This window comes from Talpa europaea (assembly GCF_964194135.1).
Source record: "Talpa europaea genome assembly, chromosome: 2".
In the NCBI taxonomy this organism is placed as follows: Eukaryota; Metazoa; Chordata; class Mammalia; order Eulipotyphla; family Talpidae; genus Talpa; species Talpa europaea.
Window position 1 is genome coordinate 12,433,455 of NC_140068.1, and position 576,716 is coordinate 13,010,170.

Sequence of the window (576,716 nt, forward strand, 5' to 3'; positions counted from 1 at the left end):
GCACCCACTCCAGGTGCCCGCCATGAGGCATGCATTCAGGACCACAGGGTTCCCTCATCTATCCTAATGGCGGGAGGGCAGAAAAGCCTGATACTTTTACCTTACCCTACAACATGGCACTGTTTTCACTGACTGAAATCAGTGATGGCGCCACGGGCAAATGCTGGCTTCTGCCCTTCCTCGTCTCCAATCTCCCCAACACCTCAGCCCAACCCTCAGGCACATGTAGGGAGATGAGCAGTGTTGCCTTGCATTTCTTCACCCATTGTATAATCAGAGGTGAAATTCCATTCACCTGCTCCTCACCACTCATTGCCAAACTGAGAGCAGCAGGCAGGGAGGCCAGATGACGCAGCTCCCAGATCAGCATCTCAGGAATCAGAGCTTGTGAAAAAGGATCTAAAGGAAAGGGGAAAGCAAGGGGAGAGCTGTCAGCTCATTTGCTAATTAATTTAGAAAAAGAAAAATGATAGCTTGATGTAACTTCCCTCTTCTGTATTGTTCAAGGGCTCCTCAGTGCCCTTAGCATAAAAGAAAAATGTCTTCCAAAATCCTTGGCCATCAAGCTCTGTCTTATCTTGCCTTTTCCAGGCAATGAAAAGAGCAGGGGCTTTAGATTTGGATGTGCATCCTGGACCTGCCACTTCCTGTGCTACCACAGGCTCATTATTTAATTCAGGGGAATTTTATTTTCTGTTATATAGACAAGGGTACAAAACCTTTTTTTTGCATACCTGCTAAAAGGGCAGAGTGATCTTTATGTTCTAAATAGATCCACCCTGCTATTTTCTGCAAATTCCATTGTGCTTGGAGGTGTGGCTCAAATCCCGCATGAAACATTCTTATTCAAGTCTTCACCAATCACTCATCTTCTCCATATTTAGCCCCTACATGTGCCAATAAATTTTTGTGTGTTAAAAAGATTTGACTTGAGAGTGAGCTGAATCTTTTTCTAGTTTGGACTGACAGCCTTGATGATGGGAAGTTTGACATTCTTGACTTCTTCCTAGTTTGTCTCCTTCACGTTGTACTGATCTTTATAGCTGCATTGGTGGTATCGCGCTACCACCAGGGGTTATTGTGCGAGTCACCTCTTGATTCTCGATTCAGAATTTCAATCATCTTGTAATTACATAACAAACCTATCAGGAGAGGTGATCTGATAGACTCATTTTTAAAATACAAAGAAACTTAAAAATAGTAGCAACTCAATGAAACCAGGTCATCTAGCCTGGGAAAGAAAACAACCTATGGATCAATTCACAGTGTGTACATTGTATGTTAACTATATTAACTATGACTTCCTTCTGGGTCATACTAATCTAAAGCATTGAAGGAAAATAAGCAGGTATGAGAAACTAGGTTTGGAAAGATCTTGGGATTTCTTGAGTAAATAATTATGGATACGGCTCCCCCTAGTGTACCGAACAACACAGGTAGCCCAGTGTGCAAAAACTGAGCTCCAGCTGGCGCTGGGAATTCTTCTCTAGTCACCAGCCTTTCCTGAACAGCTTGAGAGCTGTCTTGCCACCACTTTCCACCTACTGCATTGCCAACTCCAGGCTGAGGGAGAGATGCGGGCAGATGTCTTTCATCCCATTTGATTTGAGCACTGTTCCTCATGCAAGTAGTGAATTGACTTGAGATACTCATTAAGAAGCACCAAAAAGTTTACATTTAAAATGTTTCTTTCTACTTTCTCAAGAGGGAGGGGGATGTAATTAGGAATAAGCAAAACTGAAAGGATTTTTGTTAATTTTGTTAATGATTCTTTGTTAATTTTTTCACTATTTTTTAGTGAAATTGTTTGCCTTCTTTTTCCATGTTTCAAATATAAGAACATGCAAATATATTTTGCTTAAGCAGGATATATATTTGGAAGACCAAAGAAATGAGCCACAGCAGAAGGAATGCAACTCTTCCAAGATGGGGGGGGGGTGTCTTATATGAAAAGAATGTTTCCAAAGCATCATCTCCAGATCACTGGTAGGTCACTAGTGACATAGACCACTAGTAGGTCTTAGTAAGGGTTTCATGGCAAATAGTTTCGGGAAATGTGATTATTGTAATTGAGTACACTTATGAGCCCTCAGCATTTTCTTAAAATACCACTGTACTGTGGACACCAGACTTTGAACTACATTGTTTCCCAGATCGTTTAACCCAATGAATTTTTCATGCCCATCACAGCTGGCTTGTGAATTTTCTTTGGGATATCCATAGGATTAGAATGTCATCCATTGTCAATCGAAGGGGACAACAACAGGAAAATGTGCCCAAAGGAGGAAAGAAGATAGTATGTTTGATGCAAGCAGCAAGCTATAAGGAAGTTTGCTGTCAGTATCCTTTCTTTTGCATGCCCAAAATGAGCGAAAAAATATATTAAAATCTGAACCCAGACAGCCCTAGAGTGGAGTCAGGACAGAGCATGCTGGAAACATCACTAACCCACAAAATCATTACCAGGTCTCTTTCGCCATATCATAGCAGGGATTCCACCTCTGAGAATGAGAAACAAGACCCTAAATGTGCACCCCATCCTATCAGGGTTTCAACTTGGAGGGAAAAGTTGTACGCAGGCGTGTTCATTCACATGGCTGTTGTAGGCCCCGTGTTATCAGCAGGATCATGGACACACAGGGGGCTTTAAAGGAGTTAGAGGAAGCCTGTTTTTAGTATAAGTGGTGAGTGAGAGGTGAATCCTGCCCCCTTAGGCAGGGCTAGAGGAGAATGGAAATCCAGAATGGTTGTCTTGGATAACAGCAGTGGGTGAGAATGCTGACTCATGTCCTCCCTGCTGACTCCACATTTTAGAAGTGCTGCTTTCTGTGGACTCACTAGCACACTTGCAGACATGAGGCCGGAGCATCAATGGAGCAGGAATCATGGGCAATTCTCTGCTCTTTCTTGCTGAGGGCACAGCATGTTCTTGGGAAAACCAGTGGTCACCAGCCTCACAGGGTGTTTGGCTCTTCGTCTCTTAGCATGGGCAGCTGGAAAATGGGACAAGGTTCATGCCAGAAAGAAGCAGCTTTTGGTTTCCACTGGATATCCTATTTTCTTCCTCATGCTTTCCAGCTGGGTTGACTTCAGGCCTGGGGAGGGCAAGTGGTTTTCTCAAGTGCCCTATGAAATAGACGAGCAGGGACTTGAACTCAGGGACTCAGCTGGGGCATAGTTCTTCGCCTCATCAATCAACTGCTCTGCTCCCTGGACTGAGCCTCCGCTCTGGCTGCACCATGCGGTCAGCCCACTGTGTCTGCCGCAGCCTGTCCTGGCTGTCTCAGCTCATGCCTGGAATAAAGGGGGTGTTACAGGTCAAGTCTGAATGTTCTGGCAATGCGCTGAAGGCAGATTGCTCCATGCCTGCTCAAAGTATATAGTGTCTGGTGAAAGCCAGATTGAAGATAGCTGAACTCACACGCCAAGATTCCAAAAGGAAAAACTTAGCTCACATTTTTCCTCTGCATGGTGATTTTTCTCCCCCTCCACCCTCCCCTGCCAGCCTTTCTTCTTCCTCTTTTTTTTTTTTTTTTAAGGGAATTCCCATGTTTACAAGTTGAAATCCAAAATGCATAAGTGGTCAGTTCACAAATCTGTGACCCATGAACATCTGTGGGTCTGGGTGTTCCTTGGGGATCAACAGTGCCGGGAGCTGGGAGCCAAGCCTTCCCCGGGCGGAAAGGAATTCTCAAGTGAGTGAAACAGTCTCGAGCGAGGCGGTCTGCACAAGCTTGGGCCTGGTTATCCTCTATTCTGGTTTTCCAGGGCATGTCTCTACTCGACTCCAACTAGTTTTATGAGCTGCATTTGACTTGATTTTGTGAGGTGGGTCCATCTGAAACTCCTCACAGGAAGGGCAGGCATCTTCATTTGCCCTGGAGAAAAATAAAACTATAATCTGAGATGGGGAGAGGGGCCACATCTCTTTCCCCTGAAATAAGAACCTCTCTGTGTCCTTTGAGTAGGGAGAAAAGTCTAGAATTAGACACATTTATTTTGATGACTGTCTCTGAAGACCTCAGTGGTTGAAAACTAATAGGGCATCCTATGGGAGAGGCCTCGTTACCCCCCTCCCAGGCCTCCATGGGACACTCCTTAGCTCAGGGAGGTGGACTCTGAGGGACTGGGCATACCTCAGCACTTCTGCCCTGGATTCTAGGTGAGTGGCTGGGCTTTGGCTAGATTATCATTGTAAAGTCTTAATTTGGATGATACTCAAAAGTAAATTAACCCTCAATGGAAAAAGCTAGCCTTGAGGGATTTCCGTCTCCTCTGGATGTGGGTTTCCTCGTCTGTAAACGGAGGGACTGAACCAGGTAACCCCAGAGGTCACTCTGGGGCCCCAGGGTCTGCGATTTTCAGCTGGCCGCTTCATGGGTTGGAGTTGAAAGTCTCTGCTCTAACTTTTCTGCTACAATGTGGGTGTGTGGGCAGAACTGTGCCCCCACAAAATTCACAGGTTTGAGGTCCTAATCCTCAGCATCTCAGAATGTGACTGTATTGGGAGACAGGACCTTTGCAGAGGCCTTTAAGGTAAAATGAGGCTCCAGGGTGGTCTCCATCCCGGAGGCCTGTGCCCTTAAGAAGAGATTAGGGCGCAGGCATGAGCAAGCCCTGAGGGGAGACTGGGAGGCAGGGGGAAGCGGCCATCTGCGAGCCAAGGAGCGAGGCCTGAAACCAGCTCTGCCCACACCTCGGTCTGTCGTCCAGTCTCCAAAACTGAGAAATGTTTCTGCTGGTTAAGCCTCCCTGGCTGAGGAACCCGGCCGTGGCTGCCCCAGCCCATCGCCCACTGGGCTCCTCCAGGATGGCTGCTGAGCTGTGAGAGAGTTCCCTGTGCTTTTAACAGACTCTTTACATTGGTTTTAGTTTAAAATAGGCTTTTCTTTTGTGGCATATTCAAAATACTTTAAAAAAATCAGTTTCTCTGTCATCAGATGTGAAGTAAGTCATTTTAGTAACATAAACCCTTTATTTAGTAAAATAGCTCCCCCTGCCTTATATTTTTATTTTATTTTATTTTTTTTGCTTTTTTTGCTTGAAGGGAATTTCACAACATTGGCCCAGAGAATTGCTTTCCTGTACAGTTCATTTAAAGTGAAAGAGCTCATTGGAGCAACTCCCAGGTAACAACACCTTTATAAAGAAGCTCAGACCAAACCCGCAACTTCAGATGGAGCAGAGTCCAGGCTTTGTTTAGTCCTTTGGGCTTTAAAGTTCATGCAGAGCCTGATACCATGTTACAGCCTGATACTGTGTTACAGAAGAACAAATGAAAAGCTAGAGACGGGTACGTGCTTATCACTTTGCAGTTTCAGATGCTGTGATTTTTACTTGAAGGAAAGCAAGTGGTTACCGCACCCGATCATTCTTTCATTTAGTAGCACGATTCAAATTCTTTTACTAAACAGTCACATGTTAGAATGTAGTGGCCAATAGAAGATTGGGGATTCCCTCATTTTCTGCAAGTTTCATTTAATTCAGGAGTAAAATTTCTCATGGGGGGGTTGTCTTTCTGGATCAAAACCGCACACTTGGGAGGTTGGAATCATGCGGTTCTGGAGACCGCACATCTGAGAGTGGGGCCAGAGAGCACTGTCAGAGGCGTGGGGAGCACAGCCTGCCCTTCCTCATGAGCATGGAGAGGTGCTGTTGGGGCTCTGACTCTGCTGAAGCTCTTGGGACCACGCCAGTCAGTGGAAATAGCTGCAGTCAGCTTTTTCAAGTTCATTACACAACAAGATAAATGCAAGACTAGCTTGTGTTTCCAGCCAGCCTTTCTGGTTTTATCTCATCACAAAAGGAGAGTTTATAGATTTTTAAAAATACATCTTTTCCCAAATCACATCTCAGTGGAAAAAAACTTGGTCCATCAAGAGCCCTGGGGGTGCTGTGAAGAACTGCAGGCATTTTTCCTTCCAGTTATCGACAGAATGGAAAAAATTCAACTTATTTATATTCATTTATTTATACGGGTAAGGAATAAATTAAGGAACACTTCATTTCGAACACAGATTGCTTTTATTTTAGCTAAGCTAATGTTTCAGTTCCATATATATTTTTGAATTCCCATCAATGTCAAACACCATTTTTTCTTTCTTCTTAAAAAAAAAAAAGGATTTACAAGGAAACTCAAGGAAAGTAGGCTGCAGGTTCATAATAACAATTTTCCTTTTAAAAAACATCCATCAGACCAAAATAAAATCATTTTAATTAACTCCTTCCTGAGTAACTAAAACCTTGGAATGTGCTGAAAGTTTATAATAAATAAGGCAGTCAAAGATCTATCAGCTTAAAATGTATTTTTTAAATTAAACTATGTAAAATGTACAATATATTTCATGAAGTACAAACTACGCTGGGCTCAGGGCCAAAGAAATATTGTCACATGGGCCAAATGAACAAATGAAGCCCCCTGACCTTGGGGCCCACAGGCTGTAGTTGGGACAAAGTGACAGTAAGGCCTGCAAGTAAACTGCATCTTTCGTCGTGATGTCACCTTGAGCACAGCTGAAAAGAAATGCCTTTGAACACACAGGTGGAAGTGCTCTCCTGAACTTGCCCAAGGGGATGCATTTTTTAAAATGACCGATGCTTGGACAACAGCACAGAACGACATTCAGCCAGCTCAGCCTTATTTTCAGATAGTGAGATTGCACCGTGTGTGAACTAATTCCCATTCCTTATATGCAATTTCATAGAAATGACTCACAAGGTCCTAGGCTTCTTGTTCTGGTTTGGAACAGGATCGATGTTCTCGGGGAGGGGCACTTTTGAACGTATGCCTAGGAGAGGGTCTGGTCTCTTCAAACAGGACAAGGCGAACGTCCCCTTCTAAGAATATCTCCGGTAGTCATTTCCCTGCTCCAGTTCTCCGAGGCAGCAAGGAGCCCCACAGCGGCCACACGCCGGACGCACTGGACGTTGTACCTGGTGCTCCCAGCCTTCCTTGAACTCCCGTGGGGCGGGGCCTTCTGACACACGTCACTTTAAAGCAGCTCTAGTGCCCACTTGACAGGTTCCAAAGGACTTGCTTTAGATCTTGGCTAGGGTCCAATTTTAGGGAACGAAGAAAAAATCCTAGAGAGACTTGTTGGTTTCTGAAAAGTAGAAAATGTGTTGCTCGTGTAAAGTCAGCATCTAAGGGACTGGTAAGTATTCCCAACTCACACTTTGCTAGTTCTCTTGAAGGGCTGGCTCTAGGGGAAAACTTGAAGGAGAGAAAATTTGTTGCCAGTATCCTGCCTGCCATTGCCATCTGCCCCATGCTTTTCAGCCGGCTGTCTGCGCTCTACCTAGGAATATGTGTGTTTTTACAGGTAGGTGGCTAAAGATCTCAGAATCTGAAGCAAGAGGCTTCTCATGATGGAATCAAGGCATCACAGGTTGTTGGCAGGTGAAGGGAGTGTGTGTGGGGGGAAGAGAGATCCAGAGTGACAGGACTGCACAACCTCTGCACAGATCACTTGGGGGACAGTGGCCTGCTGATAGATCTGGGCAAACAGTCTCTTACCCAGAAGCTCCTGCTTCTTCTCTTCTTGATGTCACAGTAAGTGTTTTCAGGAGTGAGCAGCTTTGGTAAGAAATGGGACTGTATGTGCTTCTACTGCCTCCTGCATGGAATTCAGTTACCCTTCCCCCCATTTCTTTCTTCCTTTTTTTTTATTACCAAGAATGCTACCTCGTAAGGGACTAGAAGGTTTGATACCAAGCACCATGGGATCCAGTTTGCCAATGGGTATGCCTGCTGGACTTGTGCATCAACCGTGGTCAGGCTTAGAGCTTCTGCCACAGGAGTCAAGCACTAGATCTAAATAGATGCTTGGGTGTCTAGTGACACAAGCGAAAAAACTGGGTGCAAAGGGCAGGACCACACTAGTGTCCTGATAACACCTGACCTCCTGAGTGGATCTGTCTTGTCTACACTCTTCCTCACACAACAGAGTCTTTTTCCTGGCAGGTCACTTTGATCTCTGTTGCAATGGTGCTTGGAAATGGAATGTCTCAATGGAGTTTGTCATGCACTTTGACCTTGAAAGGTACTCAAAGCTCTGGACTGGTGGGGCTGTCTCTCTCAGAGATAATAAGTACATTGCCCAAGGTGAAAATGTCCCCTGAGATGGAGCAGAGCAGAGTGTACCCCTTTTGATGTCCTGATCTGGCTTACCTTCTCTTAGATCCTTCGAGAGTAGATGCCCTGGTTTCTGAAGTGGTTTTGTATTTCTTCTACTGAAATATACAAGTCTGGGTGTCTCCTACCACTGAGGTAATACTTCTATAAGTCATTTTACAACCGATAAATTATTGGGCTGCATTCTTTCCCCTTCTCTCATCACATGGGGGTGGGGTGGGGGGAGCTATTTTATTAGCAGAGGCCTTGTGATGGAACCATCTAATATATCTGGGAAGGACCAAGGAGCCAGGAAAAACAAATAAACCCGCAAAACCGGGCATCTCCCATCCAATGACCCCAACCTGTGGGCATGTTTTGTTCTTTTTTAACGCAATGGAGCATTCATGTAGTCCCTTTGGGAATTTTCTTCCCCAAACAAAAGACTTTCTGGAAAAGGGAGATAAAGCCAATGGAGGCAGCACAGTGCCGGCATCACCTCTTATAAATATCTTCCAGCCACTTCTCGTCATCTTGTTCCTCGTCATCAATTGGCTCCTCGGTTTCCAGTGGAGTGGGAATAAAAAACTGGGGTCTCAGAGGGGGCTTGCTGGAGTGTGACTTCAGTCCGAATTTGCGCTTGAGCAGGTGGAACTGCTCTTTGACGTAGTGGTAGAACTCATACTCATATCTCATCCGCTGGTAGAGAATCTGCACGGCCTCAGGAGACGGGACAGTCTTCTTCACGGTCACAGTCATATTTCCAAGTTTCCTATGCTCTGGAAAAGAACCAGGTTGCATGTGAGCCATCGTGTGTACTGCTTCAGCTTAAAAGGGGATTACACTGAAGCCTGTATCACCTGCTTCAGTGGTAGTTCTATTTTGTTAAGAACTGGTAGTTCTTAAAGAAACTCAGCTTCCAAGCAATGGAAGGGAAAAGTGTGTCTCAACAGTATTTGGAGAGATTTCACCATGTTCTAGGTGTTAATATCAATGTTAGTTGATTAAACACAAATTCTCTAAGTTCCTTTCATGGGATGTGAACTATGCAGTCAGACCACAATCCAATTGTTAATCTAAATTATACGTCCTATTGAACAATAAAACTTACCTGCTTTTCAGCTGTTCCTTGTTATCATACATGTAAAGGACTTTACTTTTAGAAGGAAAAACAGGAAACAGCTGTTTCACCACAATCTATGAATAATCATCTTGGTCTCATTTTAATAATTGATATGTTTTATTGATAGTTTAATTTGATATTGGATCATTTGCATTTCACTGTTTCAAGAGACATTTGTCAAGAAAAGTAAGAGAAAGACTGTTAGATTCCTTACATAGATTTAAAATGTGTAAATTGGTGCATATTTTGAATGATTTTTAAAAGTCTGGTAAAATACATAGCTAAAATCTGCTTAATTTTGTATTTATATTAATGCTTAGTAAGAACATCTTCTATATCATACATAATGGTTATAGAAAAATATATGTGACATAAAATATTAACCATTTTAAAGTGTACATTATGGTGAAATTAGTTACATTCATTATATTGTGCAGCCATCACCACTACGTCTAAAACTCTTTCATCACTCCAAGTAGAAACTCTAGACTCGCTAAACAACAGCTCTTCACACCCCGCCTCTCCTCACCCCTCCCCAGATAATCTCTAATCTACCTTTTCTCTGTGAATTTGCCTGTTTTAGGTATTTTATGTAAGTGGAATCAGACAGTATTTGTTCTTTTGTTTCTGACTTTTTAAACTTAGCATAATGTTTTTAGGTTCACACATGTTGTAACATAATCGGTACTTCAATTCATTTTTATGGCTGCATAGTATTTCATTATATGACTAAGTCACAACTTGTCTATTCATTTATTCATTGATGGATACTTGGGTTGTTTCCACCTCTTGGATACTGTGAAGACTGCTGTTATGAATATTTGTGTTCAGGTATTTATTTGAGTCTCTATCTCCTTTAATTCCTCTGGGGAGATACCTAGGTATGAATTCTATATTTAACTTTTTGAAAAACCACTTTGAAAAAAATCTCAGTGTCTGAAACATTTTCCATTCCTATCAAATCTATGAAGTTTCTGATTTCTATTGCTATTTTCCTTATTATCTGTAGGGGCAGGATGGACACGGTGCAGGTTTTCTGATCCAGCAGACCGGGTGGAGGAGTCAGATTCCTCAGTGGCTTTTGCAGGCTTTTATTTAGATTTACCAGGCATATGGCAGGCAGGGGTACTGGGGGGCCGGGAGGCTGGCAGTCCTCCCAGCCTCCAGCAAATCCTCACTCTATCTGGGCTCTCTCTGGCGCTCTCTCTGCGTCTCTTCTTCTCTCGGCTTCTGCTGGTGTCCCCATGGTGCCGCCCTTTTAAACTCAGTCTCTCAGCCCGGGTGTGCCCACTCCAGGTGCCCGCCATCAGGCATGCATTCAGGACCACAGGGTTCCCTCATCTATCCTAATGGCGGGAGGGCAGAAAAGCCTGATACTTTTACCTTACCCTACATTATCTTATCATTATTAATTATTATAGCCATCCTAGTAAGTATAAAGTGGTATCTTATTATAGTTTTGATTTCCATTTCACTAATGACTAATGATGCAAAGCTTCCTTCATTTGCTTGTTAGTCACTTGCAAATGTTCCCTGGAGAAACATCTATTAAAATCCTTTGCTTATTATGTACTAGGTAGTTTAACTTTTTGTTGTTGAATTGTAGGAGAGCATTGTATGTTCCGGATTTTTTTTTCCCCCATGGTCTAACATTTTATTTTATATTTTTAATTAAAATTTTTTTTTTATTATTCTGGATATTTTTGAAATAAAGGTATTGCTCATTATTTCAAATTGAGTCTCTTGAAAGGTAATGAGTTCGAGAATCCTTGTTAAAGAATTTGGCATCATGTCTTTGAAAATGGGCTCTTGACAGAACATTTTTATATCCATCTTCCCTGCTGATAACAACTATAGCTAATCTAAGATGAGAGACGTTAATAGGCTTTAAGGGTAAATATCCCTTTGGGTTTTTAAAACACAGTTTAAAAATGGTGTTAAGGACAGACAAGTCACAAGGAATTTTAAGTCAAACATTATAAGGCATGAGAAAAAGAATTCATTTATTTCCAGATTCCTACAATCTCTTCCTCTTGGCGAACTCTAAACTGTGTAGGGTTTTGTTATCTCATACCAAGAAATGTATTTTAAAGTGCATTCTTTAGTAAAATTATTTAGCCCAACTCATTCCAAAAAGAATGTAAAGAACTTTATCAAAACACATATGCTGCAATTAGTTGAAGAGTTAAGGAAACTGAACAAAAGGTGAAAGAAGGCAGGTAAGAGCAAAGGAGAAAGGTCAGTATTGGGGGCAATGGTTTCTCCTACCACATATGGAAGTAGCTCCCTAGACCTGGCCTCTTACCCCAGGCCCTCTATCAAGGAAGTAGACCAAAGGCAGGGTCAGAGGGTTTCTGCAATTGTGCATTTTCAAGAAGGGGTTGATAAACTCTCCCCACTGGGGAGTGTGTCTGTCTGCAGATGTCACTTCCTCTTGCAGAAGAGATAAGGACTTCCAGCCATGCCTTGGACTCTGTGGGCAAGCTTGTCTAACTCAGAGTATTACTAATCCACTTCTGGACACAATACAAGCCACATTTTCCCACCTATCTGTAAATGGCAATGGGCTGACATTTAGATCTCTGTCTATCTTTGGTATCTATTTCTCGATTAGTTGAGAACCCAGAAGGGAAAAGCATGGTATTTATTAGTTCCTCAAAACCCGATGATGAGTAACACAAAACACATGTTATCAGAGACTTAACTGTTGATACTTATACAGGAGACAGGTGGAGCGATTGACTCTAAACTTTCTAGCAGCCAACAAAAATGTTAGATTAATTGTATATTGCTTTTCACTTAAAAACAATCTATTCACAATTATTCTTCTTACTTATTATAAAACTATAGAGAAATACCTTCTATGAAGTTTTTCAAGAAAAATCTGCAATGGAATTAGCAACATTGTAAAAACATCCTTAGCATAAATTCAGCTGTGAGCTGAAAAAAGTGTGTTCCAGGAACTCAATTCTCAACCAGTCTGACTTGGTCAAGACTACACTACAATCTAGGGTAGAGGTCTCAAGCCTTTTGAAGATTTGAGCTCATGCTCAGGAGGATAGAGAGAAGCACATCGACTTCTAGAAGCCTATATATGAGCGTCTTAAGCATTTATAGATCTGTTAAGAACCCTGATGTTGAGAAACCAATAAACAGCATTTCCTTCAATAATCTTCCATATAACTTGTTTATCTAGTAAGTATTAGTCCCAGATGTAATTGATAAATATAAAACTTGACTATTTTATGTGTGGTAGAAGTATAGTCATAAGCATTGAGACAGTGAAGAGGGGAGGACTTGGATTTGCATGTTATGAAAAGGGAGGGCCTTATGCAGTACCTGAACTTTAGAAGAGGGTCATCCTACCTCATTCTGGAGGAAGATCAAAAGCAGTAAATCTAGCTATTTATTTGTAAAAAAATTGAGATTTACTCTATTGCAGGGTCTTAAAGATCTTTATCTTAAGATTGAAACACTACTTTCCTAAACACTATTTTCCTTTAAGGATAATTGTTGACAAAACCATTCAAGCAAAGTCTCCACTGAATTTTACTTCCATGACTAGTTCTCAAGACAAATTGGTTGCAAAATGTTGGTCTATATTATGGATTGAGTTGACTTGTTCTAAAAGATTATTAATGTCAAGACAGTCGTAGTTCTTGAAGATTTTAAAACATGATTGTATGGTGGATTTATGTTTTCATAACTGGGTGAATTGTTTTAAAGCAACTTCTCATTCATGGTGATAAAACTCTCTTCCTGGCATCTGGGGATAGGAGTTGGTGGGAGGGTAGAGCAGGTCACACAGGCTTTGCCAAAAGTGAGTGTATATTAGTAAAGTACAAGTGAAAAGAACATTGTTTTATCATAGTTTTATCATTTGTTAACTGCTTTTATCATTTGTTAACAGGCTCCTGTTGAACCTGATGCTTTGTGGTGTACCTTTATAGTAACAAATACATTTAGTGAGGACTATGGTGTAACGATGCACTAACCTAGTACTTATACACAAAATTGTATTTAATCCTCACAATAACTCTTCAGTGAAAGAGTCACATTAAAGATGAAGACACTGAGGTTGAACAAGACTCTGACTTGTTCAAGGTCATACAGCTGTAAAGTGGTAGAAGCAAGAGGGCCCATAAAAATAATCCACTGCTGTGCTTTTGTTGTGTTATTTTAGCTGCAGAAAGGTGAGCAAACTAATCACTGCTCCTCACATATTTCTGAACAAGATGACAGTGCATAATAGTGATCAATATCTGGGCTGGAAACTCACTACTCCTCATGTCAACTGGGAAGCCCAGACTTATAGCAGGTCTTACAGGAAATAAGCAGACATTTTAGAGGAGATGGCTAGTGAGTAGATAATTTAGAGGACTAAAAGAGTTCATTTAAAGAAGAAAACTGGACTATGCTATCTCTTGGTCCAAATGGAAAAGTCAGTTAAATACCCACAGTGTTGATGTTGAAACTAACAAAATCATCATTAACAAGTTTATTCATTCCAGGAAATCTTCCTGGGTGTTTTGTTTAGCTTGAAGTTGTGATTATGTGTTTCTACTATTTAATAAGGGCCTCCTCGGTGGTGCAGGTGGTTGAGCGCAGCACTGTGAAGCTGCCCATGGCCTCTGCAGTGCGTGTTCGATCCTGGCCAGCTGGGGAGATACCCACATGGTGCGGCAGACCTCTCGTCTCGCCCACTGCTCCCCTCAGCAGTGTTTTCGGTTCTTCTGCCTGTTCTGCTCCCCACTCTGTCTCTGGTGAATCCTCTCACCCGCCTGCACATCTGGCCTGTAGCCCCCAGTTCTTGTATAAATAAATAAATCTTTAAAAAAAAGTGCCAAGATTATATTGAGGTTAATAGGGAGCCTGCTGAACTGGGTCAGCTTTCTGAATGACTAAAGATTTACAAGTGGTAGGGCTTCCCTGGTGGCGTAGAGGGTTGAGCACCGTGCTGTGAGGCCATCCGCAGCCTCTGCAGTGCAGGTTCGATTCCTGGCCAGCCAGGGAGATACCCACATGGCGTGGTGGACCTCTCCTGTCTCGCCCGCTGCTCTCCTCAGCAGTGTTTCTGGTTCGTCTGCCTATTCTGCTCCCTATTCTGTCTCTGGTGAATTCTCTCACCCTCCCACGCCTCTGGCCCGTACCCCAGTTCTTGTATAAATAAAATAAATCTAAAAAAGAAAGATTTAAGGTAGTAGAATAAACAGCTCAACCACCTCTCCCCTCCTCCCTAGTCCATCAGAAGAGCATCCCTTTTATTTGCACCATCACCTTCGTTTGCACAGAGCTCTGAGGATTAACTTTTACATAGTCCTCACAGCATTCCATGAAACCTCCTGACACTAAGAGCTGAGAGATCGCCAAACTTATTCAAGGCTGTCTGACCAGTAAGTGATGGTTCTGAGACTAGAAAGTGGGTTTTCTAATTTCCAATCTAATACCTTTTTGCTATATCACTGGCTGTTAGTTTCCAAATTGTGTGGCAACCTCTAACCATCAGCTTCTCCTTTCCCTGTGTGTATTCTGGCATTAAGGAGATGGCTTGAAAAGAAGGAGTTGAGTGTTCGAAGTCAAGGGGAATGCTTTGGTAAGTCTGGAAGGATCTGGTGAAAACTTGCAAGCCAGCAAAAATGTTTTCAGACTGAAAAGGACAGTGTCATTTTCCATTTTCAGCTCTCCAGCACCCAGCTCCATGCCTGGTATAAAAAGACCCTCAATAAACATTTGTCGGGCCTCCCCGGTGGCACAGCAGTTGTGCGCTGGGCTGCGAAGCTGCCCGCAGCCTCTGCAGCACCAGTTTGATCCCTGGCTGCCAGCGAGGGTCCCACATGGCGTGCAGACCTCTCCTGCTGCACCCACTGCTCCCCTCAGCAGTGTCCTCTGTCCGTCTGTCTGGCTGTTCTCCTCCCTGCTCTGGCTTCTGGCTCTGGTGAATTCTCTCACCCTCCGGCACTTCTGCCTGTACCCAGTGCTTGTATAAATAAATAAATAAATAAATCTTAAAAAAAAAAAAAAGACCCTCAATAAACATTCGTTGATATGAAACCTATATGTTAAATCATCTGGGGGACTGGATTAATCCAAAGGGCAACTTTTGATGTTGACTATACGTCTATTGTTTTTGTTCAATTCTTGAAGGTCCTTTCTGAACACACTTTCCATTTCCAGAAATCAAATTCCTTTATGCAGTAGTGTAGGATTACGAGGCAGTCCAGAGAGGTAACTATATTTGCTTTTCTTAATCTTAGCCATTTCATTGAAGAACACTAGGCTATGGTGACAGATAGCTTACATGTACTTAGCAAAGCTTAAGAAATACCATGATAAGGGGCATTTGCCACCAACATAAATCCCTATGTGGAAAGACACAACACACATTGCATCCTTCTAGTGAATTTATATCACATATATTATTTGCAATAACCATTAGCTAAAGAAATCCAAACATCGTTGGCACAAAAAGATACCTATGTGACCTACATTTGCTGTATTAATATGGTTTGATGACTTAATCTGCCATCCTTTGGGTATATTTTAATGCTATGTCCCCATTAGCCAAAGAAAATGTTTCATTTAGAAGAAAATCATTCATATCATATGCACTGGACCCCAGCACGAAAGGCTCTGCCATGTATATAATTTAACTGCGACTCTGCCAGTCTCAAACTCTTGGCAGAAGTTAAGCCAGGCCATTGGTTTGTATCCTCAGAAAACTGGCTTCTCAGGGAAAGGACTGAAAGAAAAAAATCCTACTTTACTCTTGGAAACACACCTCCACTCAGTGCCCAGTGTGCCCATCTGCATGGAGATCACGTGCTGGTGGAAGGTTCTGGGTTCCCAGCTCATTGCTCCTTCTAAGTCACTCCCAAGCAAATGCTGGGAGTTTAACCTTTGAATGTGGATACATGTCACTTACCAGTAACCTGTTCGTATGTGAAACTGAGCAGTGATAAACACAAGGCTTCCAACCTGGCATCCAGCTGAGGTCATGAACTAATTTTGCTTTATTACCCACGATATGAATGTTTTTTGCAAAAGCAGTGGCTCTCTCTACCTCTGTGCACTGACATGTTTGGACTGCTTCATAATCCTGAGAACTCTTAAAAGTCCCTTTAATGTAAATAAAAAGCAAATGATAGACCTGCCCCATTGAGTCCCCTTCTCCCCTCTCTTCATCTCTCAAACATGCATAATGGAAAAACGATGTGGCCCTGGCTTTGGGCCAGAATAAACATTCTGGAAATACTGTGTAAACCCAGCTGCTGCACCGGAGGACAGAGGCCTCGCTTTATGACCTCCGACATGGTTAACCATATGCAAAAGCGCAAAACCTCTCCGCTGGCTTCAGTCTGTTCTAATGCACTTTGGCATTAGCTCTCCGGATCTCAGTGAACGCCCAGTCCACCCTGACCCCAGTCCTGCTGTCCCAATAATCTGGGCTTGTTTGAACCTGGTCCAACAGAGATTATGCACCAGAAATGAATAAAGTTTAACAACAACCAGAAGTAGGGTCAAATTTTACCACTGAAAAAAATAAGCATCGTTAAAAGATAATTCTTCAGCTTCAGAGAAGCTGTTGGGTGACCAGGAGGCCTGGCCATTTCCAGAAACCCTCTGTCTAAAACCCTGTGGCTTCCTCATCTCAGGCTAGATGATATCCAGAAATTTCCAGCACAAATGATGAGGTGCCTTTTCCTAGAAGACAGATGTGGTGGAAGTCAAGGTTAGGGGTGTGAGGTTGGGGTGTTCCCGACAGCAAGGAAAGCCGGAGAGGACGTGTCCTCCTCAGACCCCCCACCGCACAGCCTGCACCCAAAGCCACGTGAACACCATGCTTGTCACAGGGAGAGAAAACTCACTTCCTGAATTATACAGGAATCCACACAGATCAAACACCCTCCGCTCCCCAGTGGCGGCTCTCCTGGACACGAATGTGTGTCCCGGGGCTCACAGCGCGGCGCGGGGCTGGGAAAGCCAGCACCAGATTTGCCACTGGGGTGATCGATGGCATGTTAAGACCAGCTTCTAGGAGGTATGGCAATTAGGAGAGAAAAGAACAAAAAGTACTTCATGGCTGGCTCCCTGCGCGGGGTTGGTAAAGTCAACAGGGAGATTTTTTTTTTCCCCTTTTTTTCTTTCAATCTTTTTTTCAGATCTGGAAATACAAATAATTTAAAACTAAATCGAGCTCACTTTGAATTTTGAGACAAACTTCTCTAACCAAGTGAAAGTTACATGATTTCCTTTTTTTTTTTTTTTTAAATGTCTCAAAATGCTAGGCTCCTTTGATGAAAAAGAATGAAGTCTTTATTAGGTTCTTGATTTACTGTGACGTTTGGAAGCAGGAGCACAGTGAAAGGAGCCCAGAAGAAAAGCCACTGGTCCATGTGGGGTGGGTCACCAGGACCCACAGAGACCCGGCACTTGGTACCCGTGGGAAGAAAGCCAGCGACCAGCCCATTAGGGAATTAGGCGCTTCCAGAACCCACACTCGGTGGGTGCCACCCGAGGTCCCACCCTGTCAAATCTGAAGGCACAGGTGGTCCACCTGAGGGGCTCCCATGTATCTCTTGGGGGATCCATTTTCACGCTACTTATTCTCAGAATCTGAGAGGCACAGGTGGTCAAATCTGAAGGCACAGGTGGTCCACCTGAGGGGCTCCCATGTATCTCTTGGGAGATCCATTTTCACGCTACTTATTCTCAGAATCTGCCCAAATCCCCGGAGAGGGGGGAGGTGGTGGTGATTCATGATTTTCTTGCCAGGCCTTCATCCACTCATTCATCAGCTCTGCATTGAACACCTACTAAGCACAAAACATGATTCCAAGGAATAAGAAAACTGCTGAAAGCTAAAAACACAGGCTCCCTTCTTAAGGAGGAAGAGCAAATAATAAAGAGGGAAACAAGTCAGTATCCTTCCAGGAACTTCCCAGGCAATCTGAAAAATCCCTGCTTCATTGCAGCATTGAATATGCACAGAGGGACGAGAAGGAGGGGTGGATCACCAAGGGGTGGGTGAGTGCTGAGGGTCACCTTCATGTCCCTCTGTAAGGTCAGGTGAACAGCTAGCCCAATAAGCTTAATATCACTGAATCACAGGGGAGCCTGCCCCCCATAGACTGCCACAGAGGTTCTGAGGCAGGGCTCTGAACCTGTGGTTTCCATGAACAAGTCAGAGGATTTGGATACAGGAGTGTCAATCACACTCAGGTCTGAAAGCTTAGACTTAAACATGCCAGGCCTGGAAGAAGCACCAGTGTTCATCTCTTCCTCCTCAGACACTGCTGGGCTGTGAGTAACCACCGGCGGGCTTAGAAACTCCATCCTGTTTGGCTGGTCCCAACTGCCCCACTTACTCGGCTGCTCTGGTCAATGGGTTGGGGGAAACTTGCTCCTTTTCTCCTCAGTGTTGGCATCATGAACCACTTCCTCAAAAAGCTGCTCTATTTCTTTGAAAGTATATACGACCCTAATTTCACAAGCATGCTGTCCTCTGCATAGCTTTTTGCGATTGAAACACTGGCTCTGGCATGAGAATGGTACTAAAAGAAGGATTTGTTTTCACAGCAACAACTGAATCAAACATTTCTGGTTGAAAAGATCTACTTCTGAATAAAAATGTACTGGAAGACTTGCTGTGGCATTATTAAAACGATTCTTTTATTGGAAATACATTTTTTAAATTCTAAGTCATTATTGAGAAATGTGTTTGTTACTTTCTGTACTTTCGTTATTTTATTTGGAATCATATCACGGAGGCCCTCATCAATGGCTGGTGAAGACATCTTGACCAAATGCATTTTTTTTTAAAGGTCAAGAGAAACACTAACCCAATAGTTCTGTGCAAATTCCTTGGGCATCTGACAGTCTCACAAGCTCAGCTTTTACTTTATATGCAAGATTCTTCTTTCTATTCCTCACATCTAGCCCTGATGATGCCGAAGCCAACTGTTGACACCCCAGCAATCTGGTGCCCTGTAGATGATGGCATGTCCACAGGATGATCTCTGTCTCATTTTTCACATAACCTCTCTCATTATTCCGCTACATGGAACATTAAAAATAAACTTAACTCCTCACTTTCAACTCTTCTCCAAAGTAGATATAGAACACTTCTACTTCTTACTTCCACATGCAGAATTTTAATAGAATAGCTACATTATTTGTCAGCTTTTTCTCATCATTCTATTATTTAGAATTCTGATTTTAATCTTAGTCTCATCTTTTAAATGTTGCTCTATTATTTTTTTTTCTCCAGGGTCTTGTGTAGATCACGCTATTTATCTAGTTTAAGTATTTTAAGGTCAAAATAAAGTTCTTAAGCAGTTTACAAGCTTTTATTTCAAATCTTAATTCTTAGAAAAATAATTCACTACTTAAAATAATGTTTTTCTAATTATAATGCACATCAGTTTAGACATACCATAGTGACACAATACTTACATATATGTATATGTTCATATGCAAATATATATGATAAAGTTTTAGAAAAAGACTAAAATGGCTTTAAATCAAGTTTGTTTCTGTAGTAATATATTTGTTTCTGTAGTAATATATTTCCTTCTAGTCTTTTTCTTATTTTTGTACATGAACTGTAAAATAGATGTCTGTTACACTGGTTATTGAGTCTTATATTCTTTTAAAACTTAACTAATCTCAGCATTTGCCTATAGTATTAACTATTCAGAGTAACAGATATTTTTCAATGTGTTTTTTACGCACTTCAGCTTATGGATGTTTCATAGGCTGCATAACCAGCCTGCTACTATTAGATACTTGAGCTGTTTTTCAGTTTCTATGTCTCTAAATGATACAAGATAAACATCCTTGTTCATAAGTGATTGTGTGTCTTTTTGATGGGCTCCCTAAGATAAATGATAACTTTATATGTTGAGTCATGAATTTCTTCTTAAACTACTAAGGTCTTTAATTCTGCCTGCTTTAAGTATTAACTTTCTTTTGTCAGAGATCCTCAAATTTATGTAATATAATTTTCCTAAACTTGAACACAATTTTTTAATGTTATATAATATCATGCTAAATAAATCTTTAAAATGCAAAGAACTTTTTAAAAGTCATACATCTACTACAGCATCACAAGAAGAGAACAGGGCTGCTTATAAAACATTGACCAAACAAGAACGTCTTAGTCAATTATACAATATGAAGGCTATAAAGATAGTGATTAAACACCTTCTTATGCTTGGATTTTATAAACTGGATACTCACACAGGGCCACCACATACACTCCCAGTTTTTTCTTTTTCATCATTCATGCTGAATGCATGAACAGGATATAGTCTATTTTGTTGTTGTTGCTCTAACATTCTATTTATCACAGTGATCAGCCTCGATGAACCAGTGCTGGGACCCAAGAACCAACAACTTGAATGTTCTCACTGGAATGTTAAACATGGTGAGATTTTGATTAAACCCTTGAAGGGCTTTGAATGAAGTAGCTGTTCATGGAGGCCAAACATGTAGATAAGTGAGATATTTAACCTCTTGCCCAGGCATTAAGGAGTTCAGTTAATAAGAGGTGCTACTCAAAATAACCATTCCCAAGTCAGGAAAGTGTGAGATGAAGGTCTAAGGATGCTGTCAATTCTAGCATGAGAGTTTGTAATGTTACTTTAAAATTAAATTTACATTATAATGCCAGGTCTTAAGAGGATGTAAATTAACAGTTCTATCTCCTCCTTCTTCTCTTGTAGTTAGATACCAGATTTTCAACTGCATTCTGTATAAGACAGCATGTCTATCTAAAAGCTTCAAATTGCCTTAGATTTAAGCAAAATCCTAAGAAAGAACAATGAGAGGAAATTGAAACATCCATTTGTACAGGATGGTGGTCCATTTTTTAACTTTAGAAGCTCAAGTCAGTAGCTCCAAGACTGTATGAAGGGGAAATGCTTGGGCACCATCAGAACCATGCTAAATGGTAAATGTTTGATACAAATGTACAAGTTTGTTAAGATATTACAGATACATGTTACAATTCACAAATACAATCTGGGAAGAAAAGAACATTATTTTTCACACTATGCTTTTGAAAGGTTTGACTGTATAAACTTATGTTTGTAACTGAAACTTGTCTATAAAAAGATTTTAGGCAACAGAAGGGACAGGTTTCTAAGAGAGGATATTGAAATGATTAATTGCTAGTGGGCAAAAGTGCTATAAGAAAGAGGTTGTGGGGGAGGGGTGATATTAGTATTATAGAAAAGAAATTTAAGCTCCTTCTGATAAGAAAAATTAAGTTCTCCATTCTTCCATCATGTAAAAGAAAAAAGGAGAGAGCTCTGACTCATGTTAGGGGTTAGATGGACAGCTGGCTGTAAGTCACAGCAGTCAGGGGTGGTACTTTTTTTTTAATTAGATTTATTTCTTTATTTATACAAGCAATGGGTACAGTCAGAAGCATGGGAGGGTGAGAGAATTCACCAGAGCCAGAGCAGGGAACAGAACAGGCAGACTGACGAAGTATACTGCTAAGGGGAGCAGCGGGCACGGCAGGAGAGGTCTGTGCGCCATGTGGGACCCTCGCCTGCGGCTGGGGATCGCTGGGGATTGAACCAGCGCTGCAGAGGCTGGGGGCAGCTTTGCAGCCCAGCGCTCAACTGCTGCGCCGCCAGGGGAGGCCCAGGGATAGTACTTTTAGCTGAACTTTCATGGCCAGTGACTGAGCGGCTGCAGAAAACTGAGACTTTAGATGGAAGGGTGAGGACAGATTGCCAGGAAACGTTCAATGGACACAGCCTGAAAGCACCGAGTTGTGCTCCATGCTCCATCTTTCATCTTAGATAAGGTGGGGAGCAGGGGGGAACAAAAAGAAACAACGTGGTGGTGTTGGAAGAGCCAACCTGTAACAAGCAGCAGCCAAGAAGAGATGCTGAAGGGGCTGGGTGGTGACCCCATGCTCTGTGTCCAGACATCTGAATCATGCCCACCTAACACTTTCCAACGTTATGAACCAATATTACCTCCATTAAAATAAAAAGAGGTGCTAATGCTTAGAAAAAGGTGCTCTTAGGAATCCTCAGGTTCTATCTGATTAATTCACCTGGGAAACTGCTTTAAAGACAGGTCGGGGAGAGGGCGTAAAAGAGGATAATCTGAATGACATTCAAGACATCTCCAAAACTCTGTTCAAGGATTCAAATCTGTTCCAAAGCAAAGGCATTTGAAGGAGAAAAACCCACAAATGAGAAAGCTGTGACCCATTCATTACATTTTAATTTCATTGGGGCATGAAATGAAATGCTCTAAAAACAACTGCATACAGTCAAATAAGCAAACTGACTTTAAATCCATACCATATTTTTATCTCATTTTGATATGAGATAGAAACCAGTTAGTTACGTCACAGTCTTCTTCAAATTATGTACAGTTAAGGAAACATTAAAAAAATCTGAATGACTCTTACAATCTAGCAAGATCATACATAAACTGGCTCATTGATTGACAGCTTTCCAGTAACCTTTCCTCTCCAATGGCTTTTACTAAATGATTTATTTACTTGGTCTATGCTGTGGCTGCCTCCTGGCCGCGCTGCCTTTAGCCCTATGGCTCTGAGTCTCAGCGTTCCTTGTGAACCCATCTCCGAATTTCTGCAGAGGTTGTGGGTTCTCATACAGAGACATTTGGAGTCCTGTGTTCAGTTCTAAAATGTTCCTCCTTCTCATTTCTTTTTGAAGAAAAGAGAAAATCATGGACAGTTTCTGACCCGCTGAGTCATGTCAAATGGCAGAGTTCTCTACATCTGCAAAAGGAAGGTCAATTCCAGTTTCCAGTCTCTGCCAGCTTGGCTCTGTGCCACCTTTTTCTCTTAGATTACAAAACGAATCTTAGCCACTATGGAAAGCAGTGTGGAGGTTCCTCAAAACACTGAAAATGGATCTACCAGGGCCTCCCTGGTGGTGCAAGAGATTAAGACACAACCTATGAGGCTATCCGCAACCACTGAGGCACGAGTTCGATTCCTGGCCAGGGAGCAACCCACATGGTGCAGCAGACCTCTCCTGACTCGCCCACTGTGCCCCTCAGCAGTATATTTCAGTCAATCTGCCTGTTCTGTTCCCCACTCTGTCTCTGGTGAATCCTTTCACCCCCTCCCCCCCACACCTCTGGGCCTCTACCCCAGTTCTTGTATGCATAAATGAATAAATCTTAAAAAAAATAAAAATGTATCTACCTTAAGATTTCACTCCTAGGAATCTACCCAAAGGACACAAAAACATTAATCCAAAAGGAAACCTGCATTCCTATGTTTATTGCAGCACTATTTATAATAGCCAAGATATAAACAACCCAAATGCCCCCAAACAGATGAATGGATGAAGAAGATGTCATATATACACAACAGAATACTACTCAGTGATGAAAAGAAGATAAACTCATGCCATTTGTTACAACATGTAATGAAGGGATGATGTTGAGCAAAATAAATCAGAGGGAAAAAGATAAATATTGGATGGTCTCACTTATAGATGGAATATAAAGAACCCAAACAAAGGGTTGGGAAAAAGACAACACTTGCAAGCTGACCCATAGATCTGAAGCACACAGCAGGGAGAGCAAAAGAGGTCAAAGTCGGGGAAGGAAGAATACAAGGCACTGTGGTGATGGTCATGGGTGCTATGGTGGTGGGAGAGCTTCGGGGACTATATCTGAGGGGGGAAACCAAATATTGTACAAAAATAAATGCTGTAAGAAAATAAACAAAAAATGTAATTAAAAAATAAATTAAAAAAACCCAATGAATTTGTTAAATGGCCCTTAAAATAGCAGAGTTTTTAAATCAGATGTGCACAAAGAGTTGGTGTCCCCCCAGCTCCAGTAAGAAAGATGTAGAGAGTATCTCGAAGAAAACCATGGTTCTGTCTCAAGTCCAGGACTGTGTTCATGGCAGGGCTCAGCCCACCAGTGCCCATGCATGTGTTTCTGATTCCATGTCCTACTGTCCAAAATTGACACTTATACATGAGCTCCAATTCTTGCATTGAGTATTCCTAAAGACTTTCAGACCATCATGCCCTTTGTATACTTCCTGAAATATTTACATGTGATTCTTTGATAAGTTAATGGTGCCAACTGGGCACAGAGGGAACTTGTTTCTGTTCTACCAGACACCACTAGTTCATTACTTGAACTTCAGCAGTAGTAAATAAGTCATTTCGATCATTGTCAAGGAAAAACCACATGAGTGGGGGTCTGTAGACACAAAAGTGAACACAGCAGATAGTAAGAATGCTGCAATTGTAAGAAAGAAAAAAAAATAGGACCCTGAATATTAACATCAGAAGTTTTGAGCTTATTGAAGTTTTTGAGCTTGTCACAAACATTAATGGCATCACCTCAGTGATATAGTTAACAAAGCGCTTTATAAAAACATATGGAAGTCAATAATTATTTTAACAGAATAACAAGATTGATTTCATTACTTGAAACTGTATTTATTTCTGGTAGATTGTATGTTTCAATAGATAATTTTAAAAAGTAAATGTCATGGAATGTTGACTTACTATAATTTTAACAGTGAATGTATCATAGAAGATTTTTCATCTGAACAACTGTTATGATGGTGATAGGGCTCTGAAAAAGTCTTTTAAGAGAAGTGCTCATTACTCACTTCTTTGTTCTATATGATAAATTATGTACTCTCAGAATTTTTAAGACTCCAACAAAACATTTGCAGCAACTAGACTGGAAAGGATTCCCATTTTTGCTTTGCTATTTTAGAAAAATAAGCATTTTCCCTGGATTGTTTGCTTTCTTAAATTCCATTCCCTGATTCATAAAATCCTTATGGAAGCTGAAGTTGTTGACATGACTGAAACAAATGACTTTACTGTTAACCAGACTGAGTCATTGCAAGTGCTTTGTGAAAACAGTCGATTTTCATAGTCTTAACAAAGTCTTTCTCCCAGAAAAAATACAGTAAAGAAAAACAGAATATCAATGAATATCATCAACAAAATGTCTAAGCTTTCCAGAAACATAGGGTTCTTAAAAATTTAGCAGAAGGAAAGTTCCTACAACCCTAATTACTATTAACTACACCATCTCCCTCAGCTTTTCATGTTTCAAGCTTGCTCTTTACATAAGAGGCAAAAGAATGACTCAGTGCCAGGAGCATCCAACATCCTGACTCTTCCATGGGTCAGTTCAGCTGCCCAGGAAGTCATGAATCCTTTCTAAGTTGGCAGTTTCCTTATCTGTAAAATGGGCAAGGTGATAGAATCTACCTTGTAGGGATGTTAATAGGATTAAATAGAATAATAAAGGGTTTACAAAGTCCCCACAACACAGTAAATTCCCAGGAAGTGTTAACTAGAAGAACAAGGATGATGATGATGATGATGATATTTCTGAAAATACGTTTCTCAGACCATCAATATTCCACCACTAAGATAGGAAAGTGCTCACTTTTCCAGCTGCAACAGAAGAGTTTGAATTCTTCTGAATGATAGCATCCTAAAAAAGCTTTTAAAGGAGTGCTCATTAATCATCTTTTTGTTCTATATGATAAGTCATGTACTCAAAATTTAAGACTCCAAACATTTGTGGCAACCAGACTGGGAAGGATTCCAATCTGAGAGCACATAAATTATATGTGCTGCAATTGCAGACATCAAGACTTCAGATGATCTGCTCTTTCAAAAATGTGAAGAACCGGTGGTTCAATGAAAGTAAACATTCATATCCTATACAGTACTTGTGTGCATTTATAGATAAACTTTCCCTACCTACATATTCACCAACAATACAATTTTCAAAGCGCTTCTTGCTTATATCCAATCTCGAATTGATTATATAATGCTTTAAATGTCAAAATGATATTTTCATGCTCCATGTATTTCTTTCTCCCCAAAGTTTCAATTGGGTAGGGTTATCACTTTCCTATGCATATTATCTTTCATTGCATTTTGCCTGGGTTGGGAAAATAATCCTTCTTTTCAAAATAATTCATGAATTTAGCATCTAAAATATTTTTAAAAAGAATAAATATTTTTTAGCCTCCCCGACCAATGCTATAATAACTGGATATTATAGGGCCAGAATTTTCTCTATTATTACACATTACTTAACTACATAATGAAATACAAACAAGACTGATTTGAAAATAAGTGTGGATCAAAAGACTCAACAGTGCCCATGAATTGGTACTGGGAAGATCCAGTGCCCTCCCAGGTCCTTTCCTTGTCTGCATTGACATTCCCTTTTTTTTTTCTGGAATACTCGCCAGAGGCTTTGTGGAGACTCCCAAAGGGTGTACAGGGACTGTCTGCCCTTCTAGGTTCATTCTGGTCAGGTGAAACCCTCCACAGGGCTGATCCCAGGGGGCTGAAAGGGTTCTGGAGTTCTCTCTTCATGAAGGCAGGTGTTTCTCCATGAATATGGAGTGTAAGGTCTGCAGCTCAATGTGAGGCTGAGATTTCATGGATGTTTAAGCAAGAAGTTTCCTGGCTGCTGAGTGGAACTCATAATGTAGCATGGAGACTGCTGGTACCTATTGGGTTATGTCCCTCACTCTTGCTATCACCCCAAAGCTGTCACCTTTCTGTGGCATCTTCCTGACGTGTATCCAGGCTGTAGCCACCAGGTATGCCCAGAGCGCGGGTTCTTGCCTTCTGTCCCAGCTGCCTGCCCAGCCCAGCAAAACACCTGCCCAGCTGGCACCCTGGCTCTGGTTTCTTGACTAGTCTTGGCAGATGGATATTTACAAACACTCTAAATTAAGGGGGAACACATTTAGAAGAAAGAGTCCAACAATCAGTTCTATAAAAAGTCCAGATCATATGGGAGAAAAAGCATACCATCTTATCTTTGCATTCTATTCCCTCAATCTCCTCTCAATATTTAATATAATTAATCATTATTTTTACAAAAAACCCCTAAGAATCAATTGACATGCACCAGGGTGTGATGGTTATGGCCAACACATATCCAAAAAAAAGTCCATGGCTTTTATTTTTGCCCACTTAATTTGGAAGGGATTCAGAAAATACATTTTTTTGAAATATATCAAAGAAGTCTGAACTTCACTCCTGAATCATGCTGTATTTACCTCTCAGAAAGGATCTTCATCAGTCAAGAGGAAAAGCAAACAGGCAAATGTCATCTGCACATTCCTTTAGAATTGGGCGATGGAATATGAGGGAGGTTGAACTGAATTTGAGTGTCCACACCTACCAAACCCAATAAATCAATGACCTCAAGATATCATAGCATAAAGACTTTATTAGGTGCCATCTGTAATCACTCAATTAAAAACAAATAAAGGACACATACTTAAACCTCAGTCCCTGACATGAAAACAGCTGTACAGTCCACATCTGGTTTGACTAAACTGTGATACTGACATTTAATCTTAATACTATGATGACTTGCGGGGAGGAAGGCGTGTCAGCTACTGCAAAGTCAATTTGTTTTCAGATTAAGGCCAGTCATGTTGCAATAGAAAAGATCTACGAGCTGCCCTAATGTAATTACACCTCCTGAAATAACTGCCTGGTTGGACCAACTAGTCAAGGATTCAAGCCTAGGAAGCCAGTTCCTGCCTTCATAGTGCTCACACCATGGTTCATTCAGCAAGACAAAAATTTTAAGACTATTGGAGAGATTAGGAGAGAGTCATGGAATTTTAGTGTTTCAGGGTTAAAAATCAATTTCATAGCTCCTACAAATACCCAGAAAGGGTTGCGTGGGTATATCTAAAGGTGGACCTTTGAAGGACCACTGGATAAAATATGGCAGGCAGTTTGATGAAATCCAAAGAATTGCAGATAAGAGACTGGAAGAATAGAGAGAAGCTGGCATAGGTGCCTTCATTTAGGCCTGGGTTGCATCTGCATGAGTCCACGTGGGCCCCTGGAGAATGATGTTCTTATTTGCCCCTTTTTAGTCCATGTTACTGAGTGTGCAGAGAAGTACACGTGTCAGAGCCAGGGAATAACAGTGCTCTGTGACCCTAGCAATGCCACAGCAACCTAGTGGATATGGCTTCTGCTTCCCTCTTCCACATGGAAGTTTTATCTGATCAGACATTTCCCTAAAGTCAATGACCTTTTTCCAAAATGTATAACTTGATATGCTTATTGTATAATAGCTGGGAAATGGAAAAAAATCACTAGTAATCCCACCACCCAGGGAGATGATGACTCAGCTTGAACACTTTGAGACAGTTCAACTTAATTGCATCCTGTGTCTATATAGTTTCTCTAATACAGTTGTTATCATATTGTAAATGCTATTTGCGATCCTTTTCTGCTCCACTTCCCTCAATTGCCAATGTCATAAATATTCTTGAAAGCACAATTGTAATAGCATGTGTGTGAAAGTCTTCAAATGGATGCACCAAAATTTATTTAACTGTTCTCCTCATTTTAGATACATGAGTCCATTTTGGTCTTATGCTTGTAAACTACACTGTAAAGAACATTCTTATAATAGTTTTTATGCATTTGTCTGATTTTATTTCCTAGAGTGGGAATGACTGCATCAAAGACTAGACATTTTTTCTGTATCAGCAATTAAGGGGTTACTGGCCTCCCCGGTGGAGCAGCGGTTGAGCGCTGGGTTGCAGCGGTTGAGCGCTGGGTTGCGAAGCTGCCCACAGCCTCTGCAGCGCCTGTTCGATCCCCGGCCACCGGGTGAGGGTCCCACATTATGCGCAGGCCTCTCCTGCTGCCCGCTGCTCCCCTCAGCAGTGTATTTCGTCAGTCTGTCAGTTCTGCTCCCTGCTCTGGCTCTGGTGAATTCTCTCACCCTCCCGTGCTTCTGACTGTACCCAGTGCTTGTATAAATAAATAAATAAATCTTAAAGAAAAAAAATTTCCTGCTTAAAAAAAAAATTAACTTAGATTTAACAAACTTATCCATTTAGAGTACACCACTCAAGGAGTTTGGACAATATACTTGTGAAGACATGACCACAATCAAGACACAAGGGGTTTCTTCCTATCAGTTTTATAGCTATGGACAGTTTGAAAGCTCTTAATGTTAAATGGCTCTTAATATTTGTTATTAAGCTACTTTTCACCTCAGATTGTACCAAGGAGCCCTCCCTCTTGCATTGTCTAAATAGCCATATCTTCTCATTCTCCCCCTCAATGGAAACTCTATGATATATGGCTATTTGCAGACAATAATAATTGACCAGGGAATATGGTAAAATAATTTACCTGGTAATGTGCATTTCCTAGATTTTTAGTGAGCAGAATCATTTTTAAATACTATTTATTGGTCACCTCATTTTCTTTTTCTTCATTTTTTCCAATTGGTGTTTTCCTTATAGATTTTCCAAACCTTGATATTTCAATAAAGTACTTACCATAGGCAATCTTGTTATTATTGAAAATATTTTTCCAATTTAAGTGTGTCTTCAATATGGTAGTTTTAGTTAGGTATATATATATATTCCTTATTCTCTTTCTGTGTATATGAGATTAATTGCTTTATGTTTATTAAATCCTTAGCAAAACATCATCACCACAAAATCAGTCACTTGTGTTCACTCATTTCTTTTGTTTTCATTTAAAAAAAAAAAAAGAACTCTAGGCCATCTGGAATTGATCAAGGTCCTTAATATAACATGAGAGTGTATTTTTTCTCTAAACATTTAGCCAACTATTTCACACCTTTCCTGACTCTTTCTTCACGGTGCCCTCCACCACACCGCACATCACTTTTTAGACTGGCATCTGTTTGTGTCCCATTGACTAATCTTCCGAGTTTGTGCCTTTACATCAAGATATTTATTTATTTATTTTTAACAAATTATTAAAATTTTTTTATAACATCATTATTTAAAATTCAGAAGCTTTTGGGCCTCCCCGGTGGCTCGAGGGATTAAGACGCAACCTTTGAAGCTATCCGCAGCCACTGCAGCATGAGTTCGACCCCCGTCCAGGGAACTACCCACATGGCACAGCAGACCTCTCCTGACTCACCCGCTCCTCTCCTCAGCAGTGTATTTCAGTTCTTGTATGCATAAATAAATAAATCTTCAAAAAATAAATTTAGGAGCTTTTTAATATTTTATAATCTTGTAGGACAAATCTTTCTTTTCTTTTCTCTTTTTTTAATCCCTTATCATCTCACATGTTTATTATTCTGCATGAGCTGGAGAATAATTTTAATTTAAAAATTAACCCTTTTAGTGTTATGCCAATTCGAGAAAAATGGCATTTTTACAATAATCCAAATTCTCATGCTTGAACATTAATTGGCCTCTTGATTTGCATATCTGTGGTGCCTGTTTTTCCTTAAGTCAAACTTGGTACCCACATTTCATGTAGAAATTCTGGGGTCTCTTAAGGGCTAGAAGGATTGGTGAAAACTTCTGAGCTTATTTAAAGCAAATGACAGAGAGGTGGAAGAGCATAAAACATTAGACTTCAGAAAGCCACGAGGACTTTCACATTTTGAAATGCTTGGTAAATAGTGATGAGAATGTGGTTCCCTGATTCTACTAGTGAGCTTTGGTATTAAAAATCCCAGCTCCAGAGCATTAAAGAAATAAATGCTATCTCTGATCACCACACCATTCAGACCAAATTCTTTAACTTTTCTGGAAAACTCAACTGTTCATTAGGCATCAGCCACAACTAGTGGAAGAGGCTTCAGTATCAGCCCTATTTCCATCCCCATTAGCTTGCTGACTCCATTTTGCAGATATGTGGACACAAAGTCTGGCTTCAATTTGCATCTCGGATGGGGTGTGTGTGCATTTTTACTTTTAGTTTATAGTAAAAATAAACGAGAAGAGTAAGTGGGAGTGTACCACAGGATGTGGTCAGCCAACTTCATGTGACCCCCACATTTGCATTAGAAAACAACTCCAATGCTTGACTTCAAAGGTGATTTTCAAAATAATGCAGAAAAAAAAATAATTTCTTCCAAGAAGTCAAGCTGCCCAGATCAGTAGGCACTAAACAGGCAGTTCCACAACCACAAAAAAGGCCGAAGCCAGCAGAGGCCTCATGCCACACACAAGTATGCCAGGAACACTGCAACTGACAGACTTTGGAACAACCACGTGGGTTTCTCCTTTGAAACCCAAAGACTGGACTTGCTTGAACACTTGTTGAAAACCTGCCCTGTTAGAAAATGAGGAATCACAAGAGATGATCAGGAAAGTGCCTTGGAGCCTGTACATGTGCAATTGGGTACATTATTACCATTAATCCTCAGTAGAGCTCTGTGAGTTACCATCCTCTTCTGAACTGAAGTTCAGAGAGGTTAAGGAATTTGCCCAGGGTTAAACAGCTACTATGAGTAAGAGCAGATTTCGAACCCAAGTCTCTTGGCTCCAAAGTCCATCACTGTGACCTGTGCATGCCTGTCACATCTCAGGAGAGGAAGATCTGTGAATAGAGGAAGCATTTTGTGAAAGAGCAGCTGTGAGCTTGCTAGCTGACTGTCAAAGACGAGGTCAAGTGAACCAGGCTTCCAGAGGCTCAGCTCACATGGGGTCTGCTTGATTAAGGGCAGTGGGCGACGGGAGGCCAGGTCAGTGGACCTGCCTTAGGATGGACCTGTAACACTAACTGTGCATGGCCCGCACCAGGCCATCCAAAAGATGCCTCCGGACCTACTTTTATTACACTTCTAGCATAGGGCTGAAACCACTGGTGTTTACCAGTAGATTCCATTCTCCAAAGAAGGCTGTGGTGATGCACTCCAGGCACATACACTGTCAAAGCACATTAAAGCTTGGTATAGCTTTAAGAGGAAAATCCCTTTCCAGTTCTCTACTATAAGTCTTGACTGTGGCCTGCAGGAAACGATAGTTTTTGAGAGACACATGTCTGGCACCCAGAAATCTGGCATCTGTGTTCTCCGTGGTGAGTTGGGAAAATTGCCATCACACTCCCAAACAGATTTTCTGGGGGAGAGTTCTTTTTAGTTATACTTGGAAGGACTTCAAGCTTCCAAGCTGGGGTGACTGGCAAAATGGTGGAGCTGTAGTATAATCTCTTTCTCTTTAAATGAATCAAACATGTAATTCCCCAAAGGAGATGAAAGCAAGCTGAGCACTAGAAGGGGTTGCCAGGCTCCTAGATCCCACTGCTTTCTTTGGGAGATTTTTGTTGATGTTAAGCTGAGTCTTTCAACCCTAGGAGAGATTTGCTCCAGATGGGAGAAGGTGACACAGGAACAGAGTCATTTGGGCTTTTCAGGCTGGTACCCCGACACCTTCTTGGTGGGTGAGAGTCAGCACATCCATTCATACTGCTGGAGACCCTCACGTACATCCAGACACACCTTCTGGTGAGTTCTTGCTGCACCTGGCCCACTGGGCACACAGTAGGGACTCAAAATCACGCTCATTGTGCTAGAACTGAGTGTATGAACCAAAGAGATCCCCATATTTCTCTGTAGCACTCCGTCTTCAGTAAAAATGAAACTTGCTAAAAAAAAAATCAAGGGAGACTGAAAAATAAGGAACACAGGATCACCCCTCCAAAGAGACTAGTTTCATTAAAAAAAAAAAAGAAAAAAAAAGACCTTCAAATACACAGGCTTCTTGGATCCAAGATAACTAATGATATCCTCTCATAGCCAGTCTCTCCACACATCCACGCTTAAAGACTTTGCCCTGACACTCAACCACAGAATCCCCAAATTCCTCTAAATCAGAAAACAGTACCCAGAGGGTCACACATCTAGTAAAGAATACTACTTAGCAATCTACAGAATTCGGCACAAGGTTGAAGAGAGACTGACTAGTTCAGCAACGTGCAATTACCGAGAGGGAAGAAGATTCGTTTCCATTTTGTAAAACACAACAAACCACCAAATCTTTGAAGCTGGCATTTGGCCTTTTTCTTTTGGGTGGATTCTTTTATGCAAGTGTTTCCTGCCCCCAATTAATCTGATATTCAAGGCACGTGTTTTGGCTAATTGTGCCCAAAATATTAGACCACTGGGCACATCATTAAGCAAACTTGAAAATGATTTGGGTCTTTGGAAGGAGATCACCAGATGTGTTACCGCCTTCCAGCAGGGCCTAGCATTCTTGTCTCTGGCGGTACTAAGCTGGAGCCACAGGCACGCAGCAGACGCCATCTCACCAATAAATCCCATGGTGCAGCGAGACATCAAGGGCACCAATCATGTAATATTCAGTTCGACCTGTAGATGCCAATGTCTGAAAAACACTCCCTCCCTTCTTTATCACCTTTGAAAAGCAAAGTGTAGAGGTGTAGAACTCCAGATGGAGATGATTATTGTTTCCTCACTGATACACTTAGGAAAAAGGGAGTGAGAAAAGGGGGAACTGTAACCACAAGACCATAATTGAGGCCACAAATAAGCTACCGCATGTCAACAGGAGTCAGATACTGACAACAGAATTTCTTTCAAATGGAAAAGCATTGCTATTTTAAAAGACTATGCTAATATTTCTTAAGGATTAGGAACTAGTTGAAATTTTAGGTTGAACAGAGGGAACTGTTTAGCAGAACCCTCATGAAATTGATTTAAGTTTTACGAGGAATTAAGTTACAGTTTTTGACTCTGGACCATTAAAACCAACTATTCAGCCAAAAATGTATTTGGGATTTAACATTTTCTTTTGGAAAAACATCTTAAAAGTGACGTACCCTAGTCACTTAAAGGCTGTGAAACTATTTTAACAATATGATGGGGCCCACTTTCAACCAAAGCAAAGTTAATAATAATATGGTCTAAGATCAAGACTAATAACACATGTGGTTTGGTATCTACTTATAGACACTCGGGGAGTTGTGTGGTCTTTCTTGATAGCCATGGGGGCTGATTTGGGGTTGGTGAAAGTAAGCTAATCTTCCATGGCCGACGCCAGGAACCAACTCACATGCCCTATTATACTTAGGCAAACAATATCCTATGCTATAATGTGGAAACCTAGAAGCATGGCGGTGCCAAAAAATCACCCTGAACAAACACAAGACTTCATTACTATTTGGAGCATGGGCTCTGCATTCTGGCTGTAAAGAAGATGGCCGACCTCGGAGTGTCAGCCTAGTTCTTCCAACTGAGCGCCAGCTCCATAGTCCTTCTGGTCATTCTCCATCAGACGAGGCCTATCTGTGTCAAGGTTCACAGCCAGGAGGCTCACTCTCCTGTGGTAGGGCTCCCAGTCCAGGTTGCTGTCAACAGGCAGCCTCTCCCAGAGACAAGCCAGGGCCAGGGAGAGTGGAGCAGCCGGGCTGGGAGGCCCGCAGAGCTGGCCTTACATAGAGACAGATTCTTGCTGTGCAGATCTGAAAATTCAGGCTCACACAATGTTTTGCATGTAAAGTCTACAGGGATGGGCAGTTTAAGGACTGCCTAAACACCACCTGGTATCCTTTAGATGAAGAACTTTTGCTGCAGGCAAAACAGATAGTTTTACAAATGGTATGGCTTTCTGGCAGGAGGAAGGAGGCTACTGAAAATTCACCCTTCTACAAAAAGCTCTTATCCTTAGTAGCATGGTCCATGATTTCCACTGTTAGTAATTTCTTTCCTTACAGTGGAGTAGCAGACTTCAAGAAGATCCTGTTAAACAAGCAGCAGGTTAGCGTGGTGGCTACACTTGGATCAATCCTAGTGCTACGTGACCCAGGGCAGGCCAGCAGGGTGAGGCCTATACGGCCGTACCCAAGGCAACCAAAACTTAACCCCTGTCTTTCTACTAATGCGCTGAATGGAAGGAAGGGTCAAAGCTGTAACCTAAAGGAAGGCTGAATGGCCAATGGAAGTCACATCACCTTCCTAGATTTCTAGTGCACTACATTAAATGAATAAAGCAACCCATTTTATCCTAAAAATCTCAATAAAATCATTTTTAGTATACATAGAATAAAATATAGCTAAAATAATTCTTTTTATAAGGAATCTTCTGTTAAAACAGTGATGCCAATCTCAATTGAGTCATCAGTAAAATGGCAATAATAAAAGTACCCATGTTATCAAGTTGTCCCGAGGGTTAAGACAGGAAGTTCACGTAGAATGCTTACGAGAGTACATCCCTTTAACATTGACTTGACACATTTTTATTAAATCCCTGCAATGTGCAAAGCTATGTTTCAGGTGTCATTATTATTATTATAAATTCCCCCGGGCAGGACAAATGTGTTGTCACTTGTTAATACTTGATATTTCTAGAATTATCTATTAGGTTCCCAAGAGAGTAAGTCACAGGACAGCTCAATTGTGAGAGAGGAGTTTCTGGAGCCAAGGGCTGTGAAGCTGAAGAAGGCCAAAGAGGGTGTGGGAATGGGCAGGGCGGTGCCAGGATCTATAGGCAGGCTCGAAGCGGGGCCTCTAGCTGGATGGAAAGACAGAGGGGGAGGGTGCAGAGTGGCCACTTAATAGCTGACAATGAGGACGGCCATTCTGGCCATGGGTGCAGCATGACCTAGAGAGGGACACGGGTATCCAGCTCCGGGAACATACAAGCATAGAGACCTCACTGGGAAAACCTCATGGTGCACTTTGTGACTAACCAGAAGGCCCAGTGCCAAGGGCTGTGAGGCTGGAGAAGGCAAATGAGGGTGTGGGAATGTGCAGGGTGGTGCTGGAAGTGGGGCTCCCTGGAGAGACAGGAATACCTTCCAGAAGGGCAAGATGCATGGAGCAGAGGCATTAGGCAGGAACCCCCGCCACCCCAGCTCTAGGTTTTTTCCTTGGCTCTGAACCTCCATATGCCAAATGGCCCAGATTCCTGCACGTGTCTCTGTGCCTATCCCCTCTGCTCTCCTGCAGGACCTTCCAAACCTACCTCACTGGGCTGGATGTCTGAGAGGAAACTTTCTTTGTGCATGTGGACCTAGCACCTCCTAGAGGGGAGCAGAGGGTTAGCAAGGAGCCTGAAGGAAGGAAGAACTTGGCCTGAGAGACAGGCTCACCCAAGGCAATGGGTTACTATCTATAAAGTGCCCGCATGCGGGCCAGCCCGCATGTCAAGTCATCTTAACATGATCGCATATGCAGAGACCCTATTGCTTAATAAGGTCACATTTACCAATACAGAAGGTGAGAGCTTCAATATATCTTTTTGGGGACACAAGCAAACCTACCTCACTCCCTAAATAAATGACTTGGTTGTTTCTCCTGATCAGAAAATTTCCCTTTAAGTGTTAACCTGGGAAGAAGTGGCTTCACTTATGTTTTACTAAAGAAGGTGGCATTTCTGCACAACAGATGAACAGGTTTCTAGAGGAAAGCCACTAGACTGCAGGTGTATCTCAGAGATGTTGCAGGTGGAGATCCAGACCCCTGCAATAAAACAAGTCACACAGTGTTTCTGGTTTCCCAGTGCGTATAAGAGCAATGTTTCTACTATCATCTATGAAGTGTGCAACAGCTTCATGTTCCAGAAAAAGTTGGTTTGGAAAGCACAGTATCTGAGAAGCACCATAAAATGAAGCGCAATACAGTCAGGTATGCCTGGGTTTCTCAGAGCAAGGGGAAGCACCAACCATTCACAGGGCAGGGTTTGCCTCTTCTATAGTGTATTTGGAAGGCGGCTGAGAAAGCACACTTGGATCATAAAAACAGAATGTGCTAAGAGGCCTTGGGGGTCTTTACCAGGAGCTCTGAGAGCGCTGGCCCATGGAGCTTGTTTCTGCTAAGAAATGGCGCGTCTGCACATGGGGGGCCGTGCCGGAGGACAGGCTGAATCAAAGGCCTTTTACAACTACATTATGTAAAAATAAGGTTCTATTATGACATTGTTTCTCTGTTAGTATCCGGAGGTTTTTTTTTTTTTTTTTTTTTTTAAGGAAAAAATATAAATAGTACAATGAAAATGAGATAAAAATAATAGAAATGAAGAATCGGATGAAGGGGAATTAAAATTCTATGATGAAGCTATATAATATACAAATGGAATGAAACTAGTTCAGAGCTCTATTTATAAGCTACTTAAGTTTCTTGTAGCTAAGGTCTGAATTACTCGGGTTGGAAGGGGTCAGGGCCACATGAAAAAGAAAAGAGTGACTAAATGTGGTCATCCTCTAACTAGCCTGGAAATGTGGCAACAGAAGATTAGGGCACTGGTCATGCAGGTAAACACTTCCACATTGGTTCCAGAAACACTCAGTGAAGATGCTTTACATGCTGTCCCCAGAGCCCTGCCAGGAGGCGACTTGCAAAAGAAGAGAAGAACAGGAGAAGGAGAGCCAGACCCGACATCTGAGAGTTGCTTTCTATAAAGGTGTGGCATCAGAGAGTGGTGGTCATCGTCCTGTCCTCAAGAATCCTCAGCAGAGTTAACTGCCAACAAGAGGACGCTTCTATTTCACACACATGAGGACAAGCGAGCCATGGTGACAGGTTCTTTTTCTCCACTGATCAACTGTCACTGTCCTCTTTTTTTCTGATCATGAAGAGACCAGAAAGCATGCTGGAAAGCACACAGGGTGGGGGCCACACGGGGTCCGCCTTCAGCAGCTGTGAGACCTTGCATACAGTCTGGGACCAGTTTTCTCCTCTGCAGACAGTGTCCTCTGGACACTATCTAGTTCATGACAATCAGGAACATGGTGGGGAACACAGAGAGAGCATGTGCTTGGACATGGTTGAGACATAGTACACTGTAGCTACCTGCAACACTTGCTTACTAAACTAAAGACAGACAGTACAGAACAATTTGAAAGAGAAAATAAACTACCCACAATCCACAAGTCCAATTGAAATTGCTGTTCTTTTCGTGCTTTTTTGGGTTCCAATTTCTAAGCAAATTGTGTGTATGTACTAGAAACATGTACTGATATAGTATCATATAAAAGTAAATATAATAGAGTGTCTGACTTTTCATTAATTGTTTGCCTGAGCATTTTCCAGTATCATTAAAAATTCTTCAAAGTAAAATTGCAAAGGCTTTATATGATTTCATCGTATCATTCACTATAAAGTCACTCATTCCACTTTCTCCAAATGTTAGAGATTTTCTTTTCCCCAATTCCTTTGTCCAACAAAGATAGGCAATCTGGTATAGAGGACAACTCTCATCTATGTTCAAACCCTGGCTCTGGCTAGCTGATTCAACATGGGCAGATTGGGGTAAGGAGAATTTCTACCTGTCTTAGGTTCCTGCCATAAAATCAGCATAAGTTCAGTGACTTAACAAAAATTTATTCTTTCACTGTTCAAGAGGCTAGAAATCCAAAATCAAGTCATGAGCAGGGCCGTGCTCCTTTTGAAAGCCTCCAGGAGGACTTCCTCCTACCTCTTTCTAGCTCCCAGGGATTGCCAGCAATCCCTGGCTTGTGGTTACATAACTCAGTCATATGGTCCATGTCTCCAAATCTCTCTGTCCTTATAAGGAGACCAGTCATGGGATTTAGGCCCACCCTATTTCAGTATGACCTCATCTTCACATGATTACATCTGCAAAGACCCTATTTCTAAATAAGGTCTCATTCACAAATACAGTAGTTAGGATTTCAACATCCTTTTTTTGGGACACAATTTCAACCTGCCTTACTCCCAAGCAGAGTTGTGAAGAATGACAGAGTTGACATAACTCTAAGGTACTTTGTTAACTGTAAAAGTGCTATCTTGAAGTGAATCACCACTTTTAAAGTTTTTAGGAAAAAAAAAAAAAGGTACCAGTTTTAGAAAAGCAGAATTTCTAATGATCACTTCTCTTTGAGTTTAGGTGTTTGGCCATTGTGGCCAAATAGCAGTTTAAGCCTTGAAACCAAGAAGACAACACCCTATGGAAGATCGATGGCACCTCTGAAGTCCCTCATGCCTGAGGAGTGACCCTGTTGATTGGATGGACTTCTGGGTCACTGAGCAGGCAGCCCAGGCCGGGAGCACCTAGAGCAGGGCTTCTCAGATGAGCTCGAACATTTCCCTCTGACAATCCATCTCATGGATATGTGGATAAAGTTTAATAAAAATATGTTCCTAGGGAACTGATTACAGTCATGCCAAATAGCCATCAAGGTTCCTTCAGGCTCACTCTCAATTCTGCCCTTATCAGAACATGGGCTGAGAACCAGCCAATGGTAGCTACCAGCCCACGGACAGAACTGGTCCCTAGACCACACTTTGAGAAGTGCAGTTCGGCCATCGTCAGGCCCACTGCAGGCCCAGAGCCGCTCTCCTCAAGGTCACTCCCACTACCAGGCCCAGAACAGGGGGGTTAAATAATTCCCAGCCCCCAGCCCCCCTCAGGGTGGCCTGGCTGGGGAAAACCAATACACCACCCACACCTGAGTCTCAGTGTTTTCTTTGAGTTTGTTTTCCCACTGACTTAGTTTCCTTTCAGTCTGGGTTTTAAAAACTGCTTTCTGAGCGAATGCAGGAGATCCCAGCAGCCCCAACACCAGAGCTCATATGGAATACATTTAGAGAGGGGAAAAAACTCGAAGGCAGTGGTTATACGATTTTGAACTGGCTTGGACATGGCGTGGTTGGAATTTCAGAGCTGGCTTTTGTTTGCATTCGTCATGAAACATTTGTTATATGAGCTGCTGCTACTGCTACTAAAGCAGCTGCTGCCGAGAGAGCCTCTCCGGGGCTGCCTTTTCTCCTGGACATTAACTGACTGACAGTGCTGGCCCCCAGCAACTGGGCTCTCCTGGCTTAGGGGCCTTGGCAACTATCCTCAAGTAAGAAAGCAAAGTGACACACGACAGCATGAGAGCTGGAGATGTGTGCTTCCACCAGGGTGCAACCTCCGCCGTGCCCTCTGCCTCTGAGCACAACAGTGTCTTGAGCAATACTATCATTCACATTCTCTCCCACCAAAGAGAACGCTAATAGGGCTCAAGATTATTTTAAAAACATCATAATTTGCAGCCTTATCCTAGCAACATCATTCTGTAAAAACCCAACAGGGTGAAAACCCATCTTGGGGTCTTGTTTTGGTTGGGTTGTTTTGCCTTTGAAATGTCACCAGTGCTAACATCAGAAGATACGATGCTGAAGGCAGAGCTAGGGGTGTCCGACTCACATCACACCAGGCAGACATCACATGAAAGGAACACGTAGAGCAGAGCTTGTTAAGAGTCATAAACACAGAATGGGATGAGAGTATCTCAAAGTTTGGGTAGTTAGCACATTCCCAGCTAAATGTAGTAGGTTGATTGCATGTCCTCTATTCCCCTCCTCTGGAATTTTAACACAACAGTAAAGGATGAAAACTTTGTAAAAGATTGGAAGGCCTCGGGCCTCCTTGGTGGAGCAAGTGGTTGAGACACAACCTATGCAGCTATCTGTAGCCACTGCAGCACGATTTCGATCCCAGGCTGGGGAGATATCCACATGGCGCAGCAGACCTCTCCTGACTTGCCCGCTGCTCCCCTCAGCAGTGTATTTCAGTTAACCTACCTGTTCTGTTCCCCACCCTGCTTCTGGTGAATCCTCTCAACCCCCCCCACACCTCTTGCCTGTACCCCAGTTCTTGTGTGCATAAATAAATAAATCTCAAAAAAAAAAAAAAAAGATTGAAGACCACAGAACTGGAGATGGTCAGTGGAAGACAGTCCTCATCAGTTTCTGGAAGATGAAGGCAGGAGGAGGGCACTTGATATGGCTGAGCACAGGCCATGCTGGCAGAAGAGGTACACACACCAAGAGAGCCAGCTCTCTCTGTCTGACCCCTGTGAGACAAGAGTGGTAACACCAGGCACCCGGGGGTGGGAGGGAAGCTGGACATGAGGCTGGAAGCCTAGGTATGAAACAGGGGCACCCCAAATTCCTTCCATAGCTGCATGCAGCCAGTATTTTGCAGCACTTCTCCCCCATTCTCCAGGAGCATTCTCCCCTTGCCTGGAATAGACAGCTGAGGCTTTCTCGAAGTTCTGAAGTAGGAAGGATCCAGACCGATGAGCTAACCCTAAGGACAGAAAGGAGAGGCCTTGGCTAAAATAAGAGTAACTATTTGAAAGGTACAGTGGATGTGAACCTGCAGTTCTTATTCTCTCACCAGGACCCTGAGGTACGCCCCACTGTTCTATCCCACTTCACCTCCCACCCCCAAGCAGATGTTGGGAGTACGGACTGCAGGCTGTTCAAAAAATATACAGGCTATCTTTTTCCAGTAAAGCTCTATTGGTTGGTCATCCTAAGTGGTGTCTCTTGGCTAGGAAGCCTCCTCCATGCACAGCATCCCCAATGAGTTTTTAGTGCCTCACTCTTAAATGTAGGTTCTGACAAAGAACACCAGAGAAGTCTTCAGGCTGAACAAGAGAGACCCCATCCAACCAAAGCAGCCAGAAGGACCTGGATCCAATAGAGATATGCAGAAAACAAATAAAAACATTCAAACATTTTTATGATTTTTCAGAGATGAAGATAATATTGCATACAAAAAACAAGAACAAGATAAACGAAGGGCCTCCCTGGTGGCGTAGTGGGTTGAGTGCAGTGCTGTGAAGCTGTCCACAGACTCTGCAGTGCGGGTTCGATTCCCAGCCAGCCAGGGAGATTCCCACATGGTGCAGCAGACCTCTCCTGTCTCGCCCACTGCCCCCTCAGCAGTGTATTTCGCCAGTCTGCCTGTTCTGTTCCCCACTCTGTCTCTGGTGAATCCTCTCACCCTCCCGCACCTCTGGCCTGTACCCCAGCTCTTGTACAAAATTAAATAAATCTTTTTAAAAAAAAGAATATTTGAAAAGAAAAAAAGAGAATTAAGGGCTTCCCTGGTGGTGTTAGGGGTTAAGTCTCAGCACTATCAAGCTATCGGCAGCCACTGCAGCATGAGCTCGATCCCCAGCCATGTAGCTGACCCACATGGCACAGCAGACCTTTCCTGTCTAGCCTGATGCTCTCCTCAGCAGTGTATTTTAGTAGATTTACCTGTTCTGCTCCCTACTCTCTTTGGTAAATCCTCTCACCCCCCCTGCACCTCTGGCCTGCACCCCAGTTCTTGTATGCATAAATAAATAAAAAATAAATCTTTAAAAAAAAAGACATTTAAAAAGGAGTTCTTAGAAAAGAGAAAATTCAATAGAATGATTGGAATAAACTGGGGGACTCTTCCAGAGGAAAAAAGTTGAAGAGATGGAAATTGAGAGGAAATAGCAATAAAATATCTATAAATGATCAATCTAAGGGCTCAAATACGTGAACAACAGCATTCCAGAAAAGAAATAGAGAAAGTGATGGTGTTAAAATTAAATTCATGAAAGAAATAAAACAAGAAAAAGATCTCAGAGATGAAAGATATGAGTTTTAAACTTAAAACAAAACTGAATGCTTGGCACACTAAGGTACATTGCTGTTGAATTTTAGAAGAGTAATTAACGGAAGACTCCAGAAGAGAGAGAGAGGAAGAGTGAAGAAAGGAGAGAGTAGAGAGAAAGAAAGAGGGAATGAGAATGAATGAAAAAACTCAGAGAAAAATAAATGAGAAATGGCAAGTACGTCTATAGACGTCCATAACCAGCCAAAGTGACCATCAAGTGAGAGAGGATACAGACACTCAGTGACTCAAAGAATTTACCACCTCCCATGCACGTGTCATCAGGAAACAACCTGGGAATATCTTGAAGTAAAATGAATTACTCAATCAAGAAATAGGATTCATAGGATTTAGGACACCAAGGACCCAACTCAGAAAGATAATATAGAGGAAGTCACAGAATAGGCATGCAGGGAGCTTCTGAGTGATCAGTCCAGACTGAAGCAGGTTAGAGTTCTGGGTACAAGGAGGGAAGGGATCTTGTATGTGGGGGATGGGGGCATGGGGGAAGTGTAGGGGGGAAGAAATAGAACAGATATGTTTATCCAAAAATAATACTGAAAAAAATCAAAAGTAATATTGATACAAATACCTAATGGCACATAGGAAAATTTTCATAGGTCTTAAAAATTAAAAAAAAAAAAAAACCCGAGCAATAACTAATTCCAAGAAAAACAATAAGCTATTCAAGAAATGAAACGAAATAACAATATACTACTAGGGTCCTCAGTGAACAAACATACATAGTCATGGCAATATAAACAGGAAGTATGTATCTAAAATGTGGATCTAGGGCCTCCCCAGTGGTGCAGGCAGTTGAGCACAGCACTGTGAAGCTGTCCGCAGCCTCTGCAGTGCAGGTTCGATCCCAGTTGCCGGGGGGACCTCTGCCCAGGTGTGGCAGACCTTTCTTGTCTCCCCTGCTGCTCCCCTCAGCAGTGTATTTCATCAGTCTGCCTGTTCTGCTTCCCGCTCTGTCACTGGTGAATCCTCTCACCCTCCCGCACATCTGGCCTGTACCCCGGTTCTTGTATGCATAAATAAATAAATCTTTATAAGAAAATGCTGTTAAAAAAATAAAATGTGGCTCTAACCATAGTAGGATGAGGGAGGTAGAAAGGAGGCGAAAGAGGTAAGGGAGAGGGAATAAGAGAATGAATGTTTCAAATAAAAAAACCAAGAAGAAGCAACTTGTGCATGTTGGTTACAAAATTATAAATAGTGTGATGATTATCAGAAGCAGCAGTCAACTGTGCAGGAAGTGTTCGCCTCTGTCAAATCAGACTTCATGGTAAGGGAGGGCTGGAATAGAATACCAATACTTTTCATTACGTGTTTTTGATACAGATTGATTTTTAATTATATACACACATTACTTAAATCAATTATATTTAAAAATCAGGGGAGGTACAACTCTGGGAACACACTCTGAAAAGCAGCTCCAGAAAAATCTGGCTAGGACAAGGCAGAAGAAGTACCTAGAAGAACACAGTGAAGACACAAAGGTGAGGGTTTCCAGTCAGAGTATCTGAAACTCCCACTCAACCAGCAAGACTTTCTCTGCTCACCAGTGGGAAGATGTGCTGGATTCCTCTATGGGTTTGGGGACCATGAAATGGGTGTCTTTAATTAGCCCACGAGGAACCACATGGAACAGTCATGTGCTATGTACAGGTATGTGGGTAGTTTTTTACTATTTTCTTTCCCAGTCAATACATTTGTAAGATGTGAAAAGCTGGGACATTATATGTTGTAAAAAGGTCTGAATTATTTAAAAAACAAATACAAGCTACAAGCCAGGAAATGATATTTTGATTTGAAAAAGATCTAGCTGGACAAAAATAAACGCTTTCATTGTAAAATGCTGAGTCACGTGGAATGGGTAAAGACTGTCCTTCAGCCCAGCTGGGGGCATTTTATAAGCAAAGAATGTCAGAGAGTGAGGCCCTGAGCCAGGGCACAGAGCCAGCTCTGAAATTCTCTGTGATGCTCTTTATTCCACCTCACTTAACACTGAATCTCTGAGGCTCACAGGGACACCGGCAGTTCGGCCATGAAAGAACAAGATCACGGGATCTTTTATAAAGAGTCCCTGTTCTCCTGCTTTGGATTGCTCTTTAATCTGCTTTGCCCAAGCTTTGGATGCGTTTCAGCTTTATGGAGGTATCAGGAAAGTCCGAAAACTGCAATGAGTGGTGACTCACCCCATCCCTTAGTAATACTCTCACCCAATGCAAAGCACATTACTGACAAGCTCCACTAAAAAGTTTTCAAAGTGGAAGTGACTGAGTTCTAATGTAGGAGAAATTCACCTCTAAGCACAGCAGAACGCTGGTGCCCCCACTGCCCACCTAGACAGCAGCCAGCTCTGCCTTTGGGGAAATGAGTCATAACAGAGAAAACTTGGCCCCCCATGCTGAAGGGGCAGCCAGAGCATGAGGACCCTCTGGGCTCCTAGGAGGGAGGCAGTGTCAGGGGCACAGCTGACCCACACCGGGGCAGGGGGGCATTGCATCAGGAGGGCAGTGCTGGTGTCTGGAGATGTGAGCTATGTCCACCATGGGGCGGTGAGAGGCATAAGGGGCAGACTGGAACACTGGATGCCCTGGGCTGAGAAGGTGACTGGGTCTTAGGTGGGGTGACTGGGGAGAAAGCAGGCAGCTGGGGAGCTGACAGTATTCCTGATGCACTGTTAGGCAGTGGGGGGCCCTTAGTGGTGGTCAAGGCTGGCAAGGGCAGAGAAACTGGGGAGGTGACTGTGGCTTACCCACTGGGTCTGGGATGGTTATGAGTGACTCAGTTCCAGGTTGTCCCACATGAGAGCTGAGACTGCTGATGCGGGGACTGAGCTAGGAAGAACTGGGGCGCATAGCTCCAAGGGCGGGCTCAGCTGGCAAAGACTATTTGTGCTTTTGGGCACATGTGTGCTCTCACACCGTGATACCTATACTCACCCTCCTGCCATGCCCACCTGGAGAACACCCATGCACCTTTCAGAGCCCGTCCTGGCAGCTCTGCTGGGACATGCCCTTCCACCCCAGGCCAGACACACTTCCCTTTACCTTTATGCCCTTCCCCAGAAATGGCAGACTGCACACTCTCAATCATTTGCTGAATGCGTTTCTTGAATTTTGCTGGTATTTTCATAACATACCTGCTAGTTTAGATATTAGTTTCCATCAAAGAGAAATATTTTTGGAAAGTTATTACTAGAACATCCATGTCTGTAAATCAAGTCTATTTTCCTATTAATCTCAAATGACAAAATTAGAGCTGGAACAGGGATGATCCCATGATAAGAGCAAACTAATAAGTGAAAATACAGCACAAAATAATAGAATTCAAGTTAATTATTAATTCTAAAAAATGAAAAATAATAGCTGAAATGGATACAGTAGATATATGTAAATATTACATGTTACATATAATTCATATATTAAATGTTATGATTTAAGCTTCCATAAAATCAGTTGAACACATTTAGAGGCTGAATAGAGCTACCAGTCAGTGGTTTCCCTTCAGGAAAATGTTCATTCAAATCCATAAGGGTTTAGGAGTTGTTAGAAAGGTGTTCACGTTATATGTGCATTTTTAATGACTTACTCAACAGCTACAGTTCAAACAGCCATATGATTTCAGTTTTAATTTTCAGACACTATTTTAAAGGCACCGGCATTGCTTGTTCCCTACCACCAGAAAGGCATTAGGTTTAAGGAATCCATTTCAAACTTATTTTCTACCCTGCGGGCTAAAAACCCACCAACTTAGTGATCTATGACAATTTCTGAACTCACAGTCCTTAGTGAAAAGACCATATACAGATCATCTATAGATCTTTTTTTAAAAGATTTATTTATTTATTTATTTAGTAGAAGAACTGGGGTATAGGCCAGAGGTGCGGGGGTGGGGGTAGGGGTGGGGTGACGTGAGAGGATTCACCAGAGATAGAATGGGAAGCAGAACAGGCAATCTACTGAAATACACAGCTGAAGAGAGCAGCGGGCAAGACAGGAGAGGTCTACTGAGCCCAGTATAGTTTTATTTTTAAGTTCTTACCTTCAATTGTAATATATGCCTTGGCTACCTACCACCCACTAGCCTCTGAGTTAGCAACTGAACATGAAGGTTTAGAAGATCACAGGTTTATGGCGGTTCTGAGGACAGAAGTTTAAATGTTGGCTGTTTTTAGGACAAGGTCATGGTGTTCGGCCTCATTGTATCTCTGCTTCCTTGTTTAAAACGTGAGACAAAGGTTATTTGTCCTCTTTCACTCAGAATTCATGTAAGAATTAAATGAGACCAACTATATAAAAGTGCTTCATAGACTGCAAATTGCTATGCCAATTATTACATTGAGATATTACTGGCTTTCTGATCCTGATAAGTCACTCTTAAGGTTGCTGCAAGCACAGGTTAGTTGTTTGAATTTGAATGGATATGCATATATGTCAACACTGCTGGAATCTGAGCTTCAGCCCTGACTGGTGCTATGTCCTGGCAAATGTTTGTGGCAAACAACTGATAATAGATGAACCAATAGAAAGTGGATTCTATTTTTATGAATAACTAGTTATTTCAGCAACTTCACTGATTTCTGTGGATGGATAGTTTGAGTTCTTCCTGATCATCAGTTATATCTTTGTGAAGTTCCAAAACTGGTTTTATTACAACAAATGACTCTTGTTGCAGCACAAAAGCATTAGAAGGGGGACATAAAAATGTAAATGAAAGATAGTATCTGTTTAATGCAGACATTATGGAATGATGGATTATTTTTATAAAACCAGACTGGAGGGTGTGTGTGTGTGTGTATACACACATACACATACATATATGTGTGCTTTTTTTTTTTTTAATTCACATAAACTTTTGGATTGCAAAACTTGGTCTATACCTCCCTCCTGTTCCCATGGACTCTCCTATAATGCAGTTTGCACTACTGTAATTAACTTTATTTGGAATTTTTTTGATAATCAGGATCACATTTTTTAGGTCCCCAAATGGGGTACATCTGTGTTCAAGCGTTATGTAAACTCCTGTGTCAGAGGCAAACTCTGGGTAAGGAAACCACACGCCCTTCCTGGAGAAAATGGAGAGACACCGCCACCTGCTGGAAAACATTTAATTTAGCAACTTGCTTTCTGAAATAGCGTGCAAGCTGCATTTGGAAAACTAGAAAGTTATTCCTGAGATCTGAATCTCAGAGTCTTACCTAAAACTCCTTTAGACCTCTGGACACCCATTCTATGACTACTAAATAAATTATGCATAGTAGTCTGTAAAACTCAACATTCAGCATGAGTTAATGGTAACAGGCACCAGCTACATTTGAAGTTCAAATCTCAACTCCCTGATACTTCTGCTAAGAATTCAGGCATAAAAACAGATAAAAATCTCAGTGACTTGATGATGTGTGGTTTTCAGTTCCTGACTGTGCCATTGTAATAATAGTTCCAGTAAACTTATCCCCTACGATCCTTCAGGAAGAGGGTCTTGGCCAGAATATCTTTGTTCTCTTTCCCCTAAAGGCACATGATTTCACAGTCACAGGTCAGGTGGACTAAATCAAGGTTCATCACACTCTTCTTTCCTTCGCTTTCTCTTTGCCCTAGAAATGACTAACAGAGCCTGAAGTCCTACTTTCTTATAGAAACAAGCCCTGTCTCTCTCCTGTGATGCAGCTGGCAAGCAAATAGTTAATTATTGAACACATCATATATTAAAGTGTGGGCTAAGGGCTTCAATAAGGTATATCTCACAGCAAACCCATGAAGTAGACAGAATTGTTCATGTCCTGCGTCTCCACAAGAATGCGTGTGGCTTAGAGAAGGATGGACATCATGGCCAGAGAGTTTGAGTTAGGATCTCCATCCTGATCACAGCAATCTAGTCAGTGAGAGGGAAGAATGGTTTCTGAACCAACCACCCTCCAGCGAGGAATTTGTCCTGTCCTATGTGTAGCAGGGGCTGCCATAACTGAAGGTGGAAATTATTACAGCACTGGGAACTGCTTAACAGCTTTTATTTTGAGGAAGATAAAACACCCAATAATTGTGCTAACCAATCAACGGTAGAATCAGGAGCCCTCAAACTTCTACTTGACACTTTAGTATCATCATAATAAAGACCTTAGAGATCAGTCTCCTCAAGACCCATTGGTCCTGGGTCCTCTGAGCAGAAAGATGACTAGAAATCGCCTGTAACTCCCAATTCAATTTAAGAATAATTGTTCTTTGTAATAAGCAGGCCACACTTTAATCATTTAGTATTTGTTTTAAATCATTCTGACATTAAAACTTAATTTTTTCTTGTAGCACAAACTAAACTTTCTGCTCAACATATTTGCTATTATTTTTAATGTAAATGTTTTTATATTTGAAAATTGCAATGCAAGTAAATACAGAGTACACTAATATATTCCCAATGAAAGGTCTAATTATCATTTGTGCCTAGTAAATAAATATTTCAATTTGTACTCAATCCTCATTGCTTAGAAAAATATTTAAGTAAAAATAGTTCTTTTTCAAAACAAGACAGCCAATTTATGAATGAACTTAAATCCTCACAGTTGGTATGTGAGTCATTTGTTTGGAATTATACTTGTCCTCTGTAATAGTTGGTGGCTCAAGGCAGGCCAAAAAAGTCTAGTAAATTCTCTACTGTGGCCCCGATGTTTACATTTGTTATGGAAACAAGTTGAAAATGAATACTAATGTAATGCTAGTAATGGGAAGTATTCAAACTACAGAGGAAAAGGATTGGACAAGAGCTTACAAGCGCCCAGGAAGGAGAGAAGACCCTGGGTTAATATTAGGTCACCTAGTTCCACGTACTCGGATGCTAGGTGGCGCTAGTCAACTGGAACTGCTCAGTTTTTTTGCCGAGCGTTTTTGAGGGATTTTCATTTAAGAACTGTTCCTATCCCAGATATTCTCTGTAGTTAATCAATTTCTTTATTTATTTTGGCTTTCAATGCCACAGTGATTTTAGCTCATAAAGAAATTCTGACTGTAAAATTTCTTGATAGCTAAGGAGGAAAGGTATTACTGACACATTAACTCTCAGGGCATAGAAAAGTGCTCTCAACCCCTTCCACAGTTCACTGGGTGACTATGGAACAGTCTCACAACTTCTCCATGCTGGCTTCATTTTATCATTAAAAAAAAAAAAAAGAATGAGCAACCTTTGCTTAAAGGCTCTAGAGATTAATCAGTACTTACTATCCTGCTGGCCTCTCATCTGTCTCTTCATTTACAGGTAGAAAGATTGTGAGTGAAGGCAAAAGGGCTAATAGTAACTCAATTTTCAAAAATATGTTCTACTTTAATAATGTGCTTACAGATCATGGCACACAGGCTTCTGTTACTGAGAAGCCATGTATGAAATGGGAAAAAACAGTTGGAAAGTCAAATGATTTACCCTGACCACAGCGATGTGGGTTAAATTTTTTGCTTGTGGTTTATTTGTATTTAAGAAGAACAAAGAAAAAAAATGTCATCAGGCCCCTGCCCTGATGGTGACCTTCGGTGTGTCAGGCTGTGGCATCCTGAGTGGTGTCGGTTCCTGACCCCAGATGGATGTGTGTGGCATGGCCTCACCACAATGCCTCCCAAATGCTGGACCAGAGCACGTTCATCGTATTTGACAACTATGTGTCTCCAGGACTCAGTTATCCTTATCTTGTGTGTCAAGTACGCACATGCGCACACAAGTACGTACGCACAAATGCACACACACATACATACACACAATACAACAAGATAAAGCCAAAGGGAGCAATAACAATGAATAATATAAACTTTCCTCAATGGAATCTAATAGGGGGTAAAATCCCTCTTGCACAAAGACCCAAGTTAATTTTGTTTCAGAGAGTTAAAATCTGGTCACAGTAGGGCTCCTTAAATTCTTTCACTCCATTTCTGAATCAGAAAGCGCTGCAAACTAATGTTACCTTAATAAAAAAAATTCTTTAAATTACCTATTGCTGGAAGGACAAAGGAAAGCTTAGTCTCAAAACCCAAGTATTTAGTGTGTATTGTGCTTCTAGCTATTCAAACCACACTTCCTCTTGAAGAGTCAGATCTGCATGACCTTGAGGTTCTCGATCACGTTCCTGCATGTGGAAATGTTGGAAATTATCTCTGAGTGAGCCAACTGGGAGACTAAGGTCTCCTCCACCAGCCACCTTGTTACAGCAATTTACTGGATGGGGGGCGGGGAGCAGGGAGGGTCGCCTGATAGAACAGGATGAGTTTACCTGGGCACTGGTACCTGCTCATGACGCAGGTGTGGTTCGAGGTCTCTGCTGGTTGTGGAATGTGAGATAGCAGACTGCATTTGGGGGGGGGGGTACTTTCAGCTGTTCCTATTCCTACAAGGCAGAATATCTCTCTTCTCAGGACAACAAAGCCTGACAATAAACAGATTAGTGAATAAGTATGCAAGGCTTGTGGTGGCAGGAGATTAGGGAGAACAGGGGGAAAACAAACAGTGTTGTTTGTCTTTCAGGATAAAATAATAATGAGAAAAGTAAATGATGGGTTTCTGAAAGTAATTATATTTACAGTGATACTATGGGCAAGCCCGGTAATTGCTTTGCAGCATTCTATTTCTTGCTTCTATTTGGAAACCACTCCATTTGCTAGAAGAAAATCATAATTGTATCTTCAATTGGCTTCTCTCCCTAGTCTATTGTCAGGATTTTGTATGCCAGAGTGCTTTTGTTCAATGGAAGTAGGGCCAGAGACGCATCCTCAATGACAGATCTCCTTCAAAGGTTCTGACATGCACATACCAAGCACTGGGTCACCCTAGCTACCTGCTCAGGACAAGGCCCATGGAAATGTGGCCATTTTTGCTTTCCAAAGGGAGAAAAGGAACCACCAAGCTGTAAAACATGGCGAGTCCACGGTTAGACCTGAAACTCAAGGTCTGGCTTCTGCATCTCATGGCTCTACCCTTCCTTTGCTAGCCAGGAATGCCCCATGATTAAGAGAGGAAGTGATTCCACACCTTTATTTCCAGATCCCTTTTTAAGGTAAGTCACCCACAAAAGAGACCTCTAGAGGGGAGGAGTTGCTTACAAAGTTACCTGGGTCTTTGTATATGCTGAGCACACCCTTGAAGTAATGAGGTAAAAATCTTTCCAGTAAAAGCAGCACATCTTCCAGCTCTTCAAGAATCCCCACAAGCAGGAAGTTTTCATTCACGTTCAGTTTTGCCCTCTCAAGCGCCCATTCAGCAGGCTCCCTTTATGGATAGAAAAATGATTTTTAAGTCAAAGACTCATTTTGAAATGCAGCATGACATGCTGAAAGTCTCTTCTATCCCCCTCCCTTACCCCCTTATTTGCATAAATCTAAATCCTCCTTCCCTCGAGGGGCAGCCCTAAGGTCCCTGGTCCAGCAGGCTGGCCCCTGACAGAGCACCCCCTGACCTAACCTCTCTCCTCCTCATCTGTGTGTGGTGCTAGCCTTTGTGACCTTCGTGAGCCCTGCCTGAGCATTTGTTGAGAGAATAATACAGGTACAGATAGCAAGGGCCTCATAAACACGGTTCAAGGAGATTTGATGGCTTTTGAATAGGAGGAACCAATAAAGTTAGACATTTTGAGATGTGAACACTTCCTGACATAGCATTTCTGTAGAAATAGGTATCATGTCTGCTCATCACTGCACACTTTGGCAGAGTACAAAGACAATTTTTTTTTTTTAAATTACAGAAGGAAAACAGCCTAATCTCATTGACGGTGGATCTTTGAGTCAATAACATCTGTATTAGTGGGAAAAGCCCCAAATGGGAAAAGCCTTCAATAGGAGCTGGGCTCTGGGCTGGGGGTGGCATTTAGCATTTGGGGGAGTTAGGAAAGTTAGGATTCTCTTTTGAGAATAAATAATAAACCTTCTACATCTCAAATACTTGTTGTCAAAGTGAGGTACAATCTCATTTCTTGCAATAAATATCTTTAATGAGAGAGATAGTGAGTCATCTGGGGCCCAATATTTTCAGTATGTGAAGCACTGACCTTGAATCAGGAGGCATTTATTATGGGGGTGACAGTGGACAGTGGACAGGGTAGGGGTGGGGTACTGAACTCTGGATAGTTTATGATGAAGCCAAAAACAGAAAATTTTAGTCCCAGAGTTCTGAACGTAAGCAAACTAGCATGATGGTAAAGTCCACAAAACAGCAGTGACAATGCCCACAATCACTAAGTAACAATCCCAGTGTAGTCAAAAAGTACAATGAATGAGCTGCATTTAGAAACAGCTGTCTCTGCTTGTTTCTGACCCAGTCTGTTTCCTTTGAAGAAAACTGTCACTTTTGGTAGGAGGGTTTATTTCCCACCAAGCAAAGACAATATTCATTGTTGCTGCCATTCCTTCTTGAGACTCTTTATTTGTCCAGTACAGTTAATTTAATGGTAGCTAGACCAGAGTCAGCTGAGTGGTGGGTACACATGCCAGAATGCTATGTATGACATAGAAAAAAAGGCTGGTGGGCATTGAAATTACACAGATTTAGGGGGGTGGTCCCAAGAGCTCTGCCAGACTTTGATTTGTTAATTATATTATTTATAGGCCATGTGCAATCTTTAAAGAGTATCAGTAAGTAATAGCTAAATTCCAGAAGGGTGACAGACTTGTGAACCAGAAGACTCCCAAGCCATGCCAGTTGTGTTTTCTGCCATTGTTCTACTCCCATATAAAATGCCATGAACATTTAGTTTTTACCTGCATCTGGGATGCTGTCCACAAAAATATGGAATGATGTAAAATAATCTGGGGTTGGAGCACTCGGGATAGTTTTCAAGAATACACTCATTGATATCCTAGGAGAAAAAACACAGGAGTAAAATGTTTTGTAGTCTCTGCAGTGGTTTCTCAAATGATATACAGTATAACTAAAATTGATCCTTAATTATGTGGCTAGGCCTTGAAGAGATGTAGAGAATTCATAGATGTCATGAGAAAACTTTCTTTTGACCTCACACCATTTTTCTCAATCACCAGGGGTACACATGGTCTTAACAGCAGTTCTGCTCACTGTGATTTACTGTTACTGCAGCAATTACCAGTCAAATGAGAGGTATATCAGTTGGCACTTAACAAATATTTTAAAAATAAATTTAGTATGAATTAATTCTTAATTCAGTCCAATTGAAGCAGAGATTCCTGTATGGTCAACCTTACAGAAATGTGTTTCTGACTCTGTTCAAAAGTCATTATTAGGTACCCACAATAGTTACAGAGAGGGTCTACAGATTTTGGAAGGACTGTAAAATCCCTTTTATGATATTAATGTAGACAGTGACAGGATGTTTGTATATAGACTATTGTCTCATTTTCAAAGGCAACAGATATTTGTATATAGACTATTGTCTCACTTTCAAAGGCAACAGAGTTTCTCTCTCTCTTTTTAAAATTTTTGTTGTAGAAGTAACATTGCATTAATACACTATGTAAGTGTCAGGGTGCATCATAACAAACCAGTATCACTATATACATCATTAATTTCTCCATCAAGATCGATTCTCTTCTGTGAGGTTGGCTATGATCTCTCTGTTAGCATTACAGAGACTTACAGTGGTTTCATGAACATGAACAGAGGGCAAAATATCAACTCAAATCAAGGAAAATTATCTTGTATACCCAGAAAAGATGTCCCGGTTTGTAGGTATTTTTCTAAAGAGAAAATAATCCAACTCAAAAACAAAGTAAGTAGCTATGAGATGTTTTTTTCAGAGATAATAGAGGACAGGTAGGTTAAAAGTGACTATAACTTAATGAGTAGACCAAGAAGATGTGGTACATATACACTGTGGATTACTACTCAGCAATCAAAAATGATGAACTCTTGCCATTGGCAGCAACATATATGGAGTTGGAAGGAACAATGTTAAGCAAAGTAAGTCAGAAGGAGAAAGACAAATACTAGATCGTGTCACTTATATGTGAGATATAGAGAAACCCAAAAAAGGGTCAGACAAAGCCAAACTCAAAAACTATCCCTTAAAATCTTGACTATAGACTGAGACATTCAAAAGGGGAGGGTAAGGGAAGGGGCCAGCACACAGTGGAGAGGCAGCACAATGGACTACAGTAGCGGACCATGGGCGCTTTGACAGTTGGATTGCTACGGTAACATCACCAGAAAGGGGGGGGCATCCTATATTTTTAAATTACAAACAACAATGTAAACCAACGTTATCTCAATAAAAACAAAGTGACTATAACTTGTAACATGGCCATGTGGTTGCTGGAATTTATAAATCAGTTGATGCCCCTGTATCTGATGTGATTGGTTAAGCGGTTAATTACTTACAAAAATTTTTAGTTCAAACTAGAAATGATAAATACACAAACTTTTAAAAAATAATCCTTTATTTTCCTCCTCATACTTCTTTGGTTTATATACCGATTAGATTAAATCACAGAATTACAATAACAAAGTCAACTAGAATAAACAGATCACAGCAACAAACACACTCTAGCTAAGCCCTTGCGTATACTGTGGGAAGCAGAGTCACACAGTTCCCGAGGGGAACATACCAGAAGTGAATGGAGTGGAGTACATCAGTCCCTCTAAACATGCATCAAGGGCAGGGTAGTTAAGAGCACTTCATGGAACAGAAAGCCCTTTAAAATGCATGATGTTAGCCCCAAAATATTGTTCTAAGATGAACTGGACACAGAGAGGCGTATGTATAAAGATGCCATCGCTACAAGATTGATTGTAACATAATATAACAAACTTAAATGTTAAGGATGGTGGACTAATTCACATAAATTGGGGTACGTTCCTGCCTGGGAAGCTTTACAGGTACTGTCCTGAAAAGTGTCTGAGAAATTTTCAAATGAATAAAGTCTAGGATAATATGATGAATAGGACAATATATAGTCATATGTTTACATAAACAAATATATCTGCAATGTAAACACCAAACTGTTAAAAGCACTTACTTATGATGGCAGAAGGGAATGCACTGAACTGCCATTACATTCATTTTTGAAGTGTGACATTTGTTATAATATATATAGCTTACTCTCATCATCAGAAAACTGTAAGGAGATTTACAGGTTATAAAACAGAACAGAGCTTTTGTGGGGGGGGCTGGTGGGTCCCTTTCTCTCTCACACTGGGCTGTCTTCTGGGGGAGGGGGCCAGGAGCTGGGGGAACAGCAGAGCACAGGGAGCCCGGCCTGGGCAGCTGAGGTCAGGAGCAGAGTGTACTGAAGTTGAAGTTTCACTCCAAAAGACAGAGCCAACTAAAGAGAGTTCAGGGAGTATCCAGAGATCTGTCCCTTCCACTCAGTCCTCCAGAGATTGTACTAACAGGAGGGGCAACAGAGCCCACTTATGCCTCCCCCCAGAGACTCTATGGCAACTGAGTTGCCTTTTATTAAGAACATGGATAATTACTTGTTAAGGTTTTAAGTCCATTAGAGCAAATACTGTTTACTGTGTCGCCAGTGGCTAGCACCCTGCCTGGAAAAAGCAGGGAGCATACATATTTAATGCAAGAATGAAAACATGGCAGAAGGAAAAGGTCAAGATACACTGCATGATTCTATGCCCAGAATCCTGATCTGGAACTCAGAGAACATCAGCAGGTACAGTGGGGACTGGGGAGGAAGGAGGAGGTACAGACACCTGCCAAGGTCATTTTCTTATTGGAGCCCAGAAATCACCTCACAAGTTCAATTTACGGGAAGATATAAATCCCTAGTTTGAGAAGTGTCGTGAACAATTCTTTTCTTAGACATCCCCAAGGGAGTTTAAAGAGGTCCGTTTGAGCCCGTTAGGTTAATGAATGGTACTGGTTACAACGTGTCCCAAGGAGATGATGCCGGAGGATTTTAAAAAAAGCTGACTCAGGGTAAGATCAAGGAGAAGCAAAGAAGGAGCTGTGAAGACCCACACATCCCGCTGCATCAGCTTTGCCACAGTGGACAGTGCTAGTGTTCCCAGCAGCTCAAGGTCAAGGACCCTCAGAAACTGCTCTGGCCACTGATGCAGTCTGTTCTTACTGGACACAAGACCTTCAGCCAGTGACCTTGAAGCATCCTGGCAAACTGAACTGGACAGACAGACACCACTGCTCTTAGTGTCCATGCTGATGGGTGTCCAGAAACCCCTTTAGAAACCCCCAGGGACCATTCAGTTCCCCTTGTGTTCATGATTTTAATCTTTGTGCTGTTTTATAGTTACCTTTTATGCTAAAGATCTGTTAGTAGACTTGTATTTTTCAATGACTATGTATTTTATTTCCCATTTAGTACTTCCAAGATGAGATTGCTTTAAATCAAATCTTTACTACTTTAAGCTTTTCTCTAAAGTTGTCATCATGTGATGACTTAGCCAAATCCACTTACTTGATAGCCCTCAATCTAGAATTTGTTCCTTTGATTCCTGGATCTTGGCAGATACCACAGGACCCAACAACCCTCTCTCCTGCCCAAATCCAGTCCTCTTTTGAGGTTGGGTCTAAACAGAAGACCCCACTCTGCTGCTATTGTCACATCTCTAGGGAAACAAGACCTTCTCCAGAAGCAAGCATTCCAAATAAGTATGGAATTCCCTTTCATTGCAAAACTACCAAACAATTAGACCACTTGTAGAAATTTACTCCAAAATTCATAGCTTTATTATAATATAAAATATATAATTGCAAAAGTATTATAGTATATGTAAAATAATATGTAACCTAAGTAAAATTATATTTAATACTCTATTAAATAAAATTCTTTTTTTAACAGTCTTTGCTTATATCCTCTAGGTTTTCTTTGTGGGACCATTCTTCCAATTTGATCTTATTGCTGAATCATCTTTTATTGATTTGCTCCTGTAACATTTTCCAAGAATAAGTGGTGAGAAATAATACCTTCTAAGCGTTGAGGGGCCCACTGGCCTTAAGGGAGCCATTCCTGCCTGATACCTCTCTCACCATCACTCTCCACCTTTACCCAATTGTCTGGCCCTGCAACTTGACCCCCAAATCACTTGCTAATCCAAATTCTCCTACCCATTCCACACCACAATCCCTTTTCTGACCCTCACCATCTAGTGCTTCTTCCTTCTATCTCTTCTCCCTAAAAACCTTCCCTTATAGTTCCCTTTACCCCCCCCCCCCACCAAATTGGCTGAAATACAAACCCATGCATCTCACCCACCCTGTCTAAAATTTTTGAAGGGTTGTTACCGACAACATGGTAGAAATAACAAGATATTTAAAAGTGCTAATTCCTTGGACCTACTCCTAGAGGTTTGTCTGGGCTGAGGCTAGGAATCTGCATTTTATGGTAAACTGGAGATTTTGAGATGGCCATTTTCAGGAGTGGGTTATTGGGAAATGCCATACCTCTGCTCACCTGTCTTCCTTCCCTGAATTTCCATTATAACTACAACTCCATTTTTTAAAAAAGTTATAGTTAAATAATAAACTATATGGGGCCTCCCCGATGGCGCAGCAGTTGAGCGCTGGGTTGCGAAGCTGCCCTCAGCCTTTGCAGCGCCGGTTCGATCCCCGGCTGCTCTCCGGCCACCGGAGGAGGGTCCCACATGGCCCACGCCCGCTGCTCCCCTCAGCAGTGTACTTCGGTCCTTCTGCCTGCTCTGCTCCCCGCTCTGGCTCTGGTCAATTCTCTCACCCTCCCGTGCTTCTGACTGTACCCAGTGCTTGTATAAATAAATAAATAAATCTTTTAAAAAAATAATAATAATCTATATGAATATAAAACAAAAATTCTAACAATGGCTGGGTTTGAGATAGAGCTATGGATTTCCCCCCCCCTTTTCCTTTTCTAGTGTCAAACTAATTTAATGTATATGTGCCACTTGAAAAAAAAATTTTTAAGTTTTTGTCAAAGTAATACATGCACATGGAAAAAATAAGTGTTATAAAAGCAATTACAACAAAGAGCAACTATCTCTTATTCTACCTCATCTATCTCTTAGTTGTGTTCCCCAGAGATAACAATACCATATAACTGGATTTCATGTCTAACTACAGCTTGGTTAATTTCCTTGTTTTGCTGGAGTACCTCCTCAAGTAACTTTTTACTCTGCTGTTCTCTAGCTTACAATGTTACTGATAAAGGAGGAATTTGTTGCCAATAACATTATCGATAGTTGTAGATGCTAGTATGTGTGTGTGTATTAACATGAGTGCAGATAGTGTGTGTACTTTAACATTTTTCTTGTTATCCTACTTATTCTGAAATTTCACCACGAACCTAGCATTGAGCTGAACACTTAGTAGGTGCTTTTATCTGGAGTTCCATGTCTTTCAGGCTTGAGATATTTTGTACTATATGTGTGTTTATCCTCTGTTTTCTTTGTTCCTCAATTCTAAATTTCTTTGTAGTTGGATTTTGGATATTGATTGACCTTTTGCATTTCCCTTAATCTTTTCTGACTCCTTGCCTTTTTGCTCTTTTTAAAGGAAATTTCCTTTACTTTCTCTTCCATGTCCTTCTACTGAATTTTTTATTATAACAATCACATTTTAGTGTCTAAGAATTCTTTTCTGATACACACAGATATCTTTCCTATAGCATCCTTTTCTTTTTATGGATGTAATATTTCCTCAAATCTCTCCAAGGAAACAAACAGTGTTTTCTTAAATCTTTCTTCTTTTTCTGAAATGTGTTTCCCTTAGGATTCTCATTTCTGCTTGCTTATCATAGTCTCTCTATTTCAAGGCTCCTCACCTCCCCAATACCTTTAAGTCTTTGCCTGTCATTTAATATTTAACACGCCAATAAAACTGATGGAGATCAAGGTTGATGATGGTAGATTTATCAACAAATAAACGGTTTCATGATTTTGCTGGGAATTACATAATTGTCAGATTGGGAGATATCTTCTCTGGGGTCATTCACATATTTTTGTAAATAACCAGTTTTTTCCCTTGAACAGAGCCACTGGGCTTTCCCAGGTGGGGATGGGTACAGAGCTAGTCTGAAATCCTAGTCACTTTTCTTTTTGTCAGCCTCTTGCCTTATACTTGTGCTCTATTGTGTCTGGCTTTTCTGCACAAGCCAATTAGTGCTCTGGCAGATTGGATTCTTATTCAGCTGTGTTTTCTCCTCCAATGGCAGCCACCAGGCTGTGGCTTCCTTTGGCTCCACATTATCAGTCACCAACATTCTTTTTCACCCAGGTACTTTTTCAAATGTTTCGTCCATTGATTTTCCTCATTGCAGTATGACAGACCTTTTAAAATTCCCTTATCATCTTAATGGGATCCTGGGAGAGAATTAAATGTTGTGGTCCACTTGCTTCTTGGACTGAAAACCACGAGCAAGGTCTAATTTTCCCAATCCCCCCAAGTACACACATCACCACTACTGTATAGATGAAGAAACTAAAATAAAATTGAAGCAAGAGGAAACTCACTAGCAAATATCTAAGAACTCAGAAATATGATTTTAAATCCCTATTACTTTAAGATATTATGTTTTGATTCAAATGTTAATACAACATTTTTATATGTTAAAACATCTATAAATATTAAACATGCTTTACTTTTGCTACATAAATTCTGCCTTTATGGGAGATTTCTCTTTTTTCCCCTCAAGCCTATGGCAAATTGACAGAAAAATCTCACTAAGTAAGTCAACTCATCAACTGCACAGCAAGGCACCTTAACCAGCAGGAACTTTATCACAGCAATAGCTTGTTATCTCTTAGAGAATTCACAAAACGAATTTAAACAGAAGTTTGCAAGTAAAGGCAACATGGGAAGACACAGGCTCAAAAAATGACTCTTAGCTCTCACTGCACCTTTAAAAAGAAAAGTACATGTAAGAATATAACAGAGCATGAGAGAATGCCTGGCCTTCTGGCCGCCTCTGCTCTTCAGGGCTGGGGTCAGATTGGCATCTCTTTCTGACAGCCAAGAGAAACCTTCCATTTGAAATATGGATCACTCTTTGCAATGTTTAAGAAAACACCAGTTGAATGCATGATGTTAACCATCACTCTATGGTAGAACTCCAGGAAGAAGAAATTACTTATTCATTCTCTTCGCAGGAACTTGAAGCGCCTACCAATCATTCAGAGAACTCTGCAGGATAATATTCAAAGGGGCTACTTCAGATAAGCCATGTCCAGACAGACGATGTGGACTCTAGTTATGGAATGTGGGAAAGGTGCAGGGTCAGGGCGTTATTTATGATAGAGGATCAGTGCCAGAGAGGCTCCTTGTGAATCCATAGCCCGTGGGGCCCTCATCAATTGTTTTAGCTGTTCAGGTGGATCTCACAGATCACAGAGGGAATCCTAGAGGAGGTCCCTATAGGTCCGTGGCAATGGTGGTTTCAGCCAGGGAGTTGAGCCGGGTACACGTGACAAGACTGTAGCCATCCTCAGGTGTGCCCTCTTCCCTCTTCCACTATGCACCTTCCTTGGTGTGCCTGTGTCCCTGGAAAGTGCACTGCTGTTTTCCCCTGTCCCCTGGAGGGCCTTTAACCTCCCCACAGGCACCCAGAGTTCTCTACCACTGGAGCCCTCACCTGCCTCCATCCCATCAAAAATGGCTCTCGTGTTGGTGTATGGTGGGGATGATCTCAGGAGTGAATGCACACAGAGGTTCAAATAGGTCATCAAGCTTAATGTGCTTCCCTGAAATATTTTCATTTTAGTGGGGGACAATTGTTTAGCCCAAAGATATAAGATTTTAATGGTGAAGGAAAGAAGAGAGCAGAGGAAAGAAGAGCAGATAGAGAGGAGAGGTGGGAACTAACATTTCTTGACCATTTATCGCTTCACTTAACTAAAGGTTTGGGAATGAATGAGAGATAGACTGGAGAATTTCTTTATTAAATGAACAAATTTAAGGGACCACTGTCAATATGGTGAGAGGTGAGAGAGTTGGTGAAAGCATCTAGGGCCTGTGAATGCTGAGGATGTACACACCACATTATGTAGGTTGCATGTACTTTGGTAAGTAGGAGCACCGGAAGCCACCTTTACCTTTCTATCAGATCTGTCACCTGATGTGTTAGGTTATGAACTTGATGTGAATGATATGTCTTGTCACAAGAGTGAGCTGTGAATATTGTCTTCTCTTGGATTCTGGGCCATTTATTGGGGTCCCACTGGCACTTCATCTTCTCACTTTTTCAACTCACCCACTTTATGTTCTGTCTGTTGGACTGATCGTGTTTCAGTGTGGATATTGGGGTCCTGCATCCCATCCCCTCACACTGCTGCTCCCCTTGGCCTGTATCAGCAGATATTCTGACTGTGATATCTAGAAGTCTGAGCTCACTACCGGGTCATGATGACCTATGACATATGATTAAAGAGCATCTTGCAGAAAAAACAAAATACAAGAAAATATTTCTCCTTGAGTTCAGTCTTTGAGAGTTCTATACTTCCTGCTCCCCCCTTTACTTTTAAGGAAAGAGGTGACTACCAAATCCATGCTACCAGGGGAAGGATAGGTTTGTAATGTGTACAATGCTAGAGAGCATTTATGTTCTAAATGTCAAAAAAAAAACCTTTTAAAACACATGCCACTTTTATTAAAAAGAAATTTGATTTATTGCAATTATGGTCTACAGTGTCTCTGTCAAGCATTTCCAGCAAAGCATATCAATTCCTCGGTTATTTTAGTTTTCATTATCCATTGCGAATGAATAGAGGCCCTTTGAGCCTATAAAAAGCTGGGGCATCAACGTGGCCTTCAGGAAGGCACATTGCACACAGGTGGTAGGCTGGGCAGGCTTCCCGAATTCAGCTCTCCCAACCTTCTCAAAGCCACACCTGCTAGTGCAGTGCTGTTCCAAGGCTTCAGGGTAGGAAGGGCTGCCAAGTATGCAGAATTTTGCCAGATTGTGTGGTTATTTTATTAGGTGGATAAATGTCTACAGATTCTAGTGTAAAAACACTGAGCCCAACCCAGTTTTGCACAAACATTTTCTAAAGTAAAAGTGGAATACATTATCAGTTACAAGTTTTCGTAATTATAGTTTTTTTGGCTAACAATCATTTTCCTTCCGTATGCATATAACGTCTGGAACATTTGTACAAAGAATTTCTTTAAGCAGAGGTTAGCACCAGTGGGTGTGACTTAAGAAACCACTTGGTATCCTAATGTGATATTTTAAGAGAGTTCACCTTGACATAAGTTTTATAGAGTCATAAATTATGAGGAGTAACTTTGTGACCAGTGGAAGGAATACTAAGGCAAAAGAAGCAGAGGAAGAAGGCCGTCACTTAATGCTATTGATTAGAATGGAAACACAGGAAAAACTTCAGCCAGGATTGTAATACTAAATTTTCAACTAGAATTTTATCATAGAGTTCACATCTGCAATATTGCAATATGGTTTAACGCACTTTTGTTTTAGAGACTGTTAATTTGGGATAGCTCAAAACCAGCTGCTCATTGTGTTTACACAGTTCAAGGTAAAATCTTCAACAAACCAATGCCAAGCTTCTTTAAGGCATCTACTGTACATAAGTTCTCATGTAAGCACTGTGGCCCCAAGTAATTGACAAAGAATTTCGTGTGTTGGGCCTCCCTGGTGGCGCAAGTGGTTAAGACACAAACATCAAATTAAAGAGCTTCTGCACAGCAAAAGAGACAATAACAAAAACAAAGAGAAACCCCACCAACTGGGAGAACATTTTTGCACCCAACACTAATGATAAAGGACTGATCACAAAAATCTGCAAAGAGCTGATGAGACTCAGCAACAACAAAGAAAATAATCCAGTCAAAAAATGGGCAGAAGAGCTAAAAAGAAACTTCTCTGAAGAGGAAATGCAAATGGCCAACAGACATATGAAAAAATGTTCAACATCACTTGTCATCAGGGAAATGCAAATCAAAACTACCATGAGATACCATCTCACACCAGTGAGAATGGCACATATTAAAAAAAACTAGCAACAACAAATGTTGGCGAGGGTGCGGAGAAAAAGGAACTCTTCTGCACTGTTGGTGGGAGTGCAAACTGGTCCAACCACTATAGAGAGCTGTGTGGAGATTTCTGGACCTACTAAACATAGAGCTTCCATATGATCCAGCAATTCCACTCCTAGGTATTTACCCAAAGGACACAGAAACATCAATTCCAAAGAGCACCTGCACCCCTATGTTTATAGCAGCACTGTTTACAATAGCTAAGCTTTGGAAACAACCCAAATGCCCAAAAATAGATGACTGGATCAAGAAGATGTGGTACATATATACCATGGAATATTACTCAGCATTCAAAAAAGATAAACACATGCAATTTGCAGCAACATGGATGGCGCTGGAAGGGATCATGCTCAGCGAAATAAGCCAAAAAGAAAAAGAAAAATACCGGATGGTCTCACTCATAGCAGGAATCTAGAAAACTTAAATAAGGGACCAGGAAAATGAATATAAAAAAAAAAAACAAAAAAACCACAAACTATGAAGCTGTCTGCAGCCTCTGCAGCATGAGTTTGATCCCCCAGCAGGCCAGGGAGCAACACACATGGCGCAGCAGACCTCTCCTGATTCGCCCGCTGCTCCCCTCAGCAGTGTACTTTGGTCAATCTGCCTGTTCTGTTCCCCACTCTGTCTCTGGTGAATCCTCTCACCCCCCCCATACCTCTGGCCTATACCCCAACTCTTGTATGCATAAATAAATAAATCTTAAAAAAATAGAATTGTGTGTGTCTTCCTTTTCTTATAGTTTGTAATATGCAGTCTTACTAACATTGACATTGAAGATTTTCTTGGCAGTTGGTTCATTTGTATGTTGTGTTCCTTTCTACTAAAGCTTTTGCCATATACTAAAATTTGTCTCTAAATTTTTAGAATTTAAATGGCAGAGTTTCCCCCATCCTATTATTTTCAGTAGATGCACCTCTCTGCTTTTAATTGGTGAATTTAATTATTTGTCTCTCCTGTAATTCTTGATATATTTGGACTTATTTCTGTATTTTACTTTGTGTTTTCTATTTGCTATTCTCATTTTTTTTTTAAAAAACATTTATTTATTTATACAAGCACTGGGTACAGTCAGAAGTGCGGGAGGGTGAGAGAATTCACCAGAGCCAGAGGGGAGAGCAGAGCAGGCAGACTGATGAAGTACACTGCTGAGGGGAGCAGCGGGCGGCGGGAGAGGTCTGCGCACCATGTGGGATCCTCACTCGGTGGCCGGGGATCGAACTGGCATTGCAGAGGCTGCGGGCAGCTTTGCAACCCAGTCCTCAACCACTGTGCCACTGGGGAGGCCCTATTTGCTATTCTCTTTCCTTGCTTCTTTTTTCTCTTTTCTTGGGTCTTCTGTTGGTTTAACAAAGTTTATAATAATAACCCCTCTCTCTCTTTTGCTTTAGAATCTAAAGATTTGATTTCTATTTTTTCATGATTATCCTTACATTTTTCAGCATTCTAATTTTTTTCCCATATATGGTTCTTACAGTTTAAACAAAATAAATAACAATGCAGTATAAAAGATTGCAATTACCTGGGAGGCTTTGAGAAGGGGTTGAAGAATTTTAAAAATTCACTCAAAAATGGTCAGAAAGATTAGATGGAAAAGTCACTTTAAAATTTTTACATTTAAATTTGACTAATTTTTTTTCTAATAACTTTGGAAGTTATTGATTTTTCTGTATTCCTCCCATATCTGGAAGCATTTTAGCATTTTTAATTCTCCAGTAAATCCTGTTCACCCTGTCTTATCAATGTTGTCCAATTTTTAATTTTTTAACACACAAGATTTTTTTGCTCTCATCTTTAACTCATTTTAGCAACATATTTCAATTGACAGTTATGTTCACTGTAGCTTCTTGTGTTCTCTACCCTCTCTGCTCTTCCTCATAATTCATCTCTTAATAGTGCTCTCAGTGAGGTCAGTAAATGGGAAACTCTTATTCCTCTGTCTAAAGAAGTCTATAGAGTGATTGCTTAGCTGGATTTAAAGTTCTAGGTTGACAGTTATTTTCCTTCAACACTTGGGGGATATTATTCTATGTCATCTGGTATCCATGACTGTTGAGGAGAAATCTGCTATCAGCCTAATTAAGGTAATAAATTGAAAACAGAAATTAATTAATCAGTCATCAGCTTTTCTTCCGTTTCCTTAATATCCTGCAGTTTCATGCTAAAGTATTTTGTGCTGAAGTATTCACACTAAAGTAAAAAAAAACTGTTTTTAAATAACAAAAAATATAACTGTTTTGTTCAGTATTCAAGGTATACATTCGGTCTGAAGATCACATCTCTATTTTTAGAATATTCTATTCTCTAATTGCTTTGAAATATTGTTTTACTACCATTTCACTACTCTTGCTGCCCCTCCTCTCAATTCCTACAGGATATCTATCTAAACTGTGCAGTTTCTGTTTCATATCTCTTACTTGCTATCTATCTATCTATCTATCTATCTATCTATCTATCTATCTATCTATCTATCTATCTGTCTAGCTAGCTATCATCTATCTATCTGTCATCTGTCTGTCTGCCTGAATTGCATTTTGTCAATACCTCATAAGTACTTTCAATTTCACAAATCTTTTTAACTCCAGTTGATAGCTTACTCCATTCTTAAATTTTATTTCAATGACTATATTTTCCATTTTAAAATTTATGAAATATTCTTTGTGAACATCTTCATGTCAATTTTTTTTTTTGGTAATTTTCTATTCCTTTAATTGAGGGCATTTGTGCTTTCCTGTTTTCAAACATCCTAGGTATAATTATTTTAATGTCTTTCTCAGATTGTTTCTTAAAGTCATGTTCCAAGAGTAGATTTTTCTGCCTTCCCTTCTTGGTATTAGCGTCTCCCTCCTCTGATTAGAATGTTCGGTCTGTACACTCAAGATAAGTTGGAGATTCATTTTCATTCTCTCTCTTTCTTTACCTTCCTTCCTTTTCTCCTTATTTCTCTCCTTCTTCTTGCCTTTGCTTCCTCCCTTCTTCCTCCTGAAGTGCCTTTGTCTTTCTCTGGTGGTTTTGTGTTTACTGCTGCCTGGACTCCTGGGTACTCTATTCAGAACCAGGTCTTATTTTTAGTTCCCATTCTATAGGAGCAATGAGAACATTACAGAGTTGGTGACCAAACAGAAAGCATTTTGTTCACTTTCTACTTTTGATTCTGTGATTTTGTTTTCCCACCTGTCTAGGTCTACGCTCCTATAAGCCAGACTTCCAGCAACAGGTTGGCAGTTGTTTTTGTTCAACTTCCTTTCTTGGAGCAAGCACAGTTTAGCTCCCCATTCCAAACCCAAATTAAAGCGTTGAGCCCAATTCTGGCTCCCACCTTTACTGGAAGCACTTTTGTGTCCTTTACCGTGCAGCAGTCTCTACCATCACTCTGGTTTTGTTACAGGCACAGGGATACTTTTCTAGTTTTTTAACCTGTCATTCCTGTGGATTTCCTTTTTTTTTTTCTTTTTTAATTTTATCTATCATTCCTATGTGTCTGAGGCCAAGGAAATCACAATACCACCTTGACTGGAGACCCTATGTGGGCTACTCATGAATTTTTGCTCAAGGAAAGTTTATCTGAAGGAATTCTGAGTTCAGAATTGTGGATGACTGCAATATGGGGGTGCAACTTGCTATGGCAAAGAAACTTGTTAAAATACCAAGTCTGAGCCAAAGTAAAATCATGTTGATTGAAATGTGGTGATTTCTGCTTCATGAATATGTCAGAGAGCAAAGAACCAAGGTAGAGCTTAAGCCAGACATTAGATATGTAATTCCTGAGACCAAGAAGATGCTTACAGATCTGGGAAGATATCACTATACTGTAGTAGTGACTTTACTATGACGGTGTTGCTCTGAATCTTTTAATTGCTTCAGGTGTACTGCCAAAAGTTCCAATATGTGAAGTATGGCTTGGATACAAACATGGCATAATCTTTGCTCTACACAGTTCTTGTTAGTAGTGTATACACATTAGAAGAAAAGTTTCATGTCTTTGCTTTGTAGTATAGTACCCACCCAGGGCCAGGAAGATAATCTCTTATAGCTCATAAAAGTATCCTTTGAAGATGATGAAATATTAATTTAAACTGTGCTATACCTAGCAAGTCACCATGGGAATCTGATAAAAGTTTTCAGAAGATAATCCTGTTATTCAATAAACAACATGATAAAAAATTTACCAACAGAATGAAATCTAGACCACTAGTACTAAAACATTTTAAACAAAAAGTACTTAAATAATATTGTAGATGAAGGTATGTCATTATGGACCCTTTACCTTCTTGGTAGACATGTGCATGATTGAAATGCCATTAAATAACTTATGAGCCACAACCTACTAGAAAAGGTACATTTCAGATTGTGTACTCCACTTAGAGGAATCACGACTTCAGAATTTTGTGAGTCTAGTCTCCCCTGGAAAGAAACATGTGGCTGGACTTCCGCCACTAGCAAATTTGCTGTGAGCTCTGATAGTGCTGTGTTGGTGAACCAGCCTCTGAGCTCCCAGCTCTCTGCCCAATACATTCAGCCAGGCACAATGATGGAGGCAGCCTTTACAGAAGGAGGCTATACTATTATATGTGGAAGCATACCACCAATCCTTCTAATATGACTAATAATAAGATGTTGATCAAACCCTTAAAATAAACAGGTCAGGTTAATGGAGAAGTCTACCTTCCTCCCGCCTACCTAATCATATCAAAAAATGGACAGGACCTCATTCTATGAATTTTCTGTGTGAGTGGCAGTGTGATCTCATCTGAGCAGACTGCCAGTGCATCCAAGGGGGACTATGATAATATCATACTAGATCTTAATAAAACCAAGGCAATGCACTTTTAACTTCTAACTCTTCTCTATTGTAACACCAGAAGAAAAAAACTGCTGATAAAATATACATCAGAGATCAGCAGAATAATTTAAAAGTTAAATTAAGAAATGCCAAGTTCCAAAACAGGTAATTCCTAGAGGCAATAATAAGCAGAACATTCAGGCTCAAACTGATCTTCTCAACCAACATGAAGCTTTGTGAGTGTAAGAATGGCAGGAATTCCTGGGAAACCAAGTTTGCTCTTCGAGAGTTTTAGACCATAAAAATTACTTATGACCCACTGGGCCACACAAGTTTCCTCTAACGGGCACAGAAACTGTCCTAGCCTTACAAAATTTAGCTGATCTTTTGCCTTCCCAGCTGAAGAGGTTTAGAATCCCTTTTCTTTCTTTCACATCCAATAGTCTAATAGTCTTGGCTTAAGAGGTCAAAACAAACCACAAAAGTCACATTTTCAACTTTTGGTTATCCATGGTATAAACAACATGTTGGTGGATTTTTTTAGGCTCACAGCCTCTTTTTTCTGTGGTCCCAAGTCCCAACTCAGAAGATCACAAAGGATCCACAATAGGTTTAATAAAGACAGGAGATGTTGAAACTAAATAGTCAGAATTATTGTTTTAGACTAACTGGGAACTTCAGTTTCTCAAGATGCTGCTGTCTTGGGGAATGAGAATGGTCTATGTGATGGAGATTCACCGGGTTATTCTCTCCTTTATGAATTTTTGTAATCTTCTACAAAGTATAGTAAAAAAAAAAATTCTGGAAAAATATTGTAAGTATAGTTGTGTCCATAGCATCAGCTTTCTGCTTTCTTTTACCCTAAGCCTCTTTTTTTTTTTTTTTTTTTTTGTATATTTTCCTCCCTTCTTTCCTTTCTCACTTTCCTCACACCACTAGAAAGCACTCAGGTCTGTTTTCCAGAAGGTAGGCGGCCTCCACAAATCCTCAGACTTTGATAATTTTCCATCTTAAGTTCATCTACAAACCTCATTTCTTTTTTTTTTTAAGATTTATTTATTTTTATACAAGAACTGGGGTACAAGTCAGAGGCATAGGAGGGTGAGAGGATTCACCAGAGACAGAGCAGGGAGCAGAACAGGCAGACGGATTGAAAGCACTGCTAAGGGGAGCAGCGGGCAAGACAGTAGAGGTCTGCTGCGCCATGTGGGAGTCTCCCTGGCTGGCCAGGAATCGAACCTGCGCTGCAGAGGCTGCGGACAGCTTCACAGCGTTGCGCTCAACCTGCTGTGCCACTGGGGAGGCCCCTAAAAACCTCATTTCTGACTCTGTTATTGGCCTTGGTCCTTGGGCTCTTCCTGCTCCAAAATGAAATACAACTACATAGAATTCTGGGGGAAAAAAGCTACAAAACCAAACCCCTTTATGACGCTGGTAATTGGGGTTTCCCTCACAGATTTATGTAGATGTGTTTAAGATACAACTTTTGCAAAGCAATGCAAATCCAAGTTCTTATACTTTAAGGGTTGTGGTATAATAGTTTTTTTTTTATCTTTTCTTTATCTTATTGATGTGTTCACCTTATTTAAAATTTATTATCTGCCCATGGACAGACTAAGACTCTATAAATAATAAAAAATGCAATCACAGCAATAATGTCTAGAGCTATACATATATATGTGTGTATGTACATGTGTGTATTATAAATATATAGTATTTATTGAAATGAAAAACCATTAAATCTGTTCAAGATAGTCTTTCCTCTACTCTAGCAAATTTAAGAATGAAAGACAAAGAAAAGCAAATATTTTATGAACTCAATTTAAAATATATGAGATTTGTACCAATAATGAAGAGGTCAATTCAACAGGCTAACAGTACAAATATAATTGTCAGACACACAAGAGAAAGAATCTGTAGGAGAAAAAAGCATAGTCTTCCTTTGAAAGATTGATAAAACTTACCTCTCTCTCTGTCTCTGTCTCTGTCTCTGTCTCTCTCTCCTCCTATGAAAATCGACTATGCCATAATCAGTGACTGTAATTATCATAACATAGAAGGGAAGAACCAGTTCTTTGTAATGACTGAGATAAAGACTTTCTCCAGTCAGGTGTAAGGCTTAATAAACGTTAAGAAGATCCACAGAAGTCATTCAGTTCTTCCCTAACTGGCCTCCTAATATATGCTGGTCACTGTGTTACATGCTTCATTCCCTACTCCTTCCCCAGGAATTCATGTTCTAGAGTAGGGGCAGCAAATACCAATGCCCACAAGTGCCATCAGTTAACATGAATGGAGGTGGGAGAACCTGTGCTTGGATCCACTCTGAGCGGAGAAGCCTGGAGCAAACTGGGAAACCACACTCCCTGCCCCCAGGGGCCGGCAGTACTCACCTCAAGCCTATCCATGTCATCTGGAAATTTGTACCAGGGCTACCCAATCTCCTGATTATTCAAGAGATGCCAGCCATTTTGATTTTTGTTTGAAACCCCCTAATTTTTAAATGGCAGTGCCAAAAGAGTGAAACAAAACATATCAACATATCCCCAGGTCACATATGCCCCACATGTGACCAGCTTCTGTCTTTAGCCATAGCCATTTCACCACAAGGTCCTATTATACATAAAAGGTTCTCTATTATGCACAAAAAGTTTCTCTGTTATGCACAAAAATAATGTTGGGAGAGAAATAAGTGAGATGTCATGAAATTAGACCAGATAACCGCTTGCTCTTGGTTTGGGGAGAAAATGCTGTGCTTGTCATCAAATGACAAAATGTGGTCAGGGAAACACAAGAGCTTGATGATTAGTCTTACCCCTGGAAGGAAAAATATGCAATAAGAAGTACAAAGAAAGCAGAGCATGCCTGCTGGCATGGAGAGGAAGGCGCGTTGTAGGGAGAATGGCGCCCTTCACAAGAAAACTTACTAGGATGACAGAGGCCATGAGGAACTCTTGAGGAACGAAAGGATGAATGCCCACCTGGTGTATTATTTGTGGCAAATTCAAAATTACAGGTTGGTTTTCTACTCTTGGGATGTTTTCAAACTGCCAACTTAGCTCTCCAGCCTTAACAAAGAGTAAGAACTAATTTTAAGGTGTGCCTAAGAAAAACACAATCAGAGATCACAAAGCTGACATAGGTTTATAATTCCAAGACTCAGTATAGGTGCTTTGGGGATTATCAGCTGTTTCCAATTATCAGCACCAACATTCTTGTCTATGAAAGTGGAGAAGTAACTTGTTTTTCAATTATTCACAAGGAGAGTGGAACATTTCATTTTGGGATAATTATTGCTTTCACCAGTTAGGTAACCGCATGACTGTAAATTCTTTGCGTCTCAAGTTTTCACACTAAGGGCCAGACAGTTTCTTAAAGTATAATAAAGATGCTGGCTTGAGCAAAGAAATAGAAAAAGAAGGAAGTTTTGCTGCAAAACAATTTTTTTCCAAAAAGATTTACTAAAATTTTAGAAAGTCGCAGTGGAGAATTCTCAATAGTCTTAGACCATGAGGCAGACAGTGCCCAGCACCTTCCTACCAGCCCAGAGCCATTCTCCTTCAGAAAGTCTATATTTAGCAGGTGACATGTGATACAAAGTCTTAAGAGAAGGCAGAGGAGAAACTCCCTCTTTTTATTCTACTTCTTGCCCTGGACTTGTTAAGTCTAGAAATTTATCTTATTGACCGACAGAATTTAGGGACTTAAGGTTCTAACTTAACAAGTGTTACCTCTAGGTGTTTCTCCTTGCCAGTGGTTTTTGGAGGATTTAGGTGGTTATTAACTTGAGGTACAAAAAAAGTCTGTATTTGAATATAATGTGTTTTCTTGTAATCCTAAGTATTTTGCTTTATGCATTTAAAAACATTCAGAGAAGAAACCACCTCAGAGGCTTCACTAGCCTGCTAGAGGGGTTTCAGGAATGAAAGCAGTGAAGACCCCCTCTGCATTGGCTACTGTTTTCCAGGTTTCTCCATTAGAAGATGCATTTCCTGACCTGTAATACTGTGTTGGGTCTCTTTCTGACAAAAAAAATGTCAACAGGTTATTTTTGACTGAGGCCTAAAAAATTCTCCCTAAAAAGCTTGAATAAAGCTTCTGTTTCAAAGAATTGGACAGCAAACTATAACAACCACTAACAAAATTTTTATGCAAATAGAGTCCCCTGATTGGCTCAAGTGCCTTAAAGAATTTCTAGGCTGCTACTTAATCTAGCACAATGGTTCTCAGTGTGCGGTCCGTAGATGCTCCTCAAAACTCTGAGATCCTCTCTGGGGACCAAAAGATCAAAACTGTTTTCATAACGATACTAATGTGACATTTGTTCTTTTGAATGTGTCAGCATTTGTGTTGATGGCATAAAACTGGGGGTAAAAGGGCTGACTTGTTAATGTGAATGAAGACAGTGGACCAAGCTAGACACTCTGGTCCTCTTTGCCTCCAAACACACTTGCAATAAAAGACATTTCTCATGAAAATGTCCTTGATGGAGCAGGAAAATTTACCTACTTTTACTACATTCAGCCCTTGAATGTACATCTCTTTAATGTCTGTGAAAAGATGAGGGAAGTTTGCATAGAACAATTCTACTACTGACCTCTTGAGTGTCTGGTTTGTCTAAGGACCCATTATTAAATGAATGTATGAAATATAATAAAATAATATATAGGATTCGAAAGGAAACTAAATATATTGATTACGTATCAAAACACTGAAAGTTTATGACAAGTACAGGGTGTCTTGGTGTTGGGAATTTTACATCTGAGAGGGGAAAGCAAATATACAAAAATGAACAATGATATAAAATATATATAAATAGGGGCCTCCCCGGTGGCGCAGCGGTTGAGCACTGGGTTGCGAAGCTGCCCGCGATCTCTGTGGTGCCGGTTCGATCCCCGGCTGCTCCCCAGCCACCGGAGGAGGGTCCCACATGGCGCGCAGACCTCTCCTGCCGCCTGCTGCTCCCCTCAGCAGTGTACTTCGGTCCTTCTGCCTGCTCTGCACCCCGCTCTGGCTCTGGTGAATTCTCTCACCCTCCCGCGCTTCTGACTATACCCAGTGCATGTATAAACAAACAAACAAACAAACAAATAAATAACATGCCTCTATAAAAAAAAAATTAAAAAAAAAATAAAAAAAAAATAAAAAATATATATATAAATAAATAAATTGTATAAAAAAAAAAGTTTATGGCCAGAATTTAGGTAGATGTTTAACATAGTAAATAACAAGATCTCTCAGTGAGTTGGATATTAGATAATATCAATTTAGATATGATGGAAATACAAATTATTATTTTGAAATATCTCCAATATTAATAGTTGGTATAAAACATCTATGAATTCTGCTGGTGACATTATAGGTACTGTTAATTCTGCTCTACTTTTTGTTGCCAGCCGACATTCAAAAATCAAGGAATACTAAGCTGGTGAAAATAATGATACATTTTCTTCCACTATTGGAGTCACAGACTCTCTGGAATTTACTGACTGACATTTGGGGTAATTTGTGTTCCCATCTTAAGATCCCTTGCCTCAGAAATACTGTTGATCCTTCACAGACAGCATCCACAGATACTCACTATTCTTGTTTTATTTTTCTTCTTAGCTTTAAAAAAAAAAGATTTATTTTTGCAAACAAGAACTGGGGTACAGGCCAGAGGTGCAGGGGCTGAGAGGATTCACAAGAGACAAAGTGGGGAACAGAACAGGCAGATGTACTGAAATACACTGCTGAGGGGAGCAGCGGGTGAGGCAGGAGAGGTCTGCTGTGCCATGTGGGTAGCTCCCTGGCTGGGGATTGAACTCATGCTGCTTCATAGGTTGTGTCTTAAGCCCTTGCGCCACCAGGGAGGCCCTTTCTTCTTACTTTTATTAGCCCCTGGCCTATTATATGTTATTTGTGTACTGGTTCACCTTGCTAGGATATCAGTTCTGAGAAATGGGCTTTGTCTTGTCTGCTGCTGCCAGGGCTCAGAAGATTGAGAAGCCCAGAGCAGAAGCTCAGCTGGTACTTCTTGAGTGAATGAGAAGTAAATTCAGTTTCTGGGTCCCACTGAGTCTACTTGGCTCCTTCCCCCTCTTTCCACATCTATCTCATATTCCTAAGAGACTATTACTGGATTTCAGTATGTATGTCTCTTATAAATAGTGTGGTTTGCAGTTTGTCTCATTATTTAATTTGAGTTGTTTTAGAAAGAAATCAATGCTTTAAAAGAACTTCTCAATCAATTAATAAGTACCTCTTACCCCTATTCCTTGAGAAGGGACGGTCAATGTCTACTACTGTTTTCCCTTGGCTTCCACAGAGAAAAGGCAAATGATTGAAACACAAGGCAGAGTTTTCTGCAAAATCCCTAAAGGAAAGCTTCTGTGGGCTAAAATGGAAACTATGAATCTTAAAAGTTGAAATTTCTGGGATTGTGATTTTATCCATGAAAACACCCTGGTGTCATGTGAAGGAGGTTGACCAGCGAGATGGAAACCTACCATCCAGTTAGCTTATCACTGGATGTTTTCTTTGGCTTCTGAATCTTCATACATTGATTTGCTTAACTATTTGAATTTAAAAGCAAAAAGACTTCACTGGTGTCAAACCTTAGTCTTTTCCTCAAATATTTTTATTACAAAATCAACCCATGTTTATGATAGACTATATAGTTAAGCAAAAAGAGAAGACTAAAACCCTGATACCCCAATACAAATATTTTAAATAAAAGATATAAGGAATATAAAAATATGACAGATAAAAAGAAGTATTTCAGCATGCAGCCCTTTTCAGTATTTTTTATAGGAAGGCCCCCAAATGAAATATTAAAGAGAACAAAGGAAGCAGCAGTCTTTGAACTTTCTTACCCTACACACTAATTTTAAAAGATACTTAGGTGTGAGATTTCTTTATGTTTCATTACTTGGCTTGTCATTGACTTAGGTGTTCTTCCATCTAAATTACCAGAGAAAAGGAGCGGAATTAATAAAGTTAAATGAGTTTGATTACCAAAAAGCTTAGAAAAGTTTGCTTTTTGCCACATGAACTGCCAACTTCCTACCAACTCTTCTGTTTGAGGAAGAGACATGAAGAGTAGACAGGGCCTTCCCCTCTGCAATCAGAGTGGACAGCGGCCCAGGTTGGGCTTTGGGAAATGAGAGAGTGGCTGCCTTCATCTATCAAGTTATCTGTTTACTGGACAGACATGTGACTGAGATGGGCAGCCACGCTGTCGCTTTCTGTCAGCGCAAACCCAGCTGAAACTTCGGTCCGAATAAGGATAAAGGCCTTATTTTTGCTAACTGTCTCTGTTACTTTTCCCCCTTCAATAAGGAGGGCCCTCATGGGTTACCTGTTTTCTTTAATATCCTACCCTCCTGTCAAGTCAGCCAGTAAGGGTTAAGATGCTGAGGCGGTTTGGAAAAAGCAACAAGAGGAAGGTGGATTTCTGGCATGGTTTATCTATCTCCTTCAAAGAAGAAAGCCTGTATTTTTAATATTTTGCTCAGTTCTTCCCTCCCTTCACTGTCCTAAGGCCTTTGGAACTCTTTAAACTTTTAAATGAAGGATTTATGTAGAGGGCATGAAGTGCTCACAAAGCTAGAAATAGCTTCATCAGCTGTCAAGGGGCCTCAAGTGACAGCATCTAGAATGCTATGAATTGCACATTGCTTTTTTTTTTTTTAAAAGATTTATTTATTTATGCATACAAGAACTGGGGTACAGGCCAGAGGTGAGGGGGTGTAAGGGTTCACCAGAGACAGAGTGGGGAGCAGAACAGGCAGAATGACTGAAATACACACCTGAGGGGACCAGTGGGTGAGACAGGAGAGGTCTGCTGCACCATGTGTGTTAGCTCCCTGGTCAGGGATCGAACTCATGATAGCTTGACAGCACTATGTCTTTTAACCCCTGAGCCACCAGGGAGGCCCAGAATTGCACATTTCTTCTCTCCTTCATGCCTTTGAACATCTACCACCCCACCTTTACTGGCTGGTGGAGGACTGATGAGCTTCCCACACTTCTGGGAAGGGCCATTCCAGAAGGAAGAGAGGGGGCAGTAAAGCCCATGCTTGGCTCACTCACAGTTGGGTGAGGGGGTTGGAACGAGAGTGTAGTTGTCTGAGCTGCTGGCTGAACTGTGAGAAACAGGCTGAGGAGGAAGAATGAAGGAATTGCAAGCTCGGGAGCAGGCAAAGTCTCCTTGGAAGGTGGACCGATGATGCAGAGTGGACAGGATGTGTGAGGAGGAGGCAGGGGGCGTGGACAGGGAGGTTTCCTTGTAGGTCCACACCTTCAGGTTAGATTTCTGTCTATCCTTCAACATGAACACCAGCAGAAAGATGGACATAAGGGAGTGGTGGGTGTTACTGGTTTTTAAATAGATGGAATACACGAGGACATTGACACTTGATGTAGACTTGGCCCACATGTCTAGCCCTGGGTTTCAGTTCTTGCTTCTTCCTGACTCACTCTTTATAGCTGAGCCTTTAGTTCCCCCTGGCACCAAGCTGTTTCAAGTTACGTCCTCTCTGCCTGGCTATGTTCTACTTATCCCATGAGACTCAACTTAGGTGTCACCTTCTCCAGGAAGCCTCAGGGACACGACCTCCTCACCTGCCTACAAATGCTTGCAGGTAGTACCTGTATATAGCAGGAATATATAGCATAGGCTTGTCTTTCCCGATAGGCCGAATTCCTGGAGAACAGGCTCTAATTGTTTCTGTAGCTCCAGCTCCCACCATTGCCTGTGGCACAGAGTAGGTGCCCAATGCCTGTTTGGCTGAAGGAATTCGTGTTTGATGAATAAGCAGTTACACATACCAGAATGATCAAGAGGGTTGGAGCTAGGGATGAAACTTGAAGGTGAACTCCACAGAGTTGTAATTTTTGTTCTATTTCTTGATGTTTCCCAGAGTGAGAAAGGGCCTATCACATAGTAAGCACTGATAACAGTTTTTAAAAAAAATTAAGGAAGATCATTCTTTGAAATGGAGCAGAATTGATGATTTACATCTCCTTTTGCAATGTCAGAAGATTCTAGAGCTTTGCTTGAGAGCCAGTGTGCTTTAACGAGAGAATCTTCTGGAAGCAGTGGCATAACAAGTTTCTTCCACAGCTTGCTCATGTACTCTAGAAATATTTTTAGTAGGTCACATAGTATGCAGTTGGAAGTGACCCCAAGACCTGAGTCTTTTGACATCTCAGAGCCAATTAGGGTACTTCACTTTCAACCATGTCTGCAGTCTGTGGGCAGCTTCTTTTCATCCTAAACTTTCTTGGGTTGTTCTCTACAGATGCCGAACACTGAGACATTGGAGCTCATGAGGCCATGGGAGAAGTGTCCAGGACTCTGAAAGCCCTTGCATACCTTCCTGCTTCCAGGAAGCCTGTGTATTTTTTTTCCTGGACTAGCGAGGACAGAGCTGGAAGGACAAACAATTTCACAATAAACTGCCAGTAGTCAGTGAGGCGAGTAATTAACGTGTTCCCTGGTTTGTGAGTGGGTGTAGGCAGGAAGCATATTAACCACATCACCAGGATTTAATGGATGTCACAGTGTTCCTAAAAGTTCATTTTAAGGTTGAAACATGGTAACCAGTAATGCCTGCCTTTTAAATGTAAGAATTGGTGGCTTATAAGGAGTTTTTTTTTTTTTGCATCAGAAATGCAGAATAAAGAAGATGTGGTATAATATACACAGTGGAATACTACTCGGCTATGAAAAAGATGGAATCTTGTGATTTGCAACAACATGGATGGAACTACAGGGTGTTCTTCCTAGTGAAATAGGTCAGAAAGAGAAAAACAAATTCAGTATGTTTCAGTCATGTGACAGAGAAAACAAACAAAAGGATGAACCAAAAAAATTGAAATTTTAGATTTATCATCTTAAGACAGACCAACTAGGAGTTACAAGAAGAGAAAAGGGGAAGAAGGTAGGTAAATCAGGAAAAAAGGGGACACATGAATGGTGAAAAATAGAATTGAACTTTTAGGTGGTGAGCATAAATCAATATATACATGTTGATTTTTAATGATGCACACCCAAAACATGTATTTTATGACACAATGTAACTTCATTAACAAAAAAGGAAATGTAACAGGGAATCAGGTAGCAGAGAGATTGGAGGGGCAGCTCTGGAGTTAGATGACCTGGATTCAAGTTGATTATGCTGATAAATGTATAACAGCCACTTTTGCAGAAATAAAGAAAGTCCTGATTTTTAACATTTGCAGATTCTCAAATTCTCTGAATTTCTGAAAATTTAAAAATCACTCAGAGCCAGTCCAAACCAGCTCGAGCACACCACTGGTTGAAATCTTATTAGTTGAATGAACATTGACAAATTACTAACTTTTGCAATGCTTGGTTCTCATGCAATGGGCATAATAATACCAGAAAATTCCCATAATGATGAACACTCCCTCCTTCTCAGAACCTCATCTCTATACTGTCCTCTTGGGACACTTGCTCAATTTCCTTTGCTTCCAACTCCTTGGTGAGTGTTACAGAATGGGTGGCCCACAGTCGTTTTTTATTCTCATTCTTGATTTCACCCCATACCTTCAATTCAACAGCTTTCAGCAAATAATTACTGAGTACCAACTCTATCCCTGACATAAACTCACACCTCATGGAATATCTATTTTAGTAAATTAATTACCCTCTTTCTGGGTACTTCTAAGTTCCAATTCCATATACCCAGCCCTCTCTCCTGCCTGCTGGAAGGCCCCATTAACAGGCACTTCAGGCATCTGAAACTGCATATCCAAAGAAGAACTTATTTTCTTGCCCCTCTGCTCCTTCATTCCCCATCCTTAGCAGTACCACCCACTGCCAACAAGATACTTGGTATTTCTGTAACAATAACAATTCCTCCTTCTTCAGCTTCATGTCCAACCATTCCTGAAGCCACTGTTGATTCTATCTCATAAATGTGTTTCAATCTACCCAGACCTCTCAGCCTCCTCCACCATGATGACCCAATTCTACATCAAAACAACCACCTTGCTCTATTTCAACCCTCTCCCCACCCACAATATTTTAAATGCAACCCTCCTACCCCTACAAACTATGATCAGTCTATGACTTTTCATTGCACAAAACCCCACGTACATAGGATATCTTTTAGGTCTCCCATGACCTAGGCCCTGACCACCTTTCCATCTTCACAGAACACCCCGATTCTCTGCTTTCTAAACTCTGTTCATATGAGATTCTTATAGAACCTGATACTCTTGCCCTATGTACAAACTATTCCCACTTCACCTCTCCCCTTTATTTGTCTAATGCCTGTTTTCCCTGATAGAATACATACTTCACATCTGTGTTTTTCATTAGTGCTTTCTCAGTATCTGCCAAAGTGCTGACTACAGACTAGGTGCTGAGCATTTGTTGAAAGAAAAAATGAATGAATCAACCATATGGGAATATGAATAGTCCAAACATTTATGCACATGATGTACATAACCTATTGCAGATGTGTCTTTTCACTAAAACAGGTTGGTAACAAAGTGCCAAATATCCCAGGTTTATTTATAATTAAAGAAAAGAACACAGAAAGAAGGGCTGAAAAAAATCCATTTTCTGAAAAAATACTTAAAAATAAAAGACCTTTACATGTCAGTCACTGTGAGTGTGTGAGGGGGGAGGGGGCTGACAAGAGTCCACCCATGGAGGTTTGGTCACTTTGAGGTGACTGTCCTCCTTTTCTGGGCAGGTGTAACACTGAATGAGGCTTTTATAATACGCAGATCGGTGAGCAATTGATTAGAAAAGTTCAGGAGAGACACATCACTTCCAGTCTTTATAATTTTGTTTCAGAACTTAATGTACACCTTTTGCTGACCTTCCTGTACTTCATAAATTTGCTCTTGACATTCTATTTCCTCAATTCACTTTCTCTGATGAACACTGGGTTTGACTTAGACTTGCAGTCAACACTTCTGGCTCTAAAGGTTGACTCCACATGGAGTTTCTAACCTTCATGCCCCAGTCCTGGCCACTAAGTGAGTGGTTGAGATGAGATAACGTTTATGTTTCTTTTCTTCCCTGAACTGAAATGACTAATTGAGGCCTGTTTTTTTTTCTTCCTTTCTCAACTCCCTGGGACCCTGTGCTCAAAAGTCCCTGATGACAAGACCTGCTCTTACATCTGGCTTCCTACCTGCTGATCATTTTCCTTCCTGCTTTGTATACTTGTATCCTTCTCATCCACCAGTGATGGCTGGATCATGAGTCAAGGGCCTACCCAGTATGACTCCATTCCAATCAACCCTGGTAAAGAGATTTAATTGTTTTTGGCCACAACTTAGTCATTTGTAAAACAGGACTAATAAGGCTATCTTGGGGAACAGCACATTTTGGAAGGCCATTGACCTAATGAGGTGCTTTGAATTTCTGAAAAGAAAAGCCCTTTGAAAAGTTGGTGTTAATTCAGCCCTTGATGTAGAATCATTTATTTTGACTGAATTTTTAAAATTCTCAATGCTAAATGTGGCTTTGCAAATAAATTAAATACAGATTGTGCACTGCAAAACCTGACTTCCACTAATAATATTTGGAGAGAATCAGATCAGGTATCTTTTATGGAAAACATTAAAATCAACACTGGGTGAGAAGGGAAGAACAAAGCAGTTTTCAGGCATAGGCACTGAAACAAATAAAGCCTTCCTGGACTTCAGAGAAGCTTCCTCATGAAGATGAAACATGTCTGAAATTAAATTTTGAAGATTTATTGGACTAATGATAACATTTTATTTTCTTACAATATAAATAAGAAAGTGCAATAGACCTCAAGTTTAAAAGAAATATTTGTTATGTGGCTAAACCTAACAGAAATGTCTCTTTTTGCTTTTGATAATAAAATATTGGTTTAATTCAATTGGTGTAATTTAGTTTTGTTAATTTTATAGAAAGATGAACTCCAAAAGCCCCTGTGCCCAGGGTAGTGACCATATATCCGTGGGGGCAACAACTAACCTAGTTGAGGACACCTCAGCATCCATTTTACAATCAAGGAAAAAAAAATTCTGCTAATCATCAGTAGTGGCCCGGAGGCAACTGAGAAACTTGCACAAAAAATACAGATATGCAAAGTTATATGAATGGTGGATACAATGACATGATTGTATATTTGTCTGTGAATCAATCAAATGTTCATTTATTTATTCAACAAACACTCTTTAGTACTACTGTGTCAGACCCTGCTTTTTTTTTTTTTTTTTTTTTTTTTTAGTGTTGAAGAAATGCTGGTAAATAAGACAGATAAGTTCTTCGCCCATTTGCAGTGAATTTTATTAAGATCTTGCTATGTGATGGGCTTCAGGGAAGCAATAAATGGGATGTATTTAGAGCAGGGAAGATGATACCAGTGAGAAGCTGATGGTCAGGCTGGGGAAGGACAAAGAAGACAATTAGTGAATCTCACAGGACAAAAAAGAGGCAGTTCTGCACAGTGGTGAGAACATGACCTATGAAGCCAGAGTGTCTGTGTTTGAATTATTGTTCCATCACTTCATGGAAGTAACTTAACTCTAGGCAAGTTACTTAATCTCGATGTGCACTAAGTTTCTCATTGCTAAAATGAGATCATCATAATATAATAATAATCTCATAAGATTGTTCTGTGAGGACCAAATTAAACATTCTAGTGCTAAACCGTACCTGGAACATACTGTAAACTCAAGAGTGAGAGGGAGCAACTGAGACTATAGAATAGGGACCACACCCCAAAGTTGAGATCAAGAGAGACTGGAGATGAAAATTTGAAGGTTGGTCAGGATATGGAGGGAGAGTGAAGATGAAGCTTCCAGCTTTGGGTAACATCAGAGAAAGAATGGAAATAGGAATGAGCTTCCTCTGGAAAGAGGATGCTAAATGCACGGTTTGGTTAGCATTTCCTGGGAAAGTAATAATGCTGAGAGGAGAAGACCAGATTATTGAGAGTTTTGAAAGTCAGAGAAAAGACTCCAGAATTCATCAGAGAAGGCAGAAGTCACTAAGCTTCTTAAGGAAAGAATTAAATGACATGATGTGAAGTGCTGCTTTGGAAAACTAATCTTGGCAGTGCTGTGCAAGGTGAAAGAGAGGGAGAGTGACTGGAATCAGAGGAGATTACTTAAGAGTCTGCTGCAAAGTTGAAAGACATTAAAGACCATGGTACTGGCAGCAGCAGTAGAGAGAAGGAAATCTGAGACATTCTCAAGGAAAAATAAAATGAGTTTCAGTACAGATTAGACAGAATGGAGTCCAGCATAATGCTATATGGGCGATGTTTCTATATTTTTCAAATGTTTTAACTAACAAATGTATAGATTGGGTAGAAAGCAGATAGGGAAGATGTTTGAAATTGACTCTCATAGATTACTAAGGGAAATTGAACATGTAGTACCCGATGAAGAGGTAGAGCCTTAGTGTTTATGGAAAAAGTAAAACCCTTTGCGATAGGAGAACCTATGTGTGAAGGGCCAGAAACAAATCAATCTTGAACTGGCAACACTTTAGTTTTACACTTGCTCATGATTGAAAGCACAGCAAAATGTATACATAATTTTATCATTGGCTGCCAGTTGTTTTTCTTCTTTCCTTTGTATTGCCAAAGTGATGAATCTGTTCTGCATTTGTCACAATTTATTAGACAAGATCACCAAGAAACTGACCACCAGGAAAAACACCCAAGGAGAAATAAACAATGTAACATCCAGCCCGGAGATCTCCAGAAAGGACACCAGCATTAAATGTGTCTCTGGCATAATGCTCTTGCTTCACAGTATGGGTAAAGCAGACTATTGAGAATGCAGCCACTCTGGGATTGGTTAGTGACCAACAATGACATGTAAGTTAGAAGCAGGTGGTGTTGGTGGTGGGGTTAATGAATTTTATGTCTTTTCCTTAAGATTTTCTGTCGCTAGACATTGAAATTTATATTACTTATATTAATTTTTACTTTAATTATCTGACTTCTATAAGAAGCCAATTCATTTTATGTAACATTTTTCTAGTGATATTAATAAAACAATGAGATAAGATTTATAAAAATTGGAAAAAAGAAAGAAAAAATTTATCATTAGTAACTGGGGACATAATTTCATCTGGCAAACTGAAAAGCATCTCCTGAAGATTTATCAGCAAACAGAATTTAGTAAGTTGGTTGAGTTTAAAAAATTCAGAAATTCATAACTGTAATAATAAATGCAATAATAGCAATTACTGCAACATCAAGAAAGATAAAATACCTAGAAATCAGCATTATAAGAACTGTGCAAGATCTAAGTGAAGAAAACTTTAAAATGCTCTTGAGGGACATAACAGAAGTTCTGAACAAATAAAAAGGGCCAAATACATTTTAAAATAATAAGACAATGAAGATATTGATTCTTCCTGTCTTAACCTTTAACTGGATGTAAGCCCAGTAATAACGATAGAGTTTTCTGGATATGTTTATTAGAAATGGGGGAGCTGAACAAGCTGATTTTAAACTTCCCATGGAAAAACTGACAAAGACAAAGAGCTATGGCAGTTGAGAAAGAATATGAATGAGAGATTGGACTCTACCAGATAATAAAATATATATTGTATAATAATTATATTACATAATTTTATTAATTATATTATTGTATATAAAAATGTATATTATTGTTGCCTTGTGGGGCAGCAACCTTGGGAGCAGCACAGGACAGAGGAAACAAAGTCCAAGTAGAGAGAGAGAGAGAGAAAAAGAGAGAGAGAGACATAGGGGGGCTCCCATCTCTGGAGATGTAGCACCTTCCCCCATGGCAAGTCTCACATTTATTTGGGGGTCAGATTCAGGGAACGTGGGCAAGTCGGTGGAGGAATGTGTAGAGGAATGTGTGTGGTGGGGATGTGGACTGGGGATGCGTAATTGTGTGGCACAAGCTGGGGGGGGTGAATAGGGGCTGCTGCTTGGGGGGCTCCATTGTTGCTGCTGTTCAAAACATTCTACCTCTAGTTCCTGTTTACACTTAACTTCCTGTCAAGGTGGTCTAGCTCACCTGGCCATAATGTCCGCCTGCTGTTTTCAACAGATGTCCTCATACCAAGACTTCAGTGCTGGTGAGAGGCTCCCTGCCTGACTACATTTTAGCTTCACCAGCAGAAACTTTGGGCACCAAGGCAACATCCCAAGAATAAGGCGGGCTGGGGAATCCACATATTATGAATATCTAATTAGTTCATACACGCATACATGAATATTATATATTAAGTATATATAAATAGTATAAAAGTGCAGATCAATCGAACAAAAAATTCAAAAGATAGATCCTTCCAAAACCAAGAATTTTATTATATTATAAATGTGTTACTTCAGATTAGTATGAAAGAGATGAATTAGTCTATAAATGCTGGGATAATTTGTTAGCCATCTGGGGAAAAGACACTGGGCTGAGTATTACCTGACAGCGGGATAAATGGCAGAAGGAGCAAAGATTTTAATTTAAACAATATGGAATAAAACCAAAGCCCTGGAAGACACACCATGCGGAATATTTTTTTTAATAATTTCAGAAGGTCTTTCTATGTAAAACCTATAACTTAGAAGTAGTACTTCAACCATGATATTTAATTCTTTGTCCAAGAAGCCTAGTGACTCCTGATTTCAGTGGTGAGTTCTAAATTCCTTCTTGTTTTCAAGACTCAAAAATCTGGACATCTCCTGCCAGCCTTGACTTCTTGCTTCCAAATAAATCCTACCCAACCACACATCTCACCTCCTCTTTCAGAAAGATGCCTTCTCATTTCCATATCCCCTACATTATTAACTTACCCCTTCTCTATTGCTTAGCTATGCTTTTATATTGAAGCTTTTATTGAGATGACTAGATTCACATGTAGTTGTGATGCTTTTTGATCAAATTATAATGAAATAATAATAATGATAATGCTGTTGATGATGATGGTAACAGTAGTAGTAGTGGTAGTAGTAGTAGTGGTGGTGGTGGTAGTAGTAGTAGTAGTAGTAGTAGTAGTAGTATAAAAAGGAGGAGGAGGAGAAACAAGTTGAAATCCAGGAAGCAGAAAGAATAGCTTGAACGGAGGAAGACAATGACAGATTTGCATCCTGGACACTTATTACAGTTTGAAGACAGTAAATGGAGACAGAATGATTAACTACAAGGCTTTTGCTGAATCAGGTGAAATAAGGAAGAAGAACCAACAAACTTGGCAGCTGGACTAGACAATCTTTCGCCCTGCCTAATGTCCTCTTGGTCAATTTTTGCTCTGGCCTATGCCTTAGCCACAAGATTCATGCGGAAGCAACCTGACAGCAACCTTGCCTTGGTGGCCATACCCCTTGCCTTCTGTTCTCAATGTGAGGCCTATAGGATACAGCCCAGATATGGGGGAATCTAAGGCTTCATGGGGCAAACTTGACAATGGAAGGTGAAGCAGTGGGAAAATGGTCCCCTGTTTTTTTCCTCAGTGAATTCTATACGGTCTCAAAGAGTCTGGCAGGTTAATTGTTGATTTCCAAGGAATGTCCACCATGAGGGCAGTGTCCTGTGTGGGCCTTCTCTCTTTCCCTGTCTCTCAGGTCCCCTGTTGCCTGGGCTCACTTCCAAATTCTAACGCCCTACACCCAAGCCCTTGCCTCAGGCTCAACTTTCAGGAGGTTTCCAGGCTAAATTGCTGGCTGACTGCCTGTGGGTTGGAGAGTTGTTAAGGGAAAGCAACAGGGCTGACTCTAGTTTATTGTTTGGAGGACAGAGCAGATGGGGTCCCTCTCACTGATAATGGAGTAGTGGAAGAGATGGACTTCTTTGTGTATGGCCGAGGCAGGAAGAACGAACAAATGCCCAACCTGGCACAGCTCCTCCCATCACAGTGCCCGGCACATGGCAGGGGGTCAGAACCCAGTAAGCTTCACATGCAGAGAAGACACCACAGGTGCTGTGTACATGTGTGTAGCTGTGGCCCCGGCTGGGTGTTGCCCAGAGAGCAGTGATAGGGGCTAAGATTTAAAGAGGAGATCACATCTATCCCCTGAGAAAATTATATTTTGGTTAAAAGCTAAAGGCATATACAGACATGAAATTATTTGAAGATTTAAGAAGCAACATATTGGTAAGTTAAAAAAAATAATCCACACTGAGTAATCATTATCTGGAGAGATAAACATCAGCTGTAATCTAAGTTGATTGAGGCTCATCTTATAGCCTTTTCTTCACCTCACAGAATTGTAGGAACAGTGATCTGAGACGGAATGCTGTAATTATATTAATTATATCTGAGATACACTGTCATCAAAGTTTCCTCTGTCTTTTCTTGAACTTGCTTTCTTGTAGAATCATCCGGTATATGCTTAGCCTCTCATCTAAGATGCTATTTCAAAATAATTTATTTTAAAAACCAGAAGCGAGCATTTAAAACCCTACAGGGTGACACCGGGGCAGCCTTCTTACTATGAAAGTTACACCAATGTTCCTTCCTCTTTAATGCAGAAAGAAATGAATAGAGAAACACTTCGCTGAAGGTCAGTATGATTCTGTTGTTCTTACTTCGTAATGTGAAAGGCAGAACAGGTATTAAAAAGCTATATTTGTCATGCAGTTGAGTAGCTCTGGTTAGAATTCTTTCATCCAGTCATGAATATCTGCATGGGTTTCTGGCCAGAGGAAATGCAGCCTGTGCTTGGAGGCGGCATGGCTTTTCCAGCCAGTGTATCCCCCACCTGTTCCACTCACTCCTGCTGCCTTCCTGAGGGATCCGTGAAAATGTCATGAGGGATGATATCAAACTTCCTATTCAGATCACCCGCAGCCACATTCATGGTATCTTTTCTATCCTGTGACTCTCATTAGTTAATCACAAAAGGAAATAAAGAGTTTCTTCAATGGGTCCTGCAAAACTAGTTGATAACGAGCCAGCAACATCACGATTTCCGGGCTTGATTATTTATAATTTTTCCAGGCATTTGGTATTGTTTAATAGTACGATGGGAGTTGGACCTTTCTGTTGCATTTCAGGAGATCAGGCACCTATATGGCCGTTTCTATCGAAGGGGCCCCTGAAGTGCCAAGGCACCTGCACACTCAGGCTGTCGCCCCCCATTGGATGCCTCCTCCACAGAAGAGGCTTAACGCCTGCCACGGGGTGAGAGGCAGGATGTGGTGCCCAATGGTCAGCTTTCTACTTCCTATCCCCCTGTGGTCAAAAGTATCTAGTCTTGTCCTTGGAACTCCCAGTTACGAGCGGGCCAGCTGCTGCAGCTCACGGATTCTGAGACTTGTTTTGAAAGAGCCTGAGCAAAGCAAGCATTTTTCCAATTACACACTATCTAATTCAATTTACATTTATTAGAATAACTGCCAGCTATTTCATGTTAATATTGACATTTTCATAAGTACTTGCAATTAGAATTCAAGCTCAGATTCCAATAAATCTCTTAGATGTTTTACACTTACTTTTCCTGACTGTCTTCAGATTCTGCAAAATATTTTTTAAGAACACGTTTGGAGGTCATTCTGCCTTTGGGGAATTTAAGCTGTGTATGTAAAAGAGTTGGACAGAGAAAAAATATTACAATTTGGCAAAGTAAATTGAGGACAACTACAGGGATGTGCCAAGTTCTGAAAAACCAATGTAGGATCTGAAATAGAAAATTTTAACACAGATGATGAATTAAACCATTAATTTTTTCATCTTATATAAAATTTCATCCCTAAGTTCTTTGAATAACCAGCTCACTGACAGCATTTAAAGAGCATTATTTTAAAGACTATTTCCTGGCTGCATTTAAAATGTAGTTTGATTCACCCATGTCCTTTTATTTAGCATTTATGTGCATTTAAATATATTTACACTTGCCTTTAAAAGATGGCAACGGGTTCAAATTCTTCCAATAAAAAGATGTCCTCGTGTTAAAATATTTTACTCATCAAAGTACTCACTGTTTTACTGCCTAAAGCAGTTTCCTAAAGTGAGATCTGAAACTGTACAGTTTAACATTCACTTTCGTTTCTGTATAATAAATATCCATGTCAGTTTAGAAGAAAGTCTGACAAGACACACACAGAGTATTCTTAAATACAACAAATCTTGTAGTGCACCATCAGACAAACTTAAATGACATAGATTTGCACATGCCACGAAAAGCTTAATAGAGACACTTCTGAGGGGAAGGCAAATACAGCTTTTTCCAAATGGACAGAGGATACAGAATGCAAGCTTAAAGGAAATATTCAGGAGGTGGTCTCTCTGGGAAAAAATAAGGCCAAGAATGGACGTGCTGTTATTCTATGGTAGTTCTCATCCTTGGCATCACTTCGGAAGCTTTTTGAAAAAAAATCCCAAAGCTCTGCTGCATTTCTGGCCAGTTAATCCAGAATCTCTGGGTGTGGAACACAGGTGGCAATAGTGTCTAACACCCCAACCCCAGGCGATTCCAAGGAGCAGCCAGGCTGGGAACCCTGCTTTAGGAAACAGGCACCACCTGCTACGCAGGCGCACAGCGCTGAGCCCCACGGAGACAGCTGCAGTCTCGAGCAGAGTTGCTCAGCTGACAGGTGGCCAGCGAGATGCTCTGGCATGTGCAGCGCTGGGGTTTGATGCTCCTGAGGGGACCCTCCATAGACAGCAAGTAGGGCAAACCTGACAGCTGCAGAGCAGCGCTGCTTCCCCTCTGGGTGCCACCTGAGCAACTACTTCACCCTCCCAAAGCTCCCTGCCTTCCTGAGCCTTCCCCTCCAGTCCAAAGGGGCAGTTCACTCTGATGTAAAACCCTGGGGTTCTCAGGCTTTTGCACAAACGCTCTCCTATGGTTCTCTTGACATTTACCCGTCTTAATCTGTATCAGTCCCCAAAGACTCAGCTCTCACTTCTCCCACCTCGTCTAGAAAGCCCTCCCCGCAGGCCCCTACTCTCACTGATCTTTTCTCTCCTGAATTCTCAGGTTGTAAGTGTCTATTCTTTGACTAATGTCCCAGCTATGGCAATCCCTGTGCTGCTATGAGAGCAGGCCAGTGATGTGTCTTCACTATAAATGCTCCCTCACTGCCACCCTGCCCCACCTGGAGCTATTCCTGGCACCCTGTGGGTGTCCCATAAATCCTTGCTCTTGGATTTATCTCATACGTAATTTATCACACACCACAGCAGACATGGATTAAGTAATCTACACCCACAGACTTGGAGCTCTTCTCTATCGCTATGCTGCAGCCGATGTAATTTTTATTTTCAAAATAAGTAAGTTTCAGGATTTCAGGTAAATATGTTCCCTTAGTTTCATCCTTTCGTATCTGACCAAGGCTCTTTTGTAGGGCCTGGGAAGCTCTGTTGGGCCTAATCTCTGCTCACCCACATAACTGGACTCAGCTCGTTCTTCCTCCCTTGGCTCACCCTGCTCCAGCCTCCCTGGCTCTTCCTACAAGCTCTCTGTGCAAGGGATTTGGCCACAGGACCTTTGCATGTGCTATTTCCCATGTCTGGGTATTTTTCCTTCTTTTCTTTGCCTTCAGATCTTAGTTCAATCATCACTTCTCTGACCTCCAGATTTGCCAGCTACCCATTCCCTGCCTGGACAGTGTCACATCTCTCTGCATTGTAGGATGCATTTGTGTGGTGTGGTGTGGGTCCCTGCAGGGCTTTGAGCTCTTGGAGGATAGGCACAGGTTCTATTTTTGCTCTACATTTTATCTCCACTTCCTATTATTGTGCCTGCTATACAGAAAGTGCTAAATCATTAGTTATCAAACGCATGAATGATGAATGAATGGGTGGAATGATGTGACCAGCAGGAAGAAAAACAACAGAATGTATGGTTGGCCAGTTGGTTTTGCAGACCAGGAACAGGAAAGCTGTAGCATGGCATGGCAATGCACAGCATGGAGGAAAGAGGATATGGGCTCTACCTGTGAATTGGACAGGTCATCCTCACATCCCCTCCACACACACCCCCTCCCACCCCTGCTAAGAAAGCAGTCCTGGGTGACACTGTGGTGGGTAGAATAATGACCCTCAAAGATTCCACACCCCAGTCTTGGGGTCTGTGAATATGGTTCCCTTTCAGGAAAGGGGATTTTACACATGTGATGGGGAGGTTATTCTGGATTACCTGAGTGGACCCAATTGAATCACATACGTTCTCAAAAGTGGAGAGCCCTTCTCAGCGGGGTTGGTTAGAGAATGAGATGGAAGAAGATGGAAAAGGGATTTGAAGCACAAGAGGGAATCAATCCACTGCTGGCCGCTGTGAAGATAGAGGAAGGGGTGATGTAGATGTCTCTAGAAAATGGGAATGGCATTCAGCTGATGTCCAGCAAGAAATGTGGGATCCCAGTCCTGCCACAGGACGTGGATTCTGTAAACCACCTGCAAGAACGAGAAGCGGATCTTCCCTGTACCTCCAAGAATGAACTGAATTAGCTCATCCTCCTCCCTTGGCTCACTGCTCCAGCCTCCCACAGGACCTTTGCATGTGCTATTCTGACCATATCTGGGTATTTCCCCTTCTTTTCTTTCCCCTAAGATCTTAGTTCAATCATCACTTCTCTGACCTTCAGATTTGCCAGCTACCCCATTCTGCTCATTGAGACCCACAGAACCATCAGATCCTACATTTCTGCAGTGTGAGCCATTATGTGTGTGGTTAACTGCCCCAGAAGCAATGGTAAATGGACACAGACACCACCCATACAGGTGGCCTGTGCCATTCATCCATCTGAATGCCCCCTGACCACACGGGGAAATACCTGTCTCAGGGGCACCCCACATGACCAGGGGGCTGAGCAGGGTGAGCACCTGGATGAATCAGAGTCCCTCTGAAGAGGTGGGATAAGAGCCACAGAGAAACACCAGGCCACGCCTGCGGCAGGGCAGGAGAAGAGAGGGAGTGGACAGAGTGTCAAGGGTAGGAGCTCAGAACTAGGAGCTGGTAACCGCTGGGCAGCCAGGGCCCGGCTTACCTGCTCACAGACCTGGCTCCAGTTTTGTGCCCTGCGAGTTTCCCCACGAAGAGACCGGCTGGCCTGCTGCCGGTCCTCACACGCCTGCTCTGCACCACGCAGCCTGGCCTTTGTCGGGACTTGTGGTCCCTTTGTCCCCATCGCCAGACACCTCCCCTCATTATGCCCACACTTCTTCCTCCGGCCCCTCACCTGGGCAACCTGTGTGGATCTGAGCTCTTAATCACAATCGTGGCCAACGCAACTTCCGCACATTTGAGGTTTCATCGTGCCTACAGCACCTCTGAGCTAACCTTCTTCCTCTATTGAAGGGTGGGTGCTGCTCCTATGCCAGGGGATACAGGGAGGATAAATGAGCTCACACAAGGAGATGCTGGGGCCCAAGAATGCCACACACAGGGCTGTGGTGATTTGGTGTCACCTCAGGTGGCGGATGGAAGCTCCCTGTTCTTCCCTCACAAGGCTCCAAGCTCACCGCCTTCTCGCTGCCTCTTTCTTTCCAGAATCCCTTTCTTGTTCCTGCTCATCTCCTGCCTCTCCTCCTTCAATGCCCACCTTCTTCTCTGTTTGTCCAAAGCTCCCAGAGAAACAGGCAGTATTGCTACACCTCAGGTGATCCTTGGTTCTGAAAACACCTGTTCTAAAACTACCTGCTCTTGACACACCTCAAAACAGATGCATCTCTAAGACATTTCTCTTAAGGGGTGCTCCCTTGTCCTCAGTGCCTCTGCAAGGCCATGTAAGCAGGTCAGAACATTGCAGTCCCATACTCTCCCCCCTATCCCCTGGGGGGGGGGAACAACAGTGTGCTGTTTCTGTGACTTACACCCACGTGCCTACACAAGCTTAGGTTTCCAAGTAAATAAACAGGGGACAAATGTGTGCCAACAGGCTGGGCTCAAAACATATCTCCAGCTGTTGGGAACACAAAGAGAAGCTGTTTCCTTAGAGACAAGTTCCCAGGGGAAGGGGTTATTACAGCCATTTGGGATCTCAGCACTGCTGGACTTGAGGGTTCAGGGCACTGACCTGGCTCAGCCTGAGCCACAAGGGAACAGCAGCCCCCACTGGGTCCCCAGAGCAGAGAAATCCAATGTCTGTAGGGAAAACAGTCTCTTTCAATCACTTTGAGCCACTGACAGGGCTGGAGGATGAAAGTGTCAATGCCAAGATATGTTTTGGAGAAGTTTAGTTTTTAAAGCCCTTCTGTTCAGCATGTTTTATTTATTCTCCAGACAACCCTGTGATAACGGCGTGGGAGGTAAGATGTCCCTATTACACAGATGAGAATAGTGAGGTCGGCAGAGGCTAAACCACTGGCCAAGAATGGAACACACCATGCCATGATCATGATCCCAGACTGCAATCAAAGGCTGAATTTGAAGAAGCTGGAACATTACTGTCTGACCTTCAAAGAGTTGGAAAAGATAGAGATATAAGGAAACCCTTGAAGAACAGACCATCTAAATCTCTCATTTGGTTCTTTCTTCAAGAAACATGATGCTTTGGAGACAGGGGCAAAGCCTGAGAGGTTCCCTTCACAGGACAGAGTGGAAATTTCCAGAAACAAGTCTTTCATATACACACTTCCAAAACTTTCAAGCAGATTAAAATGCATAGCTTTTGGAAAAACCTTTGCCAACACTGGCCAGTGTTTGGGTTTCTCCAGAATTCAACTGGTCCAGCATGATTCACCGAATTCTTTATGAATTAATAAGCTGTAAATCACGCATTTTTTTCTTCCAGCCATGCATTAGTTTCCATACTCTATAGCCAAGCAGAATAAACAGTGTCCCTGAGGGAGTTTCTTCCCTGAGAAAATTTCCTCCTCTCTCCCTGGTTTCAAATGGAAGAACATCCAGTGAAGGCCCGTTTAGTGATCTGACTGAATTAGTTTGGGTAAGGAACCCAACTTGACATTTTTTGGAGTTTGAAAGTGCCAATGGGCATCTATGCAGAATAATTCACCATGAAATTGTCTAGGTCCAGGTTACAGGCAACCAGCAAGCACAGATCACCTGTGTGTAACTGATGGGCTGGAAATGACACAAGAAATCCATGTATCAGGGAGATGGAGCTACTGAAAAGGGAGCATCTTCTCAGAAAAGAACGGCTTTCTGGCACTTGCAGCCGCTTCTCCTTAACAGTCATTTGTTCTTCATGGACTGCGTTCTGAGTGCCAGGTATTATTTCCCTGCCCTGGAATTAAAGGCACCTGCACTCACACCAGAGCTGTGTCAAGAGCTGGGAGACATCAAGAGCTGGGTCCCTGGGCTTTGGGGTGCCCACCAAAGGATTCAAAACCCAAGTAGGGGGCCGTCACCTGTGCACTGGGCAGTCGAGTTCTAGCTCTGGACAAAGAGGAAAGAGCTAAGAGAATGGCCTTTTCACAGTCTGGCTGCTATAAGTTGAATTTTATACCCATTCTAGCAATCATTTGTTTTAAAATTATTTTTCTGAAAATGCAAATGAAGAATCATTTGGAATATAAAGAAACGAAGGTAACAAATGAACAGATCACAACAAAAATTCTTAGATTCTAAAAACAAAATGGTGGTGATCAGAGGGGGAGGAGAAGGGGTGTGGGAGGAACAGGTGAAGGGGGTCAATTTGCTAGTGATAGATGGTACAGGAACTTCGCTGGGTGGGTGTGGTGTGGTATGTACATTTGTGGAGGTGTGAAGCTGCACCCCTGCAACTTACATAGTATTTGCATAGTATTGTAAACCAATTTAAAAAAAAAAACAACTGTATCCCCAGTATAAATTAAAAAAAAAATAGAAACTTTCAGAAAACCTAATTGTTTCCAGAAAATATGGGGGCTAGCTATAAGATTCTTGAATATTTAGAAAAATTATTATAAAAACCATGTCTTTGTACAACTGTGTAAATGTCAGACAAAATGATTTTGCTCAAAAAGCATAGAATGTGGTCCAGTCCTATTCTCCCTTTATCAGGCAGGAAATAAAACGTAAGGCCCAAGTGATGAAACAATACAGTCGTCCACTCCTGCCTGGGCCCCAAACCTACTCTCAGGCCCAAGCCTGGGTCCTGCACCTGTGAAATGAATTTCCTCATGTCCACCAGGGACCCCGAACATCTTAATATCCCTTGACTGTTTTCCATCATCTTCTAAACCATCCAGCACCCCCAGATAATATTATTTCACCCCAGAGCAGACTCTGAGGCCCTCTCTCAGCTGTATGCTAAGCAGCTCTGAGAGGCTCCAAGCCAGAAGCAGAACTGCATGATTTTTGGCACTGGATAAAGCAAGAGGCTTTGGAGCACCGAGATCTGGAATAATGTGGGTGAATCAGTAGATCTGTTTGGGCCAGAACCCAAGACTGTGTGCATGCCCTGTGTAGGGAGAGGCCTTGGTGCCTGGTGTCCGGTGTGGGGGGTAGCCTGCTATGCTCAGCTCCTCTTAGACCCTCACCCCCGACAAGACATTGATGAGGGGCCAGTATGCTCCTCACAGCTGCCCTACACCCCACCAAGACACAAACAACCCCCTCTTTTCAGTCTAACAACTGACCACCCAGGCTTGCCAAAATGAGGACAGGCTCTGAAAGAGGGCAGTTTTATTTTAAGGGCCTAATGGGACCAAAGAGATGGAAGAAAAATGTTCAGCTATTTTAAAAAAGGCAATAGACAATCTTCTTCCAAATAAACAAACTATCCTTTGAACAAGAAAACAGCCCTCTCCCGGGTCAGGCTGGGGCCAGATCATGAAGGAGTCACATGTCCCTCATCCCTCTCTCCACTCCCTGCTCCCCTGATTTTTCCCTCTGCTGCTTTGGGGAGCCCTGTGCTCTCCTGCTGAGGCTTCATCAAGGGGCGATCTGAGGAGCTTATTTGACACAAGCTGCTCCCTGAATACAACGCTGACCTTTGAGGAGGGTACCCCTACAAATCTCTAAGCGCAGACTTCCAGGGAAATCTACCCAGAATCTCTCACATCTGTACCATAAATGCAGCTACCAGCTTTTCCAGAATATAAGACTTGACTTCATAACCAATCTTCAAGATCTTAAGGGCTTTTAAAATTTTTCAGTTGTTTAAATCATCATGCTTTCTCTCATGGTTACAACTTCTCTCACTAATAATAATGTGTGACAGTGTGGAGACAATATTATGTGGAGTGATTTACAGGGTGCTAAAAACTTGACAGGGCAGAAAAGTCTAGAGTATTCCCCTCAAGTCCTACATGAATATTTTCCTGTTGTTGTTGATTCCATTTATTAAGTAGAGGGCTAATGAGGCTTGTAGTATTTTATCCCTCTTCTGGATATCAGGGACAAATGGAACTCTGATCCTATCTTGTCCTCAAAAAACATATACAGGCTGTTGGAAGGAGATGAGAGAAGTTAAGCTACTCTAACATCCAGAGGAACGACACAGCTAGCACAGAATGTGGAAGGAACAAAGGAAAAATATCAGGATCTCCATGTACGGTTACATAGGTTGTGCGCTACACAATACTGGGGTCACCATCCCACAAACTCCATTTTCAAGAGATGCCTCTGGAAACCCAAAGTGTTAGGAATCTTGTGAGACTTCCAGGACAAGCATCCAGGAGTCAACCAGATACAGGTATAGAACAGGAGGGATAAGTTCTGACTTCTGGGGGCAGAGGGTAGGGAGAGGGAGTTGCTAAAGATGTTTGAAGGCTAATGGGATGATACATCCATCCCTTACTTTGAAAAGGGCTCAGCTTTTTAGTGGAGAATCAGAAGGAATCACTGATTAAAGTGTTCGATTTGGGGTCATTCAAGTCACTTCCTAATTCACAGTAATTACAGTGACACCCGGGGTCTTATATGACCTGTTACTGCCAGCCCTTACCTCTCTAAATTCACCTTTTATCATTTCCTTCTCTCACCCATCACTCCACACCACCACACTGATCCCCCTGCTCATCTTGCAGTGAGTCACACATTCACCCAGTGCAGGTCTTTGCTCTAGCTGCCCCCCCACTTGGAGCTGTGTTCCCCCTGCTTGGCCAACTTCATCTCTCCTAAATGTTGTTCAAATGCCACATCCCCGGTGTCTTCCCTGACCTCCTTATTAACATTGCAGCCTGTCCCCACCGCCTGGGGCATTCTGATTCCTGGGAGGACCCCTCCACTTTCTCCTTTTTCCAAATCACTTTCACCTTCGGGCAGACTATGAATTTACACATTACCTACAGGAATATTTGAAGGGCAGGAGTGATAAGACCTGTTTTTGCTTCCATCACTCTCTCTTTCTCCCTCTCTCTCTCTCTCTCTCTCTCTGGTTGCAATTTTAAGTCAGGATTTAGTACAAATAAATAAAAACTTACAAAGGAAATAAATTATGAGAATCAAAACTGTGGATCTTGCATTAATAACATTTAGCTTAGAAGTTAGCTGTATTGGATGGATTTGAGACATGAAGGTAACATCAGAAAATACTTCAATCCATCAAACACATACTGTCATTTACATTTAAAAATTACTTTCATTATATTAAAAAAAAAAAAGACAGGGCTTGCCTGGTGGCCTAGGGTTTAAGTCTCAGGCTATAATTTCTACGGCCTAAGGCCTGAGTTTGATCCCCAGCCAGGGAGCTGACACGCATGGCGCAGCAGACCTCTCCTGTCTCGTCCTCTGCTTCCCTCAGCAGTGTATTTCAATATATCTGTCTGTTCTGCTTCCTGTTCTGCCTCTGGCGAATCCTCTCTCACACATACACCCACCTACACACCAGTTCTATGCATAATTAAAAAAAAATTAAATATGAATGACAAAATAGAAGTTCTGGCATTGTGCTGAAACTGATTAGCGACACTTTTCTCTAGCTACAAGGAAGCTGCTATGGACCCACCAAGAGAGGACAAAGACTGGATTTTCCAGTGGTGGGAATAGATTGGCACCAGCCCCTGAATACTTCCTTCTCTTTCTGCTGGTGCCTGACAGCCTGCGATGGATCTGGGTGAATCCATTGGGCTCTTGCAGACACAGCAACCTGGATTTCAACCTCCTTAACACCAGGCTCTGAGCTACTCAGCAAGCTTTTGTCAATCCAGGTCACAAACAGATGCGAGATGTGGCTGAAAGATGCATATCTCTGTCCTCCTCTGTTGTTATCTACTCTGCTGTGGAAACAATGACCGGGATGGACACTAAAGACCCATGGTCCTGAGGGTCCCGAAACAGGGTCCAGAAAAAGCAATCAAATTTTGCTTGAGATGACCTGGTAAATGTTATATAGATAGAACCCCAAAACAGCTAAATTCAGAAAGAGTATGCCACAGAGGACCCAAAAATACTTTGTCAGAGGACAGGAAAGTCAGCTGTGGTTGGGCCACATCCGTTTGGAACCTCAGGGTCCCCCTCTGCAAACTCCCTCCAGGGCAGGGTTGACAAGAAGCTTGACTAGGATGAGGCCTGAGAGGGCAGTGTGACCCTCTGGGACACACCCAAACACATCTAAGTACAGTAGGGCCAATCAGAATTATTTCTCCCCTGGGGCCTGAACTCTAGCGCCCAGAGCAAGAGAGGGCCCACCCTGTCAATGCACCAGCACTTACCAGGTAGCGCTCCTCCTGCCTCATGCTGGGGGTGCGGATCATGTGATTCTGTTCCCCTCTCCAGTCTCCAAATCGTCGGAAAAAATAGTTGGATAAAAACCGACTGACGGGGTCTCTGATGATGTTGATGTAGACGGGCTGGTCTCCTCCAAACCTAACATATGCAGATACAGAGCTCATTACAAGCCATTACTTTGGGAGGAAAACAAAGCCCACTTAGACACTGGCGCCCCCAGGGGTTAAGATGGTCCAGCCACTATGGAAAGCTGTGTGGAGATTCCTCAACCTGCTAAAGATGGAGCTTCCATATGATCCAGCAATTCCACTCCTAGGTATTTATCCAAAGGACTGAGATACATTAATTCAAAAGGGCACCTGCACCCCTATGTTTATAGCAGCACTATTTACAATAGCTAAGCTATTGAAACAACCCAAATGCCCCAAAATAGATGACTGGATCAAGAAGATGTGGTACATATACAACATGGGATATTACTCAGCAATCAAAAAAGATAAACTCATGCAATTTGCAGCAACATGGATGGCACTGGAAGGGATCATGCTCAGAGAAATAAGCCAGAAAGAAAAAGAAAAATACCGGATGGTCTCACTCATAGCAGGAATTTAGAAAACCTAAATAAGAGACCAGGAAAAAGACTAATTATATTAAAGAAAAAATCAAAATCAACAAGCAACTATAAACCAGAGATACACTATGGGAGGCGGGGGGAGGAGAGGAGGGAATAGGGTCAAAAAAAGGGAGGTGGGAATTGTATGGGGAATATAACCAAATGAAAATGCATACATTGTGCAAAAATGAAAAATGATGTAAGAATTATATAAAATAAAATATATTAAACATTAAAAAAAAAAAGGATTCTCATCAGACAACCCCATTTGCCAAGGTTCCAGCATTTTATTAGGAGGCAGGAAGTGGAGATGGTGGCACCTGCCCAGGCCCCAGCTGAGAGGCCCTGGGGACTGTTTCCATAGTAGTTCTAGACCACTACACTGTTTGGCAAATGTGAAGGGACAGCTGGTCTTGTTTTCTCAGTAGGCTACAGGTTTGAGGGCCGGTTGCTGTGTTCCAGACCTGCTGGCACACATTGGCCCTCAGGGAACGCTTCAATTGACTGGCAGGTTCTGACAGCCTCACTGGGGAAGTGGCACTTATTCCACATTTTAATTCAAGCAGTCTCAGGGAGGTTCTCTGCAGTAAATGGATAATAATAGACAACAGTCACCAGGGGCTCAGTGTTCACCTCGTTCTAAATACTTTATGTGTCAGAATCGACTCACTGAAACATCATACCCCTTCAATGGCTTTGAACCCATAATTATCCCTATAGACACCTGGAGACAGGGCAGGGGAAACTGAGGCAGGGAGAGAGTAACTTGTGGTTGAGTCAGGATATGGACCCAAGTGGTCTGACTTCAGAATCTGTGCTTTGAACCATGGAAAGAAGATTCCAGAGTTGAGAAAAGTAATAAATGTGAAGGTTATCATGAACACAATAAAACCAAGGTAATTATCTTTGAGAAACAGCAGGTGGTTTGACATAAAAATCAAATATCTTGGTGTCCCCTTTCATTCCTCCACAGAGGGATTAAGGATTGTGTTGAATGCTGGTCCAAGGATATGACCTTCCCGAGGAAGGATGATGAGGATGCTTGGATTTTTCTTAAGGATTCCTCCACTTTCTCTTTCAACTGTTCAGAAGTAATGACTGTGGGGGGCCTGGTGAAACACTCTCGACTCTGGGCAGGGATCTTACTCATCTTCTCATAAAGATGCCCAGACTTTCTTCCAGAAAGAGCCCAAAGAAAGCAAACTGACACCCCCACCTCCCTCCAGTTGGCGGACTCCTTCGCCTGGTCCATAATCCAGAATCATTGTTACACGCTTCAGTGATGGACCCTCACCCTGATGCTAGCCCCTGCCCCCTCTTGCCCCACACTCTCTCTCTAGTAGTGTGTGCATATCTGCCTCTCCTACCAGACTGTAAGCCTTCTGAAGCCAGGAACAGAGCTGTTAAGCCCAGTGCATGGCACACAGTAGGTGCTCAATCTATGAAGATTTGAGGGCCTGTGTGTATGCTTCAGTGGCCAGAGGAAATAGACATAACCAGCCACCAATACTTCCTCGTATGTTAATTTTATAATGTTGTCCCCAGCCTATTTGCATTTTAAAAGGGAGTCTTTGGAAAGAAGAATCCAAAGGAATGAACAGGAATTTCAGGCACTTAGACATGTGAATGATATTCTGGATTCCTCAGCTCTACTTCGTAGGAACCATACTGCTCAGGAGCAAGATTAGCCTTATCAATAGGAATTCTTCTAGTTCCCAGATCCAGCTGACATTCATGCAACTAGATGAAGAGTTAAATAGTCCCAGAAGTCAACTGATCATCATCCTAGATGTAGTCTTTTTTCTTTTTATTTAAATTGGGTTTCAGAGCTCTGATAAACAGCAACTAAATAATGCTAGGGATTAGGAGGACAACACATGCACAGCAGCTGTGAATGCAATTAAACCCTCAGAAATTGCATCATGCTTTTGAAGACCTCAACTTTATTTCAATCATCATATGAGTCAATACACAAGCTTCCCACTTGGAAGTGGACCCAGCTTGACCACAGTCATCTTCCACTGAAGGACACAGGCATGAGCACTGACAAGACTCAGTAAACATGGATGACTTATTCCATTATGCATATTTTGTCCCAATACAAGAGGACCAGGATAATTTCCCAAAGCAGAAGTTTTAGAAGGCTTAAGAATTGATTGCCAAGTATCAAATGCCATAAAAGCCTCTCTCTAGAAATTTGTAACTATGAAAATGAACAGTAATAATGATGTCAGGCTGCCAAGCTTCATCCTTTTTCTAGGACGTGCAGCTCTGTCCCAAACTGGCAAAATCTAGGGGGACATGCGAGTTATACAAAAGAAGTCTGAATATAGCCCGGTGTCCCCATGCCTGAGAAAGAAAACAAATTTCACATCCTTATTCCATCCTCGATCAGGATTGGTTTCTCCTCTTACAGTAACTTCTAAGTCCTAGTCAGAATTTTTGGTGAACTTTAGGTCTCTTGGTCATCGAACCTAAAGCCTATTGCTGATTCTATTCTAGAACAAGAAGGCTTTGGAATCCACCTTCCACCCACAATCCCCTGCAGGACAACACTGTCCTACTCTTAAAACCTGTGAGAAAAGATTCTACAGGTGAAGTTCATCCTATTGTCAACCTGAGGAGACTTTGGTGTATCCCAAAATTCTTTTTATACACATTTTCTATAGTTTGAGCCACTCAGGAAAAGGATTAGTTTTTCTTCATATGCTTTTACAACTCTTAGTTTTTTTCAGCTACAATTTTAATTTCTTTAACTTTTTTTCATTTTTCTTTTTGAAATTCCTTTAGCATTTGTTCTGAGACATGTTTCCCATCTTTCCATACTCTCAATCTCTAATTTGGTCATTTTTAGGCTCTAAACCTTGTGGCAACCACAGGTGACTCTAGGTTCTGTGTTGTGCACATGAAGGAGTCACTTCACTTTCTGTCATTCACTTAACAACACACCCTTCTGTCCTTTGGGCACCAGCATCTTTGCATATGTGAAGATCTATTTTAAGTCAGCTTAAAATAGCTGTTATTTCCAATTTCACTGATTTGTTCAAAGGCCACATATACCAATTCTTGAATCACTACTGTGGGTCTCCTTCCAACTCTGCAAATTTATCATGTTCTTTTTATTTTTGCTTTTTTGATGAGAAGATGAGGATCCAAAGCAGCGTATACTTCGCTAGAGATAATAACTACCTGATTCTCATGTTTTTCATGAATTACTAATTATCTCCTTCTGCTCATTTTCTTCCCTGTCTCTCCCACATTGCTACCTCAATCTATCAAACCAGCAACATTAGTTACCTCTCGAGCAGCTACACAAATCACTGTGGTAGGGATTTTAGGGATACTTTGATCATAATGCTGAGGCTCTCCACCTGGAATATTAATGCATGTATTAAAAAATAAGATTTTTAGTTCTGAGACCAGAACCATTCTGGAGAAAATAAGACTGTTTGATCTTCCTTCTATAGGAGAGTTTTCTATGACTGGAGACAGTTCTTCAAAGTATATCTTTTTAAAAATTATGGTGAAATCTTCATAACATAAAATTTACCCTTCTCACCATTTTTAAGTGTACAAATCAGGTGCATTCAGTATACTCACAGGGCTGTGCAGCCATCACTGCCATCAAACTTCAGAACTTTCTCATCTTTCCTAAACTGAAACTTTGTTTGGTAAACGATTAAATCCCTTCCCCACTCTCCCCTCCTACGCCCCTCCCCACCCTGGTCCTGGCAACCTACTCTCTATTTTCTTTTTAATATTCTGGCCTAAAATTAGAAGCTATCGGGGTGTTGTTACCCATGTTAAAAGATGAGAAGTGCCATGAGCCTAGATGCTCACAGTTTTGAGCCCTATTTAGTGAGAAAGAGAAACTTTGAAGTAAGAGAAAGGCCCTCATGGAAAAGGATGTAATTGGTTGGGGTGGGGGGCAGAGGGAGGAGCTGCCTGCAGAAGGGAAGGGCAGAGATGGTTACCTAGAGGTTCTCTGCCGGAAGCTAACCCCAGTAACCGGCCAGGCTACGGTGGGAGGTCATCTCCATCCTCACAACCTTCTCTAGTGTGCACTGGGGCCCTGCAGCTGCCTGGGCCACTGCCTCCTATCTCTGTAGACTGTGAGAAAGAGTGTGCCATTTTAGAAAGATAAGTCCAGCAGTGTCCCACTCTCATTTGCTAACCCAGCTTCTGGGCAGTGTTTAAGTAGGTAAAGAAAGTGTTCAGTGACCAATAAAAACCACTTTTTTCAGATTTATTATTTTTTATTATGCATACAAGAACTGGGGTGCAGCCAGAGGTTGGGGGGGTGAGAGGATTCATCAAAGACAGAGTGGGGAGCAAAACAGGTGGAAATACACTGCTGAGGGGAGCAGTGGATGAGACAGGAGAGGTCTGCTGTGCCATGTGGGTCAGCTCCCCGCCTGGGGATTGAACTCATGCTACAGTAGCTGGCGATAGCATGGTAGTACTGAGACTCTAACCCCTGTGCCACCAGGGAGGCCCCTAAAAAAAAATTTTTATTCTGTGTTCTCTTTAAAGTTTAAGGCTTCTGTCACCATTATGAAAGATTTGCAGAGCATGGTATTAAAACGGATGACTTTGCTAAGGAGAATAAAAACGAAGTCAATATTTGAATGATGAGATTAGCAAGATCTGATTTGTTAAATCATGCCATCAGAGGGTGGACTTGACATAAATAATTAAGCTTTTGATTTTATTAAATTAAATTCTTAAGAATTTACTAAGAATTCTTAAGCATTAATTTTTTAAGAGCAAATCCCTATTAAAAATAAGGAAAGAACAGGACCAATGTGTCCAAAAGGCTTCCCTCTGGGCATCCCATCCTGTCTGCTTCTCCAGTGAGTGTTCCATGTTTAGATGTTTTGTTTCTGCAAGTGAGTGCTGGCATCAGGGACCCCATTTGAGATAAAATGAGGAAACAGACATGGAAGGGAAAGAGGGTGAGAAGGACCAGGCTGAACAAGAAAAATGAAATCAAGAAAGATGAAGAGGGCCTCCCCTGGTGGCGCAGCGGTTGAGCGCTGGCTTGTGAAGCTGTCCTCAGCCTCTGCAGTGCCGGTTCGATCCCCGGCTGCTGGGCGAGGGTCCCACATGGCGCACAGACCTCTCCTGCTGCCCGCTGCTCCCCTCAGCAGTGTACTTCATCATTCTGCCTGCTCTGCTCTCCGCTCTGACTCTGGTGAATTCTCTCACCCTCCCACGCTTCTGACTCTGCCCAGTGCTTGTATAAATAAATAAATAAATCTTTAAAAAAAAAAAAAAAAGACGAAGAGAAGTGGACATTCAGGACATTGATCTCTCCTATAATTCACTTGGACCATTTGCACAGCATTGAGCTCTGATACAAAACTTCATGCCTTCCTAGCAAACCCACATTGGGATTTTGAGGTGAATTACTGAGCAAAGAAAGTGAAAGTGAGGGTAAGAGGAAGAGAAATTGCATTGTCCGTAACAGTCTCTACAGTGAATCTAAGACACACTGTTGATGCTGGGAAGTTGACGTTTTCAAAAACAGTAACTCTTCTGGTTAATAGGAGTCAACATGTGAAACCACAGCATGCAAATATTAAAAATCTTACTTAAAGATCAGTGGAGAGTAGCATTCTTTAGCTAATTTTGACTCCATTTGCCAGGTAGCCCAGGTGAAACATCTGTCTGGACTGAATTTTCAGGTAAGCAAACACTGTAGAAAACCTCAGGAATCCAAACTGAAGTCTGAGACTTGTATTGAGCTGGGAGTGTTGATCTCCTCTGGCAGGAAACCATCTCCAAGGCAGCTACAAATGCACCAGGTTGGTCTGATACTATCACTTTCCATGGCTGAATTAATAAAACTGGCAATAGTGAAATGATTCCTAGCTCTAAAAATAAAAAGGAAAAAGAAGGAACAGCACAAGATACCTAGGTGATGAATAAATGAAATAAATCAGTTACTGAGTCACCAAAAGTTCACAGGCTATACATAGCACTGATGTGAATTTCCAGGTAAGAACATCATATTTAGTGGGGGGTGGGGGCAGGGAACACAGAGAAATAAAGGACAACAACTAAACTTTGTTTTGGTGTCATGTCACACATTTCAAAGATTCAGAGCATATATAAAAACAGGTGTAGGGGGAGACTAGACTTTCATTCTTATATTCTGAATTATTGTATTCTGTTCACCACCAAGGACCCTGCTGCATGTTAAGGATGAAGGATTAGAAATATCAACAAATTAGGTGGCAGTATTAATTGTTTGCTTAATAACCTCATTATCCTGAGACAAGCAAACCAGATGCCCGTTAGCAGTGATCAGGCAGTTTTCTTAGAGCACTTCAATTATCTCTGTTGAAAAAGTGAAAAAGAAATACCAGCCTAGAATGGATGATGTCTGGCCTCATCAAGACTCAGTACCCGCTGGAACTGCAGTTTCAGCCTCTCCCAAAACTAACCAGACTGGAGTTTCCTGGTCAGCATCAGTGAAGTCTTTTCTGCAGAAAAAGACCCCTTAGCCACCCCCCGACCCCGCAAATGGAAAGTGGTTTGGCCTAAATAATCTTTCTCATCTTTTGCTAATAACCGTGTCCCATCCTATTTCTGACTACAAAAACCTTTCATTTTGCATAATTTTTACAGAATCATTTCCTAAAGGCAAATAGATCTTTAAAATTAACTCAGTTGAACTTTTGCTATTTAACATTTCTGTGCTATTTAACATTTCTTACAATTCAAAATACATTTTAAAAAGGTGACAGCCCTCTTGACAAGTTCCAACTAAGTGTTTTTCTCTGTTATTTGTGTATTTAAGGGCTTTCCTTATATGCTCACAGTTTGCCTTTCTAGCTACGAAATTTTACTCAGATAAAGTGATTCCCTTCAAAAGAAAAGCTGGTTATTTTAACTCCCCATGTTGAATAAGTGTAACAATAATTGTGTAATATACTAAGGCTCAACTTGTGACTCTATGCCCACACTCAGGTGCCCCTTTAACTGGACTCCTTTAGGTGACTCTCTTGGCCGGGTTTGTGTTCACACTGGTGCCTTCCTCTTAGTTTTGAGGTAAAAGAAATAGTGAACCAACAGGATGAGTTGCCCCAAGTCCTGCGTGAACAGGTGGACTAAATCATGGACTTGAGAGCACTTCCAATTTGGCCCCAACACTGACCGTAAGATGCCATGCCAGACAAAAAGCACTATAGATTCTGACTGATGATTATCTCAAAATTTCCTGGAGAGAGAATGCCAAGAGCTGACACGCGTAGTTGGAGTGTAACCCATCTGTGCAAGCCCGGTGTAGCCCAATCCAGACCACGCTATGGTGCTAGCCTCTGCCCCACTGTGAATACCTCCACCTACCTCCCTTCAGGGAGACCGGCCATATTCTCCTGCCCAAAACTGGCTCCCTCAGGCATGAGTCTCTAATAAAGCCTTGTCTGGTTCAAGTACTCTCTGGTGAGTTCTCTCCCTAGAGCACAAAAGACCCACTCTTTTGGGTCACAGCTGAGCTTCTTCCCACCTAGCTGCCTTGTTTCCTCTCTCAATGCCTCCCAGGACTTCCTCTTCTCCTCTCACTTCTTCCTCCTCTTCTCAGGAAAATCTGGTGACTTTCTATTAAAGTTCACCACATTTTATTGCTGCTTCACCTTTCATATAGTTTATATAGTTCATATAGTTGTGTAGTTTATATAGTTCCCTGAAGGGCAGGAAAACAAGAATTGTTCACTACAGAAGCACCAGTCTCAAGGAAGCAAACAGAAGATGGAGGGTGCTTTAGATCTGCATTAATCCAATAAAGTAGGGTGGAGGAAGGGATGGAATGGAATGGAATGGAATGGAAAGGAATGGAATGGAATGGAATGGAATGGAATGGAATGGAATGGAATGGAAAGGAGTAGAATGGAGAGGGGTACAGTGCAGTGCACTGGAGCAAAAGCAGGGCCCTGCCCGTAGGTGTGTCACAACAGAGACGCAGTAAGGATACACACAGGATAGGTACAGACAGTGAGGGTCAACTGTGGACTCAGAGCCTTCTACAGAAATGTCCCTTTGAAGGCCACTTGAGTCTATGTAATATCCTTCTTGTAAAGAACTTGAAGTGCTTTCCTTTATGTGTCCAGAGCACCCCTACAAGGTAGACGTAGGAACAATTGTCCCTATTTTATAGCTGGAAAAACAGAGTCTACCCCTACCCCAAAGGGTGAATTGGTCAAGGGGAAGGGCTCTACTCAGAGGTCCTGACAGCTAAACTAACGCTGTTTTCTGAAGAGATGGTACCTTCTGAAAGATGCTCATCAATCTTTTCTTTCAAGATAAACTCAATCAAGATTAAACTCTTGGAAACCTGTTTGATGCATCATGATAAATATGGTGATGACAGATTAAACAGGCCATGATAAAACAGTTACCACGCTCTGCCCAGCTCTGCACACCCAAGGAGGGCACTGGATTTGGCTTGATCAGAGCTTTACACTGGCCTGAGTTAACAATTAAATCTGTTGCCTGGCCATTTGTTTCAATTTTAAAGATTTGACCTATGAGACAGGAAGAGTTAAATGAATGAGGTTTGAGGACATCAGGGGCGATGCAGAAGGAATCTCACGAGTTAAGCAAGGGTCACAGGGGAAGTCTGTTCTCTACAAGTCATAAAACGTAGTGCCTGAAATAGCTAACAAGTCCTCATTATCTAATTATGTCTAATTATATGTTCTTGGCCTACTGGAAGTGAGAGGCTGGGTGTAAACTCCAGACATTCCAGTAACAAGCCACTTTATAAATGTGGTTAGAAACACACTCCAGCTATCAATTCTGTGGCCTTGGGCCACTGAGGATAATTTGCAGGTGTGCTTCCCACTGTCCAAGAACTCTGGTTGTCAGGCTTGCTGGGGAAATTCAGGGGAAGCTCGCTTGCAGAGATAAGGTAGCAACTACTCTCTCTTAATAACTGGCTGTGCAGAATCTCAATCTCTTCACTCTTCATGTGCACAGGGCCTGCTGCACAGCAGGATGTCCTTTGGAGGCAGAAAACCTTCCACCCCTTTATGTTAGTAATGTGCCTGCCCAGTGAACTCTGCAGCAGTTCATGCTCAAGGCATGCCTAGGCCAGGCTTTGGGGGGCCATGAAGTTAGTACCAGCTAGCAGGCGCTCTCCTGTTATTCCTCTGGGGAATAACAGGAAGGTGTCAGCCAGAAGACTGATAAGGGGGCCCAGGGTCTGGAGCTGGGCAGCAGTTTTGCCCCTGGACCCTGACATCTGTCGGTTGTCGCCAACTGTGGGCATTGGCCAGCTCTGCCCTTATTGAACTACTCCCTGAGGGGAAGTTAGAGCCAGGCCTTCCTTCCTGGAAGGAAGGCCAGCTCGAGAAGATGAATCTGAGAACCAGCTGACAGTAAAGCACAGGGGGGCCTATGCTAGTGGCCACTGAGACGTGAACGCCCAGAACTTGAAATTAACAACGAACAGATCCAGGGGTTAAAAATCTACATTTGAAGATTTGCATTATTATCAGAAGGTTCCTGCAGCTGAAGAAGGAACAGGTTTCTAAACTACCCCCAACAACATCAAACATACCAGGCTGAGAATAATTACATGGAAAATTATATTTAAAAAGTGGGCAGAGAGGCTCATACTAACATTTTGAATCCTATAAAATCCACATCTCCCCATCACTAAGTTATTCCCAGGGTCATGTGCAGGTTCGAATTGCATAAAATTGGGCAGTAAAATATTCCTGTTAAAAATACCCAGCTGTGGTTGCCTAATTTATTTGCTTCAATACAAAACCTGATTTTTTTTTTCTTTCTAGAGAACTGTCAGGTCAAGTGGCTTCTCATTAAAAAACAATTTCACATTTTTATAAGATTTAAGATTAGCATTCTAGGAAGAAATGAAGCTTCTGTCGAAATATTTCAAATTTTGATCTCTCTCTGGCAAAAATAAATGGATTAAAAATGTCTTTTCAGGAGCAATTAGCTTGCCTTGGAAATGAAGGTAGATTTGAAAGTAATCGTTCATTAGACAGAATCTAAGTACTAAAAAGAAACGAAAGAACCGTTAAGTGGGAAAATTTCTTACCTTGAGAAGTTGAGGAAATGAACATGTCGAGTGAATAAATAGGGCTGTTCGGCAGTACTTATATTTTTAATCAGTTCCATCTATTAAAAAAAAGCACAAAATTAGCATCGCTAGGGTTTAATGTACCAAGTCACATTTAGCTAAAGGTTATCTCCCCAGCTCCTTTATTCCCCATTATAGCCTCCTGGACCAGGGTCAGATTGCTGTGTTCTCTGCAACAGGCTTCCTCCTGAAGAAGACAGCGCGTCCCCGATGTGCAGTCCTGTATTTAATTTAGTTGACGTGACCATGAACACAGGGGGCAGATGAAGTCATGGTCCCTGGAGAAGGGAGAGCCTACTATACTGAAAGGCAGGTAAGAAAATGCCTTTAGTTCCTCCATTAAAGTCCAAGCCAGGTAGAGGCTAGTCATCATTTTCTATTTCTATAATGGCATTACTGGGATACACAGACATGTTTGAAACTAGTTCTATAGAATTTCAAAGTGGAAATTAAACATCATGCCTTATGATTTTTCTCTTTCTTATAAAAATGGACGAAGCAACTATTTCTCAGCAAATATGACCCTCCCACCTCCAAAAAACTGCTTGGCTTTTTGGTGGGTGGCCATGTGAATGATTTATTTGCAGTTATCAGCGAGGCAAAAAATCATCTCTATTTGTATAAATGAACATTTATGGCTCTTCTGGAACATGTCATGATACAGAAACTGTTTAGTAAAATCTGTTAGAAATTCCAAACATTCTTATGACTCCCTGACTTCCTGAATTCCACATCCTTAGATTTTCTAATTGGCCCCTCAAAACAGACACACTGTGGAATCTTTCAGAAGCATGCTGAAAACTGCCACTTGATTGGGCATCAGAAGCACAGCTTCTCCTATTTTCAGAAACAGTTCAAGTTGAAAACTGCCAGCAGAAATGGTCACGGCCCTGATCACCCGGGTCAGAACAATGACAATAAAATCAGAGTCAAGTTTGCCTTGAACCCACAGAAAACCTGTTCGGCTTTGCTCCTGCGTGTCCAGCACAGGCTGAACACACAGAAATGCTCAATAAGTACTGATGGGAGGCATTAACTCCAACTACCATATGCTCTCTAGATTGGTACCCTGGGATCTAGCATTTAATCTCTTTAATCAGATATTTGTGCCCACAGTGATGTCTGAAGGAATGAAACTGAACTTAAAAAGGAAATGACTCGCAGTCACAACCCTATGCTTCTGTTGGTTGTGGTGAGCTTGGGAGATAATGTTCAGCTTGTCTGCAGGCTTGAGCATAAAAAAAAACAATCCAGCCTCTTCATCGACCGCTTATCCTCTATCTTCCCTGCCCCCCCCCACTTTTTTTTTTCCATAATACAACTTATTGCTAGGTCACATTGTACATTTTTATTTTTGGTGGATCTACTAACAGAATTGCAATTTTGAAGCACAGAGTTCTCCTGCTCTCCAAGGATGACTGCTTAGAAAATAAACCCACTGTGTTTATGATTAATAAAAAGATCATTCAGTGCTTTAATCTCTCTGACTTTTATTCCACTATCTCTGCACACATGAGAGTAATATGAGAAAGCCCCCTAGTACAAGTAGATTGGAAAAGCAGGTCAGAAGGAAAGCATTTCTTTCATATATTCAACATTATAGCACATTCGCTAAACACATGTCAGCGTGTTAAATTTAATGGAAAAACAGTAGTGGTTAGATTTTGAGAAAGTGTCATAATAATCATAAAGCTGTCTATTTCACAAGGAAAAATGGATTAGAAGTGACAAGGCCTAACTCTTTCTAGACGGATCTTTAAACATAGTATAAAGGTACTAAGGCTCATGTTTATTGCATTACTGCAGTGAAGTCAGATAGCACAGTTCAGCTCTCCTACATTTTGTCACTGCACTCCACATAGCACAGCCACTTTAGAAGTGCCACAAACACAGGTTTAAGAAATTATGTTCATGGTGTCACTGGACCATCTTCACAAATGCTAGGTGTCCCTCCACTTCCAGGGACAAGCAGTGGTCTGCTGAACCTCTGTGGTCTGTCACCTGCTTTCTCTCTCCTGGTCCTCTTGCTGTCACCAGCAGCCTGTATTTTATCATCGTGGGTGACAATGACATAACCTAAAATAATCAAAGACACTACCTCTCCTTTTCCTGGCCCATGCAGGGCCATGGCTAGCTTTTATTCTGATTCGCTGCATACATTCACTCTTCATTCATGCACGCAGCATTTACTAAGCACTTACTAGGCCCTGGAAACCAACCAAACATGAATAAACTCAGTGGAAAAATGTGTCTTACTGGTGTTTCCAAGTCCACCATGGCCAAACCTACTTTTGATCATCTTTACTCCTTATCCAGCTTCCTTCTCTTTTAATAGAAAAAGAGTTCTGGTGCTGGTTAAAGGTAATTTCTATGCTCTCATATTTGATCTGGGTCTTCCCTGGACTCCCCCAATCCCTTCCCAGGTCACATTAAGTCCACCTTCACTCTCTTCCTCAATTGGCTCTCAAAACCACATGTCCTATGACCAGCCAAACTAGACACCCCCTGTTTCTTCCTCACACCGTGTCCAAGTCTGACCATATCTATGCTCAGGTTCAAGCTCCTTGTGGAAAGTTCTTCTCTTGGCATGGTCAAACCCTAACCCCGCTTTACATCTAACTTAAGTGCCTAACACTGACTAAAGTTCCAAATAGCCTTCCTGGATCTCTCCTTTCACTCAATATGCATTGACTCTGCCTCGCTACTGGGCAATGAACTGCCTGGGACTGTGGCTATGAGAGAAAGGTCTGATTTGTGCTCTCAAGAAGATCAGTTTTATGGGCATGGTGGAACAGCAAGCAGGTACAAGCATGTGAAAACCACCTGGGGCAGAAAGCACAGAGGTGAGGCCCATCTCCCTGCCTGCAGATGGAGTGGTGAACTTTCCAGAAAGGAGAGATCCCGAGAGTTTCAAGGACATGTAGGAGTCAGCCAGCGAGAAAGTGACCTATGGCCTTGCAGACAGTATGGACAGCAGATGCAAAGGTTGAAACAAAACAGTGTGGATATTAAAACTGCCAGGAACTCCAAGTGTAGAGGTGGAACATGGGACCAGCAAGGCAGCAGGTGAGGCTAGAGAGGGAGGCAGGAGTAGGTAATTGAGGCATTCTGACAAGATCCTATGGGCAATCCACAGCCAGAAAGGATTTTTTTTTTTTTTTTGCCAGATCTGAGAGCAGGGTGGAGAATGAAAAAAAAGGGTCAAGATCAGAGATGCCAAGTTTAGCTAAGATGACCCGAATCTCAGCAGGAAATAATGAGGGCATGAAGTTAGTGTTCTGGGAGCACAGACAGCAACTAGAAACTTGTTAGAAGTGTACATTCTCAGCACCCCCCTCTCTAGACCTGGTGCTGGTTAATGGTAACTTCTATGTTCTGCTGAAGTGGAAGAAACTCTGGGGGGGGGGTCCATCAATCAGTCTGTGGTGTTGTTTTTTCTTCAAAACATCTAGCAAGCTTATCTACTTGTGGGATCATGAATGTTCATACGTTTCTTCCTTATATGGGTTTTTGTTGAAAGTGCTATGGTTCTATGCGTATACACATGTATTATGCCTGCATACATTTGTGCATACATAGACACATATAGATGCACACACATCTATTCATTAATTCTGTGTTTTAACAAACCCTCCAGGAGATTCTAAGGCTAGGGAATGACTGAACACAGCCAACGGCAGTAGGGCCAAGGAGAGTCCGGGTATGGTAAGGGAAGAGTCTGTGACCCTGGCAGCAGAAGGGAAGGAGAGGGAGTGGCCAAGGCAGCTCCCTAGTTTGCATCTCAGCCACAATGGTGCCCTTTCACAGAGGTTGGGGAGGGGCTGCAGGAGGAGCACATCTGGCTACAGAAGTGGGGGGCACGGGTATGTATTTGCACATCTTTGGTAAGAGATAATGTTGCTTCTTTCACCTCCTATACACTCTGAGACTTTTCCAGGATGCCCACTTATAAAATCATGTTGTAAATGCAAATCAAAACTACCATGAGATACCATCTTACACCAGTGAGAATGGCACATATTAAAAAAACTAGCAACAACAAATGTTGGCGAGGGTGTGGAGAAAAAGGAACTCTTCTGCACTGTTGGTGGGAGTGCAAACTGGTCCAACCACTATGGAGAGCTGTGTGGAGATTTCTGGACCTACTAAACATAGAGCTTCCATAGGATCCAGCAATTCCACTCCTAGATATCTACCCAAAGGACACAGAAACATCAATTCCAAAGAGCACCTGCACCCCTATGTTTATAGCAGCACTGTTTACAATAGCTAAACTTTGGAAACAACCCAAATGCCCAAAAACAGATGACTGGATCAAGAAGATGTGGTACATATACCCCATGGAATATTACTCAGCAATCAAAAAAGATAAACACGTGCAATTTGCAGCAACATGGATGGCGCTGGAAGGGATCATGCTCAGCGAAATAAGCCAGAAAGAAAAAGAAAAATACTGGATGGTCTCACTCATAGCAGGAATCTAGAAAACTTAAATAAGGGACCAGGAAAATGAATAACTATAAGAAAGTGAAAATCAGAATCAACAAAAAACTATGAAACAGAGACACTTTTGGGGGGGTGGGGGGCGGGAGGGGAGGGAGTGGGATCAGAAAGGGGGGTTGCAATTGTATGGGGAATATAAAAATAAAATTTATTATTTAAAAAATAAAATTAAATTTAAAAAATTTAAAAAAAAATAAAATCATGTTGTAGTTGAGTTTGTGTGTTAGTTTTGAGCCAGACTGTAAACTCCTTGAGGGCAGGAGCCAGACTTTATTTATTTAAGTACAGAAGATCAAGCCCAAGCACCTGTGTTGAACAGACAACCCCTTTAGAAAACTTTTTGGAGCCAAGTGATAACTAAGTCAGAGTTATCACTCAGCAATGACTTTGCCTCTCTGGGACAGACAAATACATCCACTATCCTGGTGTCCTGGGAACTGACAGTCTCTCCATTACAACATCTAGGACCCAATGACACCAAGCAAACTCCCATTTCCAGTGTGTCCCGGGCTCCACGCTGCATCTAGAGCTTTTTATGTACATGCTGTCATTTCAGCTCAGACGACTCGGTGAGTAGTTTCCTTGACAGGAGAGAAATGGGGGCTTTGCAGCTTGCTTATAGTCTCACCATGAGGAGGAGGAGGAGGAAGAGCCAGGATCGAACTCCAATCTGTCTGACACCAAGAATCCTGTTCTTAGTCACTTAGTTGTCATCTCACACCATCCCATGCCCTATAATGGCATCTGCCACCACCCTATGCCCCACCACCCCGTTCCCCACCACCCCATCCCCCACCATCCCACCCCCACCATCTCACCCCCTACCATTCCATCCCCTACCATACCATGCCCCAACACTCCACCCCCTACCACCCACCCTCACCATCCCAGCCCCACCACCCCACCCCTCACCATCCCAGCCCCCGCCATGCCGTCCCCCACCATGTCACCCCCACCACACCACTGCCACTGGATCTGTATATTACCTCTTCCGTGGGAGGAAGGGGCTACAAAATCATTCTGGAGAATAAAGAAGGTTTATAGGGATATGCCTTTTCTACTTTTCATGTGATGTGCCTAAGAATTGACTGAAAGTTGTAACAGTTGGGAAAGCATTAAAATAATGAAAAATGAAAGCATTAAAGCATCAGAGAGAATACTGTTTGAATTCTAGGTGAAAACACAGTATATTATAATAAGAATGGGAATGAATATACTGTGTTAAAAGAAGATAACTGTGTAATAGATGATATCTAAAGGAAGAGGTTAAGTCATGGTGCATCTGAGAATGAGATAGAAGTGAAGTTTCTTTTTTTTAAAAGAAGAATCAAACAGAATTTATAAAGGAAATGCCAGGAGGTCTTTTTTTATCTTTTGCTTGCAATCTGTCTGAGCTGACAGAGCAGAAAACACAGCTAGTTAGCAGGAGACTTTGTTACTGACTTCTTCCTGTCAGCAGCCACGGCACTGACCCCGCTCTGCTCTCAATTCCTGTGTTACAAACAAGAAGATGCCCTATAATTTTTCAAAACATCTTAAATAAAAGAAAAGACATGTTTTTAACATATCAAAGTCAATCAGAATAGCTCAGAGGAGAACTCTGGGGCCCTTTAACCTCAGAGGCTGGGAGGTGGCTGTAGAATCAGGTAACCTGTCCCGCTTTCCCCAGCTTGGCCAAGTTCTAGAAGGAAGAAGGCTGACCCTCCTCCCATCAGCTGATGGCTGTGCAGTCTGTGCAGCACAGTCCTGCAATGAAGAAGAAACCCACCAGGGGGAGCAAAGACCTGCACATAGCAAAGAGTGGGCCTCAAGGGTAGAGAAAATCAATTTCAGGGCTACACCTGGAAGAATTAATTTTCCAGGCTTTGTTGCATCTTCCTCTTTTCTTTGTCTTCTTTCTACCAAGTTTCTATTAGTGGACTCAGCTTGTGTCTATAGGATTCCAAGGCAAGATCTATTTGTAGAGGTGGATGAACTCATCCCTGTGGCCTGGAATTGGACCCGGCTACTCTTTTGTAGTTTGATTGCAGGGTCCAGCGGGAGCAGTCCTGGTGCCTTCCTCCTAATATAAAGCCAGGCAGCCCTCAGGGCCACTGTAAGGGAGACTTCTCCACAATGTCTTAAGCAAAGAGATGGTTCCTGGGATAAATGAGCCAGCTTCCAGGAGATGCCACTTGTAAGACGTATGGGAAAACATGATGTCTTTGGAGGTTTGAGGGATTCTGAGGTGAGAGAGGAATTTTTCTTGCTTAGTAGTGGATCCACTTTAATAAAAAGAAAAATGTCTAAAAATGTCTAATAACATGTGATGGTGGGGCATGGTAAGGTAGAAAAGGCATATTCCTATAAGCCCTCCTTATTCTCCAGAATGATTTTATATCCCCTTCTTCAAATGGCAGTGGTGCAGAGGGGGTGGCATGGAGAGGGATGGCATGGCATTTCACATAATGATTCTTCTTTAGAACTGTGCTCGAGGATCCCCTGAGAGGATTTTGTTTTCACCCAAACATACAAACACCTGTAATCATTGCCTTGTAGTCCCAGACTTGGGACTTCTAGGGGAGAGAACAGAGACAGGGAAGTTTAAAACATTGTACAGGAATATTTATTTTGAGCAAAAGACTAGAGCTATCTAGCATGCACGGGCATAGGACTTGTCTCCTCCAACCTCTGAGTAGATTTCAAGGTACTGACAGCTTGGATAGATGCAGTCAGAGTAGAGGTGAACTTGACAGTGAATAGCAGCCCTCACTGATATGACTGAAAGAGGAGTATAGGCTGGTATGGCATCTCCCAAAGTGGAATCAGATGCAGGTGAGACCACACACATAGAGTTACCAAGTTAAGGTAGAAGCCAGTTTAAATGGAATTTTTTGTTTTTAATAGAAAGAATTCTGAGTCTCTAACATGTGCATAATCATTGTGAATCTCTTAGAAAAGGAATAATCAGGCAGTACTCCCCAAACTTACGGAACTCTGAGTATTTGCTTCAGTGTTTTAGGGGACTAGGAGTTGCAGGAATGCACTGAGGGAAATGCTGGTATGAAAATGGTTCTAACAGAGATTTTGAACTCTCTGTCTTATGGGATCACCTATGGCTTCATTAAAAAAAGAATGGACAGGAATCTACCCCAGACTCTCCAGAAGGGCCAATGCAACTCTGTGTCTCTCAAGGCTCAGCTAGAGACACTGCTGTGCAGTCTGAGGGCTGGGTTCAAGTCTAGAAGCCACAGATAGTCATTCTAGTCCAGCCCATTTGGAAAGCTTTTTGCTTTCCAAATGGGCTGGTTGTCTTAGTTTTCTCATCCATTAGTAGGGAATCAGAACCACTCAACAGTATAGTTTTAGGTCTAAAAGAGTTAAATGAAATAATGAAGTAAAAAATAAGCAAGCAGTAGGTGCTGTTTCAATTGTTAACCCTCTGTAGCTTCAATATAAATAAAAATAGTAAAAGTATTTGCCTTCTCTTTTTAGTTCACCTGCCAACAATTTCCTCTAACAACTTGGAATTCTTGTGTCTGTGACCTTTGCTGTGCTTGGAGTGAAGTTCTGAAAGGCAGCATCAGAACATTAACATAACAAAGAGCGTTAGCAGAGGCACCCACACCAGGTCATATGGAAAAAGAGTTTTCTATGTTTCAAATGGTGTACACACTCCATTTTCCAAGTGATTATCTAAGCTGCCCAATGAGCTGAAATCTGGCATTAGAGCATATAACAGAAGTGATGTCATCACGGGTTCGCACTAATGCACACCAAAGCTGCAACATTTGGCCAGCAGCAGTTGTCTGTGCTCTTCTGTTGAGGCAGAGTTTTTAAAATATAAACTTCAAAGGTATTTCTATTTCTATCAGGGCAGATGTAATGGGATTTTTATAGGCATTGTAACATTTGGTGTCTTCATACTCCCTTTCCTTTTTAATAATCCTTCAGTCTTATTCCATTAAAAAGGTTTATAAAGTTAGTATTGTGAGACAGTGTGTGTCTGTGTGTGTACCTCTATCTGTGTGTCTCTGTGTGTGTCTGAGTGTGTCTGTGTGTGTATCTCTGTGTGTATCCGTGTGTGTATCTCTGTGTGGGTGTGACCAGCAGCTCTGGGAGGGGGAATGTATGAGTGAATATGACTCTGTCCCAGAGAGGTGCCTTTGTATTTGTGTATGAATGAAATAGTATAGATAATTCCAGTCTTGCAAGTGGATACTATTGCAAAGTTCATTTGTAAGTCAGTAGTTGGGAACTTGGAGCACATTTTCTCATAAAGGAATGGTTCTGCCCGGTGGCCAGAGTTCTGGCCAGCCCACAGAGCCTGCTGAACTCATCCTGCACCTGAAGCAGGATTGCTGTTCACTCCAAAGAACAATGTTTCCATGGAAACACATTTTCAGAGTTCTACTGTTTAAGGTTGAGAATCCATGGATATAACTTTTAACTCATTTCCTAAGTTGCTTTTTCCCTTCAATAAATTACCAAGAAGAGGAGCTATTCATACCATGAATTATTTCTGGAATGTATTAGGTTAAAATAATATTTTTTTCTCCACTTGTTTTATGCACATGGAGAATTTAGTAAAAGGGATACACATGACAAGGAAAAGAGTTCCTTTAAACATTCTTGAACTCTTCAAGCCTGCTTTCTTGTCTGTTTCCTGGCTCTTTGCAAGCCACAGCTGGTCAGCTAACTGCAGAGGCAACTGTCACTGGCATTATGTTTGTTTTACATCAAAATGTATATTTGGGTTTTTTTTTTATTTTATCTTTACTTTTCCCTTAAGTTTTAAAAACTTGCCCTATAATTTAAAAGGAATCTGAAAGAACTAAGTAGTGAAATAGATTCTCGATCACCCTGACCACAGGAATCAGAAATGTCTCAAGTATACTATACACAGATTATGCTAGAAGTTGTACAAATATATCGTAGAATCACAGGGCTGGAAAGAACCTTAGCAGATTGTCTCGTCTATTCCCTGGCTTCCAGACAAGCCAATCATTCCAAACAGATGAGCACTAACCCCTACTTGAGAGGAAAAAGATGACTTGGTCTTTAACCCTTTCTAGATGAAACACTTTCTTCGAAGGCATTCCTGAACACCTCGGTGTCTAACACTTTAGCTGCCTTGCTCTGTCTGGGTTATTTGTACTCTCTTCAGCAGTGGGAACTAAACTTGAGCTATTATATTTAATGAGGCAGCTGAGATCTGAGCAAAGTTTATATACATAGGAAAGCAAACCCAGAGACAGGCTCAAAGGAAAATCAAATTCAATATTTATAATAAAATTATAATAGCATATTTATTTATAGTTACTCTAGCTAGCAAAAAAGGCAGAGCCAGCTTTATCATATTAGTTCTTTAATCAGATAAGGAAATGACAGAGAATCTACCCCTATTAAAGTTATTTATAACAGGTGATATTCTGAAATGTCACCAAATATAATTATTCTCTTGAGAGCCTTCTACAGAACCTACAAGAGATAATCTCAAAATATTTTTTACTGATTGGTAATTGATATTAAAACTTGGTCATCAGAGACTTTTAATGGAAGCTTTAAAGGAGTAGGTATTTTGATCTCCATATTGGCGAAGACACTAAATATAGTATCTTTAAAGCAAGTACTCTTGGCAACATCACTGTCTTAAAAAAAAAACAGCGCATTTGCTCCCAGGGAAAAAGAGAGACAGGCTGTTGAAAATTCCCTTTGTTTTTGAGGTTTTTCAATGCCTCAGAGATGAGGTCTATGTTAGAAGTGGACAGGGATGGAAATTTCCATAATTATTGTCTCAATCTTATAGTAAACCATGTGTGGTTTTTTTATTCCCCAAACTTAGGTACTGATTGGGTGGCCTGATGATGGTTCATTTTATGTGTCAACTCGGTGGCCCCTGGGTGCCCAGATGAAACATTTTTTCTGGGTGTGTCTGGGAGGGTGTTTCAGGATGAGATCAGCATTTGAATCAGTGGATGCAGTCAAGCAGATTCCCTCCCCATGGAGGGTGGACATCACCCAACCCATCGATCACCTCAAGGCCTGAAAATGAAGAGGAAGGAGGAATTTCCCCTTTTTTTTCTGTTTCATTGATTGTGTTGGGACACCTCATCTCATTTCCCTGCTCTCAGAGTAGGGTTTGCATCATCCATTGGTCCATCTAGTTCTCATGGCTTAGACTAAGTCACACCACTAGCTTTCCTGAATCACCAGCATGCAGAAGCAGATCATGGGTCTTCATGACTTCCATTATCATGTGGGCAGTTCTTTCTATATCAACCTTCCTTGATCTGTCTGTCTGTCTATCATCTATGATCCAGTCATCCATCCATTTCTCTCTCTCTCCACACACACACACACACATATGTATATACATGTATATATTTGCACACATACATACAATATATATGCACATTATACATACTTACATCTTCACTTACTGGTTCTGTTCTCTGGAGAAAACTTATACACATGTGTAGGGTAAGAGAAAAAGTATCAGGTTTTTCTGCCCTCCTGCCATTAGAATTGATGATGGATCCCTGCGGTCCTGAATGCATGCCTGATGGCGGACAGCTGGAGTGTGGGGGGGGGGGCATGCATAAGTGGGCACACCTGGGCTGAGAGACTGGTCTTATAAGGGTGTTATCCTGGGGACACCAACAGACCCACGAGAGGAGCAGAGAACAAGTCCACGAAAGAAAGCCGGAGAGCCCAGAGTGAAGATTTGCTGGGGGCTGGGAGGACTGCCAGCCTCCCGGCTCCCCAGCACCCCTACCTGCTGTGTATCTTGTAGATCCCAATAAAAGCTTGTAAAAGCCACCGAGGGCTCCAAGACTTCTCCCTTACCCCGCCTGCTTGGGTTATAGAGACTGTGCTCCGTCCCTGTCCTGCTGCTACAACATGACTATTCATCCCTCCTCAGTAGCTAATGAAACAAGCAATTTTTTGAGACCAGGTTAACAATTGTGTCTCTGTAAAATAACTATGAGAGAAGTAGATCTAAATTTTCTACATTAGCAAGGCAGCTAAATGGAGACTGTCGACCCCATTCTGTGAAGCAGAATCTACTTTTGTAGTTTCCTGGCAAGCGACATCCCTACTCTGCTGTAGCTTGTCTACTCCTGTCGGTCAGTTATATTAGGGCAGAATTGTTCCTGCGAAATGGAATCTGTTGCTACCACTGAATATGCCAAATATGCTTGCTTTGGACGCACAGGAGGCCCTGAGCTGACCACAGCAGGAAATTGGTACCCCCGTCAACCAATCAGATTCCCGTCCCAAAGAGGTCTTTCTCTTTATTCTACCCATAAAAATTTAGGAAACTTGCTTGAAAATGCAGAGGAAGAGTATTAAAATTAAGTTTTCTCACTTGTACTGCCAGGATATCAGCATTATTCATAGCTCAGTGGTGTAACTATTTGAGATCTATGATTGCTAATTTTAGATAGACAGTGATGAGTGTACACTGTCCTTCATCAGTCTTAATAAAAATATCCCTGTGGGAAACTTTCCTCCAGAAACCTTAAGTTTCCTTCCATTCTGGCCAAAATACAGTATGAAATTGCAGCTCTGGTATTTATTCATGAGGAGTTTGAAGGATGTCCCATAAGGCATCCATTAATTACACAATTGAGTTGAAACAATTCATGGACAAAGACAACTTACTTGTTCATTTTTAGTAAGCCTGGTTTTGTTGTGAATGTCTGATGTGACTAAGTTGAATCCATGCTTCTCCGACAAGATTCTCAGAAGCAAGACCACAGTGCGGCTCCCACACTTGCCTACTCTGTTGTACACCACCTGGCTCGGAAAGGGCAGCACCTGGGAAAGAGCGAAAAGGCAAAAATGAGGCCTTGGTTCAGATACTTCCATTGCATCCCTTGATTTCAGAACAAAAAATGTTTGATTAACCTAAATGAGAAAGGTCTATCTCAAGTTAGTGAGAGAACTTAACTGATGAACTCGGATTTATCTTCAGAATAACTTTAGAGAAAAACATCACTATCTATGCTGAGATTTAAAACTGGTAACATTTCATACCATCTAGTAAGATCAGTCATAATACTTCTTCTGTTTCTTCTTGGGACAAAATTTATAAATTTGTGCCTTGATGATAATACTCTTTCACAAGATATATTATGCTTTATTAGGACAACTTAATTTGTAGCATTATCAAGGGAACATATAGTAATTTTAAAATTGAGACATAATATACACACACGATAAAATTCACTCTTGTGAAAGTGTACAATTCAATGGTTTTAGTACATTCACAAAGTGGTGCAACCATTACCACTATCTAATTCCACAATATTCTCATCACTCGCCAAAGAAACTCCATATCCATTAGCAGTCCTTAGAGCTCACATTCTATTTCTCTCTATCTCTGCACCTTGATATCATTTTCATCTACTTTCTGTCTCTAGGTTTCTCCTACAGCATTCAGGATATCTTATATAAATGGAATAAAATATGTATCTTCTTGTGTGTGGTTTCTTTCACTTAGCATAATGGCTTCAAAATTAACCACGTTGTAGTATGAGACAATACTTTGTCCATTTATGTCTGAATAATATATTGTACAGATATAGAAAATTTTGTTTACATACTCACCAGCTAAAGGACATTAGAATTATTTCTATTTTTTGGACTTTTTGGCTATGTAGCTTTCTATAGGCCAGTAAGTTATCGTAAGAAACAGTTGATGAAATATTTATATCCCCAACAAAGATTTTATTTTTATTTCAAATGCTTAGCAGTGAGCAACAATCGACAAATGATAATTGATTAATTCATTTGGTATATACTCATAACAGAAGGCCATACAAAGGCCCAAAGCTAAAGAATATCATGCTGTATGAACAGAAATATGTACCAACTTGCCTGAGGTATGTCATTTGAATTTTTTTCACAGGTTTAGTTATTTTCCTAAAGTAGTTTACATGCAGAGAAGCATTTCACAAATTTGGAGCATAAGGGTAGTTGTTATTGGAATAAAGTATTATATTTATATCACTCACTGAACAACCAGTCATGTGCCATGTTGATGTAATTCTTCCAGTGTGTGTGTTTTGTTACCGAGTACCACCTCACTTCTTCAGGGTCAGCCAGTATCTTCCAGTGTGTCTCCTCTCAGGGTCTAGAACATGCCTTGTGCACACAGGGCCTCAGTACACAGCGATGGGTTTCTTGGAAGCTCTCAGGGACTTAATATGTTGTTTAACACTTATAAGGTCAGGAACAGGACACAGGGCAGGTTTTCTGATCCCATGCAGACCGGGTAAAGGAGGAGTCAGAATCCTCAGTGGTTTTTCAGGTTTTTATTAGGGTTCAGCGGGTACGTGGCAGGCAGGGGTGCTGGCAGTCCTCCCAGCCCCCAGCAAATCTTCACTCTGTCTGGGCTCTCTGGTGTTCTCTGCTTCTGCTTTGGGCTTCTTCTCTTTCGGCTTCTTCTTCTCTTTTCGGCTTCTACTGCTCCTGGCGTCCCCGTGACACCGCCCTTAAAAAGCCCAGTCTTAGCCCAGGTGAATCCCATCTACCTATGCCCACACCCTATTCCAGGTGCCCGCCATCAGGCATGCATTCAGGACTGCAAGGATCCATCATCTTTCCTGATGGCGGGAGGGCAGAAAAGCCTGACATTTTTCCTTACCCTACAACACTCCTTAACACAATGATTCAGCTAAAATGTGAGACCAGGAGAATCTTCAAATCCAACTGAGTTTTCAGGCCAAATGGTAATAAAAAATATCTGGGTAAGAAGATAGTTATTGAAATAGGTCAACTTATTTATAGCTCAATTGGTGAGTACCCCCAAAAAGTTGGTTCTCTGGCAATGATTCAGGTTCTTAGTTACCAGATCATGACTCAGAAAGGTGGAACGAGGCTTCATATTTAATGTAATGATAGTAGTGGCTTTTGGAAATTTCCATAATAACCAGCCTGTGGTAGGGATGATGGCTGTGACAGAGAAGCCAACCGAAACACAAAGTTTAATTTCTTTGGAGAAATAAACTGCACAGGAATTGGGGTGAATGCATTTTCCCTCGTCTTCTAGCTTAGCACAGAACAGCAAGGGAGAATTGACGACCCAGAAGATGTGAGTTGTCACATATGTAAGTACTTTACAAGAAGAGTGCAGATTTAAATGAAGCACTGAGGCACTTATAAAGAAACATTAGGTGAAAACACTTAATTTTCCTGAATTTATTGGATAATTAACGCAGTAGCAGGCCTAGTACCTCTCTACTTCCTTTTGCTAATACCTAAAGATGCTGATACTTTTAGGTTATTGGTTAGTTATTTTTAAAAATGTGTTCCTTACAATTCCTTTCAATCTTATGGGAAGCTCCAAAATAATGGTTTTAAATATTTGTTATTTTAAAGAATGCACATAAAAACAAAATCCCTGCGTCATTCCTGCAGCTGATCTACAATCATATTTGAAAAGAAAGGCGAGATGAACATCCCACTGTGATTCATTTTTACCATTTCTTTAAAGATCATTCTACAACCACATCCACATTATTCCACATCTCAACAATGTGTTTTCCGAGCTTTTTAAAATCAGTCTTGTAACATTTAAAGACACAGCATACACCATCACAAACATAAACCTGTCTCAAATTTGAGTAGAGCTTTCAAATCATTTTCTAAAAGAGCCTATATAATGCAATGGACATTGACTAAACTAATGGGTTGATTTGAATAAGATGATAAAATGAACAACAGCAGCAAGTTGATTAGTTCCTGATCTGACAGAAAGATCCATTCTAAAAGGTCTGCTTTTAGACTCACTGTCATCTTTAACTTGAAGTGTAATTTCCGGAAAGATGGTGAAAAGGAGAAGTGATTTTTATGGAGGGTTAATCCTGACCCTGTGCTAAGCTCTGTGCATAAAGCTTTCAATCCTTGTTAATAATACTGAGTCAAAGAGCATAACTGTCTTCATTCTAGCTGTGCATTTTCCTAGGAGTTTAAATTATCAAGCAATTAAACATCATTAACAGCATCTAAGTGACTCCCCTGGGTGCCCCCACATGCCCACAGATCATAGATATAGCGAAAGTCAAGGTCCAGATGCAGTTTAGAAAGATCCACCCATCTCACCCCTTCACTGTTGCCCTCCGTCAGCAGCTCCCAATCAACTGCATTTTACTTGCTAGAGCTTCCCTTTGTGGTCTTCTCATCCTCCTAAGGACCCAGTGAGGTCGAGATCATGACTATTTTTAGATGGAAAAAACCGAGACCCAGAAAGAACATCTGGTGACTCTAAGGCCACAAAGCTAAAAAGCCTAGTTTCATACAATGCCAGACTAGTTCTCCGCGCCCCTGGCCCCTAACATGAAGCACCACCTAGTATGCTGTGGCATCAGAGTGAAAAAGATTTTTAGTTTGACTTCTATGACAGAGACACTGTTTCCTTTTTTAAAGTTGCAAAGGCTTCCGACCTCATTAATTTTTTTTTTTTTTTTTTTTTTGGAACTATCAGCTCTCACGCCCAGTCCCACCAGCTCTTACTCATCCACAAGTCTCCAAAATGCTCAGGTGGAGCTGACAGGAATCCATTAGTCCTTCTTTCTTCCTAAGGACACATTCTAGAAGCTAATGGAAGCCTACAGTAGCACAACAACTAATGGGGAAAGATGAGGAGAAGGATGTAGTTTCCCGTTCATTCCCTCCCCTCCCTTCCCAGCTGCCTGGGTCCTGTGGACCCCCTTCCACTAGCAAAGGGGGAAAACAGGATGTAGTAAGTCAGAGTAAAATGTATATGAAATCCTAAATTCACTTGAAATGTCCATCACGTCAGGTGAATGCCCTCAAATGATCAACTTAATGATTATGAAAGGGACTGGTATTTTCCATTGCCAGGCAGAAAGCCATCCCCAACTTTATCTCCTATTATTATGCATGCAAGAATTTTGAATAGTCACTCTTTCTCTGGGTCTCCTATAAAGAAGTACACACCAACACCCCTCATCCAAAGAAAGCTCCTTCTGCCCCCATGACTCTTTGTTCTTGGCAACCATGGTTATATGAATGTTATGTCTATGGTTTCTATTTTATGGCCAATTTGTAAAAGTGAAGGGAGCTCCAAAATAAGTCACTGCATAAATTACATATTTATGTACGTTGCCTGCCTTGTCAGTTCTGCAAATGCCACAAATCCTCAGGGGCTGACAGGCTTGAACGGAGCATGCCAAATAAACAGAAGTCTCCAAAATCCGAGCACAACAGTAACTACCACCAGATGATGTCCACGCTGTCCATAGCTTAGCCATGGCTTGAACTAGGGAGGGGAGAATAAGACTTTCTAGGTAAAAAGCAAACTTGGTCTGGACCAAGACTTTCATAGTCTATGATTATAAGTCACTCTGGAGACAGTTCTTGTTGCAAGAATTAACTTTAATGCTGCTTTTAAGTCTTTACAGGACTTAAAATGGTATTTAGTAAAGCAGGTAGTAAGAAGTGGCTCCCAAATGGCTGTATATTTGAATTACCTTCAGATCTTTAAAAACTGCAGATTGCAGGGCCTTACTCTAAGATCAGCTGATCAACAGGAAGATCTAAGATCAATAGGAAGTGTAGGGTGAGGGTAGGGTCCAGCTCTAAGAACTCCTTTGGTTGCTTCTGTAGGGGATACCTGGCCTCCAGGGTTAAGGGTTGAAGAGCTCCATGCAGTCTCCTGTGGGTTGAAGGTAGGAGAGAAGGTCACCTGCCAACTGCTGGAGGGATATGGGTCAAAGCAACTGCTCTGTCTTCCTTGGTCTTCCTGAACTGCCGATGGTCCCCATGGTTAAAGGTTACAATGAGCCTGACAAACATGCTCCCACTACAGAGAATGCCTACTTCGCCATCAGATGGGCTGGGTAACTGAGTGGGTAGGCTAACTGCAATTACAGAAAACACTGTCAAAGCATTAGGCTCAGTGCTAATATCACGCTGAAGACGAGTTGATTTTCTTTGATGAATAAAAGTACCCATTGTGATTTCACAGCACCTCCTTTCACGGTGATTCACATCAACGGGGCAGGCAGAAGGATAGTCCTGGCCAGGGTTTGGGAGGCCTGCCCTCAGGCCCACTTCCTGTAGGCACGGGCCCTGTGACTTCACGCAGCTCAAATCCATTCAGTGAATCCACATTTTGAAGTTTCCCAGGACACCTTGGAGCTAGGAGCCAGTCACGTCACCCCGTTGAGCCTCGATTCCTCATCAGTAAAAGGGGAAGAATGGATTATAACCCAGTAAGTGATGGTTTCTTCTGGAGCTACTCAATGACTCACTTTAGTCTATTATTGTTAACAAACTAAAACCTGGAGATGCCTTAAAAATTAAGACTAAATATTTACATATTTCCCAGTCAAATACATACATACAAAAAACAGAAAAAATAAAAGTGTGGTGATTTGTGCTGATAACATGGATTCTAGCTCCATGGGAGCTCAAGATTCTTGGGATCTTAGGCATTTCTATACGTACCCCTTCCCTGTAGGCTTGTCACGAAATAAATCTTCCTTTCCATAGTTGCAGTTACTTTATGCTCTCTATTCCTTTTTTAAAAAAGATTTTTTTTTTAAATTTATTTATGCAGACAAGTACTGGGGTGTTAGCCTAGAGGTGTGGGAGGTTGAGAGGCTTTATCAGAGACAAAGTGGGTAACAAAAGAGGTGGATCTACTGAAATATACTGCTGAGAGGAGCAACAGGCAAAACAAGAGAGGTCTGCTGTGCCATGTGGGTTAGTTCCCTGGCTAGGGATCGAACTCATGCTGGTGACAGCTTGATAGCACTAAAACTTTAACCCCTTCGCTACCAGGGAGGTTCTCTGTTCCCTTTTTTAACATCCTCACCAAGCACCAAGCCTGTACGGACTTCCGCCTCCCAGCAGTGCTTTTTAGAACTCGGTGGGAATTTACATCGGTTCCTGCCCATCAAGCTATTGCAGGTTTTCTGATGTATCTCTGCTTTCTAATCACAGGCAGCTCTCCAGAGGGGGGAACCTCCAGGCCCCGTGTAGGGGCTGTCTTCTCCATCAATGCCACAGTTCCTGAATAGAAAGCTGTTCTAGCCACCACGCTCAGATGGCACCCCTGCATCTTCATTATTCATAGCCATTTTCTCCCAGAAGTCTGCTCAAATATGAACCTTAAGCTTTCCTCATTTCCCCTGCCCCTACCTGAAACAGTGCCATGCCTAATGTTACCTGCAGAAAGACTAATAGCTATACCTCCATTACAAGCCCATCTGTTTTATTCTGTCCCAGAGATTGGCACTGTTATATGCATAGCAGATGATTAATAAATATCTATTAAAAAGATAGACTATTGGGATAAAAATACTATTAAATGTTACTTTAGAACCAATACTGTCATATTTGTCATTTTAAAGGATGCTCTTTTGGTTGTCTTCTAAATTTCGAAGGGAAGTCTATCACTTTTTCCTCAGCACTCGGATTTTTAAAACACTCTTATTTGCTATATTATGTAAGAAATATGGAATAAAACTGTGGTGAAGTGGAGAAAGTTCCCTGGACTGAAAGTCATGAAACAGTTTTCCCCTTCGCCAAACTAGGTCAACAGGTGACCTTCAACGACTTCTCTGGGCCAAAGTTTCCGCAAGTGTAAAATGGGGTTGCTAACCCTCTGATTTCAAGGCTCCTTCTTGTTCACATTCCACGATGCTAAGGCAGGGTTGCATAACACTTACAAATGTTCATGGAGTTATATGAATGCACTTGAAATATTTATTCCATTCTGGTCTATCTAATGCCCTTATCTCCATAATGTACAACATCATTATGCTATTCCTAGAAATGTAATACCCTGCATACTATAACGAAATCCTCACACAAAGAAGCAATTTTCACAAGGAGCCAAAAGTAATTTTTGGATGTGATGATTAAACTATCATATCTGGAACTTTGAAGTATTCTTCAGCAAAAAAAATGACTTGCAGTTTGATTAAAAACTCAAATTTCAGGTGACCTTGGGTGAATGCTATCAGTGCCAAACACAAGAAGATGACTACTTTCAAACTTCAAATTGGCAACTTCAAAGAAAACACACATATGAAGAAAAGGCAGGCTGACTTTTAATTCTGCAACATTTTTTATGCTTCTTTTTCCTAGCAAGTATACAAATCACGGACAAGAAGAAGTTCATAAACTGGGTATCTCAGTCCTACAGTATGTTAGCTTCTAAAACCCAAACCTCAGTTTAGTGGATAGAGAAGTGAGCCCATGAAATCCTCATTTGTTTATTTGCTTTTTTGTTTAAAGATTTTTTTTTATTTATTTATACAATAGCTGGGGTACAGGTCAGAGGCACGGGACAGTGAGAGGAGTCACCAGAGACAGAGCAGGGAGCAGAACAGGCAGATGGACCAAAATACACTGCTGAGGGGAGCAGCAAGTGCGACAGGAGAGGTCTGCCACGTCATGTGGGAATCTCCCTGGCCGGCTGGGAATCGAACCTGCGCTGCAGAGGCTGCACACAGCTTCACCGTGCTGTGCTCAACCCGCTGCGCCACCAAGGAGGCCCAAATCCTCATTTGTTTAACAGCAAAGAGAAATGAAGTCCACATACCTGAAGGCGACATATGTGAAACACGAGCAGGGGGGAAGGAGGCAAACATTTGAGAGGCTAAACCTTCTTGCTGGAATATTTCAGCATTTGTATGGGACTTGGTCTTGCTTCAACAAATAGGGTAGTCCACTGTACTGACGCTTGGGACTCCTGTCCATTCTTCTACAAGCCCTTTAAACATCTAAAGTTTTTATAAGCAAAATGGAGAAACCCAATGTGAATTTGGGACTCCTGTTTTTATACCTCATCCTCCTGGGTATGTGTGTATACACACATGTGTCTGTGCCTTATATCTTTTGTTGACTTAAAAAAAATGCTAAAAGTCGGGCCTCTCTGGTGGCAGTTGAGAGCCGCACTGTGAAGCTGTCCGCAGCCTCTGCAGTGCAGGTTTGATCCCGGCTGGCCGGCAAGAATCCCACATGGCATGGCAGACCTCTCCTGTCTCGCCCATTGCTCCCCTCAGCAGTGTATTTCAGTCAGTCTACCTGTTCTGTTCCCCGCTCTGTCTCTGGTGAATCCTTTCACCCTCCAGCGCATCTGGCCTATACCCCGGTTCTTGTATAAATAAATAAAAAAAAAGCTAAAAGTCCTGTTGATGTAGTAAATTTGAACCAATTCTACGACTTCTGGCACTGTTTTACATGCTATGTATGCAGTGATCCAAAAGTCCTCACTAAACAAACCTCTGGGAATGAGAGTTGCAGATTTCCCAGTAAGAACAGAGGAGGACTTATGTTCCTCAAATCAGTTCTAGGTCTAGAGTTGTTCCATTTCTATTATTAATCAATTTTGTTGACTTTTTACATTAATTTTTGGACCAGAATATGGAATTATACAGATGTCTTTAGGTAGATAATCTTTCTACCAGATCCATGTACTTAGTTTAACTCTCCATGTAGTTCTGTAACACATTCTTCTTAATCACACACATCTCCAAATAAAACATGCGTAGACACTTCAGTCTATACGGACTTTGAAGATTTACAAGTCTGCTCTGAAGTTAAGCTTTATTTCTTTTTATTTCTCCTTTTTTAAAGTTAATGTATACTCTGAGTCCAATCTAAAAACTCATTTGTTATAATGCAATGGGGGAGAACTGTTGATTATTGATTGTTAGTTTCATAATTTATAGCAGGTGTTGTTGGCATTGGCCAATCATTCAATTTAGAATGGTCTCCTCTGAATGTTGGTGGGGTGAGTCAATTACCCTTATTATGAATGCCACAAGAGAAGACTACCTTCATTGTAAATAGCACAAAGGCCAGGGGAATAGCTGTGCTGCTTGCCAAATCTCCTATATTTCATCGAAGTACTGAGTAAAGATTTTTAAGACCAAAGACTTAGATTCACTGTCATTTACGAACCACGTTATTATGGTCCATTTAAAACATCTAAATCAAATTTTATTTTCTTGAGTGTGACTGTATAGCAAGAAACTTATTCTTGGATCCAAATGATCATTGTTTAAAATTCTTGGTTAAATTTAAGGTTTATATAATGTAACCCACCATTTGGAACAGTGTGGCAGGCTGGCACATAAAATGACCCCTACAATCCTACCCCCTAAATCCATGCAGAATGTAACCTTGGGCTGATAACACAACTTACTTTGGCCAGGGAGTCACTGGCGAGCACACTGCAAGCAGAGGCTTGGAAAGAGTTTGCACATTGGCTCTTGCCTCTGACACTTCCATCTACAACATGAAATCAGGCTGGTCTCCAGGAGGATGAGACCCTATGGGATGTTGAAGATTCTGTAACTGAATTCCACAGACCATTACTGAGCCTTTACTGAGGGCCAGTCAATAAATTAGCAGCAAGAAATTAGTTGATTACTGTGATGATCACCCTGTCAATTATTAGACTTTAAATTCCATGACCGTAGGGCACATCCTTTCTCTAGTATCTTCAGTTCCTTGCTCAGTGCCTGGCACATAGTATGTATTCTATAAAGAGTTGCTAAATGAGTGACTATGGCAAAGGTTATAACTAGTTTCTTACCATGTATGAACTCATAATCTATCAAATAGGAATCAAACACAGGCACTGTTTGCTCTGATACCATGTGTCATGTGTCCCATTAAAGACATGAATACCAGGGTACAAGTTCAGAGAGAAGGGATGATAAAGTCGGCTGGGGAATTCAGGAATGGTTTCACAGAGAACTTGACATTTGAGCTTGGTCTTGGTACCTCCAGTAATAGTACAGTCCCAATTCAGTCATTCACCCTTTGCCAGAGTTCATCTACCCAATTCTTGCTGGTTTGAATTAAAAAGGAACATTCTAGTCCTCCATGCTTGAAATGGCTATGTAAAAATTGGTATTTTTCACACTCATGAGTATTATGTTTCGTGTAATATGCAAGGAAAATATGTCATGTGAAATTCATCAGCTCTTTAGGCTAGTGTTGGCTCCAATGCCCAGTGGGTTAAAGAAGGGGTAAAAAAAAAAATTGAGGAGCTGCAGCATCTAAGAACAGCTGACTTAAACATGGCTAAAGAATGTCCACAATTGCTTCATGTCATACCTCCATATATAGCAATAAGGCTGCTTTTGTGTTTAGGCAACAGAAAACAAAAGGAAAATAGATTCATTTACAAATAAGTAAGTAAATGGAAAAATATATTCTCTTTTAAAACACAAGTCTTAGATATGGAGATTTTAAGATTCATTCCATATTTTCCTTCCATCTTGTTCTGTCATCCTAAGAATGTCAGCATTGTCCTCAGACCAGCTCTCCTCATGCTGCACAGTGACTGCTGCAACTTCAGTCATCACATGCAGGATGACCAAGTCTAGGGGAAGAAGATACCATCTTTCTGAGTATGTCCTTTAAGATAGGAAAATCTTATCTTGAAGGTCCTAAGAAAATGTTCCCTCATGTTTCCCAGGCTAGGTCAAAGCTACCAGTCCACATCTCAAGGAACCATTAGCAAAGAAAATTGACAACTATGACAAGCATAAGTTAATCAGGATTCACCCTTGAGCTGGAGATAGGATTACCCTACCTAAAGTCAGATTCTGCTAAAGAGGAGACTATGGGGAAAAGGGTATGTGGGAGCAACCAGGAGGGTCTGCTAGACTAGTATTCAGAAACCCTATTCCTGATTTTTCAAACATCCATTGATGAAAACCCCATCCTTCTACTGCAGAAAAGAGAATAAGTAACAGACAGAGAACATTTTCAATGACAAGGGTCTACTCACTTGTTACATCCCATCCATAGACCACAGCCTCCCCCACTAGGCATGGATTTGCTGATAACTGGAGGAGACAGAGGAAATGTATTTTCTTTCTACATTAAATAACACTGCTCCCCCACCATGCACTGAAATGAGATGGAGAATTAGCAACAAGGTGAACTTGAGCTGGAAGATTAACTCCAAATAAGAAACTAGAATTCATAAGCTATTTTTAGCTTCAGATGGTAATAAGATATTTAAATTTCTCTCAGATAAGAAATGTCATACTGCCTACGTGTTGGAGGCTTTTTACAACTTTTTCATAAGCAAATTAATTTTAAATAAGTATGACATGTAATAGAGACCCAATCCTCTGGCACAGAGCTGATCCTTTTCCACAGTATCTGCAGGCTGGATCCTATTTGTTTTCATTCATTACATGGTGCTGGGTAAACAACTTTTTCAGAAATTTCCGCTAACATACATGAAGGATTCCATTTCCAATGGAATTATTATCACACACAGGCTATCCAAAAACTGCTAAAGAAAGGAAATCATTATCTCCCAAAATATTTTCTAAATTGACATAAAATTTGCCCTCAGTATCTCACTCTCTAGTAGGAAAAGGAAAAGAGGAAGAAGGATTGTAGAAGAACAGCGATCTTAATAACTAATCATTTTCCCAAGTTGAGCTTGAATAAGTGAGAGAAAAAAAGTTAGGAGAATTTATGTTAAGATAGATAAATGTAGTAAATTTAAAGAAATGAAAAGTCTGGAGTGAGAGGATAAGTCACAGGTAAATTTTAAGGCCCACTGCTGACTCTTGAACCGGATGGGGCAAAATCCAGTCCTTGCCGAAGGATGACCATGGCCCTGAGTCATGTGGTCCAGCCTGCATCATGAAGTACAGGGACTCATCACCCACCAGTGACACAAATACCTCCAGGCCCCGATCATGGACTATATCCTTAAACAGAGAACCACTCAATTCTATCAAAAGGTTGGCTGAAGGATGTAATGTGGAAGGAAAATTGTTTGAAGGACATAGAATCCCTCCATTTTCCTGTACAGTCCAGATCTTTGGTGTTGGACCAAGCTGGGCCATCAGAGAGCTGTCTACTGAGACATAATTTCTTGACCCAATCTAAAGTGGCTTTGACTAAGTGCCACTTTGACAAGTCATGGGGATCATCAAGGGATACTTTTTCATACACCACACAACTCTGTGTTTGTAACGGGGATACATTAACTGCACTTTTTTTTTTCTCATTTATTTCTCAGAGCTCTTATTTATTGGCAACTTACATGCAGTTAATCTCCCTTAGTTTGTAAAACAACCCAACACCATACAAAATCAGCAAATACCTCTATATCATAGAGAAAAAATCTGACAATTAGGGGGAAAAATAATTTGTTCAAGGTTAACTGAAAGTAGTGATGAGGACCATTATCAAGCCAAAGCTCATGCTCTAACCCACTATTCTATATGAAACGCTAATATATTTCTGCTCCCTGGAAATGAGAAATACATAGTCAGGTATGGTTCCATTTTCCCATTGGCTACCAGGAAATTAGAAACAGGCTTTTTAACTACTGCAAATTTGGGGAACTTACGTCTTTCTATTACAGTTTTATTTCAATTTGCACTTTCCGTGCCTCTAATCTGCCTTCATTTATGTTTTATCATTTTTATATTTTCTACAAATGGCCTCAAATTGTTTAAAGAATGAGCAAAGTATGAAATAAATCCACCCCAAAAACCCCAGAGAAAATGCATTCCCATCATCTTATTGCCTCTTAAAACATCAGCTTGTGAGTTATTTTCTTTGCCTATGGTCATATCCACAAACTTACGGTAGACTAACTGCAAGACTGACTCAGTTTATAGCAGTTTATTATGATTAGCAATTGTACTCATTCTTCCTTCTTCTAGTGCCAGCATCTTCATTTTCTTCCAGGGCATCGCCCCCTTCCCTGCTCTGTCCATGGTGTGTGTGTGTGTGTGTGTGTGCATGGTTTGCTGCAGTAACATTGATTTAAAATACTGCTTCAGGATGGATGTTTGAACTGGGCATGGTCAGTTAGCCAGTGTCATCCATCCACAGAACATAAGTGAATAGTTTAATACCTGAGCACCTTTATATGTGTAAGTATGCCCAATGAGTATGCCCAAGTGTGTCCAGGCAACTCCTTCTCAGGATTCTGTAAGCCTATTGAAAGTCAAACTCTTTTTTTTCTACTATAATTTCTGAGTGGGGAGGTTCAGACTTGGGGCCTCTGAGAAGCCATTTAATCACCAAAGTAGGAACTACCTAGAAATTAGGCTGCACAAGTCCTGGGAGAGAAAACAGATCAGTTGATGATATGGTTGGATTCCTGCACCTCATCATACCGATCAAAACATGTCAGTTCTGTGGGTAAATATATCATCCTGCCCCAAAAGACAGCCCCACATGTGTGCAGGTAGGTGTACTCACATGCATGCACATGTGCATGCACACACACGCGCGCACACACACGTTTGTTTAAACAGTCTCAGTTGGGCTTTTATCACTTACAACCTGAAGACCTGGTTAATATTTCGAGAAACTAGTAAAGAAGCCTGTGGTTAAATCAACTCTTCCTCTAACTCTTCTGCACCACACTGGGCTCCTGCTTCTCATCTTTAAACTAATATTCATAGAGGCTACAACTGGTAACATACTAAAGTAAGCACAAGAAAATTGCTATAATTCTATAGCTGGTCTTGTGACCGATTATGCCAGCCTAATACACACACTAGCCTGCAAGGCTTTGGGAAGGCTAAGACCTCAACATATTACTATGATTTTTCTTCCCTTCCAACTCTCTCTCTCTTTTTCCCCACAGAACCTATCCCAGTACATAATAGGGATGTAATAACTATTGATTGATCAATTATTGTTGTGTTCCAGCATTAATGTTGTAAGCACATATTCAAAGCTAAATCTACACTATTTTTGTATTGTTAGTCTCCTTTCTTTTAACATACAAAACTAGTTTGTTTTTTCAAACCTAGCTATTACGAGCTACAAAAAAGTATATTGAAATGACCATCTCTGTGGTCGATTCTGCTTGTTGCCTGCTTACTATGTATTCTTCCTATCATCCCAATAGAATCAGGATTTCATTCCAGGTAACCACAAGCCCAGCTAAAAATATTTCCCTTTTTAGATTAATCTGAATCTAAATTGGAGGTGACCAAGTCATCAATATCTGATCATTCACTCATTGAATAAATGAGATATAAATGGATATTGTTGACTTGGCACTTGAGAAATCTCTTAACAATGGAAAGACTGTCTGGCATCCTTTTTTAATCCTTTGCCTTGATAGTCAATTCCTTCCTCCTTCCTGTAACACAGACACAATGCCTAGAGAGGCAGCAGCCCTCTTGTGACCATGAGGAAATAAGCATGAGGATAAACTTGCAAGCTCAGGTATACAAGCTAATGATGACAGGAAAGAAGAAAAGAGATAGACCCCAATGTTCTCACTGTGCTGCTATAGTAGACCTGGATGCTTACTGAGTGAAACAAGCCTCTTTACCCACTGAAGCCACTCTAGTTAGGCTTCTGTGTTAATTTCTATCAAAAGCATTTCTAATATACACCTTTCCCATTTTGATGATTTTATTGACCACCACTATTCTTAACCTCAATCAAAAGCAGTTGAGGTGAAAAAGAATTCCAGGTCTAAGGCCATTCCCTCCGGTCCCGAGGGTACATTGACACTGAGGTAGCAGCGCCATTCACTGAAAAATTCTCTACCCATGATCAAAATATGTCACCAGAAAGTTCTCTGCTTTCTTTCTTCAGGCACTTTAACTTTATAAGTCCCTCACTCAACATGGTGCTCTCTTTTCCTTGGCAGTTTATAAAATATTTATGGTTGGAAGTCAAAGGAAGCTGGATAAACATCATCTGTACTAGCAGCCTGTCAAATGTAACGTACCGCGGTGTTTTTAATCTGCTTTTTTATGGTAAAGACTTTCTCCTGAAGATGTATAAGGCTTACTTTAAAAACACACTAATTTGCTCAGAAACACAAGTAACAAGTCCAGCCTGCAGGCCTCTTTCTCCCCAGTTTCAGTGTGGGCGCATTTGGTTATGTATTCTACATACCTCACACCTGGGAAATTATGTGGTCAGTAAACAACTTTTGACCTAGTTTTGTGAGTTGTTCTCAAGGCCAAACTATATTCCCAATCTGTCATGGGGAGTGATCTCATTCAGAGACTCACTTGCATCCAAGATGGAAATGCAATTTTATTTTTCAGCAATTTATAAACATTTTCTTTGATGTCTCAGACAAGTAATACTTGGTCAGCTTAGGCATAAATGGTTTGGAATGGTAACTTGGAAAAATCTTTATCTCCTACACTAGTCAAGATGTTGGCAAGCGACCTGCACATTGAAAACCTTAAAAAAAAAAAACCTATGAAATATATTTTTTTCTTTCTTTCAGTAAAAAGTTAGCAAATCATGGCGAATTGCAAATTCTTCATTTGCAGTTGTCACTTTCTTTGAAAAATTTTTTTTCCTTATCTATTAAAAATGTCTGTATCCAAGTTTGCCCAGGAATTGTGAACTGCCAATCCAGGCTCCTGAAAACACCTGTACATCTGTTCCTTGGACATGTGCCTTCCTGCTTGTGTCTCACATCTTTCCATCAGAGGGTTTTCCTTTAGGGGACAAGCGATCAGGCTACAAATCAATCTCTCTCTCTTTCTGTCTTATAAACACAAAGCTCAAGTGCATAGAAATAAATCTTAAAATCAAGTTTAGTAGATAGAAACCAAAATATGGAGGCCAATGATGTCAACATAGCTTGTCTGGCTAATTCCACAAGGCTTCAGCGAAAGCTGGAGGGCAAATGCAAAGCATCTGTGTTGATGCAGAATCACACCTGCTCCTTTTATTTAGACTCACAGAAACACTATTACACTTTCTCTCTGTCCTGTCCCCTCCCTGTGCAAGTCTGGAGTCACTCCTTCTGGCTGGCAGATGCATGTCACTTCTTGCTGGGCGGGGCAGAAGGGCTAATTGGATGTGGGCTTGTTGTCCCCAGACCAGGCTTCCTTTCAGAAGGGGAGTTGTAAATTTCTGAGAAATGAGTTCCTGGGAAATCCACCCCTGTATGTTGGCCAAGGGGAAATTCAAAATGACTCTGCACACTTACTCACTAGATATCATCCTTCACGTCTGGGGTAAAATTGGGGCTAAAGGTGTTGGTCAGTTAAAAGGTAGTACCAAGGAAGAAGGCCAAATTGAAGGGCAGTCTCTTCACATGAGGACTTTGGCAAAATTGTGAAGTTGGCAAAAGTGATCTTCATACTCGCCCTCTTCTTCGCCCTCCACCCCCATTTTTTTCTTGAATATTTATTAGCTTCCCATTATGCACCAAGGGATTGAACAGTGAAGAACTGGTCTTGCAGGGGATTCTGTGTGGAACGGCACAGGTTGAGGGGACATGAGTAGGACCATCTAGCCCTGGAGAAGGCATAAGGAAGAGGGATGGACTGCAGAGAAGGGTTACAGCAGGGGGAAGTTAACTTTCACTGTAAAGGGCCAGAGAGGAAATATTTTTGGAGTTATTTAAGGCCATATTTTCTATGTTGCACATTCCTCTTTATTTCACAACCCTTTAAAAATGTAGACCTGGGCCTCCCTGGTGATGGAAGGGGTTAAGTCTCAGCACTACGAAGCTATCACCAGCCACTGCAGCACAAGTTCGATCCCCAGTCAGGGAGCTACCCACAAGGCGCAGCAGACTTCTGTCTCAGCTGCTGCTCCCCTCAGCAGTGTACTTCAGTAGATCTGCCTGTTCTGCTCCCCACTCTGTCTCTGGTGACTCCTTTCAACCCCTTCCCCCGTGCCCCCACCGCATCTCTGGCCTGCACCCCAGCTCTTCTATGCATAAATAAATCGTTAAAAACAAAACAACACAAAACAAACACATCTTCCCCAGCTCTCATTCACCATTGTACTCAGTGGTTCCAATATAGAGCTGGTGTAGTGGCAGGAACAGGACACGGTGCAGGTTTTCTATGATCCAGCAGACTGGGTAAAGGAGCAGTCAGAGTCCTTAGTGGTTTTTTGCAGGTTTTTATTGGGATTTACCCGGTACACAGCAGGCAAAGGTACTGGGGGGCCGGGAGGCTGGCAGGCCTCCCAGCCCCCAGCAAGTCTTCACTCTATCTGGCTCTCTGGCCTTCTCAGCTTCTCTCTCGGCTTCTGCTGCTGCTTTCTCAGCTTCTCTTTCAGCTTCTCCTGGCGTCCCCGTGACGCCGCCCTTAAAAGCCCAGTCTCAGCTCAGGTGAATCCCATCTACCTCGGCCCACACCCTCCTCCAGGTGTCCGCCATCAGGCATGCATTCAGGACCGCAAGGATCCATCATCTATCCTGATGGCGGGAGGGCAGAAAAGCCTGACATTTTTCCTTACCCTACAGTTGGTCACCAAGTTATTTCAGCTCCTTAATCTACAAGCATTTACTCTCCTCCAGTAGACAGCAGGATCCCAGAGGCAGTAGCTCTATCTTCATGGACCTGTTTCCCTCAGGAAAGCGGAAGATGCTCAGTGCAGAGGCTCTCGTTCCACCTCGTGGCCGCCAGCAACTGGCCATTAACCGCTACTATTTCAACCATCCGTGTTTGAAATAACTAATAGACTTGTGTTATGTATGATCAAGAAAACACCTCTGAGACTTCTGCAAGTAACTCCACCTAATTAACTCTCGAGCCATCTATTTTCGGTGTCGGCAATGCCTAAGGAGGAGAACTTGCAAAGCAGGATGCAACACCCGCCTGGGGTGGGGTCACGAGGCTGCTGATTGTCCATTGCACACACCTGATATGAGTACAGTCAAAGCAGGGATGGGGTTTGATAAAAATAACCCAGAAAAGCTGGCAGTCATCACCTCCGAAAGATTCTTAATCTTGCCTTTTTAAAACAGCAGGCAAGAAATCACTGTGCTATTAAAAAAAAAAAAGAAAAAAAGAAAACAGACAGACTCTGCTCTCCAGATGGGGAGCAGAGAGGAGGGTTGGGGGAGGCCCAGGTCCTTTGGGCTCCTTGGCCTTGATGCTGAGGGGAGTGAGAATTTGCTGGAGCAGAGCATGCCTGGAGTACACTAAGTCTGGAGAGACCACCTTGGCAGGAGTGTGGGGAATGGACTGGAAAGGAGAAAGTTGGAGTCAAGAAGATCTGTACAAACTCCCTCAAAATGTAACAGTAATTGGGGATGAGAGACTCCTATGCTAATGTGTCCTCTAAAGATCAATATAGAAATACCCTGAAAATGAAATCAAGTCTTCCATCTAGTTAAGCATGTGGTGTTCCTCTCTGCAGTGCGAGACAGAGCTTCAAGATGATGTGTGAGGAGGTTAGGGTGTGTGAGGAAGCCTCCCAGGGTCTTCTCAGAGTGGACAGGAGGCTTCTCTGGTTGTTAATTGGGCCGTAGCAAAGGCACATGGCAGGATGCTTCTACTACCCTGAGCTCACTTACTCCTCACACTGGACCTACCTGGTGGGGCTACTATACACTCAATTTATGAGGAGACTTTGGAGAGGCCTATAACTCATCAAACTCACTTTGCTTGTAAATCCAAAGCTAGTCTTCAATCACAGACATTTCCAGTGATAACTGAATCATCACATGAAAGCAATTCAAAATAATAAAAAAGAGTATTTTGTTTGACAAAGAAAATTTTGAAGAAGATGGCTCCGAAAATTTTTTATCACAAGCACTGCAGAGGCCAATGTTTAAAAAGCACTGGACTGTAGACAAATTCATGTGCCAGTGGATAAATGTATACCTGCCTATTTCTCAGCCTCAAATTCAATCTATGCCAATTTAGTAGATAACCATGGTCAAAAACCGCCCAGGATCATTCTAGAAACTCTAGAAGGTTTAACTGATAACGAAGGTCACAAAAACTAAAATACATTTAAAAATAATCTTAGATTACTTGCTTCATCAATGATGATACAATGTTTAGAGAAACACGCCAAGAAAAATTGGCACAGAGTAAATGTCTTTAGAAGAAACATTATTTTGAAGACTTACAGATTCTGCATTTTTCCAGGAGCAATATAATACTCATGGGACAATATTATTAGCCAGATTCTCTCATTGTGTAGAATCTTATGTAAAGCTTCTTCCCTCCTAGAATTTCCCTCCTGTGAATTCACCATAGAAACAAAAGCCGGTATTCATTGTCATCTATTTGTAGCTGGTCAGAATCATATACACACACACACCCCAACACCACTACCCCTCCTCCACAAACACATACTCCTACATAGAAAACACCACGGAGAAGGAGGGGGCCTCTCCCAGCCCCAAGGTGAAGCAGATGTGGGGCAACAGGACCTATTTCTGAGGTGAGCTGCTGAGACCTTTGGCAAAGCAGCCATGTTAGAAGATGTCCAGCTGCTGTGAGGAGGCAGTGGGGATCTCCACAGCACTGCTGAAGAGGAGTCAGGGGTATCCCCTGCTGGCAAGGATGTTGGGAGGAAAAAGACACATCCTGATTGAGTTGGGGAAGGCATCTGTGTTGAGGGTAATTTTGATTTGGAGATTAGATATTAAGGGGGTTTAATTTTTCTGGGGAAGATTATAATGCATTCCAGGAATCACAAGATTATAACAAGGTCCATGCAAAAATAATGTTGTGAATGAAAATGAACCCAAAGTTGGAATGACTACAGATGCATATTTTAGTTTCCTCTATCCATGCTTATTAAGGATATTTATTTTTACATCTCCTAGTTTATACCAGAAAGGATACAAGGGAGCTCTTAAAGATATCTCCCATATAGCAAGGAAGTACGAATTAAAAACAGAATTACATAGTTTTCAATTAATAAGAAAAGGAAAAGGAAAAAGCATGAGACATGGGCCCTAATATGATGCTAGAAGTTACAGCTCAATGTACCATAAAGAGGTTATTGGTATATTTTGGGCAGTCTGTGAGATATGGCAGGCATCATCTGAAATTAGGAACTATGAACTCAATCACAGACATTTCCTGTGATACTTGAATCATCACATGAAAACAATTCAAAATAATAAAAAAAAAAGAGTATTTTTTTTTGACAAAGGAAATTCTGAAGAATATGGCTCTGCAAATTTTTATCGCAAGCACTGCAGAGGTCAATGTTTAAAAAGTACAGGACTGTAGACAAATTCATGTGCCCGTGGATAAAGAACCACTGAAGAAGGAGGCAGCTACTAGGTGCTATATTAAGTCAAATGGTTATCTACCAGCTGAACATAGCAGAGAAAGGCTGGCAATAAAACTTAGTTTTGATTACATATATAGGATTGGCTAAAAATGTTTCTTTTCTAAGCATACTCTCAGAGAAAATAAGTCTTTCTAAGATTTTCACATGGAAATGGCAACTTAAAACTCACTGGGCATTCAATGAAGATTCTGAATGGGAAACCAAAGTTTAATTGATTTGGGATTAGTTTCAGGTTAGCATTCAATTCCTAAAGCAATATTTTTGTCTTCCCTACAGATTATTTTTTAGCAAATACTAAAGCCCTTCTGCAATTTTAACAGTGTGAGGACTAGGTCGAGCCTCACTCATTAAGAGTCCCCTTCTGCTGTGTGCCATTGGGTTTGTGGCCACCAGGAAGTCAGTTATTCAAGAACAGACTGGGCACCAGTTAGCAGAAACATCAAGATATGCTGCTTCGGTCATTTCTCAAATGAGTTCCATGAGTTTTACCTGTTTTAAAGTCAGGGGTGTTAAAAATTTAGATTCCCCCACTCCACCCTGCCATCCCCTGAGTCAGTTGAAGCCTGAGAATCTATTTTTTTAAAGCCATGTCCACAAATGTCTGCCCATCCCTGGGGTACCACGGGCACTGACTGGACATTCATAGCAGTCAGTGGGTTCACCCAGTCAGGATGTGACTTCAGCTGTGCTGAGCTTAGGGACTATGACAAGGTGAGTTTTATTCATTAAATGTTCATCTGGGGTCTCCTGTGTGGAAAATCCTGTATACTAGGCATGGGGGTAAAAGCAGACATCAGGGTGAACAAGACAATCAAAGCTCTCCTTTAGTGTACACGTTAGCTAAGACAGCAATAGAGATTTTCCAGAAAACTGTGCAAAGAACTGGGGCAGAGAGCGAGTGGGGGTCACTGCCCTAGAGCTATGAGCAGACTTCTCCCCAAGCCACAGCTTCAATGTGGAGCTCAGAGCCTGCCAGGCCCCCTCTCCTCCTCCAACCTCTCTCTGCCCCCTGCACTCTTGGCACACTGCACCTGGTGGCACCAGGCCAGAGGAGCACAGGGAACTTCAGGGGACTGGGAAGGGAAGAGAGGCAGCAGGGAGCAAGGGCTGAGAGGATGACCCTGACTGTGTGAGCAATTTATAGGAAATACAAAGCTCAGAGTAGCAAGTTCTACAACAACACAGATGCGATCACCAGAGTCCAGAATGCAGGAAACTCTAGTAGAACAAATGGTTTGGTGTCTTCAAAAATAAATTTCAAGGAGGGGAGCAAGAGAAGGAAGAATTTAAAGATTAAAAGAAATATGAAACAGGGCCTCCCCTGGTGGCACAGCGGTTGAGCGCTGGGCTGCAAAGCTGCCCGCAGCCTCTGTAGCGCCAGTTCGATTCCCAGCCACCGGAGAGGGTCCCACATGGCGCGCAGACCTCTCCTGCCATCCACTGCTCCCCTCAGCAGTTTATTTTGTCACTCTGCCTGTTCTGTTCCCCGCTCTGGCTCTGTTGAATTCTCTCACCCTCCCATGCTTCTGACTGTACCCAGTGCTTGTATATATAAATAAATAAATGAATAAATGAATAAATAAATCTTTTTTTTTTAAGAAAAGAAATATGAAACATATCAACAAATGAAATGTATAGACATTTCTTGGGATACTGTGTTGACTAAACCAACCAAAAAACATGTTGAGTAAACAGGGAAACACAACTACGGCATGGATTTCTGATGACAGGGAGGTTAATTTTTGAAGTTACAGAAATGTTATAGCAGCTGTATTTTAAAAGTTGTACATAAATGTCTGTGGAAGAACATTGTGATACATTTATATATAAAAGGACATGAATTTTGGAATTTGAAACAAAATAATCCGTAAATGAGGTGGGAGGGGGCTTTAGATCATTGATGAAATAAAATAGATCATGTGTCTTAATCAGTTTGGACTGCTCTAATAAAAATACTACAGGCTGGGTGGCTGATAAGGGACCAGGAAAAGACTAATTGCAATAAAGTAAAAATCAAAATCAACAAGCAACTATAGACCAGAGACATACTACGGGTGGGGGGCACGGGGGGAGGGAGAAGAGAGATTAGGGTCAGAATAAGGGGGTGGGAATTGGATGGGGAATATAACCAAAGTGAAAATGCACACATTGTGCAAAAATGAAAAATGATCTAAGCATTACATAAAATAAAATAATTTATATTAAAAAACAACAGACATTTTCCCCCATAGTTCTACAGGCTGGGTTTCTGGTGAAAGGTGCCTTCCCAGTTGGCAGTGATTGCGTTCTTGCTGCAGCCCCACATAGCAGAGAAAGACATCATTTCTCTCATGTCTCTTCTTAATAAGGACACGAATCTGCCACCTCCTAAAGGCCTCATGTCCATCACACTGGGGATTAGGGCTTCAACGTATGGATTTTTGAGAGGATACGAACATTCAGTCCATGGTTCCAGCTGTTGGTAACTGGCACAGGGGGAAGATGGTTTGACCAAACCTGTCTTTCTAATTTGTGTGTATGATTGAAATTTACTATAATTCAAAAGAAATATTTAAAGACAAAATTCAACAAAACTCCTTTATTCTTTAGTAGATCCTTAATGATTTTTTCTTTGATAAATCAATGTTTTTCTCACATGACAGATTCTTCCCTATAGAAATAATAATGAATAGAATCAGAAGCCTATTTGAACATGCACAGGAAAGTCAATGCGTTGGAGTCAGGATTTCATGTCAAAGAATGAAAATCCTGGGAGATACACAAACTACTCACAGTTAGGTTTTCTTCTGAAATCCCTGTTATTGTATGTCCTAACTTTCAGGGACTTTTCCACTGACAATGAAATTATCTTTTGATATATCAACATTATTACACCCAATCCATTCCAGTTGGTTTCTCGGGTCAACCCAATCTTCACAGGTTTTTGATCCAGATAGGTTTGTACAATCACAGAAACTGTTTACCTAGGTAGATACAACTTTTTATTTTTGTCTGTTTAATTATTATACAGAAATTAGATTCCATGAGAACATTATATTAGCTTCAAGTGTTCATCACTGAGAATCAACATGTATATATGATATTAAGTTCAGCTCTGAAAGTTCAAATCTATCCTTCACCACATCATTGTCCTCTGTCTGGTTTTACTCATCCCCTATCCCGCTCCTTCTGGTAGCCACTAATTGATCTTGTAGTTCAGAAGTTTATTGTTGTTTTATTTTGTCCATATGTCTGTTTTCTCTATATACCACATCTCAGTGAAATCATATGCTATTTGTCTTTCTCTGTCTGACTTATTTTACTTAGGATAATTCCTTCTAAGTCCATCTATGTTGTTGCAAATGGCACGATTTCATCTTTTTTTGTAGCTGAATAGTATTCCATTGTGTATCTAGACCACATCTTCTCTATCCAGTCATCAATCCATGGGCACTCAGGTTGTGTCTTGATTATTATAAATAGTGCTGCAAATAAACACAGTGGTGCATTTATCTCTTCAAATTAGTTGGGTTTTTTTTTTTCTTTTTGTATTTTGCAGGCAAATATCCACAAGCGGGATTACTGGATCATCTGGAATTTCTATTTTTATTTTTTTCAGGACTCTCCACACTGTTTTTCATGATGATTGCACCAATTTATATTCCCACTGACAGTAACTTTTAGAACAGCCCTGGAAAGGAATCTTGTAGACTAAAGGCATTCTTCCAGTAATCCTTCCAGTGGGTGGGACAGAACATTCAGGGTGGACATTGGCAGATGTGCTGCTTTGGCCAAAGCACAGTATGTACAGATTATCCTCACTTAAGTTATTGGTTTTCAGTTGAGCCATTTCTTTCATAATTGGCAAGCTGGGGTGTCTATAAAAGCCAATGGCACCAAGTCTCCACTGGTTCCATTAATTCAGTAAAAAATTTCTACACAAAATGACTTGAGACTTCCAACATTCTCAAAAATTGGTAAAGTAAGAACCAGACATAATAGCAATAATGCAAACAGGGAACATTCAGAAAATGTAGAAATCTCCAGCCATACCCCAGACCTACAGCATGTTAACAAGATTCCCACTGATTCATATCCATATTACCATTGGCTAATGAATCCTTTAAATAACAATTAGAAGCAACTACCTGTTTTATAATAATGAGCAGTGAATAGTCCACTGTGAAATGAATGCTCATCAAGTAGGCATTTTGTAGCAGAATTAAATACTTATTCTATATCAATGTATATCAATCAGTTTTATTTTTCTTTGAAGTGCTATCCTTTGTGCTTATCAGAGGATGAGTCATCCCAGATAAAAATAAAACTCAAACCCTCAGGTATAATCTACCACACCTGATAACTCTATCTTCATTTCTTGCCAAACAATCTATGGACAGGCTCTGGCCTGCTAGAGAGGAATTTTTCTGATTGCCTGTTTCTCTCTGTGGATAAATTATGGAAGCCATTACAGGGAAAGGCAATGTAGTCCTTGTATTTTCTTACACTACAGGGTTGGAACTATTGACTAACAACAGCAAGACCTGAAATTCCCCACAGTATGAATTTAATAAAGTCCAGCTCAGGACGGATGAGAGGTACCAGCTTGCTCTCGCTCTTTTCTTGTCTTTTATCTGGTTACATGTTGTTATACGGCCTCTGATAAGCAGCCTTGAGATGAAAAGAAACCATGATTTGGGAATTGAAACACTCACTGAGATATTTTCCAGTGAATTATATGAACTCAGGAAATACAAGGTGTGTCCCTCATCCCCCAAAGACCCATAGATGGGGCATTTGAATCTATTTTTGAATTATAATCTTTTTGCTGCCGAAATAATTTGAGATTTACTACTGTCTGTCCCACCTCAACTCTCCCCCTCTGAAAGAAAGCACAGAATCAATAAAAATAACTAAAACGAGAACAAAAGACAAGTTGAGTAAAAAGAAAAGGGAGACAAAATAGAAAAAAAGGTGATTTCAGTTTCAGACCTGATTATTTTGTCTGGTAATTTTTTCATTTTATGTCTCTCTTTTAAGCTTCTAAGTTTTCAGCTGTGATATTCTTAGAAAAGCTATTTGTTTTGAAAGTCCTATTTTTCCAAAGCCAAGTGATTGAAAGGAGAGTGATTCAGAATTCTAAAAAGCAAAATCTGAAGTCATCAAGTTTATCAACAAAATCAAAGATTGGTCAAAGAATAAAGGAAGAGCGAGTTGCTTCCCAAAAGGCGATAAGCAGTGAGCAGGTGGGAGGGGATGCAGTGGGGCGAATCTAGATCTCAGAAGCTGTGTGATCCCCTGACAAAGGTCTGGCTCTCCATGCTGCTGGCCAAGGGGTGTGGGGAGGGGCGGCAGATAGAGCTCAGAAGACAGGGACTACCTCCCAGGTCTGTCCTCCAAGGCTCCAGGCCACCCTTCTGACCTCAGGGAGTGGTGGCAGAGGAGCTACTCAGACACCCTCCTGGGGTGTTCAAGGTGAGACAGTCCCAGGGCCCTGAGGGAAGGACAAGCTGGATGCGATGCCTTTGGGCTTGTTGAGCAGAGGGCCTGGTGGGGCTGACATCAGCCTACTCTGAATGAAAGCAACAGGCTGAAACTCTGACCAGGCCTGGGGACCTAGTGTCTGCAGAAGACAGTATCTGCACAAGGCGTCACTCTTCTGAGACCACATAAACCCCAGGGAACATGATCAGCCACAAGGAGAAGAAATGGAAGGAAAAGGAAGGGGAAATTCCTGAGAATGTGAGTTGAAACTGGGAGAAACCGAGATGATTTTCTATTATGAGTAGAAATAGGCACTACTGAGGTAGGTTTATTTATATAGAGGGAAATCTAGAAATGTTCCATTTTGCACACCCAATCTCATACTTGCGCAAGTGTACATATAAGTACTTAAGTTTACCAAAAAGTTGAACTAACGATAATGAATGGAGAGAGTGGGAGGGAGGCGCCTGTCTATGGGTTGTGAGTTTATTTCATTAACTTTCTTTAAGGTGGGAGCCTGTGGGTGTGGTTATAGAAGAAGGAGAGGGCATCTATTGTCCTTCACCCTGGGATAAGAGCCTAGAGGAAGGGAGGGGGGCAAGCTAAGCAGAGTGTTAAACAAAAACAAAAACAAAAACTTTCCAATCAAAATGACAATGAGCTATCTCACCTCATGTGAGAGGATCACAAAAAATAAAAGAAACAAGAGTTGGAGAGGATGAGGAGAGAAGGGAGCCCCCATACACTGCTGGCTGGAATATAAACTAGTGCAACCGTATGGGTAGCAGCATGGGGAGCCCTTAAAAAATTACAAATAGAAATTCTATATGTAGCTATCCCAATTTTGGGAATTTAGCTGATAAATATAAAAACATTAATTGGAAGAGATATTTGCATGGAGATGTTCATCACAGCATTATTTATAATGGCCAGGAGTTGGAAACAACCTAAGTGCCCAGGTGAGTGGATAAAGAAGCTGTGGTATAAGTACAACAGCGGGATACTACTCAGCTATGAAAAAGGAGATGAAATCCTTGCATTTGCAACAACCCTCAAGAGGTTTTGCTTAGTGAAATAAGTCAGATGAAGAAAGACAAATACGGTATGATTTCACTCATGTGGTACCAAAACAAATGAATTGAATAAAATAAAAATCAATTTTTAGATTAAAAGATGAAAAAAAGCATTCAAGGTTACCTTATGAGACTTAAAGAACCTATTTTGACTGTTAAATTTATCTGTTTTCCCAACACAATAAAATTAATTCTAGGCTGCATTAACAGAAAACAAAGTTCTAAATCATTCAATATGGCCGACGGCATCCCTCCGCTCCCAAGTAAAGCAGAGAAGAGGCTTATTGCTTTTTCCCTTATGTAAGCCTTGCTAGTTCTTCCTCCAATTGCAGAATTAAAACAATAGTTCTTAAAATAAATATACACTTTTATCCTGTGAAAATGAAACTTGCTTATTTAGTCATTTGAACACATTCCATCTGCCTTCCTTTCTATTGGGGGAAAAGCACTTGAGGAATTTCTATGTAGCAAAAGATTTATCTTTTTACCAGGTACTTGGACCATAGAAAAATAATCACTTAGAAGGCTGGAGCTAAGTGAAAATGGAGGTGGTCTGCCAGTGCACGTCCCCCCCGTCCACCCTGCTAACTCGCAGTCCCAAGGACTGGCACCTCTGAGTAACATTGCATGAATAATGCAGATCCTGAGAGCTTCTGGTCCCTGGGGGCCTACTGGCTCCACTGCAAATATAAAAGCAAAACAACAAAACTGTCAGCCCAGCGAGCCTTTGGGCACCTGAAATTGGAATATCAGTAGTGGCTTTTTGAGAGAAATTGAAAATTTCAACCTTTAAATATACATACACATATATGGAAGCACATTAAATCATACATTTAAAAAATCAATTATCTATTTTTAGTGCCATTAGCACAATGGTTGGGGAAGCTTTCATTTTCTATGCCTTAGCAGGTGATGCTGAGAGGTAGGAGCTACACTTCTCTCTCTGCTGATGTAGAACTAGCTGGAACAATGCTGCTGAGACAATTTGAGGTCATAAGTGGTTGGCACAAACATTTATATACTTTAACATCCATTATAACCAAAGTTTTTTAAATACACAAAAGATAAATTACTTTCCATTAAATTTGAGTTTCTGGAAATAGAGAAATTTCATGAAAATATATTCTCAAAGAGAACATAAAATAAATATAATTTACAATAAAATATTGGCAAGAATACACTTATTCAACATTTAAAGTCTTATAAAAAGATAGTTTTAAACTATCAAAATTGTACAATACAGAAATTTTCATATAAAAGAATGTATGAGGACATACTTAAAATCCTTCTAAATGAATTACAGCTTTGAGCAATAGCTCAAGTATTCAATGATCATACAACCACAACTTCAAATGTAAATAATAAGAAAATTAAGAGTAAACTACTGAGAATATGTTTGATAAGGTTAAAGAATGAGATCCATGTAGATTGATGGAATAATTTAAGTTCTTAGATACCCCCCAAAAAGATAATGCAGTATTTGCATCAACAGTTATTTTGTGGTATGAAAAGCTTTTCTTCCTTTTATACATAGCATTACATTACAAAACACTTGATAATTAAAATGAGGAAAAATTCATCTTCCATTTGCACTTTTTGAATTTTATATATATATATATATATATGGTTGAAATTATGTAATCTGTATAACTCAATAATTCAAGCTACGTATGTTCACAAAGCTAAAAGAAAGTTGATATTTATAATTGAAATATGAAATTAAAATTCTGTGAATTTGTTTTACACACATTCAAAATACAAAAGGCCCCGGGCCTCCCCGGTGGCACAGCGGTTGAGCGCTGGGTTGCGAAGCTGCCCACAGCCTCTACAGCGCTGGTTTGATCCCCGGCTGCTCCCCGGCCACTGGAGGAGGGTCCCAATGGCGCGCAGACCTCTCCTGCCGCCCGCTGCTCCCCTCAGCAGTGTACTTCAGTCTGCCTGCTCTGCTCCCCGTTCTGGCTCTGGTGAATTCTCTCACCCTCCCGCGCTTCTGACTGTACCCAGTGCTTGTATAAATAAATAGAAATAAATCTTAAATATATATATAAAAAAAATACAAAATACAAAAGGCCCAAGCCTTTGGACATAAGTAAAATAAACACAATGAGTAAAATAATAACTTTTGTGTTTTGATTAACTTTCTCATACACCAATATTAGAAAAAAAAAACACTCAAAAGTATAAGATGTTGAAATGAAACAGTTCTTTTTCTAAATTACTCTTTGGCTTTGATTTCATAAGAGCAACCAAGCTGTCCTTTACATTTCTGATTGGATGAAACCATAACCCATAAAGATATTTTAAAATATCACCAATTAAATATATGTCTAGCTATTAAAAATGTTTAATAACAAAAACAATTTTGTAGGAGCAAAACCTGACTAAAAGAAATGGATCTGGCTGGAACCAAATGCTATAAAACAGATACAATAAAATTTACTTAGAACACTTACCCTGAAAAGGCTTTGCCAGGTATTAAAAATCAACAGTTTTTAAGATAATATTTATAAACATCTGCAATTCAGACCAGGCCCCAGTAAACACGACTCATCAGTGAGTGGCATTAGAAGGTATAACTTAGGGCCTCCCTGGTGTCGCAAGGGGTTAAGCACTGTACTATGAAGCAATCCGCAGCCTCTGCAGCATGAGTTTCATCCCTGGCCGGCCAGGGAGCAACACACATGGTGCAGCAGACCTCTCCTGTCTTGCCCGCTGCTCCCCTCAGCAGTGTCTTTGGTCTGTCTGTCTGTCCTGCTCCCCACTCTGTCTCTAGTGAATCCTCTCATCCCCCTGCACCTCTGGCCTGCACCCCAGCTGCTCTTGTATGCATAAATAAATAAATCTTAAAAAAAAAAGAAGGTAATAAGTTAGGTAATGAGTTTGTATTAGACCTGTGCTAAGCATCTTACGAGGTTGCTTGCAGTCATTCCGCTCAACAGTCCTACTATGGAAGAACCTCTGTCTATTATACAGATGACGAAACTGAGGATGACGGGCATTCAGAAATCTGTCAGAATCACACAGAGTAGATCCTTGATCAGATGCAGGCTCACTATGTTCTAGAAACTGAGCTCCCATCTACCATCCTACAATGGCAACCATGCCAATGCTGTCTGTCCTCAGCCACCACCTTGAATCTGGGAGAAGGGACATCTGGTTTTGAAGAGGAAGAAAATGGAGAGGCATAAGAATCAAAGTTAGGGAAGAAGAGAGTTCACATAAGAATCACCCCCTTCCAGACCACCTCTGATGATCACTGTTTGCTAGCCCCATCCCCAGCATTGAAGAACCTTGCTGGGGAAAGCTGATAAAAATGACCAGCTCATTTGCCACAAGAAAGGATTATATAATTAGTACATAGTCATTAAGCCAAAAATGATATATAAAATATGTTCCAAATATATATAGGTAATAGGATAGTATATAACACTGTGTACCAACTGCTGTTTGGGGAGAATTTATAAGATCCTAATAACTTTTTAAGGGCTTTATCGTTTTACAAACTATGATCTCCAGTAGAAGCTCAAGGCTACCTTCTCTTCCCTGGAGGAAGAGAAGACCCTTATGTCATGTATTCCTCAAGTACAGACTTAGACCATGGTGGTAAGGAATTATCTCCCAAGGGAAAAGCTGTTGTCTATTTGGGTGTCTCACTTGGTCACTGCTCATCTTATGTCCTCTATAGCTAGTGCAGTAAGTATCTGGTTCCCATCTCTTATGTCCTCTATAGCTAGTGCAATAAGTATCTGATACCCTATGCCCCCTTATTGGGGAGGGAAAAAAGACCAAGAGAGATTTGGGTGTGGCCATAGGGAGATGCTAGGGGTAAAGTCTAGATGGTTCTACTCTGCTCTGGGTCTCAGGAGGTAGAGACCACCCTTTCCTACGTCTTTTTACCGCTAGGGGTGATAAAGGCTCAAGGTCAGGATAAAGAGTATATGTGGGCCAAGAACTATCACTCAATATCCCTTTCACTGAGCTTCAGGGAAAGAGGACCCTTGTATCTCCATAGCCAAGCCAGTTTACCAGAGCAGCAGGTCACACTAGGTTTTCATTTGTGGGGTTTCCTCAGGCCTCTGGGAAGAGACAGTTTCCTCTGAACCCAGAGGTTTGGGAAACAGCTCATCCCCACCTTCACCCATCAGTGACACAGCCAGTACCTTACAGCTCCCAAAGCACTTTACGAACATCATTTAATTTCCTTTTTACAAAGTTGAAAATGTGAAGAATCCAGGAAACCATTATTACTTTCCATTTTATAAATGTAAAAAACAAAACTCAGAAAGAGTAGTTGGCTTTTGCCAGATCTCAGAACTAGTAAAAGTTAACGCCAGGGCTTATACTAGCACCTTCAAACTCCTGGCACTGAAATCTTCACACAATGGGACTTCCAGCGAAGGCAACCACACAAGATGCAGAATCTCAACAGAGACCCCATGAGATGGGTGATCTCAACTGTGATAGTCCAGTGAATAAGTATCAATCATTACTACATCGTAAAGAAGTCAATCACTACTAAATAATATTCTTACTGGAAAAAGAGAATGATTGTTTTCTATTATAAACAAGAATGGTCTTACTGAATTCAAGATTAGATCATCAGGTCTGAAACAGACTCCAACAACCCTGTTTTCATCCTAATCTGCTGTGGATCTGTCATCCATGAACATCTACAAACTTTTGTGTGGGCTGATTTACAGTCTTAGCCTGCACTGTCACTTGGGCAAATGAAGTCCAGTTGTTTACTGTCCACCATAAGAAGCAGAATATCCTTCCATTTGTATTTGATAGGCCTTATTTAAGATTTGGGCGTCACTGCATCTATTTATTTCAGATCAGAGATGTGTTCAAGGCCCCAGAGAACAGTTTTGTGTTCACCACAAACACATTCCTTCTGGTTTTAATAGACTTCGATCATTTTCCTGAGCCAATGCCTTCTTGACAAGAATCATAATCAATTTAGTCTTTTCTCCCACCTTCTAAGATCATTTTAGTGGCTACTTTCTGGATGTTCTCCAATTCAATTATGCCTCTTTTGATCTTTGTTGACTAAAATTGCAAATAACTTTCAGGTATAGATAAATCATAGCTAGTACAGGGCACAGTTATGTTCTCTGCTGAAGATTTCCAGAGCTTCAGTAGCCTCCTTGGGCTGCAGTATCCCAATGCAGGTAACACCTGAGGTGATGGCTGGCAAAACCACTGAGCTTCCTACCTAGTTCTATAGTTTGGTCCTATCCTTCCTGCCCCCTTCCCCAAAACAAAACAGGATTAGAGCCACCTGCAAACTCCAAGCTTTTCCTGACCATTTTCTCTCCCTGGTTACCAGTAAAGAGGTTAAGGTGAATTAAACATCGGTAAAGTTTATACTCCTCAACCAGTCTGTCCCTCATTAATTTCAAAAGCAAAAGTGAACAAAGTCAATTTAATACATTTCTAAGTGCAAGCTCACAATGCACAAAGGAAATGTGATTCTCTCAAGTAATTGCATGTTTTCAGAAAATTAAGACTATTTTGTGAACATGATAAAGAATATCTCTCTTATAATAAACACCAAAATTACATTTCATGGAAAAATACTTGAGGCATTTTCATTAAAACATGGAGCCAAACAAGGGTGCCATCTGTAGTCTTTTATTCATTTGATAAGTATTTGTTGAGTGCAATATATGTCAGGGACATGGGTGACAATTATTTACGAACTCTTCCATCATGGAATGGGACAGGATGAAGCACACTTATATTACTTAATATTATTCTGGAGAATGCTGTAAAACTTGTAGAATCAGAGAGATTAAATGAATGTTTGTTGATTATGTGATCCCCTATTAAGGAAAAGTAAAATGAGAGGAACAAAAATAAGACATACAGACTACAGACAACTATATTTGCTGGTTCAATATCCAAATAAAAGGAGATCCAGAAAACCAGAAAGAGAAATTGTACAGGAAGAAACTGTCAGTGAAAAAAGTCAAGTAAACATTTCAAAAGAGAATGTCAATTTCTAGGTTGAAAGGTCCATCAAGTGTTCAGGATAGTTTCTGAAAAATTATAACATTTTAAAACTCTGCGAATAAGAAAGTTCTAGAGACAGATTCGATTTTCATATCAAGGATAAAGAATTAGTCTTCTCAACACAAATACTGGGAGCTGGAATAAAACAGAAATTCTAGTATTCTAAAGGAAAAGTAGTGGTGGAGCCATTGAATGCTGAATCTCCTGTGCTCCAATGGCAGGTGAGTAGGCCTTGTGACCAGTTCTGGCCAACAGGCTACTCACAGAAGTGATGTGTCATTTCTAGCATACAGAAATGAAAAGTCTCTGTACACTCTCCAACTCCTCTCTACCCTCTCTGCCACAGTGACGTGGAAGTTTGTATTGAGATGGAGAAGCCACAAGATGGAAATAGCATGGACCCCGAAGAGCCACTGGACCCACAGAATGTCTTTCATAAGCAAGACATAAACTCGAATATTTGAAAATAGGGAGTGTTTGCATCATCCTACTCTACCCTGATTAGTACAGATTTCCAGTCTGGAATTTTATATCCTATCAAACTATCAAGGATAGCATAAAGTCATTTTTAGAAAAGCATTAGTACAGAAAAATTCATTCTAGGCCCTTTTTCTCAAGAAGCTTCTAGAGGCTCAGGAAAGAGAAAAATCTGCATGGAAGGCAACATAATGGCCACCCAAAGATGCCCAAGACCTTATCTCTAGAATCTGTGAATGTCACCTTACATGGCAAAAGGATCTTGAGTTGTGACAATTATCCTGGGTTACCAGGTGTGCCAATATAATCACGAAGGTCCTTATGACCAAAGAAACCAACTATCCTCTAGGTCTTCCAGAAGAAGCATAGCCCCGCTGACTCCCTGAGACACAACTCAGATGCCTGCCCTCCAGAATTATAAGATAATAAACATGTGATATTTCAAGCAACTAGGTGTGTGGCATCTGTTACAAGAGTGGTAGGAAAGGAACATGGGGTGGGAAGCAGGAGATAGGAGCAAACGTGCAAGGGGGTGACATGGGAGCAAGGAGGGGGGCCTGGGAGAGACTTCATCAACCTAATAGTGAAAAGCAGACCCAGTGAGTTTGGAAGCTTTCACAGATTTACAAAAGTGGAGAAGATTTTGAGAATAAGCTGGAGAGCTTAGAAAAGTGCGAAAATAAATTAACAAAACAAGATAATGGCTTGTTACAAAGAAAACAAAAAGTTGAACAGGAGGGAAAACATTATAACACTGTTGCTGTTATTACTGACCTCATGCCAACAATAAATAACACTGAGTACTGATTTAGAACAAATTACATGCACCCCATTCATGCAGCTGTGGGGTGAGGAGGGGGCTCGTGTGGGGGCAGCAGGTGGGCCACAGTGAAGGAGCTACATCTTTGTACCCCACAGAAGGACGTTGGCGACTGACATGCCTGAAGCTGAGCAAAATCAAGAAGCAGCATGGCAGATAATTCAGAGACATGAAAGTTAATAATAAAGACTCCGTTGAGAGAGTTTAAAGTAACTGTCTGTGAAGAGTAGGATGTTATGGAGAAGGGTGGAATCAGGGACCACCTTCTCATAACAAATGTAAGCACCCCTGGGTGCTGCAAACTGTACATTTTGTATATCACCACTTTGATTAAACAAAAAAAAAAAACACAAAAAGACTGGCATAAGATTTGCAACAAATGACACATAGACTTTAATATTATTAATAATACACTCTAAAGGCTGGACAGAACTGTGGAAACTTTCTCGATCTCTTCCAAGCGGTGGCATTATTGGTGATTAGTTTTTTCCTTGCTACTCTATAATTTTCTGTATTTTCCAAATCAGAACAAAAAAGGACCACATATAACTTTTCAAGCAAAGCAAAAATGGACCATAGAGTCAAGGAAGAAATCAAACAAACAAATAAAAAGAATTAGGCAACTCCATTGGGACTTGCTAAGATGATTAAGTTATTACAACACTGAACACCCTGAGGTACTATGACTCTGCCAGAGAAAGGTGGCATGGGCTTTCTTAATTAACTAAAGCTATTTCTTTATTAAATACTGCTGTCCAGCAACCATGCGCAATTAAAAAATTTCATGCTTCAGTCATTGAGAGTCCTTCCTTTCTGTTCAAGGCAGTCCAAACTGACAACCTGTTAAGTCCATGACCGTGACTGGTGCTAGTTTGGGTAAGGTTTTCGGGTCATCTTATCAATAGTAAGGAGCCTTGGGGAGGGGTGTGGGGAAGGTGCTGACGGGGCAGTTACATAAGCCACATATTTTTTAATCTGCAGCTTCACAGAATTTTTTTAATTAAAAATTACAGAAGTCAAAGATATGCTTAAGAACACTAAATATTTGCTGAGGAAGAAATGAATTCATTATGTTACCGGGAAGGAGTGGACAGATTAGAAACTCATAAAGCTGGTAAATTCAGAAGCACTGTTTCTGAGCATGGACACGGATCTCCCTGAAAGTCAGAATCTCAGGAGGCGGCTAGATGAGCAAAGGCTTTCATGTTCACAGTTTAGAGCAGTGATGAGTGTGATAGAAGAATGAAGCAAGGATTCAGGAGACTTCAGGAAAGGAAACAATAACTCTATTATGTAAGGTTGATTTGGTCCCCCTTTTACCTTATTAGCTATTAATTACTCATCTCACACAGAATCCCAAAGCATAAACATTCTTCATTGCATACACTGAGCTCAGAAGCTCCTCAAATTATGTAAAAGTGAAATACTCAAGTCATTAATTTTCCTATCAATTGGCATAACCAAAAAAATGAGAGGGCAGGAAGGACACCTCCAAGGCCATGCTCATCAGAGTGAAACTGATTCCTCTCTCCCAGCCTCATTCTGTCCTGCTAGTTCTCTCTTCCTCCAAACCTAATACACTTATCATGAATCATTAAACACAGATCTATTATCCAGTGCAATTGATTCTTCTATAAGATAAAAGGAAGCTTCACTTTTGTATTTTTTAAAAAGGACTTTGGGTAAAATCAGGCGTGGTCACAGAAAACAAAATATGCTAAATGGCAGGAGGTCATAGAAGACCTCCCTGGGTGTGCTGGACGAGCTGGGGAATCAAGGGAGGGATAAGATACAGGATCTGAAAGTTCTTATAAATCAGGACGTTGGTACCTGGTTTGCCAGCTGACATGTAATTGCTTTTAAAAATCTAAGGGAAATAAGGCGGAGAGGAAAGGGTCGGGAGCTAAGCTTCTTTTAAGTTGCAGCAAATCGAGTTACCAGAATTTGTTAAAGGCTGTATAAAGGAAATGATCTATGGTACTAAGGACCCGCTGCTGGGTCCTGGCATGTGCCCACTATCATGCTAATGAAGTGCTTTCCATTTTGTGGCACAGAAGCCTCACAATCCTCAGAGGTGACATTACTACCCTTTTTCTGAAATAGAAAATTAAACTCAAAGATGAGAAGTGGTTAGTCAGAAGAAGACAATGCATTTAAATTATCCTAATGCTAAACGTCTAAAGATGGTCTCGCAGTTTATGAAATCAAATCGATAATGTCTAACAGGGTATAACACTCAAGGCCACCCTGCTCATTGCAAACATTAAACTCAACCCATCTGAATTATTTGCTAGGGCTGGTGTAACAAAGTATCAGAAATTGGGGATCTTAAAACATCAGAAACTTATCCTCTCACAGTTCATGGGCTGAGAGACACCGGAAACCAAGGTTTCGTGTTGGCAGTGCTTTCCTTGTTGGGGGCTCAGAAGCAGAAGCTACTCCACCCTCCATCCTAGAAACTGGTGGTTGCCATCAAGCCTTGGGGTTCCTTGGTTGGTGGCAGCATCACCCTGATCTCTGCCTCTGTCCTCACATGGCATTATCCCTGTCTCTTCAATGCCCAAGCTTCCCTCTTCTCATAAAGCATTGGTCATAATGGAATTAGGGCCCAGCCTACTCCTGTGGGACCTCTTCTTTCATCTTCGCATCTTCAAAGAGCCTATTTCCAAATAAAATGGCACAGATTTCTGGTAGTTAAAACATCAACATATCTTTTCTACTCGGGGGAGAGGTCAGTTAAATCCATAATGCAATTGAGAACTGAACTGGTGACCTGTCGCTCCTTTCCTAGTTCTATTTTTTTCTACTACACAATTATGTCGCTATAGTCCCCATCTCCTAGGTTATCATCCTTTCTCTATTTCCTATTAAAGCCATGTTCTTCAAAGCAGCTCATGCTTCCATTTTCCAACCACTAGTCTTGCCACCCCAGTATGAGGCCCATCCCTCCTCACCCACTGCAACCCAATCTACTGGAATAGCTCCTCCCACTGAAGCTCCAGGACATTGACCTGAAGAGGTCAGGTGGGTCCTTTTGTGTTGAGTCTGATGCTAGGATGTAGCAACCAGCTTAATGTGTTAAGATGCAGCCCGGTTGTTAGGTTGTGCTATCCCCTAGACTTTTAACTCCTTGAGGGACTGTGCCTTGTGCAGCACCCAGCATTGTGCCCAGAACAAATGTGGTGCATAGAAAGTAAATGCTATCTGCACAGGGTCGTTTAGACTAAAGACTATTAGCAGCTACAGAACCATGCGCTCTCCCAGTCTCTGAGTCTACCAGACCTGAAGTTGCAACTGGACTGTAAAGTATTGGATGGCAGGGATTCTCTTCAAGGTTATCTGTGTTTCCCTGATCCCTTGTACAAAGTAGGCATGCAATAATTAATTGATGATGAAGGGAAATTAGTTTCTGGAGGGTGGCCTGACACTAGGAGGTGCTATACAATGTTATCACAGCTAATACAACTTCTCATGCATTTGGGGGTGCTTACTCAGCATAATAAAATATAAACTTTCTTCTAATGAACCTGTTCTAGAAGACCTTTGAATACTAATACTAGTTGTGACAAAATAAAATAGAAGTATTATCTTATACATCAAAATACTTTTGTATACAAATGTTGACACCGGTAATGTATCCTAAGCCTTGATATATTGTCAGGATCTATTGGAACCAATTTTGGGGTTTTTAAGGTTTTGGTATTCTTGAAACAGTTCTTAATGTTTGTATGGGTTTAATATTTCATGACTTTATTCTTGCTTTGAGACATTGCAAGAAAAATACACTTTCTTTATAAAGAGAATAAAAAACCACTCTACCGTGCAATTACCATATGGGTCCATTAGTCCCTTTAAAAAATCTAAGATCTATTATGGGATATTAGTGATTTTACTTTCCCTATATCTTGAAACACTTTGCAATTTCATCATCCTAGAATAATTACCAAGCAATTATGCATCAATTATTACCAAATATGCTTTAAAAAGATGAAAGTAATAGAAAAAGGAAGAATGATAGAGCAGCTTAGCACTACACTGGTGTTCAGAGATGATTAAAATGTTCTATTCTGTGTTGTCCAAGACAGTAGCCACATCTGCATATGGCTACAGGGAATTTGATACAGCTACTGCAACTCAAACATGGAATTTGTTTGGAATTTGAATTAATTTAAATTTAAATAGCTACCCAAGTTTAATGGTTCATTGAGAAAAATCAATGGTCACCAAAGCATCACCCTTCATAGTTCTTATTCCCGTGACCAAAGAAAGCATTGCCTCATCTTTCTGAGAGATATGAAAGAGCACTGGAGTCACCGTCTCTCTAGTTTGTTTTGAACTTTCTTTGAATAGAATGGAGAATTAAGGTATTTTCACCCTGCCGGTGAAGAAAAGGACAAGAAAATTGACAGAGGGAGGGCTGCACAGCGTCAGAAGAATCAGAAATGAAAGCAAGAGTTAGACAACGCATTCAAGACCCAATGGTGAGATGATGAAACTGAACCTGAAACTTCAGCCTCCACCGAGGTGACCAGATGACAACATCCTAGATTCGCTCTCTCGAATTCAAGAGTTGGTGAGTGACCATAAATTTCGAAGGGCAAAAAGAAAATATGGGACCTCCCCTGTGGCACAGCAGTTGAGCGCTGTGTTGTGAAGCTATCCGCAGCTTCTGCAGCACCGGTTTGATCCCCGACCACCGGGTGAGGGTCCCACAGGGTGCACAGACCTCTCCTGTCACCCGCTACTCCCCTCAGCAGTGTATTTCGTCAGTCTGCCTGCTCTGCTCTCCCCTCTGGCTCCGGTGAATTCTCTCACCCTCCCGTGCTTCTGACTGTACCCAATGCTTGTATAAATAAATAAATAAATTATAAAAGAAAAAAAAAAGAAAATATGGTGTTCTCATGGAGTTAGTCATTAAGAGGAAGGACTTCAAATGATGTTTTGTGACCACCAATACCTGCCCTTTTAAAGGGGAGCCTTCTGAGCATCTGACAAAACTCAGATCTCGTGGTGTGGATCTAAACCCATTTTGCTAAATGAGTAGTATTCTTACTTTTTGTATGACACTTGTACCCCAAAATTTACCTCATCTACAGTTTATAAATGGACACATCTGGAGGTAGGCATGAATAAAGGTGATTGAAATGAAAAAGATGAGGGAGAAATAAAAAAGTTCACTGGGTTGGGATTAAAAAAAGGATCCTTTGAACCCAGATGACAAATGGTGAGGAGTATGTTTTTCTGGCATGCTGTGGGTTAAACTGATGTTTATCAGACTAATAAAGGTACCATGTAACATACATAGAAAAAGGTAAAATTCTGGAAGGTAAAAAAAAAAAATGACTGTGGGGCCACCCCTGGTGGCGCAGGCCGTTGAGCACTGCACTGTGAACCTGTCTACAGCTTCTGCAGCACTGGTTCAATCCCGGCCAGCTGGCGAGGGTCCCACATGGCGCGGCAGACCTCTCCTTTCATGCCCGCTGCTCCCCCCAGCAGTGTATTTCTTCAGTCTGCCTGTTCTGCTCCCCACTCTGTCTCTAGTGAATCCTCTCACCCTCCCACGCATCTGGCCTGTACCCCGGTTCTTGTATAAAAATAAATAAATCTTTTAAAAAAATGACTGTGTTTCGACTTAAATGAGTGATCTTGAAATGCTTAAAAGCACGAACTCGCACTACACAAGCTTGGTCTGGAATCCTAAGTTCAATGCTTAGTGCATGACCTTCGACAGGTGATGCAGCCTTTCTAACATCTTGTTCCCTCATCTTGCATGAAAAATGATTAGCAGAGTGCTTGGCACAGGGGGAATGACAGACATCAGCGATGAATATGATTTTATCTTTCTTGAGCTGCTTAGATCAACTCTCCTTATCTATCTGATTAGAGAACCCAGCATATGTGAAATGACAATTTTACTACTTGTTGCCACCAGAATTTATCATGACGAGTGCCTGCTACTCATGTCAGGATTCACACCCCAGGTCAAGTACAGCAGGAAGTGGGAAGGTTGACCTTCCCAGGCCAGAGCCTCTGGGGTGGGCAGAGCCACTGACGCCGCAGAGGCCAGAGCATGGCAGACTTTCATCTGTGATCTTCTCTGACATCAGGACAACGTTTTTTCTTTGCTTTTTAGATAGTACAGGCCTTACTATAATTGCTTAGTTATACAGAAAAAAATATATATACCAGAATAGGGTGAAAGTCTCCTGAGATCTCACCGTCTGGAGAAAACATCATTTGTCTTTGCAGGCTCTTCTCTGTACACACAGATGTACATGCACAATTTTGTAAGAAGCTGGATCGCACATTACTTGCTTCCTGCCTGCTACTTCCTGTGCGTCTACTTCACCCACTAGAGAGACACAGGCTCACCCTTGGCAGGGCTGTAATCTTAAACCACTGCTTTCTGCACACACACACAAAGCAGTGGTAAAAAATGATGGTGGAAAGAAAATATTCACAACGGCCTTAAAATAATAGCTTAGCTCAAAAACTGAGGACAGCTACAAGGTTAAAGTGGATTTTACAAATACAAATTGGGGGTGTAGGGCTCTTTCTTCTGAAATCCTCAGGGAAGGCAGACCTGGGCTCTGTGTGCTGTGTGGCCCACACCCCATTCCCTAAATGGCTATTACTTGTGGAATGTGAAACTTGTGGGGCTGAACTTTTAATAAAATGAGAATCCGCCTGTCAACTTCAGTACATTTTCAGGCTTAAAAACCCTTCTTCAGTCTTGGCATCAAGAAGTTATTTTTGGGGCTAAACGAATGAGAAAGATATGGGTTTGGACTCATTCTTGCTTTCCCCCGCCAGGCTAGGGGTTCACTCCAGAGGCCACACATGTGAGTCCTTATCCTCTGGATGCCACCGTGTCCCTGGATACACCAGTGATTGGAGGGCGAAATCACTGAGGCCCCACCTCAGGGGACAGAGAAGGGATCTTTATCTGGAAATCTGACTCATCTCTTCTGGGATTCATTCCCACCCTGCCAGAAGTCATAAGCACACATTAAAAGATGTTAGCATACCAATATTATTCTTACCCACTTTTATATTCTTCTGAGTATGGCTACTGCTTAGAAAGTTTGAGTGTTTTGCTACACTACTCCCAGATAATGGAAACACATTTTGAAAGAATCTGTATTATATAAACGTCTGCTGGTTTAAAGAAATGACATTCACTACTGGAAACCTAGAACTAAAGTTCAGAAACTGGATTTACTCTGCATGTGGTTTAATATGAACTCTGCACCCAATCATTTTTGTATATATCAGGGAGCAATTATTAGGGATAGAAGAAAAGGGAGGGTAGAAGGCTGAAGTGTGGGTTGGGGGAGGGGAATTCACAGTCAGGGAAAGCCCTGGAGGGTATCAGAGGGGATAGGGGGAGAGAGCTCAGCAAACTCAGAATCCAAGCACCAAAGGTACAAGCAAAGAGGCAGGCAGGATGGCCACTTGGCCAGAGCAAGGCCCCCAGAGCAGACTAGAGGCGGGTTTATCAAGGATTGAGCTCGAGGCAAGTTTACATAAAGTGGGCCCACACCTTTTGTCAGGTAAAATCCCATTTATCACACCCAGAACTAAAGTTCTGTCCTAACACGCCATCAGGGAAGCAGATAATGATTTGCAGAGAAAGCCACCAACTTCCTCTTTCTTGCAGAGCAGAGGGGTGGGGACGCGCTCACTTGGCTCCCACTGGGGAGAGAAGCTAGTTAGTGGGGAAGAAACCCACAGCCCATCTGCACCTTCCTTCCCCACCCCACTCACTTTCCCTCCTGGAAGCTTATTAAGCAAAGAAAATATGTTTCGCTGCAAGAAAAGTGAGCAACCATCAATACACTGAAAAACAGCCTTTACATAACAAGCCACACAAATTTCTCGAGTCTATGAGCACTGGAAAGAACACAGAGAAATGGTTTTTCTGTTCATGACCTTTAGAGCAGTGGTTCTCAACTGTGATCCCCAGATCTGCAGCTTTACATCACTAGGGATCCCTAAAGAAATTCAGATTCTGAGGTCCCATGCAGGCCACAGAATCAGACTTCCAGGGGTCTGAGACAGCAATCTTTGTTTAAACAAGTCTCTTGGAATAACCAAGCTATAGTTTGAGAGACAAGCTAAAGTTGAAGGAGACTGGCCTAGCGGAATGAACTTTGGATGGGAGCCAGAGACTTAATTTAGAATCTAACTCAGGATACCAAGGTGCAATTCAGAGAAATTTAATGACTACTTGTGACATGCCTCTCCCCGTGCATCGAGGATAAGGAGATGATGTCAGGATATCAAGACGAGTGAGATATTGTTCATATTCTCAGAAATGTCTAATTCTGGGCCTCCCCTGGTGGCGCAGCAGTTGAGCACTGGCTGTGAAGCTGCCCACAGCCTCTGCAGCGCCGGTTCGATCCCCGGCCGCTGGCGAGGGTCCCACATGGCGCGCAGACCTCTCCTGCCGCCCACTGCTCCCCTCAGCAGTGTACTTCGGTCCTTCTGCCTGTTCTGCTCCCTGGTCTGGCTCTGGTGAATTCTCTCACTCTCCTGCACTTCTGACTGTACTCAGTGCTTGTATAAATAAATAAATAAATCTTAAAAAAAAAAAAAGAAATGTCTAATTCTCTATATTCTTCTGGGGCTATTTGTTGTTTTTGCTTTGATTCACATTTGTATTCTCACTGCCTGTAATACTGCAACACAAATATATGCAGTGGACCAGGCAGGACAGTCATTCATGACTGTCATAAATACTACTGTGCCATTCATCAATAATCTTAATGTTACTCCAGTCTAGTTACTATTATCCACCGTTTATTTAATGCTGATTGCATGCCAGGTGCTGAGTGTTGCCATATATCAGCTTACTCAATCCTTTTCGACATCCTGTATTGTGGGTAGTATTTTTAATCCCAATTTGCATATCAAAAAACTGAGACTTGAAACATTAATTAATTTATCTGGTAAAACAGTGGCAGAACCAGAGGTGAACCCAGAAACACCTTTCTTCAAAGCTCATGCTCTTAAATCTGGTAAGAGTTTTCAAAATCCAGAAACTCAAAAGCTGACTTTGCAGTAAATTTCCAGCCTGTAAGGTTAGCAGTTGGTTATCTTTTCAAGATGTACTTACATCTGCACTTTGCAGGCATCACCTTAAAAGTCAAAGACTACCTTTGAGAAGGTAGAGAGTGGTGGGGAACTACACTAATAGTTTCGCTGGGCTGTTGTGACCCTTAAAATTTAGGCCAAAACTGCTCACAGGAAGCACACAAGTAGGCAAGTAGGCCAGGGCGGAGAGGGTTGGTTCCAGAGGGTTGAGTCTTAGCTGGAGCGTCTTAAGTGAGGCAGGCCTGGGAGAAAGGGCAGAGGTGACTATAGCCCCAGAGCTCTAAGGCACAGGGAGGTCACATCACAGGTGAGTGCACATGCCAAGGCACGTGATGCAGCTACTAGAAGAAACTACCAAATATCTGATGCCAACCTAAGACTCCAAGGCCTGGGACAGCTAACACTACTGACAGTATAGCTGCTTCTCCCCTCAAAATTTTTCTCCCTCCACATGCTCTCTCTTTCTCCCCACTGTCAGTCCAGAATTACCTTGACAACTGCTAGCTGCTCTTTTCTTGTGACCAAATCAAGGTCAGGAAGGAATGTTTGGGTGGTTAAAGGCTGTAGGTACCAAGAAAAAGAAATTTCTATGACAAGCAAAGATCTTACCTTACTGGGAGGTGGCCCATGGTCATCCAAGTAAGTGGAATTTCCTAGGGTAAAAAAGAAAAAAAAAGTAAATGAATCAATCATTTTAAACCCTAAGTGGACTTAATACAAAGTCATTACAAATAAGCATCTGGACATACTTCTATTCAGATGACAGTGCCAAAGGGAAATCAGTATCAATCACCAATGTATGCGATTTTGTTGATACCACCACTCTTGGGTAATAATTTCAGCAGTTACAGACCTTTTAAAATATATTTTATGCAAATGCACACAGTTAGAAGCACACATATTCCTCACTCTGTATATGTTGAGTTAATTTAGACTAGAATTACCTGTAGGACTCACTTAAAACACAGATTCCCTGGCCCCCTGCTAGAGTATCTGATTCAGTAGCTCTGAGAATTTGCATTTCTACCAAGCTCCCAGGTAACGAGGCAGGTTCTGGAACTAAGCTTTGAGAGTTGCTGTTCTTTTTCTCCACTTTGCTTTGATTGTCAACTCCCCTTCATCTTTTCAGTCTAGCTTGCTTCCAAAGATTGCTTTGTCTTCCCTAATAACTATTTACCAGCAAGTGCATTTTCAGTGTGCATGGCTATTATTTCCTGATGAATAAGGACTCAGACAGGTTAGGAAGAGAACTAAAGACCATTGAGTTCTTAAAGTAGCAGGTAATCTGCTAAGTGTTTTACAGGTATTCATTTCATTCAGTCAAATATCAGAGGACTGTTACAATTACTCCCAATTCTAGAGAGAACAAAGGCTGGAAAATCCAGTCCTTTGCTCATGGTCACAGAGCTGGGAAACTGCAGACAAGCCAGGGGGGCTGGGGCGCCTGCTCCCCTGAAAGCCTGCCGAGAGGGTTGCTATCTCCAACTCTTGTGCCACCTGGGCTGCACCATCTCCCAACGTGATCATCCGCCAACAGGCTGACCACGCGAGGGAGCCAATGATGCAGTCAGCCTACCTGAAGGCTTCCTCAAAGGGTGATGTTTGCCAGTCTAGGGTACATCATCTTTGGCATAAGTGAAGACGACCAGACTTCCTAACAGAACAAAATCTAGAAAACACTGGAAACACAATGATACTCAGAGAGAACAGCAGCTGAGGTAAGCAGATCAAGGGCCTGGACGGAGTAGGTGAAAGGTGCTTTTTTAAGAAAGAGCAAAAGTGACATAAGAAATTGGAGAAAAAAAGGGGAAGCAGATCTTAAGCCAGGGACAATTTGAATAGGGACTTACCCAAACATAACAAGTAAGTGGTTTAGTGTATAGATTTTTCCACCCTGAGTCATAAGCTGCCGTTTTCCTGTTGTCTTCAGATTTATCACCCACTTGCTATCTACAACAATGGTGCCCTAACTGGCCACTTGTGTGGGGTGAAGGACTACAGGGTCCAAGGGATAACAGGGTCCAATTTTCTTGTGCAAGACCCTCAAGCACAAACATCTGGAGTGCTCATGATTGGGTTATTTCCAGGAACCTTTTCAATGTGAACATGACTGACAACTTGTTACATCTTAATTACTGTGCTGCACGCCCTTGGGAATGTGCATAATTATGTAGTGAGATCCATATCTCTCTCAAGGAAGAGGATATACACAAAAGAATTTAGAAAACAGCTGTCCAAGTTGAAAAAAATGCCTGGAACGATTCAACCATTACACAGCCAGTATAGCTGCAGAGGGCTCCCATCTGCCCATCCCCGGAAGGGTGTCACTCAGGAGGGATGCGAGAATCCCATACACTCCAAGGTTCTTCAGGAGTTGAAGAGCACTCACACAACCAAATGTGTCTAAAGTACTAAAAGTTTCCACAAGAACACCAGAGTTCTCAGAAGCTCCATAAAGGCATGATTTAAATAACTGACTGCTCCCTCAAACTCCAGACTTGATTACCACTGGCTCCCCCTCACCCCTATCTGGATATCTACAGGGCACTTCTCCAATCCAAACAGAACTCTTATTTGGTCCATGTCCACCCCAAAATTGTGGTCTTCCTGGTCTTTTTTACTCATCCCTTTCCCAGTGGGATCCAAAGTCCAAGAATCATCCTCGATCCATTTTGTTTTCCTTATCCTTTCTGTACCAGCCAGTCCCGAGTTCACCCTTCAAAATATTACTCAAGTATGATCATGTCTCATCAGCCTCTCTGAGCCATCCAGGAGAGAGCCTAAGGTGTCCTTCCATACTGATGGTTAATTTTCTCCCCTGACCAGACAAACACCACAGGTATCAGGGAGCCATATCAATCCACCTCCACAGCCCTTTGCTTAAAATGGTCAACTCCCTACATGGTCTAACACCTAAGTGGCCCAGGCTGCCTATCACCCACTCACCCCCATCCCCAGACACAGCCACAGCAGCCTCCTCTCTGTGGAACACACCACTTGCTGTCAGCTAGGGACCTTTTGAACTGGCTCTTCCCTCTGTTCAAAAAATTTTTCCTCATCCCTTTCATTCAGGCTTAGCTCAAATGTCCTTTTCTCCCTTTTTCCCTCTCTCCCCCCTTCTCTCCCTTACTGAAGATTTTACTCTTATCTGCAGAAAGAAAGGGCCATTTGTTTGGCCATTGATCCCACTGTCACCTTCACTGGCAGATCCCTGATCACCCATCCACGGACACGTCACTTGGTTCCTGGGAAGCAAGGCTATAAGTGCCTGGCACAGAGGGAACAGAGGTACAAAGGGAAAAGATGAGCCACTGGAATAAAATGCATTTCTTTAACTGGAGACAGCAATTTATTCTCCTAGGGTATAGCAGCATTATTATTTGGTCTCCAGATAGAGCTTTTTATTCTAGAATCTTACGCTTTCATAGAGCCAAGTAAACAAAACTGTCATAATTTTCAAAACAGAAGTTGGTAACTTGTTAGCTGAGATCAAAGAATGAACACTGCTATCAAATGAGCTTCCCTGAACAGGCCCACAGGCATCAAAGATGTCTCTTGCTGCTCTGTCTTGTCAAGGACTCAAGTCTCTTGGGCTGCTGGGCTTGGCACTAAAGGTGTGTGTTCAGTTAGAAAAGGCAGAAGTTGGCTGATGAAGGTTCTGGAGTCAGGACAGAGAACGAGAGCTGCCCTGCCACCTACCTCCATCACCCTGGGAACATCCACTTTCCACAATCCCATTTCTCATCCCAGGTCACAGCACCCTATGAGGCGGTGCCTCTTGTTTTTGGAGACTTAGCATTTCATTTCTTTCCAGTAAGTAACCCACATCTTTAGAGCTCTGATTTCAGCTTCCTTTTCATGACTCAAGACTTTCCTTGAGGAATCTAGTATCTTGGGAAGCTGGAAAAAGGAAAGCCATACATCCTGCATATTTTCACTCCTACCATTAGTCAAACTTTCAGAAAGGTCTGTCTCCACTCTGCCAAGAAATCACTAGCTCGAATGGCATGGAGCTAACCCCACACCAGAAAGTCAAGCTCAGGAGGAGGAGCAGTTAATGACCTGAAGCAACACTCTTGCCCTTGGGCCTCTATGCCTCTGGTCCGCATGGCGGTGGCAATGCTGGCTACATGGCTCTGCATGTGAGTCAAAATTTACAGAACTCTACACAAAAAGCAATAATAACAAAACACGGAGGTTTACTGGTTTAAAATATCCCCTTACTGAAGGCAAGTGGTCTCAGACTTTGCAACCAGCTAAATTACAATGCATTCTAAATCTCATCCTACCCATATTGCTCTTTATAATGGAGGCTCCCCAGGTCACTTGCAAATATAACATGAGAGATTACGTGTGAATGTGCACAGGTGTTAACTGCAAGTACCTGGGAGTTACAGCTTGTGTACTACTAAAGTATATTTGTACTGCCAGAGTCTTGGTAGGGCTGTATGCTCTCAGTGTCTGCCTATTTTACTTATCTTACAGACTGACTGCAGGAAAAATACCTTTCAGGAATTTAGAGGTCAGGATCTTCGACCTGGAATCTGAGGATTCCTGACTGATCATCACACCTGGGAGTCACCTGGCAGAAGTAGCATGCTGATCACACAGGAGCCATGTCTATGTCTTCTGTGCACAGAGCTGTGGGAGAGGAAACCGGATGTAACACAGGCTACCTCTCCTTTCATAACAGAGAATCCTCTAAGAAGTGTCTTCCACTCTGAAAAGTTGTTTCAACGCCTCAAAATTTTCCAGACACCTATTTGCAAAAATGAATTGACTTCATCGGTTTATTGTAAGGAGTACAGTGGAAAAATTTTGGTCTATGAAAAATGCTTAGAACAATGCCTGTTCATAGACACACCTGGCACGTTCACTAGCAGGCACAGACCCTCCCTCACTGCCTCTCCATCTTCCCTCTCAGCAGCTTTCAACCCCCACTGCACATTCCGCTCGCCTGCCATGATTTTAAGAAATGTTGACACTGAGCCTCAGCCTTAGTTGTTCTCATTTAATTATTCTAGAACAAGTCATTTGGCATTTTTATTTCCTAAAGTTCTTCAGGTAATTCGAATGCCTAGCTTTGGTTGGGAACCACTGGGCTACAAAATACAAATCAATACACTTCATAATATTGGCTAAGTCTCTTTTTCCAGAAGGAAAAAACATATGTTGTTCATGCTGATCTTAATCACAGGCTACCTCCATCATTTCTGGTGAGAGTTTGTGTGAACAAGTGTTTCATGCTGATAGGGTGCTGGTGGTCATAGAATTCCCCCTGGGAGGAGGCCAGGCAGGTGGTTCTGGCCCTGGCACCTGCTGAGGGGGCCAGGCTGGCTTACAGGGTGCCTTCTAGGGCTGGCACAGGGCACCTCCAAGCACAGAGCTTACCCTTTAAACCACAAGGCTTACTCAAACCTTTGTTGGGACTCCACAAATCTTTTTAAGAATAATTTTCAGAGTTTATGGTTTCAGAATTTATTTGCTCCTGCAGATGAGGCTTGGTGTGTACTTCTGTTGAACTTCTTGCTTCATGGTAAAAAAGAGCAATTAAAGCATAATTCTCCATTTGCTAAGTCTTCTTGGGCCCCACTCAGCCTAAAGAAGCAGGGGTAATCCACCTGTCTGGAGATACTCACATGTGATCCATACGCACACACTGTTAAGGGTCCACAAAGACCTGGCAGGAAGAAGCCTGTAGGAAATCTGAAGCAATGACACTGTCTGGTCCTTAGTCCAGTGAATCACCCTGTCTTCTGAGACTGGGGTCCAGGAATGGAGCAGAGTGGGGGAAGCTGGTCAACACAGAGGAGCCTACTGGCCTGCCCATGTGAATCCAACAGAGACCAACACAACCAGATAAAGAAGAAAGTACTAGAGACACTGACATGAAGAAGGATTCCTGAATAGAACCATCAGGGTACCTCATATTTTCAATAGCAACCGTAGTTCTTCTGTGAGGAGAGTGGAAGGAGCCCCAGGGGAGTCGAGTAATGGAGTCAGGAAGATAGTGCTAATACAAGTGGCTGTCACAGGCAGCCCAGGGGTCAAGAGGGAACACTGTGGGCTCCAGGACAAAAAGACCTGGGTTCAAATGTCGGTGCTACCCCTTACTAGTCGAGCAAGCTTGGAAGTATTATTTAATTTCCCTGAGGCTTAATGCTCCCATTTGCAAATTGACATTAATACTAAATAGCAGCTAAGCAATGGAGTTGTCATGAAAATGAAACAAAAGACAAGTAAAGGGCTTAGCACCCTGCCTGCCTGGCTCCTAGTAAGAACTGGGGAAAGGGCAGTGACCTCCTATTACCTGACATTGTATTTACATACACTTTTATTATTTTATTTATTACTGAAGAAATCAAAGATGATCCTAAGGCCAGGGGAATAGCGTACAATATTAAGGATGAATATTAATATAAAATAATTAATGTATAATAATTAGCATAATATAAAATAATTAATATAAAATAATTCTACATTTCCTATTACCTTCTAAGACTGTCTCTGATATGTCTTGAAAAATACACACTTCCCCCCACCAATGGTTTGAAATACCTTCAGCGTCGTGCAAATGAACTTACAGAACCTTCAGGGGATGTGATTTATTCTTGACTTTTAAGTTTTGCATTAGCAGACCTATTTTTGTCTAAATTGGTCCCTGAAGAGTAAAAATGTTTTAATTCTAATTCCTCTTATAGAAATCATAATCTGCATTAGTGTCAATGTCAGAAAAGCCGCCTCTACACTGTCAGCTTCGATCAAACACCAACAATTCTCTCCAGCCTCTTTTCTATGGACCCTTTTAAATTCATAACCAGGGCCTCCCCGGTGGCGCAGCGGTTGAGCGCTGGGTTGGGAAGCTGCCCGCAGCCTCTGCAGCGCTGGTTTGATCCCCGGCTGCTCCCCGGCCACCGGAGGAGGGTCCCGCATGGCGCGCAGACCTCTCCTGCCGCCCGCTGCTCCCCTCAGCAGTGTACTTCGGTCCTTCTGCCTGCTCTGCTCCCTGCTCTGGCTCTGGTGAATTCTCTCACCCTCCTGCACTTCTGACTGTACCCAGTGCTTGTATAAATAAAATAAATAAATCTTAAAAAAAAGTATTATTATTTAAATGCTTAAAAAAATAAAATCATAACCATAAGCAACTGAAATCCTTTCTCTTTTTTTTTTTAATTCAGCAGCAGCCATTTGACACAGGCTTCTGGTTACCTACACCCTCCAAGGGCTGCCTCTCCCCAGGAGCTCCAGCCTCCGATAAGACCCTGCTAATCAAGGAGACACTGTTGAAGGCACCGCTGCAGCCCCAGTTTTGTCCTTGCCAAAAAATTATGCTAATGCCACACTTTCTACCCTTAACCATGGGCTCCATTTCTCTAAGAGGCAGCTGTCAGCACACACCAGCCGTGCTTAACAATGAGGAGTTTGTGTGCTGAGTAAACGTCTCCAGGAGCTCCATTTCTTATAATTAACACAACCCTAAAGACACCGTCAGGGAGAAAAATTGCTTGCACAGCCTTATTTAAAACTTTAATAAAATTATTTTCCACCAAATTAAAACTAATGGCTTTATGGACTATCAATACTTAAATATTTTTACAAAAATAGCTTTAAAAAAATCTTGACTGTTCACCCAACCAGTGTGAACACAGCCTTTCGACCCCAAATGATAAAAATGAACATTCCAGATACTGAAAATAAAATCCAAATGAAACTATTATCCATTAAGATTTAGAAAGTGGTTCCCATTTCTAAAAATGTTTAAAGCAAATTAAAATTGGTTTCTTTGTATTTCAAGCTCAAAAACACTGCCTTGTTTCATAATACAGATTTTTTCCATTAAATCTAGATAGACATTTTAAGATGTCAACAGTGCAGTTGTAGAAGGAAATGACTTTGAAGTGAAATGATTGGTGTACTACAGTTATAATAACAACCTAAATATAAATATGAATTATGGTCAAATTAGCTTAGAATTCCTCATAATCATATTACATGATCTGATGCAGGTAGGCATGAAATAGCAAAGAGAGATGGAATCACCTGGGTGTCTGTTTCATAACATTAGGTTCCTCCTGAAGTAATCACCACAGTCATCTAACCCTGACAGTGTAACTCTAATAGCTATGACAGAGCAGCCCCAGCCCTCCAAACCCCGTGATGCCAGCCAGCAGCCAGGAAAGTTCTCTTCTATCGGGACCAAGCCAGGGGGCCACCAGGAAGACTGACTCTTCCCAGCATATTCATGCATGCAACACAACAAGTACAGAGGAAGACAGATGGGCTGGATGGAGACCATAAAGAATCTGCTCTGCCTTTTGGCTTTGGCTCAGAGGCCAAGATTCAACTTTCTTCAGTCGACACGAATCTGGATTCATCCGACACCAGCTGGCTAAGTTCAATCCCAATGAAGTCAAAATCGTGTAACTGAGGTGCCATGTCTTCCCACAAAGTCTGGTGAGAAAGGCAAGACACAGCAGTGTTCTGCCTTGACAGGCAAGGAAACTGAGGTTGAGGCCCCACGGCTGACAGGGGGAAGAGCTGCACGTGGACTTGGGGTTCACACTACCTGAGAATTCTTTGATGGCAGAACAGTGGGCAAGTGGGAAAGGTTCTTGAATACCCCAAACCCCTATGAATACTCCCATGAGCCTGGAGGAAGCTGAATCTAGAATTCGATGGAAGAAAGCTGAAGACCAAGCAGGAAAGCACCACGGGCAAGTCATCACAGGCACTGGACGTGTTCTATGAATGAAACAACTCTTGAAGGGTTAGGAATCACTACTAGCTTGAAAGTTTTTGTGGGCCATGCATACTTTTAAATGGACAAAAAAGATTTTGTGTTTCTGCCTCCTGCTTGATGAGTGTCTGGGCTGTGGCCTGAGGCCACTGGTAAATAAGCGGCTGTGTCATCTATATTCTAAGTGGAACTGCTGCATGTTTGACAGAGAAATTACTTGTCACTTGCCAATTCCTTTCATGCTTTAGGAAAATGAGTTTGAAGGCACAGTCTATGGGGTGTTTCAAATAAACTGCACTAAGACGATATGCATGCGAACAAGATTTGCAGAGTTGTTCATAAATGCTGATGTTGATTTAGAAAGTGTGGGGATGAAATGGGTTTGATGGCAAAGCCGGTCTTACACAGATGATGTGGTGCAGGAGAACTAGCCCATCTGGGATCATACTTTCATATAGACTTTCAGGTAACACGAGGAAGAATTCATAGTTTCTTTTTATTATATCTTCCCATGGAAAAGAGGATTTTTAATAGAGCAGCAGAAATTATTGAAGTCATTCAGAACAGTAATCTCTCAAGATGAACTAGCAATCTAACATACAAGACTGGTGGTATCTGTTAAAAAGAGTGAGTTTCAATAAATTCATCATCTCTCTTTTCTGTTATTTTTCTAGTTCTATTTTGCATCCGATTTAATAGGATGAAGATGAGATTCTATTTTTGAGGTTCATAGAACTATAATATTGGAAAATAAGAGGATTCTTATACCTCCATGGGTTACTCTGTAAACAAAGATAAACACTCCTCCAAAAGTTCAAAAAGGCCAATCAAATAGGTGCCCCCAAATCAGAAATTCTTTGCCAAAGATGAACAAAGATGTATGGAGAAAAGCACACATATGATGAGGGGGTTAGGGAGGGGGCTTTGCAGTGCATCAGCCCAAGGTGGTACCCTCTTACCGGATGCAACCTTGGGCAAGTTTGCAAGTCTCTGGGTATAGTTCCCCATAGGTGAAGCAAGAAGAAGACAACTTATCTCTAGGGCTGGGGTATTGGAATTACCATTTATAAACTGCCTGGCATGCAGATAATAAAGTATAAGCTCTTATGATTACATTTATAATGGAGTCAATGTAAGGATGTGGTGTGTTAAATAAAAATTCTTCCAAGGATGCATACATAAACATCAGTCCCAGCCCTGAACTCTGCCTCCCTCATTATGCACTAGAATGGCCTGTCACTGACTTCCTCCACATTTTTTTTCCGGATTTATAAGGGGAGGTCATACCTGAGCATGAGTGAAATGTAATTTTCAAAACCCTGGCAGGATTTGGGTCTCTTATTCTTGTATTGTTATTCTGAAAGATAAAGTGTATTGTGGGTCATAAATCCTCTTTAGTATTTTGGTTTCTTTTCTAGCAAAGTCTTCATCCTACCTTTCAACAAAATAGTTAAGGAAGTATGCTTTCTTACATCCAGCACAGGTGCCCTTCCTAAAAGCTTGGCTGCCTTGCGCTCATGGTAGGGCTAGAAAGAGTAATGGTGCCTTAGGGTCCCCGAGACTCACTCACTTTTCTCAACCACTGAAAGACTGACTTTGAGGGTGGAGGCAGATGCAGGACTTGGGACCAAAAGTCTGCAGGGGACATGGATGAAACCTGGATGAAAATTAGCTTTTTTTTTTTTTTGCATAGAAGAACTGGGGTGTAGGCCAGAGGTACAGGGGGTGAGAGGATTCACCAGAGACTGAGTGGGGAACAGAACAGGCGGACTGACTGCAATACACTGCTGAGGGGAGCAGCGGGCAAGACAGGAGAGGTCTGCTGCACCATGTGGATAGCTCCCTGGCTGGGGATAGAACTCAGGCTACAGCGGTGATGGCACTGAGACTTAACCCTTAGGCCACTGGTATTAAAACAATGGGTTTCCTGTTTTTCACACCATAAATTCCAATATATTCATGTCTACTCAATATCAACTTACTTGTTGGAAAACACTGCTAAATAAAAAAGTTTTCTCCAACACCAGAAAATATCAACCCAGAATTTGACAAATGAAATATAGCTATATATAACTGTAAATATATATATATATATTATATAGAACATATTTTGCATTAATCAATTTTCCCCTTCCTATTCCTACCTTCCTTTAAGGTAGTATTGAAGTTTTATGTGTGTGGGTGAGTGTGTATACATATATGTATGCATATATATCACATACCCTCCTATGATTTATCTTTTTATGGCCCTGGTTGAGCATGAGTTTGTTTTTAAGTTTGTAATTTAGGCTTTGCTGGACTCTGAAGTGTTCATGGTTTCTGCACCAAGCATTTAACATATATGATATATAAGATATATGTGTGTCATATATCTTGATATATGATATGTGATGTATAAGATATATTTGATATATAAGATATATGTGTATCATATAAGATATATGATATACATTACAGCTATATGTATTCTGTAAGCACAGAATTTTGTATTAACCAGCTTTGCCCTCCCCATACCTACCTTTCTTTAAGGCAGTACTGAAGTTATATATATCATATATATATATATATATAATAAGTATACTATATACATGTACACTATATACATATATATATGTGACAGCTTACATATATGTGTAATATATATAATTTCAACACTGCCTGAAAGAAAGGTAGGGATGGGAAGGCAAAGCTGGTTAATGCAAAATGTGTTACTCTTTTTGGATTGAGTTCATGCCAGGCAAATGAGAGATGAATCCTAGATTTTCCCCTTGTGAATGCCTGGCAAAAATGTTCTGATTTATGGCTGCTGAAGAGGAAGACACTGGGGCTGCATGAAGATGAGAGAGTCTAGCTTCAGGACACAGGATGGGAGTTAGAGTTGAGTATAGGAAAAGTGATAGATGCTTCTTCAGGGCTTGTTAACTGAGGTCTTACAAGAGAAGCCACAGACCACGCAACAAGAACAAAGACTCTGCTTGGTGCAGAGGCCATGAACACTTCAGAGTCTAGCAAAGCCTAAATTACAAACTTTAAAAAAAAAAACACTCATGCTCAACCAGGGCCATAAAAAGATAAATCATACGCGGCTATGTGAATGCATTTATATGTAACTGAGAATAATTGAAGAAACCACTCAGCAATGGAGAAAATGTATTTCATGACAGTGCAAAGAGGCACTGGAGCAAAAATAACTTGTATGGATTATAAAAATAATAATGTAGGGTTATAAATAATATGAGAAATTGAATATGCTAATGAAATTGTGATGATGGAAGCTGGAAATAGAGAATTAGGTTTTACTCGCTAATAGAAATATGAAGCAGTACAAAATGACTTTGTAGGTAGGGAGCCTCTATCCCTTCTGGGGTATCAGGAAAAATAGGGAGGGGAAAATGAATATTTATTATGTGCTGATTATTAATCAAACAGTATTAGGCAAATCATTGCAGTCCTCTCTCTCATTCATTCTTCAGGTAGATATTGTCTTCTCATCTTGTAGACAAGGAAACAAACCCTCAGAGAAGTCAAAAACTTTCCCAACACACCAGCCAACAGCAAGGCCTGTCATGTTCCAGAGTCCACTGCCAAGTTTCCCTCCACTCAGGCCACTCACACACCACTGGTTCTTCTGCTCACAGCCAGTAATTTAATAAAACCAGGGATCTTGAAAGGTTTTTTTAAATCAGTGAAAGAAGGTAGCTCTGGGGGCAATCACAGGTTTTTAAAATAAGTCCTTTTATTTTTTTAGTTGACACACAAAACAACTAATGTTGTCATAGGGCAAAGGGAGGAATTTTAAAACTCTTTTTAAAAATACCACACATAGAGTCTTAAGTTCTAAAGTTAAAGACAAAATGTCACATAAACCTGCACATATATGCAAGAGATTTTTGTTTAGGGAAGATATTTGTTTCAGTTGAAAAAAAGACTCTATTCCTAGGTAGGTTCCATACATATTTCCAAAAACATTTCAGTCAAGTTTATAAAACTTTTAAATCAAGTTTACAAAGGGTAGTTTCTATCGTTTCCTCACCGAGGTATTTTATCATTGCTTTTTCAATCATCAAATTTTAACCAATCAACCCCATCTTAGTTCTTCCATTAAAGTCTATTTTTTAAACTCTAAGACACACTCATTTGTCTCTTCTCTGAATTTACACTAACAGAGAGAAATATACAGGTATATAATATTTATCTAAGACACACACACACACACACCTGGCGACGAGGGTCCTGGATAGTAATTCCTGGTAGTAATCAGATTTGATTGCTGCATGTTCCATTTCATTTTGGCATGGACCCAGCTGGTCTAAAAACCAGAGTGTTCTCTATCTTCATATTCTCTATGCTAAAAACGCCAAGTAAATGACTTATTCCAAGAAACCAAGGAATTCAAGAAAATAGCCACCTTTCCCTAGTGTACCTCTAATCACAGAATTAGACACCACACCAAAAATTCAGAGCTTGATGCATTTTTCTGGGGAGTCATTCCAAAGCTTTAAATACCATGACCCCATGCTCCAACGGGCTCTTGACAAACAATTTCAAAAGCAAGTCCTGTTATTTCTCCACTCCAGGGATCATCCTGTGCATCCATTCCAACCACAAATGTTACAAAATGCCCTAAATGCCAGCAGAGAGAGCTGTACCCAGGCCAGATTCCTCTGACAGCAAGCATCCTTGAATGGATCACACCAAACACGGAGTCTCCGAAGCTCCGTATGCACCACCTGTGTTAGCAAGACATCCAAGTGCCATTTACAGATAGGGCCAAATTCATTTCTAAATGCTTGAAGCCAACACAGCGTTCACGGCCATGGAGCCTTCTAGACTGAGATATTACAGAGAACAAAACAGTGTTTTAAATTTAGTTCGATTTTAAATCATTTATGAATAAAGCAACAATATATGTGATGCAGACCAAATCTATAAATATTTTTTATCAGCACTAAGAGAGAAAATATACAGCCTGTTGGAGCACTTTTGGTTCTGCAGGGACAAGTGCCGTGTGCCGAGAGGAAAGAAGAGAAATCAGACAAAAGACGCCTGACCCATTTCACTGGCCCTATAAACCTGACTCCAGAGCATCCTATTTATTCAAGTTACAATCCTTTCTTTTGCTATAAGGACGGATTATAACATTTCTGAAACAGGCGCGAATACTAATGATCACGTCACTGTATAACCCTCCATAAGTGTGGAGAGCTTTCACAGCTCAGAAGTCAGTTGTGAGTTGACAGTGTCATTGTACAATGTTGTCGCAGAAAATACTACCCTTTGCAATTAACATGCACTTGGATTTTTCCATTTTTACCCAGGTTCTGGTTTTTCATCTGGTGAATGTCCTTGTCCATGGACAGAAGAAACCACCACCATCTTGGAGTTTCTCAACCACTAGCTGCCAGGCCTGGATCAGACAGAAAAAGTAAACAAAGGTGGAGAAGACTCACTAGGCTTCTTCCTCTTAAAACATCTGGGAAATTTCCTAAGGGGTAAGAGTTCTGCAAAGACACCTGGAATCTGGGACGTGACTTAACTGTGAACAAGCTGTTTTGCACCGGTCATATCACACTTAGTGTCACCACGTCTCACTTTACTGCAAAATGGGGCTTAAAGGAGTTTAATGGGGCAAATGAAGTCCTGCTGTCAACTCTGCTGTGAGCCTGCATTGCTGTACCTGCCCTTAGCCCTTTAATCATGCTTATTAAGTGGCATTAATTGACTAATTATAGATTCCCAGGAAGGAGTAGAGCTCAATGTTGGCAGAGCTTAGAGTGGAAGTAATACTGGAGATGTGCCTTCAAGGATGGGTGACTCAACTTCCAGGAGAAAACCGTGCAAAGGACATTACACAGGGAAAAGCACCAACCGTCAGCATGGCAGGCAGCATCGCCTCGGCTGGCCGTGTGCTGGGGCAGCAGTGAGCATTCGGCAGGAGATGCACGTGTAAAGGAACGGGGAACGTAGTAGTATCTACGGCTCCTCTGAGCATTTTTACAATCGGCATGGACTGCGTGGGTGAACATTTACTGTTGAAGCCAACTGTTCACTGAATGTGTTTGCCAGTTTCAAGATGTTCTTAATTGAGCTCTTCGTAAAAATGATCAAAAAAAAATCCCAAACCTAACATGATGTACACCTACATTCCCTTCTTCAACTATATATAAAAGACATACATAGAGATACATAACACAAAGTTCTCACTGTCAGTGTTTCTCTAATAATCCAATGGTAAGAAATTTTATCTTATAAAACATGCTCGCTGGGTGTCAATGAATACAACTTGCATTGCCCATCAAAGCAAGATGAAAGGGGGAAGTAGGGGATCTGGCCCAGTGAAGCAGCTTAATCCCATCTCAATCAGCTCTGGTATGAAGACCAACCTGAAAAGTGACTTAGAACAAGTTCATACTCATCATCTTCTACTTGAATTGGTTCAAAGGAATCCTTCTGATCAAGTCAATAGCTCATGTTTAAACTCTTGATTATCTACATGATCCCTAATACACACAAGGGACTGGATGGGGGATTCCCTCTCCTGTAACATTAGTCAGATCTCTTAAGGGGATAGCTGCTACCATTGTAGTCACTGGCGCTTATGACTAAAGGAAAAGCTACAGCTAAGGACATTTACATAAACAGCTCCCTGCATGTATAGCTCAGCAGTCTCTGCTTCTCCGGAACAGAGCTTAGCCTAAACCTACCTTGAATGCCCAAAGACATCCTATTGTCTTTGTTTATGGTTTTGTTCATCTGTTTAGCATGAGTCATTCCAAGGAAGGTTTGCCATATTTACCTGATACAGCATGCATCCAAAGTATTTTTTCAACGTTGTAATTGGCCTAGATTACAGAAAGTTGGAATTCTCTCCTAAAAATGCAGGAAGAAATGTTTCCCTGTCACATAATTCGCTGCCAGTGCAAGTGTGCCCCTTCACAAGACAGCCTGCACTGTCCCGCATCTGCGGTGGCACCTGTGGGGTCACACAGTGCTCAGCTTCCCAGCTAATCTCACGGCTGCTAAGTCACCTTTTCTCCCTAAGTAAGATGATCTTTAGGAAACAAAACTCAGGTGAAAAAAAATGCACAGATTTCCACCTGTGTGCGCGCATACTAAGAGATGGTATTGTCAACTGCTTCCAGGTACAAGCTGCCACCTGCCTGGAATCTCTCTTCACTCTGAACGGAAACCACCATTTAATTTCTGGCACTACCTCGCTCTCAAGTGTCAAAGAGAGCCTCTCCATGCGAGACCCTTCCAGGAGGTGACAAGTTCTTTCTCTCCCACCTGTCTCCAGTGGCCTCCATCTGGTCTTCACAAAAGGTGGGACCTCTTTGAGTAGGGTGGTCTTTTGCTGATTTCTGGGCATGAATTCCTCACCTGTGAAAAGCTATACTCTGGAACTCAAAGTAAATTATTGGAGCACAGCAACAGGCATAAGAACAAGTCTGTGGCAAGATGGGTGGGCTAGAAGAGAGCGCTACCTCCAGCACAGTGTGCAAAAACTGGAAAGGCCACTAGTGAAGAATTAACATTGGATAATTGATATCATCCATGATTCCAATAGAGTTCAACAATCGAAGCTTCTAAGAAGTTTATCTACCTTTCATTTCTACCTGTTCCACCCAAGGGTTCCCATTCCACTCTGGTCTCCACTAACCCCATATTCACTTCATACGATCAGGAGGCAGGAAATTTTACCCCTGCTCCACTCCCTCTCTTCTGTAATATTTCTATTCCAGTGCAGCATCTACCTAAAAATTTCTTCTACTGCCTTCTCCCAAATCATGGTGATGTAAAAATGAAGATTAGGTCCTACCTGAATGACCTTTTCCTGAAATGAAACAATAGGTCAAAGCCAGTGTTGTAACTAACATGTAAACCACATCCCACAGGAGTATAAGTACCTAGGAAGAAAAGCACATTTAAACAAAGCTTAATTCTCAGTTATGCCAAGAGGGAGAGAATGAGTAGTTACGATCTTTTGGAGGAAATAAAATAGTCTTTCTAGAAGTATGTAGTTTGTCATCTTGAAATAGATGAGGCATGTTTCTCCCCACTCACACATTCACAATCACATACATCTTCCAAGGTTTTCAATGTTCATGTTCATTCCCCAACTCCAAGATCCTATAGGATCTTAGCAGTCCTTAGTGGCACAGAAGTGGGGGCCAGGCTCCAGGCTAGAGTGGCAAAGGGGCTCAACTTGCAGTGTTCACTGTAATCCTTCCAAGTCATATTTATATCATTTAGTTGAAGTGAGCTTGTTCCAAAGACCACAGGCTTGCTTTTTTCTTAAATTTTTGTTTTCTTTTATGATCAATTACCTGTCATGAGCTACCAGACTTAATCATGTTTGATATCTGTTAAGGAATAAAGAAAGAAACTTGCTACACATTTTCCTTGTGCATCTAGTAGAGTGGACATCTCAAATATATCCAAGGTTTTGGGTATGCACAGAGTGCGGAGGTGGCTAGGGCAGCGGGAAGTGTTATTGGGGCACAGCAGTTCCCTGCACAAGGACACACGCTGTTGAGAAGATAGATGTCCTTGTTCTTTCAACAGATGTGCAGTAAAATCATGTGGCAGGTCTTGTCCTGGGTGATGTGCTTCTGATCCCCACAGACCATCTGCCTGGTGAGGACTGGAGACAGGTTACAGGCAATTGTGATCAGGTATGGGAAGGATAGGAAGAGGGAGAATGGTAATGTACAGGGGAAGAAAAACCAATTGAAACATTGAGGGATCAACCCAGCCTTCTGGGGAAAAGTGCCATAATGAGAAAGAGAAATAGGAATTGAGAGATAAACAGGGGGTTGAGAAAGAAGCTGGTTCTCCGTGAAGAGAGCAGAGTTCACTAGGCAGTTCCTACTTAACATGCCCTGGAAGCAACTTCTTATGCTTCAAATTCTCTGAAGATTATGATATTTCCCTATACAAATGGATAAAGAAAAAAGTTGTCTTGGTTTATATACTAATACAGGGCAATCACTACTTCGATAGTTGAAAATCAGTAAGTCTGAGAATGGGGACCTCAGTAAGACATACACAAGATGAGGCTCTGCTTCATAATAGTTTAAACATGCATTCAGATCCAGGACACGCACCACGGGCCTTGGCAGCAAGAGGGTAAATAAGAGATTAGCATTTAACCAAACACAACATATGTTTTTATTAGATTCAGTATAATTTATCTATTCACGAGGACTGTCACTTTTTCCCAAAGGAAAAAATTCAGTGATCTTTGTCCATATTTGTTTCAAAAGATTTTGAACATAATGGTTCTGACTCTGCTTCACTTTAGGTCCTTTCTTAATTACAACACTGGCATTTATCACAGCTTCATAACATGAGTACAGTTCAAAATGTCCTTTCTGGAAAGAGATAAAAGAATCTAGTTGCTGGTTTGCTTGATTCTTCTTGGTGCTAATTAAATCAGTATCAAGACCCAGGATACCTTGCCAGGTGAATGAACAAGAGTGAAAAGTCATCAATCAAAACCTCCCCCAGTTCCATGCAAGACATGGCTGATGACCAAGTCTTCTTAGGGCCAGCTCCAGGGCCAAAGGCATAGGGATAGCTCTGTGACATCAGGCTCTCTTGTCTCTTCATTTGCTGCCAGGAAGCCTTAAGCAACAGCCAGGAAGCCAGGGGGACCCTCCTGGCTTTGCCCACACTCCACACATATTTTTTCATCTCCATGTATGAAGATTTCAAAGACTCAGGAAAGTCTGCACAAACCCAGATGTTCAGATAATTCTATTCCTGGCTCTCCACTAGCCCTAAGAAAGCCTACCCATAGCTCAATCTTCTTATTTCCACTGACTAAAACGATGATGTAGGTCAGCATTGATGTACCCAGAAAGAGCACATTACCTTGCTGAGTGGAAAAATTGACCAATGGCCGGTTTAGTGTGGTCAGATTCTCAGACAATTACAAGGGCATCCTGTAGTCATACGTGCATAGAGATTTGGATGAAAGGATATTTAAAGTGCTGATGTTCAATTTTTAGTAGATAAAACATTTTAAGTAACTAGATTTTAGGGCTTTATTTCCCATTTTTCCTTAATTTCCTCTGATAAATTGCAGTGATATCTAAACGGTTTATATAATGAGAACATTATATTTTACTGTTAGTAAAAACTATAATTATTCACATAGGCACATATATATATATATATATACACACACACACAAAGTGTAAATATAAAGTTGTATGTAGAAATGTATTAAAAATTATAAATATGTATATATTCACATATTTATTTGAATGGTAATTATTTGTTTATAGGTTTTTTAAGTAAACAAGTGTGATTTGCATGGCTAGACTGACCCTAGGCTATATTTCTTTTTTATTTTTTATTCTAAAGATTTTTTAAAAATGTTTAATTTTTTTTTTAAAGATTTATTTATTTAAGAATACAAGAACTGGGGTACAGGCCAGAGGTGAGGGGGGTGAGAGGATTCACCAGAGACAGAGTGGGGAACAGAACAGGCAGATTGAAACACACTGCTGAGGGGAGCAGCACGTGAGACAGGAGAGGTCTGCTGCGCTATGTGGGTTGCTCCCTGGCTGGCTGGGGGATCGAACTCATGCTGCAGCGGCTGCAGATTGCTTCATAAGTTGTCTCTTAACCCCTTGTGCCACCAGGGAGGCCATCTTCCCAAGGCTACATTTTAGAGACAAGTGTCACTAACTATCATGACAACCCTGATGCTTAGAATATCCCAGAGGACTGACCCCTGTGTCACAAGGCTAAGTTCTGCAAGGTCATCTTGAAATACTTTAGGCTTCTACACTGAGCGCCCTGAGGCACTGCTGTCCCTCCAGCCCAGGAATGCTCAATGCCATGGCAGTCACCACTGACGGGTTCACAGGACTCCTTGCTGCTCCTGAGTGCGGCTCTGTGGTCTTTTTGGAGCAGACAAGAGGTACCATGCTGGGCCAGTGCCGAGTCCCTGTGCCTGCAAGTCCAGGTACCCTTCATCTCTTCTCCAGGCCTTGCCTCTGGCCCTGTCCGCATCCCGAATGTCAACCTGGAGGCTACATTTCAAGGTGCATTCAAGCATTCTTCAGAGAGCTGCAACCATTCCAGCCTCTTGGAGGGGTGGTTTTTAATCCATTTGGGAAGCATTTCATGTTGCCTTTCAGAGTCATAATTAGGTCATTATTGTCAGCTGTTTATTTTCTTTAAAATACTGAAGTGTGGGCTTAGAACAGTGCTCTAACCCAGAAGCTTGGGCCAGAGTGGTTTATTTATTTACTTTCCTTACCCTGGAATGCATGGGTTTGTCTTGGACTCCTGTTGACTCTGCTTCTTTGGTGTCAGTAGGCTGGCGATGGTCTACGTGTGCAGAGCAAACAAATCCCCTCGAGACTGGGGGTGGCATGGCAGCTGGCAGTGGTCACTTGGCCCGGCTGTAGGCATTCAAGTGCTGGCCCCCCTATGGACTCTGTGCAGCCCTGGGCAAGCTACCCCTCTCTTGCCTAAACCATACAATGAGAATAATTTTAGTACCTAGCAGGATTTATCAAAGCATAATTTTCAAAAAGTTAAAGCACTATCTTCCTATAAATACAAAGTGAGCATGAATCCATGTTTATTTAACTCATTAACAAAGGAAACTGCAGGTGAAGACCTGGCTCAAAGGTAAATATGTAGAGCTGACATGTATGTATTTTCATTTGGGAATGTTATTTCTTAACAAATGGTTATGAGGATTAATTAATATTATGTATGTGTGTGAGTGTGTATACATATATTCTTGGATTTAACAGCAACTGACACTTATAAGCACGATATGTCATCATTATTATTTTGTAACTAAAATAAAATTGCTTTTTCACTCTGCATCCATTAAGAGACTTTTTTTCTTGACTCTTGATGTAAATTTCCTAGAATAAATCTGAAACATGGCAAAAGAAATTTCCCAGTGTTCATTAATGTTGTCTCTCTTTTTTAACTAGAAGAGGTAAATATACCATTTTCCATTTCTTTGAAATGATTCATTTCTATACTCAAAGAAGGGGATTTATGAGGCTTATAAAGGATATGAATTCTGAAACAAACATTTTTAAAGTTCAGGTATTTAGCCTTTAGTTTTGCAAAACTTCCTTAACTATTACAAGATTATAATGTTTCCCAAAGTGTGGAAATAAACCTTTGTGTGTGGTTTAGATTTGGGAAAATATTTACAGCACTACAAATCCTTAGTTACCAAGGTCAGGCAGGATAAATACCCCACAGTTAGGGTGTCTTGTTGACTCTTCAAACTTAACAAAGCTGAAGGTTAAAATGTGAACATCTTCCAGGTATCTGCTAACAGGTAAAACATTTTGTCTGTACCTTTTATACATGTGACTGACTTTTTCAATTAAAAATATTCTCCCTCCAAGTGTGGACAATTTAGTTTCACGTGACCCTTAGGGTTTGTTTTTTTTTCTTCCTGTGTTTGGTCTGGGTCAATCATTCTATTCCAGATAAGCAAACTCATTGCCAAAAAATTTGACTTCCCACACTTGGGCTAAAGGGGTCACTCTGTCAGTCTTTCTACTTCTTTCATCCATGGCAAATTTCAGAACAGAAGCTCTGTCCAGTAGCAGATCACAGAAAAGACTCAATTCATCTACACTGAATGAACCCACTGAGAAGTATTTATCCAGAAATCAGTTCATGCTTTCCTATCAATCTTCTGTACCAGTGGACATTAACTGTAGATAATTTACCCAGAACAGTGTCTCTCTGTTGGGGTAAAGTTGGAGCCTCTGAAACTATTCATTAGAACAGTAAAATTGCAATACCCCCTTTGGGACAAAACAACTACTTTCCTCATAATATCTGTATTTTCCACTTTTTAAAAAGAATTTTAATTGACCATCTGTGGAGAGAGATACTAAGTTGGCCTACCAATTATCCCCACCTCTTGGTATTCATGTCCATGTGTATTTCTCTCTTCTTGAATGTGGGCAGGATCTACAACCTCCTCCTATTTCATAGAATTTTCAAAGGTGAGAGGCTGTCACTTCCATGATTATGTCATATGAAATTCTACCACCTATCATACTGGGAGAGGCTCCCTCCCCAGTTTTGATGATCAGGGAACCCACAGAGTTAGGAATGATGGGTGGCCTAGGGCCAACAATTAGCTAGAATTTGAGGCCCTCAGTGTCCAGTCCACATGGACCTGAATCCTTCCAACAGCCATGTGAGCTTGAAAGTGAACCCCACCCTAGACAGGATTTGAGATGAGACCATAGCCTCAGTCGACACCTCAAATGCAGTCTAGTAAAGCAGAAGACCCAGTTAAGCCTCCTGATCCACAGGAGTAGATCTAATAATAAATGTGTTCTTTCAGCTGCTAAGTGTGTTGTCATGTCATTATACAGCAATCAATAACTAAAACATCAACTGGAAAGACAAGCTCAGAGAGGGACACTTGCACTTTTAGTGAGGTTCAAGTGGACTTTCCACATCAAATGGACTTATTGATAATGAACAGTGGCCCAGCAAACAATGGGACTCACCAACCTACCCATAGAGTCTACACTTAGGTATTTAACCAGCAGAAATGATAACAGGTGTCCTATAAAAGATTTGTGTAAAAAATGTTCTTTATAGGACATGAATGCCCAGCAACAGGAGGCTGGATAAGCTGGTGCATTTATAAAATGGAATACTACTCAGCAAGAGAAATGGATGAACCATGGATATGATAGACATCAATACATATGAAAATACAGATTAATCTCAAAAACATTATATTGACTGAAAGAAGCAGTTGCAGATAATAATAATACATACGTGTTCTATAGTTCAATTTCTTTGAAGTTCATGAACCAGTAGCTCTAATCCTGAATGGCTGGCAGTAATAGGAGAGGAACTCTTCAGGCAAAAGGAACTTTTGACCCATCTTGATTGGGTCTACAGCTACACAGATGTATGCATTATCAAAACTCATCAAACTCTAACTCTAAGTTCATTTGTACTGTATATCAATTTTGCCTCAATTTGAAAAAAGAATTAAATGAAAGCACAGACTTTATGAATCCATTAGATCTAGGAATCCACAGTATCACTGAAATTCACTAACTGTGAAAGGGGTAAATTACTTAATCCCTCTGAAATTCACTGTCCCCACCTTTAATACAGGGTAATGCTTCCTAATATTTGCTGTTTCCCTGTGTTTTTTAAGGATTAAAAAGAGATAAAATTTGCAGAGTATTTAGTTTAATACCTAGCACAAAGCATAACAAATAAAAGCATCATTATCATTCTTACCTGAAAAAAAAAAACAACATATATACAAAGTGCTAAGTCATAAAAGAAAGAAGCATTTCTGCTTCAATGACAAAGTGGTCAGAGAAAGCTTCCAAAAAGAGATGGATACTATGAACTAGTCCTGCAAATAGTGTTGTACTAGGTTGAAGGAAAGATAGGAATGATCCATCTTTGCACCTTTTCTAACCAAAATTACTCTGACCCCCAATAAGTTATGCAACTTTTGTGGGTCTCAAGATATATGAAAATGTATTAAGTCAGCAAGTATTCACTGATGATACACTATATATATATATATATATATAATACATCATATTACTTACTGTAAAGGGAAGGAATAATGGAACACAAAAATTAGTCCTTAATGCCTGCATCCTCCTGTCAGTGTAGTTAGTTGCAGGTAAAATGCAAAACCCAGTCAAATTACAAATATATTGAACGTGGTAGGCCCTCATGACATTGCATCCTACTCTTTAGGTATTTCAGGGAGATTGTAGGGTTTTAGGCAGACAAAGCTGGGTCAGAATGGTGGAACTGCCACCAATTTGCCATGTGGTCTTTTGCAAATGGTCTCACTTTTTTTTTTAAGATTTATTTATTATTTATACAAGCACTGGGGACAGTCAGAAGCGTGGGAGGGTGAGAGAATTCACCAGAGCCAGAGTGGGGAACAGAACAGGCAGACTGACGAAATACACTGCTGAGGGGAGTAGCGGGTGGCAGGAGAGGTCTGTGCACCATGTGGGACGCTCGCCAGCGGCCAGGGATGAACCTGCGCTGCAGAGGCTGTGGGCAGCTTCGCAGCCCAGCACTCAACCACTGCGCCACCAGAGGAGCCCTGGTCTCACTTCTTAAAGCCTCTGTTTTCTTACATGCAAAATGCCTACTAAAACTATCTTGGAGGTCAAATGAGATGATCCAAGTAAGAGCATCTAGTATAATAGATCTAGTACAAGAGAGTGTTTAGGAGAGAAGAGGCTTGAAAGTCATTAGCTTACTTTTATGGAAGTAGCTATAGAAAAATCCACACTTGAGTTCGAGGATACGTGGGAGAAGGGTGTGTCTCTTAACCACAATTGCAGTAGAGTTGTCTGGATCACTGTCATTAAAAAATAAGTCCCTCTAAAAGAAAAAGTTATTTTTAGAGCTGAAAAAGATGCTATTTTAACTCACAAAACAATTCACAGTGATGGTGAGTATCTTCTGATTTGGCCAAGTATCCCAGTAGAAGCACTTTAGGTTGCTCTGCAGTCTCATATCAGGGTATGGGGCCACTCAGAGGGGGATGTTTCCTTTGCAAGCACCTGTTTTACTCAGCATCTTCTCCCTGTTTCTCCGACGATCAGTCAAAATGTTTTCAAAATATTTTATTTAAATAGGACACTTGATATTGATGTTGCCTGCCTGAAATTTTAATCTGGGAAGTGATGTTTGTTTATCTACAGGAAACTTCAGGTGCCTAGACCACATTCAAATGTAGGGTTTCAAATTTTCATTTCTGGCAATAATTACATAGGTGTGTTCTTCATTTTATTTAATATCTCTTTCCTGTGTTTTATTTAGCTTTCAGAACCACACTGAGTATGTCATCACCGAGACAGAGTGGTTTGTAAACCCTCTAAGTGCTACTCCAGGACTGCCACAGACCAGCCCTGTTATAAGAAACCTCTTAAAATACACAGAATAGGGCCATGTTGTATTTGGTGTCTCCAAGGGTATAAATTAAGGCTAAGTGCAAGCATATGCCTACCGAGGAAATGGTCTTACACTTTTTAAACATATCGAATACTCAGCAAAATAAAGTACATGGTTGAAATAATATTCTCACTTTGTCAGGATAAGCACAGATGAAGGGATGTGCAGATGGGAAAAAATTCTCCACAACCTCCCTCAGGCTACTCACACCTTTGGAGGAAAGATACCTGTAGCTCCTTAAAAGACTGCACTCCTTTCTGAAAACACACCCACAATCTCTGCAACTCTCAGGGATCAGGACCTCTTTTCACTTCTCATTTTTACAAAAGAAACTAAAACCACAGTTTTTGTTTAGTTTTCATTTTATTTTTAAAGAAGTACCATTATTTTACACTGGGTTTAAATCTTTTACATTCTAGGATTTCTCCCCTCAGGTGTGGTCACCAGAATTCTCCTGTCACCAAAGCACCCATGGCCCTCTACCACAGTCCTCCTGCCCCCTCTCCTGTATTCTTTCCCTCCCTGGATGCTTCAAATCTATGTCAGCTTTCAAGGGTTGGTTTTAAAGTTGTCTTCATTTGACCCTTGTTTGTAAAACCAGTTTTTGATGCTCTGCCTCTTAAATGACTACATATTAGAAATAAAACCATGGTGGATATACGACAATTACACGCAAGAGGAACCAGCCAGTGAATGGCTTTTCCTTAACCATTGCTGGGAAAGGATCGGTGGGAAGCCCTTCTCGCCTACACAAGAAGGTAACTGAGGCTGATCTTGATTTTTCTGGAAAGCAATTAAAACAAATCTTCACTATTTTACTGATTTTTCTATACCCTAATGACAGATTTTGAACATCCGAAGGATGACTGTGAAGGCACCAAGGAATGATCTACAGATGCTGATGCTGTTTAGCGTTTACATCGACTTGTGATGAACTTAATGCTATGACAAAGGTAATTTGAATTGTTATATTCTAATTCTTTATAGACTGTTATTTGTCTAGGTGGACCAAATAAATTAATCTAGAAAAACTGCTCAGATGCACAGAGAAATATGGCAAAGCTCTCCCACCTCCTCACAGGGAAAGCTAGCAACCATTAGTTCTCTATTCAGATATATGAGAAAAAAACCAGGTATCCTCCTGAAAGTTATAAAGCACAGGTAGGGAGAAGAAGGGAAGTCTGTTAAAATGTTTAAACAGCAACTCAATAAAAACAGAACATAAAATAATACCCCCCCAAATCTATCAATTTATTGGGGTTTTCTCTCTCCCTGATTTGAAAGAACAAAACTTACTCTCACAGATGGAAACTAATGGGAAGAAATTCTGGCAGAAAATAAAATATTACAATAATTTATCTCCTTACATGTTAAATTAATCATAAAAGAAGGAAATTATGTAAATAGATGCAGGCCTGGGAATTTGCTTAATGGATATGAATTAATTACTGATGCTACAAGAAATTTTCTAGCATCATTTTTAATGTATCATTTAATAAGCAGTGATTTTTTCTGCTTCTCAAAAACATTTTCCTCACAAGTTATGAGAACATTTTGTTCTCCATTAAACCTTAATAGTCTTTATTTTTAAACATTAAAATATCTAGAAGTCATTATAATTGTAAAGTTGTTTTTAATTCCTTTCCAAATTTTCATGGTTGTGGAAGAAAGTCTGTCAATTTTCAGAAGACAGGCATGGTCAAGGACAAAGGCACGTCTCACCAGCACATACCTGCATGGACAGCGTGGTAGGGGCACACACTGCCACAGAGACAGGACAGGAGAAGCGGGGAGCTGAGTGTCCCTTCCCAGGACTCAGCAGGGGAAGTGCTTTGCAGGCAGATGGCCCAGAGCAGAAGGAGGTCAGGTGCAAAATGCTGGAAACCACTAGGACCCAAGAATAGCTGAAGTTTCAGTGTTGAGAGTAATGGCTCATGTTCCTTCATGCACAGAAGAGCTTTCAAGCAAATATGGCCTTCAAACGCCCCATTCTCCCAGTGACAATCCTTTTCTTTTTTTTTTTTTTTTTTTTAAGATTTATTTATTTATTTATACAAGCTCTGGGTACAGTCAGAAGCGCGGGAGGGTGAGAGAATTCACCAGAGCCAGAGAAGGGAGCAGAGCAGGCAGAAGGACCAAGGTACACTGCTGAGGGGAGCAGTGGGTGGCAGGAGAGGTCTGCGCACCTTGTGGTACCCTCTACCGGTGGCCGGGGAGCAGCCGGGGATCGAACTGGCACTGCAGAGGCTGCGGGCAGCTTCGCAACCCAGCGCTCAACCGCTGAGCCACAGGGGAGGCCCTCAGTGACAATCCTTTTCAAACAACTGTTCCTTTCTGTTCCTTCTGCCCCCTCTTTCTGTTCCTCTAGGTCTCCCCATACCATTGTAAACGCCTGTTTTAGTTGCCCTTTGTTTAATATGGTTTCTGGTTTCCAGGCGCAACGTTCCCCTATCCATCTCTGGGCAGGGAGTTCTATCAAAGACAGGGAAGGAAAGCAGCAATTTAGGGTCAGAAAAACTAAGTTGAAATCTCCATTGTAGCATGTTGGCCCCTCCTCGTGCAGTTGGGGACAGAGTCCCAGCTACCTCCCAGGGAAACCGGGGGAAAGCAGTTAGCTCTGAGGGGCTTGGTCTTAACTACACATTAGCATCACCTGGTGAGCCTACTTTAAAAGTCTACATTTGGGCTCCTCCTCCCAGAGAGTCTGGTAATTCATCTCACTCTTACTTGAGACTCAAGTCGGTAGTTATACAATCTTCCCAGGTAAATTTATCTGAGTAAATTCTGCTAACTACCTAGTGAAGTAGAATATTGGGTTATTTCATAGTGGGGCAGGCATGGTGTGGTGCTGTATCCCTGAATGGAACCTTCTGGAACTTATATTCTGGTCCAGCGGGCCTCAGTTCCATGATCCTCCATGTCCATGCCATCACATACATTTGGATGACTTCCAGCTGGTCTCCCTGTTGCTGCCCACTCTACAGGGAAGTCACAGTAAATGAAACCATAAATGAAAACCTTGACATTCAAAGGTGGGTCTGTGGCCTCCTGGACCAGCGCTTGCACTTTAGCAAGTTCCCTGGGTGATCTGAGTGCACCTCGCTTCCCATGACCTCAGAAGAAGCCTCAAACTCCTGGATGATGGGACACCCCACCTTCCTCTCTGACCTGGCATCCTAGTCCTTCAGCCACACTCACTGGGTTCCATGTACACTGGCTGCTTTCAACACCTTGAGCCACCAGCACACAGGGGCTCAGGGGCTCAGAACCAGCTGCCTGTAACCCTGGCCCCCATGCTTCCGAATGGCTGGGTCCTCAGTTCATCACCTTCTAGAGTGGCCCTGCCTGTCCACAGGCCTTCTTTCTTCACTCTCTCCCTAAGTGTTCTCCATCCAAAAAGCCTATTTGAATCTCTCCAGTGCACTTATGAAGATTTAAAACGATCTTATTCATGTTTACTTATTTATTACTGTCCTCTCCCCTCCAAGAATTAAACTCCATAAGAAGAGGGACTTTGTGTTCTCTCCTATGTCAAAGAATCTAGAAAAGGGTTTGGTCCTTGGTAGGCATTTAATAAATTCCTATTGAATATACACTCCATTCTTATTTTTCTGCCAGTTCCCAACACAACAATGAGCTTAATGTTAATTGTTAGGAGGAGTCTACTTTTCCTTGCCTTGGGATTCCAAAGGATGGAACTTCAGCCAGAGAACACTCCTGCTCTGATATTTCTCCCACCTCCTTTTAGTGACTTGTTTGATGGATGAGTTTTGGAGAGAGGAACTGAACATTTCTGGCTTTTGGAACCAACCTAGCTCCTGGATTCCAACACCCTCTGCCTCCAGGTTCTCTCTGTGGGATGGGTTTTATTGCAATAGGGTGGGAGGTAGAAGGGGTGTCCATGAGTTTAGGAGGGTAAATTCAATTTAGAGAGAGATAGCAAGCCCACTGGGATGCGAATTTAAAGCCACTTTGATCTTAATTGCATGTGACCAATAGCTCAGAATTGGCTAAAAATTCAGGAGAGGATTAAAAAGTACTATTTATTAAGCTACCTAAAATCCTAACTCATAATGGTATGCATATCAGTATAACTGGGTATCCCTGGAGAGTTAAATATTTTACTCAAATATTCATGGAACTATCGAGAAATTTTTCTCCTGCAATCTATGCCTCTGTAAATTATCAGCTGAGGAAATGACTGATTCAAATGATCTATTACTTCTGAAGACAGCTGCTAACCACTTCTTCCCAGCACAGAAATCCAGTCTCCCAAGGGCCTTCAGAAAGCTGCTGAAGGCTTGGTACTTGGTAGACATTTAATAAATTCCTATTGAATATACACTCCATTCTTACTTTTTTTTGCCAGTTCCCAACACAACAATGAGATTGATGTTAATTGTTAGGAGTCTACTATTCTATGATATAGGAGAAGACAAAGTCCCTCTTCTTATGGAGTTTAATTCTTGGAGAGGAGAGGGCAGTAATAAATAAGTAAACATGAATAAGATCATTTTAAATCTTCGTGTGTTGGAAAGATTCAAATAGGCTTATGGGATGGAGAACACTTGGGAAGAAAGTGGAGAAAGAAGGCCTGTGAAATGGAGTGGACAGGCAGGGCCACTCTAGAAGGTGATGAACTGAGGACCCTGCCATAGAGGTGCTGCTGAGCATCCATTTCTCCTGATAAGTGTCCTGCTTTCTTGCCCGCAGTTGGGGCAATGTCTTGCCTCCCTCAGACTGCCCACCCTCCTGTCTTGGGTACTGGGCAGAGGCAATGTCCATCTTTTCACAGGATCTTTCAGTGTTTCCAATGCCACCCCCAAATGGGAACAAGTCTCAGGGAGTCCCAGATTCATCCAAAAAAACATTTAAAATGGGGTCTCCCTGGTGGCGCAGAGATTAAGAATCAGAGCTATGACGCTATTACCAGCCACTGTGGCCTGAGCTCGATCCCTGGCCAGGGAGCTGACATATATGGTGCAGCAGACCTCTCCTGTCTCGCCCGCTGCTCCCCTCAGCAGTGTATTTGAGTAGATCTGCCTGTTCTGCTCCCCACTCTGTCTCTGGTAAACACTCTCACTCCCTCCCCAAACCTCTGGCCTACACCCCAATTTTTGCATGCACAACTAAATCTTCTTTTTTTAAAAAAAAGAACATTTAGAATGTACTCATCAAGTCCAAAATCCCTAAATTCCACTGATGGAGTTTGGAGATTTTCTAATGCAATCCTTCATCCAGAGCTAGAGAGTGAAGTGATTTCCCCTAAGGTGACTCAGCTGGAGCACAGCAGGACCTGAACATCATGTCAACGCAAGTCAGACCCACCTGATTGTGGGCCTCAACAGAGAAATCAGAGAGTTGGGTTAAAACACTGCCAGGTGCCAAGTAGGTCCTACGAAATTTAAGTTTGTTTAGGTTTTTGTGAGATGAAGTTAACACACACTAACATGAGCCAGACATAAGAAAAAATGATGAAAAGCTGCCAAGTCATTACAGTACCAATAACAACTACAGCTAAGAAAAGTAACTCATGACTCAGAATAAATAATTTCCATACACATCGAATTAGCATTGGATTTTGGCAAGAATGCATTTGAGCACATGGGGCTGCAGGGATTAATTGAGAACGCTGCAAGCAGACACTTCCCCTGTGTGTGCTTCTTCTCTTCCACAAAACATCCTGAACTCTGATAGTTCACATGAAAGAAGAAACGAAATTCCCCAAAGTCCTGCTTTGTGTCATTGCAACCCAGACCTGCTCTGCTCATTTTAGTAACTTATTGGCTAGACAACAAAAAGGGTGGTTTCTTCTAGTCTTCACTGAAAATAATTGTGTGCCGCCATGAAAGGAAAGCACATTCATCTTTAAACAAACTAAAATTTTTAACATCCTTTTCAAAAATAGCCATGAAATTGAAAAGGAAAAAAATTTTCCATGGAAAGCTGATTGCTCTGAACTCCCTGCCCTATGCTCACATATTTTTACACAAATGTCAACACGAGGGTTCAGAAATGAATCAGTCAGGCATCATCTTGAAAAATCCTAAAGCTGCGCACCCCCCTCCCTCCCAAAAAATCCATGCAGGTCACCGATACCCTTGGGTGCTAGTGAGTCGCCTTTCTCAGTTGCACACGGGTGCCCATTTTCAACTTGGCAAGTCAAAAGGAGATGCAGAAAATGATGGGACTCGACCCCTTCCTAAGACCACTTCACCAATAAGCCAAAAAAGTCTTAATAAGCCGCGGCACCAGAGACGTGCTACATGAAGACACAGCTTCTCTGAGAAGGTCACCTTCCTCCCAACAGACCATCGATCAGCTTCTGTAACTTGCACACGCATCATAAAACATTCTGCATTTCTCTTTGATTTCATAAAAAGTCTTTGAGTTTCCTGGCATGGAATTTAGAATTGGTAGCAACATACTGTATTAAAGATGTGACTTTATATACTTTGGGGATTGCATTTTGGTGGGTTGTGTTAATTTTGGTCATTTTTCTTAGCAAACTTCAGATAAAACTGATTTTTTTAAAGAAATGGGAACCCCACAATAGAAAGACTCCTGTTTTACTCATTTAAGTGTCCCCACAAAAAGCACAGCATGTAGCATGTGGCATGCCCTCAGTAACTAGTTAGTAAAGATGGCCTAGATGAATGCATGCCTTGTTTGTTGGAAACTATGTTATTTCATTAGAGAATACTCTCTCAAAACGGTTTGCTTTCACCTAGGAAATTTAAAGGTCACTTACTAGTAAGGGTTTCCCTGTAATATGTGACTAAATGGTGATAAAACTGATCTTTTTTTTTTTTTTAAAGGTGGCCAAAGCAGTGACATTACTTTGACACTGGTTATTTTTTCTCTTTGTTTAAATATATTCAAGGTTAAGATGAAATGAACCTAAAGACTGTATGATTTTTTTCCCCTCCTGTGTGTACTAGTGCTATTCTTTTGAGGTCTGTTTAATAATAGAAAACCAAGGAAACAACAGGTGGAAAAAATTACATGTTTGAGACGAATGCTTATTCATATTGTTTCAATAACACCATCAATGTCTGAACTAAGGATAAGATGGGGGAGGAGTCAATATGGAAACTGCTTCTCTCAAAATCAGCCATTTCTCTGAGTACTCACATTGACAAGGAAAAGACTTCACCCTTAAACCACTGAGATTGATGCAGACCATTAAGACTGTGCTTAGATCCTGAAAAAGGTGGGTTTTTTTTTCAAACTTTTTCAATGAAATGGCTGGTTTTAAAGGTATGTTAAAAAAAACAATATTCAGATGTGTTCACGTTGAATTTCAATCACTTCACTTCTCTGAACTGGAAACCTACACAGTGGACAACTCTGTGGCGTTCAGAGTGGGCAGCTGGCTGGAAGGCTGACAATCTTTCCAGCAAGGTTTACAGCGTCTATAGCTTATTTGTCCTCCACCAAAATTTCCTTGACCACAAGGTATCCTTTTCATCTCTCACACACACTTTTTCTACTGGGAACTTGCTGGTTCTGATTATATAAAGCCAGGGCCAAATCTTCTTTATTCTTTCTATAGATACCACAATTTTTAAAAACATGTTTGTGTTGTTTCCCTATCATTGCAATAACTGTGTTACTTTATACCTGGTCAATACTGTCTTTGTAGAACTAACAGGGCAGTGTGAGAAGGTCTCAAATCATCTGGGGCGTTTTTCTGGAAGAGACAAAGGGAATCAAGAAAAATTCCATCAAATGGTGTAGGATTAGGAAGCTCCCAGACCGGCTTTATTAAAGTCTCAAGATAAAGGCTTTTTCTTATCCTTTTCTACTGACTATTTGTTCTGACATCTGTGACAAAGAAAAGACAGAAATACAGTACTGACTTGGCACTGTTTGCCTGTTGTAAGAGCAAGTTAAAAAAATGTGTGTGTGTGTGTCTGTGTGTATAAATAGTTCAGATGTTTCAGATCTTTGCCCAAATATCAAATAAAACTCATCTGACAAGGGTCCAAATATAAGTCGACTACATTTCTCCCCTAGAGTCCCCAACTCTAAAAAGGTACAGGGTGCTATTGCAGCAATGGATTTGCATTTTATGATGAGGTTTCCTACACAGATTACCATGACTTTTCTTCCTGAAAGTGCTTCTTCAAGCCACTAAATCACCATAAGGATTATTAACAACTCAAAATGCAGTAGTTTTGACACTCTCGCCTTCAAGTCTCCAACATCACAATATCCTAAGTGGGCAGTGCAAGCCTGGGAAGTGCTGTATCTTGGGCCATTAATTTTCAGGTTTCTCTGTTATACCTTAACATTAAATTTGCATTGTACTAGGTTCCTAAGGGCTTCATACTATGACATGTAAATTACATTCATAAGAACATTTCAGTTTATCCATTTTTAAGAGTTAAAGAAAATTAATATTCACACTGCTATCATGGATTGAATATTTGTGCTCACACACCTCCACTTTTTTTCCCCTCTCGACCCTCCCCTCTTGATGCCTCAGATCTATAATCGGTTTTCAAGACTGATTTTAAAGTTTGTGTTTGCCTGATACTTTGGTTTTCCTATATTCCTCATATAAGTAAAGCCATCTGGTATTTATCTTTCTCCTTTGCTTTTATCACTTAGGATAATCCCGTTTAGTTCCATCAATGTTGTCATAAATGGCATGAGTTAATCTTTCCTGGCTGTAGAAAAGAACATCTGATTGATGTTCTGTGTATATCAATAAAGGATTTTTTAAAATGGTCTCATTTGGCAGTCTCCCAGTAATAGTCTTAGTAGTTTGTCATCCAAAAGCCTGGGCTCCATTGGTCTAGAGACCGTTTAACTTCTCACCTAGCACTTACATTCTATAGTTCTATGGTCAAGGGCTTTGGTTGTATTTTCAATACATTGCGGCACCAAACTCATCATAGCGTGAGTTCAATAAACTTGAAATAAAAGTAGCAAGACCTGAAGGCCATTGCTCAATGGTCTTTGCAACCATAGAATTGGATTAAATCTGTTTTGGGTAGATCGCTTCCTGTATTAATTGCTATTTCCCATTTATGCTCTAGACTAGGTATGCAATAAATGTAAAAATGAGAGCCTAATAGGAAAAAATACTATTTTTAAACACATACATCATATTGCCAACCAAGCCAGGCCTACTTGCCACAAATTGGCAAAAGGAGATTGATAGTTTGGTTGAGTTTTCCATTGAACTCTACAAAGCACCTCCCATGTCTGCCCCTGAACCATTCAAAAAGTAACTTTATTAAGGGAATTATTTTAGGGAGGTCTGGGTTCCTCGAGTTACCTTATAAATCACGGATCTCAAGTCTTATTGCTTTGTACTCACACTTCTTAAATAACTACCCAACCTCATGAGTAAGATGCTTTAAACTTATAGTTCTTAATGCAGTGGTTCATCTATTCAGATTTTAAGCACAGTGCCTGGTGTTTTTAAATGCTTTGGAGATGGTGTGCAAGTTTTTGCCCAGGCTAACTCCAGAATATTCTTACACTTTAGGTCACAAACTATCAAATGCCTAAAAATAACAGCTTCGAAAATATGTTGTAGGTTGTACCACAGAAAGTGGAGAAATACATAATGATGGGCATGGTGCAACTGTTTCATTTCTGAGACTGAAGCTCGAGAAGAGGAATACAGAAAAGAATAAGAAAATGTCTTAAAATAAGTGTTTGTGAATTCATAGAAATTATCTCCAAACAATTATGAGGTGAATATAACTAGTGAAGACGGGCCTCCCCGGTGGCGCAGCGGTTGAGCGCTGGTTTGCGAAGCTGCCCGCGGCCTCTGCAGCGCTGGTTCGATCCCCAGCTGCTCGCTGACCACCAGAGGAGGGTCCCACATCGCATGCAGACCTCTCCTGCCGCCCGCTGCTCCCCTCAGCAGTGTACTCGGTCCTTCTGCCTGCTCTGCTCCCCACTCTGGCTCTGGTGAATTCTCTCACCCTCCCGTGCTTCTGACTGTACCCAGTGCATGTATAAACAAAACAAACAAACAAACAAATAAATAAATAAAACATGCCTCTATTAAAAAAAAATTGTCTATATATTACTGCACAAAAAAAAAACAACTTAATAATAAAAAATAAAAAAATAAATAACTAGTGAAGACAAGAGGCATATAAGTGGCCACGAGAGAAAGGCTGGTGTGAGGCCAGCAAAGAAATGATTCCTAAAAAGGGGGAAGTAGAGATAGACAGAACAAGGATGGATTCAAGCTGGATTTTGGAAGCAGATGGAATAGAAGAAAACACATTTGCTCATACTTGCTCCTGGGCTTTCACATAATGAGTGTACTGATTGCCCATGTGCTCTCCCAGCCTCACTGTGATGCCTGGATATAGCTGACAATATCTGTATTTTCCAGACCAGGAGCTTAGACATGCAGACTTCATTAGACAGAGCACAGCTGCCCTGCCCAGATGGCCGGGTGGGGGGTAACACGTATTCATGGGTAACAGGACTTGGGGGCAGAGGATATATACAGGTATAAAGGGCCTTAGGTGGGATTTATTTCCTCCACCACTATTAAACATGATTAGTGTGGAACAACAGAAATAAAAGACTGGGCTTAACTGGAAATACCTGCTTTGTCCCCAGGCACTCTGAGCTACATCAGGGACACAGTCTTAAAAGGACTTTCCATTTCTTACTTGGAGGAATTAATTGGTGGCATTGTGTTTCTGGTAGACAATGTATATTTTGAGTAATTCCTGCTGATTCCCTTCTAAATAAATAGCATCTGCTTTCTAATTTTTATGAAAGAGACAAATCTGGTTTTAGTTGACTTAGTCAAATGAAGTACTAATAAAAAGTTAACCACAATGCACTACTGGTTATGACATGTTATTGTAAAAGTAAATTGCTTCTAATGTTAATCTGATTAATTTAATGATTTGAAGTGGTTGATACTTCATGAGTTTTTTTAATTAATATGTTTTTTATTGTTCATATTTTTTCCACAATAAACAATTTCTCCCCTCAGATTCTTAATAAGGATTACTTAGTTAACAGTCTGCTGTACAGCTTAATCATCATTATCGTTCTTGTAACAAAAATACTTTTATTTACCATGGATCAGGCATTTCTTGGAGTGCTTTATTCTATAAATTTATTTCATTTTCTCTTCCATTTTTATAAATGAGGAAAATAAAACTACCGGGGGTAAAGCAACCCGCTCAAGGACACATACCTAGCAAGTGACAAAGTCAAGGAGTTCAATCAGATTGGCTCCAGAATCTGTGCTCTAAACATCACATTATCCTGGCCCACTTAAGCAAATGAAATGTTTCTTAATCTAAGGAACATATGATCATATGATCATTTAAGTGTATTTCCCACATATTATACTTTCCTAGCTCTGGAATTCTAATTTTTCAACAATGACATATTGGCATCATTAACTTATGGTATTGTTCATTCTGAACTCTTTCTATATATAATTCCTTTTTTTAAAAATATTTATTTATTTATACAAGAACCGGGGTACAGGCCAGATGCGTGGGAGGATGAGAGGATTCAACCGAGACAGAGCAGGGAACAGAACAGGAAGACTGATGAAATACACTGCTGAAGGGAGCAGTGGGTGAGACAGGAGAGGTTTGCTCACCATGTGGGTTGCTCCCTGGCCAGCCAGGGATCGAACTGGTGCTGCAGAGGCTGTGGACAGCTTCACAGTGCGGTGCTGAACCAACTGCACCACCAGGGAGGCCCTATATATAATTCTTGACCTAACTCTGGCTAAACTAAGAATTAAATTTCTAACAGCACAATTATAGTTTTCTTTGTAAAAAGAAATAATCACATAAACTAATAATGTGTGTGGAACATCAATCTGTCAGAAGGAAGTTGAAAAAATAGATAATTTAAAAGAATTCAAAACCTTATAAGATCACAGGGGACCAAGATACAGAAGGTGTATTGTTCAAACTGTTTCTTAAATGCACAGAAACAATGCAAAATCTCCATATAAATGCTTTTTTCAAAAATAAAATGGATTGATATAAAAAGAATTTCCCTCCTCTTTAATCCAATCACTTCAAAAAGGTATTAAACCACAAAAACACTTTTAAAAAAGATAGGTTTCAAGGCAAAAATCTCTATCATATGTTTTGGAAAACCACATACATTCACCTAAACATCGTGTCAAGGTTACTCTTCATAATGCATACAGAGTAAACTATTTTCACAATTACATTCTATTTTTACAAACTGGAATAGCTTTAAAATTGAAAACATGGCAAGGTGACCAGATTATGATGAATATTTTTGCTGAGATCATTTCATTTGAAATTTAGACTTTTTTTTCAATAGGAGGTCAAAGACTCCTTGATTAAGATGAAAGAACACATTTTATGTAATTCTTTTTATTCATAATAGTGTTCTACTTGACATAGAATTAAATTATTATATTTTGATGATAATTGGAAAATTCAAGTCTATTTGCCAGCAACCCCCAATGCATGAATATATATATATATACATATATATATACACACACACAAATAACACTGTAAAATAAGCAAATGATCTGTCGATTAGCCATTATTGGTATTAGCCATTATTGGTATTTATTGGGAGGCAGAATAATGGCCTTTTGAGGAACCAATATACTAATTCCCAGATCTGTAATTATGTTACCTTATATGGCAAAAGGCACTTTGCAGATGTGATTAAGCTGAGGACCGAGAAATAGGGAGAAGCTAGATTATCTCAGTGGGCCCAATGTAATTACAGAGAGGCAGAAGAGAAAGATGTTAATGAGCAAAGCATAGTCAGAGCGATACACTATGAGAAGGACACAATCGAACACTGTTGGCTTTGAAGATAGAGGAAGGGGGTGTGCTAAGAGCCTGGGGATGCAGGCACCCTATGGAAGCAAGAAAAGAACACTCTCCTAAGGACGCTAGAGAGGAACACAGTCCTGCTGATGCCTTAATTTTAGCCTAGTGAGAACCCCTAAACCCCAGAATTGAACTTCTGACCTTTAGATTGTAGGACAATAAATTTGCACTGTATTAATTTACTCAGTTTGCAGTAATTTGTTACGGGAACATAAAACTAATACGAGTACATAAAGGCACATAAAGTTGAAAGTTAGGTCCATGGTCAACCAACAATTTCAAAGAGAATTGAAATGACTCATGAAGTTTAGACATCTAGGAGGCATACTGTTCAAAGAAGAGTGAAACTAGAAAATACCACAAAAAAGTACACATTCTTTTTGCTATCCAGAGTCAAGTGAATACATAATCTATCATGGCAATCCATTAAAAATACCATGATGCTAAAAAAAAAAAAAAAACACAAACAAAAACCATGATGCGCCACAGAACTCATTTTATCTACCCACAGTCAAATCCATGCTCGTGTCTCTCATCCTCAGGTCTATATCTTGGCTCACGTCTCCCAGGGTGTCCTAACAGTCCCAATGTGTCTTGGTGATGTTTCTTAAGAAAGGGGTATGCGTTGGACATGGTGACTCATTGCCTCAGGTCACTGGTGTCCACAGTACCCACACCTTTGTGTGCTTTGGTGAGTGCAATGGATGGTCCACAGAGGCTGCAAGGGCTGTTAGGATAAAACCAAAGTGGGTTCTTCATGCAATGCTTTAAAAAGCTGGTGGAGCTCATTGCTCCCCCTTTCTCAGCAAAGTGAACTTTTTCTATCTGGGGAATTCCCATGGAGCTGAGCAGTGTGAGCTGAGGGGATAGGACAATGTGGGCAAAATAGAGCTATTCTCCCATCCCTTTTTGTGTGCATTTAATCTCAAGGTTTTTGTTCCACTGTGTTACTGATTTAAGTGGATTAAGGAGCTCTCCCAGAGCGGTCTTTGTTGATTAATTTGCCATCTAATTGCTGATCTTTGTGTGTGTGTGTGTGTGGGGGGGGTGATGGAAGTAGAGTCTCCTCCTCTAACATATTAGTGACAGTACAGTCACTCATCCCAGTCTACAGTACACAAGATAGAATCCACCAGAGAACAGTATTAACTGAAACTCTAAACATACAGGCTAATCTTTCTAATTAAGGAGACAAGTTTTGAGAAAGTTTTTATTTCCTACCCTCCCAAGGTAACGTGTATTGCTATCAATACTAATGTCCTGATGAAAACAAAATGTGGGTAATGGGCTAAGGCAGCACCAGTAGCTAATAAATTAAGGAAGAAAATATACTCCTTCTCTAAAATATGTTTATCACGAAGGTGCACCATTCTTCTGTAGCCCAAAACACAGGAGGGCAACAGTTCTCTACAGACAATCAAATTACTATTGATTTCAAGAATACCTGATGGTAGTTAGAGATAAAAAAAAAGGTATTCTTGGAGCAAAGGGCTGCAGAGTAATTTATAAGGTTACTTTTTTCCCAAGAGTAATCTTTATTTGTTCGTGATAAACTTTCTTTTGCTCAGCTTGCTTTAGATAAAAAACCCTGCAAAATTATTCTTTTAGGTTTTTTGGTAAACTTTTACATAGTCTAAAATAGCATGTAATGTGCAAGATAAACGCTCCAAAAATCAGTATTTCAGGTATATTTCACATTTTCCAAACAAAATGATGGTCTCTCATAACCATCTCTTTTAAGACTAAAGGAAATTGCCTAGATCTTTCTGGTGACACCAGCAGATGTGAAGAAACTCACCCTCCTCTCATACATGCACACATACACGGATACACCCTTCTCCCCTACAAACACACATACACATGTACATACACACACACACACACACACTCACAAGTCAGGTAAAGCCATGAATACATGGCACATTTAGTAATTTTTAGTGACCTGTCTTTAACTTATCAGTTAAAACATAATTTGCTCTTTACAAAAAAGAATATTTGTATGGCCCATAATATATGTAGTTTGCCCTTCCAAATTCTTCCAGCAACAGTTTTATTCTCATGTAAAAGTAACATTTCACATTTATTTATTTATTACCTGAGATTATGAACTCCCTTTTAAAGGAAAGGAAATCAGTTCTGCATGTTTCATTTAAGAAATGGTAAGTCATTCATATCCCCCTACACAGGTGCTTCATGACCCATGGTGACTTAGGCTGTAGATGTCAAAAACCTGCCCAGATACTACATATTAGGTTTTGCTCTACAGACTGCAGAACACAGAATTCTCTCTCTTTTCTCCCTGCCCCCAACACCCCCACATTCCCACCTACCCGCTGTCTCTTCTTTTTATGAGTTTTGCCAATTAAAGACCAAGATTCTTTTTTTTCTCATAAGAACTCAGGGCCAGTGGGGTCTGGGACAGTCCACAGCTACGGGAACAGGTTGCTCACGGGGATTGAGTAAATCAAGTAAAAGTAACTTAGAGAGGATAATGGGAATCAGTTTCTTTTCAGAGTGGGAGTTACAAATATGGAAAGCGGGATGATTAGAAGAAATACAGGATGTTATATTGGAATTGGAGTACCAACGTAGACACAGGAATTTTAATACATAGGCACACCTAAAAAGCAGTATGTGTTTGTGTGTGTGCATGTTTGCATGTGTGTGTGCAGTCATATAATTTCTGGCTGTGTTCAATGAAAGGGCACAGAAGTAATCATCCTCGATTAGTAACCCACACACCTAATATCTAGATCTTGGTTTTTAAATATTATTCTTACTAAAAAGAGCCAGATATTCTTGGGAAAATGGCTGAAGCCAGCACAGGGAAAGTAAAAAATGACTCTGGAATATCTTGTTGGATCATAAAATAAAGATGAGTTCAAGAATAACAGGGCTGTGAAAAAGACTAAGAGCCAGCTTCACGTGGCCTACACTAGACAAATCTAGGAAAATTTGGGCATCAAAATTAATAATACTGATAGATTATAATCTATTGAATCAAATAAGATTTCATGAAACTAAATTAAATACATACATAAGAGAAATTTCTATCTTATAATAGAATGTCAACAAATTAAAGAAAGCATGAGAATGTAGAGAAATGACAATCAGTAATAATCTGGTAATAACTGAATCCACTTGGTAATAATTGATTCTGTCAAGAGTTATCAATGGATGCTAAAACAAGTGAACGTGAATCTGATGAGTAACAGAATATTTCCCTAGTTTTCAATGTGCCAGAAAATATTTATTAACTACTTATTAGGTAATAAACACATATTGGCTAATTAAATTTATATATAGGCCTCCCCGGTGGCGCAGCGGTTGAGCGCTGGTTTGCGAAGCTGCCTGCAGCCTCTGCAGCGCTGGTTCAATCCCCAGCTGTTCCCCAGCCACTGGAGGAGGGTCCCACATGGCGCGCAGACCTCTCCTGCCGCCCACTGCTCCCCTCAGCAGTGTACTTCGGTCCTTCTGCCTGCTCTGCTCCCCGCTCTGGCTCTGGTGAATTCTCTCACCCTCCCGCGCTTCTGACTGTACCCAGTGCTTGTATAAATATAAATAAATCAACAAATAAATAAAAAAATAAATATATATATATAATTTGGTAGATATCACACTATCAAAGTGATACAATTTTAATTCACCAGTGATTAGACAAATCTGTACCCTATACTCCCTGGTATGAGGTGCTGAGGACTCTGCATCAATTCTCTGGTATTAAATTCCAAACACCACCACCCCCCCCCGAAATGCATAAGCCGAATTTAATCATAAAGAAACATCAGACAGTCTCAAACTAAGGGGCATTTTACAAAGTTAATGACTTGAACTTCAAGAACCTGCTCCAGAAAGAGACTAGAGACATGACAACTAAGCATAATACATGATCCTTAGCTGAATCTTAGACCTATAAAAGACTAGGACAAATGACAAATTTTGAATGGGGTCTGAGCGCGAGTTTTAAAGTTTTAAAGAGTCATGGAACATTGTGTCTATAACCAACTGTCAACTAGTTCAGAATTAAGTGATAGAATAAATGTGTGTTGTGTAATATGTATCTACACACATATACTGATATATACAAAGAAAGAGAGAAGTGTGACTATTAATTTTGGCAGAATCTGAGTGAAAGATACATAGGAATTTTTGTCTTATTCCTTAAACTTTTCTGTAGGTTTTAAGTTATTTCAAAATAAGCACTTTTTAGAGGAAAAGATTAGAGGGTTTCATTGCATCAATACTTTCAGATGTTGTTCACTTAGCAACTATTATGTGTTCAAGCTCACTGGGAACACACAAAGGGGCCAGATCCACGCTTGAGGTTCACTATTAGAGGGACAAGCAAACATATGAAGGAGATGTGCATTACCTGAGTCTAAGCTGTTTCTCTGGGGTGGATGCCACCAGCAGGCATAAATGGACCATGAAGATGATCTAGAAAGAAAAAAACAGCTCAACAGGAAGAAACAAAAGGTAATAAAACCCAGATGAGTTGGGGATAAGAAGCAGAATTTCCGGAGCAGAGAATATAACAAGGCTACTCTAAATCAGAAGGACTTTCAGGAAAAGATGGTCTTTTAGCTTTTTTATTGATAGAAAGGTTCCAGGCGACCATGTCACACGTAGTGCAATGAAAACAGAGTTACAGATCTTGATGCTCACACTCATTATTCACAAGCATAAGTTACTGTGAGCACAAATAAAAAATAATACTTTCTCACACTCATGGCATATTGATGTTTAAAAATAATATGGAAAAATGACAATTTTCAATTTCTTTAAGAACATAAAATGCATTATTACCCATCTGGATCCCCTTCAATTAGAAAATGCACAAAGCCCGTATAAGTTGTCGGTAAGTAAATAAGAGAAACAAATGTAAGAGATTCCAAATTTCTTTCTATCTCAAAGTCAGTAGATTTTTTCCATTCCAATTCAAGTCACAGCTTTGATTACTTTAGCAAATGTAAGAAGTTTGAGGTAATAGGTTTTGTTTTCTGATCCCAGGATAACTACACGATGAACATTATGCCAGATCATTTTGCGAGGCTGAGTACTGGGGCCAGAGTAAGTCAAGATCTCACCCTAGTGTTCTCAACTCTTCTTTGGCATTTACACCATACTTGCTTTGCATTTCATTATCATTTCTGCTAACAGATCAGTCATCGAATTCAGACTATTTTTCAGGCTGAAATTGAAATTTATTACTTTGCAAATCTGCCCTAGCTTTATTGCCTGAGGCGGTGGGATTCTGCTTTAATGCAGTCTTTCAATGGAAGTGAAATTTCAATGAAAATATTAACTTTTCATTTTCAAGGTCCAAACTTACTTTCCCCCAAACAAGGTTCTGATTACTTAAGAGCCCGCGTTTAGATTCCCAAACCACGCCCCCACCCAGATAGAAAATCAGGACTGGACATAAAGTACTCTATATGTCTGAATACATTAGCAGTTAGGCATTAGAAAAAAAGAGGGGAAAAAATCCACTTCTTTCTCTTCTCATTTTTCTCTCCCTTTTTGAAATAATCCTCTGTGTATAAAGTACAAGCACCAAAACACATACACGAATTACTAACAAATATATAATTTGAATGGACTCAAATGATGTTAACGTATTATTCCAATTACACTCAATGAGCAACATAATCCTGTCTTCAGATAAAGTAATATTGCTTAGAGTAGCTCACATTTTTCTTAATATTTGGCAAATACTCTTTGAACTTGGCTACCAGCCTAAAACTTCCTTACAATCACAAAATTTGCCCCGGGGGTTAAAAGCCAGCCACCCACGTTTAAAACATTTATGTCTGAACCTGCAATTTGTTGGCCACACACACTAGCTCATTAAAATGCTGGAACCAAATTTGCTTTGCCAGCTTAATTATCAAAGTCAAGAAATCCATTTCCCACCAACCAAATTAGTGACAGCCTTCTCCCTCAGTGGAAAAATGAAGGCCTATGTTTTACCTCCTTCTCTATATTAGTTAATGCACCTGTCTACTTCCAATGAAAAGTGAGGTCAGAATATGTCTTAACGTTCACACTAAAGGTCCAACCCAGAAAGGGGCCAGTGTGTTTCTTACCCCAAATCACAGTTTAGTAAATTAAATAAATCATTCATTTCAATGACCTGATGCCAGACATCTCTTTTAAGATCTATGCCATTTTACTTTTAGTCTGTTTTTAAACAGTAGGAATTGTGTCTCCAAAAGGTGTCAGACAGGTTTTTTTCCAAGATGGCCAGAGGAGGCACTTTTCAATATGGACTGTAGAACTGAAGTCAATAGAGACAAGCTGTGGATCTCAACAGAATCCATCATTACTACCTAAAGAATAGAGAATATCTAGATTGGGATGTTTCCCAAAACAACTCTTTTTATTGGAGAAACCCATCTTAAAGCATGGCAAACATCTACAGACAAGTCTTTATGATGCCATCATCACTTTCTCATGTGATCCTCCCTTAGCACAGGATACACCCCTGATTTGCCTCACTTACTTTAGAATTTATAACCATGTAAACTCTCCATACATGTCATTAAATTTTATCCTTTCCTCCTAATCTGTTTGATGTTAATTTGTTCACTCATGCATTCTCCCCCCTTAACAGAACTCCATTCTGGATCTTTTAAATTTTCATGGCTAGTGGAGGGAGATTCCTGATTGACTAAGTATCAGTCTTTAGGTGAAGGTCCTATTTCTTCTTGGGAAAATAAATAACACACTAAAATATAAACACTAGGAACATGTTTATCCTTTAACATGATGAGCAGCAAGCTTTCTTTGTGAACGGGTCAAATAGTAAATATTTTAGTTTTTGAGGCCGTACGGTTTCTGTCCCAACCACTCATCTATCTCTGCTGTTGTACCATGAAAGCAGTCACAGACAATATGTAAACAAACGTGCATGGCTATGTTCCAATAAGACTATATTGACAGAAACAGAAAGCGGGACAGATTCAGTCATGGGCTGCAGTTTGCTGGCCCCAGTTTTAATATCTCTTAGCTGTGCTGTCTAGTGAAAATTAGCTTTTATACAGCAAAAACCCCAGAAACACTGGAACATGGCTTCTAATAGAGTAGTCTACATGCCAACTGCCTCAAAATCTTCCAGCATATTTGAAAATGAAACTTGGACCGCCCTGGTGGCGCAGTGGTTGAGTGCTGGGTTGAGAAACTGCCCTCAGCCTCTGCAGCGCTGGTTCGATCCCCGGCCGCTAGGTGAGGGTCCCACATGGCATGCAGACCTCTCCTGCCGCCCGCTGCGCCCCTCAGCAGTGTACTTCGGTCCTTCTGCCTGCTCTGCTCCCTGCTCTGGCTCTGGTGAATTCTCTCACCTTCCCGCGCTTCTGACTGTACCAAGTGCTTGTATAAATAAATAAATAAATCTTTAAAAAAAAAAAAAAAAGAAAGAAAATGAAACTTATTTCTGGGTTGCAATCCCAATTTACTGAGTCAGGAAGCCTAGGAATAAGGGACCAGGCACCTACAGGTTTAAAAGGTTCCCAGTTAACATTAAAGAAACAAGATATTAAAGATCATGTCTTCAAGTCCGATAGGATACGAAATTCTGTATCTTTTGGGGGGGAGCCCTTGGGGGAAAACTCTATTATTCAAACCTTATGCCCAAAAGAGATTCACTGTCATCTCAAGGACCACTGAGCACCCCACAAATGAGTGTAACCCTTAGCTGTTTGTTTTTTAAAAATTTAAATACAACAAAAAGGGAATAAATGTTTCATAGCCTATTCTCCATTTTGCTCACCTAATAGTCATTAATCTCAAGTTTAATTTTCTTATACAAAAATAATTGGATATAAACATTAATTGCTTAAAACATTACAATCTATTCTTCATACACCAATGTTTATGAAATTGATATTATTGCTCTTTTGTTTTGGTTTTGGGTCTCAGAAAACTTTTATTTCAGCTGGAATTAGGTACATAACATGGACAGACAGCCAATTAGAAATATGTTTTAAAAGTCCCCGTTAGGGATCTCAAGGAACATTTTCTTTTTTTGCCCTATCTCTCAGCAATACATGTTTAGTTTGGAATTTAGTAATTTCCTCCCCCAAGCTGAGAGACACCTCTCCAGTGGGTGCAGAATACATTCATTTAACTGGGAGTCACACTCAAAATTCACCTAAAACATTGTGTTGATATCAGATGTCACTCATTCGCTCTACATGGTGATTGTGTATCTGGAATTCACTATTTGGGATCTATCAGGAGACCAAGGACACCTTATAAGTCGTCGGTGCACTTTTTCTTGCCATGTACTGGGAATTTTAACTAAAAAGTGCAAATCCAGGTGAAAACAGCACAGTGTGCAATTTCAAACACTCTGTTACATGCTAGCTAGTCCACCCAGCAGCCCCTGCACTGCAGAATGACGACACCCAGTAGATCACAGTCAAGCCCCTTTGATCACAGTCAAGCCCCTTCAAGCCTCTTTAGCAGGAAATGGCCCAGACAGAGAGAATGGGAAAGAGGTGCAAAGTTGACTTTAATAGAAAGAGAAACAGACTTAGGACTCAACCTGTCCTTAACTATAAGTCTATGAACAATCACTTAACGATAGAATTCTCTCATTCTGTAATTTCAGTTCTCATAATCAACTACTTAAATCTGATAATCACTGTTTCCAAACCCAAATTCATTTTTTGTGATCAAGTCAACTTTTCATTCTGAATTCCTTTTGTGTTTGTTTTTCTTTTTGACCAAAAGGATTTTCATATTTAATAGCATTGATTTTTAAGTATGTAATAAATACTTTAAATAAAAATAGACTGGGATTTTTCCATGTGGTTATATTTTTTCAGTTAACAAACACTTATTGAAGATCTACAATGTATTAGGCACAATGTACTGGGAACATAATGGATTAAAAAAAGGGGGTTCACTTTTGTCCCAAGTCTCACTTCACTAATGCTTAGTTCCAACATTGTTTTCTTTCATAATCTTTTCATTTTATTTACTTGTTTTTAAATTTTTGATAAAAATATTTTATCCTTTTTTTTCATTTCATTTACTTACTGAAACACTGCATCCTGCCTACTTCTGTTTTCTAGCTACTCAGTTCCCTCCCCAGAGGCAATCAATAGGACTAGCTTTTTATGTAGTCTTCTAAAAAAAATCTTATACAATACCAGTAAACAAGAATATATACACTTTCCCTTCTGTTTAAATACAGTAACTACATACATTGTTTTGTACCTTGCTTTTTTTTTTTTTTTTTTTTTTTGTGGGACCCTCGCCAGTGCCCGGGGATTGAACTGGCGCTGTAGAGGCTGCAGGCAGCCTCACAACCCAGCACTCAACCAATGCGTCACCAGGGAGGCCCTTTTGTACCTTGCTTTTTACACTTGGTGAGTCAGAATTCATCCCTAATCACTATGTCTCATTCATAACTGTGCAGTATTCCACCGTGTGGACTTACCATAATTAAGCTAATATGTTTGAAGACCATTATTGTTATAATAGTACCGTTCCTTCATGGACAGTTATGTTGTTTTCAATCTTTTTTTAAATTACAATATCTGTGTTATCAATCACAAACATACATATTCTAATATACAAAGCCATCCTTAGACTATTCTTTGCACATGTAGGCAGTTTCCAACCCACAAGCAGAAAGAACATAGGCTGACCCTGTCACCTCCACACCACTGCAGCCCCCACACCTTTTGAAGAGGTGAGTCAAGGAGAAAGCACTGCCATTCAGATCCTATATAGACATGTATTCTGGAGAGATTCCTTATGAGAAACAGAAAGTGAAGAACCCAGTACAGTTTCTGGAAATTTCCAAATAACCATCTTGTTTTCCAAGATACACAAACAACTCATGAACTGCATGGGGCGCCAGTGTAGCCAGAAGCTGACCCCATCAGCTGTGGGGTTAAGAGCTTACAGAACTGAAAATCCAATGTCACAGATGGAGTACAGGTCCCGGGTGTCATAAATTCATAACATTTCTTGGTCAAAGGCTGCCTTGGCATGATTTTTTTTTCCAAAGGCTGCTAAATGCTCAGAGATTTTCTTTATCCCTCCACACAGCTGCAAACTTCACTTGCTCTCATGTCCCTACAAGAAGGCGTAACTGGAGTGTTTCCTTTTAAACCTTTTAAATCAAACACCTTCTATAGGTACTTTGGCAGCTCTTCTGAATCTTTAAAAGCAGAAAGGGCAGAGGGAGGACCACCCACACACAACTGGGTTTATTTGCACAGCCTAATCTTTATGGAAGGTTTTAAAAGGCAGTCCTTCCTCACACACCCCCTCCTACAGGTGCTTCTCCTGCAGGCAGTGACCAGGGCTTCATCAGCAATGCAAACCTTGTCAGGAGTATAATGGACCTGAGTCCTGTGCTTATTACCCCATCATTTAACTTGGTAATGGCAATTTATTGAGCACCCATGACATGGAAGGTACTATAAAATTTATTAAATTTTGAAATGATTGAAAGCATATCATATAAATGAATGCAGATATATTTCTGCAAAGGCTGAAAAGATTTTTACAGACATGAAAATGAATCAGGTATATTTTATCTTGCATAAGTGACAAGGGGGGGCTATGAACTCACAAAATGTTAGTACTCATTTATAACATATTAAATTAGTTCACAGATTGTAATAAAGGCTTTAAAAATCATCTAACATAGAACAGCCTTTCAGCACATGGTTTGAGACCATGTTTCTTATATGCTGCCTCAAAAATGGTAAAATAGGGGCCTCCCTGGTGGCACAAGGGGTTAAGATGCAACCTATGAAGCTATCCGCAGCCACTGCAGCAAGAGTTTGATCCCCAGCCCACCAGGGAGCCAACCCACATGGCACAGCAGACCTTTCCTGACTCGCCTGCTGCTCCCCTCAGCAGTGTACTTCAGTCAGTCTGCCTGTTCTGCTCCCCATTCTGTCTCTGGTGAATCCTCTCACCCCCCACACCTCTGGCCTGTACCCCAGTTCTTGTATGCATAAATAAATAAATCTTTTTTAAAAAAAGGTAAAATAACAGAAAGAACTTCAAATTGTCATAAATGGTGAAGGACACATTCTATTTTGTCATGGTCAAGTTTCTTGCCAATTAAAGTTTCTTCCATTAAAGGAATTATTAATGGCAGTGGTTTATATTTTCAGAACAGCCTGGCCTCATTTCCCTCTTATTTCTCCTTCTGCTAAACATGAACCTACTAAGGACACTTTCTGGAAGTTCACCAGCAACTACATGCTTTGAAAAATGATCTGAACTATTTATGTACATATTAGGAATATTTCAGAATAACTGAATAAAAGTATCTTGCAATGCAAAAGTTATAATACCTTATCATTATGAAAAAGGATAGGATTGAACTTGGCATGATGAACTTAAATAACACATAGTGGTGTTGATTTTTAAAGACCTTCTTCTGAGACACAGGTAATGTTACAGTGCAACATTACTTCAATTAAAAAATAAAAATAAATAATAAAAGGTGCCGATGAGTTGTTAGAGCTTTCTGATCTGGTCCTTCCTATTAGGGGCATACACCAAGAGTAAATGTTTCCTTCTGACTCATCAATAAAAAGCAATATATGGAAAGATGTTTATAGTGATATATAGAATCCAGGTTTCAAGATGGCCCTGTCCATGATCCCTGCCTCCTGCGTTCATGCTGATGTATAATCCCCTCCTACACTGAACTGGGGTTGGTGTGTGTGATAACAGAACGAGACAGAAGGAAAGCAGACCCTTCCAATATTAGGCTAAAACAACCATGGCTTCCATGAAGATTGGCTCTCTCTTCCTCTTGTCACTCACTTGGGGAAGTCAGATGACAGGTCATGAGCAACCTTCTGGAGAGGCCCAAGCGGCCAGAAATTGAAGCCTTCTGCCTGCTGCCACATGAGTGAGCATGGAAACAGATCCTCCATTCCTAGTGAAGCCCTTGGATGAGACCACAGCCCCAGGCAAGAGCTTGTTTGCAACCTCATGAGAGATCTAATGGGGAGCTAAGCCACTCCAGGATTCCCATCCCAGAGAACCTGCATGAGATAACAACAAATGGCTATTGTTTTCATCTGCTAAGGTTTAGGGTAATTTGTTACATAACAGTAGATATCTAACTAATACATCTTGCTATCAAGTTGGTATAATTGTTAATAACCAAGATACCCAGACTGTGAAACTGCTAAGCTAATTATATTATTAGCTTGATATACTCTGAGATACTGAAAAATTACATGCATGTCATATATATACAATAACTTGAAAAAAAGGAAACACAAATAAATACACTAATTACACTATGTAGAGATCATATCTGTTTGCATTTTCTCAAAAAATAATTGTGAAACTGAGATGAAATTTGGAATGAAAACAGTTACCCTTAATCATTTCCTGGGTTTGTTTATAATATGTAGAACTCTATATAATAAGAGAAAAATCTGAGTGTATAAATTGTGAGTATACTATTTAACAGGAATTATAAATGCTAAATACATAAGGAGAAAGCAGTGTGACTTACCATCACAAAATGAGAGAACTGAAAATAACTGAATAACTGAAAATACGCGCAGATTTTTAAACAGTGTGCAGATTCTCCAACACTTCTTATACCAAGAGGTGAGGTCTATTTCACCCCCGTGAGTTTGCTGGCTTGTTGTTACCAACATAAAGCACTGGAAATAAAGATAAGTTGTTTCTCAGGCTATACCAGACAAGGTCATTCAGCTCCTGCCTGGTTCTTTGGGATCTCACTCTGAGAGAAGCAATCAGCTATCATGGAAGAAGTCTGACTACTGACACGTTGGAAAATCCAGGCACTAACTATGTAAAGGAGTCATGTAGGATACTTCCCTAAATCTTCAGATGACTGCAGACCCCACCCAAGTGACTCCCAATGAGAAATGCCAAGCTAAAACCCTCCTCAATGCCTGAACCACAAAATTATGAACAAAATAAGATAACATTTTTATGTTAAGTTTCAGGAAACGTGTTGGCAGCAGTAGTATCCAAAACAAGACTGGTTATAAATTGGGTTTCACTTCTTCCCACCCCCAGATGCATATCCCCTGCTATATGGTAGTAAGCAGTAGAGCCTTTGCCCACCTTTGAAATGGGGCAAAGGCTTTAGTGAACTAATGTAGCAAAACAATAGTGTGCTAGTTCCAACCTTAAACCTCAAATGACCCTCTGTCCTTTCATGCTCTATAAGGAAAAACCTACCTTTGTGAAAGATGAAAAACCAGAGAGAAATGAGCCAAACTGTCCCAGGTGCTGCCAGACCAATCCTTCCAACTGACCCACCAGCTGACCACAAAGAAATGAGTGGGCTTCCACTTGAGATCAGAACTGCCTAGCTGACTAAGAGCACTAATCAGTATATCTTTTTGAAAGCCTGTGAACATTTGGGGTTATTTGTTTCACAGCACTGTTGAGGAGATAGCTGATACAACAATCATATAAAACAACACCTTTGATAAGTTTATGTACATTTTATACAATTGGAAATGCCAGCTTGCAAGAGTTCAATAATGTTACATTACAAATGTCAATTATTTCTGCAGTCTTAATGCAGACTAATTAGTATATAACACTCCGAACTTGGTTTTAGGAATTATTTTGTAGCTTATCTGATTATCTGTAACGCATAAGGATGTACATAAAGAGATGATAGTTTAAAAGCAGAAGTTTACCCCAAGAGTAAGGTTCATTGGAAACCACTGTGCCGAGAGTAACAATTTGGCGGATTTTTGTGCTTTTTAAAATTGCTTTCCCCTTCTGGTGACACCTCCGATTGTAGGGTTTAGGATTGTAGAGGGAAGAGTTGAACCCATCTCCAAAAATGCCAAGGTCAGAAGTACCTTAGTACTTATTTTGACCCCATATTGTTTAGCACATGGGCAGTAGGTTCAGACACAAGCAAATAGCAGGGTTGATTTTACCCACACAATTTTCCTAATAATAGCCACGTAGTAATTATGTGCATGGAAACTATGTACCAAGCAACTGTGGTGATCTATTTAAGTAATAGAAACGGAAATCTCTACATACAATACTTATTACTCATAGGAAAAGACCAACTTAAATACTATTTACATCAATTCAGATAATGCACTACCACTATAGGCAATAGCAAACCTTATAATGAAGTGTTGAAAGGATATTTTTTGAACCATATTTATGGCCTTTATTCTAATCCTGATCCATGGCAGCTTACCAAAAATTTCAAAAGGCAGTTATAATTCTGAGTAGTCTAAAAATACATTGCCATTCAGTCTGCCCTCTTTCTAACCTTTTAACCCCAAGATGGCCAGTCATAATGTTTAATAGGATGGTCAGAGTTCAGAAATTTTAATGTGCAGGTTACTTTCTGGCTACTGGACGTTTTCTTCTAGCTACTAATTTAACCCAACAGCATCCTAAATTTACTCTGGCAAAATATTTAAAAGTGTGGGAAAAACCGATAAGATGGTTCTGTCTCCTTCCTGGCCTCCAACAGAAAACATTCCTTCCCCATCAAAATGATAGATCAGTTTTTCTGTACATGATACTGTTGCCAACACGAATGGATAGACAGCAGCAGAACTGAGGCAACGGTGGACGTGCATGCTCACTGGGCCCAAAAATACAAGATTTAAAAAGGTCAAGACAGCCACTGGAAAGAAGCCGCAGGACAGTCCTTATGAATCTTAGATAAGATGTGGGGTCAGACAAAGTGACATTTATGGGCTCTTCCCATCCCAAGAACATTCACCAGCACGAATGGTAAAGGAGTCTGGAAAAGAGTTGAGAAAAGCTATGCTGCTAGGAATAATGATACTAGGATAGCAATTGACACACCACGCTCTTAGTTTTTCTTTTCTAAATACCATGTCCCACTTCCACTAGGGAATGGACAGCTGCAATCTAAAAATCTCCCAAGGGGCTTCCCTGGTGGCGCAAGGGGTTAAGACACAACTTATGATGCTGTCTGCAGCCACTGCAGTTCTGTCCCCGACTCTGTCTCTGCTGAATCCTCTCACTCCCCACATGTCTGGCTTGTGCCTCTGTTCTTGTATGCATAAATAAATAAATCTTTTAAAAAACATAAAAATAAAGAATAAAATAAAAATAAAAATCTTCCAACCTAACACTAACAATAAAAAAAGAAATTCAAATCATCCACAAAATCATCATTTTGGGAGCCCAATAGGAGGGTGGGGTCAAAAGGCATTGAAGTGAACTGGACAATAAGGAAAACAAGGTAAATAGCCACCCCAATCTAAATCTCCACCCCAATCAGGCAACACAACAGAAGCTTCATTAGAGCTTTCTTCCAGTCCCTAACTGGAATCACCCGCATGGATTTATCAGCTACGAGGCTAGTGCTCCCCACTCTTGGCAGCTGATGGAGGCGCCCACCAGACCCATAGGGAGTTATTTTCCAGACTTTAACAAAGAGACCCTTGGGAATCCTTTGAATTGTTCCTCCCCTTCACATCCTGGAAACTCCAATAAGGAGCTACTTTCAATAAGCAGATTAACAAGGAAAAAGGGAACAAATTAGAGACAATGGGAAACTAAATTCTTCCCCTTTTCAATTTCAAGAATAAACTTGGTCAGAAAAAAATATTTCAAATATAACACAACCAGGGCCTCCCTGGTGGCCTAGGGATGAAGTCTCAGCACTATCACAGCTTCAGCCTGAGTTCCATCCTCAGCCAGGGAGCTAACCCTAAGCCACACAGCACAGCAGATCTCTCCTGTCCTACTGGCTGTTCCCCTTAGCGGTGTATTTCAGTCGATCTGCCTTTTCTGCTTCACTCTGTCACTGGTAAATCCTCTCACCCATGTCCCTCTCTGGCCTACACCCCAGATCTTCTACGCAAAAATGAAGAAAAAAAATCTATCAAATATAACCATGGGTTAAGTGTCTAAAGTGTGAGCCTACCCAGGAAAAGGTCAACCAATTCAGGATTCTCTTCAAAAGTCAATCCCAATAAACTTGGTTCAGATTATAAACAGTAAAGCAGTAATTACTCTATAAACACTGACAAGAGGAAAACTTGTCCCTTTGATTTCTCGGAATGTATATTTAGGCTGCAAAGAAACTGTCCCCAGTTCCTGTAAACTTGAGTCCCATCATTTTGTTTTTTTCCGCTCCCATGACTAAACTCACGGACATCTGTAAAGATAATGGAAAAAGAACAAGAATTGCTTAGATACTTAGATTCCTTTCACTGCGTGAAGTTTACTTCTAGAGATAAGAATGTAAAAATATGTTTCTGAAGTTATAAAACATGTTCTAATTTCCTTCATCATCTGCGTCTTCTGGATACTCACTAGTTTCTAAGACACAACAAAACCAAGTGAAAGTTGCCAAAGTGCCAACTGATTTTAAGGAATATGAAAATGAAACTGTAATGCCTGAATTCTGAATAATGTTGGAAAATTACATCAACTTTCAATTTCCTTTCCAAATGTGAACAGCCTTAAAAAGAAAGGTACTCTTTTTTTTTTTTTTGAAAATTATTCCCAGAAATCCTCACTATTTTATTGTTATTTTTACTTAAAATTAAATGATTTTTAGGACATTGAGTTTTTACAAATCTCCACCTCCATTTTCTCATGTCTTTTCTATACACTTTTTAGAAGAAAAACAAAACAAAAACCTCCACTAATTTTCCAATATCTCAAGCTTTTTCTGGGTGACTTTGGATGACTGATCACGAAATCAAATCTGAGGCAGATTAGTCATTTTCCTATTCTTTTTCTAATTAACATGATTTATGAAGATTTCTACACAACATTACAAACACTGAAATAATTCTTCTGTAGAATCCCTTGAAAACATTTACATAAACAACTGAATTACATAAAGAATTTGTGATACTGGGCCTCCCCAGTGGCGCAGCGGTTGAGCGCTGGGTTGCGAAGCTGCCTGCAGCCTCTGCAGCGCCGGTTCAATCCCCGGCTGCTCCCCGGCCACCGGCCACCAGAGGAGGGTCCCACATGGCGCGCAGACCTCTCCTGCCGCCCGCTGCTCCCCTCAGCAGTGTGCTTCGGGCCTTCTGCCTGCTCTGCTCCCCGCTCTGGCTCTGGTGAATTCTCTCACCCTCCCCGCACTTCTGACTGTACCCAGTGCTTGTATAAATAAATAAATAAATAAATCTTTTTTTAAAAAATACCATTAAAAAAAAAAAGAAAAGAATTTGTGATACTAAAGAGCATCCTTCAAAAGTGAAATAGGAAATAAACTTATCTGGGAGAACTATTTGAAGCCCTCACCTACATAAAATAGTCTGTTTTATGCACAGGTTTATACCAACCCTCTGATAGAGAATTTTGGTTAAGTAGAATCCCCAAAAAATGAATACACACCCACACATACATATTGAGGGAAAGCACACTGGAAAAATAGAGTATTTTAAAATTAAAATTTCATACATTTGCAAGTATATTTTCAAGTTATGAATATTCAAAGATGACTTCATTTTATAGATCACAGTTATATAGTCAACACACTGAAAAATGTATAACAATTGCAATTCCATATATTTCCTATTAAATATTTCTTTTATAACCTGAACTCAGATTTCAAAGTATAATGAAATCACCTACATTTCAAGGGTATTATACTCGCATAATCTTATAGACAAATGCCTTTAAAACTCATCAGAAAACAAATTATAAAATTCCAGCTAAAACATTCCCCTCTGAAATACATTTCCAGAAAGAATCACACATTCAGTAACTAAGTGCAATAGCACACAGGCATCCTGCAGGTGGTTTACCTGCAATATTCATCAATGAAGCTTTATAAGTGAGCAGTGAGGTACCAGGAGGCCACTTTGCCCTTGTGTGTGGTGCTACCCTCATTCACAACAGGTGACTGAAAGGGGCTCTGCTCCAGGCCAGAGGCTGGAATCCCCTGAGCCCTCCCTTACCCGCCCCCCAGAGCGGGAGGGCAGGAGAGGATTGGAGCTGAGTGGTGAAGGGAAGCACTTAGAAGGGATCATGTTGCAGAGTTAAGTTTATAAGCTCAACCGTTTGAGTCTCATCAATGTGAAGAGAAGGAACATTTTCATGCCTCCCTATCCAAGCCTGGCACGTGATTGTCTGCGAAGCCCAGTACCACCACGTCCTCTGACCCTTTCTGGTGTGAGAATGGCTCAGAGGTTCACATAGTCATCTCCTGAGCATCTCCAAGAGTGAGTTAGCTGCTGTGTCCATCAGGTCCTGCATTTCTCTCATCTTTAATGTATTCGTTCCACAAACATGCACTGGCCCTATATGCCAGGCCGCGGTAAACTCTGGGGAGACAGCAGAAACCCAAACCAGACATCTCTGGCCTCATGGAGAGGATGAAGAACTGGAAGCACACACGAGATAATTACATCCGGTCAAGAATTCAGGGGAGGGTCTCCTAAGATCTGCGGGACAGCAGGGATTAAGTGATGTAGCGGGACCTTCCTGCTGTGAGAACAGACCCTTGGCATGATGGCCAGGGCAAATCAGAAAGGCCGGTGTGGCCAGATCAAAAACACAGAGTGGAGGATGAGGTCCAGGCTCTGAGGCAGGCAGAGCAGCCCTGGAGGGTCTGTGCCCCTGTGTTGAAATAGCAGGAAAATCAGGGAGGAATTTAGGCAGGCTGGGCAGGCCTGGGGGGTGGGGCTTTTATCTGATTTTACACTGTGAAATATTTACCATAACAGCACAGTAGAAGACATGTGGCCCAGAATGTGAGTGAATCAAGTTAAACAAGCAAGCAGGCCACACGGGAGCCCAAGGAGGGAATACTATGGCTTATAGTATGGTGTCGAGAGCAGAGCTGAAGAGAAGTAGTAGTATTTGGGGGGTATTTAAGAAGTAAAATCCATGGGAATAAAGGTAGATGGTTTATACATTTTGATAGGAAAGATTTCCAAATCTGAACAAGGACTCTGGACAATTCATGGCGACAGAACCATCACCAAACCTCAAACACCCCCATGTTAATACCTCACTTTGTTTCTTTCTTCCCTTCTCAAAAGTAGAATGAGAAATGTACAGAAAATGGAGAGCGCAGGAGGGACAATCATTCTTGTCTATGAATCTATACACTATCAAGCTTCCCCAGTATAAAATCTTATTATCAGAAAAGTCTGCAATTATAACATTTTCTTGTTCTGCAGACTTTGATAAGCAGAGCTCCAGTCCCAGTAGTGCAGACTTACTATGAAGACAGTCTCTAACTATAATGAAAATGATGATGATATTTTTCATACCATTAGGATCATCGGTAATAAAAAAAAGAATTACCATTTATTAGAACCTGGTAGCAGGAAATGAAAAAGGAGTATTTAATCCTTACAAAACGTTTACCATGTAATAGAGGAGGCAAAGGAATCACAAAGATGTTGAATCACAATCTGGTAAAGCTTTCCTGGTAAAGCTTTCAAACAACCTCCTTCTGGGGCTGCTCTTCTGTTAGAATTCTAAGATTTCTTTCACAATTTCATTTCTAAAATTGTTCATGCTAATTTGGATAAAAGGACAAGTTCTCTCCTGAGTATACTTTGGTCTCCCTGAGTTTCTTGGTGCTTCCCAAGCACAGAATCTGGGACAACACACTCGCATTTCCTCCCACACTGGGCCTCAGCACACAGCACTTAAAAATCTGGCTATGGTGTAGAGCAAGAGCGTATATATAAAATTCTAGAATGTATATATGACAAAGAGACTTAATGCTTGATTCAAAGAGTTCAAAATGAATTGGATTGGTCCAGAAAATCTTTCTTATCTGTGCTTTATGCCCAGATCCCCCAAGGCCCAGTTCTACTCAACCTCAAATAAACTCACACATGCGTTGTGTGTTCTTGAGCAAAAAAATTAGATAATTTCAAAAATGTGACAGGCATCTCATTCTTCATGTTAGTTTATTAAGCTATTTCAACTTTAAAAACTTATGAAACGCTTGTTGAAATGGCATTGGGATGATATCTTCAATTTCCTAGAATCAGGTCTATGACAGGCAGTCGGCTGCAGTCCTCCACAGAAGGGGCAGTTTGAGCCTCAGCAGCCTGAATCACAGGAGCATCATCCAGAGAGGAGCCTGGCAGACCACCACCAGCACGCCCTACTGGCAGTTGTTACAGCATGAGCTTGCTTTCTCATAAACCTTGCCAGTGTATGGATGCCTCATGAAGTTGCTGCACCTCTTTCCCTTGACAGAGGGGGAGACTGAAACTCCAAGAGGCAGCATCACACACCTGAAGTCAGAGAAACAATTAGTGAGCTGTATTTGAACTCAAGACTTCAAACCTCCACTTCCATCTATTCAGTTTGACAAGCTGAAATCTTTGCCAGCATAAAGTATGTAGAATATTCTATGATAGATAACAGACATCATTTTACAAGCTTGGTTGTGCTCAGACAGCAAGCAGGCCAAAAGAAAGAGGAAACCGAGCGTGAGCCTGTGTTGCTGCTCAGACAGCCGTATGGAGACAGGCATGTGTAACCCAGAACTTGGGATTTTAATCGCCAAAGAGATCCTGGGTTTTAATCTTGGACCCCAAAATGAAGTGGAATAAGAACTGAGAACCCCACATAAAGCTAAGATCTTCATATGGATACACTGAAAGGATGAACTAGAAGCAATGTCTACCCAACAGCACAATAAGGCACTAAGATGCTCATCTCAGAGTGAGCTCTGGGGAGAAAAGAGAGAAAAGAAGTCTCCCCAAGAATTCATAATCGGGAGCTGACCACCACTTGGGCTTGGAAGTCAAATCTATTAAATCAATAAATAAATAAACAAATAAAAATCTGCAAGGCCGGTGAGCCAAGGAACCATCAGGAAACGTGATTAGCATTAATCTCTATCCAGAGAGGTCCTGGAGAACCAACCATAATCAAACATAAAGCCTCTCTGTAAGGGAAATGACCTTAACTAGACCTCAAGGAACCCCACAGATAGTCCACTCAAGTGGAGCCCACAAATCAAAACAACAAAATACCCAAGGAAGGCAAAATCCTTGATGACTATGTCAATAGACACAATCAAGAGCAAAACTAGGTCCTCAGGCTTTCAAAAGCCAAGAGCTTTTCCTCCTTAAAAAGAATTTCCACAATGCTAACTTAATAAGGCAGCTTCACTCCTGGACCACATTATTCATGGACTACAAGCCATTCTCTGTTTCACTGATTTAATAGCTCTATTCAGTTTTTAATAAGTTTTTCTGTGACTTTGGCTTTGAGGAAATAGTAGATATGGTCTTCAAATTCTTAAAAATAGAAGTCCTTACCAACATCTTTCTTAGATAAATTAAATGTAGGCCTAACTGGAGGCAAGCAAGTAGAATATTTTCTTCTTAAGTTCTCTCTGTTTTAGGATTCTATGCAGATTCCTCTAGAGCCACGTGTCTCAATCAGCTTTCCAAAAAAAAAAAAAAAATCTGATCTGAAAATGTTATGCAATCATTGGCTATAATCAAAAGGGGTGGGTGAGCAGGCTGCATTGTTTGCCAACCAAAACAGTAACTAGACTAGAAAAACCCAACTTTCTTATTTTCAGCAATCTCACTCATTGTGAATCACAGATGATGCAAATCTCCCTTTAAGAAATCCAAAGTGGCCTGTTGCAAACAAATAGATAATCATCCCTCATAAGGTTGATGCAGGCCCGGTTAATAGCACAAGCCTCATACCATGAGGCAAAGAACTTTCCAGCTCAAATTTAAAGCCAGATCCTTAAATGGATAAGGAGGTGGGGAGTTCATTCCCTACATAAAAAGTTTATTTGACTGGTTTTCAATGATTTGCTCTAATTAAGGACAAAAGAAGAGAAGCAGATAGTTAAAGAAAAAATGTAAAGTTAGGGAAGAAAAGTGACTTTTTAAGAGCTGACTGTGACACTAATACTGTGGTAATTTACAAATATTACTTCACTGAATCCTCACAAAATTCTCTGACTTCTGAACCAATTTACAGAAGAGAAAACCTGGACTCAGCGAGGGTCACTAATTCCCCATCCACGGAGTCACTGGGTGACAAAGCCATAGGTAGGTCTTTCTGACTCCCAAGTCTAACATTTCCATTAGATTCTACTTTAAAGTCTACAGCCAAGTAAAAGGCTTGAAAAAGAGGCTCATCCTCTTCTGGGTTCAGAAGGTTCTAATGTTATTTTAGAGTTTTCGGTTTTAATGAAATATTTTTCATATCAGCACAGGCTTAATAGAACGTACATTTATTAAAACATTTATGTCCCCCAATAAGTTGGGTATGGAAGAAACATACCTCAACATAGTAAAGGCCATATATGACAAACTCACAGCTAACATATTCACTAGTGAAAGTTTCAAAATTTCCTTTCCCCATTTGCCATTTGTGAAAACATGGGTGGATCATAAGGGCTTACAAAGAGAAAGACAAATAATTTATGATATCAATTATATGTGGAATCTAAAAAAGCCAAGATCTTAGAAACAGAGAGTAGAATGGTGGTCACTGAGAACTGGGTTTAGGAGTTTGGAAGGTGTTCAAAGGGGACAAATTTGCACGCAGGAGATGAAGAAATTCCCAGCATAGTAGTCAGCACAGTGATTATAGGTAGCAACACTGTACTACATACTTCAAAGGTGCTAACAAACTAGATCTTAAATGTTCTTACCACAAAAAAAGACAGGACAATTACGTGATAAGATAGAGGTGTTAGCTAATGTTACATTGGTAATCATATTGCAATATATGATGTATCAAATCAACTTTGTACACCTCAAACTTAGAATGTTTTATGTCAAATATATTTGAATGTTTTATGTCCATAGTGCTGACTGCAAAACCCACAGTGTTATAAATACTTTACAAATATTAACCTATTTGATCTTCAGAACACTGCAGGATAGAACAGTATCCCCATTTAATAGAAACTAAGGCACAGAGAGGCTAAGAAACTTCCTTAAGGTCACACAGCTGATGTGAGAGATGGGAGAGGCCCCCGTGTCCATACTTCTCCTGTGTCCATGCTACACCTGTGTCCATGCTACACTGTGATGAGCTACTGAATGACACACCTGAGCAGGTAACTTTTAGTGAGAAAGCGCAGGTATCGCCTGCCTCAGTGGGCCACCCTATCCAAGCCTTGCTGAAAAGAAGACCTCACTGAACAACTCTCGCCAAATGCCTGTTTGGTTCAGACTTGTTAAAGAGTTATTTTGGTAAATATGAAATCAGGAACTACCCCTCCTGCTCATCACACAAGTCCACTGCACCACTACACACACACCCAGACTCTCCTAAACACACTGGTTCTCAATAGGAGGTGGCATTTTAGATTCACCTTGAGAATTGGTTAAGTCTTCCTCTGCCCTGTCTCTAACAGACACACACAGAAGTTCTCATGTGCCCTCCCAAGAGGCTTTGGAAATGCAGACATATGAGAAAAAACAAACAGAAAGAGTGTGTGTGTGTGTGTGTGTGTGTGTGTGTGTGTGTGTGTGTAATATAGAGAAGGAGGGAGGCAGGGAGGGAGGGAGAGAGAAAAAGAGGGAGGAAAAAAGGAAGGGAAGGGATAAAATACGAGGAAAAATTAATCAAGTATTTTGTTGAACGGTTTAAGTAAAGAGAGGTGAAATTGATTTTCCCATGGAAGAAGGAAATAGTGAGAGCTGAGTTTTACCCCTCAGTTGGGGTGACTTTGAACTGCTCCTACCTTATCAATTATTTCAATTTGCATCTATTATTTGGCCATTCTGGATTAAAAACTGTGCCACATGATTGACAGAAAGAAAGGATCAGTGTGGTGACAGAAAGTGTGTGTGGGGGGGGCGGTGGGCAGTGTCACAGTGGCATATGGGTTAATAGCGCTGGACAATGAGGAAGAAGATGTGGCTCCCAGTTTGAGCAGACAAGGCGAGGAGGGAGAATAAAGAAATCTCCACATAAGAGATCAGACTGCAGTAGCCCTGAGGGTTGAATCATTTTAGATTTCTGTCCTCCACACATACCACAAGCCTGAGCACATAGTAGATGTTCAATGAAATTTTGCTGAAAAGATAAAAAAAAAACAAAAACACTAGGCATGATTTTAACACAATTCTTCACTTTCCCAATTTAGTAATCTTTGGGTTCATCTGTAAAAACTATGATAAACAAAACAATATATTGAGTAGTGCTTTTTAAACTGTTTTAAATTACCAGAAAACACTGACTATTACGGAGCAACACTGTGGGCAGAGCCTATGCTTTGGAAGCGAGTGTCCTGGGTTTCACCTCTGAGGCCCAGAACATTTTCTCTCACTTTGGAATGCTTCATTCTCTCCCTTCCAGCCCTTCAACTATGTTTTCATTGACCAGGCTTCAGCTTAGAGACCATTGTTAAGAAACATCTACGTGTTTTTAAAACAAAGCCCTCCTTTCCTTCCAGATATGTGGATGCATGTGCTGAAAAAAAGGGAAAATCCATGTGGTTCATCTCAGTCCTCATCCTGGATAAGGATTCACAACTACCTTTCAGTTTCTCAGGAGCATTCTGCCTGTGCATCTTGGTGGGGAAATTAGTGCAATTATCCACCAGGCTGCCCTACCTGGCATGTTGAGTGATTAAGCCACAGTTACTTTAGGTCTAAACAAGATTAGCTGAACTATAAATATTTTCCTAGTGATAGTATATTCAGCCAACCTTTTGTTTTGCTTATAATAAACTACCCCTGGAAATAAAACAAAATTATTGACTGTGTGTTACTTTGGCCCACAATGAAGAGGCAGAATGAGTGAATCAATACTATTACATAAACATTTATCAAACCTACCATAACAGTTACACAAATCAAACCCATGGCATGGTTTTACAGCTCTGTTTGAATGTAAAAATACAGAATCTGAGCAAAGATGGAATATTTTACAGCACAAACCATGGAAGACAGGTCTACAGAAACTCCCCTTATCGACTGCACAATCTTACTTGAAGAAATCATTACATTTAAGAGTATAGTTTTGTTTTGTTTTTTCTTTTGTAATCCCTGGGTAAAATATAATAGGTGTTGAGAAGATAGAGGTAAAAACTTCTTAAATACAGTACAGCTTTGAGTCTAACCAAGTCCACCCTTTAAGAAAGCATATTCACCACTAAGTCCAAATTAAACAAGGACATACTTTGTGTCACAAATCTGCAGCATATCCATGACATAAATGACTTATGAGTAAGGCAACCCACAAAGTTAACCAGCAAGAAAGAGTCACTTCCTAACCTCAGAATTCCCAGGGGATGCCCCAGACCAGTGTGCTCAACTTCTGCTTTCCTCTTAGCATTTATACTGAGAGCCAGCAACACCATTTTGTCGTAATTCCCCATTCAGCTGATACTTCTATTCCAGCCCAACACTCTCAAATATCCTTCAGAGACCTTTGTAACAATTTTAGATGCATTTTTCCATTATATTTTTTAAAAAAGGATTACAAATCACATTATAGAAAATTCAAGAAATGATTCATTGCAATTTGACCAGAAGCAGAAGTCAGGAAACTTCAGATTCATTAAGCTTTGCATCAACAACCACTGCCCTTCAAAATTTAAAAGCAACATGAGTCAGTATTTAGCACTACTGCCTGCCTTTCCTTAGGATGTAGAAAAGACCACTCAGTCGTTTAAGTGAGCTGGGGAACTGAAGGCAAGTTCCAATACTGAAAGAACTTTGGAAGGATGAAGGATGCCCACGACAGTGTAGAGAACATGGTAGAACCAGATGGCATAAGGGGCCCTGACTCCCACATGTTGTTAGTTATTCCATGTACTTATGGGCTTCCAATAGAAGACCTTGCACATAAAGCTTTTGTTGCCTCCTCAGATGTTCTGCACCCAACAGCAGCAGTCATTTCTGTAGGAAGCTGGCTGGAGAGGACTCATGTTTGGACTGAGGTCCAGAGCAAGCATTATATGAACTGAGTCTTCTGCCAATGGGACTTGCTGGTCTACCAGAATTTTATCAAGTGTTTCTACTTCTCAGCAGGGGAGAACCAGATTAAAGGAAAGTTTTCTATGTGATTCTAAAACTGAAAATAGCCTACAAGACGATTTGGTAGCTCTAACCATGCCACTAGAGCATTTTTTAACTCAGAAAAGCTCCCCTAAAAATATAGTACTGCTAGTGGGAGTGGAAGACTATGATACTCTTGCAATTTAAATAATTGTCATTAGAGGGAAAAAAATCCATCACTTGTTCTTCAAAGCTATTCTGAGGAAAGAGAAAGTTCATCCTGAACCATCAAATACCACTTACCTAAAAACTACAGATAATGACTCAGAGTTTTCTAGAACATCTATTTGTTATTCAGAGTACAGCTGTAATCAGAACAGGTAGAAATTACTTCAAATAGGATAACGTCAAATAATCCAGGAGTGTTCAAAACAGCATGGGGGGATACCTTGTGACCAGAATGTGAGAATACAGAGAGGAGGGAGACCAGGCCAAGTGGGGGCCACTACAACCACTTTGATTTTTTTAAGGATTGATTTATTTATGCATACAAGAACTGGGGTACAGGCCAGAGGCATGGGGGGGATGGTGAGAGGATTCACCAGAGACAGAGTGGGGAACATAACAGGCAGATTGGCCGAAGTACACTGCTGAGGGGAGCAGTGGGCAAGTCAGGAAGGTGTGCTGTGCCATGTGGGTAGCTCCCGGGCTGGGGATCAAACTCATGCTGCAGTGGCTGCAGACTGCTTCATAGGCTGCATCTTAAACCCTTGCACCACCAGGGAGGCCCCCTACAACCACTTTAGAACACTCTTAAGCAGTATCTACTAAAGCTGAATTAAAACACACCCTATGAATCAGCAATTCCATTCCCAGGTGTTCCCTAACAGAAATGTGGCCGCCAAAATAGTCTTCATGGTGGCATGATTCATAGTGGCTCCAAAATGAAAACGATCCCATGTCCTCCAACAGAAGAATGGATGAATTGAAAGTGGGATAGTCACACAATGAATACTATAGAACAGTGCAATTGAACAAACTATGCTTACACACCACAGTATGAATGACTCACAAATATTCAATATAATGTTGAGCGGAAAAGTCATGAACTCAACATTACACATATTATATGGTTCCAATTATATAAAGTTCAAAAACAGGCACTTACTGCTACAGTGAAAAGTCAGATGCTGCTTATCCCTGGTGGTGGAGAGGAGGGGTGGGTATCAGTGACTGGAAAATAGCCCAAGGGCATTTGGTGGGGAGCCCTAGCCTATCCTTCTTGAATTGGGTAATGGCTGTATGAATGTGTCTCTTTTGTGATGACTCATTAAGCAGAACATCCATGATCTGTACATTAATCAATAATGTACATATTAGTTAATCAATAGTTAATCAATAAACTATTAATCAATAGTTTACACTTGCAACTTATACTTTGAGTAAACTTTTAAAAATTATTGTAAAAGTAGGACCTCCCTGGTGGCACAGGTGGTTGAGCGCAGCGCTATGAAGCTGTCCGCAGCCTCTGCAGTGCAGGTTCAATCCCGGCCGGCCAGTGAGATACCCAGATGGCGCCGCAGACCTCTCGTGTCTCACCCACTACTCCCCTCAACAGTGTATTTCAGTCAGTCTGCCTGTTCTGTTCCCCACTCTGTCTCTGGTGATTCCTCTCACCTTCCCATACATCTGGCCTGTACCCTGGTTCTTATATAAATAAATCTTTTTAAAAAATTATTGTAAAAGTAACTCCTGCTTTTTAATATATTAAAAATACAGATTTGACAAAAAAGTACCTGTCTGCAATTCCAATATCCAGAGATAACACTCGCTACATTTTCAGAATAACTACAGAGAAATTACGCCCCTACCCCCACAATCTTGTTTCACGTAACATCACACATCATGTCATGCGTCTCCTACTACACAGAACTGCCACAACCCATACATGTGAGACAATTTAGCTAAGACTGGCTTTTCCAGATATTTAGGTTCTTTACAATCAATCATTATTATAATCGATATTATAATAATCATATCTATAGCTAGACATTTAACCACATCTTCAGCTATTTCCTTAAGATAAACTTCCTAAGGAATATCTGATCAAAGGGTATGTAAAAACCTACTTATACCCAGGGAGGAATATCTTTAATTTACATTCCGAACAGCTGTGTTTAAAAGTCCTTACACAGATGGCATTAATTTTTGAAGAGCGCAACAAAAGATAGTTAAAGCAATGCTGTTTTCAAAGACAAGATCATTTCCCCTTACACAGAGGATTTTAAAAATAGATCCTAGAAAATACATAAAGAAGTTAAACTATAAGCTCTCCCATAAAATTGAAAACATGAGCACATGAGTCTTAAAATGAAACTTAACCTAAAGTATGAGCTCAGGGTGTTCTGAACAGTCACTCTGAGTCACAAGTTAACAGAGGCAAATGGAAGGCAGGTGACATCCAGACATCCCACACACATTCCCTTTTGGAGAATTTCCCAAAATTGTCCTGATCTTCCAGTCAGAAGCATTAGGAGGTGAGTAGTTTGCACATTTCAGGCCCCTTCCCCCTCCTTTGAGGTGTGTGGGAGCTATCAATAGTTCTTTCCGGCACCAAGCACCAGTGGATGAACTCTTTAACAATGGTGTTCCCAGTGCTAAAGTCAACCTATAAGCTTAAATAGAGCATCAAACGTCCTAAGTTGAGGTTTCGAGGCTTGAGATGATCATCTGTTCAATAATCATTTCTTGAGCTTCAAGCTAATGGACACAAATTCCCCGTGAACACATAAGATCATCCAGAAAAAAAAGGAAACTCGAGCTCCTAATACTGACATGAAATCCCTGGATTCACAGGCAAGAAGGATTTACCATTTCCATCCCAAGAAAATCAGAAAATCTGGACAAGAGGAGTATTGTATGTAAATGTGTTTCTCCAAGGTGACTAGCCTCAGGATGACAGAGCAGAAAACACCTTCCCCAGGTAGTAAATGGTGGAAATATGACCTGCAGAGGCATTTCTGTGAATCTGTGTACTTCTTTCATGTGAATCAAAGTAACTGTAAACTAAGCAAAACATGTAACAAAAATATATGTATCCACACAATGGTTTATATTATCCATATAATGGCTATAACATGGAAAAAATTGTAAACATAGAAAAAGTATGTTGGAAGTGCAATATTTAATCCTTCACATCCATCGTATTTGTCCACTGAGCAGAGTCTCGACCTCAGCTCTATGGACATCTGGGCTGGCTGACCCTTGGCTGTGAGAAGCTGCTCTGTGGAGGATGTTATAGGAGCATCCCTGGCCTCTACCCACTAGATGCCAGTAATATCCCCTAAGTCTCCAGATGTTGCCAAATATCTTCCTCAGTGGAGAATCCCCATGGAGGGGGTCAGAATGGTGAGATTTGGAAATACGTTTGATTGACAGTCAGTCTATATTCAGCAGTCAGCAAACTGTAAAACCTGGTCATTGGAGTTCTTTGGGGTTCAGTTAGAGTATCAGTCCCAGCGATGCTCAGATGCTCAGATGTACAGAGGTGCAAGCACTGGGGAAGACACAGAGTACGAAACAATGGAAGATGAACTGGGCAGTGAGAGAAGGTAAAAATGCAATGGCTCTGCCCCAGCACCTCAGCTGAGGTCTCAGATGGGCTTTGCTAGATGTTTAGCTGGACCTGCAATGGCCCTTCCCTAAACTGAGATTAGGAGTTCAAGGCTCTGCATCCCCATATCAACTAGGCACTGAGTGTGGTCTGCCCCCATGGCAAGGCTGAGGGAGGGATCTGGATGTGAGCCACTGGCCGCCAGCACTGAGGGGCTAACGGGACATGCCTCACTGCGAAGCTGCACTCCAACCATCCATGCAGTGTCTAATGGTATAAGACTCACCAGGTAGGAAGGGAGTGAGAGCAAGGACTTCAGAATCAGATTGGCGAGGGGGGAATTCCAGCTTCCCTTGGGCATGCTGACCTGTCTCCATTTGAAACATTGGTCTCTTTTTCAGACCTAGTGGTCCTTACGATTCCAGCTGATCAGCAAATCTGTCTCTGCCAGGCGCCGTTAGACACTGGAGATACAGCAGGTGACAAAATAGAAACGACCCTTAAACGATGTAAGGGTTAGGGACATTCATCACCACACAGCTGAAATTCATGTATGGCTTTCGATTCCCCAAAAACTTTACTACTAAAAGCATGATATTAACCATAACACATACAATTGGTTAATGCATGTTTTCTATAAATACTACATATTGAATTCTTATGATAAATTAAGCACAGAAAAGAAAAATGTTCTTAATAACACCATAAGGAAGAGAAAGCACGGCCACGACACTGTACTGTGTTGATTAACACTGTAAGTTTGCGCATAAGAAAATCTGCCTATGTATGTATCAGAGCGATTCGAACTTACACCATTCAAGGGTCAACCACAGAGTCAACTCACCAGGCGCTTCCCTTCTAGCAGAAAGGGCTGGAAGGGCAAGCAGTGGGACTAGCACAGGCAGGAAGCGGCCTGAGAAAACTGATAAATCTTCCCCAATAGGCTCCTCCCCAGGGAAGAGGCAGGGAGCACTACACTGTCGGTGAACAGATCACTGTAAGCCGCTGATGTCTGGAAACACTTTAAAGATAAATACAACAATAATGGGAATTTAGTATTTCCAGAGAAAGAAAAGTGCTAAAAGACAGCTTTACCGAAGAAAAACAATAGAAGCTTAAAGCAGCAAATACCTTGAAATCTTAGAGTGAGAATAAAACCTTTGACTTTCAGCTGACATGTGTGAACTTTATCTAAGTCTTCATTATCAAAAATATTTTCAGTGTTGTACTATTGTCTTTTTAGTCAGTGATCCAAAACATTTATAAAATAAATAAAATGCGTTTGAAAAGCAGTGCCTGTGTGTATAACCTGAAAAATAGATCCTTACTACTGGAAAGTGTTGTTTGAGGGATGGGCAAAGCATGACTAATCTGGGATCTTCTGAAGGTCTGAACAGATAAATTGATGTTTTCTTTACAATGTATTTGCACATATCCCCCACTTCATCTCCACTGAGGTCTGATCCTAAATTCCCATGCAGCCAAAAACTTCCACTTACACTCTTCCATGCTAAGTGTCTCCTGTTAATAAAGAAAATATGTAAACTCTCTTGTTATTCAGATACTGATTGGATATTTTGGGTGCTGTGCTGAGAAAGGAGCAACGAAGATAGTGCTAATTTGTAGTGTTTCTGCTTCTATGAAACATTACTTTGGGAGAAAAAAATACACACACAGCTGTTAGATTGAACAACACTTCATTGATAATCACCCTGGAAATTATTTGTTAACATTTTGAAGCTGCTAATTCTAAAGAAGAAAAATGCAAACTCATACCACACGAAAAATGATTTTTCTACACATTATCCATTAGCACTAGTGGGTAAAACATAATAAAACTGTGCATTACATAAAGTCAATATTTTACTGTCAAAAAAAGTATGGTCCAGGGGCCTCCCTGGTGGTGCAAGGGGTTAAGCACAGCACAATGAAGCAGGCCACAGCCTCTGCAGCACGAGTTTGATTCCTGGCAGGCCAGAAAGCAACCAACATGGCATAGCAGACCTCTCCTATCTCGCCCGCTGTACTCCTCAGCAGTGTTTTTCAGTCAGTCTGCCTGTTCTGCTCCCCACTCTGTCTCTGGTGAATCCTCTCACTGCCCACCCCCCACTACCCGGCACCTCTGGCCTGTACCCCAGCTTTTGTATGCATAAATAAAATAGCATCGTATACATACAGAAGATTCTGTGAAATGCAGATTCTAATTAAATGGGTTTGGGTTGAGCCTAAGAGCATTTCTAAGCCATAGGTATTGCTGATGCTTCTAAGTTCACAGATCTCATGTTGAGAAGCAAGTTTCTAGATCTTTCAGCTCAAACAAATGGTTGGTAAAGTAAAGGTGAAGAAATAACTGAGCATCCTAGGAAGAAAAATAAGTGTGGAAACAATACACCAAGAACCTAATATAAACTCTACTGTCTTAGTAGCAAAGTGAACCCTAATTTAAATTTTCAACCAACCAATGCTGTTTCCTTCAGCATTTAAACATTATGCATCTGGATCAAAGAAAAACTAGGTAGGTACCATGTGCTGGCAGGCACACGTAGTTACATGGACTTTCAATATATTATTTACAAAATAAATACCACAAAACAAGACCTGAATAATATTACTCTGTGTGAAAATGGGCCAACCTTTAACCACAGCATTTTCCTGAACAGAGTTGGCATTCATAACCATTCACTTCAAATGTCAGCTGAGCCCCTTAAGTAAAAAATAATTTGCTATAGACATCATGCTGATGAGATAATTACTGAACATTTTTAATAAAGGAGTTAAGAGTTGGTCTTAAAATTAAACAGAGTCAGTTAGAGCCAAAAGCAGTTGAGTTTCTTTTGACAGGTTCAGTCTATATCCTGGCATCGTTCAAAAATTCTATCACTGTTTAAAGATCTCGCATAAGTCAGCATCTTAGATAACATTTTTTTTATTATAGTCATCCAGATTGGATGTGTCAGATAATTACTATATGAAAATGATGAGTGACATGTGGGAATGGTTCAATTTTATGGACATGGGCAGATCTTTATGAAATGAATAATAGCATAACAGAGAACTTCATAATAGCATAACAGAGAACTTCCTAATTATGCTAGTGATCTTTTCGTATAATAACCTTTCCTCAAAGTGACTCACATGTATTATTTTGACACCCAATGAGAAGCATACTGAATAATTAATAAAATAACTATCACTGTGTGTGTATATATGTTTATGTTTAGTTTCAGTTTAATACTCTATTACCTAATCATTAAAATTCAGAAAAGGAAATTATTAAAAAATGATCTAATAAGAGAAAATTACTCAAAAAGATTTAGCATATAATATTAGTGGCTTTGATTATAACTTTTTTTTTTTTACTTGCTTAGTTTTATTTTTTTATTTAATTTATTTATTTTTTTTATAAATTTTATTGTTATATTCCCCATACAATTGCAGCCCCCCATTCTGACCCCAATCACTCCCCTCCCGCCCCCGCCCCCCTAAAAGTGTCTCTGGTTCATAGTTTTTTGTTGATTTTGATTTTCACTTTCTTATAGTTATTCATTTTCCTGGTCCCTTATTTAAGTTTTCTAGATTCCTGCTATGAGTGAGACCATCCGGTATTTTTCTTTTTCTTTTTGGCTTATTTCGCTGAGCATGATCCCTTCCAGCGCCATCCATGTTGCAGCAAATTGCATGTGTTTATCTTTTTTGAATGCTGAGTAATATTCCATGGTATATATGTACCACATCTTCTTGATCCAGTCATCTATTTTTGGGCATTTGGGTTGTTTCCAAAGCTTAGCTATTGTAAACAGTGCTGCTATAAACATAGGGGTGCAGGTGTTCTTTGGAATTGATGTTTCTGTGTCCTTTGGGTAAATACCTAGGAGTGGAATTGCTGGGTCATATGGAAGCTCTATGTTTAGTAGGTCCAGAAATCTCCACACAGCTTTCCACAGTGGTTGGACCAGTTTGCACTCCCACCAACAGTGCAGAAGAGTTCCTTTTTCTCCACACCCTCGCCAACATTTGTTGTTGCTAGTTTTTTTAATATGTGCCATTCTCACTGGTGTAAGATGGTATCTCATGGTAGTTTTGATTTGCATTTCCCTGATGACAAGTGATGTTGAACATTTTTTCATATGCCTGTTGGCCATTTGCATTTCCTCTTCAGAGAAGTTTCTTTTAAGCTCTTCTGCCCATTTTTTGACTGGATTATTTTCTTTGTTGTTGTTGAGACTCATCAGCTCTTTGCAGATTTTTGTGATCAGTCCTTTATCATTAGTGTTGGGTGCAAAAATGTTCTCCCAGTTGGTGGGGTTTCTCTTTGTTTTTGTTATTGTCTCTTTTGCTGTGCAAAAGCTCTTTAATTTGATATAGTCCCAGCTGTTTATCTTTGCCTTCACTATCACTGCTTTGGGTGATGTGTCTGTAAAGATGTCTTTGATGTGCAAATCACGTAGTGTTTCGCCTATATTTCCTTCTATATATTTTATGGTTTCAGGTCTTATGTCTAGTTCTTTAATCCATTTTGAGTTGATTTTTGTGTATGGTGTGAGGTGGTGGTCAAGCTTCATTCTTTTGCATGTAGCGACCCAGTTTTCCCAGCACCATTTATTGAACAAACTTTCTTTGCTCCAATGCATAGTCTTTGCTCCTTTGTCAAAGATTAGTTGACCATAAACCTGTGGGTTTATTTCTGGATTTTCTATTCGATTCCATTGGTCTGTATGTCTGTTCTTGTTCCAATACCATGCGGTTTTGATGATTATGGCTTTGTAGTATAGTTTGAAGTCTGGGAGTCTGATGCCTCCATTCCCTTCTTTTTTTTTCAGGAGAGCTTTGGCTATTCGGGGTTTTTTGTGATTCCATATGAATTTCATCAATAATTGTTCTATTTCTTTGAAGAATGACATTGAAATTTTGATTGGAATAGCATTGAATCTGTATATTGCTTTTGGAAGGATGGCCATTTTAATAATGTTTATTCTTCCAATCCATGAGCAGGGGATGTCTCTCCATTTCTTTGTGTCTTCTTCTATTTCTTTTAACAGTGTTTTATAGTTTTCTTTGTATAGGTCCTTTACCTCTTTTGTTAGATTTATTCCCAAATATTTGATTTTTTTTGTTTCAATAACAAAAGGGATGGTCTTTTTGATTTCTTCTTCTTCAGATTTATTGTTTGTGTATAGGAAGGCTACTGACTTTTGCGTGTTGATTTTGTATCCTGCCACTTTACTGAACTGATTGATGAGTTGAATTAGCTTTTCTGTGGAGTTTTTGGGGTTCTCTATGTATAATATCATATCGTCTGCAAATAGTGATAGTTTGACTTCTTCTTTTCCTATTTGGATTCCTTGGATGTCTTTCTCTTGTCTTATTGCCCTGGCTAGGACTTCCAGTATTATATTGAAAAGCAATGGTGAGAGTGGACATCCTTGTCTTGTTCCAGATCTTAATGGAATTGCTTTCAGCTTTTCACCATTGAGAATGATACTGGCTGTTGGCTTGTCATAGATGGCCTTTATGATGTTGAGGTATGTTCCTTGTATCCCAAGAATTTCAAGGGCTTTTATCATGAATGGGTGTTGCACTTTGTCGAAAGCTTTCTCAGCATCTATTGATATTATCATATGGTTTTTATATTTCTTTTTGTTGATGTGTTGGATAACGTTGATTGATTTTCGGATGTTAAACCATCCTTGTGCCCCTGGAATGAATCCAACTTGGTCGTGGTGAATTATCTTATGGATACATTGTTGGATTCTGATAGCTAAAATTTTATTGAGGATTTTTGCATCAGTGTTCATTAGGGAGATTGGCCTGTAGTTTTCCTTTTTTGTGTTGTCCTTGTTCGGTTTTGGTATTAGTGTAATGTTGGCTTCATAAAACGTGTTTGGTATTGTCCCTTCCTTCTCAATTTTTTGGAAGAGTTTGTGAAGGATAGGCACTAATTCGTCTCTGAATGTTTGGTAGAATTCATTTGTAAATCCATCAGGTCCTGGGCTTTTGTTTTTGGGGAGGTTTTTGATTACCATTTCAATTTCGCTAATTGTAATTGGTCTGTTTAGGTGTTCTATTTCTTCTTTATCTAGCTTTGGGTGATTGTAGAGTTGCAGGAATTTGTCCATCTCCTCTAGATTGTTAAACTTGTTTCCATATAACTGTTCATAGTAGTTACTGATTATTCTTTTGATTTCTGCTGTGTCCGTTGTGATTTCTCCTCTTTCATTGATGATCCTGTTTATTTGTGCTTTCTCCCTTTTTTCCTTTGTGAGCCTGGCTAGGGGTTTGTCTATTTTATTGATTTTTTCAAAGAACCAGCTCTTGGTTTCATTGATCTTTTGGATTATTTTTTTAGTTTCAATTTCATTTATTTCTGCTTTGGTTTTTATTATTTCTTTTCTTCTACTGGTTTTGGGGTTTTTTTGTTGTTCTTTTTCTAGATCTTTGAGCTTCGAGATTAGGTTGTTTCTTTGCATTCTTTCTTGTTTCTTGATGTGAGCTTCTATTGCTATATATTTTCCTCTTATTACTGCTTTTGCTGCATCCCATACATTTAGGATATTGGTGTCCTCCTTGTCGTTCAATTCAAAAAATTTTTTAATTTCTTCTTTGATCTCCTCATTAGTCCAATGGTCTTCCAGTAGTGTGGTTTTTAATCTCCATGAGGTAGGAAAGTTCCTTGCCTTCTTTTTATGGTTTATTTCTAGTTTGATGCCTTCATGGTCAGAAAAGATGGTTGATATGATTTCAATCTTGGTGTATCTGTTGATGTTTGTCTTGTGCCCCAGTATGTGATCGATCCTGGAGAATGATCCGTGTGCGCTTGAGAAAAATGTGTACTCCGTTTTTTTGGGGTTTAGTGTTCTATAGATGTCTGTTAAGCCCAATTGCTCTAGGTCTTTATTTAGAGCTTTGGTTTCTTTACTTATTTTTTGTCTTGTTGATCTATCCATTGTTGATAGTGGTGTGTTGAAGTCTCCCACTACGTATGTGTTTTCTCTGATGTCTGTTTTCAGAGAGGACAACAGTTGTCTGATATATTTTGGTGCTCCTTCGTTTGGTGAGTATATGTTAATGAGTGTTATTTCTTCTTGAAGTATTGTCCCCTTGATCATAATGTAGTGACCATTGGGGTCTCTTTTTATCTTTTTGAGTTTGAAATCTGTTTTATCTGATATAAGTATAGCTGTTCCTGCTTTCTTTTTTGGTCCATTTGCTTGTAGGATTGTTTTCCATCCTTTAACTTTGAGCCTATTTTTATCTTTTGTAGCTAAATGTGTTTCCTGGAGACAGCAAAAGGTTGGGTTTTGTTTCTTAATCCAGGCTGCAACTCTGTGTCTTTTTATTGAAGAGTTTAGTCCATTTACATTTAGAGTTAATATTGATATGTTAACATCTGTATTTGCCATTGTGTTTGTCTTTCCTTTGATTTTATTTATTTATTCTTTTAATAACTTTTTTTTTTTTTTGGCCTTCTTTCATTGTTATTCGTCGCTCTGAGGTTCTGGCTTTAGGACTCCTTGTAGTATTTTTTGGAGTGGGGGTTTAGTTGCAATGAAATTCCGGAGTTTCTGTTTGTCTGGGAAGGTCCATATTCTTTCTTCAAAGAGGAAGGAGAGCTTTGCGGGATAGAGTATTCTTGGTTGGCATCTGTTTTCTTGGAGTCTGTTGACTATGTCCCTCCACTCTCTCCTTGCCCGTAGTGTTTCTTCGGAGAAGTCTGATGTCAGCCTGATTGGTTTTCCTTTGAATGTTATCTGTTTCTTCCCTCTTGCCAGCTTCATTATTTTTTCCTTGTCCTGGATTCTTGGGAGCTTTACTATTATGTGTCTTGCTGTATTTTTCCTTTCGTCGTGGAAGTTTGGTGTTCTTCTTGCTTCTTGTATATCAATTTTCAGCTCCTTCTTCACATTTGGGAAGTTCTCTTCAATTATCTCTTTGAATATTTTCTCTGTTCCTACATCTCTCTCCTCTCCTTCTGGTATTCCTATAACTCTTATATTTCCTTTCCTCATGGAGTCAGATAGTTCCCGAAGTCTTTCTTCGTTCTTTTTCCTTCGTACTTCTCTTTCCTTTTCTGTTTTGGTTCTTTTTATTTCTGTGTCTTCAAGATTACTTATTCGTTCTTCCATTTCATCTATTCTGCTTTCATTGCTTTTCCCAGAATTCTTTAGATCTTCCATTAATTCTTTGATCTCCTGCATTTCTTTTACTTCCCTCTTTAGGGACTCAATTTCTTTCTTCTGACCATTGTTTTCCCTCTCTAGGGACTCAATTGCATTCTTCTGATCGTTGATTATTTTTCCCTCATCATTGTTTTCCTTTATGACTTCTGTCAGTTTTTTAATCACGGCAATTTTAAATTCTCTTTCTGGAAGGCTCAGAAATTCTTCCAAGTTATTGTCGTTGCAATCTGGGGGCTGGCTTTCTTTTTGTGGTGTGCTTTTTCTCTGGAGAGTTGCTAGGTTGCGTGTGGTTCTTCTCCTCCCTACTGTCTGTTTTCTAATTTGCCGTATGCGTTGGGACACTGTGTTGTTGGGACTTGCCGGCATCTTGGGTGGGCTTCTCTGTTCCCCTCTGGTTCTTCCAGGAGTCATCTGTCAGTTTCAAGCAGCCTTTACTGGAGAAAGGTCCCTGTTCTAAAATGCCGATGTGGGGACACACTCCCCTGTGCGCCTGGTCTGCCCCGGCGGTGGGTTCCTGCTCCCCTCTGGGCTTGGACTGCAGGCCAGAGGGGGTCTGGCGTGGGCGAACTTTCCCCACTCACCTCTGGCTCCTGAGGAAGCCTTCTGCAGGTAGTCTTTACTGAAGAGATGTCCCTGTTCTAAAATGGTGATGTGGGACACACTCCCTGCGCTTCTGGTCTCAGGCACACTCTTCTGCGCGCCTGGTCTGCCCCGGCTGTGGGTGCTCGCTCTCCCTGTGGGCTCAGACTACTTGTTCAGAAGGGGCCCGGTGTGGGCTAACTCCCCACCTGGCCACTAGCTCCTTCAGTAGCCTGTGCTGGGGTCAAGTCGCTAGGTGGCACCAGAGATCTCTCCTAGAGCCCTTGGGGAGCTGATTTTCCACCCCGTGGGACAGGGAGCAGAGCGGGGATGGTAGGGTACACCTCAACGGCTTTGGGGTGCTGTGTCTGCCTTGTGCCCCACCGTCGTGGGGAACCCACGCCCCTAATTTCGTGCCCCGGGTCTCAGTTCCAAAGCCCTCAGTTCCAGGACGCGGGCTGTAGCCCAGATCAGTGGCGCGGGAATGGCGCCTTTTGAATCCCGCTCCCCTGCCTGGGCGCCTTGTTCCTGCTCACTCAGGGAGGGCCTCCGCCCGGGTCTCAGTTCCAAAGCCCTCAGTTCCAGGACGCGGGCTGTAGCCCAGATCAGTGGCGCGGGAATGGCGCCTTTTGAATCCCGCTCCCCTGCCTGGGCACCTTGTTCCTGCTCACTCAGGGAGGGCCTCCGCCATCTCCCCGCAAGCCTAGGTCGCAGGCGCGGGGACCTGGGCAGCTGCAATCCGAGCGCAGCTTTCGCGTAAGCTTACCGGGCGGCAGGGGCTGTGTGCTGGTGCTGGTCTCCTCCTGGTGGGCGGGGCTCTCTTTAATGGCGCCTGGAGCTCACCTCCGCGGTGGATCCTGCAGGGTTCGCCTCAGCTCCCGTTCACGGGGTGTGGTGGCTGAAATAGTTCCTTTCCACTCACAGTCCCGCTTGCTGCATCCGTTTTTCTTGTTGGGCGTTTTGGTTTGTTGTTTCCCTCGTCTCTGCCGGTGGGAGAGTGCCGCCTCTGTGGGCGGGGGAGGGGAGCAGGGTTCTGCGCTTCCCTCCCTTCTCGTCCTCTTTTATGGCAACTTTCTTCTTCGGGCAGTTTGCTGGAGTCGTCCGTTTATCTTCCGTGTCCCAGTTTTCACTGGGACCTGCCGCTTTTCCTCCCTATTAACTTTTTTTAATGGGAGATCTTACTCGCAGCGTCTCCTTGCCGCCATGTTGCTCCGCCCCCTTGATTATAACTTTTAATAACACTGTCACTGCTTGAATTATCAAGATCTGTGATAAGACAATTTATATTAAGCAAAAAAGTCTTAAGATTGAGCCTAATTATACTACATTATGAAAAATACTGGCTTTTTTTTGTCTGAGCAGGGCAAAATAAAACAATTTCTTTTAAATTCTACCTCCTACAATATCCATTAAAAGCAAATTCTATAATTCTATTTCCCTATATATCATGTCAGTTTCTCAAGTCATATCACGTGATTTTTTTATAATCAGGTGATCACTAATAAGTAAAAATGTGTATTTTGTGAAATACTTTTTTAAAAAGACTATGGTGACAGTCAATTCTGTTCCTGTATTTTTCTATATCTTCACTGAATCCAATGTTCAAGGCTGGTCATGACATAGATAGCAATAGCCCAATTCTCATTCAAAAGCTTGATTGTGTTCAGCCTAGTTTTGATTGTATTTTTTTAATTAGAAGGACATTTACTCTATTATCCAGAATGTTCAAATAATCACAATATAATATTCTCTAACCATTCTGTGTAAGTGGCAGTTTATTGGTCATTTTAATAGTATGTAATTTTAATAAAGACAAGTGAGTATAGTACTTCAACTTTTAAATGTTGACTTGCAAAAACATTGCCTCATTTAATCCTCATATAACTTTTGAATCTCACTTTTAAATCTGAGGAATGTCATAAAGAGATGATATAATGCTCCCCAAGTCCTCTGCCTACAGGGTAGCAAAATCAGGTTCAAATTTGGGTCTCTGCTGCTTTTCTCAAGATACACCACTGCCTCTCTGAGAGAACAGAAAGGGAAGTACAAAATTGACCATGAAAAGATAAAGGTCTGAGTCGTCTTAGTGCTTGTTCTACTGTGGCTGTGACTTCATGACTATGGGCTAAGATATTTCAAGGTAACTTGGTTCAAAACAATAATGTGCTATTACCAAGGCTATGAATTCTACTTGGTTTGATATAGCGCTATCACTTCCCATTCATTCATTCATTCATTCAACAAACATCTACTGGGCTTTTACTAAGCAACGAGCACTGTGCTTTGAGCTTTTCCAGTGAATACAAACACAACATAAACACCATCAACTGTGGGTACACACACAATATAAACAGCCAAAACAGAGACAACTTCTCACTGGCTCTTCTTTTCAATGGCAGACTCTGATGGAGACTGCCACCAAGTCTGTAAACTATAATAAGCCAAATCGTGATTGGTCGACATGGTCCTCCATTTTAAGCACCCATTGGTGGATCTTGAGAGGATTTTAGATGACGTGTCATTGAGCAAACACTACCTAGGCTTAGATCTGAAAAGTGTTACTCCCTTCATAATTCTTCTTCAATCTTTCCAATCCATTAACAAAAAAAGGCATCCTTTAGAGCTAGTGTCTATTTGATTACATTAATAAGGCAAGGCAGGGTTTGGGACAAATACATTTTTAACATCTGTACACAGGGTAATCTCTCTCTTTACCAGAGCAAAAGCTTCAGGTTCAGGACCTTGAGCAGGTAACTTTCTCAAGTTAAAATTTAGTATTTCCTTTCCTTTCACTTATTTTTAGTTTCATCTTTTACACAGCAAGTGAAACTGTTCCTTACATTTCCATATAGAAGAGTGATATAAAGCTTCTTTTATAAATCATTAACCTATTAAAGTCAGTCTACATTTAAAAGTGTGATGTCTCTGATGGAAGAGGGAGTTCATGATGTGGCATGAATTATGAATGTATAGAGAAACAGCTGACATTGGGAAAACTCACAGGGAGAAAAATCAGCGGACTGATCATTGGCAGCCAGCCTCTAGTTGAGTGACTTTGAAGAAGTTATTGAACCTGGCTGCCTCATCATCTTCATCTGCAATATGTGGGCTTGCCTCAGCCAGTAATGCAACCTGTTTCTGTCCCCACTGCGAGGTGGAGACCTGCTCCCATTGGGTAGCATGCTCACTACTATAACCGTGGTAGTGAAGCAACTAGAAGGTAGAAGGAATTGCATGTTTTTGCAGAGTTCCCAGCCTTCCACTCCCAAGTTTTTCTCTTCGTCACATTACAAACAGTTTAAGCAGCTCTGATGTTACTTACAAATGTTAGTACTGATACATCAGGATGACTTGAGAGCTGTGAGAAGAATATATGCCTGTAATTTCTCTAAAGAAGAAATTATTATTATTACTTTATTATTAAGGTATTATTATTTTATTTTATTTTATTATTATTACCGCATTATTATTTTAAGTAATAATAATAATTCTGTTTCTTTAGAAAAGGGCATACATGATCAGACTGCAGGAGAAAAATACCAGGTGGACTAAAACTGAGTTCTGTCTAACTGGGGACTATGATTTATCTGAACCCGGCAAATCAATTCTGCCTAGTTAGAGACCTGTGCCTCATCAGGATCTGTATTGTCTACGTCTAGTACATCATAAAACACAGTAACACTTCACTGCTCCATAACTCAGTGTCTGGAGACCTCTCACAACTGGAATAAATCTGAGAATCAGTAAATATGTAGCCATATGTCCTCTCCACTAGAGTCCACACGCCTTTAAGAACTCCACTCATAGCAGTTCGAAGGGGCAGTTCACAAGGAAATGAAGGGGATCAGAATATGCCGCCCCCAAATATGCTACTTTGACATAAGGATTACTTTGAGGTGAAGGCAACTGAGAAATGGCAGACACAGGAGGAGCTCTGTGTCTTCCCCATCTGGCTAAAAGCAGGGCCTGAAGTGTCCTTTATGAAGGTGACAAAAATTTCCCCTTGGGAAGCTATCTCTTCCTCTGTACCACGAGTAATTCTGAAGTGGACACACCTCCCCAGAGACTTGAGTCTGCATATTAGTATTCATTGAATGACCTTTCTCTACCATACACTTCCCAACCACCTTCCCACAATTTCCCACCTCTCTTCCAGAAATCCACACCCCCTTTTCTTTTGTGAAGTCACTTCTGTAGAATTTCTCACTTTGTTATCATAGCACGAGTCCCCACTCCCGACCATCTCTGAATTTTCACTTCTTTTCTGTGATGCTTCTGTGCACATAAAAATATTAAAGATTCGTATGTCTTTTCTTCTGTTAATCTGCATGTTGCCAGTTTAATTCATAGGCACTGGGACATGATCTAAAAACATGGAGGAAAAGATTCCCCTCCTCAAGAGAAGGAAAAATATTTGAGAAACACTAACTGAACAGAGCAGAATTAAACAGATCACTTTCCATGGGCCTCCCCGGTGGCACAGCGGGTTGAGCGCCACGCTGTGAAGCTGTCCACAGTCTCTGCAGCGCGGGTTCAATTCCCGGCTGGCCAGGGAGAAACGCACATGGCGTGGCAGACCTCTCTGGCTTCACCCGCTGCTCCCCTCAGCTGTGTCTTCGGTCGGTCTGCCTGTTCTGCTCCCTGCTCTCTCGCTGATGACTTCTCTCACCCTCCCACGCCTCTGACATGTACCCCAGTTCTTGGATAAATAAATAAAATGTTTAAAAAAAAAAAACAAAACAGATCACTTTCCTGAAGAACTGAGGGGAGTTTTCGATATGCTAAATGTGTTGTGAATTTCTATGGAGAGAATAATTCACTAGTTCCTAAACTTGTTTGAGCAAAGGTCCTCTCTTATCTCAAGCCACATTAGTATTTCTAGTAATGATAACAACCACATTTCTAGAGCTCCTTTAACTTTTTTGGATTTTCCCAGTGTTTTCACAAATATACTGCATCTCATTTCTTCATTACAACAATTCAGAATTGAGTGAGCAGGAATTATTATTTCCCTGTGGTGGGGGAAGAACTAGAGGCCAGGCCTGCGGTGGAGCCCTGCTGCGCCTGCTCATTCCTCCAGGGGCCACCTTCCCCATGCTCTGCCCTTTCATCACATCTTTTCTTTTTTTAAATGATTTATCGCATCCCAGTATAACTTTATTTATTTTTTTTATTTTTTTATAGAGGCATGTTTTATTTATTTATGCATTTTTATTTATTTGTTTGTTTTGTTTATACATGCACTGGGTACAGTCAGAAGCGCGGGAGGGTGAGAGAATTCACCAGAGCCAGAGCAGGGAGCAGAGCAGACAGAAGGACCGAAGTACACTGCTGAGGGGAGCAGCGGGCGGCAGGAGAGGTCTGCGCGCCATGTGGGACCCTCCTCCGGTGGGGCCGGGGAACAGCCGGGGATCGAACCGGCACCGCAGAGGCCGCGGGCAGCTTCGCAACCCAGCGCTCAACCGCTGCGCCACCGGGGAGGCCCCTAACTTTATTTATTTTTTAAAATATTTATTTATTTATTTATACAAGCACTGGGTATAACAGAAGCGTGGGAGGGTGAGAGAATTCACCAGAGCCAGAGCGGGGAGCAGAACAGGCAGAAGGACCGAAGTACACTGCTGAGGGGAGCAGCGGGCGCGGCAGGAGAAGTCTGTCACACCATGTGGGACCCTCGCAGCGGCCGGGGATTGAACTGGCGCTGCAGAGGCTGCCGGGCAGCTTCACAGCCCAGCGCTCAACCGCTGCGCCACCGGGAAGGCCCCCTCCATCACATCTTTTTTACAGACTTGGAGATTTCCCTGAAAATGTCTCATGAGGAACCTATAAAAGGAACTAATACTAGGGAGATTTCCTTGAAAACATCCTAAATCCCCAAAAAGTAATCTTAGAAAGAGCTACAAAGATAGTGGGTATTACACAAGGCTTCCTGTCAGGCCTTTATTTCATTTCCTCAATGAATTGTTATGTTTGAAATCCATACTCCAATTAGACGAGTGTGCTGAGTCAATGGAAGTAAGGTGACTTTCCAAAATAATGAGGAATTTTCCAGGAGGTTTTAGGTAGCACTTTCTGGCTGAAAAAAACAGTTCCACAAAGAACATTCTTTAGTAAAGTAAAAGCCTGGTTATCGAAAGAAAAAGAGAGAAACTTCATATGGGCAGCACCTCCAGTAAGGATGGCTGTTAGCCATGGCCCTCAGGGCTAACAGGAGAGGGCACAGGGGCTGGGCTGTGCTGCCCATCATGGGCACAGAGAACAGGGAGAAGAGTGCAGGGGCAGCCAAGGCGTTCTACACAGGATGGAGTGGACAAGCCCTGGGCAACCAGAGAAGTCGGGAGCTCTGGCTCCAAGTTCCACCCCACCACATTCTGGGTCTGTGACCCCTGGCAAGTTGCCTAAAGCCCTGGGATTCAGTGCCAAGGTCTACACATTGTCAGTGATAAGGTCTTACATAACCACAGACCACAGGTCACAGACATGTGACCCGACAAGGACACTCCTATTGGGCCCCATCCTGACATCAGGATCCTCAGGGGACCACTGTCCACCAGTGGTGACATGGAGGAAGAGCAGGGCTGAAACAGAGGCCAGAAGTGTTCACCATACCCTTGACCCTACATCCCGCCTTGTATAACCAGTTAGTCCCAAGGGGGAGTTTTTCTCCATTTCCCACAAAGGGGCAGTATATCTAACAGGGGCCCTGGATCCTCAGGACTGCAAATTATCTAGTAAAATCACTTGATGTTAGAAAACAAAAAGTATCTCCAACAGGCAAAATCTCCTTACTTGCTTCCGAAATTATTGCTTAGAGGCAAGCAGCCCTGCATGAGTGACCTGAAAACGAAAAAAAATTGGGAACTGGAACTCTTCACTCCGTAAACTCCTTCTAGGGAAGCAAACCAGCGCCCTGTTCCAGAAACTTCTCTTCCACTATCTATCTTTGTAGGAAATGTAATTCCAGTTAGTTTTTTAATGATGATTATTTTTGCAATATTTTTATTTGTGATATTTTAATTTTGTTGACGTGTAAACACAAGGAAGTCAATTATTCATACTGGGCCAGATTTTAGAAAAAAAATAATCTTTTGTGCTTGTTTGATTTGATATTATCAGAGAAAAGCCTATCAAAATTGCATCATTCAATGAATTCTTATTTATTTTTTCTTCAGCATTATCCATCAGGCTCACCCATCTGAAACACAGCTGAAAATAGGAGCTACACAAACAAATAAGAACTCTAATAGGCAATGGTGTAAAGTCTAAAAGATAAGAATCATGAATATTATTATTTGTTTATTCATTAAATACAGTTATTATTAAGGGCTGGTGAGTGAGCCAGGCACTGTGTGTGGACAATAAAATGACAGCAACAGGCGTCGGGTGCCTGTCTGCAGAGAGGACTCACCCAGCGTGCTCTCCCCCTAGTTTACAAATGACACAGACAAGTTCTGTTACTTGTCTAAATTCGCTGCCTATTAGAAGCAGCAAATGGGGGTGGAAGTGGGGGGAGCTGCTCGTGTCAGCTACAGTGGGTCCTCAATGAATGTCATAGATGGGTTCTTAGAAACTGCAACTTTAAGAGAGACAACTCTAAAGAAAGCAGGTCTTGGAATAAAGTGGGTTTGTTCAAGGTTGACAGGGATTGCTTTTCAACTATCAACATTACAACAAAATTCAAGAGCTGGCTTTACCCAAGAGCAGGGGAAAGCACCAATGACAAGACAGGAGACAGCACAGCTACCAGGACTGACAATAGAGCTCATAAACCAAGCACAGGGAGAGCAGATGTGATGAGTTCAGCAGCCCAACCCACCCTGATGGAAAGATCTAGAACCATAGTTAATCATAACCAACTCCAACTGGATGCCTCAGCAATGCCTGGGAGTCATTAAAAAACAAAATCAAATACAATTTGAGAACAATTTGAGAAGGAAAGAATGCATAATACATTTTAGAGAAATTTTCAACGAAATGGTTAAAGGGGAGGGGTGATGGTTAAAGCTGTCAACCTCCACCTTCTAGAAAACATGGCTACCTGAAGCTGGCTTCCATTGAAGTGGTCTTCTAGAAAGCTGAAGTTGTAAACTACCTTTCATTACAGTTATGTCTCTTTAGTTCTTTTTAAAATGCTCAGTTCCAACTGCTGTCTCTCATTAAAGTTGAAGTTTCACTTCAAAACTAATCATGTGCAGACAGGAACCAGCCGATTCTGCACAAAACTGGTATCCACAGTAAAACAAGTCCCTGGAATTTCCAAGTCCCCAGAATTCTCAGTTACATCACTGACCACACTCCCACCCTCAAAATCCACCACAAACACTTTTGCTGAGACAAGGGTTGAACACGTTGGAAAATCTAAGCTAACGGTCATAACTTTTTAAAATTTGGAAGAAGAGTCACTAAGTGCCTGAATGAGAACCAGAAAGTAGTTTGGAACACTGGACCTGAGGTCTGAAGTAAATGTCACAATTGTTCTAGCCCAGAATAGCATCAAGCTGGGATTTAAAGATAATGTCTGTCATTTTGGTTTCTCTGAGATGAGGTAAATTTGCCCTATTAATTCAGCCAAGAGAAACAAGAATGATTCTCTGAAATGCACATGTCCTTTAAAAAATGCAGAAAAAAAATGATATAAATAACAAACTTTTGGACTCAGAGTCAAGTTTATTAAAAAGACAAAGATACAGGTCTCTGAATGTCCTGGTATATAACACAGAAGGAAGTTGTTAAGAGTATAAATACCAAGAGTTTTCCTTACAAGAAGAACATGCTTTTTCTTTTTTCTTTTTTTTTTCTTTTCTTTTTACTCATATATTTGAGATGATGGATGTTAGCTGAACCAATTGTGGTCATTTCACAATACATGTAAATTAAAAATCATCACATAATATGCCTGAAACTGATATACTGGTGTATGACAGTGATTCCTCATTAAAACTAGGGCAGAAGATATGTGTCTTATTTTCCTAGAGTCCCAAGTATAAAATTCATATTTTATCAAGTGCAGATAATTAATGTGACATCATAAAAATAGTTGTCATATTGTAGAGTCTTTTCCTGTAAAGGTAAAACTATAGCCAACTACACTTCACACCTGGTAGAATGACAAGGCAGCAGTATATGGTCTAGAGTAAGTCTGCCAGGGTTCAAATTCTGCATCTTCACTTACCCAGTGAATTACTCACATCTCTAAGCCCCAGCTTGTCCAGCAGTAAAATGGAGTACTAATAATGCACAGGATTTTGTGAAGATCAATAAAATAAATGACATAGTAACCAAACCCAGAGGCCAATCAATTAACATTAGAATTTACTTTTTCACTAGCCTCTTTTTCACTAGCTACTTTTTCATTATGATGCCCTGGGCACATAGTAGGTGTTCCATAAATTTTTGAATAAATGAATACATTGATGCAATTTCAGTTGACTAAAACTCCAATTTAATTCTATCTGGAATGCATTTTCCCTCTTAAGCACTAATATGGCACCAGATGTTTTAACACACACACACAAAAAAGTGTGAGGCGTAGTCCCTGCACTGTCATAAAAGAATTTACAAACATAATTGAAAGAAGGCTCGTGGCACAGTTAAATAATATCCAGTAAATGCTGGTGGGATCAAGTGCAGCTCTACCCACCACCACCCAAATGCAACATGATTTCACTGTGACAATGAAAAAGCAAATGGCAGGCTTTTATAATCCCTGCTACCTCCAGAAAGGGCTTTCTACTTGCTAAGTGAAGGGATGGGTGTGGGAATGTCAAGTTTGGAAGGACTTGAGAGAAATGAAATGCTCCAAATGGGATCAAACAATCTTGCTGATAGAAACTTGCAAGTTTAATTTTTTTTATTCTTAATCAAGGGTGTTACTCAGAACAAGGACAGTCTCAGGATTTGGAGGAGCAACCAGGGAAGGTGGCAGGAGTGGAGATAACTGGTTTCTAGCTTCCCTGGCAAGCACCAGCAAACGCTTAATGTGCAGACATGCTCTTGGTTACCCAGGCTTGGTAACAGCCTCTGGTGACCAGGACAGTCTCCTACGGTCACTCCTGCCCATGGTGGTCAGCTCTCTGAACAGAATTCCCAGTGTTGGGGCCTCCCTGGTGGCGCAAGGGGTTAAGCACAGCACTGTGAAGCTGTCTGCAGCACCTGCAGCACAATTTCAATCCCTGGCCAGCTAGGGAGATACCCACATGGCTCAGCAGACCTCTCCTGTCTTGCCCGCTGCTCCCCTCATCAGTGTATTTCAGTCTATCTGCCTGTTCTGCTCCCCACTCTGTCTCTGGTGAACCTTCACCCCATACACACACACCTCTGGCCTGTAGCCCATTTCTTGTATGCATAAATAAATAAATCTTTAAAAAAAAGAAAAAAGAAATGAAACCTGCACTTAAATTAGAAGATGAGAATGTGAGGAGTTACAGCAGCATCACCCACTTAAAAAAAAAAAAAAGACATATTTATTTATTTATACAAGCACTGGGTACAATCAGAAGCGTGGGACGCTAAGAGAATTCACCAGAGCCAGAGCAGGGAACAGAACAGGCAGACTGATGAAACACACTGCTGAGGGGAGCAGCGGGCGCAGCAGGAGAGATCTGTGCGCTATGTGGGACCCTCGCCGGTGGCCGAGGATCAAACTGGCGCTGCAGAGGCTGCAGGCAGCTTCGCAACCCAGCGCTCAACCACCACGCCACCAGGGGAGGCCCTCACTTCTTGACTGTCTTTCTAAATCTCCTGGTGACCCGCTGAGCTCCTGAAGAAAACTTGCGTAGATCTTTCCGCACTTTGTTGGAAAGCAAAGATCTGAATCCATCTGACTTGTGAAAGGGTTTGTTCGCTTTCCCTTAATAAACAGAGATCACCCAACAAGAGCCAGGCCATGGGCACGGAGCACCATCTCCCTGTCAGAATGGCCTAACAATCAAGATGTCAATGATCACTGTAAGCAATACCTACACACCCCCTACAATCTCAGTACAGTTCATTTTTGGTGACCTAGCCTCCTCTGCTCCAACTAGGGATTAGCAAAAATAGGAAATATAGAACTCATGTCTGATTTAAAAAAAAATACAAAAGCAAAGTGATTAGGCTGACTTTCTGCAAAACCTCCCAAAAGCAGGTGGTCCCACAGGGAGGGCTGGGCTGTGGGAGTAGTGGTAGGACTGAGTACTTTAGGAAAAGCCCCCTCAGAATGCAAGATCAGCTGTCCCTCGTGAGAGACAGAGGCAGGACTAAGTGCAGTCGCTGCTGAAGAATCTTCAACAAAACGACAGACAATCAGGCTGTTATTCCCACCGAACAGTCATTTTTTAAAACAGCAAGAAATGCTAGCCTAAATGCCAACATAATCCATGACAAAATGGCATGATCAAAGTTCTGAAGTAAACGAATCATAAATTCAAGATGGGTTATAGCCTATCCTAATAAAAACAGTGGGGATTTTTCTTCCCATTTTAGCTAATGAGAGAAAATAAACCATCAGTTTGTTGACTGCTATCATAACAGGAAAATGTCAGCAAGGAGGCGAATCAACATTACACTATTATACTAAATAAATACCTGCAGGATAAGAGCAAAGTTGATTTTTCCTGTCGAAGTTTCTTTATGGAGATTGAAACTACTTTGAAAGTTCTTGGTAAAAGTTAGAAAAACACTTCAGTGCTTTTGTTAAAATATGCTTCCATATGGTTTGGGGTAACAGGGAAAAAGATCACCCTAGGGCTGAGAAGACCTCTGCTGGAAACAGAACCCACCAGCTGAGCAACCTGGAGCCCTTCACATCTCTCAGAACTCAGGTTCCTCATGTGCCAAAAGAGCTTAACACCCACCACTCGGGAGAATAAAGAAGCAAGTGTGTTAAGATGTACACAAATACTTTATAAACTTTGAAATGCTATCCAAACCTGAGAACCACTTTAGACACCTGCTTAGGCTCCTCCGTGGCTTTCTGTTTCCAGAGTTACCGTCATGAATTACAGCTCTACTGTCACACTATGGTGTAAAAATATTCATTGGCTTCCCCACTGCATGCTAGTGAGTAGACACATTCCTTCACAATCCACCCTTTTACCATAGAAGTCACTCTCATTTGCCACTGACTTGTTTTGGCAAGTGTTATGCCCTTTTCCACATCTCTACCCAGGAAACTCCTATTTAGGGTTCAACATCCAATTCAAGTGTCACCTCTTCCATGAAGCCCTATTGTTAGCCCTAATGTTTTCCCCCCTCTGTGTTCCCAAAGGCATGTGAAATAGGTACATGAAAATGTTGAGTTGATACATCTGTATCAGGGATTAGACTTGCAGCTCTTTCAGAAACCTTTGTGTTTTCCACACACCTAACTTTGAAAAAATTAAATTTTATCAAATGATCACAGAGCAAATGCCTTAGAACTTTTAATCATCAAACTATTCTTTGTAATTTATAGTGAAGTAGACAGAGGTCTTTGGACACATGGAAAATCTTTAGTCCTTTAGGAAAACAGAGAAAGAATAAAACTAATCGACTAAAATGTAATTTATTTTAGGAGGTTTTTTTTTTAATATTCCCCATACAATTGTACCCCCCCTTATTTTGATCCCAATTCCTCCTTTCCCTGCCCCCACCCCCATAGTGTGTCTCTGGTTTATAGTTGTTTGTTGATTTTGATTTTTTCTTTCTTATAGTTATTCTTTTTCCTGGTCCCTTATTTAGGTTTTCTAGATTCCTGCTATAAGTGAAACCATCCGGTATTTTTCTTTTTCTTCTGGCTTATTTCGCTGAGCGTGATCCCTTCCAGCTCCATCCATGTTGCTGCAATACTTTAGGAGGTTTTTTTCCTCCCCTCTCCCCCGAAAAAAAGCTACAAATGACAGAAAGGGTAGAAATATACACAACAAATAACTAGTATAGTGCCTAGAAGCAGAATTTTGATGGCTTGTTTGTTTGTTTGTAGACACATACACACACACACCGCAGAAAGTAACACCCCTCTGGCTCCTACACTCCGGAGAGCCACCTGCTCTGATTAGGCTTCTGTCTGGATAATTAAAATGAAGTTGTGTATTAGCAGATATTATAAATGCAAATTTTCACAGTATTCCAGCAGCAGAGTACCAGATAGCATTCTCTTTATAATCTGTTTGTTGTTGTTCTTGAACAGAAAGAGTCCCTCTAAAGTTCCAGCAAAGACTCAGAGAGGTTAAGTGAAATGCCTGAGGTCACACAGCTGCACGATAGCGATGCCAGGACTCAAACAGAGGACTTCTGATTTGAAGTCCAAAGCTCTGTTAGACTACACTGCCTCTTGTAATATTAAACACCCCAATTAAGGCAAATTTATAGAATTTGTAGCTTTAAAAATCCATGTTTCCAGATTGTGGCCCCTTGAATTTTATGTTAAGAATAGCAACCCACAGGCACTAAACAACTCATCATCCAGCCATTTATAAAAATAGTGTTAAATGAGTGCTGTCCCCATTACCAAGTTGCTGCAAAGGGTTGAGGGTTGGTGGAGCCAGGCCTTCACGGTCACCACCAACCCAGCTAATGTTTCTATTCAGACTGCAAAGGGAGCACGTGGCTACCCAGGGGCTCCTTTTTTGCTCAAGACCCAGGAGGAATCCAAAAGGCTGAGACCTACAAAACCTCCCGGTTCTGCCCAAAAGGAGGCAACTTGAGGAGGGTGGGCATGGAGGGTAGGCATGTGTTTCTGACCTGGTGTGAGCAACTGCACAGTCCACTGACACCCACACATACTTCTCTTCAGAAACAATGTCAGGGTTTGGGGAGCTGGGAGACCCTCACTGAGAAGCAGCTGCGCAAGGGGCCCAGGTGAAGGTCCTAGTATAGTAAGCCTGCTCTTAACTTGTGATAGCTTCTTGGAAACTGGACTTTCAAGCAATATAACATCTAATGAAAGCAGGTTCATATTGTTATTGCCCAGATTTCTTTTTTCTCAACATGATAACCAAAGGATGTTAAACAAAAGACTTTGAGAATCCGCTGTACTATAGAGAGCTAATACATGGCCTCAGAAGTCCTCCCGCCCCAGATTTTTTAGGATTGAGATTTCAAACACTCTAAAGAAAGTTAAGCTTGAATCAATTCATTACAATGTTTGAAAATGAATTTACAATTAGCGAATGACATTCAAGTAGATAAACTTGTCTCCAGCTAAATCACTGGCAAAATCACTGAGTTAATTTACACTGAAAAAAATGCCAAAAGTATTTAAAGGTTAATGAAAAAAACAAACAATAGAACTAGAAGAAAAATAGAGTACATGTATTTGATTTCAGGTTATAAAGCCTTCCTAAGATTAAATGCAGGGCCTCCCCGATGGCGCAGCGGTTGAGCGCTGGGTTGCGAAGCTGCCCGCAGCCTCTGCAGCGCCGGTTCCATCCCCCGCTGCTCCCCGGCCACCAGAGGAGGGTCCCACATGGCGTGCAGACCTCTCCTGCCGCGCCCGCTGCTCCCCTCAGCAGTGTCCTCCGTCTGTCTGCCTGTTCTGCTCCTCGCACTGGCTCCGGTGAATTCTCTCACCCTCCTGTGTTTCTGACTGTACCCAGTGCTTGTATAAATAAATAAATAAATAAATCTTAAAAAAAAAAGATTAAATGCAAAGAAAAAATAACAAATGCAAAAAAAAAAAAAAACCCATTAATGGGTGCATGGAAGCTCACTGGAAAACCTAAAGAGTAAATGAAAAAAATGCACTTATAGCAAAGGACTCATACCCTCATCTCTAAAGAATCCTTACAAGTGATAAGAGAAAGAAACATCCACAGGGGGAAAATGGAAAGGGTAGAAAGCTATAATTCCAAAGAGATGAGGTTTTATAAACATAATCAAATTGTTCCATTTCACTAATATTCAAACAAATGCAAATTAGAACATAATAACATCATTTTTCACCCAGAAAATGGGTAAGGAGTTTCTTAAGTTTATATCCAATGTATGTAAGAGTATGAACAAAATGGGTTGTGTACTGCTAGTGAAATACACCCAAAAAATGGCAATTTAGACTAAAAGTGATTTTAAAAAATGGATCTTTTATTCAATTAGCAATTCCAACTCTAGGAACTCATCCCAGGAAAGTAAAGAAGGCGCAAAATTGAACACAATTTTGTGTAGAATCATGAAAAGCTGGAAATACCCTCAAATCAAAAAGGACTTGCTAGAAGAATTACTGTACATTCCTCAGCCCCCTGCCACTATGAAAACCAATGTTGTAAAGAAATATGTAAAGCCGTGGAATGCCGTTTGTGATACTACAGGGTAGAGGAAGCGTGTGACCAAATCAAAACACTTGTGAGTAAAGCAATTACCATGCTTTAGATTTTCTTTGTGCATTTTTCTCTATTTTCTCATTTTCTATGATAAGCATTTTTTAACAGTTGTGTTTTTTAAAATTGTATTTTTAAAGGATTATGCCAAGTCACACAAATTATTTTCATACAATTATAAGCTTTGGCTAACAAAAGAACTTTACCAGGGTATTTAGATATTAAGAACATGTGGCAATGGATTCTGATACTATAACTCAGGATCAAATTTTAAAACGATGTAAGAATCAGCAACACCTATTCGAAGAAACTTCATACCCGCAACAAGATGTTTCATTTCTGATGCTTATTAATGAGCTCTAATAAGTTAAAATCTGTATGTTCACGATTCTCCTAACAGCCTGCATCCAAGACTATCATAGCAGAGCTTAGTAAGCAAACAAACGAAAAAAGGTATTTGAAACTTGAATCATACAAGTGTGTGATTCTCATTTGAGAAAAATCTAATAATCTTAAATGTGAATAATGAAATAGTGAATGAAAATTCAATTAAGAAGAAATTTATACAATGTTTCATGGCACTGATCTTCAGTGAGATAGGCTGACCCTGTCATTTGTCTATTAAGAAGTATTATTAATTACATCCTAAAAACGCTACAGCATAGGGGCCTCCCTGGTGGCACAAGGGGTTAAGAAGCGACCTATGAAGTTATCTTCAGCCTCTGCAGCACGTGTTCAATCCCTGGCCAGGGAGCTACCCACATGGTGCAGCAGACCTCTCCTGACTCGCCCATTGCTCCCCTCAGCTGTGTATTTCAGTCAGTCTGCCTGTTCTGTTTCCCAAATCTGTCTCTGGTGAATCCTCTCACGCCCCACACCTTTGATCTGTATCCCAGTTCTTGTATGCATAAATAAATCATTAAAAAAATTAAATTAATTTAAGTTAAAATGCTACAGTTTAGATCCTGCTACTCACAGCAAGGTCCTCTGACTGGTGGCACAGGTAACACCCCAGAGCCTCCTGGAAATGCAGACTCTCAGGCCTAATCCCAGACCGAATACACAGCAATCTGTAGCTTAACAAAACTCCAGGAGATGTGAATTCCCATTGAAGTTTGAGAAGATCTGATAGAGCGAAGCTGAATGCTAAAATCTTACAAGTCATAGACAAAAGATGATAAAGTTAAGCATCCCTAATCAGTTCAGAAAGAGAACTTAATATGCACACAAAACGGTCCAGTCCTGCATCGTCTACAGGGATTCTATATCTTGGCTGCATATTACAGGGGGCGGCTTTAAAAAAAATCAGGTGCCTAAGCCTACCCCTGACCAAATGATGAAAATCACTATTTTCTAAAACTCTGAAGAATTTTATCATGCAAGAGACTTGGGAACCCCTGATTTACTGACATACACAGGACCTTTACCAAAGAGATCAGCATCCTAACCAGACAGGTACAACAAATACTTGCCTTTCCTCTCCTCCTGCAGCTTCCTATGGGCCCCTGTTCATCACTCCTGACCCATACTCCTAGTCCTTTTCCTCTGCGCTTTCAAGCAGAATGGAGCCCATAAGCACCTTGACAGTGTTAAGTCACCCTATCTGCAGCACCCAGCACAGAACTGGAGTCTCATGAATACTTGTTGAAGGAGTGAACCTGAATAAGATGAAAGAGAGGACAACAGCTAAGCCAAAATGTGAAGGAAAACACATGTTCTCTGATCTTTTAAGTCTCACTGATGTGAGGCTTCAATGAAGTATCAGTTTTGTCAGCAAGACTTACTCTGAAATTTACAAAAGGTCACCTATCTTTCCAACAACAAAACAATCTGGCCAAAGCAGGTTGTATTTTGCAAGAGCAATGTATTATGCCCCTGGTAACCAAAGAATATTCTAATAGGTCCCTCAAGATGGGGAGCACACCTAACAACATGCCTAAGCAGACCTAACAAAATCCCTACACACTCTCCACACATGGTGCCAGATCAGAGACAGAGAGGAACCATCATAACTGTGTAACTTCAAGACACAGGCATAGAACCCACCACCTCTTCCAGTCATTAGAAGTGGGAGAGCAGAACACAAGAATGCTCAAATCAAGTATTGTCCAAGGGTATTTGGAAAGTTCACCATGAAGCCTGAACTTCTGAAACTCAAAATATTATCACTAAATAGGGGATGCTCAAAAGGCCATCACTCAATATTCTTTGCCTGGGTGAAAAGGGCCATAATACGGCATTGGGTATGGACACTAACACACACTTCCTTCTGCCTCCCTTTAATTTGTGGGAATGTCTTCATCTCACAGCATGCATAGAACATAATCACAAACAGTTCAAATTTCATGAGGCCTTAAATCTCTATGGGCAGCAATCACCAACAGTTTTTTGAGCCAGGAAAAGCATGAGCAAAAAAAGAAAGATGGCCGCCATCCTGTCATCTGCTAAAGCAAAATAAAGGTGCTGCATCCCCTGTCTTTACTGCTATGAGGCATTCTAGAATCCTCCCCTTTGACTTTCATCTCCATGCTCTATGCAGGCCTGACTGTGAGGCTTCTCTGGGACAGTCCTGCAGAGCACACAGCAGGAGTTCAGAAGTCACTGAAGTTAACCCCACACTGGCATCATACTTCTGGCTAATGCCAACACTCCCCTCCTCTGGCAGGTCTTCCACACAGGAAGTCCTCACTCCACCTGCTAGGAGGTGAGCATAATCCCCAGGGGTCTGGAGACACCCAAAGTCTGAGCTGCTCAGACCCCTTCCCTCCTGCCTCAGTCCTGCCTTGGCATCTCTGGCTAATCATCACTTTCTGGTTTCTTCCCCATGGTGGTAAAAATAGCTTTCTCTCAAAGCGCCTAAATCTGCATGTGATTTTACACACATTTTTTGGCACATGGTTGGATGAATTTTGACACTAAAGCAGAACGAAATCACAAGAACTCTGCAATCCCGTTTCTGTAAAACTTTAACCAGATGAATCAGTTCCACTCTTTTCTCAGATATTGTGACAGTAGTTCCAGGCAGGATGCTGCGGTCAGCTCCACATCCTTCTGTCCTCTTCAGCACAGTGTGCAGGGTGCTGTAGGACACCGTCTGCACTCCCATGCCTAACCGGCTGGCTCTGGTCCACAGGCAGAAAGAGCATCCCAGTGGGCAGACGACCAACACATCGTGACCCTGAGAACTGGGACACCCTTTTGTATTTAGCTGGAAGCAGGGCTCCCTGGCTCCACTCACCTGTCAGAACCAGAGAGCAGGAGTGGGCATGTCATTGTCTTCTCAAAAGAGGACAGTTTTGAAGAGAGTCACTGCTATACTGCTCCAGGAAGTAGGCTCCTGAATCCAAGGAACTGGAAAATCCCCCAGTTCTGCAGGCAGTGGAGGGTCAGGTAGACAGAAGAGGATGAAGATGCATCAGTGAATGCATCACTATTTCTCTTCATCTGCTTCTGGGTCAACTGTGATTTCTCTTCTGTGACTGGCCTGCTCATCTTCTTTGCCCATTGATCTCACGAATGACTTCTCTTTTTCTTATTGATTGATGGCACTTTTAAATATCTGCCTTTTAATCCCATTTCCTGGAGAAACATCTGTCCCCAATCTGGGTGTTTTTGCTTCATTTTTAGGGTGGTGGTGTTCAGAAGGTTTCACTTTAATGTCATTTTTCCCTTTGTTGTTTGTGCTTCAGATGAAGAACTATGGGCAAACAGACCTCTTATCTGGGCAAGATTTATGTGGGGTGGGGACTGATGGGAGATGGCAGTCTTCTTCAATTCCTTGATAGACTAGGTAGTCCAGTAGAGTACTCTATGAAGCTGCCTGAAGAAGAACCAGCAAAATCGGCTGGAAATTGCAAGGAAACAGCTCCCAGAATTGAAGAAAACTCTCTCAGCCACCGGAGCTGCCCACCTTGGAATCAGATGACCAGGTCCCGCGCACTTCCATCAGCCCACATGGCTTTGCCTGACAGTTCAGCTTCTCTGGTGGGAAGGCATTCATGTCAAATATCTTCTGGACTACCAGGATGCTCCAAGCTAGAGTGGCAAGGTTATGGTTTTTAAGGTCCTAGACAAAATTTAACTCTGTATTAAATAAGGTAAAATCACATTTGCTCTCAACTTCTTAAGAAATTGGGAGACCAGCTGCACTGAATAGTAATGGCCTTGTGGCTCTCACTGGCCCCAACACCCATGAGAAGTTGGGCAGGTCAAGACAACATAAAGACAGGGAGAAAGGGAAAAGGAGCAAGTTCACCAGCCTCTTGGCAAAGGTGTGACCTGCTAATGGGTTCACTTTTCTTGCCCCAACTCTCAATGGAAGGAAAGTGGGAAAAGAAAGTAGCTGTGCCTCTGGGCCTGGTGGTTCCATCCTAAGAGGGAGACACCCTCAGGCAGTCTCAGTGTATGCCTGGTGCTATGACTGCTTGAAAGGGTGTGATTTATGGATCCAGGCCTAGAAAAATGACCATCCAGAATAAGCTACAGCAGATTCCCTCTTCACTATTTTTATTTTGTGGGAAGAAAAAAGTGTAGATATATTCAAAACAGAGGAAAGAAGCTGTGCAAGGGCTGTTTCCAGGGAGCAGGAGAGAGGCCGAGAAGCAGCGAGACTTGTGCACCTAATTAACAAAGCGCAGGATTGGAGTTGAGCTATTGAAGGGCCCGCCAATGTGAGGGTGACAAGACAGCCATAAGCACGCTAGTTCAGGAAGCTCATACTTCTTGTTGCTTTCATTGGAAGCCAAGTCATGTGTGAATCTGCATCCTCCACTAGAATATATGCTTATGTGATTATCTATACATGCTTGTGTGTGTGCAGATGCCATCATGTATGTGCGGCAGGGAAAAGGGGAGTCAGAGAGAAGCAAAGAATAAGGTTAAGAAAACTGGCATTTGTCGAGTTCAAATACCTGGCCTTGGGTTAGGTAAGTGCCCTATAAAATGTCAATTTTTAATCCCACCATTTTTTTTAAATAATAAATTTTATTTTTATATTCCCCATACAATTGCAGCCCCCCCATTCTGACCCCAATCCCTCCCCTCCCGCCCCCGCCCCCCTAAAAGTGTCTCTGGTTCATAGTTTTTTGTTGATTTTGATTTTCACTTTCTTATAGTTATTCATTTTCCTGGTTCCTTATTTAAGTTTTCTAGATTCCTGCTATGAGTGAGACCATCCGGTATTTTTCTTTTTCTTTTTGGCTTATTTCGCTGAGCATGATCCCTTCCAGCGCCATCCATGTTGCTGCAAATTGCATGTGTTTATCTTTTTTGAATGCTGCGTAATATTCCATGGTATATATGTACCACATCTTCTTGATCCAGTCATCTATTTTTGGGCATTTGGGTTGTTTCCAAAGCTTAGCTATTGTAAACAGTGCTGCTATAAACATAGGGGTGCAGGTGTTCTTTGGAATTGATGTTTCTGTGTCCTTTGGGTAAATACCTAGGAGTGGAATTGCTGGATCATATGGAAGCTCTATGTTTAGTAGGTCCAGAAATCTCCACACAGCTCTCCACATTGGTTGGACCAGTTTGCACTCCCACCAACAGTGCAGAAGAGTTCCTTTTACTCCACACCCTCGCCAACATTTGTTGTTGCTAGTTTTTTTAATATGTGCCATTCTCACTGGTGTAAGATGGTATCTCATGGTAGTTTTGATTTGCATTTCCCTGATTGCAAGTGATGTTGAACATTTTTTCATATGCCTGTTGGCCATTTGCATTTCCTCTTCGGAGAAGTTTCTTTTTAGCTCTTCTGCCCATTTATTGACTGGATTATTTTCTTTGTTGTTGTTGAGTCTCATCAGCTCTTTGCAGATTTTTGTGATCAGTCCTTTATCATTAGTGTTGGGTGCAAAAATGTTCTCCCAGTTGTAGTCCCAGCTGTTTATCTTTGCCTTTACTATCACTGCTTTGGGTGATGTGTCTGTAAAGATGTCTTTGATGTGCAAATCACGTAGTGTTTCGCCTATGTTTCCCTCTATATATTTTATGGTTTCAGGTCTTATGTCTAGTTCTTTAATCCATTTTGAGTTGATTTTTGTGTATGGTGTGAGGTAGTGGTCAAGCTTCATTCTTTTGCATGTAGCGACCCAGTTTTCCCAGCACCATTTATTGAACAAACTTTCTTTGCTCCAATGCATAGTCTTTGCTCCTTTGTCAAAGATTAGTTGACCATAAATCTGTGGGTTTATTTCTGGATTTTCTATTCGATTCCATTGGTCTGTATGTCTGTTCTTGTTCCAATACCATGCAGTTTTTTTTTTTATATTCCCCATACAATTGCAGCCCCCCTCCCATTCTGACCCCAATACCTCCCCTCCCGCCCCCACCCCCCTAAAAGTGTCTCTGGTTCATAGTTTTTTGTTGATTTTGATTTTCACTTTCTTATAGTTATTCATTTTCCTGGTCCCTTATTTAAGTTTTCTAGATTCCTGCTATGAGTGAGACCATCCGGTATTTTTCTTTTTCTTTCTGGCTTATTTTGCTGAGCATGATCCCTTCCAGTGCCATCCATGTTGCTGCAAATTGCATGTGTTTATCTTTTTTGAATGCTGAGTAATATTCCATGGTTCAATACCATGCAGTTTTGATGATTATGGCTTTGTAGTATAGTTTGAAGTCTGGGAGTCTGATGCCTCCATTCCCTTCTTTTTTTTTCAGGAGAGCTTTGGCTATTCGGGGTTTTTTGTGATTCCATATGAATTTCATCAATAATTGTTCTATTTCTTTGAAGAATGACATTGAAATTTTGATTGGAATAGCATTGAATCTGTATATTGCTTTTGGAAGGATGGCCATTTTAATAATGTTTATTCTTCCAATCCATGAGCAGGGGATGTCTTTCCATTTCTTTGTGTCTTCTTCAATTTCTTTTAACAGTGTTTTATAGTTTTCTTTGTATAGGTCCTTTACCTCTTTTGTTAGATTTATTCTCAAATATTTGATTTTTTTTGTTTCAATAAAAAAGGGGATGGTTTTTTTGATTTCTTCTTCTTCAGATTTATTGTTTGTGTATAGGAAGGCTACTGACTTTTGCGTGTTGATTTTGTATCCTGCCACTTTACTGAACTGATTGATGAGTTGAATTAGTTTTTCTGTGGAGTTTTTGGGGTCCTCTATGTATATTATCATATCATCTGCAAATAGTGATAGTTTGACTTCTTCTTTTCCTATTTGGATTCCTTGGATGTCTTTCTCTTGTCTTATTGCTCTGGCTAGGACTTCCAGTATTATATTGAAAAGCAGTGGTGAGAGTGGACATCCTTGTCTTGTTCCCGATCTTAATGGAATTGCTTTCAGCTTTTCACCATTGAGAATGATACTGGCTGTTGGCTTGTCATAGATGGCCTTTATGATGTTGAGGTATGTTCCTTGTATCCCAAGAATTTCAAGGGCTTTTATCATGAATGGGTGTTGCACTTTGTCGAAAGCTTTCTCAGCATCTATTGATATTATCATATGGTTTTTATATTTCTTTTTGTTGATGTGTTGTAATCCCACCATTTAGATCAAAACATCTGAGATGCGGAGAAGTTAAGAAAATTACCCAAGTTCTCTCAGCAAATACGTGGTGATACAATGATTTACTCCACAGCTCAGCTCTGAAACACATGTCTGTTCTACGCCTGAAGCTTCTGATCCACAGAAGGCCTTCGGTGACTGCTTGCTCAATGAATGGCAAAGGAATTTATGTTTTGGAGTACTTTGATTTTTATTTTCATAAAGACTGGGAAAGTCATACTTTACTGAACTAGGAAAAAAATCAATGGTGTTTCCAGGAATGCAGTCCAGTTAAATGTAAATGGTTATTTAAATCACTTACCAGTGAATGAACTAAGAATTACTTAACCAAAGTCATGACTTAAGGTTACTTCAATATCTTTCATTAAACAAAGGTCTGAAGGTTTCCTCATTAAGCCCTATATTACAGTCTGTCGTGTTGAAGTTCTAGGTCAAAATCTGTTCAGTCACTATTTCAAAAACAACATTATCCTATGGTTTCATCTCTTAAAGATTCAAAGTCATGCTTGAAATATACTAGCTAATTTAACACAAATTACTACCTATAGAAAAGACAGTAACTGAGAAGAGAGAAATACATTGCTATTCTGCAGAGTCTCAAAACAGGATTCAGGTAAATGACAACAAGAAGTTTGCATTTGGTTATATGCAGCCAAATCTCTAGACTGACTGGAGATTTGGGTATGCTTAATTTCGGGGAAAACCCTACAAATGTCATCCCAAATCCCCAAAGGTAAGGGGTGGACAATTATTCCTGGGCACAGAAAAACTGGTCAGAGAATTATATGTCATAGTGATTTAAATGCCTTTGCTTGGAACATACTCTTTGAAACACCAGTAAGTGAAGGACTGTAGACATCCACTGAGCTGAGTCTTCCCTGGCAGCTGTCCCCATGTTCTCTACTTAAAATAGAGACCAAACAAAGGAGGATATAGAACTGTAGCGAAGACCCGTCTGCTTAGCGAATACCCTGAGTCAACAGACACTTCCTGAGGGCCTGTGCAGAGCACCCAGGAGAGGTTACAGAGATACAAAGTGCTGAATTAGCATCCTCTGTCCAAGCAGCTTACCCATAAATGACCGCAGTACAAGACAGAGTGCCAAAACTTCAGAAGTGATCATGAATAAAAGACTGCAGGACTTCAGAAATCATCACTGGAATATTAGTTTCCTGAATCAGGAACACAGAGACAATCGCAAAAGCAAAGGCAGGGAGCGAGACAAGAAAAATGAGTTAGTGGTGATCTCTGGGAAACCATAGCTGATTTAAAACCTGAAACAGACCAAGAGGTAGAGCAAGCACACCCTCAACTCTACACAGCTATCTGGCTCCCTGGTGATTTTTAATAAAAATTTTTCATGCTGGAGTTCAACTAGCAGCATCAGGTAGAACTTATTTTAAAGCTTCTTATTTTGGTAATATATTTTAAAGCCTATTAAAAATTTTCTAACATTTTTGGAAGAACAATATTTCTTCACCCAAATCATGTTCTTCTACTAAGGAAAAACATACATATTGTTCCTATATATTTGTCCTGTATGTTATACCTCAATATGAATAAAAAATGAACTGCATGTGAATTTCAATTTTATGAGAACACTCGATATTTTTTGCTGACCTCCAATCCCATTGTATAAAGAATGTAAACAACACAATGGACCCAAATGGTTTTCCCTGTTGAGCTCATCAACTTCATGCTAGTGAGCAAATACAAAGACAAAATACTCACCTCCATTGTATATTAACTTGCTGTTCAAAATGGATACGCTAATATTCTATACAAAAGTCACAGTAATTTTTGTGACATCTGTAAATTAGATAAATGCTAGCTATCCATTAATTATCATAGGTTAGTGCTAACAGCAGAAAACTGAAGTGTTTAATATTCAAGTTCTTACAGGCCTAATTCCGTAACTATAAAACAAGATCCCCAAAATTCTTTTGAATAGTTCCTTGCTTTCAATCAATCATTATTAATTTGTTCAGATTTTACTATATAGCCATATTCTATATTTGGTACTTTGAACATGACTGAAGTATGAAACTAACTTGTTGCTCCTTGAGAAGGTGTACACCAATGATATACAGAACAATACCTAATAGCATTGTGTAAAGGCCAAAAGAAACTTCAAGGTTAACTTTGAGAAGGGTCTAGTTCTCTAGTACTCAGGATATATCATGAATGCTTAAAACTTAAAAAAGAAAGGCAATGGATAGAAATAAACATTTTTCCAAAGAAGATATACAAATGGTCAATTAGATGAAAAGATGTTCAGTACCACTAATCGGTATGGAAATGCAAAACAAAACCAAAATAAGATACTACTTCATACCCATAACGATGGCTGTAATTAAAAAATAGAAAACAAGTGTTGGTGTGGATGTAGAGAAACTGGAACTCTCATACATTGCTGGTGGGAATGTACAAAGGTGTTGTCATTGTGGAAAACAGTTTGGCAATAAGTTAAAAATAATTCTATTTTTACCCAGAAGAACAGAAAACAGGTGTCCACCTTAAAGCTTGTACACAAATATTCATAGCAGTAGTATTCAAAATAGCCAAAGGATAGAAACAACCCAAGTATCCATCAACAGATGAATGGATAAACAAAATATGGTAGTTTCATATGGTGGAATATCACTCAGCCATAAAAAGGAATGATGTACTGATACTTGCAACAACATGAAGTAATTCTGAAACTCTAAGTGAAAGAAACCAGTCACAAAAATATCTATAATTTCACTGCTATGAACTGTTCAGAATAAGCAAATCTATATAGCTAGAAATTAGATCAATCGTTTCTTAGGGCTGGGGTGATGGAGGAATGGTGAGGTGACAGTTAAAGGGATCAGGATTTCTTTTCATGGTGACAAAAATGTTCTAACATATAGAAATGGTTGCATTTGCCTCTGCATATACTGCAACCTATAAAAAACTATTAAAACTATTGAAATTTATTAAACTATTTAAAACTTTAAATGAGATAATTACATGGTTTATGAACTACATCTCAATAAAATTGCTGTAAAAATTAACAGCAGATACTGAAATGCACTTTATTTGGAATTTTCTTGAGTCATGGTTATCACATTCTTTTGACTAATATGAAAGTATTTTTGGTGAAGTTAGTGCTTGGGTTCTCATTTCTAATAAATAAAAGGACTTCTGAATATTACTCTTTGCTGAAAGTTGAGGTTCTATAATAAAAATGAACATAGATGAGACAAAATATGTGTCTGTGGTCAAATCATACTTCTTTCGATAAAAAGGCAAATGATAATCCTTAATTCTAACAGCATCCATCCAATAAATTGACTTTTCATCATCCATTGCTGATACCTTCAATACAGCTGGGGGCAAGCCACAACTCCTGTTCCTGTAGCTTCTCTCTAGGGAAGCAAAAGATACTGTTTCTTTTGGGACACAAGAAGTTTGACCATTTTCATCCTAGTTACTCAAATACAAAACCAACTAGTGTTTTAAACTTGGATCGATGACAGGGAATTTGAAGAAAGACAGTATCCAGATAATACATATTTATATGTATCTTTAACAATTCATACTGAGACTAGTCTACATTAAAAATAGTTTACAAGGCAGAATGTTTTTCAGCATTCATGCAAAGTGTTTTTGGAGCAGACTGCCATAGTTGAATTCCATTTGCTGTTCTTCTCTAGTACAGTGCTACTGTGTCCCCATCCAACCCTACAAGATAAATTTGCAACTACAAACAAGAATGTCATTTTCCTTTTTATGGCCACTATTTCGATTGATGACATTATATTCTATGCACTGATTTCCTAAATCATTATCTGGGGCCTGAAGCTCTAGGTTTATGTGTGATGTACAGAAAAAAAAACAAAAAACCAACAAACCCGAGTCGACTTTTAAGATTCAGAGAAAAACTATTTTGCAATAGATCTGGACCTCTATTTACACATTTTCTTCAAATTCACTTAAACTTATTGGGGTCAAAATAAGGGGGTTGCAATTGCATGGGGAATATAAAAATAAAATTTAAAAAATGAAAAAAATTCACTTAAACTTAGAGAATATCAAATTCCACAAAATTACATCCTTTACTCTCCATTTTCTGACTCAAAAATGCCATGCTCATTTAGTTTATATACATACACACATATATACATATTACACATACATATGTATATATATTACATGTATGTTATCTGTATAAACATATATATATTAAGACTGACAAACCTGAGAACTAAAGTTCCGGATCTTCATTTAAAATAGTATATATTAAAAATGGAAAAGAAGGCATACCCAATTCAAGGCAGCCCAACAAATTTAGCTCTCATAAAGGCTGAATCGCATCTCCAAGCCTTGATGATAAATCATTAGAGTTTGCCCGCTGGATAAGATCAGTAGTAAGCCATCTGGCTGATTCAGTTTACATCAATGTAACGAGTGTTATGCCAAGTTGTTGATATTTCCAAAGCTCATAAGAAATGAGGCTACTGGCAGAGGCTGCAATCATAACCTAATTTCTGGGGGAGATTTTATTTGATTTTTGTTTGTTTTCCATAGCAAATCAAAGTCTGAATGCTGTTTTAAAAGTGAAATCATTTCACTAAATTGGAAAGAATATAGTTTCCAAGTTTAGGTATAGCAATTTGCTATATTTATCTATTTACACCATTATATACTTGTGTTCTTTCTCTACCCATTTAGAGGAAAAATCAAAACAACAGCTATACCCAAATCATTTCTCTCCTCCTAACTTTCTAACTTTCCTTTTTTTTTTTTTTTTTTTCAAATTTGTTGCAGCAGAAAGTCCTTTAAGGAGAATAGACTTTGTCCTTTCCCTAACTGACTATAAAGAAGGAACTGTTTTACCCTGGCCCCTGTGGGGGAGGAAAAAATACCATTATTGACATTTTTTCTTCCTTTTCCACGCTATGCCTTCTGGTTGCCCCCCAAATGCCCCATTTCATACATCTCCAAACCTCAGAAAGTCTAAAGCCAGGTGGGACTGCAGCTATTAGCTGGTCTTTTCCTTGAAGCAATGAGACTTAGTCAGCAAAGCAGATCCATTTTTAAAAGTTGAAATTAAAAACCCGAATGCAACATGTATGCCACCTTAAATACTTTATAAATCTCCTCTCTCTCTCTCTCTCTCTCTCTCTCTCTCTCTCTCTCTCTCTCTCTCATTGCCCACTTTCTTTCAAATACATAGGGTTATCTTATGATCTTATCCAGCAGGCAAACTATAGAATCATGGCTCACAAACTTTAGCCTACATCAAAATCACCTGGAGGATTTGATAAAACACAGATTGCTGGACCCACTCCTGACTCTTTGATTCAATAGGTCTGCGATGAAACCTGAGAATCTGCATTTGTGGCAAGTTCCCAGATGCAGAAGCTGCAGGTTCACAGGCCACACACTGAGTACTACTAATCTAGACAAAGAACAATTGCTAAAGAAAGATCAGGGAGCTAAGATGCAAATTCACATCACCTCCAGTGTGTGGGAGTCTAGTTCCCTGACATTCGAGCAGCATGCTGGGAAATAATACAAGGAGGTGGAGTGTGAGCAGACCAGCTGCTTGAGTGATCTCTTTTCTGCTGGCCCTCAAAATACTGAGTAAAATTATCAAGAAAAAGAAAGTGAAATCATGGAATAAATACGATCATTTCTAGCCATTCAGCTCTTATGATTCCAACTTGCATTCTGGCTCCATTTCTATTTCATCTGTAAAACTGCTCAGAGTACTAGGCATGGGCACCTGAGTAGAGAGATTTGGGTTCAAATCCTGCCTTCCTGTAGTGTGCACTTCAGCAAGGCAGAGATATGAAAAAAAAAAATGGGAACAATCAAACCTACTTAATAGTATCACTCTATGAATACAATTCCACCCTGCTCCTGCATTGCCCAGCACACACATATAAATGTTGGCTTTTTATCATGAATGGCTATATCTTTTGACTCTCCTAAAAGAACATTCAATATGTTAAATATCATACTACCTGTTTGATCAAATGGGTAAAGTCATTACTTCAAGAAATCTCTATCAAGCAGCTACCATGAGTCAGATGTATAATATCACACAATTAGATACAAAATGGTACCCTGTTCACTATAAATATTTTGATTTGGAAGTTTTTGGCTTCCTGGAAACTTATAGTTAAAGAATACTTGCCTCCAAAATTGGCTAATGAGGGAAATTGAGAGGATGTGTTTACTAAGTAGCCACAAATTTCGTTTTGACAGACACTAAAATAACAGAAAGGAGGAAGCGAGGGGAACACATTCTGCAGACACCAGGGCCTATATTATAAAGGATATACTTAGGGCACCCTAAACACCAGAGACTCACTTTTTGTGCATATCATTATATTTATGAAACAAAACAACAGGGAATAAACTTGGCCAAGGGTACCCTATTTTCAGGTCATAATGATGTCATTCTTTAACCCACTGGGTCAGACGGAAACTAAATGAACTTGAGAATAAGACGCATCTTCAATTTTTCAGTTGTTCCTCGAGTCCTGGGTAGATGCTGTGAACTCACCCTCCTACCCACTAAGTTCCCATATTGATCAAACCTCAATTTTGAAATACAGAATAAAAGCACCAACTTCTGGGTAGCAGAAGCAGAAGCAGCCAAAATGTATTTGGCTGAATTTCCAAAAAGGTTCTTGTCTTTATCTTCAGTAGTGCCTTTGCTCCTTCCTCCTTCAGTCTTTCTTGTTCCCCAGAAGGGTCTCATTACCCCACTCTAGGAGCTGGGGCGGAGGTCTGAGCAACAGCTAGCGCAGCCCCAAGTATTACCAAAGAAAAAACCGAGGCCCATGAAGTCTGAGCACCCTGCCCAAAGTCTAGTGTTTTTAGGATGCTAGGAAGGATGTTTAAGTTCCCCACACACTGCATTTTCCCTGCACAATTGCCCTCCATATTTTACTTAACGGGAACGTCTACAAAGAATTCATTATTAGATTTTATAAAAAGACCCCCGAGCTCCAAAAACTTCCCAATGCCAGTCAACAGTGGTCACTGGTGGCAAAAATGTGTCACTAGCAGGTGTCTGTGAGCCTCTGAATCCAAAGCAGGGAACTCAGGGAAAGAAGCACTTGATACACTTGATACCCAACAAAAGGGCATCTTAGCCCAAATCCTTCCTGACATCAGATGCTAAAGATTATACTCTAGAAATGTACTTGGGCAATATTTTCCTTTAATCTTCCCTAAAACACCTTACAAGCCCATAGTTCCTTCCAAGGTTCCTACTGAAATCGAAGTGTAACTTAAAACCTGAGCTTCTCCGCGTAGCAAAAGTATCATCTGCGCTTACATTTCAAGCTGTTCTAACACAGTGGTCACTTTTCCTGAAGTGGCTTCTTTCCTTCGAAAACGGTCTGCTCTCTAGACCTGGGGCTTTCCGGACCCGGGACGCACGTGGGTGGGTAAGGGCGGCAGCCTCCGAATCCTGCAGCCCATTTCAGTTCCAACGCTTCCGTGGCTCCCTAAGGTATCGCCCTCTCGCCTGGCAGATGCTGGGTGTTTGGCGGGTGGCTGAGGTTTAGCGCCTGGGACGTTTGCAAGAAACTGGACCCTCCCCAACTCTCCGCTCGCCCCCGCAAGACTTCTTCTGGCCACAAACCTGAGAAATTGCACCCTTCCTTGGCCGCGCGCGCGAGCCAGCATCGCACCCGGGACCAAGCCCTGCGCTCGCCCAGCCGGGGCACCCGGGCTCCCCGCGCGCGGACCGCGGGACCACGGGTCACGCCCTCTCCGGCGCGCGGCTCCTTTCTCTCTCGGCCCCACCTCTCCCTTACCTCCGCTAAGGACAGGCGATCACTGCTAATAAACGATCACAACACCCCCCTCCCCCAAAAAAAGTTCTGGTTTGACACATTCACCAATCGGGATCGTCGAGTCAAACAAGCGACGCTGCTGCTCGCGCCCCGGGACAGCTCCAGACCCCGGGCGCAGCCGTCTCCCGCGCCCCACTCGCGCGGCGGGGTGGGCAGGCGCTGTCAAAGGACCAGCCAACTCGGGGGGCAGGGTGGACCCCGACCGCAGCCCCTGGGCCCCCTGGGCGAGCCGACAGGAGGGGGATTTGTGGGGCCACATGGGCAGGGCGCGCGGCGGAGGGGCGCCACACGCCCGGGAGCGCTGGGCAGGACAGGACCGTGGCGACCACCGGCGCCCTGAGGGGGCTGTCCCTTCCCCGCACCGCCAGGCCTGAACACCCAACACTCGTGCACACCCACAGCAAACACACACGCGTGCGTTCCGCCCAGGTGGGGAGGCGGAGCGGGGAAGCAGGCAGCGCCGTCCCGGGGCACCTGGCCCGCGCCCCCAGCCGGTCCCCGCCGCGGGGCCGACCCACCGCCTCGCGGGGTGCAGCCGGCGCCCGCGGCCGCAGCGCGGATGCGCGCGGGGCTCACCTGGGGCGCCTCGGGGCGGCGGCGCGCGGCGGGAGCCACCGCAGACCCGCGCCGCGCCCGGGGATCCCCGGCACAACTTCGCGCCGCCCGCGCCCCTCGGTGCTTACCCAAATACTGCCGCAGGTCGAGCAGGAAGCGCGGGGGTCCCCCGCCGAGCTGGTAGAAGAGCGAGCCCAGGCAGAACACCAGCAGGGTGGCCATGCAGAAGCCGTAGTCCCGCAGGGAGAAGCGCAGGAGCGGCAGCAGGGACACCCGGCGCCGCCAGCCGCCCGGGCCCGGGGGGGCGCCCCCCAGAGGGGCCCCATGGGGCCAGGGATCCGCGCCGCCGCCGGGATGCTGCTGCTTCTTCTTCATCGCCCGCCCCGCCGCCGCGCGCAGCCTGCCCGGCCCGGGAGGGGGTCGCCCATCCGCCTGCGGGGAGCAGAGCCCGGCCGGCCGGCGGCTCCCGGGCCGGGCCGCGCCGAGGGCAGCGCGGTGGGGGCGGGGAGGGGCCGAAGTTGCCGGGCTCAGGAGACTTTCCTCGGCATGGTCCCCGCCGCCGCGGCCCGAGCGGCCGAGGTGCCCGCCCCGGCCCGGGGGCGCCCCCCGCGCCCCGCCCGCGCGCGCCCCCGCGCCCCGCGCCCCGCCGCGCCTCAGGCTCGCTCGCGGCCGCCGGGGCTCGCCTCCAGCGCCAGCGCGGACCCCCCGGCTTTGTGTCCGGCGGGCTCGGCGCGTTGTGTCCCGGCTCAGGCGCCTCGGAGAGCGGCAGGGAGGGACGGGAGGCGGACACAGCCCCTCGCTCCACCTCCCGGCGGGGCGCTCCTCGCCGCCCCTCCTGCCTCCGGCGCGCCGCGGCCTCTCTCCACCCCCGCCCCTCCCCGGCCCGCGCGGGGCTCCCGGCTCCTCTCGGTGTCACGTTACTGCCTCTGCCCGGGGAGGGGTGGGGGGCGGCGATTATTCGCAACGAGGAAGAAAGTTTCTGGGTGTTTTTTTTTCCTCCCCCTTTCTCTGCAATCTGGCCCCAGTGCCTGCGCCACCAGCGACCTCTGGGGGGCCGCGCCGGCTCCTCCCGCCAACAGTCACCGCAGGAAGCAGCTCGACTTCTTCTGCTTCTATATGTATTTTCGTTTCAGAAACGGGGGGCTCCTTCTCTGTCCGGAGCTGCTGCCCAAAGGCTGATGAAAGGTGCTTGGGTGTAGATTCAAAACTTGGCCGAGGTGGCAGAAGAGCAAGTGTTGGGAGTTTTAGCGAAACATGCCCCTTGGGGGAGAAGAACAGAAGGGGACGCTTTCTTCTTGTTTGCCCTCTCCCGAGAGCAGCTCGTCCACCTGGGCACTGGGGGTGGGACAGGGAAGGAGAGAGCCTCAAAGATGTCATCCCTCTGGCAGATGTGAATTCAGGAGAAGGAATCCTCACAAATTCACACCTAAGTCCCATATCATACATTCCCTTTTGATCTCTGCCTGCCTCCCATGGGAAACTTCTGGACCTGGAAGAGAACCTCCCCCAGGCAGAGAAGTACCTGGGATGCAGATCCGCTGGTGGGGGTGGGTGGTCCCAGAGAGGCCTGCTCTCTTCCCCAGCACTTTCCGTGACAATGATTTATTGCTAAATATAGAAACTGTAGCCCCTGAGACTTCAGTGACTCGCCCAAGGTCAAGAGCTACTTACTGGCAGTCTGATTGGGCTCACCCACATGTTTGACCCTGGAGCCCACTGCACTGACTAACACTGCAAGGAGCTGCTGTCTCCCTGCCAGAGCTCTGCTCCTGGTCCTTTGCATAGTGATGGGAGGATGAGCTGTAGAACTCACTTAGCCCCTGACCACCTTGAGACACAAAAGCCTCCGTTTGGGTTCCCTGGCTCCCTGCTCTCCCTGTACATTCCAGCAACTGACAAGCCAACAGAAGAAATAAGCGGAGCCAGGGACCTCTATAATTCTACGACTGTGTTCCTGGAAACCTTTCCAAAATGGGGTATCTGAAGAAGATTCCATGGAAAATTAGGTAATAGGATCCTGAGATCATGAGCTTACAATGTAAGAACAATGTTGTTTAACCATAATCCACACATCAGAACCTCTGGCTTGTGATCCCCGAGAACTGAGGAAAACACGTAGGTCATGAGCTGGAGAGAGTTGTCCATGAGGTGGGTGGCACCCGTCACCTCACACATACACACGCACACACACAGACGGGCGCGCACATAAATTCCACTTCCAGATTTTATGTCATCTTAGCTCACTTTCTAGGGGATAGGAGGCAGCGTGGAGGCCCCAAGAGAAAGGGAGCCCCTTTGTTCTGTCACAGAAAACCCTAAATAGAGTGTGATGTCTTCTTTCACATTTATTCCATGAATCAGAAATTTGGATTATTACACACATTTTAGAGATGTGACAGGCCCTCAGAGAATTAAGCCAATTAGTCATTGCCCATTAATGTGAATTACTTTAATCAGCACTCTGAATGGCCCTGAATAGTTTCTCAATTCATAATTTTTGAAGTTAATGAAGAGGGACCAGGAGGTAGGAGGAGCAAAGCAATTCTCAGTGCTTCAGAGACCACAGCGGGCACACTGGGCCTGTGCTCTGGATGTTTTTCATGGGATGTAAAACTATGTACTGGCTTCTCTGCAGGCTTACAAAACCCAGTCAGTTCTAGAATCTTCTCTCTCTCAAGCAAAATGTGTTGGGAATCCTCCCTGTTCCTTCCCCTACAGAAAGGGATCCCAGCAAGAGTGAGGTTATCCCAAGGATATGGAGCAGGAGAGAAGAAGCAAACATCTGAAAGAGGTAACTATGGGAATAAGAGTTCAAAAAAAAAAAAAAAAAACCAGAGAAAAAAGTCATAAGGTAAGTACAAGGGGTCAAGGCCAGCTTAGAATCAACAAGTTATGACATGAAGAAGCTTAGAGGGAAAAACAGGTCAGTTTTCATAAGGTTTTAATGGGCTTAGCCACCTAAGAAAACTTGCAGAAGGGAAAGAAATGTTGAAGATACAAAGAGGTTCCACATAGAAAGGAAGCTTTATATTTTCACCCAACAAAAACTTAGATGTTTGGGTAAAACTTTTTTTTTTTTTAACCCTTTAAATGTTCATCCCTTCCCCTCCAAAAAGCTTTCAATTTAAAATACTTATGCTAATGAATAGTATCTTTAGTCAAGTGAGTTAATCTAATTACGGGAGTTTGTGAACAACTTTATCAGTCTTATAACTGAATATATTTTATTTAGCACCTTGACCTCTTTAATGTCTTGCACTTCTTCACCCCTTCTCTCTGCAGTGATCTTTCATCTCTCTCATGTGAGCCACTCATTTTCAAAACCCCACTCTATGACCTTCATCACCTTCTATTCTTACACTTAGTGTCTTCTTTTATTTTTTTTTAAATAAATCAACAGATTCTTCTTTTTTTTTTTTTCCAAAGATTTATTTATTTATTTAGACAAGCACTGGATACAGTCAGAAGCACAGGAGGGTGAGAGAATTCACCAGAGCCAGAGCAGGGAGCAGAATAGGCAGAAGGACCGAAGTACACTGCTGAGGGGAGCAGCGGGCGGCAGGAGAGGTCTGTGCGCCATGTGGGACCCTCCTCCAGTGGCCAGGGAGCAGCCAGGGATCGAACCGCACTGCAGAGGCTGCGGGCAGCTTCGCAACCCAGCGCTCAACCGCTGCGCCACTGGGGAGGCCCACACTTAGTGTCTTTAGAGCCCAAACTCTGCCAATTTTTTCAGTCTTTTCAAGAGCCCTCTGTGTTATCCATCCCCATCTCGTGCGTTTACTATCTTTTTAATTCCAGTTTGGCTCCTGAACCTTCTCGCTGCTTCCTACCAGGGAGACACCCCCTTCATTCCCTGTTCCTTTTGTCTTTTATTGTCCAGCACTTTCCCAGAGACATTCAGTTCAATTCAACGGCCGCTTAATTGGGTTGCAGAAAGACAGCACTGAGATCTGGCTTGACTGGGTTGCAGAAAGACACAGCACTGAGATCTGGCTTCATGTTAAATTAGCACAAATTTCCTACAGAGGCTCACTGATTGCTGCCCAGAAATCCCACTCTAAAAAAACTATTTCACACTTCTCTCTCTCCAAACCTCCCCATCTTCACCTTCTATTTTCATTCCTTCATGATGAAAAGCTTGATGACCTGGCATCGTCTTTTTTGAGAAAATAGAAGCTGTAGGAAGGGAGTTCCATCTTTCCCCACCAATCTATCCCCCGCCCTCTGCCTGTTCCATTGTCTCCTTCTCTGCTCCAAGCAAGGTCAACTTGCCACTGCCCTGGCAAGGTGAGGTGAGGACTCTCAACCTCACCCAACGCCAGCCTCATCCACAGCCACACCCTCTCCCTCACCTTCTGCATCTTTGTAAAAATGACTCTATGAAAAGTCACTTAGGGCCCAAAGCAGAGGTCTTCCTTCATTTTCCTTCATTCCTCACTCCTGTATCTAAACCATCTGCAAATCTTCTAGGCTGTACCTCCAAAAAAATACCCAGAATCTCACGTCATTTGCTACCACTCTGGTCCAAACAGCCCCCTTCACTCCCTTAGATTACTGCATTGGTCTCCGATATCATTCCAGTTAGGTTTGGCCCTGTGTAACTAAGAACCCCAATAGTGGCTTCAACAAAACAGAAGTGTATTTCTCTCTCATTTCTCTCTCTCTTCAATCTGTTTTTGGAAAAAAAGCCCAAAAATAGTGCAGAGTTGGTGAGGCAACTCCGTTCTCTCATGAGGGCTGTATTAGGGGCTGCTTCTCCCCACTGTCACTTCCATTTCAAGATGCCACTGGCACTCCAGCCATAGGTTTACACCCCAGGCTGGCAACAGGAGGACTCCAAAGAGGAGAAAAGACTTGTTCCCAAAGGGGTGGGCTCTTTTTGAGGCCAGAATGTGGTCACATGACTATGTTCTGTGGCACAGGGAGAATGGAATACTTATTTTAGGCAGGCATGTCACTGCCATCAAAAATCAGGATTTTATTACCAAAATGAAAGGCCAACTGGGTATAAGGTGACACTCAACAGTCATTCCTCCTTCCTGCTCCAGGCTCTCACCCCGTATTCCACACTCCTCACAGCAGCCAGAATGCAATTCCTTTGCTCAACACTCGCCAGTAGCTCCCAACACACACAGAGTAAAAGGCAAAGACCTGCTGGGACCCCACTCAGGCCTGTGCAGCCTGGCCCTGTTGTTCTGTGACCTCATCTCTCTTTACCACTCTCCTCCCTACTCATCCCGCCCCGTCATGTTATGGGACAAACAAAAGTTGCTCCTCTGTCAGGGTTTTTAGAACTGTGGTCCCCTTTGCTTGGAAGCTTCTTTACCCAGATCTCCACATGACTTGCTGTTTGACCTCCTTCCTTCCTTTGCTCAATGTTACCTCATCAAAGGAACATCCCTCACTACCCCATATGTCTTGCACACTCGTAATGTTATTCCCTTGACCTTCTTGAATGTTCTCCACAGAACTAACCATCAGCTGAGATGTTATTTGTATTGTGTATCTTTCCTCATCAGAAAGGTGCCATGAAGGCCATGACTTATTCACTCTTCTATCCACAGCACCTAGATTAGTGTCGGCAAGTTGACAGCTCAGTAAACATTTGTTGAATGAAAAGGTTAGTTTTCAAGATGAAAGGTCTGAAGTTCAGTGGGTCAGACTCATTATTCCATGACTAGCCTGTTGGGAGTGAAAAGCGAGGGAGGTCTGAAGAAGATCTGCATCCTGTTAGAACATTCAAATGATCATTCAAATTGATAGCAACAGCTAAGCTATGTTAGAACAGTTACTGTGTTGCTAGCACACATTAAAAACATACTTACTGAGAAAAAAAGATGGAATGAGTAAGTGAAGCCTACACCACCTCCATGACCCCTCCCCTAATTAGCCGTGATTGTAAAAGTCTCGTGAAACCATAAAAGGAATATGAATCCATTGGGTTTGCCCTGTGTGTTGCCATTCACCTTTGCAGAAGTGCCGCTTATCTTCAGGGCTGCTGCTCATTTCAGAATTGAATATTTCAGTCTCGTGGAAAACCAAGGTCTTTGTACATTGCTCTTGGGAGACCCTCTTCTTTTACTGTTCTGTTGAAAGTCAGGCTGTTACAGGAACATTTTTGAGTCAGAATGCCCAGATTGCTATAATAGTATATCACAAGCCTGCTCTGTTTCTCTGCCTTGGAACTGAGCATTCAAATGAGAGAATAAGGTTTTAATAACAAGATGAAAACATTGCTGGTTTCCAGTCTTGGGTCTCTGGTTCATCAAGTTTATAGGAATTGGTCTTAAGCTCCCTGTCCTCCTCAGTATACAACACTTTCTTCAGCACACAGTTATCCACACATGCATCCTCATTACCCTTTTTCCTATATTGAGAAAACAAGACATAAACACATAAACAAGCAAGAAAACAAATAAAGAATGAAAGCATTAAACAAAAGGGAGTTTTAAATCTCAGGTGTTTTGTAATAATAACAGCTAAGCTATGTTAGAACAGTTACTGTGTTGCTAGCAGATTCTAATCACTTTATATGAAGTAAGTCATTTAATCCTCACAACATCCTCATGCTGAAGGTAATACTATTTCCCCCATTTTTACAGATGAGAAAACAGGTAAGAATAATAATGGACATCAGCTATGGGGGACCTAGTCTGGGAGGGCTTCCTGGAAGAGGTGGTACATAAATAGGATTGCAGAATAAGTAGGATTAATAGATGTGCAATAGCCCAGAGAATGTTCCAAGTAACGAGAACTGGCTATTACCTGGTTTGGGGACAGTGGTAAGCCTGCTTGGAGAAGGTAGGCAGATTTATGAGAATCTGCCTCACTGCTAAGTCACAGTGAGCCAGCTAGAGCTTCATGCAGAGGTTTTCCCCTTTGTGCTAGTGTCCACAGGATCTCTTAGCTCTAAAGCGTTCATCAGAAACCCTTGATTCTATAATATTTTAATTAAGTGGACACTGCAGAGAAAATATTAATCCAGGAAAGGCGCAGAAGTCCAAAATGGCTTAGATTTTGCACTGACCCAAAAAGTTCCTGTTAAGTGCAGACAGGGTTCATTGTCCTACTCTCATGTGTAAGCAACAGTGTTGCAACTTGGTGCCATCTCCCCCCAGCACCCCCAGAAAGGGGAGAGCCCACAAAGTATTCTTCTACAGTAAGTTTTGTTAAAAGACTTTGTTTAGCCTACATTAAAAGCCTAAAATCTACCTTTGTTTATAATGAAAGAAAAAAGAAAAAGACTAAACATGGACTACCTGGCCTGAATAGATAAGAATAATATCCCTTTAACGGTGCACATTGTTGCTTGGATCATATTTTGAAATCTCTTGGCAGAACAGACTATTACACGAACTTCTACGAGACTGTTAGGTGGATTGCTTGGCTCTCTTATTTTCCCCATGCCCATAAGAGGTTCTAAACTGCATCCAGTTTTTTGCTTATCCTTTCTTATAAAAATTCTTGACTAGATGTTTAATCTCTGCTATTGTAATTTAAAATCAATATATTCCTCTCAATCATGCCAGAAATGTATACTTAGCACTATGATGCACCTCCCACTCTGCTCATCGCCACAAAGCAAAGCAGAAAAGTGTAAGACCAGCTGTTCAGCCTTCAAAATTTTGCAATCTTTTTTGCAAAAAGTTTGACAATAACACAAGCGCATTAAATGCTAAATTGTTACAACAGGTAAGTAGTAAAGTCATTCAAACCTTCAGAGAAATCCAATATTCAGTTCTTTTCCAGAAGGAATAACTTTATTTAAAAAATTGTCTTCCAAAGCTTTGCCTTTGAGTTGGAAATTTGAGATTTGAGCATTACTTAAAAGCAAACATGATGAATACAATGGGCAACTGAATGGGCGATTATCTTTGGTGGGAGGATGGTGTGAGTGAAGTCACGATTTCCATCTCCCGGTGTTGCCTTCACCTTGACTCTATAAGATTCAAATTGGTGGGGAGGAGGCCAGATGTCAGGGAGAGGAAAGGAAGGGCTCTGTGGGGTCGAAAACTGCCTGGGAAGGTGGGGTTTATGTGGGGCCTCTAAGGATCTTCTTTTTGTAACAGGGTGGTCCCCAGGAAAAGGGGAGTTTCCAGTCCCTCCACCCCCTCCAAGGGAGGGTGGAGCTGAGCAGAGAGGAGAGGAAGCTGGAGAAGAAAGGAAGAGGGACTGAGAGCAAGGAGGAGACCTGGAGGAGGCACATGGAGCAGAGAGATATGTGAAGAAGCTGCACTTGCCACTTGGTCTTGGACGATTGAAATGGATGTGGGTGAGAGACTTGTGGGGATGTTAACAATGGCAGCTTTTTTGGTTTTAAAGATTCATTTATTTATGCATACAAGAACTTGGGTATAGGCCAGAGGTGTGGGGGTGAGAGGATTCACCAGAGACAGAGTGGGGAACAGAACAGGCAGACTGACTGAAAAACACTGCTGAGGGGAGCAGCGGGCGAGACAGGAGAGGTCTGCTGAGCCATGTGTGTTGCTGCCTGGCTGGGGATTGAACTCGTGCTGGAGTGGCTGCAGACAGCTTCATAGGTTGTGTTTTAACCCCTTGCTCCCAACAATGGCAGCTTTTATCTTGATTTTGAATTTGCTCTTCTGTCCCAGACATGCTGGGCCCCTTCTGCCCCTTTCCTTGGGTCCCCACCTGGAGGTGTCTTAGGCTGTGGCAGGTTTTTGGGCCTCAGTGGCCCTGCTTTGAGCCAACCCTTTTCAGCTGGGCATTTACCCACTAGGGGAATGGTAAGTTCAGGTGCTTGATTTAAAGCTTTATTCTTTTTCTTGTCTTTGTTGCACACTCATTGCATTAAAGTTCCTTTCCATGAAAAGTCTTACAGCCTAGAGTATATTTTGTCTTGATGCGGCAGGTGGCAGAGCCTGTTTAGAGTAGGCAGTTTTGGCGGTTCTCCGTAGCCCCTTACCCTACCCGGTAACATTTCCAGTAACGAGTGGGATGATTCCTTTTAGATGAATTTCGTGTCAGGCGTTGGTCTTGATCTATTATGAAATGTGTTCGGTGCCTTTCATGCAGCTGAGCACAAATACGAATTCCAATATATTCATTTATCACAAGATTTTCTTATTGGCCTTTCATTAGATAGTGATTTGATGGACTCATCTGCTTCCTTAAAAGGCATGAAAACAAAGTAATAGGACATTGTTTTTTTAAATATCACTTTCAAATTGTGGATATTTGTTTAAATACCAATGCCTTTGCTTAAAATATAAACATGATGACACTTTCTTTATTTGCTGTAACTGATCACATCTTACTCCTACTACGGGTTGGAGATGCAGGAATAGATCCAGCTTAGCTTCTTCAGGTGACAGCAATCTTTGCCAGGTTACGTTTGCTATAGTCACTTGGTATGTAGTATTCAGTTAAGTTCAAGGTGCAAGCTCTCTGGCTATCCCCCCTCCTCTTTCCTGAGGCCAAGCTGACTCCTGGAGGGAACATGCCATGCTTCATAGAGAAAGAGGTGCTGCGGCCCAGTTTAGTGCTCACACTCTGCAGAGGCCTGGCTGACTTCAGCCACATGGGTCCTGAAGCTCTCTGTTCACTCCCTGCTCCTCACCGGTGTGGCCCCTCATTCAGGTCCACTGCTCAATCAGCTCTGTAGCAAGTGACCACCAGCTCTGCGTAAGTCCCTTCTGTGCCCCCACTACCTCTAAGGGGCCCCAGGAACTTTTTGGGGTCTTAGTTGACCTGCTTATCCTGCAGACTTAAGGGGCCAACTCAGGTGTTCTCTGCTTGGAATCCTTCCTCACCCACATCTGTCTTCCTTTGTGATACTAAGTGAATCCAGCTAGTCTCCAGGACACTAGCCCACTATTCTGAGAAGGCCCCTGCCTTAGAGCAGGTATATTTATTTGCTAGAACAAATACCATAGACTGCCTGGTTTAAACCACAGACTTATTTGCAACAGTTCTGGAGGCTGGGAAGTTTAAGGGATGGGCAGCAGCATATCCGGGTCTGAAGGAAGCTGGCTTCCTGGTTTGTGTCCTCTTATGGCAGAGAAGAGAAAGGAAGGGAGAAGAGGAGGGAAGGAGGGAGGAGAGAGATCTATTCTCCTTTTTCATGAGATTGACCTAATAAGCACCCAAAGGCTCCGCCATCCTATACGATCACACTGGGGTCTAGGCTTCCACACACAAGCAGCTCCAGGTTACCTGGTGGTTCCCAAACTTCCCTGGGGAGGGTGAGAAGCTGGCGTGGGCGGCAAAGACCTGCATATCTCACGGCAGCCTTTTCCCCCTCTCTGTCCTGCTCAACCCCTGCAAATCTGATGTGCTTCTTTTGTCCACACTGACAAAAGAGCTAAAGGGAAAGAAACGCGAAGGCCAAAAAAGCAATTCAGGAAAATATTTTCAACTCTATTATCTTCATGAGGCAGTTTTGGATCTTTTCCTTATGAATTTCCTTTTGTGCTGGTAGCTCCTTGAAGGGAATATATCTTCACTCTTTGAAGACTGATTTGCTTTTTAGAGACAGTCAAAAGCATTCCAAGGCAAACCTATTGAACAAAGTGGGTGAGCCATTCGGTCGGCAGACTAAGGCGTTAATAAAAAGAAGGAAGAGGAAACCAGAGACAGAACCAACGCACCTGGGGTGCTGCCTGGCACCAGGGGCAGAAATGCACTGGGAATGGCCAGGTGTGGTTACACCTGCTCTTTCCATGATGATCTCTTAAAACTCTACCTGACCAAAATGACCTGTCTAGAGCTACATTAAATGGAAGGACAGTAAACACCAGACACTTCATGACCAACAAACTATAGCATATATTCAAACTCTAGGCCATGACACAACCTATGAAAATGAAACTTATAACTTATGCATAAGGACAAATATATTTAAGATAAACGTTACGCTCCTCAGCTGTCTCCTACAACTGGCAGGTTTATTTGTCACTGACCACCTGAAGCCTCTGTCAGAAATCATTTCAGTGTTTTCTGTATTTTTTACAAATTGTAATAGACAGAGACGGAATGAAGGGGACAAACAAGCCCAGTGCTCACCAGTTGCCTCTGGGTTATTTTTGGTTGCCCCGTACTCAGCCATGTACATATAGAGCTGGATCTCGCCACATCTTAGTGTCTCATTTCTAAGTTCCCTGTCAGTTCACACTGTTAAGCTGATGCTGTCCTCATTTTAGAGGTCACTGTCTGGTGTTAATGTGTAAAAGCTGAAATCGATGTAGCCGTGCTGTCCTCTTTCCTCCCTCTGAACACCGTCATTAGTCCTGTTCAGTGGGCATGTCACATACCTTCCTGTCCTTTTAGGGAAAAATATTGCTCAAGCTTGCAAAGTACCTTCAAATAATTTTTTTTGAAGAATGGCCAAAAGATGAATTGGGAAGATGGAGAGTCAGCTCTCCAGTCAAACATCTTAGTAGAATAAAGATTCCCAAGGTCATCTTAGTAGAATAGTTAAGAAAATATTAGATTGGAAAAATAATCTTCCAGCTCTGCAAATTACTAGCTTTTTGACCTAAGTGAAACTTAGTTTTCACTTCTGTAAAGAATGGACAAGAAGGTCTGCACTCCTGGGCCCACAGGGCTCCTGTCTATTTCAGAAGGAAACTGACTAGCAGGAGAAGCAAATCACCAGCTAGCTGCCTTTTTCTCTGTGGAAATTGCAATGAAGAGATCCAAGAAATTATCCTACCTAGGGAAACTGGACAGCAAAATGTATGGTAGTGCAAGCTCCCTTGAAAGAGTAAGCAATTTGGAGGATGGAAGAAGCATGCTTCATGGTCTAGAACTTATCTGTGGGTTGGGGAGTGTGATTTGGGACAGGTAACCTGAGTGTGCTGAGCCTTTGTCATTATCCACAAGAAAGCACCCAGCATTCAGTGAGAAGACTGAATACATTCTTACAGTGCATGTAAGTAAGAATACAAAAGATTATTTTTAGCGATAAGGAAATAAGAATCATAATAAATTACATAATCTGCACACACTTAAATTATTTGTAAGTGGCAATGCCAGAACTCTAGTACAGATTTTATGCATTTATCATTAAGACTTTTCTTACAATGAGCGCATTTGATTTGTGCCACATCAGAGAGATGTGAAAACACTTCCCAGAAAAGCTTACATATTCTTTGTACATCATTTCAGCTCATTCATGGCTCTCCTAGGGGACCATATTAAGAACCCCTGCACTATAGATTGTGGGCTCTTAAATACTTTTGGGTACATTTACCAAATGAAAATATATCAATTTTTTTGTACTCATTTCACAAGACAGGGGTAGATATTGAGTTTGGGTTTTTCTCCCACTAATTTGTCTGTGCTGTTTTGATGACTCAACCAGCCAAAGAAGAATCCAGGGGTGTAGGGGGAAATCTCCTCTCTACCTAAATAGTGCTAACACTTCACAATGCAACACTGCTACAACTGAATAAATGAATTAAAATAGCTCATGGGTATGAGATTTCTCAAAAACCAAACATCCCTATAACTGTTATTGCTGGTGATATCAAGGCTATAGCTAAGTTTCTCTGCAGTAGAGCAGGCCCTGATGTCCACTCAGTTTGCCTATTGAGGAGCAGCAAGACCTCCCTCTTCAGATGTCTGCAACTCGGGTCTACCTGAAACACCCCCCAGTGGACTATCTGACATTCTTTCAGAAAGCTGGTTAAAATACTACTATTTTATTTGGAACAGAAGCATTAACCAGGCTGACTTTTTAAATTTGATTTAGCAGGCTTCTTAGGGTGCTATTTCATTAGGGTGCTAATGAAATATGAGAGGAAACAGGTAGTCATTGATGCTGGAACACTGTGTGAAAAGCCAAGAGCAATGAGATAATAGGAGGTGTCAATTATAGCAGAAAACATTTTGTCCCAAAAGGCATGATTTCATCTATTTTGATAACTGAGTATTATTCCATGGAGTATAGAGTCCACCATTTCTTTATCCAGTCATCTGTCATTGGGCACTTAAGTTGGTCCCAGTGATGCTAAGTGAAATAAGAAGGTGAAAGACACTTATTGGACGTTTTCACCTATCTGTGGAATATAAATACCCAAAAAACATTCATCAACAAAGCATTCCCCCCAAAAGAATGATTCCCAGGCTCTGTGAGAAATATACAGAATAGAGTAGGGGAGGGGAGAAGGGATAAGGAAGGAAGGAGATAGGGCAATGGTACTGGAGATTGGGTGGAGGGTGAGTGACGCATGTGCACCTAAGGAAGAGTAAAAATGCACCCGTGATGTGATAGAGACATGTAAATGATTGATGTTAGAGTGAAAAAAGGATAGCAGAAAACAAATCATTTTCACACCTGAACCTAGGTCTAAATAATTTTATCCTATCAGTTACATGGGAAATGAAATAACCCATTAAATTAGGAACTCCAGGGAATTTTGAGTCTGAGCCTTTAACAACTTTGTTAAGATGAAATGTTAAAATAAGTCTCTTTGGGGGGAGGATAAAAAAGATAAATCTAAAAACTGCACTACCAAATTATATTGCTAGAAATATTGATAGTAGAAACTGAAATATATGCTCAAATATAAGGAAAAGTGGTCCTCTCTTTCCAAATTATCCTTCAGAAGATGGGTATTTATATTCTGTTCTGAATTCTCTTGTAATTATGCTATTTAGAACCAAAATAAATATTTTAAGGAAGACATATAGCTTGAAAATTGGTTTAACCACTGCTAGTTTGTGGTGCTCAAAGAATAGTTGGGAAGCCAAGGAATTTGTTTTAGCTTGATTGAGGCATAATTGACATGCTATGAAATTCACATATCTTAATTGTACCTTTTGGGAAGTTTTAGTAGACTACAACCTGTCATTATCATCATGTCTTTGTCCAGTTCTTATCATCCCTGCATGTAACCAGCCCTGTACCCCTGCACCCGGTCACCGAGCACTGCTTTTGTAGATAAACAAACGGAATCCTACTCTTTCTCCTGATCCTTTCACTCAGAGGATTTTGAGATTTACTCATGTATTAGTGGCTTGATCATTTACTTTTTGTACTTAATTTGGGAGAGCATAAAATATACCCAGTAACATAAATTAGCCATTTTTAAGCGTACAGTTCAGTAGCATTAAGAACATTCACAATATGATCCAGTCCCCCCCCCACTATCTATTTCTAATAGAAGGTTCTATCTTTCCATATAGAAAGTCTACACCCATTAAACATCAACTCATATTCTGTCCTCCAGTCAACTGCAACCACCATTTTACTTTCTGTGTCTGTGATATGGCCTAGTCCAGGTACCTCATATAAGTGGAATCATACACTGTGTCCTTTTGCATCTGCTCACTTAGCACAAAATTTGTCAGAGTCACCCATATAGGTAGCATGTTTTAGAACTTCCTTTCTTTTTCAAGGCTGACTAATATTCCATTGTTTATGAATACAGGTTTCTCCTGTCTTACATCAGTAAAGAGTTTATTCTTATAAAATCATCTATAAGACAAAATGGCACAAAGCAAAGAAGTACTGTTAATTTATATGGAAAAATTTTTGAGTGTTCTCAGATCCAAAAAATAGCCAACGAAATCACACCAAGTAATACATGAGATAAAAATAATGCTAGTATATAGTAAAAGCAGGAAATATATGACAGATAAAGTCTGTACAAAGTAACTCCAGGGAAGGGGTTTGGTGGAGCCACTTTTGCTGCTTGGGATGCTAAACAATCTCAAATACTAATTTTCTTTTGCCTGTTGTTGTACTACTACTCTTTGGCTACCTAATCCACATATTGTTTATCCATTTACTTGTTGATGAACATTTGTTTTTTTTTTACCTTTTGGCTATTGTGCATAGTAGGCATGAGTGTATAACTATCTATGAGAACTTCTTGATAATTCTTAGAAGTATATTCCCAGGAATAGAATTTCTGGATCAGCTGTAATTCTGTCTTTAACTTTTTAAGAAACTACCCTTCAGCTCTTTTCTTTCTTTATTGGAATTATTCTAGTGGACATGTGGAGGTATCTTGTTATGATTTTAGTCTGCATTCTTGTAATATTCACTGATGTTGAACATCTTCCTGTATGTTGGATTTGGATGGTTATTTTTTTTCTTTTGTGCTTTTGCATATCGTCTGCTGTAAACTGTTCAACTCTTTTGCCCACTGTCCTCAGTCTAGTTTGTTTTATTTTCTTAAACCACTTTATTGAGGCAGATATGGTTGATATGTACATCTTGAGTTGTTTTTCCTCTAACTCTTGAGTTGTATTCTGTTTCTACTCCATTTTCAAATATATGTTTTACAAATACTCCCAATATATTGCTTGTATTTGCATATCTTAACTGTGCTTTCAGTACATATGTATTTTAAATTTCTATTTTTCCAATGGATCACATTTTTCATTTACCATTCATGCTTTCTGTGACCTATCTATGACCCTGAGTCACAAGGATTTTTCCTCTAAAACTTTTATAACTTTAGCTTTTTTATGTATGTACTTATATAGGTTATGTAGGTACATTATCCACGGTGGGGAATAATTATTGTCTATCAAACAGCATTCATTTTTCCCAAATACTTAGCTATTCTAGTCACATTCACTGAAAAAAACTATCCTTTCCCCCCATTGGATTACATGGCAATATGTTCAATATTAATTGACCATAACTGTGTGGGTTTTTATCTGGATTCTCAGTACAATGCCATTGATCTACATGTCTATTCATATGCCAATACCACACTACTTTGTTTTCTAAAGCTATATAGGATGTCTTAAAAGCAAGCATACTCAAGTTTTGTAGAAGAAAATTTTCTTAATGAAATATCTGCCTAGTTAATATGACAAGTATTTGTAAGAAGAAAATTTAGAAGTTCTTTATAGTATTCTTTATATACTATCATAACAAAACATGTGAACAGATATGAATTTAATATGGTTGAAGTAGTTACAAATTATATCAAAACACAACTAATAATATAATCACTGTCACAGATTCCATAAATATCAATAAATCTATTTTGAAGTGTAAAGCTTTCAAAACAGATGTGTCATATCAGGCTTTTTGGTGATACAAATGAATTAGAAATATGTTGGAATAGGGTCTTCGATTTCATAACTTTTAAAGAAAAAGAATTTTGAATAGACACAAAGATTATTTGCAACAAAATTCATCACATTATTCACAATAGATTGAAAATTATAGTATGTGATAAAATAAAACTGAACATTGTAGATAATGTGCTATAGTAACTCTATATTTTATTTTTTTCCAAGGGTTGTTTTGGTTTCTTTGTTTTAGCAACTTACCTATATTCATGTGGGGGCCTGTCTACACTATCACATACAAGCTCTGTTAGCCTTACTTAAATCTGTTTATTTGTTTTCATTTCATTCCATAATGATTCTCTAAGGCTGCATGCAGACTCATTATTTGATCAGCTTATTATTTGGCAGAGGCCATACTCAGACATTTTGAAGTTAAAGCTTCTCTATCATTTTCTACCCAAGCTGTGTGTTGGTTGAGAAATGCTTTCAAAGGCACAGCAAATCCTCAAGTCCCTTGTGGACGCAACTGTTTGATTGCCTCTTTGGGATCTTCCCATGATTGTGTCACTTAGCAACCATCCAGAGATTTGGGGAGAGTCTCATTTCAACCCTTCCATGACTCTTACATCAGCATTTCACATTTATATTTCTGCCTGGCCACCATCTGCTCTGACTGGAAGAGTAGTTCTGGTAGAGCTCTAAGTTTTGTTTTCATGCCCCAAATGTAAATGCCACCTCCAGCTGGAAAACACGCAGGTGTTTGCTACTTATGACAAGTAGTTTACCACTACTGAATGACAGTCTTTACCAATTGAGCTAAAGAAAGAGAAAAGACAGGAGCATCTTCAGACAAGAAGCCCATAGTCTCATGGACCTAATGTGGTGCTGTAGCATGAGAAGACTCTTCTCAATCTGCTGTCTGCCTTAGATCATTTTCTAGTGTCTAGTGATGGTTGTTTTTAACAATTTTGTCCAGGACAGGAAGGGTCAGAGAGAAAATTTAACACAGACATTATCATAATTTGGAATTTGCAAGCATTACTATGAGATTGCAAGCCATACAAACAACACACTTTCATTATTTATTTACTTTGTTATTGAAGTACCATTATTTTACATCCTTGCTAGTGTCTTGACGGTATAGGATCCCCACCTCCCCATGTGTCATCACCATAGCCCTCCCACCGTAGAAGTACCTCCACCAAAGTCCACTGTGTTCCCCTCAACCCTTTCCACCCCTCTCCCTCCTCCGCCCCTCCGGTCAGTTTTTAAGGGTTAGTTTTAAAGTTTGTCTTTGGTCCTTTTTTAGTTTTTCTCTAGTCCATATATAAGCAGCACCATCTGGTATTTACCTTTGTCCTTCTGGCTTATTTCACTTAGTAAAGGCCCTTCCAGGTCTATCCATGTTGCTGCAAATGGCATGAGTTTATCTTTTTTGATTGCTGAGTAGTATACTATTGTGTTTATGTACCTCATCTTCCTAATCCATTTATCTGTCCTTGGGCACTTAGGATGTTTCCATATCTTGGCTATTGTGAATAGTGCTGCTATAAACATGGAAGTGCAGGTTTCCTCTTGAATTAGTGGGATTTCTGGATCATAGAGCAGATTAACTTTTAGTCTTCTGAAAAATCTCCATACTATTTTACATAGGAACTGGACCAGTCTACTTTCCCACCAACAGTTGTAAGAAGGTTCCTTTTTCTCATACTCTTGCCAGCATTTGTTGACAAATATACTTTTAGATAGCAATACTGAAAATGCTTAGGTTACAGAGGTCTAAAAAATATATAATCTATATAATGAACTAGGGCAACAAAAGCCCATCCTAATGTTTTGCAAATACTGCCATTGGTTGTCTACAGAGAAACCCTTCTCTTCACTTCTTCTATCTAATAGGATCAGTATGTGGTCACATGTTGTAAGATACATGTTTCATATATCCTTGCCCAGTCTCAAGAGGTGAGTATTGATTAATCTCAGACCATGATAGTCATTCATGTCCCTTGAGAGTTATCATCAGAAGCACAAGTTTATGACACAACTCTTGCCAACAAGATAAAGGAATTCTGCAAGATGGCTTTTGGAAAGGCTTTCTTCCTCCTCGTATAAAGACACATAAGGCAGGAATTCACTCCCCGCCCTGCTTTTGATAGTGTTTGATAAAAATAGCATGCACAGAGCTGCTCCAAGGAGACAAAAGCCAAGGACTGGTTACCAGTCAGTGAAGTTGCTTTGCTCCTAAATTAACCACCACTTGAGAACCCTGTCAGAAGACTTGAACTATGTATAATGAATTCCTTATTGCTTAAGTGCTCTTTAATTAGTTTATAATTTATAGCCAAAAAATTCTAACACTTACAATGCCCAGATTTAAGATGCTTTAACCAAGTTACTATTATTTACTTGTTCTGCTCTCGACAAGTAAAAAAGAAGTCTGTCCTAGGAACTTTGAACAGTACTAGAAATAGATGCTCTGACTGCAGTGGTGGGCCACCATCAGTTGTTCACTGAGAAAAACAGCAAAATAAGCTCAGAAATCAGAGACCTGATCCATCTTATAATGAACCATATTCCCCATCACCTAGCACAGTGCTAGGCATATAGCAGTTTATAAATATGTATTTGCTGAGTGAATATTGCTCATTACTGTGGCTGAAATGCTTAAGCAAATAGACAAGTGTCCTTAGGTGCCAGTAGAGCACTAAACAGTAAAGTAAATGCTTTTCTTGATTTCTATATCACAGTTAGATAGATCTGGCATAGCACGAATGAGAACAAACTAAAGAATGTGATAACTTGTTGGGGAGGGGTGAGCCAAGACAGGGACAAAGGGCAAGTGTGTTGAGTCTTGGGGTTTGGGAATGAGAAAGGAGTATGTAGCTAATAATTTACTCTACCCTCTGATAGAGAAGTATTCTTTTAAATGTGTTAAAATTTGTGGGTAACTGCCAAGTAGAGAATGTATAATTTTAAATAATTTTGGAATAGTGTGGTGTGGTCAGGAAGAGGCAGACCTCACTTTTAAATAAGTAATGTGGATGTTGAGACCTGGTGGGCCAGCCATGGTCAAGGTGACACCTCCAGTAAAGACTGGGAATGGAAATCCGGCCAGTGGACCGGCTGGAGACTCTGGCAAAGGTTTGGGGGGTGTGCAGCCAGCAGGAACCAAGGTGGTGCTGAGTCAGCCCTGGGAGTGGTGCTAAGAGCAGAGCCCAAGCCAGAAAGAGAGATGATGCGTCCAACAACTGCCGACCTTGGCTTCAGAGACCAGCGGTGTCCTGCTATCAAGCAGACGCTGATCCAGAGACCAGAGAACCCTGAGTCTCCCCTTCATTCCTTGTATCCTAACATTATCTTAGGGGAAGAATCAGGGGAAGGAGGGCTCTGGAGAACTCCAACTTTATAGAATCATCATACAATATTTGATTAAACTTTAAACTGTAGTGGGCATTTCCTTAATTTCTTACAACTAGCCAGTGATTGGAACAATCTGTGCAACAACCCTGTATTAATTATAGACTAAATAAAGGAATCTTATTGTTTTAGTAGATGAGCTATTTATTATTGAGTTAAATTACATTAACCTCCTGTTCCCCCTGCCTGCCCCCCCTTACATACACATATTGCATATGTACTATAATGGGGAAAGAAAAACCTTAGTTTTCCAGGAAAGTTGGAGCTCAAGATGAGAAGCATTGAAAGGAGTGAAATCAGAAGCCTTCCAGGATGGCTCAGAATGAAAGTCCCTGGGGCCAAGGCTGTGGGAGTTTTGATACCAGAGAACACGCAAGCAAACTTGGATCTACTTTAGTGGATTTAGCCCAGTGCTGTTGGCCTGTGTTGTTCACCTTCCTGCTCTCCCAGCCTCTTCTGTTCATTTTCTCTATCATGAATGATTGACTTTGTGAGAGTTTTCTAGGCACCTGCCCCCCCACCCCCCATTGGGCAGGGCTCATGCTGTGAAGGTCCCCTCATACCCAGTTTTCTCTTCAGTCTCATTTCCCAGTTCTGGTTGGAAATCAACTGATAAGTTCATTTGTACCCAAACATCTGATAATAATATTTATTCATCTCAAAGTATTTGAATGAGAACTTGAAAAAAACACATCATAATCTAAAGGAATGAATATGTAAGGTGACTGAATATCCTGAGAAATGGTCCCCTACTCAGTTCTGCCACCCCGATGCTAAGTACAGATCCAGAGACAGAAAGTGGAGAGTGGAGCTGAGGCTGGAGCAGGAGAGGTGGGAGTTATTGTTCAATGGGCATAGAATTTCTATTTGGATGGTAAAAATGTTCTGGAGTTGAACATGGTGGCTTCCCAATATTGTGAATGTCACTGAATTAAACACTTGAAAATAGCCAAAATGTTTAATTTTATGTTATATATATTTAATCACAATAAAAGAGAGAAAGACAATAACAAAGAAAGAGGAGCAGAACCTGGGGATTTGCAGCAAGAATAGTTGTCCCTGTGGTTCCAGTGTAAGTGGTCCATAGGCTCCCCGAGAAATACTGTGGATTAGACCTCAAGACAAGATCAGTGGAGGGTTCTTCATTGGCTAGAAATCTGCTCAGCCTCCATTTCATTACATTGCCCAGGCCATCACTGACCCCACTAACATCAGGCTTTGGCGTTCTTTCTCTGTGGTGCGCTATGAATTACGATCTCTACCTGGTTCCCACCTGGCTCTAGGATGTCCAAGGTGGCTGAGGCTGGCAGTCCAGATGCTCAAGGGCACCAGGAGCTGGTTCTGCCTCTGCCTGTTGCCTTCACGATGGCCATGAGTGGATGTTCTGGCCCAACTCCCAGAGACACGCTTCCCTTTGGGTGGTGTGGTTGTGTTAAGGGGACTGCACTGTCCTTCCATCGCATGACTGGGAAGGCCAACTTGATTTACTTGCTCTTTGTGAGTCTAATCCTCACATGATTTTAGTCCAACAAGTAATAGAACTGTCAGTGATATCACATGAAAACATGCTCAGCAGGTCTTCCTTGGCAGCCCTAGATATTTTCCCCTTGCTCTTTCTTTCTTCAGAATGAGCCTTTCCCCATCAGACAAATTTTGTAGGAATTATGAAAACGTCCCTGGTTTCCCGAGAGCAGAGGGTCTTAGAAGTCTTGGTCCACTGAGTGATCAGACTTAAAGTATTGAATCCTTTGCCTTCCACACGTCATATGCTTGCTTCTTCATGCCAGTGTCTTTCTGGAAGTCCTGCCCCTCCAGCCCTACAGGCCTGGGCAAGTGAGGACTTCTGAATCTGCACCTTTTAAGCCTGCAAATTAGATTCAATTTCCATATGTGTCCACAATTCATGACTCGAAATAGTATTATGTAGCCAGTCTCAATATACTGGGAGTCTGCTTAGAAAGTCATTAACAAAAATAGAAGACTTTTTCCAAAGTATTTAACACACTCTAATTTTGTGGTTTCAAATTTGATACTTGATCCAAAAAATCTTCCAGGTGTAGGCTCCCTAAAATGTAGACTAAGTACCCTGTTTTTCAATGCAAATTGCTTGTAAAATGGGTTTCTTTTTGGATGTGAAATAAATGTTAGAGAGTTGTATTTTGATGAATGATGTTTCAATTATTTAAAAGCAGACCTTGTATTCTCACTGAAATATACAGGAGCTTGGAAATTAAAAGTGCTTGCAGGGATATTTTTAAAGTTTAAGTAACTGTGTGCCTTGGTTAATACAAATTATTTTCAAGTTTTCCCACATCTCTTCCCATTTTTTCTAAGCACAAAAGGATTATAGTTAAAAGATTTATAAATTGTGTTCTGTTGAATTATATCAAATCTGACTTTCTGAATGTTTCCATTTCTCAGGACTTGTTTTGAGATACTGAGAAGATGATTTTATATAAGAATATGAGAATCACCTGATTACTTCTCCTCATTCATTTCACACTCACTTCGGTTAAACCTCAGCCAACAAATCTCATGGAGGCCTCTTCCACCAGGGATGGAAGGGCAGACCAGTCTGAGTGTTCATCTCAAGTTGCCTACAGCTTTGTACATGGTCTGTTTTTTATTTGAAATCTTGCAAGCTTTTCATTTAAAAATGACAAAGGATGAATTAAAATATTTTATCTCAGTATTTCCATTATGCTTTCTGCAAGGAAGTTTTAACATTTAATTTGTTTATGGTATTCCTCTTTTCTCCCTAATCAAACCACACATTCTCTGATCATTATGTTTTCAACATGATGTGGCAATAGGAAATCCAGCCCAAAGTAAAAGTGATTCAATCATCCATTCATCAACTGCTTGTCTACTCTGATAAGTTCTGCCTTATCCTCAACTATCCAAGTCCTGATTTAGTTCAGATTAACACTGTACCCTTTTGAAAATATCAGCTTAGTTTTCCTTGCACCTAAGGATGGCAGAGTGACTCATTCAAGTCATTGGAAAATAATTGTAAGTTGCTAGGTACACTTTAAAAATTTCAAAAGGCATGTTCCTTAGTATTTTGCTCTTCTCTCTCAATCCTTCTTCTCTCCTGGAATATGGAAGCGATGCCTGGAAGCGGCACAACCACTTCCAGCTGTGATCTAGTAGTGATGTGCAGGAAGCTGGAGGAAACCCAGTTCCTTGGTGCAGAGTGGAGACACTGCACTATGCACTTAGAAGCACCGACAGGCTCAGCTGTTGTGAGCACGTTGTGATGGGCTGGTGTCCCCTCCCCAGCTAGCATGTAAGAGAGCAAAGCCACCTACGTATGCTCAAGTCACAGTGCTCTTCTGTGACATGCCATGCAAGTATGTGGACCTTGCCCCCACCCGGACCTCCCCTGGCCCCACTAATGACCAAAGAACGAGTTAAACATGATATGGACAATGGGTGCTTAACCTCTATGTCTCCAATATGCATTTTCAAACATCAGGAAAATGATTTGGCTTCAGGAAACATCAGGAAAATGATTTTGCATTGTGGGTGAAAAAAGAAACAACTTTCATATTGAAAAGATTAAGTAAAAAACTTGTAGTCTTGAATTTACAATTCCTAGTTTCTTCTCGTGAGAAACTCCATTTTTAGACAAAATTGCTAGTTTCAGCATTCAGACTCAGAATATATACATTATCCCAACTAGGCTATGTAAACCCTCCCCCCGACCCTGCTCCCTATAATTTAAAATGCCACTCCAAGAATCAAGGAAACACAGAACTCTTGAATGGACCAAGTTTGAAAGTACTGGGAAAATCCTAAAGTGACTGAGGAATGTGCAATTCAATTTTCTGTCATTGGTGGAATGAAAGTTAGAGACAAGAGCCTCCCTCATGGCACAAGGGGTTAAGTCTCAGCACTATGAAGCTATAGGCAGCCACTGCACCAGGAGTTCAACCCCCGGCCAGGGAGCTACCCACATGGTGCAGCAGACATCTCTGTCTCACTCACTGTTCCCCTAAACAGTGTATTTAGGTAGATCTGCCTATTCTACTCCCCACTCTGTCTCTGGTGAATCCTCTCACCACCTCCACTCCCCTGTACCTCTGGCCTACACCCCAGTTCTTGTATGCATAAATAATTTTCTTTTAATTATTAAAAAAGAAAGAGACAAAAGTTATAAAAAAAGAAACATTTTCTCACAAGTGCATTTATGACTGTGAAATTTGCTTCTACTATATTTCTGTTACTTCAATGAAAAATAAGTCACGGTCAATTGAGAGTGGGGAGGGAGAGGGTATAAGATTTGTTTAAGCAGAGGGAGGGGCTTTACATAGCCATCCCAGAGGAGAATAATAAACTCACAAGGGAAACTTACAGATACCAAACAGCATGTACGAGGTGACTTTGGGGGCTTAGGGCTATGAATTAAGTGTTGATATTCAACCTGTTTGAATGAATAACGTCAACAATATGCAGGTGAAATGGATGGTTAGCCAGGTGTGGTATTGTGATTTATAATTTAAAACTGTGTTTCCTGCATGGAATTTTCTAAATAAAGAAAACTGTAAAGGTAGTTTTTGTTATGTTAATGAGGTGGCTTCTGGACAGCACCTAAAGACTACAAGTTGTGGCCAGGAAAACCAGTCTTGTGGTTAGAGTTGGAACTTTGACCTTCAGGTAGGGGAGAGCGGCTCGAGGTCTAGCCGGTCACCAATGGTCAATGATTTGATCAATTTTCCCTATGTAATATGGTTTCTATAGTAACCCAAAAGGACAGGGTTCAGGGAGTTTCCAGGTTGTTGAACACATGGAGATTCTGGAGATTGTGCTCCTAGAAGTTCTGACCCCTTCCCTATACCTTGCCTCAGGCATCTCTTCCATCTGGCTGTTCCTGAGTTATATCCTTTTATAATATAAAGGTGATCTGGTAAGTGAAATGTTTCTCTCACTTCTCTGAGTCTTTCTAGCAAATTAACCGAATCCCAGGAGAGGTCACTGGACCCTCCTCAATCAATAGCTGGCAGGTGTGAAGGCCAGATGATCACCTTGACTTGACACTGATGTCTGAATCGGGGTAGAACAGGCAGTTTTATAGGACTGAGCCCTAAACCTGTTGAATCTGATGCTCTTTCCAGGTATAAGGTGCAAATTGAGTTGGATGGTAGGGCACCCAGCTGGGGTGGAGTGGAGTTTGTTGATGTGGGGAATCCACCTCTCAGAATTGGTACCAGACCCATCAGCCAGTAAAACAGTATATAATGAGGAGAGAGGGGCAAGGTTGATGAGAATGGGCAAATTTTTGAGAAGTCAATATTTAGTATGTTAGAATTAAAAAATGCAGTGTACTCTTTCAAATCAAATACAAGATATAGTGTCATACTTAATCATGAATATTATTCTTTCAGAGTAACTATTGCACACATTGCAGAAGTATCTTGAGCAAAAACTGACAATAATTTTGTGGCCTCAACTTACAATTAAAAAACAATAGTCTTTAATTTCATATATGAATTTTCAGTGTAAGTGGAAGAATCTGCTTTGTAGTTTATTACGTTTATTGGGTTTGAAAATCCCCTGCTCATTCTTAATGAACTTTCTTGTTCCTAGGGAACCATGTGACTAAAATGAACATATCTATTCTCATATAGGGGACATAAGAATAACTACACTTGCTACGGATTGAATATTTGTGTCCTTCCAAAATGTACATTGTTTAAACCCGAATGTGCAATGTGATGGTATTTGGAGGTAGGGCCTTAGGGAGATAATCAGGATTGGATGAGGTCAGGGGGGTGGACCCCCATGATAGGACTCAGGAGACCAAAGCTCTCTCTCTCCACATTGTCAGGATACAGCAAGAAGGGACTTTCTACCAGCCAGGAAGAGGGTGTGCCCCAAGAACTGGACCATGCCGCCTCCCTCATCTTGGACTTTCAGCCCCCAGTACTGAGAGAAACAAATGTTTGTTGTTTAAGCCACCCTGTCTGTGGCATTTGTTACAGTAGCCTAAACAAGTTTGTAAAGTATTTTGAAATCAGAAGTATACTTTATGCTGCAAATACATGTAAAGTTCTCAATTTTATAGTCTGTTATATTTACATCTTGCTTGTCAAAAGAAGCAAACTGTTTATAGACTCTTGAACATTGGGACGGTCTTTTTGAAAAGAAAATTTCATCAGATAGAGTCACAGTTTTTAACTATATACCCTTCCACACCAAATTAAAGGAAAACCCTCTTCATCACTAGGCTGCTTGTACAAATCTTAACAAAATATCATTTCCTGTGGGAATCCTTTCCTGACCCTCCCATCCCTTCCCTGCCCCCACTGTCCCTGCCACCCCGAGTTAGGGTTAGACGCCCTCAGTGGTGTTCTCATAGTACCATGAATTTCCCCTAGTCAAGGGATGTCACAACTGCCTGTTTTCTTACTTCTCTTCCCACAAGACTGTAAGATCTTTGATGCTGGGGTCATGCCTTCTTCTCTAAGTTATCCCCGGCATCTAGGCCTGCCCTGCTGAAGATAAGAGCTCTGTGTCTTTTCACTGAATGGATAAATGAGTCATCTGTAGTAAACTTGGTAGTCAACTTGACAATTATAAAACACGCTCTGGGATATGCAAAGGGTCCCTCTTTCCTTATTTTTAATGTAAATAATGGAGGGGGATGGATGTAAAAGGCCAAAGTTGAAAAATTTGCCCATGTGTTAGAAATGTTGGAAACATTAAAAAAAATTAGAACACTAAAGCAAAACAATGAATTTTGCCAAGAAAGAAATAAGAATATGACATTAAAATTAACAGCCATTGCATGCTTGAAAAGGCAACTATCAGAGGAATTTCTGAGAAGGCGAATAAAAGGTTTTGTTAATATGGAACTGAATAAGGACATACGCCATTCATAGAGAGATTTTGTTCAAAATCCTTTCATTTTATGGAAAGCAGAGAGTGAGCCCATTTTGGCACTTTTATTTGTTGTTGTCTTTGTCCAAAATCATGTGCTCTGAGGAAAACTATGAATTGCTTTAAACATTAACAGATGCTGGATTTAAAGAGTGATCAACTTCTAAACTGCTGATCACTATGGAAAAACTAAATACATATTCTCTCTTCTGGATCAAGTTTGAAGTTATTATACTATGAAGAGGTTTCTTATGTTTGAGAAAATGTAAACTATGTGCCGTAAAAAGCACTGACTTCATGGTTGTTTGTTTCTCCTTTGTATTTGGAATTGGTTGATGTCAACCAGTTCTTGGCTAAAACGTACCCAGCACAGCGATAATAGCTAACAGTTATCAAAGGCGTCCTATGTACAGCTGTTTTTCCAAGGGCTCTGTGGGTCTCTGTTCATTTAAACTCCACCTGAAGGAATCCCCCACCTTCTCAGATGAACTTGGGTCATGGTGAGAAACTGGCTAGTTCGTGGGGGCATCTTCCATTGAACTGAAACTCTCTAACCTTAGATAGAACCTGTGCATCATTTGCAAGCAAAAGCCAACTTTGCTCAAGTGATCAGAAAAGTTTATTCCAAGGGGATTGTGGGTACCCACAAAATTGGGGGAATGTTGTGGAAGTATGCATGGGACCAAGAGCCAGCAACAAGCCCTGAGACGACAACTGAGACCTGCTCTGGCTAGAAACTACTGTCCCGGCTGCTCAATGGCCACCCCAAGGGTGATGCACCTTCCTCTGAGAACCTTCATTTGGCATGCACAGACAACTGAGAATCTCTCTTGCTCTGTTTTTATATTGTATAAACTAAATTGACCAAGTATCACCATTTTACTGTGTCATTTCATCTCCTAGTCAGGCAGAAAATTGTTCTTATCAGCATGTAGTGAATAAACTGGATTATGTAGACTTGGTGAAGATGATTTTCTATGGTGAAATGATTTTTAACTAAAGAGGTAAGGGATGTAGCCTCAGGGAAGAAGACTGTTGGGTTTTATTGAGTTTTAAACACATTATTGTTACTATATTTTCTCCTTAGTCTTTGGGAAGCTAGTACCTGCATGGGATGCAGGATTAGGTAACAAATGCTGATTTAAAGTTTTTTTATTTTTTGTTGTGTGAAACATCAATAATTTGTTTTTAATATCTAATAAGACTGGAGTAAGTTATTTAGATAGCTTTGCATTACTCCTATTTTTTCCTTTGGTTGTTTCATGTTTAAAATTGTTACTGAAGTACCATCTGTTTGTATCTTTGTTAATATTTTGGGAAATATAGGATCTCCCCCTTCAGGTGTCTCCACCATAGCACAGTGACCACTAAGGCACCCACAGTCACCAAGGTATGTTGTGCTCCCTCCTCACTTTGTTCTTGACCCTGCCTCTCCCCCGCCTCCTCTGGATGCCTCAGTTCTTTGGTCAACTTTATGAGTTAGTTCTTAGTTTGGCTTTATCTGCCCCTATGTTTGATTTCTTTATATTCCACATGCAAGCGACACCTCCTAGTATTCATCTTTCCCCTTCTGATTTATTTCTCTTAGCATAATCCCCTCCAGGCCAATCCATATTGCTGTAAATGGCGTGAATTTATCTTTTTTGGCTGCTGAGTAGTATTCCCATGGTGTAGACAGTCTACATCTCCTTATCTACTCATCTGAACAAAAGCTCATTTTAAAGGGCAAGGAACCCCTAGGAGCAGGCTATTTTCAAAGGTGCAGAGGGTTATTTTCACTTCCTATAAAGTACTCGGACCTGGCACCCATATCCCTCAAAGTTAATTGCAGGCACATCCTCACAATCCCATGTTCAATGACACCACATTAGAGGCTTGAAATAGGCCACGGGGCAGTGTTTATACCATGGAAGTTGGCAGACCCCTCTCCCCATCACCACTTGTTAAACATTTACCTGTTGGCCCAACATGCTAATCAACAGAACTGCTGGAGTAGAAACAGAGGGGGTCCTAACAGTGTTTCCATTACACAAAATCTAATAATATCCTCCCAAACAGGATATCTGTTGTGCTTACTCACTTAACTTTTGGAAAATTATAAAAAAAGATGAACCTCAAGTTTCTTGGAAAGCCATTTTTTAATGAATAACTAGAATAGTGTCCCCACTGAGACACTGTAATAATACAAGTAATTCGATTTCAATGTATTATACTTTGTAAACAATACTTACAAGCTCAAAATATATTCAGGGTCAAAGGTCTCTTTGAGAGTGTTCATTTGGAGGATGGAAAACAGGAAAGAGATGAAAATGGAAGAAAAGAATTATTCTCCATGAGCAGTAAACCAGAGCACTAAAATAGGAATGAATTAATCAAGATATCACTGATTATTGTAAAAACTGAACAAATCACAATCAGCCCGATTCATCCAAGACTGACTCTCTCCCCTTCAAGGATGTGAGTATATTCCCACTAGCTGCTCTTAAAGGGAAGGGACCATTCAGTTACAACCTTAGCTCAGGTTGCAGATGAATAAAGGAGGTGGTAGGGACTGTCAGGGAGAACGGTAGACTTGAATGGGAGTCAAGAAATCAAAGCGAATTCTCTGTTGCCAAAAGTGGCACCAAAGAATCAAGAAGAAAGTAGAGTTTAATTTCAGAACCCGGTGGTTTTTTTCCTGATCGCCAGGGGTTGCTTAGCCTTGGTGACTCTTAATGCCCATCTGTGGCCCATCTGTAAAATGTCATGACAGTGATCAGTTCATCTAATAGCTGTGCCCTGAGGATCCATAACAAGGGCATCCTTACCTGGAAGTCACACTAAAAAATGCTTCTCACTTTATGACTCCCAGACATTGTGTGTATGGGAGAAAATACCACCACTCCAATCATGAAGGTCAGGGAGAGAGAGTTTGATTTTTACTGCAGGCTTCTAGAACTGCCAGAGCTGAACCCATCTGTGTCTGACACAGTGAGGGAAAGTATGTCACTGTACTAGCCTGCTGGAGCTGCTGTAACTAAACACCATAAGCTGGGTGGCTTAAAAAACAAACATTTATTTTTGCACAGTGCTGGAGATGAGAAATTCGAGATCCAAATTCCAGCTGATTTGGTTTCTGGTGAAGGGTCTCTTCTTGGCTTACAATCAGCTGCCTTATACATGAAACAGAAGAAAAGAGAAAGAGGGTATGGGGACTCTCTAGTTGCACTTCTCTCTCTTTTTAAAAATCATTTATTTTCAATTATTTGATATATTTTTTACATCATTTTTCATTTTTGCACAATGTATGCATTTTAGCTCCTCTCTTAAGGAAACTAATCCTGTTGGGTCGGGACCCTAATTTTAGGGCCTCATGTAACCTGAGTTACTTCCTTGGAGACCCCATCTCCAAAATCAGCCACATTGGGAGTTAGGTTTCAATAATTTGGGGGGAACTCAATATCAGTTGTCCCCACCAGTCTGGAACAGCTCACTAATGATCTCATTATGGAATATTAGGCCTTCTGTAGATTTCCAGCCGAGCTTTCCCTTAGCATAAAGAAAAAGATCAGTCAGACTAAGACAGAGATTTCCCTTTTGTTTCCCAGATACTCAGGGCCAAGGAAAATGGGTGAAGACAGCACAAGGAGTGAAGTCCAAAGGGGGAAGGGGTCAGTGCAAATCATACGCAATGATTTTTATCTGGTCCATTGTTAGGAGACCCCACTCCTGTCAAAAGGACTTTTCTCTTGGGCCTAGATTCCTTCTGGGCTGGTGAGCAGAAACTAAGCCATCCTTGCTGTCAAGTCAGGAGGTTGCCCCTGGGTCTGTCCCAAAAGGTCTGACCACAGAAGGCAGAGGGGATTTGCCATGCCATGAAGTGTTATCCTCAGCAATGAGACTGAGAAATAACTCAAAAACTGATGGGCAATTTTTTTAATTAATTAGGGATAAACTATTTTTTTGCATTCCCCTTACAGGGAAATTCTAACTCCACAGCCCCAGTGATAAGTTTGCAAAGAAGCCTGGAGCTGCTAAGGAACATTCACAGTGACTGCCTGCTCTGGGAGGGGCTGGGCGTCACTCTGGATATTTTCACTGGACACCACCCTAGGTGGTTCCACAGTTCCCTAGTTCTCTCTGAGAAGTCTGGGTGTCCTTATTGTTGTTTACTAATGTGGGCTTTGCCCACTATCTAATTATTACACTCCATCATTACAGAGGGTGAGTCTGTAGTAGCTATTTGAACCAAAGGTAATGTTTTATACTGACATTTTAATCAGTGGAAGTTACTGTCATAAAATCTCTGTGAGACAGTAATGATTTGCAAAACCTAATATAACATCTTTTGTAGAACTTGGCATCTGTGTATAATTGACCGATTTATTAGATGCTTGTGGTTCATTGATTTTCTAGACAGAAAAAAAAATTGGATTGCATTTTCTTGCTGCCATTTTCTTCAAATTGATCATGTTAGCTCTCATAAATACTCCCTTTGTGCTCATGCTCTTACTTTACACAGAAGAAACTGTATTATATACAATGTGTGTTATTGGCCTTGGAATTAGAATCAGAGTTTTATTTTTTGATTTTTCCTGCAGAAGATCTTTTTTTTGTTTGTTTGCTGCAAAGTATTTGGAGACAGTTTTATTCAGAGGAATTGTCCTTACAAAAGGCTGCTTAGTTTCTGAATATACATCACATCAGTCTAGCATTATCCATATGAAGGGAAAGTTTCTGAAAGCTACTTTGCTTGATTTATAAACAAACAGACAGATATTTATTGGCAGTTAATTTCAGGACCATTGCCAAACAAGGATGACTTTCAGAAAAGTTTTCTGAATGATACACTATTTCTGTTAATAAAATGTATCTGATTTGAATAGAAGTTTTATTTAAAAAGTCATAGTGTTGAAATCTAAGGTCACAAAGTGTTTAAAAGCTAATAGTTGTTACTGGTCCCTCACATAGAATGTGATGTGACATATGGGATGAAGCAGAGCCATTTTAAATATATATGAGATTAGGGTTAGTGATTTTTTTTTGAGCTTATGGATAAAGATAAAAATAAACAGAGGTAAGGAGAAAATAGAATGGAAAGTGTACTTCTGAACTCTATGAGGTCAGCATAATCCTAACACCTAAACCAGACAAACACATTACAAGAAAGAAAATACCTCTCAGGAACACTGCTGCAAAGTCCCTCTATAAAATATTTACTAATTGAATCATTATAAGCCATGACTAAGTGGGATCTATTCCAGGTATGCAAGGTTTAATTGAAAATCAATTAAAGTAACCCACCATGAAACAAGTTAAAGAAAAAAAATTATCCTATCAATAGGTACAGATAAAACATTTGACAAATTACAACATGCATTTATGATAAAAACTGGCAACAAACCAGGAACTGACAAACAGCATGTAAAAAACCCCTATCGCTAACATCTTAATGGTGAGAAATTAGATGCTTTTCTTCTAATATCAAGAATAAGACAAGGATAAGTACTCTCATCATCCCTTTTCAACATCGTACTGAAAGTCTTAAAGCAGTAAGACAGAAAAAGGAAATAAAAGGCATATAGACTGGGAGGAAGAAACAAAATTGTGTTTATTCACAGATGACATATTTGTATAGGAAATTTCAAAGACTCAGCAATGCAAAAAACCTTATGGAACTAACAAGGAATTATAGCAAGATGGCAAGATTCAAGGTTAATACATAAAAGTTAATTGCTTTCTTACATACCAGTGATAAATTACTGTAATATGAAATTAAGAACACAATATTATTTATATTAGCGCCAAAAAATTAAACACAGATATAAATCAAACAAAATATGTATAAGATCTATGCAAGGAAAATGTTGTACCTCCGATGAAAGAAGTCAAAGGAGATATGAATAAACGGAAAGATATTCCATGTGCATGAATAGGGATGATTTAATTTTGTTAAGATGGTAATTTTACCCAACATAATCTTTATATCTAATGCAATCCCAATCAAAATCCTAGAAAGTAATTCTTTTTGTTTTTACATTCACAAACTTATTCTAAAGTCTATGTGGAAAAGCAAAGATCTAGAATATTCAACACAATATTTAAAGAAAAGAACAAAGGCAAAAGAAGGCTTATACTACACAATTTCACAACTTACTATCAAACCACAGTAATTAAAACAGGGTGGTAGTATGGGCAAAAGAATAAATATATAGATATATGGAATGGGATACAGATTTTCTCAGCTATTCAAAGTAGGGCATTCCTATGTGTCCTTTCATTAACTGAAATGGCATAAGTCAAAGCAATTACTGTTAATTAATCAAAGAAAAAATTAGCATTCCAACACTCAGAAAAATAACCTACCACATCATACCAAATAACACATAAAACTTAAAATCACATTAACATAATAAAAGCATGCCATGGAAAATTATTCTGAAAGAAAAAGAAAATGACTTATCAAGCTATGAAAAGACATGGAGGAAACTTAAATATATGCTGGTAAGTGAAAGAAGTCAGTCTGAGAAAGCTCCACCCTGCATGACTTCACCATGTATGATATTCTGAAGGAAGGGACGGTAGAGAGACAGTAAAATGATAACTGGTGGCCAAGGACTTAGGTATAGGGTGGGAGGGATAAATAGGCAGAACCTGGGGGGCTTTCAGGGCTGTGGAATTATGCCTCATGGTATGGTAAGGGCAGATATGCCATTATGCATTAGATAAAACCCACAGAATGTACAATGCAGACTGAATCTTAATGGAAACTGTGGACTTCAGTTAGTAATAATGTGTCAATATCCACTCATCCATTGGGACAAATGTAAACAATGATGTACTATGATGATAATAATAGAGGAAAACTGTGGGTAGAGGGCCATATGGCAACTCTGTATTTCAGGCTCAGGTTTTTTGTATGCTTAAAACTATTTTAAAAATTAAAGTCTACTAATTAAGACAAAAAATAATAATTTCAAAGCTAATTTTTAAAAGTGGTAAGAGGAAAAAAAAAAAAAGAAAATGGGAAGGGGGCGGAGCAACATGGCGGCGAGGAGACGCTGCGAGTAAGATCTCCCATTAAAAAAAGTTAATAGGGAGGAAAAGCGGCAGGTCCCAGTGAGAACTGGGACACGGAAGATAAACGGACGACTCCAGCAAACTGCCCAAAGAAGAAAGTTGCCATAAAAGAGGACGAGAAGGGAGGGAAGCGCAGAACCCTGCTCCCCTCCCCCGCCCACAGAGGCGGCACTCTCCGACTGGCAGAGACCAGGGAAACAACAAACCAAAACGCCCAACAAGAAAAACGGACGCAGCAAGTGGGACTGTGAGTGGAAAGGAACTATTTCAGCCACCACACCCCGTGAACGGGAGCTGAGGCGAACCCTGCAGGATCCGCCGCGGAGGTGAGCTCCAGGCGCCATTAAAGAGAGCCCCGCCCCCCAGGAGGAGACCAGCACCAGCACACAGCCCCTGCCGCCCGGTAAGCTTGCGCGAAAGCGGCGCTCGGATTGCAGCTGCCCAGGTCCCGGCGCCTGCGACCTAGGCTTGCGGGGAGACGCGCGGAGGCCCTCCCTGAGTGAGCAGGAACAAGGCGCCCAGGCAGGGGAGCGGGATTCAAAAGGCGCCATTCCCGCGCCACTGATCTGGGCTACAGCCCGCGTCCTGGAACTGAGGGCTTTGGAACTGAGACCCGGGGCACGAAATTAGGGGCGTGGGTTCCCCACGACGGTGGGGCACAAGGCAGACACAGCACCCCAAAGCCGTTGAGGTGTACCCTACCATCCCCGCTCTGCTCCCTGTCCCACGGGGTGGAAAATCAGCTCCCCAAGGGCTCTAGGAGAGATCTCTGGTGCCACCTAGCGACTTGACCCCAGCACAGGCTACTGAAGGAGCTAGTGGCCAGCTGGGGAGTTAGCCCACACCGGGCCCCTTCCGAACAAGTAGTCTGAGCCCACAGGGAGAGCGAGCACCCACAGCCGGGGCAGACCAGGCGCGCAGAAGAGTGTGCCTGAGACCAGAAGCGCAGGGAGTGTGTCCCACATCACCATTTTAGAACAGGGACATTTCTTCAGTAAAGACTACCTGCAGAAGGCTTCCTCAGGAGCCAGAGGTGAGCGGGGGAAGTTCGCCCACGCCAGACCCCCTCTGGCCTGCAGTCCAAGCCCAGAGGGGAGCAGGAACCCACCGCCGGGGCAGACCAGGCGCACAGGGGAGTGTGTCCCCACATCGGCATTTTAGAACAGGGACCTTTCTCCAGTAAAGGCTGCTTGAAACTGACAGATGACTCCTGGAAGAACCAGAGGGGAACAGAGAAGCCCACCCAAGATGCCGGCCAGTCCCAACAACACAGTGTCCCAACGCATACGGCAAATTAGAAAACAGACAGTAGGGAGGAGAAGAACCACACGCAACCTAGCAACTCTCCAGAGAAAAAGCACACCACAAAAAGAAAGCCAGCCCCCAGATTGCAACGACAATAACTTGGAAGAATTTCTGAGCCTTCCAGAAAGAGAATTTAAAATTGCCGTGATTAAAAAACTGACAGAAGTCATAAAGGAAAACAATGATAAGGGAAAAATAATCAACGATCAGAAGAATGCAATTGAGTCCCTAGAGAGGGAAAACAATGGTCAGAAGAAAGAAATTGAGTCCCTAAAGAGGGAAGTAAAAGAAATGCAGGAGATCAAAGAATTAATGGAAGAACTAAAGAATTCTGGGAAAAGCAATGAAAGCAGAATAGATGAAATGGAAGAACGAATAAGTAATCTTGAAGACACAGAAATAAAAAGAAGCAAAACAGAAAAGGAAAGAGAAGTACGAAGGAAAAAGAACGAAGAAAGACTTCGGGAACTATCTGACTCCATGAGGAAAGGAAATATAAGAGTTATAGGAATACCAGAAGGAGAGGAGAGAGATGTAGGAACAGAGAAAATATTCAAAGAGATAATTGAAGAGAACTTCCCAAATGTGAAGAAGGAGCTGAAAATTGATATACAAGAAGCAAGAAGAACACCAAACTTCCACGACGAAAGAAAAAATACAGCAAGACACATAATAGTAAAGCTCCCAAGAATCCAGGACAAGGAAAAAATAATGAAGCTGGCAAGAGGGAAGAAACAGATAACATTCAAAGGAAAACCAATCAGGCTGACATCAGACTTCTCCGAAGAAACACTACGGGCAAGGAGAGAGTGGAGGGACATAGTCAACAGACTCCAAGAAAACAGATGCCAACCAAGAATACTCTATCCCGCAAAGCTCTCCTTCCTCTTTGAAGAAAGAATATGGACCTTCCCAGACAAACAGAAACTCCGGAATTTCATTGCAACTAAACCCCCACTCCAAAAAATACTACAAGGAGTCCTAAAGCCAGAACCTCAGAGCGACGAATAACAATGAAAGAAGGCCAAAAAAAAAAAAAAGTTATTAAAAGAATAAATAAATAAAATCAAAGGAAAGACAAACACAATGGCAAATACAGATGTTAACATATCAATATTAACTCTAAATGTAAATGGACTAAACTCTTCAATAAAAAGACACAGAGTTGCAGCCTGGATTAAGAAACAAAACCCAACCTTTTGCTGTCTCCAGGAAACACATTTAGCTACAAAAGATAAAAATGGGCTCAAAGTTAAAGGATGGAAAACAATCCTACAAGCAAATGGACCAAAAAAGAAAGCAGGAACAGCTATACTTATATCAGATAAAACAGATTTCAAACTCAAAAAGATAAAAAGAGACCCCAATGGTCACTACATTATGATCAAGGGGACAATACTTCAAGAAGAAATAACACTCATTAACATATACTCACCAAACGAAGGAGCACCAAAATATATCAGACAACTGTTGTCCTCTCTGAAAACAGACATCAGAGAAAACACATACGTAGTGGGAGACTTCAACACACCACTATCAACAATGGATAGATCAACAAGACAAAAAATAAGTAAAGAAACCAAAGCTCTAAATAAAGACCTAGAGCAATTGGGCTTAACAGACATCTATAGAACACTAAACCCCAAAAAAACGGAGTACACATTTTTCTCAAGCGCACACGGATCATTCTCCAGGATCGATCACATACTGGGGCACAAGACAAACATCAACAGATACACCAAGATTGAAATCATATCAACCATCTTTTCTGACCATGAAGGCATCAAACTAGAAATAAACCATAAAAAGAAGGCAAGGAACTTTCCTACCTCATGGAGATTAAAAACCACACTACTGGAAGACCATTGGACTAATGAGGAGATCAAAGAAGAAATTAAAAAATTTTTTGAATTGAACGACAAGGAGGACACCAATATCCTAAATGTATGGGATGCAGCAAAAGCAGTAATAAGAGGAAAATATATAGCAATAGAAGCTCACATCAAGAAACAAGAAAGAACGCAAAGAAACAACCTAATCTCGAAGCTCAAAGATCTAGAAAAAGAACAACAAAAAAAACCCAAAACCAGTAGAAGAAAAGAAATAATAAAAACCAAAGCAGAAATAAATGAAATTGAAACTAAAAAAACAATCCAAAAGATCAATGAAACCAAGAGCTGGTTCTTTGAAAAAATCAATAAAATAGACAAACCCCTAGCCAGGCTCACAAAGGAAAAAAGGGAGAAAGCACAAATAAACAGGATCATCAATGAAAGAGGAGAAATCACAACGGACACAGCAGAAATCAAAAGAATAATCAGTAACTACTATGAACAGTTATATGGAAACAAGTTTAACAATCTAGAGGAGATGGACAAATTCCTACAACTCTACAATCACCCAAAGCTAGATAAAGAAGAACTAGAACACCTAAACAGACCAATTACAATTAGCGAAATTGAAATGGTAATCAAAAACCTCCCCAAAAACAAAAGCCCAGGACCTGATGGATTTACAAATGAATTCTACCAAACATTCAGAGACGAATTAGTGCCTATCCTTCACAAACTCTTCCAAAAAATTGAGAAGGAAGGGACAATACCAAACACGTTCTATGAAGCCAACATTACACTAATACCAAAACCGAACAAGGACAACACAAAAAAGGAAAACTACAGGCCAATCTCCCTAATGAACACTGATGCAAAAATCCTCAATAAAATTTTAGCTATCAGAATCCAACAATGTATCCATAAGATAATTCACCACGACCAAGTTGGATTCATTCCAGGGGCACAAGGATGGTTTAACATCCGAAAATCAATCAACGTTATCCAACACATCAACAAAAAGAAATATAAAAACCATATGATAATATCAATAGATGCTGAGAAAGCTTTCGACAAAGTGCAACACCCATTCATGATAAAAGCCCTTGAAATTCTTGGGATACAAGGAACATACCTCAACATCATAAAGGCCATCTATGACAAGCCAACAGCCAGTATCATTCTCAATGGTGAAAAGCTGAAAGCAATTCCATTAAGATCTGGAACAAGACAAGGATATCCACTCTCACCATTGCTTTTCAATATAATACTGGAAGTCCTAGCCAGGGCAATAAGACAAGAGAAAGACATCCAAGGAATCCAAATAGGAAAAGAAGAAGTCAAACTATCACTATTTGCAGACGATATGATATTATACATAGAGAACCCCAAAAACTCCACAGAAAAGCTAATTCAACTCATCAATCAGTTCAGTAAAGTGGCAGGATACAAAATCAACACGCAAAAGTCAGTAGCCTTCCTATACACAAACAATAAATCTGAAGAAGAAGAAATCAAAAAGACCATCCCTTTTGTTATTGAAACAAAAAAAATCAAATATTTGGGAATAAATCTAACAAAAGAGGTAAAGGACCTATACAAAGAAAACTATAAAACACTGTTAAAAGAAATAGAAGAAGACACAAAGAAATGGAGAGACATCCCCTGCTCATGGATTGGAAGAATAAACATTATTAAAATGGCCATCCTTCCAAAAGCAATATACAGATTCAATGCTATTCCAATCAAAATTTCAATGTCATTCTTCAAAGAAATAGAACAATTATTGATGAAATTCATATGGAATCACAAAAAACCCCGAATAGCCAAAGCTCTCCTGAAAAAAAAAAGAAGGGAATGGAGGCATCAGACTCCCAGACTTCAAACTATACTACAAAGCCATAATCATCAAAACTGCATGGTATTGGAACAAGAACAGACATACAGACCAATGGAATCGAATAGAAAATCCAGAAATAAACCCACAGATTTATGGTCAACTAATCTTTGACAAAGGAGCAAAGAATATGCATTGGAGCAAAGAAAGTTTGTTCAATAAATGGTGCTGGGAAAACTGGGTCGCTACATGCAAAAGAATGAAGCTTGACCACCACCTCACACCATACACAAAAATCAACTCAAAATGGATTAAAGAACTAGACATAAGACCTGAAACCATAAAATATATAGAAGGAAATATAGGCGAAACACTACGTGATTTGCACATCAAAGACATCTTTACAGACACATCACCCAAAGCAGTGATAGTGAAGGCAAAGATAAACAGCTGGGACTACATCAAATTAAAGAGCTTTTGCACAGCAAAAGAGACAATAACAAAAACAAAGAGAAACCCCACCAACTGGGAGAACATTTTTGCACCCAACACTAATGATAAAGGACTGATCACAAAAATCTGCAAAGAGCTGATGAGACTCAACAACAACAAAGAAAATAATCCAGTCAAAAAATGGGCAGAAGAGCTTAAAAGAAACTTCTCTGAAGAGGAAATGCAAATGGCCAACAGGCATATGAAAAAATGTTCAACATCACTTGTCATCAGGGAAATGCAAATCAAAACTACCATGAGATACCATCTTACACCAGTGAGAATGGCACATATTAAAAAAACTAGCAACAACAAATGTTGGTGAGGGTGTGGAGAAAAAGGAACTCTTCTGCACTGTTGGTGGGAGTGCAAACTGGTCCAACCACTGTGGAAAGCTGTGTGGAGATTTCTGGACCTACTAAACATAGAGCTTCCATAGGATCCAGCAATTCCACTCCTAGGTATTTACCCAAAGGACACAGAAACATCAATTCCAAAGAACACCTGCACCCCTATGTTTATAGCAGCACTGTTTACAATAGCTAAGCTTTGGAAACAACCCAAATGCCCAAAAATAGATGACTGGATCAAGAAGATGTGGTACATATATACCATGGAATATTACTCAGCATTCAAAAAAGATGAACACATGCAATTTGCTGCAACATGGATGGCGCTGGAAGGGATCATGCTCAGCGAAATAAGCCAAAAAGAAAAAGAAAAATACCGGATGGTCTCACTCATAGCAGGAATCTAGAAAACTTAAATAAGGGACCAGGAAAATGAATAACTATAAGAAAGTGAAAATCAGAATCAACAAAAAACTATGAACCAGAGACACTTTTAGGGGGGCAGGGGCGGGAGGGGAGGGATTGGGGTCAGAATGGGAGGCTGCAATTGTATGGGGAATATAACAATAAAATTTATTAAAAAAAAAAAAGTGGTAAGAGGAAAAACAGCAACAGAAACTTTTGGACGAGAGGGATGTTAGCATGAAACAAAAGGGGACCTAAGCTCATGAAAATACTAGGAATATTTCTATTTTGTAGTAAATTGGACCAAAAGAAAAAAACATAGGAGAAGAAGCAGTCAGAAAGAAAAAGAGCATAGTAGAAAAATAGGAACAATCATAAGGCCCAAAAAATGAGCATTCTAAAGTGTCTGGATACAAGGAAAAGCACCAACAACTCTTAAAAAAAACCATCCCCACTGAGGCTGTGTGTGCACGTTGCGGCACAGCCCACTCTACAGATGTCCTACAAAAGCCAACTGCAGCAGCCCTTTCCAGCTGAGGGGGGTTCTCTGGGTTTGTGTCCTGAGCTCAGTGGCATATTGGAGAATGTAGAGGGTTCTGGAGCTAGACAGAGAAGCTGGCAAGTCTGGATTCCCTAGTACTAGTGGATGACCCAGGTGGAAGGTCATGACCGCTCAAAGACTGGACACATGAGCCAGTGGCCGTGGCTTCGATGTTTCCAGGCTTCCTGGTCTCACTGCCTACATGACATTCCCTCTCTGGCCCTTCCTGATGAGGCTATGAAAATGAAATGAAAAAACGAATGAGTCGGTTGATATTTTCTGATCTCTACTCCATTGCTAACCACCTACCACATCTGTTCTCTCTTTGGCCCCTTTAAATTGTTAACTCTTTGGACAAGATGCATCTTAGGTCTGCTGTTTCTGTTACTTGCCCAGGTTCTGGGTCTAGAAATTCTAGTCAAGTCTCAGCAAGTCCATGCTGCATGTTTGGTAGAGCCTGTGTCTCAACACCAATGCCAACATGGCTTCTCGGGCCTATGGGGTGAGGATAAGATGATTTGAGAACCAATGGAAAAAAGATGCTTAACATTCTTTATGTGCAGCCATGTGGAGAATGAATCCAAATGAAAATGTAACTATAGTTAAAGAAATAGAGGGCTGTAGGTGGTGGCCAGTATGTGGTTCCTCGGGTTGTCCTATAGATAATGCATATTGAACAGCCTCCTGAATCAAAGGCAAGTGGGAAGTGAAAATAAGATTCCTTGGACTCTCCGCCTCTAGCTCTGGGGCCACACAGCTGGGTGGGTGACAGGCAGGAGAAGCAATTTTGCATCTGCTTTTTCATAGCCTAGTGACTGGGAAGAATTTTATGGCCAATGACAGCAAAAGTTTAGCAACAATGTATTTGAAACCCAGAAACTGAATCACCCAAAACAATTGAGGGAAAAAACAGAGAGAGAAAAGTGGTAGAGAAAAAATTCACCCACTAACGAGGAAATGTAATACAAAAGATTTTTTTTTTATATGTAGAGATTTGGGAGGGGGCAAACTTTTGGTCAAAAACAGAAAGGGAATAAAAAAGGAAAACATTGAGGAGAAACAGAATTTCCAAGGCTTCAGGAAATGAATGTGTCCTGTTTCTGAAGATCTAGAAATTGCACAATAGTTTCTTGGAATTAGTACAGGATTAAATTAGAGATGTTAAGATAAGAAAACATCTAGGAGAGAGTGACTAATTTCTTTATAAATGAAATAAATATTTTTTCTGTTAAGGAAAGAAAAGAGAAAAGAAAAAAAAAGCAAACGTGTTTGAGATTTTTCATCTTTGGAAAATATACTTAAGGCACAAAAAACTAATCGATATTTACTAACATCCAATTAATTTAACTCATAAGAAAAGACACACCTAATTCTGAAAAATCACATTTATTTATAATAATATGAAATCAGTGGGGTTTATAAGCAGCAAGTCAATGAAGTTACTCCACCATTATTTTAATTATCAGTAATGGTGGTAGTTGACACTGTTTTTTAAAGAATAAATAGGTTAGCAGATAAAAGGACTGACCTAGATACTCCACAGTGTAGAGTGTAAGAGTCTCTGTTCATGTTACAAGAATTTTTGACATCTAAATAAGTTATTTTGAAGAGAAACTTTTCGAGTAATCACATTTTATTGGCCTAACTAATGCCCACACTTCTCCCTGAGTGTTCCTAAGGCTGTGATATTGGGCTTCAAATCCTGGCTCTGTCCCTTATTTGCTAAGTGACCTCAGGCAAATTCCTATTCTCTGTGATTATTTTTTCATCCATAACATAGGCTATTAATAGCACCTACACTAGAAGACTGTGGACACCAAAAGAACTAGAAGGGGCAACTCCTCAGAACAGTGAAAGCAGTGTATCCTGCTGCAGGATACACAGAGACGTGCATCATGGATTTACTAACTTAAGCAGCAGACCCTTCTCTATCCTCTTCCCAGTGCCCACAGGGGCTGCTCAGAGGTCCAGACTTTCTCACATGTGAGGAAGAATATGTCCACTGCTGCCAGCAAGAACTCAATAGGACTCCAAAGCCGATTGGGAGGTGAAGCCTCGCCCTTTGAGGTGTTTCTAGAGGTAGATCTTAGGGGGACTTTGGGAGCCCCAGGGATCAAGGCTGCAGGGCAGGTGGCTTCCCAGCCTTGAGAATGCAGAAACTAAACTGGAAATAATCTGTGGAGTTACCTGAAGACAAGCCCTCTGCCTGGCTTTTATTTTTTTAATGTAAAATAGAGAGAATATTAAATTTTACATTTTTTTATTTTGAAAATAAGATAACAGAGATTTTGACAGAGGAAGGAGACATAGGGATCCTACTTGGGATCCTCGTTGAGGGAGAAGATTAGGGACTCAAGAGTGGTTAATAATTGTCAGGGACAGTACTTAGATTTTAACTTGGAACAGCTGCAGGAGGGTGTAGAACCCTTTAAGAGTGAGACACCACTTCTGGCACAGAGTCCCCTGACCAAAGGCGACACTAAAACTGTGGGGCAATTTCCAAGGACTGTGAAGTCATGGACAACTGCAATATCCAGAGGGGGAAGGAGAAGCCCCAGAGCAGTGGAGTTTCCCGAATGTCCTGCTTTCGATCCCTGAAAGCCTCCAAAGATCCTGGCGGGCAGAGGGGAGGAGAGTGGGAAACAGAATTGAGTGCAAATAATAAATGCTATTAACTTTCAGAGTCAGATTTAATCTGATTTTTGGAAAAATAAAAGTAATGATATGTTTCATGTCTTAGGCCTCGTCACGGGAGGGTAGACATCAATCATACGAAAAGGAAATTCACCAGGAATCCCATCCATCATTGAAGTACATGAAAACAGTCCCAAATCTATTAACATTAACGTTCACTCTTTGGTCTAGAATTACAAACACTATTGAAATGGATGGATTTAAGTTTGAGCTCTATTATTCTATTCTTTTTCTAATGGATGTTCTAATGGGCCTTGGGTTAAGAAAGGAGGGAAATCAAGGGTGAAATTGACTGGCAACAGAACAAGACAATTGGCCAGTTGGCACACCAACATCTAAATTATTGGGAGCAGGCCAATATTAAGATGCTTTCACGCCAGCTTTACTTGAGTTCCAATAGGACTATTGGCAACTTAGTCATAGTTTCACCTCTGAATGGGCGTGTGTGTTTCTTTATCTTTGTTTTTCAAATTAAGGATCCTTTTTCAACTAATGTTATTTTAATAGTGATGTACTATGGACGCACTCCTCAAACACAACTTTAACTTGGGGTAGTTTTTGTCTCAGTAGAAAATGGAACTTTGGCCCTTTTGAATTGATGTAATGGTGTCATAGCTTGTCATCAAGAAACTCACCCAGGGCCTCCCTGGTGGCGCAGCGGTTGAGTGCTGGGTTGTGAAGCTGCCCGCAGCCTCTGCAGCACTGGTTCGATCCCCGGCCACTGGATGAGGGTCCCACATGGTGCGCAGACCTCTCCTGCTGCCCTCTGCTCCTCTCAGCAGTGTATTTCGTCAGTCTGTCTGTTCTGCTCTGGCTCTGGTGAATTCTCTCACCCTCCCGTGCTTCTTATTGTACCCAGTGCTTGCATAAATAAATAAATCTTTTAAAAGAAAAAAGAAAAAAAAAGAAACTCAACCAGTTCATATTCAGCAGAGACAGAGATTATATTTTTTGTTATAATCTAATAGAAAAGGTGCTTTGGAATATCATTCCCATTTCACCATAAGAGCCAAGGGAAAAAAAACTGACCAAGACAAAGGCTGTTAGTGTCCAAATGAAAGATTCCATTTTCATGCTAGTATGTTAAATATCTACCTGTAATCTTTACTCTTTTTAATAGCTATTTGCTCATTTTCAAATGGGCTTTCCCCAAGTAAGAAATTTTCCAAATCAAGGATTAATCTTTCACATTGGCTATTTTCCTTACAATTCTTCATCAACTAAGATTATTGGATAGAAAAAAATGATTATAAAATCTAGAGGAAGGTTTATTTCTTGAGAGAAGGCAGAGTTCTTAGTCACTGAATAATGTCTGTAATAAATCATTTTTGAGAGATTAAAAAAATAATTGCTTGTTATTAAGTTATTTGCAAGAAAATAACACCATGACGCATGCAGGAGAAAATAAACGATCTGATTTATGCCAAGTGACTACTTGGTCCACATTTTCAATGACAGGCACAGTATGTCAGATCTTAATGGGATATTGCTGGGTAAAGAAGACTTTCCCCAGCATTAGCTTAATTAATACTTCTGTATGTATGGAGGTGCAAGCTATTTAATTTAGAAGAATTTTCTGAGGGAAAGGACTTTCAGATTGACTTTGGCCAGGGTCACTGGAGAGCCGAGTTTTTGCCTTATTCCTAAGTCTAAGTTTGTTGGCATGAACTGGTTTCTGCTGGCCTGCAAGGCCTCAGTCAAAGCTGGTCATGAGAGAGGAGCCTGGGAGGTGAAGCAGGATGGGACTTGGTCCAACTCAAGGCAGTCCAGACCCTGTGGGTCCTCAGAAGGGATTTTTTCTGAAGTGAAGATGAGCGGGCAGCCTAGCCTGGCTGGCCCCATCTAGCCTCTGCTCTGTCAGCATAAGTTCAGAAAGTCCTTGTTATCCAAGAATAATTGGTCCCAGAAAGAGCCACAGGAAAGTGAATCTGCACAAAATGGGAACCAGCATTTACTAGTCAATAGGAAAAAAAAAAAAAGAATGTTTGATTAGGATCTTATCTTTTTTTTTTTTTTTAAAGATTTATTTATTTACTTATACAAGCACTGGGTACAGTCAGAAGCGCGGGAGGGTGAGAGAATTCACCAGAGCCAGAGCGGGGAGCAGAGCAGGCAGAAGGACCGAAGTACACTGCTGAGGGGAGCAGCGGGCGGCAGGAGAGGTCTGCGCGCCATGTGGGACCCTCCTCTGGTGGCCGGGGAGCAGCCGGGGATCGAACTGGCGCAGCAGAGGCTGTGGGCAGCTTCGCAACCCAGTGCTCAACCACTGCGCCACCGGGGAGGCCCATGATTAGGATCTTATCTTAAAAATGATGCCAAAATTATTAAAGATAGTTTGATATTACATTAAATATTTCAGACTAACATTGAATCTATGTGATAAAAGAGAAATTAACTATTGTTTGTTTTGGGGGAGGAGTATAATTTTCTTCCAACAACATTATCTGTTAATGGGTCTGTGTTCCAGATCTGCCTTTTTTACTTGCTGTGTGAGGTTGAGAAAGTTATTTAATTTCACTGTGCCTCCCTGTTGCTTTTTTAGCTTAAACAACAGAAATTTATTCTCTCACCATTCTGGAGACTGGCAGGCCAACATAAAACAAGATCAAGGTATCAACCAGATCAGTTTCTTCTGAGGCCTTGCTCCTTGGCTTATAGATGACCATGTTCTCCTCACCCACTGTGAGTTACCTGCTTCTTAATCTCCAGTTCTGATAAGGATACTAGTCATATTGGATTAGAAACCTACCTAATGATCCCATTTTCACTTAGTTCTGTGAAGACCTTATATCTATACACAGTTACATTCTGAGATACTGAAGTTTAGGGCTTTAACATATGAATTTGGGGCGGACACAATTCAACCCATTCTGTACTCTGCTGGGTACAGAATTCTAACTTTAAAATTAGGTTTTTTCACAATTTCAAAGGCATTGATTTTTCTTTATTTTTCAGTCTTACCATTTTAAAGATTGTACAGCCATTCTGATACAGATCATTTGTATATGACCTAATCTATCTGGAAGCTAAGATCTCTTTCTCCTCAGCATTTTGCAATTTTATAGTGGTGTACATCCATTTCAACCATTTGACTTGGCCCTTGATAGGCTTTTTCAACTTAAAAAATGTTTTCTGGTTTTAATGAGATATAATTGACATAACATTTGTAAGTTTAAGGTTACAGCACAATGATTTGATGCAGCTAGACAATGTAAAATGATTACATAGTAAGGTTACTTAACATCCATCACCTAAAAGAACACCTGTATGTGCATATGTGATGAGAACATTTAAGATCTACTATAATGCTATGTTATTACTGTGGTCTAAATTACATAAATGGACAAATATAAACTTCCAACTTCTGCAACAAAATGTATTTTGAGGTTGCAAACATAACTAAATCCTTGACAATTTCTCCCTCCCTCCTCCTCCTGTTCTAGATAGTACAGATGTCCTTGTTTTCAAGTTACATATCACCTGGCATAATTCTTGTCTTAGTGAGCATTTGTCTACACCTGCTACCATAGGCCCCAGCTGTATACAAGTTTTGCATGTGCTTGTTTGGTATACTCTTGAATCATCTCCCATCTATCCACACAGATGTCTACATTAATAAAGAGAAGGCCTAAGGAGGAATATAGGGGAAACAAATAAGGGATCAGGGCAAAAGAAGACAAAACTAGCAGGCAACTATAAATCAGACACATTCAGCAGAGAAGGAGAGCGAGAGGGATTAAAACAGGGATGGGAAGAGCTCAAGAGACTATGGATGGTGCACAGGAGACCTGGCAGTGAGAATTTTATGGGAACTACACCTGAGATGTGAAATCAAACATTGTCAAACATTGTACAAAAATGAACAATGATGTTATATATATATATGTTATATATATATATACACACACACATACATTATTATTGTTTAGTACATTCTTGAATATATATATGAATATATATATATATATTTAAAAAAAAAAGGAGCTGGAGAGGATCTGAAGTCTCCTCATTCATACTGTCCTGGATGTGGTGCAATTGTGCAGAGGGAAGAGCCTCTTATTTTATGCATTAAAGCGAGTGCAAGAGAAGAAAAGTGACTTCCTTCAGGGCAGTTAAAATTAGGGGACAAATTTAGTTTTCAGTGTTCTATACATACTGGAGCATTGGGGTAAACAGTAGATGTCTTGGATGGTGGTAGAATAAAATCATATCTGAAGTTTTCAGTGTACATTTAGACCATTCTATTTTATTTATTTATTTTTTTAAATGTTGCTTCTCGCAGACTTTGCTATTTATTTATTTATTTTTAAAGATTTATTTATTTATTTGTTTGTTTGTTTATTTATTTATACAAGCACTGGGTACAGTCAGAAGCGCGGGAGGGTGAGAGAATTCACCAGAGCGGGGAACAGAACAGGCAGACTGACGATATACACTGCTGAGGGGAGTAGCAGGCGGCAGGAGAAGTCTGTGCACCATGTGGGACCCTTCTCTGGTGGCCGGGGAGTGGCCCGGGAGCAACCGGGGATCGAACAGGAGCTGCAGAGGCTGCAGGCAGCTTCGCAACCCAGCGCTCAAACGCTGCGCCACCGGGGAGGCTCTAGACCATTCTATTTTAAACCCAGGAGTTTTTTTCTTTTTTGTAATTTAAATTCTGTTCAATTTGTCTTGACTATGTATGTGTATACATGCATGCACACACACACACACACACATATGAGAACAAGCAAAGCAATGAAAAGAAATACATAAAAGCACTTCCGGGTGATTAAGTTACATGTGCCTTTTTTTTAGCATTTTATTTTCCTATTTTTCTCTTGGGTCTGCAAAACATTACTTTTGTCAAAAGAGGGGGGAAAATATGTGTATGTTTAAAGAAGTGGTATGCTCAGGAGCTTCTGAGAATTATCTGACCCAAGATAGAAAGCAGGATAAAACAAAGACAACCCATCACTGTCCCGGGAAAACCTTGGAGGCAAATGAAGGACTGAGGACAGGAAAACCAAAGTCAACAAGATTAAGCAAGTGGAGACCTTTATAGCCAGAGAACAAGGCCTGGGCATGGTCACATGTCCCCACAAGACACTCAAAGTCTGCAAAAGAAATTAAATCCAGTGAATGATGACAGCTCAATTAATTCTGATTGTTGACATTTGGGATGTTTTGAGCTTTTCTAGTCAGCGGACTTTCTCAAATATTCTTAGATGTCAGGCATTTATTTAATCATCTGTTTTTCCTTATTAAAGACATTTTTATTTTATGAAATTAGAAATACATATTTCAGAACTTAATTTTAAAAGATGCATAAGCTCCAATTAGAAAATGTATAAATGGACAAAGAAGGAATACATGTGTCCTAGTCCAAATACAGACTTTGTGAATAGTTGGGGGGATTTCTTCAATCAAGCATTTGTCTTCCCTGCAGCTCCGTCACATGCGTTAGGTGGCAATAGGAGGTAAAAGAAAAGCAGAAATTTAGAGAAGGACAGATCAGGCAAAGCATATTTTCTTCTGGGCAGAAGTTGTTGATAATTTTTCTGCCTTCAATTTAATATGATAGTCATAACAGAGATAGTTGTCTTGGTTGATTTTTCTCTGGTTGTTGCTAGGAATAGGAGTATCATTAGAGGAGAAGTACTGAGCTGGGATTAAGGTCCTGCCCCTTGTCACTCTGTGACCTTGAGAAGGTTATTCACACACTCTGAATCTTGGTTTTCTTGTCTCTAAAATGGAATTAATAATGCCTATTGCATATTGCAATTGGGAAGACTAATTGTAACATTTAAGTATTGGGCAAACTATTTCCCTTAAAGACCTGAAGATATTTAGTATAGCTGGTAAAATTTTACTCATCTTTCCAATTTAACTTCTTATGCTTAATTATGGCATTTAAAACACTATGTATTTGATACCTAATGCTGCTCTTAACATGGGTTAGTTGCATTTCACTAAATTTTATAGTTTCAGTATGGAAAAGCCTTCTTTCTCTAAATTTTCGATCTATACAAATACAACTCCAAACATCTGCATTGGTAACTATGTTACTTATAGGGACCCTAAAGTTTGGACCTTGTTTCAAGAAAAGGAAATCTGTTATAGAATTTAACTTGAGGTTGACTTTTTCTCCCTAGATTTCAACAAAATGAAGTTCCTCTCAGTAGTTATTAGTCCTGTGTGTGTATCTTTCCCTTTGAAATACAATATATCCCAGAATTATGCGCTGAAAAAGAGTATGAACCATTTAGAAAATAAAATGAATAAATGAAATTTTATTTTTATCTGAGAGAGTTCACTTTATAAACTTGAACCAAGGGGAAAAAACTCAAATATGAGGAAATAAGATTTAAGTAGTTTAGATGGGTGGGGCAATAAATGAACTATCTGGGCTTTAAAGAGCTTTGTGGTATTCTCTTCAGGTTTTTCCAGAACCTTTGAGAAGACTCAGTATTTATCATTTTCTCTACTCCTTAATTTTTTAAATTTCAGAATTGCCTATCTATAAGTAAAATTCTAGGGTACTCCAGAAACTTTAATAAATACAAAATGCTTTTCTCCAGACCTGGGGGTGAGCAGATTTTAGTGAAAACAATTGCTTAGTGCGAAAAAAGATGCTATGCCCAAATAAAAATTGTGATAAAAATTTAGAGAAAGGAACCATTATGACATTATAAATATGCCTTGGCTTAAACCTGATTTTCCTAAATCCCAATAGTTACATTGTTATTATTTACACAAAAGAGAGATATTTAGAAAATCCTTCTTTTCAGTAAACATTGCAACCCCTTGCAATGATAGGAAAGGTCATTCAGTGGGATGTCTACAAGTCAGGACTCCTGCAAAGCTAACTGGATAGTGGTGTAGCAGCCCTGTTGGATTACAGTGCTTGGTGGGTGCGGGGCTTGTCTGGATCCAGTCTTTGGCAGTCACGTCTACACACCGATGCCCTTTATTAGTGGGAAAGAGTTTTATCGTGTCCATAATGTGCATCTAGAATTCTGAGGACTTCCTTTTTTATTGATATTTATAGTTTAATTTTATCAGAGTGAAAAAGCATTCCAATGCTACATGAAAACTTTTCACCTTTAGAAAATCATCTCAACTCTAACACATCAAATGGGTTCTGGCTTTATTGAAATATTATTTATGAAATATAATATTTGTGAATTTAAGGTGACAGTGTGATGATTTGACATAGTTATATACTGTGAAATGATTACCCCAATAAGGTTATTTGATACCTCCATCTACCTTCGATAACTTCCAGAATAGGGTTATATAGCATGTAGCATTAATAAAATTATGTTAACTGTAATGACCATGCTGTGTACATTAGATCCTCACAACTATTCATCTTGTAGTTGGGAGTTTGTACCTTATAAAAAACACCGCCCCATTTCACCTACACCTGATCTCTGGCAACCACCTTTCTACTCTGTTTTTCTGCTAATTAGGCTTTTATGTCTTGCATATAAGTGAGAATATTATCTTTTTCTGTTTGACTTAGCTCACTTTGCATAATGCCTTCAAGATCCAACCATGTTTTTACAAAATGCAAATAAATGGTCCTTCATATTTATCATGGAGCCATATTCCACTGTGTATGTGTATCTCATTTACATGGTATTTCATTTCATTTGTGTATATATATATATATTATATAGTATACATGTAATATTTTAAATATATGATATCTCTCTATATACCCCACACATTTTCTTTATCCATTCATCTGGTGACAGACACTTGGGTAGGGTTGTTTCCATGTCTTGGGTATCATGAATAGTGCTGAAGCATACATGGAGTGCAGACATCTCCTCGAGACCCTGACTTCATTTCCTAAGGACTATTTACTCTTCTTTATCCTTCTCTGTCTAGGCTTCTGGAAGGGTTTGAAACTCTGGATGATAGAAACATTAGCTTCCTCTCACCTCCACCCCCAGGGGTTCTTTGAGAGCTGAGGCAGTAGAAGCCAGAAAAAGAGATCCCTTGTCACTGAACTTTATCTTCACAGTCTAGAACATTAACACTAATGGTCTCTCCAGTGCCATCCCTACGTCCCTCTGGAATGGGCTAAAATCTTACCTAAGTGGCCTAAGGACCCTCAGGACCCACAATGGCACCAAGTTTCCCACCAATTGATGATCTTTGAGGCTTCTGTAGGATTAATTCATGAGATAGCGATCTGAATTCATTAATCCAATTACCTATGATGAATAGCATCCTAAGGAATGTGATATAGAACAAAGAAGGGGAGGTCTAGAAAGGTCTGGATCATTGTCCCTTAGGTGAGGAGAAAGCCCTATAATCATGGAAGAAAAGACTGAGTTCCCCAATTAAAAATTCTGTATTTCTCAGTGTGTTCCTGCCTCCTGTATTGTTGGTCTTGTTCAGAGGATCATTCACTTAGCACAGCCTTTCGGGATTTCTTTTCCACACATGAGCTAATTCCCTTAAGCCAGCAACAATCTCCTGGCTGGCGTCCTCTTTTCTCATATAATGTAATTCTTTCCTATGAAGATGGATTCAAGTTGAAATTTTATAATGCTGCTGTAATATTTCTTGCTCGTTCTCCTACTTTGCACTTACAGGGTTATTTGGGCCATTTTTTTGTCTCCACATAATGCATGGTCTTGCCATCCAGAATGTCAAGGGCAACTATGAATGAAACGAGCATGAAGCACATTATTTCTCACTGCCATTAAGGCCATTAAGCATATTAGCAGGCCCATTACTTCATTTTCCTACAGATGTTTTAGTCGTGGTGCTCACCATGATCTCCAGTCATGAAGAAAATGCAAAAGCTTCCCCAAGCAGAAGTGACTATTGATGAAGACAGAAGGTGAAGTTCGTATGGACCAAATTGGATCATTAATGGAAAATTATGCAGACTCCAGCCTCCCCAATGTCATGGGTCAGCACAAGACACCACATGACGAAGGGGGATGTTCACCTGTGCCTGCTCTGCTACCCACCTGGGTGAGTAAGCTCATCCATTTGAAAATCAAAAAGAAAAAGAAAAATTGTAAATTTCAGCCTTGATCTATCTCTTTCTGCCCTTCAAATGGCAGCTGTACAAGCATAATAGCCAGAAACTCTAAAAACTTATAGAAGCTTCTTGGTTTAAGTATAAAAATGGACCAGAAGGCCTTAGAGAAACCTAAACGAAAGAAACTCCAACTGAGGAAGTCATTGCAGAACAAGCTTTGGAAACATTTTGCATATTCTTTTAATTAATTTATTTTAAAAATGGTGCTGAAATTATATCAAGTTCATGACAGAAGGAAAAAAAAATTCTTTCATTGTCTTCTATCTGGATTTGTTTGCCCTTATTGAAACACATCGTTTACTCATCACAGGCAAAACACCAGGCTCAATAACTTTTCAAAAAATGATGTACCCAAATGAGCAGGAGGTGCCAGAGGAGTTGGGCAGGAATATTTGAAATCTTTGCAAGTAACTGTTGAAAAGTTTAACCTAATGTAAAAACTTAAACCACAAATCCAGACTTGAAAATTCTGGTTTCCTGGTATTTTATTTGTAAAGTTGAGGAACATTTCCAGCTGTAACTAAAGACCTGTTCTCAATCATGACAACATTTGCTGTCTCAGTCCTGAGGCAGCAGCCCAATATGGAGCCAGTCTTTCTCTTTCCACTCTGCCATTCTTTAATATTGGGTTTTTGTCCTTGTGACCTCTTTATCACAACATGGCTACGGAAGCACCGGGTATCACATCTACAGCCAAAGTCAAGAGGTGAAAAAGCAGCTCAGCAGCTGAGGGCCTACCAAAAGTAACAGGCCTTCTCCACTAAATATGAACTCCTTAGGATAGAGAATGTGTCTGTTTCACTTTTGTTACCCCACCTTTCCTGGAAAGATTCAGTAAGGACAATGTAGATGCTGAAAAATGGCGGCGTTAAAGAGTAAACCCTGTAATATACCCTAATTATACTTGTCATCAACTCCTAGTCAATAGATAGCTTTCCATGGTTTGCTCCTCGAATGCTCTGCCTGGTACAGCATGGACTTAGGACAAAGAGCTATAGAAGATGCCATTTTTAAGGTGGCTCCCATGCCCTCCTATGTGTGTGATCACATAGTGTGACTTTGATGAATGGATCTGCTAAAGGGAAAGTCCCTCCTAGAGCAAGTTCTGTCCAGTTGAAAAAAAAAAAAATCCTGTACTAACAGAAAGCATCATGTCTAACCACAGCTTGAAGCTCAAGGTGATAGTCTTACTGTGAGGCATAAATTTTTTTTATCCTCAAAGAGTTAAAAAAAATAAGCTGTCTTTCTCCATTCATAGGCAGTTAGGGCAGTAGCATATACTCCTACATGACTTTTGATGTATGTTGCTCAATTGCCTTCCAGAAAGCTCTCTGTCAGCCCTAGTGAGAATATCCCTAAACAGTCAAGTTCTGTATTGATCATTTACTCCCCTTTGTCAATGTGCTAAATAAGAAATAATGATCTAGGGATAGGTTGATAAATATTTACTTCTGGGGCTTGTTGTAGGCAATTGCTATTTTTAGATTTCTGTACCTGTTTCCTATGTCTGTCAGGAATGCTCGGTATGAAGTGCTACCTTTGAAAGTATGACCTAAATGCTATATTTGTAGAACCTTGCTTAAAAATAAGATCCCATTCTTGTCAAAGCTTTCTTCGGTCCACAGGGGCAAGTTCAGCCAAACACATGCTCATCTTTACCTCTGGATCTTATGTGGCTCCTAAATGGACAACCACTGCTGGAATTTATTTGTTCAGTGAAAATAGTGGTGTGTGGACCAACCGACTTTTGCTGTCTAATCCTTCTGAATTTTTCTTGGTCGCTGACTGCTACATCAACTCAGTGAAACTTTAATATCCTTGCAAAAAATTTTTCTCTTATAATAGCCAGAGTGAGTTTCCACTTCTTGTGCACCCTATTTTTTTAAAAAATAGGTTTTTTAAAAAAGATTTATTTATTTATGCATACAAGAGCTGGGTATAAGCCAGAGGTGCTGAGGGGTGAGAGGATTCACCAGAGACAGAGTGGGGAGCAGAACAGACAAATCTACTGAAATTGAAGGGAGCAGTGGGCATGATAGGAGAGGTCTGCTGCGCCACGTGGGTCACCTTCCAGGCAGGCCAGGGACTCGAACTCATGCTGCAGTGGCTGGCGATAGCTTGATAGCACTATCTTTGGCCCCTGTGTCACCAGGGAGGCCCCGAATTATAGGTTTTCATTTTTATTTATTTTTTTAAAGATTGATTTATTTATGCATATAAGAGCTGGGGTATAGGCCAGAGATGCGGGCGGGTGAGAGGATTCACCAAAGACGAGTGGGGAACAGAACAGGCAGACTGACTGAAACACACTGCTGAGGTGAGCAGCGAGCGAGACAGGAGAGGTCTGCTTCGCCATGTGTGTTGCTCCCTGGCCAGCCAGGGATCGAACTCATGCTGCAGAGGCTGAGGATTGCTTCACAGTGCGGTGCTTAACCACTTGCACCATCAGGGAGGCCCAGTTTTTGTTATTAAATTCATGACCACAAAGGGTCCTCAGTAGTGCCCAGTGATCCTCTATGATTCTCAAGGAAACTGGCTGTCCACTCTCTGAGATAAATATTTTATAACTCCTCTCCCCTCAGGTTTCCTTCCCCAACTCTCAACTCAACCATCTTGCCTCACATTCATACTAAATAACATCAGAATTCACTTCATATTCCTGTCACCCAATTAATAACCTCACCTGCAGCTCTAATAGCTTCTCTACTTTCCCTGCTATTCTTCATCTATTAATTCCTTCAACCCTTTCTCCTAAACATGTGAAGTCACCGATTCTTTTACTATCTCTATAGTTTTGCCTTTTCCAGAATATTGTGTAGTTGGAATCAAATAGTATGTTGCCTTTTGTCAGACTAGTTTGTTTCACTTAGCAATATGTGTGTAAAGTTCCTTCAAGTCTTTTTGTGGCTTGATAGTTCATTTATTTTTATTATTGAATAATATTCTAATGTCTGAATCTATCACAGTTTGTTTATCCATTTGAGTGTTGAAGGACATCTAGGTTCGTTCCAGTTTTTGGCGATGATGAATAAAACTTCCATAAGAATGTATGCTTTTCTGTCTATGAGTTTCCAGTTCAATTTTATAAATATCTAGGAACATGATTGATGGAATGTTTGGTAAAACTATTTTTGGCTTTGTAAGAAACTATAAAAGTGTCTTCCAAAGTGGCTTTTACCAGTTTGTATTCCCACCAGCAGTCAATGAGTTTTTGCTTCTTTGCATCCTTGTCAGCATTTGGTATTATCAGTGTTTTGGATTTTAGCCATTTAAGTGGTATCTCATTATTGTCGCACGATGCAATTCTGATGGAAAATAATAGTGAACATCTTTTCATATGCTTATTCACCTTTGCATATCTTCTTTGGTGAGATGGCTGTTTAGACTTTTTGCCCTTTTTTGATTTGGATAATTTGTTTCTTATTATTGAGTTTTAAGAGTTCTTTATATTTTGGATGTAAGTTCTTTATCAGAAACATGTTTTGCAAATGTTTTCTCCAGTGTGTGACTTGTATTTTAATTCTATTAACAGTGTCTTTCATAAAATAGAAGTTTTCAATTTTAATAAAGCCTGACTTACCAATTTTTTCTTTCATGCATCATCTCTTTTAGTTTTTTCACTTAAAAATCCATCACCAAGTCCAAAATCATTTAGATTTTTTTTCTTATATTATCTTCTAGAAGTTTTATAGTGTTCATATTTAGATTGAGGTTCATGTTAGATTTGATTTATAACATTGTGTTAAGTATTTTTGTATCCATGTTCATGAGAGATATTGGTCTGTTGTTTTCTTGTAATGTTTCATTTCGCCGTTAGGATAATATTGCCTTACTGAGCTAGTCTTCATCTCTCTGCTATGTCTCATCTCTTCTTGTATGTTTACTTTTTCCATCTAAACCCTTAACATATTAGTCATATTTATATAAATTTTGATGCCTGGACCATATCTGAGTCTTGTTTTGATGTTTGCTTTTCTTTTCAGACTATTTTCCATTGCTTTTGAAAATGCCTTGTAATTTCTTGCCGAAAGGTAGACATGATATATAATGGGTAGTGGAAACTAAAGCGATCAGGTTTTAGGGTAAGGTATGCCAATCTGCCTAGAAGCTGGGCTATATTTAATTATTTTTTTGTTGTTGTTGCTGTAGTTAATGGTACAAAAGTCTTCAATTTCCTCTCATTCCCTTATTTGTGTCTCTCCTAAGTTGTCTCAGATTTTCCTATGAATTCATTTTTAAATAGAGTCTGTGTTTTACACCTCTATCAGTGGTAATATACTGTTATTATACAGAAGCTCTGTTAATGTTATGTTAAGAGGTTGGAGATGAGATGTATCCTATATTCTTAGGTTTTAATCTCAACCCTTTAGTGGGCCTGAGTCCCTGGGTTTTAACTATTTTTTCTCCCCTTAGATGATGCAAGAAGGCTACCATGGCCTAAAGTTGTTTAACTACCCTTGTCCCAAGTCAGACAAAACTGGTTAAAGAGTTTGCCCTGGAGGATAGGTCTTTGTCATAGAGAATACCCTGGGTGTATTTTAAAATGATAATTCAAAAAGGTATTTTTCCCTTCCTCTTGCCAGAAACAGGAAGGGATTTTTTTTCTGATCCTCACTAGGAAAATCTAACAGGACTCCTGGAGATAAAACTCATAAAAGTGTGATTCTCCAAGGCATTTTTAACTCTCAAGCTAGTCACACTTACCTCTAGGATTTGTCAAAATTAGCATTTGAATATTCCTACCAGTCATGGACTCTGGAACCTTTTCCCAGCAAGCTGATCTTAGCTTTGGTTTTTTTTATTTGCCAAACTCTCCAGTTTTGTGGAGACAGTTCACCCTGTGATTTCAATTCTCCAATGAACCCTAGAAAAGCCTTTGCTTTTCAGTTTGCTCACTTTTTTCTCCTTGTGAGTGTAAGAGTGATGATTTCCAAGTTCTCTACATGTTGGCACTGGCACTGGAAGTCTCTTCTTTCCCCATCTTACCATCTTCTCTCCTTCTTTCTTAAGCAAATAAGGCAAAACATCAATACCTGTTTAATCTCAGTGATTCATATTCCCCAAAATTTGGGTGAAAGCTAATGAGGAGGCATTCCTTAAAGAGCAATCTTACTCATTTTTAGATGTTTAGAGCTGAGTTTACATGCCAGCCTCACTTTTCAATCATTAAGATAAAATGGGCTTCAGTTTCTATAACAAGATCCACAGTAGTCAAATCAGCAAGAAGCACACAGAATTCCTAAGCTCATAACTACTTCTGGGATACATTGGAAAGGCATTTAAGGCATTGCAATAGCTAACACTGAAGGGTGGTCTGGACATCAAGGCAGTGCTTTGAAAGCCTTTGCCTGTGCATCTTATTCACCTGCCTTCCCTCCAGGGAGCAGTAAGATTGAGAGTTCCCGCTACGTTAGACTAGTAGAAAAGGGCCTCAGATTTATATCCACACAATGTTGAAATTGAAGCACCTTAGTTTATTTCAAAAATTTATTTATTTATTTATTTATTTATTTGCTTCTTGAAGAACTAGGGTGTAGTACAGAGATGCATGGGGTGAGAGGATTCATCAGAGACAGAGTGGGAAGCAGAACAGGCAGAGCTACTGAAATACACTGCTGAGGGGAGCAGTGGATGAAATAGGAAGGGTCTGTTGTGTCACATGTGGGTCAGCTCCCTGGCTCAGGATCGAACTCAGGCCAGTGGTGATAGTGCTGAGACCTAACCCCAAGGCCACCAGGGAGGTCCCGAAGCACCTTATTAAACTAACTCACCTGGATTTTTAAGTGATTTACTTGCTGTTATCACCATTAGCCATCATTCTAACAGTAACAACTAACTGCTTTACTCTTGTCAATATTTGATTTCAATAATGTCTGATTTTATGTATAAAAAGTTTGACATGCCCATTATAAAACTTTCTTATTTTCTCTTATTCATAAGAAAAAGTGTTTTACCAAGATTTATACTTTGTTAGGATCTTGTTGACTAACTTCATATTCTCAGTACTTTTTTTCTCTTTATATAGTACGCGCTTGGTGTGAATTTAGGCATCCCTAAGATACTGTAACCTCCCACACAGAGCCTCTCTGGATATTAGATTCTCTCCCCACAGTGGCCGGATCTTGCCATGGGCCCTACTGCTGGAGGCAGAATGGACATTGGTGCTGTATTATGTTGCTCCGGTGACCGTGACGAAATACCACACACCAGGCAGTTTAAACAACAGAAATTTGCTTTCTCACAATTCTGGAGGCTAGACCTCTGATATCAGGTCCCTGATGGGTTGGTTTCTTCTGCACTCACCTTGCCTCACAGTTTACCATTTTCTCCCTGCAGCTTCACATGTGTACGTCTGTGTCCTAATATCCTCCTGCTGTAAGGACACCAGTAATATCGACTCAGGGATCCACTTTAATTACCTCATTTAAACTTAATCACCACTGTAAAGATCAAATCTCCAAATACAATCACATTCTGAGCTACTGGGGGTTAGGATTTCAACTTATGAATTTTGAGAGACAAATAACTGTGCTGGAGGCAGGAGGAAAAGATAATTTTTTTAAATTGCTCATTGCATTGGAAGCATATTATGCATATTAGCTCATCCTCACAAAGTCTTAGGAGGTTGGAGTTGTTATTTCTGATTTACAGATGAAGAGGCTGATGCATAAAGCCAGGGAGCTAGGAAGTGGGAGAGTCCAGGGAACACCTGGCTCCGACTCCAGAGTTCCTGTTCTCACCCCATCACACTCCTTATCCTTGCTTTTTGTTCAAGACACTTTATCCTCTGTGTGTTGCCCTTCATGACCTCTACTGAGTGAGTTATTCTCTTGACACCATCGCCCACTCCCGCCCCAAATTACCAACCAACAGATGTGGGGAAATAAAATGACTTGTCATAGAATAAATAGGTAATGGGCTCTTGTCCTCGAGTAACCCAAAGCCTCAGCCCTTCCTTATAGCTTCTAGGTCATCATGCAGTCATTCACTAGAGCAGAGCAATCACTCAGGCAGCTTCTCTTGATCTCTCTTCTCAGCTTGATCGTGTTGAGCATGAGCATGATCATGTTGATCAGTTTGAACATGCTGTCATGTTCTGATGCAGCTGCTGTAGGAAGTCCTGGCATCCCTAGCAATACCTGCATCCCAGCAATACCTCTTCTGAGTTTAGCACAAACCTTGCAGCTAGAACTCTTAGCAAACGAATCCTTAGTACAGGCCCATCATAAGCCAAAAATATTGACAAAACATTTGCATTGCTTATTTTGAAACCTACAAATAGGACCAGCTTTTAGTGTGGGCAGAGGAGACAGCTGCCTGGTGGAAGATTTCAGGACACCCAGGAAATGTCCTTGGTTAGGGAACTTTGTGTCCCACTGGATACTCCTTTTATATTTTGTGGGATTAAGTTTTTCTTGAAATTGAAATTTTGAATTCCCTAAATTTTCCACTTTATTATTGTGGAATAAATTATTTTTGTACTAGTGAGTAATTAACTCAGATTCTATTTACAGATCTCACACAAAATGCTAAGCAATTGCTTCCTCAGAATTTCCACATTTACAAATATGTCAATTTGCAAAGACTTCAGAGTGAATTCAGCCATTTCATCAGAGCTGATTCTGACACAAAGCAAAAAGAGAGTCACTGGACTTGAGAGCTCAGCTCTGCCACACACAAACACACACATATTATTTTACACCTGTTTATGCAGGCAGTCCTCCCAGGGAGCTCCGCTTCAATTTACGGAGACTTCCTTAGTATTTGAACTGAGTAAATATCCATCCATAAAAGCTTGACTATTTGTCACTACACAGAATAAATCATAAGTATAGCAAAACTCATTAGAATTGGAAGGAGGTTCCGAGATCATTTATTTCAATCACTTTATTTTGTAGCTGAGAAAATTCAAGTTTTGTAAAATTACCAGGTTCATCCAAGGCCTCCCAATTAGTTAATGATAGGAGTAGGCATTTGCTGCAAGTTCTGGCTGCTCATCACCCCATTCCCTACGATGGGCTGCATATGTCTATAAGCTTACATGTGTGCCTGCATAAATTGTCTCTTTCCACCTCCAAAATTGGGATTTATAAAAAACACTGTTTTTTTAAGACTAAAAATAAGTCAGGAAAAAATTACGACTTAGTCTTTAAGGACATTCAAATTACCAAATTATGACTTCTGCCAGCTTAAAAAGAGAAAGTGTGATATTTAAAATGGCATGCTAAAATATCATCCATTTCCTAAGTTTTATTCCAATTTACAGTAAATATTTTTAAACGCCGATGTGTAGTTCCTGTTCCTCTATGATGTTGTTCTGAGTCTAAACTGCCTGCCGAAAAAGAAAATACTAAGCTATAGATGCAGGGCCAAAATCAGGGTCATTTACAGAAAACACCCTAGAATGTTCTGAAGGGACACTGTCAAGCATTATGGACCACAAGTGAAATCTGTTTTGGTTCATGGGCTCACACTGACACAAATTATGTTTCTGCTCTTCTGCCAAGTTGACCTACCCTTCAGATATTCTGTCTCATTTGTGGGAGCAGGTGCTTATTAGGATGCAAAGGACTTTTCTCAAATCCTGGCATCTGGGGTCTTGTTCATCACATTTGGAAATGATCCTCCTGCCCATGCCCTTCATGGTTATTATCTGCAATTATCTGCGACTCCCCACCCTATTGATCATACAGACTGACTCGTGTCAGGCCTAGTTATGCTCTGTCCCAGTTCCCTCATCAGACTGTAAATGACCATTTTCAGGTGCTTGTGCCCATTATAGGACCCAGGGCTATAACTTCACCTGCAGTATGTGGCCCGGAAATATTTATTGAATAAATAAATGACTAAGTGCATGCTGCCTAAGATGAAAAATGACTTCTGTTACAAACTAGTTGCTAAAGAAAATGCAGTATATTTAATATATTTAATAAAATAAAAGCTTAGTATCTAAGGAAATGTTTCTTATTAATGTGTATGGATGGTAATTATTATTAATCACACTGCTCTGTCCAATGGGAGGATTTATCTGTTGATTTTGGGCCATGGCTTGTACTAGTAAATGTAATATATACTAAAGATGTCTGAAATAGTCATGCTACTATTGTAGCAAGAGAAACTAAGAATTGCCTAAGTTTCTTAATTTATAGGTATGGCAGCTAAGTCCTGGAAATGATATTTGTCCAAGGCCAAAGGGCAAGCTAATGTGAGAAATGTATCCTTGCTAGAGATGTCAAATAGGGATTTAAAAAACATATTTGCAAGCTATGAAAATGCATGCATCTGCACACACATCATGTCTTTTTTGTTTGTTTATTTTCACTACTATGCTAAAATTAACTTTTACAAAGGCATTCAAATTATAATTGGAATAATGAAAGATGCTAACATTGTAAAGAATATAATCCTTAGAGGGTTAAATACTGCCAGGGATTACTGCCTTGGGGGAAGAAGGATAAGACAAAGGGGCAGACCTGGTGTCTAAATTTTCCATGATGTTGTAGATTTACTTTTAAATAAAAAACAAACAATAAAAGGGTGGACAGGTGATCATTACAGGCAATGCCAATCAAAAAACAAGCTTATCAATTGGGAAAAAGTGAGTCTTAAAGAAATAAAGAATAGAAATTCTGAGGTGAATATATAGAATTTCTCTCCTGTCTGTCCAACAAACCTCCATTTAATTATTTTAGCCAAACTTCTAAATAGAGTGTGATTGAAAAACTCAAAGTCTAGTCCTTATTTAGGAAGGTGATGAGATCCAAGAAAGATTTGGTTTAAAAAACCACAAACCCCAATTTCTTCAATGAGTAGATTTTTCATCAGGGTTGACTTAATTTTCTTAGCTTGCTAGAAATTTCTAGGTCATCTATGCCTTTTCAGGCCTTTGCTCTTCCCTGGAGTACTGTGCCTTCCCCGCAAAGATGCCTGACAAAACCTATATGCTCTTCAAGTCCAACTTAAAAGTTCTGTCCCTTGGGAAATTTACTTGGCTCCTCCATGTTAGAATTTCACATGCCCTTCATTATTCTTTCACAGATTCCTTCCATGCATGGCTGATTGGAAGCCTAATTCCCCAACTTCAGAGGCCCCTCATTAACCCCTATTACTGCCAGTTTGGCCATCATCCAAATGTTAAGTCCTGACTCTGGGTTTCTTCTCTCACAACAGTTACTCTCAACCGCTACATTTGCCTTTTCTTCCTTCCCAAATCTTTGTGCTGTACACACTGGAAGACATACAGCTTTCAAGATATTTTGATCATAAACCAACCAAAGAGGTCCCTTTATCATAACTGAGAAGATGCATGCAACAGATGTGCTTTTCACAAAACCACATACAATGCATTTTTGTATCTTCCACTCTGTTTAAAAAAAATAATGTTGCTTATAGGATAATTGAATGCTACATTCCAGAAAAAAAAATGAAAGTATATCCTTTCCTTCTATTGTATACAACATTTAACTGAAAATGAATCACAGTCCTAAACTGTAAACTTGTTGATGAAAATGAGAGAAAATCTTTGCTACCCGGGGCTAGGCAGAGTTGTTAGACAAAATACCTAAAGCAAAATTCATAAAAGAAAAATTGATAAACTACATTTCATTAAAAATTTCTATGCTTCAAAACACACCATTAAGAAAAGACAAATTACAGATGAGAAGAAATATTTGCTAATGTTACATCTGATATAGGAATATATGAAGGATTCTCATAATTTCACAAGAAGAAAAACATCCCAAATACAAAATGTACAAATAATTTGAAGATATATGAATGGCTAACAAGTACATGATAATGTGCTCAACCATATTAGTCATTAGGGAAATTTGAATGACAATGAGATGTCATTGTGCACCTACTATAAAAGGTACAACCACAAAGACTAACACTACCACCAAAAACTGTGGAATCACCGAAGTACTCACATTGCTGCTGGGAATGCAAAATGGTACAGTGACTTAGAAAACTAATTTAGTAGCTTCCGAAATATTACATGTAAATTTTTCATCTGACACAGCAATTTCACTCCTATGGAGATATACGAGAGAAATGAAGGCATACATCTTCTCTAAGAGACTACTACTCAAATGTCATAGCAACTTTATTTGTATGAGCCCCAAAACATAAACAATCCAAATGCCTATTAATTGGAGAATGAATAACACAATGTGGTATATCCATTCAATGGACTAATCAACAATAAAAAAGAAACAATTTTCGTATGCTCAATTTGGATGGGCCCTCAAAAGCTCTGTGCTAAGTGAAAGAAGTCAGTTGCAAAAGACTATAATTTTGATTAACTATTTATACAAAATATCCAGAAATGGTAAATTTAAAGAGATGGAAAACAGAACAGTGGTTACTCTAGGACTGAGTGTGAAAGCAGAGAAGATTTGCAAGTAACATGAGGAAAATTTGGGGGGAGTGGGTTCAGAACTGTTCAAACACGGAGTTATGGTGATCACCTTACAACTATAAATTTACTGAATTGTACACTTACAAGAGGCAGATGTTATGGTGCATAAAATACACTTCAACAAAGCTGCTTAAAAAAATTTAAAGTAATGCTGGCTAAAGTCCACTAAATTGATTGCTTGACCTGTGGGTCATGATTCACTTTGGGAAACATTGTTACATTGTAACCAAACACTCCTATATCCTTAAATTTCTTCCTGAAATCTCCCTCTACTTCTTGCTTTAAATAGAACCAGGACATTAGTTTTACTTTCCAATGTTATGTCCAGATTCCTTCAAACATGAGCTCACACCCTTCTTCTAACATAAATTCCTGTCACAGGGTTTGTCCCTCCTTTCTCCTTCCTTACCCAATTCTCCAATAGCACTTCCCCAAACTTGTTCACTTCTCTCCATTTCTATTCCTCTGTCTTAGTTTAGGCCATTCTCATCTCTTGCCTCAATTATTGAAACAACTTCCACTGGATTGCTTTGGATTCTAAATCTGTCTCTTTCCAAAGCACAATCTTGTCATTTGATCCTGGCATTAAACATACTAACGACATCAAGTGGCCTCACAATGGAGTCTCAACTCCATATCAAGACAAATCAAGTATTTGAGTGACAATAGATTATCAACAGAATGGGTTGAAAAATATAATGTGTCTCCTAGAACTAAATTTTTCCTTTACTTTGATGATATCTATTTGTATGTGTGCCTATCTCCCCCAGGAATTGAACGCTCCTTTTTTTGGCAGGGGTTTCTGTATTTATACTGATTTGTCTTTCCCAACGCCCCCACTGTAGGAATCTGATTCCTACATTTGCAGGGGAATGAATGGAAGAAAACTTTTCAAAGAACTATATTAGGACCAAAGAGGTTCTGGTTGCAGCAAGTTCTTGGCTTTGGTTTAACTGTCAAAGCAAACAAGAGGCTCCTGGTACAATGTGCAAACTCAACAAATGTTCTACATTCCTGAAGTCTGCCTGGGGACTCATCCTTCAGGCACTGTTTTGACTTAGGAGAGTTGATTAGCTCGGTTCTGGGCTCCAGTCAGCAGCCTTTTTTTGCCAGGCACTCCTAGAGTCTTCCAGAAAGGAGAAAGAACACATTTTATATTTGTAGTGAACGTAGAGATTTGTAGGATACTATTCATGACTGTGGCAGTAGTTTATATACTAAATGTCTCTAGAAAGGCTTTGTCCATCTCATATTATCAAGCCTAACAAGGCAACAATCCTACTTTTTGGGGAGTAGTACCAGAAAGCAACCTCTGCCCTTTTCTTTCTACCAACTTGAGAATAAACCCTGTCAACATGCATCTTCTTGGTTTGCTGCTAAAACAGAGCTGGGGACCTGCATGAATAACTAGGCTGCCTGTGTCTAAAAAGGTCATTTTTATTTGATTTTAAAAGTTCTGCTGAGTTACTCTTCAGAAAGAGTTGGGTAACTCTTTTTTATCCAAAACTCTTACTTAAAAGAAAAATTACCATTATATTCAGCCCAGTTAAGGCTGCCTTTTGTTAATAATCGAGTTCTTATAAAACACTTTATATGTAGCCATCTTGATATTTATCTTGGCCTTCAAAATAGTGGGTTTAATTAGATCATGTTCTTCAGATAGATGAAGAAAACAAAATAGCCAGGATTCATAGTGTTACAGGCCCCAACCAGAAAGAGTGGATCCTTTGCCCACTCTTTCCCTTGTAGGGAAAGAATTCACCAGAGAGCACTAAGTGCAGTTGAACCAAGTGAGGCTTTATTGGAGACTCATGCATGAGGAAACAAGTGCTAGAAAAGAGAATTTAGCCTGGTTTCTAGGGAGAGTGTGGTTAGGAGGAGATATTTAAAGGGCATGTCTATGGGGTGGGGAGGGGAAGGTAAGTGCCATGGCTTGTTCTGGACTGGATTATGCCCACGTATGTGCAGAGGGGTTATATTCCAAATGTGCTTGTGGGTTCTCAGCCTTCCCCCTCCAGGAAATTCTAAGATAATCTTTAGTCAGGATCTAAGGCTTTTTGTCTATCATGGCACCTCATGCTCAGTGTGGTGGCCAAAGTGGTTGACAGGACTTGTCAATCCAGAATTTAGTTACCTATTCAAATAGGACTTGGGGCAACTCATTCTACTGGCTCACAATTTTACCTAGGATGTCTCAATAGAAAAAAAAAATATACACCGAATTGACTTCTCAAAAGGAATCACTTTTTCAAATTAAATTACCTTTTGGGTTGTATTTTTAAAGGTTTTAAGATTTTTTCACCATTAAATTACCCTACACATCCTGTTTGTTCCATCACCTTGTTTTTGCTTATACTTAGTCTTTACTCTGTGCAAAAATTTTCTCCTAGTCAGTGGGATTTCTCTTTGTTTTGGTTATTGTCTCTTTTCCTGTGCAGAAGCTCTTTAATTTGATGTAGTCCCAGCTGTTTATCTTTGCCTTCACTATCACTGCTTTGGGTGATGTGTCTGTAAAGATGTCTTTGAGGTGCATGTCATGTAGTGTTTTGCCTGTATTTCCTTCTATGTATTTTATGGTTTCAGGTCTTATGTCTACTTCTTTAATTCATTTTGATTTGGTTTTTGTGCATGGTGTGAGGTAGTGGTCAAGCTTCATTCTTTTGCATGTAGCGACCCAGTTTTCTCAGCACTATTTATTGAACAAATTTTCTTTGCTCCAGTGCATATTCTTTGCTCTTTTGTCAAAGATTAGTTGACCATGAGTCTGTGGGTTTATTTCTGGATTTTCTATTCAGTTCCATTGGTCCATGTGTCTGTTCTTGTTCTAATACCATGCAGTTTTGATTATTATGGTTTTGTAGTGTAGTTTGAAATCTGGGCGTGTGATGCCTCCATTCCCTTCTTTTTTTTTTTTTTTCAAGAGAGCTTTGGCTATTTGGGGTTTTTGGTGATTCCATATGAATTTCATCAATAATTGCTCTATTTCTTTGAAGAATGTCATTGAAATTTTTATTGGAATAACATTGAATAAGTCTTTATTCTGAAGGGTCATTTTATACTGTCCCTTTCCCAACCAATTCTTCTCTCCCTTCAGTGTCCAGTCTAACTACATAACATCAAGAAAACCTGTCTCTAAAATGTGAACCATCTCTAGTACTTTCATGGAGAACTATCTATTCTGGGAAAAAGTTGTCCACTGAGAATAAAGCTTGAGAAGAAGGAAGTTCATGAGAATCTTAATTTTGCAATTTGAAAAGAATATCATAATATATTTTGGTATTAAAAAGCAATTAGTACTGGTTTAGGAATATGAAAATGAAACAACCATTTTGAAAGAGTAGAAGCTAACCTCTCTTGCATCCAACCCTCTTCATATCAGAATCTCTAGGTGCAATGCTTCTTGTGTGGGTCTACTAATACTAAGCAACCTGTTCAGCCACCATTTTTGTTACCTACAGTTCTATATTCCTATATAAGGTCAGAACTGCCTGGTCAATCAGTTATAGGAGCCCAACCCTGGAAGGTGCCTTTCAAATCAATCAAGACCAGAAAGCTTGATCACCCTGAGAAGGGTGCATCATGAGGTATGACTGGGAATGCCTGGGGGCCGTTGACCAATGCATAAACTTACTCCAACTTACTCCGGACTTATACATCACAAGGTATGACTGGGAATGCCTGGGGTACAGAGGATGATGTATGACAAGTGACCCCAGAAGCTGATCAGTGGAACACCTTGTTGATAAGATTGAAACCATGGCTAGGGCTTGATCAATTACAATACTGAGTCATCAAGCAGATAAGAAGTGCCTGGAGGGCACATTCACAACCCCTGATACTATAGATGACAGAGCACATTTTCTAGTTTCACTCCTCAATTTTCTTTTTGTCCTCTTTCCCCTTATAAATGATGCTATATTATTACTCTATGAGTAAAAAAGCCAGGATCTTGCTCTTCAGCAGCATCCTGCATCCTACAGCTTGCTCCATCACTCCTGTTTGTCAGTGATGTGCTGTAAACACAACACAACACAAAAAAACCGCATGGAACCTACATCACACAGTGCATTTATTAAGTAACACTCAACAGGTGTCAGGTTCTGAAAAGTTGGCAAAGGGCTCACAGACATTTCTCAATTGGTCCTTATTCCAACCTCAGGTGTGATCTGTATTTTTATCTCCATCTCAGATAAAATAGTTGATGTCAGAGAAGTTAAATATCTGTAATGACACATTAATGGTAATGGTACAACCAGGCTGGAATCTACATTGCTTTCTTCTCCACGTTATTGGAAGGGATCTGAGTAAGCCACCCCCAAATATGCCACTTTGGCATTAGGATTATTTTGAGCTGAAAGTAGTTGAGTCACTGCAGATGTAGGAAGAACTCTCTCCCCTACCCCCAATTTTTTGCCTGAAAGCAGGGCATAAATTTCAGGAGTAAAGGTATCTCCTTTCCTCTCTAGAATAAGGAAGAGTATTTGGCTGTGGTCATAAAGCACTGACTTGGACAGGCATAACAAAGCTACGTAATCTTTATCTTTCACTAGTTTCTCCCATATAGAACCATCACACAATGGACAGCCTAAGGAGCTAAGAAAAAACTCTTTTCCTTTGTCTTGTTACTTTTCCACAATCTGTCTTTCTTTGTTGAAATGCTGTTTACATTAGCTCCCAGGTTTTGGTTTTTTTGCTTCCTTCCTGTGAGTCTCTGTAGTTGGATAAGAAATAAATCTGTTTTCTTTTTTTTTTTTTTTTTTTTTTAATGCTTTTTTTTTTTTTATTTTTTTATAGAGGCATGCTTTATTTATTTGTTTGCTGGTTTGTTTGTTTGTTTTGTTTATACATGCACTGGGTACAGTCAGAAGCGCGGGAGGGTGAGAGAATTCACCAGAGCCAGAGCGGGGAGCAGAGCAGGCAGAAGGACCGAAGTACACTGCTGAGGGGAGCAGCGGGCGGCAGGAGAGGTCTGCGCGCCATGTGGGACCCTCCTCCGGTGGCCGGGGAGCAGCCGGAGATCGAACCGGCGCCGCAGAGGCCGCGCGCAGTTTCGCAACCCAGCGCTCAACCGCTGCGCCACCGGGGAGGCCCAGAAATAAATCTGTTTTCTGTCATTTAAATTCCGTCTCCAGCCTATGAATGTAATCTCAGAGGGTAAAGTTTTTCCTTTCTTTACACTATGATCTCTGGTTCATGTCTACTATCTCCAAATTTCTTGAGTTTTTTTTTCCCCCTCAATGTTTTCACTGTATCTAAAAAAATTATGAGAGGGTAGGGGAAAGAAGGAAGGAAGGAAGGAAGGAAGGAAGGAAGGAAGGAAGGAAGGGAGAGAGGGAGAATTTGGTACAAGAGATATTTAAGTTTAATATGTACCTGTTACACAATTGAAACTAGAGGGATAAATATTTTTGGTTTCCTCAACACCTTGATAATTTTTTAAAAATTAAGATGTCTAAAGCTATTTAGATGCTAATCATGACTATTCACTTGATAGAGTTGGGAAGATTCAGGAGATGATTTTGATTAAGGTCTCAAGTCGTCAGACATGATTGCTCAATTATATAATTATTATTGCACATTATTGTTCAATGAACATTTTGTATTCATTAGGAATCATTTCTCTTATCAATACATATTTGAATGTGTTATCGATACTTTAAATGGGCATCTCATGAAAACTAATATGATCTTTGATTCAGACATGGAAGCAATCAGTAAACTAGTCATCAGCTACTGGTTTTTTTTTTTTTTTCATTTAAATATAGATTTTTCTTTATCCTGCTTCAGTGATGGGACAAAGTGACTGAGTGAAGGTCTATACACAGTACAATTGTCTGACATTTTTAAAAAATTTATTTATATATTTCTTACATCATTTTTTATTTTTTGCACCATGTATGCATTTTCGTCTTGGTTATATTCCCCATATAATTGCACCCCCCTTATTTTGACCCCAATTCCTCCTCTCCCCTGCACCCGCCCCGTAGTGTGTGTCTCTGGTTTATAGTTGCTTGTTGATTTTGATTTTTTCTTTATTATAGTTATTCTTTTTCCTGGTCCCTTATTTAGGTTTTCTAAACTCTTGCTATGAGTGAGACCATCCGGTATTTTTCTTTTTCTTTCTGGCTTATTTTGCTGAGCATGATACCTTCCAGATCCATCCATGTTGCTGCAAATTGCATGAGTTTATCTTTTTTGATTGCAGAGCAGTATTCCATTGTGCATATGTCCACATCTTCTTGATCCAGTCATCTATTTTTGGGCATTTGGGTTGTTTCCAAAGCTTAGCTATTATAAACAGTGCTGCTATAAACATAGGGGTGCAGGTGTCCTTCTGAACTAATGTTTCTGTGTCCTTTGGGTAAATACCTAGGAGTGGAATTGCTGGATCATATGGAAGCTCTATCTTTAGTAAGTTGAAGAATCTCCATACAGCTTTCCATAGTGGTTGGACCAGTTTGCACTCCCACCAGCAAGGCAGGAGTGTTCCTTTTTCTCCACATCCTTGTCAACATTTGTTGTTGCTAGTTTTTTAAATATGTGCCATTCTCACTGGTGTAAGATGGTATCTCATTGTAGTTTTGATTTGCATTTCCCTGATTACAAGTGATGTTGAACATTTTTTCATATGCATGTTGGCCATTTGCATTTTCTCTTCAGAGAAATTTCTTTTTAGCTCTTCTGCCCATTTTTTGACTGGATAATTTTCTTTGTTTTTGTTGAGTCTCATCAGCTCTTTGTAGATTTTTGTGATCAGTCCTTTATCATTAGTGTTGTGTGCAAAAATGTTCTCCCAGTCATTTGGATTTCTCTTTGTTTTGGTTATTATCTCTTTTGCTGTGTAGAAGCTCTTTAATTTGATGTAGTCCCAGCTGTTTATCTTTGCTTTCACTATCACTGCTTTGGGTTATGTGTCTGTAAAGATGTCTTTGAGATGCATGTCATGTAGTGTTTCACCTATATTTCCTTCTATGTATTTTATGATTTCAGGTCTCATGTCTAGTTCTCTAATCCATTTTGAGTTGGTTTTTATGCATGGTGTGAGGTAGTAGTCAAGCTTCATTCTTTTGCATGGAGTGACCCAGTTTTCCCAGCACCTTTTATTGAGCAAATTTTCTTTGCTCCATTGCATATTCTTTGCTCCTTTGTCAAAGATTAGTTGACCGTAAATCTGTGGGTTTATTTCTGGATTTTCTATTTGGTTCCATTGGTCCGTGTGTCTGTTCTTTTTCCAATACCATGCAGTTTTGATTATTATGGCTTTGTAGTATAGTTTGAAATTTGGGAGCATGATGCCTCCATTCCCTTTTTTTTTTTTTTTTTTTTGAGGAGGGTTTTGGCTATTCAGGTTTTTTTTTTTTTTGTGATTCCATATGAATTTCATCAATGTTTTCTCTATTTCTTTGAAGAATGACATTGAAATTTTTATTGGAATAGCATTGAATCTGTAGATTGCTTTTGGTAGGATGGCCATTTTGATAACTGTCTAACATTTTCTGTGGAAATGTGATCTCACGATGACTGCACTATGAATTGAGAGAAATAGCTGATTCAGGCAGTGTCTTTGCCTTCAAGTCTCATTGCACTGAAATTGAGGTAAGTAGTGCACATAAATCAAAGCTGAGTCCTCCTCTTTTAGCTGAAGCTAAGAAAAGTGAATGTCTTGTCAATTCTTACTAATGAAAACAAAAGAAACAATGTTTGTTGTTAATCATTGGCTCATGACCTATATTGCTTTGGGGAAATTGCATGTGGCGCCAAGGTATCTTCAAATGCATAATGTATTTGTTAAAAGTTAGGAGCCAAGAGTATTTTAAGATTTTTGAAAGTGAAATATCCAAATAAATAATTTTCCCCTAAATTTCCAGCTCCATGAAGAATTTAGTATTTGATGACTGAGGTACTACTATGTGCCAGAAGCTTTCAAGTTGGTTATTGTATTTTCACTGTATGACAGTAACTTTGGGTTCTTTCCTTAACACTATACTGTTTATGGAGCCTCCCTGGTGGTACAAGGGGTTAAGTCTCAGCACTATCAAGCTATTGCCAGCCACTGCAGCACGAGTTCAATCCCTGGCCAGGGAGCTGACCCACATGGCGCAGCAGACCTCTCCTGTCTTGCCTGCTGCTCCCATTAGCAGTGCATTTCAGTAGATCCACCTGTTCTGCTCTCCACTCTGTCTCTGGTGAATTCTCTCACCACCCGCACCCTTTGCCTGCACCCTAGCTCTTGTATGCATAAATAAATCTTTAAAAACAACAACAACAACAAAAACACTCCACTGTTTCAATTTCCAATGATGACAGAAACTTGCAGACATATTTAAAAGATAAAAATCATGTGAAAGTCTCAGTGTGGTTTTGTTGTGGTGGTCTTATTTGACAGGTGTATGCATAAAGGAGAAAAATCAGAAGCTTGTATTTTTTTAAATGTGAAATTTTTCATTATTAGAACAATTGGTGCAAATAAAATACTATCAAAACATGTGATTTTTTCCCCCAAAAGGGTCTTACACATTTCCTACTCATCTTGTTAGAGCTAGAAAAATTTATAGAAACTGTACAATTATTATTTTGAACTCAAAGAAATGTATGCAAGTTCCCAAGTGTTACAAGCCTCTAATTTTTCTCTCTAAATATTTTAAAGATTTAACATTAATGTTTAAAAAGGTTTTTCAAATGTCATTTTTAAGTACTTTATCTCCAAGGTCTATATCATCCTTTTACTCATAAACTATCTGATGGCTTCTGGCCAAAATAAACTCTTTAGCAAAATTATGCTTGTGTGTTTACCACGATGCAATTATTTGGATAACACTCTGACTCCAAGAAATGAACATGTTTTAGAACATGTTTAGGTAAATACTTTTTAACATTTTCCAAATGGCACTGGAAAGCTGATATAGAAAATTATCAGCAGTTTCTCTTGCAAAGCAAATGTCCATTTCATCAGAACAATATTGTACCAATTTCTGGCGAATAACTCTTCCTTGAGTCATCTCAGTTTTGTTCCACTCTGGAGAAAGGTTAAATTGACATGAATAATGAATATCCAGCTCCTTCCCAGGAACATAAACAGCTAACTAAACTTCAAACACTTGATTTGGAGGTAGAATACCCGTGTTTGAATGAAAATTTTAGTTACCACTGAGATTCAATGCATGATGGGAAAATAAGACCCATTTTACAGAATTACTTCAATGTCATCATCTGTGTGATAACTTGAGGGTGCGCATGTTGGTGACCAAGCCAATGAAAGTCAGCTCAGCAACAGGCAAACCATGGGTCAAACTCATTCTTTGACTTTGCCCATCAGCTGGGATTTCTGCTTTGCCTCAGAATAAATCAGAGCCACTTCACTCCTAAGTAGTTACCAACACCCCTACCTGGCCCTGCAGTCCCTTTTGTGTGCTGCCATTGCCATTGAGACACAGGCTGGCAGCCTCAAGCATCCCAGTAATACAGTGGTTCTTTTGTGAGTAATGCTAACCTAAGTGCACAACTACAGACAACTATATAAAGAAACAGCAGAACATATGTGGTCAATGGAATACTATGCAGCTCTTAAAAAGATGAAACAGTGCCTTGGGGGACAAAACTGTGATTCTTCAAAGTAAAATAAGTCAGAGAGTGAAAGACAGTGACCAAATGGTTTCATTCGTTTGCGGAATATCAATGAGCAAAGCAAACAAACTGGCTAAGACTCTGAAAAACACATTCTTTAGCAGGGGAAATTGGGGTGGCGGGAAGAGGGGAGAGAGGGTAGGAGGATGAGTGAAGCATGTGCACCTATGAAGTGGTGAAGTTGTATGCCAAAAATTATATAGTTATGTAAATGACTGACAAATTAATAAAATGGGGGGGAGGCCATTTAAAAATACACACACTCCATTTTCAAATGTAAATGCAGATTTTTTTGGAAGACTGAGTAAAATGGGGAAACTGTGGGACCAGTACAAGGCAGGCGGTGGAGCTGGGTGATGAGTGTCCCCTCCCCACAGGAATACATTTGCATTTACTGAGGAAGCAACATTCATAAAGACAGTTTAGCACTTCCTTCATTTCTCCTCTTCATCCCCAGCACATTAATCATCACGCTTATCCTCTGCTGACACTTGAACCACTTCATTCAGCCCCAAAGAAAGTTCTGAGCCCACAGGGTGTGGGGACACATCCCACTGGTAAAGTCAGTTTGAGCCATGTGTTTCTGTTTGCTCCTGGGGCCTGGTCCTGTTCTGCACTAAACCTGCTGGTAGAGGAGGAAATTAACTTGGGAGGGGGCAGTGATGGAGGAAGTGGCAGTTACACATAACAGGAGTGCTAGTTTGCTACAAAAGCAGACTCGGGCAAGCCAGGCACTTTATGAGAAATTTCAAGTAACTGTTACTCAACTCTTAGAGTTTTGAGAAGCGGGAACTAGCCAGTTTATTTCCAGTTATTTTACCAACACCAACACCACATCTCCTTGTAAACAAGAAAAGAATGTTTTAGAACCTCTGAGTTAAATATTGGAAAAAAAAAAACTAAAGTGGAAAATATTTAAAAATGCCCTAAACAATGAATCCAGGGCTACTTTTAGGACATAGGCCGTCTGACCAAACTGCAAATGCTAGATCTAGAGGCAGGATACCTAGGCGTGAATGGAAAATTTTGCTCATAACTGAATTTCTTTGCCACAATTGGGAAGTGATACCCATTGCAGGGAATTGCTCGAAGCACCACCATCTGTGTGAAACGTCATAAACTGACATCTAAGATGGTCTGTTTTACCGGGAACAAGAGTATCCACAGTGGGCCTCCCTGGTAGCGCAAGAAGTTAAGTCTCAGCACTATCAAGCTATTGCCAACCACTGCAGCGTAAGTTCAGTCCCCGGCCAGGGAGCAGCCCACATGGCGCAGCAGACTTCTCCTGTCTAGCCTGCTGCTCCCCTCAGCAGTGTATTTCAGTAGATCTACCTGTTCTGCTCCCTACTCTCTCTGGTGAATCCTCTCACCCCCTGCACCTTTGGCTTACACCTAAGTTCTTGCATGCATGCATAAATAAAATAAATCTTTTATTTTTTTTAAAAAAAAGAATACCTACAGTGGTGACAGGGACAACGAACTTAGCACCAGACAAATGAGCCAAGTTAAGTGAGCTGTGTTTCAATGAATGAAGTATCTTTCATTCCCCAGCTGACTGGGGCAACTTCTCCATAACATCGTTGGCGTTCTCTGGCTCTTTCAGCCTAGTGACCCATTCTCAATAAATAATCGCCAGTCAGATCCTTGAGCTCTCATCCTCTGGGATTCTGGGAAACACTTCTTTTAGACACCATGGACCAAATAACCAGTACCTGTGCTCTCTGGAGTCCTGGGCTGGGTCTCCTTAGGGCCCCTGTGACCCTAGTGGGTGATGCCTCTGATGCCCAGAGATCCATGCTGGAAAGCAATGGGCAGCAGTAAGCTGATAGCAACAGATGTTTTCTATCTTGATGAAAACTATTGTATAGAAACAAATGCAAATACAAAATACAGCTGCTGCCATGCTTCTTTGACAAGTCTACCAGGGTTCTTATCATCTGCGGGGGCTGACGTCACAGCTCATGCTCTAATTACTTCAGTTCTGTCTCTCCCCTGGCTGGTTGCTTCTCTGTCATGACCTGACCCAGTTCTCATCATGGTGTGTGCTGATTGGACTCAGGGGCCCCCTCTCCTGGCACTATTTCAAGAATGACTTTTTCACCCAGAATCCATTTTTAGAACTGTTCCAGAATGTGCACTGGAAAAGTCATTGCATTCAGCACAATAAAATTTATGAAGTATAGATTAAAATATTCAGTAAACAATATCAAGAAGATCAGACAGACAAGTGGAAGTTCTGAGTCTATATAGATGTAGTTATATTCGGATGTTACATGATCTTAAGAGTCTGTGTGTGTAAATGTACATTATGTATTATGAATTATATGCATAATTTGCGAGAATTCAGGGAGATTATTATTTTCCTGAATTCTTGATCTGCATAATAGGGTTTAACACCTTGGAGGCACCAAGAAATTAATTAGAATGACATGGATGTGCCAGGTGGTCAGATGCTACATTTTCTTCTGAACTGACTTAAAAATACAACAAATTTGTTAAAGACATGAGACAGTCGAACAAGATAAATCATTTTCACTGAATGTTGGCTCCTCTCTCCCAGTCCTTGACAATTGCTACAAAGACCTGAGCTCCAGGAAAGGGACAGGTCCCCCTGGCAGTGACCCCAGCTCCTTTCCCTACTTATCCCTGGCAGCAGAAAGTGAAGAAACTTCACTCTTGAGGAAGTCCCTGAAAACCCACAGGCCAAGAGTCAGTCAGGCTATAGCAGCCCCCCAGGAACTAACAATTTGGAGACAGAGCAGGCAAGGAACTCTGAGTATTTTCTCTTGCTCTCTGGAACCCAGGGGAAGTTAAGGGACCACTTGATGCCACCAGCTATGTCCCAGACCATCTGTATATAATGTGATAAAATTTTCCCCAAATAGAAAAGTGTAGTTCATACCAGAGTCCAGGCCCAGCCGGCGAGGGTTATACAACCCAGTCTGGGTTCCAAGATAGGGGAGGCAATAAAGCAGAAGTTTTAGAGGAAGATCGACCCAAATTCTGATTCACCACTTTCTAACTGGGTGACATGACCTTGGCCAGGTGACTTCTTGATATTCATTCCATCATTTATGACATGGAACTATTTATGTCTTCCTCAGAGGGGTGTTAGGTGATTTAAAGAAGACGATAAATAGGAAACCATTTTGGGCACATTTCAGTATGGTTATAGGGTAACTACAGGGTTTGGGCAAGATATTAAACTCTGTGCCTTCATCTGCTTATTGATAATGTGACAGTAATCACAGTACCTGCCCCAGAGGGGCCTTGTGAGTTCTAACTGAGATAATACATGTAAAGAGTTACCATTATTCCTGTTAAATGATATCAACTATTTTTAGTAATAACAATAAATGTTAGCTATTATTATTAGGAGTAAACACTTAATAAATGAAAGCAATAATCATAATCCTCATCATTATCATTATTCAGAGACTGTCATTGAATCAGAGGAACATTCATTGTGGGATTTTCCAAACCCAACAGATGCACTTATTGCAGAACATAAAACTGATTTTCCTTCCTCTTTTTTTTTAAAGATTTATTTATTTATTTATACAAGCACTGGGTACAGTCAGAAGCGCGGGAGGGTGAGAGAATTCACCAGAGCCAGAGCGGGGAGCAGAGCAGGCAGAAGGACCTAAGTACACTGCTGAGGGGAGCAGCGGGCGGCAGGAAAGGCCTGCGTGCCATGTGGGACCCTTGCCGGTGGCCAGGGATCGAACTGGCGCTGCAGAGGCTGCCAGCAGCTTCGAAGCCCAGCGCTCAACCACTGAGCCACCAGAGGAGGCCCTGATTTTCCTTCCTCTTAACCATTTTCTTTCAGTCAATATGATCAAAGTATTTTATAAATAGAAATCTTCAGGTGAGGTGAGAGAGTGCATTCTGAGACTTCTTAGTGCTTAAAGTTAAGAAATGCAAAATGGGGCCTCCCTGGTGGCCTAGAGTTTAAGTCTTAGCACTTAACCACTGAGACAGCCTCTGCTACCAGCTACCACCAAGATGGTCCTCTGTGTCGACCTGAGTTCCATCCCCAGCCAGGGAGCTGACTCACATGGTGCAGCGGACCTCTCCTGTTGTGCCCACTGCTCCCCTCCGCAGTGTATTTCAGTAGATCTACCTGTTCTCCTCCCCACTCTGTGGTGAATCCTCTCACCCCCCTAACCCCCGCACCTCTAGCCTACACCCAGTTCGTCTATGGAAAAATAACATCTAAAGAAAAAAAAATGCAAAATGTGCCCCTAGAAGGTAGCTGAGCCTTTCCAGGAGCAAGAGGTTGCATCAAGATTATACTTATACAAATGCTAGCACATAGCCATGTGAGCAGGCACCTCAGCCAAGGTATTCAGAAGGTTCAAATTTCCATGGGTTTTGGTAGTTTCAGGTAACCAGAGATTCCAATGAGGCTGTCTAGGTCTTGCATTGTTTGCCATGTTATTTAATGACCAAAGAACTATAGGATTTTAAAGATAAAACCCATAACTGGACATCTCCTTGTTCTTCTTATTCAGCTTCCCACCCATTGGAAGGGCTCTGCAGAATTCCTCATCAGCCCCTTGCTCAGGGCTTGAGAGGACCATTGTTATGAATCTTCAAATATTGAACTAACATTAGCTTCCCAGAACCTTCCCCCTAATGGTTATTTTTTATCCCCTAAATATAAGAAATCAAGTCAGTGCCCTCTTCTCTGTGAAGAATATACTTCTTACAGGCCTTAAAATAACTCTCACACTTCCCTGCATTTGCTTGTTTCCAGTTCTTCCAGCCATTTGTCATTCTGTCTTCTCAAGTATTAGCATGAATGGTACAATGGACATTTCACCTCCCAAGCAGTGTTTGCCTGTCTCGTATTCATTTCTGTCTGCTTCTGTTCACAGGACCCCTTTTGTAGGGAATCTACCTCATGTGGCTTGGATAGAAGACATCCTGTCTGCTGCTGCTACTAACACTTATGAACCCAGAGTGGGCACCTGCCCCACATGTGGACACCCCACTCTGACCAGTGATTAGCTTGGAAATGTGACCTAAATCAAGTCAACTTGAGTTCACTTCAGGGCTCTGCAGGAACTAATGGGGAAGGAGTTTTCATTCTGCAGCTAGACTGAAAGTCATGGATGCTGAGGGACTTGTTTCCTACCATTCGATGAAAATCTGTGAATGAAGACAACACATGGGAAATGGAAGTCAAGAGGCTGAGAGAGGCAGATTTCTCCCTACATTGAGCACAAGACTCTCGCTATGCTGGGAATAGACATCTCTGGAATTTGGTTTGTTTTTTAATAAAGTTGTGTTTTGTTTTGTTTTGTATTTTTAAAGATTTTATTTATTTTTGCAGAGAACTGGGGTGCAGGCTAGATGTGCAGAGGGGTGAGAGGATTCACCAGAGACAGAGTGGGGAGCAGAACAGGTGGCTCTACTGAAATACACTGCTGAGGGGGCAGCAGGTGAGACAGGTCTGCTGCACCATGTGAGTCAGTTCCCTGGCCGGAACTGAACTCAGACCATCACAGGGGGTGGGTCTTTGCGGTGTAGCAATGAGACTTAACCCTATGCCACTAGGGAGGCCTATCTCTGAAATTTGTAAGTATGACATCCAACACATTTTCTGTTTGTTTGTTTTTGAGTTTTACTATGTCTCTCTCTCTTTTATGAAACAAAAGTAATACACTTCCTTTATCTGTGCTATAGCAAGAGGGCAGACCAGCACATGGGGTCTAATCTTCCCTCATCATACTTCCCCTGAGGTTGGACCCCCTGAGAAATTATGTTATCACTTGTCTTAGTTTGGAATCCCTTAGTTACAGGTGAAATTGACATAATGATCTGGAATAGCAGAAATGTTTACTAGAAGAGGATGCAACAACACAATCGTAAATACTTCCTCCCTTTTAAGCTGGATCTGATTTACTTTGTTGCAACACCCTCAAATATTCAAATCACTTTAAATCTTGATTCAATCATTATTTAAATTATTCACTCATGGCAGGTGTTTTACTTCTGCAAACTTTTATGGGCTTGCCTTCTATGGTTTTATTTAAATCATTAATACAAAAGTTGAATAAGACAAGGCCTCAGAGTGCTGTGGTCCACCACTAGAAATCAATGCAGGCTAACCTGATGATTCATTAATATCCTCTGGGTCTAGTTAACCAGCCAGCTGCAAAACTGTCTAACATTTCTCTAATCCGGTTCACATGTCACCATTTTAACCATAAACCTATCTCAAAGGAGATTTTGAAAAATACTATTCTTGGAAGAGAAAAGTAATAATCCACTGCACCTGGCATCCACTATCCCCTCACTACTTTCCAGGTGTAATTTTTGTAAAAGAACTTGTCCTGATGAATTTCACTGTGACTTTCCAATAAGACACTTTCCTTGAGACAGCCCAGCTCAATGTCTGAACTAACATATTGGTGTTACCTGGTCTATTAATGTTCACTATTTAGGCTTGAAGTACTTTATCTGGCATATTGATTTTGGAGGGGGAATAAAGAAAGGTCAATTAATGAGAAAAAAAGATAAGTGTTGAGAAGACTTAGGCAATAATCCAGAAGAAATTTGCTTGGTTCTTTTAAAGAATTTCTAAGATGATGGCATTGGTTTTGTTACATCAATACTTAGTTTTCCTCAGTAACCAGGGTGTCCTTATAAGTCATGAATACGCTTATAAGTCATGATTAGGAAACTGGAGGGTGATGTACAGATTAACTAGAAAAGGGAATAAAGAGGAAATGAGACAGGCTGGGATCAAATCACCTTTTTCTGGGCACTGGTCCAGGCACAGGGAAGATTGTGATTTGGTTGCTGTGAACTGGTCTCCAGGAGAGACAGGAGGTGAACTGGTCATATAAAGTATCACCCCCAAATCTAAATGTTGAAATCTAATCCACCATGGTATAGTATTTGGGGGTGGACTTTTGGGGGATGCTTTACAGATATTTTATAAAATACCTATTTTAATTTTCACAGTAACTCTGAGAAATGATGTTATCCCATTTTTTAGCAGCTAAAGAAACTGAGGCTCAAAGATGTTACATACTAGCCTTCCATCAATGCTCATTCTGGATGGTGCCAGAACCTGACTCCGGGCCATCCATGCCAGGGCTCACATCATCACCCCAGTCTCTCAGATGCCAGGATGGATTTACAGCTCACCAAGAATGACAGGTCAAATGTGTTTATCATTACATCGTTTTAAAGATGTCTATATAGTTTTTTTTTAAACCATCACATTGAACTGTATTTTATTGCTCACTGGTTTTTCAATAAGGTTTTTAATAAACTTCAAGGTTTGGATTCTCACTTGACAGCAAGGAACAGCCCCTTTTGTAGTGGAGGTATCTTCACCCTGCGGTTTGAAGGATATTGGTTGCTCACATGTTGAATGGTCGCTCAGCTGCCTGCAAGAATCCTGATCACAGGCAGAGGAGGGAGAGGGCAAAAGGGCTTGGATGAAAATGAGCTGAACATCTGGCAGAAGCATTTTGATTTCCTGCTTCAGTTTCTCCCTCTCTCATGCCCCTTGCATAAGCTCTGATGACTCTCGTGATCCTTGGAAGGAAAGCCAAGTTCTTGGTCACGCTGCCTTGTGATGTTTCTTCTGTATTATCATTTTTTGTTATGAAAGGTATTCTAAAACCCACAACTGAATGAAAAATAAAAAGATCACTTCTCCTAGAAGTTGTGCAACTTATGATATTTATAAAGTCATTCTAACTAGATATTACTCCATGTCTTTAATAACTGTTAAAAATGAGGTGACTAAATGACGATGGATAGCTATTTAATGAGGTCATTAGCGTAGTTTCCAAAGCAGAAAGTGAGCACTTAAACTGTGATTTCCGCCCCCCAGAAACTGCTTTGCATACAAGGGAGTTGCTGACAACTTTTCACAGAACAAAAGCTCATCTGCTCCTGAGAGCCCAGGCCTCTTCCCCTTTGAGGGTCCTGCCTCCCTTCCTGTTTCAGCACTTCTCAAACCACTGCTACAGAAATGACTATTAAATTCAGAGCTTGTATGACAGGACCTGGCTCTTAGCATCTCTGGGTATTAGAACTATTCTAGGAATATTCCTACCGTGAATTTTTGGGGTAAGTGTTGGTTGTTTTTCAACCCTCTGATGAACTCAGAAGGTTCTCAGCTGCCCGAGAAGATGGTTTAAGGTTTCCATTCATCAGACTGCAGAGGCAAATGAACAAGGGGGTTCTCCAAATCAGTCTTATCTTTTGGATGTATTGTGGGTAGAGTCATTGGAATTCCTCACTAGTGAGAGTCCACAGAGGACAGGTCCAGACTCAGATCTGGGAGATAAGGTTAAATCAGGAGGTTGCCCCAGCTCAGACTTTTTTGCTTGTTATTCTGTTTTGGAAGCTTGAGGGGGGGGGGTACAAGGAGTTGTGTGACATGAAAGAAGGAACAATGTAGAGAAAAGGGAGTGTGAACTATGAGAATAAAGTGGTTAAAAAGAAACTATTTGTGACACTTGATGGCAGAGGACTGAGGACATCTGTTCAGCAGGCATGAGAGAAATCCCAGCTGTGAGAACCTTGTGAACAAGAAAAAAGACCAGGTTATGAGAAACAAGGCCAGCTGTTAAGCCATATCTGACAAATGCCCAGGGACCACTGCCTGCCCAGGAGCAGAGTTAAAATGCTGGGCTTTTCTCACTTGCTATCTCAGCAAGCTTGTCAGGCTCATGAAAAGAAAACCAAGCATCTTCCACTCAGAGATCACTAGAAATAGAAATCCACCACAGTCGGCCCAAGGGTGGAGGCGATACCGAGAAATGTCACAGGTGGTTAAACAAAATATAACCTGCCCCTGGGGTCTGTAGAGCTCCCAGGGAAGATTTATGGGGACTACACCTGACGGGAGAAACCAAATACTGCACAAAAATGAACAACAATGTAAAGGGAAAAAAGGAAAAGGAAAAAGGAAAACTTAGAGGGTTTAAAAAAACAAAAAACAAGCTCCCAGGGAGAGAAATTCCACTTGTCTGTGGTGATGTAGCCTCTCCTCCCACTGTCTCTGCCTGCCTCCTTCAGTCTCTTCCCTCCTCAAACACCTTCCTCATCAACTTTTACATGATCTTGAATATGATCATTCTTAAGACCTAGATTTCTAGTACTTTCCTGCTTCAAAGCTCTTTTTAAAAAAATAAGTGCATTCCAAAAATAGATGACTGGATCAAGAAGATGTGGTCCATATACACCATGGAATATTACTCAGCATTCAAAAAAGATAAACACATGCAATTTGCAGCAACATGGATGGCACTGGAAGGGATCATGCTCAGCGAAATAAGCCAAAAAGAAAAAGAAAAATACCGGATGGTCTCACTCATAGCAGGAATCTAGAAAACTTAAATAAGGGACCAGGAAAATGAATATAAGAAAGTGAAAATCAAAATCAACAAAAAACTATGAACCAGAGACACTTTTTGGGGGGTGGGGGGCGGGAGGGGAGGGATTGGGGTCAGAATGGGGCGTTTGCAATTGTATGGGGGAATATAAAAATAAAATTTATTATTTAAATTTAAAAAAAAAGTATTTACTGAACAATAAAAAAAAAGAAATAAAAAAAAATAAGTGCATTATTTCTTATTGAGGTAACATTGGATTACAACACTGTATAAGATCCAAGGGTATAGAGTCACATCTCTTCAGATATGTTACCACAACATACCCACCATGAAACACCCATAATCCTCCACACCCTAATCCACTGGGTCCCCTACCCCCTGTGCTCTCCACCAGCCTGCCTCCCCCTTTGGTGATCTCTTTTCTATAATCAGATTTCTAGGGTTTGTTTTGGGGTTCCTTTGTTTGGTTTCTCTATATTTCATATGAGTGAAATCATCTGTTACTTATCTGTCACCTTCAGACTTATTTTCACTTAACAGTCTCCTCAGTTCTATTCATGTTGTCATAAGTGGTGATATTTTATTTTTTACAGCTGAGTAGTATTCCATTGTGTATATATGCCACAGCCTCTCAAAACTCTCTTGACTGACTGAAGTCTGCAAAATTGTCTGAATTTTGAGGGAAAAAAAGCTGATTGGGATAGCTCATGGGTGCAAACCAGACAACACCTGGCCAACTGCTCAGACTGCTTTGGAGTTATTCCTGATTCAACTAGTGTGTGCCATGGAACAAGACTGTTAATGGCTAAAACAAAATGGTGGTGAGATAAATGGTACCTTATCAACACAATGAAGAGATGAGAATAAAGGAAAAGTGCATAGACACACATTTAATGAACAAGCATCGAAAACTTTATGGGTCAAACAAATGCCAGGCTTTGTGCTTGAATACAACCTGTGAAGAGTTTACCACCTAACTAAAGAAATAAAGATATAAATACCTATCTACGTTTTAGTCAACTGTTTAGTGAAAACAAAGGAAAGAATTCTTAGTAATGAAATAAATACCTATCTACGTTTTAGTCAATTGTTTTGTGAAAATGAAAGAATACTTTCCTGGAGATTTGGGGAAATCTTCAAAGGAAATGATATTGCTGCTAGATCTGGAAAAACTTTCATGACTTTACCAATGAGTAAGTATAGAAAAAACCTTTTTTGCAAACCTATTCTGCATTGTGTTTTTTGAATCTCCTAAGGGTGCTGTCAAGTATATTGAACATTATATAGAGTTATTTCCATTATATAGAGAAGTGAGTTCTAGAAACATTAAGTTAGTTGACCAGACTGGATCCCAAGTCTTCTGTGTCCTTGTTCACTTCTTTTCCCATTGGTGAACATGTAGGATGGGCTTGTGCCATTGCCATCAACAGCCCTAGAACTGGGAATAGCTATGATTTTAACCAGCCTTTCCTAAGCTCAACTCAAATCACTTTTACAAAAACTCATGTATTTAGAAAATGCATCTGTCCTAGTCTTTGATGGGAAGTAAATGGCACAAACAATTTGATTGGAGAGAGTCTGAGAAAGACTTTTTTACAGAAGTGTGGACAGGGTCTAAGGGAACCAACAGAGAATTGTGTAGATCTTGGAATTGGCTACACAAGGATCCTTCTTACTGTCCTTAAGTCTGAAGGGCAAAATGTGGGAGTGGAGTCATCAAGAGCAGAGTGGGTAGCAAGGGGAAGCCAGCTGGCAGGAACCATAGGAGGACACAGTCAATGCTGCCAGCTACAGCGTCACTTGCTTCTAGCTCTCAGAACTCCCACCAGTGTCTTTCACTGGGGAGGGACCCACTGGAAATCAGAGGTCTTGGGAACCCATTGATAAAATCCATAAAAGATCAACTTTTCAGGGTAAGATCACGGGGGACAAAGAATGTGGAGAGGCATCCTGCATAGCATTAAGAAGGGTGGTCATTGTGGAAAGCAAGAAATTGTTTGCCATCCACAACTCTGAGTTACACACCCCTTTTCTCCTTCCCCTTGCTATTTCCTTCTGTATTTTGGAAACCTGACTACTCATGTCAGTGCCCTATGTTTTTGGCCAGAAATCTACAACAGGTTCATGGAGCCAGATCTCTTTTGTTCCCAGTCTCTTGGTTGTTGCAAGTCCTGAACTGAACTGAACTTGCCTGCCAAGGTGAAGGATGAGTAGAGAGGAAGCACTTCTATGACTCTGCAATGTTCTGAGCTATGTCCTTTTCAGAACCTTCTTATCCATTAGAGAGGTGGCCCAATAGGGTCATGTGAAGAAAATATCTCTAGTTTAAGAAAAGTTCCAGCTGAAGTTTTTTTGTAAGCTCTGACTGGATGAACACAGTTGACAGTGCCAGCTGCAATCTGCTCTTCTGTACAAGGTGGAGGGACTAAGATGAGCCAACCTGAATATGACACGAGGTCATCCTAGCAGCCAAAAGAGGGCTCCTGAAGAAGAGAGCTTGAAAAAATATTTTTGTTTGGCTTTTGATATAATCAGGATATCTCAAGGTTTATTATTGTGGTGAGATAATGCCTAGGTTTGTTTTGCTAAAGAATGATGTTTGCCTTGATTTACTCTTTTGAGAAAAAAAAAATAGGCATTTGAACTGTACTTGGCATCTTACTGAAAGATATTTTCCATCTCAGAACCTTCATTAGGAAAGCCAGTTTTATTGTAAGGTAGAAAAGGGCAACTTAGAAAAGCTGCGAGAGTGGAGGTGTTTTCTTTCATAGAGTGAAGATTAATTTTACAAAATCTGATGCTGTAACTGCTCAAGTAAACAGAATCTTATAATCGGATGATGTTGAAGCTTGGTTTCACATCTAAGGTAGTTGGTAGGATTTTCTAGAGTATCATTCATTGGGGTGCTTTGTTGAGTATCCCTCCGCCCTTTACTTCAGATTTGCCCATCAGAGCCCCACCTGCTGCTTCTAGCTAACCATCCATTATCCATTGGGAGGCAACCCGCCCACATCAGGCTCCATCTTGAGCCTTGCCAGCCACTTGTAAATTACATACTTAATTCTCCTGCCAGGGGCAACAAGGAGTTTGGTTTATCCTAGAGATAAAATGTAACCCACCACAAAGGAGATTAGGGAGGATCCCAAGAGGGCTGTGAGGATAGGAATTTTCTACAACAGGGCAACACTGCAGAAAGGGGAATTTTCAAAAGGAAGAAGTAGTCAATTTTTTGGAAACAGAATGTTTGGTTTTTTTATGCCCCCTTTGCCTTGCCTTTAACTTCTTTTTTCTTGGCTGAACTTTTAGAGAGTTGGGAGGAAGTTTTGAGTAAGTTTCTAACTTGTCAACTGGCAAAACTAAAGTGCTTCACATAAGGGCTCTAGTCTCATGATGTCTGGAAGTGAAGATATGGCTGGCAGGTCAGATGCAGGCCAAGGGGTGGAGTAGGAAGTTTCAGCTTCCATGTTCTTCCTCGTCTCCCTTGTCATGTGGGGGCTGCTCAGGACACCTCTTTGTGTCAAGGTCATGTCTTTGCACTTTTTTATTGTATCTTTTTTATTAAGGTAACATTGTTCACAACTCTGTATGTATGTTACCACTCCACACCTGCGACCAAGCCATTCATAATCCTCCATAATCCTCCACCATAGGCCATTGTAACCCTCCCCCGCCCCCAACCACCTTTGTCATCCACTGCTGCTCTCTCACTCTCGTAGCTTTAATTTTACAGTTAGATTTCTAGGGTTTGCTTGGTTTAGTTTTGTCTGAACTTTTGTTTTGTTTCTCTAGATTCCAAGTATAAGTGAAACCATTTGGTATTTGTCTTTTACCTTCTGATTTATGTCACTTAGCGTAATCTCTTCTAATTCTATCACATTGTTGCTAATGGTAATATTTCATCCTTTTGTTGCTAAGTAGTATTCCGATATGTTTTTATACCACATCTTTTTTTTTTAATAAAAAGATTTATTTACTTATTTATACAAGCACTGGGTACAGTCAGAAGGGCGGGAGGGTGAGCGAATTCACCAGAGCCAGAGGGGAGAGCAGAGCAGGCAGACTGATGAAATACACTGCTGAGGGGAGCAGTGGGTGGCAGGAGAGGTCTGCGCGCCATGTGGGACCCTTACCTGGGGGCCGGGGATCGAAGCAGTGCTGCAGAGGCTGCGGGCAGCTTTGCAACCCAGCGCTCAACCGCTGCACCACCGGGGAGCCCTATACCACATCTTCTTAACCCACTCATCTGTTGTTGGGCACGAAGGTTGTTTCTGTAACATGGCTCTTGTAAATTATGCTGCGATGAACACAGGAGTGCAGATATCCCTCTGAACTTGTGTTTTTGCATTTTTTGGACACCTAGGAGTGAGATTGCTAAATCATATGGTACATCTCTTTTTAATATTTTGATGAACTTTCATTTTTGTCATTTTTGAGCCCATCAAAACAACTTACCCACTAGTATCCAACCTAAGGATACAAGTATCCAATCTTATAGACATTAGGTGAGAACTAAGAAGTGAACAGGTAACTAATTCCAAGTAATCTGCTTGTATTGAAACTGGGACTTCTTAAAGTTATTGCTCCAATATCCATAAATTTCTCTAATGATAAGGATTTGGAGATCTTTTGGATGTGACTGAGCAATTGGATTTTGGGTAGGTAAGGTCTTTTGGAAGCCTTCAACTCTTATCATTTAGACCTCTATTTTGTCTTCTTTACATAGGGGCAACCCTTCCAGTTTTACCACAAGACTGGTTGGGAGGTAGGGTCAGAACCTCTATACCACAAGCTCAAATGTAGGAGAAGCCGTAGTTACTCAGATTTGTTTGTTTGGCCTTTCAAGCACATAAGCCAAACAGCACTCCGTAAGACCCAAGATTAGTGGCACTGTAGCTCGATGACTAATGCAATTAAATAAGTCTTGGTGCTGGCACCGTACCACGATAACAAATCCCATAGTGTCAAATGCTTTTGCCAGATGGATTGCTCAACCCTTTGGAAGCGATCTCAAGTACACATACTTAATCACTGCAGGCCGAGTTTGTGGAAAAATGACATGGTGTTTGTGTGGGCGGAAGGTTCCTGTCACTTTCTTTGGGCAATCAATCCCATTGTCAGCTTCTAAAGCCAATATTGTTTGATTTCCTCTCTTGTGGGTTAGTGGTTTTCATGTATCGGAAATACAATAAATTTAGGAGATCTAATGATTTTTTTCCCTCCAGCTATCTTAGATGTTATTTCTAAGAGCAGGCCTGATTTCAAATATCCTACCTCATTGTTTTTTAAAGTACTCTCTGTACTCATCAAATTAGGTCCTAAGTTTTCCTTTAAAAAGTGGGTTACAACAGTTCCTCTATTCTGTTTATTAAAGAATGTAATTTACCTGCCCAAGAGGGATGTGTGTATTGAAAAGTAAGTTAAGCCTTGTCAAGACCTAATTGAATCTATTGCTCAATTCTCTTTCCCAATAAATCAACAAGGCATTCATTCTTCCCCTTCAATCGATATTTAATACAGACAAGGAACTTGAGAGGTAGAGACGTGATATCTCTGCTTGAGGAGTTTAAGATTTAGTCAAAGGTGCAAAACTGACAATGAGTGATTGAACAACAATAATGGGTAATGTGATAATTGTATGGCACAGATTATGACGGTTATAGAAGTTCAAGAAGAGGGAAGCAAGTCCAGGAAATAAGAGTCAGCCAAGTGTTCGGGGGTGGCATATGACTGAACTCTAAGTCTCGTCAAACTTGTGTAGACACAGAGGAAAAGTGAGCTGGAGAGCACATATGCAAGCAAGGAGACTGGTGGGCATGTACACCACCAATAGGCTGGAAGGGTGAAAGATCTCACTGCTGAATAATGAGACACAAAGTGAAAATAGATCAGTTTAGGATATGGAAAGCCTTGAGACAGTCAGAATCTTTCAGACTTATTGACTGGTGCAATCTGTAGGAAACTACAGAGAATTTCATGAAAAGTTTAATTTTAGGACTCTGACATTGGATAAGAAAGAGGATAAACTAAAGGTCTTCCATCATGATTCCAGTGGTGGCTACAATGCCGTAGACGAACTTGGTATAAATGAAATGGAAATGGAAGGAGAGACATAGAAAATATTGAAAAAGATCTATGAAGACCAGATAAAGGGACAAAAGGGGAAAGATGGGTTACAGTTTACTCCAAACCTTGAGACAGAGCCCATAGTAATTACTGAATAAATCTAGTTACAACAATTTGAGGGCATATTGATACCACTAATAAGAGAGGATATCTTAAAGCACCTCTATTTGGAAAAGGAAATGGATTGGGTTTTGAATTCATAGATTGTGAGATGATGAAGGGAAGTTCAAAGGAATGTATCTCTTATTAGATATTTATATATCTCTTAATCAAAGAGGTACATGTATCTCAGGTGAAAGGTCACAAAAAGAATCACCTGCAAGATGCGAAACTGAATCCACAGTATTAGTTAACCTTTCTGAGGAAGAAATCTATAGTGAGAGAAGAGCAGAGGCACAGGGCAAATCTTTACTGCTATTGTCCCTTGCATCTGAGGAACATTTGAGATTCCACTGGGAAGTTCTGTTCAGTATCAAGAGATATTAAAATAACAGAACTGCACGCATAATACAACCACACTTGATCAAATAGCATTTTATTACAGAATCTCTACAAGAGAGCTGTTTAAAAAATATATTGACTTCTGCTACATATAAAAAAAACAAGTTTTCAAAATTAATGGGATGTGTTTCAACCTTCCAGCCTGAAGCATTATGTCAATCGAGACCAAACATGATGTATGGCCTAACATGTCCCTCATTGTCTCTGTTCCTGATTTACTGTAGATGATCACACAACTACCTTGCAAAGTTGCATCCTGGTCATTATCCTATTCTTAGATGAGAGAAGCAAAGACCAGAGAAATTTGGTGGTTTGATCCAGTTCAAACAGTAAATGTCAGAAATATGGGTGTTCTAAGGGTTTCTGATTTTTCTGATTCCAAATGTGATGCTCTTTCTGTAGCTTCACTGAGATGAGCAGTCATGTTCAACAGCTAACTGAAAAGGTGGAGTCTCTATCAAAAAACCAGATGAATAAATTTCTGCAGTGCTACTATATTGAAGAGGAATCTAGAGAAATAGAATAGACTGCTAACTTCGCTCTACCTCCTATATCCTACAGTGCATGTGCACACCCCCTCACATACACACATATGCAACCTCCAGAAAGGTTGGTTAAGGGTAGAGTTGAATTATAATCCACTAGGTGTGGGATATATGGGGAATGTTTATGTTTCTTCATGTTCATATTAATAAGTATAGATGCTCCTTTATAAATGTTCATTACAGATGAACAAAGTTATATATGAAAGAAAATGGCCACCATTCCCATCTTTCTCCAACAGATGATACCATGGTTGTGCACTGAACTTTTGCCTGTGTCCAAAGTCACAAAGTCAGGAATGTGGGGTGATGCCAATATAAGATGAGAGAGCGTAAACCAGCAACCAGCCAACAAGAACAATAATGACCAAAAAAGTGCTGAAATATGTTTAAAAAAATTGTAAATAATTGTATTCTTAGGGTTGAAAAGAAAGCTGAAAAAAGAGGAAGCTGGGGGAAAAAAAACTGTGACAGAGCAAGTAATCTCTACCCTGTCAATAGAGGACAGCCAACTCTCAGCTCTAGTCTACTGTGATCAAGAGGGATCCAGGGCCCACTGTCATAAGATAGTCTGATTTTTTCAGACTGTCACAATTTATGTGAAAATTCTGACTTTTATGTGAAATCTCCTGGTCCTTCCATTTTGTGGCTAGTTCACATCTTATAAAAGCACTGTGCAGACCAGGCATGCACACACATCTGCAGGCCAGATTGTGTTTGTGCTTTTTGACTTAGTTTATTAACATTATTAACTCCATCACATCCAGGAGAACAAAGCTTTTGGACAGTGATGAAAGTGGTAAGAGGGTCGAGAAAGTCTGAAATTCTGGATGAAGGCCATCAATGTGCATAGTTCTCTGGTGAAACCTAGCCTTTAATGGATATGGATACATTAGCTCATTAATTCATTCAAAAGCAGTATTTTGGGGCCTCCCTGGTGGCACAAGGAGTTAAGATGCAACCTCTGAAGCAATCTGCAGGCACTGCAACATGAGTTTGATCCCCAGCCAGGGAGCTACCCACGTGGTGTGGCAGACCTCTCCTATCTCACCCGCAGCTCCCCTCAGCTGTGTATTTCAGCCAAACTGCCTGTTCTGTTCCCCACTCTGTCTCTGGTGGATCCTCTTACCACCACTCCCACACCTCTGGCCTGTACCCCAGTTCTTGTATGCATAAATAAATAAATCTTTTTTAAAAAGTAGTGTTTTGGACTCATGAGTAAATAATCTTATAGACAGCTCTTAAGAATCTTATGTGTTCATCAAGACAGAGCATTAACCACAAATATTTATATTGTGAACTTTTCAAAGGATTCTGCTGACATGTTATAAATCTGCTCTGGGACACCACAGAGGTTGAAAGTCTCTGAGATTAAAAAATACCCCACATCACACATGAGCTTTGAAGGCAAGTCTAGTTGAGGAAAAACAAGTTAACTACTAAATAACAGGGAGACTATATGGGGCCTCGTTGGTGGTGCAAGGAGTTAAGTCTCAGCCTATGAAGGTATCAGCAACTCCTGCAGCATGAGTTGGAGTTCAATCCCCAGCCAGGGAGCTACCAACATGGCACAGCAGACCTCTCCTGTCTTGTCTGCTGCTCCCCTCAGCAGTGTATTTCAGTCAATCCACCTGTTCTGCTTCTGTCTCTGGTGAATCCTCTTACTCCCTGCACCTCTGGCCTGTACCCCAGTTCTTGTATGCATAAATAGATAAATCTTTAAAAAGAGAGAGAGAGAGAGAGAGAGAGAGAGAGAGAGACTGTATGAAGGACATCATGGTATGGTGGGAAAAAAACATACAAATTTGGAATCAGAACATTGTACTTATGTTTGGGCTCTGTTATTAATAATTAACTGACCTTGTAAGATAGTATGATTTTTGCTAAAATGCCTTTTAACATTTACGTGACTCAAGTTCATTTCTATAGTGTAAGAGCTAATAATTACTTTTGTCATAAAATTGTTTTAACTATAAAAATATAATATGATTGATAAATTATAAAGTTTAAAAACATTTTAAAGATATTACTGTTAAAATGATAATGATAGTAAAGGAGAGAGAGTAAAAGTATCAGATGATGTGCATAAATCAGCAATCACATCTTCTCTTGAAAAAAAAAATTCTTTCCTGGCTCATTTTAGGTTTAAAGAGACTACAGATGTCTCAGGGACCTGGCAATATGACTCCAATTCTAAAATAATGTGAGAATGGGGAAATAGCTACCTCCCAGCAAGCCTGTTCGATCAAAGATATCTTCAACACTGGGACACATAAATCATGGGTATGGCTTATGAAAGTTTGCACTTATTTTTATAATTAAAATAATTTATATTCCTTTGAAAAATCTTGACCTGAAAGTGGAATAAGTCATGTGCAACATGATTTTCAATGCAAAAAGGTGAAAGAGCTGCAAGGAGATCAATCCCTACCTCCTTAAGAGAGATTTCAATGTTAGGATATGCACAGTAAGTGAGAAATGATAGCTGTATAGATAGTATACTCTCACACTTCTATTATTCTATATTGATATTTATATCATTTTATAACAAGAGCATGGCAGCATACATATAACGATTTCTTTAGCTAATTTATAAATTTAAAAATATTTTGAGGGAATCTGCTAGTCATGATTGAATACCTGGGACTGGAATTATCCTTTCACCATAAACAAATAGAAACAGGACAAAACACTGAGAAAAGTGTCATGAAATACTAGACAATAGGCAACCCAGAACTGTGATATCTGTGAGAATGGAAATAAATGAGGTGATCCAGTAATTATGAGACACTCTAGATTTTTTTTTGAGGCTTTTCTGGATCATGAATGTCAAAAAGAGAGATCCCAAGGAGAGTATGACCATCTTTATTTGAGGAGACAGAGTTTGAGAAGATTCGGTTAGTTGCAACTGGTGTGAGAGGTTATTGGGGTGAGGAATATGCATGAGGGGAAAGAGTTCCATACAACTTTATAACAATCATTAATCACATTAAATGTAAATAGTCTAAACAGTCCAGTTAAAAGATAGAGGCTCTTCGATTGGATAAACAAGACAGACACAAGTATGCATACACTACCTGCAGGAAACCCATTAACAAATAAAAACAAAAGAAAGAAATAAGGAAGAGACAAGCTATATTATGTTAAATTACAAATGAACAACAACAACAAAAAGCTGGGCTTCCCATGTGGCGCAGCGGTTGAGCGCTGGGTTGTGCAGCTGTCCGCAGCCTCTGCAGCGCTGGTTCGATCCCCGGCTGCTCCCCGGCCACCGGAGGAGGGTCCCACATGGCGCGCAGACCTCTCCTGCCGCCCGCTGCTCCCCTCAGCATTGTACTTCGGTCCTTCTGCCTGCTCTGCTCCCCGCTCTGGCTCTGGTGAATTCTCTTACCCTCCCGCGCTTCTGACTGTAGCCCAGTGCTTGTATAAATAAATAAATAAATCTTTAAAAAAAAAAAGCTGGGTTTTCTAAATTAATGTCACAAAATAGGTTTCACAGCAAAGAGAAATAATGGTTAATTAGTTGAGAATTTAACAATCCAAAATGTTTAAGAAACTTATAATAATAGATTTTCTAAATACATTAAACAAAACGGGTAGAATTGCAGGAGAGAGCTACAATTACAATTGGAAAATTCAATACTTCTTTCTCCATAACTGATCAAACAAGTTGACATAAAATCCATAAGGATACAGAAAATTTAAACAACACTAACAAACAAGTTGACCTAATTGACATTTCTAGAACACCCCACTGAACAACAGAATGATTCTTCATTATTTTCAAAGGCATACAGAACACTTGCCAAGATAGCATATTCTGACTGCGTAAAACAAGTCTCAGTAAATTTAATGGGTTCAAGTCATACAAATTCATTCCCTGACTAAAATTAAATTAAAAATTATCTCAGAAAGTTATCTGAAAAATCTTCAAATATTTGGAAACTAAGTAACATACTTTCAAGTAGCCCATGGGTCAAGGAAGAAATAAAAAGATAGGTCAGAAAGTATTTTGAACTGAGTGAAAATGAAGCACAATATTCCCATACTTGTCGCAACTAAAGCAGTACTAGAAGTATTAAAAGATATTAAGGGGTTGTTATGAAATATTTTATACTAATAAATATTATGCCAAACAATTGACAACTTAGATTAATTGCACAAATTCCTTGAAATACAAAACTATCAAAATTTGCACATATATACAAATTGATAACTTTTGAATAGTCTTTTATTTAGTAAAGAAATTTTATTTGTATTTAAAAACTATCCCATGAAGAAATCTCCGGCCATAAAAATCTTCACTGGAGAATTCTAGTAAACATTTAAGAAAGAAAGAATTCTACTGAAATGCTTTCAAAAAAATTGAAGAGATTACTTCGCAATTTATTCTGAGGCCTACATTACAAGAGAAACAAGCAAAAGACCTACACATTTATGATCAATTTTCAATTTTGACTAGGAACCAAGGTAATTTGACAGAGAAAGACTCTTGAAGGGAACTAGAAAATATGGAATTCAACCACAAAGAAACAAACACCAAAGCACCTCAACTCCTACTTTATACCATGTGCAAAATCTTAACTAAAATTGGGTCATAGTCCTAAATGCAAAACCACTAAGCTATAAAGGAAAACATAGGAGAGAATTTTCATGATATTGGGATGGGCAAAGTTTTTTTAAAACATAAGAAGCACAAATTGTAAAAGAAAAAAAAGTGATATATTGTACTACAGCAAAATTATAAACCTCTGTTCTTTGAAAAATACCTTAAAGAAAACTAAGAGACAAGTAACACACTAAAAGAAAATACTTGCAAAACAACTTTGAAAAATGACTTTTATTTAGAACACAAAAGAACTCTTACAACTCAATAATTTAAAAATAATCCAATAAAAAATGGGTAAAAGATGTGAAGTGACTTCACTAAAGAGATAGAGTTAGAAAACAAACATATAAAAGGATATACAACATTCTAGTCGTTGGCGAAATGCAAACCTCCACTAAAATAAGACATCATTTCACAGAATGGCTAAAATTTTTTTAAATAAAAATACCAAGTGCTGACAAGGATGTAGAACAAATGAAACTTTCATACATTACTGGAAAGAATACTAACCTTAGAAATTAGTTTAGCACAGTTTTAGAAAGTTAAACATATCATTTGACCCAACAGTGCAATTCCTAGATATTTGTCTAAGAGAAAGAAAAGTATATATATATATAAAAAAGTACCTATTCACAGAGACATATGTAGGCAACTACTTATAGTTGCTCTGCTTATAATTTCCCAAAACAAAAGTTATTCTGTTGGGGGTATGGCAAAGGGGTAGAGTGTTTGACTGCAAAAACAGGAGTTATTCAAATACACCTTAATAAATTGTGGCATATCCATGCAATGGAATACTTCTCAACAATAAAAAGAAATGAACTACTGATATATACAACAAGGATGAATCTCACATGATTGTTGCTTGGTGAAAGAAACCAATCTGAAAAAGCTCTACTTCCAACTATGGGCATCCTGGGAAAGTCAAATCAGATCAGTGGTTGCCAGTAGCTAGAGGTAGAGGAAAGGATTAACTAACTACAGAGAAAAGAAGAGGACTTTGGGGGGTAATAAATATGGTCTCTCTATTTTACTGTGGTAGTGATTATCGGACTACGTGCATTTGTGAAATCTCATTGAACTGTAATACACCTCAAGAGAGTAAATGCTGCCATTTGTAAATTATATCCCAATAACTTGGCTATAATTTTTTTTTTAAAGACTAGGAAATGAATGTTAGTTCATGGAGTGCTAGGTGTGTACAGGGAGATGTGCAGAGTCACCAGCTCTTTATCAGGAAAGCTCTGCTTTGATGAACTCTCATCTTACATTTGAACAAGTCCAGAGATCCCCCTTAATCCCAAGCACCATAATTTAAATTGCACACCTGAAAGCAACACCCTGAAATATATTGTCTGTTGCTGCCTGGACTTTCTCACCCAATGCAGGAAATGAAATATCTGGGATTCTACATGAGAGGGGAAACCTTGAAAATAAAAGCATGCTCTATATAAGTATAACAAAACCAAACCACACCACAAAGAAATGCCTTTACGCCATCGCTGGAATTAAAATGTAAAAGACCGACAAGACTGGAGCTAATGTGAAGCAACTGATGCTCACATTCACTGCTGGTAAGGACATTAAATGGTATGATATGCTAAAAACCAATGTCACCTCAACCAATAAAAGAAAATGAAAAAACAAAATGGTATGACAATGGTACTGCATAGTTCCATTTTATATGAAATTCCTTCCAAAGTGAAATCTGATCTACAGTGACAGAAAGCAGGTTCATGGTTGCCTAGGATTGGGTGTGTAGAGGGAGGCCCGACTGCTTTGGGGCACTGGGGAGCTGTTTATCTGGTTTGGGATCTACAGAGCACTAACTTCCATGAAGAGAGTGGGTTTCACTCACAAGTAAAGTCAAATGCATATAACCACGAAGTTATTGGGTGTGTGTGTGGGAAATCCATGTCACAATAATATAAGTGTACAATTTAGTTGGCAGCAAAAAGGGAAAGGTAGTGAACCTTTGGCAAAGTTTGGGAGACTGGCTGCAGAATGAGCTGGACCGAGTCGTAGAGCTCCCGATGTTCACATATCAGCCGTGGGTGACTGACCCTTCTTCACAGCAAAAGTCCCAGCTGACACCAAACCTGGAAAAGTCCTCAGGACTAGAAGTGTGATGTTCATAAGCAAATCAAATTGCCTCCAATTCAGTCCTAATATTTATAACAATTTTCTGAGGCCTGTTGTCAGGACCACCAGTTACTTAGTCAGGGCCCCTCTGCACAGCCAGGTTTTTATCTGCCCTGACCTCTCTGTTTATCGATGTCTTTATAAACAAGTGCTTGCTCTGTAATGGATAACTTTTTTTTTTTAAGATTTATTTATTTATGCATATAAGAACTGGGGTACAGGGCAGAGGTGCGGGAGGTGACCTCTCACCAGAGACAGAGTGGGGAGCAGAACAGGCAGATCCACTGAAATACACTGCTGAAGGGAAAGAGTAAAGGTCAATATATGTGCTTAATTTTCCTTCTTTACCAAGAGGTATTGAGCAAGAACCACCTTGATGTTTCCTTAGTTTGACTAAACTTTACACAGGCTTCTGCCTGATCCTAGCTCTTACCTCTCCTTGCTAAGAGCATTTACAGATAGAAAAGTTGCCATCACAAATTCTTTCCCTGCCCCTTTGAGATATAAATCTTCTGCCAGCCTTGTTACAAGACAGGAATGTCTTCCTCAAGGACCTGGGACCATTCCTTCTTCATATCCCAGTCTTTGTGGAAGGGTGTGAGTCTAATTAGCAGACACAGACAGCCTAATCCCATTGTCCGACCTCCCTAGTAAGGTCCTTGCTCACTAGCTCAGCCCAGAGTTTAAAAATGCTCCTGCCTTTTGTTTCAGAAAATTTGAATTCAGTCTGTCTTCCCTATTGCAATAGTCTTGAACGAAGTCTTCCTTGACTGTTTAACTCTTTTTGGTGCAATTTTTCTTTTAAAGTATGTAGCTTTTCATTTTTAAAAGTAATTTGAATCAGTCGTGGATAAAAAGCAAATATTTTATCTGGAAATATATTTTTGATACATTGTACAACTCAATAAACACTTCTTGGATACTTGTATGTTGTGCTTGTATTATGCCAGACATTGAAGATACAAAAAAAGAAAGCAATACATTTTGGAAAATGGCAATGTCATCCAGAAGCATCTATTATAGTCATTGAGTTTGATTTGTTTACTTATAAGTGAAAGACTAGCTTTGTGACCTCAGACAAATTCACTCTCTTTTCACTGCTGTTTAATTCTGAAAAATAACAGCGTTGAACTACATGGTTTGGAAATTTCCTGTTTGACTCTCAAGTTCTGAGAAGAGGTTCGGGTAACTCAAAAACTTGCTTTTACTAATAAAATTACTAAGTTGGTTAAAAATTTTTACTTTAATCATAATTTTTAAAAAGTTAATTGCATCTTTAAAATAGTGGTAGAATTATATAGGAATAATATGGGACTCAAATAAGCATAACCACATTTTTTGAGAGCTACTTACAAATCAATATTTGAGTCTTAGATGAAATCCTAGTGATTTTTTTCTCTTTTGCTGAACATAGTTTCAAGGTCCAAAAAGTATCTCCAGAGAGTATTATATTTTGAAGCTTGTTAAAAGTTCTTCTATAAATACACTCCAGCAAAGGAAAGAAAATAAGCAACTGGACAGGGATTTATCAAGTGGCCCAGCGTTCTGGACTCCTGCTGTCAGGGTTACAAAGTCAGCAGAAACATCATTCAAATGAACTAAATGGCCATTGTGTGTGAAGTCCTTCCTCACCTCCCAGGGCTAACAAGTTAAGATGGACTATAGGAGTCTCTTAGCCTTAGGGGGTGCTTGGCACAGCAAAACTCAACACAATAAACAGAGCATCACTCCAGCTCCTCCTGAGCTTTGCCCAAAAGTAGTGCTGTGGCTGTGGAGATCCAGATGTGACTGGCAGTCACAGAGAGGTGAGAGAGGTTCCTGTCTATTCCCATTGACAGGTTGTGTGACTGAGCAGGTTTACCTGAGCTCTTTGAGCCTCATAGAGTTGTTGAAAAAAATGAAATAGATTTTGTGACAAGCTTGGCACAGCCCCTGGCTGTGTGCTTTCAGCTTCTAGCTGAAATTATTAAATAGATAAGAGCTAATATCAGCAATAACAATGGTAGGAGTTTTGTCTACTGTGTATTCATTGTAGGAGAATGAGAATGCCACACCCTAAAATATGCCACTTTGGCATAAGGATTATTTTGAGCTGAAGATACCTGAGAAGCAGCAGCTACAGGAAGGAGTGTCTGACCATGTCCTTTCTACTTAAAAGGACACAGTTTCTCACGAGAAACATGACGGCCTGTGCAAAATACTCTTGGTCACCAGACGTATCAGTCCAGGGATAGAATCCACCTAACAAAACTTACTAAAAATCCTTTAACTTTTATTAGTTTACCTTCCCACAATTTGCCACTCCTAAAAGGTTTCCCTTTATCTTGTCCCTCTCCAGAAATTTTTTATTTTTTGACAAGATACTCCATAAGCCCCAAGTTGTTACCACTCTTTTGAGTCACTCATCATTCAGCATCGTGTGTGTGTGTGTGTGTGTGTGTATGCATGCTCTGTACAGGTTAGTAAACTCTGTTCTCTCTTGTTAATCTGACTTGTCAGTTTCATTGCCAGATTCCCCATAATAGAACCTAAGTGGATAGAGTAAGAGATTTTTTTTCCCTCCCCTGTAATCTATATATATGTATATATGTAATAACTGTCTCTCCAGAGAGACACTGCTTTTATCTATTGATTCAGGAAGATTTTCAGAGGAGGTAAAAAGTCACAGGATTGATGGCTTATTAGAATAGGGGAAACTGAGAAATTTGAGGGACTCCTCAGGCAAGAAAGGGATGAATGTCCAAAGGTGAGTCTGAGATCTAGCCTTTCTCAAATGGAGCTTCTCATCCAAACCACAGAACACAGAAAGTGATCTGTTTCCTCAGTTCTTTGGAGGATGTTACATACTATTATCATCCTAGAGACTCAGAAAGGAAGTTAATCTATTGTATACCATTGATCCCCCAGAGCATTAGGACTTCACTTAGGTCTTAGACTTGTAGTTATACTGAAAGTGGATCATTGGTCTTTAGGAGTCATTAAAAAAAAACTGCAAATTTCATGCAGCTGTTTAAAAAAGATAAAAGTGGACTTGTATATGACAATATCCAAGATTTATCAATGAGTACGAAAGGGAACATCTTCAATACTAAGCATCAAGGGCTTCCTTGGTGGCGCAGTGGGTTGAGCACAGTGCTGTGAAGCTGTCCACAACCTCTGTAGCGCCGTTTCGATTCCCAGCCAGCCAAGGAGATACCCACATGATGCAGCAGACCTCTCCTTTCTTGCCCGCTACTCCCCTCAGCAGCGTTTTCGGTCTGTCTGCCTATTTTGCTCCCCACTCTGTCTCTGGTGAATTATCTCACCCTCCCGTGTCTCTGTACCCCAGTTCTTGTATAAATAAATAAATCTTTTTTCAAAAAAACCTATCTTAAAAAAATACTAAGCATCAAGTGTCTCATTTTCTTTTTTCTGAAATTCTATGTGCAAATATTTAAAAGGCAAATAAATCCTGGGGGAACTACATCAACTTGGGGAAGAGGTTGCCCTTGGAGAATGAGATTTGAAGGAAAGTAATGCGTAAGCAAGGATAAATGTTTACACTTTACTTTCACACTTCAAATTTCTTCAATGAGCACCTACTTTCTTGAAATTAAGAACATTTCCCCCCTTCAATCTCCAGTTCAGGATATGGTTCAAAAAAGAAAAAAAAATCAAGCTATGAAAAGAGAAGTTACCTTTCACAATGAGAGGGTGGCAGGGCATATAGTACTGAGAGAAGCGAGCAGTAGAAATAAGCATAAGTGACTGTAGATGTTTGGGGAAGTGCTGAGTAATCAGAAAGTGTGTGGGTTAATACATCAGGGCATTGTAGGGTTCAGAGATAAGCTGGGACTGGACAGGTCATCGGGCAGGGGGGAGGGGCAACTGTTCTTGAAGGTCGCCTAGCATTAAGCACATAGAATACCCATCTGCCTCTGTATCCTCTGTAATCCATGCCCTGGTGGAGGTGCATCACCAAAGTCTCCTGGTGCCAAGTCAGATCTTTCCTCACATCAGTACCTGAGCCAGAATAGCCAAGACATCATTCATTCTCATGGCTTCCTTATGATTTTTGCCTGATCTTCGTAGTAACTCATTAGGCTTAAATTGAGTGTAACTCCATTCTAAGCAATAATGCCCATGTTATAGTTTCTGCCTCACAGTATGCACTACAATAATTTTTTTTAAATATTTATTTATTTATTTATACAAGCACTGGGTATAGTCAGAAGTGCGGGAGGGTGAGAGAATTCACCAGAGCCAGAGCGGGGAACAGAACAGGCAGACTGATGAAATACACTGCTGAGGGGAGCAGCGGGCATGGCAGGAGAGGTCTGCCTCGCCATGTGGGACCCGCGCCAGCGGCCAGGGATCGAACCAGTGCTGTAGAGGCTGCGGGCAGCTTCGCAGCCCAGCGCTCAACTGCTGAGCCACCAGGGGAGGGCCAAAATAATTTTTAAAAAAACATTTATCTACCTCTAATCTAAAATCATCAGCGTGTATTTTGGGAAATACCACATTACATTCTATATGACCTATATCATATATTATATTATTATTGAGGCCACGCCACTAAAGGAGAAAGGCAGGGGTATTATGTGTTTAGAGAGAAAGTATCTGTATTAACAGGATGTTGATAACTGGAAAAATAATCATTAATTGGCAGATTGAGTACATGATACTCTTCTTTGTATTAGTGAAAGTTCTACCGAGAAGATTATCAGTGAGTATTGTGGAAAATAATTTTTTATAGGCAATAGACATGACATAATGGTGGGAGGAGCAGGAGAGTAGGGGCTAACAAGAGGAGCTGGAGGCTCAGGGGAAATCCCCAGCTAGCCTTCCTGCAGCATTGGTGCAGATGCACAGGTTGGAGCTTGCAGGGATCTGGAACTCTAGGCATATTCAGCTGCTGGAATTAACCACAAAAGGAGTTGTTGGGGAAATCTATGGCCAGCTGTGTCTTCCACATCTGGTGGTGGGCCAGGGTCGCTGTTAGTTAGCAGTGCCAGCAATCAGGAAGAAGAGCTGATCTCAGAGTAGGAAAGCATGAAATAACCAACAATTCACAGAGCACGCTTTGGCCAGTTCTAACTCAGAGCCATACTGAGATGGGAATTCTGGGAAATGTAGTTTCATCTGAGCCACTTTGAGACAGCATGAAACCAGTATACTTTGAGAAGAAGATATAAGGCTAAGGAATAGGGTTTGGGAAGTACTGACTCCATACAAGAATGGGGAGAGAGGTGCACCCATGACACTGGGGTTAAGACAATTAATGCAAATTTGGGGTTGCAGTGAGCTGCCTTTCATGGCATGTTTGATTCATTTCTTTTGTTGGGCCAACGTGAGCTTTCAAAGGCCACAGGTCTTATTATATCTCAAGGCAATGCAAACACCTGAGAGCCACCATCTCCCCCCATTCATCTGCATGCACTTACGTTCACCTGTTCCGGAAGCCTTCAGTTTGTAACCTTTATATAGATGTGCAGGTAACAGCTGGGATCATCCGGTCCTTCCTTTGTCAGGTAGGTAATCCTTGAATACCTACACACCAAGCACTCTTCCAGGAGCTAAGGATATAGCAATGAACTCTGCGACCAAGTCTCTGCTCTCCTGAGAAGGGGGTGGAAGAAAGGTGATAACTTATATATGTCCTGCTCTATGTAGGGAGGAGGGGAAAGCTATACAGAAGGAGAATACAGGTCTGGAAAGGTCCTGGGTTGCTTTTAGAAAAGCTGGTCAGGGAAGGCCTCTCCAGGGGAGAGTTGGTGGAGGATGGAGTCAAGCAACTCTCTGTAGGGAAAGTCTTTTTGACCTAGGAACAGCATGTGCAAAGGCCCAGTGATTAGAAGCTACTTCACGTGCTGGAGGAACCAGAGTTCAGTGGGATGCAGCAGTAAGGGTGCAGAGGAGAACGGTAGGAGACAGGGACTGAGTCAAGTCCCCTGAGGGTTTGCACAGCCGCGTGACTTGCCCTGATATAAAGGGAATGAAATTGCCCCTTCCTGGTCAGAGCCCCTGGAGCTTTGCAGATGGGCCACGCCAGCACAGATAAATAGGGATGGTGCAGGGAAATCTGAGTGATAATTTAACTCAATTGAGTGAAGGTGCTGAAGTATTGAGAAAGCTTGTTCTCCTCTAAACAGTCTTATTTTGTTTTAAAACCATGCCCAGCAAGTGGTCTTATCCGTCTGAATCTCAACCTCTGGCTTCAGTAACTCCTAGAACAGAGGACAGGCCTCCCAGAGGGGGTCTGATGGGCCTGAGAAGGGTGGGCAGGGGCATCATGTCAGTGTCCCCTCCTCTCCCTGAAGCAGAAGCTGGTGGAAAGGGAGGGCTTGTTCCCTGAGAAAGAGGTTCTAACTGTTAAGTGTGAGAAGCAGTGACGAGAGCAGTTTAAGTCAGAAGTAGCTTTAGTTTAGGAAAAGTTTGTATTATAATCTCAACTTAAACTTTTATTTCATGGCCAAATGCCAGTCCTCAGGGTCATAAAATGTTAGAGCTGGAACAAAATAGTTGAGGGAACTTCAAGTCCTAGAAGTGATCGAACTGTGCTGAGGAGGGCGAGGATTCCATAGAGGTGACTCAGGGACAGCCTGCAGAGGTGATGTGAGAAGTCAGAAGGTAGAGAGGAGAGAGTGTCTTCTCCCCCCACCCCTCCCTCACTGCTCCTCTCTCTGTTAGATTGTTTATCTAAGATTTTGCTTCAAGGAGTTCAACACTATGAACAAATTGAAAATCATAATCAAATTCACTTTAATCATTTCATTGTAGAGATAAATTAGAAGGTCCAGAGATTAATTACCAATGTCCTGGACAACCTCTTTTCAAACCTAATTTCTTATCATTTATTGCCTAGGAGCAATGTTATTTAATGAATGCTTATTATGTGCCAGGTACTTAGCTAAATATTGTACAAACATTACCTCATTAATCCTCCACCAAGCTTATGAAGTAGGTGTTAATGGTCCTTTGAGAAATTGAGACTTAGATCTTGAAGTAATTTCTTTTTTTAAAAAATATTTATTTATTTATGCATATAAGAGCTGGGGTATAGGCCAGAGATGTGGGGGGTAAGAGGATTCATCAGAGACAGAGTGGGGAACAGAGCAAGCAGACTGACTGAAACACACTGCTGAGGGGAGCAGCGGGCGAGTCAGGAAAGGTTGCTGCACCATGTGGGTTGCTCCCTGGACGGCCAGGAATCGAACTTATGATGCAGAGGCTGTGGATTTCTTCATCGTGTGGTGCTTAACCCCTTGTGCCACCAGGGAGGCCCTAGATCTTGAAGTAATTTCTTAATGTCTCACAGCTAATGAGATTTGGACCCAGACTAAACCATCTGATACCTAAGCCTTAACTTGTAATTTCTATGCTATCCTGAAAAAAAAAGAAACACCTATTCACCAATGTTATTCTCATTATCATCCAAAGAAATTTATTAAAATATTTAGAATAGCCATAATGCTAATATAATAACACTTAGAGTTTCTAGTATTTTAGCTAACAAACCCATTATGTAGTACTTACTAAACCCAAAACAGATCTCTAGGTGATTTGTAAAAATTGACTCATTTTAAAACTTCTATTAGCCCTCAGAGGCAGTTGCCATCAATACTTGCAACTTGTGGATGAGAAAAATTGTGACAGAAAAATTAAATAATGTGCCCCCTACTGATAGCGGTGGGATGCAAACCTATCAAACATGGAAGTAATTTGGACGCTTACTAGGTCACCCTGGAAAGGGAAAGAGTGAGTGGTTTTATGGACCAGAGCTTAATAGGATGATTTCACTTCCCTTCTCATTCCATTGACTAGAACCCGGTCATGTGCCCACACCCAACTGCAAGGGTGCCTAGGAAATGTCATCCAATTGTGGTCAAGGAAAAAGAGGAAAAGATTGAGTGAACATCTAGTAATTCCTCTTGCTAGAGTGAAAGACACAATACACGATATAAAACATACTCAACGGATGAAGAAAATCAGCCCATTTCTGTGGTTTTTTTTTTAGGTGCACCTCTATGAGGGCCAGATGACAATAGACGGTTAATCTCTTTAACAAATGACATTCTCTGAGTAGCAACCTGACCCAAGACAAAATTCACAGAATTTACTGCTTGTGTCTGTGCCACAGGCAGGCAATGTGTGAAAGCAATTAGCTTCTCCTTTTCTCTCCCATCCTTTGCCGTGTGTACCCCTTTTTCTTTCCTCTGAGCCTCCTTTCCTGATCTCCCACCACTTTCATTTTCATTTTTGTTTTATTCTCCTCTGACCCGTTTCAGTGTGAAGCACAGTGGAGTCCTCACGCCAGTGGCCCTGGAGCTGGTATAAGTGGGGGAAGAAACTGTTTGCAGAGGCAGAGAGAGAGAGAGAGAGAGAGAGAGAGAGAGAGAGAGAGAGAGAGAGAGCTGGGGCAGACCATTGTGGCTCCTCTTAGCCCCAACATTTCCAGTTCTAGTTGACTCAGGATGGCTTTGCTCCTCTGACTGAACCTCGCTTTCCTGGCTGGTTAAGGTCTGGGTGAGACTTGATGTTCATTGAGAGTAATATGCGGCTCAGTCAGGGAACTGATACAACCTATTCAGAAGACTGACACATAAAAACCAAGTATGGTTGGGATAAGAGTTTGGCTACGCTTAGGAAACTTGGAGAAAAAGTGACGACATAACCAAGTCATGGAGAAGACATGGGTGACCCTCCCCTCTAAAATACAGACATTCCAGAGCTATCCAGAACCCACAGCCTGGGTTGAGAGAGCAATGAGGCCCTGAGGTAAAAATCTTAAGGTGAGAGAGAGATACGCACTCTGACCCTAGGGTGACCAGGTGGGCACCAAGACATCCCAGGCTAGCCAGTGGGGACTGCAGTGGACTGAGGTGCCTAGGTCCAGGGGCCTCCTGTAAGAATTTAGGACCAATATTGCCAGATATTCCTGTTCAGAAGAAACAGAAATTGGGAGTTTTCTGTGACCCTTTCCACTGTAAATTTTTGAGTCATATTTTAAACCCTTTTTAAGCTACAAATTACACAGAGCATGTGCAAAGGCCAGGCTGACCTCAGACAGGGTATGACTGAGGGTTAGGTCCCCAGGACACAGGCTGCTACAGAGGGCTGTCTGTCAAAATGGGAGTCTTTGTCTGTGGGCAGGTAGGAGTGCTGCCCTGGACTCCACAAATGCGAAGTGAGCATCCCCCTATGAAGCTGCTCAGGGACCCCCTGACTTCTTCAGGAGTCCTCAAAACCGCTGCCTCATTTCCCTAGAATTTCTTGCCCCCTCGCTGGTTACTGCTTCTCTGACACTTTCTTTGGGAGCTGTCGCCACAGAGATCCCCCTGTCAGCTGAAGGGCATCAGCTCCCCTGTGTGGTTGAGCCTGGTCAGCTCCCGCAAGTGAACAGATACAGGAGTTGCAAACTCAAGTGATTTTCCTAGGTTGAATTTTGACTATTGGATTGAATTCAAAATACACTTACTAAGCTGCATGATGATATAAATGCTGAGGGGAAACCTTTTGTCAGTCATAGAACTTCTAGAAAAGTGGGTAAATCCTGCCTTAGCTTAATCCTTTTAATTTCTTTCAATCCTTCTAATTCAGAATTGTGAGAATTGGCTTCTCTGGAATTAAGGCTCATGTGCCCCTCAAATAGAGTGTGGGCCAGGGAGACTAGAGACCCATTTTCACTTGGCTTTGGGGTGGGGAATCCCTCCCACCACCAAGCCTGAGACTTGTTGAGACTGACAAGCTTGGGGTGGTGGGGGGGAGAAAGTTGAGAGCGGTATGCAAGTAAGAAGGATGAGCTTTAAGAAAAAAATGATTTTGCTTTTTAAAATATTTCTTATAAAATATTATTAGAATTATTCTATTTTACATAATTATTAAAATATAAATTAGGATATTATCTTTTAATATTTATTTAAATATTAAATATTTAAATTTAAATCATACCCATCTATAATAAAATATATTTCTATAAATTAAATTATTGTATATTTAAATTTATTGATTAACAATCAGATTTAAGTTATAATATATATATGACAGTATAGATATTTTGAGGAAGAAGAGAAAATGAGAGCGGAAGTAAGATGGGAAAGAAAACACAAGGAGTCATGAGAGAAAAGTCAAAACAATATTGACAGCTGGAAAACTCTATACTTTTCCAAGCCATTGAGGCTGCTGACCAGACTCAATAGCATAAATGAGAAAGGCATTGAAAGTAGGAAAGCTGATGAGGGGTCCAAGGAATAGGGGTTTGGGGGAGTAGGAAGCTGGTCCTGCTGTTAGAGTGTGTGGTGTCAGACAATTTTTCTTGCTCTCTGCTCTTGGGAATTCAAGTTGCCTTTACAATCTCTTGAATGGTCTTGACCAGCTTTCTTCCCAGCATCAACGTTTACTTTTTAAATAAATGCTGTTCCAACATGGATTTGGAAGAGTGTTAAATACATGCAGAAATTTAGAGATTTATTGACCTGAACTATCAATTTCTGAGATGCTGAAAATTCTGTCTTTAACTTTTTACCAGAGATTGTTTTCCTCCCTCAAAGGTAGATTTGGTTCCCACATTTGTTTAATTATTTCACCTCATTGTTTCTACAGTCCAAGTGTACGGATGTGGGTCACAGGTGGATGCAGGAGGCTACGAGCTGGGAAGCAGGACAGAGCCAGTCTGCTGGCCCCTGGGCTGCCCTGGACAGTGCTCCCTAGATTTTATCTTGTCACTTAAGGTTCTTCAATAATTTAAACAAAAGCCAAACCCCTTATTTGGCCAACCAGTCCCTGACAATTTTGTTCCAATTCTTTATCTTGACCTAATAGATAGAAAGTAAAAAACTTTAAAACTAATAAGTGTCAGATAACACAGGGTGATAGAGGACAGCAGGCTCAGGGAGCAAAGAGTCCAGATTATATGGGGACAGGAAGGAACGCTGGGAGAGAGGAAAAAAATAATAAAGTGATACACCCTCTGATATGCCTCAACATTAAAAAAGTTAGTTGATACATAAAAAAAAAAATCTTATGGAGAAAAACTTCAGTATATAGAAATCTAAACAATTACAGCACCACTATAAGAAAATATTTTGCAAGAATAAAAATGTAATAGAGGACTGCTTGGGTTTTGCAATGAATGTTATTTATAGGAACATATTAATATCAATACTTTTATTGATTTAGCTGAAAATGGGATATAACTGTCAAGAAAATGGAAAGAGGAAGTGGGGGGAGATAATGTAGAAGTACTAAATCCTCATCAACCACAACAGAAAATCAAGAGATGACAGTCAAGCTTTAAGTTCCAAAAGCATACTATTTAGAACTCTACAAATAAATATCATCCCATTCATGAGACCAGTCATTACCATCTGTCTTTATGTTCTACAGTTGAAAATGTCTTGCTCCTCAGGAAACTAAAGAGCTAACATTCCAAGCCACAATGTAATTTTACGCTAAGGTTCACTATTGCAGATAGCAGATGTAAATCCTTTTATGTCTTGAATTTTTCACTAACTTCTTATAAGATAAAGTTAGATGATCATCATGTCTTTGATTATCTTTTCATATTTCTTCAAAAAAAATCACTGAGACCACATGTCCACTCTGCCCCTTTTGTCTGTGACCATTGCATTATTAGCGTTGTCTACTCTGAGAGTTACTTCACAGATGTATCTAGAAAACTTCCTTCAAAGTCACATAGCAACAACAACTTGGGCATTTTTCAGAGCACAAATGAATGAGGGGCTCTGTAAACCACCCCCTCCGCGTCCCCAGCCACCACTGGGTGGTGGGACTCTTTCATCAAGTGTCCAACGGACATGAGGTATCTGACATATGGGCCTAATGACAGTGTCAGTGACCACTCATGCACACTGTTAGCAGTGTTGATTATTTTTAACATAAAGATGAAATACATGAAGACTTTCTAATATGTTTGCCCTTCATTCTAGAATATTGTCTTTGATGGCCCCCCACACTGTGGGGGATCCCAGGAGAATTCCTCAAAAGGTTCATCAGATAAGCAAAGCACTTACCTCTCAGCCACTTGTGAAATGTCCTTGAGGGTGGGATGTCCTTGAGGCACATGGTCATCACGGTCCCTGAAGGAAAGGGCAGCTTTGGCCACTGTGGAGCAAGCAAGGTGTTTCTTTGAGTTCTTTTTTGATCTTACCATTTAATTCACACTGTCTTCCACGTAAGCACATTATTCTAGTCTGTGCTTTGCTCAAGCAAATTTGTCACTTTGGTATGTGGGTGATTTTGAGCTATTGTCATTCAAGACCAGGTGGTTTCAAGAGAAATTTATTTTATTTTTTAATGAGGAACATTTACATTCTTGCTAATATTTTGGGGATTTGGGAAGAGCGCAGCTGGCTTTCTTGTTCATATTTTGACAGCATAGATTTCTCCCCTCAGGTGTGGTCTCTGAGCCCTCCCACCACCAAAGCACCCATAGTTCTCTACCAGAGTCCATTTTATTCTTCCCCTAGAAGAATGAAAATCAGGGGTATGACCCAGATTTAGGGTTATTTCCAGAAACAATGGGAGAAATTGCTATTGGAGAAAACTGTCTAAGTAGCAGGACAGATGTCCAGTTAGAGCATTTGGCTTTTGCCAGGTGAGTGGCCCTCCTTGTTCCTTGAAGCCCCAGGACCTGATCTCATTCTTTAGCCCAGGATAAATACATTTATGTTGTCTCCTGTTTACTTTCAAATTTGCATCCATGTAGATTCTCCATATGTATGTAATTAACTTTATTCTTTATCCTAGTAATCTCAGTGATGTTAATTTGATTACTTGATCTGTCCAAGAGAAACCCAGAAGAGTAGGTAGAAATGACCTCCAGCCCCTACAGCAGACAGAAGCTTGAATTTGAGTTGTCGTTCAAGTGCCTCATCTTTGAAGCATGTTAGGATAAAGGAGTAATGTGGAGCTAAATTTATCATTGGAGAAAGCCAGCTATTAACCAAAGTGTTCATTCAAATGTTCCCTAGGAGGTTCTGGCTTCCCAGGAACATTAACAGAACTCTCGCTTCTGGGTAATAACCTTTAAAAGTCATTCTTCTCATTACATACCATGACCATGGACTGCCTTAAGCTTTGATGAAGACAATTGGCTGCTTATAATGACTTGGCAATGAAAAAGTGTCTAGACAGTAGATAGCGAAAGGGCAGAAAGGTGATCCTCAGTTCCAACTTCAGTCTATGGGGGAGCAGCAAAGACATTGTTCGGGTAATTTTTCATTTCAATTTTGCACTGAGTTAATGTGATTAAAGACACATTCCTAGAAGAAAGGAACATGTATCTTGTCCTCAAGACATGGACATAAATAAGGGAGAAACCTAAAACATGATGAAGAGCAGATCCAGAGCTATAGAAGTTGAGCAGAAGGAAAGATACTTTTCCACCCGGAAAGAGGAGCAAAGCACAGGTGTTGAAATCTTGAGGAAGGCGGCATTGCAGAGGATCCTGAGGGCATAAGACTAAGAAACCCAAAAAATGGGCAGAAAAGAAATGATCCAATGGTGGGCTGAGTAATGACCTCTGTGAGAATGGAATAGATTTTTTTTATATAAGATTTTATTGAAAAATCTTAAGTTTTACTGATGATACCTGTTTCTAAGGTGATGTTAACAAACTATATATTGGCAGTCAGTTTGAAGTTTAAAAGTACGTGGTTGTCCTGGGTGAAAAGACTAAGATTTATAATAGAAACAATCAATCTCTGCTACTCGTGTCCATTAAGTCCTTTACTTTAGCATAAGGGGAAAAATAGTTCTTCCATTTTATTACCCTCTGACTTCTCAGGAGGCAAGATCACAGTAGACCTTCAGAGCCACATGTGTCCTCCTTGAGTTCACTGGAATATAAGCAATGTCAGGTATCCTAGTTCTGAATACACTTTTTTTTAATTAATATTTTATATAATTCTTACATCATTTTTCATTTTTGCACAATGTATGCATTATCATTTTGGTTATATTCCCCATACAATTGCACCCCCTCCTTATTTGGACCTTAGTCCTTCCTCTCCCTGCCCCTCCTCCCCCTGCCCCCCACTCCATGTGTCTTTGGTTTATAGTTGCTTGTTGATTTTGATTTTTATTTTGTAGTAATTAGTCTTTTTCCTGGTCCCTTATTTAGGTTTTCTAAATGGAATATTTTTAATGAATGATTTAAATGGTCATTTATTTGTACGTTTCTAATCCTTTTTGGATTCCATAATTGACTACACATGGAATAGTAAAAAATGTGTTTTATATTCATCACAGTGGCAGTTTACTCTCCAAATATATTTGTAGCCAGAAATAATGAAGTTTTGAAGTGTAGAAATTCACAAGAGCGAGTTGCTAGTTCTCAGGAGTTCTCCTTTATACACAGTGTTTGAATCAGTCCTTTTTATAGGCACAAAGAAAATTAAACGGTACTAAAGGGTTTATAACAAAAACCAGTTGCCCCTGCCTCACCCCTGCGCCCCCCTGGTCTGATCCCCAGAGGTCATTTAAATTTTTTGGTTTTGTTTGCTATTTCTTTCTAGTTTTCTAAATCAAATGCTTATGTGGGTTTTTAAAAACTTGGACATTATCCACTAATACCTGTTATTCTACATGAAAATTTAGTGCACTGTATTCCTACCCCCCTCATTACTCCTACCTCCCTCATTCCTCTTTATCATGTTCTCAGTACTTATATCCCATTTTTAACTAGGTATTTTAATAAAGGTATTGACATTTTACATTTATATAAATAAGAAATGCTGTAAAACTTAAGTCCATTAGTTCAAACCAAAAGTTGCTCATGCAAGAGTGTTGCCCCCCCCCTCCATGGGAGCCTGGAACTGGGGGCAGGCACCCCAATAAGCGGTGGGCAGGATCTAACTAACCTGTGGCAGCTGGGGTGGTCACAGGTGGCACTGATGCAGCCCACCACAGCAGCATCTCTCCTGAAGCTGGTCTGTCTCATCCTGAAGCTTCTTCCAAGCCGAGTCAAGCCTGATTGGTCCACCTTCCAAACCAGCTGTTTCCAAGACTTAATTGCTGCGAGTGCAAACTTTCGCCTAATTGGAGCCAGTGGGAGCAGGAACATGACCCATTTTCAAAATCAGCTCAGGATTCACAACCAAGCCTCCAGGAGCGCTTCAGCCTGTCCCACATGGGCCAGAGCCACGCGGTGCAGGCAGGTAGCTGTGCTGCATCTGAGTGCTGCTGGCCAGGTTCTAGCCTGAACTGCGAGTGTCTCCAGCATTATTGTGGGGGTTTTCTCCCTTTTTTCCCCTAAAACCCAAACTTGCTGCACCAGGTTCAGCCATCAAACCTGGCTGCCATGGTGTAGCCCAGCTTGATGCCGCTCAGGGGGAGCTGCTGGCACCGCCACAGAACTAGGGCCCAGGGCTGCAGTTACAGTTTCCTGAACTAGCCAGGCCTGCTTCTCTTCTTGCTTCAGTCCCTGCTCTTCTGGCTGGAACCATCCTACCCTTGTTCTTTGTTTTTTGCTGTTTTCCCAACCTCAGCTCAAAAACCACCTCCTCCTTCAGGGAAGCTTTCTCACAATACCCCACTCCATTAATTATGTTCTCAGTTCTTGGAGACCAGGGCCTTGGTCGGCTCTGCATCCCTTAGCTTATAGGACTTAGTAATAAATATAAGCAGCAGATTTATTGTGGAAACAGTTTACAACACTGTATATATTTTAGACAAACAGCTTCTACACCTCTTCAAATATATATTACCACACCATGCCCATCCCAAAGTACCCTCAAAGTGTTGAGAGAATATACAACAGAATGCAGTATTTTGAGAAGAATTTGTTTCCTTCAGGAAAGTGGCCAGAGGCAGGAGGACCACATGGCACAGCTGTTCTCACAGGGGTTCCTAATATTTTTTTAGTGCCATGAATGCCTCTGGTTCCCTGGTGAGGCCTGTGACTCTTCTCCAAATAATGTTTTACATGCATAATATAAAACATGAAGAATTACCAAGAAAACAATTACATTGAAATACAGTAATAAAACATATTTTTTAAAAAACCCAAGTTTGTGATATAACGTGCTGGTTAATTTTATGTGTCAACTTGAGTAGGTGAGGAGGTGACCAAATATTTGGTTAAATGTTATTTCTGTCTTTTGAGGGTGTTTCTGGATGAGATTCACATTTGGGTCAGTAGACTGAGTGAAGCAGGTGGACGATTCAAACTACTGAAGGTCTGGACAGGACACAGAGGTGAGGGAGGGAGAACCTGATCTTTGACAAGAGACATCATCTGCTCTTGATGTCATCTCCTCCTGACCTCATCTGGGATTAAGACCATCAACCTCCAGCCCTGGGAACTCCAAGGACCGGCCTCTCTGGGGCCCAGCTTGCAGACGGCAGATCCAGGGAGTTCTCAGCCTCCATAACTATGTGAGCCAATTAGTTGTTGTTTATAAATCACACACATATATACAACAGCATAAAACACACATATATGTACGAATACATAATGCATGTGTAACTTGTGTTGTTTCTCTGGAAAATCCTGACTATACATATCTAACACATGGACTTCTTTATTAACACATTAAAAACAAGCTCTCCCAGTGGGCCTAGTGGGTGCACAATTTCCATGTAGCCTTGAGTAGGGAAGACATTGTGAGCACCTGGAACCACCATGAAGTACTGGAAAAATGCATGAGGTTTGTATGGGTGACAACATCCTTGATACTGTTGTTCCTGGCAGCATCGCTTAACATTCATAACTGAAGAAAATACTAAGCTTTACTAGAGATTAGTGGGGAGTTGGGGGAGAATGAAGTCTTCCATTCAAGTTTGTGATCCTCTAAGTCGATGGAACCCCTGTCAAGAGATCACTCCAGCGTTAGCACGGAGGGTGGCCCAGATTTCTCTTTGCATCAGGCAGGTATTACGAGGCGCTCACAGCAGGGAGACTAACCACCTCCACACATGTGTTAGTCCCTTGGGTGTACAGGCAACATTGTCGTGGACACTGTAGGTGCCTCTCTGATGAGCTATGAAGGCCTGGCCTCCTGTCCTCAGTCATAGCTGCAGCCAATCGCATAGGAAGGCCTGCTAGACTACAAATGCATGTGGCCTAAAAAATGAGGACCAGGGAGGTTCCTGGCTCACTCACATGAGAACACAATGACATAGCTCATCAATGTGGGGGGAGGGGCTATGCGCTCAACCCCTGCTGCTTGTGCAAGCTCGTCGATTAGGAAATGCTCACGTATTCGCCTGGGTGGTACTGGACAGGACAAATGACCCACTTGGCTGCTGAGGATGGAGACAAGACTGACTCCCACATTGTTACACAGCTTGGAAACCAGCGCCAGAAGACAGGGCAGAGTGGCTGAGCTGGCAGTCACAGGCCAGAACAGACCTCAAGCCTGGAGGTCGCACATTTATTTGTGTTTTTCCCTATCCACTCTCCTTTGGGGAAGCCTCATGAAAAAGAAAAAACTGACTTGACTGGTGTGCTCTGTTCACCAGCAAATAGCTCGTGAGCTGTGCTGTGCACCAGGCCCGCGCTGGGGAGAGAGCAGTGGGGGTCATGAGAGAAACGCAGAAGCAGGCAAGTCATTCTACAGCAGTGTCATAACTACGTGGGCTCAGGATGTGGGAGCAGGGAGGCAGGAGAGCCTGCTACCCCATTAAAAGAGAACCCCAGTAAAAAATGATATGATTTGAAAGTTGCTAAGAACAGACCTTAAAAGTTCTCATGGCAAGAAAAATGTAATCCCATGAGGTGATAGATGGTCACGAAATTCAAAGTGGTAAGTTTAGTCACCCAGACAAGACAAATGCCATCTGACCTTATATCGCAATATATATCTATATTATGTCACGTCGGGCACCTAAAACTAATCAAATGTTAGGTTTCCACGTGTCTCAATAAAACTAGCAGGTGGGGAAGAGAATGTGTGAAAGGCTGAAAGATCCAAAGAAAATGTTTTCACTTACACACAAAAAAAGACCACAGACTATTAAAAACGAGCCCTCTAGACCATAGGCTCTGCTCCTTGAAGGGAACTTCCCCTCGGCAGAAATACAAGCAACCCACATCCAGTCACGAGTTGAGAAAGGAGACCAAATCTCCTGCCATCACCCTTAGAGAAAGCACTGGGTTTCCATCACCTCCCACTCCCTGTCGAAGCCAACGACAGGGCCAAGAGTGAAAAAAAAAAACAGAGGATAAAGCAATTCATAAAAGTCCATAAAGCAACTACATTTGCAAACGACTTTGGTGGCTGTTCCTCTGAGAGCAGAGAGAAAGTCAAACTCCGGGGGAGGATGAGGGAAACTGTGACGAGACTCAGTCCCGATGCCCAGAGGCCGCGCCAGCTCTGCTCCCTGGGGGGAATCAAGCAGGCTGAGAGGCAGAACCTCAAGAGCGGTTCCATGAACATGGAGGTAGGGAGAGTCTCAAAGGCCTCTTCTTCTTGAGGACCATGTTCTCCTGGATGGAAAATGGGAAAAGCTGGAGCTAGAAACCTGGGCCTGGCACAAGTTCTCTGTCATGGCCCTCGAGTGAGGGACAAACATGGATGGGGGAGTGGTTGCCGCGAAGCCGTGGGCCCTGGCTAGTCCTCCCTCCTTCCCCTGCCAGAAGTAGAAGAACAAATTAGTTGTCTAACTGTACATTTTTAGAGTATGTTGAGCAAAACCAGCATTCCTTCTTCAGGCACAGGTTTGGCTTCCAGAAGCTTGTGTTCATCATGAGCCTGAAGAAAAAATTCGATTTCTTGATTTCTGAAAATTATTTTTATAGTCCCCCAGATGAACATCATACATTTTTCTCTCATTTCAAAGGGGAAAAAAATATCTGCAGGGAAAATTTGAGTCTTTGCAACATCCTCCAGGATCCAGCCAGCGTGAACCCCTCGTCAAGTCTTCTCTTGTATGCAACACTGCAGACCTCAAAGCCCAAGGTGCAGCCTTCTGGGGGATCCTCAGTCTCTGCGTCCTGATGGCACAGAGTGACAGGCTGTGCCTCCCAGCCAGGCCCCAGTCTGTACCTTCTGAGCCCTGGACGTCGTTGGACGTGTCCAGGTGCCAAAGTCAATGAGACTCCTCCCTGGAGCAGCGCCACAGCCCGGGACTTACACCACCACTGAGGGGGCCCTTGGAAAATTGCTGGAAAGCTCCTGAAGAAGATGGAAGAAATTCACACACTGTCCCTGTGTCCAGAGAATGGCACCAAGGCTGCTCTGCAAACAGCTGCAGGGCTTTGTGGGGAGCTGCAGCTCTCAGATGTGGGTCTCCCCTCTGTCCTAGGAGGCCCCTAGAGATGCTTAGGCCTATTTGGAAACAGTGAGCAATTCGAGGCAATAAGCCCACACCAAGGAAGGGCAGCTCTCTTGTCAAAGTCTCATGACCCAGGTGAAGGCAAACTTCACTCTCCTCCTTGGGCCTCCTCCCCTCCAACCTGCCAGCAGGTCCTGCTGCAGAAGCAACCCGGAGTGAAAGAGATTTTCAACTTGGCCTCTGTGACAGAAGCCAAGAGGAGGGTCCTTGGGCATAAAGGACACTTGGTCAAAAAGGAAAGGATTGAAATTAACGTCAGAAGAGCTGGATGAGAGGACAGGCGGGTGGCTTTGATGTGCCCTGATGTTCCAGGTATGGCGTCCCCAAGAGCTTTCCTTCCACTCATCGGTGTGACAGAGAAGTGAGCATGGACAGCCTGTCTCAGCTGCTCTCCTAGGTTCTCATCCCTACTCTCCACCTGACCTTTCATGGCAGAGTCTTAGTCCCCCTCACTGGGGGTGTTCCCAGGGCCAGCATCACATAGGCCTTGTGGAATGGAGAACACCAGGGGAGAGGCCAGTACTGTTTAATGCCCCTGACTCCTGCCATGTGAGTCCATTCAGTTGTGACCTGAGCTCCCACACTGTGTGTGTGGTGTGGGGGGACTTGATCCCGTTCAGAGTTTCGGACAGCTCTTATGCCCTACTAGGCCAGACTTTAAGATATTGCCAGAAAGAAAGGATGAGCTACTTCTCTGTCCAGGTAGATACCTTAGTCCCCTATGCAGTCACTTGAGGGACACCTCCCAGTGATCCTATTTAAGGCAAATGGTCACCAGCTATCCTGAGACATGAGTGATCTGATCAATACCATCTTCTGTATCCCATTAAGCAAAGCAATCACTTGGAGGAATGCAAGCAAATTTGAATAGGGACTGAGTTGTGACCTGGGAACAAAAGATCTATCAGAACAACTCAGATGGGCTGAGATGGGTCAGACAGGAAAAGACACCAGGACTCCCACCAAGGAAGCCCGTCCCGGGGAAGCATGCCTGGTTGAGAACCTGGGACTAATTCATGCCAGCAGGTCCATGTAGGGGCTGGTTTTAGCTGACTGAGACTCAAAGTGCCAACCGCTTGGCAGGCCAAGTAAGCCTCCTGAGGCTTAACTCTTTCCACAAGTTTTAAACTGCAGACAGAACACTGGAGAAACTGGGATTCTCCTTTGTTCTGCCTCATAATAAAATATCATGCTGGCTTTCAAGCTCATCTGGAGTGGAGAAAAGCAAAGCCCTGGGTCCCCAGGGACAGTGACTGCAGCAAAGTCACCCTGAAGCCAGCGAGGGAAGCCTGTGGCTTCTCTGGATCCTGCCTTAGCCCATTGACAGGAAGGAAGACAGGCCTCTGGGTGCTGTAAATTCTGTGATTTTTGGGCAATTGTTTCTGGTGTGTCTTAGGCAGAGCTATAGGGTATCCTGCCACTTGGCCAAGTAGAGATGGCAGCAGTTCAACTAAACAGGGAAGGGCAAAGCCATGTAAGTAAAGTGGAGCAAACTGGTTAGCTACTTGCAGAGAAAGAACGAACTGGAAGCTGTCGGCAGTATTCTCTCCTATTACTGGCCCTCTGGGGGAACTGACAGATTTAAGGAAATTGAGGAGCTGGTATGAGAGATCACAAAATATCCTTGAATAGAATTTCAGTCAATTTGTGGCACTTTCAAACCTGTTTTATGGGCTGATTTATAAGGAATTGATTTATTAGGAAGAAAGAAAGAAATGACTGCTACATGATACAGCAAATCTACTTGTGAGTATGTACCTGAAGGAAGTGATAACCACTATCCCAGAAAGGTATCTGCAGCCCGGTGTCCATTGCCATACAATTCACAATAGCCAAGACATGGACACCTCACTGTCCATCAACAGACGAACACATGACAGGGTGGGGTATGCATATGTACAATGGAATACTGTAAGAAATTTGGCCTTTCGTGACGACATGGTTGGACCCTGAGAGTGTTATGCTAAGTGGGATAAGTCAGACAGAAGAGACAAATATTGTATGACCTTATTACATGGAGAATCTAATGAAACCAAATTCATAGGAACAGACATTGGATTAATTATAGCCAGAGATGGGCATGGGAAGGGGTGCAAAATGGGTGAAGAGGTCAAAAAGCTCCAACTTCCAGTTATGAGATAATTAAATTTGGGGGGTGTTATATACAGCATAATGACTGGAGTTAATAATGCTGTAATAAACTTGCTAGGAGCGTAGATCTTAAGTTCTCATCACAAGAAAAAAAATTTCTATACCTCTGTGAGGTGATGCATGTTCACAAAGCTTATTGTGATCCTTTTGCAATACATACATGTATCAGATCATTATACTCTACACCAAACTAATACAGAGCTGCCTTGTCAATTGTATCTCCAAGAAGCTGGGAGCAAAGAGACACAACCTCACTGTGCTGGCTCCCGGATCTCAGACTCCAGCTTCCAGAACTATGAGAAATCAAGTTCGCTTGTTGTTAAGCCACGCAGCCTATGGTATTCTGTTACAGCAGCTGAACTAAGACAGCGACAACCCTCAGTTATTCAACCAAACTCTAATTTAGGTGTTGTTGTGAAGGTATTTTGCAGAGATGATTGAAGTCCATAATCAATTGACTTTACGTAAGGAAGACTCGTCTCAGTGGGCCTGATTCTACCTACCTAGTCTCACCTATCAGAGATGAGGTTTCCCTCAGAAGTCCAATCTGTACATAAAAGTTGTTGCCAGGCCCATGCATGGCCCCCCCACTTCCTGACAACAGGTCCTAGGAATTTCAGGCCTGCGCAGCCAACCCCCACAACTGCAATAGTCTGTCAGTACAAGCAATGTCAGCCTCTCTCCTACTGGTGCTGCGTCTCTGGTCAAACCCAGGCTGAAGCAGCAGGTGATTCCAATAAGTTACTCAGGGGGAGAACCAGGGAGTTTATAAACAAAGGGAATCAGGACAAATTAACCTAAGGTCCAATCGCTTCTCTTCTACTACACATCTGTGATCACAGCTTCCTCCGCTGTCAACCTGCGATCACAGTGTCTGCTGCAGGGAGGTGCCAATGGCTCTCACGTTGTAAAAGCTCAGCGAGCATCAGGTCTGAATAGCGGCCGCTGCTCTTACCACCGGGTGATCCAGGGCCGAGAGCAGCGAGAGGGCATTCAAATAAAATGTGATGCCGGTTTCCACACGTTCCTTGACATCTAAAGCTTAGGACTTTTTGTCAAGGTCATCTAAACATTTCCTCCACACAGTGGCGCCTATGGCAGGTGAGGGGCGGGGAGACACCTGTGCACACAGATCCCCGCCCCCTCCACTGCAGCAATTACCCCGCGCTGGTAATTACCTCGCTCTGGTGATTAAAAGAGCAAGATGCTAGGCAGCCAAGAACGTCCTGTTTTTAAAAATCTGCTTTTTTATAAAGTGGATTGTAAGATTCATCTGTTATCCATCATCACTATGCAAGGCGTTTTAATTCAAGCTGGGTAGGTGACGGGGCTCAAGGTCTGCTGGTACCTTGGAAAGTCGCTGCGGTCCAATAGCCCGTCCCGGCGCCTTCTTTCGCGCGGGCTTGGGGGTGCGCTTCTCAGCCCGGGAGGTTCCTCCGCTCACCTCCCATCCGCGCAGGGTCGGGCTCGCCCTTCCATCTGAGCAGCAGTGCCCCCTGGTGGCCTCAGGCTGTCGCTGCCTGTGTTCTCAGGGGGAGAACCAGGGAGTTCTGGGATCTTGGGTGTGTGCCCATGTTTTAAAGTCATGGATAACTCACAGGCTCCAGTGAATCTTTGGAAGGTGGGGCGGAGGGGGGGGTCTGCCAATGCACCCCTTGACTCTGTCACCAACCATCTGTGTGTGCCCTCAGCGCCTCCTGCCACCTTTCTGGGTCTCCGCAATTAAAACTAAGACGATTACCATAAATCACCTCCGGTTTTCACATTTAGGATTTGAAAGCTTATTTAAGATTTAAAAGCTTGTGGTTTGGGGCAGCTATTTATTCAACAAATACTTATTTATTCACAGTATTTATCCAACAAATACTTATCAAGTGAAGAGATTCAGGTTCATCAGAGGGCAAATCTGTGCTTTCCTGAACCTTAAACATTAGCAGGGTAGAATCAATAAGCAATAAAAAGCACTTGCACATCAGGTGATTGATGTGCGGGGTGGGGAAGGGGACACGGAGCAGGTATAGAAATCAGGAGTGTTGGTAAAGGTGGTGGGGGTGAAAGGCTCAGGCGGGGTGTGTAACAAGGCCTCAGCCCCAAAGACTGGGTCCTTGGCCCTCTAGGGAAAGAATTCACCTGTGCTCTCTGGAAGCCTGGAAACAGGGATGATCACATAAACCCTCCTAGGTGTGAGGGCACATGGGAAATCATCGCATACTTCTCTTGGGTCTTCTAGGATGGAAAAATCATCAAACAAGTAGCAGACAAAGAAGAGAAAAAGTCAAAAAGACATTGAATAATAACACCTCACCCTCTTGTATACATGGAAGAAACCCAGCATGACTAACTTACCCATGTGGCTTCTGACACCACTATAAATAGTTTAGTTAAAACAAGGTGGTTGGGTGAAGAAAGGGAACGTTCTTTTGGGGAGTTTACCAAGGACGGCACAGCAAACAAAAGGTGTGCATATTTCCAGTTCTACCTTCTCAGTTGAAATGAGATAAGGAGGTCAGGTAAGGGAGGCTCTTACAGAGAGAAGTTTTTGTAAATATATTTTACAAAAGCAACCTCCACCAAGCTGTCAGAGGTCCTCCCATATCAACCTTTGGCCTAAGAGATATTTTGAGGCCTAAGAGATATTTTGAGTGGTAGATGTTTGCTCCTCTTCACTGACAGTGGTAAATTCCAATCCAGTTGGTCCCTGTGACAGCGCCTCTCCCACAGGTCCCCTGCAGTCCTTCCATGCTGGACTCACACCACGTATGATTAGGATCTCTGTCTTTGGTTAGAGTAGGAGATGTGAGAGCTAAATTCAGAGTGTGCTTCTTGGGCTTTCTTGCCCCTTCCTGGCCTGGTTTCATGGCCTGGGAGTCTCACTTTATTTCTGTTCCTTTTCTCCTCAATAAACTTTTTCTTTCTCTAAACAAACAAACAAAAACAACAACAACAACAAAAACCAAACAAACAAAAAAACCAAACAAAACAAAAAACAAAAAAAAAAAAACCAAACAAACAAACAAACAAAAAAAAGAGTGTCCTTCTTTGAAGCAGTGCTGGAGGGGCACTGAATGATGACTGGAACAACCCTACCCATGGGCCCGCTGATGAGCAGTCCAGACCCACGCCTGAGTGAGCCTTCATCCTCTCCTCTCACACTCACATACACACCCACCTGTGCTCCATGGAAGACCCTGTACATAGTTTGCTCCTCACAGCTAGGAAAGGCATCATTCTGCGGTCTCCAAAAAGAGCTGGGTGGCTAAAGAATAACTTGACCTTAATTTTCCTTTCCCTAATCAAGTCTATGTTCTTTATAACTTCTAAGGAAATGCAACCTAAATATCCACATAGGAAGCCAGGTTAAAATCAGTTCCATAAATCTAGCTAAGATTTCCTAGAATTATGAGAAAAATCTATCTTAACCATTGGGTATTAGGAGTCAGCTTGAGATAAAACTTGAGGTTTATGGTTACTTCTTTAAAATAATGCAGGACTTAAGTTCTTCAGGAAGAATCACCCTAAGAATATATGTAATGTCTCCATTTACAAAATGGGGAAAGTGGAAAGTGGAGAATAAGATAATGATTTCTAAATAATGTAACACGGGAAAGCTTCTTTAATCTTTAATAAGATCCATTAAAAGAATGAATATAGATTAAACATAATTTACATGGAATTAATTGGACTTAAAATATTCTATCCATCAAACTTTAAAATAAAGGTAATTTTAATATAGCAATTCCACATGTTAACTGATTTAAGGATATTCGCAAAGCTTTTTTACTAACACAAGAGTGTCCTTTCAAAGAGTACCAGTTAAAGAAATGATCTGTGTAATAGAATACTATGCAGCCTTTAAAAAAAATGGAAGACTGGGCATCCCCTGATGGCGCAGGCGGTTGAGTGCCGCACTGTGAAGCTGTCCGCAACCTCTGCAGTGCAGGTTCGGGATCCTGGCCCGCCGGCGAGAATCCAACATGGTGCGGCAGACCTCTCCTGTCCTGTCTCACCCACTGCTCCTCTCAGCAGTGTATTTCAGTCAGTCTGCCTGTTCTGTTCCCCACTTTGTCTCTGGTGAATCCTCTCACCCTCCCGCACAACTGGCCTGTACCCCGGTTCTTGTATGCATGAATAAATAAATCTTTAAAAACAAAAAAGGAAGACTATTGACATGAGAAATCTCCCAAGATATATTGAATTTAAGGGCCTCCCCGGTGGTGCAGCGGTTGAGTTGCAAAGCTGCCCACAGCCTCTGCAGCGCCAGTTCGATTCCCAGCCGCCAGGCGATGGTCCCACATGGCGCTCAGAACTCTCCTGCCATGCCTGCTGCTCCCCTCAGCAGTGTACTTCGTCAGTCTGCCTGTTCTGCTCTCCGCTCTGGCTCTGGTGAATTCTCTCACCCTTCCGCGCTTCTGTCTATACCCAGTGCTTGTATAAATAAATAAATCTTAAAAAAAAAAGTTTTAAAAAAAGAGACATATTGAATTTAAAAACAGGGTGGAGAATACACTATTATCCTGTGTGGAAAATACATATTTAATTATATTGTTAAAAACAGAGTATTTCTGAAAAGATATGCAAACACTGGCTATAATTTTGCTGCAGTGAGATAAACAAGTCATGGGGAGGAAAAGAGAGGGTTATTTTTGGTTTTATCTCAAATGTATTTATTACCTACTCTAATTTTTGTATTCTAAAAACACTCCTCCCTAATAAAGAAAATGTTTTAATATCAATGTAGAAAAGGGATTTTTTGTAAGTTGATTAATATCTAGGATATCCCGACCTAGATTTTTCTTTCTCTTTCAGTGGAGAACTTGGGTTCTGTTACCACTTAACTGTATAATATTGGCAAGTCAACCACCCACATGAACTCACTCTCAACTTCAAATGAGGGGTTTGGCCTATAGATGACTTCCACAAGTTTCTTTCAGGTCCAAGACACCATGATTATACAACTTCCTTACTTGATTATGCAATAGTTGAAAAAATGCAACAAGAATTGAAATGTGTGTCGAATAATTTGGGGTATGCGGCAGAAGCAATCGCATACAATTACTGTGTTCACAGTATGTTTCCTTTTTAAACCATTTAAATTCCCTTTGATTGCTATTCCATTTCTCCTTAAAATACCGAAGCAACAACAAAAGATGCATGTTCAACTGATGAAATTTATTTACTTTTTTTTTCTAGGTACATAGATGACATAATTATAGACAAGATTTGATACATAGGAAAACCCTTCTGTCCACCTTTCTTTTTGCTAAATGAATCATCACAATAATTTTTACAATTTTTAAAACAATACACAGCGTTCCTGGGCTGAAGCAATTGCAATAACATATTGGTACTGGTATATTACAGCTACTTACAATGTTTAAGAACAGCAATGGAGAAAAATAAGTTATTTAAATATTGATTTCATATACAGAAAGTGCAATGTTGTTAGTTGTTATATAACTTGCTTGACAGTTTCTTGTTTTCTCTATCAATTTAAAATCAAAATAACTTGGACTCAGACTACTATCTTTTTTTCCAAAAATAATACAGTACACACATGCAGCCTTGACTAGGTGAGCTGACTTCTTTTGCTGCAGTTATGAAAGCAAACTTTGCTATGTCAGGAACTTAATTCTAACAGACGAGTAATCTCCAAGTTCACCCACATCCGGGTTCAGGACAGAGAAAGGGGCCTCTGACTAAGGCAAGGCCATGGGAATGCATCTGCTCCTTGGCTGTCCGGGAAGGCGAACGTGTTTGGGCTGGTTGCATTTCCTAATAACAGCTTCAAAGTAAAAACGACACAGTGAAGGTGCAGCTACCTGAGCCAGGTTGCTTTTGTGCTTTCCAAAGACAATTTTCACCATTCCTCAACATTCCCTACCAAGTGCAACTGGCTAAAAATGGATATCGCTGAAACCCCCACCTGTCCTGTCGAGTCCCCAGGTGGCCCCAAACCACCTCAGTCAAATGTCACGCACAAACATCCTAGAATCGAATTAAACATTTAAAGCAAAAGAAGACCAAAAATTACTATAGAACTAAAAACAAAAGATTAAAAAGAAGCACACTAAAGTAAAATCAACCTCAGACCACTCAGATTAGGAAGACCTTCCCACTGACAATTATTCATGGTCCCTGAATTTGATTTTTCTAGGCAAAGGCATTGAATTCCAAAGAGGGGTGACAAAAATACAGTTTGGCATTCTCAAAAACTCAAATTCAGAACGTTCCCTTTTCTGGTGCCACTTTACTGAAATGGAAATCTTACGCTGCAACTGAACTAAAACAGAAATGGACGTAAGAGGTCTCCTCCTCCTTTGTTACCTATCCCAGGACACCTGTGTGGTCTATTTGCTCAGTTTATACAAAGAGCAGGGCCCTCAGAATGTCACGCTGAGTAGATTCAAAGGCAGGAGGAGGAGACAACTTGATGGCAGCCACCCACGCCCACCACAGCACTGAAAATATGTCTCAATCATGCATGAGAACCCTGTAGTCTTGTTCCTCTCCAAATGGGCTCTGCACACCGGGATGTCATGACTGGAGGCGAGAAAAACGGGCTGTTTTATGAGTTCAATAGAAATTTGGCAGCTGTGAGCTCTTTACTCTACACTTCCACCACTTCTTCACATGGCATCTCATAGAAGGTGAATATTACTGAAGAAACACATATTATTTTACAAACGTACATCAATGCATGAAAAAATGTTACCACCTGAGAATGTCCTTTTCCTCAGAAACAGAAAGCAAATGCTAACGATGGCTTCGTAAGGAATGAAATCACTTTTTGTTCCCTGAGGGAAAGCGTGTTTTAAGGAATTGATGAAATATTACAGAAATTTCATCAAGGCTTCGTGTTCAAAGTGTTTCTATGGTAAATGATCACTTTCAGTGCCTACGAGTGTTCATGATGAGAATGTAAAGGAAAATCATTGTGCAAGTAATGGAAACCTTCATATTTAGTTGTCTAGATTTGTTTGCTAGAAAATCAGTCACTAGACTAAAAAGGGCAAATCTGTTGAAAAACAATTGAAAACAGGCAAATGTCTTACTACATGGCTAATGTGGTTTGCTTGGCTCCATATGGACCTTCACTGGAATTAAAAAAAAAAAAAATCTAAGTAGAAAGGAAAAAAGAGTATCTTAACTATAAAATTGAAAGAAAAAAAAAAAACACACCTGAAAAATCTCTTGCAAACTACTTCCCTTAAAAAAAACTTTCTGAACTATGCATCCTCACGACTTGTTGCAAAGGTGATCTGTTAGCTGATGGCTGAATTTTGGAATGGACATGGTCAGGTGCCAGGTTGATGCCGCAGCATGAAAATAACATGGAAAAAACACTAAATTGGTTAAAATGAAAGGTAGTTGCCACACGCTTGAGCATGTCTGCACACACGTGTGTGCACACATGCAATGTCTGTGAGTTTCAGATAGCTTTTTACGGGATTAATTTAAAAACTGAAAGCTGACATGAAATTTGTGTCTGATAAACACACTTACAAATTAAGCAATGTTAGAATAAGACAGTTAGAAAAGCCCATTTTTGCTGAAAACATCCCAGGTACGTCAGATGGCAGTTTAAGCTGAAGAGTTGGGAGTATAGTTACAGGGTAGTGAACACTAGTTAAGTAACTGCTTAAAAGCTTATATTAAGGCAAATAAAAGCTGATTGCGAGAAAGCAATTATTAAAATGTCTCTTGTTTATCTAAAGGAGAATAGGAATTTTTTCCCTAGAGCAGCCAGATTTTCTTACTTTGAACAAAAGAGCGTGGTCAGTGGTGGACAGTCACTCCCGAGCCTGTTCCTTTGGCCTAGCTGAAGCCCGCCTGGCCTCGGGGGTCCCTCAGGGTGACAAGACAGAAGAGCAAGGGCGCTCAGATCAGAACAGGCCACCCCTCCCTCTGCTCCCAGCCCCCTGCCCCGCGCACAAGGACAGACTGGAGGCACCAAGTTTGTGGCAAGTTGGCATCTTGGTTCTTTTGTGTTCCGGAAATAAAAATAAGTGCTTGTCTTTTCTTTGGGGGGTCAAAGAGAACCTCATCAATGTCCTCGAGGGGGCTATTCTGGAGAAAAGAGGGTCATGGGTCCTGTGCCAAGCTGTCGAGCTCTGGCCACACACTGGGCCTTTCTTCTGGATCTGGGCTGCGTGTCCGGCAGAGGAGGAACTGCATCAGCATCACAAGCACAGTGACAGGGTGGCTCTTGTCCAGAAGGTCCGTGTGGGGTCTGGCTACATGGCCTCGGGGCCTGGCGGCAGTTTGAAGAGTCTAGCCGCAGACACGAGCTTGCTTATGTGTCTCTCCTCTGTAATGCCGGCCTCCTGAAGGCAAGTGTGTGACAGAGAAGGCACGTGGCCCAGCGTGCTGAACCCCGCTTCTGTGAGGGCGCTGGTGTACATGGGCAGACCAATGGAAATCAGCCAGTCTGACACGGACGAAACACATCCCGGGGATAGAGGCTTCCTGCAGATCTCAGTGAGTCCACCGCTTGGGATCTGGGTAAATAAAGAAAACACTTTTATCACGACGCTCCAAATGCCACGGGGGGGCCACTTTTCACATGCCTAAAGGGGTGTTATTGAAGGATAATGACTCAGCTACTATGAAGTGAGGATGCCAGGTGATGACAAGACCAAGAGGAGCATCAAGAATTTTCTCTCAACTTCTCAAAGGAAAGATGGATTGCCAAAGTGTGTGAGGCACTTGGAATTGGATCTACCCCAATTACATGTCCATGTCTCCATACTGCAGGCATTAGTGTTTCTGACTATCTTGTCTCATGGTGATTAGCTCTTCAGGGAGAAACTTTCCTGTGCAATACTGTGAAAGGTAAGATTCTGAATGGGTAGTGGGTTTTATGAGGCAGATTTTCCACTTTATCTTGAATCTACATTAACCACCAGAAAAGAAATCATCTCATTAACACATTTATAAAGAATTTTAAATACAAACCTCTTTTTTTTAACAGATTTTTTTTTTTAGATTTATTTATTTATGCATACTAGAGCAGGGGCACCAGAGGTGTGTGTGTGGGGGGTGGTGGTGAGAATATTCACCAGAAGCAGAGTGGGGAACAGAACAGACAGATTGACTGAAATACACTGCTGTGGGGAGCAGCAGACGAGACAGGAGAGGTCTGCTATGCCATGTGGGTCGCTCCCTGGCCGGCAGGGATTGAACTCATGCTGCAGTGGCTGCAGATAGCTTCATAGGTTGCATCTTAACCCCTTGCACCACCAGGGAGGCCCTTAAATACAATCCTCTCAAGGATAGGCTCGGGCAGGGATGTGGAGACATCGATCTATACTTGATTTTTAGGGAGACTGCTGCTTTTGGAAAGGTGACTTAGTCACAAATGCAAAAAAAAAAAACCTTGAGCTTTTGTGCCATCTTGAGGACACAAATCCTCTTGAAGGAATAAACCCCTAGAAATTAACCTTGGAAGTATCCAAAGATTTATTTAAAAAGACATTCTTTATTATATTGAAAAAAATCTTGAGGAAAAAATCTGTTTCAGATATGAGTTGGCTCAGGATATATTCACCTAGTGGGACACCTGAAAATATGGAAAATCCAAAAGAAATTTTAGTTAACAGAGAAGTAGATCCATGAACTGATCATTGAAAACAATTGCAAAACCGCTCATTTCCACTTATGCACAGAAAAAGGACTAGATGGACTTTTAAAAACTTTCATAGTGTTGGACCTCCTCTGGTGGTGCAGCGGTTGAGCGCTGGGCTGCAAGGCTGCCCGCAGCCTCTGCAGCGCCAGTTCGTTCCCCAGCCGCCGGCGAGGGTCCCACAAAAAAAAAAAAAAAAAAAAACAAAAACAAAAAAACTTTCACAGTGCTGGGATAATCTGCATTTATTTAAATTTCCAAAATAGCATTTAAAAATCTTTTGTAGGAATATGTATTTCGTGCCCCCAGTGTCTCCCTTCGAGAGCTGCAGGGACCCCTCAGCGGCTGTCGGCTGACCCATCAAGCACCGTCACTGACCCAACTTCACCTCGGGTGCCAGGGAGCCCAGGCTACAGCCACTCACCGCCATGCGGTGCTGCTTCCGCAGCTGCTTCACACGGATCTGGTCCATGTTGGTGGCCACGTCCCTTTCGGGCTGATCCAAGTCTTCTGCGTATCTCTGCACCAGGGCTTCTGGGATCCCACAGCGCCCGTGCTGCCAGGAGAGCAGACAGGTGCATCAGATTGCAAGGAATACCAGACACCAGACAGGGTGAGACATTTCAAAACTGGGAAATAGCACCCCACGTTTTAATTTTAGGTAATATATATTTTTTATAATCAGGATGGGTGTTCAGAGGGAGCACTTTTTACAGCTTTACCTTTCAGGTACTGACTGATGAGCTGTAGGAAAGTGTTTTCAGATATAATTAAAACAGAAAACAGAACATGATCATCCTCTATTTCTTGGTCTGGTGCCTTCACCTTGCTCTACCTTATTCATTTGCAAAATGTTATTAAAGACAGTCTCCTGAACAGTAGAAGGCAAACTGTGTGGGCTTCATCTACGAAGAGTTACACCAACAGCAACTGGTCTAGCATTTACTGTAGAATTCTCACAACTTTCCACTCAAAGGGGTTTATTCACTAGATGCCAAGGAGGGGGAAGTGGAGGATCTTACTGCAAGGCATTAGTGGTCCTAAGAACTTGATAACAAGGATTCCCAGCAATGGGAACAGCTGTACTAACATACAGCTATTAACCTCCGTTTGTCACAAAGTCATTTTAGGATCAGTAAATCTACTTGTCCTTTTAATTTTTTTTTTTACAAGAAATGATTTTTTCTTATAGATCTCAATGGTTTGGGTCCAATGGGATGGTTTATGTCATCTTTCCCCCTTGATACTTAATTATATAATTATTACATCTGAATAGGGTCCTATAATTGCCTATATGTTAGCATTTAATACTACTAAGAGATACTTATGCAAGTTATTATTAATCCCATTTTACATGCAGAGAATATGGTGGGATCTGTTGATGTCTAAAAGCACACAACGAGTAAGACAAGGAATTAGGAATTCAGGCCTGTCTTGTCCACGGAAGTTTCAGGATCTAGTCTATTTCTGACAGTTCGCCCCGCAAAGTACAGTTGCTGAACATCAAAAGCAAATAAGCAAAAGAAGGGAAGGGAAAAGAAGGGCAGGACGGGGCAGGGCAACTCTGAGGCGCCATCTGACCTGGTGCTCCCCATTCACCTGACTGGGCCCTGCAGAGAGGGTCACCCTCACTCAGTCCCGGGGGCCTCGGCCCCAGCCCCGAGTTCCCCCCGCCCCGCTGCCTGGCTCACAAAAGCACCAGGGATACCTTGTCAGAATAGGGCTCCTCGGTGAGGTCGATGCCTTCGGCCCGTAACTTGTTTTCCGTGAGCATTTCCAGATCCACGCCCCGGACACAGGAGGCCTTCCTGGCCCCGGCAGGGCCCAGCTTCACGCCGTGCTCCTGGAGGCTGGCGCTCTCGGGCAGCTCCGACAGCCAGGGCGGCCGTCTTGCGCTCAGGGGGCTGCCGGGCTCCTGTCCTGAGGGGGGCCTGGCTGCCTGTGCTGGGGGACAGTCGCTGGGGCTGCAGCCCCTTTTCACCGGCAGGCCGGGCACGTCGGGGGTGGCAGGCCCGGGGGCACCCGGGAGGAGTCCGTTGGCGAGGCGCTCCCTGCTCTTTTTGGCAGGCACCGGTGGAGGCTGCGAAGGCGTCTTGGCCTGTGTTCTCACCTCAGGGGGCCTCTGCTCAGCATCTCCCCCTTCTTTGGTGCCTGGGGGATGACAAGTTCCTCCAAAATCGAGTCCTTTCCTAAGACCCTCGAGAGGCGTCCTTGGTAAACTGTGCTTAACTCTGGGAGGGTAAGCGTCAGCGTTTGGGGGCACACACGGAGGAGGTGACGTGCCCTGTGCAGAGGCTGCTATTGGGACATCCAGTTTCTTAGGAGTCACTTTCTGAGGTTCAGAAAATCTCTTGCTTTGGGTCAGTAGCAATACACTGTCAACAGCAGAGCCTCGGCCGGGGCCCTGAACCTTGGTGGAGGAGGGGGCTGTCTTTTGTGGCACTTCTGGTACAGTCTGAGGAGGTGGTGCTGGCACGTGGTGAGGCGCGTCTTTTTCAGCCTCCGGCTCTCCTTGAAGGTCATCCAGGGAATGAGACCGGGGCCAGGCCTCCACAGGTTGGGGGTCCTCCAGGGTCTCACAGCTCCGGCAGATGGAAACGGGCAGGCTCCTTCGGTTTTGATTCAGACCCGTCCCGCAGGGCTGGACACAGGTCTTGGTTGCGTGAGGGGCCCGGGCGCCGCCAGGCTGGCCCTCCTCTCCCTGCTTCAGCCCCTCCACCGGCTTGGTCAAAGGCAACGTTGGGTAGTTGCCCAGCTGAGTCTTGTGGAAAGACTTCAAGCTGGACTCAGCTGATGACCTGGCAGAGAGAAGGCCAGCTTTCCGAGTCTTGCCTGCAAGACAAGGAAATATTTTACAATCACGTCTCAAAAAACAAATCAATCCAATGGATGTATAAAGGTGTGCTGACATCACTGAAATCCCCAGTTCCTAAAGCCAATTGGTGACTTACACAGAGGACATAAATCACCATCTATGACCAGGGATGAGAGAAGGCTATTTCAGCACCATTTTTATTTTTAGAAAGAATTCTTAGCTTCTTGAAAGGACTGAGAGAGACTCAAATTAATTGAGTCATGTGGACAGACCTTTGCTGTCTCCGGCAGTAAAATAAATCCACACTGCAATCAGTGTGGAAGGAGGTTGCTAGTCCATATCCCAGGAGCAACCACACTGATGGGATTTCTGTAGAGTGAGTACAATTTCCTCAGGCTGGGAAAGCTGGACTGAAATCCAGAAGGTTCTATGTGTGTTGCACCACCCTGCCAGGTTCACTGATAAAGTGAACTCTCATATTACACCTTCCCCCAAGACTTAGAGGTTTGTTACTATGCATGAAATAATGGTATCCTAGAAACAACTGACAAAATGGTACAGACAAGTAAACAGCCTAAGTATTTGCCAGACAGTCTTTAAACACAGCTATGGTTCTAGGTCCCAGTGCTGAAACCATAGCCCTGATTGAAATCAACTGTCGGACTGACTGCTGACCTAGCAGCCACACATAATCTACCTATTGACAGCTGCTGACATGTTAACTGCCACTGCTGCTGGATAAGTTTCCCCAGAACCTGCGATCCAGGGGCAGGCAGGCTCTGTGCTAAATGCAGAGTTCTCACCGATTTCTACACATCTCCACATGTGCACACACGATCCTCCCCAATTGATAAGAACACTTTGAGTGGCAGGGTCCCCACAATGCTCATTAGAATTGGGATCAGGGTTGGTCTAGCAAGACACTTGGGAGAGAAACTTCATAATATGAAGGTGATTGCTCCCCCTCGCTCAGCTCCCTCTAGTCCTGTTTTTTGTGCCCACAATAGTTTTCAAGCTTTTTAAAAAAACATGACCCACAGTAAGGACACATACATCTATCATCAGTAACTTACACACACACACACACACACACACACAACAGAGATTACTAATCTAACCTATGAACACACTGGTAATTTTTTTTTCTCTTATCCTAGAAAAGCACGGTTCACGGCCCTCTAAACTGATTCACAGCTCCCTCATGAATTGCAACCTGCAGTTTAAAAAGCTCAGCTCTAGAAAGTGCTCAATAAATATTTCAGCACGTGGGCTACTCCTTAGAATTCCAGTGGCAGCTACAAACTATCAACCCTGGGCATGGTTCATTATGGTCTGCCAGTGTTGTACAGAGATTTAGGGGGACCCACTACTGCTATATTTAATCTGGCTGGAAGGGGAGTTTGGGCGTCAAACCACAGTCACCCGTGGAGACACTGAATGCGCCTGACCCCAATTCACCTTGGGCTCCTCTCTGTTCGAGACAAATGAACTTTCTGAAATTTCCTACTGACCTTTAGGGCAGGGAAGCACAGGCCAGACACATGGTCCTGGAACCGCCCTCTCCCTCCACAGCTGCCTGGAGCCAGGCCCCCGGGGGGAGGCATTCGGGCTGCCTGCCTCTCGTGGCCCCTCGTGGCCTTGATGAACGGTCTACTGGCAAATAGTTTTCCTTCTGTGCCTAATAGTTTCTAACACTCCAATGTTGGTTTTTATTGTGAAAATAAAAGGACCTAGGAGACATACAATTTAGATTTTACAGCTGCAGGTATTTTAGATGGAATTTATTCACCTCCACAGTCATCAGGAGGTAGAAATGGTACAGGCTAACAATAGATGGAATAGTGAAGAGGTCAAAAAAGAAAAGCATGCTCTACAGGAAAAGAACAAAGACTTTTGTTAGTCTTTAATCTGATTTTTAAAGACTTCATTTATAAGATAAGCCTCACAGAGTCTGAGTGATAATCAGTAATTACATACATAAGCACCTTGGCCACTGCCATAGTCAGTGCTTAATAAATGCTAGGCATTATTGAGGTATTATTATTTTTTTAAAAGATTTATTTATTTATACAAGCACTGGGTACAGTCAGAAGTGCGGAAGGGTGAGAGAATTCACCAGAGCCAGAGCAGGGAGCAGAACAGGCAGACCGACGAAATACATCGCTGAGGGGAGCAGCGGGCAGCAGGAGAGGTCTGCGCGCCATGTGGGACCCTTGCTGGTGGCCGGGGATCGAACCAACACTGCAGAGGCTGCGGGCAGCTTCACAGCCCAGTGCTCAACTTCTGCGCCACTGGGGAGGCCCTTGAGGTATTATTATTTTGTTTAATTCTTAGAAAAATTTACAAAAGAGAAACTCCTATTACTATGTCAGAAGGAAGGGGGCTCTGAGACATTAAGTAACCTCAGTTAAGTCTTCAGTGACACGCTATTCAGGATTCAAACCCCAGGTCTCCTTGCTCTACACCCATTGTTCTTTTCATGACCCATGTTGGGTTAAGACCCGAAGGCTGCCAGACAATGCAAAGCACAGAATTCCCTTCTCTGACACACAAGTTAGTCTTCAACTCTTCTCCCTCTTGCTAAGAGGGATGGAAGAATAAGTGTTGGGAGACCAGTGCATAGTTGTTTCCTAAAACATCAGCTGCCCAGGTTGGGAGATGTTCGTCTTTCCACAGGGTCTTAACTGAGCACCCGTCACCATGGAGATGGCCCCCTCCCCACTGCTAGCATTCTCAGAGGCAATGGCTCAGGCTGAGGAAGAAAGGTGGTCATCAGTCAGAGCACAGATGTCCAGGAGTGACCCGGTGCCCACACGGCCACTTGCATCCCAGGTCGTCTCTGTGGACATACCATTTTCCAGGTTCTCACTGCTCTCGTAGCATCCAGAGTCTCTTGGCGAGCACCCCCGCAGGCCCTGGCTGTCGACAAGTAGCTTCTCCTGCGATCCTGACTGGTCACTGTTACCTAGGCAAGGGGACACACCACAGGAATCATAAGGGAATGGAAAAGCAGAGGTTTCCAAGTTCCTTAAATCCCCCCAACCCCATCTGCTTAGTTTTCACCCTATATTTTAACCCTTGGACTTTTGGAAGAGGATGAATTATTTTAAAGTAAATGAGAGAAACATGAATGAGCATGTTTTCATCTAGGAATGATATCTAAGTTTGCAGAGAAGAGGGAGACGAGAGTTGGACTACATCATGCCTGTGAAGTCACACTGAGGGCGACTCTGACCTCAGCCCATCAGGGAGTGGAGACATCTAGGTCACGTGTCGGGGAAAAGCACCGTCCTCCTGAGGGAAGCAAAGGGGGAATAAATGCCCCTCTCAAGAGGTGGTGTCAGATTGTACACTTTCTAGAGCTTTCTAAGATTGTATTTCAAGTTCCTTGTGATCAGCCTTCCAAACTTGGGAGCTAAGCTAACTGCAAAATAAGTGGCAAATAAAACATCAACTTTTATTACAATTTAGGAGCATTCTCAGCCCTTGCGGACACACGCTGGCTTCTGTATTACTTCGGCAGGAGCGTGGTTGGCAGACAAAACCCAAAAGGATGAGAAGCCAGAGGCAGATCTTTAGCTTTTGTTTTCTGGAATGTGTTAGGAGCTTTGCTTTCCTTCCTGCCTTTCCTTTGTCTGGGCAGGCATTTCCCCTGCCTGGACATAGAGGAATAGGCAGGGAGAGCCCTAAAGCCGTCTGAGCACAGAATGCCCTTGAGGAGGACTTGTCCTCAATGCCCTTGAGGAGGACTTGTCCTTATCCTAAAGACTCGTCTGCTGCCCCAGGTGTGTCTGCAGAATGAAGCTGCTTAGATGCAATTAGAGTCCCTCAGGCCTCCGTCACCCCACAGTGCTGCCCCGAAGTTCCATAAAGAGGATAAAGAGGACTCGTGTGGTCTGTCCTGGGGAGGAAGCTACACCAGGCGCATCTTTTGTCATCATCTGGATAACCACTTGGTCACATACATCAGAAACCATTTTCTACATAAAATGACTAGCTCCATGATGAATGGCTTTATTTTTTTTTTCTCTCTGCTTCCCCTCCCCCTACCACATACACAAAGAAAAAAGAAATCAATAAACCAGAAATCCGATGCCTTATAGCAGTCATTTGAGAAAATAAAAATTGCAGCGAGGCAGAGGGCTGTCATTCCACACGGCAGCTGCGCCCACTGTCCGCTCGCCACTTGCTGCTCCCATTTCTCACAAGGGCAGCACTTAGCACAGAAGTTTTTCAATGAGAGCTCTAAACAAAGCAGTGCTAATTTTAAAGTGATTAATGAAAATTAACTAATTGGAAGAACAGGAGTAAGCCTTTGCCCCCGCCCCCGTACTCAAAGTGGAACATTCTAGAGTAATGTCCTCATTGTGTGGAAGAGTCTGTGGATTTGGAATGGCCTTTATTCTAGCCTAGCATGTTATTTAGGAAAATGATACTTATAAAATGAGGGCTTTGAACTATCAGTTACAGCCCAGGAAGAGGAATTGATTCAGTGTGTCCTTGGTTAGACAGTTTGGTCCCGCTGTGGCCAGACAGCAAAGTGCTGACCGTTGGGAATAAAACGGAAAATGCATCCCCACCCCCTAAGAATGCAAGCTGTGTCTGCATCTTTGGGGCTGCCAGCCTCACCAAACACAGCAGAGCACCCGAAGTTATCATGGGGAGCAAAGGGATCCCTTGTTTGGTCTGAAAAATGGATCAATTTAAAAAATATGAAGTTACAGTAACTTTCTTTCTAAAAGAGCCAATCAGCAGCTATTTAGCGGGGATCTCTCTATCAAGTTTAGCAAAATTCCTAAAAACTATAAGTCAGTGTTTCCTAAGTTGGCCGTCCTCCCTCATTAGAGAGAACAGAGAGGTGGGAGCCCCTAGGATGTGTTGCAGATTCAAGGTCATAGCCTCTTCCCACACATACCAGCGTGAACGCCAAGGCACAAAGGATCAGAAAGATCAGATGAGTAGAACCATGAATCATCCTCAGTCAAATAAGGACAGAGGACTAAGCTGTGTGTCTAAATCCTCATTTGGGCATGATCTGAACTTGGGCTTGAGGGGACTTTGCTTAAGCAGAAGTTCTCCCCTATCACACCTTAACACGCTCATATACACACCAGCGGAGAGGAGAGTATGCTAAGATGGTGAGATCCCCAAACAGCAACAGGTGCTTGTGTGCCAGAAACCAACACCTACCAGAGAGCAGTCACTCCAGGAAGGAGGAAGGGAAGGCAGTGTGGTTCTCAAAGCCAAGGCCATTCAATGGGCTTACTGCATGTATTTCTTTAATAAATAAGAATTGAAACAAAGTTTCAACAAGTTTTAGTTCAATTTTGGAAATAAATATATGGATTTATTTTATTTTTCTCTGTAGTCTTCTGCATATTTTTCAAAAAAGAGCTGATAAAAATTCTGATAAACAAGATTAACTTAATAGAGAGTTTTCATTTCACTGACCAGGACAGTGAGTTTGGAACCAGTGTAAGAACTGCTATTGGATAATTAAGAGTGTTAAGATCTCCATGGACCTTCATCTCTGTCTAGTGTATAGAAACCTAGTTGGACAGGAACTGTGTTCCCACAAGTTGTAAGTGGAGTATTTCTTAAACACAATAACTGCACTGAATATAAAATCTTATAACCCTCTGATAACTCTGGTCCCAGACTATTTGGCACCCCTAAATGCTTGGAACCTTTGTTTTAAAACCAATAAAAGGAAGTACTACTTGATGTACAGGGCTGTTCTGAACAGAGGCACGAACAGATCTGAAAGGGGATTTATGAAGATGCAAAGAGTCTTCCTTACTTAGACTTCTGAGTTAGCTCCATGATGAACAAGGATTGCCTCCAAAATGCCCCCTGATGTAAATCTCCAGACATGATCCCAGGAAGGACAACAAATCTGAGCTAAGGCAGCACCATGGGGACTAAACACAGATCCTGCATTGGACCCAATATTTAGCTTTGCTCCATGGCTGTTCAGATTGCTAAAGGAACCATAATGGATGGGGCTTAGACGTCAGCTGTTCTCAGAGGCTGAGGAAGAGCAAATGAGCTATTTTATGAACAGATGTGATCCGGAAGACTAGATGATTCCACATTAATTGATATTAATACAGCTGGCCGGCACACCAGGCGCTGTGCCAGGCTCTCCATACAAACCGGCCAGAGGCCTCCGAGGCATCTCTTGGGGGATTCAAATACTAAAGAGACCTGGTTATAAGCTACAGAGACCTGATATTAACTGCAAAATACAATTTTCTCCAAATCTCTCCCTGAAGGCAGCGTGTTTGTCTAGGGTTCAGGTGTCTGTGTGATGGTGTGTGGTTCTCTATGTGATCAGTTAATTTAGAGGGAGTACCTATTAAGCAGGAGTGAATTTAGCTGCACTGAGACCCTGGATTCCATGTCTCTTGGGCCTGATACATTCAGTAATGTATAATTTTTTTTCCACCATTAACCATGGTTTCGGTATCTTTTAGCAAAAGAAATGCTATTAGCTACTGATATCCCTGAAGCAGAGCACTTGAAAGAAAATGCATTTGAATTCAATAACTGGAAAGGACACTGCCTTCATGATGGATCATTTCAGAAACATTTTTTGATGTCAGATTGAAGAATAAAGAGCAAGATAAGACTGGGTTAATGGAGCAACAGATACAGAGTATTCAAATAGACTACATAAAAGCTCTGAGCTCACTGAATTCTGCTCATGGATTGTAGAAATAAGCGAGCATTTTGGCCTGGAATGTGCAAGAGAACTGTCTGCTCTATGTGTTCACTTAAGACATTTCCCTCTTTTTTAATGGCATCTGATGGATTTCATTTATTCATTATCCAACCTATTCAATAAGAAAATAACTCATGATGGGCTTTGAGAGACAATTAACTCTTAGTGAGGCAAGATACCCTTAGTTTGTCATTTTTCCAAACCCAATGACCTGCCTTAGTACTTAAGGTGGCACCTTTGCTATTTCTTAAGAAAACTGCAATTCAGTTCTCAGACACCTAGACAGCTTTCTCTATTCCTCATTACTAGAAACATGCTAGGAGAGACATTGGCAATAAGGATTTTAGGAGAGTCTATACTGTGCTGTTTGATATAACACAATATTGACTTTGGCTCTGGAAAAAGCAGGCCCCAATGAGCAACTCTAGGGACCTACGCCTATTCTGGCAGCCTACAGGAGGTGTCTGGTGACCTACAAATGTGGCTGTGTCCCCAGGATTTCTGTGTTGGGCAGGACATACTGTCATATTCCTGTAACAGCTCCACCGCGGTCAAGAGAACAGCTCTGTGTTCTGGGTCCCTGATGTTTAACTCATCCAAGTCTTCCTCCTCCAGAAGCTTAAAAGTGTCCAGATCTTCATATCCATTGAACAGGAAAGTGGGCATGTGCTCCTGGGAGGGAAAGAAGACAGCAGTGAGCATGACCCACCCTGTGGATCCCTGACCTACCACCAACTCACCCTTTAAACTCCTTTTCCCCTAGTGGTCTTTGTAGTAAGGCTAGTAAGTATCCTTTGTAATCTAGCCTGAGTCTCCCAGTCTTATGGCTTAGTAGGCAGGTTCTATTAATCAAGGGTCAAGAAGACACACTGCAGGCTGAGACGGGCCCCATCGGCTGGCAAACACATGCGGCGCACAGTGGAGGAGACTCTTCCTTCACTACAGAGCTACTGAAATCCAACCCCAAAAGCCCTGGATTTCCTCAGCAGCAAGAGGGTTTTGCAAGGAGGAAATAGAATCTACCACTGTTGCCCCACCACACTCGATGTGGGGGAATATGAGAGCGAGGTGGGAAGGGAAAACATGGCCTCGGAGGTGACAGTGAGCAGGGGACCGGGGTTTTGTGCTTATAGAACTTGGTGGTAGCAGCCCAAAGCTCACAACAGCCTGAAAGCTGCTCTGGGGGCCAATAGCCCACTTGGGTTTATGCTATCACCCAAGGCAGGGGGCTAGGATGGGGTTAGGATACTGGTAACTATTTCTATAGACTGAAGGCTCTTCTCATAGCACTGGGCCATGCTTATCGGATGACAAAGGCCACCTCCTGCCCATCCCTCAAAGCGCCCATCCTGGCTGAGTCTAGGAAGAGAGGACACGAGGAGGAGCATGACCTGATCAGGAGGGACTGACCTTCAGGTTGATCCGATCTAGGAGGTCCTCCACGGACTTGGGCTGGGGGGGTCTTCCTTTCCTCCTCCTCCTGGCTGGGCGCTTGGGCCTCTCCTCCTCCTCATTCAGCACATCCACATAGATGAACTTGAAAGTGCCAACTTTATTATTCAACAGGCCCATCCAGGTCCCCATGGGCGGCTTGCTGATTATATCGATGATGTCTCCTTTCTGCAGCCCGGGAGCAAAGATCCTTCCATTAGGTACATTTCTAAGCATGACCCATCAACCAGCCAGCCCTGTTAATCACGCAGAAGTGAAAGCACTGCGAAGGCCAGTCAAGGGCTCCCCCAGTACCCTTCTGAGCATAGGAGGTGGGATGGGGAATTTGGCTGAGGGCCAGAGGGAGCAGCCCTGACTGTGCTGAGTCCACCCAGGCCAGGGGTCATGTCCCCTCCAGCCTGAAGCCTGCCTGCGGGCCCCTCAGTGTTCAGACTTGGGGGGCCATCTGGCCCTCCGAATGCCTTGCCATCACCCAGTGAGCTCCGGCTTGTGGGAACAGTTCCCACCAGTCTAGGACAGCAGCAATCCCTGTCCTGATGTTGCTTCACTCAATCTCAAAAACTGTTGTCTGTCATCTACAACTATCCTTGGTCACATGGAAAAGGCAATGATGTTTCTTCGTGGAAGAAAATATAGAAGCTGGAGTGTGGAGGGCAACAGGAATTCTAGGGGAGAGTAGGGTTGGAGGACAGAGCCAGGGTGGTTAAGTCGGCCACGACAGGGAATAAGCAGACCCACCTCTGTCCCAAATGCTGGCTGGTTCTGATTTGTTTGCAGCACAGAGGAAGCCAGTTTACCAAGTGACCGAGACACAAGCCAGGATGCACCCCTCAGCCCAGCAGTCAACCGCAAGGGGAAAAGACCATTTCCCAAGGAAACCAAGAGCTGGTCTGGGCCAGGCAGACACACACCTTGAGCTTGAGCGAGTCTGTGTCATAGGGGCTGGGCGTGAAGTCCGTGTGCACCCTGGCGCGCCCACAGAAGGGGCCCCGGTAGGGAGGTTCCTCGTCATCACCGTCCTCCGACTTGACACTTTCCCGGTTGCTGGTGGAGGAGTCGGTGGTGCTTACAGTCTGACCACCTGGGCAGGAAACAGCAAGAACAAGATAACAGATGTCCCCACGGCCTAGAGACTGAGCCCCCAGGAGAGCACAGGGTAAGGGGGAGTCTGGGCTGAGATCTTCGCCCTCTGAGTGTTATTATCCGTCAAGATGGGGGTGACAGACAGCAAGTTATCATTGTGACACCAGGATCCAGGGGAGATGGTGACTCCCTAGTGGAGAATCCCTAAACACCCTTAATGTTCTTGGCCTCTCTCTGTCAGGTGTGCTGCTATCACCCCATTACACAGTTGAGGAAACAAACTCAGAGGTCACGAAACTTGACAAGATCAAATGCTTTAAAGGGGGAGGTTTAAAGGGCCTCCCCTGGTGGCACAGCAGTTGAGCGCAGGGCTGCAAAGCTGCCCGCAGCCTCTGCAGTGCTGGTTCGATCCCTGGCCACTGGCAAGGGTCCCTCATGGCGCGCAGACCTCTCCTGCTGCCCGCTGCTCCCCTCAGCAGTGTACTTCATCAGTCTGCCTGTTCTGTTCCCTGCCCTGGCTCTGGTGAATTCTCTCATCCTCCCGTGCTTCTGACTATACCCAGTGCTTGTATAAATAAATAAATAAATCTTTAAAAAAAAGGGGGGGGGAGGGGAGTTTAAACTTAGTCCATCCCCTCCATACCATCTGGCCAATAGAGAGTGCCCAGCACAGCTCTCTGTGATTTATCTTTCTCCTCCCTTCCCTGCCTCTTATGTGTTGGCCTCTCCTCACGATTTCTCCCTTGACTTACTCCCCACACCCTTCCTCCAAGAAGCCTTTCCCACCTTCCCTGATCAACCCATAACCCCCTCTTTGGAGCACACAGGTGACTCTGGGCCCAGCTCTTTTTGCAGGCCTTTCTCACTCACGGCTCCTAAAAGGTAAGACCTTGGTCTCATGAATCTTTCATTTGCCTGCACCTCAGTGCAGTCTGACTCAACGCCAAGGGACAATCCCACCATCCAAACGCCACGTACTCATGGAGCTCTGGCCGCTCAGGGAACTGCGCAGACTCTCCACGGAACCTCCGGCTTTGAGCTTGGGCTTGTCCACGTGTTCCCCATCAGGCTGTGAAGATGGGGGGGAGCCAGGCATGCCGTCAAGACCCGAGTCCTGAAACAGGGTCCAACAAAATCAAGTCTCATCAGAATGAGCCTTTCGCATTTCCCAGTCATTCAGCTCTCAGCAAAGTCAACAGAATCCATCTTAACTTGATTCCCTGCCTAATAGTCTTCCCCTTTCTGACCTACATCCAGGCTTCATTTTCAAGCTATGGCCTATGCAAAACTTGTTAAGTGCTCAGATATATTTCCATGCCCAAAGTGCATACCCAAGTGCTCTTCAACCCATGAATGGATAGAGAAACTGTGGGCATATACTTGATGGAATAATACACAGCTGTGAAGAAAGATGAAAGGGTGGTTTTGGGGACAAAATGGATGGGCCTCCAGGTGATTATGCTGAGTGATTTCAGCAAAAAATAAAAGACAGACTTCGGATGGTTTTACTCATCTGCGGAATGCAAATACCAGAAAAGAAAAAATTATATGCAAACAATAGAAGGAATAAAACTTGAACTTGGCAAAAAAAAGAGAATGGTTCTCAGGGTGGTTGGGGGAGGGGTTGGAGATAATGGGGGTGGGAGACAAACAGGGTATGGGCATGGATGGTTTGATGGAGATAAAAAAAATTAATGAATGGCTAAAAAATTGGTATATATGCACAATGTAATACCATTTAACAAGAAAAAGATAAAATTCTGCCATTTGCAACAACCCAGATGGATCTAGATGGAATTATGCTTAGTGAAATAAACCAGACAGAAACAGACAAACACCATCTGACGTCACTCATATGTGGGAGATTAAGAAAACAGATGCCCTAAATAAAACAAAAATAAACTTTTTGACTGAAAGACCAATTAATTAGTGGTTACCAGAAGGGAAGGGGGTGAGTGGGTCAGTAAACCAGGAAGGCGGACAGTGGTGTGGTGAGGACAGAGCTGGACACTTAGAGGTGAACTTAACGTTGTCTATACAGGTGTTGACTATTAATAATGGGCACCTGAGTCTCAAATAATTCTATAATGAATGTTAATTCTTAAAAACTTTTTAAAATGGGCCTCCCTGGTGGCACAGGGGGTTGAGCACTGCACTATGAAGCAATCCACAGCCTCTGCAATATGAGTTCGATCCCCGACTGGCCAGGAAGAAACGCACATGGCGCAGCAGACCTCTCCTGTCTCGCCCGCTGCTCCCCGCAGCAGTGTGTTTCAGTCAGTCTGCCTGTTTGCTCCCTACTCTGTCTCTGATGAATCCTCTCACCCCCTTCATCTCTGGCCTATACCCCAGCTCTTGTATGCATAAATAAATCTTTAAAAAAAAAACAAAAAAAAAACCTTTTTTATAGCCAATAACAACTTATGACAAGATAAATTAAAAAAAAAACCTTTTTTTGTCTGTAATAAAATTTCTGTATGTCATCCTATGGTTTTGCCTTCTTTCATGTGTTTTTAGTAAAAATCTGTGATCCTTTCAGATCAGAATGCTGACTTACTGACTCAGCAGTACTTTTCACATCTGGGGGGTTCCATGTCATCAGCCTGGCAGCTCCTCTTTTGCACATGTAACCATAGCATGCTTATTAATGGGGCTACAGAAGAGACAAAGCCACTCTTCAAAATGTTTGCAGAGAGAATGGCGTACTTGCCAAGACAGAAAACTCTGGTATATTACGTGACCACGTGAGCACAAAACCAATCAAACAAAACCTATTATTTGCATGGTGCCGAATCACAGAAGGACTTTAAACCAATTCTGCGGGCCCTGCAAACATTTAAGAATAGCAGCTTCTGATTCAACACACATTACTGGTGCTTTTTATTTGTGGACAGTGTGAAACCACCTCAAAAACAACTGCAAACAGAGGTGCCATTTCTGCAAATGCTGAAGTTGCCAAGTTTGAATTCTTGAACACAGTTTCATTCCTTCGTTATGGCTCAAAAGTCATCTTTCCAATTACATTCTTTATTTTAGTGCTTCTGAAAAAAGCACACATTTTGAAAAACAGTATTATTAAGTACATGTCTCTGATAGTGTATGTTCTCTAATGTTTTTTCAGAATGATTAATTGATTCATCACATCTTTATTATCTACAAAAGCAGGTACTATTCCAAGGGCTAGACTTAGTGTAGAACAAAACAAGACAGAAATCCTTACCAGTATAATTGATACATTTACTTGAAAGCTAAAAAAAAAAAAAAAAACCAAACAAATCCCTGCAACATATGTATGTGAAATGAGTGCCTTAAAAAAAAAAAAAAAAAAAAAAAACAGAGAATTTAGAATACAAAACTGCTATATGGTGGTAAAGTTACAGGAAAATACTGGAAATACATTAAGTTTTATGCACTTGATTCAGAAGCATAACGTCCCCATCCCCCCCCCCCCCCGCCTCCAGAATGTAAGTTTACAGGAGATTTTAGTGGATGTTGCAATTTGGAGGAAAAGCCAACTAAATAAAGTGCTTTCAATTAGCAGCGCCACTTTTGCTGGCACGCTGTCTGCTTCATAGAAGAGTTCACAGTTAGCTTCCTTGCTGGGCAGAAAGGCAGAATCCCCATGGCTCCCAAAGCCACAGGGACAAGGCAGGCAAAAGGAAAGCAGTGTGGAGAAGACACAGAGCCAGCCCAGTCTCCCACCTGAGCACTCTTACCATTTTGGCTAGGTAATTTTTTTTGTTGGGGACAAGGGGTGTCCTATGGATTGTAAGACGCATCCTTGCCTCCCTACTAGATGCTAGTTGTGAGTGTCAAATCTGCTCCAGCCATTGCCCCCAAGTTGTGAGGGAGCAAAATCACCCCCACCCCATAAGAACCACAGTAATAAAGATATGCAGGCTTTCAATCAGTGCGGGTGGCCAGCTAGTGGGGTTCAGAGGGATTTCAACAGGGAGAGGCTGTTTTCAGCTCTCTCTGTCCACCAGAGGGCAGCAGCGGAGCAAGAATGTCTGCCTTCCCTGTTCTCATTTGGTCGGTAAAGCAGGATCACTGCCACATTCCAGGACACAGTCAGCTCTCACACAGGTACCTCAGCAGACCACAGAATGAATACCATACAGGGGCTGGGGGAAAGTGCTTGGGAAATCTAATGGTTAAAATTACCTCAGGGCCCAGTTCTCCATGCATCTTTATTGCCCCCACCCATACAACTAAGGCAGAAAATGGTCCTATTGCTAGTGATGCCATTGTGGAATTGGAAGATGGTTAATTCTGTGACATCTGCATGGCCATAGGTAGAGCCAGTTAGTGAAAACATCCCCAGTAGAAACATGGTTTCTGTAAAGTCCTGCAGCTAGGAATCCCTTCTGAGTCTACTCGGATGTGCTACGGAATTCTAAAACAACTTATACTACCTTTGAAAAGTCCACTAAGAAAACTCAGGTTACTTCTGGCGATCTCCATTTCGTAGCAAGGATATTTTACAAAATAAAATCTTTCCTTGTGTTCAAATATTTTAGAGGTTACTGCACTAAACCATCTTTTCTTGAACCTCTCTCTCTTTTTTCTCATCTGTAGGTAGAAGCTGGGCCCATATTCCATGTCCCCAGCACTAAGCAGTGTGAGGACATCCCAAAGAGATTAATAAATGTCCGTAGAATTGGATGTTTGTCTCTATTTATATGAGACGGTCCTGGAGCCTGGTTAACATGAGTATATTTAGCACCATTGAAAATCTCAGCCTCCTCACCCTCAACCTCCCTGCTGAGACAGAAGCAGAACTCAGGATCGGAATTGACGCACCTGCTCAGAGACAGAGCTGCTGTATTTTTTAGACATTCTCTTCCTCATTGTCTCTTTCACTGACTTCACCTTTTTTCCCAGAGAGATGCGGGAGGCAGTAGGTGATTTGATAACTTCTTTGTACACAAAATCTCCATCTTTACCCTGCAAAAAAAATGTTCCACGTATGTTTAATGTCAGAAAAGGAAGCCCCAAACAGGTTTTAGTATTCAATCCATTTATGTTCTACCTCTCAGAAAAATATTGCCATCCCCAGGATACTGAAGTTTTTCCTGTATTAACTCAGTGCTCAGTTAATTTACTTTTTCAAATAAAGACTGAAACCTACTGGTTAAAGGGCTTTTGTTTACATATATGTTTGTCTGACGTTGATGGGAGTCACTATTTTATTTAATCTTAGTACATTCTTCTCATCATTATTACACTTTTTTTCTGCCATTCTGAACACCCAAAGTAATGGCGTTTCTCATCAATAAAGAGGATTTAGATGAATCAATGCTCACATAATCCCAGTGGTGAGGGAAAAGAAAAAGCCAATACTACTGCATCACCCTGGGAAAGGAATAAGAACAAAATGGCAAATCTCAGTCATTGCAAATCCAGCATCTAACTAGTTCTGGCACTGCGGGCTCCATGTGGTCAGCTCCTATGAGTTTAAATTTCCTTTTCTGTGCAAGTTAAATTGTGGTCACCTCTCATTCTGTTCTGCACTGTTTAAAAAAAAAACAAACTAGCTTTCCCTTGAGATACGAAAAACAAATGATATCTTTTTAAAGTTGACCACATAAAATTATTAGGTTACTAATCAATAAAATTTGACATCCAAGTAAAGTCAGTTTTATTTTTCCAAGAAATTCCAAAACACTTCAAAAATCACAGATGGTTGTTATAGCCAACATGTGATCCTAACGAAAACAAAGCACAGACTTAATTTCACAGTTGCCTGACAAAGGCCTAAGGGGAAAACAAAGCTGTATGTAAAACCCACCTTCAACCTTAGGGTCAGAGAGGAGCACTAAGGGAGGAAACTTCTACCCCACAGTGGCCCAGGTCTGAGGAGGGCAGGCAGTAACCTTGACCCTGTCGAATCTGGGTTGCTTTGGAATCAAAGGGACGGGGTTCATTCCAGGACACCCCAAATGGGAACTACCCGGCTGAGCACAGGGCATGGTCATGGCCTGGGATAAGACCTGTAGGCATGTTGGCGTGGGGTCCCCATCCCCAAGTCACAGGGCTCAATACTGCCAGGATCTGCATGCAGCAGCCACATGAACTTGAAACTATCAACAAAAAGCAAATGTGTAGGAATGACTAAGACCATAGAACCCAAACTCATCTGGTTCGTGACTTGAAGAAACCTCCAGAAACAAAGGCATCCAAGGAAGGGAGCTATGACTGAAAGAGGGACAGAGGCGAGAAGCAGTCATTGCTCATTCCACAGGGAATAGTGAGGAGTCTTTAGGATGGTGACTGTGGTCCAGGATCAGCAGGACCAGTTCTCAAAGATGCCAGTGTGAAATGATGTCATCCAGAACGCTCAGATTCCACACTTCTGCTTCCTCTCTGACACATACTCACCATCGGATCAGAGCTGTTACTGCCGATGTGTAGAGAACGATTTGTCAAGTCGAAGCCTCCAAAACTGCAGGTTCTCTGAGGACAGAAGAGGGCAGGGAAGAAATGACCCAGTTATGCATAAGTCAGACAGGGAGGTGCTAACCCAATCCATTTCCCATCGCAGGACAGCACTGAATCACAAATATGTTACAGAATGAAGTAGGAAATGAGAAATGATGAGGGAAAAGATACATGATACATGTTATAAGGAACCTTCTCTCAGTTTGTCACTGAAACTGGGTCTACACTGGGCCTGCACCAGGGGTGGAGGAGCCAAACCTCCTTAACATGCAAAAATCAACTGGTGAAAAACAGTAACAAAAGCCAGTCCACATGTTGGGTGTGGTGAGATTCCCTGTTTCTTAGCAACAGCACTTTGTCTTATCAAGTCCCTTGAATGTCAGCTGCACAGTGTTGATAACGAGGAAATATCTCTTGGGAAACCCAGGTGCTCAGGAGTGTCTGGGAATGTCCAAAAAATCAGGAGTGTCCAAAATCCTATCATTCTGCCAGCAGGTTTTTCTAACAGACTCTTGCTTGGTTTTAAATCGCTGAGAATGGGGGCGGAAAAGGTTATGTTTATAGTTGTCAAACAGGCCAAGAGTATTACTCACTCACTGCCTCCCTGACCCAGCCAAAAGTGCTGATACCGTTCCCATCTAGCTGCCCAAATTAATTATTCGTGACCCTTTTCTCATGGCACAGGAAGCAAAGATACTGCATTTGCCCAGAAAGAAAAAAGGTTAGTTTAGTGACTATCTTCAACCTTGTTTCTGAATTTCAGTAGGAAAAAACACTGATGTTACAAGTACTGAAAACTTTACTATCCTTTCAGTTGCTTCCAATCTTTATGGAACTATTTCGATGTCAGTGATTTTATATTTCCAGAACTTGGTTTGAATTCCCTGTTGTTGTTCGAGCAAAAACTGCTGAAAGACCTACTCCTCTTCATCTCCCAAGTTGGTAAGAGAGGAACTTGAAGCGCACACTAGGTTTGTGTGCCAAATGATTATCTTTTGAAGCAATTGGCATTTAACAGCTGAAGAGCAGGTTTCCAATACCTTTTATTAACTGTTTCTCAGGGAACTCTTGTTAACAGATATTAAATGCAGGAAATGAACAGAAGTACCATGTAATACTAAAATGATTGCTTGTTGAAAAGAAATATTATGCATATTTTATCTATCCATCCATCCATTAACATAAAGTAGAAACATTTACGCATCCAGAAAGGGAAACACCAAGTTTTTTTTGGACTCACTCAGATGTCCAAATCCTGGCTCTATTCTTACCTGCTGTATGCCCAGAGGTAAAATACTTAAACTCTCTGAGCTTGGCTTTCTTCCTCAGTAAAATACTATCTCTATCCTATACTTGAAACTTCTAGCACACTGCCTGGTGCACAAAGCAGAGACTCTATGTATGTTTCTTCCCTTATTTCCATTAAGCCTATACTGAGAACTGCGTAGTTTGACCCAGCAATTGTTCCACATTCTGGAAACTTCAATTCTAAGACTAAAGCATCCCAGCAATGGGTCCAACAGAGACAGATGGCAGGTGTGGAGGGAGGTGGGGCAGCAGAGGCAGCAGTGTTACAGCTGGTATTTTCAGACAGTCACTATTCAGAATGTCACATTGCTTCCCTCCTTCACCAAAGCTGCTGTTTCTGTTTTAAATAATCTCCCATGGGTTTGATTTCCAGTGGACACAATTCCAATGTGATATTAAACATTAGCAGACAATCTGACTTCCTTGGAGTCCCCTTAACTGTTATCTGTTCTACAAAGAGAAGGACCTCTGTATGCAAAAACACCAAGTCCCCTCAGCTGGCAAGTGTTGTGATCACAGGCTAATGTTTAATATCCACTTTCCCTTTCCAACTTATAAGGCCACGTAGAAGTTTTCATTTATGCAAAGGCAGGGATTTTTATTCTAGTTCCTTTCCTGTGATTTGAGGCCCCACACCCGCAGTATGGCACCCAGATGCCTCAGCCTTCTACGGCTTTCGCCCTTCCCTGCTGTAAATTCCAGCATCAACTCCAGCACCGCCTCCCAGCACGTTATTTCTAAAGCATATGAAATAAGTGACAAAGAATTTATGTGGAAACTATTATCTGCAATAAATTAGAAGCCCATTTATGTCTTCATAATGCCTGCTGTATGTATCTATTCCTAACATAAAAAGCCTAAAAGTGGACTGGTTTTCTTAACAACTGACAAAAATCTCTTCCAGCATCATGCAAAGATTTCTGGAACTGATTCTTCTGTATCAACAGGAGATGGGCCCAGAGTATAACAGCAAATGTAGCTTGAACTAATCTCCACCATTTTCTGTAAAGTCAAGTAGTTCTGGAAGCAGCACCCTTTCAACAGAGAAAACAGATTATAAAGGGAATTGTGAGAGAAAGGAAGTTGATCTTTGACTTTGGTGATCTATGTACACAGAGCCTAAAACGAGGTTTTTTTCCAGTTCCTACATCTTCTGGCACATTTCAGATGATGCTTGGGGATGAGGAGAGCCAGTCAATGGGATGCTCATGCAGTTGATACATGTTTTGGAGCGATCTGAATTTTAAAAATGGACGAAATTCCAAGATATCATGCATGTGTCTTCCCCCAACAAACACTGATGACCAAATCAAAAGCAAGACAAGTGACGGTTCCCAGCCAGTATAAGCGTTATCACTTCCTTGAGGTTCCATCAAGCACATGGCATTTTTTTAAAAGACATAAAGATCAAGGTTGAAGATGAAAGGAAACTATGAACATTTGGATAAAATGAAGAAGATAGGGCAAGAATGGAAAAGAACTTGTAAAGTCAATCAAGCAAAGAAATGATCTTACTCTCTTAAAAAAGGCTCTTTCTATTGCTAAGACACTTATTTTTTCTTACTTTGTCTGCATATTTAGAACATTTAATTTTTTCCCTAATTGTACAATTATACATTAAAAAGTAAGTGTACATTTCTAATTAAGCATGGAACACATACTTCAGCATGTAGTAAAGCTGTCCAAACTGCAGCAAGCACATAATATCTTAAAAATACCCAGCCATATGCTGGTAGTAATATTTGGGATAGAGATTGCATAGCCCACCTATACGGGGACATGAGAGACTGGCACTTGAAAAAATAAACTTGTCCAGATGTTCATACTCAATGTCATGAAGAATTAATCATGATATTAATTAATCAAATATTAATTAGCATAAATCTTAGAAATATAATCTTTAAAGAGAAACTGCTGATGATGTTACATTGTTAACCTGGCAACAAACAGTATGAGTGCGAGAAGGGTAAGATACTCAATTTGGAAACATTCTCAGCATTACATGACTTTAAACTCACACAAGTGAGTCATCAATTAACAGAGAAGGCGGGGCAGGGGGCCACTCAGGCGGGGGCATCTGCCCTATCCAGGTCATGTCAAAGTTACTGAGGTAGACCAACTGGGAAGAATACTTCTGAAGGTGAAAAATAAATTATACCATGGTGGTTTGGCCACAAGTATTTTACCAAAGATCTGTGGGTCAAAATGGAGTGAGTAAGAATGGAACTGTTATTTTAAAACAACAAAAAGAACCCAGCCCCAAAATGTCACCAAGATGTAGGAAGAACCCAAGGAAAGTTGTTGCTAATAGCGTTGAAAGATTTCTACGAAGGTGAAAAGATGATCTAGCAAGGAAGTCAATGCATGTGGGAGTATTTGGAAAATGTAAGGTTAGGATGGACCTAAGGATCTTGCCAGAATGGAGACGGTCATTTTAAGGATGGCGCTGTCTGATCTCCATGTCCACAAAAGCAGACCCTGATTGAGAGAAATTAAATTACAGTGATTGTCTGGTGGAGAACATGGGACTCAAGAACGAGAAGGAATCCTGGGAAAGCCCCCATCAGAGGCTCAGGTCTGTTCCTTCAGGTGCTTACAAGAGGCCCCAGCAGGTATCCCGAGCGGGCGGGCTGTGCTGGGAGCCAGGGGACAGGGAATCGGGAGCCCACGCTCCTGCTGACCCTGGGCCAGTGCAGACATGGGCCACTAAGCAAGCTAAAACTGTCGAGGGAATTTCAGTGGGGGAAATTGTTACATTCTCAGGTTGAAATTAAGTCATCATCTGAAAACAAATTTTAACTATTTCTAATAAGTCATCCATAAAACTGAAAATACTATTTGAAAGGAACAACTTCTTTCCTTGCGATCTAGAGGAGAATCTTTGGGACAGCAGGAACATTTCCAGATGTGAATTCCTTTGCTTAAAGAGAGAAACACATCAGACTGAAGTTAAACCAAGAGGTCTATTGTTCTTTTCCATGAAGAACTTCCTCATTGGTCCTACTAATAAAAGTCATGGACTTTGCAATGTTTTCAAATCACGGAATTGCAAAGGTGATGGCCATCTTCCATGAGCTAGTCCCTGTATCTACTTTTGTTAAGATTTTATTTATTTATTTTTACATACAAGAACTGGGGTACAGGCCAGAGGTGCGGGGGGTGAGAGGATTCACCAGAGACAGAGTGGGGAACAGAACAGGCAGACTGACTGAAATACACTGCTGAGGGGAGCAGTGGGGAGACAAGAGAGGTCTGTTGCGCCCTGTGGGTCAGTTCCCTGGCCGGGGATGGAACTCGGGCCACAGCAGTGATAGTGCTGACCCTTAACCCCTAGGCCACCAAGGAGGCTCTAGTCCCTGTTGTTTTAACGAACTGAAAGGATAAGCATCTCTTTTAAGGGCAATGTGTCCTTCGATTTTGCCCGAGTTTCTTTGAGGTCCAGTGACAGGATGGTTGGGATCAAGAGAGCCACTCTCAGGAGGCCGAACCCTGTGTTTTCCAAAGCACTGCTCTGCATCAGGGTCAAGGTTTAGCTTTAATTAAAAACCAAACAGCCTCAACTGGCAAGAGAACAAACTGGAAAAGAAGGAGAAGCCATCACTAAATAAAAGGAAGGTTAGCGATGTGAGGTGATGGTGGAATGAACCTGAGGAGATGAAGAAGAGGAAAAGGCAGAGAGGCCGGGCCCCAGCAGAGAGACCACAGTGCTTGACTGCACATCACGGAAATGACAAGGCCATCCTGGGGACCTTCTTGGGGACTCACAGACTTCTGGTGGATTCTCAAGAGAACCCTTTTAGTACAGCGGTCGACCGTGGCGGCCCACTTCCTCTTGGCCTCCTCATCCTCCTCCAGCAAGCACCGCCTCAGGTCCTGCTTCTCGGCCTTGCTCAGCGTCCTGTCTGAAGCAGGACGCACTAGCTGGGTCAGGTTCAGGTGGCTGTACAGGCTCCGCTCCACCACGTAGGTGATATTGAACTCGCTGACCGAGGGGCGCCCGCGCACCCTCCTGCCGGGGCCACCGCCGCTCCCTCCCCCTTTGGGTTTCTGCCGGAGCAGCTGCAGGTCACAGGTCGTGCTATGAACGCCTCTTCTGGAGGGCCGCTGGCAGAGAAAAGCTCTGGAACAGGAATAGTTAGCGTCCGTCTTCTTCAGGCGGATCTGCTTGCGGACGCTCTGGATTTCCTCCAGCGACACCAGCAGGTGGTGCCTGCGGCGGTGGCTGTCATAGAAGCAAACGCCATCAGTACTTACCCCGTGGCTCAGGGACCCGAGCCCCTTCCTCATCTCCCCTTCCGTCAGGGAGCGGGAAACCTTCTGGGCCTTTTCTTCTTCTGGATATGAGAAGAATGTCCCCATCTTCTTGGGGGGCTTAATCAGGCCCCGGCTCTCGCCTTTGCTGAAGGTTTTAACCAACTTGCGACCAGCTCCCCAGGTATCCAGGCTGCTGGACGATGGCGAGGTGGTGAGCGAGTCAGAATCATCTTCTGGAGGCTTTTCTGGAGAGCTGTCCAAGAAAAAGGGCTTCTTGTGCACTCCGGAGTAGAGGGCGGACCGGTCGTCCAGGACGGGGGGGCTCTCCAGCCCATGCTCCTCCCCACCTGGAGGAGAACCAACAGGGACATGTTCACGGTCTTCCAGACACGGACCTCAGCATCCACCTGCAGCCTCTCTTACAGCCCCTGCCCCGCCAAGAACGAACTAGAACCCGCAGCGGAGCCCCTCACCTCACCCTTCATACACCCAGCTCCCATTGTCACCAATGCAGGAAATGAAGAAAATGATCGAGTTGTGCAGATGCGTGTTTTTTACAGAAGCTTAGAGTTAAAGGCTTTGGATGTGTTTTTCGCCTTCAAATATCTTTAAAGAGTGACATTGTATTACCTAAATGATCTCATATAAATGACTAATAAATCAGTAAAAGTTAAAATTAAAAAAGTAACTGTCTTTGTAGAACAAACACCTTCACAGACCTCTCAAAAATGCCATCTGGAATACCTGAGTCAGCCACGATCATGATATTCCTTACCATTTACAGACAACTGCCCTTCCCAGTTTGGAAGCGCCATCCTCAGAAGCTCAGAGTCAGACTCTTTCCTCCTATGGAAAGGCTGTCCTGTTGGCTCGGGTTGGCTTCTTTTAGTCAGAGTGTGGTGGATGCTATTGGACGATGGTGATTTTTTTATTGGTACATATGTCGTTTAAGAAATTAAACCTCCAAGTGAATCTGGGTCCCAAAACACCATAAAGGGCTGTAGCTTGCAACGCAGCTGACAAATTGTCCCCAGTGGATAAAGACAGAGAGTTGGGTAATTGGGTGATCCCAGCCAGACATGTGCATCGAGTCAGCCCTGCTGGGAAGGCAGCGAGGGCATTTAAGGCCCTGCACACGCAGCAGCCCGTGGGGGCTCTGCTTTGCCTCAAAGGATTCCAGCTCTTGACTCCTTCACTGGGCCAGGTATAGAGCCAAGTCCTCCAGAGCCCAGTGGAAAGGTTTCGTCTTGCTAGCAGGAAAACAGCTCTTGTCTGTGTGTGTTATGTGAACAGATGTGAAAAGAGAAGTAGGTCAAATTGCGGGTGTAGTGATCCTAACTGACTGTGTCCCTTTAATTATATGGAAACTTTTGAGCTCTGCAGCTTTCCACCAGCTGAATTGTGAAAAGGAAAAAAATGAAAAGTTCCCTGGAACAGAGGGATGACACTCAATATACCAGCTGGAATGAGAGTGCCAGCGTGTGGTTAAATGTCAGCGACAAAGGGAAGGGACTGATCGCTGGAGACAGGGAGGGAAGGATGAATGGATGGCCAGCAGCCCTTCAAAATTCTACAAGTTTCTTAATTTCCCAAATGATGAGAATTACAGTTGCAAACACAACACCAAAATGAAACGCTGCTGTTCAATACAATTCAAGATTGACTCGGGTCAAGGAGATGGTGGTGGGAGGGCGATCCAAATCCATGTGCAAGCCAAATTTGTCCCTAGTCTGCAGCGCATATCTATTCACTGGAGAAGTCTCCCCAGATCTTTCAGGACAGTTCAAAAGCAGGGTCTAGGGTTCTTATGGGAATCTGCTAGGCTGAGGGGGACTCTCAGCATCCTGCTTTTTCCTCTGGGCACCTGACTAACGAGGTATGGACCGTTGGTCCTTAGGCTGTTGTAAATAAAAAGGGCCACCTCTTCTACAAACAGTCTACCATTTACTTCCAGGGAGAAGTGACCGGTCATGACAAGAGGCACTGCACAGTGGTAGAGGCAGCCAACAGCCACTTGTCTATAAAAGCAATCCTGACACACATCACGGTTTCACATTTAGTCCAGGTTCTCAGAGGTGTGCAAGGGCCCTTACCCACCCACTTGGGGGAAGTCAAGTGGGGATTTTAAGGATATTTTAAGGGCCTGTCACTCAGCAATGGCCTAGGAATTTTCTGGACTCTGTCTTCAGGGTTGTCATGAGGGATTCCAGTACTTCCGTGTCACACTTGAGTCTGCCACCAGCTGGTCCACACATGTCCATAACATATGCGGCTCTACTCCCTGGTTCTGGAAAGTCACCATGGGAAGGAGCTTGGCGGGAAAGGGGTCAGTGCTTCTAAAGAGGCCACGTCAGCTTATGCTGAGGGTGGGCCTCCTGCAGCAGGTCTCCTGTCTGTGCCTGACCTGAAGCCAAAATCCAGTCTAGACTCGATTCCTTGGATTTAGTGTCACTTCTTTCTTCCTCCTCTGACTTGAAGGCACGACTATACTATTGAGAGAATGACAGTCAAGATGCTCTCACTCTATCCCCATTCTGTATGATCTGCTTCGCAGAATGACCTTTGTCTTATGCAGCTCAGATGGGGAAGGAGACACCTGCAGGAGGAGGAGGTCTAGCCCTCTAAATCACATGCAGCACTGTAAACCAATCTTGCCTCAAAAATAAAGACTGAAACAAATAAATTTTTTAAAGTAGGGAAGGAATGGTGATTTTTGATAGGGAGAAGAGAGAGGGAAGATGCAGGATGATTTCATACAAGAGCACAGATTCGTGCCCTGGAATCCCGCCCAGCCTCTGTACTCAGCAGCTCAGTGAACTTGGGCAATCAGTGACTCCCTGGCGAGTCTGTTTCCTCGCCTGTACTAATGCCTCCTGATCTTAGTAAGATCTACAAGGCTTTTTAGCGGATAAAATGAAATGAAAAGAGATGTGGGAAGGTACTTTATAAGCTGAAAAGCACCATGCAAGTGAAAGATTCCTGATCAGGTAAAGATGAGCTGGAAAATGGGGGAGGGGATACACAAATGCACTAAATTTCCTGCCCCTCAATTTAGTAGTCATCCTGGCTCCAGAGAAGGACAGAAACTCCATTTACAAAGGTGAGAACGGGGGAAGGATGATCAGTCTCATGTCTCTGCCAGGACTCAAGAGCTGGAGGTTGAGGGAAACAGGGTGGGGTGAGGAGTGGGGGGGGGGGGTGTAGAGTGGAGAGCAAAGATACAGAGGAATCAGGCGGTCCAGACTTAATTCTGGGTCTTCTGTGCTGGCCCCATGACCTTGAGTCAATTAAGTTAGCCTCCTGCTGCCCTCGTTTGCTCACTTATAAAATTTAGGTGGTATGAGGAGTGCCTGCCTCTGGTGGCTCTTCTGAGGATGACATATTAAAAGGATCATAAAATCTAAAGTGCTTAGGAAAGTGTCTGGCACGTGGAATGCTCGAATAAATGTTAATTATTACTTAGAAAACTTAGCATTGGCACAAGCATGCATGAAGTCAAAAGGATCGATTTTTTTTGAAGTTTGGGGAGTGGGTGGAGGGAGAGGCTAGGGGGGTATGAGTCTTTGCTGCTTTGCAGAAACAGGAGCCAAGGCAGTCCCTCTCAATGAGGAGCCACAGCAAGTTCTATTATGCAGGGGTTGAGGGGAGTTCTAGTCTAGCAAAGAGCACCCCAAAGCAGTGCCCTGAGCTGCACACACACCTGGGTCTCTCCTGATGATACTGACAACAGTGACAACAGTAGCCCAGCCCCTCAACTCACCAGACACTAGAGGTGTAACCCTGGCCTCCAGCTCACTAAACCTAGCTTCCATCTGTGAAACTATTCACATTCTGATTATTAGTCAGAGCTAGATGTCCATGACATAATTACATTTTTTTTTTTACCCTAGAGCTCTGTCTTTTGGTATATTTTTTGCCTTTTAGTCTACGTCTCTCAGACAATTGAATTGATTTGTTATGACACAAAGATGCAAATTAGAATGTGTCTGCATTTTTTACAATGGTCTAGTGGAAAGGCTGACGCAATACATATCACAATCGTGGGGGTGCAGCCCCCATTTTACCCATTTTATCTCATTTGTGGATAAGAGATCCAATCTATTAATGAGATTTGATTCTAGCTGGTGTACACAAAGTTTCCTTGAAAATGTGGTGCTCCCCAAAGCTGAATGACAGTGATTTCACATTGTTCTACTGACATGGGGTGTAATTTCAGTAAGGGCTGCCACTGTCAGAGGCAGCCAAGGTATTTTCTACATTGTGAAAACCCACCAGCTAGACAGGTATGAGAACTTCAAATGGAAAATCAGCATTGCACCCACATGTAAACAGAATTACCAGGTGAAAAGACAGCTGACTGAAATCCTGGCATTAAACACAACGCTAAGTTTATGAAATTGACCCTTTTCTTCACTGTGTTCCTCTCTGCTTACCCACGTGATACCCTTATCTTCAATATTCCTCTAGGGCTTTCAACTGGTAAATAATGACAATAAACAAAAATAAAAGCAGCAGAAATAATAAGAAGAAATCTGTTCCCTCCATGGCGTGATTTTAATTTATGTACACCAAAAATGCTTCTATAGTGATTTTTTAAAATCTACATGCAAACACTATGAAATCCCTCACAATGCAGAGAAGACATTTTAACAAGCAATGATTAAAAAAAATATTCTTTCTAGTAATTTCTCCAATTCACTTACGATTTTCCAAAGAAGAAATGTAATTGTTTTATTTCATCTTTTGGGGATAATTTTACAAGGTGCTGCAAATGCACATTGCCAACAATAAGAGAGGTAAATATGGTAGAGATTCAAACTGCCCTAATTACACATCAAAGGTTAACTATTCATTACAATACATCCCAGCTCCTGGCTCTTTTGACATCATTGCTTCATGTGTAAAGTGGCTGAGCGAGCAATATATCTCTTAAAAATCCACTTAGGATAGTAGGTCCTTCGAGTCCCACTGGAATTGAGACTTGAATCTGTTTATAGAGAGAACAAATCATCCCTCAGCGATCCAAAGGGATATCAAGGGCCTGGCTTGTTAGATATTGGTTTGACATTGATGTGTATCAAATTTGGATTAAACTTACTGGACAAGAATCACAGTTCTTTTAGGGGTAGAAGTTTATACTAAGAGAATATTATAAAGTGCATGTAAAATGGCATAAATTAAAACTGAGCCATGCCTTGAGAAGATTCCATTGTCACATACCATTCATTTTCCATCTTTGTCACATTTAAATTACTGTACCAAGCCCCCGGAAATGCTGCACTCCACACCCCTTCATCCCATACAACATGCTGGGCGCCCCCCTCCTAACAGGCTGATCCAACTCTTGCTCTACCAGCCTCGACTCATTTCCCATCTGCAATCATCGTCTTTTTCTCCTGGGAAACTGGCCCCGAGTGATGTACTGATAACTAGGGTGGAATCTGCTTTTTTACCTTCAGTGCTGGGTTTTTTCATTTCTTCCACCCTTATTAATTTCTTTCTCACTCTGCGAGTGGAGTTTACCAGCTTGTGTAACCTCTTAAACTTCACGGACTCCTCGGTCTCATCATCCGATTGTTCTCTTGACTGGCAAAGAAACAAAGGAAAAAGTTAATCAGATCACTGCTCCAGAGGTTTGCCCTTGCGTGTCGGTAGGCTCGGCCACTGAACCCATAAATTGGGGCACCCACAAATTTGTACAACAGGTTCACAAAGCTCCACATACCATCTTCGGCTATAAGTCACTGCAGAATTGAGCCCCAGGAACCACAACACACACCCTTGCCCTTGACTGGCATTTGGTGCATTTGTCTCAACTACGTCCTGGTTCTCCTTTAGGGGAGCTGTGGCGAGGATCGCTCCAGGCTGGCCCTGTAATTCCAGTTACACGGCTGTGGTTTGGGTCAGCCTCTCAGCTGTCTGGCCCATCAGGACTTGTTGTTTAGCGTGGTCATGAATGACTTCTCCAAACCCAAACTCTGTTGACTTGTTCTCGTCCTCCCCGAAAATCAAAAACAGCAGGGCCGGAAAAGGGAAGAGATGCAAAAAGCCTTCTTCGGTCCCATTTGTTAGGACAGTCTGCCACAGCTCAGCCATCCTTTCCGCTTCTCCCAACTCGTTCCCAAGCTGCAGGACAGATCCTGCATTCCTCCAAGAGGGACAAGGGAAAAAGCTGACCTTTTCAGCCATACAGTGCAGTCCATATTCCCCAGCATCCCATTTCGTTATGCAGCGATTCAAGTATGCTCAGCCCAGCTGTTTTCCCTCAAGTATCAAACATTACAGAGAGAAAAAAAATTCTCTCTACAGCAGTGACCCAGGCGAAAAACAATCCTTTCCTTGTGAACAAAATGAGGATTTCGTTTCCAAGTCAGCTCCAACATTCAATATGCAGCTTCCTCTGTTTTATCTGTCCAAAATGTGGAAGAAGCCAAAGAAGGTTCCAACGAAAGGGGGTGCTGCACGGCTAGGGCTCACATACCCCAGAACACAGTCTGGCACACCCCAGGCAGCTCAGGAGCAATTCCAGCTAATCCTGTGCATGCTGGCAACAGCCTTCTCCCACTTTCCTCAAGCCTACTTCACTGAAATAGCAGGGAGAGGAATGCCTCCAATGAAGACACGAAACGAAAAAACCTAGCTCTGCAACGTGGAATATGGAGACTTCCTCCTCCCCCCAGCCATGCTCTCTCTCATCAACCCCCAACTTTATAGACAATCCAGTAGGTGAGAGTTAGTGGAGAACAGTTCCAGATAAGGTGAAGGTTATATTCATTACTCAGGAATAAAAACAGTGCATGCTGCAATCCACAAATATTTCCATAGCACTTGGCACTATGGAAGGGATACATGCAATCCTTCCCTAGCCTCTGTCCTCACCCCAGAACTACCAGCACGGACTCATTGTACTTTCTCCCTGCATGACTAAAAGCAAACCATTCACCCACCAACTTACAGTTATTATAACCTATAGATGGCAAGTCTTAGGTCAATGGTATTTCTCAGTCTTCCCTTCTGTGAAGAATATCAATATCCATGCTCAGTTTCCTAAAATTCCCAGATTAAATTTGGCGTACATATTTCAGAATTAAAATTAACGACTAACTACTTGATAATGAGGAATAGAAATTGGGCTTGCAGGCAAAGGGGGAAGGAGAGTAGAAAGTTTGCTGACAGCCTTCAGTGCTTGATCTAAAACTTAGATCGTAAAAAACTAAAACAATAAATATAACTCCTACTATATAATGGTATGGTCTGGTTTGAATGTCATTTTCACCCTTAATGATCGTATTGGTCAACCAGGGGAGTGAAAACTTGGTTAACCCTTGCTCTGGACCATCGGGATGTAAACAAAATTACAGGGCATGGAACAGCACTCTGCCATCTTGATGTACGTCAAAAGCCAAGTAATTTATAAAGAAGACTCACATAGCTTACAAGTCTCTGTACATCCCTATGATACAAGCCTAGAACACATCTGTAACCCTCCGATTAAAAAATTTTGAAGTCAAGTGGAAATGAAATAACCACAAGCTGCTTATAACTAAAATACAGGAAGCTGCATTCCAGGATGAAAAGCATCCTGGCTACAGACCTCACACCTGGCTTGGGGGCTGCTTTTGCTTGTTGCGGGTGGGGCTGGAGGTGACCTAAGCTGTATTAGTGTGTATATACAGAAAACTGAGATCGAGAAAGAACACAAAAATCTTGGGCCTGCAAAACCACAAATCATATGTAGGAAAGACATGGTCAGAAGAGAGTTTTCAAGGCGAAATCAAGAGTTAAGCCAGGACAACGGATTTAAAGAAAATGACTCCGCCCCCTAAGCTTTACTATCCTCTGCCCAGACTCACTGGGGTGAAAAGAACATATTCCAGGGACTTAATTATTTTCACATGTTCTATCTATTTTTGGGAAATTTGAGCTCTTTAGAATGTTGAACTAATGTTATTTTTACTTTTCTAAAAAAAAATACTGAAGAATTTGGAGGTATTTGCTATTTGACCAGTCACAAATCATGACAACCAAGAACTATTGCTACGTCATCATGATGTTCTGGCTACTAGACAAGGTGGATGCAGCACAATTTTTAGGAAGAAAAATGAAGCTAAAACCAGTCCTTGAAGAGTATATGTATATAATTATATATTGTTATGTATCATATTGTTATGTATTATGTTATATTGTTATATCATACGTATGTGTGTGTGATATATGCATTCACGTATATCTCCTCTTAATTCAGCCTACAAGTCACTCGAGTTCAACAATATAGCCCACAAATGCTTTTTATTGATGGAGAGGTATTGACTTCTCACTTTCTCTTGTATCCAAAGGAAAACGAGTTGTGAAATAAATTTGTCTTTAAAAAAGTCCTCTCCAGCTGTTTGAACATAAAGACACTGTAAAAGACATGCATTTCTTTATTTCTTCTCAACTAGGAAGCTAAATTTCAATTCTTCATTTCAAGTTTCTCCTTACAAGGATGCATGTGGCACATCCCAAATGTTAAAAATAGCACACCAATTTTTTTTTATTTGAAACTACACCTCCACTGATGGGGATGTGAGCATTTAGATAAGTTTTTAATTAAGAAATATGTATACATATAGGTGTGTATATACATACACAAGAAATCTTCCCACCTGGAGAAACTTTGTATTGCATGTAAAATGAATGACTGACTCCAAGAATAGGCTTAAGACTATTATAAAACAAGTTTTAAATCAGCTAAAGTGAAAAAAAGAACAGTATAGGTTGCTACACATTCAATTACAAGATGGTGTCTCCTCCCCTCCTGTCCCACCCCAGGGTGGAGTACTAAAATAAACTTGGATTTGATCATCTTCTAAACGAGAAGGTGAAAATTTATCTGTAAAGAACTCCCCATCCTGAAACCCCAAGTAGAAAAAGGCAATTAATTCATGCCACCACAGGATGTGGAGGAGTGGATTTACAATATTGTAAATAGAAACATTTGATTTCCAGCCTCTCTATTGCAGATTTTTCCACCAGAAAGCCCATATGGCTCAACTTTTAATTACTTTGGCTAATGCTATATGTAGTAATTCTGTGGTGAATGCTTAAGTGTTTCATTTCTGGTTTCCATGGCAACATTACATCAGATTGCAGACAGCTGGCTCCACAGTTTTAAACCATAACAAATTGACCAAGCCAAGACACAAAACTATAGCCGCTTTAAAGAGATAGTACACCATTGGCCTGCCAGGCGCTGAATGAGGAACCTAGGGGGCCCGCTTGGCATGCGAAGGAGGGTGGAGCTTCCTCCCTTCTCAGCTTCTTTTGGAACATGTGTGTCCTTGACACATCTGCAATGTTCTAATAGGAAAGACATGGAGCCAGCGTGGGGAACTTTTTATAACACAGCTACGTTTGGATGATCAGAAAAAAATGAAACACAATTAATAGCATCTGTAGACACAAAACTGTGTGTGCAGGAGCAAACCAAAGCCTCCCTCCCTGCTCGACATTAGCCTGTTACTGCAGGTCAGTGACACAAACTTCCCTCCACCCTGTGACAAACAGTTTTTGTGAATTATCATGCACTAAGACAAATGCTTTCCGAAAGTCGGGAGGCACATTCTTGCAGGCAAAGGAGTCATGTGCTGTCAGAAGGTTTAAGCAAACTTGCAAGGGGCACCGAGGATCTTTTTGGGAACCACTTGAGACCATGCTAGGCACAGGGTTTCAACTGAGCCCTCTGCAGAGCACACTCTGCTTGCTTCCCGGCTCCCGACACCCAGCACACTGTCCCTATTAACAGCCAGGCTAAGTCCACTGATTCCCACCAGAGTCATGCACATAACCCTGGAAGATATTTAAGCATCTCTGAAAAGCATTTTGAAATGGGCAATGTATTCGCTTGTTTAATCCACACCTTGGATTCTGCAAAACCAAGACAAAAATGCTTCAACTTCCAACGGTCCAGCGTGTCAATGGCATTAACTTTAAAGCTAAGAGAAGGAAGCCGGACAGATGTAGATTCACCAAAATCAATTCAGAATGGAGCTGCAACCACGTACGCCCCGCCGCTCTCACGCTCATCTACTCGAAAGAATCTTCACTTTCCCCTCCCAGACCCATGCCTGATGTTGGGTGAGCATGCAGAAAAAGAACGCTCAGGTTACCTTGAGGGAGGGAAGTAAACAAGGGAAGAGGAGGCAATCTAGAGGAATTTGAAGAGAAAAGAGGGAAGCATCCTAGCCAGGGGGGGAAACAAAAAGCTTTTTCTCGAAGTGACAGAAAACACATTTTTTTCTGTTTCCATGAAATAGTCTCCAGCAAACTTACCGGCTTCGGCATTTAGCAGGCCTAAGGGACAACGTTGAGCACGTCGGGTACCCCCGCCCCTCCCCACTTTGAGAGTGTCTCCACTCTGGCTGCACCAACTGTAATCTCAAAGTGAGGCTAAGGCGCTCCTGGAAAACTTGCTTTGGAGTTACATGATCGGACAGGCTCCACGCGCGGCTTGGGATCCGGAGGAGAAGAGTGAAGACCCTGGATTCAATTAGCTGCTCTCTGCTTGCTGACCGATTCCCCAGCTACTTGCTAACAGCACAACTTGTAAGAAAGGCATAAGTCATCAGCTCTAAGCAAATCTCCTATTCACCACGAGGAAAAAAGGGAGCGTTGTACGTGGCAAACAATCCCTGTTTTCACTGACGAAGTCTCCCTGACCTCCCGCCGGCCTCCAGTTCCTTAATTACTGTCTATGGAATTCCAGAGAAAGAAAAAAAAAAGAACTCGAGAATCTGAGCGAATCCGGGACAAGGACTCACCCTCACAAGTGACTGAACTTAAAAAAGATCTCTTTTGCAGATAGCCTCCTAACCACCCCCTGCGGGGAGCCGTCTCCATTGAAAATAGACACCTTCGAAGGGTTATTTTTGAAATGACTGAATTAAAACGGATGATTTTGGTTTTCTCCTGGAGTTGTCACTTTTTGTCTCTCTCCCCACTCCTTTTCCTGATTTAGCCACTAGAGTCAATGCAGGATTCCCCCCTTTCAGGGATGCTTCTAAAACTGTCTTGTTTCAATGTTCATTTCAGAGGAGCAGCGTTCTCCTGTGTTCTAGAAAGGCAAGCATGGGGACTGCGTCACCGGCCATCATTGCTTTACTTAGGAGTGTCTGGGGAACAACAGGTACCTGCTATCCCTTACGCAGAACATCATCTAAGCCAGACGGGACAGAAAGCCCATACACAGCGCCCCGCCACACAGCTGTAAGCCCAGGGCTGAATATACCAGGTGGGGAAGTCACGGGCCCCCACCGTACCCCCGGAGCCGCCCACACCTCCGTGCCACTCAGCGCACGAGCTTTCAGTTCCATATTCTGCAAGGGACGCGATCATACAACACAAATGATCACACAACACAAATGTACTAGCTTTCACCAAGCAGGACCCCAGGCCAAGAGCCTCGGTCCCTGAAGCCCCATCTCCTCCCCATGAGCTCCTGCTCTCTTCCCTGGGGGCCTTTGGCATCTCTCACTCTTCAGCAAGACCTGCATGAACCCCCTCCCATGGAGTTTCCTATTAATTCTTTCCACAAGCACTCAGCGCACCTTCCTAGGCGGCCACTTCCCCAATCTGCAAATCCTGCACCCACACCCTCTCTGCTTCCACACGTGCCCCCTTCCCAGTGCCAGGGGAGGACTATAGCCACATCAGGTGCCCTCTGACCGTGGTCCTTCCGACACCCATCCTGGTCAGCAGCTCCGATTCCCACGAAACATTCCCGAGCTGAGTCTCCACACACAGATAGTAAAGGCAAAGGCGGCGGATTTGCAGCACCAGGGCCTTCCTCCCGCACCAAAGCCCTGGCCGGGACTTTGCGACCCATTAAGACTGACACCACGGGCCTCCCTGGTGGCACAGCGGTTGGGCGCTGGGTTGCGAAGCTGCCCGCGGCCTCTGCGGCGCCGGTTCGATCCGGCTGCTCCCCGGCCACCTGAGGAGGGTCCCACATGGCGCGCAGACCTCTCCTGCCGCCCGCTGCTCCCCTCAGCAGTGTACTTCGGTCCTTCTGCCTGCTCTGCTCCCCGCTCTGGCTCTGGTGAATTCTCTCACCCTCCCGCGCTTTTGACTGTACCCAGTGCATGTATAAACAACAAACAAACAAACAAATAAATAAAACATGCCTCTATAAAAAAAAAAAAAAAAAGACTGACACCGCGCTGCAACCTTATGCTCGCAATTCCTTACCGTCGCGGACTGAGCTGTTGGTGGGATTTCTTTGTTACTTGATGAAAACCAGGAAAACCCTATGGTCTGATATGAGTGGAGTGAAGGAGAGCTGGGACAACCTGGGCTCAACAGCCAAGCCCTGCAGCAAATCACTTTCGCTCATGGGGGTCTCGGTGCTCCCCCCACATCACTTTGGGGCGGTTGTCGTGTATAACGACAACCTGTGCTCAGAAAGCACTTGCACACCTGCAGCCTATCAGCTACCACAGTGAATTCAAACGACATACTAAATCCTTACAACAGCTAGTTTAGGTGCAGAGCAAACTGCGAAGGTTAAAAAAGAAGCTTTTTACCTGTATAAGTTAGTGATATGACCAACTCCTGATGCTGGATCTGAACAGGCTGTTTAGATATGGAGAAGATTCTGGGCAGATTAAGGAGGACTCTGGCATTTGGCAGGCAAAGGTTTGAGTCCATTAGATGCCACTTGCAAACAGTTTGTGGCTGTGGGAATGTTGCTTAATGTCACTCATTTATACAATAAATGGTGATAAGCCTCCTAGGCCTTGATGCATGGTCCAGAGCCTGGCAGGGTGTGAAGGCTCCTTCAATGTGTGACCCGTGGGGAGCTGGACATTGAGCAGGCATGCTAGGAGGTGGAGAGCGGCATGCATCTTCTACCCATGCCCCTTGGTGCTGGCTCCTCCTGAATACCCTGTTCTAACTGTCCCCACCAGCACCCACAGAGGATGGCACAGGAGATCTTTAATGCTGGGCACTCCCATGGGCATGGACCTGAGCAGGCCCACAGGGAGACACAGGTCCTTCCCCTCCACCCATTGTGTCCATGGTGCCCAGTACTGGGGGGTCATCGGGCTCACTATACTTGAGACACAAAGAATGTCTAACTCTCCAGCCCTTGCTGTGTGTCAAAGCACACTGTGGGCTTTCTGAAGACCAGGCCAGGCCAGGCCACCTGGGAAAGCTTCCTGGAGGGAAGGTAGAAACATGGGACACACTTTAGGAGGGAAGGGCCTTGCTAGTCTTGTTCACTGGGTAGTGGGCTTGAACTCACCCAGCACACCCAAGGGGTACAAACTGCTGAAGAGAGATGTGAGCATCTGACTCCCAGTCTAAGGACTGTTCAGTAGCTCCCGGAGATTGTAGTGTCTTATGTGACTGTGCTGGGGAGGATCCTGCTTGAGCCCCAGTTCCCAAGTATGTTCTGCTCCACTATGAATGAAGACGCATCCTCTGATGGCACCTGGTTCGTATCCCTGCCTTCTCCACAGCATCTCAAATACCCCATCTCTCACGTGCCTGCACATTTGTATACCTATAGTTTCTTTTTTTGGAAATATCTCTGCCTATCCTGACTAGTTCTGTAGCTGCTCCTTATCCTTCAAGATTCAGTCCACACGTCACCTCCTCCAGGAAGCTTTCCTAGTCTTTGTCCTCATCTTCCCTTGGTTGGATGGTTGCACTGAAACCTAGATACACGTTCTCATAGTACTTGGCTAACACTGCAATCACCGTACTGCTGTGCACACCTGACTAAATTTCATGAGAACAACAAGCAGCTTCACATTAATTTCTCGTATTTTAGTAACATTTATTATTCCTGATTAATAACGACATATATTTAACAGTAGTTGTAGAATACTTGGAAACGCAGATTCACACAAAGGAAAAGCTATCACCTGTATCCTTGGATAGAAAAATTAGCACTATTTTAGTTTGTCTTCCCAATTTTATACAAACACACAATACATTCTTATATTTCTGTGATTTCTGTTCCTTTCCCCTTTTTTTGTTTGCAAAAAAGAATGACCTCAAGCTCATTAGTTGTTCCACCTCCCACAGTCACTCTCAGGGTTCCCAAAGCCTCCCTCACAGGAACACACAGCGTAAGCAAAACAAAGTGCTCACTTGTAAAAGCCGCCCACTATAGAGAAACCTCGAGACCGCCAAGTCTACTGCCCAAACACTTTTATAACCTGATTTCAAAAATGACAATGTTTTGAACATTTTCTCATGTCAACAAATATTCAACAAATAAAATACAACCATGTTTAAGTGATTCGATAGTATTCAGTCATTGAAGTGTGCCATAATTTACCTAAAGCAATACCCCCATCACTGGACTGCACAAGTTTCGAATTTTTCAACATTATAAACAATACTCTCATGAACACTTTTGGGTAAAATTTCTAACAAGTCTAAAGCATGATCTTTTCAGAACAATGGTACTGCGGAATTGATGGGTAAAAGAAAATGGGCAGAGCTTTAATACATATTAAATGTCTCAATACATATTAACAATTTGCTCCAAAGAAGCATTATGTCTAAAAAGAACGCCTAGTTTCCCCCCAATTTCCAACACTGAACATTACAATATTCTCTTCCACTCAGATAAGTAAAAATAATATCTGTTTGTACTAGGCAGGTATTTTCAGATTGAGATGAATGAACGTACTGAGATTCAAAGCAAGAAGCAGAAAAAAATGAATGCACTGGTTTTGCTGAGATTTATAAAGATTATAATCTCAAAGTCTGTGGGCAGAGAGAGTCCCAAGACAGAAATATGAGATAAATGCATACAAAGACCAAAGAGGAGGAACAAAGAGACACAGGGATTTAGAAGTGGGCGAACTCACCTTCAGGCAAGGAAATCCAGACATGCTTCAGGAGGGGAGGCCTTTTGCCATGGTTAGGATGCATTTAAATCCTCCTACTGGCACTCACTTCCATGTTCCTAGCTGGGCCTAGAAGCTTAGTCTTTACATGGCCCACCCCATTCTCCCCCCGACCCTAGATGCCATCCGTATGGATAAAGAAGCGTTCACAGGATGCTGCCGCCCTAATAAACAGCATGTGACAGCAATCAACAACAGCTTGATGGCCTCCTCTTCTCCAAGCTTGATTTCATAATCTCTCCGACATGCCTGATCTCCCTCCACTGGTCCAAGAAGTGATGCATTCAGGTCACTCCCTACCTTGGGGCAGCACGTTGGCTCTGGCGGGGTCTGTTCCAGATGGGCCTTGACGACTACCAGCATGGTGTCTGACTGAGGCAGGGACTTCTGGTCCCAGTCAGCAGACGAACGTGTTATTCTTTGTGTTTATAAATGTTAGTCTCGCCCTTTAAGAAATCAAAATGATTTTAAGAAAGTGTTTATGAGTTGTCAGAGTAACTATATAAAATGTGAAACACATTGGGGCTTTTTCTTTTTTTCACAAAGCAGTCAGGGAAGGACTCAGCTGGTTAGCAAGAAATATTTTGCTCATTAGCTAGTGACATCATTGCTCTCTGAAATTAGGAGAATTTTGTCAGCATATGGAAAAAAAGATGAGATTCCATTCTTCTCCCAGAGGTGCAGTGTAACACTGAAATAATCTCTCTGGCAGTTTCAAAATTAACCAGTGGATGCCAGATTGAAAGGAAGGAGAGGAGGTGGCGGCAGAAGAAAAGATAATTACAAGATACTTTTATTTGTAAAAAGGATGTGAGAATTTGAGGTAATGGTGCCATCCCCTAGGGGCAAAGATTTGTGAGTGCTTAATCGCTTAAGAAAATGTTTTAAAAACTAACTGTGAAACCAAAGGAGCAGCAAATGGATGGTGTGTTTCACAATAAGCTTTTTTATGAACTCATGAACTTCTGATTATTTTTAATCACCCCCAAATAATGTTGTGCCTTTCCCCATGTGGAGGAGGGAGAAAACAGAAGACTCAGGAATCCACAATCGAGTCTAGGGGGCCTGGGAACGCAGTAAGCCCACTTTGGCTCGGCAAGTAGCCAGGGAGCTGAGAAAATGTCTTTTCTTGTACAAGGGACTGGGGCCAGAAGTTAGGAAGGTGGAGGAAAGACAGCAGACTGCCCCTCACTGTCCATCTTTGGAAGGTATCTCTGCTTGATGTGATGTCACTTTGCCCATAGGTCAGACACCCCTGCTGCTTCTTTACAAGTGAATCAAGGTCACAGTGACAAAGTAGTGGGAAGGTGGTCAACAGCTCCTGTGAAGAGCAGAGTTACCCCAGGCACATCTACTTAGCACACTGAAGACTAATGCAAAACACCAAACCCACTCATTCCCAAGAGCATTTGATTCTCACATAATTCATGCCATGGAAAAAGGATGATTCAAAACAGGACTGCCAAGTAGGGCAATTACATATGTGTTTGAGATTCTAGTTTCTGGAACTGATGGAAGTTTTCATCCATCCAGAAGCGGTAAGTGTCCTAAGGGATTGGGTGGTGTTTCCAAAGTCACATTACTTTTATGGCATCTGAGACTGACTGATTCATGGGTCAGGCATGCTGATTTCTTGGACAGAGCTGCCAGGCAACCTTGTCTAGGCACATGACATTGCAGAAAGAGAGGCAAATAGTGGAGCCTGCAAGGCAATGGGGGGAATGTGAAGATACCATGTTCTTTCCTTGAACCAAAACCTGGGCCACAAGATTTGCACAGTCAAGTGTTGAAGCTGGAGGCAGGTGAGCCAATCAATGTTGCTCCATGTCACGATCAATAGCCCTTATATAACCCTCCTTACATTTGTGGAATAAATAAATAAATTATATTTCCAAATTAAAGAAATCTAGGTTGAATCCCTAGAAAAGGAGTGATTTTAGAGCTGGAAAGGTTGTTTGTGCTCATCTAATTGCAAAATTATCAGGTCATGCATGATACACCACAGAAGAGCCTTCCACCACTAATGAAATGGGCAAGAGCTGCGTAACTGAATACTAGTGAAAATATTCCACCCTGAGTAACCATCAAAGAAAGTACCTGAGCTAATGTGCTAAACTTCAAAACTCCGTGATCAAAGCAAGAGACACATTTTTAAAGACTTGTGGAAGAAGTTCCCACCTCTCCAAAAGCCAGATCAGTGGGGATCTTGAAATTTATATCACATGGCTTCAAATCTGGAGGGAAGCAAACTGTGTGGCCTTCTCTGTCTTCTGATCTAGGAGCAGTGGGAATTGTTTCAGGAGAGTAATGAGTGAGAAGGAAAGACAATGGAGTGAGACTAATTGTGATTAAAATAAATTCTCTAGAAATTTACCAAGAATTGAAGAAATAAGTTCCAGCCAGGCTGCTTATGCCTATTGCCAGCCCATAAAGTAAATGGTGTGAGCCATGATGCAGCACACTCGACAAAATCTTAAGAAAGAGAAGGCAAAGATCACGTATCCCAGAGAAGCCCACGATCCATCTCAATTTGGCTTTCCCCTTTCCCTGGCAATTACATCAAGCTATAGCAACAACAAACAGGAATGCACCACAAAATAAAGCCCTCAACTGTAGTTTGGACTAAACCTACAATCATGTGTTGCCTAGTGGGGCTTGAGTCAATGATGTCTGGGGTATGTGGGGGACTATGCCATGCAGGTTTGAGTAAGTTCACTCTATGACACTCATACAATGATGAAACTGCCCAGCACATCCCCAAGGTTAAGCAATGCATGCCTGTATTATCAGATAACATGGCAAACAGGTCAAAAGCAAACCTCACTGTATCAGCAAAAACAGAAATTGTGACGAAGCCACCCAAGCACAATGAAGATGCAAGAAAGTGTGTGGCAACTCTTCCAACAATAAGAAGGAAAGGGAAAAAAAGAGAAAGAAACATAGAAAACACCAAGATCCTATCCTCTGATCCCATCTCTCCATTGAAGAAAAGGTAACTATAGGGGCAGGAAGAAATTCCTCACAATCACTTCTTTTTATAAAGCTATTTAATAAGAATGTGAATTTAATTCAATGAGATCTCAAAGACAAGATGAAATACATGAACAATATTGCATTTTAAAATTGCAGTCATAAGGAAATAGAGGACTCAAACAACTTAACACAGACCAATTTGTAAATAAGAGTCAAGACTAGAATCAATACCTTAGAAGTCAAAATATTCATACAGAGAAAGACTATACTATTTAAGTCCATTTTCTCATACTGCCTAAGTTTAAAAATGTATCTGGCTCTTCACTTAGGCCTTTGACCTGCTGTTCTCTCTATCCTGCCACATTTCTGTTCCTTCTCCAGGTAAAAGCTCACTGGGTTTCAGCCAGCTTCTCTTGGAAAGCTTCCCTTGCTGTGCTCACTGGAACCTACCGAACTTTCTTTGTGTCCATCTTCCAATGGGTACAAATATCCAATTAAGTCCCCAACCATGCTGTCACCCTCTGACTGTCTCTTCTTCTCAAATACAAGCTCCCTATGTATGGGCCTGGCATGTGGTAGGTACTCAATAACGTCTACACAATGACTAAATAAAGAATGTTTGAGACCCAGCATTTTTTCACCTGTACTTTGGATCAAAATGCAGGTGGAGGAGAATCTTTGTAGGAACTAATTATGTGATATTATTAGAACTATACTAGTACTGTCCAATCAACAAGGGCTTAGAAGAGAGAATATTTCTACTAAATCTGTGAACAATTAGAATTTGAATTTCTGTGTTACGATATTGCTTTTCTTTTCTTTTCTTTTTTTTAAGATTTATTTATTTATTTATACAAGCACTGGGTACAGTCAGAAGCGCAGGAGGATGAGAGAATTCCCCAGAACCAGAATGGGGAGCAGAACAGGCAGAAGGACCAAAGTACACTGCTGAGGGGAGCAATGGGCGGCAGGAGAGGTCTGCGCGCCATGTGGGACCCTCGCTGGTGGTAGGGGATCGAACTGGCGCTACAGAGGCTGCGTGCAGCCTTGCAGCCCAGCGCTCAACCTCTGTGCCACCAAGGAAGCCCAGGATATCGCTTTTCAAATGAGTATCCCTGTCTGATGGCTGATTCTAGTTCAAAGAGTTTTGTTCTAACTGTGGTGACTTAAAAAATTCAAGTAAAGGGTCTCCCTGGTGGCATGGGTGTTAAAGTCTCAGCCCTATCAACCTATCGCCAGTCACTGAGGCCTGAGTGTGGTTCCCAGCCAGGGAGCTACCTACATGGCGCAGCAGACCTCTCCACTTTCCCTGCTGTTCCCCTCAGCTATGTATTTCAGTGGATCCACCTGTTTTGCTCCCTGCTGTGTCTCTGGTGAATCCTCTTACCACTTGCACCTCTGGCCTAGACCCCAGTTCTTGTATGCATAAATAAATAAGTCAAAAAAATAAATTCAAGTGGATGCTAAGCAGTGATGGACAGCTACGACTTCCATAAGCTAGCCTTGGTTCAGTCTGTCTACTATTCCTGAATCACCAAGAGAACTAGGCCTGGATATCTCTCCAAGCCATCACTATATAGGATTTAGCATTAAGGTAGATGGTTTAAGGAGGACCGTAACATGTGATGAATCAATATTAAGTAAGTGATGGAAATCCTCTTTCACTCCAATTTCCCTAAGGTTACTCCCCAAAGCAGAGTGAGAAGCTGGCATCAAATCTGAACACTGATCCTTACCCCAAAATATATTACAAATACCTATGTCAAATACCTATGTCAAATATCTATTACAAATACCTATGTCAACGTGGTTTGGGATTCATGTATTCAGCTGGACAAATAAAAACTGCCATTTTTGTAGCTAGAAGCTAGTGTTTATAGTTTTATATTGTTCAACCTAATAAAAGAAACAACAGACCAGACTGTATCCAAAGTATCTTTCATTTTAAACATAGGTGCCCTCAGATTATGTATTAATAGTACCTGAATATTTTGGCATATTTTTTGTTCGTGTCAATAATGGTCTATGAGCAGTCTCCTTGAGTCTCTGCTGCTGCATAAACTAATGAGGACAGAGATGGACCTGGTTAATGGAACAGGAGCTAAGAGCCCATTTCCAGTTATTTCTGAGCTGGCCATAATGGAGCCCACACACACTAAAAGAGACCACTTCATTACGCGCCAAGCCCTTGATAAGTTCAGTACAATTAACTGTCATTCTTCCCAAATGGCACTCCAAAGGTTAACTATATTAACCGAAATCATACCAGACTCACCCTCCTAATTCTGCAGACACAATACCTACTGAAACAGATGACAGGCTCATCCTGAGTTAGGGAGAAGCACAATCAGGTAAACATGCAGCATTTACATTAGTTTGTTTGACAACTGGCCATTCACGTGTGAGTCCAGGCACTGCTGCCGCATGAACAGCATGTCCAGACGGCATTTCTATGGGAACTCTAGTATTTAAGAAAGACAGTGCAGAGGGAAGGCAGAAATCTCCACATGAAGACCACACGGCATTCTTGGGTATTGTCTCTCTGCCATTCCCCTTGCAACACCCTATGGGATAAATGTGTTTGTTCCTGTTTTCCAGATGAGGAAACTGAGGCACAAAGTGAGGAAGCAACTTGCTCAAAGATGCAGAGCTAGTCAGGGGACCTGGGGTGTACAAATTATTGCCTGCCCATATTCGCCTTCTTTCTCTTGGTCATATTTCATGTTAAATGAGTGAAGGTCTTGTGTTGTAATGCAGAGGGAACCATAGATTCAACAACCCTTTCAGCTTTGCTAAATTTACCACGAAAGCTTCAAGGAGCAGATCCATTTACCAACCAGAAATCCAAACTAACCTTGCCAATGCAAATCCTTTTAAGTAGAAACACATATATTGAGATTTATGTATTAAAACTTCTCTGGAAAAGAGAAACAAAGAAAAACCCTCAATGCCGTTAATTATTTAATTAATTTAGAAATATTACTTTTAGGGTTGGCATCTACCTTTTTTAAATTTCTTTATAAAACACAAGATCAAAGAAAGGTCCACTGATTACTTGAAGACCTTGACTGAACCTCAAATGCCAGCTCTAACACTGTGGCCTAGGTGACTCTTCACAAAATTTGTGTATCCAACAACATTAAATCCATGTCAGCAAAAAATATGAAAACAATACATTATTTTATTTGCTAAGACTATTGAAAGGTGGAGAAATTTGTAAATTTGTCATGTGTTGTCATTAAAAAAAACTTTTTGTGTGATCAAATTTTCTGAAAGGAATAAGTTGATATTGCTTTATATTTTAACACCTTTAAAATAAAGAAAAAGCTTCTGCTAAGTTTTAACTTATAGACATTATCTAGAAGATAACCATAGTAAAAGGCACATATCCCAAAGAAACCTATTAAGAATAGCCAATGTTTAAAAAACCTGGTTCTACATGGAATATGAAACTCCAGAAAGAGCACTGTGGATACAGATGCCCCTCAAGGAAGAAGGCACAGCCACTCTGCTCCCCAGTGCAAGCTCCGCTTCCCTTCACATTTGATGCTGAGCAAATCTAGTCTTTTCTTTGGTCACAATAGAAATTAAGCCATTCACAAGAAGCACTAAAAAAGCAGCTTTACTCAATGCTTTTCCTGGCTTTTCGCAAGTTCTAGTTTAGAGTAAGGCTGTGGCATCTCTCCTGCCACATCCTCAAACCTGAATCTTACGACTTGAAGATGATGGTTATTGTTAAAGCCAGTGAAATGACTTTCAGAAGCTGCAAAAAAAACTCTTCCGCTGGTGAGGGACAATGGTATGGTTTATAAATTTAGAAAGCCCCCAAAAAGATTTAACAGACCTGCATCATGCCACAAAACATCTCATAATATGGACATATTTTAGGTAAGACTAAAAAAAGTTCTCAATCAAGGAAACACTTAAAATAGTATTTTGAAAAAAGTAGAAGTGACCACTTGATGTAGCCTCCCTGTCATCCAAAATTTTGGACAAAGTTCAACCACATTGGGTCCTTGTACTCCCAGGCCAGGTTAGTGGCAGTGCTATATAGAGAGCTGGAATGAAAGGTTATAAGAGAGGCACAGAAGGATGTGAAGTATTAATGCAACACCAAGTTACACCATCATTAGCTTTCTTTGCACAAATATTTTCCAACTCTTAATTCCACAAATGTGGAAGTGATCAAATATGAAATGATCACTTGCTTTACAAAGCAACTCACTTCAGAAAATATTTCACCATTGTAGCTTCACTTTAGCAAGAATGCCTGCCGTGGAAACACAATTTCAAATTTTCTGGAAAACATTTTGTATGAATTGAAATAACTGAAATGACCAAAACAGATGTCTGTAATGGACCCTAAGAGTTCTTGCATGTCATTTTCCTTGTTGTTTAAATTTTGTATATATCATGTATCTAAAAAATACTTTAAATAGCATCACAATCAAATAGTTTACATGACATGTTTTGGGAAAATGTTTCGCTGTGAATATTTTCATTAATATTTAAGCACCAGAGACAAATCACCATCTCTTACCTACTGATTCATAGTAACATAGATACCATGTTTTACTAATAAAACTTATGACTGGGGTCAAAAATTATCAAATTCTGTAGGATGGATGACAGGAAAGCATAATTTCTAAAGCATTTTTTTAAATGCGAGATAAACTGAACTGAACCTCCAGACACAAAATTGAGGGCCTAAAACGAGCTCTCTTACAACTTCCCCTGGCAAGAGGCAACATGGAAACAAATTTGATAAATAAATGAAAATGTTAAAACAAATGTTCAGTTATTAAATCATCAAGTTAAGTACTCAACCAGAAACTTTTTTAAATGCTCAAATAGTCACAACAGAAGTTTGTTAATGAAGTTTGTTAATGAAAAAGAGCAAAGAAAAGATTCCCCTCTAGCGATGAGAAAGCTATTTTTCACTTCCCCTGGTCACTATCTTTAGCACTCTACACTCTTGGAATCCATATGTGAACATGGTTTTATTGTGCAGCAACATGCAATTATCTAATGTCAGTGATGGGGGTAGAAAAGCCCATGAAATCAATGCAAACGAAATCCTAAAGCATGACAGGCATCAATATAGGCATTGAAGCCTGGGGACAAAGGCCTTATGATCCCTGAAACTTTCATGGCCTGGGCATTCCCGACCATGGCCAGTGGGCTATTTACATCTCAGTATAGAAAAGAATCGATAGAAGACTGAAAAGCCTGGCCCTCGCACAAAAGATAATCAAAACGACAAACCCGTTGCAGCTGAAGCAGGACACAGGGGGAATTATGAAATTAATTACTCTGCTAACAGGCAAATCTAGCACCAGTGAGAAAGGCTATTTTAGATAGGGTTTCTTGTGAGCATCCAGAAAAACCCAGGATGGACTGAAGTTAGGCTAAGAGAGGCAGGCAGCACTTGTATGGGTTCTGAAGGTCGGTCATGGTAATGACACTGAAGACAGTGGCTGAGGGTGGTTGCAGAAAAATCGCCTAGCAAATGACATGTGGGATCCATAATGCTGCTTTAGAAATGCTCTCCAGTGCCTGTCTATACCTACATCTCTCAGCCAAAAGAGAAGTCACTTGAGAACTTCTGGAAGATGGTGTAGGAAGTAGTGGGTCACCGTGGTAACCCAAGTATCTAGCATTGTGCTGACTAGACAGCAAGCTCGCCATACTTGCTTCCTTGGTGGACAGAAATGTTCAAGAGCATGAATATGTAATTTTTAAGAAGTACCTGTTTCAGTCTGACAATTTATATCAAGCTGATGGTGCTGATTTATCCTTTGAAATGGGTCCAACAAATCTTAATAAATCTTAACAATGCTTTCTCAGCAGCTCATTCAAAATGCCTACAGTCCTCAATTTATATTAACTTTTCCCTAAATGAGACAAGCCCCTGCTCCTTGCCATCTAAGTGTGAGGTTTCACTACAATCCTGTTTCTCAATGGGCTAAATCCTGTAACTCCTGCCCTGACTCAGAACCTATTCATCATGGCAGCATCCAGTGAGCCCCATGCTGAAGAAACCACTATGGAGAATAGGGTCTTTGTGTCATCCTGAGTTGGATTTGAATCACAACAGTCCTGAGTTACTGTACTTATTCTCCATGATTCTTTAGGCTCATGATTTACATCTATATTGTCAGTCTTTAGTACTTGGGGATAAGAGACCCAAAAAGTCATGAACATGGTTCTTTTGATTACCTCATAGTCCCCAGACATGCTGCTTGGCCGGCATATGACACATTTATTATTATAAATGGTAACATCTCAACCTCTTTCACACAAAGGCAAGCAGGCAAGGCTTGAAAATTAATAATCCTTTGAGGTTTTTTTTTAAGATTTATTTTATTTATACAAGAGCTGGGGTACAGGCCAGATGTGCAGGAGGGTGAGAGGATTCACCAGAGACAGAGTGGGGAACAGAACAGGCAGACTGATGAAATACACTGCTGAGGGGAGTAGTGGGCAAGACAGGAGAGGTCTGCTCACCGTGTGGGTTGCTCCAAGGCCTGCAGGGATCAAACCATCACAGCAGAGGCTGCGGACAGCTTCACAGCGCTGCGCTCAACCGCCTGCGCCACCAGGGAGGCCCCAATAATCCTTTGAGTTATTTCGTAGCTGCAATGGAATCTAGTGCTTGATGCAGGAAAGTAGGCATGAGAAGATAGTGGGAGGGTGACATGTACTTCTGAGAAGTCATCATCTGGTGCTTAGAAGCAAAGAAAGGTAAAGACTGAGTCTGTAGATGCAAGACACAAAACATGCTCTCAAAGTAGCCAGGAAGGCTGGACATTCAAATACAGTTCTGTTGGTTGAATATTTCCCAAACAAGCCATGTGAACTAGACATGGATTTAGGCCATTGCTAGAGATACAAAGATAACACAGCAAGCCTTGCTTGCCCAGGAAACTCATGATTTCCAAGAAGGCAGATACATGTACCATTAATTCTGACAATCCAGGATAACTGCCAGGTGTTCCTGATTAAGCTAGAGTAGCAAAACCCCAGGACAGCAACAAACTTTAATTGAGAAGGTTAAAGTAAGTTTTACAAAGGAGGTGGCTTTGGGGTTGCACCTTGGAGGATGCATTGCTTTTTATCTGGAAAGATCTAGAGGAAGACATTTTAGGAAAAAGACAAGAAATTGCATGAATTAAGCAGACCATGTGAAAACACAGGGTATGCTCAGTAATGCATGCATGGTCCAATGACCCTGGAGTGGAGGATCTTGGTCAGGAGGTCACAGATGAGAATGGAGATATTGATGAAAGTCAGATCATATAAGTGCTTGAGATGCTGAAAAGTTTGGAATTTATCTTAAGAACTGGAAAACCATTTGAATTTATGGAAACATGATTCCAAGAAAAGAGGTATGAAGATGACATGCATGGACAAGAAAGAGACAGAAGACATGGAGGTAGAATCAGAAAACTAGCAAACAAAAGAACTGCACACTAGAGTAAAAAGGTGAACTCTGCCCACTCTCAGTCCACAGAGATGAATGAGAGTATCATGAAAGATCTATTTCAAACTCTGGAATTCTCATTCCTTTTAATCACTGTAGAACTCCTCATTTAAGAAGCATTGTTTGGGGTCCTCCCTGGTGGCTTAAGGGGTTAAGCACTGCACTATGAAGCAATCCACAGCTTCTACAGCATGAGTTTGATCCCCGGCTGGCCAGGGAGCAACCCACTGGCGCAGCAGACCTCTCCTGTCTTGCCCACTGCTCCCCTCAGCAGTGAGTCAGTCTGCTTGTTCTGTTCCCCACTCTGGCTCTGGTGAATCCTCTCACCCCGCCGCCGCATCTCTGGCCTGTACCCCAGCTCTTGTGTGCATAAATAAATAAATCTTTAAAAAAAAAAGAAGCACTGTTTGGGTGACAATAAATAGCATTAATAAAGACATCCAAATTGGAAAATTAGTAAAATTGCCCCTAAAATTGCCCATTCACAGATGATGTGATCTTACATATAGATGCCCCTCCTCTATACACACACACACACACACAAACTGTTAGAAATAATAAACTCAGCAAAGTTGCAGGATATGAAATCAACAAGAGAAATTTAGTTCCATTTTTATATGTTAACAATGAACAATTTGAAAATAAACTAAGAAAACAATTGTATCTATAATTGATCAAAAATAATGAAATACTTAGGAATAATCTTAACCAAGGAGACAAGATTTGTGAAGTGAAAACTACAAAATGTAGGTTTAAAAATAAAGACATAAATGTAAAGACATCCTGTGTTCATGGGTGGGAAGACCATATTGTTCAGATGACACTACTAAAGTCAATCTACAGACCCAATGCAATTCCTATCAAAATCCCATGGCATCTTTTGCATAAATAGTAAAACCCATCCTAAAATGCATGTGGAATCTCAAGCAATCTCAAACAATCTGAAAAACCCAAGTTGGAGGGCTCACAGTCCCAGATTTCAATACTTACTATAAACTACATTTATCAGAAGAGTACGATTCCCACAAAGGAGAGACATACACACCAACGTAATAAAATAGATGGCCCAGAAATAAACCCTTCATATTTGGTCAATTACAGTTTGAACAATCAATGGGCAAAGGATAGTATTTTTAACAAATGGTTCTGGGAAAATTTGGCATCTACCTGCAAAAGATTGAAGTTGAACTAATATGTTACATCATAAACAAAAACTAATTTTGAAATGAGTCAAAACTCTTAACAGCTGATATTATAAAATTTATAAAGAAAATCACAGAAAAAATCTTTATAACAATGAATTTGGCAGTGATTTCTTAGACATGGCACAAAAAGCATAGGCAACAAAAGAAAATATAAATTGGACTTCAAAATATAAAACTTCCGGGCCTCCCCTGGTGGCGCAGCGGTTGAGTGCTGGGCTGCGAAGCTGCCCGCGGCCTCTGCATCTCCAGTTCAATCCCTGGCCGCCGGCGAGGGTCCCACATGGCATGCAGACCTCTCCTGCTGCACCCACTGCTCCCCTCAGCAGTGTATTTCATCAGTCTGCCTGTTCTGTTCCCTGCTCTAGCTCTGGTGAATTCTCTCACCCTCCCACACTTCTGACTGTACCCACTGCTTGTATAAATAAATAAATAAATCTTAAAAATATATATATTTGGGGTCAGAATGGGGCGTTTGCAATTGTATGGGGGAATATAAAAATAAAATTTATTATTTAAAAAAAATATATATATATATAAAACTTTCATGCATCAAAAGAGTGAAAAGAACCCACAGACAGGAACAAAATATTTACAAATAATATGTCTGATAAGGGATTAATATCCAGAATACATAAAAAGCCACAACTAAGCAACCAACAACAAAACAGCCTAATTCAAGAATTAGCAAAAAATTGGAATGGATATTTCTCCAAAGAAGATGTACAAATAGCCAAACACACAAGATACTTAACATCATTAGAATTATGGAAATCACCCATAGAATGGCTATCATCAAAATGAGGGAAAATAATGAGTGAGGATGTAGAGAAACTGAAACCTTCAGACACTGCTGTCAGGAATAAAAAGTGGTATAGCCACTGTGGACAGCAGTGTGGCAGCTCCTCAAAATGTGAAACACAGAACTACTGTATAACCCAGAAATCCCACTCCTAGATACAAACCCAAAAGAAGTGACAGCAGGATCTCAAAGAGATACTGGTATACCAATGTTCTTGGTTGCCTCATCCACACAGCTCAAAGGTAGAAAACACCCACATTTTTATCAACAGATGTAGGGACAAATAACATGTGCTATATACAGAGAGTGGAATATTACTCATATATGAAAAGGAACCAATATATGCTCTGACATTTTGCTTAGTGAATAAACCAGGTGTGGAAGGACAATGAGCGTATGAACTGACAGGGGGTACTTGGATTAGGCAAACTCCTAGAGAAAGAAAGTAGAATGGGGGCTGCTGTGGACTGGGGGGGAGTTACTGTTGGTTATAGGATTTCTAATATGGATGATGTAAAAGTTCTGGAAATGGATTGTGGTAATGGTTTGCACAACCATGTGAACGTACTTAATGCCACTGAATTGAACACACCTAAAAATATTTATAAGGGTAAATTTCAAGTTATATACACTCTACCAGCGCAAATAGTACTATTTTGACTGCAGACAAGTCAAAAAGATAAAGAAAACTGAGTAACATGTAAGAAGAGGTTGTTCTTTTCAGATCCAGTGAGAGTTGGGAGGTGTAAAGTGCAAGCTCAGGGCTGGCCTTGTGGAGGCTGTGCCCTCTGAGTAGAGGCAGCCCAGTGTGCAGATGGAGAACTTACATTGCAGTTTGAGGAGGCATCGAAGGCTGGGTCACAGCCGTCTGGCCAGTCGGCAGGGTCCAAGACAGCAGGATGCCGGTGCTGGGCCTCGTATTCCTTGAGCTGCAAGAGAAAATGGAAGACTGAAACAAAAATAACGGCTGATGCTGTCCCCCGAGACACCAAGACTGCTCTGGGCACCTTTGCCATGCACTGCTGGTGCCAGCCAAGGACCAGGTTCCCCAAACCAAAAGGAAGCTACACGCCCTGCCCTGTGGGTTTTATCTAGATCAAACCCACAGACACAAAGGACTCTTTGTATTCTGTGTTCCCAAAAAATCCTTCATTCCCCTTTCCAACATCCTCCAACAGCAGAAATCCATCCTTTTCAATTCAATTAGATGTGCAAAAAAGAAGAATTGGCTGTAGTTTGGCCTCTGACTTATCTTTCCATACACTCCCCTCGTTAGGAGACGCATGGAGAACACAGGTATCTCAGCAGATCGGAGGGCAGTCTGAAACTGATGTTTAAGGATCACTTGCTTTTCTTATTCTAGTTCAAGCTACCAGTTCAATACTGTCACCGAGCAAATGTTATGAGATTTATTGGGAATGAGAAGAAAACAAGGTGTCTAGAATATATTAAGTAACATTTAAAGTTTGGGGTTAAAACCTAGGTTTTGACTTCTCTGAAAAACACAGATAAGTGATGTATTAGAGAACACGAGCCAAGGTAACCTAGCAGAACTGGAGGAAGGACCCAGCACTTGTAACAGGTTCCAGGCGTGAAGAAACTTAACTCTGCTACCAGATACAACTAAGTCATCAGCGCAGCAAAATCCTACAGTAAACTGTTTTAGATATGATCTAAAGGCTTTTATCAAATCAAGTCACTAAAACCCAGAAATGATCTGCCCAACAGCTGGGGAGATGATATCTGAACTGACCCCCAACACTGGCAGAGCCTCCATGTGGACAGATCCTCTGAGGAAAAGCAACTTTTCTAATAAACATTATTTCTACTATGAAATTCTCTTCTGCACAGACATGTGACAGGGGATGGATCAGTGGGAGGCAGGAAGTACTGATTATTAAGATTTTGGTTGCTGAACCAAACAGCAGCTGGGAGCCCTTTGACAAATTACTCAATTCCTCTGTGCCTCAGTTTCTCCTCCTGGAAAATGGGGATGACATTTCTGTTTCACAGGGTTGATAAAGCAGCAAAATTGTCAGCATACTGTACCTACTGATGGTCTTATTATCATGATAGTATAATTATTACATTATTATTCTTATCATCATCATCATCACCCTGGTGGTGTCAGATAAGAGTTTGAAGTTCACATCGAACAACTCTAGGTGTCTGAACTTCTGCTATTAGGAGCACTACTAACATGTTCATCTTTCTGGTGTATTAGGGGCATTCATATTATTCCAATCTTCACAGTGCATGCATAGAATGCTCTTTCTTTCTGGACAGACTAGTATCTACTACACATCCTGTAGGCTGAGAACAGCCACTGGTTGGGAAAGGGATATCGTTTGTTTTCTCAAGGCCTCTGCTTGGCCTTTAAACTCACTCAGCCTCAACTCCCTACAAGCCACTAAATAGGCTTCATCTCTAATGAAAAAAAAAAAAACAAACATATTCCCAGCTAGCCTACTCTTCTTCTGCTATCTGTCCATTTTCATCATTTAATTTGGGGCCTACGAGTATGTGTACGCCACGTTCACAGCAGCATTATGCACCACACCATGGCATGGAAACGACTTCCTTGTCTATCAAAGGACAGTGGATAAAGAAGTGGAAGAAGGTTGAAAAGCACAGCAAACAAGGGAATCCTGTCATTTGCCCTAACGTGGGTGGACCTTGATGACGCCAACTGAAGTAAGTCAGACAAAGAAAGACAAAGAGATTTGAGCTCACCTATGTGTGGAATATCAGGAGGTGAGGAGTGGGGGAGGCGGAACTGGAGGGAGTTAAAAGCACAAACTCAGCTTTAAGATAAGTAAGTGCTAGGAGGGTAATGCACCACATGGAGACTGTAGTCAGCACTGCTGGGGTTTATCAAGGAAAGTTGTTGGAAGAAGAGTCTAAGAATACTCATGACAAAGGGAAGAAAACTGTTTTTATTTTGCTTTTTCTTTTCATTTTGTTTATGTGAAAAGATACCAACAAAACTGACTGGGGGGACTTCCCTGATGGCCCAAGGGTTTAAGTCTCAGCACTATGAAGCTATTGGCAGCCACTGCAGCACGAGTTCGATCCCAGGACAGGGAGATACCCACATAGCACAGCAGACCTCTCCTGTCTCACCCGCTGCTCCCCTCAGCAGTGGGTTACAGTCAGTCTGCCTGTTCTGTTCCCCACTCTGTCTCTGGTGAATCCTCACCCCCCCACCCCTGCACCTCCAGTTTACACTCCAACTCTTGTATTCATAAATAAATAAAAATGAATCTTTAAAAAAATTGTGGTAATTATTTCATAATATTCATAAGTCACATCATTATACTATAAACTTTCACATCATTATACTATAAAGTTTCATGTGATATATGTCAGTGATAAAGCAAGAAAAGTGGCAGGAAAAAAAAAGGGTATTTTTGCTTCCTCTGATACAGATTCAAATCTGTGTTCTGTCTATGTTTACTCTGTTGTTTGATTTCCTAATTTCAAAATGCTATGTTTTAGTTAGAAAATAGAATCTCTAAAAATGTTTAAAGTGCATTTTACAGAGAAAAACATCATCTGGCTATGATTTATTTAATTATATTTTTATATTTCACTGTGTTCCCAAAGAAGTTTTGACTTGAATATAATTTCATAAAGGGAAGATAATTGGTGATTTCACTTGAGAACTTAGACATTTTAAAGAAAATCTATTGATTTTTGCTTAAAATAATGAAGCTATTTTATTCATGTAATAATGAAGTTTAAAATGCCGATTTAAAGAATATGTGTGTGCATATGTACATCTGTCCATTTGTCTGAGAAAAAAAAAAAACTTCTTCACATTCTTTGTTTCCCAGGCTTATAGTTTTCTTAGAACTGACATGATTCTTTGAGGAATGGCCATCTTCAGTAGCTTAATGTTATTCTGTCTCCAAGACCTTTAGGAAGAGTGTTTCTAAAATGTTCCCATTTCTACAGTGCTTATTGCAAGGAACATTCATATTACATCTGATCTAAATCCCCTCCAGCTGCAATTTTAATTTGTTTCCTTTTATTATATCCTCAGCAAAGATCAAAACAAAATGAAACAGTGTAGTCCTCAGTACATCCTGAAAATGTACTGTGTAATAATCTTTCATATACTTGGAGACAGTGAATAAGTTCTTTTCTGTTTTTTTTTTTTTTTTTTCCTCTGAGATAAATCCTTTCCAATTTCACCCTATGGGGCCTATTTTTAAAAACCCACAATTACTTTGTTGCTCTCTTATGAAATCTCTCTATGAGCCCCTCTAGATGTCCAGTACTCTGGAATTGATGCACAAGAGCTGTTACAATACAATAATTTAAATATATGTCTCTATATAGAAACATATATATTCATTCCCAGTGTAGAATCTGGTATACCAGATGCCCTGGCTTCCTTTACAAAACTTCCCCAGTTCCTGTAGATATGGGTTCACACCTAGACCCTTCTCTGAAGAACTATTCATAGTTAAAATAAGTTGTCTCCTTTCCTTCCCATCAGCTTTGAGCCTCTTTTACTCTGGCACAACAAACTCCACAATGCAATTCACCTTCCAGAACTCTCCATTCCTATGGAATTGGGCTGAGGCTAGATTCTCTCACTTCACATCTCTGTCCAGCTTCTTCCTCTATTTCTCCTGCTTCCCTCCCTCACTTAGAGGTTTCTCCTGAAAGCTTTTCTTTAGTAAAACATGTGCAAAGAATCCCTTTCTCAGGTTCTGCTTCTTGAAAACTTGACGTAACAGAATTGGCATTAAGAAAAGTTCACAGGGCCAAAACATCAGTCAAGTTAAGGACAAACATCAAGTCTGTTTTTTTTTTTTTTTAAATCCCCTAATGAGTTTATTTTGGGCTTTCACACAGATGTAATTTGTTAAATCACATACATATTTATCATATATATATGTAATATTTAGCAATTAGGTCAAGTTACATGGGCAGTCTTTGGTATTAATTATATTATTTTCAGGAACCATGATTATTAAATCATGGCCATAGATTACTCTCAATTCTCTACAGACAGTGTTTCTGGACAAAATGTCAAAGGACATTTTCCTACACCATAGCTCTACCAAGGTTGAGTAGGATCCCACCAAAAGAATAATCTGTGTTCTATGTAAAGCTTTTAATGTGAATGTATTCCCTACCCTTCTATTCTTACTCACCACAAAAATTATCCTGATAAATTAGTAACTTGTGGCTTCCAAGTACCTCTCTACCTTGCAGGACTAGTCCACAATTTGAACATCCTAAGCTCTCTTGTGAAGAGATGTGGATGTTCTTAAAATTAGTAGCTAGAAACTGTGCTAATAATATACCAATTATCTAGATCCCCTAAACATTTTTTTTATTAATGAGTTCAACTTCCTTAAAGCACACATAGTAAGTATCCATAAAAAACAATTGTAAGAAAATGTTAGAAAGGCATTGAGATTTAATGGAACTATTTATTTAATAAAACATAAAAATCATAAACTAAGCTGTTTTTTGATTACACACTCAGAAAAGACACACAGAGAGTTGTTCTGGAATTTCATTCTCTTTAAATGCTTTTGAAGCATCCAGTGGTATCTGACATATCAGTTCCTCTCAGCCTTTTCCATTTTGTTCTTTGTATTGATAGCTGGGTTTATGGGAGTGTGAGTCATGATTGCACACTTGGCAGGGAGAAAATATCCATCAGTGAGATTGAATTTGCATAAACAAAGCACACTGAGCCGAACTGTCTCAATTTGAACACAGGTAAAAATGTCCCCAATACAAGGAGGTGTTGGGGTCTATATCCGGATGCTGGGTTATTCCATCCGGATGCTCCTCATGCATCTGCCAGCCTCTGGTTGACAGAGGAGGGACACAGCTGCCGTTGCAGAGGAAGTCTACCTCTGAAGATCTCTTCTACACATTCAGATCATGAGTGAAAGGAAGCAGATCCTCCACACAGACTGTTTCAAGCTCTAAACAACATTTTTCTTGAACATTTTCACTTTCAAAAAAAGAAGTCCATCAAGGCACAAGTTACAGGATGGATGCTTCTCTGCTTCTCCATCATCTGTCCAAGGACTCCTGTCCTTGGGTGTAGACTCCAGTCAAGTCTGGAAATGGCCTCTGGCATTTTCCTACATCTGTGTGACTGCACAGCCTAATAGAAAATACTAGTGATCGCTGATGAGCTCTGTACTTTGTTGGAAATGCGGCAAAGGTGGCCAACCTGGAAACAGCCAGGCTGTGTAGCTAAAACCTCCACCCAGACATTCACACAGCTGTGCCACTTCTCATGGGCCTGACTTCTGATTTCCTGATGGTGAAATGATGGCTAACTGTTAAAATTAGGAGCTCAGAACGTGATTCAAGCACCTGTTTTTTTCTCCTCAACTTTGAAAGTATTCTTTTGTTATGTTTTCCAGTTATAGACATGTGTTACCTACAGAGGGCAATGTCAAGGCCACTTTTTAACATTTTTCTTCTACTCCAAGAAAGTGGGTAAAGCACATCACACACCCAGGTGCTGTCAGAGGACTGTGGACATCTGTGCTCAGAACCTCATTTTCACCATTAAAAACCACGGCAGGGCCTCCCTGGTGGCGCAAGGGGTTAAGCACCTCACTATGAAGCAAGCTGCAGCCTCTGTAGCTATCCCCGGCCAGCCAGGGAGCAACCCACATAGCGCAGCAGACCTCTCCTGATTCACCCACTGCTCCCCTCAGCAGTGTACTTCGGTCAATCTGCCTGTTCTGTTCCCCTCTCTGTCTCTGGTGGGTCTGCTCACCCCCCACATCTTTGGCCTGTACCCCAGCTCTTGTATGCATAAATAAATCTTAGGAAAAAATAAATAAATAAAATCCAGGGCAGCCATATTGTAACAGGGTGGTCCCCAGGAAAGGGGGAGGTTCCCTGCCCCACCCAAGGGAGGGTGGAGCTGAGCAGGAAGAGGAGAAGCTGAAGAAGGGACTAAGGAAGGAAGCAGGATGGAGCCAGGAGACCTGGAGGAGGCGCGTGGAGCCTAGAGACACGTAAAGAAACTGCGCTTGTCTTTTGGTCGTGGACTGGGTGACACAGATGTGGGTGAGACCCGTGGGGAGGTGACCATGGCAGCTTTTATCTTGATGTTGATTTTGCTCTTTTCCTTCCGGACTTGTCCGGTTGTTTGTGACCCTTTGCTGTGGGTCCCCACTGGAAAATGCTTTAGACTTGTAGCAGGCTTTGGGGCCTTGTTCTGGGCCGATCCCATATGGATGGACTTTTACCCACGAGGGGACGGGTAACTTTGGGTGCTTCATTTAGAAACTAGACTCTTTGCCTTACCTGTATTGTTTCCTAGTTTTATTAAAGTTCCTTCCCATTAAAGTCTCCTATGTTTTGTATTGATGCGGCGGATGGCAGAACCCATGTAGAATAGGCAGGTTTGCGGGGTTTGGGCTGCCCCTCTCCCTGTCCTACAACAATATCACCCCCGTGAAGGTGAGTAAACGTCTTGTCCATCACAGAAAGACAAAACAAGACTCTAGATTTGCCAAATGCATTTTCTAGGAATCCCACTGGATTCTTCCAGAAGCTATGGCAGGTTCAAGGAGTAGAAATGGAGCCAAGAGTCTCCCGTTGGCTCCTGTGCAGATGGGCTGGGTGGATGAAGGTGTGGCAGAGCAGGCAGGCCAGGCAGAGTGAGGGTGCAGGTGCAGGCATAGGTGAACATGGACAAGTGATGGCCACCTGCCATTTGCTCCATGGCTGCCCCTGCACCACTTGAGTCCACTAGAGACCCAGGAGGCACAGGTCACCATGCTCCTCTGAATCAACAGAGCAGGAGAAGCCAGCCAATGGGTGACAGGAGGCGCCCCTGGCCCCAGTCCAACCTCCCACACCCCTGGAGTGTTTTCATCATTGTTTCAGGAACAAGTTTAACTGAAGTGCTGAGGCAGATATGCTAATTGAGTGTGTTTGGCATTGTTCCAAGGTGGTTGTTTTTTTTAAAGATGTATTTATTTATGCATACAAGAGCAGGGGTACAGGCCAGAGGTATTGGAGGCAGGGAAGAGGATTCACTAGAGACAGAGCAGGGAACAGAACAGGCAGATCGATGGAAGTACACTGCTGAGGGGAGCAGCAGGCGAGTCAGGAGAGATGTGCTGTGCCATGGGGTTGGTATCGAATTCGTGCCAGGTATCGAATTCGTGCTGCAGAGGCTGTGGACAGCTTCACAGGCTGCATCTTAACCCTCTGCACCACCAGGGAGGCCCTGTTCCAAGGCTTTGATCTTCAAGATTCTTCTCGTTGGTAAAGTCACCACTCTTTCAAAGGTTCCTTAGTGACTTGAGGGTTTTCATTAGCTTCTAAATCTGCCTAATGTCTTTATTGTACCAAGCCAACTATTTAATGAAGATATCCAAGAATCATTCAGATTTTTGAGTGACAGCAATGGAGGCAATAATAATTGCTTTTTCACTACAGCATAAGCTAATGCAATGTCCTGGAAAGGTTAATGAGGATTCTTTTTGTGCCTAATTTAATTCCAAGTCAAAAAAATAACATAACAAACTATAGTATCTACTTAGAGATGAAAGCAAGCAAAATTTTAAGGGATAGCTAAAGTTAAACCTTTAGATAATTTAAAGCTCAATTTGTGAAACCACCTTAATAGAACTGGATGTTTATGTTTGTGGTATATTTTCTTTAGGTTCTACTTAACAATTTTGAATCATTGATTACCTTCTTATCTATCTTTTTAACAGATATGTTCCTTTTACAATGGTGATCAGAATCATTTTCCTCTTTGAAGAGGCACACAGCTCAAAAATAGCTGCCATTCCTTTATTCATATGCTCATGGAATATGGAAATTGCACTTCCCAATGTAGAGCACTTGTATGAAGTAAGTGAAATGCGATATGTATTTTATCTGATAACCTGTGTACCTAATAGCCATCGAAATACTACTTTATATACACCATTCCTACACTCTTTGGCCCCCTATCATAGGCTACTTGAGCTACTGTAAACAGAATAGCAGAAAATTTCTGTTATAAACAACAGAAATTTATTTCTCACAGTTGGAGAGGTCAAGAAGTCCAAGGTCAAGGTGCTGGCAGATTTATGTACGGTGAGAATCCACTTCCTGGCCCTTCATGCCATCTTCTTGCTGTGTCCTCACATGGCAGAAGGGGTGGGGGGTTCTCTGGGACCTCTTTTATAAGGTCACTCATTCCATTCACAAGGGCTCCACCCTCATGACCTAATCACCTCCCAAAGGCCCCACCTCCAAAGAACATTGCACTGGGAGTAAGGATTTAACGTGCAAACTGAGCAGGGGATATAAACATTGAGTCCATAGGATTCCCCCAAACATTTTCAAGTGTAAGGAGGTCAAGAACTCACAAATGTAAGCCAAGTATCTGCACTCTTACCCTGGCCAGTGCTTCCTCAATGGTGATCATCTTTTCCTTGACCATCATCATCAGCTGAATCCGTTCCTCATCGCTCATGGTTATCTCACTTGCAACATAGCCCACATCTTCTCCTAGAGATTGAAGACAAAGAATAATGAGAATGAAAACCAGAAAGACAAAACAGAATGCCAACCTTGAGGGTTGCCACCTCGAGCCAGGGAAGGGCGGGTTTCGGGGCACAGCCAAGCACTGCACATTCTGGAAGGAGTGGCGGGAGCAGCAATGGACCACTCTTTAGGAAGCCACCAAGCCTGTTTGAGGGACACTGGCTCCAAGAATACATGGCTGTTTCTATAGAAGAAGTCCTTCAAATGACCAGTGCTTTCATGGTGGAGGGTATAAAAAACTGGGATGCAGGCCAGAGGTGTGGGAGGCGAAAGGGGTCATTAGAGATAGAGGGAAGCAGAACAGGCAGGTCCACTTAAATACACTGCTGAGATAGCAGTGAGACAGGAGAGGTCTGCTATGCCATGTGGGTAGCTCCCTAGCTGGGGATTGAACTCATGCCATAGCTATGACAGTACTGAGACTTAACCCCTAGGCCACCAGGGAGGCCCAGTGGGCAGGTTTTGGAGGAAGGCTGAGAGGAGGGGCAGAGGATGTGCTAAAAGCCCAGCTAGTGTGGACCAGCACTGTAAGATGCCGCAGTTGAGCACCCGCTGTATCCTTCCATTTGAAATATGAACAAGAAGAACAGGAGTGTGAGGGAAACCTCTGCCATGCAAAGAGGTAAGGTGTCAGGGTTGGCAGCACAACCAAACCTACAGCCTGGTGAAACCCTCACTTTCCATCCAGCGAGTTGTTCTTGGGATAAGCGCAAGTAAATAAAATCACAGATGAGTCACAGGAAGGAAGGTACAACACATGCACACAGCTCAAAGTCTCACTGTCGGAAACACGTGAGGGGACCCAACTTTCAACCCCATGCTGAATGCAGCCAGAACTGCAGAGAGAAAGGGAGTGAGTGCCCTACCAGGTTCCTGAGAAATGTCTCCCAGTGCAGCAAAGAGGTCGCCATCGAGGCTAACCTGCACGAGCCACGCTGCTAGTGCGCCTTCCAGGGGGAGTGGCTGCAACGGCAGACTGGGCGAAGGCCCCCCTGGTCCCTCATCCTTCTCTTCTGCCCTCACCTACCTACGAGCTGCAGTGCCATCAGGCTGGTGGGTGGCAGCTTAATTTATCTTGGGTGGAGAGGTCAGCTGGGACTATGAGTGTGGCTGCCGAATGCGGGCCCGTATGAGTGGGTCCTGCCTCTGCATTTATGTGCCCCGTCTCCCTGTCTCATTTGCATTCTGTAATCAATCAGTCCAGAGACACCACTCAAGGTCCCCTCGACAGCTCATCTACTTGTATGGGAAGAATAATCAAGTGTGTGGAGTGAGGCGAAAAGTCTGGGGCTTGATTCATTTAACTGTCTGTGCCATCGCCATTGGTAGTTGGGGCGGGGGGAGCTGGCAGGGTTTAAAAAAATATCCACATCAGCTGGCCCACGGCAGCCTCCCTCCACCCTGCCCATTCCCTTTCTCCTGTTCTTTCTAAGTAAGACTTTGTTGGAATCCAAGGTTTACTCCCAATCACAGATGATCTGGGAGTGTCCCAAGAGGAAAAACTGGAAATGTTTAGGCATAACATCCTTAAAAACAGGACAACTTGGAAAAAATAACTGTCCTGAATGTTGCCAAGGCCCCAGGTGTGTTGGGGGGCTCCAGCTGCGGTCCAGTCCGCTTTCCTTGTGTCCACATGGAGGGAGAACGGACAATCTGAACATGGTCGGACACTGGGATCTTGTAAAACAAAACAACTCGTGTCACTGGGGAAAAAACGAAAACCTTCCATGTGACGATAACCTCATTCAGCCCGACTGGAATCTGGAAGTGGCTTTGTTTCCATTCCCTCTCTGGATGCTGGGGAAGCATAAATTATGTAACTGGGCCTCCCAGGGAGGGCATATTTACTTACTATATAAACAACAACAAAAGACACAGCCAGGAGTAGGCAGGATCCCTCACAAAGCAGCCCCGGCAAATTCCCATGATGTCAGACCATTAGACAGTTTCCAAGGCAACTGCCCCAGCACTGTCCCTGCCACAGAAAAGCATCACAAGTTCAGAAGACTGCAAAGGTCCCAAGTGGCCTTGCAGAGGGGCCCGGACTAACCATCGCCAAGACCCGTTCACGTTAAATCTCAGGGAGAAAAGATCTTTCTGGGGAAGAAACTGCAGATTTGGTCTCTGTTGTCAGAGCTACCAAAAGATAGACCTGCCAACGCTTCCCATTTTGTTGTCTTTGATTTAAAACACACACACCACACACACACACGAACAAAGTCTTAAAGGAACCACAGAGATATGAGAAAAGTTGCACGTTTCATGGCCCGTGAGTGAGCACGGATGCAGCGAGCTCAGAGATGAGTGGCACTGGTTCTTAACACGCGAGCGCTCAAAGGGCTGACTGTCCGCGCTCCGGGTTCCAGTACCTTTTGAAGTCTGTCTCATTATGCCTTTCTGGTTCTTTCGGAAGTTCTGCCAGAAATACTTATTTTTCTTCTTCCAATCTCCTTTTCCTTTAAAAAAGAAAAGGCACAAGCAGTAAATTCATTAATCACAAAAGGAGTATCCTCTGCCTTATAATTTCAAAGCTGGTAAGAACACTTTGATTTCCCCAAAAGACAGTTTTTCTCTTTCAGTTTGTGAAAGACTAGGAAATGCCTATACAGTTGTTTAAAAGAAATGCAAATTTCCTAGGAAAGAGAAACAGTGCTTGGGTGAAGACAGGAAATACAGCAACATCAAAAAGTCAGGCAAAGCAGGCCTGCCCATGTTCACTTTGATGTTTGTTTAACTAGTGCGTCTCATTTGGCCTTGTCTTGCGGCATATTTTCCCTTTTGGTCTCAGCCACAATTATTTCAAACTGTAAGAAGTTTGTTCTGTTTCGTTGTTATTCTTGTTGATCTACCCTCGATTTGCCTGTTATCCCAGACTGAATCAAGGGAGCAGAATGGCTGCAGTGTCCTGGCCATTGTTGCCGATTCAAGGGTCTGGGGGACCGTCCTCGGGTGTGGGGTATCCTTGGCTCTAGCTATGGCCTGGCAGGGACATAAGACCCACCTCTCTGGCATTTGGGCACCTTGGTGACCTACCAGCAGCTAACCTAGGGCATGGTGATGGGGAAAGCAGGCTGCTGTGTGCCCCCAACCTCACCCCGGGCCCAGCTCTCAACCCCCATCCTTCCCAGCCTCCTCTGGGTGACTTTCAAAGACAACCAAACTACATTGCTAGAATTCGCCCTATCTGATAGGGTTTTGAGCATCAATAACACTTAAAAAGGCTCTTAGAAAGCAAAGGAAAGGAGTAAGCAAACTGAAATGATAGCCGAGCCCTTGAATCCTCGGCCGTGGCAGTGACATCTGCTGTCATGCAGACGTGGAGTGCCCAGAGCCACAGCCTCATCACCCGGTGGTGTCTACTAGCTCCTCAGCCACTAGAAATGGGGTGCAGTGGAGGAGGTTCTGCTGGTTTCCACTGTCTAGACGGGTGGTGCCAGGCAATGCTGCCCAAAACAGACATGTGGGAACCCTGTCTGCAGGGCACCCAGGCTAGAAACAGCATCATTTGTCAAAACAAGATGCCCTCATTTGAGTTCTGACAGTGCCCAGAGCCCTGGGACTGAGCCAGTGCCAGCCAGCAGAGCTGCTCTCTGCACTCAAGACCCTGAAGCAGGTCTGACCAGTGCGCTGCCTTTGGGCTAAATACTCCACAATACCAGCCTGGAAAGGTTAAATCAGAAGGAGAGGAATCACTCATTTGACTTTCTCTTGGGCAATCCAGGGATAATGATGTATTTCTTTAATAGTAAGCTACCATTTTAGCATTTCTGACAGGGAGGTGCAGCTTAGTAAATAAAGGATAATAATGAATGCTAATTCAGCAGGCACTATATTCAGGCACTCGCTCATTGAATAACTGTAATGAATGCATAGGGCATTACTGCCCCATTTGGTGGATGGGTAAGTGGAGGCTCAGAGCAACAAGTGACTGGGCCAAGGTCCTAACTGTTTCATTGTCCTGACTATAGCACTCACGTACTCACTCACCCTTTGACCCAAGCCAAAAAGATGTTACGATTTCAAAGATAGATTTTATAATCAAGGAGACATAAAATCTATAATGCTTTAATTACATATAATCTTTCATTCAAAAATTTTCAAATTGAAGGATTTACTTTGAGGAGATGATTGGGTGGAGGCTCAAGGATTTTATTGGTAGCATCATTTCATGATTTCTTTGTGATGGAGAAAAAATTGGAACCAAATGTCCAGCAAAAAAGAAATTGCTTGATTAAATTATGGCACAAGAACATGAGGGGGTCTCACACAGACGTAAACATTTTAGTATAAAGAATACTCAGTCGTGTGGGAAAAAAATCACATTTAGTTGAAAACATTATAAAACAGTCTGGATAGTATGATCTCAATTATGGTTTTTCTTTTTTTTTTTAAGAAACCCACACAAATACAAACAGAAAGAGAAGAAAGTTATACATCACAATCTTAAGAGTGTTTATTTCTGAGTGGGAGGATTCTTTGTGGTTTTGTGTTTTTACATCTGTATGTGTTCTAGGAAGTCATACAAGGAAATAATTAATTCTAAATAATGAAACCAAGAAAGGTGGTACTGACCCACTGAGCCGTCTTCTGAGTTCGACTTATGAAGAGGATTCCTAGAAAAGAAAAAACATGTCTGATTACCAGGAGCCTTGCCTTCCATGAGAACCCAAAATCTACCTAAGGAGCCTGACCCTGCGTCCTCGGCCCGCGCACAGCTGAGACATCTTCATAAGGTATTCACCACTGGCCTTGTTGAGCCACCTGCTGCCTTTCTGGAAACCCACTTGTGGGCCATTTGTCAACATTTATTAAAGGCTCACTCCGGGGTAAGACCTACATTAAAGAAGGGGGATGATGATCTTCACCACATGATCACGGAGGCGCCTTCCAGGTCCGTGAATTAAGTAAAGCTCCTGTTGGGAAGAAGTCCCTCATGTGAATGGCAGCAAAAAGGCAGATAATCATAGAATAGAGAGACCTAGCACCTCAAAGCCCCCCAGACCAGCCAGCAGATAGTGTGGTCAACGGTGGAGGAAGGTAGGAGAGCCCCCAATAACAAGGATTGAGGCCCCAAACCGAGGGGACAGCAGGAGGTGGCCCTGCCACTGGCTCCTGCCAGGGAGCAAGTGCACTGCCGTCTTGCTAGATCTGATGTTCAAAGAGAAACCAGAAATCTGCATTTTTGAGTTATTTTTTTGTCGAGGAAAGAAATTTGCATTTTTATATGTGAACCCCACATTTTTAGGGATGGCAAATAAATCCTTGTTTCCTAAAATGAGCCCAAGTGAATCAATACAAGCCCGGACAGGAGGTTTGGCTGCACCTCCCCTCCCCTGGCGGCGGTTGTGATGGCTGCTGACACAGACGAGCCCTCAGGACGTGGGCTCAGTCTCACGCCAGCTCATGATGCTTTCTCTGGAAAATACACAGGCAGACACCAACTAAGAGCGAGAGGGCAGAGGAACCAAAGAAAGTGAAAATTGTTTCTCTCTAGAACGGAAGTAGGAGGGAGGCACAGTCTTTCATTTGGCAGTCAGGAGCCTCCAGGGCAAGTTCAAATCCAGGGCTAGCAGCCGAGGAAAGCCAGGAGAGGAGCCTGTGTCAGAACAGAGGCACGGAACTCAGGGCCTGGACACCCCAATCTTCCTGACAAGTTCATGTGGATGAAGAGGCTGGAGCAGGTGCCTGGAAAAAGACCCGTTGGTGGAAGACAGAGGCTGGAGGCCAAAACTGAATTGCATGAAAAACTCAGGGCAAGAGAAGCAAATAGCCACATTATCTATTGGTTTCTTCTGTTTACATGGCAGGTTAAAAGGAATTACAGAATTTGAGGTGACCAAAGAGAGGGGGACGGGGCTCTCTCTCATACAGCATTTTTAGGAAGTTGTTGCTCTCCTGCACAGTTGCCTGGGTGCCGGCTGCTGCAGGCAGTCCTGTGAGAACAGCAGGCCCAGGCCCTTCATGCACCCCATACCGCAAGTCTGAGAGAAGAGCCAGGACTAGCAGGAAAATCGACGGTAAATGAGGACACAGAGCAGGTGCTAAGAACACAAAGGGGGGAGCTATCCAGGCTGCTGAGGACAAATGCTAGATTGGAAGTCCAGTTCTCTCCCCTCACCACTAGGCTCTGGGCACAGAAAACATCAGGCAAATCCACTGTGCCAAGATTTAGCTTCCAAAACGTGTGGTCCTCTGTCCTATTTACATAAGATGTGCGCACCTAAACATATGCTTGTAAGGTGTCTACGAAACAGCCATTCAGAATTTTCGTTTATTCAGAAAAATGTATTTAGCTCACACCAGCATCCAGCATACTTACCGATGCTAACGCTACTGACAGTCAGGTACAGGGGCAGTTATGAAGAAACAGGCTCCCAGCATGCGGAGGAGCAAACACCAGTCAAGAAGTTCTGGGTGCGAAGGAGAAGGAACAGCAGGAGGAGGAGGATGGGAAAGCAGGGAGGAAATGAGGACAAGGAGGAGGGGGAAGTAGAAGAGGAGAAAGAAGAGGAAGTGGAGGAAGCAGAGGAAGGGAGGACGGGCAGGAGGAGCGGAGGCAGGAGAGGAAGAGGGTGGCAGCAGCGTGCACCAACCTCCGGGCCACGAAAACACACCTGAGGTAAAAGAGCAGCAGGTGGCCAACTGGAGCTGGTGACTGGACTGGGAATTAAAGTAGAAAATCCTTCAAAAATAACATTTAAGCTAAGGTTTGAATTCTTCAGTTTTGTTTTTTTGATTTTTGCTCTGCTGCATTTTGAGCTCAAGGTCATCAGCCAAAGTTCTTCACCAGCCCTGAAACGCCAGCATCTGAGCACGCGTCCTGCAGGCGCCGCACGCAGCAAAGGGAGCTTCGCATTTATTTCTTCAGGCACTCTAAGGACTAGGAAAATCTTGACCTAAGTGCTAAGGACCAAATATATGCAATATCCCTAACCCATGATGACCTACTTAACTGCATAGTAAACTAAAGAACATACACACAAATATTTACTTTTTCTTTTTCTTTTTTTTTAAAGATTTATTTTATTTATATAAGAGCTGGGGTACCGGCCAGATGTGCAGGAGGGTGAGAGGATTCACCAGAGACAGAATGGGGAGCAGAACAGGCAGACTGACAAAAACTGCTGAGGGGAGCAGCAGGCGAGACAGGAGGTGTCTGCTGCACCATGAGGGATTCTTGCCACTGGTTGGGATCGAACCTGCACTGCAGAGGCTGCGGACAACTTCACAGCGCTGTGCTCAACCACCTGTGCCAGCAGGGAGGCCCCTATTTACTTTTTCTAAAAGAAATGTTCCCATGGGGAAATAGTCTAAAGAAGCATTAACTTTCTTTAGCCCTTTGTGATTGATAGTGATCTACTTTATTGTATTTTACCCATCATTTAATCTAATTCCATTTTACAGGAAACAGTGTTGCCGGGAAGCTGAGGCGGTGGGAAGTGGACTAGGGACTAGGGGTGCTGCCGAGTAGCTGGGACCACTGGCCCTTGTCTTTCCGGGGTCTGTCTGACTTGTGCTATCAGACAAAACATACACAAAATTGTCACAATTCTCTTCTAGAAAAAAAGTCAAAGCCTCATTTCTATTTTTCCAATGCATTTTTCATTCTTTCTGACAAACAGGAACATATAAAAATACTCCAGAATCCACACTGCAGAAAAAGGTAAGTTCTCACTAATACATAATCATCACAACATGTAATTGTCTTGTCCTCTATACAGTTTAGCCATGTACTTTTTTAATTTTTATCTCCTTCAGATTAGCACACATTTTGGGTAATTTATCCTCAGGCTTGCAACGCTGCTCTTTCTGTTACATAAGAGCGACCATCATCTCCTGCATTTCCCTGGGCCATCAGCAGATGGCACTGTCGCTTCTTTATTCATGGTGCTGCGCCACGTGTGGATTTTATATTTTTAATTTCACGAGTTCACAATATAGATACTGGCCAAAGAATAGCAAGCCAATGTTTCATAAGCATGAGGCTCCCCAACTCATCAATTTGCAAAGGGGGAAAATGACACCATATGAAGTTTAATTTGGATGCAGTGAATTGTCCCTGCAAACAGGCTGGCAGGGCAGCGATGCGAAATGCCATCTCCTTCTCTCCTTGAGACTGATTATAAAATTCATCCAGCAGGAGCAAAAATCAATGATGTAACCAAATTCCAAATTTGGATGGCAGCAGGTGGAAAGGGTCATTTACTGATCTCCTGGTGGAAGAAATTAATGCTCAGAAGATAGTTCCGAAGAGACCTCCTGGTAATACATCCTTCTCCAGCCAGACGCTGCAGGCCTGAAAATGGCAGCGCTGGAAAGCAGGTCCTGAGCCTCCACACCCACTGCTGTCCTTGTCAACAGGGCAAAAAAAAGGGGGGTGGGGACAGGAGCTTCATCATGGATTTGTTTGACCGGGAAATCGTAATTAACATGTTACCCCTTTGTATTAAAGTATGTAATAATCACACAATTTTCCATCTTGCTTGAACTCAGTCTTCCTAAGTACCTTTTTTATTTCAGCAATAACTACTATTTGACCCCTAAACTGCTTCCCTGTAGGCCAAATTCACTTAAGAAAATTCATAAGCAATTTTAGGAACAGTATCTCTAGAGCTGAACTAATTCTTTTCATCCCACCTCCGTCTTCAGCAAATTTTTCGGTCAATTGTTTCAGGCCTTCATTTCCACTCTTTGGCTCATCCATGCTTTATTTCACGCAAATACTCAGCTCCCTAGATGAGTCTGGTAACCTTTGGGACCCTCAGGACAGAGGGAAATAAGACCTCTGTTCCCTTGGAGCGAGGATGGGGACAGAAGCAGAGGGTGGGGGTGCAGGTGGGTTACAGAGAAGACCTTCCTGCAGAGGAGGCAGCTAAGCAGAGACCTGACTGACCAGCTGGCAGGCTCTGTACTCCCCGCCTGACGAGGGTCAGTGCAGGCTCCACCCCGTGTGTCAAGTTTAATGCACAGTGCACCTCTCTGTGGAGATGTTCAGGAGATAATTGGATATTGAGTCCAGAGTTCAGAGGAGAAATAGGAATTTGGAAGCCACTTGTCTACTTAAAGCTGGGAGACCAATAAGCACAAAGAAGTGAAGACTGAGTCTCGGGGAGCTCCAAGTTTTAGGGGTCAGGTAAAACAGGCGATTGGACATATTAGAAGGAAAGGTCGGGCAAGAAGGAAAGCCAGGGGGTGTAGCTTTTGCCCTTTCCTGGCTACAGTAGCATGGAAATTGGTTTTACGCAAGTTGTATTGTTTTCTCAAATGCCACACAGGGTAAATTTTAGATTGCTCTATTTTCTTCTCTATTAAGTCTACTGCTTCACAGCAGAGATACTCCTAAGACCCGGAAGAACAAACGTTCAAATGAATTCTTTCCATCTGTAGAGAATCCCACCTTTTCAAGAGAATACTCGGCCAGTGCTCGTCAGAGCAGATGCTCACCGGCTGTGGCTGAGGCCATGGTGGGGTCAAAGCCTTATCTCTACGGGGTACAAAGCCTCCTCCACTTCACTATCCAGTGTTTCATTTACATAAGAGAAATTCATATTATATACTGGCCTTGAAAATTACTGGGATAGGAAAACAGGGGGAGATAGAGCACGTTTTCAACCGCAGATCTGAACATAGTTCCTGGGTTTATAAGAACCAAGGATCTCAGGAACACTTCTCAGTTTGCTGTGGTGCTATTGCCCCATCCTCTTGTCTGCTTGTCCAAGGAAAGAAAAGGAAACAATTTGGCCCAAATTCTTTTTTTCTTCTTCTGTCTAGTTATATACAAATAGACCCTGGGGCCTCCAGGCAAGACAACTCAACTCTGTCCCATTGTTCTGTACTTGGCCTGCACTCCAGATAAGTGTAATGAATTCCCAGGCATCAAGGAGTCCCCAAAACTCACTTCAGATTTTCATTCTGATGGATTTTCCAGAAACTTCATTATAACCAAACCAAAAAAAAAAAAAAATAGGAAAAACTGTCTTCACCTAATTTCTAGAAGGGAACATGTGTTATAGTTTACTAAAAAACCTGCATTGGCAAGATTTTTAAGGTTCCTTTATCTTGAGTCTCCGGAAATACATTTCTTCTTCAGTGTCTTTCCTGATGAATTTTGATCAGGGCTTCTTCAGTGTCTGGAATCCTTCCTGTGTCATTCCGGGCCTGCCAAGGCCATCCCTAAAGCCAGTAGCACTTTTCTGGACTGAGACATCTGTGTTGGGTCTGCAGAGTACGGGGGGTTGAGGGAGAGGCGCAGGGGGGATTCTTCTTTTTCTTATTATTCATCCTACCTGACATTCATATCTCTCTTCTTCAGTCAGAGCTCATTTTGTATAAAATAGGTAGTTCCCTAATTTGATATTTCTTATTACCCTCTGGAACGAATGTCCTCTATTGAATAAAAGTAATTATGAAAGACTATTTAGCGCACACTACTTACTGTCATAAAAATTCAAGAGTGACCCTTTCCCTGGTCACCCGGCCAGGGCTCAGGTGAAACGAGAAGGAATCAGGAGTCCTGCATAGGAGGTGCTCATTCAGGGAGCAGGAAGCCTCCTGAAACCCTGCCCCCATGCACCCCTTGCTGTTATTCTACCCGGGCTTCTTCCCGGCCAGTTCCACCTGGATTTACTACATGGGACACAAGTCAGCTTGCGCACTCACTGGTGGCATCTTGTCATTCTGGACAACGAAAGTACTAGCTGCATTCAGGTCTTTTCTTTTATTACAGTCTAACCCCAGCCTGTACTTTCTGGCTTGTGTCACGAGGTCACCCTCATAAATGATGGAGGAAGATATAGGAGGACCAAATCCAAGGCACAGGGACAGGCAAAGTGCTCCCTCGGGAGCCAGCAACTCTGGATTGTGCTGTGGGATCATTCTGCCTTCCCTTCTAAGGTGAGGTTGGGTTGACAGCAATAGTAGCCCCCCTCATGGGCTATTAGGAGAATTACAGGAGATGCTGAATGCAAACTGCTTAGCACCCTGCTTGGCCCCTGGGAAGCTCCACAAACACGACTTCATGTAGCCATTCACTGGAGCAGGACGCCCCCAACCTCGCCGCAGCAAGCACGGCCACATCACATCTGCTGTGCTAACCCACAGCAGCGTCCAAATCACCAGGCTCCTTCTTTTTAGCGTTCTAACGAACATTAGCTTCCCTCAAATAATTTGGAAGCAGGAGAAATTCCTTTTCCTCCTCTCAATTGCCCTTTTTATAAGCAATTCATGCCTTTCTTGGAATTAAGAAAATGCAGTGATTGAAGAGGGGGTCAATAGCTTTTTAATCATTTTTCCAGCATCATCTTATTCCCATTTGCCTACATCCTATTATACCAACTTAGTTTATTGTGTACAGCACCACTAAATAAATTGTTAATGCCGAAGAGCTTTGTAACATGGGTGCCACTCCTGACAAAGGGCTTGGGTCCATCAACCATGGAGTATTAAGTCTCCAAAAGAAATGGCAGGTCCTTCAGGGTTACTAAGTGTGGATACCACCAGATCCTTCATTCTGACTGGAAGCACCTCTTACCACACAATGCAAATTCTCACATCTGGAAAGTGAAGAAAGGACATCTGGAAAGTTGAAATTTCCAGTCTTGAGTTTTGACATTTTCAACTGCCCCACATCCCCTTTATAATATCTTTAATTCAAAGCTCCCATAAGAATTATTTTAGGTAGTCTAGCCCGCCCATACAAGATATCACAAGAGGAGTATCTTTAAAAAAAAGAAAGATACAGTCCACCGAGACATGCAACTTTATTTCTATGACAACCATTCTTGTTCTCCTCCTCAATCCCCACTAATTAAATGGATGGTCTAGTGTCTAAACATGATCTTTTCTGCTGCAAATCAAGCCTCTCTCTTTTTAAATGTTAATGTCTTTGAAATTGTTGAGATGGACGTAATGGTTCTTGTTCCTCTTCTCAATGGCACTTTGCAAAAGCAATCTATGTTTTTCTTAAAATTCAAAGCACAAACACCAATAACTAAACGTGCTATAAAAAACTGTGTGGGCAGGTGACTGGTATCTAGACAACAAGCGTGTTAATGAGAATGTCTTCCTGAGACCCAAGCCGGGAAGTGGCCCAGCACAAGGGCTCACATGTGGATATGGGTGTCTAGCACGTGTGTTCAAAGTCAGCTCCACCAACTAGAAACTATGGAGAAGTTACTTAGTTCCACTGACTCTTCAGTTTCCTGCTTTCCAAAGCAGAGATAACATGACCTACCAGGTAGATTTTCTAGACATTTCCATGAGTTATGCCATGCATGGGATTTACAATATGCCTGCACGTGTGAATCAGCCCCAACAAAGAGCAAGCAGCCAAGACGGCCGCCATGTCCTCAGCCAGCTCTCCCTCCAGTCTCAGTCCTTAGAAGGTGCTTCAGCTCCTCTGCATGCAAGGCGTTTGTTCCCTGTACCTTGGGGGTGGCCAACCAACTCTCCAGGCCAAGGACAGGTTCCTCTCCTGCTGAATTTGAAAATCCTCCACAAAGATGCATTGAAAGAGACTTGTGTTCTCATTCACTAATGGGTAACTTGTACCGAAAGTTAATGACACAGGGCACTGGCAGCAGTTTAAGAGTTTTCAGCCTGAAATGTCGCCAGATGCCAACTCCCCACAATGGAGGCCTGTGGCCTGGCAGCACCCGGGCCAGGTCTGTATGGGTGAAGAGCTGGACACACCCGCGGATGCGGGCCTGGTACAGAGAGAACCCAATCTAGGACGACACCCAGTCCTCTCCCAGGCTCCCCAACCCTCTCAGTGAGACTCTCCTCTTCATCCAGGCCAGGTTTTGCTTCCTTTGAGGCCTTCTGTGGGTCTGAACTAAGTTGTTAAAAGGGTACTGCATGGGTGTCAGATTGGAAGCTGATGACACTCCAGAAAGTTAACAGCACTGAGAAGTTACAAATGCCTGCCCGTTCCAGTTTGGTAACTAATCTTCAGAATAGCCCCATGGCACACTAGTGGGAACGTAATAATATTTTTACTGCAAGTTCATATAAAAAGGCATCAGTAATTGACCAGTCTCATATGAAAACCACCATTGGTGGCTCGTGTTTGGTGCTTGTTGTCTGGTGAACACGATGAGGCCTGTGCAGCCTCATGAGGGACAATGCACGCAGCAACGGCCACCCCCTACCCCAAGGAGTTCACAGTGTGATTGGATTATACGGAGGCGTGGCAAGACAGGGATGGTCAAGCGAATGGTTGGAGCAGGCAAGGTCAGTCACCTGCATTTCTATCTCCATTCTCATCGCCTTTCTTACTAAGAGAGCCCTGCTCTGTGTGGGTGGCAATGCCTCCAGTGAAAACACACACCCCACACTCCTCTGTAGCTCTTGGAGGCCAGGGTGTCAGCCTTCTGGGGTCACTGGCCCTTTCATGACACACAGGACCACCTTGATTTTCACATGCCATTTGCCCTTTATCCTTTGCCCTTCTGCCGCCTGAAATACAGGCACGAGGCCCTGCAGTTGTCGTTATCTTAAGGAAGAGAGCTACACCCATGATGGGGGAGGAGAGGCAGCCATTGTCTTGAGCAGCTGTACCAGACCTGGAACATCGGACCCCGAGGCTCCTGGCTCTATAGGAAAAATATGCCTCCTTTGGCCTCAGTTTCAGTTACGTGCAATTGAATAGTAGCCAAACCGATTCAGTGATTTCGGAAAATGACCAGCTTCTAGAAAGCGCTGTGCAAGGTTTACCAGGCACAGTCACATGAATCTCATCATACCTGAGGCTCACAGAAGCCCTGACAAGGACTAGTGCATCCCACAGAAGAGCAGAGGCCCAGAGTCCTTGTAAGTGACCTGTCCAGTTGTAAGCCACAGAGCTGGGGTCACACTCAAAACTGGTGACACGCAGACAAGACTCTTCCTCTTGCGCCTGCTGTGAGGAGCGAGGGTTTGCCTGGGGAGCCCATCCAGTGTCAGGCCGGGCTGCTGAGACCCGAGGGCCGAGGACATGGCAGGGAGCAGATTCCGTGATGGCTGGCCGCTTAACATTGCCACTTGGGCCTTGGCATAGGCAGGCACGTGTTAACTCCGAATTTTGCTGTTTCCTCAATAGGTATACAACTTAAAAAGAGAGAAGGCCTGGAACTTCTTCTGTTGGTTCTGGTTTGGGTGTAACCAGTGAAAATGAATGTCTCCACTTGATGGTCTCAATGTGAATTTTAAATTTTATAGAAGAAGAATTATTACATGACTGTCAAAAGCAATATAAAACAGTCGTTTTGATCACAGAAGCCAGTTTTTATATAAAATGAGGGGAAAACTGTAAGCAGCTTGGCATACATTTTTTTAATGGTGCTACTTATTCTGTGCATGGAGCAAAATGATTCTGCCCTTGATTACCTCTTGGGCAGTCCTGTGTATGTGTAATAAACACAGGGTTCAAGAAAGGCTTCTCTGCAAGGAAAGGTGGCTGCGTGTGGCTGGGCCGTGAGCAGGTTCTATTTGGCTATCAGTCTGCGTGACGCCGACCAGCTCTCGAAGGGTGTGGAAATGGCCTGACACTCCCACTGGTCCAAGGTCCTTTATCCCAGGGGGGGCTGGTGTGGGGACGCATTCTGATCAAATCTGCATGAACCTGCAAGGAAAGCGCTACCAGCCGCAGCCATAGGGTGGGGGAAAGGAAAGGGGAGGTGGGAGAAAAAGAGGCTCCATTCAGTGAGTGCCTCCATCTGTTTCCATGGTGACGGCTCCGGAAGCGGGTCAGAACTTTCTCAGTGGAAACAAACAGCGGTTTCCATTCACTGGCACCCAAGCCACGCTGGCCACACCAGCCATTGTGCTGTCTGGACATAGAGGGGCTGGGGAGGGGCATGGAGGCTGGGGGCTACCTGCCTTTCTGCCCTTAGCGGCTCTGGGAGGGGGGGGGTCAGGGGTCTCTGGAGGCACCTCTGAAGGTCAAGGCCAGAGAAGCTGCGGGAGGGCCTCCCTTTCCCTCTGGGGTCACATGATAGGGGCGCAGTGACCGGCCTCCTCCAGGACAGGACTGTGGGAGCCGCCTGCTTGTCCTACTTCTCCAGGCGAGCAGCACAAAGGATCTGGGTCCTTTCCACGGTGACCAGTGCTAGGGCTACTTACCCGCCCTTGTATTTTTTCACTTTTAACTTCCTTCAGATACAGTTTGATTTTGAATTATTTTTTGTTGAAAACAGTTGTTATGGAATTGTCTCCAATGCAGTGGGACATGAGAACTCAGGCATTCCGGCCTTCTCAGCTCTCACCTTTAGATTCCCACACATCTCCTCTGGCACCCCACATCTGCACCCATCAACGTGTGACGTACTCCCTGCACCTCGTGACTCTGCCGCTGCGCTCACTGTGCTCTCTGGTCACTTCACATCCTTCCCTTCTGATTGTGTGGCTTTATCCGAAGTGATGCACCAGGACCCTCTGGGGAGGATTTGGACACCAGGAAGCAGCCTGAGTCACTGTGAGGATGAAGGACCTGCCAGCATCCAGGTCTTCATGGGGACAGAGGCAGTGATTATCAGGCTGACTGACAAGAAACCCATCCTGAGGGTGAGCAACAGGGGCTCAGGCACCTCTTGGGAATCGTGTGCCAGGCTGTGGGGCTCCACATCTGGAGAACCCACGTCACGAGGCTGGGCAGGTGAGGGGCTGTGCTCTCAACAACTTTCTGGCTACCTCCATGTGTGGTACTCTTGGAAGCCCTGGTTTAGCCCAAGTCTTTTGTTTCCTGTCGCCTCCTTGCACCCCTCTACCCCAGTAGCTCCAAGCTCAAGCGAGTAGGATGACAAGAAGAATGAGCTGACAGTAGGATAAAAACAGGCGGCTGTATTTTCTCAGCGTCATCCTGATGGGAAGGTTTAATTTGGACACTGCTTTTAAATAAGAGGTCGGGGGTGGGGTGGAGTCTGGAAACCATGTCCCTGTCTCTGGCCCTGGCACTCGGGAGATACCCCATGAGGAAAAGATGTTCCCAGAAGGAAGGCTGTGACTCATTGCAGACTTCTAGACCTTTTCACCCCCAGGGTCTCCCTCCCTCCTGGGAGCACCCAGTGCCACCGCCACACAGTAACAAGGTCCTTCCATACACACACCCCACCACCAGGCACTCCCTGGCTGCCTGAAGCCCTCCCCAGCCTGCCCCTGGGCTGCACGAACACAGAACTGCCTGCCCCCCATCCAGAATTTGTATGACCACACCCTGGCTTCTGCTGGAGCCCCCTCCTCCTCCCTTTCTGCCTCACCCCCGCCATCTCTCCAGTGCTCCCTGCTCTGGGAACCTACAGTGGATGTTGAGCCTATCGGCTCAGCTCAGCTCAGCATTTCCAGAATGCCCTTCCCTGCCCAGTTCTGGGTTAGCCTGGGGCACACATTTCACGGGAGATGCAAAACATCCATAGCACCCACTTGCATTCCATGTGTCAAGGTCAGTGCAGGACCTGTGGCCTTGTCATGGCTGACGCATGTCATCGCGTGTCCCTGGGTGGCACAGGCCAGCAGCTGGGCCCACAGCCTCACATTCTGGAGACTCATTTAGCTCCCAGGAGGGAGCTCCTCCTGCAGCCTCCCTGTGTTGTCCAAGTAGGGGCCTTGCTGGGAGGTGGGAAGAGATCATATGGGTTCAGGCTATCCTGTGGGTGGCAGTTTGCTCTTCTTCCCTGCCCAAAGGCTATCCTGCTGGCTTCAGGCTGTGGCACTGACAAAAGAAAGTCTCACCTGGATGTGGAACCAGAGACCCCACAAATGCATGAGGACGGAACCTTGTGATGACGATATCTTCATGTGTACTTCTAATAGACAGGAATAAGGAGAAAGCATATAGAGAAGAAAACTGACACCACATTTATGTGCCCCTGTCCTCTGGACTGGCCCTCTGCCTGCATTTCCACTGCATCGGATTCACAGGGTATTAGAACCCCTTTGTCGCGTCTTCTTGGGGTTGTAGCACCTACATATTTGTCCATAGAGCAAAGGCCCAGAAAATGCTTATTAAATGAAGCCTCATTTGTGCCAAGCCCATATCAAGGACCTTTCCTACATGCTTATGTCTTTTTATTGTCCTGGGGTGGAGGCTGGAGAGGCCTGAGCTTGGCCTGGAGCCCTCTCTGCCTTGCACAATGTCATCTTGGCAAGTCATCCTGTCTTTTCAAACCTCAGTTTCCTTTACCTGTAAACTACCACTGATCTTGCTGCTCTGGTAGGGAGATTTCTACCTATAAGTCGTTGATCTGCTTCCTCCCTCTTCCTGCCAGGAAAGGAATGCAGGCGGGCCTCCCTCCCACCTGGTTCAAGGTTCTGTTCACCCCTCCTGCGGGAGAGGAAATAAACAGCAGCCACTTTTACACATGCCACACTCCCTGGCAATGGCATGGCACATGGTGGCCTCCAGGAAGGGGGCGGCCCAGGCGTGGGGACTCAAAGTGTGGCTGGGTCAGCTGGAGGCTCACGCACCAGACGGAATTACGGGCAACACAGTTTGCAGTGGAGAACAGCTGAGACAGAGAATTCTGGCACAGCTGCTCCTACCCAAGTCCCAGCATTCTGGAATGCTGGGCCCCTCAAATATGCCTCTCAATGGAACACACACGTGTGCAGACACAGGCCTCGCTCACACAGACACATCTGACAGTGCATTTCACTCTCGCCCGCTCTAGGAAAATGGTTGATGTCCCTTTTCAAAAGGCAAGTGAAGGTCATGTGGGAATTTGAAGTGGCCGTGGCCATTGAGGAGCTCTCTGGATGGCACCATCTGCAGAGGCTGGGGGTGAAAACTGCAGATACTGCCAAGGCATCAATGGCACCTGACGTGATAGAGAGCATAGGGAGGGCACCCACTGTGCCAGGCACATGTGGGGTATTTCCCAGACACTTGGGGGAGAGCTTTTATAGTGCATCGTCATCCACTGGGAACCCAGGACTTAGAGATTTAAACCCCACAACCACTCGCTAGGGCCCAGAGACAGCACAGCTGCAGGTGCTCAGAGTCCCCACAAAACTGGTCAGTGCAGGCAGCGTATGCTGGGACCTGGGCAGAAAATGAGAGAGGGCAGAGCTAGAAGGACATGGGGGACACCTGCTTTACTCATCACCGTGTAACTGAGAGCTGAACCCTCAGAGGTGACACAGGTGATCACAAAAGGGGGCACACTGAAAGCTCCAGCCCCCTGAGCAGTGACCTTGCCTTCGGGCCCACACCTTGGCAGAAGGCTCCTGGGAAGTAAAGCAGTGGAATCCACTGTCTATGCGGAAGCCTGGTGCTCCGTGCGACCCATTCATTTTCTGAAACCTACACTTGCTATTGACCCTGAACTTCCCACCTGGCGAGCTCCAAGGACCAGAGAGTGGCGCCCATCTGGCCACCAGCTATGTCCCAGGTGCGGCTCTACAGGCACAAGTGGCGACCTGCCTTTCCTGGGAGGACGATGGGGGCACAGTGAGGTGGGGCAGCAGAGACTGGACTCTTCTGAAGGATGTGCCTCCACAGGCCACCTCATTGCCCACGGGAAAAGCCTGGTGTTCCCCTCCCTGCCCCACAGCCCTGCCGCAAACAGGATGTGGAAACAGGATGCGCTCGTCTCAGCTCCAGGGGACCTGGCTTGACCTGGATTTCCTTGCAAAATCGCAGACCTCATCAGCAATTCTCCCCGAATCTGGTCTGTTCTGAAGGAGTGATAATCGCACTGCATGTGGATTTCAGTGCTCACTTCTCTGAATAAGAATGAGCGGGGAGAGTCCCAGACTTGTCAGGCAGGCAGAGCCACGTGACCACAGACCGTGGCCCTGCCCGGGGGGCTCCCAGAAGGAGGAAGCCTAGAACCCTCTCAAGCCCAGGGCCCACGGATGAGTTTGTTGAGAAACAGGGAGGGGGTTCCAGGCAGGAAAGAAATTTATAAAAGGAGAATTATGGCTCATGCATTTTTAAGAGGCTGGAGACAAAGTCAGTTACCAAAAAGTAGATTCAAAGTTCTAGTGTAACAGAGATGTAACAAGTACGTCTTTCAAAAACAAACTTTCCCTCCATTTACAGGCAATGTCCTGGTTAGGCAAGCCTACAGAGACAAAGATTAGTGCTTGCTGACAGCTGGGGGCATAAGGAGGTGCAGGCGTGATGGGGACGGGGCCCAGCATTCTTTTTCATGGGTGATGAAAATGTCCTTAAATTGACTGTGGTGTTGGTGACTGACATCCATGAAGAGAGTAACCCCATCCACCCAGGTTGCACTTTAAATGGGTGTCTTGTACGGAACACACACCATATCCCAAAAGAGCAGATGAAACACACACACAGAAACACACCCATCCAAGAAAGCAGATGAACACACAAAAAATTGTACAGAAATTTCCGTAACCATGATAATTATTCATAACAGCCCCAAAACTGAAACAACCCTAGAGGTCTGTCAACCAATAAATGGATAAACAAAATGTGGTATATAAATGTAATGAAAATGAATGAAGTACTGGCACCTGCTACAGCATGGATGAACCTTGAAAACATGCTAAGTGAAGGGAGCCAGGGACTTAAAATACATGACTCCACTTCCACAGAATGTCCAAAGAAAGCTAACCCACACAGACAGAACACTGGTTAGTGCTTAAAGGAAATGGAGGAATTGGGAGATAATAGCTAAGGTATGCAGGGGTTCTTTTGGAATTGATAAAAAATAAAATTGATTGTGGTGATGGTCGTGAATTTCCATGGATACACTAAAAACCATTGAATTACATATTTTTAATGGGTGAGTTGTAGGGTATATGAATTATAACTCAATAAAGCTGTTACACAAAATAAAATAAATGTTCTTTCCCCACAAAATTGAAGGTTTTAAAGGCTTTAAAAATAACTATAAATTTTGTGTATGTTTCCTTGCATTGTACTGTTATCAGGAGATATTATGTAGACTGTTATTTCTATTTAACAGAGGAGGAAAAATCTGGGGAAATTTAAACCAGACTGCCTGGTGGGGATTTGTGGAAGCTGCTATTGTCTCCACTATATGTTTTACTGAATGCCTTGAACAGGTGTCTTCTTAATGTTCGTATTCACAAGCAGAAGGTGCTCACTTCCCATTACACTAACTCTCAATTTAGGGAGACACAGGTGGGTAACAAGTGAGACCAAAGTCATTTTGTAACTCCAGTCTTGGGGTTTTAACCTTATCTCAAAAAAACTGGGGCCTCCCTGGTGGCACAGGGGTTAAAGTCTCAGCACTATCAAGCTATTACCAGCCACAGTAACATGAGTTCGAACCCAGCCAGGGAGTGACCCACACATGGCCAGAGACCTCTTCTGTCTCACGTGTAGCTCCCCTCAGCAGTGTACTTCGATCAATCTGCCTGTTCTGCTCCCCACTCTGTCTCTGGTGAATCCTCTCACCCCTGCACCTCTGGCCTACGCCTACACCTCAGTTCTTGTGTAAATAAATAAATAAATAAATAATCTTTTTTTTTTTTTAATTGCAATATTCAGTGAGTTCAGTACAGGTTCTTAATGAGTACTTGGTCCCTGCAAAAAACTTTCTTGGACACTGGAGCCCATCCGGAGAGAGGAAGAACATGAGCAGTTGAGGAGCTCATGATCGTTCTGGGCGGGGAGATTAAAAAAGCACTCAAGTGGCTGAAGCCAAGGGCAAGGGACTGAACTTGGCTCAGCCAGGCTAGACAATAACAGACAAGGTTATTGAGCACTTACTAGGTGCTAGAAAGCTTACTAGCTGGGGTGAAAATCCTCAAATTAACATCTTCATTTTATAGTTGCAGAAATTATAGGCACAAAAATTAAGTAATCTGTCAAGGGCTGCAGAATTGACAAGAAAATAAAGCCAGACTGGTCCTTAACTCAGAGTGTCTGGTGGCAGGTTGTAGAGGTTCTGAGACTGGATTAGAAAGTTGGTCTCTAGCTCTGGGAACTTCAGCAAGCTAATTACTTTCAAAAACAGTGCATCTTTCTATAAGTTCATGAAATGTTAAATGACAAAATACAGCAAAAGCGATCAAAGCAGTATTTAACACATAAAAAATACACCAAGATATGACGTCATGATGATGGGGATGATGACAACAGTACAAGTCACATAAAGAGACATCAGATCCAAATAAGTGCTACCGGGTTCCAGTGAAGGGAGTGAGAAGACATTCCAGGAGAAGCCGTCCTCAAAATAGGAAGGAGGAAAGGAAACACTTTCAAGGCCTAAGTGTATCTAGTGGGGCTGAAGTGGGTCATGTGACTGGGAGACCAGAGATGCAGGGGTAAAGATGGGCGGTGACTAGATTTGGGGGATTTTGGTTACCAAGGTGAAAACATGTAGAGGTCCAACTTGATTCTCTGAGGAATCTGAGCATCCCCTCAGTAGGGGGTAACCTAATGTGTGTTGGGGAGACAAATCTGGGAGCTATTTCCTGTGTGCTCTTCTTTCATAAAAGCTCTTAAGAGCTAGTGTAGATGATAAAGAGGAAAATAAGGACTTATAAAGAAGTAGAAGCAATAGGATTTGGCAACTGATGTTTTGGAATCAAGGAAAAGCAGGAGATGATGATGATGTATAGAGCAGGTGAAGCAAAGATAACTTTTCCCCAGGATGCAAGGGTGGGGGTACCTATGAACTGGGTTGTCAGAGAGCAAAGGATCAGGAGGGGAGCCATGAGTTCTGTTCTAGGAATGTTTCCTTGGGGGTGAATGGAATAGTAACGGGCAGGCATCTGGCGACAGGGGGATTAGGGACGGTCCTAGATCAGGTAGGGTAGGAGGCAGAGTGGAGGTGGGTGCCTAGAGAGGGCACTGCCAGTGCTGGGTGGGGATACTCAGGAGAGCTGGCAGGCTGGATGGAAAGCCCCATGGAAACACTTGCAGCAAGAGATGGACAGACAAAAAGGGGAGCTGCAAACTCGCCACACAGAGGTGAAGAGAAGCTTGACCAAGGGACGCGGGCAAAGCCAACGCACCCAGGATGTCCCAGTGCAGAGAGGCCCCAGGTTGGCTGTTGTCGCACCACTGGCCTAAAAAAGGGGATTCAGCAAGGAGCAGTACAAGAGTCAGGGTGGGGTCAGCCACTGGGGGAGGAAAGGAACAGAATTATGGTTTGGAGGAGTGGCATAGATTGTGAAGGGGTGAAGAAGAAGTAAGCATGTCTGTGCGCTCTCTCTCACTTGCTGCATCTATCCAACATTATTGAAAGTCTTTTAAGAAAAAGATCCAGAGAGGAAGGGCACAACTCACACACATCCTCAGAGGTGCACTGCCACCCCAACAGGGCACACACGCCCCCAGGCACTGCTAAGCTCGGTTGGCTGCAGCAGGACCAGGAGCTCCCACGAGCAAGACACTTTGCCTCAAATGCTTAGAGTAGGAAGGGTTTCTGGGAGGAGTCAGGACCAGTGCCAGATAGGGAGAGAGTTGGGGGGAGAGGGCACCCCCTGGAAGGAGCAGCTGCATCAGAGCTCAGCCGGGCACAGGAGAACATGGCCTCCTGGAGAAGTTGCAGGAGCTGCGATCACACCTGGAAAGCACCAGAAGTATGAGGTGGATAGACAAGGAGGGCAGATGATGAGGGAGGAAGAGGAAGGCGGCCAATATGATATGCAAAAGGGGCTCCTTCCCTGAAGTCAAAAAAAGGAAGCAAAGACTGAGATTTTTGAGGGAGAGCCCGTCGGCTTGCCAGCTGAGACGAAGCGAGAGGGAAACGCTGTCCAAGCGAAGTAGGCGCTGCCAGGGAACAGTGATAAAGGAAGTTCCAGCCATTTTGCTCGGCCACAGAACACAGTGCTTTTGCTTTCTCCTCTTCTTATTTATCTCCCTCTTTCCTCACGCTGTATATTTTTGGACTTTTTGACCATAAAATAGTTCAAGTGTAATCACAGGTAATGGAAAAAGTGAAACTAGAATCGGTGAATTTTTAACTCTGGTGGAAGACTTAGTAGAAAAGAGCTTATAAATATTGCAGAGGTGACGTTTTGAGATTTATTTTGGACTTCCCCGCCTCTATAAATAACTGAGACCCAGTTTGTCTGAATGAGAGTGAAAAGTGTTCCTGCCAAGAGAAACACTGGAGAGAGGTGTTAACTGCTCTTGATATAATGCTAATGAATTCAGTTTGCCTCTAAAGTCTGTTTGTGTAAACAATATAATTTTAAATACTTTAGAATTATATCTTAGTGGCTAGGAGTTTGTGTTCTTCACTGGGCCTGGGCTCTCTCACGTTTTTAGCTGTGTGGCCTTGGGCAACTTATTAACCTCTCTGTGCCTCAGTTTGCGCATCAGTAAATGGGAAAACTATACTGAACCTTATAGGGTTGTTGAAAGAATAAGTGGTCCATGTTAAGTACATCGATCAGTTCCTGGCCCATAGTAAGCATTCGGTTAACATTACCTACAATATCTTGTTCTTTTCTAATTTTCAATCCAGATGAACCAACCCCAGAAAGACTACTTCCGTCTACAGAAACACCTAGAAATAACCAGATGGCCTCCTTTACAGTTGGCTTCCTCAAATGTAATGAATGTAAATAATCCTGACACATAGCTCATTTGTCATGCATCTAATTTTCAAATTGCCCTCTTTTATATGTATACACAGACAAATAAAAAATTAACTTATTGTGGAAAACACTGCCAGTTTCCTGTCAGGGCCTATTCTCCTTCCTTAAAGGAGCAAAGTGCTCAATGATAAAACACTTCCAAATTTCCAAATGGCCCTGGTGGCCAAGAAAGTTAATTCTTGGTCCCCCACCTTTTTTTTAAGTGGCGGGGGGCACTTAATGTAGACTGCACTCCTGTGGCATCTCCCTATTTGGAGCCTGCAGCTCGGTCAGGCCTTCCTCACTACGTCCTGCCCCCAGTGTCCTGCTCACAAAGTGGAGCCCAGAGAACAGCTGCTGCATGAAGAAATGAGTGTGTTAAGCTGGAATGTGCTGGACAAGTTTCCAGGAAAGTTTCTCCCTTAGCCTTCTGGCATTTTACCTGCTTCCTTTCAACCTGCTTTACCCTTCCCACCTAGAAAATGCAGCAGTCACTTTAGAACCAGGAAAACAAATTTTAGAAGTGCCCCTGGGTTCAGAAGGTTTCCTGGAGCCCTGGAGGCACCCATACAAAGGCTGTATCTGATGTGCCTGGCTTTTTCTGTAAGCTATTTGTCACATTCTGTTAATCATAGCTCAATGCTGTTCAAAATAGAAAAACAGGCCCCAAATGGAGTCCTAACTGCCAGGCCCAACTCAGAGTTCTTACCTATTGCAGTTTCAACTTCTCCCAAAAGTATGATCCTAAACCACTCAATCTGGAAATTTCCTGATTAGCACCAATGAAATCATCTGCATAAGACCACCACTCCCCTTTGACAGAAGGTAGCTTTACCTGAAATAATCTTTTTTTTGGCTAATTACCTTGTCCTGCCCTCTTTCTATCTATAAATATCTATAGGCTGGCTGCTGCCTGATTCATGAATTATCCAATAAAGCTAATTCTTAACTTGTGAGTCTTTCTTTTAACAACTCATTCCTAAAAGATACAGCTACAGAGATAGTTCTAATGAAAAAAAAAAAAAAAAAAAAGCCTTGCTGTGCCTCCTCCCTGATGGTGCAAGGGTTTAAGGCACAACCTATGAAGCTATCCATAGCACTGCAGCACGAGTTCGATCCCCAGCCAGGGAGCTACCCACATGGTGCACCAGATCTCTCCTGTCTCGCCCACTGCTCCCCTCAGCAGTGTATTTCAGTCATCCTGCCTGTTCTGTTCCCCACTCTGTCTCTGGTGAATCCTCTCACCCCCATACCTCTGGCCTGTACCCCAGTTCTTGTATGCATAAATAAATATTTTTTTAAAAAAGCCTTGCTGTCTAGATATTTTTTGAAACTAACAGGAAATTTAATTCATGTCCTTCTTTTTGGTCAATTGACACAAACCCGTGGTTGGTGTAATGAAGTATGCTCTTCGATAAGTGATGTAAACAGGTATAAACTGAAGAGGTTCAAGGGAAAGCCACGTTGGCCTTACTCATTGTCAGCTCAGTGGCAGCGTGTAGAGGGATGCGGTGATTGTAAGACAAAAAGAATGAATGGGAACAAGTCCACTGAGATCTGTCTGCTTGTCTGTCAGTCTGTCATGCGGACCATGTACATCTACAGGCCAAATACACACCAGGCAGCCCCGATTGGCAGCCCTGTGCAGGTACTGGTGTTGCAGTGTTGGCGAGTTCTTGTCTAGGCCACGAAAATCGAGGACATGGACAACGAAGAGTGAGTTTTAGAGAATTTACTCAGTAATAGGAAAGCAGAAAGCTCCCTGCTGTAACAGGAGGGGGCACAGAAATTGGTGCCCCCAAACTGCTCATTTCTAGGGCTTTTTATACCAATAAAGCTCACAAAGGGGCCTCTGTCCAGCACATGTGTGAGGGGAAGTAGGCTGCTAAAGGTGAATACACAGGCAGCTGTTGTAAAAGCACGGGAAGCTTCTTAGAGATTAACACGCCCAAAACACAGGTTCATCACCCAACTCTCTCCCCTCTCTCCTTATCAAGCATTGTTGGTGGTCTCCTGCTCACAGACGCAGGGCCTGTAAATGTCCATTTTCTGCTATTTTCATTTTCTGTGGGGCCTCTACCCTGTCTACCTAGCCAGAATCTGCCTCGCTGTGATGCCAGGTGTCTCGGGTATATGAGATTGCTCACAGCCTGTCTCCTCCCAAAAATGACCCCTCCCTCCACAGTCTCTTCTGGTCAGAGGTATATTCCTGCAACTGAAAATTTTTAAACTCTGTTGTATACTAGATTCCATTGGGAGAGGGGAAGTATTTTTTTTAGAAATCAGAATTTACATCTTGGTTAATGCTGAAAGCTCCCTTAGAACAGGTTTTACCTGGGGGAAAAGGGAGGAGCAGTAGACCTGGAAGGCAGGAGCCTCCTTGTCTAGCCTGGAAGGTGATTTGGGGGTGAGGGGGGGAACTGCTTGTCCGGGTCTCTGTGTCTAAAGGCGCTGCTGTAAGGTCAGTTCACTTGTTTACTGAGTTCTCTTGCCTTCTGCAGAAAAAGCAAAAAAAATCTTCTGTCTATAAAATAACACTGCTGTCTCAGAACGTTATTTTGCTTGGCAGACACTACCCAGACACAACCAACCGGTTTGCCAGTTCATCCTCCAGGGTCTGCAAAGCATTCTGACTTGAAGAGTAGAAGGATTTTACATTTCAAAGTACTGGCATTTTCATGTACAAAAATACAAATAATTCTACATAAACACTGTACCCCTCCTAATCAGATTATTATCTGATCTAGAGTGTCCACAGTGTTATCACATATTAAAAGGAAATCTGAGCCTCCCTTGTGGTGCAAGGAGTTAAGACGCAACCTATGAAGCAATCTGCAGCCACAGCAGCAAGAATTTGATCCCTGGCCAGGGAGCAACCCACATGGCACAGTAGACCTCTCCTGACTCACCCACTGCTCCCCTCAGCAGTGTATTTCAGTTAATCTGCCTGTTCTGTTCCCCACTGTCTCTGGTGGATCCTCCCAACCCCCACGCCTCTGGCCTGCACCCCAGTTCTTGTATGCATAAATAAATAAATCTTTGAAAAAAAATCTGAAACCATTAGGTAAACATTCGAGGAGGACAAGGTAATTACATTGTCTCAGATTATCTCTCCACACAATATTTATTACTAACAGGGAAAACTAACTTCTCAAGAGAAACCAGACATTTAACCTTAGTCAAATGATCAAAATCAATGTCACCGAGATGGGGCAAACTGGCAACAGGATGCAGGGCACTGAGAACACAATCAAAACTGAGGCTTAAAAAGGAACCCAGACAGTGTACACTGGTCCAGCCACTGTGGAAAGCTGTGTGAAGGAGCCTCAAAATGCTAGATGGATCTACCATATGACCCAGCAATTCCGCTCCTAGGAATCTACCTAAACACAAAAACATTGATTCCAAAGGAAACATGCACTCCTGTGTTTATTGCAGCACTATCTACAATAGCCAAGACATGGAAACAACCCACATGCCCCAAAACAGATGAGTGAATAAAGATGTGGTCTATACACACAATGGAACACTACTCAGCAATCAGAAAAGATAAACTCATGCCATTTGTGGCAACATGGATGGAGCTGGAAGGGATTTTGCTCAGTGACATAAGTCAGAAGGAAAAAGAAATATCAGATAGTTTCACTTACATGTGGAATATAGAGAAAGCAAACAAATGATCATGAAAAAGATAAAACTTGCGAGCTCGGAGCCACACAGCAGAGGTGGGGAAGGAGTGGGGTCCAAACAGCGGAGGGAAGAGCACAAGGGACCGTGGTGATGGATCAGGGGTGCTGTGGTGGTGGAGAAGTATGGAGACTACAACTGAGGGGAGAACTTAAATACTGTATAAAAATAAACAACAATGATGTATGAAAATAAACTTTTAAAAATTAAAATAAGTAAATAAAAATAAAAAGGAAACTAGAGTGATAGAATTTTACAAAACATCTAGTCTACACTCCTAAAATACATCAATATCATAAATACAAAAGCCAAGAAATCCCTTCAGAATAAATGTGACAAGGACACATAGATGTTAGGGTGATTTTTTTTTTTTAAGTATTGAATTGGGGAAAAAATGTTATGTGAAATAATATTGGAACAGTTGGAGAAACCTGAATGGGAAATGGATCCTTAAAAAATCACTATTAAATGTCCTCAATTTGGTGATTATAGTAAAGTTTTGCATGCTTAAACATTTAGGAGTGATGGTCATGTCGCTGGCAACTTACTCTTGAATATGTGAGCAGTAATAATTAGTGGCTCTGTGTGTGCGTGTGTATCTGTGTGTGCAAGCACATAGAGTTTTGGTTACCCTCACTGTAGCCTGTCAGTCTCTTGCTTGACCACAGGAGTCATGCCCCATTTTACTAAGGGACAAAAACATGGAAGAAATGACTACCCATAATTGAGGGGAAGAAGAAATACCCAGCCTTCCTAAGATTAGTACAAATTTGGTGAGTCACTTCCTCTTTAAGAGGAAAGGCAAACATTTGCTATTTCCCAAAGGATCCAGAGACTCTGACAGACCCCCTGAGTGCTCAGCCTGAATCATGCCACACAGGTAGCACCAGGTCAGGAGAACCTCCGGCCCATTCACCCAGGGCTGCTGCCCACGCTCAGTCTAGCATTCTCTGGGTTCCTCCAATTTCAAAATCCATGTCAACTCAAATCTCTTGTCCATTTCAATCTTTGCACCATGACGTTGCTGGGGAAATACATGCAACTAAGACAAGGATGTTTGTGTTCACTGCATGTTATTCTCTAGCCTTGGGGGCCAATGGCCTGGGTTTTCCTTTGTTCATCACCCCCAAAGCTTCTCTGTCCTGAAGGAGATTTGCTCAGCCCTTCCATGGAGAGCTGGAACGTTGGCAAAGCAGCTTTCCCTCCTGAAGCTGCCCCATGCCCGCAGCGCACACGTGGGCGGATTAGGCAGCACTGTGCTGTAAAGCACACACACGCTCCCCTAACGTGTGCTTTTCATTCCACAGATGCTTTCTCCCTAAGCTGCTCCTGTGTCCCTCTTGGCGTGAAGCAGTGTGCGTGGCTCTGTGCCAAGGGAAGTGACTGTTTAAAGTTGTGCACTTTCTTGACATTTCTTTACCCCAGAAGATCAAAAATAGAACATTCTAGCATGATTATGATGGAATAAAGTAGAAAAGGGAAAGGTTATAGAAAAACATTGTTTTTTTTGTTGTTGTTGTTATTTTAAGTTGCCTGGAAGAAATGCTGGAAATACGTTGTAACATAGAATTATCTTCCACAAGAGTAAAGATTACAGGGTTGAAGTTAGGACATGGAAGCAAAAATATCACCTTTAACAGGAAAGGTCAGGAGCATTTGCCCTCTCTGTCACAAGCATTTATTCTTGTTTTAAGATCACCTACCAAAGAGAGGGCATTTTGAATCATTTTATTCCGGAATGTATTTTAATTTGTACCTTGCTTCTTCATGACTTGCATTGTCTATAAAAACAAAAATCTAACATAAAAGAAGAAAACCCATTTTGGTTGGTTTAACTGTCCTTTTCCCTACTTCACGCTCACTTCCAGATATGCGCTTAGGGCTTATTCAGAATAAGTAGTGTCCATGAATGACCTCACAGATTCCCGGGGCATCACCCCCTGAATTTTGAAACACTCAACACCTCTGTGTACGAACACACACCCCACTGGAGGAAGTGACATCAAACTCTGCAGGGCATAAGCGGGATCAACACCCATTTGACCTCCCCCAGGATGGACCTTAAAGACACCTTCTTAGAAATTCTGATTCTGGGCAGAGGGGAGGAAACTTACTTTCTTTCCACTTCGGGTGTTGACGCGACACTGCTGAAGCCGAGCGTCTCCTAGGAGAGAAGATTCACAGCGTCAGTGCAGGCAGAGCTGCGGGACTCATCCGGTTCATAGAGAAAATGGCTTAACAAAAACGCAGAAGCAAAGGAGATGATTAAAGTCACTGTGCTTACTTCGATCTGGGACCGCAGCTGAAGTGACGTGGGGCTGGCATCGGGTTTCTCCTAAAACAGAACAGATGCTGGTTTAATGAGACTTCCAAACGTGGCTTATACCAGAAAGACAAATAGACGTGTAAGAAGAGATGAGGGGTTTGGGAGGCGCGAGGGCACAGTGGGCGGAGATGGTGGAGATAAACAGAATTTCTGGGAAAACTCAAGTATTTTTAAAACAAGAGCCCTAGCCTCTTAAAATTGATAAAATTCAAAAGTTTTCTAATAAGCTCTACCATGGAACACCACTGACAACTTTTATTACAGAAGGAAAAGCACCACCTCAATGGAGGGTAACAGTGAATTAATTCTCTGGATGCCAGTAGACCACCAGGAGACACAGAATTTACAGCAATCCACAGGGGGTCAGGGTTTGTTTTTTTGATAATAATGGAGTTGTGATCTGATGCTGAAATTCTAGATGTATTCAGAGTCTTTGGTGTCATAAGACTTGGGCAAGTGTCTGAGCAGGGGGGGCAGCCCTAAAAATCACCACATTCCTATAATACAAATCAATTGGCCTTACTGAAAATTTAAAAACAAACATCTATTAATATATGAAGTAAATATCTGGCATTGAGTACACTGGGGGAAAATCCAGTTGTAAGAAGCAGGAATTGAATAACTTTTGAGATAAAATCAGGTCTCTATCACTCTGATTTTACAGTTAAAAAACAAACCATCTCCTTGGAAAGAAAAAAAAAAAAGATGGCAGTTACCTGTGATGAAAATAATATATTGAAATATATTATTACGTTAATAATAGGTTGAAATGTCAACAACATAGGAGCATTGCACTTTTAGAAGTCATAAGATAAACTATGGGAACAAAAGAATAAACAATATAAAGAGAATCAACTAGTAAGTAGAAAATAAACTAGTCGGGGCCTCCCCTGGTGGTGCAGTCTCTGCAGCGCTGGTTCAATCCCTGGCCACCGGCGAGGGTCCCACATGGCGCGACAGACCTCTCCTGTCTCACCCGCTGCTCCCCTCAGCAGTGTATTTCGTTGGTCTGCCTGTTCTGTTCCCCGCTCTGGCTCTGGTGAATTCTCTCACCCTCCCACGCTTCTGACTGTACCCAGTGCTTTATAAATAAATAAATAAATGTTTTTTTTTTTTAAAGAAAAGAATCTAGTCGACCAAGAACAGAGCACCACACTGATATTTTTCATAGGTTGAGAATAACTCTCCACCTAAATATACATGAAAGTGGAGGGCCTGACCAATGTGTGGTCAGCAGTCGGGGTGATTAAAGATGATTAAAAGATGATGACCAGGTGGTAAGCAGCAGGGAGGGCAGCTTTGGAAGAGGAGATATCTTGTGTGCCATCACGCAGGTTTGACAGAACAGATTCATGGCGAGTTTTCTAATAATCCCGTTGTTCTTAATCGCTACTCTGCTCTTCAGGATGACGCACACACTACTTGAAGGCTTTTCTTAGTCTTGGGAACAATCAGAAAATGAGGACAGATCATCTCAAATTATAAATTCTCACTTGCATCGAAATGTTCACCTGATTAGAGCAGTCTATTTCATCATAGAGCAGTCTATTTCATCATTAACATGAGTACAAAACTAGGCCAATATTTTAAAAACATAGTGATGAGATAGTTGAATACATTTAATGCAGAGCAAATTTAAATATGTAAATAGGCAACAGGAATGGGGACAAATAGAGAATAGATGGTACATGTGCTGGGCTGGGAGCCTCTGAAACGGGATGAAAAGAGTGTTCTGATGAACTCGCAGTCCACTCACCCCGAATCCCAGGCCCCTACTGATATGAAAAGCTGTCAGAGTAATCCCCACAGAACTTCTCTTTAGTTGACATCCTCAAGGTTCTTATGCCACCTTTGCTCATAAACGACAAATTCATATTTCTGTCCTAAATGTGATACACCATTTTTATGAAATCACTTTGCATAAACCATTTTCACAAAACAATGTATGGTAATGTTTGAATCACATTCCAAGTCCAAAGTCCATCTGTTATGCCATCAGACTCAGGTGTAAGCGACATCAGGTGTGATCAACAAAGTGGGTGTATATTTTGGAGGTTCGTGGTGCTTGGAGACCAATCACGATGTCTGACGCCTAATCTCTCAGCTTCATGAGGGGAAACTTACAAGCTTAAATCAGCAAAAGTAGATAAAGGTACAGTCTGCAATGTCAGGATGAAAGCCTCAGAATGATGTTAGAACTCTATTAGATTCTGTGAACCCTTCCTGAAATTGCCCCTTTAAAACACAACTTTACCCCACACCCATCCATAACCATCAACAAAAAAATGATCAATAACATCCAGCTCTTTTCCCCTTCTTTGTTCTTCTCCCTCTTTCAGTTTCTTCAAGCTCTAAGTCTCTACCTCACTAGGTAATGGTCCATGCTAGGAAGCTACCTGTTTTTATTGTATCTTTTTACCCACATTTTTCTAATTTTACTTATAGAGTTGTCACTCCATATCATAAACAAGTATATTATGCAAATGTACCTGCTCCAGCATACAAAGCAGGGGCTAGTCAAGCACATTAAATGTTTGATGATCAGGAAGCAACACTCTAAGCCATTCATCTTTACATATTAGTTTGTTATTTACAATAGACATTTGAAAGTGTTTTATCTACATTTTAGGAAATTGACTGGAATGTAGCTTGGTGTATTATGTATTAAAATTTGTCAGGAGCAAATCTCTTTTACCAGGTACGGGAGATGTCAGAAAGGAGATCTTATACAGTGGTGTTTCTGGTATTTTTCTCCCAAGCATGCACAAAATAACATTTTTTAGAAAAAGTCTTATTAAAAAGGCTAATTGCCAATTATGATCACGTATGTATGCATATTATTAAATATTTAAGCGATGTAAAAAGTATGAAATAGAAAACACAGCAAACCTTTGTGGATGCACCATAAGCCTAAGAAATGGAATATTAGATAGAGTTCAAGCTAGCAACTGTTCTGAGCTACAAGCACTGGACAACTTTTTATTCTGTTTATCACTGAAAAAATATTAATTTTTTTTCATGAATAATATGGAGTGTAAAAATATCATAGAATTAGGCAGAAGGACACCAGCTGTGTGTGCAGTAATAAAGAGCATTGCTTATTAATGAAGAAGCAAATATTCTGGTCAGAATAGACAGAGAAAGACTTCTGGACACCCCCTACCCTGTCCAGTCTCCAGATGAGGGTACCACCTTTCTCTCCTCCCAGCCCAACCAGCTAGAGTCCTAGGGAGAGAATGCATGGAAACCATGGATCTGAGTTCCAGCAGGAAAAGACAGTCCTGATGAAGGAGTAGGTAGAATAAGAAGAACTAAAGAGAACCATACTGTTGCCCAGCTGTGAACTACTTTATTCAGAGAACAATTGATGGTCCATGATGTAACTAACTCCTGATTTGAAAATCATGTTGATGGAAATAGTAAGTTATTGTGAAGGCCATCAAACCAGCCACTGCATGTATATACAATGTATGTCTTTGCATGTATATGTCTTTGGGCATGTTATGGAAAAAAAGACTCACTAAGAAATAAGAGTCTCCTCTCCCTCAATAATATATGCTGACTACCCAGTCCACACTGTTATGTAACATATCCCAACTTAGTCACATAACCCACAGGCATTTTATTAGGCTCTTCTCCGCTCCATGGCTTTGGGGGCCTCGCTGGGAGGATTTGAGCTGGGGGTGAACTAGATGGCCGAGGCTGTAATCATCAGAAAGTTTGTCCCTTGTGTCAGGAGGCTGCCATTAGCAACCATGTGGATGGGAGATGCTATCAGCTGGAATACCCATGCATGGGTGCCCTATGTAGCCTGGACTTCCTCAGAGCAGAGCTCTGAGTTTCAAGAGTGTGCACAACAAGAAAGCCAGGCAGAAGCTGGTTTGCCTTTTACCACAGCCTCCTGGGGTATCACTTCTGTTGGAGTCTCGAGCTTTCCCAGATCAAGAGGGCACCCAGCCCTCACCTCCCAGTAAGTCACAGGGTAAGAGGAGCACCGGGATGAGAGATGCCACTATGGCCAGCTCTGGAAAATACGTCTGTCATCCTGACCACCAAGGAGATAGACACTCAGGATGAGATGAAAACACAGGATGAGATGAAAACACTTATTCAACGCACTGTCTATGCGGTGATTTGGGCTTTTCATAGAACTTGCTCAAGTAGCCGATCTTGGGCACTAGGTTTCAGGCACAACCTCATTTAAAAGTTGAAATATCACAGTATCATACACTACAATATTATGGCTCCCACTTCAAGCTTATTGTTATAGACAAACTCAAATATACAAAAGCAAAGAGAACCATAGGATGAACACTTAATTCCTATTACCCAGTTTTAATAATGATCTACACCTGGTCAATTTTCTTTCATCTATACCTTCCCATGCTTTAGCTCTACCATTTTACATTCCTAGATTTGTATCATGAAATATGATCATTTTTAATGTTAAGATTTAGCTATCAGGGTTTCTAAAGTCCTAAGAGGTGCAATGTTGAGAAAAATGGTCCCATCATCAATAATTTGACTCCTTCCTAGAACTTGAGGACTTTCATTGGTTATTGCAGAAAAAAAATATTAAACACATTTAGATAGTACATCTAAATGTACAAAAGAACATGGGGAAATGCATTCAAACCAAGCACTTCCAAAGAGTTCATCAGCAAAGTACTCACTACTATTCGCCAAGTGTCCATACACCACCCGAGTCCCTTTGTGAGAACGGTAATGCTCAATGACTGTGGCCTTGATAAAATATTATATGCAATTAGTGAGAATTAACTCCACAATTTAATCCACATTCAAGATGAGCATCAGGAGAGCCATACAACATTGGTCATTGAACCTCAACCTGTGATTACAAGTTAAGGTACTTTAACTTTGCTAAAACTTTTAAAAATAAATTTAAAAAGAAAATGACTGCATGGAAATTGACCTGTGGATTAAACTGCCCATCCTATAATGCCACATGTTAGAATGATGAATAAAATTAACATTATCAATTTTTTAGCTTGTAAATTATAAATGCTAATGGAAACCTCCCTAACTTAATGAAGTACAACAGTGGAAACTAAATCAAAATATGAATATAGCCCAAAATGCATGCACGTATGTGTGTGTATACACACAAGAATAAGCCTGAGAGGACATTCACCATATGCCTACAATGGTTACCGACGTTTCTAGTCTCTTGCACTTTTTTACAAGCCTATACTCCTATTATATTCATTATTTTTTCTAACAATAAGTAAGTTCAACTTAAAATACAATTTCCAGATCTCCTTAAGGTTTTTAAATTATCCACATGTACATTTCTATAAATGTAACATACACACCAGTGGTTACTTCTGCAGAGGTTACTGTATTTCTCAATTTTTAACATTTCAAGCCTATACAACATATATATTAAATACAATAAATCACCCTCAATTTAAACGATCATATCAGTTATAGCTAGCAGTTAAACATGCCCTGTATTAAAACACTTCCTTGAGAATTTAAAATAACTAGTTTATAGAAAACTAGGCATGAATTTTGTGATTAATAGTAAAGTAATAATTTCAAAAATCATATCATATTCATATTTATTCATATTTGACTGAAAGAGTACTAAACCACAGCATTGTATGGAGGGTGTTTTTTGTTTTTGGTTTTTTTGGGTTTTTTTTTTTTTTTGGTAAAGGAATCAGATAACAAAAAAATTACTAAGGGAGAAACCTCAAATCCATTTCTTGTCAACTTGGGACAGTTTCTGGAAATAGTAATTCACCAAATGTTTATTATGTCTAACATAGTAGCAGAAAGGGAACAAATGTTTCAAGATGAAATCAGATTTGCCAAACCACCTGCCGCTGCATGTGCACATGCACACACATACGCACACGCGTCTGTAATCACACTAACAGGGCACGGTCAATATCAAACTAAAATTCTGACCCTAAATAAATACATTTATTTGCATTTGTAGTGCTATGGCCACTTGTGCAATACCCCAGAGTCAAAAAACTCACTCAGGGTAGATGAAGATCTGGAAAACAAAATGCACACCCTCATCCCCAACCAAACTTTGTTTCCAGCTTCTTATGGAACTCCACACCTCTCCCTCCCTTTATGCTGCCAGTGCTGGAAGCCAAAGGAATATTACAGCTGGAAAAGAAAAAGGAATAAATCCCTCTCCTTTTCCAAAAGCAGAGAGGAAGAACACAGGCACACACCACTTACCAGTGCCAAGGCTCTCCCTCCATCCTGGGTATGGGAAGGACAAGGGGGACCATCCTGGCCTCTGACCAACTATCAGCCCACCAGGGAAATGCCTTGTGCTATTTCTGTTGTCCTCTGTTAATGGAGGGAACCAAGCCCCAAACTACTAGGGAAAGTTGCTGCTGCTGGTAGACTTAAAACTCACTTGGCACCTATCACTTTACAAGAAGACTGTGAAGCTGGGGTCCCTCCCAGTTGGCAAAGTCTACTCTTGTCTGACTTCTCCATTCCAGCCAATCAATGGGCATCTGTTCATTTTACAAGAATTTAAATAGCAACATTTTCTTGGAAGTTTTCTCATGGCCTTGAATTTTCTGAGGACACCACCATGGGGTGGTGCGAGGTGTGGACCACGAGTTAGGACAACTGGGGGCCAGTCCTGCTCCCACTACTACAGACCACTAGACCTCAGTTTGGTTAGGTTTGGTTTTTCCAATAGCAAGGAAAGAGAAATGGACCATCTGATTATCTCAGGTTTCTCTGGACGCCAAAACCAAAACGCAATGAAGCAGTGTGATGCCTGTCTAAAACAACTGTCAAATAAATCTCCTGAAATAGAACCCTATGTTCTTACTAAGTGTAGTTCACGCATCATGACCATGTGAAGACACATCTGCAAGTCTCTTCTAAGGGAGGTCTTGGGTCTGAGCCCCAGCTTCCCAAATCAAAACCTGCATCTTATAAAGATCCCCAGTCAGTTAGACAAGCACACTGCTCTGTGCGCTGTATCATTTCTCTGTTCCAAAATCTTTCCAAAATTGTGGAATCAGAATACTGACATTTCTGACAGAGAAGCCCTTCCACCAATTGGCTCCTCCATAAATTACCCTCTTCTAGGAGAATGGCAGGCGTCCCATATCCCCCACATATTTGCAGTTCTAGTGTTTCTCTTTTGTCTGTGTTACTTAGAATGGCCTCCTTCCATCCAGCCAAACCCTACTAGTCTTTCAGATCCAACCAAATCCACCTCATGTTATACCTTCCCTGTCCACCTGTGCCTTAAATGACACAAATGAGTTTGATTATAACTACAACTAGTTATATGGCTTACTAGTTAAGAGTACCTAACTAGTAACACTCTTCTACTTCCTTACAGTAACTCTTCTATTCACTTATTTGTGCCTTAGTCCATCAACGCGACTGTAATGCCCTATAGACAGCAGTTCACTGTGCAGTTCACAGGTGTAGACACACAATACATCAAAAAATACTTCCTTAGCACTTACTATTTACCAGGCCCCAGTGAGGAGGTAGAGGCAGCAGCAAACAAAACAAAACAAGTGCTTGGTGGGGGTCTGTTGGTTCAATTTGTTTAATCTTTGGCAGTAATTTTGACTCTCCTGTTGATATTTTGTTTGCAATTTTACTGATATGGACTTAAGTTTCTTTTGAGTTGCACAGCAGCATTGGTGAGTAAAAGTAATTCAGTAAATATTTTTCAAAAGCTCCACAGCTTAAATTATAAGAATTTCAGAGAAAATGTTCTGGTTTTCCATCACTTTTAGGGGGAAAATCTGCAATGACCTGTATGTTCTAACTCCACCCTATACCTTTTTCACGACTCGTTTCACCCAAATAAGTTAGAGGTGTAACAGGAAATGTAAGTCATTTTTCAGGCTCCTATAAGTTCATGGCCTGGCATGTGAATTTTTTTCTAATGAGTGAATGTGAATGGAAAAAAACCCTCTTGCTGCCACATCAAAGAAGAAAAGTTCCAAGAAAAAAAATTTTTTTCACAGTTGAATGCTATTCCACTACCTGCAACCTTAAAACCTATCCAAAATTAACAGATCAGTGAATTTCTAGAATCATTGATAAGAAAGAAACCAAAAGTGGCAATTTCCCCCAGCCAATAATGTGCTGTGGTAACATAATTGAATCTCCTTGCTCTATTGGTCTGTTGTGCGAACACTTGTTACATATTTATTTAGACCTCACCATCTTCCAGAAAATGATTTGCAACATGATAAAGTGAAGTTACAGAACTGATGTAAATATACAAAGGGATGGAGGAGATCCAATTGTGTAGTAACAGCTAGCCCAGGAATTAGATTCCTTCACTAATGGCAGTCCATGGGATCCTATATTGGAGAGGGACCATGCATTTTCAGCTATTTTCTAACGTTTAAAGTCAAGAAGAAAATAAGATTGATATAATCCATATTTCGATGTTTGACGGTATGCACAGATACACAATGACTTTTGTTGGTGAGAATTTCTCTGGTTTCTGGCAGGAACACATCCTGAGAAATATCTCTGCACAATTCACTTTGCCCCACACATTCTTTGACACTAGACAAAACTGGAGGTAGACATGAGTTTCACTGGTGAGGGAAGCCCCTGACACAGTCCCTTCCCACTGGATGGAGCCACATGATTACCTGGAGCGCAGGTGGCGGCGCAGACTAGGGAAGAGTTCCGCCATACTGAAAAGCATGATCATGGTAAAGGAGTAAATAGTAGAGGCTCTGATTTAATTCAGGGATAATATGAAACTATGAGTGGCAAGTTTAGTGTTCTTATGCCTCATTTCAAACATGGAAGTATGACTCTTTAATTTCTAAACAAGGGCCTCCCTGGTGGTGCAGCACCATTCCTGGCTGGCCAGGGTGTTACCCACATGGAGCAGCAGACCTCCCCTGTCTCACCCACTGCTCCCCTCAGCAATGTATTCCAGTCAGTCTGCCTGTTCTGTTTCCCACTGTCTCTGGTGAATCCTCTCACACACCCCCACCCCCCCCCCCCGGGAGCTCTGGTCTGTACCCCAGCTCTTGTATGCATAAATAAATCTTTAAAAAATATAAATAATTTCTAAACCATCTTAGGAAACATGAGCTAGATTGCCTAGGTTATAACTTTACAATGTTGAGTCTAGCCTCCTGCCAAACATCTTGCCCCAAAATAAGAACAGGACTTAGACCATGATGTGATTACAGGTCAGGTCCACTAGAAGAATGCACTTCTCAGGGTGGGACCGCTACATCCGCCACTCCAGATGGTGTCACCCTCCATGGAGCCCATGCAGCCTTGCTGTCCTGAACAGTGTGGGGTGACCCACAGTCACCAAGCAATCTTCCTGTAACATCTGGTTGCTGATTGGAATTGATTAACAAGAGACAATGGCAGGAAGCAATTAAATGGGTGCACAGACATTTTGCTTTTCCTCCCCCTCGCCCCTTCATCTAATCATTCCTTAATTCTAAAAATACTTGTTGGACGCGTACCATATGCTACATGACATATCTATCAACACAAATAAAACCGCAGAAAGAATGCTACTGTCTTCGCAGAGCTTACATTCTAGTGATTTCTAAAGCCCTTTGTGGGAATCCTCCACACTTACTGTCTGCATCACAAGCCAGTCTTCCCACTGTCCTGGCACCAAGCAGATGGCATCTGGATAGCTCTGGATGCCACATTTTCCGGGACATCATAAAAACCAGGAGAACTGTCACTTGAATGGTGTCTGGAAATGGGATCATGTAAACAGGATCAATTGGAGGAACTGGAGCTGTTTATTCAGGGAAGGGAAGGAAAATACAAACATGTGAAGGGCTTCCAGGGAGCAAGGGCAGACAGCTGCCTCTGCTGCTTCCCATGGTGGCATACAGACAACGACACTGGGGACCCTGCAGGGGTGACCTCCATACTGGGGACACTGGGGGTGACCTCCACACAGGAAAACTTAAGGGAGGAAAGTTAGATGGAAAAATATTTATTACATTTTTAATAATAGATGGGGATTATAAAGAAAACTATACCAGAGTATTAATGACAATATGAAATAGTCAATTGGCACGCAACCTACAAATAACATATTTTTTTTAATTTTTTTTTTTTAAATCCTTGAGCTTATTTGAAAATGGCTTTTTAAAAATCAGGTTCTATGCCCAAAATGGCTATAAGCCATTCCAGATGAAGACTCTCGATGATTTCTTTTTGTCAGTCTTGACTAACAACAATTGTTACAGCCATTTTATAGCCACTGAAATACATATGGCAACTTTTATTATGTCAAGGATCTAACAGTACCTTGATTAATAGCAGTGTCATGTCTTATTAAAATGTAATACATTTCAAGTCCAGGTGAAATTAGAAATTACAAAATACTGATAGAGTTCTAATATGCAGCTTTGGGAGAACAAGGTCCACCCTAAAGTTAGCTTGGCCACACTGGATCTGCCAGAGGGTCCTTGTTGCCCCACCACTCACCAATTCACCACTGTACTTTCAACTACATGCCTGAACCATGAACTAAACTCTTCTAACAGCTCCAAGGCCCTTGGGCATGATATACAGCATAGTATGCTGGTCACCTGCCTGCTGAAGTCCAGGCCTCCACGGTGCTCTCTGCCCCCAAGTAATCACAAATTAAGATCCTACTCTGGTCCAAGCTCCAATAAGCCCCAGAACAGAGGTCCCCAAGCTTGTATGCTGCAATCACCTAGACGACCTGTTCAATGCAGATTGCTGGGCCCCATGCAAGAGTCCCAGATTCAGTCTCTCGGGATGTGTGCCCTGCTAATTTGCATTTCTACCAAGTTCCCAGGTTAAGCAGATGCATAACTTTGACACTTTGACAACAGTTGCCCAGACAAGACTGCTGAGAGATTCTACTCTGGGATCCAGTGGTCTGAAGGTTAAAGAGATGAATAGATTCTGAGTCACATTTGAACTCTAGTCTTCAGCACTCTACAAGAGGATGATCAAGACTATGATTTAAAGGTAAAGAGTTCGACTCAACAGCATTTAAGAAACAGGGCAAGTCAAGCCAGGTGTCCAGCAATAGAGTAAATTATTGACATCGTGTGGGCCAGAGCGTGACCACTCATGGTCGTCTACCTGTGACGGGGGTACTTTCAGAAACGGGTTCAGACCTTTGTCTAACTATGATTCTATTACCTGTGCTGGCATGTAGCCGCTGGAAATTAAATACACTCCTGTGGGATGATTTACCTTTTACATTATGTTTTTATGGGAACATGAACGACAAATCCTAACCCAAGTCTTAACTCAATGTTCTGGAATGGATAACCTTCAGAGGTTTGTGGTTGCCTGTAACCAAACTTTCACACCCTCATTATTGATTCAACGAGTATTTCCTAAGTGTCACCGCTGAACTTAGCTGACAGGCTGGGCATCGAGAGCATAAAGAACAGCCAGTGACCTTCAGGTGCCGGTGGCTGTGGTCAAAAGAGAAAAATAGGTAACTGAGAACATAAAAACCCCACATCTTCCATGTTACCATATAAATAACGTGTTAATAAGCAGATTGGGTGTCTAAATAAGAGTTTTGCAAAATTAGGTAATGCCAGAAAGCTGCAGACGCCAAATTTAGATGAATCCTCCAATAACAGACCTGGCTCATGTTTGTCATGATTTAATGAGTGTAAAATCGAATGTTACTACCATGACATTTAACCGCCCTTCTTTCTCATTCTTTGAATCACATTATTAAGCCATTGTTACTTTTGTAACCCTCTTTAAAACCTCCAGAGTCAGTGACAACCCAGTGTATTCCGAAATCATAGGTCACAAACTTGTTTTCAAAGTAAACAAACCTTTGAATTAATTGTGTTACCTAATGATGTAAAGCATTTAAAAACACATAGGTAGATGTCATACTATCTGAGAAAGAAATATAAGAATAAAATGAAAATTATAAAAACTTGAGGCAAATGCCAAGTTTTAGCCCGTGGCAAATATTTTACTGCCATATTATAAAGGCTCAAAAAATAAAGCTTATAATGGAAACAGGCAGACCAAGCCCCAAAGTAATATACATAAATGATATGTTTCTGTTCTTGTATAGTGATTTTCCTCCCTTCTGAGCATTAATCTTTGAATGACTTACTCTATAAATTATTGAACTTAGTTCAAAAGCAAATGAAATTTAAAATACCCATTTATTGAACAGCTAAAGTGCCATGTTGAAATTACTGTGATTTATCTGTTTCCTTAACGGTTACTGTAGCAAACGTACTTCATTACTCAAAATTATTACCAGGTTACATAGTTTACTCTAGTTTAAACATAAATCTATGCCCCTGTTCAGAACAGCAGCTGTTTGTCAAGATCTAGTTCATTCATCCACAACCACAAAGCCCAACTTTTTCTTTCTGCAACCTGAAAGTGTATCTCTGTGTTGCTGAAGAATATAGATAGCACTTATTTGGGGGAAACCAATTAAACTCAAGTGCATCATTATTACTATGGGGGGGGGGTCTGGTGCCTAAGGTGGAGTACCAATTAATCAGTACAGAGCTCACCCACTCCCAACCCTATGTGCTCACAAGCCTGCATGTACCCCACATGACTCTTGCACCCCAGGCACCAAAAGCAGGCCTGACTATAGGTTAATGTATTTCATGCCTGTCACAACAACTGAGCCATTGCTGCTGAGGTCAAGAAGGAAATTCTGGTTTAAAAATCCAACTTTTCATCCACACCAAGAGAAGGGTCTCCTCCTCATTTCAGGTCTCAGAATTTGGTTGGTGTACAAATTGGGAGAAATGCATATCCTCCACCTAGAGAAAAATTTGCCACATACATGACAACATATTAAATGACTCAGTATATAAACAGTACTGATAAATAAGAAAAACTCTACTGTAGATAAATAGAAGACTTTCAGAGAAATTATAGAAATAAAGATTTGAAAAATGTGTTTTAAAAACTATCAGGAGGGCCTCCCTGGTGGCACAGGGGTTAAGTCCCAGCGCTATCAGACTATACTGAGATGGCCTGAGTTAATCCCCAGCCAGGGAGCCGACACACATAGGGCTCAGCAGACCTCTCCTGTCTCGCCCGCTGCTCCCCTCAGCCATGTATTTCAGTAGATCCACCTGTTCTGTTCCCCAATCTGTCTCTGGTGAATCCTCTCACCCCCAACAGCTCTTGCCTGCACCCCTGTTCTTCTATGCACGAATAATAAATAAAATCTTTTTTTAAAAAATAACAAGAAGGGCCTCCCCGGTGGCACAGTGGTTGAGTGCTGGGTTGCGAAGCTGCCCGCAGCCTCTGTAGTGACGGTTCGATCCCCGGCCACCAGGTGAGGGTCCCACATGGCATACAGACCTCTCCTGACATTGGCTGCTCCCCTCAGCAGTGTACTTTGTCAGTCTGCCTGCTCTGCTCTAACTCTGGTGAATTCTCTCACCCTCCTGCGCTTCTGACCGTACCCAGTGCTTGTATAAATAAATAGATAAATCTTAAAAAAAAAAAAAGAAAATACAACTGAAAAACACTATACAACTTTTCACCAAACTAATAAAATTTTCCTTTTCATGATGCTATTAAACATTTGATAAACATGAAATAAAAGGGGGGCATAGACCTGATATTAGTAAAAGTACAAAATATACAATATTTCCAGATGGTGAGTTAACAGCGTTTCCAGAGTCTGACATTTTCCTACTTTTCAACCTGCTAATAAGCTCATACCTATTAATATACCCTAAGGATTCATATTAACTTGTGAAAAGGAAGGTGGACATTGTTCATGGCCCCTTATTTTTATAAAAAACTGGGAAAATACCTAAATAAGTACAAATTGGGGGATACCTAAATAAATTACAGTATATTCATAAGACAAAAAAGGTATACACTAGCCACTAAAAATCATAATACTTAAGACCATTTAACAAGGGAATAGTGTTCATTATATGAAGTTAAGGAATATGAGCAATCACACTTACCTACAGCTTGGTCCCAATATTTGTGTTCATAGGTGTATATACATAACTGTAATGCCAATGAGGCAAGAGATTTGCTATGTTCATTTATTGTTGTCACCCCAGAACCCAGGAGAGTGACTCAATATTGCTTAGATGAGTAAGTCATGTATCACTTAACAGCAGACCACAGTCACAACACGGTGGCACCAGCAGGCTACGCCAGTAGCATAGACAAGTAGTGGCTCTACCCTCTGTGTTTTTAGACTCTGATGTTTGCACAATGATCTAACTGCCTGATGGTGCATTCCTCAGAAGGAGTCCCCATCCTTATTCAATGCATGACTGTACATGTATGCGCAGACCAAAGACTAGAAGGGAATGAACTAACATATGGGTATATCTTAGGCAGGAGGCCTTTTTTTTTTTTTTTGGTTTGGCTTTTCTGCGTTTTAAAATTTCGACAAGTACTTTTACAATAAAAAAATGAAACAAAACGTGTCAACTTAAAACATAGTGTTCCTGATGCTATTTCTGTCCTTGCTCTTTAGATTTAGATTTGGGTCCAGTTTTACACATACACTTATTAAGAGTCCTACCATAACAGGGATGTGGACTATCAAGACACAGAAGATCCGAGTGAAGTCTTAAAAATCTCACATGATGAACAATTTCTTTTTAACAAATAGTCCTTAGAGGAGCATCTGTCATTTAAAGATACATTATTCAACATGCACGAATACATCCTCTACCCTATTTTGAACATTAATTTATTAAAGATCTGGAAACATCAATAACTTGTCCTCACAGAAAGTTTGCTTTACTTTCCCTGTTTCTTAACCTGCCCTGTCAAATTCTCCTTTCCTGTGGCATGAAGGAAAAATTTGGAATTATTTTCTTATCATCTTTTAATGAGCCTCAATCACTTAAATATCACCAAGGTGTTAATTAGAAATGGTTGTTTCATATAAGGTTTTGCATATTAAATGCACAGAAAATTTGAAAGTACACAAACAAAAACCCAGTTACTCCCTAGCAAATAGCTTTATGTTTTTCCCTCAAGAAAAGCAAACAAAACTTCAGAAGACCATAAACAGGAAACACACAAGGGCCTGGCCATCAGGGGCAGAGAGCAGATGGGCACCCCTTCCCTAGCATCTGCTCTTGGGCAGATACAGGCAGTGAATCCAAACATGGTGACCCATGTTCTCCTTCCGGAGAGGAAGGTGGACTGTGTCCCTGAAATGCCTTCCCTCTAAAAAGGTGGAGCTGAGTCTAGTTATAGGACAGCCATTCTGGGAATGAATAGAATAAAAAGTCTTGCAAGGTACGGTCAGATCTGCTTTAAAAAAAAAAAAGATGTAATCCCTGTATGATGCATTATTAATTCCCCCACATTCCTCCTATTAAGCCCTAAAACAATGTAAGCAAACTCAAGGCACCACATTTGCTTACATTCATTCATACCATACAATTCAACAAAGACAATCGAAGGGTCACAGTGCCCTCCTCTGCCACAAAACCCCTAGCTAAAAGGAGAAATGGGTAGGATCCTGCTACAAAGTTCAAATGTCATACATACACATTTTGACAGCTGCGATGAAAAGTCTCTTTGAATAGTCTACATTTTTTTTAAATTTATTTTAATTTTTTATGCATACAAGAACTGGGGTGTAGGCCAGAGATAGGGGGGTGAGAGGATTCACCATAGACAGAGTGGGGAGCAGAACAGGCAGACTGACTGAAATACACTGCTGAAGGGAGCAGTGGGGAGACAGGAGAGGTCTGCTGCGCCATGTGGGTCAGCTCCCTGGCCAGGGATCGAACTTGTGCTGCTGTGGCTGGAGACAGCTTGATAATGCTGAGACCATAACCCATGTGCCACCAGGGAGGCCCTGAATAGTCTACATTTTGGTCACCAAACACATGACCTTAACTCATGAGAATGCTTATTATACCAAAGAGAAAATGATCTTTGGAAATGGAGAGGATTTTTCAATCTTTGTCATAAAGTATTCACAGAATGGGAAGAAAAGTCCATTATTTCACCAAAAATCTCTTAATGATGGAAGGCGCAATGCACCACTTGGGAAAATCTGCAGAGCAAAGAGATGGGAGAGGACAACTGCCAGGGAGCAGCTGGTGTGGAAAGAAGACCTGCTTCTGGGCAGGGCAGGGCTTTAAAGTCATGATAGGAAGACTGGAAACAAGTGAGTTTTTTTTTTTTTTTTTTAATAGAGGCGTGTTTTTTATTTATTTATTTGTTTGTTTGTTTATACATGCACTGGGTACAGTCAGAAGCGCGGGAGGGTGAGAGAATTCACCAGAGCCAGAGCGGGGAGCAGAGCAGGCAGAAGGACCGAAGAACACTGCTGAGGGGAGCAGCGGGCAGCAGAAGAGGTCTGCGCGCCATGTGGGACCCTCCTCTGGTGGCCAGGGAGCAGCCGGGGATCGAACCGGCGCCGCAGAGGCTGCGGGCAGCTTTGCAACCCAGCGCTCAACCACTGTGCCACCGGGGAGGCCCACTAGTGAGTATTTTTGACAGCCCTTTTGGGGAGTGAAAGGTGTTACCTTCTCCATGGGCCTTCCCTGACCCCCTAAGACTGGCAGTTATTCTATCATCACCTCACACATTGCACTATATTTGTCCAGATTCATCTACTCAAGATGTCACTGTGCGCTTCTGGGCAGAAACTGCTCATGATTAACATCCCAAGGCCTACTGAAGTGGCCGGTAGAGATTAAGTATCTTAAATAACAAATATTTGTTGGATGAACAAATGAAAGTTAGCTGAATAGAGGAGATCGGAAGTGGAGTGACGTGCTACAGAAAGCCTAGCGCCTTGCACACAGTTGGGAATCAACAGACATGTACATAGTGAATGAACAGGTCTGCTATATGCTAATCCCCGGGTATTGACATTGTATGGTTTGACCCAAAGCTTGGGAAAGGCAGTGTGTTCATCGGTAAAGCAAAACAATGACAGAAACTTGCTCAAGGAAGGACAAAAAGCACATTGAGCTCTTTATGTATCTTCTACAATTTGTGTTAGGGTTTTGTTTCATTAAGGACAACACAGACCACAGTTCACCCTTGTTTATCCTGAGCAGGAAGCCAGGACTGGGGACTGAATGAAGTAGTTTGGGAATACATGAAAGCAACACATTATTTTCTTAAAAATCTTCTCTTGGGGCCTCCCTGGTGCACACAGGGTTAAGTCTCAATGCTATCAAGCTATCTCCAGCCACTGCAGCACTAGTTTGATCCCCAGCCAGGGAGCAGACCTACATGGTGCAGCAGACCTCTCTGGCCTCACCCGCTGCTCCCCTCAGCAGTGTATTTCAGTCATTCTGCCTGTTCTATTTCCCACTCTGTCTCTGGTGAATTCGCTCACCCCCCCCACACACACACACACACTTCTGGTCTACCCCCCAGCTCTTGTATGCGTAAATAAATAAAATAAATCTTTTGGAAAAAAGCCAAAACACACACACAAAGAAAATCTTCTCCTAAAGGATTGATTTCAAATGATACACATTTTAAGAACTGAACTGCTGCACTGATTCAGTTAACCAAATCGAGGTGTTATCAAATAACTATAGGAACAGTAGCAGCAAACTCCTTGGAGTTACCTGGGTAACATGCCTCATAAGCACCAGGTATTCACTGAATATCCACCCAGACCACTAGGCAAGTTCTCAGGATATGCCCCACTGTTCACTTGATGGTCATCACTGGATGTCCACCTATAAATTAAGTACATGTCCCCAGGCCAATTTTTTCTTGAGGAGCAGGGACTATTTGCAATTCTTTCTAGTCCATCATCATCATCTACAGAATCATTACCAACTTGATTATCATCATCACTATCATCAGCACCACCACCATCATCAGGTTTACCATAACCATTAGCATCTCTACCACCATCATCATGCCTACATCACCATCATCATCTCTATCACCACCATCATCATGTCCACCTTGACCATCACCATCTCCTCCACCACCACCACCACCACCATCATCATCACCACCACCATCATCATCATCATGTCCACAATCACCACCACCATCATCATCACCACCACCATCTTCATGTCCACCATCACCATCTCCACCACCATCATCACCACCACCACCACCATCATGTCCACCACCACCATCATCATCACCACCACCATCATCATCATCATCATCATGTCCACCATCACCACCATCATCATCACCACCACCATCTTCATGTCCACCATCACCATCTCACCACCATCATCACCACCACCACCACCATCATGTCCACCATCACCACCACCATCATCATCACCACCAACATCTTTACTTCACTCACATCATTGCAAATATCTATCAAACACTTACTTGATACAACATGTCATTCTGCACACTTCACATCAATTATTTCATTTAATGTTATTTCTCAAAAACTTATTAGGTAGGAAATTCTACTCTTTCCACTTTACCAACAGGGAGTTTATGTACCTTCCCAAAGATCAAATCCCTGAAGTCTACTTGCCCCTGGTGTGCACACTCACAATTGCTATGCCATCTTCTATTGGCCCTCCAGGTCAGTGCTCCAGCACTAACAGCCAGTCTCCCTTTAGCTCCCTGTGTCCCTACCCTCTTTCCCTACTTTAATCTGTGCACAATTGTTTTTGTTTTGACACTTTCTTCCCTCTAAGGCTTTGTTCTGATAATTGCACAATTGCCCTGTTCTCTCCCAAGATAGGGGTTCTTTTCTTTAAAGATTTTTAGTATGAAAGATTTTTTTAAAGATTTGTTTATTTATTTTATACAAGAACCGGGGTACAGGCCAGATGCGCGGGAGGGTGAGAGGATTCACCAGAGACAGAGCAGGGAACAGAACAGGCAGACTGAAGAAATACATTGTTGAGGGGAGCAGCAGGCAAGACAGGAGAGTCTGCCACACCATGTGGGACCCTCGCCGGCCAGCCAGGATTGAACTGGTGCTACAGAGGCTGCGGACAGCTTCACAGCACTGTGCTCAACCATCTGTGCCGCCAGGGGAGGCCCAAGATAGGGGTTCTAAGCCAACCACCATGAGCCTGGTGACTGAGTTCCTTCCATCTGCAAACAGACCTAATAATGGCTGTTGTTAGTTCCCCAGTGCTAACCTTTACCCCACCTCTATCTTGAGAACCCCAACACTGGCTGTTGTCCAGACTTAAACTCCTTATTTTTGACCTGAGGCTCTCCAGTAAGTCCCTGCCATGAGGTCACCCAGTGCGTGGGTCTATAACCAAGTGCTGGCTTCCCCTGCACACTTCTGACCTTGTTACTCATCACTGGCCTTGTCTGGCAAAAATCTGAAGTTGCCAAGGTGGTAATGAATCACAATAATTACCTATGTCCTAGGGAGATCTTGGTTTGTCTAACTCAGTTGCAATTCAGTGATGATGCCTCTCTTGGGGCAGCAGAACCCCAAGACACAAGACCCTGCTCTGAACTGGGGTGGGGGAGTATGCACGGTAGCTCCTTTTCCTGCAAGTCACTGAGGAGCCTGCCACCTGTCAGATACTGTGTAGTTTAATTAGGTAACACTTGTGAAGGGTTTTGTGACATGTAGCACACATGTTGTCCCCGGAGCTCACACATGGCATTCCACATGGCAAAATTGAAGAGCTATTTTTAAAATCTATCCACTAGTTGAGCAAAATCTAGAGTGTTTCCTTTTGTGAACTGCTGCAAACCCACTATTCTTTCACTGAGAATACCTCAAAAAGGGCACACGTACAACTGGTGGGGATTACAGACCAGGACACAAAGGATATTTTAAAATCCATGCCAAGTTTTCAGAGAAACCTCAAAGAGCATGCTTTGTTTCATCTATCCTTTTGAAAATGAGCAATTTATGGGGATAGGAAGGGAATAAATTGCATCTTGTCTGTCCAGATGTCATTTCCAGGTAGGAGAGTGAGTCATGGCCCTGGTGGGCCATCAGGGGCTACTGAAGAGGGTTCTGGGGTTCCCTAGGAACTGTCAACACAGGCATCCCTGAAGCCCCCAGCTACACCTGCTCAGCCAGTTAAGCCAAGTGCTTTGACGGGTGTAGGCTTAAGTGTAGGATCACCTTTACCTCTCTAGACTGTAATTACATGAAGCTTTTCTGGCTTGAGGAAAAATAAAAGGTTTATTTTTAATGAATGAGGGCAAGTTGCTCACACCCTCTTTAAGAAAGCCTCCTTTTGCCAAAGGGAAGCCAATGAATGAGTGGGCAGATTTAATGAATTGCCTTTGGCTAAGAGGTTTGTGGGTAGCTGCCCAGAATGGTTATGTGTCTCCAGTGGGGGAGCCACTGAAGTTTGCCTCCTTTCAGCCTGGGCTTTCTCATCTGTAACAACAGTCTATCGCAACAGCGCTGAGGTGACCCGCATCCTGCTGGCTCTCAGGTGAGTTTGCAGGGGCAGGTGCTGGCACGTTCTCAAACCCATTCATATTTGTTTTTTCTCGTATCTATGCTCTGAGCCTTGACTGCTGTTCATACCAGATGACTCACTCAAACCTAAACAATGATTTCTCCTTTGACTGAATACTGCTCTGTAATAGTCTTCCTAGAAAATTAATTCTTTTTTTTTCAAGTACTGCTTTATTCATCTTGTTTCTCCCCCAGACACGTAACATAACCAAGGTGGTCTTGGGAGAAAAGCCTGGGTCAAAGCTATCCAATATCAGAAAAGTGATCTTCTTGTGTTTACTATTTCGTAGGCAGAAAGAAAGAAATACAAGAGATGAACATCCATCCACAGGTCCTTCCACAGCCATCAGAACTCCCTAGGCATGCGAATGATTATCACTGACTATCATCAACATGTCTGCTGCTCAGAGGATGTACACCAAAGAGCAGTAAATGATTTCCTTTCCCAAATTAAAAATATTCAATACCAATTTCTAATTTATTTGCCAATGAAAGCCCCACCTACTTGTTGTCTCAAAAATAAGAAAATATTCTGATAGCTTGATGTTCACTAATATTAAGCACAACTAGGCATTATGGTCAGGATTTTGTAAGTATTACCTTTGGGGCAACGTGGCAATTTTGCCTGGACTCAGCAGACGATAAGCTCCATGAGGGTAAGCAATCACAACACCCATTTTCTCATCCACTGCAGCCCCACATAGGAGGTACTCAATAAATATTTGGTGAAAGAATTTCTAAAAAAATATTTCCCATAGTTCTGCTGCCTTCAAAGGGAAAGATTATATTTACTCCTTTTTACAGAAAGAGAAACTGAGACTCAGGGAGATTCAGTAATCTGCTTAGCATCATGAAGCTATTAAGTGACAAAGCCAGGTTTCCACCCTCAAGCCTGTCTGCTAGACTCACCCTGGACCACTTCACTCTCTTACACTCAATGACCTATGAAGTCAGCTGCGTCCAACAAAATGTCCACTGAATATACACTTTCCCCAGTATATGTTTCTTGATGTCTTATGATCTAATAATTTAGCATGTCTGGAGCCTCCAACCTAATTATTTGGGTGCTTCTATTTCCTCACATAATTGCCCCTGTTTTTAGCAGACTGTAGAAAAACAGTGTAAGATGACTTTCACTTGCTGTGAATATTAGTGATGGGCCCCTGGCAAATGAAGGATCAGAAAAGTCACCCAAGCTTTAGGTACTTTTCACTTTCCCAAAAAAAGAAAGAAAGAAAGAAAGGAAGGTGATACTTCTTTGGTTGTTTTCACACAGACTTCATAAAGAGGAGGGGCAATTCACCATTCATTTATTTTTCCTTTTTATTTTTCATCATCATTTTCCTCTTCCTTCTGGTACATGAACATATTCAATTCTCCCCTTAGGGGGAAAAAGTAGGAAAGAGGAAGGAAGGGAATGAGAGCGAGGGGAGAATATAGGAAGAAACAAAAGGTGAGAATCTAGGAATATAGACGGAACGGAAGGAAGGGGAGGGAGGTCGCTAATTCCCTCTTCACTCATTGCATCTCCTCCATCCACGTCCATGTTAAACTTCTTGGATGAAGTTTCCATGACCACTCCCTCCAATCACCTCCCACCCACTCAATCACTCTCCTCACACATCAAGCTAGGTGGTAAGAAGACAATGATAGATTAAGTCTCAGAATATATCCCTCTTACTCCAGCTGCTTCTCCAGAGCTGAGGTCACTAATTTTTAAGTTCCTGATGCCACAAGAATGTCCAGCTAGGACCTCAGTCTTACATAGTATACAAAGAGCTCTCGATCCGTCACACACCTGATCTAGCCACACCCGTCTCCCTGCAGCTTCACTAATGTCTCCACCTTCCATGGATTCAATCAAGTTCTAAATGCCTCCAACAAAAAGTTTCTTGCGTCCCTTTCTTTGTTTTTATTTCTATATCTATTGTCTTTGCTCAGCCCTTGTTAGCTTTCATTAGGATTATAGCAACAGACGAGAACACACAAATATCACTCCTTGAACATGCAAATATCATTCAAACTAAATACTAAAGTGGCCCAAATCACTAAAATTATAGGTAAGTTTTGTACATTTGGTAAGAAATCAGAATGTGTACCAGATTCAGTTTCCAAAGTGGTAAATATTTCTCTATAAAGTCTCATCATTAAAACATTGTTACTCAGAATCACTGCATAACATTAAAAAAATGCCTTACTTTTTTTTAACAGCAGTGGTTTTCCTGTGATTCTTCCCTATTGATTTCATGATAAAGTGTTCTAGCTTTAGGGAACTCATTGCAAACTAAAGTAACTACGATAGAAATTATAAGTTTAAAAAGCAAATAGTAAATATTTCATTGTATCATTTCACATCATTTGTAAGCAACTATTTTTTTCTTTCACTTGTGGATGCTTTAGGTGTAACTGTAAGGATGACAGAATCTTTATCTCAAAGTGGCACCATCTAAGCAGAGATTTGCTACTGTTGCCAGGAGACAATGAGCTACAAATTGAAATTTATATGAAAGACAAACACTGGATGCTTGTTAATTATCTCTTAAGTGGACTCTGATTTTTTTCAATATTTAAATCAAAATTGAGTTAGGGGATCTCTCATATTTGCAAAACTGTAACCCTCTTAAATATCTTGAAATATATTAAAACAGACATATATAAGCTTCTTTAACACCTCAACTACAAGTCATAACAAGTTGTAAGTATCAACATTTAATCTCGCTTCAGGCCATGAAGGATTATGCAGCAACATGAAATGTACCAAAGTGGAGATTAAGTATTTGAAAAGTTAGTGAAAAATCCCTTAGGAGTATAGCCTGCATAGAATTTTTGGCAATTATTCCCATGATGGTCTTTGGGAATAAATTTTCAAACAACAGGAAATTTTAAGCAGATTTCATGTTATATAATAATTTCAAATTTTACATAGAAAATTACTAAAAAAGTCAAATGGCATGTTTAGATCCCATACTGTTTGAGATACAGCCTTACACATTCACAATAACTACTGATGGAAGGTAACTGCATAATACTTAATTACATAAAATCTTATCTTCTACTATTTTGTGTATATTCATTCAGTGGGGAAAATTTTCATATTGCATTTCTCTTGGTACCAGGGGCAACTAGTATAGTGTTCAATCAATATTTAGTGACTGACTGAATCACAGGATTCTATATTTAAGAGAGTTCATAAAATTGTTCAAATAAAAATACAGTCCTGGGAAGCAATTTTTTTATATCTGTGTCACAGATATGTGGGCAAAGTTTTATATTACATTTCTGGGAAGCTGGTGATACCTGGTGTGTTATACTAGATGATGATGAGGTCATGCTTACAGCAAGCTCATCTTAGGATACTTATTGCTCTAAAGCATCATATCATTTATTGCCACATGAGGATTCCAATTACGATGGAATGTGGTTTATGTGCAACTTATAATTAAAGCTGTCCTACAGAGAAAATGGAATGCTGATAATACGGTTCATCGGTTTATTGGAAGGTATGACTCTTGTCTCAAGAGACCCAATTGAGAGAACTTTTAAGAACTTTCTGCGATAAGAAATGTCTACTCTAGATTATAAGAAAGAGCCTTTTGTAATTTGGATAAACCATTATACCCACCAGCATTGTTCCACAAAACCCTCACTGCCGCCACTGATAATGCTACTAAGTGCATTCACAGTTCCAAATTGACACATACCCAGAGGTTCTCGATGGGCAGTTCCTAATGGGAGATGTACCCCTATTCCTGTCAAGTTCCTTGTGTGTTCTGTTATGATCTGTGGTCAAAGAGACTCTCAGAGCATGCAGGCTTGCTCAGTGGATGCACACTCCATGACTGCCTCCAACAGTTCAACTTTATAAAGTGCACAGGCAATATCCTTCTGTAGTCTGAGTTCAAACGTGGATTGCAGTTTTAAGGACAGCCTTGAAATTTCTTAGGTAACCCCGCCCACCCTTCCCCACTGTGGGAGGAAGGGTATAAAAACAACTCCCTCTTCTAATTCTCTTACTCTTTTCTAAATCCATGATGTTTATGGCAATTTTCATAGCACTGTGGACACTTAAAACTGAACTTGAGAATTCACTTTGGCAGAAATTGAAACATGAGAACATTTCAATGCAATAGTGCTATTCATATACTAGTATCTACTTACAACTCCTTACTATTGGATATTCAGTTAATAATTGTTGAGCCTGTGCAAATGCAAGTCATTCAGAGGCATCAGGTACTGTTGCAAATGTTCTGAAGGATGAAGAGATGCAACTAGAGCAGCCATCTAGGCTGGTAGAAGAGATGAGACAAACACATGAATGATAATACAAGGTAGGAATGAACAGACAGCAGAGGTTTGATAAAGCTGCAATGCAGAGTCAGGAGAACAAACATCACCTTCCTCAGAGAGCCAAGAAGAGCCTGGAGAGGAGGTGACATTAGAGCAGGACTCAGTGACAAGTGATGCAGGTGAATGACACTTTAGCAGAAAACAGGGGAGGCAGGGTTTGTTTTTTTTCCCCAAACAGCAAATCTCTTGAAATGGGGTGATAAAACATAAATTGCATGATGATCAAAACTAAAGGGGTCCCTTACACTATGTACAGAAATTAACTCAGTGTATCCAAGGACTAAATGTAAGAGTTAAAACTATAAAACTCCTAGAAGAAAAGATAGAGGGAAAAGCCTCCTGACCTTGGATTTGGCAATGATTTCTTGATATGCAAAGCACAGGCAACAAAAGAAAAAATAGATAAGGTGGGCTTCATCAAAATTATGAAACTTCTTCACCAGAGGACAATTTCCACAGAGTGAAAAGGCAACAGAAAAAGTGGGTGAAATATCTGTAAATCATACCACTCATAGGGGGTTATTATCCTGAATATATAAAGTACTCTACAACTCAACAATAAAACAATACAATTTTTTAAAAAATGGGGAAAATACTAGAATAAACATTTCTCCAAAGAAGATATGCAGATGACCAATAAACAAATGAAGATATGCTTGCAAACACTAGTCACTAAGGAGATGCAAATGGAAACCACCACAAGGTACCACTTCACACCCACAAGGAAGGTTACTAGTCAAAAAAAAAGAAAAAAGAAAGTAAGGGTTGGGAGGCACATGGAGAAATGAGAAACCTTTATGCACTGTTGGTGAAAATGTACAATGATGTAACTACTATGGAAAACAGGGTGGAGGTTCCCCCCCAAATTAAAATGAAATTACCATATGATCCAGGAATCCAGCTTCTGGTATCTACCCTGGAGAATGAAGAGCAGGGATATCTGCAAACCCACATTACAGCGACACTATTAATCATAGCTGAGTAGTGCAAGCAACCTCTGCGGATTGTAGAATGGATGGAGAAAACATGGTATACAGAGACAGTGTCATGGGGTGCCGTGTGTCACTAGGGGAGAAATGTGTCACTAAGCAGTTGCACCTGTGTGTGAATGTCACGAGGTGTAATTACACAAATGGATGGCAGAGTCTACTACACACCTAGACTTTATGGGACAGACCACTGGCATCGCCATCGAATATACAGTCTGTCCTTGAGAAAGTGTCAGTAAGCAGCACAAGTGCGCACACCGAGTGTGCTTATCCATTCATTCACAGGTTGAGGTACTTCCACCATTTGCCTACAGTGAGTCATGCTGTTATGAATATGGGTGTACAATATTTACTGCAATATTATTCAACATTAAAAAGGAAATTCTGCTACAACATGGGTGAATCTCAAGGATAATACATTAAGTGACCTAGGCCAATCACAGAAGATTAAAGTCAAATCTTTAAGGGCAGAAGGGAGTGGAGAAGAAATAGGAAGTTATAGTTAACCAGGCACAGGGTTTCAGGCCTGCAAGCTAAGAAGAGTTCGCTACCTGGGTGGTGATAATAGCCCAACAATGAAAATACACTCAAGCAGACTTAACACAAGCACAAAATGGGTTGGGCTGCAAAGATTATCTGGTCAATTTCTGATTCTTTTTCAGATTAACAACTTGAGCTTTAATCTTAGCAAAGGTGGACACATCCCCGGGCCGAGCTCCACGGCCCAGGCTTTCTCGTGGAGAACTGTGGTATGGAAAGCAGACCCCACCCGCCATGCGGGACAATGGAATTGGAGGTCCAACTTGAGATTCCAAAAATTCACCCTCAGGTGACGGAGTGAGGATGCACAACCTTGAGTTCTTATTGGTGGCCCTTTCAGCTGGCTGGTGGGGGAGGTGAAGGCTCAGCATCTAGGATGGGCTCCAGGAGGGTGGACAGAGGACCAGGTGGGAGGAGGGGATGGACGCAGGATGTGAGGAGGGCACTTGAGAGGGGGGAAGAGATGGGATGCTGAGGAATGGATGGGAAGGGAGACGGTCAAAGGTGGACAGGACAGTTCCTTGGCATCTACGTTCTGAGTCCTGGAATAAAATACAGAGGAAATGTGGCAGAATCTCCTGCTTTCCTCTCTGCCTCTGAACTGGGACCAACCAAGTGTTTATGGGTGTGTTGGGGGGGGGGATTGAGTAAGAAATGTGGACAGAAGGTATATTTTCTCTTGTCTCCTTCCTCCCTGTTCAACCTTCTCTTTACGATATTTCCACAATCAGCCACCATTATTTGCAGATTCCTGTCCCCCCATTTATCTTTTTCCCTTACACACACACATGCACACAATCAGTGCTACATGTGCACACACACATGCATGCACGCTTACACACAGAGCCCATCACAGACAGGAAGTGAGAACTAAGATGCTGAGGCTGGAGGGACAGGCAGGCCTGTGAGAAGGGCGGAGACTTGTCTCATGTCCAAAGAGCACATCTGGTCGTAGAAGAAACAGAGCGGGGAAGAGCAGCAGGAGTGTGCACCTCTACTCATTCGCAGGAGGGCCTGTAAACCAGAGACTTAGTCCAGCCACACCTGAGACTCTACCGTCTCTTTCTAGACCCGTGTTGGTTCTTTCCTGGGTTCCACTGGCTCCCAACACTTGCATCTTTACTTTGTTCCCCTCTCTGCTATTCTGCACTCCCAAGTGACCATGCAAAGTGAATAGGAAAGGGGAAGAGAAAATAAAATAAAAAGGGAATGGAGAAAGGAGGATGGTAGGGGAAGAAGAGGCAGAGGAAGGGAAAAGGAAGTGGTCAACTCTCAGGAGTCAAGTCTCAGGTGGACCAGAAAATTCAACAGAGGAGGTGAACAAGCACCCAGAGGTGGGGTAAGTCAGTTGGAGGAGGGGTAAGTCAGTTTGAAAAGGACCAGGTTACCAAATGCATCTTCTGTTGTACTTCAGTTTTAATGAAGATTATCTTTAGTGGCTCCTGGATTTTTACATTTGGGTATCAATTTTAAGATAGCAGCCTCTCCCTTAAAACCACGTTAAAAAATAGGTTTATAGAAGCAAACTTTAAAGCCTAAAAGAATTTATGTGATTAAATACATGCTCATTGTGAAACTTTTCTCCTCTAATTAGAAGTTGACTCTCAACATATTTTACATTTTTATTAGCTGGCAGGTTTGTTCTATAATAAAGGCACCTTTTGGTCCTAGAATTATTCTTCCCAAAACATTCTTTTTTAAAAAGAATTTCTTACTCGTGCTTATTTTAGAAAACAAGAACAATAATAAAGTTTCATTTTTTGATAGGAATTTGAATGTCTCCAAAATGCCCAGTTACCATCACTCAGTCATTCCACACACAGGCACTGATCACCTACTGCACGCTAGGAGCTGTTCTGGTCGTGGAGACACAGCAGTGACGGGCATATTTATTACACACTCAGAAGGGTGGGCCACAGAATTCAAAGTTCTATGGGATTCTGCAACTAGAATGTCATGAAAGAATACATGTGAATTAACCAAAACCAGTGATTTGTACACATAAAAATTAATTTTACCATGTGAATTGTATGACAATAAAAACACTCATCTTAAAAAGCCCTATTAGGTGTTCTGAAGGGGATACTATGTGCCAGGTACTTTCACAGGGCAGGTACTCCACAGATGTTTGTTTTACAAAGAATACAGTCAGCGGGCCTCCCTGGTGGGTTGGAAAGCAGCCTATGAAGCTAACCGCAGCCACTGAAGCATGAGTTTGATCCCCGGCCAGGGAGCCAAACACATGGCACAGCAGACCTCTCCTGCTCGCCCACTGCTCCCCTCAGCAGTGTACTTTGGTCAATCTGCCTGTTCTGTTCCCCACTCTGTCTCTGGTGAATCCTCTCACCCCCCATACCTCTGGCCTGTGCCCCAGCTCTTGTATGCATAAAAATAAAAATAAATCTTTAAAAAAAAAAAAAAAGGAATACAGTCAGCCTCAGTTTTTTATTAAAAGAAGCCATCAGTTTAGGAAAAGATACATGGTTGACCCTTGAGCAACATGGTCCACTTATGCATGGATTTCCTTCAACCCCTCCTCTTACTCCTCCTCCTCAGCCCACTCAACATGAAGAAGACATAAAGGATGAAGACCCTTATGGTAAGCCACTGTGATATTCTTAACATTTTCTCTTCTCTAGCTTTCCCTATTCTAAGACTACAGTATATAATACACACAACATACAAGATTTGTGTTAATTGATTGGTTATGTTATGGGCAAGGTTTTAGGCAAACCACAGTAGTTAGGTTTCTGGAGAGTCAAGCTGTATTTGGATTTTCCACTGAGCAGGGAGTGAGTGACCCATGTTGTTCAAGAGCTAACTGTATGTGTGTGTGTGCGTGCAGCGCTGTGAAGCTGTCCGCAGCCTCTGCAGCACCGTTTTGATTCCCGGACGGCCAAGAAGATTCCCACATGGCGCGGCAGACCTCTCCTGTCTCGCCCGCTGCTCCCCTCAGCAGTATATTTCGGTCCGTCTGCCTGTTCTGCTCCCGGCTCTGTCTCTGGCAAATTCTTTCATCCTCCTGGGCCTCTGGCCTGTACCCCAGTGCTTGTATAAATAAATAAATCTTTAAAAAAAAATAAATTCACCTAAACCTTAGTTGTTTACTTCTGTTGGTCTAGCTTATGGCACAGATAACTGAGCAATTGTGCAAGTTCTGGTCCCAATTAGTCAGAAACCGGTCTCATACTAGATCTTACACTGCAGGGTCCTGACCCTCGCCTAAGAGAGCCACTCTTGCAGAACAGCTCAGCTAGGCTTCACAATGACCAAACATCACCACCTTCACCTTTACTGTCATAACATTTTTGGTATTTTCACGTAAACTGATGAAGAACTGGAATTTCTTGTAATCAGATCTGTATCACCCACTTATGCATATGACTAACAGAGCCTTATCCTTGGCTATCTTGTTCTATTGCAACATGAGCTTCCTGAAATAAGGTTTATATTTTCTGTTACTAATAACTTCCACATCACACCGAATAAGTTACTGAAACACCCCATAAAGCCAGTAAATACTGGTTTTGCTTTGCTGATCTTACCAGTTCAGTACATTCACTTTCAGAAAAATATTATCAACCATGATTTAGCCATCTCTGAAGTGGCTGTTACATAACACACTAAAATTAAAATATTATCAGCTCCTCTAATATTAGGTTATTCTATTAAGTAAACTGAGTATTCAAGAAGAGCTACAAGTAAAACAGTGCCAGGTTTTCATTTTAGTTTACCTTTTTGAATGTAATTTTTGAAAGTCTATCATTCCCTGTGTTCTATAACAACGCAGGGAATATAATTAAAGAGAATCTTTGTAATTCAGAATTGCTCACAAAATCTACAAAGCATGTCAAGTTGTTTTGTCCCTATTCTGAATAGTTCAAGCTGTTGAGAAATTTTTTTTTAATGGCGATAACACTGCTTGACAACACCATATATAATTTAGATTGATAGGATCACACCCTTCGGGTGTATGTGACCACCCCACACCCAACGCCAAGGCACCCACAGTTCTCCTTGCAGCCCATCCTGCTCCCTTTCCTACCTTGCTCTCACCCACCCCTCCCCCTCTGGTAGCCTCAATTCCACAGTCGGATTTGTAGGGTTTGTTATTGCTTTGGCTTTTTCTGACTCTTTCATTTCTCTGTATTTCACATGTGACACCATCCAGTATGTGTCTTTCTTTTTCTGACGTATTTCACATAGCATAATCCCTTCCAGTTCCATCCATTTTACTGCAAATGACAAAAGTTTATCTTTTCTTTAATAGCTGAGTAGTATTCCACGGTGTATATGTACCAATACTTCCTAATATACCCCTCTTCCCCCGGTCCCTGGGTGCTTGTGTTTTTCCCATAACTTGGCCATTGGAAGTAGAGCTGCAGTGAAAGTAGGAGCACGTATGTCCTTGCAACATTAATGTTTTGCATTCTTCAGGCAGATATGGAACCTGAAGGTCTACACGGTAGATCTATTATTAATATCTTGACAAATCTCCATACTGTTTTCCCTAGGAATTGGATCTATCTACATCCCCACCACAGGCTGTTGAGCTTTTTAAGTTCTTCTGTCTATGTCTCAAATATTCTGTCCCTTTCTTCACTTGTTGCCATTTCTCACCACTGTCAGACGACTGTCCCCAGCAACCAGTCACCCTTTGTTTCATTTATTGCTTTGAGTCTGCCAAAGGTAAAGCATCATGTATGTGTGTAAGTGAGAATAAACTTGAATGCAAAGAGAGAATGACCAAAGCGATGAAGAGAAACAGAGGATAAATAGAAAATAATGTGGAGTCCCAGAAAGCTGTTTTCAACCCAAATGTTTAGTTGTACCTTTCATAAATGGTATTAAGAGACTTTAAGTTTGTACTTTAAAGAATTTTGTGGGTGGATGTTCCTTATTTTTTTATACTGAGTTTATCATTGAAATTTGTATAATAAAAATGGGCCTCCCCGGTGGCGCAGCGGTTGAGCACTGGGTTGCGAGGCTGCCCGCAGCCTCTGCAGCGCCGGTTCGATCCCCAGCTGCTCCCCGGCCACCGGAGGAGGGTCCCACATGGCGCGCAGACCTCTCCTGCCGCCCGCTGCTCCCCTCAGCAGTGTACTTCGGTCCTTCTGCCTGCTCTGCTCCCCGCTCTAGCTCTGGTGAATTCTCTCACCCTCCCGCGCTTCTGACTGTACCCAGTGCATGTATAAATAAATAAATAAATAAATAAATCTTTAAAAAAAAAATATTAAAAAAAAAAAAAAGAAAGAAATTTGTATAATAAAAATATTATAAATACTTTCAGACCATATTACCCAAGCATATACAGTAATCTGTAAATCCAGATTTACTCCCTGGGAGGGGCTCTGAGGAATCTCCTGAAAATAAAATGTAAAATTAGTAAATAGCCTTAGAGGGTGGTATTCAGAAACTAGGCTGTGTCTGAACTAGGCAGATACTCCTAGTTTCAAATCCCATCTCTTATACCTACTAGCTTTTACCAAGTCCTGTGGTTGCAATTATTACTCACTAACAATTCATATTTCTATTATAAGTAACATATTATATTATATTATATTATATTATATTATATTATATTATATTCAGTCATGTCTAGCTTGTACCCAGAACTCTGCCCAGTGTCTACAAACATCATTTTATTTAACCTTTACAAGCTCACCAAGAAGTCACAGGCATCCCTAGTAGACAATGCCAAAGCCAAGGCTGCAACAGTGAGCATCCACTGTTTGCCCAGCCAAAATCACCCAATTACCAACCCAAGTTCACAGAGTTCCTAAAAGAACTAAAAAGATAGTAGATGTGCATGCCTCATAAACCCCAACGTACTTTTCAAAATCTCATTATCTTGATAATTATCAGCATCATTATTATAAAGCCTCCTTATACTTTGCCCTTCCTTTCTAGCTATCCGCAGCACCTTCGTTGCAAGGCAGAGAAAGGGCCGCAAGACTTACACATGTTCAGTTGTATTACTGATCCACGATGCAGAACAGCTACTACTGATCCACGATGCAGAACAGCTTATCTGATAACTACCAGCAAGTCACTGGCATTTAAAAGACTCATCAACAATATGACTATCTACAGTGAATGTTTCCGGAAGTTAAAATTCTCCATTAGAAAAAAAAAAAAAAAATGGTTTAATCTTCACAAGCCAAGTGACGAACTCCAACAAAGAATTTAGATAAAATACCAAAACAGATTCAGAAAGATGAAAGAGATCAAAGGCGTATCTTGCAGAAACAATACTCACACCCCAAGGAGAAAGGACATAGACATACAAACAAAAATACCCTTTGAAATCACAGCTGGAGATCTGTCTTCCTCTTGGCATTTCTGTGCAGGAGACATGGCTCTTGCTGCACACATTAAAAAATAACAGACACCCCCACAAACACATCCAGATGTTCACGAATATTCATGATGTGCTTCCAATCTGGTTTGGACTTGGCCTTGATTTATTTTTGATTAAGTTCTATCAACTTCTGCTGGGCCCATAGATGGATGGCTAGGCTGCAGCACAAATTTAGAACATTTTCATATTCTACATAATTGCTGGAAGCATCTCAAACTCTCCCTTATAAATAACTGGTTCATGCACAAGTCTCAGAATAGCCAGGGAGAGCGAAAGCAGCTCGCTCCAGACCCCAGCTCTAAGGCCACCACTGCAGTGGCAAAAGTGAGTCTCCCTTGCCAGTGCACAGGCTAACATAAGGGAGCTAGACCCTGATACCTCTTCTGAGTAATACACTGAGTCATTAAAGGAATAGCAAGGCTCTGCTCTTGGGCGTAATGACATGTATGTTCTGAAGTCACCAAAGTTTGATACAGAATGGCTAGACGGAACCGAACCAATGACATCAAGCAAGCTGGCTCCGCATTTTACCACCTTTTCTTCTATTTAAAATAGAATTTGCAAACTCCCAAACTGAGAGAAAAGGCAGCTCAAATGAAAAACCACTTGCTGAAATAGGTGAAATGATCTTCTGATCAAAGGTGGCCAAAAGAAGCTCCATCATTACACTCAGTGTTTCTAGGGTCCAATTCTTTCTGGCCTTTGGAATTTGGTGTGGGTGGCATCACCAGGCCAGATTCACTGTCCTGCCCCGGGGGACCTCTGGTCTGGCCTGCATGGATCTACCTCACCCTGCTCCAGGGGTCCAGACTTCCACCATTGCCCAAAGGATGTCTTGGAGGACAGGTAAAGCCCTTGGCTGGGGCCAAGCACTCAGTCTTCACAACCAGGACCTCAATTGTGATTCCTGTTGGTGACAAAGCTACTGCCATTATCACAGTGGCTTCTTACTTACATCCATGAAAGGAAATGCGAGATTTCAGTGAGAAGTTAGTGGGAAAAAAAATATAATTTTTTCCATCAAAAAAAAATAGACATTATCATCAAATGACATTATGGATACCTACTTGGAGGACCTGAAAATGAGCAAAAATTCATCATACTCCTTTCATTTTTGCCCCACATCAAGACCACAGGGTTTTAGTGTGCTACAAATTGATAATTTTAAATAGCCTATAATTAGTGTGTGCTTAGGACAAGTAAATTATACTATACTCGTCCAAGTTGAAAGACTTTGTCAAATGTAAACATGTAGGTCACACTAGTTTGGGTGACCTGGTTTTAATATTGCAGGCCTTCAAAAAGACAACAAGCCTGGGCATCCCTTAACTTCTGCACTGTCCTGATTCCAAAGCCAGCCCTGCTTCCTTCCCAAGTCCCAAACAGCTCCACCCCCAACAGATTCTGCCATCAAAGTGTTCTCTTTTACTTTAATTCCTTGGCTTCTCTTCCCAGTTACTGTCAGTTTGATTAACATTTAGGAATTCTCTCTGTTGTGTGTAAGTGAAAACAACAACAAAATTCAGACTTTTCCCCTTCTGGAAAGCATTTATATTTTAAGCTGGATGCTATTTTGGTTTTGAATTCCCTTGGGGAAATACTGTGCTTTATTAAAAAAAAACAAAACAAAACAAAACAAAAAACCCAGTATCTCTAAAATTCAGGAATAAAAAAGAAGAAAAGGAAGCTGAAGTTGTTGATCCATATTGAAAAAGTTTGTATGCTATGTTCATTGCTGTGCTATTTACAATGGTCACGTGACAGAAACAACCAAGTGCCCAGGGACAGCGGCGTGGATTAGGAAGCTGTGGTACACATGGTACACATACACAATGAAATACTACTCAGCTATTAAAAAAAAAATAAGCTCTTGCCATTTGTGGCAACATAACTGGAACTCGAGAGGATGACGCTAAGTGCATTAAGTCCGAAAGAAAAAGATTTACATGTGGAATATAGAAAAACCAAAGATAAGGGAGAGACAAAAACCAAAGAATAACAAACCCAGAAATCTGACTGCAAAATTGGGTGCGGGAGGTGAGAAGAGGGAGGAAGGGGCCCCATGAAGTGTGGTGGGGGCTATGGGTGTCTTAGTCATGGACAACTGTACACCTGGAGGGTTTGATCCTGTATCTGTAAAATCAATGTAAACCAATGCTACCTTAGAAAAGAAAAGAAAAATTTGATAAAACCACACTCAACAGATCTAACCTGTCCATTCCCATAATTGTTCAAGGATTGAACAAAGGTGTGTAAGTGAAAGAGGATGGACACACCCCTAAATTAAGTGCAGTTTTAATAAAAATCTTTTTAGTTGTGAGAGGTATGGGAGGCCAAAATCAAATCTGGCAACCAAGAGATCTGTTTATGTCCATGTTAGCGCAGTGCAATGTACAAAAATGCTGACTGCATTGGGCCTGGGCATTTGACTACAAACGGGACTTTGTCTGAGAGGAGCCACAGCCCAGAACTGTATTACCATCTGGCTGAAGACATAATGCCTCAGTGTATTTTGACATCAAGTGTGTGAATCCCACAGCAGAGTACAGTTCAGAGTCACCATCTAATGCCTACTGTTCTGACTGCAATCTGCACATCAACAGCAGCCCAAAGCCAGCGAGTAGGGTCCGTTAAGACAAAATGAAACAAAACAAAAACGAATGTCCTTCAGAACAACAACTGGGCTCGCAGCGGTTAAATATTTAAACTCTGGGCAATCTGCAACACCATTCACATTCTTATTCTGTGGAAAGGAAAATAAAAATTCAGGGACTACATCACCCTTTGGGGTTTCTGTACCCCAGAGTGCTCCAGAGTTCCCTGGAAACATCGGTGACCTGGGCCTGGGGGAGAGGGCAACCTGACTTAACTTTTTCTCGAATATTCAGGGAACTCAAGGTACAAGAACCTGTTTTCTGCAGGCTTTGCTGTGTCTAGCAAATAACAAAAGAATAGTTAAGAAAACAAAACAAAAAACCACAAAAACTAGGCTGTCTGTGTGAAGCTGCAAATTCACCATGGCCCAGCCAGTCCACTATTGCAAAATGGCAATTATGTTTGTTTTGTCTTGTGCATGGTGATGAATCAGAACATTCTATTATATTTTTTACATCATTAATAATCCAAGGATCTGTGAAAGAACAGCGTGTAACTTTTTTCCCTCCATTGTTTATATCTTAGGCTCCAGCCAGAGTAAATGCCTCACAATGGCCTGTAAAAACTCCATTTTTCTCTCTCTGAAGTATTGACCTTTGAATGATCTGTATCCAGTGCCTTAAATTATTTTGCACTGATCCTAATCCCTGCCCCAAACCATTTCAGTCTTCCATGTTCTCTAAGATTGGATCGAGCACCACCTCCTACAGGAAGCCTTCTTTGACTGTCCTATACTGGGGTCAGGGGCTCTCCTTTGTATTTTAGCAACCCCAAGTGGTTGCTTGGGACCTCCCTGGTGGCCCAGTGGTTAAGTCTCATTGTTATCAACATTATGGCATGAGTTTAATCACTGGCCAGGGAGCTGACCCACATGGTGCAGCAGACCTCCCTGTCCCGCCCACTGCTCCCCTCAGCAGTGTATTTCAGTAGATCTGCCTGTTCTGCTCCCAACTCTGTCTCTGGTGAATCCTCTCACCCCCCTGCACCTCTAGCCTATGCCCCAGTTCTCCTACACAAAAATAAATAATTTTTTTTAAAAAGGATTAAAGAGATAAATAAAATTTATTTTATTTTAATAAAATTTAAAAAATAAAAGTGGTTGCTTGTCTACTAAATTGTGACCTTTGTGATAACAGGAAAATATCTTTTATCTGTATTACTGGAAGGACAAAGTCTCAGACATAGGCTTAATGCTCATTAAATATTTGTAAATAATTACATAAATGAATTCGACAAATATTTATTGAGCATCTGTTATGTGCTATGCACTGTTCTCTATGCTGGAATTCAGAAGGGACTAAGACAGACAAACAAAAGCCCCTGCCCTCAAACCAGGATCTACAGGAAGGGACCTGAGAGAACTTTGACAGGCCATGGCCACATGCTACCTCACACCGGGCGTGGATGGCATGGAAATACCCATGAGATAAGACACTCTATAGCTAAGGTGTGAAAAAGGCAGGATGAGAATTCTCAGTGAACTGAGAATGGAAGGATGCTGTTAACAGTCCAGGCTGGGTACCACCCATGTGGAAGTTGGACTCTCCTGCTTATCTATGCTTGAAATGTCCCCAAATAAAAAGCTAAAAACATCTCTGCACTGTTATGAGTCAATATTAATGAAGAATGAAAAACAAATACTCTTCAGTGCTACTATAGGAGGTGGTGAACTAGGAATGGAAGGGAAGAAAAGAAATAAGTAGGTATAGGTCACTCATGATGATGGACCAGGGACTTTAGAGCACGTTTCGTTTCTCTTTCGATTCTCACAATACCTTTATGAGATATTTTAACCCCATTTACAGACAGGAAACTAAGACTTACGGAGTTTTCACAACAAACTAGATCAAAAAGCCAGAACTGGCAGCTTGTGCCCCGCTCAGCCGACCAGGACTGCTTTTGCAAGTAATTGCACCATGCATAGGGGTCAGGACCTCTGTTTGGACTGGGGTTGAGGTGTAATCTGAAGAAACCCTGAGAATCACCACTAGTCACGGCAGACACCACTCTTACCGCCTCTTAGTCCAGAATTCTACCTGGAAAGATTAAATTATTAAAACTGCAAGGAATGACAATTAGACCCCAGAATGGTTCCCACACTCTCAGCAATGGTTCTGATCTCACACATCTCTGTTAGCACAGGCACTATTTTCATTCCCACTACTTGTTCTAAAAGCCCTGAGTGAGTCTCGGCCTGGGTGCACATAGTTCCGGGGCACACACAGATGTGCTCAGGATTTGGCAACCACGCCAAGCCCAGCCTGGGCTGACATCATCCTCGGGGTCCTACCATGGGTGGGGACTTCTCCCCCAACCACACAGACGGGGTTCCTACCAACACCCAAGCAGGCTCATCCTCAAAAATGCTGAGGAAGCTGATAAGAGGCCACCTTGTGTGTGTCCCTTTCCTGGCCAGGATGTCACTTTGACAGATGTCAGACTTAGCATCGCTAGAGATGGGCCCATTATGGACTTGGAAAGCTGCTATCATTTCCAAATGTAGCTTCTCCCAGCCAAAAAGATACACAGTGCTCAGGGACATGCCAAACGTGGGAAGATGGGCCGCTTCCCCGCCACTCACAGAAGCTAATGTCCCATTCCCCAGCAGAGGCCAAGGCTGTGGTCCAGACACACCGTTCCTTCGGGGCCCATTTGATGCTAAATAAAAACTCTCGCCATGGCGATAAATTTGAATCATCATCCCTGTTTATACTGTTGAATCTCCCCCATCTGTACTTTCTGTTGCCTTCCTCCCAAGCCACTTTATCAGGTGCTTTATTCTAGTCAGGGGCCGGGTGATTAAGTCCTGGAGAAGGGGCTTGTGATCCAGTCCAGAAAGTTAATTATCAACATAATTAGCAAAACCTTTTATCTTTCAGGCTTAAGTCAAGTATCTCTGTGGGCAAGGTGTCTTTTTAGTTTGTTCTCTATTTGACATGTAATTAGCTCTTAAGGATAATGCCCTTTGTGACTTTTCAAAGCCAAACACAAATATCTAAGTAAACGTCTGTTCTATCTATGGACTATTCCTCAATCCCCAAAACTTACCCAGAGGATCTGAAATGAAATAAAGTCATAAACCAGTTCAACTTACCACCCCAACTCTCCATACTCAAAGCTGTCTATATGTCTAAAAGTCTCCATGCCCTTTTCCAAAGCAAACACAACCAACTTAATGCTACTTCTTTTCTTCTGGGGATGTTTCAAGGCTCCTAATATATTATCATTTCCTCTTAGTTGTTTAGTGGATAATTTTTTCTCCACACCATCTTACATTCCACTCCCTCATATAGTAAACCTCAGACCCACCTCTGCTCCAACAGCTGGACAAGAAAGAATCTTATCTACTTATCCAAGATAGATTGGGAAGTTTAAAAATGCAAATAAAATCTGATATAATAAGAGAGTGTTATGAAAGTTACAGCTTCAAGAGAAGGACTTTCCATCAGAACTTAATCTGTGATGAGTTCACTGCCTGAGAAGGAACTTCCAGAAAGTCAGCGGTGTGGCCTGCGTGGTATGAAAGGCGGGTAACCTTAGAACAGTTCTAGCATTGACTGGAACATCTAAGTCCTAAGAAGCATGGCACACGGAGCAGGCCATCTCACCCAGTCTTCACCAGAGAGCTCCCCTCTCCTGCTGCAAGCTGTCTGGAATGTCACTGAAAGAGAACCTGCACTTGCTGATTTGTGAGCTCACTTTCCTCACTAACTACAATTTAAAGGATGAACAGAGTCTCCATCTTGGCTCGAAGCAACTCCCATCAATTTTACCCACCACTACATTCTTGCACCTTTGATGAGAACTAATTAAGCTCATGTGGTGTTTTTTTTCCCCAGACTATCTTTTGCAGCTCTGGAACAGAGCACACCAAATTAAGCCCATCTGTCTAAATGGGAAGGAGTTATTTATCCTACCACCAGGCAGGCTGCCTTTCTTGCCCAGAAGCTGCCTTGCAAAGTTCCCAAACACCAGGGGATGATATGGTAACCCCAACCCTTAACCAGCTAGAACTTGAGAACAGTGGGTAAGTGTGGAGCAAGGAGCATCCACCAACTCACAGCACTCCTTCCCTTGGATGGTGAAATGTCCGAGGTGGCCACCCAGGGCACTACTGGACTATTGTTCAAGGTCAAAATCACAACACTCATAATTCAGTGCAATATTTAAGTTGTTCTGCTTTAGTCTTGCCAAAAGAAAGGCGTTTTTTCATGAACTATGCCCCAGTAGGAGAAAAGAATTAATTTTCATGGAACTGGGGAGTCTTTTGCTACTTGAGGTCACTTTTTTTAAAGGAAGGAAATAATCCCTCCATTCATATGTACGAGGGACCATGTGTTTGCCTGGGCCTTGGTGTTAGCCCCTGCCCGGGATGATTCCTTCTGGCCCCAATGGATGCTTCTCAGGCTCAATTGACTCTATTATTCTAACTTCCACCCCTGCCTCTGCTAAATCAGTGAACACAAAAGAAAAGAACCAGTAATTATTTGACAGCCTGATATGTAACTCCCGACCTAAGGAATCTTCACTTAGGCTGCATTATGGAAACAGGTGCAGAAAAGGGATGGAGCCTTAATTATGTAGGGGTATTCTCCCCAAAAGGTTTAGACAGGCTTTTTACAAGATGTCCAGAGTAGGCTTTCCAATTTGTGTGTCACCGAAGGTATGTGGGACTGAGGTCAATGGAGGCCTGTGGGCCTCAGGAGAAACTGTTATCAGTCCTTAAAGAATGTAAATTGCCCAGATTTAGGACTCTCTCCAAAACAACCTTTCTTAACTGAGAAACATTGTAAGGCAGGGCAAACACTTAGAGGCAAGATTTTGCTAGAGCTTTAATCAGGATATAAACCCCAAGCTTGTCCCATTTACTTTAGGACTTACAGTCAGGTAAGTTTCCATATGGTTGTTATTAACGTTGGTCTTTTTCTTCTAATAACCTCTCTGAGGTTCATTTGTTCTCCAGCCTCAGAAAAGCCCAGAGGGGTGGGAGTATATTCCCCTGCTCTCCCCCATTTCCGATGGAGCCTGGTCAGGTCCACTTGGAGAATATAAATATACCACATTGCTGCCTCAACTATTTGTTGGGTTTCTGGTCTAATGGGTCCTGAGTAACAGAAAAGGAATTATTAATTTTAAAAATGATCTGCTCCTAGTTTCTTATTTCCCCTTACCTTCCTTCCCTAAGGAGATTTATGAGATTTTATTTTAAAGAAGGAATTCAATCGAATCAGCAGTTTTCAAACATTTTGTGAAGGCAGATAACTCAGTTATTCAAAAACAGGTCCCCACAGGCTCCCCTGTAAATAAAAGATGGCCAAGGGCACTGGTCAAGCGCTGGCACGGAGGGTCCAGCCTTGTCTTCTGCCTCCTATTCCTGAATTCATCTTGAGGTCACCACAGGGAAACAGAACAATGGAAAAGCACTGAACCAAAATGAATCCAAATATAATAGATGGAGCAAATTTGAAATGACAAATGCAGAAGTTTCAGGATGCCACTTAATAGCAAATGTGTGTCATGGAAACACGAGCACATACAGATTCTACAGAGAGGACCTAAGCTATTTATTTACCATTTATCACATGCAAGTGCAAATGAGCCACTAAGCATACACACAGGTCTTTACAAATCAGCAAATGAATTTCCACGCACCCGAGGGAGAGAAGAGAATATAGTCATGAAGAAATGGTGATTGCAAAGAGGTCTTAGTGGCTTGGAAGAATTATAATTTAAAAAAAAAAAAGTTAAGTGAAAAAGCAAGAATTACATTCCTGCTGTAAAAATGCCCAGAAAAAACATGGACCAGAGATCTGCTAAAACACCAACATGGTTATTGTTGAATGAGAGATGAGGGTGGCTTCATGGGTCTTTAAACTGTGCCTTTTTGATAAAAAGAGAAAGGAAAGAGAGAGAGAGGGGAGGAGGGAGAGAAGAGAAGATTGGGGGCAGCAGGTAGGCAGGCAGAAAACACTCATCTACACGTCCTTTGGGCATGGAGCCTGCAGAGCTGCAGAATACACTGACCCAGTTGTCAAAACATACCAGACCCTTAAGTTAAAAAAAAAAACAGAAATAAAAATCCATTCTTTTAATGACTACAAAGATCTGATCATATTGTCCCGGTCAATTCTCATTCAACTTCACATCTGGAAAGAGGTAAGCAGATCCTTTAGGGATCTGAATTCATCTCCCCAAACCAGTTGCCACAGCCTCCAGACGGATGCTCCGTGCACAAGGGGCTGGCTTGAAGGCCCAAGGAGGCGCGGCTGGGCCAGGAGCATCAACAGGAGCTAGCCTCCGGGCAGTAGCATTCCCCAAGGCCCCACTCACCACATCCAGGTCCTGGGAAACCCGCCGCTTCCGCAGCTCCTCCATCCTCTCGCACACATCGGAGAAACAGGTATTGTAATAATCTGCATACTGCTGTGCCAGGTCATCGATGTTTCCCAGAGAGCCGTCCTGAGGGAGAGGAGAGTGGGGGAGAGAAACAGGGAAAGAACAAAGGCTGTCAGTGCCCTGGTCTTTGATCTCTCCTCAGCGTTTATAGTAATAATCACTGATATTTATTAATGATGAACTTGTGCCAGGCTGTCTTAGGTGCAATGATTTGAATCCTCAGGATAGCCCTCAGAGATGGGACCTGTTCTCACCATTTAGATAGACAGAGTAGCTCAAAGAAATTGAGCAGCTCTCCCAGGATTGCAGGGCTAACAAGCCAAGAAGTCAGGTCTCCAACTGGGGCTTATTTGGTGCCAAAACCAAGTCCTTGAACCCACAGCAAAGCATGTGTGAGCAGAGAAGAACGTCAGCAAAGGCCTGTATCAGGTGAGTATGTCCCTGACACCCAGTCATGCTCTGTGGCTGCATCAGAACCTCCTTTTGAGAAATGTAGATGCCAGGACCACACTCCCAGTTATTCCAGTTGAGAACTGGAAGGGGAACCCACGGGAAGGCTGTACTTGGACATCCCTGAGCCAACACACACTCAGACACGTGGAAATTATTAGTCCTTGAGTCATCCCATATACGTCTGCAAGAGCAAATGCACGTATAAATTCACCCAAATAAACTAGGAAGCATGTCTGGCTTCTCCCTGGGTGGGGGCTGGTTAGCTGCTCTGAATTCCACACTCCTGGGTTCAAACCTGGCTCAGCGGCCATTGCCGCGTCTGATCCAGAGATTTTACACACATTTCTTAATCTCTGGCAATGCTAGAAAGATAGTAGCACCTAACTCACAGTGAGGAACAGGCAGTAACATCCAACGCCTAGAACGTGGTCCTTAGAACTTATGTCACAGTACCTGGCACGCAATAAATGCTTATAATGTACTTAGTTACTATATTCCCTTGGAGGTGCTGCTGCAGACGAGCTATAGTCTGCCTGGAGGAGCTGGTTCCTAAATCCATGACTGAACATGTACACAGAGGATGACAGAAATGCTGCCTACATTTGTAAGTTATGCCACTTCTATTCATTCATTCATTCATTCATTTATTATGTTTCAGAAAAATATCTACCCAGTCTCTTTTCATCCCCCACATGAGCTTTCTTTGGCATGAATAAATAACCTAACCAAGACAACCACAAGATAGCCAAGAAAAATGCAACTTTTAGACAGCTTACAGGGTAACACACACTTCCCATTTCACAGGCCCCCTGCCAGGCCATGGGGTAATTAGCACAGTACAAAGCAGCCCCAGATGCAAGCAGGGCTGGGGACTCAAGATGTCTCCCTCAGCCTTTCTGTTCAAGACCGCAAGGCCCTGGTCAGGAGACTTGGGTGTGAGCAAGCGACCATCTCTATCTCACTTCTGCATTCATTGATTTTACAGAACTACAGAAGTGGAGAAAGAGAAATTGAAAGAAATGACTTCTTAAAAAAGATTCTTCCCTTCCCACCAGCAAAATGCCAACACTTGGGTAACTAGCTCCAAGTCCCAGATACAGAGCTAGGGGCAGGAAGGACTTTTAAAAGACCAGTAAGATGTTTGAATATTTGAACATGTCCGGGCAAAAGCCACTGACGCTGCACAGTCTGTCTGTCTGAGATGACCATCGGGAAGGACAAATGTTTACAGTCAGGATTCCAGCAGGGGAATAACATCAGTCAGGTGACGATCTGCTGTTGAAGGGCTGAGGAAATGCAGGGAGGGGGTGAGCCCAGCAGCCTTTGCTTCACTCAAACAGGGAGCCAGAAAGTCCATTGGTGAGGTTCGTGAAACGTAGCATGACAAGCCCATGTATGACCCATGTCTCAACACAGCAGCACACGTCCCTGGCACAACATGAAGACAGTGACTTCCCAACTGGTTTTTCTGTCTCCTTCCTCACTCAGCCTGATGTGCCTTTGACCCAGCCAGTCACCAAGGTGACCTTGCTAAATAGAGATCTGATTGGTACCCCCAACTCACCAGGAATCATCTAAGCTACCCTGTCACCCATCCTACAAAACAGCCCCTAAACTTACTGTTCTGACCGTTGGGCCCCTTTGCCTCTGCTCCCCAATCCCAACCTAGTTGGGAACAGATCTGAGCAATGACTGAGAGGCCCAGAGGAACCAGAATGGCCAACTTTCTCCCACCCCAACCCCTCGGTCCCAGAATCAGGGAAACTAAGGGAAAGAGCAAGAGCAAAAGAACTGCTCCCATGGGAGTGTCTGTTCTGAGCGCCAGATACTGACACCAGCACTATGACAGCAAAGTGGCTGCTGAGAGCAGGGCGCAAGCCCCCTGCCTGGCCAGCGGGGAAGCACCTGGGCAGTTCCGAGGACAAAGGCAACTAGTCTACCTTTAGCATCAGGGCATATGCCTTCCAAGAACCTAGGAAGTTTGCTGATACTTGAAAGAACCAAAGCCCTCACCAGCTCTCTTCTTCCCAGAACTTCCCACCTTCTTCTCTCTCTCCTCCAGCATATACTGGGAAAGACCCAGGACCAGGAGTGCTGCAAAGTGGAGGGGACAGGACCTGCAGGAGCTTTACCTGAGAACCCATTCTTCAGAGTCATCACCTTGATCCACTTCCCACAGCAACTGGGGCCCCTGGGACATTCTGGGCTCTTGAGAGTTGTCTCAGTCTCTCAAGGATGTGATGGAGCCTCACCCCAAAACATCTATCTTCATCCATCCAGGAAATGAAACATACCTGCCACTTTTGAGCAAACACAAAATGCACATCTTCTAAAATCTCAGTAAACTTGGTAGAGGCTTTATAGCTACATGCTCTCCTATGGGTTGCTGTCTCTCTTCTCTCTCTCTCTCTCTCTCTCTCTCTCTCTCTCTGAGGCACTAAGAGTTAGTTGTTCTGACCCAGGCAACCTCTCCAATCTTGACCCAACACTGAATCCTGTTTTCTCAAAAATCACCAACTTCCAGGTTGTTGAATGGTACAGTCACCACCTCCATGTAGAAACAACAGTTTATATAGCTTTGTTGAAATTACTTTTTCTCTCTCCTCATTCATCTGTCCCAGCGACACCCTCAAGCCAACTATTCACTTCAGTTCTAAAGTTTCCAAGCCGCTGATCAAATTTTGTTTCCTAATAGTGAAAAAGTTGAATTCTCGATTCCTCATTCTTAATCACTCAAAACTCCTCAATAATTTGGGGGCCTGGAAATCACATCTGTTGCTCAAGAGGCAAAAAGCAGCTGCCTCAACTCAACTCAGGCCAAAGACAGCAAACATGTCCCTGCTGGCTGGTGCTGCAGTCTCCACTCTGTACTTGTGCTCAGCAGATAATAACTTAGAGCTGGGTGGCACAGCTGCTTCTACGTCTTCCCAAATCACTTTCCAGATGTGCAGTAAAGCCCCCAAATTACCACCTTCATCACTCTTGATGATCTAAGTGTCAGGAAAGGCAAAAGACTAAAATCATGTGTGTGTCTTTTAAAAGTAGGCCTATGCCGCCATGCCTCAAAAAGAATACTTTCTGTCCCAATCAAATAAACTACATGCTGATTTTCTCTTTAGCCACTCAAAATCCACACTCTTTCAGGACTATTTATAAATCTTTGCATCATTTCTAGCCAATTTGTTCTTACTTGAGGTACACTCAGTGAAAATATTTACTTTTACTATAAATATTTGCAAGATTAGATTGTAGGGGATTTAAATAATAAAACTGAGAAATCGATTCACCATACCTAGGGTATCTTTCTTTTTGGGATGTGAAGTTTATGTCTGACTCAACACCTCACAACTCTAATGTAAACAGGCATGGATGTTACAAAGTTTGACTTTAAACCAGCCCCACATGTGTGATAATAGATACAATTATCAAAATACTGAAACAGATTCCTTTTTAAATTTTTTTTTCTGTGTAGGTGTTAAGTTTCCACTTTACACTTTATGACTTGTCTCATCTGTTTCACTTCTGATTTTTCCTTTTGTTTCTCATGCATTAGGCTGAAGCCAACATAATTCAAGTTCAGGAATAGGGGAAGACTATTTCTGCAAAAGAAAATTTTTAAGTAAATTGTGAAAGTTTGTGTCACGTTATCTTTTTATGACAATGTTCACATCCCTGTCTTTAAAAAAAAAAAAAAGAGATGCGTGTAAATTCAATTCCTTCCCTTTTGTTATTATAGAACCAAGTCACAGCATCTTTCTATATAACTATTTCAGTGGGAACAAACATAAATTATATCTGTGGTCCCATTACTAGTGCCAGCTCATCAGAAGACAAATTTGTGTCATCTTCCCAAGAAGCCATAGAGCACGCTGATACCAAACACCGGCCTTTTATACAACCAACATAAAAATACAGAAAAATCAGGGCATTATATGAAACGATTCTGACTACAGTATGGACTGCTATAGCAATTAGGGAGAACAGGAGCAGAGCTCTGTTCTCTCAACAATTGATTTCACAGATTTCTGATATTTATCCCAATGTGCATCTGTCTCTGGAAAATGTGAAAACTAAACTACTATGAAAACAGAAGACGCTTGTATCATTACTTTCATTATTTTTGCTTTCTTCTTTCCCAGATGCCATTTATGGTTTAGAATATCTTGACAAGCTTAAGGGGAAAAAGAAAAAGAAAAAGAAAGAAAAATGCTAAAAACACCAGGAGACACAATGTACTATATAAGGCTCTATGCAGATCACATGCAAATGATTGCAAATGAACTGTGGTCCTGCTATTTTATGTATCTATAAAGACAGCGCCCCAAGGGATGTCTCAGCGTGTTGTTCTGAACCCCCAAAGTTGAGGGAATGAAAGAGAAGAGATTCCTGACTCATTTATTTAGTGTGTCTCTACCTTTTCTGACCATAATAGTAAGTACATATATGCTATTTTTCACATAATATAAATTATATAGATATTTACATTGTTCCCTGTTGTTCTGGAGATACAGATAGATTTACGTCAGCACATCAGTCCCCCACAAGTTAAATCCTCTAAAAGAAATCATTACACTACACTGAAACCTAACTGATTTCTTGAATGACTTTCGCTATGTTTTTTGTTCTTAATTAGCTTGTTTAAAGACTTTGAGTTGATAAACACTTTCAGCCACCTTTCAGGTAAAATTGGTACCCATAAAAAAGACTTTTAACTCTGATTTCCTTGTTCAGCCTCATTGAATCTATGAGATGCCACTGTTTGCACCAGTTCTATCATCCGTCCTTGCATATCATTCTGAAAAAAGAAATTAAATATATACTAATTGACCTTAAACACTGTTCTCTACGATATCCCTCCCAGAGTATCTGCACATATTTGAGCTGGAATAGTGTCTCTCAGGGAAGCTTTTATACATAACAACCAAACATGCTAAAGGGACCTATTAGATCATGTTGTGTGAGAAAGAGCCCCACACCCACATGGCAGGTGGCTGGAGGGTTGACTTCACATCTTCCATTCCCCTCTTTCCAGCAACACCCAGAACTTGCCAGAGTCTATGTCTAACTCTTGCTTTGGCAAATACTGATCTTGGTGCACAGGGCCCCCAATGCATCTGTGGCCTCAGTTCACATAAACCCCCTCCTGGTCTCACAGCAGGAGCAGTGCCCACTCCCTACTTCCTGAACACCAGGCACTCACTGCCTTCACTGCTACAAAGGTCTGTGGGAAAACACATTTTTTAAAATGCAGCATGGAATCTCTTTGATATAATTATTTGAATGCATATTGTATCAAATTACAACTATAAGCACTTATGAACATAAACTATTTACAGCTACCACTATTTACATTAAAAATACATGTAAAAAGATAAAAGCAAGTATATATTAAAAGTTCTAAGGGTTTTCCTATTCCCAAATGCAGATCACGGCCCTTTGGGGCTTTTTTGGGTCAAGGTTGCATCAGAAAAGCAACTGCCGCGGTGATGGAGGAGCTGGTGGAACAGTCTGCACACACTGCTGCCCCTGGGATTGAGCTGGAAGTCACCCCAGACTGGCGATCATGGAGGAGGTGGGCACGACTGAGCAAGGAAAAACCAGAACCCCTGGGAACATCAGGACCATGAAGCTAACTGGGATCCACATCTGTTTCTCATCAGCTCTGACCTTGATTCCATGGGTGACCAACAAGAGAAGCTGGAGCTCTTCATGAGGAACCTACACACACACTTGACTCAGTTTCTCCAGAAGATGGAGATCTGGCAGGACCTAGACTTGCTCAGGTCCAAGTGTCACCTCATGCCAACCAAGTAAGTGCCACTCCATGAGACTGCCACAGGGCCTGCTACCCTCTGCCACCTTCTGAGTCTAAAGAAATAAGGCAGCTGATTTATTTCCAGCTTCCAGGTTGACCCTATACTAAGTCACCAGAGTCCACAGATAAATGAAAACATTTGCGACCAGCATTTGTTTATTTTTTTTTCTCATTCTTTTTTTTTTTTTAATTTTTTTTTTTTTCATTTACAAGGATATTTGCAATTTAATTAAAATATATACACAAAATCGAGAATGCCTGGGCATTCCCAGTTTAGGGAACAGTTTTTCTGATTCCCTCTTTTTTTTTTTTTTTTATAAATTTTATTGTTATATTCCCCATACAATTGCAGCCCCCCATTCTGACCCCAATCCCTCCCCTCCCGCCCCCGCCCCCCTAAAAGTGTCTCTGGTTCATAGTTTTTGTTGATTTTGATTTTCACATTCTTATAGTTATTCATTTTCCTGGTCCCTTATTTAAGTTTTCTAGATTCCTGCTATGAGTGAGACCATCCGGTATTTTTCTTTTTCTTTTTGGCTTATTTCGACCAGCATTTGTTTAAATGGCATAGGAAGGGACTCCCTGGTGGCGCAAGGGGTTTAGTCTCAGCACTATGAAGCTATCAGCAGCCACCGTGGCATGAGCTTGATCCCCAGCCAGGGAGCTGACCCACATGGTGCAGCAGACCTCTCCTGTCTCACCCGCTGCTCCCCCTAGCAGTGTATTTCAGTGGCTCTGCCTGTTGTGCCCCCCACTGTTTCTAGTGAATCCTCGCACCCCCCTGTACCTCTGGCCTACACCCCAGTTCTTGTATGCATAAATAAATAAATCTTTTAAAAAAACTTTGCTCATCAAGCATCAAGACCTAATGATTTATTTCATTAACTCAAATAATATTTCTTGATCACCTATGGCATTTCAGGTCCTAAGTATACAATATAAAATTGAGAAGCAAGAGGCCTCCTTGGTGGCACAAGGGGTTAAGATGCAGTGCTATGAAGCTATATGCAGCCTCTGCAGCACAAGTTCGATCCCTGGCCAGGGAGCTGCCCACATGGCATGGCAGACCTCTCCAGTCTCCCCACTGCTCCCCTCAGCAGTGTATTTCAGTAGATCTGCCTGTTCTGTTCCCCACTCTGTCTCTGGTAAATCTTCTCACCCCCACACCTCTGGCCTGTACCCCAGTTCTTGTATGCATAAATAAATAATTCTTTAAAAAAGTCGAGAAGCAAGAATGCCTATTATTACTACACAGAAAAGCAAAGTATCACCCTCTGTTTATAGGAACACGGTCATGTGGTTAAGTCACAGGAACTTTTTGAAGAGATTTACTAAAATAAATGTGCAGTAAAAAAAAATAATTAAAAAATAATAAAATAAATGTGCAGTATAAGGCCTTTTGGAAATTTATTTCCTTATTGAGGTAAATTGGGTTTACAACACTGTCTATGATTTATGAGATTAGGTTCATACTTCCTCGGGTGTATATCACCACAGCACACCACACCCACCACCAAAATACCCATGGGCCTTTATCCCAGAACACTGGGGGGCCACCTCCTGCCCCTAGCCTCATTCCCCTTTTTTGGAAGTAAAGGCTCTGAACAATCCACTTTGCTGGGCTCTCAATGTCTCAAAGGAACCTTTCACTGGAACTCTCAGGACTTGACAATGCATGCAGGGAAGAGACAAATTGTTCTACAAAGTTCAATACAGATTCTTACTCAAAATGGACATGTGGATTTAGCAGATGGTGATTTTAGACTACATTCATTTCTCTTCTAAACGGCCCTGAGCTTAATAGCATCACGGATTTGGAAAGAATAGCAGAGTGAGCTAGTTGGGTGGGGATGAAGTCATAACTTCAGACCAGATTCACAGATTTCTGATGAGCTTGAATCACACTCTGCACTTCCTCTGGCTGCCTTGGGCACATAAGGGAGAAGCTATGGACATCCTCAAGCATTGAACCAAACAAACGGGTTGGGAAATGACTGGAAAAATAGAGGCATCTATGTTATTCTTGGCATTTTGCAAATGAGTACATTAATCTCAGAGCTGAAATTTATGTCTCTTAAACCATGTATCAGTACTTGGGTGTGCTGTGTTTTACGTAAATTATATTCTGCTATGGCTTGAGCAGGTCAGGAGGTGTGATAATACGTAGAGTCAGACAGACCTGATTTCCTCAGCCTGCTCCTGAGGACAGCAAGACTGCTAAGTGAGACTTGGAGGTCTTGGTGATTTGATCAAAACTAACTGAAAAAGGGCCTCCCCTGGTGGTGCAGCGGTTGACCACTGGGTTGCGAGGCTGCCCGCAGCCTTTGCAGCGCCAGTTCGATCCCCGGGCACCGGCGAGGATTCCACCAAAAAAAAAAAAAAAAAAAAAAAAAAACCTAACTGAAAAAATACCATGCTTGCAACTATCACTGTTATCAACTATCATTGATTCAACTCTTTCTGGGCAATGTTGTCAAATATCCACATTTTTAGGAACTGGCAGATACCAAAACAATACTTTAAAATGGTATTTATTGTTACAATAAAATTCACAAAACTCAGTACTGAAAACTTGTAACTTGTGTTACAAGTTACTGTAACTTGTGCTTTAATAACCCTTAAAAAACTTTTTCCACCTCCCCAGCTGCAGTCAAATGCCTATGCCTAGCCTTTCAAGAAGCTCAGTCTGAGCTCACTATCTTTTATTACAGACTCCAGTCCTCCAGGAGACTAGCTATCAACCAGTTTCGTGATGCTACACTCTCAGGAATCACACACTGATCCCCAAAGAAGCCCCTAAATCTATTACAAGTCCTAAGTCAGTGTTACCATAAATTTCTTCTTTAATATCTCTCAACATCTCAGTGGTCTCAAAATATCTCTCCATCTTAAACCTAACGATGTTTTAAGCCATTGACAAAACCTCCCAGCTAGTCATCCTCTCTCAATGCCATCTCATTTACAATTCACTCTATACCCCATGACCACTGTAACTTTTCAAAATGTAAATCTTGGAAACTAAATGTCTCCCAGTGCAGAGTTGACAAAGTCAGTCTGTTGCCTATAGTACAAGAGCCTTTTCATCTAAACCCCGTCTGCCTCTTCACACTGACTCCCAGGCTCCACCTCTCCGTCCCAGCACCCGTTTTGGCCAGATCAAACCATAGGCAGCACCACACCACCCCTGTTCCCCTTTCTTTCACCTTACTGATCCTGGGGACAGCAGTCCATCCTGTACAGTGAACCATGTGTCACCTGACCTTCCCATGGCGTCAGAGTAAACCCCACTCCCCATTCCAATGGCATGACCTGATGTCTGTGAAATGCTTCAAATAACGGGGCAAAGAGAGAGGGGTGGGTGCAGATACACATAAAACAAGTTTGGCCATTGTTAATAACTGCAGAATGGGAACATAGGAGTTCTTTAAATAATCTCTATCTTTGTATATATTTAAACATTTCCATTTTAAGACATTCTTTAAAGGTAACTTTTCCGATTAATGTGGTTGTTGTCCCCAGAAGACTTTAAAGTCCCTGAAAGGCGGAGCTAGCGCTGAGCTTTTCTCATTTTTGCAAACTCAGCACCTGATACCATTAGGATGCTGCCACTTAGCGCTTACTTCAGGGATGTCGACCAAATAAATGAATGGAAGTCAACAGAGCTGATTTCTCACTTTCCGAGGTGCTGCAACATTCATTCAGCAACTACAGTGACATACCGTGTGCTAACCCAGCACTCCTCTCTGCAATGGTGAGCTTGCCCATGACAGTCTCTGTTTCCACTGAACTCACCACAGTGATACCATCTAGTGAGTGCGACATTCAGCCAGGAAATGCATCATCAGAAATGACAACAAATGAAGAACAGGGGTTGGGGGGAGTGGTTCCAAGTAGAGGAGACAAAAAAAGTGCAGTTCCTGGGAGTCAGGACACAACACCAAACCTCTTCCAGGGGGAAGTTACCCCAGGGAGGTTAAGGAGTCAGGGCAGGAGTGAGGCCAGAGGTGGGTGAGGGGTGGAGAGACAGAAGGGAATGCAGATAGGAAGATCCTTCTTATACAGAAATTACTGATTTCCAAGTATTTCCATATACTGCTGATAATTCTTAATACACCGAGCATCACAGATCTCATTGGAATTCAGTGAATGTCTCTTACACCAGAAAGATTAAAGGGAAAGTCACTTAGCACGGTGGGCTTCATTAAGGTAATTCATGTCTCATTTTTTTCTGGTATCCTGATGGAAAAAGAAGTTATAAGAATTTGAGGCAAGGACAGGTTATATAAAAAGACACTGAACATACGAGGACCATATCCAGTGGAAGCCTCCAGACTCAGCTCCCACCAGGGAGACCCACACCTGGAATACAAGTGAGCAGAGTGTCGTGAGGGGGTAAGTGCTAGGGCAATGCTGGGGCCACAGAAACACACAGACTGTCTTCAAGACAATGTGCTATGCCGAGCTGCAAGGAAGCCTGTGGTTCCTGTTTAAGGAGACTATTTTAGGCAGGCACTTCATTCACGTGACACCAACTGGATGGTTCCATGCTAGAGTCACAGAGGAACCAGCTCACCCACTGCCCTAGAAAAGCTCCCAGGACCCAGCACACCTTCATCACACACCTGACCAACCCCCTGGCCTCTAGACCACTTGTACTACAGCAGTGAGCCCTTCATTCAGGCACTGCACAGCCTGCCTTGTGAAGATGAAGTGCGGAAGAGTCTGCTGGTTTCATACCATGTCACACTCTGAAACGTCAGATTTAGAAAAATCACAGTTAGAGATTGTCAGCCCCCCAAACACCCGCTATCTGTCACTACAACCATGGATCTGTGACCCCGTGGATGGAACCATATAAAATATTACACATGCCGTGACAGCAATACTTTTATTTCAATTTTTTTAGGGAGAAAAATTCTTTTCTAACTACATCAACTCCCTCAAAATGATCTCAATTTTGTTATAAAAGACTTTTACCTTGGCCAAGAATATAATATGAAAAAAAACCACCCTAAGCATATGGGTCAGTTCTCAATGGCAGATCAAAAACCTCTTAGGAGTTGAGAGTAGAGGTTATTTGCTAGATGCCAAATCCTAAACAGATTCACAAAGGAAAGAGGACCGGCATCTTCTACCAGAGAGAACAACAACAGAAAATCTATGATGATAAACTCACATCATTCTACCAAGTCAAGAACGACAAGAATGAAAATTCATTTCAGGTGTCTCTGCTGGTGCAGGGGTTAAAGTCTCAGCCCTATCAAGCTATCGCCAGTCACTGAGGCCTGAGTTTGATCCCTGGCCAGGGAGCTGACCCACATAGTGCAGCAGACCTCTCTCTCTTGTCTAGCCCGCTGCTCCCCTCAGCAGTGTATTTCAGTGGATCCACCTGTTCTGCTCTCCACTCTGTCTCTGATGAATCCTCTCACCCCCCACACCTCTGTCCTCCACTCCAGTTGTTGTATGCATAAACAAATAAAAATCTAAAAAAAAAAAAGTTCATTATTTCCAATGTGTTCATGAGCTGAGACTTCATTAATAACAGCCCTGGCTTTTTCATGACATCAGTGTTTAATATCCAAGGTATACTTTTTCCCCAAGTTGATGGATATGTTGATTTACATTTATATAACTTGGGGAGACAACCTCATACCTCCATCTGTGTAGAAGCTTCATTCACCATCACATACCTGTCATACCTTTTTTTTAAAAAAAAACAGTTCAGGGCCTTCCTGGTGGCACAGGCGGTTAAGAGCCACACTGTGAAGCTGTCCACAGCCTCTGCAGCAAGGGTTTGATCCTAGACAGCTGGGAAGAAACCCACGTGGCGCAGCAGACCTCTCCTGTATCGCCTGCTGCTCCCCTCAGCAGTGTATTTCTTCAGTCTGCCTGTTCTGTTCCTCACTCTGTCTCTGGTGAATCCTCTCACTTTCCCGCATATCTGGCCTGTACCCTAGTTCTTGTATAAATAAAATCTTAAAAAAAAGAACAGTTCTTTGCATGGCAGAATTAATGCTATTCATCTATTCGTCAGCCAGATCTCCCATCTTAAACAGCTTTACAGGTCAGTGTTTGCTCTGGCACAGTCCTCTCCTTCCTACTCCTGCTCCCGCAAGGAGACAACCTCATTAAAGGAAACAAACTACTTAAAGCAGGTTTACCACCTACCCAAACTTTTTTATGCTTCTCAATTGCTCTATAAAAGTGGGCAATTTCACTTTCCCCTCTGTGATGTGGATAGGGCAAATATTTTTATTTTAATTGTTTGCTGCACTGTGGGAGAAAAGACTACAAAGAAAATTAAATGTACTATTACAAAACCTTTTAACCGGTCCCCTTGTTGTTTTTCCTTTTTAATGAAATGCTGATTCGTCAAGGTGGGCTGTGTTTTTCCACTCACAAGACCCAGCAACTCAAGAGCTCTATTTCATGAGGAGAGATCAAACACTTGGTTGCCTCCTCTCAGACCCGCACACCCTCTAAACACAGCAGTCAAGAGATTCAGTTAGCACCTAAGTCAGACATCGCGTTCCAGTGTCCAGAAATTTCATGGAAGCTCCCCTCTCACTTGGCGTAAAGGCTCCTCACGCCTGCGCACCCCCACCTCTGTCTGCTTCCCCTGGCTCCCTGCAGGTGGCCACACGTGTCATTCCTCCAGTGCTCCAAACCTACCAGCCTTAACCTTCCTTTGAACTGTCCAGAGTTACCGGGCCTTGCCTCCTGCACGTTACCCCAACAATCTCTTCTCATGCAAGGCCATCATCCTAGCTACAACTGCAACCTCTGTCTTTTTCACAAGCTCTCTAGCCCCATTCTCTGTCTTATCTTTCTTTTCCCACCTTCCATCCTCTAAAATAATTTGTATATGGCTCCAGACTTTTTAGTCTCCCTCCCTCAACTACAGTGCAAGATTCAGAAGTGCAGAGATTTGGATTTTATTCAATGCATAGGACCGTGCCTAGAAGACTCTCCATAAAAAAATGATAAATATATGGAATAAAAAAATGATCCATCAACAAGCACTGGGTCAGCTTAGGCTGGGGCCGTGGGAAGATGAATATAAACAAGTTAGATATTGCTTTATGTATTCTTTTTCTCTAAGTAACATATTCACTCTTCAGTTCTCAGACTTAAAAGTAACTGGGAGGTTGTAACTTCTAAAGCACCCAAAACTTCACTGCATTTAAAAAGCCAGTATTAACCAAGCTGGGTGCCGTTTGTGTGTGCATCATCCTGCTCTCTTTGTATGGTTTCAAAAGAAACAAATGGAATATATTCATTTCAAGGTGTTAATTATATAAGCTTATTAAAAAAAAAACTCCTAAGAGGTGTCAGTTCTAACACTTAGCACTTTTATGTTTGTGTAGTTTATTAGTTTTATAAATGTGAGAAAGTCAACTGCAGTAAGCGTAAGATTGCAAAACAGCCACAACCAAAGGAAAATGATTTCACTACATAGACAAGACGAAGGGGCAATAGCCTGCAAGTTTGAAAGTGAAAGAACAGGGCAATGGAAACAGGCTGTAGGCGATAGTGTTTCTGAACGCACGGTAGGGAGCTGTGCTTCCTGGCGGCATTGCAATTTAAACAATTCCACATCCTCAGAAAGAATGTCATTATTGTATTCCACTTTGCAAAAATGAGTGAGAACTATCGCAAGAAATTCTGTACACCCAGGTCATAAATGGTCTAGATTGGTAACTCAAGTGATTTTTGTATCACACTTTAAGAGAAAGTTCGTGAATGGCAACTAGTGGGGAAAAAGGGTTCTGTTAATGAATATCCCCAAATAAGGACTTTTGACCTACAAGGGCAAACCAGGCAGTAAATTCAGGAAATAAAGATTCTCAAGGGCCTCCCCGGTGGCACAGCGGTTGAGCGCTGGGTTGCAAAGCTGCCCGCGGCCTCTGCGGTTCCGGTTCAATCCCTGGCTGCTCCCCGGCCACCGGAGGAGGGTCCCACATGGCGCGCAGACCTCTCCTGCCGCCCGCTGCTCCCCTCAGCAGTGTACTTCGGTCCTTCTGCCTGCTCTGCTTCCCGCTCTGGCTCTGGTGAATTCTCTCACCCTCCCGCGCTTCTGACTGTACCCAGTGCTTGTATAAACAAAAAAACAAAGAAAGAAAGAAAGAAAGAAAACATGCCTCTATATATAAAAAAAAAAAAAAATTAAAAAAAAAAAAAGATTCTCAAAAGGTCAGCAGAATAACTGTTTTCCAAATGCAAGTGTTCACAGCCCTGCTGGATATGAGAAAGAGGGTGTCCTGGGAAGACTGGTGGGTAGAAGGTGCCCCAGTCCCACTGCTGCCTTTCCTGCTTTGTCTGCACCATGAATCCTCAGGGCCTCCAGACTCTGTGCCTACAGATGTGCCCACTCCCCTATGGACAGGCATGTTCATGGAAGCTTGACATGACTCACTGGCAAAAACGCAGAAAAATCTATTTGCTTTTCCACAGAAAATAATTCAGCAAATGTCTAAAAGGTATTATCAATTAATTTCAAGCTCACTTCATTTTTCTTCTAAACATCAACCCAATGTCTTAGACTCTTGTCTCCCTACCTTGTTGTATCAACAAAACCATGAGAGGTTAAAACATGGGAGAAAGAGGAGAATGTAACATTCCTGAAAAATCTTGTGTGTGTGGTGGGGGGTGGGTTTGGGGGGGTGGGGGGGTTGGGGTGGGGGAGGTGACAGATCCAGACAGCAACAGTCAAGGAGATTAACCAAGAAAGGTAAACAAATGACCCTGGGCAACACACCTCCCCAAATGATCTTCCCCCCAAAACCTTGATCTAGTACATAAAAATGTGCTTCAGTTCTCATTGGAAAATATCTTACTAGGTTCAACATCTTTTGGAAAAAATGAGAGACCATAAATAACCCCAAAGCAGAGAGAAAACCAAGCTGGTGCTGTTGATAGGCAAGAAAAGGAAAAGCCAGAGTGGAGACATTTCAGCCGCGTTCAGATACAGATATGGATTAGTGCCCTGGGGTGGATATTTCAGAACTTTCCACAGCCTACTTCTGTGTGAGTTTCCTCCTGATTGTCAGTCTTAGCCAACAATCATTATATCTCTGATGATAGTTAATCACCTATTTGTGTCTTAGAATTGTACCGGATTTTGTCCACATTCCACTTTGTTTTTTAACAAGAGATGAACATGATAGACTGAAAAAGACCACAGAATACTTTGTCTAGAAGATTGGAGAGATCACTTATCTATTCTTCCATGCTTCCTCAGCCCCACCTTCCATTTACAAAGAGAAAAATGCTAGTTATTATTAACAAATTGCTGTATTAGTTTTGGAGGCTTTGCCAGCTTGTTTGGTTTGGTTTTAAATTTATTTCCTTTTTTTAACAAGGCAAAAGAAGAACTTTTATGTATGCCAAGTGGTTAAGAAACCAGGCTCTGACCTCAAAAAGTCATCTTTAAATTTCTCTGTGCCTTAGCAAGAGGCACCTGCTTGCACCTGCTTTAGCAAGACAGCATCCCACACCCAATGCTGAAAAAATGATTGCTATTTTCCTTAACAATTGCCACTACAGCTTAGAGCGTATGGAATATTATGACCAACTGTGGATTGCCTAGCTTCAAAATATTTACTTATTGCATTGTAATGAAATTAACTTTGTCCAAGTAGAAACTGTTTCAATGTCTAAAGCATATATGACTACAGATTAAAAAAAAATACATAGAAACCAAGCCCCCCATAGTAAATGCAGCTTCCAAAATGGCCTTTCCTCTTGCCCAGTAGGGATCCAAATAAAGCAACCCACCTCCTGTGCTCTTAACTCCCTCAGCATTTATGCTATCCACTCTGCTATGTACCTGTTTATGCCTAGTTGTTTCCCATACCCACAATGGGGTATTCTCCGTGATGCGTGTAACCACGCATTGCCAGCCAATGCAAGTGTCTTCTTACAATGGAACACATCTGTAACCCTTGGCAGTGCCCACCACAAGTTAACCCAGGTAAGCATTTGATAAAAGTCCAGCAATTGAATGAATCCTTATCTAGCAGATTAAGAGATGGTTTATAGCTTCACACATTGTACAAGTGCCTTTACAATGATTTGCTTTTGCTCCATTTGGTGAAGTTCTAAGAATAAGCTGAATAGAGAATCTGGTGTGTGTGTGTGTGTGTGTGTGTGTATGTGTGTGAGCATGCGCACAGGAGCGGGTAGTGGGGGAGGGATGTGTGCATATACACACATTGGGGAAACTGAAAGGATGAGAGAGAAGAAATGAACATTTACTGAGTGTCCATAGACTTGTATCCCATGTTAGATATTCTCATGTGTTATATCACTTAAAATGTGCAAGAGTGAATGAAAGTTTTACTAAGTGCAGAAAATCAATTAGAGCACAGACACTCAGGGAGATGACACCAATATCCTCTGTCACATGGCTTCAAATGCATGCCTGTGCACTCCAAATCTGCCTTCACCACCAGAAGTATGGACTTCCATCCTTAGGGTAGACAGCGCACCTTAGCCAGCCTTACTGCTTAAGTTATAATCATAGACTGAGGCCTTTCAAAGAAGTTACCTGTCCCCATTATATTTTTACACAAAAATGAGCGCACAAAAAAATGAATAGTGCTCCAGAATGGCACCCAGCATACTCTTGAATAATTCTCAACTTAACCACATGTAAGGAAACAAGGCTAAACAAATCGGCACATCATATGATCCAGACTCTACTGCCCACTCTTCACCCAGTACTGCTGGCCAGAGTAGTGGATGAGAAAAAGGAGTGGGTACAGGGCCTCCCCTGGTGGCGCAGTGGTTGAGCGCTGGGCTGCGAAGCTGCCCGCAGCCTCTGCAGCGCCAGTTCGATCCCCGGCCACCGGGCAAGGGTCCCACATGGCGTGCAGACCTCTCCTGCCGCCTGCTGCTCCCCTCAGCAGTGTATTTCTTCGGTCTGCCTGTTCTGCTCCCCGCTCTGGCTCTGGTGAATTCTCTCACCCTCCCGTGCTTCTGACTGTACCCAGTGCTTGTACAAATAAATAAATAAATCTTTTTCTAAAAAAAAGAAAAAGAAAAAGGAGTGGGTACAAGGGGACAGAACCCCAGTCTATTCCACCAACTCCTTCCACCCCCGTGCTGGGGCGGAATTGACTTTGCGACTTGCCGAATGCGCAGGGTGGGCCCAGACACAGGCGGAAGCCTGACCCAGCTCAGCGCCTAGAGGTGTCATCACATCCTGCTAAACCCTGGGCCGCCCTCCCCCAGGAAAGCTTCCTGAGGAAATCCTGCCGGCTGCAGAGAAAATGGGTGGCTGGGCTGAGGACGTAAACAGGACCCGTGTGTTTTGTTCTAGGTCCTGCACACCCAAGCAGGGTCTCTGCTGAACAATTTTCTTGGCAGACACAGCTGAAAAGCTGTGCTGAGTGGTGCCAGGCCAGCCTGGGTCTCGGGGATGAGAATGTGTGTTGTTCCACTCAGCGGGGATTGCTGTAAGGACTGCAATGTTCTCACCTACGTTTTTAGCTTAAGAAAGAATAATTATGATAAATGACAAGAAGACATACGGGCACTCTTCAGGCCAGTTCCCAACAAGCCTTACAGCAGAACTGGTCTATCCACTTGGCTAGACACTGAACTCCACAGTTCACAGGGACATTTGGGGTGCCTGGCACATGGCAGACACTAAATAAATGCTGAACAAAGAGATTTTCTCTCTGCACTAAGAAACCCCCTCCCAGGGGCTACCCCCCACAAACGTAAGAGGAAGCGTGCAACCAGGGGCACGTCCTAAAAAGTGAACAAAGAAAATAAAATGAGTCCCCATTCTATTCCACACACCCACCGCTTTGCTCACATTAACACCTTCCATCAAATCTCCTTGGAAGTTCTCCTTAGCGTGGGGGAGTCACAGATGATGGGGGCCCAGCCTAGTCGCAGGATAAAGTGGTACCTGTCTTTCTTGTCACTCCAAATGGGAAACCCAGGGCTTTGATATATTTTCTTCTATAGTGTCTCAATAAATTCAGGTTCCAGGGAGCCTGACGGCATTTTGTTCTTTACACTCCGGCCTAGAAAATATCTCCAACCTGCCTTGTCCTCCTGTTCTCCCATCTCACCAGACACTCACACAGAAGGAAGGAGGCAACCAGACTGGGCAGCAAGTCACCCCTAATGGCACAAAGCTCCTGGAGGGGAGCATAAATATGCCACCCCCAAAATCTGGGTTTTTTTGAAAAAGGTTGATTTCATAGCTGGGGATCTGAAGGTAGGGCAGAGGCTGCTTTTGAAAAAGATATTCCTCATGTAAACTTCTCTAAGGGCAAATATCAGGAAGAACCAACCTCCTTAGCCCTTTTCTGGGGAGAAGACAGAGTAAATCTGCATGCCTTCGTCTGCTGTGCCTTCTCTGGAAGCCTCCCTAACTGACCTTCCCTTCCTGCCCCCTGAATGCCGGTCTCCCTCTCTGAGCTATTTAAGATGGTCTCGGAAGCCCCATGACTGAGTCACTCACTCATGCTGGGTCCCTCCCACGTGCTCAGGAGGTAAACATGTTATCATGAAACTTCTTTTGGATTCTCTTGTTATCACTCGATGCTTGTCTGATGACTTGCGAGCCTCAGAGGACGTAGAGGGGAACAAGATGATCTCCTTTGCATTCCCCTCACTCTTCTTAGGAAAGGGAAATATTAATAAAATAATGAAGCTTCATGCATGCACTGGATTATAGAAGAAATGGGCTTTCAAGCCAGAAGTCCTGGGATTCCGTTCCAGTACCAGCACTGTGTGGCCCTGATAACTTCCCTCAGCCTGACCTACCTACGATTTGGGGAAATGTGTCAGTACATATGGCCCATCCCAATGGCTGTGCAAGATTAAAAGCAAGAACCCACGGGTAGGCATTTAGCACAGTGCCCACCACGCAGTGAGCGCTCAATAAATCTTAGCTGGTTTTACTAAGCACCAAAATTTGAGAATTAATTGTCTAAACAAGGCCCTGGGATGCCTCTATCTGTAAAGCATTTTATTTTTAGGAACAGTAACACAGAGGTATTAGAGAATTTCAGGCATTTAATTAAGTCTGACATAATTATCCCCCCCAGTGAGCTTTTCCAGCACAAAGCTTCATTTAAATATTATTTGGATCCTACTTCTAAGTAGCAGAAACTGCATGTGTGCTTTTGTTAATATTAACTAGAGATGTCTGCACAGGAAGGGAAGCTCTTCTCATGTCATATATGACAATGTACATGGGGGATTTGCTGCCCCCTCCATGTAGTGGGGATCCACCAGCACAGGGGTGGACACTGGGGTCTGACTTTGTTGGCAAGCTGAGGACAGTCCTGCTCACCTAAATAGGTCAGTGAGCACTGGGGATTCCAGACTCATAGTCCAGTGCGAATGGTGACTGCACAGCTAAGCCTCCCTAGCGGACCACTGTGATTGAAGTGGAAACACCTCTTACCTCAGATGAAAACATGTGGTCATGCAACACGGAATATTAAACCTCTTTTCTAATTGATCAAGTGCACTCAGACATTGCAAGAGAGCTGAGCAGACTGATTTGGGAGATAAGTCAAAAAATTCACTAAAAGTGTACCCATTCTAGGCCACTCGTTTCTCTGAACTCCCCCCCACCCCAGATTCATCACCCCTTGCCACTCAGCAACATGCATGCAGGGTTTCATTCTCCTCCCTCCCTTTCTCATCCCCCATTGTGAACCAGCTATCAAGACCCTCCTTTCTCTGGGACACACCTCTCAAGTCCGTTCCCTCCCTCACCTAAGCACCTGCCTGCCATGTAGCATGGAAACCCCCATCATTATCCCAAGGTGGCCCTGGCCGAGCACCTGCAACACACAGCTCAGATCACACTGCCCCACACAGGCAGAGCAAACAATGGTTGGCCAGGCTGCTAGACCCTTCCAGGAGAGACAAGGATTCTGCTCCATTCCAGAGGCCTATGTACTTGCTTACCTAGGGAACCATGGGCCACCTTAACTCCGGGTGCCTCTTTGTCAATTGAATCCCTCAAGCAGCCTTTTCACAGAAAAGAGAATGTGACAGTAGCCCAGTCCACTGGGCAGTTTTTAATTCTCACTGTTAATTAGTACGATGACATTGGCTTTCTCACGCCCACCCTCACAACCCAGTCTACCTACACACCAGGAACTTGCCTGGTCCAATGAGAAAGGGTGTTTGCTAAGGAGGAAGCTTCTGTATTTTGTAATATTGACATCCTTGATTTTGTGTTGCATTTTAACTATTTTGTGATAGGCCCTGCTTTTGGAACTCTGGGAAATGGGCTCATTCTTTCCTTGGGCGTTCCCCCCAGGTTGTTTTCAGCTAGCAAACCCGTCAGAGGCAGGGCCACGTGCTAGAACTCGTGCTCACCTGGACATTGCATGGACAGAAACCTTCCTTTTTTGGTCTTTAGTCTTCTCCTGCCCTAATTATACTCATTTCTGGCCTTATGTCCTTCTAGGAGGTTGAATCACACATTCTAAATGTGCTTGGTACAATCAACTTTTGCACTCTTAACTACCACATGACTCTGCTTGGATGCCTAACCCCTTTTTCACCCATTGCTAAGCTTGATTGCAAATTACCGATTCCTCGCTTGTTCCTTTCAGGGACTGACTGATTCACACGCTTCACTGACTTGGCAAGCTTGTCTCCCAAAGAAGGCGGCAGCCATGGGCCATCTCTGAAAACTTTTGGGACTTTGCCTTTTGGGCCATGAGTCACCTTCCTTTTCAATCTCAACTTTAAAACTTTCCTTTTCCTCTGCAAATCAGAAGTTTCTTAATAGGATGTCTGCGGTGCTGTGTAATAGTCTCCAAAGGGAAGTGATGAAGGTTTGGCTTGAACCACTGAACCAGAAGTGGAAAAGGCAATCGCCAGTAAGGCCCGCAGGGAGTATGCCTTTCCCAACAGGATGGGCTACACATGAGCTGGGAAATGCTATTTTTCTAACTACCCATTCTTATTTTACTTCACAAAGACATTTCTCTGAAAGCATTTATTCTGGAAAAAAATGATGAGGATCAAAATTAACTTATTCAGGGACCTGAACCTTTTAGACACAATGTCCCACATGATATTATTTAAATGTTCCATAAAGAATAAAATATAGCACACTCTAAATTATTTCCACTTTCTTCCTATACTCTCTTATTCCTAATCCTCAGCAACCACACAGGGAGTGATTTCTGACTCCCCAGACCGCATGATGGCTAAGAAGCCTGTCCATCCTCCAAAGCCTCCAAGACAAGAAGAGTCCAGGGGCACCACAAGGGTCACAGCAGGGGTTAACATTTTCATCCAGATACCTCTACTGTGCCCCTTCCCTAGCATCATCCTTCTGCAAGTCCAGGAGTCATCTCGCACTGACTAGATTTGAAGGGTCAAGGACAGAAAGTTGAAGGGTAAGCCCAGGAATGAAGCAGGACAGTCCTGGGCGATTCCTGCAGGTTCACAGAGCCTCCTCCCCCAAAACTATTACAAAATCCCCAACTCCCCTTTCCCCCCACCAGCGTATTTCCCATACCCTAGAAGTCAGTTCTAGAAATTTAGTCCCATGTTAACTTTGCTGTGTTGAACTAAGACCTTTCTTCACAACTTCTCCCAACTCTATTCAGGGCAGTAGTTGAGATGGGGGGGTGGAACGGAGAGGAAAAAATTTTGTCCTCTTGGAGGGCAAGTTCAAAACTAGTACTTCAGAACAGAGATGAAAGTATTCTTCGTCTCCACTTTCTCATCACCCACCTCCACCACCCTCTCACTTTCATCAAAATACACATAACAATAATTATGGCGAGCGGTAGAGTGGGAGAAAGCCAAGTCATCGGGCTGAGACCTTATTTGGGTAGAAAACAATGTAAGTTCTTCCTTTTCCCAGGTCCACTAAGTCCCACCTCATACAACCTATAAGCCATGCTGGACCTTCACTAAGAAAGCTGCTATCTTCATCTCTCTTGTTCTGTTCTAGACACTTGGGTGAGGAATAGTGGGCTCTGTCCTCCTCATCCTGAGTGCGACCCACCCATCACACCCAACACGGGTTTGTTTAGCCAGGTCCGTACTGAGACTCACCGTTCACCTGTCTTCTCAGTTTTTCTCTCCAGATGGGTGAGATGTTGACCTTCACAGAGTCAAGGCGTTGACCTATACAATTCTGCTCTCTCTTTTAACTATCTTCCTTTTCCCAACTGCCTACAGCTGCTCCCTGTAGAAAAGAGACAGCTCCCACCTGCATTAGTGTCCCAGGGCTGCTATATCAAAGTGCTAGAAACTGGGTGGCTTAACACAGAAATTCATTGTCTCGTTGCTAGAAGTTAGAAGCTGGGGGTCAAAGTGTCAGAGGGCCTAGCTCCCTCCGAAACCTGTAAGGAAATCGTTCTGTGGCTCTTTCCAGCTGGCGGTGGTTTGGTTTTCCTTAGCTTATAGAGCTATCACTTCAAGGCTCCATCATCATGTAGTTCTCATGGTATCGTCACGTTTTCCTTCTGTGTATGTCTGTGTCTGTATTCAAATTCCCCCCATGTTACATGGAGATCCTCTTCTTAACTGGATTAAGTCTACAATCATCTTCTTTCCAAATAAGGTCACCTGAGAAACTGGGGAGTTAAGACTTCAATATATCTTTTTTGGGGAGACATGAAGCCCCTAATGCCACCTTAAGGTTATCAGACAATGAAATGTGATAAAGTATGGAAATGGTTTAGTGCAACAGGATCAATAAATATCAGCTGTTAAGATGAATGTTTTTCTTAATGCTTTTATTACTAGGTCATCCAGTCTCTCTGCCCCATGGCCTCTTCCTTAAAAGGGCTTTATAAACAAGTCTTTATGGCTGTCAAGTTTCAAAGAATAGTCCAACTACCAAGCAAAAATCTAAACTCTATTCTCCATGGGAAAAGAGATAATTGCAATGGTTAACTGGGAAATAAATTGTAGTTTGTTTTGTTCTGTCACTGAGCTCTGAAGCATCAAGCAAGGGTGGCAAATCAGTAAGGGAAGTCCTCCAAAGAATCTGCTGACAATTGCATTTCTAAGTTCCTTGGGTCTGCAGGACCACAAAGACTATGTGCATATATTCTTTAATAAATGTACATCAAGGACAATAAATACACAAAGCATCAGTAAAACAGAAGCCAAAGAACCAATTGATGGATTGCTATTGGTCTACAGGGGAGTGATTTAAATATAAAGAGGGAAAAATGGTGATCAAAAACCATTACATATAAAGGGGGGGCAGAGGTGATCAAAAACCATTTCTGAGTCTAGTCTGGCTAGAACCCCAGTGGTTACAACAGGAACCATCAGTCACAACCAAGACACCACTGCAACATCAGCAAACATTTCCCTGCAATAATAAAGCTTGTTTTGATTTGGATCTTGTGGGACAACAGAAGACAGTGTGTCACCACTCCCACCCCCATTCATTCTACTAAGTCATTTTTCTACCAAAACAACTTTCAGAGCCGCACCAGTCCTTGTTGCCAATGACATTACATAACTCAGCACTTACGTATCTTGACCCAACTGGCAAACTCAGGATTCAAACCAATCTTGCTTTGGCTTGTTCACTTGGTCTTTGGCTGATCTTCTGGTACCATCTGTAACCTACTGCCCTAAAGGAATGCTCTCCCTGGATTTTTTTCTTTATGTGTAGGGACTTGAAACAGAATGTCCTCAAACTTGTCTGCAAGTAAGTCTGCAGGTACCAACAATAGGTTTGTGTCTTTTAAGAAAAACTTGATTTTTTTTTTTAAAGTCAAACCTAACATTTCAAAACCAAACTATTTGGCAGCTTAAGAAACTCCTTGGCTGACAATAGGAGCGCCTGCGTTTTCCAATGCATTGGGAGTGGGCCTTCCTGCTTTCCACAATGGAAGAACAAACCAGAAGTCATGAGAACTGAAGTTGTGCTGTTCCAGAGCTCATGGCAAGCTGGTGAGCTTGCAACACCAGGTGTATGTGCAGCTCTATCCCCTTGACATTGGTGGGCCTGCAAAACTAGTTTGTCACACTGACCCACACGATGGCATCCTACACTCCAGCCTGAAAGTGGGGATCACCCGCTGCAGGTCCCTCTCTGCCTTTACCCCCAAGCTCTGCTCAAAGAAAAGTGGAGCCCACATCCATCTGGGTCTCGTCTACTGCAGAGGCTATTTTGCAAACATTTGCAAAGATATAACCTCCTGTTTTCACTTCTGTTTCACAGAAAAATATGAACTTAGAAACCTAAATTTGCAGAAGACAAAAAGCCAGCCAGCAATTGTTGAAACCGAGGCAGTGAGAAAAGAGAACCCTGGTCTCCTACATGGCTAAAGAATCATTATTCTTTAGTGGGTTCCTGGCAGCCATGCGGGCCTTAAACCAGCCAGGGTACATATAGACACTATGACGTATAGGAAGATGCAGATGGAAACATTATCATCTCATCATCAGAGCAATACTTCCCACAGCAAGACATGTGCATTTGCTAAAAATCTCTTGCTCTTATGGAGCATATTCCTTCTATATATTTGTCTCCCATCTTGGCTTCTAGGGAAGCTCTTCTACAGTGGAAGCATCCTGCCTTCTGCAGACACGGGCTCCTGAATGCACAGCCCTTTGGTGGCATGAGAGGCAGGAGAGTTCTTTGATATAGACGGTGGGGTTGACTATCTGACATTTAGTTCTGTTGAAACAGCATCTAGTTTCTTTGCTAATGTTGAAGTTGCATCACCGGGATTTTACTATATCTTTCATGTATCATTTATGAATCATTTGACACCTATTTACTCTGTGTTCATCACGGAGCCTCAATTTCATAATATCCTAATGAAGGCAAATCACCAGCATGCAGCAGCGTTAGGAGGTGCTTCATCACGTTACTGCCCGATGCCAGGGTTATGTAAGTCAGACGGGCCACTAAGAAGGCAGTGATGGCTTTCCTTACCCAGTGGAATGTGTCCTAATATTTTTGTGGGAACTTCTCAATCAAACTGCAATTCATGCTAAAAATGAACTGTTTCTGAAAATGAAATGCTTCCTCTTTCAAGCATAAAATGTTCATGGTCGTTATAGGCTTTCCGCTGCTGCACCTCCCCCTGCAGTGACCTTTAGGGTTAACCTTCCCTAGGTCCGGCTGGGCAACCAGCGCACAGGGGGAGAACAGCATAACACCCTGAAGCAGAGGAAGTACAGCGGAAGTTCCCTGAAAAGACAGAAGCTTATCAAAAGATAACGACCACCAGGAACCACTACAAGAATGCTAAAAATCTTATCCCCTCTTTTTAGAACTACACACTTTAATCCCTTATTGTCTTTCTAAACTTCCTTCTTTCTTCTATAAAAGTCATTGCTTGTTATGTAGATCACCTCCCTGATGGTGATAGACTGAGCCCACGAGCAAGCTGATTTCATTGATATTCATTGTCCCTGTGCTTTTGGAAAACATATATATATTGGTCACAAACTCAAAGAAAATTACACTCAGATTTTCACTCTTGAAGTGTGTCTGTTTGTCATTTCTTTCACCGACGCCCTGACCACCCTGCACGCTTCTCTCAACCCTGAGGTGGCCTCATCGTCTACTGCTGTGCTGGTCCGCGGCATTCCGCAAAATCTCAAATTTCTTCAGACTTTTTTTAGATGCATAATAAAGTCCCTCCCCACTACATAAAGTTATGGAAGGACAAGTTTATTCATTACAAGTTTACAACACAATGAACCCCATTTTCAACCATATTCACCTGGAAATGGGTTTGCAGGTAGCTTTGGGCTTGGAAGGAGACATGACCATGTGATATTTTCATAACACCTTGTTCATAAGAATGAGGACCCCGAAAGAAGATGCATGACTCAGAATGAATGATTTGCTACCCTGACAAAAACAGTGGTTAATTCAAAAAAATCCCTGGGAAAATACTTTACACAAAATTCAATATAATGAAAACAGATATAGTACTTCACTGGAGTCCAGCACTCAAAAAATAAAATCATCCATTAAGTGAATGCTTTCAATATTCTGAATGTTTCTAATAAGTCAACTATTAAAAAGAATTCTTATATTAGTATGCTACTTAGTCATGAGAACTGAAAATAGCAATCTGGACACTTTAAACAGAAAATGTGTTTTCATTCCAAATATCTTCTTGCCTCCAGGAATCCTGTCTAGTCACAAGTTTTGTACATTCTCTCTTAAGTATGGAAAACATTGCAGATACCCATTTCCTAACCTGCAGGTTAATACTTTAAAGCAATGTATGCATTTATTTTTAAATTACACATTTTATAAAGCCCATTTGACCTAAATTAACTCAGTAGTTAAATTCAATTCTAAACTGAACAAATGGAATCAGACTGTCTTTCCATTTAAAGATGAAAATGAGGGGTAATCAATTCAATTCATTCTTAAGGAAACTTGGCTATTAATAGTTAGGGCCTCTCTAATGGCACAAGGGGTTAAGCATCGCACTAGGAAGCAATCTGCAGCCTCTGCAGCACGAGTTTGATCCCCGGCCAGGGAGCTACCTACATGCTGCAGTAGACCTCTCCTGACTCGCCCGCTGCTCCCCTCAGCAGTATATTTCAGTCAGTCTGCCTGTTCTGTTCCCCACTGTGTCTCTGGTGAATCCTCTCACACCCCTGCATCTCTGGCCTGTACTCCAGTTCTTACATGCATGAATAAATAAATCTTTTTTAAAAAAGTAATAGTTAATAACTAACGTTATGCTTTCCCTGCCATATGCTCTGCACTGGTCTAGCGATTCAGGTGATCTCACTAGATGGTGCAGATATCATCTTCATTTTACAGCTGAGGAAACTGAGGCATCGAATGGTTAAGGGACTCACCCAAGTCACATGTCCATTAAATACTGAAGCCAGTAATTGAACTCGAACAGTATGAACTACTTCCTTTACTCTTAAGAGTAAAGAAAGAAATGACCATAAGAAATGACCTTTCATTTTTCTGAGATGTTTAATTAACTTTTTGTTTCAAAATGTCTTAATTCACAGACTAAAGTTGTTAATCTTCTGATTAAAACAAAATATTTTTTATGATTACTTTTTGCTAAAGCTTCTTTTTTTTTGTTTTGTTTTAGCACTCTTTAAGTAAGACTCAAGCAAAATTGAGGGGCAGGTACAGGGATTTGTCATGTACCTCCTACCCTACATATGCATAGCCCTTCTCTTTAGTGAAGTCCCCATAGTGACACTGACTTACAAGGAGAAATTCATGCCTGCCCTTCATCCTGTTTCTGGCACAGAGTGTCAAAGCCCCTCCAGTCCTCTCAACCCCCCTACTGCTGAGCAGTAAGAGGGTCTCTGGTCATCAGGAGCCCTTTCGAGCACACCAGAGTTTGTGGTGATGAAGTGACTCAAGGTGGGACCCGGAAGAGCCTTGTGATGGGGACAGTCACCAAAAAGAGCAATACATTAGATGTTGAACTTTTAGTCTCATCCCTTTCCCGCCAAAACTCAGAGGTGAGGCGAGGTGTACTAGAGAGTTGAGTTCATTCACCAATAGCCAATGTCTTAATCAGCCATGCCTATGTAATGAAGCCTCCAATGTAATAAAGCCTTCTATGTAATGAAACCCCAAAAGAATGAGGTTCAGAGAGCTTCCGGGTTGGTGAACGTATGAGATTCAAAGAGACTGGTGTGCCCAGAAGGGCATGGAAATGCCACATCCTCCCCACATACCTTGCCCTGTCTGGCTGTTCTGGAGCTATACAGTCTTTTCTAATAAACCAATGGTCTATTAAGTAAACTGGCTGATCAAGTTAAGGAAATGGATTTCTGAGCTCTGAAGGGCTCTAGCAAATTAATTATACCTGAAGAAAGGGTCCTGAGAACTTTCTCACCATCCATTCTATAGAAGTCAATCAGTGACACAGGTAACCTGGACCTAGGAGTGGGATCTGAAGTTGGGGCGCTCTTGTGGGAGTGAGCGCTTAGCCTGTGGAATTTGACACTACCTCTAGGTAAGCAGAATTAAGCTACATTTGTGGGCTACCCACCCAGTGTCCACAAAAACTGGGGATGATGTATTGGTCCCAATTAAAACAAAACAAAACACAGTATCCACACCAAAGTAACTTGGTGCATTTGGTAGTTTTGCATTCGTTACAATAATGAACCTAAATTGACACTCCTGTCCAAAGTTTATGAACCATTTTAAAAATGGGAATAGGAAGCTGTTACAGAGAAATTATATCACTTGTCTCACTTGAACTGGACCAAAAAACCTTTGAATTGAGCCAAAAGCAATTGTTTTAAGAAACCACCAGGCACACAATTGTTTGAGAAATCATCTAGACCAAGAGAACTGATAAGGACTTTCAGCTGCAGGACGGATTCAGGTTTTTTTTTTTTATTCTAGAAAATCAGTAACCAATTATATATAGACAAGAATAGCTTAAGCTCATCAACACTTAACTCTTTAACCACTTGCCTCATTTTTCTTTTCCTCCCATACTCCCCACCCCCACCAACATCTTTATTCTGCTTGGAGAGACATGACTCTTTGTACTTGGACTAGCAAATATTTGATTCCAAATAAATGCAATATGCTTTTTTAATTGCCCCCTGAAATTTTAGGTTGACATACCATAATTATCCCAAGTGCAAAGTTTACACTGCAGTTCACTGAGTAGTCTACAGTCTATGGGCTTGGACGAGTTTATAAGGACAAGGATCTACCATCAAAGTCTCCAGTGCTCCACCCATTCACCTTCCCTCTCCCTTAACCTCTGGCAACCACTGATCTTCTCACTGTCTCCATACTTTTGTCTTTCAAGGAATGTCATACAGTCAGAATCCAGAGCCTCTTCAGATTGACTTTTTTCACTTAAAACATATATCTAAGGTTCCTTGATTTTGATGACTTGATAACTAACTTTGTTTTAGTACTGAATAATATATATTCCATTGTTTTGATGTACCATGATTTATTACCCACTCGCTTACTGAAGGGCATCTTGGTTGCTTCCAAGTTTTGGCAATTTTGAATAAAGCTACTATAAACATGTATGTGCAAGCCTTTGTGACAGCATAGTTTTTAACTCTTCTGGGTAAATCCTAAGAACTGCCGGATGAAAGGGTAAAGTATGTTTAAGTATTTTAAGAAATCATCTAGGGCCTCCCTAGTGGTACAAGGGTTAAAGTATCAGCTATCAAGCTATTCACAGCTACTGTGGCATGAGTTCAATCCCCAGCCAGGGAGGTGACCCACATGACGCAGCAGACCTCTCCTGTCTCGCCCACTGCTCCCCTCAGCAGTGTATTTCAGTAGATCTGCCTGTTCTGTTCCCCACTCTGTCTCCAGTGAATCCTCTCACCTCTGCACCTCTGGCCTACACCCCAGTTCTTGTATGTATAAATAAATAAAAATAGATCTTTTAAAAAAAAGCAATCATCAAGCCACCTTTCTAAGTGACTACCATTTTGGCATTCCTACCTGTGAAGAATGACAATTGCTATTGCTCTACATTCACATCAGCTTTTGGTTCTGTCAGTGCTTCAGATTGTGGGCATTGTTACAGGTATGTATGAAACTCACTGCTGGTCTCACTTAAATATTTTTTCTACCCTGTGCATTTTCAAACAAAAAAAATTTATAAAATTGTTGATAGTTTTTAAGTGAAATCTTTATAAATCATCTGAAAATAGATATGAGCTGTAGTGAAGATATATATTCTTAAACTATTAAACTCCTTTCTTCTTCAAATAACTTAATATTAAAACACTATTTTTAGGGCCTCCCCCGGTGGCGCAGCGGTTGAGCGCTGGGTTGCGAAGCTGCTCGCGGCCTCTGCGGCGCCGGTTTGATCCCCGGCTGCTCCCCGGCTACCAGAGGAGGGTCCCACATGGCGCGCAGACCTCTCCTGCCGCCCGCTGCTCCCCTCAGCAGTGTCCTTCGGTCCTTCTGCCTGCTCTGCTCCCCGCTCTGGCTCTGGTGAATTCTCTCACCCTCCCGCGCTTCTGACTGTACCCAGTGCATGTATAAACAAAACAAACAAACAAATAAATAAATAAATAAAACATGCCTCTATTAAAAAAAAAAATCTTAAAAAAAATAAATAAATAAATAAATAAATAAATAAAACACTATTTTTAAAAGACCCCTTAAGAGCATATAAGTATTTTTTTAACCACTGAAAAAGAATTTGATTGAAAGTAAGACCTAGGCAAATATACAAAGACCAACAAAAATCAACTAAGATAAATTCATAAAGTAACTAGGGATAAGGACACATATTAAGGTTTTTAATTTTGTTCTTCACTGGCACTTTCAGTTAAAATTACAATTATATTCATTTGTCTTTCATTTTTAATTCCACCATCATCTGCATGCCAGGAAAGAGAATGAAGTCACAGCAGGCCCCTGAGTGACAAGCACACTAGATTACCCCCATGCTCTCCTTTCCACAAAACCAAACTAACAAACTGGATGAAGCACCAGAAGCAACTCTGAGTCCAACCTGCTGACAGATATCCCAAGCAAAGGGTGGACACACAGAGCAATAGTCTCAAGAGCAAGCATTAAAAATTCTCACCCATGCCCTTAGAAAGGCGAAAGAAAACCTTGATCTCTTCAGAAGAGAAAAAAAATACCGATTACACAGGGGAAAAGCTATCCCATTATCAAGGTTTTGTCTTCTGAGTCTCAGAGGTACCATATGCCTGGGACTCAGTCTCCATGATGAAGTCACCTGCATCACATGACTTGACATGCAAGAAAAGATACAAAAAATAGGTTATCTCTATCTATCTCACCTCATAAAGAATGAATGCTACGCAGTGAAATGTATAATGGAACAAAAGAAGGGACACGAGACAGCTGGCTAGGAGCAGTTAATGAGAAATGGACCCATTATTCCTGGGTCTTATTACCAAAACTCAGTTAATAAATGAGCATGCCATCTGAAAAATGACAAATCCATGTGGTCACAAAAATTTTACCTTAGAATTAGTCTGAAGGTTTGGTTAATTCTTACAGTCTTAGACCAGACTAACTGGTATTAAACAGTATAGTTAATTCTCAGTATCTTAACCTCTATCCATTTAAATTCACTGTTTTTTCTACTGTGTGACAGGTAAGCACCCCTTATGTCACAGTGAGGTTAAGATACTTTAAGTCTGAAGCAGAAAGCAGCCTAAAAAAAGAGTACATTCGATAAATGACTAGTTATAGGTTATCCTCTTAAGTACTCTGTAAAACAGAGCTTCAGATTTGCTTATGAATCATTTTACATGACTATGTCCCTCAACTTCACTGTCTGCTAGAATCAGCTATTGAACGATGAAATTAAAAATCATTTTATTATAGCATATGTGCATGCTGTTAAACAATTATTCTTCTTTGTAGCGCTGGTTTGATTCCTGGCTGGCCAGGGAGATTCCCACATGGCACAGCAGACCTCTCCTGTCGCACCCACTGCTCCCCTCAGCAGTATATTTCGTCAGTCTGCCTGTTCTGTTCCCCGATCTGTCTCGGTGAATCCTCTCCCCTTCTACACCTTTGGCCTGTACCCCAGCTCTTGTATAAAAATAAATAAATCCTTAAAATAAAATAAAATATATATTCTTTCTAATATACAACACAACAAAATTACAAGACATACAAAATTTCTTGCATTAACCCAGCCGACTCTCGAGCTTAAAAGAATGATCACTGGGGCCTCCCTGGTGGCACAAGAGGTTAAGCATCGCACTATGAAGCGATCTGAAGCCTCTACAGCATGAGTTCGATCCCCGGCCAGCCAGGGAGCAACACACATGGTGAAGCAGACCTCTTCTGTCTTGCCCGCTGCTCCCCTCAGCAGTGTGTTTCAGTCTGTCTGCCTGTTCTGCTCCCCACTCTGTCTCTGGTGGAGCCTCTCACCACAACCTCCACCCCGCATCTTTGGCCTGTACACCAGCTCTTGTATGCATAAATAAAATCTTAAAAAAAAAAAAAAAAACAAGAATGATCAAAAGAAAGCTGCCATGGTGCAATCCTTGATTACTTGCAGATACTTAGTAAAATATAACCTGTGACAGATAACTGAAAAGTTTCATAAACCTTTAGGGCAGGATCTCATCTTCTCTTGCCTGGATCACTCAAGTAGTCTTTTCTTCCAAAGCCGTTGCTAACCCATCACCAGAATACACAGAAGTGATCATGTCACATGCAATTTTGAAAACCCTGCCACCGCTTCACATGACCTCAGCACTGCAGACCTGCCCCCCACTGAGTGGTCTGAGCTCTCCCATCTTTGTTCTACTGGACTCTGCCCACAAAGTCCTTCCTCTGTAACCCTTACTGGGAAACATCTGAGAAGTCCTACTTACTGCCAGGGCCCAAATCCAAGGGCGATTCTGGGGCCGGGCTTCCCAGCACCCTTCCGTGGCTCTGTGTTCTTCTTGCCCTGCTGCTCCAGGGTGCTGTGTCCACCACACAGTTGGGTTGATATTTATAGTAAAGATGGTGGGGCTGCTGCTGTTTTTCTCTCTAAAACTATACCTTTCTGGAAGCCAGAGGCACGTGTCCTACTACAGCATGAACAAATATTTAGCTTAACAGTTAAAGCAACAAGATTGACAGCCAATGAATGTCTCAACAGATATAGGATAGAATGAATTACAAAACTGCACGAAGAGTTCATTTCAGGGAAATAATAAGTCATGAAGTCTCCCAGTGCCTCCATGTATTCTCTGTGTGATTTAGGACACACATATTTACCTTGACCCTGTGAAAGAGGGACAGTTAATACCCAAGGGTGTCAATCAGGGCATCAAGGAAGGGGAGTATGGGATTGCCCAGCACAGCACCCAACCCAGGAGGGTGACCACCTCCTCCTCTCCGGCATACATAACTGCTTCCTATCTTTAGAAGTTGCAATAAGCAATGGAGACTAAGGTGTGAAAAGTCTGTCAAGGAATGAAGGAAGCAGAGAACGTCAAATGAAGCAAGGGAGCCAAAGGAGTGCATCAAAGGTCACTTTACTCCAGGGGTGTCTAGATAGCAAAAGATTTGGTGACACACATGCCTGCAGATTTACGAAAGTCTTTGTCTTTGGCAGGGAACTGGGAACGAGGACTGCATTTTCCCCCTAACACCTCCTCTGTGACCTTGAGCTTTTCCCTGCCTCCCCTGTAATGTAGGGACTAGAGAGCTCACTTCCAAGGTCTCTTGGTCCCTCCTGCTATATCACCCTGCAACCTCTCCAACATCCAAAAGCCAAGTAGCTTTCAGTTGGCAAACAACATACAACATTAAGATGAAGTCAGACTATTTCAAACTGGGGCTGACTCTCGAATTCCAGGACCTAAAATTAAGTCATTAGCTGATGGGCTTAAAGGAAGCCTCTCAAGGAATATGTAAAGTACAGCTTTCTAAGGAGTTTCCATGTAAAAGAACCCTGGGGAGCTCCCTAATATCCCCCCACCCCCACTCTTTGCCAAAAACCACAAAAGGGTTTTTAAACACTAAACTTCAGCAAATAGGATGAATGTTACACCTTTGTGAAGCTGCATATTTTTCCATAGTCTGCATAGAAATCAGAGTTGGGGAAGTCGGAGTGTCTTCACACAAAGCGTATTTTCTAAGCATTGCTAGGAAATGGGTGGACACAGTAGGAACAGAGGAAATTTAAGGGTTGGGGGAGGTGCATCTTTCAGGATCTGGTAAACAATAGGCATTTACGAACTCCATACCTCTCCCTGCCCAGTGAACAAGCAGCTTTAAAGGCCTGGCTCAGTCTTTTTTTTTTTTTTTTAAGATTTATTTAATTATGCATACAAGAACTGGGGTACAGGCTAGAGGTGCTGGGGGGGGAGGGGTTAGAGGACTCACCAGAGACAGAGTGGGGAACAGAAGAGGCAGACTAACTGAAATACACTGCTGAGGGGAGCAGCTGGAGAGTCAGGAGAGGTCTGCTGTGCCATGTGAGTCAGCAATCTGGCTGGCCAGGAATTGAACTCATGCTGCAGTGGCTGCAGATAGCCTCACAAGGCCCCAGGCCTGGCTAAGTCTTAGGAGATAATCAAATTCTGGAGGAAAAACTTCAAAACAGTCAAAATTTACCAAATGAACACTTAGTGATGAAATACTGATCCATCTTATCTAACCTTATCTAATAATCTTAGCAATTCTGACTCTTAAAAACAACTACTCTTTCCCACCAGAAAAAAAGGGGAGGGGAATGTTATGTCTGCAACAAGTAGTAAAAATAAGAAAGTGAAATCCCAAAGGATTCTAACTCTTTTTGTACTTCTGAGCAGAAGTCTAAGCATGTCATCGTGAAAGGTGACACACTTTGAAATCTCAGGCAGACCACATGATGCTGCGTTTGAGAACAGAACTGCACATTTCACAAGAACACCATGGTTTAATTGCTCGGGGTTTACAAACATTTCGCAACTTACCATTACCATTTCCACACTAAGTGCCAGAATTTTAGCTTGCATGATGATGAAATTGCCCAAGTGGGAGCTTCAGCATGAGCAGAATTTATTAATGTCTTTATAAATGCACCCCATTATAAAAGGCACACGAGTCTTTACAGAGGAGTGTTTTGATGTGGTCCTGCATTTAAAAAGTACATACTTTTTTCTTTTTTTCATTCAATAAAACCATGTTCTCAGCGCCCAATAAATCCCAGGCACTGGAGATAGAAAAATGAGTAAAACACTAACCCTGCCCTCCAGGCACTAGACAGCGTTTCTCATAAGCTCATTTTCTCTTAATTCCATATCTATCTACATATTCACATATTAGCATTTATTCATTCTAGCATGGCTCAAACATTTGCCTGCCACAAATTATACTATTATTTCTTCTCTAAATAAGCATTTGTTAACTTCAATTTAAAAGCAACTAGTTGGTGCTGAACCATGCAGGACAGAATTAATTTAAATGCAAATGTGTCCTAATAGACTCAACAACTATTCCCTATTTACAGAGATCTATGACTCCGAGGCTCCACCCTCCCCTGGGTTAGAACCACAAAATCCCCAGAGCATGGGTACCGGTTGACTCTCACTGTGCTCTCCCCTGTTCCGTGTTGTCGTTGGAAAAGGGAATCTCTGCCAGTTCGCCTAAAAAGTTTTAAACTAATAGACTTTGAGGTTTGATTTTTACAGTTGGAAGAGTCTGAAAAATAAAGACAGTCCTGTGCCTGACATCTGCTAAGAATGTTTGGATGTGTAATTCTCCCACTACATCTACTCCCCTCAAGTTCAGTACCGGGGAAAGGAAAAAAAAAAAAAAAAACCTTCTAAACAGCATATTCCCCAAATGCCACACATAACTGAATTTCTACTATGTTGATCTGGGATGTCTAACCCTGCAGTCTCCTGGCACCAAGCTGCCAACTGGCGGGTGACTGAGAACTAGGGTGCAGCCTGACAGCACCACCAAGGTATAGGTGCCATTGGTTGAGTCACCTCACCTATTTAAGCTGACATGAACGTAAACTTCCTTATTTTAAATATAATATGAAGGAAATGGAGTGTTTTATCTCAGAACAGAGAAAGGCAACAGTCCATTTTGTGTCTTGCCCTATTTCCCTGCAGATGCAATTTTTTACAGACACTTGGAGGGCAGTTTTCTAACAGCAGGATGAAGAGTCTTCCTTCTAGCCTGAGGACAGGCTAGCCTGAGGACAGGCTAGAAGGTGTACAGAGGAGAGGTAACCTACATCTTCTTCACCTAAATTTCACTGAGGAACTATCTTGATGTCCAAGTTTACCCCAAAGTAAAATTCAGACCAAGGTGTCTAAGGAAGACACGAGTGCACATAAGCTGTGTGGGATAAGCTTGATGTTCTTTCCTGCCTCAATGCTGGTTCTGTAAGAAGTGCACATTTCCTTTTCTCTTGAATCTGCACCTTCAATAACAGGTTTGAGCTTCCCCAGCCCCACCCCAGCTTTTGACTCAAAGATCATTCAGCTACAACTGGCCCAATATCGCTGGAAACTGCCAAAGAGGGGAAAGCAAATCTCCCAAAAGGGCCACCTGACAATCTCCCCTCCAAAAGACCTCTGGGCCCACACTTCCCTTTAAGTGAGACCCTGCAAAGCTCTAGTGAGGGATGCAAAGTGATGTTCACAAACCAGTCTGCTCAGTGACTGCAAATTTACAGAGCCAGATCTCAGCAAAAAATAACAAGATGAACTTCCTGCTTGAAATATTCATTGGGTTTTCTGGAATTTTACTGAAGGACCATATTCCTGAGTGGTGTTGAACACTACTTAAGTAGATATTTAATATTTAGATTCATATATATAAATTGAAGACACATACACACTTAAAATTCTAGAGAATGTGAAGGACTGAAATATTTGACAACCTTCCCTGGCTTCTCTGGATGGGAATAATCACAAATAATGATGCAAACCTGAAAACAGGAAAATTGAAAATTCAACTGGTATCTGGAAAGATGAGACAGACTTTGCAGGAGGGAATTTATTGAGCACCTACTATACATCAGACAGTGTAATGAGCACTGCATATACATCAACTTAGCTAAATCTCAGAAAACCTAAAAAGAAAGTCTTCTTTGCCTCATTTTTCAGGTGGTGAACCTGGAGATCAGAGGAGCTAAACACCTTGGCCAAGTTTAGGAGGCCGGTGAAAGGGGAAAACCGGGAGCTAACCCAGGTGAATTCAACTCCCAAGCCCAGTAGCTTAAGCAACAGTGCTCATCATTCCCAACTAGTTTATTTCTAAAAAAAAATACATCTTCCATGAGGAAAACGAAAGATCCCAAAGTAAATCTAGAGCCCTAACCCATGACCTCAGCATCTGCCAATTCCAACTCTTTAGATTAAAATTGACATTTTTTGTGGATTACGAGGTCTGTCATACCCCCAAGCCCTGATTCCAGTCTACCTGCCAAGCTAAGGCTCCATCACAGCAAATCTATGAATGCCCCAAAGCACTAAATCCTGAGCAAGTTAAAGCCTCACCCTCCATGCCTGAGAACTCTTCTTCAGAAATTATGCCAAATCTACGGGTGACGTTAAAACGTTTCTGGGCTCTTCAAACTACATGACAACACAGATTTCACAAAACAAGTCCTAGAGTCCTTAGTCCCAAAATATATCAACAATCAACAAATACTCTGTGAATCCACAAGTTGAAAAACTGCAAGCAAACAGACTGAGCAACTCTGGGGCGGCGCTGGAGAAGAGATGGTTGTTTTTCTCTCGCCGTCAGACAACAAATGAAGAGATAAACATCAAGAACGTCAGCCTCTTCCCAAACCCCACTGCGAGCGCACCTCGGCCCAATACAATTTATTGACATGGATTCTCTGAAGGACTCTTTCTAGCTTTCTCCACGCCAACTCCTCAGCAGGTGTCCCAGATTCAACTGTTGCATATCCCCCCGATTGTTTAAAAAACATCTTTGATGGGCTCTGTGGCTGGTTATTTTTTAATTAGGGTTTGAAATCCTATACGGGGTGGACTTAACCCCCTGAGACCCGCAGCCAGGGCGGGTCGCCTCCGGGCAGCGGGCTGGCCAAATGGCGAGAGCCCCGGGAGCCCGGGACGCCCGGGGGCGACGCGCCCTCCCCGCGCCTCCCCGGCGCCAGGTAACTCACCAGGATGCCCATCACGTCGGTCCAGAGCCGGGAGAACGCCTCGGACAGGCCCGCGCCCTCCTGGGGGTCCGGCGCGGGCTCGGGCTCAGGCTCTGGCTCGGGGCCGGCTGCCCCCGCGTCCTCCATGGCCGCGTCCCGCGCGCCGGCCGTGCGTCCGGGTCCCCGGGGCGCCGCGGTCCCGCACCCCCAAACCCCCGCACCCCCGCGCGCCCGGCCCCCGGCGCCGGTCCCCGCCCGCCGCGTCACGGAGCCGCGCCCCCGCGCCGCATGCCCGGCGACTTGGGGGGCCCCTCGCCGGCGCCCGCACCCCGGCTCCAGGGGGCGGCGGGCAGCGCGACTGACAACTCCAGAAACTTTCCCACCCGGGCCCGGGCCGGCCGCCGGGGAGCAGGAGGCAAAGTTCGCACCACTGAGTTTCCCGGCGGGGAAGCCGCGCCGCCCCGGAGCCGCGCACCCCACGGCCGCGGCGCCTCTCCAGGGCCGGGCACCCCCGGGCCAGGGCGCGCGCCCCGCGTCTCGCGGCACGTCCCGGCAGGACCCCGCCGGGGGGCAGCGCGGCGCCCCGGGAAGGTGCGGGGAACTCCCGGGACCCCTCTCTTCAGAATGAGCTCTTCCAGCTCCACATGACTCCCTCTCCCCCCGACGCGGCAGAGAGCGTTTAGCAACAAAAGGTGCTCTGATGTCAGGCGCTCGCATGGAAATGAGCCTCCGACGGGAGAACAAATCGCCTGTTGAAAGAGCAGCCGCGCGGCCGGCTCCCGCCGGCACCACTTTCCCGTCGCGCTGTTCACCGGGGCGTTTGGGTCCCAGAAACTCGAGAAAGTTAATGTTTAAAAACGCGCCTCCTGCCCCGAGCTCACCAGGAGCCAGGGGGCCTTACAGTCCCCAGCTCGCCCCTCGCCAGGTCCCGCGCGCTCGGGCGCTGCAGGCATCGCAGCCCTGCCCGGCCGGCCCGCGGGGAGACGCAGGCGCGAGCGCTTGGCACGAGCCCCCGTTTGGATCGTTTTTCTGAGTGGGGGACATTTTGGTTCCCGGGAGCCCGCCATGCCGGGCCTTGCTGGGGGTTCGGCTAATTAGGGGAAAAGTGCTTTGGGCTCTCATGGTTCCTGGACACGAAGGACAGACGAAGTTCCAGTTTCAAGGCTCAGTGTCATGGTGGCACCGGGGAGCGGGTCACACTTGGCACCCCGTGCGTATTTTTCCAAGGGCAAGATCCACGACCCATTTATTTTATGAGGGAACTAGCCCCCGCGAGGCTGTCTCCTTTTGTGATGCTTTCTTTAAAAGCCACCCAGAAAATCTGCCCTTGGAGATACTTGTCACGTTGGGTTTGGTGACTGGTCACTTGGTGAAACGAGGTGGAGAAAACAAGGAACCTGTCCCCCCCATCAATTTCCCCCCGCATTGTTAAAGAGTTGAGTGATCCTGAATGCAGGGGAGGGGCCCCAGAGAGCGCCCCTGCTTGTTCTAGAAGCAGCTCCTGTTGTTTTTCCTTCTGAGCCCACATGAAAAGGGGATAAGAGCAAGTCTTTGAAATCTCCCTACTGTTTCCCTCTCATTTCTGGCAACACCCATCCATGCAGACAGGCCAGCAGATATTACAGGAAAGTTCCAAATATATATATAAACTTTTTCACATGATTTGTTTATAAACAAATCCCAATGACAATATTTTCGAAAGGAAATAAAAAGAACGTTTCCCTTGAAAGCAAAGAGACATGATGTTATACTGGAAGGCGCACTGGGCCACCAGACACTATCAACGGCCTGGTGCTGCCCTCCGGGACACAAGCAGGACTCAGGCTACTGGGGGCTGTCAGATGCTCTGACCTCAATCAGCGGTGGGCTGATTATTGCTATTGTTATTGTTACATGCAGAAAGACATAAATAAATGATGGGAAAAGATAAAATAACCCTCGAGAGTTGATTTTACTGGTATATTTAAGAATCTCAATTTATTCGCCAAGTGGGCCTTCATTAAATTCAAGAAAACACAAAGAACTGTGCTACTTATTCTACCTGAGGCAGCTTGTTCTAGCAAGTGACTAAGCAAGGAGTGTAATAGGTGGGGGCTGGGCTGGAGAGTGCTGACTCCCCAGCCCAGATTATGATTCTTTCCTTTTGACTCATCAGAGACCTGAAGGTGAAGCATTTAAGTTTTCAGTACAACAGTTTCCCCAGCCCTGAGGAGGCTCTGCCCATACCAATTACCACCCACCTCCTGGGAGGTGATACCATGTTTCAGGGGCATCTAAAGACAGGTAGGTGCTTTTCAGTAGCAGTACTTACACACCTAGCAATATAATTAAACCTTGGCCAGCATTCTGGCACTTGTAAAAATCAATCTACCCTAGATAACGAAGCTTCTTTTCCTAGTGCTCCCTCATAAATGAATAGGAAAATTAGATAAATAATATATGTTTTGGGGAGATGTTGATGACCACAATTTTGCTGTCTAAGTGGGAAATTTTCAATAATCATTCATCTACTTCTAGAACATGAATCATTTTGTTGACCTTTTTTATAAATGAAGCCGAACCTCTGCTCATCAACTTCATGAAGCATTTACCCGAAATGAATCTGATTCCTTCTAAATGGGAGTCTTTTTCTCCTTTAGTTAAAGTCAATCTTCATTTCCCAAAATTCCTCAGGGGCCTTTTAACAAAATGTAAAAGAATAATCATCAACATTATCATCTTCATCTTACTATTTCAGAGTCCCATTTGCAAAAAGCTTTTTTGTAATAGAATTGTATCCCCAGGGGGTGAGAAAGGACCTTGGAGGTGATCTGGGTCAAATCCCCCATTTAATGGCTGAAGAAATAGGCTCTAAAGAATTTCAATGATCAGTTCAAGTGAACACAGCTATGTAGAGCAGACTCACAGTCAGTCAACCTGATTACTTGGAAGAGTTCTGTCGTCTACATTCATTTGACTCTTTGAAAGCTGTACAGTGTGTACATGCTACAATAAAAATGTGTATATATTTTTATATACACAATATATAAACCTTCAGAAATTCTAATCCTCCCTTTTCTAGTGCCCATCAGGGCCTTCCTCCAGATAATTGGCATTATTATGCTTTGGTGAGAGGATGCCAAGGAAAGAGAGGGATCTAGAAGAGAATTCCCCAGATGTCTAGCAGACCCAGAAGTTAATTACAAAATCAATTCTGTGGATCCCAATCACCATTTATTGCAATGAATGAAAAGAAAATTATCAGCATGCATTTACTGAGTGATTATTGATAATGCACTATGTTCCTAATCTCAATAAGTATTCTTTCTTTTGTTTTTAAAGATTTATTTATTTATGCATACAAGAACCGGGGTACAGGTCAGAGGTGTGGGGGGTGAGAGGATTCACCAGAGACAGAGTGGGGAACAGAACAGGGAGATTGACTAAAGTACGCTGCTGAGGGGAGCAGCAGGCAAGTCAGGAGAGGTCTGCTGCGCCATGTGGGTAGCTCCCTGGCTGGCCATGTATTGAACTGGTGCTGCAGTGGCTGCGGACAGCTTCATAGGCTGTGTTAACCCCTTGCACCACCAGGGAGGTCCAATAAGTGTTATTTCTTAAAAATAAATCTCAGGAACTCCCTGATGGTGCAGGGGTTAAAGACACAGCACTATCAAGCTATTGCCAGCCACCGCAGCACGAGTTCGATCCCAGGCTAAGGAGCTGATCCACATAGTGCAGCAGACCTCTCCAGTCTTACCAGCTGCTCCCCTCAGCCATGTATTTCAGTAGATCTGCCTGTTCTCCCCACTTTGTCTCTGGTGAATCATGTCATCCCCTGCACCTCTGGCCTACACTCCAGTTCTGTATGCATAAATAAATCTTCCTAAATAAATAAATCTCCGTCATGTTGTTACACATCTGTTGTGCTATGTATGTGTACATCTATACACATATACATGTAAATAATGACTGGCCTCGTAGAATGTGAGTCTTATTACAATTCAGGATTACAAAGATTTACAAACCATTAGTCTAGAGGTTGCACATGTTGCCTGCAGTATATTTGGGTACCCATTTTCACAGAAGAAAAGTAACCAGCCTGTCTTGATGGTAAAGGTAGAATTTAGTAGCTGGTAACAGAAATCACAAATTTCAAAAGGTCAAAAGAGAGCTGGTTTTGAATTTCCACTGAAGTTTCTGTAAGAGATTGGGCAAGTTATTTATCTCATCTGTAAAATGGGATCATCCCACCTATTTTGTGTGGTTGTTGAGATGTTATCTGTGATCAACTAGACAATAAATCTCCATGAATTAGATAATTCTCAATCACTTCCCACTTCCCCCTCCCTTGCCTCTTCCATTTGTTCATACTGGGAACTGAACATCTGTAAGCAAGAAGTCTCCCTATAGTCATACCTAAATCTCTTGAATCACACAAAAAGGTAATTTTGGTCCTAGAATGTAGCTGCTGTGTAATGAACTTGGGAGTTTACTCATGACAGTGTGGTTCTGATGATCAGGGCTCTTCTGTTTTGATAGTGAAGGTAGTAATAACAGCAATAACAATATCTATCATTTATTAAAAATTGACTAGGTCAGGCACTGTTACTTGACATATTTATAATATTGAGTGAATATTATATCACCCTTATCTAACCCCCACCCTGCTCATTTCCAATTTCAGTACTATCACATCCAAACCTTTGTTCTGGCTACCAACCCAGAGACTTGCTCGATTTGATTCCTTTCCTACCCTCACCATCACTCACCTCAAAACCATGGGTGAGCCCCTCTGAGTGTACTTTTAAAATATATGTCAAATGTACCCACTTCTCCCCATCTCCCTTTGTCCATAACTGCTACCTTCACTCACAATATTTCCTATAGATCAGTGCATCTCAAAGTGTGGACCCAAGAACCAAAGGTCTCACATTACATAGGAATTTGTTAGAAGTGCAGACTTCTGGGGCCCATGTATATACATACTGAGTCAGACACTGGGGGTTGGACCAGGGATCTATATTTTAATAAGTCTCCCAGGCAATTGTGATGTCTGCTTCAATTTGATAGACACTGTAACTATGGGTTTGTTAGAATAAGGAACAGGGGTGTGCTGCAGAGAAAATGTGAAGTTTTGAAATGCAACCTATTGAAAAACGGTACAGTAGATATTAAAAAATAATTGGCAAAAAGGAAAATAAATATTAATGGTAAAAACAACTGTCATGAAATAAATGAATTAGTGATTGTAAAATCAGACATTCAGAGACAATGGTTTTAAAGCACAGATAATTAAATACAGAAATTAAAATGTATCATCCACGAGAATACCACATGTTGTAGGAACACAGCTTCATTTAAATACTTATTTTTAAAGACAATACACTTTCTGTACAGAAAATCTGAGATTAAGCAGAGATTAGATCAGAAAGATTATAAATTGTCCAATTTATTTTTTATGATATTGCCTTCTGAAATTGAGCAATGAAAATAGATAAGCTCATTTACTTTATGCCTACTGTCAGCAACCCTCTTTGGCACTCCAATCTGGGGCATTCCAGAATGCCTGGGGGAATGAACTTCAAGGAAAGACTAGTATGTTAAAACATTTTCCACTTGACAATCCCAGTTTTTTACATGTGCCTTAAAGGTAAGCCAGGTCCAAGCTCAGGCGTTACTTCTTTAAAAGCCTCTTCATCATGGAGTATTTGCTAAGAGAAGTGAGGAAAGCTAAGAGCAAACTAAAGAGAAATGAAAACAAAGTAAAGACAGCCAAGGAGAGAAGGTAAATAAGCAAAGTGAGGATTCAAGGCTATAAATACTTTTCTCGTAATCTCTTTTTCATTCTGATAAGCAATGCAGCTAGCTGAGCCAGCTGGGGTTTCCTCTGTTTGGATGCAATGTAAACAGAAGGTTCTGCCTGGGAATTTTTCCATCAGGCACAATAGTGCCGTGACCTGTACTTTATTTTACATAGTAGGGTCAGAAAAGATCATTTCTTAAGGCACTCATAATAATGAAATATGAAGATATGAGCTATTCAGGAATACCCACTATAGACAAGAAGTTAAAAAAAAACTTGGGTGTGCTGCCAACAATGAATTCACAATATTTAAGCAAAGAGTTCAACTCACCATAAAACTACTTCTGAATTAAGCTGAGTAGTCTCTCCTGGAGAGCTGTGAGGCTATGGGAGAGCAACAGGACACTGAAGCATGGAGAGGAAATGACCTTTGGAATCATACTCTCAGTTATTTATCTTTTTAGCTTAGGAGAGTATAAGAAAAGAAAAAAGAAAGTGATGTGTTAATAAGAGACCAGTGATTATGTTGAGTGTTTCCAAATAATGCCAAAAAAAAAAAAAGGCTTAAAAAACACAGCTGCAAAGTATCCACCAACCCAACCACTTCATCAGTCTTGTCTATTTTATGAACTTTACCCGATGAGAATGCCTACTTGGGTGTCTCTGTTGCTTCAACAAACTTGTGAAAAATAATTTTTCCCTTTAAATTTAAAAGCTCCAGGGCCTCCCCGGTGGCGCAGCGGTTGAGCGCTGGGTTGCGAAACTGCGCGCGGCCTCTGCGGCGCCGGTTCGATCCCCGGCTGCTCCCCGGCCACGGGAGGAGGGTCCCACATGGCGTGCAGACCTCTCCTGCCGCCCGCTGCTCCCCTCAGCAGTGTACTTCGGTCCTTCTGCCTGCTCTGCTCCCCGCTCTGGCTCTGGTGAATTCTCTCACCCTCCCGCGCTTCTGACTGTACCCAGTGCATGTATAAACAAAACAAACAAACAAACCAGCAAACAAATAAATAAAGCATGCCTCTATAAAAAAAAAATAAAATAAATAAATAAATAAATAAATAAATAAATTTAAAAGCTCCAGCTAAAACTATGCTCTGCTTCTTTGGGGGGCCATCATGCCGTATGCACAGGACAATAGATTCTCTGGCTTACAAAATGAATCCTGGTAACTGAGAGGTTTACTATAATTTGATCGAGAGCTGAAGTATTATTCAAAAGACTTGGTGTTGAACAACAATAACAAAAAGTAGTTTATGATTAATGACATTTGCATATCTAGCTAAAAAAGGTCACTGAGCTAGGCACATCATTCTGGGAATAATATGTGTTCATTCGTTAAAATAAAAGAAAGTGGGATATCCTTTTCACTACTCATTCTTTATGATTTATTTTTATTTATTTAGGCATGTAAGAACTAGGTTGTAGGTCAGAGGTGCGGGAGGGGGGCGGTGTGGGAGAGGCTTCATCAGAGACACAGTGGGGAACAAAGCAGGTGGATCTACTGAAATACACTGCTGACAGGAGCAGTGGGCGAGACAGGAGAGGCCTGCTGCGCCATACATGGGTTAGCTCCCTGGCTAGGAACCAACTCAGGACACAGCAGTGATAGCGCTGAGACTTAATCCCTATGCCACCAGGAAGGCCCATTTTTTATTTTTTTTAATTTTTTTCCAGATTTATTTATTTATACAAGAACTGGAGTACTACAGGTCAAAGGCACAGGAGGGCGAGAGAATTCACCAGAGAGAGCTGGGAGCAGAACAGGCAGATGGACTGAAGACCCTGCTGAGGGGAGCAGCGGGCAAGGCAGGAGAGGTCTGCCTGCCATGTGGGTTTCTCCCTGACCGTCCAGGAATCGAACCCAAGCTGCAGAGGCTGCGGACAGCTTCACAGTGTGGCGCTCAACCCGCTGCACCACTGGGGAGACCCAACTACTACCCATTTTTTAAAGAGTCACTTATTTACTATGGAAATGACTTGGGGAAGAAACGTGAGACTTAGCTGCACTGTCTAGTCTGATGTGGACACCATGTGGCTCTGTGTATTCTGTTCTACATCTTTCATGGAGGAGCCAACATTTTGGATCAGAAGCAAGACTTTTGTACTAGTAAAATTTGTCTGCCAGGGAGTAGAAAGAGATACTCCCACTCCTATTGCTGAAAAAGAAAGAAAAATCTTCTCAAATTTCCCTTACACTTTAACATTCTATCATCTTAGAATCTCAGAAACATAGATCTTTCTTCTCACGCAATCTGATTCTCTCCTCTTCATGTATAGGAAGTCTTACATCTCCTCCCAGTCATTCAAGGCCATTTTCCTCACTTGGGTACTTTCTTTCAAATTGCATTTCCTGTGAGACACACACACACACACACACACACACATACACAAAAAGCCTCAGTTATCTCAGTTTTTTTGAGCTGCCTTATACAATTGAAGATATAAATAAATGAACTTGGTGAAGACTCATCAAAAGAGGGGGCACCACGGGAATGTCTCAATGAGCTTCTCATCTATGGAGACAGAAGTTTCAGGGACAAGACATGGGGGTCATGGTTGCTTCTTTATATAGTGCTTTGGTCAAGCTATGTGAAACAATTCCCCTACAAGGAAGCCCATAGCAAGCTCTGCTTCCATGGTTAGTGCTGGCCTGAATGAGGTTTGAAATCCCAAAGAAATATTAATATGGGTAAGCAGGCACCAGATTTTCTGCACCATTTCCCTCTCAAGAAATATAGGTATTTTTAAAGGAATATAAAAATGGATTATCTGCTATTTCTTATAAATGAAACAACTAGGTGCTAGTTGCTCTTTATCTAGTGAATGTTCTCAAAAATCAGATGATGTTGATTCCAATAGCAAAGAGACACTT

The 576,716-nt window shown here is 41.8% G+C and overlaps 2 protein-coding genes across 5 annotated transcripts; both read right to left on the reverse strand.

Annotated features, from left to right (window-relative positions):
• Positions 1 to 8,608: 8,608 nt before the first annotated feature.
• UST (uronyl 2-sulfotransferase) lies at positions 8,609 to 271,310 on the reverse strand (the record flags this gene model as incomplete). The annotated part of the gene is made up of 8 exons (XM_084228839.1): positions 270,984 to 271,310; positions 164,422 to 164,465; positions 120,499 to 120,654; positions 108,307 to 108,386; positions 97,609 to 97,762; positions 53,154 to 53,251; positions 51,512 to 51,669; positions 8,609 to 8,892 (listed from the first exon to the last, which is right to left on the reverse strand). Exons 1-8 carry the CDS (start codon positions 271,228 to 271,230, stop codon positions 8,609 to 8,611), a joined length of 1,221 nt encoding a protein of 406 aa, XP_084084965.1. The 5' UTR covers positions 271,231 to 271,310.
• A 125,392-nt stretch (positions 271,311 to 396,702) lies between these two features.
• SASH1 (SAM and SH3 domain containing 1) lies at positions 396,703 to 568,212 on the reverse strand (the record flags this gene model as incomplete). 4 transcript variants are annotated; one of them, XM_084228836.1, is made up of 20 exons in its annotated part: positions 396,703 to 396,966; positions 398,515 to 398,646; positions 399,799 to 400,922; positions 403,757 to 403,870; positions 408,151 to 408,301; positions 409,040 to 409,249; positions 409,993 to 410,162; positions 411,143 to 411,278; positions 414,968 to 415,111; positions 416,546 to 416,620; positions 422,168 to 422,514; positions 427,621 to 427,753; positions 450,358 to 450,459; positions 458,931 to 459,043; positions 461,449 to 461,535; positions 463,652 to 463,692; positions 488,383 to 488,432; positions 488,553 to 488,603; positions 530,197 to 530,325; positions 568,087 to 568,212. In XM_084228836.1, the coding sequence occupies 20 exons, from the start codon at positions 568,210 to 568,212 to the stop codon at positions 396,703 to 396,705; spliced, it is 3,699 nt and encodes a 1,232-aa protein (XP_084084962.1). The 4 variants fall into 4 exon arrangements, with proteins under 4 accessions (XP_084084962.1, XP_084084961.1, XP_084084964.1 ...); XM_084228835.1 differs by having other exon boundaries at positions 421,679 to 422,514; XM_084228838.1 differs by lacking the exons at positions 450,358 to 450,459; positions 458,931 to 459,043; positions 461,449 to 461,535; ... (3 more) ...; positions 530,197 to 530,325; positions 568,087 to 568,212 and adding an exon at positions 432,479 to 432,490.
• Between the last annotated feature and the right edge of the window lie 8,504 nt (positions 568,213 to 576,716).